The 576,716-nt window shown below is 38.8% G+C and overlaps 9 protein-coding genes and 1 long non-coding RNA gene across 13 annotated transcripts in view; 2 read left to right on the forward strand and 8 right to left on the reverse strand.

Annotated features, from left to right (window-relative positions):
• Positions 1 to 9,419: 9,419 nt before the first annotated feature.
• Positions 9,420 to 69,408, reverse strand: LOC311077825 (complement C3-like). 2 transcript variants are annotated; one of them, XM_084106456.1, is made up of 39 exons: positions 69,206 to 69,408; positions 68,926 to 69,121; positions 68,669 to 68,837; positions 68,416 to 68,489; positions 68,184 to 68,272; positions 67,923 to 68,005; positions 67,737 to 67,824; positions 53,593 to 53,695; positions 53,338 to 53,458; positions 53,086 to 53,201; positions 52,702 to 52,848; positions 52,358 to 52,561; positions 52,029 to 52,220; positions 51,793 to 51,954; positions 51,582 to 51,711; positions 51,267 to 51,311; positions 49,470 to 49,584; positions 49,161 to 49,249; positions 48,911 to 49,053; positions 48,437 to 48,649; positions 40,881 to 40,941; positions 40,622 to 40,708; positions 40,243 to 40,446; positions 37,686 to 37,761; positions 34,974 to 35,133; positions 34,548 to 34,643; positions 34,249 to 34,405; positions 30,471 to 30,634; positions 29,114 to 29,266; positions 28,862 to 28,921; positions 28,469 to 28,556; positions 28,331 to 28,379; positions 28,119 to 28,206; positions 25,191 to 25,296; positions 25,004 to 25,093; positions 14,736 to 14,816; positions 14,566 to 14,649; positions 14,306 to 14,438; positions 9,420 to 10,563 (listed from the first exon to the last, which is right to left on the reverse strand). In XM_084106456.1, exons 1-39 carry the CDS (start codon positions 69,274 to 69,276, stop codon positions 10,422 to 10,424), a joined length of 4,629 nt encoding a protein of 1,542 aa, XP_083962582.1. In that variant the 5' UTR covers positions 69,277 to 69,408; the 3' UTR covers positions 9,420 to 10,421. The 2 variants fall into 2 exon arrangements, with proteins under 2 accessions (XP_083962582.1, XP_083962581.1); XM_084106455.1 differs by having other exon boundaries at positions 49,470 to 49,583; positions 51,263 to 51,311; positions 69,206 to 69,369.
• LOC311069582 (uncharacterized protein) lies at positions 44,055 to 46,278 on the forward strand (the record flags this gene model as incomplete). The annotated part of the gene is made up of 2 exons (XM_084092832.1): positions 44,055 to 44,561; positions 45,278 to 46,278. Exons 1-2 carry the CDS (start codon positions 44,144 to 44,146, stop codon positions 46,276 to 46,278), a joined length of 1,419 nt encoding a protein of 472 aa, XP_083948958.1. The 5' UTR covers positions 44,055 to 44,143.
• Positions 69,409 to 77,060: 7,652 nt separating the features above from the next.
• On the reverse strand, positions 77,061 to 102,083 carry LOC311077967 (complement C3-like; the record flags this gene model as incomplete). Its single annotated transcript, XM_084106614.1, has 9 exons — positions 77,061 to 77,305; positions 92,019 to 92,106; positions 92,318 to 92,407; positions 97,196 to 97,301; positions 100,696 to 100,785; positions 100,925 to 101,015; positions 101,378 to 101,423; positions 101,802 to 101,892; positions 101,976 to 102,083. 8 exons carry the CDS (start codon positions 102,081 to 102,083, stop codon positions 92,057 to 92,059), a joined length of 672 nt encoding a protein of 223 aa, XP_083962740.1. The 3' UTR covers positions 77,061 to 77,305; positions 92,019 to 92,056.
• A 6,824-nt stretch (positions 102,084 to 108,907) lies between these two features.
• LOC311077858 lies at positions 108,908 to 113,479 on the forward strand. 2 transcript variants are annotated; one of them, XR_014605009.1, is made up of 8 exons: positions 108,908 to 109,270; positions 109,756 to 109,817; positions 110,055 to 110,121; positions 110,436 to 110,507; positions 110,767 to 110,916; positions 111,114 to 111,228; positions 112,502 to 112,778; positions 113,323 to 113,479. It is a non-coding gene; the product is annotated as an uncharacterized lncRNA (long non-coding RNA). The 2 variants fall into 2 exon arrangements; XR_014605010.1 differs by having other exon boundaries at positions 108,909 to 109,270; positions 110,436 to 110,484; positions 113,323 to 113,478.
• Positions 113,480 to 135,666: 22,187 nt separating this feature from the next.
• LOC311077855 (complement C3-like) lies at positions 135,667 to 142,995 on the reverse strand (the record flags this gene model as incomplete). The annotated part of the gene is made up of 3 exons (XM_084106499.1): positions 142,737 to 142,995; positions 142,457 to 142,652; positions 135,667 to 135,771 (listed from the first exon to the last, which is right to left on the reverse strand). Exons 1-3 carry the CDS (start codon positions 142,805 to 142,807, stop codon positions 135,667 to 135,669), a joined length of 372 nt encoding a protein of 123 aa, XP_083962625.1. The 5' UTR covers positions 142,808 to 142,995.
• Positions 142,996 to 147,940: 4,945 nt separating this feature from the next.
• LOC311077826 (complement C3-like) lies at positions 147,941 to 230,055 on the reverse strand. The gene is made up of 39 exons (XM_084106457.1): positions 229,934 to 230,055; positions 229,653 to 229,848; positions 228,410 to 228,578; positions 227,843 to 227,916; positions 227,605 to 227,693; positions 227,346 to 227,428; positions 227,161 to 227,248; positions 222,719 to 222,821; positions 222,467 to 222,587; positions 222,239 to 222,354; positions 221,857 to 222,003; positions 220,510 to 220,713; positions 220,222 to 220,413; positions 219,995 to 220,147; positions 219,789 to 219,918; positions 219,469 to 219,513; positions 216,115 to 216,223; positions 215,826 to 215,914; positions 215,559 to 215,701; positions 215,058 to 215,264; positions 205,288 to 205,348; positions 205,029 to 205,115; positions 204,650 to 204,853; positions 202,931 to 203,006; positions 200,436 to 200,595; positions 200,000 to 200,095; positions 199,701 to 199,857; positions 180,193 to 180,356; positions 178,828 to 178,980; positions 178,577 to 178,636; positions 178,188 to 178,275; positions 178,050 to 178,098; positions 177,837 to 177,924; positions 171,761 to 171,866; positions 171,583 to 171,672; positions 152,712 to 152,792; positions 152,542 to 152,625; positions 152,287 to 152,419; positions 147,941 to 149,059 (listed from the first exon to the last, which is right to left on the reverse strand). The coding sequence occupies exons 1-39, from the start codon at positions 230,005 to 230,007 to the stop codon at positions 148,918 to 148,920; spliced, it is 4,611 nt and encodes a 1,536-aa protein (XP_083962583.1). The 5' UTR covers positions 230,008 to 230,055; the 3' UTR covers positions 147,941 to 148,917.
• A 16,962-nt stretch (positions 230,056 to 247,017) lies between these two features.
• Positions 247,018 to 368,569, reverse strand: LOC311077829 (complement C3-like). Its single transcript, XM_084106460.1, has 21 exons — positions 368,350 to 368,569; positions 361,525 to 361,585; positions 361,337 to 361,420; positions 351,307 to 351,510; positions 348,903 to 348,978; positions 347,286 to 347,445; positions 303,972 to 304,067; positions 303,636 to 303,792; positions 300,800 to 300,963; positions 292,101 to 292,259; positions 291,820 to 291,879; positions 291,646 to 291,736; positions 288,170 to 288,215; positions 285,425 to 285,515; positions 285,223 to 285,312; positions 280,387 to 280,492; positions 264,738 to 264,827; positions 264,463 to 264,543; positions 263,822 to 263,905; positions 252,379 to 252,514; positions 247,018 to 247,528 (listed from the first exon to the last, which is right to left on the reverse strand). The coding sequence occupies exons 1-21, from the start codon at positions 368,539 to 368,541 to the stop codon at positions 247,387 to 247,389; spliced, it is 2,370 nt and encodes a 789-aa protein (XP_083962586.1). The 5' UTR covers positions 368,542 to 368,569; the 3' UTR covers positions 247,018 to 247,386.
• A 2,296-nt stretch (positions 368,570 to 370,865) lies between these two features.
• LOC311077828 (complement C3-like) lies at positions 370,866 to 478,159 on the reverse strand. The gene is made up of 21 exons (XM_084106459.1): positions 477,981 to 478,159; positions 454,529 to 454,724; positions 454,240 to 454,408; positions 450,522 to 450,595; positions 450,244 to 450,332; positions 449,933 to 450,015; positions 447,066 to 447,153; positions 446,596 to 446,698; positions 443,311 to 443,431; positions 443,061 to 443,176; positions 430,178 to 430,324; positions 429,225 to 429,428; positions 428,890 to 429,081; positions 425,383 to 425,535; positions 425,158 to 425,287; positions 397,807 to 397,878; positions 397,424 to 397,621; positions 381,280 to 381,379; positions 381,014 to 381,102; positions 380,767 to 380,909; positions 370,866 to 371,306 (listed from the first exon to the last, which is right to left on the reverse strand). The coding sequence occupies exons 1-21, from the start codon at positions 478,142 to 478,144 to the stop codon at positions 370,881 to 370,883; spliced, it is 3,057 nt and encodes a 1,018-aa protein (XP_083962585.1). The 5' UTR covers positions 478,145 to 478,159; the 3' UTR covers positions 370,866 to 370,880.
• Positions 478,160 to 487,198: 9,039 nt separating this feature from the next.
• LOC311077854 (complement C3-like) lies at positions 487,199 to 498,779 on the reverse strand. Of its 2 annotated transcripts, XM_084106497.1 has the most exons (8): positions 496,857 to 498,779; positions 493,496 to 493,659; positions 491,818 to 491,973; positions 491,651 to 491,710; positions 490,037 to 490,126; positions 489,855 to 489,935; positions 489,683 to 489,766; positions 488,500 to 488,585 (listed from the first exon to the last, which is right to left on the reverse strand). In XM_084106497.1, exons 3-8 carry the CDS (start codon positions 491,861 to 491,863, stop codon positions 488,518 to 488,520), a joined length of 429 nt encoding a protein of 142 aa, XP_083962623.1. In that variant the 5' UTR covers positions 491,864 to 491,973; positions 493,496 to 493,659; positions 496,857 to 498,779; the 3' UTR covers positions 488,500 to 488,517. The 2 variants fall into 2 exon arrangements, with proteins under 2 accessions (XP_083962624.1, XP_083962623.1); XM_084106498.1 differs by lacking the exons at positions 488,500 to 488,585; positions 496,857 to 498,779 and adding an exon at positions 487,199 to 487,989.
• Positions 498,780 to 527,487: 28,708 nt separating this feature from the next.
• LOC311077823 (complement C3-like) overlaps positions 527,488 to 576,716 on the reverse strand; it is an 88,802-nt gene continuing 39,573 nt past the window's right edge. The window contains exons 28-42 of the mRNA XM_084106453.1: positions 564,920 to 565,015; positions 563,340 to 563,496; positions 562,995 to 563,158; positions 562,762 to 562,917; positions 560,462 to 560,521; positions 560,288 to 560,378; positions 559,519 to 559,564; positions 559,234 to 559,324; positions 559,005 to 559,094; positions 552,935 to 553,040; positions 542,399 to 542,488; positions 542,120 to 542,200; positions 541,030 to 541,113; positions 540,730 to 540,865; positions 527,488 to 527,976 (exon numbers count right to left, since the gene is read on the reverse strand). Coding sequence (XP_083962579.1) covers positions 527,835 to 527,976; positions 540,730 to 540,865; positions 541,030 to 541,113; positions 542,120 to 542,200; positions 542,399 to 542,488; positions 552,935 to 553,040; positions 559,005 to 559,094; positions 559,234 to 559,324; positions 559,519 to 559,564; positions 560,288 to 560,378; positions 560,462 to 560,521; positions 562,762 to 562,917; positions 562,995 to 563,158; positions 563,340 to 563,496; positions 564,920 to 565,015 — 1,590 coding nt within the window. The 3' untranslated portion in view covers positions 527,488 to 527,834. The remainder of the gene's footprint in view (positions 527,977 to 540,729; positions 540,866 to 541,029; positions 541,114 to 542,119; positions 542,201 to 542,398; positions 542,489 to 552,934; positions 553,041 to 559,004; positions 559,095 to 559,233; positions 559,325 to 559,518; positions 559,565 to 560,287; positions 560,379 to 560,461; positions 560,522 to 562,761; positions 562,918 to 562,994; positions 563,159 to 563,339; positions 563,497 to 564,919; positions 565,016 to 576,716) is intronic.

A 576,716-nucleotide genomic window follows, 5' to 3' on the forward strand; every position in this document is an offset into this window, starting at 1 on the left:
TACAAACATTTTTAATAAGCTTACCATAGTGAATCAGCGTACCACTAAAACACATTTTGGAAGAAGGATTGATGATGTATTGACTCATTATTTAAATTTAGTTAATTTTGATTTATTTATTTTTTACATATTTTATCTTTAAGGAGAGGACTATAAATTGTTCAGACTTTCACACAACAGTATTATTATTATTTCAACAGATCAAAAACAAAAAGTACCCTGTAAATGTACATTCATGTTACACGACTTGACAACCTAAAAGCCATTGCGTGGTCACTGGTAATGTACGATTTTCTGCGGTTAAACTCGTTTAGCTATTTACATCGCCCTTAGGCTTTAGACTAATCCCCGGAATACAAAAGACTGAGTGGATTTGCCCTGATGAACGTTGAACATCAATACTCCTGTAGATGCAAAAACTCGCAAGATGCGGAGGCCGTTCAGAAAAGGTTTGGCGCAGAGGGCAAGTTACAAAATTAATATGTGCAATGAAACAATGAAACTATGCATTGGAGCAGTCCTTTATCGTTGGGTAGGACTGAATTCAAATGAATATTCTACCACAAATACTTTTTTTTATTTCAGACTGTTCCCATTTTTCTCCCCAAATCTTTCTTTAAATCATTTGATGCCACTATATCCTCCTATATTTGGGCTGGTAAGCCTCCAGTTGTACACAAGTCAACTCGGTAACACTTTAGAATACTGTATCTTACTTACTGCATAACTAATAAGGAATTATTGAGGAACTAATAGATAACTATTTATTAACACTTAAGTCACTACTGTTAACTACTAAGGAAGATGTGTTAACTAATTAGTATGTAATATAATTGTATGATTGTGTTAAGTTTCAGTTAGTTAATCAATAACTAATGAATTATGTCATAACTCTTGAAGAACTATTATTAATTATCTATTAATTAATGTGCAAGAAAAATAACTAAGAAGTAACTACTAATGAACAGTCATACACAGTGGTTACTTCAATAAACCGTTTTATTTTAGCAGTGGAGTGGTGGATGAAGTACACAAATCAAGTAATTGAGTAAAAGTACAGATAACCCAATAAAATATTACTCCAGTAAAATGATAAACTATTGGCCTATTCATTTTCAAAATTACCTTAGTAAATATACAAAGGTAATTACTTGAAAAGTAAAAAGCACTGATCAATGTTTTTTATTTTATTTTCTAGCCAGTTTTAGTCATTCTTCAGCACTAATAAGTAAGATAAGTGCAGACATTTACTAGGCTATATATTGATCTGCAAATAAGCAAACTTTTTATTTAATTAGCAAAATGTATCATAATGTATGATAACTTATCTATTTTACAAAGGTTTAGATAATACCGTTAATAATGTGTTTTTTACAGTAAGTTTGATTTGAGTCAGAAGTATGTGGTAATTCTGTATTAATTACTAATGAGTTCCCTATATTCTCACTTTAGAATACTGTTCCAGGTTCCAAGTAATTCCTGAAGAATTATCTAATAATTATTTGTTAATTACCAATTAATTTACTTATATGTTCACTTTAGAATACTGTTCCAGGTTCTAAGTAATTCCTGCAGAATTATTTGATAATTATTTATTAATTACTAATGAGTTCCCTATATTCTCAGTTTCCCTCAGTCATTGCCTCAAACATGAATTTACTCAATGGCATTCTATGCTGAGGAAAACAGACACACACAGTACTGTATATAAAATATAAAAACTAATCTGAGGTTAGTTTTGTATGACTGTTCATTAGTAGTTACTTCTTAGTTATTTTTCTTGAACCTTAATTAGTAGATAATTAGTAGTAGTTCTTCAAGAGTTATGACAGAATTCATTATTTATTGATTAACTAACTGTTACTTAACACAATCATAAAAATATATTACATACTGATTAGTTAACACATCTTCCTTAGTAGTTAACAGTAGTGAAGAAGTAGTTAATGAATAATTAGTTAATTAAATTAATTTTTATAATTAAAAATTATAATTAGTTCTTCAATAATTACTTATTAGTTATGCAGTAAGTAAGATACAGTATTCTAAAGTGTTACCGTCAACTCTTCAAAGACGATGATCAAACAATATTGGAGTCTCGCTATCCAAATTTCTTCCAAATTCTAGAAAATTTCCTTATCTTCTACTGGGCAGCTAATATCCAGAAAATATATGCATGATGTAATTCCCCAGATATTAATTGCCATTTGATAGAAGCGAACTCCTGTGTATCGTCCTCGATTCCAGCATTAGTTTTTGATCCCAATATGCAGCGACCCTCTAAATACACCACTAACCCGATTGTGCTTTCTTCACTCAAAATCTGGAAACAGTTTCGTCTTCATTTTAGATTAAACACGTCATGATCCACCTTTATGCCTATTTGTGGTAATCTTCTTTTCGTACCCTCTACTTTGGATTCAACTTTTGCACAGTTCAGGGAGAAGGCTCTAGTATTGTTTCATGATTTGTTTTCTGATCACACATTTGTGTCATTTAAAGATTTGCTGAGTAGATTCAATTTATAAAACTTATAAATCCAATTTATTCCACTATGTGCAATTACATGACTTTGCTAAAACACACATTTCTACCTTCCCTCACCAGCCAAAGAAACCTTTAATTGAATATATAATGTCACTTCCAAAATCACATATTGCCTCAATTTATGGCCGGTTATGCTCTTCACAGTTCCTCTTCTTTTTGCACTCAAGGAAACCTGGGAGAGAGAGCTAGGACTGGAACTTGATGAGGAGCTGTGGAATAATGCTCTAGCTAAAATTAATTCTGTCCGCATCTGTGCTCGTTTAAATCATATTCAGTTGAAAGTTGTTCACATAATTTATTTCACCAAAGCAAAATTGAAGAAACTTTCTTTAACCGAAGATGAGAGGTGCAAATGTTCACTGTCCCCTGAAGATCATACTCATGCATTTTATACTTGTCCGAAATTGTATTCATTCTGGTTTTCTTTTTTGTCAAAGGCTCTTAATGTTTCTGTGAAACCCTGCCCAATAATTGCAATTTTTGGAGTAACCGTTAATGGATTGTACAACAAGCGGCATGCGGATACTGTTGCTTTTGCTTCATTGGCAGCCAGAAGAGGAATATTGTTGCATTGCAAATCCTCTTGCCCCCTCCAAATTGTTCTTGGTTGAAGGACTTGATGTCCCTTCTACTCCTGGAAAAAATGTAACACTCCTCTCAGAGACTCCTTTGTTGAGACTGTCCCTTCTTTGGATTGTTTTCCCTTTATTTTTTGTGGGGTATAGGATGGGTAGGGATAAGGATGTTGTTCCGGTTATTTTTATATAATTTTTATTCATTAATTTCTATGGATGTTAAAAAAGAAAACAGTAGGTTGTGATGTTCTCCATGTATGTCATGCATATATATGTGACCTGATCCAGCAAAATGAGTCACAGTGACCCAAATTTCAAAATTGAGATTTTGGTATTAATGGAAAGAGGAGACCATAAGCTTTCAAATGATATCCAAGTCAAAGTCATACCTTGAATGGTTGTAAAGATATACACATTTGAATTATGGTCGTCTGTCCTCTTTTTCCAATTGAAAACCTGAGAAAATCACTTTTAAAGTTTTTTGCCCGTTTTTTGTTGATATCTTTCAAAATCCATTGCATTTAAAGGGATAAACTATTTATTGTACAGCTTAATTTGACCAAAGACATTAATATATGCTATTAAACCAGGCTGAAGCTCAAATTATTTTAAAGTTTTTATTTTAATAAATAATTTAAAAGGCACTTTTACAAACATTTACTAAAATCAGAAAGTTTGAACAGAGGTGCTACAGTTTTCCTTGAGAGGGTGTGTGTGTGTCTCTCTCTCTCTGTGTGTGTGTGTGTGTGTGTGTGTGTGTGTGTGTGAGAGAGAGAGAGAGAGAGAGAGAGAGAGAGTGAGAGAGGCAGAGAGACAAGGAAACAGAGAACAAAATAATGTTAGCCTATGCAATATCTTTGTGTAGGCTAGTTGACAATAACAGTGTAACACATTCATAACGGAGATACCAACAGTTAAATATTGGGTTAAAATAAATCAAACACATTGTAATGGATTCTCCTTGCAGATAAATACACTCACAGAATAATTGCACTCACTCACATCCATACACGATAAATACTACAGGGCTGTCACTGCTGTCGCTGTCATCAGAGGATGACACGTCTCCAGATCCAAAAAAATCACTGACTTAGCCACTCTTGATGACCAGCAGCAGAGCTTAGGTTAGAAGCCTCTAGTGATTTTAACGCTTTTGGCGACTTTTTGGCGACTTTGCTGTCTTTTGACAGCGACATTTCTCAAATTAATAATATTTAATCTTTCTGAGGAGATCTGCTAGCTTGTTTACACATAGCGCTATGAGTCTGACAGGAGGATGGCTGGACCAATCGCGTGCCGGTCAGTCGAAACGGGGCTTCCCATTGACAAATGATCAGCGTTTGTGTACATTTCTAAGCTTTTTGATTGGTTCTATACAACGTGAAACACCATATTTGGAGAGCAGAGACGTTTGAGGGGATTCCCGGGAAATGCTCAGAGGTGACGAGAGGAGTTGAGAAAAGCAATATTAATTTTCAGCGAATTTAGTAAAACTTTGTAAACTTAGTCATTTAAATACCTTTACTCAATTATCTGGACCACGAAACTTTAGGAGATTATTTTTGAATGTCTGTTCTTTGAAACTGAGCAAAAAAAAAAAAAATTTTTCAAATCTATTATTTCATTGTTTTTCCACATAATCGGCCCATATCTTAAAATGGAACGTTGCGACTTCCGACTCATTTCGCCAGATCGGGTCACATATTGTCATTTAATAATCTGCTCAATAAAAAATAAAATAAAAAATTATATATATATACATATATATACATATATATATATATATATATACATATATATATATATATATATATATATATATACATATATATATATATATATATATATATATATACATATATATATATATATATACATATATATATATACATATATATATATATATACATATATATATATATATATATATATATATATATATATATATATATATATATATATATATACATATATATATATATATATATATATATATATATATATATATATATACATATATATATACATATATATATATATATATATATATATATATATATATATATATACACACATATATATATATACATACATACATACATATATATATATATATATATATATATATATATATATATATATATATATATACAAACAATGAAACCATAGCCTAGAAATCTAGACGGACCCTAGCGGCAGCAAAATGTATCTTGCAGCTAGGGCAGTCTAGCAACTCTCCATTGACTTTCGAGCTGCAAAAACCTAAATTGGGTCAGGCCAATCACGTCGTGTATAGAGTAGGTGGGGCGGGCTTAACATAATAACGACAGACTTGCGACGGTTCCCTGCTACTTGAAAACAAAGAATGACGGCTGCTGCTGGCGAACATCTTTCGAATCGGCTTTGTCCGCGACTCTGGAGGACTTGGAGTTAAGTTTTTCTTTGAGAAAAGAGCAAAGAACGGCACTTAAGTCATTCTTATAAAAAGGAAGATGTGTTCGTAGTTTTGCCGGCCAGATATGGCAAAAGTTGAATCTATAAACTAGCTCCGCTGTTGGGAAAACGCTCTGGTTGGTTGAAGCGCTGTCCTATTGCGTGCAGAGTGAATTTGAAAGACAGCCGTTTATCCCACCCCTCGGATTGAGCCGTGTCTATGGTGAGTTGCCAGACCTAACATCTTGATGTAGGTCTGGCTTGCCAGGATAATGAAACCATGTTCTGCATTGTAAACTTCATATATGTGCAGTCTGCATATATCAAAATAACAGAGCTTGCTTTAAAAAAAAAAAAAAAATCTAAATTAGCTTCATGAATCCTGTTTTTTTAATCAACATTTGAATGTGGGTAAGTTTCATTTAAAAAAGCAACATTTTGAACAAAAATCAGATAAAATCACATTTTTGAAGACTTCAGAACGATGATCAAAACACAGATGCAGTAGATCGAGTCCATCAACAACCCTAATGCTTTAGTTGTTTCCTTTTCATAGGCCAAAATTTCATGTTAGCCATGTTTTGATTTATATGCTGTTTAATGTTTGGTGATCAGCAGAGGTGGAAAGTAACAAATTACATTTACACGCGTTATGTAATTGAGTATTTTTTGTGTACTTTTGTTTTAAAGTACACTGTTAACCCTTGCTGTAAAAAAGGCCAATTTTGGACAATATCAGAACAGTGTTGCCAGTATTTTCCTGTTAAAAAAAAAAAAAAAAAAAAAAAAAACACACTGGTAAGGTCTAACAGTTTAGGCTAGTTTTTTAAAATCAGTAATTTTACTTTTACTTAAGTACATTTGTTTGAAGTATTGTACTTCGCTACATTTTAAATCATAGGCGTTACTGAGTAAAAAAATAAATAAATGAAAAATAATACAAGGGGGGAAAAAATCGGCTTCGGAAACTAGTGCATTGATTTTTTTTGATTGGTGGGAGAATGTACTCGGTTACTAATGTAACCTCGGTTCTCTGAAAAGGGAACAAGTATTGCGTTGTAAACGCTATGGGAAAACTCCTTTTCTCGAGAATATTGAGGCTTTATTTTAAAATGCAGTGCAGCTGCACAGCGCAGGCTGTCTAAGCGCGCTGATTGGCTGGGCTGCGGAAACTGCACGAACCTATGGCGAAGCAGCGAGGACGCGCTAACCTATGAGTGCGCTTCCCACCTCGCACATGCCAGAATGGGCGTGGCCGCTGACTATATAAGCTGCCAATTCTCGCCATAGAATCAGGTTAAATCGACTGAAGCAACAGCACCTGACGCACAGCCTAATAGCACAGCCAATACTCGTTCCCTTTTCTCTATAAAAACCACTCTCATCTTGACTCAGTTGATATGTAGGCGCTTCTCTGAGCTCGACCAAACCTAAGTTGGAGGAGTCAGTCGAAATCATCTTCCTTGTGCACAGTAAGTCTAGTTGGAGTACTGATGACGCAGAGGCCATGAGGCCCAGTGCCCTTTGAAATGTTATGAGGGGTGCGAGGGAGCCCGCTTTGAACGAAGCAGCTAACTGTTGAATAGAGAGAGCGCGGTCTGGCGGGTCTTTACCACTGCATGAAAGAGTGGGGGTCTGCGAGCCAATTGAAGCGAGTAGCCTTGCTTTATTGTGTTCATTACCCATCCTGACACATCGGGGATGGCTTGCCAGGCCTCGGCCCGAGTGGCTAGGGGCTGAATGAAGTATGGAGACGGGCCACTGTTGATGGGGACCCGGTCACCTGTTTTTGCAAGTAACCTTGGTTTATTATGTTCACTACCCGTTTTGACACATTGGGGATGTGAATGAAGTCTGGAGGCGGGCTGCCGTGACTCGGGGACCCGGCCGCCCAGGTGTTTGGAAGAGGAAATTTGCTAATTTGCTCAAATTAACGGTTGAGTCCGACCACTCCTCGACCTCAGACGCCGCCACTGACACACTGTCATCCATATCTTCCACCAATCCGCCGAACGAGATGAGGCCGCCCGCTTCGAGTGAGGGGCGCTGATAGGGCTGGGCGATATATCGCATGACATTGTTATGCGCATCTCGTCAGTAAAGCCGGTTCCTTGATTAGTAGTAAATCGCCATCACCTGCTTTCAGATGGAGTGGCATTTACTACACAGAGCCGTAGTTCACTGACAAGCTGAGCCATATCGCATTAATTATCGCAGCGATACGTCCGTGATAATTCATGCGATATGGCTCAGCTTGTCAGTGAACTACGGCTCTGTGTAGTAAATGCCGCTCCGTCTGAAAGCAGGTGATGGCGATTTACTACTAATCAAGGAACCGGCTTTACTGACGAGATGCGCCTAACAATGTCATGCGATATATCGCCCAGCCCTAGGCACTGGTCCGTCTTCGTGAACAGAACTGGTGAAGACTCGCTCTCTGGAGGGAGCAAGGCATGCGGGGACGGACCCGGCATGAGTTTGCTTGCCTCAGGACGCTCGTTAATCCTCTGACCCCGCCGTTTCTTCCTCCGTGGCTCGAGGAGGTCTGGAAATGGGAGGGCGCAAGGGGTGAGGTCGCTCTCCAACGTAAAGAGAGCTAGCCGCGAGCGCAGAGCGGAGAGCGGAGAACGGCATATTCTCGCAGTAAGAACAGCCGCCCTTAGTGAGCGCTGCTTTGGCGTGCTCAGAGCCGAGGCAGGAAGCACACTCACTGTGCCCGTTGGATGAATGCAGGAGGGCCCCGCATGAATTACAGACCGGACACCGCATTTGAATCAATGCCGCTTGCTCTTTTTGTGAATGCTTGTTTAGAAAAAGGATACTCTGCTGGATTGAAACGGCGATCAGCGTTGATGGTGTCGAGACAGGAACTGATCAGGAGCCACCGGTCGCTGAGCTGCTGTTGCAGGTCTCTGTGTTCCGCTGCTGGGCTGGATCAACGATGAGAGAAGCTTCTTTTCTGGAGAAGACAGCGATGAGATGCAGAGAGATGCGTCGTCACTGAAGGAGATTAAATCTGATTCTATGGCGAGAATGGGTCGCTTATATAGTCAGTGGCCATGCCCATTCTGGCACGCTTTGGCGGTTTGGCCATGCCCATTCTGCTTCGCCATAGGTTTGTGCAGTTGCCGCAGCCCAGCCAATCAGCGCACTTAGACAGCCTGCACTGTGCTCGCTGTACAGCTGCACTACGTTTTAAAATAAAGGCTTCAATATTCTTGAGAAAAGGAGTTTTTCCATAGCGTTTGCTATCCGATTTTTCTAGTCAATTTTTACTCATCTCAGTATAGCAATTGAGTTTGGTAAAAGCTGTTCATTCATTCACACACAGAAACGCGATTCATATTTAAACAGTCTTTTTGCGTGTACAGACACTATTGCGATTAGAACAAAGCAAATATAGAACTGACCTATTCCTCAGCTGGATCCGTTGCTTCTCGAAATGAAACTTGCAGCACTTCTGAGGTAAATTTTCCAGGATTATTATTAAGATAGTATTATTCCTCACAGTGTCGTAAAGTACATGACTCTGATTACACACGGTGTGTGTTATCCAGCTGATTGTGGGTGTTCACAGGTTTGCATGAATGCCTCAGATCATTTGCGTTTGAATAACTGTGCTCTCCGTGGGCAGGGTCACATTAAAACTTAATGAGCTGAGATGAGAACGACTGACATCTCTCTCTTTTCATACATATTACATAAACTGAGAATATTTGTTTTTTTTTATATAAATTACTTCATTTAAAAGAATATAATTCAAGCTTCATGCCTGTATGCCTGTTTGACTGAGTATTCGCTTAGTTATAGTTCATTTTCGGACGTGTTTCAGAATGGACTTCACTGACAGAGAGAAAGCAGAACTTGCATCATGTTTATTTTTCTTTATTTGGCAAAAAGCACAACACTTTGTTTTTATTGCGAGTATACACAAAAAATAGACACTTAACAGGATCGAATGATGTTTGACACTTGTATGTAAGATCAAAGTCAACAGAGTATTTTGAGTCTCTTTTGCGCTCCGACCATATTGTCTTATGATTATAAAAATTAGATACAGATTTAAAATACCACACAAAACAAATTATAATGTTGGATTTGTGTTATTAGAATATTCTTGCAAGGCACTGTATATCACACCATGATTAATTAGTCAGGAGTCTAAAATAAACATTTTCACGTTTCATTCAGTCACCCCTTTTTTAAAATACAGAATTACAAGTATTTTAGCTCAAACATGCAAGAGATTATGTTTAATTTCCTGTAAACAACAAATGCTGTTTATATCCCAGTCAACAATTTGAGCTCCCAGGATACTCATGATGTGGTCACAATGATCTAAAAGTGTAACTTCACAGCGCACCCACTGTGGTCACCATTATGGTGATCGGTGTTTGCTTTGGTTGGGCTCTTTGGCCTTGACTTTTTAATGTTAGTTTTTCTCTGTCAGCTGTAACTGTTTGTTATGGTGAGAACAGCAAGAGATACAGTGATCAAGTATGTTGGCTACTTTTTGATAATAAAGTTTTTATTATCATATACCAGGCAGTCACATTTCAGGGTTTAATCTCTGGTATCAATTTTGAATGATCATTTGTTTGTGTTTATATGTACACGTGGTTTTGCATTTTGGCTGTCTAGTTTGATATATTGGATTAAAGCGTTACATTGATAATGGTGTTTTTGGAGTTGTTTAATGATGTTGGAGCCTGACTTCAAACAAATGTTTATACGTCAACCCAATTTTCATTTTCAACAAACGTTTGACGTCTGAGCGATGTTGGAGCCCACGTCCAATAATATTTCTAGCTGGGGTGACTCACATTGTGACCATAGTATGAGCTGTGAGGTTGTTGACAGGGATAATTATACAACACATCCTCTTCTGAGGAGGCTATTCTGGAGCAAAGAGATGCCGATGTACTGTTCCCTGTATTCTCGAGTTTGGCTTTCCTCTCTTGTTGGCCAGTATTCAACCCAGGTGCGCTCTCCAAAGATGTACTGCAGACTAAAAACAAGTCAAAACAGACACAATTACCGACTTAACTACACTGTATGCATTTACGAAGCACATGCATCATTTTAGTATAAGGGTCAATGAACTATACGCATGTCGACAGTGATAAAAAAGGAGAATCCTTTGTATACATGTTGGTTTTTATACATTTTTGACAAACATTTAACACAAATTCAGTTTCACTTGTACAAAACATTTTAATAACAGGTCAAAATACGTGATATTTTGTCAGGTGTCTAATGGGGTGTTCGGGCAATTCCACGCAAAAGTCATCCTTACCATGAAAAAATAAAGTTTTTACCTAAAGATCAAAACCCCTTTTAAGTTGTCCATTTAGGTCTGTAATATACTGTATTAATGTGCTGTATCAGAAATTTTAAGAAAATTGCCTTGTTTTTCCACCACATATGAGGTGAGCAACAATGCTAAAATTTTAATTTCAACCAGCCATATTTCATGCTTTCAAAAGAGGTATCAAAGACCCCACTTTTAAAAACTTAATTCGAACATAAAGCATTTTGCTGAAAGATGGAGGCATGCCTGAGAAATAAATATACTAATTTGGTCATAACAGCACTGCCTGTTGAATTTATAAGGGCTTTAATAAAGAGGTCTCGACGCTTCAGTGCTCTGTCACGTCCGTAACGTTTTAAAGATTAAGTTTATATAATATAACAATTATAAATGCAAATAACTTGAAACTTTATATGCAAAGCTAAACTATGTTTATGCTTACTAGGATCGACATTTCATTCCACTACTTTGCTCTGAACAACCATAATAATGCGTTACGGACGTGACCGTTACGGACGCTTCACATCAAATCATATGCAATTGTGATCGGTTTCAGGCTTTCCATATATTCAGTGCATATCCAATAATCGCAATAACATTTGTGCTTTGTTAGTTTTAATATGAAAAAATGTCTCAACTTTCAAATTCAGTCTATTTTATAACAAAATGTAAACAATAGAGGCCGCTCTTTAATACGGCGTGGTATATTTCTGTATATAGCGCCTCAGTGCGCGGCGGATAAAGCGCACATGAACGGATCTTCTCTTCCTCTGCCAGTTACAGGACGAAATATGAATACAGAAGGAAGTATATGATACAGTACAACTTAAAGAAGAGCATGTGTCTTATAGCCATAGGACACTTCCTTCGGGATGTCGCTTTTTTCCCTCTTGGTTAAAACATGAATATTCATCATAATCCCGCGATCAAGCTGACAAAATAATAGTGATATTGCAATCATTTTGACTCACGACTTAAAAGTAGTTTAAAAGTAGACATTTCAGACGTCCTATAGATATATTTCTCAGGTATGTGAGGCAAGTAGCCTACATTATACACGGAGTTTCGGTTCATTTATGAGGCGCGCTCCACTTCACGCGACGGCGCCTCTGTGTCCTGATTATATTGTCTGTTATAGCCTATTTTCTTGTTACTTAAAAAATCCAGGCAATTGGTTGATGAAACATTGATTAAAGTTAAGATACAATTTATACAAAACGAAATTCACATTAAAGAAAAGCTTTCTACAAAAAAATAAAAAATAAAAAAAATAAAAAATAAAGAATTGGTCAAAATCATGTCTGCCCGCTGATATACTGTATCCGATATATTGCGCATCTTATGATCTTACTCATGCTGTTATCCTTTCATATAATTAACATATGAAATAAAAAATTAAATTATTTTATTTAAACATTAATATGAGACTAAATGCCTACTTAAATGTAATGTTGGAGCGGGATTTGAGTGAACGCCGTCTTACCGGTGAGCATGTTGTGGGAGAGGTACGATTTTCGAACAAACATCGAATATTATTTTTGCTTATAATACCAATCCTTAATATTTGGTGTTTTAAATGCCTGTTTGAGGTCTCTGTGAACGTTTTGGGTACTATTACTTTTGGTTTGCGCAGTGTAATTCACAGAATTACTAAAAAATATTTTGGCAACAAAAAGTTAGAGATTTTTTTTGTCACGTCCATAACGCATGTGTATTTCCCTCATATTAAATATAAAACGCATGCGTAGACTGATATTTTTCTAATGTCTGGACTCCTTTATTAAGGGAGTATGGATATATAAACAGACGTTTACAATATATTGGTATTAAATGCATTTTCTGAGAATTTATATTTCAAGTTTTGACTGCAAATGTCACGTCCATAACGCTGGAATTGCCCGTTCTCAGTTTTATGATTTCACAAATAGCTTCCTGCATAATGCTTACGTCACTAACTTTGTTTTGGCAGACAAAAGTTTTTCATATATTAATATTTTAGAAACAAAATAGCTTTTTTTTTGTCTTTTACAAAATATCAAAGTTCACTTATGCCAAAATTTAATTTTCTAAGAATTACAGCCTTATTATCAGAATATTTCCTCCTTTAAATGGGTCATGAACTGAAAAATCGAATTTTACTTGAGGTTTTGACATCATACAATAAGAATTTTCTGTAAGTTTCAGAACTGATAACTTCCTTGTTAGTCCAAAAACGCACTTGGTTACTAACGTAACCTTGGTTCCCTGAGATAACGGGAATGGGTACTGCGTCACTAGACGCAATGGGAAAACTCCTTTTTCTCTGATTTACTGAAGTTAAAGGTTGTATCAGCGATTTCAGGCCCAAACATAAATGATCACATTCATCTAATCTTTCCTAACGATCCGCTAGCTGCCCGCCCCATAAGCATGGTGTCAAAAAAACGCGTCTCTGTAGGCAGCCTAGGCTCTGAGATCTGCACACAAAAACAGTTGGTTTCACCACCACTCAAAACCAAAATAAATAGTGTTCCAACCAATCACCGACAGGGGTGGGTGTTGTGAGGTTTTCGCATGCAGCCGTCATAGGCAGCCGTGGACGAGCGCAAAACCTCACAACCCCCCTGTCGGTGATTGGTTGGAACACTATTTATTTTGGTTTTGAGTGGTGGTGAAACCAATTGTTTTTGTTTTTTGAGAAGAACTAATGTTAAAAAAGGAAAGGGTCAAGAGCCCAACGAAAGCAAACACTGATCACCATAATGGTGACCTGAAACGAAACATTCCATAAAACATTACCACCTAAACTTCTGTTAAATCTAAATAAGAACGTGTGTAGATGTATGATATAAATAAAGCCAAACTGATAAAATAATAAGTGCAATAATGTGTAATGGCTCGAAGTCAATAGTTCTTGTTTCTCTTTTTTCTGTTCTAGTTGTGTCTCTTTCTTTCAATGATTCTGCTGATTAACATCAGGTATCTTCAATAATGCTCAACCATCACTTAATCACTTAATTATCTCATTAACTTCAACACTGCTTCAGTGTTCATTTTAACACCCTGTAGTGTGGTATACTATTGATCAGCATTACCAAACGTGGACGTTTTCCACTAGAAACAAACATTGATGTATTATTTTAATTTAATACTGTGAAGCTGCTTTGATACAATCTGTATTGTGAAAAGCGCTATATAAATAAACTAGACTTGACTTGACTTGACACATATGTACACTGAGGAGTGTTAATTTAACACTGGGGATTTTGCTGTCTATTCAAGTCATTTGGTATCAACTGCATTTCTTAATTTATTCAAGTCTATTCTAGGTTATTTAAAATGCATTTTGACAAAAAAAAACAACTGCCCCTTCATTGAGCCTAGAACAATATTCTACAGACATTAAATAAATTAAGCTCAGGCAAATCATGATATTCACAGACACACAGTGGACACTTACCTTTCTCCTTGGTTTGTCAGTTCAACATTGCCCATGATGAGGTACGACTTGCCTTCTACCAATCCCAAATATTCTCTGCAACTGGGACGAGCCAAAAACGGTCTGACTCTCCCCTCAGCATCATCATCAGTGCCTACAGGACAGAACAGGAAAAGATTAGTCTGGGACATCCATACATCAACCACAGTTCAAGAGTTACAGGCTCTAAAAACATGTAATTCAATATACTTTGATGGACACAAGTGAATATTGAATCGTACCTTCTTTCAGCACCTGCTCCACCTTCATGTCGTAACTGTCAGTGTCCAGTGCCAGATCCATCTTCACTACTCTGACTTTATAAACTGTCAAGCATATGTGCTATATCATTATTGTCATCAGATCTGTGAGACTTGATCTCAATGGCTGAGAAAGGAGAACATGCGTTTACCATAATCCGTGTCAGATTCACAGGCTCTACCAAAACGGTCCAGTTCACTGACCTGATTCTTCTTCTGGAAACTGCAATTTTCTATGTTGAGAGATTTGAATTTTTTTTAATATTTATACATTACACACACACACACACACACACACACATATATATATTTATTAGGGGTGACCCTGAATAGTCGAAGATTCGATGCTTCGATTGGAGGAGCCTGATTCGACTACCGATCTCACGGTCGAATCTTCGCAGAGGTGTTGTGAAACGAGGATCATGCCACTTTGGCTATATGGGGGCGCTCAATGTCTGATTTAAGTTTCACTTTCAATCCGTGACCGACAGAGAAGCGTCTTGGCGGCAAGGATTTAAATATTTAACAATGTCTGAGATAAGAAAATCTAAAGTGTGGATGTACACCATCAGAAAGGATATTCTACAAGGCTGGATTTAGAATCAGGAAAACCAAGATCGCACTTCTGCCGGCCAACGTTAACAAGTTGGTTTTCCACGGGACATTCTAAAATGCTTAACGTGAAAAAAGCTTTTAAAATGCTTAAAAAGCACTTTAACGTGGCTTGATGTGACTTGATGATACACAGTACACACTTTATTAAGAAACCATACTATGTGCAGATAAGCAGATGAACCCAGAATATGAATGCAATGCGTTCCTCCTATAGTAAAGCGTTTTCTTTACATAATTTGATGTTTTAATTGAACTATTTTAGGAGATTAAGTCGTTAAACGCTTTTCATGTTTTAGAATGTATTTTATCCGCGTGCACAATTTGAAAAGACTCCAGCGGACACAGACAGAGTGAAAGACTGGATCTACCCACCCTCCCACTCCCTGTGCGGTCCAGTGGGTTCACACTTCCTGTTTCGAATGCGCATGCGTCGCGTCTGAACGCGTTGTTGTCTTTGGAGCTCCATCGATTGATTTATAATTCTTGATTTCTCTTTAAACTCACTTACAACGAACATTTTCTATTTTTCCTCACCTCATAGTTACAACGCGGACTGTTGAGCAGACGCGTCTCAAGCCTATTAGTGATCCAACGTCGGATACTCTTATAGGTTACTCCTGTGGATCACGGCTGAACGCATCTTCTCCACACTCACTTACAAACAAACATTTTTTCGCCTATCGTGCGTCTACTCTACACCTGTACCACTAAAAAGACGGATTATATCCAAGACTTCAGTCATAAATTAGTATTAATATTGATAGCATCACTGGTAGCGTCGTTGCTAACTTAACTTACTGTCCATCTGTTAAAATGGCGAATATATCAGATGTAAGTAGTCTACCTTTTGGTGCAGGTGAGGACACATTTGAGCTACACGCGTTGCAGTCTGAGCTGGAAGCTGTTGAGAAACAGATCCACGAATTAATTTAGTGAGAAAAGCCGAGCTGATAGACCGGCGGTTAGCTCTTGAAACATCACGCGCCGATGCACACAAATCAGTGATCAACGTTACTAACCCGCTGACTCCGACCTCGTCTACTCCATGCGTTACTCAGCATCGGTCACGAGCGTCGAGGCCGCGATCAGCCATGGTCTCGTTTACGCCGGCTCCAACATGCCACCACGAAGCCTGGATATTTCCGCAGCGGAAGACGCGAATCAGGTCTAGACCAAGAAAACTCTCTCCGACCCTCCCGGTTTTCGAGATATCCACACAAAACCGCTTCTCCCCTCTTCGCGAAACAGAACGCGATGCTGTGATCATCGGTGATTCCATCGTTCGACACGTACAAGCTACGTTAAATAAAAGTAAGGTGCATAGTCACTGCTTTCCTGGTGCTCGTGTTTCTGAAATCGCTGCTCACGTTCCCGAGATTCTGAACGAGCGCGTCGGAACTGTGGTCCTGCACGCGGGAGGGGCCGACATCAGGCTGCGACAGACAGAGGTTCTGAAGAAAGACTTCAGGAATCTGATCGATACGGTACGCAGCACATCGCCTGATATAACGATCATTGTGTCAGGACCGCTTCCCACGTACCGACTAGGTCATGAAAAGTTTAGTAGATTATTCGCGCTAAATGAATGGTTAATGTCATGGTGCAATGAGCAGAAACTGCTCTTTGTAAATAATTGGAATCTGTTTTGGGAGCGTCCTAGGCTTTACCGTGCTGATGGCTTACACCCAAGCAGATTCGGATCGGATCTTCTGTCAGATAACATCTCCAAAATGTTAAATACCTTTTGACTAGTAACCAAAAGTTCAAATCATAGTCTCTGCTGCACCAAATTAACTGATATAAATAGTGTAGAACATTGCATAGAAACTGTGTCTATTCCTCGTTTAGTGAGATCAAATAATAATTCTACTGCAGGATCTAGAAAAAATCTAATTGTTATTAAACCAGAAAATGTTGCTATTAGTAACCAAAAACAATTTCTAAAGCTAGGTCTTCTAAACATTAGATCACTCACACCTAAGGCAGTTATTGTAAATGAAATAGTCACGGATAATAGCTTCGATGTACTTTGCCTTACTGAAACTTGGCTTAAACCTAATGATTATTTCGGTCTAAATGAGTCTATTCCATCAGGATACTCCTATAAGCACGAACCCCGTCTGATTGGTCGTGGCGGCGGTGTTGCAGCGGTCTATAGAGATATTCTCAATGTTACTCAGAAAACGGGTTATAAGTTTATTTCGTTTGAAATACTTGTACTAAATGTTACGCTCTTAGATGTTAGAAAAAAATCCATATTATCTCTAGCCTTGGCTACCGTATATAGACCGCCTGGGCCTTGCGCTGATTTCCTAAAAGAGTTTGCAGATTTTCTCTCAGATCTATTGGTCAATGTAGATAAAGCATTAATTGTTGGAGATTTTAACATACACGTAGATAATCCAAATGATGCGTTAGGGGCTGCGTTTACAGATTTATTAAATTCCTTTGGGGTCAAACAAAACGTCACCGGACCAACTCAACTAATTTAGAGGTCTTTAGAATCGCGTGGAAAGACAGTATGTCACGTTATAAAAAGGCCCTAAAAGCGGCCAGGGCTGAGCATCTCCGCAAACTAATAGAAAACAACCAAAACAATCCTAGGTTTTTATTTAACACCGTGGCTAGACTAACAAATAAACAGACGTCACCCGAACAAAATATCCCGTTACAGTTTAGTAGTAATGATTTCATGAACTTCTTCACTGAGAAAATAGAAAACATCAGAACCACAATTGTAAACATTCAATCCTCAATCGCACCTTATAATTCAGCCTCAATTATCCCCCCGCAAGAACAATTACAGTGCTTTACAACTATAGAACAAAAAGAGTTAAATAAACTTATCACTTCATCTAAAACAACAACATGTTTATTAGATCCTATACCAACTAAACTACTGAAGGAAGTGTTACCTGTAGTGGAAGAGCCTCTCCTCAATATTATTAACTCGTCTTTATCTTTAGGTCATGTTCCAAGAACATTTAAACTGGCAGTGATAAAACCTCTCATTAAGAAACCACAATTAGACCCGCATAATCTAGCAAATTATAGACCCATTTCAAATCTACCTTTTATGTCTAAAATACTAGAAAAAGTTGTGTCCACTCAACTGGGCTCTTTCTTGCAAGAAAATGATATCTATGAAAAGTTTCAGTCAGGATTCAGGCCGCACCATAGCACTGAAACTGCGCTCGTTAAAATCACAAATGATTTACTCTTAGCTTCTGACCAAGGCTGCATCTCAATACTAGTTTTACTCAATCTAAGTGCTGCGTTCGATACTATAGATCATACAATACTCTTAGATCGACTACAAAATTATACTGGTGTTCAAGGACAAGCATTAAGCTGGTTTAGATCATACTTATCAGACCGCTACCATTTTGTCTATTTAAATGGAGAAAAATCGATCATAATTCCAGTAAACTATGGAGTGCCGCAGGGATCTGTGTTAGGCCCTCTATTATTCTCAATATATATGCTGCCACTTGGAAATATTATAAGGAAACATGGAATTAGTTTCCATTGTTATGCTGATGACACTCAAATATATATTTCATCACGGCTGGATGAAAACGCAGAGTGACAGAGTGTGTTAAAGATATAAAAGATTGGATGACGCGTAATTTTCTATTATTAAATCCAGACAAGACAGAGGTAATACTTATCGGTTCAAAAAACCGCCCACAGAACCTCTCACAATACAACTTTGACATCGTAGGATGTCCTGTTACTTTATCCTCTACAGTAAAAGACCTGGGTGTTATACTCGATTGTAACCTGTCTTTTGAAAATCATATTTCATATGTTACAAAAACAGCCTTTTTCCACCTTAGAAACATTGCTAAGCTACGTAATATGCTATCAGTTTCTGATGCAGAAAAGTTAGTTCATGCATTCATGACCTCGAGACTAGATTACTGTAATGCTTTATTAGCCGGTTGTCCTGCATCCTCAATAAACAAGCTACAGTTAGTCCAAAATGCAGCCGCTAGAGTTCTTACTAGATCAAGAAAATATGATCATATAACACCGATTTTATCATCACTACATTGGCTACCTATAAAGTTCCGTATTAATTATAAGGTATTGCTACTGACTTATAAAGCCCTAAACGGCTTAGCTCCAGTCTATTTAGCGGATCTTCTATCACCCTATAATCCATCGCGCTCTTTAAGATCAATAAATTCAAGGCTTTTGGTCATACCTAGGATATCCAGATCAACCAAAGGAGGGAGAGCATTTTCACATTTGGCTCCAAAACTCTGGAATAGCCTTCCTGATACTGTTCGTTGCTCGGACTCACTCTCCCAGTTTAAAACTAGATTAAAGACGCATCTTTTCAGCCAGGCATTCATATAATATTGTTAATCTCACAGTTTCAAACTACAATCCGGCCTCTAGTTCATAAATGCCAGAGGAGAACTGGCCCCCGACTGAGCCTGGGTTCTCCCAAGGTTTTTTTTTTCTCCATTAGGTCACCTGATGGAGTTTTAGGACACCATTAGGCCGCTTGATGGAGTTTTTTCGGTTCCTTGCCACTGTTGCCTTTGGCTTGCTCAGTTGGGGATATTTTGGGGATATTTAATTTTATTCTATCAATCAATAAATTCCACTAGAAACAAACTTTGTTGTATTATTTTATTTTAATACTGTGAAGCTGCTTTGATACAATCTGTATTGTGAAAAGCGCTATACAAATATACTTGATTTGATTTGATTTGATTTCACCAGATTAGTCGCCGGTGGCTCGACCATGGAACAGGTGGTACTGGTTTACATGTTACCAGTAGCAAGCTTCCAACAAGCCTGACCTGACCAATGGTTCAGCACAATGGTGACCCAAAAAAACAACATTTTACAGTAAACTATATACCTGTTTTTTAACTTACAATTTATTACTGTTAAAATACATTCCGTGGGTGTGTCTTTTTATCTTACACTGTTAACCCTTTCAACCCCACAGGAAAATTCTGTAGTGTCCATACTACACAAGAACTACAAAAGACTTCCAGCCATTACACATTATTACACTTATTATTAACAGTATGACTTTATTTCTGTCATACATCTACAGAAATTGTTATTGAGATGTTTAATTGAAAATGTTTGGTTTGACGTTACTGTTATGGAGATCAGTGTTTGCTTTAGTTGGGATGCTGACCCTTGACTTTATGAAGTTTCATGTAACAAAGTTCGGGAGGAGCACATTCAGGTAATCAACCAATCAGCACAAGAGGAAGCTGGTATAAATAAAGCCTTTCCTCACCTTCAGTCTCACGACAAGTTTCTCAGCATCCCTCCACCACCCCATCACCTCACACTAGGCTGGGTCTACCCCAGTATAAGGGGGGAGTACTCTGGGTTCGGGCGAAATTCCGAGCTCGGAGCCCTCCCCTGGACAGCAAGCCAAATACGCATAAATACTACATCAGATTCCATGAACGTGTGAACTAATATTAGATTTTGTCTGGCTGCTTGAACTGTGTTTTTGCAAGCTACATCTGTAGACAAACACAAATGGATTGTGAATGTGGTTTGTTATATTGATGATGATGACAAAATCATTATATAGCCTGTTTATTCACTGATCTTATTCAGAGTTTAATCTAGGGGTGCACCGATCCGATATTAGGATCGGATATCGGCCGCGATACTGATAAAATAGCTGGATCGGGGATCGGAAAAAATAACAGATCCACGGGCCGATCCAGGTTTTTTTTTTTTTTTGTCGTCGCAGCAGAACCTACGTCATTCAGCTTCACGTGTGTCGCATGCTAGAAGCAACATGGAGCGAGCCAGAGGCCGTTTCTCAATACCAAGTACGCAAACTTCGGACTTGCGTCCGTCCTTGGTAGTTCGGACTTGCCAAGTTCGACTTTGGAGAACGAACTCCCGAGGACGAGAGGATGCGAGTCCGGTTATTCTGCAAATGGAACAGCAGCGCTCTTGATCGCGTCACTCAGCTCGCTCTGGCTACTCCGGTCATCTCTTTATGTATATTTTAGCCAACAATAAAACGAAGTATGTTATAAAACACCACTCTGCCTCTTTTCATTTAAAAAAAAAAAATTAAACATATTAATGGCCACATAAATGTGGTTCAGGCAAACGCGTACATTGATTATCTTTACTGCATATATTTATAACAACACGAAATATAAAACACAACCCTGCTTCTTTTTGTTTTCATTTTTAAAAATATGAAACATAATGATAATTAAAACTGACATTTAAATTTGCCATTGCTAATTAGGTGAGCATTCACAGGTCATGTTTGTGATGGTGGTGTGACACTGCACTACATTACAATGTTTGGTTATTATTATTTGTATGTGTGATCAAGTTGTTGTTCGACCAACTTTTTATTTTTTTATTCTCAGGTTCAGCTGCTATGTTGCATTTTAAATTCCTGTTTGCAGGACTTTGCACTTTATATTTTTACATGTTTACAATTTTTGGAAACTGTCAGATTACTATTGTATGTTTGACCAATACACTGTTTTTTTGTTTCCACTGCTACATTTTTTTTTTTTTTACATTTATTTAAAGAAGTTTGATTATATTCTATTTTCGATTTGAATGCACAATTGTTTTTTAAATAAATAAGAATTCAACACATTACATACATCTGTTATTTTGTCTTAGTTATGTTTAGTTAGTAAAGTCTGGTGCCTTTAGTCTCTTCAAGGAAGGTATAAGGTGGAAGGTATACAGTTTATTATTAATTCAACTATAGTATCGGATCGGTATCGGGTATCGACAGATACACAAAGCCCAGGCATCGGTATCGGTATCGGGACTGAAAAAGTCGGATCGGTGCACCCCTAGTTTAATCCTGTATCAAAAGTGTTACATTACCACCTCTGTGAAGCTACAGCAATCAGTTACAATGACAATTTGTTTTAAACACATCATGCAAAAAAAAAAAAAAAAAAACAGCTACACATTGCTACATTGTATTGTTGAGATTAATATGCTGATTGTTGATCTAGGTCTGTATCTAAGTCAAGCAGGAGTTAAAAATGTTTTAATTCACTATATGATTTCAATATCCTTCAGAATTACTGATTACAGAAACATTGCTGGATCTCACTCTGTACTCATTCACAGATATAGGATCAATATATAAGAAATAGCCACAAATTCAAAGCTTATACACAGGATGAGATCAGAGAATTCTTGCCACAACAAATGTACTTTATAAACTCACAATTACAACAGCCAGAGATAAACTAATGTTATAAAGTCAAGGGTCAAGAGCCCAACTAAATCAAACACTGATCACATGGTGATCACACACATGGTGACAACAACATTTATTATTTTCAATAAAACATCAACAACTAAATATCTGTTAATTCTCAACAAGAACTTTTGTACATGTATGAAAGAAATAATGTTACACTGGTTTGTAAACTGTTTTCACACTCAGTGTGGCTGAAAGTCAGTTGTAGTTCTTGTGTTTCTCTTTTTTCTGTTCTTGTTTCTCTGTCCTTCAGTGATTCTGCTTATCAGTTGTTCATCAGTGTCTGAATTCACTCTGTCAAGTGGACTGTATTGTAGGGAATAGTGGATGAGGGCATAGGGTGTGATTTGGAACACAGAAAAGAGGCTTCTGAGTGTCGACTTTGAGTGCTGTTAATTCATAGTATTCCTGTAGGCCAGTGTTTCCCAAACCTGCTCCTGAAGGACCCCCAACACTGCAGGTTTTCTTTGTCTCCCTAATCAAACACACCTGATTCAACTCATCAGCTCATTAGAAGAAACTCTAGGACAGGGATGGTCAAATGCTGTCCTGGAGGGCCACTGTCCTGCAGAGTTTAGCTCCAACCCTGATAAACTCTCCTGTCTGTAGCTTTCTAGTAATCCTGAAGACATTGATTAGCTGGTTCAGCTGTGTTTGATTAGGGTCCCAGATAGATAGCAACCATCAAAATAATGTTAATGTGTCAATGTTAACTGTATTGAATCAACATCTCTTTTGTTCCAGCAATTAATGTTGACATTTTTTGGAAATTTCATCCATATATCAATGGTGATGGTGTTGAGTCAATGTTACAATGTGATGTTGGTTCAACATGCTTGCACTCTCAGAAAATGAAACACAACAATTATAATTGACTTAAAGCCACACAGCCTGAAATCAACTGAAAATAAAAGACAATAAATCTCTCAAGATCTCAGCAGAAGGTCTTTTTGACAATTAACAGAGGTTTAGATGTTGATGTTTTATTGAAAATATTTGGTCACCATTATGGTGATCAGTGTGTCCTTTAGTTGGACAGTTTGACTCTTGGCTTTTATGTGAGTGTGTGATCTTTGCAACAGTGTGTGCTGAAACATATCATTTATTGCAAAGAAAACCAGAAACAAAGATCATAATTCAGCATCGTAGTTCACTAATTTTACTCTGACCAAAAGTGGTAATTTGTTATTAAAAAGATAAATTCACAAATCATACTTTCTTGCCACAGATGAGACAATCTGAATTTTGATTTTTAAAATACATTAAAAGAAAAATATTTTTAGATACACATCCAGACATCAAGAATCAGCATATGAATCTCAACAATGGTGACATGCTTCATGCTGCAATGCATGTTGGGAGCCACCATAGTATAAAACTAGCATGCATTGGCATGAAGCATGTCACTATTGTTGAGATTCGTATGCTGATTCTTGATGTCTGTGCCTACTATGCTTGTCCATGTTGCGCTCGGAGCGCGCGCACAGCATCCTGTCAGTAGAATTCAGTTCTATTTCGCGACTTATTGCGCTTTTAATATTTCTTTTCAATATAAAGCACATCCTGCTCTTTTCTTTCTCATTCATTCATTCATTCATCCATTCATTCATTCATTCTCATTCGTTTTGTTATTAATAACTTTAAACAGAATCGTCAACTGAAATCTGTGTAGATTATCAACAATACGACACATTTATAGGACATAAAGGGTCTCTGCAGCAAAAGTGAAAGTACCAGCGGCCAGCGGGTGAAATGTTTCGAAATGTCTCTTTGCACAGCAAAGCACCCGTATAAATAAAAGGATAAAGTTTATACAGCACTGAACACCCACGTCTAAACATTTTTTTATCGTTTGTTGGTAAAGGGTGAGAGACCTTGCGAGCCACATGATTTTTGTCTAAGAGCCAGGTGTGGCTCGCAAGCCATAGGTTCCCAACCACTGGTGTACACGAACACGAACTGCAGTGAGACTGGGCTGGTCTGACAGGCTGGGGGGCGTGGCATCACGATGGTGGCTCTCCATCGTGATGTCGGGGCACAACCCTATGACCAAACATTTTAAAACATTTTATTTGCAGTTGATTTCAGGCTGTGTGGCTTTAAGTCAGTTGTAATTGTGTTTCATTTTCTGAGAGTGCAAGCATGATGCTGAACCAACATCACATTGTAACATTGACTCAACACCATCACCATTGATTTATGGATGAAATTTCCAAAAAATGTCAACATTAATTGCTTGAGCAAAAGAGATGTTGATTCAATACAGCTAACACTGACACATTAACATTAGCAGACAGAGGGAGAGACAGAGACAGAGAGAGAGAGAGAGAGAGAGAGAGAGAGAGAGAGACAGACAGAGAGAGAGACAGACAGACAGACAGACAGACAGACAGACAGACAGACAGACAGACAGACAGAGAGAGAGAGAATGAGAATGAGAGAGAGAGAGACAGAGAGAGAGAGAGAGAGAGAGAAAGAGAGAGAGAGAGAGAGAAAATAAATGAAATAAACATTTATCTGTTTAACTGCTGCATTGATTCTGGATGCCAGTACCTTCTGCACACCAGCAATGATCTCCACGACACAGGCTGTATATAGCGCCATCCTTCCTCTCAGGGTGGTAGAACTTTGTACAGCGAGCATCTAGAAAAAAAAAAAAAAAAAAAAACCTATAAAAGATGACTGCCGCATTATTCTCTCAAATAGTTCTGGATAAAGTGTGTATGTACCAGCAGCTCACCTGGTGAGCGATATTCATACACAGTGACTGCAGCAGGTTGAAGCTGTCCCACATTACGCATTTTGTGCATTCTGAAGGAAACTGTTTTTTTATTTTTATGATAAACCTAATGAGACAGAAATCAAAGCACATTTATGACAGTCACAAAACTTAACATTACTATTAATATTACTTAACATTACTATTAATATTAAGGCAAGACACCACAGGTGAATAAGGTATTTTTTAACTAATAGACAATCACCATACTTTTCCAGTTCATCAAGACATTACATTTTGTATTACAAGTTTTCTGAAATGCAGATGATGAAATACGCAGATGAGGCATTATCTAATTAAAAATGAACTAATTTGCATTCATTTCCAGGACTGAAATCAGAGCATTGGATAAAGCCAGGTTACAAATTCTTGGTGTGTGTAAGTGCTGCTGAAGTTGAGATTTCTGAAAAAGAAAAAGAAAACCTCACAAGAAATGTATTGCGATTTAAATCTACAACCTCAAATAAACACTAAAATGTGCATTTCAGATGTTTTCTTTCCACTAGTCTGAAATAAAGTCAACTTATAGAAGCAAAATCTCAAAATTGACCAGTGCAGGAGAAACAAACAAACAATGGTTTTATGTGTTTTTTATAACAATGCATGGATTTAAAAAGTTTTTGTCATTTATTTGATTAAACAGATTTTGCCAGACATTGGTTAGAAAGATCGTCCTTTTCTACCATGTCTGCCATATTATGTATAAAAAAATTAATTGGATGAATGAAAAAAAAAGTTCAGTGTATTAAAGGCATAATGACATGAGAAACCTAATTTTCTAATCTAATGCTCTTTTGACATACAAGATGTCATTGTACCATAACAAATTGTGTATGCTTAAAAACTCAAAACTTCCTTGTTAGTCCATAAACAGCTTTTATAGAAACCAAGCTGCAAAAACGACCCATTTTCACTTCCTTTTCTTTGACATCATAGAGATTGACATGGACTGCCTGCACACACAGATCTACTTCTTCATCATGAGCTCTTTGTCTCTGATCACTGACAGATGAAGTGACAAGCAGGAGAAAAATGAATCAATGAACTAAAAATAACATTAGCTTCAAAAGAATCCAAATACTAGTAAAAGTTTATTTCCAACTATTTGAATGTCTCAATAGAGCATTATCTGTTTGTTCGGTACATTTCACTGTGGATTCAGATGATCTCTGTTGGTCTGTTGTGACTTTCAGAAGAAGTCATTGGAGTTTAGTGTCAATAAAAGCTCTTTTTGCTTTTCAGTTATGACACTTACATTATATTTACAGTTCACTTCTACACAGCAAAATCCCCAGAGTTAAATTAAGGGTATGTTTACCCAAAAATGGTATGCTTAAATCTGAGAAGTTTTTCCTTTGAGTTTTCCACATACAGACGACACCATTGTCAAAACGATCCCCAATCACACAGATCCCCCAAAATGACTAAAATGCTGTATTCTGCTGACAAGGCCATTAGATGGCGATGAAACACTATAGATCAGTGGTTCCCAAACCTGCTCCTGAAGGACCCCCAACACTGCACATTTTCTTTGTCTCCCTAATCAAACACACCTGATTCAACTCATCAGCTCATTATCACATGGGTTAATGAGCTGATGAGTTGAATCAGGTGTGTTTGATTAGGGAGACAAAGAAAACGTGCAGTGTTGGGGGTCCTTCAGGAGCAGGTTTGGGAACCACTGCTATAGATTGAACATGTAATATGTATGTGCATGCAGTCATCATTTTCAGAGATTTGCATTTGTGTTGTTTACACGGAGACTGTTTTCAAAAACTTTCACTTTGAAACCAGTTTTCAAAAGTTTGTGTTGTCAGGCACCCACAATGCTGTTGTCGTGTAAATGAACGGCCAAAACGCATAAAACATTTTACGTTTTTAGCTGAAAATGGTGTTGTGTAAACAGCCCTTAACTCTGCTCAGAGTACATATGGTCCCACTCTAAAGAGTGTTAAAGTAACTCTGAATCAGAGTTGAAGCTAATAAAATAATTAAATGATTAATTAAGTGATGATTGAATGTTAGTGATGAACACCTGAAGATAACAAGCAGAAATATAGTTGCAAGCAGCGATAAGGGGCCAAGCCCCTGAAGCAGCAGCAAAAGCATTGCAGAGCAGGAAGAGCAAAAACAGCAGAAATTGAACATGCATAAAACAGCTGGTTCAGAAGTACAGGTAAAAATGAACTTAAAATGAACAGAAGTTCAGATGAGAATGAATAAAACATACTTATTTCTAATCCAAGAGAAAGAAAGATTAGTATAATACTTGAATAGAAAAGATAACAAAGAAATCACAGATTTAATGTCTTCTTTTCTCTCTTTAGTTGATTTCATCTAAGGCTGTGGCTGAAGTCAGTTGTAGTTCTTGTGTTTCTCTTTTATTCTGTTCTTGTTGTTTCTCTTTCCTTCAGTGATTCTGCTTGTTAACAGCAGGTTTTCTTCATTAATGCTCACTCATCACTTAATCAATCACTTAATTATCTCTTTAACTTTAACTCTGACTTAAGTGTTACTTAAACACTCTTTAGAGTGGAACCATATCTGAGCAGAGTTAATTTAGCTCTGGGGATTTTGCTGTGTATATAATATTCCTCATGACGAAGTTTTTCTAGCTTATTTGCAGTTCACTTAAAGGTATAGCGGAGGATTTTTTACTTCCGGGTGGATCACCTATACTATTGGTCCTCCTAATTGTCAATCATTCTGGTGAATCAATCAAACTATTCAAAAAGTGGAGAGGGCGGGTCTTATCTAAAATTCGGAAAGATCCTCCACTATACCTTTAAATAGTCCTTCAGTGTGATTTTTTTTTTTTTTTTTTTTTGTATAGTTCAAATATCTGCAATGTATGTTTCTTAATATGTAAATTTCATATCCTCACAGCACCTCTGTTGGACCTCCTTCATGCTTTTGAAATCCTGTCAGTAAACCGACATCCAGAACAGTCCTGGCATCTGTTGTTTGGTTTTTGTATCTGTGGAGATAAATAAATCTATATAATATATTATTTACAGGTTTATGAACTCAGTCCCTGTTTGTGCATTAAAACAAGAAGAAACTTAAACTTGAAGAAGAAACTTGGTCATATTTTCACTCACAGGATTTCCACAGTAAGCTTGTAGCTTTCAATGGCTCCAAGGAAATGCACTGCATGGAAAGATAATTCAAATACTGATATTACACACTGCGAGTTTCAGCTTTACAGCTATGAGCAATGAAACAACTTTTGATCTTACCGCCATGCTCGTGTTCCATTTTAACACTCAAATCAAAGAGTTTACAGTCAGATTTCTCAACAGGTTTGGCATAATACACTGTGAACACCTGAAAAAGGCCCAAAACACTTTCATATACATTATGTCTTTGTTTTACATTTATAATATTAATAATGTTTATTTCCCAAACAGTAGAATAGACAGACAGACAGATAGATGATAGATAGATAGATAGCAAATTAAATGAAATGATGAACTTGATGTTTAGTTTAGTGCATGGTATCTTTACAGTAACATACCGTAGATTAGAGTAAATAACTGTACAATTAACAGTAGTTTTAATTAAAGTTTTACAGTTTGGAAAACTGGAAAATATGTAGTTTTTTTTTTTACAGTGTAAACACTCAAACTCACTGTGAGAGTTGCTGTTCCAGTTCCTGTTGCAGTCACATTCAAGTATTTATTTAGCCAGATCTGTTGAATGAACACGCGCAGATAATTGTGTTATCAGAACAATCAAATAAATGATGTACCAGTTGATGTGATCCATTGAAGTTGTGTTCATGTCATGAATGGCAAAGCTTCCATAATTCCTCATTCACTGCAGTCTTTAACTTATTTTGTCATCCGGAAAAGGAAACAAAACCCATCAGCAATGCGTTTTACCTGGTCTGTCCATGCAATATGTACACTCTGTCTTTTAAAAATCCATCTGGTAGGTCTGCTTATTCCTTCCACTGTGAGCTCCACATCCAAGCTTTGTAGGTTCTTCATCTCTGTATGATATTCAGCCACGGCCTGGAACACCATGATGGTCGCCTAAAACAGGAGCATCCAAATATGACTTTTCTTCTACTGTTTCTACTTTAAGACAAAAGGAGAAATTCTGAAGAATGTTTGTGTCAGATATTTTCACATAAAAAAGAGACTTCACATGCATCCTTTTTAAAGGGGACCTATTATGCTCACTTACAGGTTCCTTGTTTGTATGAGGTCTACTATAATACATTTACTTCACTTAATGTTCAAAAATATTAGTTTCTTACAATATACATTGTTGCAGCGCACATTTCCACCCTCTGTTTTAGCTTTGGTTTCTTTAAAATCTGCCTTTCAAAAAGCTCAGTCTGTTCTGATTGGTCAGCTGGCACGAGTCTGTTCTGATTGGTCAGCTAGCACGAGTCTGTTCTGATTGGTCAGCTGGCACAAGTCTGTTCTGATTGGTCTGGTCTTAGAGCTTGTGCTGGAAATGTAATATCCCTTACCATAACCAGTGAGTATCAGCTCCAGAGGCTTCCTGAGATGCTGTAAACACGTACGCTAACTATGGCATCAGTGTTGCCATATCAGTTTGAGTCTGAGTCGGATAATGACAGTCAAGAAGAACAAGTTGATCGACCCGAAGCACCTCCGTAAGCACAACTTGTGAACCACTGTTTCTTAAGTTCATCTGCTTTAGGAAAGCCACAGTAAGGGGGTTTAGATTCAGGGTGGAAATAACAGTGTCTCTTGGACGTGGTGACAGCACACTGCTTACTAACTCAACCAGGCCTCACTCCTTTTTTTGCGTATGCATTGGGCGGGAATGTTAAGTTTTAGTAAACTTTAAGCTAAAGTTCAAGTATATATTTGGTCACCATTATGGTGATCAACATTTCATCTAGTTGGCCAGTTTGACTCTTGTCGTTTTATGGGAGTTTGTTGTCTTTGCAACTAATGATATGTTTTGGTAAACATTGTTTCAAAGGAAGCCAGCATCAAAGATGATCAGGTGAAGTAGTATTCAGCATCATAAAGTAGAATAATTCACTTATCTTATCCCCGGCCAAAAGTGGTTATTTATTATTAATAGACTATATTCACCAACAAAACTTTCTTGCAACAGATCAGATTTTTATCATTATAGGGTGGTTGTGTACACACAAAAAAATTATTTTGTGGTTTGCTATTGGTGGATCTGATGTGAGTGACAGGCTGCTTCGGGAGGAGGAACATGAATTTAAAAAAAATAATGATGTGATACCTGTGTGGTGCCGGATCCACCAAAATGTGACTGTTGTGAACGCAGCCAGCGCACTGCCTCTCCTGCTTTATTAAAGTCTTTGTCCTTCACAAGTGCCAGCACAGCATAGGCCGTCGCCTCCATTGAGTGATGATGCTGTCCAGCGACAGTCCAGGACCTACCGGCTGATTCAAACACAAAGCAGGAATAATAACAGGACTGTGTTCCTTTACTGTTATTGACACCAACCATCAGTGATCATTACGTCGCAAAACTTTGATAATTATTTCGTTATTTACATTTTGGGTTAGAATTGTTCCATCTTATTATTAAGCACCAGTGGCGGCTCATCAGGGGAGGGGAGGGAGGCACAGCCTACCCAAGATTTTGAGGAAAATGGAAGAACCATTTAATGTTAATACAATTCCTAGTTATTCATTTCACAAACTGTTAGAACTTACCAGGCTTTTTTACAGTAAAATACTGGCAACACTGTATATATATATATATATACACTGTTAGACCTTACCGGGTTTTTTTACAGTAAAATACTGGCAACACTGTTGCCAGTAATTTACTGTTAATTGTGCAGTTCTTTACTGTAAAAATGCACTAAAACTCTAGTTAACTAATTTCACTTGCAGAAACCGACTGCCTTAAATTGACCAACTGTCATTTAAATGTATTAACTAAAATGTATAATGCATTAATAACGTGAGCAAAGTATTACTGTGAACTTCTTTCATTTGAAACCACAACAAAACTTTTGTAAATAAAGAGATTTCCACTGGACCAGCAACTACACAGTCACCGCCTGTTAAATAAAGCAACATGCAGCATATCATCAATGTTTGTAGATCTTCTCCTGGACTGAAGCACAGGCTCTATTCTTCTGCACAACGGTGACCCAAATTTTTTTTTACAGTAAACTACTGGCAACAGTGTTGCCAGTATATACCTGTTTTTTAACTTACAGTTTATTACTGTTAAAATACATTTTGTGGGTGTGTCTTTTTATCTTACACTGTTAACCCTTTCAACCCCACAGGGAAATCCACACTACAAAGAGTAAAAGTAACATTGAGACAGTGTTGCAGTGAGATAATTAAGGGAATATGTAAGTGATTGTTGAGCATTAGTGATGAACACCTGCTGTTAGAACAGAAAATAGAGAAACACAAGACCTACAACTGACTTCCAGCCATTACACATTATTACACTTATTATTAACCAGTATGACTTTATTTCATACATCTACAGAAGTTGTTATTAAGATGTTTAATTGAAAATGTTTGTTTTGAAGTTACCGTTATAGAGATCAGTGCTTGCTTGAGTTGGGATGCTGATGCTACAACATTAGATTTTTTTTTGCTGCTTGAGCTGTGTTTTTGCAAGTCACACTTGTGCACACACACAGTTTATGAATGATTGCGGTTATAATGATTATGATGACAAAATCATCATATTGCCTGTTCATTCACTAAGGAATTCATCCTCAATCAAAAGTGTTACATTACCACCACTGTAAAACCACAACAATAAATTACAATGATTCATTTTTTTTAACACATCATGCATAACCAGAGAAACAGAGCTACACTGTCTTTTAGAAACACAGAGATATCACAATTTAGCACATGAATCTCAACAACGGTGGCAATATATATTTTTTTATTCATGCAGCAGTGCATTCTGGGAGTTTTATATTATCCTGGAACCCAGCATGCATTGCGGCATGAAACTTTTGATTGTCACCATTGTTGAGATTCATGTGCTGATTGTTGATGTCTGTGTGTGTCTGAGTCAAGCAGGAGTTTTTTTAATGCACTATATGATTACAATATTCTTCAGAAGACCTTATTACAGAAGTATTGATTTTATGTTGTAGATTTACAGTTATATGCTAAATGTGAAATACCCATAAATTCAAAGAATAAATACAGAAAAGATCAGAGAATCAGACATGTCCAGGATGACTGTGACATCATCACAAAAGCCATAAACACCTGATCATCTTCCTCTTGGCTCTTTCTTGCCATAACAAATGTGTTTTATAAACTCACTGTTACAGCAGCCAGAGAGAGATGAATGGTAAGAAGTCAAGGGACAAGAGACCAACTAAAGCAAATACTGATCTCCATCATGGTGACAACAAACTTTATTATTAACTATATCTCGGTTAATTCTCAACAAGAACTTTTGTACATGTATGAAAAAAATAATCGTAAACTGGTTTCACACTCAGTGTTGCTGGAAGTCAATTGTAGTTCTTGTGTTTCTCTTTTTTCTGTTCGTGTTTCTCTGTCCTTCAGTGATTCTGCTTATCAGGTGTTCATCAGTTTCTCAATTAACTCACTTCTTTTCATTCACTCTGTCAAGGGGACTATATTAGTGAACTAATGTTGGGAATAGTGAATGAGGGTATGGGGTGTATTTGTGAAACCAGCCTCTGAGCAATTTTGAGCACTGTTAATTCACAGTATATTCCTGTAGGCTAGTTTTGTTTTCTACGGTATATTACTGTTTTAATGGAAAATGGTATAATATTGTCAGAATTTGGCCTTTTTTTACAGCAAGGGTTAACAGTGTATATATATATATATATATATATTCAGAAACATTGGTGGATCTCATGCTGTAGATTCACAGACATATGATTAATAAATATTAAATATCAATAAAATGTTAAACTGGTTTGTAAACTGGTTTCACACTCACTCGGTGGCTGGAAGTCAGTTGTAGTTCTTGTGTTTCTCTTTTTTCTGTTCTTGTTTCTCTGTCCTTCAGTGATTCTGCTTATCAGGTGTTCATCAGTTTCTCAATTAACTCACTTCTTTTCATTCACTCTGTCAAGGGGACTATATTAGTGAACTAATGTAGGGAATAGTGAATGGGGGTATAGGGTGTGATTGTGAAAACAGCCTCTGAGTGTCGATTTTGAGCACTGTTAATTCACAGTATATTCCTGTAGGCTACTTTCTCGAAAACGACAAATATTACCCAGAATGCACTGTTTTCTACAGTATATTACCCAGAATGCACTGTTTTCTACAGTATATTACTGTTTTATTGGAAAATGGTATGAAACTGTCAGAATGTGTGCCTTTTTTACAGCAAGGGTTAACAGTGCATCTCAGAATGTGCATTCCATGTTTGTAATTTCACCGCTGTTACATATAATATAATATAAAATAAAATATTACTGAATATTACATAAAATAAAATATTACTGAAGTCCATCACTGCTCTTTCCTGTGAAAGTGACTAATCTGCTGATGTAATTGCAATCATTCAGAAAACCGTGCTAAAGCGAGTCTTGAGGGTGAGAAAGGGAGGGGGAAGCGAATCCATAGCCAGAAACTATTGCTTTGAGTATTTGAGGAGGCGAACCTCCCTTCATATATGAACCAATCATCGTAGAGATGTAATTTACTTGAAATTAGTTTTAACTGCTTCTGTTGGTAATCTAGCAAGTGAATTAATTATGGAGGGTAGAGATATTGAACATGTAATCACCATTAAATTTACCAAGCTGCCATTCAAGCTGCAGCTCCAAATTTAAAACGAAGGAAGACACCAGCTGGACATCATAGGACAGTACACCAAACTGAGCATCAATCATCTTCACTAAATATGACTGAACGTGCTCTTTTAATATAGACATTTAAATAGACAGCAGGATGGTTATTTTTCTTCAAATGATAGGTGAGTGAAATTATATTTAAATTGTCTTGCTATATGTGTGTCTAAAAGTGAAAAAAAACACAACAACAACAACTTTAAGTAAGCAAATACAAACCTTCTAACTGGGTGGAATGTTTCATCAAGATCTCTTTATTGAGTTTTTCAGCATTGGCCATGGCGTAGGACGTCATCGCAACAGCGCAAGGATTGGTCAGTTGTGGAAGTCGACCTTCTAAGAAAGCAACAGCCCTCCTGATACTTTCATCCAGACTCTATAAAAGAGTGTGTAAGAGGTTAGACTTAGATAAAATCTCAAGACCCTGCATTCTCTTTCATTCTGTTGCATATAGATGTTTCTGAAAACAAATGCATGAATATTAATTTGGTCGTGCTGATGTTGCTGACTGTACTTACATCAACTGATCTAGCACAGATCTCTCTGCCCTCTTGCATGGCAATCACAACAAAGGCTGTCAGAGAGGCATCAGCATCTTTACCTTGTACATCACCCTGGAATAAAGCACACATAAACAGACTTTATCACAAAAACATTCTAATAGCCGAGTTTTGGTTTGGCTGGTCAGCATAGCCCCATTAGAAGAGGCTCTGTCTGGCAAAGTTATAATATAATAGCACACTTTGTGCTTCAATGAACACTTTCAGCTCCATGAAGATCCTACAATAGAATTGGGCCTATACCTTGGCACATAATGTTTTTTCTTTGTACTGTAGTTTACTGTAATCATTTCATGCACAACTATTGGTATACCATCATTGCCTCCAACCAGGTGAACTCAAATACAGTCAGTCATGACAATCATAAGATAACATTCAACTTACCACCATCTTTCCGTAAACTACAGGTGAATCCTCTTTAAAGGAGCCGTCTGCCAGCTGTTTGTGGAGGACCAGCCACTTGAGGGCGCTGCAGAGCACATGGCCCTCCATAGCAATTAAGTTACTGGCCATGATGAAGACTTTAGCCACATATGCAGTCAGCCTTTAACAGTCAAGCAGAATAATAAGGATACTAACAATTAAGCTCATGAAAAGTCTTAAATATCTTAAATGGCATAAGAAAAGTCTAAGTTATTTCAAGAGGCTTTCAATTTTAGGACTGAAAAACAGTAGTTGTGATAGTGCTTAATGTGATTGTTAAAGTCACCAGAAAATCAAAATGGACAATTTATTTTTTTATTTTTTATGGAACATTGCAGTATTTAATATAAATGATTTATCTGTCCACATCATCATAAAAAAAAAGAAAAGAAATGAACATTCAGTATATACAGTAGATTTAATGAGTATCTGCACAGTAATCTGTTTTTTTTTTTTGTCTTTCTATAAACACATTATTATGGTATTGGAAAAATAGGTGGTGGGTGGGTTGGTGTTCAACAGAAGACACCGGTGAGATACAGAGTGTTCAACAGAAGACACCGGTGGTGAGATACGCTCAGGGAACCAGATACTTGACACTAGGGCTGAATCCGAAAATCGCTCCCTAAGCCCTCAATCACTATTCCCTATGTTAATCCACTACAGTTCACTTGAAGGAGTGAGTGAATGAAAACGAGTGAGTGAATTCGGACAGCCGTTGAGCATATATCTGTACACTCATTATTGTGGTGCATTGTGGGATTGAATGAGTGCACACGACAATGTCCACTATGGTTTCGGACACCACTACAAATGAATGTCCCCTCAAATAGTGTTCTATTTAAGGGTATAAGGGGCGATTTCGGATACAGCTTAGGTGAAATAACTTGCAGGAGAACGGGAGGACACAGGCAGAAGCAGGACACATGATGATCAGGTGAACACAATCAAGCAAACGAGGAATAAACAAGTGCTGCGTCTCAATTCGCCTACTTATACTACGCCCTGAAAGTATGTACTTTTTGTGAAGAAAAAAAGTACATACTTTTGAGTGTGTAGAAGAATAGTAGATAAGCTTTAGGACATACTATCATGTCATATGGTTGCTCTCTGATGCATCCGGTCACAGTAAACTGACCTGTCAATCATCTTGTCAAAGATAAATCCTCCACATTTCATTTAATTTCATTTCCTACCGTATTGGAGAGAAATGCAGAAGCACGTTGATCTGCAGTCGTGGGTCTTTCTTGCGGAGACTCTTCTCATATTCATGCATAACAATGATTTAAAAGTTAATGGCCAAACGGATCTTTATAAAAGTTGACCTTGTTATTGCAGATGAAATATAACATGGATAACATTAAATAAATATGTTTTTATCAGGTTCAACTTTGATTAGTCACTCAAACCTTTATCTAAACCTCTCATTGTCAGTCGCGCATATCCGCCATGTTTTGTAGTTTTTTAACACTTTTTACTCGTGTTTGTAGTTCCTGCTCCAGAGCGCAGTGGGTTGTGGGTAATATTAGCTGTTTGACCAAGGGAGCGAGTCTACTTCATATGTAGGCCTACACTTCAGGCACCTATATGTCCCACAATGCAGTACGATTGTGATGCCACCACAAATCTCATCTAATCACCACCACAACAAACAACTCTATGATATATCAATTATATATATTTTTTTTTATTTAAAACAACCCACACACACCAATATACATTTGGATGCTGCATTAAACATTCTTAAAGGGAAAAAAATGTAAATAATAAATAAATCAACTCTTTAGCTGATTCCAAGTGATCAAGGGCTTAGCCTTAGAACATTCCAGTTCAGCCCTTTGCAGTTTCCGCCAGTAGTGGGCACTCATGCATCGTAAGCAATGACGTACATCCGAGTGAACAAGACGGAGGGAAGTTAGCGAGTGAAGGGCATGACATTTTTGGACTGGAACGCAGCCATGGTGAGCACAGATCCACACTTTGAAAATCCACCGGAAATAGTAGACCACCTGGGGACTTCTGGCATCCTCTTTTCAACATACTTTGGGACACACTTATTTTAATCTCACATCCTGCAGGGAAGGACTAAACAAGGGGGCGTAGTAACAGCAAACAAGGAGGCGGGACGAGAGGAGCACATGGCCAACACAAACAGAGTCATGTGCTGAGGCACAAGACAAGCAAAGAAACATGAAACAAAGACAAAACAGACATTGCTATCAGGGCAGGACACTGAAAGTTTTGTAGTTGAATGTGTGCACAGCCTGTTTGATTAAATCAGGGGTGCCCAATCCTGCTCCTGCCGATCGACTGTCCTGCACAGTTCATCTCCAACCCTAATCAAACACACCTGAAGCAACCAATTAAGGTCTTCAGAATCACTTGAAAATTAAAGGCAGGTGTGTTTGATTAGGGTTGGAGATGAACTGTGCAGGACAGTCGATCGGCAGGAGCAGGATTGGGCACCCCTGGATTAAGTAAAACACTTTTATTTTGAGATTGTATCTGATCTGGATGGACACATGGTATTAGTTTTTAAAAAGCCTTATATTTGACTTTAAAAACTTCAGATTCCATATTATTATTATTATTGTTATTATTATAAATAATAAAATATGTACCACTGGAAAAACTGGACATTTTATTTCACCAAAAACACAGAAATGAAATTACCATACGCTGCTCGGCCTGTCTGTCCAGGCGGCGTAGGATCCATCTGATTTACGGAAGCTCAGCTGGCGTTGATAACCTTAATAATGCAAAAAAAAATAAAAATTACAGAAAGAGTATTTGTCTTTGTTTATCATTTATATGTATTTATAAAATGTTGTGATGCTGAATCCAAGATTTTCTTAAGAGTTATCTTTCAGGTTTTTTTTATTTATTCAAATCATACACTGCGTCCGAAATCGAATACTTCCCTACTATATTGCATGCGGAAAACAGTACGCCAACAGAGTAGTATGTGCGGATGCATAGCATTGGAAAAACAGTAGGCAAAAAGTCCCCGCATGACCTACTACTACTAAGATTCTGGAGTTTGCATTCGATGGACACTATGGACACATGGGATTCGATTTACTATCCCATGAGGCCACGGGAGAGGATTTATGAATGACAGTGAAGCGACGCAGCTGTCAACATGGTCAATGTAGTATGTCCGAATGTAGCTCTCCCTAGGGGGGTCCGGGGGTATGCCCCCCCGTGAATTTTTTTTGAAAAATAAACCATTAAATGGCATTTTCTGGAGAGTTTTGTGCAAAGAAATGAAGAAATTGAGTCTTCCAAGATATGTGAAAAACTGCAAGTTTAAGAGCATATTAGGCTATTAGGACATTTAGTATTTACATTACTGTTAATCAGCAGCTGCAGTGGTGGAATGTAACGAAGTACAAATAGCCTACTTCGTTACTTTACTGAAGTAGGCTACATTTTTCACGTAGTTGTATCTTTACCTATCTGTAGGTTACTTTACTTAAGTAGAATCAATAGTGCATAGGCCTACTTTTGACTTTTACTTCGTTACATTTTGCAGCAATTATTATACTTTCTACTCCACTACATTTCTACAACGTTTCGTTACATTTTCTGATCAGTTTTTCCCCTGCCAAAACAGGGATTGAAAAAAATCTCCTATGGGTGGCGCTGCCAATAAAGCACCTAAAATCTGTCACAAAGAACCGGCAAAAGTAATGATTATGAATATGTAAAATATAGCAAGGAGACATTTTAATTGTTTATTAATAAACAAGTGTTTTCTGTGTCAGTGCCCTGCATAGATGAAGTTGACGATGCTGACTCGCGATCTTCGCAGTAGTGAACGCGCCAGAGAGAAATGCACATTTCATACGGATTACACAAGCAGCAGTCTGTTTTCTCTCGTTTTGAATTGTATTGTTTAAAATAAGACATTTCAAGCTTTCTATAGATATTTCTCAGTTCTGTCAGGCAAGTAGGCTACCTTATAGCCTACGCTGAGTTTCGGTTCATTTGTAAGACGAGCTCCAGTTCATGCGTCGGTGCCTATTGTCTGCTATATTTACTTCTTAATTATTAAATCCTAGCAATTGGTTGATGAAACATTGATTAAAATTAAGATATCATTAATACAAAACGAAATTCATTTTTGTTTGAGGTCTCTGTGAACCTGTTTGAGGTCTCTGTGAAACAGTCTTTTAGTGCCGCTTTCAGAGCGCTCAGTCCGCAACATTGTTTTTTCCTCATAAATGCGAACGTGAAAAATTAAATAAAATGAATATGTTCTGTTCTGTTCTGTGGAGAGCTGACCCTTCTTCATTCGGTGGGTAGTACTTTGGTTTGCAGTTTAATTCACAGAATTACAAAAAATATATTTTCCCACCTAAAAGTTAAAGATTTTTTGTGTCATGTCCATGGCATGTGTAGCCTGTTTCCCTCATATTAAATATAAAACGAATGTGTAGACTGATATTTCTTTATTAAGGGAGTATGGATATATAAACAGTTTCAATATATTGGTAGGCCTATTAAATGCATTTTCTGAGAATTTATATTTCAAGTTTTTACTGCAAATGTCACGTCCATAACGCTGGAATTGACATCACTTGATAACACATTGTATTACCTTGTTATGATATAGTGACCCATACAATGTGCCAAACATATTTTTCTTACCTTGTCATTCAAGGCCAGGACACTTTTTGTACAACCAACGTTGTGCTGAACTTGACAAAATTGATCTGCAGCGGCGGCCAGCAGCTTGTGAGTTTTTTTTTTTTTTTTTTCAAGGCAGTAGAAGGTTATGGAACTTTTGCGCGCTTCCACATCCCGCGCAACTACGGATCTCCCAGGAACATTCATTATATATTGCTGCGTACATTTATCCGTGTCGGAGTTCTGTAGCCTACCTAGATGCGCATGGCATGCGCGAGCGGTGCGCGATCATGGTCGACTGGACAACGAGATTAAGCAGCTGAACAAGAATAAGGCGGCCTCCTGTATTTTTGCTAGTCGATTTTATTTCATCTAGTGACATGATGGGTTTTATCTTCATTCAGGAGATTTTGGGTAACTGCACAACTGACAGATGACTTTGAGCGCCTACGCCCCTGCCCATATTTATACACTATATAGAACATACTCTTTTAACGGTCATGAAGTTCAAATATTTAAGTGTATTACCAACTCAAACAGTACGTGATTTCGGACAAAGCGATAGTCAGATTCTGTGTATCTGTTGTATCCTGCTGACCTGTGCTGATATGTTTAATGGCTTCATTACGCTGGTTCATGCCAACAGTCTCCCACTGATTGGTGATGTCCAGATAATGAGTGGCAATGACAGGTAGAGTCATGTAGATCATGTTTGTCTCTCCATCACCACGGGGCTGGACAATAAACCGTCCCATGACGTCTCCACTGATGGCCTGCTCGACTGTCTGAGAGATCTCTTCACCTGGAAGGAGGAAAGAGGAAATGCAGGCAGAAAATGTTCATTTTCTGTATTATTCAAGACATGAAGGAATATGTTGTAATCAGATGATTGTAGATCTATTAAACAAGCAAACAGCTTTGAAAAAGTGTTCAACCATTTTCATGAAAATTGATTTACTGTAACTTTTTTTCCTTACTAGTGACTGTGACGAGCCAGTAAGCAGGTGTGTCTTTAATCCGATCCCGTGGCATTTCAGGTCTTATGACTACATGTTGCTTTCCACCTGGGGTGAAACACATGGGACATGGGAAGTGTGAGGAGTCATTAGAACTGATCATAGGAGAGACATTTTGGATTGCTTTGGTGAGTATCGAGCCAGAAAAAAAGCAGATGATTGTGATCTCTTGATTAGAATGATAATGGTTATCATTTCTGTGGTTCTCAATAAAACTCACCGGTTTGAGCAGGACTGAGCTCCATATTAAATGTATTTAACTGAACTAGCACACCGTCAGACTAAAACAGAGAGAAAGAGAGAGTTAGCAGCCGATATAATGCAGGTTTCTCATGGTCTTCAACTTTTCCAGCATCTTGAAATGAGTTCAGTTATGAAATGGGTTATCAGTTATCATCATTATCATTATCTTGTGACCAAAACAAGTGAAATCCTCCAATTTCTATTGACCTGATATTTCTCACACACACACACACACGCACACGCACACGCACACGCACACACACACAGGTTATTTACAATCAATCTTGTCCAATGAACATTAAATATACATTTGGTAATTATGCAAAGTGTACATTTGGTAAACTATTATACTTCATGGGGAAACTGAACAAATCAAGGTAGAACAATTTGATGTAGCAAGAAATGACTTAAAGGTAGGATAGGCAGGAATTTTCTAAAAAAAAAAAAAAATCCAAATTTGTTTAAACTTTCTTTATATATTAATACATAATTAAAATGTAAGTACTCTGAAAAAGAGAGTATAAAAATCGAGTGTCTGTAGTCCTCTCAGGACTGCAATTAACACAGCTACTTATTCCATTCGCTCCCACCCCCTCCCTTCTGGGCTCCTTCCAAAGCCACGCCCCCAAAACACATGAACGCGCGAATCCGACGTCTGCAGCTGGAGGACGCGTTTGCCAGTGCCAAGCAGAGGAGAGGAGCGCAGTGCATGTAGTGACATCATGTCAGAATCACATGTAATAAAATACCTAACTTTATCATTATGAATATAAACAACTTTCATGGCTGTTGTTAGTACCAAGCGGCAACCTCCCCGTCTCTCTCTTGAAACCAACACGGAAGTGAGTTAAACTGCAATTCGTTGACTGGCCGCTTGAGGCTGTTGTCAGAAGTGAGTCAAATCTGTATCTCCCCCATGTTAAAATGCCAAATTTTACAGCAGAAAAAAACGTGTTTAAAGCCTGGTGTCTGTATGTGGATTTGGTCTATACAGCTAATTTTGCCCTTCATAACAACTGTGAGGGGGGTGAATTATTTTATAACTCGTCCGTTTAGTTGATTAATATTTAAATTTAAGGGTGTGGCCAAGCCACTTGAGTGACAGATGGATTGCCGCTGTCAGTGCTAGCCGTTTGTCTGCTGTTACTAGCCGTCACTTCACCTCAGCAATGTTAGCTGCTGAACTTGCCATCTCTGCAGTGTTTGTGCTTTTTTTCGGGATTATTATTTCATACAATTTAATACTTGGGTAACGTTACAAAGCCCACGTCTTTGGATTCCGTCGTTATCGTTCGAGAGAACAACCAGCGCTGTATTTCAGTTGTTTTCCTCTGTGAACATGCACTAATGGATGTCTGACAATTTCGTTGCTTTTTGGGGTTTTCAAATTTAAAACGTCAATAAATGCTCGTTCGTTCTGCTCCCATGGAACAGATGGATTATAATATGCTTATGTAAGTTACCGTCAGATGAAATCATGCAGGCGTCGGCGCTTTCTCCGTCCGTGCAATAAATGCACATGAATGAGCGCGGATTTTCTAGCGCATTTATTTGCACTTCAAAGGCAATATATCTATGGTTTAACGGTTAAACCATAACCCATTTGAGAGACGGCCAACATCAGAATTTAAAATGGACTGAATAAGCTCTCTACGAACTTGAGCGATGCCGCGCGGACAGACCACGAAAGAGTGACGGACATGTATGCACATAAATCACTGTCATACACAAACACTCTCGAAGTAATACACAGTCTCACTTGTAGCCATGTCTTTTAACTATTATAATATTTCGAAGGGCAAAAATAGGAACGTTTAATTGGCTTTACATCATCAGCTAACTCGATCACGTCGAGCTAGGTGATTTCAGATAGCCAGGCTCCTCAGCTCCACTCACGCCCCGCCTGTTTGTCTATTTTCTGTTATCCGGGAGTGACGCAAGGCCAAGATGGCGACGGCCGGCTCCGCCCACTTTAGGCTTCAAAAATGCTCTTCAGAAACCTACGGGTGACGTCACGGACACTACGTCCATATTTTTTTACAGTCTATGGTTAGTACTCACTATCAAGCTAGCATATCGATACGGGTAAAGTTTAAAATATATTGAGTTTGATTCGGTAACGAGCTAGTAACATAAGGCAAAGCTAAAAACAGGTTGCATTGATACACGTTTTACCATTACCATCAGTTACACTGTGATGAAGGTGAATTTCGTGTAAGATTCATAACATACGGTGTTTTGCATGTAAGCACTTCCACGATGAAAGCACTGTTGGCTCTGAAGAGGACAAACGTTACACTCCGGTGACAAGTAGCCTACCTTTCTACCTTACTAGTTCCTTTTTTTTTTTGCCTTGTTTGCCTTCGCTGACTTTTTATGCAGGTACTGGGAATTGTGACTGCTCTTTCTCTACCATTATAGTGATTCTTCCTTGCAATCTGTGTCTCTCTCCGTGCCTCTTTCCCTCTTCAAGTCAAACGGGTGCACTGCGCGCGCATGCAGGGGTGGTTGCCATGGTAGCGAGGGAGAGTGACAGTCGACCCGGCCAATCATTTCATTCGTCCCGAATGGAAATAAGTAGCTGTGTTTATTGCAGATTAAAAGGTCTAGAGTCACTCGATTTGTATACTGTCTTTTTCAGAGTACTTACATTTTAATTATGTATTGATATATAAAGAAAGTTTAAAAAAAAATTGAAAAAAGTTTTTTATACAATTCTTACCTACACTGCCTTTAAATTCTTAAAGAGGCCACATGCGATTTTCTGAAATTTAAACTCGCGACTGACACCTGTGGCCAAAAAACGCAACTGCTCTTCCTTTCTGCTCGCTCTCGTACGTGCACACTTCACAAGTCATCCGCTGCAAAGAAGTCAACATTATGTTTACAGAGGTAAGAACAGTCAAATACACATATTGTTTGAGAAACTAAGTTTGTTTGCTGACTAGCGGTGGTGGCAGAGTGATCTGAAACGTTTAACATGAACGCGCTTGACGTCACATCCGCAGACAGCGCGCGAAAAATCCGACCCGACAGAAAATAGGAAAAATAGGATACAGGCTTATAGGTGCACCCACTGTGAGCTGACAAGGTGTCAGTATGCTCATCAGGAGATGTTTGAGTCATAAATGGTCAAATAAAAAGGCTATAGACCTTTTACGCACTTCCGCATTTTTCGAACGGAAATACGTCAATGAAGTGTATTAGAACTTCCTGTTATCATAGCGGCAGATACGAAAAATGGCAGAGTCGAAGAGTCGCAGTTTCTGTTGTGTTCCAGGCTGTTCGTCTTCCAACCAAAAACAGCCCTACCTTTCATTTCATTCTTTTCCTGTGGATCCAAACCTGAAACCCAAATGGATACAGGCGATCCGAAGAGAGGAAGGGCATAGTTTTAATGTAAAAACAGGTAGCACCTATGTCTGCAGCCGACACTTCGCTCCGGATGATTACAGTGGTGGCTGCGTCGTTCGTCGCCTGAAGAGTGGTGTTGTCCCGAGCCTATTCCCTTGGAACAACTTTACAGCTCCTTTGAGAAGGGAGTCAGTATATGACAGAACCTTAAAACGTCAGTCCAAACAGCTATGCTGTGAAGATAGCGACATGGTGGCTAAGGCAGTAAGGATGGATCACGACTACGTGACACACCCACCTGCAGGTAAGATTGTTCATAGTGTATTTAGTTAACGCTAGTCAACTATGTGTACCGTTATGCATTTCTACCTGAACAAATTAATGTTTATAATATAAGCTTTTCACGAAATTCAACTAACATTAGCCTACATCTGTAACATAGTCTCATGCTGTCTAGCTGTAAAGGGCTAGAGATGGGCAGTAGGGCACAACCTAACACTTTTTGACTTTCTCCATTTTTGTAAACCTACTTTGGGTTTAGAGTATTTATTTTTTCCCCAAATGAATTTTATAACACGACCATATAACAGTTTAAAATGTAATCTGATCTAATAAAAAAAAATAAAAAATACAAGAAATCTTAAAATATTTTCTCAATAAAATACAATTATTAAGTGTTCATATAAAATAATGTCATTTTTAAAAAAATAATGAAACAATTTATTGCTGTGGCAGCTAGTAAATACACTAAGTTTTATCATACTAGCATGTGTGGAAGTATTTAAAACAAGTGTGTTACAACTGGCCCTGTGTTAGGTTGTGCCCCGCTCTCCCCTATTTTAATTACATGTATTTAATTACTTTTGAGTATTTTGTCATTTGTATTTCCCTTAACAAAAATAAATTAAATGTAATTTGTAATTAAATACTTAAAATACTTTTTAAAACATGATTACTGTGTTGTGTTGAAAGGTAGCATAAATATGTTAAGACTGGTTTTTAATTTCTTTATCTTTACAGGTGCTCTGGATGAGGCTTTGGATTACATCCATGACTTAGAAGCCAAGTTGCAAAACACTGGTCTACCACCCCCTACTCTCTTCAGCCGATACTGTTCGTCGGACGACCAAATACGTTTTTACACCAAATTTCCATCTGAGAGTGTTTTTACTATTTTTTGGGAGTCGATTGCACCATCTGCACTTAGACTGGTGTACTGGACCAAAGCACAGAGGGCAGGTGAGGAAGGCTGCCAAGATCCCAGCCCACCACGCATCATGCCATTAATAGATGAGTTCTCGATGTACTCCATGCGGGTTGCTGTTGGCATGAAGGAGCAGCTCATTGCTGACATGTTTAATGTGAGCATTGCCAGGGTCAGCAGGGTTACCATCACCTGGGCCAATTATCTTTTTATGATGCTGAGCTCACTTCCCATCTGGATAAGCAGGGAAAAGGTTAAGTCCACTATGCCCCTTAAATTCCAGAGGTACTGTCCCAATGTCAGAGTGGTACTGGACTGCACAGAAATTGCCCTGGAGACAGCCTCATCCCTGACCTTACAGTCAGAAACATTTTCAAATTACAAGAACAGGACGACATTGAAAGGGCTAATTGGAGTTGCTCCCAATGGTTTGGTGACATCCATCTCACCCCTGTACACTGGGTGCATCTCAGATAAGGAGATCACCAGGATCAGTGGAGTCCTTCCCTTGCTGGAGCCAGGAGACGATGTCATGGCGGACAAAGGGTTCCTCATTGAAGACCTCCTTGCTGACGTCGGTGCTAAGCTCATCATTCCACCTTTTAAGCGTTCAGCTCAATTCAGCAAGGAGGAAACGGAACAAACCCAAGCCATTGCCCGCCTCCGAATTATAGTGGAAAGAGTGATCGGTAGGGTAAAGTCCTTTCACATCTGGGACTCTCCCGTGCCGCTCACACTGATTGGCAGTGTGAATCAGATCTGGCTTAACTGCTGTGTTTTGGCAAATTATCAAGGACCTTTTTGTTTTGAAGAGTGAATTAATGTTTTGTATGTAAATAATGTATAATGTGTAAATAGTATGTAAATAATTTAGTGTTCCTACATATTCTTAAAAATCAAATTAAATATAATTGTTATATTCTTAATATTTTTCTGTTGAAATGTGACTTTGATTTCACTAAAACATTAGATGAACAAATAAAACAATTTTGGTCAAAATTGTGCATCATTTATTTTTTTGGTATGTGTAACATCAACTGATTAATAACAACTCATAACAAACATTTACAATAAAAAATAACATTACAGATCATCAACAGTAAGACAGAAGGCTAAACTGATTGGTAAAGACAAGATTAGTGTAATTCAAGGTATGCATTCATGTATGTGCCATAATAATATATATTTAATTTCTCTTTCATTTCCGCTATGAATGAGTCATCACGCCAAATTCTTTCCACAGTTAAAGTTGATTGGGTATCGGTAACAAAGTCACACCATGTCAGTCCTGTGATTGCCAGTTGGCCCTGAACCTGCCAGTAGTACTTATGTGAACGCCTCAGACTGGTGTGGCCTTCCTGCACCTTGAGGTGAGCAACCTGAGATGGATCAGTTTTTGTGCTGCTCTTCACCTCAACCAGGCCAAAAGGAGGCGACTCTGAAGGGTCATACACCCGACCGTCTGGACTGGCCCCGAGATGTGGTGCGTCAGGGTGAATGATGAATCCTGCTGGTAACACATTAACTCGCAACAGTTCAACATAGTTTGCCAGCACTTCAGGCTCCACTAGTAGACCACGCTTCATTGCAGCTGTTTGCTTTGTGGAGCCTCTGATCATCTGAATAGCTGCAGACTCCAGCTCTGCACGACACGCCCTACTACAACAAGCTTCCCAAAAACGACTAGCAGTCAGCCTTGGTCGCCGTAGCTGTGTCCACGCAGGACATTTGGACTGCTGCTGAGTTTCTTTTGCTATCTCGCTGGACAGCTGCGGTGACACTTCAAGAGACTGGAGAACGCGTTAATCTTTGCGATTAATTTGAGATGTTTAACGCGTTAAAAAAAATAACGCAATTGACGCGGCACTTTTTTTTGCCTCGTTTTAATGATTTCCTGTTGCGGCTGCTATTGAAAATATGCCGTCCCGCCCCTCCTTGTTCGGCGATCAGGTTTCATTCTCGCGCAGCTTTCATGAGCGGGTCTTTTCCGCTCCGTGTGCGTGTGTGTGCGCTCTCCGTTGTGTCCGTGTGTGTGTGTGTGTGTGTGTGTGTCCGTGTGTGTGCGTGTGTGTGTGTGTGTGTGTGTGTGTGTGTGTGTGTGTGTGTGTGTGTGTGTTTCGGCGCGCTGCGCTCTCTGCTCAATGTTTCGCTCCGTGTTTGCGCTGCGTATTCTGCTCTGTCGTTAACGGCCCAAACGCTCCAATCATGTACCGATCACGCACTGGAAAAGCAAAGTCCGCTCAAATAACGTGAAATTTCTCAGAAGTAGACTTCTGTTTGCTGAGCTGGTATAGTCATGCTGGGCAACAATGGTAAAATGACCTGCTCTGATCACATGCTCTGGTAATAATAGCTTTGTAGGACTATATTTTATTTTGATAATTAGTAAAATAAAAAATAAAATAAAAAAAATCTGTTAAATTGATTATGTTGATTGATTATTGAAAAAGAATAATATATTGATGATTAATATTATTTTAATATGGCTATTTTTTCCTGTGTTGTTTAATTTAATTAGGTGATTCTAAGTTTAAATATTGATGATTACAAGCTTGGGGAAAATGCAATTAATTGCAATTAATTACAGCAAATTGTGCAATTAATTAGGTTTTTTTTTTTATCGATTCCCAGCCCTAGAAATTAGTTAACTTGAGTTATAATTTCATTTTTACAGTAACATACTGTAGATTGCAGTAAAGAACTGTACAATTAACAGTAAATTACCACCAGTGCAATATCAGTTTAATCAAAGTAATAATTAGCTGATTATCAAAACAGTTGTTAGTTGCAACCTTATTTTGTTACCAGTTTGTTTTCCAGAACCTGTTACAGTGATTCAGATGCAATTGAAGTTCTAACAACGCTTTAAATTCTGAACACCTTCTTTTTTACATAGAAACCCAACAAATCATCCTGTTCCCTATAAAACTGTTGTGAACATATTATTGAAAAAAACAAGTGCCAGTCAGACGTACCACCACCTTCAGGGTCTTTCTCACTCCATCAGTGTGGACAGAATCATATGCTGCAGCTTTCACCTCAATCATGTGATCTCCCAGCGTCAAGGGAATAATCACATATGAAACCGCTATGCTGGAGTCTTTGTCAATGTTTACTGTTGTTCTGTATTTGCCTTTCTTACTGGCAAAGCTGCAAACATGTTCTGTCTCCATAAACTCCACACGCACCTGTGAAAACAGGAGAGTGAGACACATATTACTTCAATATCTAGGAAACTTCCAAAATTAATGGATTTGAAATTAATTTAAAATGTGTGATGGACATTTCTGTTTTGGTAAAGGACATTATCCTACACTTTTCTTTAGTTTGAGTCACAAGCATCTCAGAAGCCTGAAATGAGTCTCAGGATCCATGTACTACAATGATGCACATAGTTTTAATGTACACCATAAAACCTGAATGCATTTTTAATATTAAAACCGATCTACCTTCTTCAGGTTTCTTGGTGTGTAGTTGTGAATAATGGCCTTGATTTCCAGTTGTTCACCGCGCACAGCTGAATAAGGGATCTTGAGGTCAATGAAAAAGCTCTTAAAAACTACAATCTCCTCAGGTTCTGCCACACAGATGCCTTTGAGGAGGAACACAGACACACAGAAGGGTTTAAAGCAGCAGCTCCTGGATGATGATGATGAGGTTTTTCAGACCATGTATCATGTGTTTGCAGCTTCATCTTACCAAGTGTTGGTGACAGACTGACAGCCAAGATCTGCCAGGTAGTAATAGAGTCTTTCAGGTAGATGTCTTTATCTGTGACTGGTGCTGGACTGAGATATGAGGGAAAATACAAGAAGACTGATGAAGTACTCTTTTAATGGTTGTTTATCGTCAGACTCTCTCTCTCACACACACACACACACACACACACACACACACACACACACACACACACACTATGTCACCAACAGCTCATGTTGAATGACATAATTTGCAAGTGGTGTGAACGGTGCTCAACTGATGGCTTTTGTCTAAAAGTCTCCTACTCACCAATTCTCACATAGATCAATCTCTTCCCAAAGCCAACTCTCAGGGAACTGAGTACGTGACACAGTCTCATCAGAGTCTGTATAATAGTCATCATCATCATCATCATCATCATCACCTGTTGTAACAGATAAAAATGTGACAGAATAGACCTAATACAGCAAAAGGACAAACAATCAATTTTGTAAACAAGTTTGAGTTTTACAAAGTCAAGTAAAAATGTATTAGGGTTCCAAGCCCTGATTGGTGCTAGAAGCCTATTGTAGCGTCTGGATCAATCAGACACACACATATTATTCATTTATTTATTGAATAATCCAGCAAACTCACTCTCCCAAATAAGGCCTGTGAAACGTTCCCCAAATGAAGCTAACACACTGGCAGGACGCAGTGTCTTGTTACAGGACACACACTGAGACTGGGTTTTACGACGGTAAAGAATGTCCTGAGAGCTGTGACTCTCACTTAAATTCTTGCAGAGGAAGAGAAATAAAAACCCTGTTAATCCTATATATATTCTATATATAACCACTTGATAAATGTGTAAACATGTATCTAATTTTCCCATCTCATGATTTTCCCTTTTATGTGGCGTTTGTATTCATGTAAACTCAATTGGGTTAATGTTTCAGACTTTGCATATTATGGTTAACCAACATTATATGTGCGGCATGTTTGGTCTCTAAAAAATCCAATCTTCGTCTCCGATTTGTTAATTTACATTACATGTTGCTAACTTTGTGATGCATTAGTATTATAAGAATCTTAAAGATTCTTTTCTTAAACACCCAATGAAAGTACATATTCAAATGCCCTGCTAGAACACAAAGGGTCGTAAAATTTCCCTCCAAAGGGAAATCTTCTCATTGGCTCTTGCACCTCCAGAGGTTGTGCCATCTTCACGCTTTAAAGTCACTGATCAGCTTTTAGCTCTCTCTTACTCCCTTTCTGAAATGCTGACGTGAAGATGATGCTGAACTAGAAGCCTCTAAGGACCCACCAAGCTTGTGCCAGGCTGCGGCTGATGGTTTGCTCAAGGCTGTTGATCTGCTGAATTTCAAACAATACTATAACTTCTTGCTTTCCTGTATTCTGCTTCAGCTCTTTTTCCCTTGGTAAACTGTATGCATGTATGTGTGTGTATGTTAGAGTAGTTTAAGTGTTTAGACTAGTTAATAAAATCTTGTTCATGTAACACGTAAAGTTGTCCGTGTCTCAAGCTCATAACTGGAGTCACTAATCATTTAGATCTTGGTTACTGCTCTTAGTAGTATTGTAAATTAAGAAAGACATTTCCCATGCCCCGGAAATGTACATTTATTAGAGTTAATAAACAATTGATCCTGAGTGTTCATGGGACAAATAGGTTAATTGATTGTAATATTAATTTACGACAGTAAATTAATTATATTAACTAATCCAAATATTAATAATCAATTATAACCAGTTATTATTGATTATTAATATTTCATATAGAGCTAATTTGCTACACTATGCACTGATTTACCAATCATTTATTTTCTGAAAGTTTATTGGGGGAATGCTATACATTTGTGAGAGAATGCAAAAGTATTGTCATAATATTTTTCCTCCCATCACATATTTTTTCCCACCATGTCCCTTAACGGGCTCTGTAGACATCATGACTGGATCATTACTAGCATATTCTGATAATCCTCAAGATTATGTTAACTTTATTTTAATATGGGTCCATTCAAGCCAGAAAAACAACAGCAAGGTATGAACTCCAAAAACATGTTTAATCTTTAAAAGGGTTGAATCATAAGAGCAGATTCTCACCCGGTGATCTCCGTCTTCTCTTTGAAAGGAAGGGACACTCCGGCGCTAGAGGGAATTTAATTAGAATGAAATTAGCATATGGCACTCTAATGTGTGAGAGGGAATTCACTACAATTGAACTTTTCCAGCACCGATTATACCAACTTAAATTAGTTAACATAATAGACACTGAGACGTTCATAAATCTGTAGAAAATTATTTCAATTGTATGTTCATGGACACTGCCCCTATGGATTCATTTTAGTGAAATATAAAATAAAACATACTGTTGTTTTTTTTATTAAAATTGAAGAAATTACAAATATACATATATACCTGTTCTGGTGTTGGTTCCTCCTGCAGTGCTGGACTCAAACATCAGACCTGCATCACTGAAAACCCCCATACTGTCCCTTCCTCCTCCTGCCGTACAGCCGGTGTCATGCTTCTCTATGACGTCCCAGATCTAAAGGTGCAAAAAGACACCAGTTACATGCGGTTTAAATCAGAGCAGATTGTGCCATGACGTCTGAAGAAGGTCCTTCACCTGAGTCTGAGTGAGTCTGTTCTTGTTAAGGACATGCACAGCCTTGTCAACCGCCACCAGCCCAACTCTAGCTCCAGGATCTCCAGTTATCTGCAGCTTGACCAGATCTCCTGTGCCATAGGCGTATTGTGTATTCCACTTGTTCTTCACCTGAAGCTTGAGCTGGTAAAACGAGAGACACTGAATCAGATCTAGTTGATGAGCATATCAACCATTTCTTGTGATGGTTGACCCACCGTTCCCATGCACGTGTCCTTCACGTCGACCCAGACTGAATCAGACACCACCTCAGACGAGCCCACATGATAATAAGCCACAAAGCGGAAGGACGGCACCATGTCTCTGGTTACAGGTAGAGACAGAGTCACTAGAGCTTGTCCTCTTCTCTTGAACCTGTCCGCTTTAACAATCTGACCTTTACTTAAGATCTGAAAATGAGGAAGATGAGTTAACAGTATTTATGATATTCATATGGTTTCAAACACAAGCTGTGGTAGTTAATCAAATATTGATATAATAAATACATTTGTGGTGCAGCTGAATATGAAATAAACATAATCTTTACCATGTATGTGTAATCTTGATCTCTGACTCCTGGACTTTGTCCTGTGTACAGATCGACTGTCATTTGATCACCGATCTGAAGCTCTGCAGCACAAATGTCGATGTGCAGGTAATTCTTGGAGTCTCCTTTGGGAATGTAAGCGAGAGCCGTCATCGTCTTCACTGCCTGCTGTTCATCTCTTAATTGTGGATCTTTGGTCTTTGCCTGAAAAGAACAAATACACTGTTTTCTGATGTGCTGTGTAGTATATACTCCATTGCTTGTTCAACATAAGTTAACTGATCTATTTTCCACTAGCTCTTCAGTGAAAGTGACTGAACATTAGTTGAGTTTGCAGGTCTTACAGTGATCTGCAGTGTAGAAGATCCTCCTGGAGTGTTGACGGTAACCTTTGCAATGCCATTGGCTGTTGTTTGACCTCTGAACCCTCCAGGATTGACCTCCACTTTCACATTCTCAGCAGGAGTCTGGTCAGGATTTGTTACGTAAACCTGTTATATATAAATAATATATTTATGAAATTGTTACTCAGTTCCTGCAACCCTTCAGGTTTGCAACTTTCTATTAGGGAAAGGCGATATGGCAAAATATATCTTTATTTATACATCTATATAAATATATAAATGCTACAAAAGGAAAGAAAAGACTATTGCAACTTTCGTTTCATGCAGACTTTGTCATATCGCACACATCTACTTAGTCTATGTAATGTTTATCTATGTTTATACCGAGACACTGAAGGGCATCCCAGGTTTGAAGAATTGTGGTGTTTTTTTTAAGTGGATGGTGTACGGTGACATCACAATCTGAATGCCTCTCCTTTCTGCTTCCACCATTTCACTGCCTGAAACACACACACACACACACACACACACACACACACACACACACACACACACACACACACACGATTAGCCTCTCATATACATTCACACACAGGCATGTAAACATACAGATGTACAGTATCTGTTGAGTCTTACCACTTTCTGTTAAAAGACTGGCTGAAACATAGATTGATCGTCCAACCAGCTGGTTAATGTCTGGAAAGGTCTTAGTGATCATCTCCCTGGTCAGTTCTGCTGTACCTTCTCCTTCCCTAATCTATTCATATGAGAAAGACATTAACATCAGTCTACAAGACAAGGTAAACATTTATTTAAATGTTTTATGTCACTCTCTAGGTGAAGAGAAATAAGACTGATCCCAGCTTGTAAAATGTTTAATGTCTCCCTGACCTGAACTCTTTGAAGAGAAGAAGGAATACTTGTTTTCTTCTCACCGTCCATCACACCAAACATTACAAACGCATGTCCTTCCACCTTCTGTCCAAACAGGTACCTATAAAAGCACAGACAATTTCTTCTGTAAAAACTGAACAGTGACGACAACTAACCCTGATCCACATCCAGTTTCATTACATAGAAAAAAGCAGTTTGAACGTTTGTCTAACTACCTTATTTTCTTTTTCCACAGTCATACAGGTTTTGAATGACATGAGGGTGTAATTTTAAGTTTTGGACTATTTTGAACTATTCAATTAAGGAGCTCTTTTCCTGTTCTGACAGACAGAATATATATTTGCTGGTGTAAACCAGAGGGTTTTAAAGTCAAAGAGTGGCAAATATAAAATGCTATAAAGTAATAGTCAAGAGCAATGAGTGATTCTTTTCCTCGATCTCAAAGAAGGCACTAGGAGATGCTCCTCCTCGCATCCAACGGTTAATGCTCCGTCTCCAGAAATACAGTCTGACGTTTGAGTTCACTCCAGGGAAGCACCTGGTAATGGCAGATGCACTCAGCAGAGCATCTTTGAGCCATACAGGATCAAGTAACACGGAACATGATGTACAGGTTCATGTAGACTGCATACAAAAATACCTACCAGTGTCTGAGGATAAATGGAGACAGATTTCTGAAGCAACGGCAGACGACCGTGAGCTACAAGCTGTAATAGACAAAATCCACCTGCCAGGAGATCAGAGGTTGCCAAATCCATATCAGAGCTTTAAAGACGAGCTGTCAGTTGTGCATGGTGTGCTCCTGAGAGGTGAATGGATTGTCATACCTACCTCCATGCGCTCACAAATGGCAAAACTCACGCATGAGGGACACTTAGGCATTGAGAAATGCAAGAGACGTGCAAGAGTTTTGATGTATTGGCCACACATGAATAGGGACATTGTGAAGCAGTGGTGCAGTGGTACCAGCAACCTAAGGAACCCCTTATGGCCCACAGTAAACCTGAGGAACCATGGAGAAAGGTCAGTACAGACTTATTTCACCAAGCAGGGAGGGACTACCTTGTCATCATGAAATACAAGTCAAATTAAAGCTGCAAGCAGCGATGAAAGGGCCCTCGCACCCGTGCCATCGTCACTCGGTGGCTTTAGGAAGACAGAGCATGGTTGGGCAATGTGCATTTAAGGAGGTATAGTAGTTGCTAGCATGTTTAGTATGTTTCTAGCATGCTTAGTACACAATAGTTATGTGGTTAGTTCTGCATTACTGTGTTAACCATGTCAGTTTTTGTTGCCAGTAGGTGGGGCTATGTCTATATCTGAATATCGCTATGTAGATGTGTTCAGTGCAGGACTTTTATTAAACGTGTGAAGTTTGGGGCAGATTGGACATTGTATGCTTGAGTTACAGCAAATTCCTATTTAATTGCAGTAATAGCATGCTTTAGCACTTAGCTAAGTGTTTGCTAGCATGTTTTAGCATGTTTCTAGTATGTTGTTAGCATGTTTAGCACTTGCTGGCACTTTTTTATATGTTATCAGGAGTTCACAACAGGGTTAAACATGCCACTTCCTGTTGCCAGCAGGTGGCGCTATGACTGTAACTGAATATGTGCATGGTCATGAGTTCAGGACAAAACGCTTATCAAAAGTGTGAAGTTTGGCGCAGATTGGACATTGCCTTCTTGAGTAACAACATCCTGTTTCATTGAATTAGCATGCTTTAGCACTTAGCTAAGTATTGCTAGCATGTTTTAACATGTTTCTAGCATGTTTATAAGACAATGGCATTTTTAACATGTTGCTAGAACGGCATCAACGTGTTAAACATGACACTTCCTGTTACCAGTAGGTGGCGCTATTACTATAACTGAATATTCTCATGTAGATGTGTTCAGGCCATGACTCTTATCAAACGTGTGAAGTTTCGGGCAGATTGGACATTCCGTGCCTGAGTTACAGCCAATTCCTATTTAATTGCAGTAATAGCGAGCTTTAGCACTTAGCTAAGTGTTTGCTAGCATGTTTTAGCATGTTTCTAGTATGTTGTTAGCATGTTTAGCACTTGTTGGCACTTTATTATATGTTATCAGGAGTTCACAACAGTGTTAAACATGCCACTTCCTGTTGCCAGCAGGTGGCGCTATGACTGTAACTGAATATGAGCATGGTCATGTGTTTAGGACAGAACGCTTATCAAAAATGTGAAGTTTGGCGCAGATTGGACATTGCCTTCTTGAGTAACAACAACATCCTGTTTCATTGAATTAGCATGCTTTAGCACTTAGCTAAGTATTGCTAGCATGTTTTAACATGTTTCTAGCATGTTTAGAAGTCAATGGCATTTTTAACATGTTGCTAGAACGGCATTAACGTGTTAAACACTAGGTGGCGCTATTACTATAACTGAATATTATCATGTAGATGTGTTCAGGCCTTGACTCTTATCAAATGTGTGAAGTTTGGGGCAGATTGGACATTCCGTGCCTGAGTTACAGCAAATTCCTATTTAATTGCAGTAATAGCATGCTTTAGCACTTAGTTAAGTGTTTGCTAGCATGTTTTAGCTTCTAGTATGTTGTTAGCATGTTTAGCACTTGCTGGCACTTTTTTATATGTTATCAGGAGTCCACAACAGTGTTTAACATGTCACTTCCTGTTGCCAGCAGGTGGCGCTATAAATGTAACTGAATATGAGCATGGTCATGTGTTCAGGACAGAACGCTTATCAAAAGTGTGAAGTTTGGCGCAGATTGGACATTGCCTTCTTGAGTAACAACAACATCCTGTTTCATTGAATTAGCATGCTTTAGCACTTAGCTAAGTATTGCTAGCACGTTTTAACATGTTTCTAGCATTTTTAGAACTCAATGGCATTTTTAACATGTTGCTAGAACAGCATCAACGTGTTAAACATGTCACTTCCTGTTGCCAGTAGGTGGCGCTATTACAATAACTGAATTTGAGCATGGACATGTGTTCAGGCCATGATTCTTATCAAACGTGTGAAGTTTGGGGCAGATTGGACATTCCATGCCTGAGTTACAGCAAATTCCTATTCAATTGCAGTAATAGCATGCTTTAACACTTAGCTAAGTGTTTGCTAGCATGTTTTAGCATGTTTCTAGTATGTTGTTAGCATGTTTAGCACTTGCTGGCACTTTTTTATATGTTATTAGGAGTCCACAACAGTGTTAAACATGTCACTTCCTGTTGCCAGCAGGTGGCGCTATGACTATAAATGAATATGAGCATGGTCATGTGTTCAGGACAGAATGCTTATCAAACGTGTGAAGTTTGGGGCAGATTGGACATTCCATGCCTGAGTTACAGCAACTTCCTGTTTCATGGCGAAACATCGAAATTTGTCAGGCCGCCGAGGACCCGCCCTTTGACGAAAACTCAAGATCTTCGCAATTTAACGTCGCAAAGGCCTTAAGATTATACTCACCAAATTTGAAGATGATCAGATTAAAACTGTAGGAGGAGTTCGTTAAAGTACGAGGCCTGAAAATGGCAAAAACTGCACAAAAATCTGAGAGGAAGTTCAAAATGGCTGACTTCCTGTTGTGTTTAGGGCTATGCTCCAAGAGACTTTTTTGTAGGTATTAGGTCATTACATGTATGTACCGAATTTCGTGCACGTACGTGGAACGTTGCGGGAGGCGCACTCCGTTGAACTTTTATAGGTGGCGCTATCGAGCCATTTTGCCCCGTCCAATTCTGAAACCTGTATCAGATGTAAATTTTCGCCAGTTCTGACGCGTGTGCAAAGTTTTCTGAGTTTTCGAGCATGTTTAGGCCCTCAAAAATGCAATTAAATGCGGAGAAGAATAATAATAATAATAATAATAAACAGAGCAATTCCAAGAGGGTCCTCACACCATCGGTGCTCGGGCCCTAACTATCCAGAGCTAGCGATGCTGACTAATACAACAGCACAGCAGGTGATAAAACACACTAAAGCCATCTTCGCAAGATATGGAATTCCGGTGACTGTGGTGAGTGACAACGGACCACAGTTCAGCAGTCAGGACTACAGAGACTTTGCAGAGACTTACGGGTTTGAACATGTAACATCAAGTCCACTGTACCCACAGTCAAACGGCTTGGCTGAAAAAGGAGTGCAGATTGTAAAGCGTCTGCTAAAGAAAACTGCTGAGACTGGAGAGGATCCTTATTTAGCACTGCTAAACTACAGAGCATCCCCTCTTGAATGTGGACAGACTCCAGGTGAACTTCTTATGAACAGGAAGCTGAGAACACGGCTACCCTCAGCAGAACACCTGCTTCAAAAGAGACAGAGATTATCCAAAGATAAACAGCCAGAGCAGAGCCTATGACAGGAATGCCAAACAGTTATGTCCACTGGAACAAAAGGACACGGTACGTGTCAGATGTGATGGAAAATGGGGACCTGTAGCGAAGGTCATCAAAGAGACAACACCAAGATCCTACGAGGTACTTACTGAGTATGGTAACACAGTGCAAAGAAATCGCCGTCTCCTGCTGAAAGTGCCAAGCACCTGTATTGAAAGTACAGACATCTCTTTACGAAAAAGAAGTTTATTCAAGTGTGCTATTAGTATACTTCTTTTAAACTAAAAATAAGAAAGTATACTTTCAGTCTACTTTTTATATACTTCTCAGAAATATACTTTATGTACTTCTCAGAAATATACTTCAAATTCCGCTTAAGTATACTTGACTTATACTGACAGAAAAGTCTAAGTATATTTGGCCTCTACTTGTTGATCGAGATATACTTAAAAGTATAATTAAGTATTCTAAGTATTCTTGGCTTGTACTTGTGTTTACTATTTTGATTGAGTAGCTTATTAAATACTTTTTTAAAAACATAATATTACACACTGTCGTATAAACTAACATGTCCAGGTTTATATAGTAGCAAACATTTGGGTGGAATAGCTTATAGAGTAAATAAAATAAGCATGGAAAATAAGTTTATTCAAGTGTTCTATTAGTATACTTCTTTTCAACTAAAAAGAAGGAAGCATACTTTCAGTCTACATTTTATATACTTCTCAAAAATATACTTTATGTACTTCTCAGAAATAAACTTAATTACACTTAAGTGTACTTGACTTATACTGAGAGAAAAGTCCAAGTATATTTGGCCTATACTTGTACTCAATCTTTTGATCGAGATATACTTAAAAGTTTAATTATTTAAAGTATACTTGGCTTGTAGTTGTGTCAACTCTTTTGATCGAGTAGCCTATTAAATATACTATTTTTTACATCGTTTTTCATATACAGTCTTATGAAACTTTGTTTGAAAATATTGATTAGAATATTGATATAAAACAGATATGTTTCTAATTCTGCGTATCTGTTTTTTTGTGTAGGCCAGTCCACTGGTGTACATAGGAATTTACTTTAATTAAACTTTTCCCCACCATTGACTGAATTTTCCAGCTATCCATGTTTTCACTGGTATACGGTAGGGGGCGCTATGACACATCTTCTAGTACAGAATCTCCGGATCAAAACACAGGAGAAGAAGAAGCTGAAACAAGTGATAGAAGATTGCTGCTCACTCAAATGTAAAATAATGTGATCATCAAACATTAAACAGCTTGTAAATCAAAACTGCTTACTGTTTCCAAATGAAATGAAGCGTAACCCATGAAGAGAAAACGACTGAAGCTGTGGGGATGTCGGACTCGAATTTACTCCATCTGTGTTTGATCATCGTTCTCAATCTGATCTTTGACAAAAATGTGATTTTCTCAACTACTTTGTTTAAAATGTTGCGTTTCTTTATGAAACTTACCGACATTCAAGTGTTGATAAAAAAGGATGCATGAAGCTAATAAAATGTTTTTAAAATGAAAGTAGAATTAAAGGTATTTTTAAAGTATAAAAAATAACATTTGAACATAGTAGTATAGGCCTACTGCAACTGCAAAAAATATATATAAATAGTAAACTGTAAGTATAATGTTAAGTTCACTTAAAGAAAACTTGTAGTATACTTGCGGTATAAAATGTACTTGGTTACTCGCGTAACCTCGGTTCTCTCTAGTAGAGGGAACGAGTACTGCGTAAGAGTATCTTACGCTAGGGGAAAAATCCTTTTCCGCGAGATATTGAAGCCAAAAAATTATCCTTAATTTTGAAATAATGTAAAACGCGTTGCGGCAGCATACAGCCATAGGCAAGACGGCTCGCGCGCCTATTGGTTGCTCTGCGGCAACTGCATGAGCCTATCGAGCGAGGCCTAGCGTGACGTCAGACCCAATGGGGGTGCTTCGCACCCGCTACGTCACGTCCCGCCAAAACGGGCGTGGCTTAGGCCTATAAATTCCGCTCGCAGGCGACCAAAATCTGTTTTTTTCATATGCGAAGCAACCAGAGCGTGAGCATGCACGGCAAGATACGCAGTACTCGTTCCCTCTACTAGAGAGAACCGAGGTTACGTGAGTAACCGAGTACGTTCTCTTACGAGAGGTCTCTCGTACTGCGTAAGAGTATCTTACGCTAGGGGACCCAATGTAAGACGCCGTGTGTGCTGGGATCTGACACCACAGACCCAAGGGCCAAACCCGGGGTTCATACAGTGCAAAATCACCAGGGGACTCACGGGAAGTCCGGGAAGAGGGGAGCGAGGCCACGCTCTTCCACATATAACAGCGCCACAAGACGCAAAGTACACAATACAGACTGGGCGGAGTACGGCCTGAACTGATTGGGGAACAATGTGGGTCTTATACAGTTTGCCCAAACGTATATTTATTATTTTATGGTCGATCAGTGAGCTTGTGCTCAACAGACATAGCATCCTGGGCTGATAGCATCAGAGCAGATAATGCTAGCCATTAGACCGACAGCAACCTGGCCTGCAGGGCGGGAACCTCTAGGTTGTAAAACCTAATAAATGTAGATGGGGAGGCCCAGCCTGCCGCCATACATATATCTTGTAAGGCAATCCCACTTGACCAGGCCCACGATGAGGCCATGCCTCTCGTGGAGTGCGCTCTGACTCCCAACGGGCACTGCAAGCCCTTGGAAGCATACGCCAGCGCAATAGCGTCAACTATCCATCTGGATAGGCTCTGTTTCGACGCAGCTAGTCCCTTAGAACGCCCGCTGAACGAAACAAAGAGCTGCTCTGTCTGTCTGAAGACAGAAGAGCGAGACACATAAGCTCTTAATGCCCTGACTGGGCAAAGGAAGCTCGCGTCTCCTTCCTCGTCAGAGACCGGTAGAGCTGACAGGGAAATGACCTGAGCCCTAAACGGTGTGTTGAGGGATTTTGGAACATAACCGTGCCTGGGTTTGAGTATAACTTTCGAGTCATTAGGCCCAAATTCCATGCACGTCACGCTCACTGAGAGCGCGTGTAAGTCCCCTATACGCTTCACAGAAGCGAGAGCCAAAAGGAACACCGTCTTGAAAGACAGGTGTTTGAGATCAATCGTCTGTAAAGGCTAGAAAGGGTGACCTTTCATGGCTTCCAGCACCGTAGAAAGGTCCCATACAGGGACTGAGGGAGGTCTGGGAGGATTCAGCCTCCTAGCTCCTCTAAGGAAGCGGATGACTAAATCGTTCCTTCCTATGGACTGACCAAGCGTTGTTCTCGAGAACGCTGCTATAGCCGCCACATAGACTTTGAGCGTGGAAGGGGTCCTGCCCTTATCCAACAGCTCCTGTAGGAAGGAGAGAACCTCCGTCACCCCGCAATCCGGGGGTGACACGCCACGAGCTGCGCACCAGCCGGAAAACACTGACCATTTTGAGGAATAGAGACGTCGAGTAGACGGAGCTCTAGCCTGTGTGATCGTGTTTAACACTTCCATTGGGAGATCAGCGGGTACCCGTTGATGGCCCAAACATGAAGGGACCACAGCTCTGGGTGAGGACGCCAAATCGAGCCGTTGGCCTGAGAGAGGAGATCTCTCCTCAATGGCACTGGCCATGGGGCAGTGCTCGCCAGCTGCATCAACACTGGGAACCAAGATTGGTTTTTCCAGAGCGGCGCTACGAGCAGCACTGAGCATCCCTCTTCCCTGATTCGCTCTATCACCTGAGGCAGGAGAGAGACGGGGGGAAAAGCATAGAGCGGGCGGCGAGGCCATGCATGAGCCCTGCTCTTGGAGAAAAATTCTAGACAGTGAGCATTTCTTGAGACGCAAACAGTTCCACCTCCGCTCTGCCGAATTTCTTCCACAGCAGCTGGACTGTCTGTGGGTGTAAAGACCATTCGCCCGCCGGAACATTGTTCCTGGACAGTCTGTCTGGTCCTATGTTTAGGAGCCCTGGCACGTGTGCTGCTCTCAACGAGCGCAGGTTACGCTGAGCCCACACCAGGAGGCGTTCTGCTAGCCTGTACAGGCTCCGAGATCTGAGGCCGCCCTGGCGATTTATGTAGGACACCACAGACACGTTGTCCGAGCGGACCAGGACGTGGTGTCCTCTTATCTGGGGACAAAAACGCGTCAGCGCGTTGTCCACTGCCAACATTTCGAGGCAGTTTATGTGTAGAAGCTTCTCCTGTTCTGACCATAGGCCGAAGAACGGTCTGCCCTCGAGCAGCGCTCCCCATCCCGAGGTGGATGCGTCCGTGGACACCACCCTCACCCTCGAGGAAGTCCCCAGGCTTACACCTGACTGGTACCAGTCGTTTGCTTTCCAAGGTTTCAGAGCTGCGATGCATTTCTGATTGACCTTGAGACGAGGCAGACCGGAGGCCCACGCTCCGCGTGGTACTCGTGTTTTCAGCCAGAACTGCAGTGGGCGCATGCGGAGCAAACCCAGCTGAAGCACTGATGATGCTGCGGCCATAAGGCCCAGCATCCTCTGAAATCTCTTGAGCGGGACAGAGGCGCCGCAACGGAATGAATTCACTGCGCGCTGAATGTCCAGTGTGCGCTGTGGTGATAGCCGTGCTATCATAGACAGCGAGTCCAGCTCTGTGCCCAGAAAAGATATTGTCTGTCTGGGGAGCAGAGAGCTCTTCGCCCAATTGACTCGGAGACCCAGATTCTCGAGGTGATCGAGTAAAATGGTCCTGTGCTCTATGAGCTCTGAGTGAGATTGAGCTAGAATCAGCCAATCATCCAAGTAGTTCAATACTCGCATGCCCCGGAGTCTGAGGGGTGCGAGCGCTGCGTCCATGCACATCGTAAATGTACGGGGTGCCAGGGACAAGCCGAACGGCAGGACTGTGTACTGATATGCCTGGCCCTCGAAGGCGAATCTCAAAAATCGCCTGTGACGTGACGCTATCTGTATTTGAAAATACGCGTCTTTCAGATCTATTGACACAAACCAATCTCCTCTGCGAATCTGCGCGAGGATTTTTCTGGTTGTGAGCATCCTGAACTGTCGCTTCACAAGCACTCTGTTCAGTTGCCTTAGATCTAATATGGGTCTGAGACCCCCGTCTTTTTTCGGTACCAGGAAGTATCTGCTGTACAGCCCCCCTTCGCTCTGAGCTTGAGATAAAGGCTCTATGGCCCCTTTGCTCAACAGTTTCACAATTTTGGCTCGAAGTAGGTGTGTAGCGGTGAGGGCGTCGGCGAAACTGAAGCGAATAGCCTCTTTTTATAATGTCCAGCACCCACTTCGAAACCCCGGGTAGCCTTTCCCATGCATCCGCACGAATAGCTAGGGGTTGAATGCGAAGCTCGCTCTGTCCATTCGGCGACAGGGGAGCTTCGGTGTGCTGTAACATGAGCGTCGCACTCGTGACATTCGAGGCAGGGGGCGCGCTGATAATAGCGGGCAGATTGCCCGCGCTCGACCCCTCTGTGGTGGGAAACCGTGGGGGGGAGGGCTGGGCGAGTCCCGTAGGAACTGTCATGTCTATGTGCGGATGTGGGCGCGGGATAGCGGGCACATCTACAGCACTGAGCGCATTGCTCGCCTGAGCAGAGCGAATGCATGTTGGTTTCGTTTTTACAGAAACCGTGAGACATGCGGGACGTAGTGTTTGTGGGCACTGGGTAGTGGGCACGTTTACTACGTTTAATGCGCAATCGAGTCGATTTTATGTGTGCGAGCCCTGTGTGACGGGCTGTGCTTGTGTGTAGGAATGGGCACTGGACAGTGGGCATTTTGTCTACACATGAAACACCATCGGCCATGGCCGGGACACCAGAAAATACACTCTTTATGGGATTTATCTGGGTAGCCGTAAAAACGGCATTTGTGTGCAGGCAAGCGGGCAGTGGAACCGGCTTGTTGGCTGCGGAAAACACTGGACCAGTCGCATTTCCTGGAACTGGTCGAGCGATAAGCTTTGGTGGAAGTCCGGCCGCAGCGGGACTTGAACACCGTCGCTTTCCTAGGCGTGCTAGGATGACTTCGGGGCCTCGGGCTTCACCACAATCCTGGACCTCGGGCCACGCGGGGTGGGGCGGCGGTTGGATGAGCGAGAGCGCGGTCTCGCGCTTCGTCCCTGACGGCGCTGCGAAGTGGCGGTGGTGGGCGGAGGCTGAGGCTGTGAGCTCTGAGCAGACGGTTTCGCACGGCCTGCTGCAGAACTGGAGCGCTTCGGGAGGAAGTGTTTCATGGCCTGCGACGGTTTCTGTACCTCGGCGAATCTTTCCGCGAATTCCTTGACGGAAGATCTAAAGAGGCCAACGGAAGAAAGCGGAGCGTCGAGGAACGTGGTGCGCTCGGACTCAGACATCTCGGAGAGCGTCAGCCACAGGTGCCTCTCAGTCACGGTGATAGAGGCCATGCTCCGCCCTATGGCCTGTGCAGCAGACTTGGTAGCGCGGAGAGCGAGGTCTGTAGCGCTCCTCAGGTCTGGCACGCAGATTGCATCTGGTCCTTTCTCATCCAGCTTTCGGAGGAGATCGGCCTGGAAAATCTGCAGGGTGGCCATGGTGTGCAGCGCTGACGCGGCCTGCCCCGCGGCGGAGAAAGCGCGGCGAAGCAGGGTTGACGTCGTGCGGCAGGCTTTTGAGGGTAGCGCCAGCTTAGCGCGCCGTCCAGCGGAGGGCGGGCAAAGGTGGGACGCTATCGCCTCTTCAACCGGCGACAGCGAATGGTATCCTTTGTTCTTGGCATCGTCAACGGTGGAGAATGCCAAAGAAACAGAAGAACGCATTCGGGCAGAAAAGGGGGCGTTCCAAGACTTAGCGACTTCTTCGTGAAGCTCAGGAAGAAAGGGCACTGGCCTTGATGCAGGTGAAACGCGCTCCCCGGGCAGAAAGAACCCATCCAGCCGGTTGTGAGCAGGCTGCTCAGGCGTAGACCACTCGAGGCCGAGGCTCGCCGCGGCCTGTGCGAGTACGCGCATGAGCTCCGTCTCAATGCTCGCTCTTTTCCCTGACGTAGCGCGGGCAGGGGGCACGAGGTCCACAGAGCTTGCCCAATCCTCACTGCCTGATGCCAGGATAGAGCAGGAATCGTCATCTCTCAGCAAGGCTTCCTCGTCAGCGTCATCGACGGAAGCGGTGGCAGACCGCAGCCGCTGCGCGTCAGGAAGAGAGGCTGATGAAGCCGGTGAAGCAGGCGGGCGAACCGGCGAGCTTTGGCGGCTGGGAGACGGTTCCGGGACCTGCTGAGCACGGCGCTTTTTACGGTGCGGTAACACAGCGGGCGGGGGTGCAGTCTCTGCGAAACATGCCAGGCGAGTCCTCAGAGTTGCCACGGGCAAGAGCTCGCAATGAGGGCAGCCGCCGTCAGCGAGCGCGAGAGCTGCATGATCCTCACCCAGGCAGGAAACGCAGATAACGTGGTGGTCCCCGTCGCTGAGTGTGGCTCTGCACGAGCCGCAGGAAGGCATCTTGAAAAAGACGCTGCTCTTTTAGAGAGAGTGTGTGTTGCAGCGGCGCACACACAAGCACAGAAAAAGGATACAACGCCGGATAGCACAGCAGGAAGGCGATGAAGGCGGCGCGGCCAGTGACTCCAATAACTCGTCCCGCTGTAAGGCTTGTCAGACGGCGCGGCTTCTTCTCCGGATCCAGCGATGCGTGTGCTTCGCTTGAAGGATGAAAAAATCAGATTTTGGTCGCCTGCGAGCGGAATTTATAGGCCTAAGCCACGCCCGTTTCGGCGGGACGTGACGTAGCGGGCGCGAAGCACCCCCATTGGGTCTAGGCCTCGCTCAATAGGCTCATGCAGTTGCCGCAGAGCAGCCAATAGGCGCGCGAGCCATCTTGCCTATGGCTGTATGCTGCCGCAACGCGTTTTACATTATTTCAAAATTAAGGATAATTTTTTGTCTTCAATATCTCGCGGAAAAGGATTTTTCCCCTAGCGTAAGATACTCTTACGCAGTACGAGAGACCTCTCGTAAGAGAACTACTAAACTAGTAGTTTACTGAGAGTACACTAAAAGAGCAAAAATAATATATAAATGGTAAACTATAAGAATGATGTTAAGTTCACTTAAAGAAAACTTGTAGTATAAAACTACTAAACTAGTAGTTTACTGAGAGTACATTAAAAGAAAACTTGTAGTATAAAACTACTAAACTAGTAGTTTACTGAGAGTATACTTCAAAGTTGCTACAAGTATTAAAATAGTAAACTACTAGTATACTCATAAGTTCACTTGCAGTACAAATGAGAAACATAATTATGAACTAGTTGTGCACTTAAAGTTTACTACTGTTACACTTATAGTATACTTAAATATATACTTTTATATACTTCAAGTGGGCCAATTTAGTCCCAAGCGGTATTAAAATAGTACACTTACAAGTTTACTACTAGTACATATTGACATTAGTATACTTACTACATAAAGTATACTTAAAAATATACCTGAACATTACTCAAGTATACTTCATAAAATGAACTTGAAGTATACTTTTTTTTCGTAAGGGATAGTTATCTCTGATGGACTAACTGAGCAAACACGAGTAGAGAAAATCTCACCTAGCTCTACAGCTGTCACTGAAAACATCACAGAAAACTCACTTTCCACTGAGATAGGTTGAGGAAGACATCACGCAATGAAACCTAAAAGACTGATAGAAGAGTGTTAAGTTAGGTTTGTAAAAAAAAAAAAAAAGTTTTGTGCAGCTAATGTTAGAAATATGCAGCAAGCTTGTGTTGAACTAACTTGTTTTTTTGTTTGTTTTTTTACTGTTATTATGAGTAAGTGCTGTTAAAGTTGACAGACCTTGTTTAAGTTGTAGTTAAAAAAAGGGAGATGTACTGATACTGACTATTGTAACAGAGTGTTGCTTTATGTTGCTTGTAAACGAATGTGGAGCAATAAAGCACTCTTGAGAATGGCAGTCTGTGTGAAGAGTCCAGTCAATACACCTCCCATGTCAAAATGCCCAACTTTACAGCAGAAAAAAATATGTCCACAGCCTGGTACACAAAGTGGTTTTGGTCTATATAGATAATTTTGCCCTTCATGAGAACTGTGAGGGGGGTTTAAATTATATTAAGCCTTAAAATTCTACATAATTAAGGGGCGTGGCCACTTGAGTGACAGGTGGATTGCCGCTGTTGTCACTACTAGCCGTTTGTCTGCTGTCTGCTGTATGTTAGCATCCCGACACCTCAGATAATTCCAGCTGCTGAACTTGCCATCTCTGCCGTGTTTGTGCTTTTTTCAGGATTATTTCATACAATTTAATACACGACAGACATCCTGTAGAATTCAACCAATCAGATCGTGACTTTGCAAATCCTGAAGTGTTTCCAGTAAATTGTGCCATCCATGGTCGTCACTGAAGATGAGACTACCATGCTCCTTACTACCCTTTAGCACACTCAAAAACTGTGTGCTACCCCATTACAGATGCACACACTTCTTGTTACTCTAATTATAATATGTCACAGCACCACTCGGTGGACAACAAAAGCTTTACAATCCAATAAATTGCTCCTACAAAACCATTTAAATGGTAAGCAAAATGTAGGCATATTAAATCAATTAAAGTGTTACCACATATTGTGTAGTGCAGATCTATTGAGAAGGGTCAGACACAACTGAAACAATATTTGTACAACCAGTAAAACAGAAAATAACCACAGACTAAGATAAATGTCTTTACTTTGGAAGTTATTCTATCTCAAATACTCATGAAAATTTTGGTTGCTCATAGAACATTATTTTGTACTTTTCATACAAATATAGTGTTCACACATTAAAGATTAATTTTCAATACACAGAAGCAGAACATATTTGGTCTTACTTGGCTTCAATGTCGACTGTCAGGCTCTCGTCACCCACATAGAAGAATGACTTACTGGGTCTTAATCTGACTCCAAATGTTGGAAGCACTATAAACCAAACCAGAGAAAAGACACAAATAAATGAAAACATTATCTTAGATTTTATCGCATTTACACAACACACATTTTATTGACACACATCTTACCATATTCTTTGACCTCAAAGTCTGCAGTAAACGTCTTCTGAGGAGTGTGTGTGTACCGAGTGACAACCTTCCAGATCCCAAGACTGAAACAAAAACATTTCAAAACACTTTAACAAAATATAAATAAGCATTATACAACAGATCAAATGAATCTTATAACACAGATTACATCTATGAGTATTGTGTAGATAAATTCAAGACAAATCATTGAATCATTAAAGTTCACTCAGGTTGAATATCTTCAGTCAGTGTTTTACACACCTGGCAACCTCAGGAATGTCGTAGCTTCCAGACTTCATCCCTTTCACTGGATCTATCTTCTCTGATGAAACTGTGATGCCTTGTGGATTCTTCAGAAACACAGAAATCAGCATTAAACACTGTGTGTTTACTGAGATCAGCAGTGCAATGATGTTCATTACAGCTGAAATGTCTACAGTGTGTGTGTGTGTGTGTGTGTGTATTAACAGTGTGCACTTATATAAGTGTGTACCATGATCTCCACCGTGACTCCAGTCTGACTGAGTGGTTTCATGTTGGGTGTCAGAGAGAAAATCCTGTATTGAACTGCAAAAGAGGTCAAAGCAAAAAACTGAAATATGAGTTCTGATGATTTTTTACTCAGATTCAAACCATGAATACATATGCAGCAGTCAGTTTAATAATAAACAATTATGTCATGCTTATGTAACACATTTAAAATTCACTTTGTTGTATTTTTCCCATTTCTTTGCACATACTCATACCTGTGCTAGCAGGCGTGTAGATGGGCTTGTCTGTCTGTACAAATATATATCCAGACTGGAATGAGACCATGATCACTTTCTCCAGGGTTTTGGATGGAAACTGAGCTTGTAGATACACATACTGCTTCTCCAGAGGATCATCAGAGAAATAGTTCTGATCATCAGGGATCTAGAGAACAGATAATCATCCGCCTAAATTATATCTGATGATAAATTAATCAGAATTAAACATCACTGCACTGTTATGTAGCTCTCACCTTTATATCTGTAAGGATCTGGTAATTGTTTTCTGCAGTCAGTGTCACTGGTTTGGACAGTATCTCCCTGTCTTTCTTTGGGAAGTTCTTCACTGAGATCCTCACGTTCAGGTTTCCTCCAGAGTAATCCTGAGCCTCCACAAACACGTTCTCTGAAGAACCCACTCTCAGCAAATTAGGAGCTGACAGAACAAACCTGAGGAGATCAAATCACAGCGTTTGAAATCTTAAAAACTGATTATTAGTAACTCTATGAACAAACGGTGTGTTTAATACTCACAGCGGGTCACACAGTGTGAGGAGGGGTGAGGAGAGAAGAACAACAGTCAGACACAGCAGCTTCACGTCCATCGTGTCTGTGTGTGTGTCTCTTTCTGTGTGAAACTGAAAACCAAAAAAAAAAAAAACATGAAATTTAAACAATCTCCACTCCCTTCCCTCCCTAAAAATGGTTTAGTCCTATTGTTATTAATCACTTCAGTTCAGTCAGCGGAGGACCCAATAAATTCGCAAGTCCCACCCTAGCTAGTGAATAGAACCAATCAGAGTTCAGGCTGATCCGAGAACAGCTGAAGTTAGAAGTAAGCAGTGGAAGTGAGACTGACTGAAAATGTCGGGGGAAAAATGTGGGTACGTCATAAAAAGGAGAGGGGAAAAGAAAAAAGAAATGGAGGAGAGGAAGGCCAGGAGAACTGCTAAATCAGTCTATCAAAACAAGATATTTAACAAGACAGGTTAGTGCACTGTATGGATGTCAATGTGATTGGGATGTCGTCGTGCCCTTATCATTTCGCTGCCAGATTTACTTTCACGGGAATAGGACACTTAACAGTGGCGCGGGGGGTTACACGATACGACCGAAAACACTTTCACTTTCACTATTAAAGGGACAGTACCTTCACAATGTCCTACTGACAGTCTACAAGATTACCACCACAATTAAAATGTTACAAATGAATTACAAGTGACTAAAATGATCAACCACAGTAACACATTGCACATTTAGCATACTGTCAAAGCTAAATGTTACTCAAGGGGGTATTTTGCAGTTACGAATAGAATAAAAAGAGAACAATGATGTGATGTTACATTATTCACAAACGTGCACACGAATAAGTATGGAGATTTAACTACACTATACACACTGTTGTGATGTAATTTCTTAATCATTTACTCAGTCTGTAATAATTCTTTCTCAAAACCTAAAGTGAAGTCTTTTTTCATAACAGGAAACATTCCCAATCCCCCCCCCCCCCCCCCCCCAAACCCCCAAACCCCCAAACCGATGCATTGATAAATTGCACCCTATTGTTTAAAACAGCGGTGATATGAACTAAACTGGTTAAGTTGTGAAATGAGCAACCCTCACAGTCAACAATTTGATCTCACCATGAACTCTCAGATACTCGTGATGTGTTCACAATTTGATCTCACAGTGAGCTAAAAGTGTAACCTCACAGCACCTCACAGTGCTCATACTATAGTCACAATGTGAGATGTACCCAGCATGCATTGCAGCATGAAGCTTTTGATCGTCACCATTCTTGAGATTCATTCGCTGATTCTTGATGTCTCTTTGTGTCTGAAGGATACAGTAGATGAAATGTGTCTTATTAAGCATTCAAATTCCTTTACAAATGATTATGACATTCCTGGATCTCATTCTGTAAAATCACAGGGCTATTATACTCAAAAATATAAAAAAAATAATAACACCTCACAAACACTGGATACTGAGTTTAGATGATGATTATGTTGTTCTCAGAGGTGTAGTGGTAAAAAAAAGAGGTGGGTAAACTATAAATTCTGGTAGACCACGACATGGTCACCCGGTAAGGATCTGCAGGGTGTATCCTGATGACATCGCTATAGGCTATCGTTTGATGGTAGTACCAAGGGTATCACTGGTTGTTCCCTCATCATAGGTCACAGCACACACACAAAAAAAAATATTCAATTCATACATTAATCTAAGTTCTTGTTAAAGAGACTCAAGAAGGAATAATATGGTTGAAATCTATAAAGTTTACTAAATGACAAAACAGAGAAAACAAAAATATTAATGAGAGATAGAGAGGAAGGCTTATATCCACTTGTACATAATGATTAGGGATTTGGGATTATTTTCATAGTCGATTAATCTGTTGAACATTTTCTCGATTAATCGATTAGTTGTTTCTGTCTATAATATGTCAGAAAAATGTGGATCAGTGTTTCCCTGTAGAGGGAAAAAGTCTTTAACCTGGTGCAGGCTTGATTCCCTCTGAATCTCTTGTACAGTTGGGTTTCCTACACTGTTAACCCTTGCTGTAAAATTCTGACAATATTATACCATTTTCCATTAAAACAGTAATATACCGTAGAAAATAAAAGTAGCCTACAGGAATATACTGTGAATTAACAGTGCTCAAAATCGACACTCAGAGGCTGTTTTCACAATCACACCCTATACCCTCATTCACTATTCCCTACATTAGTTCACTAATATAGTCCACTTGAATGAAAAGAAGTGAGTGAATTGAGACACTGATGAACACCTGATAAGCAGAATCACTGAAGGACAGAGAAACAAGAACAGAAAAAAGAGAAACACAAAAACTACAACTGACTTCCAGCAACACTGAGTGTGAAACCAGTTTACAAACCAGTTTACGATTACTTCTTTCATACATGTACAAAAGTTCTTGTTGAGAATTAACAGAGATTTAGTTATTAATAAAATTTGTTGTCACCATGATGGAGATCAGTATTTGCTTTAGTTGGTCTCTTGTCCCTGGACTTCTTACCATTCATCTCTCTCTGACTGCTGTAACAGTGAGTTTATAAAAACACATTTGTTATAGCAAGAAAGAGTCAAGAGGAAGATGATCAGGTGTTTTTATTCTTTTGTGATGATGTCACAATCATCCTGGACATGCCTGATTTTCAGATTTTTCCTGTATATAGTCATTGAAATTATAGTTATCTCATGTTTAGCATATATCTGTGAATCTACTAAATGAAATCAATATTTCTGTAATCAGGTCTTCTGAAGAATATTGTAATCATATAATGCATTCAATTTTATTTTACTCCTGCTTGACTCAGACACACACAGATATCAACAATCAGCATATGAATCTCAACAATGGTGAAAAGTTTCATGTCGCAATGCATGCTGGGTTCCAGGATAATATAAAACTCCCAGCATGCACTGCTGCATGAATAATAATAATAATAAAAAAGAAATATTGCCACCATTGTTGAGATTCATGTGCTAAATTGTGATATCTCAGTGTTTCTAAAACACAGGGTAGCTCTGTTTCTCTGGTTATGCATCATGTGTTAAAAAAAAAAGGAGTCATTGTATTTTATTGCTGCGTTTTCACAGTGGTGGTAATGTAACACTTTTGATTAAACTCTGAATAAGTGAGAATTAATTCCTTAGTGAATGAACAGGCAATATGATGATTTTGTCATCATAATCATTATAACTGCAGTCATTCATAAACTGTGTGCGCACAAGTGTGACTTGCAAAAACAGCTCAAGCAGCAAAAAAAAAACTAATGTTTTAGCATCAGCATCCCAACTAAAGCAAACACTGATCTCTATAACGGTAACTTCAAACCAAACATTTTCAATTACACATCTCAATAACAACTTCTGTATGACAGAAATAAAGTCATACTGGTTAATAATAAGTGTAATAATGTGTAATGGCTGGAAGTCAGTCGTAGTTATTGTGTTTCTCTATTTTCTGTTCTTGTGTTTCTCTTTTCTTCAGTGATTCTGCTTACAATCACTTACATATTCCCTTAATTATCTCACTGCATCGTTACTTTTTACTCGTAGTGTGGATTTCCCTGAGGGGTTGAAAGGGTTAACTGTGTAAGATAAAAAAGACACACCCACAAAATGTATTTTAACAGTAATAAACTGTAAGTTATAAAACAGGTTTATACTGGCAACACTGTTGCCAGTAGTTTACTGTAAAATTATTTTTTTGGGTCACCATTGTGCAGAAGAGTAGAGCCTGTGCTTCAGTCCAGGAGAAGATCTACAAACATTGATGATTTGCTGCATGTTGCTTTATTTAACAGGCAGTGACTGTGTAGTTGCTGGTCCAGTGGAAATCTTTTTATGTACAATAGTTTTTTAGTGGTCTCAAATGTAAAAAGTTCACAGTAATACTTTGCTCACATTATTAATGCATTATAAATTTTAGTTAATATATTTAAATGACAGTTGGTCAATTTAAGGCAGTCGGTTTCTGCAAGTGTAATTAGTTAACTATAATTTAGTGCATTTTTACAGAAACAAACTAGATTACAGTAAAGAACTGTACAATTAACAGTATTTTACTGGCAACAGTGTTGCCAGTATTTTACTGTAAAAAAACCCGGTAAGGTCTAACAGTGTACATTAAACCAGCTGCCTGTAAAGAATTTAAAAAAAAAATCACTTTTTTTTGCCTCGTTTTAATGATTTCCTGTTGCGGCTGCTATTGAAAAGGCTGAAAATATGCCGTCCCGCCCCTTCGTGTTCGGCGATCAGGTTTCATTCTCGCGCAGCTTGTTTAGTAACTTCACAAGCGTGTCTTTTCCGCTTTGTGTGTGCGCACACAAATCTTCACAGATTTAATGTCTTCTTTTCTCTTCAGTTGATTTCATCTAAGGCTGTGTCTGCTACTTGGGCGGAGTGATTTGCTCGCAGCGCCTGAGAAGCCCCATGGTGAAGAGCAGAGAGTTCGCTCAGAGTTGGAGTAAATCACTCCGCAGAAGTAACAGTGCTTCGCCTTCTGAGAATATAGTTCCCAGTATGTAGGTTATATGGTTAGAAGATGGCTGTGTCTCATGTGACCTTGCTATTTCTACACGCTGTGACTATACAAATCACAACATGTAAATAGGAAAATGTTGGCATTGTTTTGTCACTTATTGGGAGCAGTATGCTAGCTGGAGCCATTTACCTCCAGTCTTTGTGCTAAGCTAGGCTAGCGGTGGGTGCGTCAGACAGAGTTACAGCACACACGGAGATGAGAAGGGTATATATGGACTTATCTAACTCTGGGGGATACGATGAAGAAGCTAAAGTCCCAAAAAGTCGACGTGTTCCTTTAAACTGTTTTAATTCTGTTTTAGATTTCTTGTACAATACTTTGGTTTCAACATCTGTTGTTTTAAAATGTGCTTTATAAATCAATCAACCTGACTAAACTTTGCAGTCAGTTCTGCCTCTTAAGACAGTCCTCCTGAGTGCGCTCACCTCCGTCAAGAGGCTCGGGGCCTGCAGACATTTTCGGTCAGCTAAATGTGCCTGCAGGCCGTTGTGGTGAAGAGATGAGTCCCAGCTTAGGACCCAATCAATCCGATTGATTCAAAGCAATCGCTTTAGTTACAAATCAGATATCACTTTATTATATTGTGAACATATTTGAACTACATTATAACGACCATTAACGTCTTTTATCTTATATGTTTCATATACTAGTATAACCGAAGCTATAGATTGTGAAATTAAACATGTCTCGTTCTTAGTGTTTTTTTAGTTAGCTTATAGCATAGCATATTTAGCATGTTTAGAGATAACATTTTTTCACCATTGTTGTAAAGTTTTTCTTTCTTCAAAGCAGAGACCAGTGAGACAGTTGGGATCGCGTTCAACAGAAGTTATTCTTTATTGAGAACTCCGCCGTACGTTGCTGTAGTACTTCCAACATGATCTAATCTAACATAACTTTACATGGTATCTTATAGGCTTTTTAGGAGGAGGGACTTTTGGGGGTGGAGACAAATTCAAACAAAGCATGTAAATGAGTATACAGGTTAAGGAACCCGCCACAGACCGGCAGTCTCAATCCAATCAGCATAACCACTCAAATGCATATGTGCTAATCCAATCAGTCTGAGTGATACTGGGACTCAAAGAGCCATTAAAGACAATAAGGAGAAAGTCCATCAACCTAACTATTCAACGTCTGGCCTCCGAAAGGTGAGAATCTCAGTGATCTGATTCATTTAAAACACAATAGAGAAAACAGGTCTGGCAGGAAAGGAGACTCTTTGCTGGAGACTCCATAATCATCTGAAATCAGTCTACTAAACTTTAGCAGTTTATATACTATTGCAGTGGAAAAACTAAATTAAACATTTAATAAAATATGTAATCCAACACCATCTACGATATTTTTCAATAAAAAACTTGATGATACTTAACCATAATTCTGTTTAAGAATTAACTATGACATGACATTAAAAAAATATATATATATATTATGCCTTATTGCTTAATAACAATTAACAATGTCGCAACGCCTGCATTGCTGTGTCCCGTTCGTGCGCTGCTATTGCACATCACAATGCCCATTGGCTTGTTCTGTTACCACTCGAAGGTTATTGGGCCCTCAGGCGGGATCCAAATTCGTCAGTTCCAGTCGGATGTGATGTCTCCATTCCCTGGGGTTACACAAGTAACCTAGACGATCTCCATCATGCTGCTACAAACTTTATTACTTTTCAATAAATCATCAATAAACCTGTTATTTCTCAATAAGAGCTTCTGTAGACGTCTGACAGAAATAAAGTCAGTCTGGTTAGTAATAAGTGAAGCTGGTAATGCTGTTTGTGGAGTTGTTTAATCCTCCTCAATCAGTTTCCTCAAATTTTGGGAAACTGATTACATTTTACAGTGTAAATATATTCACATATTTTTCAATATATGAAAAGCAGCAATTTCTTATGCATTATTCAATATATTGTAATATATTAATGCAATCTATTATTTCATATATTTTTGAACATGTTTAAGCCAGTTAATAAATATGGAAACATATGTTCTTTCGGAAAGGGAATAGGTTATTATTTGGCTATGATTGTGCCGGTGATCTCAGATCTGGGTCATCATGCATTTTTTGTTTGTGGGCTGAGAGAAACTGGCCTGACGACAATTTCTAATTATTATCAGCATAGACGATTGTGAAGCACTTTTGTCCAACTTAAATTTCTGAATGTATCTCTCTTTCCTTCCCTACAACCGAGGGCAATAAGAAAAACTCAATACGCCAGATGATCAAAATGCCCCTTCTGTGTGATGTGTTATTTTCCTTTTCTAAACCAGTTTCCAGACCTGAACATCTCCACACAGCAGTGCTTGTGAGGTTTTGCTTCTTGAGTGCTCTAGAAAGGAGTAATTTACTCATTGCTATACAGATGTGAGGCATCACTGCATCCCAATACATCTTCAATATCTTTTATTGTCCACATCAACTCCCGTCAGAAAGCACATGTCAGGAATAATCATCCGGACCATTTAAATTTCAGTTATTCTGCTTGTTAAACATCAGGTGTCTTCAATGCTCAGTCATCACTTAATTAATCTCTTAATTATCTAATTAACTTTAACACTGCTTCAGTGTTACTTATAACCCCTCATTTACACTGCACACGTGTGCGGTGCATTACGTCTGCGACAAGGTTTTATTCCGTTCTCCACGCGGTGCCAACTCACACCAGGAGCATTTCAGAAGCGGAGCGACTGGATGCGCGAGACCACGTGATTTGCCTGTCCGACGTGTTTTTTCTTGATTTTTGGGTTTCTACCAAGGATATTGGTGTGTTATACGTTTGGGAGTTTGCACAGGGTGTTTATTTTGAATTTGACAATGTTTTTTTTTTACTTTTATTTTGTATTTCCGGTGCAACTTGGATGCGCGTCCATCAAAAATAGACTAGGCGCCTATATTTAGCGAAGCGGCTGGGAAGCTTAATTCTGAAATGCGCCGCGTCGCTGCCGGTGTAAACACAAGCATTGACTAGAATGGGCGCGATCAGCTCCGGTAGCCGCGTCGCAGCCGTAATGCGCCGCAGACGTGTTCAGTGTAAATGAGGGGTAACACTCTGAGAGAGCGTGTGTATTATATAAACACTGAGCAGTGTTAATTTAACACTGGGGATTTTGCTGAGATTCTCCTTTAAATTATCTTATGATTATTAAAATGAGATACAGATTTAAAATATCACACAAAACAATTTACAATGTTGGATTTGAGATTCAGAATGGCAAAAGTAATTAAAATATTCTTGCAAGGCACCATATATTACATGATTAATTAGTCAGGAGTCTAAAATGAACATTTTCAAATTTTTGTTACCCTTTATTTATTTATTTATTTTTAACATGATTACAAAGTATTTTAGCTCATATTTATTGAGAGTATGTAAGAGATGATGTTTAATTTCCTGTAATCAACAAATGTATAATTATGGAGCACAACCATGTCTCAGGAGTTTATCCTGGAGCTTAGAGATGCCGATGTACTGATCCCTGTATTCTCCAGTTCGACTTTCCTCTCTTGTCGGTCAGTATTCAACCCAGGTGTCCTCTTCAAAGATGTAGTGCAGACTAAAACAACAGAATAAAATTACAGACTTAACTACACTGTATGCATTTACGAAGCACATGCATCATTTCAGATATATGATTTGGTGCTTCCGGTGGAGAGTACGCTGGCGCATGTTGGCTGCCGCTTCTCTGTCCGTTTTATTTTACATTTTATTTTTACTTTTTTAAATGAATATTTTAACTATTTATTCTTAAATAGTATACTACACGTATTAGTTGGTGTGTTTTTTACACTGCTTCTAATGACACTAGAGTTCTACTGTGGAGTCTTTCGGTGCGTTCCCCTATTGTTTGATCGGGTTTAACACCGTGGGAACGCAGACCGTGGGAACGCAGATCCTGTCAACCAGGAACGCTGCGCGTGACTGTTGTCTGAGCTGCTATCTGCGCTGCTGTGTGACTCTGGATTATAACGGACGGAAAAAACTCTGGATTCTACTTCAAGAAACTCAAATCGGATCTCTCTGTTTCTATCATGAGAATTTCCCTGCTATCTATCGTCATCATCATTTCGACCCTGTCTGGGCTTCGTGGAGAGCGGGTCCTTCAACATTTGGATTTTTTTTTTTGGGATTTCATTATGATAAGGTACTCTTTCACTGAACGTCTCTTGTTGGAACATCATTTACTTCCTGATGTCTGTGTTCAAAAGACCCTGAAATTGTTTCGACTTCTACGTCGCCCGAAATATTTGCACAGAGGGTCGCGGCAGAATGTTCACACTACTGGAACTGGGAGTGGCATTAAAGTTGTATGCGCTCGGTGTTTGCCATGCAAACCTGCGTTATCCACAAATGACTCCTCAAAAAATACGACTCGACACTATGCGATTTGCACATCTAAATGTTCGTTCTTTGAACAATAAGACTGCTTTACTCTACGACACCATATTGAACAATGCTCTGGATTTATTTTGTATCTGTGAGACTTGGCACCAACCAAATGACTTCATAAACTTAAATGTGTGTACTCCACCAGGATTTACATATATCCAGAGGCCACGTCTAAGTGGTAAAGGCGGGGGTCTTGCTGTTATATACAGAGATATATTATCTGTTACGGAAATTACTATTCCCTGCGTATCATCATTTGAGTGTGTTGCTTTTAAAATGAACGGTACTTCTCCTGTTCTTATTGTATTCATCTATCGACCTCCAAAACCTAATTCTTTGTTTTTTAATGAGCTCTCAGAGCTACTTACATCTGTTTGCTCTGTTTGTCCATCAATGATTCTCACTGGCGATATTAATATCCATGTGGATAATTTCAAGAGTAATCTAACTGTGGAATTCATGGAGGTATTAGATTGTTTTAACATGATTCAGCATGTGAAATTTCCCACTCATAATAAGGGTCACACACTTGATCTGGTGTGTTCTGTAGGGGTGGACATTGACCAGCTAGACAGCAGTGACTTGTGTATTAGCGATCATAGGCTTCTCACTTTTAACTTAAATGTCCCATCTTTAAGAAATGCTCAAAAGAGGGTCATTAGTTTTTGGAATGTCAAGAATATTAATTTTGACAGTCTTTCTTGTATGATATCAGAGCACTCTACTGTTGAAACTGTTTATCACTATAATTCTATTTTGTCTTCTGCTTTGGACATACTAGCCCCTAGGAGAGAACGTGTTGTTTCATTTGCTAAATCATCTCCTTGGTATACCACTGAGCTCAGGGCTCTTAAGGTGAAAAGCAGACAGCTTGAACGCCAATACAAGAAATCAGGTTTAACTGTCCATAAGCTAATGTATGATGATTTTTTATGTCAATATGCTGAAGCACTTAAAACAGCAAGAACAGAGTACTACTCGTCTATTATTAGGGACGGTGCTGCAAATCCCAAGAAGTTGTTTAAGACGATCAACAAAATGCTTGCACCAATTAAGCCATCAATCTGTTCTTCTGTGCAGGAGTGTAACAAATTTCTCATGTTTTTTACGGAAAAAATTGTAACTATCTACAAGTCTATCAGTCTGCTACCTTGCTTTGCAATTCCTGAGATCTACCCAGTTAATTTTCCTAAATCTGCTTTCTCCAAGTTTAACATAGTCACTATTGATTGCATTTCAAAATTGGTGATGGCAATGAATACTACTACAAGTACCCTTGACCCTATCCCAACATCTGTTCTTAAGGGGTGTCTCTCTTCAATTAGTCCCCTTATTTGTAGTATTGTGAACACCTCTCTTACAACTGGTATTGTCCCTAAAGCCCTAAAGGTCGCAGCTATTACACCAGTCCTTAAAAAGCCTGGATGTGATAAGTCAGACCTATCAAACTACAGGCCTATCTCAAATCTTCCCTTTCTTTCTAAGGTTTTAGAACGTGTTGTTGTGGCACAACTTCAATTACACTTGTCATCCAACAAGCTTTTCGAACCTTTTCAGTCGGGGTTTAGAAAGGGACACAGCACAGAGACAGCCCTGGTTCGTGTTATGAATGACCTGCTTGTCTCAGCTGACGCTGGAGCCTCTACCATCTTGGTCCTGTTAGATCTGAGTGCAGCTTTCGACACAGTGTGCCATTCTATCCTGTTAAATAGGCTGGAGAGCTGGCTTGGTATTACTGGTACTGTACTAAACTGGTTCAAATCATATTTCACTGATCGTTCCCAGTTTGTTGTCTTGGGAAACAACAAATCCGATACTGGACAAGTCCGTTCTGGCGTTCCTCAGGGATCTGTTTTGGGTCCCACATTGTTTAGTGTTTATATGCTTCCTTTGGGGCAAATAATCAGGAAATATGGTCTGGGGTATCATTTTTATGCTGATGATACTCAAATCTATATTAGCTCTAAATCTGATCCTACTGTCACCTCCAAAATTCTCTCGGAATGTGTGCAGGAAATAAAAACGTGGATGCATCATAATTTTTTAAAATTGAACTCCTCTAAGACTTTAAGAGATTTTACTCATTGGCAAACCTGCGGCTACCCACAAAGGGAGACATTTTAACTTGATCATCGATGATAGTGTTTTACCTTCTTGTGCTCGTAACCTTGGTGTGATTTTTGACGCCCACTTAACACTAGACTCTCATATTAAGAGTATTACTAAATCTGCATTCCATCATCTAAGAAATATTGCAAGAATTAGGCCCTGTCTTACTCTACCTGACGCTGAAAGGCTTATTCATGCATTTGTTACATCCAGGATTGATTATTGTAATGCACTTTTTGTTGGTTTACCTGCTAAATCTATAAAACGCCTGCAGTACATTCAGAATTCAGCAGCACGTGTGCTTACATACACTCAAAAAAAAATTGTGTCTAAACATAAGATTTATGTATTTAAATTGCATACAAAATTTCCATCCATTTGGATTACATAGTTTTAACATAAACCAATCAATAATCTGAATGTGATTCATATTTTTAAGTCATACATAAATTAAACAGATAAGACTTATATAATTGTATTAATAAACTGAATGTGATTCATATTTGTTAGTCATACGTAAATGAAACGGGTAAGATTTATGTAATAGTACACAGAAAAACGCCCATGTTAAATGAACACTGCTCAGTGTTCATATGTGTGCACACCAGTGGCGGAACTAGAGTTTTATACATGGGGTGGCCAGGGGGTGGCCACTGCCACTTTCGGGGGTACACAGTACACACACACACACACACACACACACACACACACATACATACACAGTGGAAAAGCTTATGGAAGGAATTGGGTCACTCTGTTTGTGTCTATAAGTGTTGAACATCCAAAATATTTGCAGAAAACAAAGCTGAAGTACCAAGGAGATAAGATACCGTAGCATGTGTCTGTTATGAACTGCTGCGTTTATTTACCAAAAAAAAAAAACACCCTCACATTTACAAAAAAAATGTTTTTTTTAAATTAGATATAGCAGGCATCAAGCAGACATGTACTTGAAACATGTAAACAATTTTATTGCCCATCAATATAAAATCTTATCCTAGGAAGATTTAATACAACATAATTCTTTCTTTATAATAATTTATAATTATTCTTTCTAATTATAATTATTTAATTTATAATTATTTTTTGTGTTCATTTTTGGGTGAACTATCCTTTTAATCTGGCAAAATCATCTCAACTTAAATTCCTGAATTGGGTATGTGATTGACTGCCTGTGTCTGGTAGATGCTCTGAACTGTTGCTGGTTCTGAAGTCTGACCACACTGACTCTGACTAGCCAGTGGTGATGCAAGGGCTGGGGTCTGTTTGCACCTGATCTGCCTGTTAGTCCAGTCATTTTAAGCCAAAATGGGGGTCAACCTTGAACAAATTGCAACAGAAGCAAACTCAACTGATTTTGTATCCTCAATATGTCCTAAGTAAGGAAAAACAAGTCCCTAAGAATCCCATTAGGGGAAAGTTTCGAAAAAGACCCAAATATAGCCTATTCATACGCCTATTCATTCTTTTACTCACATGAATAGGGTAAAAAATGTAACCTTTAGATATCAACATGAAAATTACGGAGTTGATTACTTACATCAAGACAAACAAAAAATGTATGACAAGTTTTTTAAAATTGTTTGTTAACATGGAGCAACAAGCATTATCTAATTACAGATGTGCTATTTTGCATAAATACCACAACAGGTCTAAACATTGGGTATAGCCAGGTGAAATGTCTTGTTGAATCTTGTTGACAAATAACAGTAAAATACTTAATGTTAAGGTCTGAATGGAACCCATTTCGGCTACCCATGAGCATTAATACATAGAGGCAGGAAGAAGTACTTTAGAAACCAGCCATTATTAATTTTTAAGAGACTGGGTTTGGGGCTGGGTCCATGGGACTGTTTCTGGGGGACGAGTCTGAGGGAAGAACAGGAGACAATGGTAAGGAGAATGCAGAAGACAAAAGGTAGGCAAAATAAAAAGTGAATCCCCAGAAACAGTTTTCAAAACTTTCCCCTAATGGGATTCTTCTGGACTTTTTTTCCTTACTCAGGGCATATTGAGGATACAAAATTATTTGAGTTTGCTTCTGTTGCAATTTGTTCAACCTTTTTTTTCATAAAAATGACTGGACTATGTTTGTGCTTATTTAAAAAGAACTCTGATAGCCTATCTCTCCCTTTCTTTTCATGTTTAATTGACCCTGTTCAAAAATATGACAAATTTAAAATATGATTCCAAATTCCAATCATCTTCATATTCTCTTCATCATCCAATTACCAACATTTTTATCTTAACTATTCTCGCCAGTATAAAAAAATGGTGTTTTTGGTAATTTTCACAATTTCATGGCACCCCAGAATATTTTGTTGTATGAATATCTCAACATACCAAAAGAAAGAACAGACCCTATGCTTTTAAACAACAAAAAAATCTGTTTTATTCTAGCTTCGTGCATCTTTTTTATCAACACTTGAATGTTGGCAGTTGTTTCATAAAAAGCAACATGAGCAAAAAGCTGAGAAAACACAATAGATCGAGTCCATCAACACCCTACACCCATAAAGCTTCACAGTCAGTGATCGCATTATGAAATATCGCTTGTTTCTGCTCTTCTTTGCATGCGTTTTGATCTCCTATCCTCGCATTGGCTTGAACATTTGTATACTGTAATGTACACACGGCAAGGTAGCCTACTGTATGCGTGTATTAGGCCTAATGTATTCGGAGCAAACCACCCTGATGCTAAACCTTGAAAACTTACTTCAAATATGATGTTTTCTTATCCGGGAAGTTCGGTATCTTTTAACCATCTCTCGTCCTCTGCTCGTCCGTTTGAAAACTGCGCGCGCGCCGCGCTGCAGGCGAACGTAATTTTTTATTTTATTTTCAAATCAGCATCAGCAACTGCCAGTAGCAAATAAAATTTTGGGGTGGCACCCGGGGTGGCCAATCGCATGTCAGGGGTGTCCAGTGCCACCCCGGACCCCCCTCTGGCTCCGCCACTGGTGCACACTACAGAGTTAAAGCAGTGTTGAAGTTAATGAGATAATTAAGTGGTGATTGAGCATTAATTATGAACACCTGCTGTTAACAAGCAGAATCACTGAAGGAAAGAGAAACACAAGAACTACAACTGACTTCAGCCACAGCCTTAGATGAAATCAACTGAAGAGAAAAGAAGACATTAAATCTGTGAAGATCTCAGCAGAGGAGGATTAAACAACTCCACAAACAGCATTACCAGCTTCACTTATTACTAACCAGACTGACTTTATTTCATTTCCGTTTGAATGATATCAATAGTTGTATTTTAAGTCACCATGATGGTGTTTAGCGTTTGCTTTAGTTGGACTCTTGACTCTTTAATATAAAACTGTATCTGGTTGCTATAATTATGTGTTTATAAAACACATTTGTTGCAGCGAAAAAGCCAAGAGAAAATGAGATCAGATGATGTTGGCTGTTTATTGATGAAGGTGCAATCATCATATTGTGGCCTGAATCACTTATCTTTTTCAGTGTCTAATGCTTTGATTATTGGGGTTATGTGTTTTTATTTTGTTTATTATAGTAGCTGTGTGACCTGATAGCATTAGATCCAACAGGTAAACAAATAATATAAAGAATTTTAAAAACATTTAGTGCATTAAACTTTCTCTTCTACATTATTACTTAGTCATCAAGAATCAGTGTATGACTCTCAACAATGGTGACAATCAATGTAATGCTTCAGCTGCAGTGCATGCTGGGTACCACCAATCAAAACTCACCCATATCTCCCAGCATGCATTGCGGCATTAATAAATTATGCATCTGGGTTTTTTGTAGCTTTTGTCACCATTGTTGAGATTCATATGTTGTTTCTTGATGTCTGTGTGAGTCTAAGTACTATAGATAGATGAAAGGTTTTTGTGCACAACTATTTAAAAAAAAAAAAAGCATATTGTTTGATAACCAACACTGCTAGATTTCATGCTGTAAAATCAAATGGCTTCTGTTATGAATAAAACAATATATAAAAAAACGCATGTCCTATATAATCCAATCATTAGACAATGAATAAGATCAGAGATTCAGGCAATTACATGATGATATTGTTGTCATCATCAATAAACAGCCAACATCACCTGATCTCATTTTCTCATGGCTTTTTTGCTGCAACAAATGTGTTTTATAAACACACAATTATAGCAGCCAGAGAAAATTTTATATTAAAGAGTCAAGGGTCAATAGCCCAACTAAAGCAAACGCTAACCACCATCATGGTGACTTTAAAATACAACTATTGATTTAATTAAAACAGAAATTAAATAAAGTCAGTCTGGTTAGTAATAAGTGAAGCTGGTAATGCTGTTTGTGGAGTTGTTTAATCCTCCTCTGCTGAGATCTTCACAGATTTAATGTATTTTCTCTTCAGTTGATTTCATCTGAGGCTGTGTCTGAAGTCAGTTGTAGTTCTTGTGTTTCTCTTTCCTTCAGTGATTCTGCTTGTTAACAGCAGGTGTTCATAATTAATGCTCAATCAGCACTTAATTATCTCATTAACTTCAACACTGCTTTAACTCTGTAGTGTGCACACATATGAACACTGAGCAGTGTTAATTTAACATGGGCGTTTTTCTGTGTACTATTACATAAATCTTACCCGTTTCATTTACATATGACTAACAAATATGAATCACATTCAGTTTATTAATACAATTATATAAGTCTTATCTGTTTCATTTATGTATGACTTAAAAATATGAATCACATTCAGATTATTGATTGGTTTATGTTAAAACTATGTAATCCAAATGGATGGAAATTTTGTATCCAATTTAAATACATAAATCTTATGTTTAGACACAATTTTTTTTTTAAGTATACACTTCACCATGTCAGCACATTACAGGTGTGCTTTATAGTTTGCATTGGCTACCTGTCCAGTCACGTATTGCTTTTAAAACTCTTATACTAACGTACAAAGCTATGCATGAAATCTATGGAGCTATTCTTGTGCCAATAAAAATGAACGTAGCTTTTCAATAAACTAATGAAAATATAAATTGAAACTAAATAAATTATCTCTAAAACTGAAAAAGAATAAATCGCAGGCCAATTTTTTTACTTTGTTTTTAATACACTGCATGTTTTGCTAACTGTTTCTCATATTTCAATCGCTGATCTGAACTTACAAATGCGCTTCCAGAGTTTTCATTTACGCTTCTGAAGTTTTCGTTTACGCTCCCTGAGTTTTCGTTCGCTGTTCTGACACATTTCTCTCGTGGGGGCGGGGCTAGTAGCAGTGTGTTCTCATTGGTTACTGAGCTTTTGATTGATAGCTTCGTGACCTGGAAGTGAAGACGTCAGTGTTTATGTGTGGATGTGAGCGTCTGTAATCGCAGCTTTCTATTTCATTTTAGTGATATTAAGTTATGTTTGTTTTTTAATTTGATCTGTATTTACCTGCTGCTACTACTTAGTTGGCAGAATCTTTTTAGGAGCACAAGAGATCTATTCAGGTGTAATTGCACATTAAAGTACTGTATATAATACTTAAAATATTGTAGTGTCCAATGTTTTCGGAGAATATTTGTTTATTCCTGATGATTATTTTGCATGTTAGGCTCTGATTAGGTTCAGCTGTTACAATTTAAAGAGAATACTAGCAAACGTGTGTGATATATTCAGCCGTCAAGAAAGTCAAACTTCAACCAGGTAATCAAGGTTGGCAGCCATGGCCATCACACTACTCATTGTTAGCATGATATACGTTTACACCATCAAAATTAATGATCACTTAAATAAGAGGAATTTAAACAAAATGAAAATTAGTCGTGGCCTGCTGTCAGATACAGACCTCAAAGGGCATTTCATTACATATGTCACACAAAGAATGTTCTTGTTGCCATTTTTTTTAAATTGATAATTGTATTTAGTTATTTCATTTAATTAACACTATCTGCTAACATTTAAAATTGTAAATATATTTTAACAATCATCAACCGTTTCAATCGTGACTTATACAACCAGTTAAATTAATGTAATTGAAAATATGAATTCAAATAAATTTACATTCTTTATTGTCACTAAAGCATATACACAAGTATCAGAGTGAAGGTCTTGGATGCAATTATGTTGTGACCGGAAAGACCAGAATCCACAAAACATTAACTGCATAATATACACGTAATGCACAGTATTCTCATGATATACATTACTATACAAAATGCACAATTACAAATACAGAATACATTTTAAAAATTCATATACATTTTAAATGTTGCAATGATTCTTTGAGCAGTTCCTGTTGCAGTACAAGTAACAAAGCAGGGGGGGGTGTTGTATTTAAATCTTTAAATCTATGCATTACAACCCCCCCAATATTTATACCATGATCACATGAAAAATATGCAGACCCAAACTTCAACCCCCCCAATGTTCAAACCAAATCTACACCCTTGCAAGCAGTGCAAGGATAGTCCACCCAAAACATGAGCATTCTCTCATCATTTACTCTCCTTCATGCCATCCCAGATGTATATGACTTTCTTCTTGACATAAACATAGACAAAGATATTTAAGGAAATAATCCATCTCTGTGAGTCCATAATACAAGTGGATTGTAACCCATGTATGTAAGATTTTTAATAGTTAAAACAGTTTACATTATTAGTATTTCTTTTATCTAGCCTATTGTTTGACTTCAGAAGGCATTGATTCATCCACTGAGGTCGCATGGATTACCGTCACGCTCACTGTGTGTGTTTTTTAAAGCGTCTTTAGGACTCGCAGAGATGGATTACTTTCCTTACAATCTTAATTCGTGTTTATCTGTAGAAAGAAAGTAAAATGCATCTGGGACAGCATGAGGGTGAGTAAAATAAGAGAGAATTGTATTTTTGGGTGAACTATCCCCTCAACATTCATATGCTATTGGTATGCTAATCCAAGATCAGCATAGATTAATAAGAATAAAGTGATACCACTTGTGTACTTGTGAACTGTGTTTGTTTTAATCTAGAGGAAATTGAAATATTTGCTAGTTTATATTAAAATAAATCAGGTGTCTGAAGATCAAGATCCCAGTCATTCAAAGGTGATGTGTCTGAACAGAGTAAGATTATTGTCTGATAGGGACAGTGGATCTCTGGTACTATCACTCCATCCTCTGTGTCAGCATCAGAATCTTGTTGCTCCACTCCACTCCCTGGAAAATGAGAGAGGAAATGTATTATAATCTAACAATACAAACTGCTTTGAACTCCCCATACAGTAACACATTGCAGACTTAAAATATTTATTATATTTATATTTAAGGGATTTTACAGTACTAAATATTTACCTCGTAGTCAAGCAGCATTTATCATCTGTAATACTGTTGTGTAACCAGTAGATGGCTGTATTGCCCTATATATAAACATATGGATGTGTATTCCCTAGTTGCTGGATGTTTTCAGTCATAATTACTTGCATGTATTAAGTTTTTAATTTGGACATATATTTATTATTAAAGACTATTAAAGATTTAACATTTGTCAAAGAAATGTTCATTTGAAGTGCACTTTTTTCATTATTATTAGTCAAATATGGACACAGAAAAAGCAATTTGTTACTCATACTAGATACATATAATAGCTTTATCAGTCATCTTTATCACACAAAAGTAATCAGAATAAATATTGCAACCAGGGCGATACTTCAAAATAATTGAGTGTTTACATATTACGAACAGAGACGTGGTCTGTGGTCAAGTCGTGTCTCTCCTCTTTCAAAAACTTTGCATCGCAAATTAATCAGCAATTGAGAAATTCAGGTTTAAATAGCTTTATTGGCATGGTAAAAAAGGCTTTACATTGCCAAAGTTGAATCAGGCAGTGATTGACAGCGCTCTGGTCCTATGGCATCGGTCATTGACTGATACAGTACAGATAGGCTACTGTACAGTACTCTAGCTCAATGTTGTTTGGGTTGGCTGGGGGGAAATATGATCTAATCGAAGCAAATATGATCTAATCGAAGACTGTAACCGAATGTAGATAAACAAGTCATTTAATGATTGGGCTAACAGTTAAATCAAGACAACACAGCTCAGCTGTATAATGTTATGGGCTCTCACTGAGCTCTAAAATGCCTCTCCACCTGAAAAAGGCCAGTACTGTATTATAAATAGTATTAGTATAGTATTAAAAACAAAACAAAAATCAGACTTACCACGAGTAGACTAACGTTATCCAGTATCCTCCTGATATAGCGACGATGACTAATGATAAATATCATTCGTCTGTACTATTCCTTCTATAAGAGATCATCTCAACAATATAGTGTAGCAGCAAATAAATACAGATATAAACTTAATATCACTAAAATGAAATAGAAAGCTGCGATTACAGACGCTCACATCCACACATAAACACTGACGTCTTCACTTCCAGGTCACGCCGCGATCAATCAAAAGCTCAGTAACCAATGAGAACACACTGCTACTAGCCCCGCCCCCACGAGAGAAATGTGTCAGAACGGCGAACGAAAACTCAGGGAGCGTAAACGAAAACTTCAGAAGCGTAAATGAAAACTCTGGAAGCGCATTTGTAAGTTCAGATCAGCGATTGAAATATGAGAAACAGTTAGCAAAACATGCAGTGTATTAAAAACGAAGTCAAAAAATTTGCCTGCGATTTATTCTTTTTCAGTTTTAGAGATAATTTATTTAGTTTCAATTTATATTTTCATTAGTTTCTTGAAAAGCTACGTTCATTTTTATTGGCACAAGAATAGCTCCATAGAAATCGCTCCTTCTTATATCTGTGACTTAGTCAGCCTGTATGCGCCTTCTCGTTCCCTTCGGTCTACAGATTCTCTTACTCTTCAGCAGCCTCCCTGTAGATTAAAATCTATGGGGGAGAGAGCTTTCTCTGTTGCGGCACCCAGGTTATGGAATGCACTTCCTCTTACTGTTAGAGACGCTCCTACATTAGCCAGTTTCAAGAAGTTGTTAAAAACACATCTTTTTAAAATTGCTTACTTGAACTGTCATGACTAGTATTTTATTGGGTTGCACTGTAATGATTATTTTGTATTACTCCTGTACTTTGTACTTTACTTGTTTTATTGTTTGTAGCGATTTGGGTTTCAGAAAAGCGCATTATAAATAAAATGTATTATTATTATTATTATTATTATTATTTCTATAAGGGTCAATGTACAATATGGATTTCCACAGTGATAAAGGAAGAATTATTTCTATTTGTGTTGTTTTTATACATTTTTGACAAACATTTTACACATTCTGTTTCACCTGAACAAAACATTATAATAACAGGTCAAAATACGTGATATAGAGATATTACTGTCTAATGGAGTCTTCTCAGTTGTATGGTTTTTCTTGTCACAAATAGATTCCAGTATAATGCTTACATCATGCTGTCTTTGTTTTGGCAGGCAAAAGTTTTTCATATATTTGTATTTTACAAACAAAATAGTTTTTTTTGTCTTGTATTAAAAAATTATCTTATGCCAATGTTTATTTTCTAAGAATTACACTCTAAAAAATGCTATGTTGGCTTTAATTAATTTATGTCAAAAGGTTCCACGTAACTAGGTTGCGTTGGATTTATGTAACATTATTTATTTCAATTAACTCAAGTTAATTACATAAGGTTAGTCCAATGCCGTTTAGTTGAATAAGGTTAACAGTCTTAATTTGGTCCAAAACAATGAAGTTAATTAAGTTCAATTATCCTAAAATTAATATTTTTACATTCAACCAAAACAAATGATCCAGTTTCATACAGCAGAAACTGTTAACAGTGTTAAATGAACTCTCCTGGGAGTTTATATGGCTCCAGACTCAATAGTGTTAAATGATATGTAACCTTATGTAATTAACTTATTTCAACTAAGTTAATTGAAATAAATAATGTTATTTAAAAAAAATAAAAATAAAAATGTATTTAACCTTTTTTTTTTAAACGAAACGCAATATGTGGCGGCCGGTGGCGATTCTGTGGCGCACCACATCTATGTGTGGGAAACACTGGGGTGTGTAAATAATGAATCTTGATTAAAGGGACAATGTGTAGCTTTTTAGGTATTTTATTATCTAAAATCAATATTTTTATTCATAAATATGCCCTCAATGGTGTACAAATATCTATGCCAATGATCAGACTAATCCTCGTAAACGAAGAATTTATTATCTTTATATACATGGGACGGGTAGGTCCACGGAGGCTTCCATGTAGTTCCGCCATCTTGAAAAACTATAATAGCAGAGAGGGACAAAAAGTACTAGGCCAACGCGTTTCCACAACGCGTTTCGTTCAGAGCCAGCGTCACGTGACTGAAGTCAACAGAAGCGGAGGAGCAGAGGAGCAGAGCAGTGAGAGGCGCTTGTCACTGCCCCGGCAAGTTTAAAAGGCTGCACTGTACGGTTATTTATACACCGTTCATTCATACATACATATGAGTCACAGGATAAGGAGTCCTCGTCGTCGAAAAAGTCCAAAATAGACCGTAAAAGGAAACGTGACCGGAGATTACAAAAACAAGGGTTAATGTCGGGATAGCTAATGCAGGAGAAAGCTTTCAAAAGAGATGCTGAAGTTGCCTGCTTTCTTCTCGACAGGTAAGTCAATGTTACGGTCTTAATTACAAGCTTTTTTTTCATTGCTTGGTTGTGAACTTTATTGTATAGACAGTAGAACATTTATAGTTCTATCTATTTATCTATTCTATTCATAGTAAGTTAAACAGGCTCTTTGATGAATAGCAGCTATTGAGTAAAGTACTGTAGAGAATGCTCTGATGATGATGATATCTAACAATGCACGTACTTCAAAAAAAAGAAGGCATTACTACTAACTACCATAGTTAATGTTTTTCACAGTCAGTAATTTATACTGTAACATTCTTTTTTTCGTTGATTCAAGTTTCAGTTTGCTCGAAGTGCTATTATAAGACATCCTGTCATAGCTTTTTGGTACATAACAGCAACCGTAGATGCAACGCGCATTTGGAAAAGTGAGGCGCTGGAGACATAGACAGTATAAGAAGTGGACAGAGCCATCTCATTGGAACTCAATTGAGACAAGTGAAGCCCATTTTTAGCGATTTTTTAGCACTTCCGTTCCTGACGCGCAGACTCAAACCGACTCAAACTAAGCTTGATGACGTGAGCAACCTGTCTGACAGATGTAAATATTCTAGTAGCTGTGCGTGCAACACTGCAAACGTTAATCTTGCAGAGACGGCGAGCTTGAGCAAAGAGTTATTTGGCATGAGTGAGCAGGAGTAAGTATTCTGATTAATTATTTTGTATAGTATTTATTTTAAAATGTAACGCCAGGGCTTCTCCCTTGACGTCCCCACGATTGCCTGCAAGCTTCTCCTCCTGTCTGTACGGTAATTTCTCTACTGTGCGACAGAGAGTCGAGTGGTTATGACGCAATCGTTAGCCTATTTTTACAAAAACTGTTTCTACGGGGCCATAATGTAACATAGAAGGTAATGGAGCCCTTTATACATTGTCGTGTTTCTTTAGAAATAAATAATGGACAAATGGAGTCTTTAAATGCCTCAGATGTAAAGTTATTCGCTGTCAAAGTGACGCCAAAATGAATGGGAGTCAATGGGAATGCTAACGCAAGTGAAGTTCTGCTACAAGATGGCGGCACGCGGCCGGCTTCAACTTCCGGTCGATGGATTACCCGCCTGGCTGGAGAGCATTATTCGTTTGAATGCAAAATACAATTTCACCACTAGATGGGAGAAATTCCCACACAGTCCCTTTAAAGTATGACAGTGAATTAACACAGAGAACTGAATGCATTTACCATAACTCATGCCAGATCCACGGGATTTATTCATACGTTCATACACTTGTTCTTTTTGTATGTTTTTCCTCTGGTAAGTGCTGTTTTTCTGTGTTCAGAGAAGTTCATGTTTATACACACATATACACTTGTTATCACACACATGCACACAAATTGTTTGTTTCCTCGTTTGTATACAAGAATAAATAAATAAAAATCATAATTTAATATTTAAAATTACATTGCCGTGAAACAAATATAAAATACTACAACACTTCAGGATATGGTCACTTTATACTATTATGTGTGTGTGATAATACCTTCTGCACACTTGCACATATCTCCCTTACACAGTCTGTATATAGTGCCATCTGCCCCTTCCGGATGGTAGAACTTTGTACAGCGTGCATCTAAAACAAACACACACAGGTTTAATAAGTAATACCGTAAAACTTCAAATAATAGCCGAGTCCCAAATAGACGCCTGTCTCTTTTACACACCTGGTGTGGCTACAGGTTTGGATAAATAAAGGCTGGTCTCAAATAGAGGCCTGGTCTGTTTTTTAGTTTCGGGTTGTATTTAATCTTCTAAAACCCGTCAGATCGTCTGTTTAAGCCAGTTCTATGGAGCAGACTGCGCACACAAGAGAGCCCTGCGCATCGGGGTGGGAGCTGTTAGCGCAAGCAAGGCAGGCAGAGTTGGCGGAGGCCGGAGAGGGAGAAGTGGAGGAGAGCGACGAGGAGGAGGAATTCGCCAATGAACTTGTAGTTGAGGATCGCGGTGATGATAATAGTGATGAATAGGGTCCTTTTGTATCACATGATTGCAGTTGTTTTACAGGGTAGCCTTCATTCTTTCTTGTTGATGTGTTTCTGGCAACTATTTCATAGGCTCGATGGATATTACCAGTAACTTGTATTGCTCAGCCCATGACTGTCACATCGTTTTCGTTTTTTTATGCTGCCAATAATCTAAAGGGGGTCGCACACCGTTCGAGAAGCGCAGTGCAGCGCCGCATCTATGACTACTCGAGGTATCGCACACCGGATGTGCACTTTGTCAGTTTATGGCCAGCAATATTGTTATGTTTAAGGATATTATGGAATTAAGATCATGTCTGTACTATGTTATGAAAGTACAGTACAATTAATCGTTGCTTAGTCTGCAGTCTGAATTCACTTTACCTCAGAGCATCCGTTAACTGAATGAATTGAGAATATCACCTGAAAATCCGATAACATCAGCAATTTTCATTCAAGCAGCTGATTTCTGTGAATGAATGTAAAACTGAATGTATATTGCAGCACAGGGTGAAGTCAGTATATATATTAACGAGGATTTGAGACAATGTACACTCATAGAGAATAATGAATTTTAAAGTCGTGGCGCTGCGCTTCTCGTCTGGTGTGTGACCCCCTTTAGACATATGGAAATATAGTAGGCTAATTCTTACATTAACTGATCTTTTAAACACAAACACAGATTTGGTAACCTCCTACTGTCATGCTCATCTTTGCTTTGAACTTTGAGCGTTGTAACTTTGCAGATGTTTGCAAATTGAAATTAAACAAAAGTATATATATCAACGAAACATCACCCAGAAAATAAAGTGGCCTACCTGTAAACCCATCAGGTCATCTGAGAACATAGTATAGCTTAGGCTACCAGTCAAATATGTCCATTTGAGTAGGGAAAAACGCGTGCCAGCAAGAGAAAAAATTGGTAAAAAAAAATAAGAGTAACATGAATAGCAAATCGCCTCTTGTAGGGATCAGTCACCAATCGCCATCAAATATCCGTATTTCTGGTATGATGCCAAAAACTGCTGGGCTTCCTTCACCGAAAAGAGGCGCCGTCTCTCCCCGTCGTCGGCCTTGATGAACAGTCGCGCTGGATACAGTAGCGAAGGCTTGAACTTGAGAGTGAACAGCTGACGCATGACTTCTATGTACTCAGCTCGTTGGTTCATCACTTCAGGACAGTAATCATCGTATAAGTACCCTGACTTGCCATCATATTTTAGGTCGTCTCGCTTCTTGCGGGCAGCACAAATTACCATATCTTTGTTCTGAAATTTGTGGAAGCAAATGATCACGGCTCTAGGTTTATCCCCCTCTGCCGGTTTGGGTCTCAGTGCACGATGAGCCCTATCAAGCTCCGGGGGAGAAGTCAGCACATCTTTGCCCAGTATATCCACCAGGAGATTAGAGAAAAATATTGTTGGCCATGTTCCCTCAACAGATTCGGGTACTCCAATGAGACGCACGTTGCACCGTCTGCTTCTCCCCTCCAGGTCAGTTATCTTAGCTTTCAGTTTAGCGTTGTCATCGGCCATGTTGGATAGCTGAGATTCCAATGACTGCAGTTGATTCAGCCCAGATTCCAGTTTGGAAATATGTTGTTCATGGTTAGTGACCGTGGTCTGTACACCGTCTAATTTGGAGTCAATGGCAGCGAGTTTGTTTTCAAATCTGACGGACAGTGAGTCAGGCTTCGTTAGCAAGTCTGCCCGCAGTTCCGCTAGCATGTTAGCTAAAGTAGCATTGTCGATAGCAGAGTCCGGTGAAGCAAGTTCTTTCTTTGATTGTTTGGCGGTTTTAGACATATTGGCTGGCTAGGACTGTCCAACTACTGTTTAAAAGGCAGTTGTAGTGAGGTTAAGGTTAAACCGACTGAGTAATACTGAAAATAGAGGCTGTGTGGCCGGAGCCTGGAAAAACACCACTACTCCATTCTGCTCGCCAACCGGAAGTCCTCGTTGAGTGTTTTTGCCTATAATCTTGAATAACCCCTGAGTTCCTTGTTGTTTGGGGTGGCTCAAAGGAAATGTTGCTATATGGCAACGCTGTACCACAATGGAAAATGGTCAAAAAAGTAGTTTTTCTATAAAATTATGATTTTCTTTGCTATTTAAATGCATATTTATTTTGGAAACTGATAGATTTATATACTTGGAACTCAAACCAAACCATGCAAACCAAAAATAAGTAGATACCTATTATTTAATCCCTACCATTCCCTATAATTTGGCTAACTCATCCACACTCTCATCACATGGAAGAGCTAGCTCTGCACTCTTCCTGTTGCCCTTTCCGTAAAATATTGATGTTTTCATTTTCTGAACAGAAGAATTAATTTTGTTGACAACTATACTACAAAAATCACCTTCAAATAAATAAATAACTGCAATCACATTGTTGATGCTACACAGCAAAATCCCCAGTGTTAAATCAACACTGCTCAGAGCAAATATGGTCCCACTCTACAGAGTGTTAAAATAACACTGAAGCAGAGTTAAAGTTAATGAGATAATTAAGTGATTAATTGAGTGATGATTGAACATTAGTGATGAACACCTGCAGTTAACAAGCAGAATCACTGAAGGAAAGAGAAACACAAGAACTACAACTGACTTCCAGTCACAGTCACATTAAATCAGATGAAGATAAAAGAACACATTAAATATGTGAAGATCTCAGCAGAAGAGGATTAAACAACTCCACAAACAGCATTACCAGCTTCACTTATTACTAACCAGACTGACTTTATTTCTGTCATATGAACAGAGGTTTAGATGTTGATGTTTTAAAATGTTTGGCCACCATTATGGTGATCAGTGTTTCCTTTAGTTGGGCAGTTTGAATCTTTGCATTTTAAGTACAATTTGGGTCTTTGTAACAGTATGCCAAATGCCAAAGACAAAGGCGTTCAGGTGGTTTAGTTTTCATGATTATAAAGTAGAGTGATTCACTAATCTTTTCCCTGATCATAAGTTGTCATTTGTTATTAAAAAAAATAGCTTACACCTTTCTTGATACAGAGCAGACATTTTGATTTTTATATACATTAACAAATTTTTTGGAAAATCATTATTTTCTTTTATTTATTTTTTTGTAGTAACAAACAGACATCAAGAAGCAGCATATGAATCTCAACAATGGTGACATGCTTCATGCTGCAATGCATGCTGGGAGCCAAGCGTTTTATACTATGGTGCCTCCCAGAATGCATTGCGGCATAAAAAGCATGTCACCATTGTTGAGATTCATATGTGGATTCTTGATGTCTGTGTGTTTGTCCAAAGATTACTTTCCCAATAAATAAATAAAAAAATAAAAAAAATCAGCTTGATGTCTGATCTGAAGAAAGAAGTCAATGTTGTTAATAAATATATATTAATAACAAATAACCACTTTCAGTCAATGATAATATTTGTAAACTTTATGATATTGAAAACTATAGGCCTATCACCTGACTGTCTTTGATTCTGGCTTTCCTTGCAACAAATTATGCGTTTTAGTAAACACTGTTACAAAGACCATAAACTCCCATAAGAAGTCAAGAGTCAAATTGCACAACTAAATGCAAACACTGTTCACCATAATGGTGATTTTCAATGGTGATTTTAAAACATCTAAACCTCTGTTAATTCTCAATAAGAACTGTAGACGTCTGACAGAAATAAAGTCAGTCTGGTTAGTAATAAGGGAAGCTGGTAATGCTGTTTGTGGAGTTGTTTAATCCTCCTCTGCTGAAATCTTCACAGATTGAATCTCTTCTTTTTATCTTTAGTTGATTTAATCTAAGGCTGTGACTAAAAGTCAGTTGTAGTTCTTGTGTTTCTCTTTCCTTCAGTGATTCTGCTTGTTAACTGCAGGTGTTCATCACTAATGCTCAATCATCACTCAATTAATCACTTAATTATCTCATTAACTTTAACACTGCTTTAGTGTTACTTTAACACTCTGTAGAGTGGGACCATATTTGCTCTGAGCAGTGTTGATTTAACACTGGGGATTTTGCTGTGTACTATCTATAAAAAATCCCAATCAGGAAATACATTACTGCAATTCCACTGTGGTAGAGCGTTGCCATATGGAAACATTTATATTCTCTCAATTTACAGTAAAACTATGTTAGACTAAGTTGATTTGTGAATAAAAATATCTAATTAACTTTAGATGGTGCAAAAAAATCCCCATTGAGAAGAGATGTTTGGAAATGAGGTTAATAGAGCAATTTCTGGAGCAGTTCAACATGTGTCTTCAGTGTGAGTGACAGTGGGGAGAAGAGTTTTGGAGGAACATTCAAATGTTAATACTTAATGGCACTGAATTAACATGTTAATTTGAGAGCTTCAGTTTAATTGTTTTTATAGATAAAAGAAATAGTGTGTGTACATGCAGCAATAGCTCACCTGGTGAGTGATATTCATATATTGTGACGGCAGCAGGTTGAAGCAGACCCACATTAAACATCTTGTGCATTCTGAAGGCAAGTCTTTCTGTCTCTTTATGAGAAACCTAATGAGACAAAAAATTAAAAGCAAATTAACATGATATTAAATATCAAATTGTACAATGGAAACTGCCCACATTAACATTTGCACAAGCGACAACTAATAACTAAAAATTAATAATGTGGGTCAAATTTAAAACAATTTTTGTAGTCAAAATTATTAATTATATTTGCATTTGAATTGTGATTGGTCTTTTTTTCTTGCATTCATTTAACAATGTACAGCTGCAATTACACTGCAAAGATAGTATTCTATTTTGTACGGTGACGCATTGCTGCCACATACATACTATTTTTTCCACTCAATTATGTCGTAATAACGAGATCTTATGTCGTTAAAACGACATCTTTTCTCGTAATAACGAGATCTTATGTCGTTTTAACGACATCTTTTCTCGTAATAACGAGATCTTATGTCGTTAAAACGACATCTTTTTCTCGTAATAACGAGATGCTATGTCGTTAAAACGACATCTTTTTTTGCCCTTATAAGGACATGTGTAGTCATATACAAAATATGCCTTTATCCACATAAAATTGACAGCCTATCGCGCCTTTATCACACTTCTATGTTCAAAAAGCTTAAGCAAATAGTAGCAGCCCCCAATCAGGCAAAATTAATCAATGAGGCCCTTTTTTTTAAATATATTTTATATAGGCCTATAAGTTTTTTTTATATAATATAGCCTATAGCCTAAGATTTATTTTTGTTAATAGGCTATATCTCCATTACCTAGAGATATAATTAAACAAAAAGTAGTCAAAACACATCTAACAGAACATAGCCTAAGTTGTTTATTTTTTACAACATTGTGTTCTTATTTTGTTTAATTAACGAAATGTCAATCTTCGTCTTTATAACAGAAGATACAATACATTACAAAAATCTTCAAGATACAGCCATACAATCTTCACATGTAACGGATTGTCACCTTATAAACAGTCCTTTGTGTGGTGGTGGAATAAAGAAATATATGGTTACCGGTATTATCTTAATTTAAACTTTATTTTATTATTTTATTAGTTCATTACATTAAATTAATTGAGTTAGCATAATTAGTTAAAGAGCTGGATACTAATTACTAATTAAATAATGTCAAATATTAAATGTAGGCTATTGATTAGAGTTGCCATAGACTAAAGGATTTTCTAGACTAGTAGTCATTCATTTAAGCAATTAGGACTAATCACACGTTTATATTAAATCCTGGGTTCATATATGGCTATAGCCTGTATTCCGCGCTCAAGCGCATGCAAAACTTGCCGCAAAGCACTGGCAAAAGTAGGCTAATGATATAATAAATGTGTCTGAAAAAAATAACGAAGCATTTTAATTGTTTATTAATGAACTAGTCTTTTCTAAATCAGTGCGGTTAGACACCCTGCAAACGTATCTCCATACATCTCCGCTGTAATGTAGCCTAGATGCGCCTTTCATACGGACAGGATTACATAATCAGATGGTACCGTATTTGCTTTCGATTGGATTTTTTTCGTTGGTGGACATTTTTTTAATAAACTTTATATAGTTAGTTATATTTCTCATGTCTGTGAGGCTTGTCTATACACTGTTTTTCAGTTAATGTTTGAGACGCGCTCCAATTCACAGATCATGAAAGCGCGCCCTGTTCGTTTTATTTTATTTTACAAAAGCACAACGTTTGCTTGTTGTTGTGAGTTTATACAAATAAAAGTAGTTGCGACTGATGTATTATTATTTTCTGTATGACCAGAAATGATGGAGTATTTTAAGTTGTTTCCACTGTTGATAGGAAAATGCGAGTGATGGCACCGGCGCCTCCATGTCATGTCAGTGCGCGCTCCACACTCCGCACAAACACTCGGATATGCGCTTAATAATAGCGAACATTTAGGTTACGTTAGAGCGAGCGGCCATGCCAGACTGATAATCCTCTTCATGTTTAACAAATCAAATTCTATTGCATTTTCTTGCGCCAGTTTGAAAAGGGCGGCTGAAACACTTAGCCTATACAGATAAACGCCCAGCGTTGGTGTTTTTCTTTAAACAAATTCGTTTAAGCTTTAAAATAAATATTGTTTATGGGCTAATTAATGCCACAATAATTTGTTTATTTTATTGGCTCCTACTATTTTTCATTTTTGTTTTGCATTGAATACCATTTAAAGGATTTGCTGCACCGCAATCCCATATCCTCCCATAGAAAGACACGTTAAGAGCCACCTTTATTTTCTTTATAATAAAGGGTTTCTATGGAAGGAAACCGCTTAACGTATAATTAAATGCATTGCGTTCATATTCTGGGCTCATCTGCTTTTCTGTGTGTACAGCATTTGATCTTTATCACTGAAGCTTTTTCTTTATTATAAGGGTTTATTATTCCATTCCAAAGGACTGTTTATAAGGTGACAATCCGTTATACATCTTGAAGATTTTTGTATTGTATTGTATCTTCTGTTATAAAGACGAAGATTGACATTTCGTTAATTAAACAAAATAAGAACACAATGTTGTAAAAAAATAAACAACTTAGGCTATGTTCTGTTAGATGTGTTTTGACTACTTTTTGTTTAATTATATCTCTAGGTAATGAAGATATAGCCTATTAACAAAATAAATCTTATTATATAGCCTAATATATCATATAAAAAAAAAAAAAAAAAACTTATAGGCCTATATAAAATATATTTAAAAAAAAGGGCCTCATTGATTAATTTTGCCTGATTGGGGGCTGCTACTATTTGCTTAAGCTTTTTGAACGTAAAAGTGTGATAAAGGCGCGATAGGCTGTCAATTTTATGTGGATAAAGCATATTTTGTACATGACTACACATGTCCTTATAAGGGCAAAAAATATGTCGTTTTAACGACATAGCATCTCATTATTACGAGAAAAAGATGTCGTTTTAACGACATATGGATCTCGTTATTACGAGAAAAAGATGTCGTTAAAACGACATAAGATCTCGTTATTACGAGAAAAAGATGTCGTTAAAACGACATAAGATCTCGTTATTACGAGAAAATATGTCGTTTTAACGACATAAGATCTCGTTATTACGAGAAAAGATGTTGTTAAAACGACATAAGATCTCGTTATTACGACATAATTGAGGGGAAAAAAATAATATGTATGTGGCAGCAATGCATCACCGTAATTTTGCATAGAAACATATACATGTAAACATTATAATTTAGATCTATATATTCAATTTGCACTTTCTCTTCTGCTTAAAGTATCATGTGAAATATGATTCTGATAAGCAGTCTGTAATGTACCAAAGTTGAACCACATAGCGTTACAGTTAATGAGCATCTTGGAATCAGAATCAAGATTTCAACAAAACACATGGTTTCCTTATTAAAAGAAAACAAATCTGTTTTTGACATCATCGGGCAACAGAAGTTGTTTGAAATACCTTATCTAAGTAGAGAATGAGGGATCCTCGCTCTGACAGCACTTTATTCTTTTCATATTTCTGAATGCATCTCTCCTTCCCCGTGGACAACTGAGGGCAAGAAAATGAGAAAAAAAGCTCAATGCATCACATGATGACCAACATGTTTTATGGCCAATCTGCAGATGTGTGGTTTCCTCTTCTAAATACCAAAGTGAGGCATCACTGCATCAGTTTATCATCATAATACCTCTTTAAGATCATTTTCTTCAACATCAAATCCTGTCGGTATGCCAATGTCCAGAATAGTCATAGTGGCATCAGTTTTATCATTTTTGTAGCTGTAAAGATGGAGATAAAGTGCAGGTTTTATTAACAGGTTTCGTAAGTCTTCAGTTTTCCTCCATCAACTGATTCAGTGTTTAAGGCTGCTTTCACACTAGAGCTTTATATGCAAACCTGAGTCCGTTTGATGTCAGATTTCTTATATTGTAGTATAGTGTAGAGCTGCTTATCTCTGAATAAACTCTTTTTTTTCCGTGTCAGAACGTGTCAGGTACTCGCGTTCATGAAGCAAACATACAGCGAATGTGGGACAGTAAACAAACCAAGTGTGAAAACAGCCTAAATGAGCACATGCTGATTAATTACAAATTAAATGGTTTCTTGACATAATAATGAATGAGGGTATTTGTTCACATACAAGAAATCCACAATGAAGTTGTAACTTTCAGTGGCTCCTTGTTTTGCTAAAAGGAAACAAAAGTTTTTGGTGGTTTTAGTTCAAGTCAAGTCTTCCCTTTCTATAATATCTATTTCTATTATATACTGAATATAAAAATAAAATTCATTAAAATGAAGATTTAATACATAAAGGTATTTGGGGAAATACAAGTTAACCCTGGGTCAGTCTAGCCTGTTGGTAAACATAATCCTGTGTTATCATGTCTAATGTTTCATGATCCATGTAGAAAGCAGTGCTAACCCACTTCTGTCATTGTAGTTGTAGTTTAAAGTGTCAAATGTTCTTAAACAGGGTTAGAGTGACGATAACCCAGGGTTAAGCACAGTGTGAAAAGCCTTAATGTTTATAAAGTGCTAAAGAAAGGCCTTTTTGTCAATCTTACTTTCAGGGGCTTTTTCCATAATAACAGTCAGATTAAAGCGTGTACAGTCAGACTTCTTCTCAACAGGTCTGGCGTAGTACAGCGTCAGAACCTGAAAAGAGCAGCACGTCTCAGATTAGATGGTCAAACGCTTTAATCTTGCTGTTGACCGTATAAACGCTCATGAACACTCACTGAGAGAGTGGCTGTTCCAGTTCCTCTAGCCGTCACATTGAAGTCCTTGTTGATCTCCACCTGTTGAGTGAACACACGTACTCGAGTCAGCAGGATAATCAAATCCATGATGTAGCAGAGATACCTGAAGACTTTATTCACCAAACACCACACTATTTGGGTTTGGTACCAAATGTATTTCATGGATTAGGCTCCTATATAATTCCCCTTTAGCTACACTGTTAGACCTTACCGGGTTTTTTTACAGTAAAATACTGGCAACACTGTTGCCAGTAAAATACTGTTAATTGTACAGTTCTTTACTGTAATCTAGTTTGTTTCTGTAAAAATGCACTAAATTATAGTTAACTAATTACACTTGCAGAAACCGACTGCCTTAAATTGACCAACTGTCATTTAAATGTATTAACTAAAATTTATAATGCATTAATAATGTGAGCAAAGTATTACTGTGAACTTCTTTCATTTGAGACCACTAAAAAACTATTGTACATAAAAAGATTTCCACTGGATCAACAACTACACAGTCACCGCCTGTTAAATAAAGCAACATGCAGCAAATCATCAATGTTTGTAGATCTTCTCCTGGACTGAAGCACAGGCTCTACTCTTCTGCACAATGGTGACCCAAAAAAATAAATTTACAGTAAACTACTGGCAACAGTGTTGCCAGTATAAACCTGTTTTATAACTTACAGTTTATTACTGTTAAAATACATTTTGTGGGTGTGTCTTTTTTATCTTACACAGTTAACCCTTTCGACCCCTCAGGGAAATCCACACTACGAGTAAAAAGTAACGATGCAGTGAGATAATTAAGGGAATATGTAAGTGATTGTAAGCAGAATCACTGAAGAAAAGAGAAACACAAGAACAGAAAATAGAGAAACACAATAACTACGACTGACTTCCAGCCATTACACATTATTACACTTATTATTAACCAGTATGACTTTATTTCTGTCATACAGAAGTTGTTATTGAGATGTTTAATTGAAAATGTTTGGTTTGAAGTTACCGTTATAGAGATCAGTGCTTGCTTTAGTTGGGATGCTGATGCTAAAACATTAATTTTTCTTTTGCTGCTTGAGCTGTGTTTTTGCAAGTCACACTTGTGCACACACAGTTTATAAATGACTGCAGTTATAATGATTATGATGACAAAATCATCATTTTGCTTGTTCATTCACTAAGGAGTTCATTCTCACTTTTCAGAGTTTAATCCTCAATCAAAAGTGTTACATTACCACCACTGTGAAAACGCAGCAATAAGATACAATGACTCTTTTTTTTTAACACGATGCATAAGCAGAGAAACAGACCTACACTGTGTTTTAGAAACACCGAGATATCACAATTTAGCACATTAATCTTAACAATGGTGAAAATATTTCTTTTTTATTATTATTATTATTATTCATGCCGCAGTGCATGCTGGGAGTTTTATATTATCCTGGAACCCAGCATGCATTGCGACATGAAACTTTTCACCATTGTTGAGATTCATATGCTGATTGTTGATGTCTGTGTGTGTCTGAGCCAAGCAGGAGTAAAATAAAATTGAATGCACTATATGATTACAATATTCTTCAGAAGACCTGATTACAGAAATATTGATTTCATTTTGTAGATTCACAGATATATGCTAAATATAACTATAATTTCAATGACTATATACAGGAAAAAACTAAAAATCAGGCATGTCCAGGATGATTGTGACATCATCACAAAAAAATAAAAACACCTGATCATCTTCCTCTTGACTTTTTCTTGCCATAACAAATGTGTTTTATAAACTCACTGTTACAGCAGTCAGAGAGAGATGAATGGTAAGAAGTCCAGGGACAAGAGACCAACTAAAGCAAATACTGATCTCCATCATGGTGACAACAAATTTTATTAATAACTAAATCTCTGTTAATTCTCAACAAGAACTTTTGTACATGTAGGAAAGAAATAATCGTAAACTGGTTTGTAAACTGGTTTCACACTCAGTGTTGCTGGAAGTCAGTTGTAGTTCTTGTGTTTCTCTTTTTTCTGTTCTTGTTTCTCTGTCCTTCAGTGATTCTGCTTATCAGGTGTTCATCAGTGTCTCAATTCACTCACTTCTTTTCATTCAAGGGGACTATATTAGTGAACTAATGTAGGGAATAGTGAATGAGGGTATAGGGTGTAATTGTGAAAACAGCCTCTGAGTGTCGACTTTGAGCACTGTTAATTCACAGTATATTCCTGTAGGCTACTTTTATTTTCTACGGTATATTACTGTTTTAATGGAAAATGGTATAATATTGTCAGAATTTTACAGCAAGGGTTAACAGTGCAGGGAAGAACTTATAGGCCTACTGTCATATAGATATTTTTATCTATTATTTTCTTCTTTTTTTTTGTCCATCCATTTAAAATCTAGGAAATCATTACTTTCTTCTGAAGAGATCACTTTACATAATGACATATTCAATTAAGGCTTTTTATTCATATATAAACATTGCTCAATTACCATTGCAAATCTCACCTAAATGTTTGCTCACTCAGTGTATGGGATAATTATTGGGATAATAATTGGGATAATGTGATAATTATTGGGATAATTTTGTTATAATTGCACAAGATAGCTTGTTTTTACTATACTTTATGTAGCCTAATAATTTCACAGTAAATATCCAAATTAATGTAGAAACATCATAAAGACAGTATATTTCAAATAATTGTTTAATGGCATATTTTTATGAATGAAGTGCTATTTGATTCTGATGTCACTGCTGCACTGTCACATGTGGATACCACACGCGTCCCATTTTCTCACAACTCTTAACGTTCATTTAAGACTTTATTTAACTAATTTAAGACTGCTCTGATGAGGATACTCAAAGCGAAAGCGCGAAAGAGAAGTCGAGTCTGGCGCGCGTCGTGTCAGCATCACAGACAGCGCACTTTTGTATTTTCTCGCTTGCATGGTTAGAAGCATTTGCATGAAGAAGAACGTGATTATATAATGTAACGCTAGCCAAAGGATGACAGAAAAAAAATGCTGCTTTAATTGCGTTAAATATTTTTAACGTGTTAAACTGAAAAACATTAATCGCACGCGTTGCGTTGACAGCAGCACGGACATAACCGATGTGTTTATGTGAATACGCGGCAAGACGGACGTTGTGACAATGTTTTCGTGTGTATTTGACTGTAAGCGCATCAATGAAAAATAGGCAGCTTTATGTAGACGCACTGGGAATAAGGCACGGGAATAAAATCACACGCAAGCGCAACCTCTGCAATTCAACGCCGAAAACTTATGATTTGCATTTTTATTATAAATTTGTGGGCATTATTTGTTGTTATTAGAGACTTCCGACGATCCGAGATTGATGGTAAAAAATTGTTTTTTTTACACAGCACCCCTGCTCTCGCCAGAAGCACCCCAGGGTGCAGCGTCACCCCGCTGGGAAACGCTGGTCTATATGGGCCATTCTACAGAATTGGTGCAAAGTCAGAGTTGGAAACATCTTGAATTTTTTTTGCTTTTTCCCACAAATTTTGCATGTATGCAAATTGTATAATATCCAAGGTACGCTTTTCTAGTAATTGTGCAGTTAATTCTCATATTGTATTTTCAGAAAATGCTGGAATATTTTCCTTCTCCCCAAATTTGTCACTACCGAAACACAATATTAAATAATTTATTAAGAAGGCTTATAATGACCTATTAAGATTTTGTTTACATCTACCTTATAAATATATATTTTTTCTATTTTTAAAAAATATTTTTACTGGTTAAATCAATAAAGATTATAATTTTAATAATATTTTAAGTGTGATTTATGAGATTTGTTGTATTTTGAACCCAATCTTTCTTTGTAGAAGGCATAAAGTTTATCATACTGATTTCAAAGTTAAGGATTCATTAGTTTGAATATGCATTGAACCAAACACTATCATAACATCTTAGTTGATAATTCAATATACTTTAATTTTGACAAAACATCCCATGTTACGGTAGTGACTGCACATTTTTGGTAGTGACAGTAATGTTTTGGTAGTGACCACAATACTTAGTTTGCCATGGCTGAATCAGACTGTCCACATGTTATGTTAATATAAATAAATAACTATGATGCACATATGCAGTCAGTACATATAGCAGACACACATCTGACAATAAATATCTTATAAGAACACCTAGAGCTATTCTATACTTTGGGTCTTGAGGTGCAAGTGAGAAGAGGTATGCTCATAGATTTTTCTTCCCAAAAAAACAACAACTTACAATGTAGACTCAGAACCACTTTGTTTTATTTTCACATTTTCAACATTTTGTTTATGAGTCATTCAGATAAATCTCCAGAACCACTGAACTATCTGTCTCTGTGTGTGTGTGTGTGTGTGTGTGTGTGTGTGTGTGTGTGTGTGTGTGTGTGTGTGTGTGTGTGTGTGTGTGTGTGTGTGTGTGTGTGTGTGTGTGTGTGTGTGTGTGTGTGTGTGTGTGTGTGTGTGTGTGTGTGTGTGTGTACTGGTCCCAGATAGCAACATTATTTCGGCCCGGATCCGGCCCACATCCGGCACTTGTGGAATACGGATCTGGCCCACATGCAGTGTGGAATGACGGCCCTTGTGTGGCCCACTACTGTTTGCCAGATCTGGGCCAGAAGCAGGCCATAGCAATGCCACATGTCAGCCAAGAGCAAAGAAATAAACCAGAACTGGACCTTATCTGAGCCACAAAGTCTGTGTATATTAAATATGGAGTCATCTCAGCCTTAATAAGCCTGTTAACAAGCAGAATCACTGAAGGAAAGAAGAAAACAGAAAAAGAGACGAGCAGAAACACAAGAACTACAACTGACTTCAGCCACAGCCTATAAGATGAAATCAACTGAAGAGAAAAGAAGACATTAAATCTGTGAAGATCTCAGCAGAGGAGGATTAAACAACTCCACAAACAGCATTACCAGCTTCACTTATTACTGACCAGACAGACTGAATAAAGGATTATGTGTTCCCTTTTGTCACTACCAAAACAATGTCACAACCGAAACTTCAAGAAAATGTTTCGGTTGTGACTGTTTTGGTAGTGACAATTTTAGATATTTTTGATACCTAGCTCGAAGATGCTAATCAGCACATGGTTAGCAATCACTGGTCAGAACAGTTGAACACATATAACAACTAAATTTTATGGAATAACATCCAAAAAAAAATTCTCAATAGCAGAAAAAATGAGTTTGGTAGTGACATTCCTTAAAGTTGCACACAGATTTTTAGACTTTAGAACACATTTACCTCAAAATTATGGGATCAATCTACTCACCATATAGCACATGAGAGAGAGGGACACAGGAATATTTCCTGATCAAAAATGTAGGGCTGTGGTTAAAATCAGTCTCAGCCAATGGACTACAACATTCACTGTTTTGGTAGTGACATGAAAATGCGGGACATGTTTTTTTAGATAAAGTTTCATGATTTAAAAATAAAATATAAAATAAATATTTTTTTTAACTTCATTTTTTTAAAAAAAACAAAAATATTTTTTTTAAAAAAAGAATGGAAAAATTTGCAAAAAATTTTTCAATATCATTTTCACAAGTTGAAATTTAGGGGTTAGGGTTTGGGACAGCCACCTCCTAATTGAAAGTAGTCCATAAATTATGATTTTATATATATAAAGCTTACTGATATCTTAAATATTATTGTGGGTTTCAATAGATAATTGAAGGATCTTAGTAAACATCTAAGATTTTAATAATTAAATACTTTTCAAATGTGTTTTTTGGATGAGGGACAGCAGTTTGCACCAATTCTGTAGAATGGCCCATATAGGCTAATAAAAAAATAAAAATAAAAAGCCTGTAATTAAGACCGTAACATTGACTTACCTGTCGAGAAGAAAGCAGGCAACTTCAGCGTCTCTTTTGAAAGCTTTCTCCTGCATTAGCTATCGCGACATAAACCCTTGTTTTTGTAATCTCCGGTCACGTTTCCTTTTACGGTCTTATTGTGGACTTTTTCGACGAAGAGGACTCCTTATCCTGTGACTTAACCGTGCAGTGCAGCCTTTTAAACTTGCCGGGGCAGTGACAAAAGCGCCTCTCACTGCTCTGCTCCGTTTCTGCTGGGCTGCGTTCAGCCCCGACAAAACGTTGCACAACGGTTTTTAAACAGAAACGGTGATGCGTTGAACACACTGTTCTGATGACGCAAGAGTTGCAACTATGGCAGCTGAGAAGGCCATTCTTTGTGTTCTTTGTGAAGAATTTTCAGAGCCTGATGAAGTCGGTATAAATATGTGTTTAATACTACAAAATATGCCCGATGTTACAGTTACTGCACTTGCCGCCCAGAACAAAAGAGAACATCCCAATCGAGTGAAGGGATTGCTGAAACTGAAGCACACATCTTACCTAATTCAGACTAAAACACATCTATTTAGCCTCACATACTGACTTTATTTGTAGTTCATACTGTTTTAATACCCTGTATTTTCTTTCTCATTTTTAGGAAAAGCTCTTAATTACCATTGTTTATTTCTATACCAAATGTCATACACTTGCAATGAAGCTAAAGATATAAACAACTAGCCTACATCATTATGTTGATAACCTATATTTTTACAATAAAACAAACATGTCGTCTAATATCCTCAGTTGTTGTGTATACCGAGCTGCATCAAACACATTTGTAAATGACTTTCCTTGAACCCATTGTGCGAGTTCACTTTAATACCGTGTGCTTAAACATGTTGCTGCTGATTGGACTTTAGTTCTGACACACCCACCAAACAAGAGAAAACGCATCTCAAACCCCGTTGCACACCGGTGCACGCCGTTTCCAGGAAACATGACGTTCAAGCCGGAAACCGTAGCAAAACGTTGCGCACCGTTTTGAACTTGAACATGCCCCTGGTTTCAGTCACGTGACGCGGGCTCTGAACGAAAACGCGTTGTGGAAACGCCCCACACAGCAAAGGAGTCCGTGGCGGACCCGCCCTCAAGCCGCCAGATCCGCCTGACTGTCAGATTCGTTTTCGCTGCGCTAACAGGATCAGCCCCGCCTCCAGGATCGGCCCCGCCTGCGGTTTTAATCGGCGGACCCAGAACGGATCACATACGGATCCGCACTTCGGACGCGCCTTAACATGTGCCCCGCCTCCTGACGCACTGTCACCTTGCGGACTCGCTACAGACGCTGGGCGGACCCGCTGACCAAACGCGCCTAATTTCAACTGTCGCCATCGTCACTGAATCATTCTCCGCACTGTGGAAAAGCTACAACCGGCAGGTCGACAAGCACGGAGCACGGTAAGAATGGTTAAAATATGCTTTATTTGTACAGTTACAGCTGTAAAACATTACCGTTCATACCGTTCAACATACCGATGATTTTATTTCTGAAATGATTATGGCAAACCAAGTTAGCAAATTGTCATTAGCGTAGATTTGAGTAAAAATGTATTTGATAATTAATAACTTTGAGAAAAAAGCTATTTGGATGGTATATTCTTTCTCTCTTGGGAGGTTAGGTGATTTAATTAACGTTAGCTGTCCGGATTTTTATCACACCCTGAGCGCGTATTTTCTCCCCTCCAGTAACGTTAAAATGTCAGGCAATATTATCATGTTTGGCCTAACCTTACCTAACTTACTTTTTTCACTGAATTTCTGGTATAACATGTCCATTTTTGTTTACATTTTGACAGTTCCACCTCCCCATGTAATGTTGTTTCAAAAAAATAATTAATATTATATGATACTGTGTGTGTGTGTGTGTGTGTGTTCTGTTGCAGCTTACGTTCAAGTGCCACCAGTCTTATTTTGGAGTTTCATCTTTTCCTGACATCAGAGTAAAGTAAGATTTAATACTGTTCCAACTTGATTTAGCCAGATATTTAGTCAAATACTGACACTGGTCCACACTACAGCATTTAATACTGTACTGGTTTGGTTAGTTTGAGTCCATTTTTGTTTACATCATGACAAATATATTCTCCACCACCTCCCCATGTAATGTTGTTTCAGATAATTATTTCATATCATATTAACATACTGTGTGTGTGTGTGTGTGTGTGTGTGTGTTCTGTTGCAGCTTACAGTTCGTTCAAGTGCCACCAGTCTTATTTTGGAGTTTCATCTTTTCCTGACATCAGAGTAAAGTAAGATTTAATACTGTTCTAACTTGATTTAGCCAGATATGTTGTAAAATTCTGACACTGGTCCACACTACAGCATTTAAATTGTCAAGGCAATTTGCAAATTATCAACTTGAAGATGCAGCACTGGCCCAATGGGGCAGGTGAAAGTTCCTGCAACTGGCCCAACTATCTTTCACACTGGCCCCGGGCCATCAGGCAGTCCTTATGTCGAGCCCTGCTGTATAATTATTTTTGAAAACACTAAAAATTTTGGTTATTTTCCACAACTCACTAGTTGAAATGTGTATTTTGTGTTTCTGTTACGTTTCTTTTAGATAAAATGAATAGAAAAACTGTACCTGTCTCCAGCTCCACCTTAAGACAGTAAGTTCTTCAGCAACTTCACTGTAAGTTGACAGTTCATTGTTGATTCAATTGAGTTCAATAAGGCCACATTTATACTGCAGGTCTTGATGCCCAATTCCGATTTGTTGACCATATCTGAATTTCTTTTATTTTTTGGACCAGCTTCTTTAATTTAAAAGTGACCCATATGCAATTACACCATGCACTTGGTGAAATAACCCAAGGTAGACGTACTGACCTGTTCTTGAAACAGGAAGTTAAATTTATCTGGTGATGTTTGTTACTTCCTTCTCGTTTAAGGATGTTTGGTGCCACAAAATTGGTACAGTGATGGAGTTACCTATTGGCCAAACTACAAAAATGATGAGAGAGTGAACGGGGCAGTGAAAAATTCTGAGGAACCTGGACCTGACTGGAAAAAATATGATGCCAGAGTTATTAAATCATGTGGTATGCTATTTTCCACATATGCTAATCTAAATGGCTTTTGTAAACAAATATCAAAGTATTTTGCCAATATGTTATATGGGAAGAAAATCCTTTTAATTACATTCTGATATTGTTCTGTTGTCTATAGTTCTGTTCTTTTTTACTCTATTAATTTGAAGGTCTACTGAAGTTTAACATGTAGACTATTTATATTTTAGATGACTACTTTGTGGCACGACAACTCTTGAAGAAAGCTCTAAATTGCAACACATCAGATCTACAGTCTGAAGAGGAAGAGGAGGAGATTCGGCCAAAAAGAAGGCCAAAGCTGAAGTTAGTATACGTATATTATCCTTTATATTTTACATTAACTTTTTGGCCTCTATATTTTCTCAAAAACATAATTTAGTGTTAGGATATGATGAACCCGACAACCACCACACGTAAAGCCAGCTGAAATAGAGTTAAATGGACAGTATGTTTTCTGGTTTCTCAGAGAAACCATTCTCAACCAATTACATTGATTTACAACTTAAAGGGTTAGTTCACCCAAAAATGAAAATTATGTCATTAATGACTCACCCTCATGTCGTTCCAAGCCCGTAAGACCTCCGTTCATCTTCGGAACACAGTTTAAGATATTTTAGATTTAGTCCGAGAGCTTTCTGTCCCTCCATTGAAAGTCAATGGACGGCATACTGTCCACGTCCAGAAAGGCAATACAGACATCATCAAAGTAGTCCATGTGACATCAGTGGCTCAATCTTAAGTTTATCAAGCGACGAGAATACTTTTTGTGCGCAAAAAGTAAACAAAAATAACGACTTTATTCCACTATTCATTTCCTTCTCTCTGTGCCTCGAGTGAGTTCGCGTAGTGTAATAGCGTAGCGCGTCTGTGTTGTACGTCACACGTAGGCTCACTATTGGCCGACGCTGGTCATGTGTGATGCGTGTGACGTACAACACAGACGCGCTACGCTATTACACTACGCGAACTCACTCGAGGCACAGAGAGAAGGAAATGAATAGTGGAATAAAGTCGTTATTTTTGTTTACTTTTAGCGCACAAAAAGTATTCTCGTCGCTTGATAAACTTAAGATTCAGCCACTGATGTCACATGGACTACTTTGATGATGTCTGTATTGCCTTTCTGGACGTGGACAGTATGCCGTCCATTGACTTTCAATGGAGGGACAGAAAGCTCTCGGACTAAATCTAAAATATCTTAAACTGTGTTCCGAAGATGAACGGAGGTCTTACGGGCTTGGAACGACATGAGGGTGAGTCATTAATGACATAATTTTCATTTTTGGGTGAACTAACCCTTTAAGTTCTTAGGCCAGTGAAAATGTTTATGTAATTACATTTACATTTATGCATTTGGCAGATGTTTTTACCCAAAGCAACTTACATTGCATTTTAAGGTACACATTTACATTCCTATCAGTTCTTGCTTTACCTGGGAATCGAACCCATGACCTTAGCATTGCAAGCACCAACACTCTACTGTTTGAGCTACAGGAAGGCTTACATTTATTATTATTATTAATAAGAGTAATTAATTAGATGTTTACTGCTTGTTTTTTTCCACCCTAATTTATAGTCATTTCTTGGGAGACTCTGATGAGAGCGAGGAGGAAGATGCTCATAAAAAGAGAGGCAAACTCTAACACAACCTACACAACTAACACAACCATCAGCTCCTGTTATCGCACCACCACCTTTTATCCTAAGTAGCGGCACAGCTGCTCCACCTCCTCCCATTTCACCGCCTCACTGTTCACAGAGACCAGCAGAAGAGCAAACCCCTTCTGCAAGCAGGGTCTACAGACCTACCTGGCAGTGGGGAAGATGTGGATCAGACAGTATTGCCTGCTCTGGTGAGCAATACCTCATTAGATACAAGACTCAAATAGAGTTTATTTTGTCAGCTTTTTTATTTTTATGCATGCTTAGTCCTGTGTCAAATTTACTATTTAACTTTTATCATATTTAGTCAACCTTATCCTGTTTTTGTTTAGTTCTTTTTTTAGTCAACTAAACTTATGGGCATTCAAGTTTTATTCAAGGAACACTTAATTTTTTTTGCCACGCTGTATAATGGTTAAAATTATAATCACTTAATCATTTTAGTTGAGCTTCTGTTTGTGTTTGTGCCAAATTCTTTAGGGAGTCTATTAAAGTCTGTAGTTTTCTTATGTCTCATTAGAACTACAGAAACGCGACCCGATCTGGCAATCTTACATAGTGTGGTTATAGTAGATAAAGTACCGCAAAGCGGAGGCAGAAGTGCCTTTCACCCTGTTACGACTTGACATTATTTTAAGTTAAAAAAAGAATTATGTCTATCCTCTAAAAAACAACAACCTGGTAGCTTCAATGTGATTTCATGACATGTAATGAAAATCTGCTTATGTATTACAGGTGCTGTGAGAAAGAGCCATGTCTCCCGTGCCGCCACCGATGACGACATTACAAAACATGTAATCTGGTGGTTCAACCTGGCATCAGATAGGGGAAGCTTAAGGAGCCAGAGCCCCTGTCAGCAAACCTTGACCCAGCAGTAGTGAAAAAAATACTTTATCATTTTAGTGTAATGTTTTTCACTAAATAAAATGATGTTCTTGGTACAATTCATGGTTGATTTCATTTTTTTCTGTAATGTCTATTCAATGTATACATGAATAAAACTATTTAAAAAAATTAGTAAATACATTTATAGTCTGTAATAACCTATTTTGTTATTGTTAGTTGGCTAAAAAATATTAATGTTTAATGATTTCATGTTTTATTCATATTAATAAAGGCAGATACATAACTATTCAAGCTTTTATAGAGCAATCCAGTCTATCTAATGTTCGTCCACCATTAGATTTTAAATATATCTGTAGCTATAGTTATGGCCAGATAATCAGGCAGTGTGGGGAAAAAAGTGGCATTGCAGACGAAATTTAATGAACGGGTCCAAAACGGTCCCGGGCCGGATACGATGCTCATATGACCGGGTCCAAAACGGACCCGAAGCGGATATGCGGCTCATTCGCGGATCCAAAGCGAAGCTGGGGCGGATGTACCCATTTATGTACGGATACGCAAAGGGACCGCAGCGGTGTCGGACCGGATCCGCGAGCCGCCACCGCGGCGTATCCGGCGCGGTGTGCAAGTGGACGCAGTTTCGGATCCGTTTTCTGGATCCGTTCCGGAGTTCACTGTACCGGCGGATGCGTTTCGTAGTCAGTTTGCTGTCTGGGGCGTTGGCCTAGTACTTTTTGTCCCTCTCTGCTATTATAGTTTTTCAAGATGGCGGAACTATACATGGAAGCCTCCGTGGACCTACCCGTCCTATGTATATAAAGATAATAAATTCTTCGTTTACGAGGATAAGTCAGATCATTGGCAGAGGTATTTGTACACCATTGAGGACATATTTATGAATAAAAATATTGATTTTAGATAATAAAATACCTAAAAAGTTACTTATTGTCCCTTTAAGTATCAGTTAGTTAATCAATAACTAATGAATTATGTCATATATCCTGAAGAACTACTATTAATTATCTACTAATTAAGGTTCAAGAAAAATAACTTTGAAGTAACTACTAATGAACAGTCATATACAGTAGTTACAGGTACTAAAATAATCCAGGTTTTTTTCAGTGGAGTGGTGGATGAAGTACACAAATCAAGAACTTGAGTAAAAGTACAGATACCCCCAATAAAATATGACTTCAGTAAAATTATATTTAGGCCTATTCATTTTCAAATTAACCTTAAAAGTACAAATGTAATTAATTTTTAAAGTACTTAAAAAGTAAAAAGCACTGATCAATGTTTTTTTTGTTTTTTAGACAGTTTTAGTCATTCAGCACTAACTAGATGTACCGCATGGCGGTACAAAATATGACCGCCGCTCAGGCCTGCACTGGCTTTCCACAAAAAGAAATGACGTGGAGCAATTTGGCTGTATTGCGTGTTTATGTATATACCTAAAAAAAGTAGTAGTATGTGCATGTCTGTCTGTGTGTGTGTGTATGTGTGTGTGTTTGTGTATGTGTGTGTCTGTGTGTGTGTGTGTGTCTGTGCGTGTATGTATGCGTGCGTAGCTACATGTGTGTGCGCGTGTGTGTTTGTGTGTGTGTCTGTGCATGTGGATTTGTATGTGTGTGTGTATGGGTGTGTGTCTGTGCGTGTGGATGTCAGTGTGTGTGCATGCTTGCGTTTGTTTGTATTCCTGCATGTGTGTGTGTGACAGTTAGGGTTGCCAACTTCAGAAAAGGAAAATGCGGGACAATCGTGGTTATTTATAGGAAAATGAGGGACACTCAAAATATTTGTACTGTATCACACAGTGTACGTCATTTCAGTGTCTGCAGTTAAGTTTGTGTTTAAAAGGTTATCAGACATAAACACATTTGTATTGCTTAACCTATTTATGCATTTAATTCTAAAAATAATTTTAATGTCATACATGAAAAAAGTCACATTACAAACAAACCATAGTTCAAAATAACAGCATTTATCTAAAATAGAAAGCTTTTTTAACATTATACACTAGGCTTACAGTTCAAAAGTTTGGGGTTAGTAAGATTATTTTTTGGGAGAAAAAATAAAGAAAGTAATTGCCTACTTTTATTCAGCAAGGATGCATTACATTAATCAAAAGTGACAGTTAAGATAATGTTACAAAAGCTTTCTATGTACTTTCTAAAAGCTTTAAAACATGAATAATAATCAGAAATGTTTTTTGAGCATATTATTCCCTCAGGTAGATTACATGTTTTCTTGCGTGGCTGGATGTTAGACTCATGAACAATAATCACGTTGTTTGCATTCGCCAAAATTGATTAGCCGAAATCAAAACGTGGACAGTGAAAGGAAATTACCGTTAGCGCGAGACGAGTCCGGCTTGAAGCGGAAGCGACCAGACGGCAGAGGATGTTCGCAAATCAAACAATGATTTGTCTCAAAACAGTGATTAAAAAAAGCTGTGATTGGATGATGACAGGTGTCGGTGATCATTCTCAAGTGTCGTGGTCAGCACTGCTGCTGTTGCTGTTGTATCAGTCAGTGGTTTATCAGCTTGTCAAAAAACGGGACACGGGAGGTCACGCAAGGGACAAATAAATTAGGCCCAAAATGCGGGACGTCCCGCCTAATTCGGGACAGTTGGCAACCTTAGTGACAGTATTATCCTAAACCAGCAACCCTTCGCTCAACACCACCATCTACAGGCCGATGAGTGTACAGTCACTAAATGTGCACATAAATGAATTTATTTTATACCCCCCCATGGATGAAATTCTACGAAACTTAGCATACCCCCAGAGGATGTCAAGTTAATCATACACATGAAATATGGTGCAGTTCTGAACATCTCAACTGAAGATAGGGGCGATTAAAGCAGAATAATATTGCATTTTCATTTTTTATGGGAGGGGCGCAAATCACAAATGAGTGATTATGGGCTAGGTTGATGTGGGCCCTTAAGACCAACATACCATTGTTGTGAACTTAGAATCGAACGACCAGGAGACTTGGTTGTTTCTTCAGCAGGATTCTTTATTGAGAACACGAGCCGTCGGCAGCTGCAGTCACCAAGCCTGACGTGAATGTTCTCTTACAGTTTATATACATTTAGGGGCAGGAACCGAAAAAGACAGGTTTAAGAACCGGTTCTAGACTGAGAGCATTGCCCACCCTAATCCACTCAGCATATCTATTCAAACACTGAGACCCGAGTACAGGACTGGCTGGACTTTCTTGCTAAAACACAAACTCCAAGAGTTTCAGTAAAACAGGACTGACCAGAGTCGTTTGCTAGAAAACTCTGATAATCATAATTTATACCTAACCTTAACCTGCTAAATTCAATGTAAACCTAAATTAAACATTTTAATAAATCTGGATTCCCACATTTGCCCCTTTGAGAGTCTTAAAAAAACTCTCACAAAATACAAATTTATACACTTAAAAGTTAATTCTTGTAACTTGTGTAAGTTACAGGCACATAGCAAGTTCAATCTTGTAACTTGTGTAAGTTACAGGCACAAAGCATGATCTGTGTTGTTCATCTGTAATTGCATGTTGACACAGAAACAAACATGCAATTAGGGTCCGTGAAGTTCTTACGGGTAATATTCTTTTATGGTTGGACCAGTCATTTTCTCGTGCGAGGCGTGAGTCATTTGTTGAATGAAACACTTGATACTGTGGAAGCATACGTAGAACGCCAGTAGGAGAAATAACAGCAGCATTGCTATTTCTTTAATCCACAGCCAGGGTTTACCTATCAAGTTTCCGAACCATGAAGAATTGTCTTCAGTCATCTGGTGTAATTTTGCTGAAAGATCAAGAATGTCTTGTTGGATTTTGTTCAAATTCTCTGTTGGATCCATTAACCCGGTGCAGCACTCAGGGCCGATAATGGTGCAGGCTCCTCCTTGCGTTGCAAGAATGTAATCCAAGGCTACTCTGTTCTGTAAGATCATTATCTTGTGCGAAGCGAGAGTGTTCGTGATGTTGCCCAGGGCCAAAGCCGTATCATTGGCCAATTTCTGTACAGAATCCGACAGGCTTCTGACTTGATCGAGAGCCTGCATGACACCATACGATGGGATTAAGGCTCCAAGAGTTCTTGACCACCACGTTTGAACACAAGTGAGTCCTGGAATGCAGCCATCTTTGTTGGTAGAAGGGGCTGAATCATGTAACTGTGGAGAGCTTGGAGTGTAGTGTGTGTTTTCTCTGATAGCTGGCAGAACATAAACCAGGGTGCACCTGCCGTTGAATTGGCTGGGTAGGATGCTGTAGACAGAAGTTCCACATAACCAAAAAGTGCCAGTTGGTGGAGGAATCATACACCACTGATTTATTGCAAAAAAGTTTCGGTAGGGATGGGTTCCTGGAGAGACACTCGATTAAGTCATTTTCCTGTTTATTCTCTGTAGTAGTAACATACACATGGGATTCATCTGTTCCTCTTTCAATCACAAAACTGTAACGTTCACGAGGAATTTCACCCAGTGGAGTCGATGCTGGAGCATAATTTTCCATGCACCAGTGGAACATCATTGGCAGGAGTAGATCTGTCATGATGGGAGTAGCTGAAGTTAGGTTGCAGGATGGTAGTCCAGGAATGCAACACTGAGAAGCTGGAGGAATGGTTACGTTGTGACATGTATCTTTGTTGAATACTTCACTGGTATGGTGATCGAATAAGGTACACGTGTCACATTTGGAGATAGGGTGTGCAACCCATGGGATTCCGGCTCCTACTGAAGGTGCATGTGGCATGCAAATGTTCTTTCCAGCAAACAAGGCATTTCTTGACATATTCATCAGCTCTAAGAAGATGTTGTTTCTGGGGTCCACACTTTGTGCGATGTCCATGATGGTTAGTAGTAGTACGACAATCTTGATCATGATGAGGGATGACTGAAGTTCCCGTAGATGAGTTTCTGCGTTGTGTATTTTTTTTTTTTTTTTTTTTGTGTTGGTTGTAGTCTCTGCAGTTGGTCTAGTTGTTTTCTGGAGGTTGGGTATATGCAGGTGTGTAGGTCAGTGCATATGGTTCTCAGGATAACCATCAAGTGGTGTCGGCACAGAGTTTAAGAAAGAGAAAAACAAAAACAAAAAAACAAACAAACAAACAAACAACTGCAACAGACCAGTATTCATTGTAAAGACTACAAAAATTAGGGTTGTATTCTCTGTTCAATCTGTATCTGCTAATTGTGGTTCCTTCTTTCCCTATTTCTTAATTTATGAGACACCTAAAAAGGAACAGTGAGGTGAGGATGGACTATGGTTGGGAAGGGCCTATAAGGGAATCTTCACCGCAGGGTTGGCCCCCGAAAGCCTGTTGCTTCCAGTTCTTTCCCTGGGCACCTCACTGGTCCATGTGTCCTATCCTATCCCTGTAGGGGAAGGAACCACTTTGCAATGTGACACATGAGTCCATGTTTTCTTTCCCTGGCACAACACCGCAGCTGCTGTAATCAACATTACTTGATGTGGTCCATGCCACTTAGGTTCTAACGGCTTGTGTCTGAATGATTTTATCATGACCCACTGACCTGGGATGATTGTGTGTCCACCCTCTGGTGGAGTCTGCCAACATGACTCAACTCTCTCTCTGGCACTCTGTACTGCCTTTGTGAGGTTTTCACAGTAAGCGATCAGGGCATCTGAGGCAATGTGAACATCAGCATTTCTAAGATCAATCACACCTGGCATCTGCATTGGGCGTCCTGTAATAATCTCATGAGGGCTCAGTCCTACTGATCTGTTAGGTGACGCTCTCATACTACACAGTACTGCTGGCAGCGCTTCAACCCATGACACTCCTTCCTGATGCATTTTGCTTAGCCTGGTTTTGATTGTTCTGTTTGCCCTTTCAACCTGTCCTGATGCTTGTGGCCTGTAGGGGCAGTGAAGATTCCACTTAATCTTCAACATTTTAGACACTTCTTTAACTACCTGTCCTGTGAAGTGCGTACCCTGATCTGAGTCAATGCAATCTGGTAATCCCCATCTGGGAATGAAATCAGTGACAAGACATTTAGCAGTATGTGCAGCTGTAGCACGCCCTGTTGGATAAGTTTCTATCCATCTTGAGAACTTGTCTAATACTACCAAAACGTCAGTTTTTCCCTTACAACGAGGCAACGATATGTAATCAACTTGCAAATGACGGAATGGTCCTGGTGGAGCTGGGGTATGTGCTGCTGGTGTAATGGCTGCTGGTACATCATTATTTTTCTGACATGTAACACACCTTTTGGCTGTTTCTGTGGCTACCTGTCTGAATTTTGGATTCCACCATTGATTTGAGAACCTGTGATTCATCGTTGCTGGACCACTGTGACCCAAATTGTGTATTTGTTGAGCCAAATATGGCAGCAGTGATTCGGGAGCAACATACTTCCCCCCTTTGGTCCAGCAGCCAGATGAATCAACGGTGGCTCCTTTGTCTAACCATGTCCATGCTTCATATAGAGGAACATCTTTGTACAAATCAATGATAGATTCAGGAGGCAGAATTGTCTTCTGTGCTGTACTACCTGAACACACTTGTACAGTTACATAGAAACAAGCCTGTTTAGCTGCTACATCTGCAAGAGCATTACCTTTAGTTTCTGTAGTGTTAGTTGTGAGATGTGCTTTCACTTTGATCACCGCTAATTTCTTTGGAAGTTTCATGGCAAACATAAGATCTTTCACTAATTCAGCATGCTTAATGGGGGATCCAGCAGAAGTTAGAAACTGTCTGCTTTGCCAAATGACGCCAAAATCATGAATAACCCCGAAAGCATATCTGGAATCTGTGTAGATATTTGCAACTGATCCTGAAGCTAGTGTGCATGCTCTAGTTAAAGCTACCAGTTCTGCAGCCTGAGCTGAAAAATGATCTGGAAGACGACCTGAAGCTACCACCTCAGTGGTGGACGTTACTGCATAACCTGCTCGTCTGTTCCCTTCAATTACTTGAGCTGAACCATCAACAAACAACTCAAATTCTGAATTTTCTATGGGAGTTTCTGCTATTTCACTTGTCGCTGCGTATGTAAGCGTAACACAATCATGAGTCATTTCGCCTTCATCCTCTAACACAACTTCAGCCATTGCAGACATCATACATGCTGAGGGGTTCGTGACTGGTGCACGCTGTAAAACAATGTTCGGGGCTGTGAGAGTAGTTAACCAATTTCCCCAACGAGAGGAAGTGACAGAAGTGACTTTTGCTTGATTCATTAGTGCGGATACTGCATGAGGGCATTTTACATTTACCGTCTGACCTAACACCATTACTGATGAAGCCTGAAGCGCTAGATGAACTGCCTGTACTGCTCTGAGGCATGGTCCCATACCTTGAGCTACTATGTCAAGTTTACCAGAATAGTAATGAATTGGACGTAAACTGCCCCCATGATCTTGCATTAGACATGCAGTCATAAAGCCCAAATGTTCATGGACATAAAGCACAAAGGGTCTATTAGATTGGGCAATTCCTAATGCTGGTGCTTGACATAGTGCTCTCTTCAAATCATTGAATGCTTTGAGGTGAAGTTCTTCCATACAAACAATATCTGAATCTTTACCATGGCCTTTCAACAAGTCATAGAGAGGCTGAGCAATCGAGGCATATTCTTCAATCCACGGTCTACAGTAACCTGCTGTTCCTAAAAATGAGCGTAGTGTTTTAATGGTAGTAGGCGGAGGTATGGCTTTGACTGAAGCCGCTCGATCCTGTGTAATGGATCTATTTTCTGCACCAATTGTTTGACCCAGAAATGTGACTTGCTTTTTAGCAATTTGAGCTTTGTGAAAGCTGCATTTGTGTCCTTTTTTATGTAAATAGTCCAACAATGCTGCCAATTCAGTTTGATGTACCTCGTGATCTGTTGAGGCAATCAAAATATCATCGACATATTGAATCATAGTGGACTGTTTTACTGGACATTCTGGGTCACACAAATCACGTCTGACAGCCTGATGGTATATGGTCGGGGAGTTTTGAAATCCCTGGGCCAATCGGGTCCACTGATATTGTTCATGGTCAACTGTGAAAGCTAACCATGGCTGGCTGTCAGAGTGCAATGGTACAGAAAAGAATCCATTAGACATATCAATTACTGAAAAAATCTTACACTCTAATGGTAAGCCATTACAAATTGTAGATGGATCTGCCACTAGCGGGGTGATTTTATCAATGTTTTTATTGGCTACTCTGTAATCTATGGTGAGTCTCCATGTCCCATTGGATTTCTTGATGGGCCATATGGGTGAGTTACAGGGACTGTTGGTTTTAACTAGCACTCCTTGCGTCAGCAGCTTTTCTACAATAGGTTTGATTCCCTGTATGGCTTCCTTACTGATCGGATACTGTTTGGTAACTGGGGGTGGAGTTCCAGTCAGTTTTACTGGTTCTACACCTGTCAATAAACCACAATCATCCTTGTCATTAGCCCAAATTGGATGATTCAGTAAGAAAGCATACTCTGGAGGGATTGCATTATTGGTAGAAACGTGTGCTGAGGAAATTTTAATGCTAGCAGATTCTGAGGACATGTCTAAATTTAGATGTACTTGTCTCAGGAGATCCATGCCTAAAATTGCACCTGTATTCAATGGAGCACATAGCAATTTTGTCATCAGAGTTTTCGGGCCAAATTGTACCTCTATGGGCGGGGTTTCATACAAAACAGAATCTTCACCTATTACGCCAGTTAAAGAAAGTTTGGTTTTCTTGTACGGGATGTCTAAACCTTTAGCCAATTTTGTAGGAATTATCGTAATCTCTGCACCTGTATCAAGCAAAAAGTCAATCTCTTTTTCTTTTATGCTACCTTTCACAAAAATTCTTTTGTCATTATGATGGATTACAGGGGAAAGGTAGCTACTCACAGCCCCAACAATTAGTTTTTTTCCTGTTCTTTTTGTGCTCTTAGAAGAGCCTGCGCGAGCTGTCCTAAAGTTTCAGTGGACATTGGCGGAACTACATCAGGATTGTAGGCAGGCTGAGAAGGAGCAGAATTATGCATAGCATTTCTTTTTGTATCTTGCAACTTCTTCCTACACTCTCGCTCCCAATGTCCTAAGTTTCCACAGTAGTGGCATTTGCCTTCTTTTTTAGACCACCTGTTTTCTTGTTTTGTTGGGTTAAACGTAGCTGCTGCTATTCTCACTTGGCTTTTAACATCAGCATCTCTTTCCCATGTAGCTAACCTGTCTAGGTTACTTCTGAGAGTTCCGTTAGCCCACGTAACATGTAGGAATGGCAAGGCTGATCTGTACTCAGCTATAAGACCATCTGCCCAAATACGGATTAGAGCTCCTCTATCATCTAGTACACTTTCAGAATCCTCCACTATTCCACTGTACGTTGCAGCTGCCTGAGAAAATCTTTCAGTGTATTCACTTATAGTCTCTCCTTTCTTTTGTACACATCTAGTAACTTTCGACCAGTCTATTTTGGGTCCTAAGAGATTCTTTAGGATTTTCAAAACACCTTCTCTCAAATCGCCTTTACTGGCATGTTGTAGTTCAGACGTAACAGCAGACTCAAAATTGTTGAATTCAGATTCAGTTAGAATTTGTGACATCAGCTGTGTTACTTCTGGCAACGACATGTCGTAAAGACGCATTTTACTTATCAATGCTCTTCTAAATTCAGAAAAATTTGTGCGTGCTGAGGGTAGGCTCTGGGATAGTCTCTCTACATCTTTAGGTCCTAGCGCTTTGACAACAGTTTGTATTTGTACAACAGAAGAGTTGAGAGGAACACTTTCAGTTCCCTCAATTCCCTGAGACCTTCTCCTTGCCCCACACACCTTCACTGAATCTACTGGCTTATCAGTTACTGATTGGATGGCTACATCTGTTTCAAAAAAAGCTTGTAAGTCAGGGTAAATGGTATCTGGCTGACTAACTTCTACATCAGTTTTTTCTATAGCTTTGTTGCGGCTCAATTTCTTAGTCAACGAAGATATTCTAGCACGTAGCTCATTTACCTGTTTCTCTAGCTCTGCGTTGCGCTTAGACTGTTCTGTGGCTTTTGCTAAGACAAATTCTCGATGAACACAAATAATGCCCTTCATATGGTTTTTGCGGATGCTTGCTCCAAGCACCTTTTTACACTCATCTACTGACCAAGTTTTGTCTGGGTGAATTTCATATTTCTGAGTTAGTTCCTGTCTAACTTTTTCAGTGACTATTAGGTCCATTTGTTCTCTTAACATATTTTTGAATTCGCTTTCTGTCCACGATGGAGTCGCAAAGCCACCCTTTTCCGTTGTGGGGATCAGTCTGGCATTTTTTCTAAACATTTCTGTGAGTTTTCTCGTTACCACACAATAAACAAAAAAACTAAAACTTCTCTAGGGTACACTTGTTAACACATCAGCTATTGCTAACTTTCCAAATGACCAACACTTCACACTTAACCTCCCTGCCTACAAAAAAAACAGAGGATAAAACAAAATATTAGCAATTTACGCTAAAATCTTCCCTGCCTACAAAAACAGAGGATCAACCGAAAATAATAGCACGTAAAGCTAATTCTTCTCTGCCTAAAGCAAAGGGTACACAATATTAACCTGTAATGTTAATCTTCCCTGACGGGCAGAGGGTATCTTTCATCTCTAAAAAAAAAACTTTTTTTTAAAGGATAACTTAGTTAACAAAACCCTGCAGCTGTCTGTTAACTCTTCTCTGAACGGCGCAGAGGCAAAACACATATACTGGTCTGTAGCAGTTCTTTGAATGGAGCGGAAAAAAAACTCACCAACCCTTGGTTGTAAAGGAAGATTCTGGAACTCAGTCAGGCTTTGAGATCTTTGAGCTTGAAGTTTCAATCTGGAGGAAGCTGGAAAGATTCAGTCTGGTAATCTTTGTTTAGCTGGAAGTTTCACTCTGGATTCCAAAAGATGCAGTCTGGAAAGCAGATCTTTTGTTGAGCTTGCTGTTTCAATCTGGATTCAGGTCTTTGAGTTTGACGTTCTTTGAGTTTTCTTTTTCTCCATCCGGGTTCACGGCACCAAGTTGTTGTGAACTTAGAATCGAACGACCAGGAGACTTGGTTGTTTCTTCAGCAGGATTCTTTATTGAGAACACGAGCCGTCGGCAGCTGCAGTCACCAAGCCTGACGTGAATGTTCTCTTACAGTTTATATACATTTAGGGGCAGGAACCGAAAAAGACAGGTTTAAGAACCGGTTCTAGACTGAGAGCATTGCCCACCCTAATCCACTCAGCATATCTATTCAAACACTGAGACCCGAGTACAGGACTGGCTGGACTTTCTTGCTAAAACACAAACTCCAAGAGTTTCAGTAAAACAGGACTGACCAGAGTCGTTTGCTAGAAAACTCTGATAATCATAATTTATACCTAACCTTAACCTGCTAAATTCAATGTAAACCTAAATTAAACATTTTAATAAATCTGGATTCCCACACCATAAAAATTTCTTCATCCTCGGTGCCACGGTTCAGGGTTTGGGGGGGCCCAGCGCGGGGGGGGGAGTGGCCCCCGGGGACCAAACGAAATTTTTCCGTAAAAGGCTAGTGGGGCTACATGCCCACCAAATTTCATGTTCCCCGGTGTTTCGGTGTCCCTGGTATCGTTGACGAAAAATTCAGTAGATAACAAAAAAAAAAAAAAAAAAAAACTTTGACAATCCCTATATGACCGCTTTTGCTAGCTACGCTAGCGGCGGTCATAATAAGAAAGATAAGTGCAGACATTTACCTATAGGCTATATATTGATCAGCAAATAAGCAAACTTTTTATTTCATTAGCAAGACTACATTTTACAGTGATTTGGTGATCAAGAGTGCGGGCATTTACATCCTCTTCTGCACTGTTAGCCCTTGCTGTAAAAAAAGGCGTAATTCAGACAGTATCATACCATTTTCCATTAAAACAGTAATATACCGTAGAAAACAAAAATAGCCTACAGGAATATACTGGAAATGAACAGTGCTCAAAATCGACACTCAGAGGCTGTTTTCCCAATCACACCCAATACCCTCATTCACTATTCCCTACATTAGTTCACTAATATAGTCAAAAGAAAAAGAAGTGAATGAATTGAGACACTGATGAACACCTGATACGCAGAATCACTGAAGGACAGAGAAACAAGAACAGAAAAAAGAGAAACACAAAAACTACAATTGACTTCCAGCAACACTGAGTGTGAAACCAGTTTACAAACCAGTTTACGATTATTTCTTTCATACATGTACAAAAGTTATTGTTGAGAATTAACAGAGATTTAGTTAATAATAACATTTGTTGTCACCATGATGGAGATCAGTATTTGCTTTAGTTGGTCTTGTCTCTTGACTTCTTACCATTCATCTCTCTCTGACTACTGTAACAATGAGTTTATAAAAACACATTTGTTATGGCAAGAAAAAGTTGATCAGGTGTTTTTATTCTTTTGTGATGATGTCACAATCATCTTGGACATGTCTGATTTTCAGATTTGTCCTGTATATATTCATTGAAATTATGGGTATGTCATATTTAGCATAAATCTGTCTATCTACAAAATGAAATCAAAATTTCTGTAATCATGTCTTCTGAAAAATAACAATCATATAGTGCATTCAATTTTATTTTACTCCTGCTTGACTCAGACACACACAGATATCAACAATCAGCATATGAATCTCAACAATGGTGAAAAGTTTCATGTCGCAATGCATGCTGGGTTCCAGGATAATATAAAACTCCCAGCATGCACTGCTGCATGAATACAAATAAAAAATAAAAAAAATATTGCCACCATTGTTGAGATTAATGTGCTAAATTGTGATATCTCTGTGTTTCTAAAACATAGTGTAGCTCTGTTTTTTTTTTGGTTTATGCATGATGTGTTAAAAAAAATGAGTCATAGCAATTTATTGCTGTAGTTTCACAGTAGTGCTAATGTAACACTTTTGATCGAGGATAAAACTCTGAATGAATAAGAATTAATTCCTTAGTGAATGAACAGGCAATATGATGAATTTGTCACCATAAGCATTACAACCACAATCATTCATAAACTGTGTGTGCACACAAGTGTGACTTGCAAAAACACAGTAGCAAAAGAAAAATGAATATTTTAGCATCTGCATCCCTACTAAAGCAAGCACTGATCTCTATAATGGTAACTTCAAAACAAACATTTTCAATTAAACATCTTAATAACAACTAGATGTATGACAGAAATAAAGTCATACTGGTTAATAATAAGTGTAATAATGTGTAATGGCTGGAAGTCAGTCGTAGTTATTGTGTTTCTCTATTTTCTCTTCTTGTGTTTCTCTTTTCTTCAGTGATTCTGCTTGTTAACAGCAGGTGTTCATCACTAATGCTCAACAATCACTTACATATTCCCTTAATTATCTCACTGCAACATTGTCTCAGTGTTACTTTTACTCTTTGTAGTGTGGATTTTCCTGTGGGGTTGAAAGGGTTAACAGTGTAAGATAAAAAGACACACCCACAAAATGTATTTTAACAGTAATAAACTGTAAGTTATAAAACAGGTTTATACTGGCAACACTGTTGCCAGTAGTTTACTGTAAAATTAATTTTTTGGGTCACCATTGTGCTGAAGAGTAGAGCCTGTGCTTCAGTCCAGGAGAAGATCTACAAACATTGATGATTTGCTGCATGTTGCTTTATTTAACAGACGGTGACTGTGTAGTTGTTGGTCCAGTGGAAATCTCTTTATGTTCAATAGTTTTTTAGTGGTCTCAAATGAAAGAAGTTCACAGTAATACTTTGCTCACATTATTAATGCATTATAAATTTTAGTTAATACATTTAAATGACAGTTGGTCAATTTAAGGCAGTCGGTTTCTGCAAGTGTAATTAGTTAACTTGAATTAGAATTTAGTGCATTTTTACAGAAACAAACTAGATTACAGTAAAGAACTGTACAATTAACAGTATTTTACTGGCAACAGTGTTGCCAGTATTTTACTGTAAAAAAACCCGGTAAGGTCTAACAGTGTGGAGAGTTCTCAGCGCCGCCGATATGGTGCATTTCTTCGGCGAAATGCAGGTTTGTGTATCTATAAAATCATTACTGTGCTGTAAATCATTTTATTTTATGCAAGCAACATACAAGGACGCGATGTCAGTTAGCCTACCTAGCTAACGCGTTGGTCTTTTTTGTGTGATGGAAACGCCTGATCCCTTGCATAAAACAAATAATTTTATTTCTAAAGATACTAAATCTATTTACATCAGATGTTAAAATATGTTCTCAGAGCTGTGCACTGTTTGTTTATGGGCAGGTTATGGAGTCACAGCATCTTTCGGCGGCGGTCTGAAGTTAGCAGTTTCCCTGCCAAACACGAGCCCAGCTCCCGCAAGAGATCCAGCACTACTACCGTGGGAACGGGAGAACAGAGACCGGGTGATTACACTTGGAATCGTTTTTATCTGAGTTCCAAGAGTTTTCAGATATGCAAAATGAACTGAGTTTTCAGATAGCCTATACGCAAAATGAACACACAGATCGATTAACCGTGACAAAAACAAAATAAAATAAGCTGTATTAAGAAATGTCCTCATCTGAAATAAAGGAAGATATCATGTACCCTAAACGAGTCATTGTCATGTATTTTACAATGGTTAAGATGATTACGTTAATAGTGTTGTTTTTTTAACAGTAAGTTTGATTTGAGTTGGAAGTATGTGGTAATTCTTTATTAATTACAAATGGGTTCCCTATATTTTCACTTTAGAATACTGTTTCAGGTTCTAAGTAATTCCTGAAGAATTATCTAATAATTATTTATTAATTACTAATAAGTTCCCTATATTTTCACATTTAGAATACTGTTTCAGGTTATAAGTAAGCTAATTCCTGGATAATTATGTGATAATTATTTATTAATTACTAATGGGTTTCCTATATTTTCACATTTAGGATACTGTTTCAGGTTATAAGTAAGCTAATTCCTGGATAATTATGTGATAATTATTTATTAATTACTAATGGGTTTCCTATATTTTCACTTTAGAATACTGTTTCAGGTTCTAAGTATTTCCTGAAGAATTATCTAACAATTATTTATTAATTACTAATAAGTTCCCTATATGTTCAGTTTCTCTCAGTCGTTGCCTCAAATACATAAATTTACTCAATGGCATTCTATGCTGAGGAATACAGACACACACAGTACTGTATATACAATATAAAAACTAATCTGAGGTTAGTTAAGGCAAGGCACTTGAGTGGGGTTCCTTTCTGAAGTTTATTTCTTACAGAACACACTCACAAAACCACATAGGCCAAAACCTCTTTAACATTTATATGCATTTGTTAAAATTGTATTTTCTTCTATTAATAACATTAGTAAATAAGGAAGGTCACAACTCAATGTAGTTTTGTATGACTGTTCATTAGTTACTTAGTTATTTTTCTTGAACCTTAATTAGTAGATAATTAATAGTAGTTCTTCAGGAGATATGACATAATTCATTAGTTATTGATTAACTAACTGATACTTAACACAATCATAAAATTCTATTACATACTGATTAGTTAACACATCTTCCTTAGTAGTTAACAGTAGTGAAGAAGTAGTTAATGAAGAATTACCCATTAGTTCTTCAATAATTCCTTATTAGTTATGCAGTAAGTACACTGTTAGACCTTACCAGGTTTTTTTACAGTAAAATACTGGCAACACTGTTGCCAGTAATTTACTGTTAATTGTGCAGTTCTTTACTGTAAAAATGCACTAAAACTTGAGTTAACTAATTTCACTTGCAGAAACCGACTGCCTTTAATTAACCAACTGTCATTTAAATGTTTTAACTAAAATTTGTAATGCATTAATAACTTGAACAAAGTATTACTGTGAACTTATTTCATTTGAAACCACAAAAAAACTCTGGTAAATAAAGAGATTTCCACTGGACCAGCAACTACACAGTCACCACCTTTTAAATAAAGCAACATGCAGCAAATCATCAATGCTTGTAGATCTTCTCCTGGACTGAAGCACAGGCTCTACTCTTCTGCACAATGGTGACCCAACAAATTCATTTTACAGTAAACTACTGGCAACAGTGTTGCCAGTATATACCTGTTTTATAACTTACAGTTTATTACTGTTAAAATACATTTTGTGGGTGTGTCTTTTTATCTTACACTGTTAACCCTTTCAACCCCACAGGGAAATCCACACTACAAAGAGTAAAAGTAACATTGAGACAGTGTTGCAGTGAGATAATTAAGGGAATATGTAAGTGATTGTTGAGCATTAGTGATGAACACCTGCTGTTAGAAGAGAAAATAGAGAAACACAAGAACTACAACTGACTTCCAGCCATTACACATTATTACACTTATTATTAACCAGTATGACTTTATTTCATACATCTACAGAAGTTGTTATTAAGATGTTTAATTGAAAATGTTTGGTTTGAAGTTACCATTATAGAGATCAGTGCTTGCTTTAGTTGGGATGCTGATGCTAAAACATTAGTTTTTCTTTTGCTGCTTGAGCTGTGTTTTTGCAAGTCACACTTGTGCACACACACAGTTTATGAATGATTGCGGTTATAATGATTATGATGACAAAAACATCATATTGCCTGTTCATTCACTAAGGAATTCATCCTCAATCAAAAGTGTTACATTACCACCACTGTGATACCACAACAATAAATTACAATGATTCATTTTTTTTAACACATCATGCATAACCAGAGAAACAGAGCTACACTGTCTTTTAGAAACACAGAGATATCACAATTTAGCACATTAATCTCAACAATGGTGGCAATATATATTTTTTTATTCATGCAGCAGTGCATGCTGGGAGTTTTATATTATCCTGGAACCCAGCATGCATTGCGACATGAAACTTTTGATTGTCACCATTGTTGAGATTCATGTGCTGATTGTTGATGTCTGTGTGTGTCTGAGTCAAACAGGTGTTCAAAAATGTTTTAATGCACTATATGATTACGATATTCTTCAGAAGACCTTATTATAGTATTGATTTTATGTTGTAGATTTACAGATATGCTAAATAGGAAATACCCATAAATTCAAAGAATAAATACAGAAAAAATCTGAGAATCAGACATGCCCAGGATGATTATGACATCATCACAAAAGCCAAAAACACCTGATTAACTTCCTCTTGGCTCTTTCTTGCCATAACAAATGTGCTTTTTAAACTCACTGTTACAGCAGCCAGAGAGAGATGAATGGTAAGAAGTCAAGGGACAAGAGACCAACTAAAGCAAATACTGATCTCCATCATGGTGACAACAAACTTTATTATTAACTCTCTGTTAATTCTCAACAAGAACTTTTGTACAAGTATGAAAGAAATAATCGTAACCTGGTTTCACACTCAGTGTTCCTGGAAGTCAATTGTAGTTTTTGTGTTTCTATTTTTCATTCAGAGTTCATTCACTCTGTCAAGTGGACTATATTAGTGAACTAATGTAGGGAATAGTGAATGAGGGTATAGGGTGTGATTGGGAAAACAGCCTCTGAGTGTCGACTTTGAGCGCTGTTAATTCACAGTATATTCCTGTAGGCTAGTTTTTTTTTCTATGGTATATCACTGTTTTAATGGAAAATGGTATGATATTGTCAGAATTTGGCCTTTTTTTACAGCAAGGGTTAACAGTGTAAGATACAGTATTCTAAAGTGTTACCTTATTTTGTAGTTTACATAGAGATCTATTTTAAATCAGTGTGTGCACACATTAAAGGAACATTCCACCGCTGGAAAGATGAATGTGTATTTAAAATAGGTCATTTATGCAGAAGAAATGTGAAATTATTTTTGAATTTGGAGCTTTCTAGACTGAGAAAACCCAGAAAATGTATTTTTGGCTTATGTGGATGAAAGACAACCACTCCCAGAATGCACTTGCTTCGCTGCCCTACGAGGCCACTCCCAAGCCACGCCTACCGGTAAGAGAGTGCAGTTGAAAACAACAAGGCAAGGCTAGGCTACGAGTGAGTCTCCGTGATGATTTTCCCCGAGATTTCGAGATCGCCCAAAATGTCCGGGATACGGCTTTTGCGTTCTACAGTCGCCATTCATCATGTTTACTGTGGCGAGCAGTACGAGGCTGAGGCCGCGGGAGAACGGTGCGAGGCCGGTGGCGTGATTACTGATGACCGACACCTGTGAGGCACTGGTCTCGTATCTCTCACGGAGGAGCGGAGGAATGGTAAAAAAAGATTTACCATTGCTAATCTTCTTAGCAATGGTAAAACGCACATCAACCGATCACTTGTTTAGCGTTCATGTAAACACTACATTCAGATTCACCAATCGGAATGAATTCAGTTAGATTGAAACAAAAGGTGTGCATGTAAACAATGAATGGTGACCGCAGAAAGCAAAAGCTGAATCCCGGACATTTTTGTTGATCTCGACGGCCGGACATGTCCGGGAAAAAGTGTATGGTAACCCCTATTACTCAGCTTTCTTCGTCCATGTTTTCTGCAGGTTTCTGCTGGTGAAATCAAACGTACTCGCACTGATCTGTGATAGGTCTGTTAGCGCATTAGGCCCAACCCCCTATGGGCGGGTTTGAAAGGGTGGGAACTAGTGCTTCTAGTCTCAACAGAAATCCCCCCGTCTTACACTTCCTCCTACAATGACGCAAAATGACGATTTTTGCGTCATTGTAGGAGGAAGGGTAAAGAGGTAAATACAGATTTCTCTCGTCTCAGGGGAAAATGAGAAAATGTTGCACGACCATTCAATAGTATGACTTGGTTTCTAACATTGCAAAGCTTAATGCAAATGGGTGGAGTGTTACTTTAAAGATTCATTTTGATAACAGAGAAGCAGAATATATTTTGTCTTACTTGGCTTCAATGTCGACTGTCAGGCTCTCGTCACGCACACAGAAGAATGACTTACTGGGTCTTAATCTGACTCCAAATGTTGGAAGCACTATAAACCAATCCAGAGAAAAGACGCAAATGAATAAATACATTCTTATAGTTTTATTGCATTTACACAACACACATTTTGTTGACACACATCTTACCATATTCTTTGACCTCAAAGTCTGCAGTAAACGTCTTCTGAGGAGTGTGTGTGTACCGAGTGACAACCTTCCAGATCCCAGGACTGAAACAAAAACATTTCAAAACACTTTAACAAAATATAAATAAGCATTATATAACAGATCAAATGAATCTTATAACACAGATCACATCTATGAGTATTGTGTAGATAAATTAAAGAGAAATCATTGAATCATTAAACAAAGTTCACTCAGGTTGAATATTTTTAGTCAGCGTTTCACACACCTGGCAACCTCAGGAATGGCGTATTTTCCAGACTTCATCCCTTTCACTGGATATATCTTCTCTGATGAAACTGTGACGCCTTGTGGATTCTTAAACACATAAATCGGCATTAACACTGTGTTTACTGAGATCAGCAGTGTACATGCTCATTACAGATGAAATGCCACGAATGTATATGTATATATGTATGTGTGTGTGTGTGTGTGTGTGTGTGTGTGTGTTAACAGTGTGCACTTATATAAGTGTGTACCATGATCTCCACTGTGACTCCAGTCTGACTGAGTGGTTTCATGTTGGGCGTCAGAGAGAAAATCCTGTATTGAACTGCAAAAGAGGTCAAAGCAAAAAAATGAAATATGAGTTCTGATGATTTTTACTCAGATTCAAACCCTGATACACATAGCAGTCAGTTTAATAATAAACAATTATGTTATGCTTATGTATAAAGTTCACATTGTGTGTTATAATTTCCAAGTATTTCATGAGTTCCTTTGCCCATATAATCTTTAAGCTAAAAAGGTTAAGCGTATTTGGCTCTCTGTCCACAATGGAGGGCTCAATGAAGCAGATTCAACTCGAGCTTAGATATACCCTCCAGTGGGACTACTAATGCTTACATGATGAGTATGGTAGCAAGATGTTATAATTATGTTGTTTAAATGATGTTGGTGGACTTGGGGAGGTGGAGGGACGCCAAAACAGCTGATGCCAGAGCAAGGTGAGCGGCTGCTTATGCTCCAGCAGTTAATTGAAAGATTAGTTAATTCCTCCCGAAATTACGTTGTGAACTTAGCACATACTCGTACCTGTGCTAGCAGGCGTGTAGATGGGCTTGTCTGTCTGTACAAATATATATCCAGTCTGGAATGAGACCATGACCACCCACATAGCAACATTGTGTCGGCCCAGATCCGGCCCACATCTGGCACACGTGGAAAGATGATCTGGCCCACATGCAGCATGGATCTACGGCACTTGAGTGGCCCACTCCTGTTTGCCAGATCTGGGCCACAAGCAGGCCATAGCAATGCCACATGTCAGCCAAGAGCAAAGAAATAAAGCAGAACTGGACCTTATCTGAGCCACAAAGTCTGTGTATATTAAATATGAAGTCATCTCAGCCTTAATAAGTTAACAAAAAGAATCACTGAAAGAAAGAAGAGAACAGAAAAAAGAGACAAGCAGAAACACAAGAACTACAACTGACTTCAGACACAGCCTTAGAGGAAATCAACTGAAGATAAAAGAAGACATTAAATCTGTGAAGATCTCAGCAGAGGAGGATTAAACAACTCCACAAACAGCATTACCAGCTTCACTTATTACTAACCAGACTGACTTTATTTCTGTCAGACGTCTACAGAAGTTTTATTGAGAATTAACAGAGGTTTAACTCTAATGTGTTTCATTTGAAGTCACCATAACAGTGATGAGTGCTTCCATTAGTTGGGCTCTTAACTCTTATTATATCTTTTGTCTTCTTTGGCCACTGTGACAGTGTGTTTGTCAAACACATTTGCAGCAGCAAAGAAAGCTAAAGTGAAATGAGATCAGGTGATGATGGTTACCTGTTGATGGTTTTATAATCATCATGAAATAACCTGTTTCACTGATGGCTTTGAAATCTAACAATTGTTTTGTTCCATTAATATATTCTCATCACAAACCCTGTGCTACTGCAGCATGAGATTTAGCAATATTATAACAACCAGTTAGAAGATTTTAACAAACATGAGCACGAAAAATGAAGCAATGGTGACACACAGAGATATGGGAAATCAGCACATGAATCTCAACAATGGTGACAATATTTTTTTTTTAAATAAACAGAATAATTCAGAACATCACTGAAAAGCTACTAAATGTCACAACAAAAACAACAGCAAAAAAATAAAAGCAAATATTTAGAATCAAACAAAATTATAGGACAATTCAGCTGCATAATTTATTCATGTTGCAATGCATGCTGGGAGTTTTGTACTATGATGGTACCCAGCATGCATTGCAGCAAGGTACTTTTGATTGTCACCATTGTTGAGATTCATACGTTGATTATTGATGTCTGTGTTTGTCATCGAACAGTAATGTTTCATGCTCATGTTTGTTAAAGTCTGCTAACTGATTGTAATAATATTGCTGGACCTCACACTGCAGATGTTATGTATGTATGCAGATGTATGTAATGTGAATATATTAGTTGAACAACATAATTTTTAAATTTCAAAGACATCAGTGAAACAGGTTATATCATGATGATTATAAAACCATCAACAGGTAACCATCATCACCTGATCTCATTTCACTTTAGCTTTCTTTGCTGCTGCAAATGTGTTTGATAAACACACTGTCACAGCAGCCAAAGAAGACAAAAGATATAAGAAGAGTTAAGAGCCCAACTAATGGAAGCACTCATCACTGTTATGGTGACTTCAAATGAAACACATTAGAGTTAAACTCTGTTAATTCTCAATAAAAGCTTCTGTAGATATCTGACAGAAATAAAGTCAGTCTGGTTAGTAATAAGTGAAGCTGGTAAAGCTGTTTGTGGAGTTGTTTAATCCTCCTCTGCTGAGATCTTCACAGATTTAATGTCTTCTTTTCTCTTCAGTTGATTTCCTCTAAGGCTGTGTCTGAAGTCAGTTATAGATCTTGTGTTTCTGCTCGTCTCTTTTTCTGTTCTCTTCTTTCCTTCAGTGATTCTGCTTGTTAACAGGCTTATTAAGGCTGAGATGACTTCATATTTAATATACACAGACTTTGTGGCTCAGATAAGGTCCAGTTCTGGTTTATTTCTTTGCTCTTGGCTGACATGTGGCATTGCTATGGCCTGCTTGTGGCCCAGATCTGGCAAACAGGAGTGGGCCACTCAAGTGCCGTAGATCCACGCTGCATGTGGGCCAGATCATCTTTCCACGTGTGCTAGATGTGGGCCGGATCTGGGCCGACACAATGTTGCTATGTGGGCACTTTCTCCAGAGTGTGAGATGGAAACTGAGCTTGTAGATACACATACTGCTTCTCCAGAGGATCATCAGAGAACAAGTTCTGATCATCAGGGATCTAAAGAACAGAAACCATCAGCCTGAATTTTATGTGATAATAAAATAATGAGAATGTGCCATCCCAGCTAACAGACTGTTGTTATAAGAACATTCTCAAAATATTCAGTGTTGGTTCTGGGAAGTTCTTTCAACTTAATTTTGATTTAAAATGAAACATTATAGGAACATTGATTTCTAACATTCCAAGAACATAAAAATTTCCAGTTTCCTTAAAGGCTGTGTTGCAGGGTTAATTTTTCAACGAATTTGTGCAATTTGCTTGTTGGTAATAAACATTTAAACTGTTATCCATTGTATTTTATGTTGTTGGGTATCACAAAACGGAATATAATACGAAAAAGTAGGTACTATCTTACAGCGGCTTGCAACGATTCTCCTTTCCCCCACATTGCATTGCATTACGTCACGTTGGGGAGAGAATTTACCAAAGCCCGCCTTGAGAGCTTTGAGAGTGACTAGAGAGACGAGTAGCAGACGAGAGTATTCAGATAGCGCAGATTATAGATAAATAGATAAATACATATATAGATATATAGATAGACAGACAGATAGATAGGCTAGTATAGAGAGAGATAGGCAGACAGCCAGATAGCATAACGTTAGCATAGATAGCTAGCAGCTAGATAGATAAATATATAGAAATATATAGTAGGTAGATTGACAATGGTGAACTACTATGTTTGTGCTGCGTGTAAAAACTCGACCAAAACGCACTCACTTCCCTACAGCACAAGCTTTCCAACGCAGTTTCCATGGGACGGCACCGCCCACACAAGCACCTGCCAAACACAGCGACAGACATGCGTTTGCAACAACATTTTCACCGGAGGAAGAGACAAATTTTTTTTTTTTACACAAATGTACGTTTGCAACAACATTTTCACCGGAGGAAGAGATAAACGCTTAGAAACGCCCATATAGCTAGCATGATGCCTTCTATTTCTAGATGACAAAGACAAAGTTTACCAGTACTACGACACTATGACAAAGGTTACTGGTACTTATCTGAACTAACGTCATGATCACTGCCACTAGATATAAAGATATGGCGTTATTTTTTAGTCAAAAGTTATGAGCGTGTAAGACATGCTCACGAGCACATTATGTTATTTCACACGTGCAAAAATTAACCTTCAGCTGGCATGATAAAAGTACTCGCGCACAAATTCAACAACCGAGAGGTGTACAAGTAGCTGCGAGCGAGCGCCTGGCATACTCTCATAGGTTAACTCTGCTTGTACAGTGGAATCCTGCTCGCGCGCAGCGGGCTTCTGCTCGCGGAGAGCTGTTTTGCTCGCGCAGTGGATTTCTGCTCGCTCAGCTGATTTCTGCTCGCTCGAGTCTACATGACTTTTGACAATTTGGGGGCGGAAACCAAGGAGGGCACTGACCCTCTTATGATTGGTCACTTTCATCATGGAAAATCTTGGGAAATCCTAACCCCGCCCACCTTCTGACGCAGCGCGCGTCACTCAGCTCGCTCTGCTACTCCAGCTATCTCTGTGTATATTTTAGACAACGAAATATGTGATAAAACACCATACTAACTATTTTCGTTTTCATTTAAAGAAATCTTAAACATGATAGCCACACAAATGTGGTTCAGGCAACGCGTGTTGATTATATTCACTGTTTGCCTATTTAAAAATAGAAAAAAAAAAATATATATATATATATATAAAACACAAACCTGCCTCTTTTCGTTTTAAATATAATATAAAAACATTAAACATTTTAATATGGTCCAGGCAATATGTGCATTTGTACCAAACAACAGATTTTGCAGTAAACAACATTACAGTTTTAAATTTTTTTACATACAATTATTACAATTTAAAATGACAAAACTCAACCCAGTCTCTTTTTGTTAAATTTCAGTTTTTATCAATATTAGCCATTATAAAAGTATCCACCTTTTTCTGCTCAGTCTAAACAATGCGCGCTGCCATGACGACGACTCCGGTTGCCTACTTCCGGTTCGTAGCTTGACCTGTACTAGCAGCGAGAGAATGAGTTCAAGCTGAAGCTCCTCATGTAGAAACTGAGTGTTTCGAGCATAAGATAAGAAGGAGATAAGAATTTATTTTCTAAAGAGCCGTGAGTCAAAAGAACCGGCTCTTTTCAGTGAGCTGAGTCAAACGAGCCAAAATGTTTTTCACATCTGTCATGTTAACATGGACAAAAGACAATCTCACAACAACATCACATCCTTTTAAAAATAAAAACAGTACAGTATACAGTAGTCATAACTTAGAATTTTATTATAATTGTATTTCATATAATATACAATAATGTAATTTTTACTTGTCCATAACAACCCGAAAACTTGCCTGCTTGCCTTGCACATCTAATTAATGGGCAAAGTTTTCCGACTTTTTTTCTTATGCTTCAGTTTTAACGCTAACCACTCTAAACGTTTACTTTATTGAATGTATCTGATACGGAACCGGACATGGGCATTATCTCCTTCTTATCTTATGCTCGAAACACTCAGTTTCTAAAAAGTTTGAAATCTTCTTTGAATTGTTAAAACAACCAACAACTGCACATGAGGAGCTTGAACTCATTCTCTCGCTGCTAGTACAGGTCAAGCGCTACGAACCGAAAGTAGGCAACCGGAGTCGTCGTTATGGCAGCGCGCATTGTTTAGAGCAGAATAAGGTGGATAAGTAAAAGGTATAAGAAGCTATACAAATAAAGCAAACAATTCAGTCAAACATACAAAGTCAGCGCTCTAGTCTAACCATACAACGGTAAAGTTAAATAGCTTATATGTATAGCTTTATTTGTATAGCTTCTTATACCTTTTACTTATACTTTTATAATGGCTAATATTGATAAAAACTGAAATTTAACAAAAAGAGACTGGGTTGAGTTTTGTCATTTTAAATTGTAATAATTGTATGTAAAAAAATTTAAAACTGTAATGTTGTTTACTGCAAAATCTGTTGTTTGGTACAAATGCACATATTGCCTGGACCATATTAAAATGTTTAATGTTTTTATATTATATTTAAAACGAAAAGAGGCAGGTTTGTGTTTTATATATATATATTTTTTTATAATTAGGCAAACAGTGAATATAATCAACACGCGTTGCCTGAACCACATTTGTGTGGCTATCATGTTTAAGATTTCTTTAAATGAAAACGAAAATAGTTAGTATGGTGTTTTATCACATATTTCGTTGTCTAAAATATACACAGAGATAGCTGGAGTAGCAGAGCGAGCTGAGTGACGCGCGCTGCGTCAGAAGGTGGGCGGGGTTAGGATTTCCCAAGATTTTCCATGATGAAAGTGACCAATCATAAGAGGGTCAGTGCCCTCCTTGGTTTCCGCCCCCAAATTGTCAAAAGTCATGTAGACTCGAGCGAGCAGAAATCAGCTGAGCGAGCAGAAATCCACTGCGCGAGCAAAACAGCTCTCCGCGAGCAGAAGCCCGCTGCGCGCGAGCAGGATTCCACTGTACAAGCAGAGTTAACCTATGAGAGTATGCCAGGCGCTCGCTCGCAGCTACTTGTACACCTCTCGGTTGTTGAATTTGTGCGCGAGTACTTTTATCATGCCAGCTGAAGGTTAATTTTTGCGCGTGTGAAATAACATAATGTGCTCGTGAGCATGTCTTACACGCTCATAACTTTTGACTAAAAAATAACGCCATATAAAGAAAACGTTGATTTTTCACTCGGTGCTATTCATTCAATGACAGTAAAAAAAAAAAAGTGTCGTTATTGTGCACTGCTGCTCGTAGACTAGCTCCAGTGCTCATTGCTGCGTTGCTAAATGATAGCAACTCACCAGGACACTTCACCAACTCTCTACTCATTCTCCATAGTTCTAATACTATGCTGAGGCTACCTTTCCTCCACTTCTCCCCAACGTGACGTCATCACCGAATTGTATAAAAAAAAAAACGTTAATACCAAAAACGTAAAAAACTGGTCTTTAAGACCATTTTTGAGACATTTTAAAAATGATATACATATCTTGAGTGATTTATGTACCCATTAATCGACAGTGGTGGTTAACCTGCAACATGGGCTTTAATGTTACTAGAATGTTATTTAAAGGTTAGTGTGATGTTCCTGAAACATTCTTTCAATCATCTTTCCAAAGAGTAATAAGAACACAAACTACAACTTTATTCAGACACAGCCTTAGATGAACTGAAGATAAAAGACATTAACTCTCTGAAGATCTGATTAAACAACTCCACAAACAGCATTACCAGCTTCACTTATTACTAACCAGACTGACTTTATTTCTGTCAGACGTCTACAGAAGATCTTATTGAGAATTAACAGAGGTTTAGAAGTTGATGTCTTATTGAAAATGTTTTGTTTGAGGTCACCATCATGGAGATCAGTGTTTGCTTTAGTTGGGCTCTTTCCCGGTGTGATAAAGTGAACTGGAAAAAAAGCCCCACGTCGAATGGACCAAATGGACAGCTGTCCACAGAGTAAGTGACTATTTTAAACATGACGCATGTATAGATCGACCCATACGCAGGCCACAAGAAGTAATTAGGTGGGTTTTTTTTTTTTTTTAATACTTTTACTCAGGCCATGCTAGCTGGCAACAAAGGATTCCATTCATTGTGCTAAGCTAAGCTAGCGCCGACCCTGTCAAACTAAAACAACGCATGCACTGAGACAAAAATGCATTTGCCCACCTATCTAAATGTTGGAAAGAAGGTGAATAAGCCCTATTTCAAAACACGGTGGAGTGTTCCTTTTAAACAGCCATGGTGATCTGCTTTTATCAATGCAGAAATGTTCTCCATGAACACCTGCAATTACTGATAAAGAATCAACTTAATGAAAGTCAAGGGTCAAGAGCGCAACTAAAGCAACACTGATATCCATAATGGTGACCTCAAACTAAACATTTCCAATAAGACATCAACATCTAAACCTCTGTTAATTCTCAATAAGATCTTCTGTAGACGTGACAGAAATAAAGTGAAGCTGGTAATGCTGTTTGTGGAGTTGTTTAATAAGATCTTCAGAGAGTTAATGTCTTTTATCTTCAGTTCATCTAAGGCTGTGTCTGAATAAAGTTGTAGTTTGTGTTCTTATTACTCTTTGGAAAGATGATTGAAAGAATGTTTCAGGAACATCACACTAAACTTTAAATAACATTCTACACTGTAAAAAATGATTTTTTGGTGAAGTAAATACTACTGAAAAACAACAACAATGTAATTTACATGAAAAAGTTAGTTCAGGCAAGAATAAAAAAAAAACGAAGTAAATTCCATATCAGTACTTAATTCAAGCGAGTAGAAATGAAAGCGTAAATATCAACTCAATAAAATTAAGTAAAAATTACTCAACTTTCCTGATACTGGGGTTCCCATAATGCACTGGACCTTGAATAATTAATGAGGTTAATTTTTCACTGGTTTCCAGCTGTATTTACACTGTTTTATCATTGCTTTTGTTGTCAGGATTAGTAACTTGCCATTTTGTGACATTTCGAGTAAATTTTCTGCTCAAAATGACTCATTCAAACACAAAAACGATCCATCAAATGTTACCGTCATTGTGTATTGTCTACCAAGTATTGAGGTCTTTACATTCACATGATGCTTAACATCTGACATGCTGTAGTATACATTACTTAGATAATCTAAGTAGAACACATACTATAAATGACTGGTATAATTCAATATTACTGTTTGAGTGAAATGTAATGCAAAGGAAATTTCAACTAAATCAATATTAATCAACCTATTACTAGCCAAAATTAAAATTACTTATTTCCTTTGTTACTTTCACTTAACTAGGTTAAGTAAAGTTTACTTAATTCCATATTCCAAGTAAATTTAACTTAAAGATTTCTAATTAAAGCTACTGGCAAATATGTTTAGCTTTTTACTTTTACTTTATTTTTTGAATGAAAAAACTTTCCTAGCTTTTTTCAAGTAAATCCTACTCCAAATTTTTTTCAGTGTAGTAACATTAAGGAAACTGGAAATTTGTATGTTGTAACGACTGACACAAATCAGACAATTATTGATTGTAATATTAATTTAGCTGCTACCTCAAGTTAATCCAATTAACTGACCCAAATATTAACAACGAATCATAATTATAAGTTAGCATTAATATTTCCCCTTTGGGCTAATTTGTTACAATGTTCTTGGAATGTTAGAAATCAATGTTCCTATAATGTTGAATTTTAAATCAAAATTAAGTTGAAAGAATGTTTGAGGAACATTATACCTTTTAAAACACGTTCATCTAATGTCAAGAAAACCAGACATTTTTTCACGTTCCCAGAACCAACACTGAATATTTGGAGAATGTTCATAAAAGTCTGTTAGCTGGGATGATCCCCAGCCTGTGTTCCCCTGTCTTGTGTGTTCCTGGACTCTGTTATTTCCTGTCTTACGCCATGTTTTGTAGTTCTTTGTAGGTTTTCATGTTGATTAGTCTCCAGGTGTTTCTTATTATCTACGCCCCCTTGTTATCATGTTAAGCTATAGCCCTTGTTCTCAGTCAGTCGCTGAAATCACATTCTCTGGTTTATCGTGTTTTTATTTGTTTATGCTATTTACCTTGTGTTCTATAACCTTGTGGATTATTTGAATAAACCTGGATGTGGATCTGCTTCCCAGCCTGCTCCTGACCCTCACCATGTTACAGAATGAAACATCAATGTATTTATGGAGCTCTCACCTTTATATCTGTAAGGATCTGGAAATACTTTTCTGCAGTCAGTGTCACTGGTTTGGACAGTATCTCCTTGTCTTTCTTTGGGAAGTTCTTCACTGAGATCCACACGTTCAGGTTTCCTCCAGAGTAATCCTGAGCCTCCACAAACACGTTCTCTGAGGAACCCACTCTCAGCAAATTAGGAGCTGACAGAACAAACCTGAGGAGATCAAATCACAGCGTTTCAAATCTTAAAAACTGATTATTAGTAACTCTATGAACAAACAGTGTGTTTAATACTCACAGCGGGTCACACAGTGTGAGGAGGGGTGAGGAGAGAAGAACAACAGTCAGACACAGCAGCTTCACGTCCATCGTGTGTGTGTGTGTGTGTGTGTGTGTGTGTGTGTGTGTGTGTGTGTGTGTGTGTGTGTGTGTGTGTGTGTGTGTGTGTGTGTGTGTGTGTGTGTGTGTGTGTGTGTGTGTGTGTGAACCTGCAGCAGCTCAGATTTATACCCGCCTCTGTGACCCTCACAGTCCAAACTTCTCTCTCTGTTTTTTTTTTTTTTTTTTTTTTGCATTTGTTATGTAAGTAAACTGACACTTCAGTTCAGCAATCTACAATCTAACAGTATAGCAAGTAATATTTATGTTTGACTGTCATTCGCTTTTCAAATCCTTATGAGATCTTTATGAATCTCCTGTGTGATACATAAATAACTTCTTTATTTTCATACATTTTCTAAATCAAATATATAAGTTCATTTAACATATAGACTCTGAATAAATCTGAATCTTGAGTCTTTTGAATCAGTGCCTAATGAAAAACACAAATGCAAATTCAGTGCAGGAGATTAATAAAGATCTCATAAGCATATGAAGAGTAACAGCAGTCAAATTCAGATTTCCCGTAAATGACCTGCAAAAACCCGTTGTGTAAATTCAACCTTTGGTAAACTGGCAGCCGCTCTGTTGATCTTTGAGAGGTTGAAAGAATTACTGAACAGTATATAGCCATGGATATATATCAAATATGTACATTTCAGCACAACACGTGTTTTTGTGTAAATGGTTTAAATGTTCCAAAGCAGTGATGGACTGGCCATCCGTCTAGTGTGTTTCCCAGCTATTCTTCAGCTCAAGACGCTAGTAATAGACTCCAGCAACCCTACAGGACAGGCAGTTTGGAGAATGGAGGGATGTTTCAAAGCTCTTCATTCATAGTGTAGTTGTAAATAAATAGAACATGAGTTAAAAGATACCGAATAACCCTGACATTACTTCTATCTTGGGACAATATAGGCTATTGCACATTAGGACACACACTGGATGTAATATAAGTTGTATGTATGTTATATTTTTATTAATAAATAAATATATAAATATAACTATATAAATTAAAATATAGAAAACATATATTGTTTGGAGCACAACTGGTTTATTAACTTTAAAGAATTGTTTATAAAAGAAACCACTTTATAAATTGATATATAAGAAGACATTTAAAATAATTAAAAGTTTAAAAATGTGGTTAAATAAATTAGACAAGAAATTAATTAAATACTTTTTATATATAATTTGCAGACTGCTGATCCTGGGATGGTCACAGTTTCTTAATTAAGAATTATGTCAAAATTAGAAAGTCCTATTGTTTATAATGACAGCAAGAACAGTTTGAATAGCGACAGTAAGTTGTAAATATGTTGTCAGTATTTTACTGTAAAAAAAAAAAAAAAAAAAACTGGTAAGGTCTAACAGTTTAGGCAAGTTTTTTAAAATCAGTAATTTTACTTTTACTTAAGTACATTTGTTTGAAGAAACAGTGGGAGAATGTACTTGGTTACTAATGTAACCTCGGTTCTCTGAAAGATAAGGGAACAAGTATTACATTGCAAACGCTATGGGAAAACTCCTTTTCTCGAGAATATTGAGGCTTTATTTTAAAATGCAGTGCAGCTGCACAGCGAGCACAGTGCAGGCTGTCTAAGCGTGCTGATTGGCTGGGCTGCGGCAACTGCACGAACCTATGGCGAAGCAGCAAGGACGCGCTAACCTATGAGTGCGCTTCCCACCTCGCGCATGCCAGAATGGACGTGGCCGCTGATATAAGCTGCCAATTCTCGCCATAGAATCAGGTTAAATCGACTGAAGCAACAGCACCTGACGCACAGCCTAATAGCACGACCGGCTATGCAATACTCGTTCCCTTTTCTCTATAAAAACCACTCTCATCTCAAGGCAGATGATATGTAGGCGCTTCTCTGAGCTCGACCAAACCTAAGTTGGAGGAGTCAGTCGAAATCATCTTCCTCGTTCACAGTAAGTCTAGTTGGAGTACTGATGACGCAGAGGCCATGAGGCCCAGTGCCCTTTGAAACGTTATGAGGGGTGCGAGGGAGCCCGCTTTGAACGAAGCAGCTAACTGTTGAATAGAGAGAGCGCGGTCTGGCGTGTCTTGACCACTGCATGAAAGAGTGGGGGTCTGTGAGCCAATTGAAGTGAGTAGCCTTGCTTTATTGTGTTCATTACCCATCCTGACACATCGGGGATGGCTTGCCGAGTGGCTAGGGGCTGAATGAAGTCTGGGGACGGGCCGCTGTTGATGGGGACCCAGTCACCATTTTTTGAAAGTATCCTTGGTTTATAATGTTCACTACCTGTTTTGACACATTGGGGATGTGAATGAAGTCTGGAGGCGGGCTGCCGTGACTCGGGGACCCGGCCGCCCAGGTGTTTGGAAGAGGAAATTTGCTAATTTGCTCAAATTAACGGTTGAGTCCGACCACTCCTCGACCTCAGACACACTGTCATCCATATCTTCCACCAATCCGCCGAACGAGATGAGGCCGTCCGCTTCGAGTGAGGGGTGCTGGTAGGGCTGGGCGATTTATCGCATGACATTGTTAGGCGCATCTCGTCAGTAAAACCGGTTCCTTGATTAGTAGTAAATCGCCATCACCTGCTTTCAGACGGAGCAGCATTTAATACACAGAGCCGTAGTTCACTGACAAGCTGAGCCATATCGCATTAATTATGGCAGCGATACGTCCGTGATAATTGAATGCAGTCCGTTGGATGAATGCAGGAGGGCCCCGCATGAATTACAGACCGGACACCGCATTTGAATCAATTCCCTGCTCTTTTTGTGAATGCTTGTTTAGAAAAAGGATACACTGCCGGATTGCTATAGGGAAACGGCGATCACCGTTGACGGTGTTGAGTCAGGAACTGATCAGGAGCCGCCGGTCACTGAGCTGCTGTTGCAGGTCTCTGCGTTCCACTGCTGGGCTGGATCAACGACGAGAGAAGCTTCTTTTCCGGAGAAGTCAGCGATGAGATGCGTCGTCGCTAAAGGAGATTAAGGCTGAATCCCAATTCTCTGTCTTACCCCTTCCCCTACCCCTACCCCTACCCCTTCGTCTTACCCCTAGCCCTTGTCCCTCGAAACCGAGTGGTAAGCGCTAGGGTTGAAAACATACCCCTATGAAATGAGACGCCACTTGGTTACGTCATCATACATCATATTCCGGCGTCCCTGTGTGATACAGGACAGTATATTGTAACAAGTGGAAATAAGTATGGCCCCTTTAAGAGCTGCGCGCTCTGCTCTCTGTTGAACGGGCTGTAATGGTATTGTGCCGTGCGACTCGAACAACCCCATGTATGTGGGTCATTTCTGTGTTGATGCTCATTATTCTTGCTTTGTTTTATTGAGTGACGCTGTGGAAGGCAAGGTGGAGCGTGTGGCAGACAGTTGCAGGAGTTTGATTTGTCAATAAATTGCGAGTGAATCGCCTCCGTGAGTCTGTCTGGCCTAATACTTCAGCTGCGAGCTATCCTTATTTTGTTTCCCTCCTAACACAACGCGTTACAATATGTAAAGCACGTATCTTTTTTCTGGACATGTCGCCTGGATTTCGGGATCACCCAAAATGTCCGGGATTCGGCTTTTGCTTTCTGCCGTCGCTATTCATTATGCACAGAGTGTTGTTTCAATCGGACTGAATTCATTCAAATCGGCGAATCTGAATGTAGTGTTTAACGTACATGAACGCTAAACAAGTGAAACAAGTGATCGGTTTATGTGCGTTTTAGCATTGCTTAAATTCCTGTGTTTTCATATCAGTCGGGATCCGTTTGAAGCTGAATACATGACCTGCAAAGCTGGCACATACGTGTCAGTGTCAAATAATGAAACGTTACACATAATGAATGGTGACTGTAGAAAACAAAAGCCGAATCCCGGACATTAGTCAGAGAAATGCGGGACTGATTGTGCAAACCAGCAATGTATCGTTAGCATAGCCTAGCGTAGCAGACCAGCGATTTTTAAAAACGTTTAAAAACGTTTCAGTTAACAACATGGTTGCAAATATATATGTATATGACTGTGTAGAGCACAAAACACGACTGTCATAATTTTTCAATCAATCATTTAAGCCGAAAATGAGACTTTCTTGATGGTATGCCCGCCTTTGTTGCCGGTTGCGCAGTGCATTCTGGGTACCCCTTGGTTTCAAGTAAGCTCGCGAAAATTCTTGGTTTTAAGGGGTATCTACCCCTTCCCCTTAGCCCTACCCCTTGATCAAAATGAGAATTGGGATAGCCCTTACTCTCACGTGAACGTGCAAAACTAAGGGGAAGGGGTAAGGGGAAGGAGTAAGACAGAGAATTGGGATTCAGCCTAAATCTGATTCTATGGCGAGAATGGGTCGCTTTGGCGGTTTGGTCATGCCCATTCTGCTTCGCCATAGGTTTGTGCAGTTGCCGCAGCCCATCCAATCAGCGCACTTAGACAGCCTGCACTGTGCTCGCTGTACAGCTGCACTACGTTTTAAAATAAAGGCTTCAATATTCTTGAGAAAAGGAGTTTTTCCATAGCGTTTGCTATCCGATTTTACTAGTCGATTTTTACCCATCTCAGTATAGCAATAGAGTTTGGTAAAAGCTGTTCATTCATTCACACTCAGAAACGCGATTCATATTTAAACAGTCTTTTTGCGTGTACAGACACTATTGCGATTGGAACAAAGCAAATATAGAACTGACCTATTCCTCAGCTGGATCCGTTCCTCCTCGAAATGAAACTTGCAGCACTTCTGAGGTAAATTTTCCAGGATTATTATTAAGATAGTATTATTCCTCACAGCGTCGTAAAGTACATGACTCTGATTACATGCGGTGTGTGTTATCCAGCTGATTGTGGGCGTTCACAGGTTTGCATGAATGCCTCAGATCATTTGCGTTTGAATAGCGCGCGCTCTCTGTGGGCGGGGTCACATTAAAACATAATGAGCTGAGATGAGAACGACTGACATCTCTCTCTTTTCATACATATTACATAAACTGAGAATATATATTTTTTTAATATAAATTACTTCATTTAAAAGAATATAATTCAAGCTTCATGCCTGTATGCCTGTTTGACTGAGTATTCGCTTAGTTACAGTTCATTTTCGGACGTGTTTCAGAATGGACTTCACTGACAGAGAGAAAGCAGAACTTGCATCATGTTTATTTTTCTTTATTTGGCAAAAAGCACAACACTTTGTTTTTATTGCGAGTATACACAAAAAATAGACACTTAACAGGATCGAATGATGTTTGACACTTGTATGTAAGATCAAAGTCAACATTTATTTTCGAGTATTTTGAGTCTCTTTTGCACTCCGACCCCATTGTCTTATGATTATAAAAAATAGGTACAGATTTAAAATACCACACAAAACAAATTATAATGTTGGATTTGTGTTATTAGAATATTCTTGCAAGGCACTGTATATCACACCATGATTAATCAGTCAGGAGTCTAAAATAAACATTTTCACGTTTCATTCAGTCACCCCTTTTTTAAAATACAGAATTACAAGTATTTTACCTCAAACATGCAAGAGATTATGTTTAATGTCCTGTAAACAACAAATGCTGTTTATATCCCAGTCAACAATTTGAGCTCCCAGGATACTCATGATGTGGTCACAATGATCTAAAACTGTAACTTCACAGCGCACTCACTGTGGTCACCGTTATGGTGTTTGCTTTAGTTGGGATCTTTGGCCTTGACTTTTTAATGTTAGTTTTTCTCTGTCAGCTGTAACTGTTTGTTATGGTGAGAACAGCAAAAGATAAAGTGATCAAGTATGTTGGCTACTTTTTGATGATAAAGTTTTTATTAGCATATACCAGGCAGTCACATTTCAGGGTTTAATCTCTGGTATCAATTTTGCATGATCATTTGTTTGTGTTTATATGTACACGTGGTTTTGCATTTTGCCTGTCTAGTTTGATCTATTGGATTAAAGCATTACATTGATAATGGTGTTGGAGCCTGACTTCAAACAAATGTTTATATGTCAACCCAATTTTCATTTTCAACAAAAATTTGACGTCTGAGCGATGTTGGAGCCCACGTCCAATAATATTTCTAGCTGGGGTGACTCACATTGTGACCATAGTATGAGCTGTGAGGTTGTTGACAGGGATAATTATACAACACATCCTATTCTGGGGAGTTTATCCTGGAGCTCAGAGATGCCGATGTACTGTTCCCTGTATTCTCGATTTTGGCTTTCCTCTCTTGTCGGCCAGTATTCAACCCAGGTGCGCTCTCCAAAGATGTACTGCAGACTAAAAACAAGTCAAAACAGACACAATTACTGACTTAACTACACTGTATGCATTTACGAAGCACATGCATCATTTTAGTATAAGGGTCAATGAACTATACACATGTCTATGGCAAGCCGTTTTAGCTTAAATTGTACCCAGCGTTACTCGTCGTAATTGCATTTTTACTAGTAAGAATTCAATTAGAGAGCTCTACAATTCAATTCTTACTAGTAGCAATTACAATTAGAGAGCTCTACAATTCAATTATTACTAGTAGCAATTACAATTAGAGAGCTCTCTAATTCAATTATTACTAGTAAGAATTACAATTACAGAGCTCTCTAATTCAATTCTTACTAGTAACAATTCTAATTAGAGAGCTCTACAAATGAATTTTTACTAGTCATATGTCTCCATTGACTTCCATTCATTTTTAATTACAGAGCTCTACAATTGAATTGTTACTAGTAAGAATTACAATTAGAGAGCTCTACAATTGAATTGTTACTAGTAAGAATTACAATTAGAGAGCTCTCTAATTAAATTCTTACTAGTAAGAATGCAATTACAGAGCTCTCTAATTGAATTTTTACTAGTAAAAATACGAATTAAAGATATGTATAATTGCAGAGCTCTGTAATTGAATTAAAGAGCTCTTACTAGTAACAACTGAATTAGAGAGCTCTCCAATTGGAATTGTTACTAGTAATAATAGGATTAGAGAGCTCTCTATTTAAATTGTTACTAGTAAGAATTGAATTAAAGAGCTCTGCAATTGCATTCTTACTAGTAACAATTCAATTGTACAGCTCCGTAATTAAAAATGAATGGAAGTCAATGGAGACATATGACTTGTAAAAATTCATTTGTAGAGCTCTCTAATTGTAATTCTTACTAGTAATAATTGAATTAGAGAGCTCTGTAATTGTAATTCTTACTAGTAATAATTGAATTAGAGAGCTCTCTAATTGTAATTGCTACTAGTAAGAATTGAATTGTAGAGCTCTCTAATTGAATTCTTACTAGTAAAAATGCAATTACGATGAGTAACGCTGGGTACAATTTAAGCTAAAACGGCTTGCCATACATGTCGACAGTAATAAAAAAGGAGAATCCTTTGTATGCATGTTGGTTTTTATACATTTTTGACAAACATTTAATACAAATTCAGTTTCACTTGTACAAAACATTTTAATAACAGGTCAAAATACGTGATATTTTGTCAGGTGTCTAATGGGGTGTTCTCAGTTTTATGGTTTCACAAATAGCTTCCTGCATAATGCTTACGTCACTAACTTTGTTTTGGCAGACGAAAGTTTTTCATATATTAATATTTTAGAAACAAAATGGCTTTTTTTGTCTTTTACAAAATATCAAAGTTCACTTATGCCAATATTTCATTTTCTAAGAATTACAGCCTTATCATCCGAATATTTCCCCCTTTAAATGAGTCATGAACTGAAAAATCTAATTTTCCTTGAGGTTTTGACATATAAGTTGTCATCATACTATACGAATTTTCTGTAAGTTTCAGAACTGAGATGCAATGGGAAAACTCCTTTTTCTCTGATTTACTGAAGTTAAAATAAAATCAGTGAAACTGCATGAGCCAATGGTCGTCCTGCAGAGAGGAACGAACCAGTGGCCGAGCAGCGTAGCCAGTTATTTCTGATATGTTAACTGATATGTTATGAGAGCTGTAATAGTAAAACGTGCTAAATGTTTTCGAGAGAGTTTCATATGTAATACTTACTGTAGCTATTTCATAATCACAGCTGTGGACGTTTACACTAAATGTCTCACAGCAGGGCTAAAATCATAGGAAGGAACATGCCTTTTATTTATTTTTCTTTCATTACTTTTAATAAATTATTTATGTAAAATTCATACTAACATAACAAGTGCATCCCAGGCAACATTATGTAAGGGATAATGTAGAGTGAGGCGATTGTTATAGCGAATACAACCCCGACGCGAAGTGGATCTTGAATCAGCCTGAAGGGGTTGTATTTGCTATAACAACCACCTCGCTCTACATTATCCCGCTTATTACATGGCTATCTACCACATAAATCAATAATTTGACACAAAATATTGATTTAAAAAGGAGTTTATTGATATAAAAACGATTGTATTGCTTCCGCTAAAGAAAATAGCCCGTTCCGTCTCTACGATTAGAATCCTGCGTCCATAGCAACACTTTGTTTTTCATGGCAACGGTGTGTTATACTTCGCAGCGGTCTGTTATTTCTTGATAACAGACTGCTGCGAAGTATAACACACCGTTGCATTCTACATTAGAATTCAACCAAGCCATGTAATAAAGAACAATTACACAATGCAGTTCATGACCCCTTTAATATTTTGCTAGCATTTCTTTAAAAAGTTGCCAGTTAGTGCCAACATTTTTGATAATTTTCAGAAAACTTTGATGGCCCCCAGAATATTTTGTTGTAGGAATATCTGAACATGCAATAAAAAAAAAAAAGAAATAAAAAAAGCCTGCTTTAAAAAACGCTTCATGCATTCTTTTTGTATCAACACTTGAATGTGGGTAAGTTTAATTTAAAAAGCAACATTTTGAACAAAAAGCTGAGAAAATCACATTTTTAAGACTTCGTTCGGATCGGATTCAGAGCAATAATCAAAACACAGTCCATCAACACCCCTAAAGCTTCACAGTCATTTCCTCTTCCTGGGTTTAACTTTTCATTCGGTAAAGTTATAGGCAGTTTTGATTTATATGACATTTATATGATTTTTGTTTAATGATAATGTTAGCTTACATGTGCATAAGCAATGCTTTTATCGCTTGTTTCTGCTTCTTCTTCGCCTGTGTTTTGATCTGGAGATTCTGTACTAATAGCGCCCCCTACCGTATAACAGTGAAAACATGGATAGGCAGAAATTTCCATAAATGACTAGGAAGCATTGTGTCATAAATGATGGAAAATTATGTCCATGGTGGAGAAAGTAAATCTTTGGACACCACATAGACATTTTTTACTTTAAACCCCACAAAAAGAAATCAAAATAACTTAAACTCACGTTCATCACAGAAGATTCAAGTAATTTGGTATCAACTGCATTTCTTAATTTATTCAAGTCTATTCTAGGTTATTTAAAATGCATTTTGACAAAAAAACAACTGCCCCTTCATTGAGCCTAGAACAATATTCTACAGACATTAAATAAATTAAGCTCAGGCAAATCATGATATTCACAGACACACAGTGGACACTTACCTTTCTCCTTGGTTTGTCAGTTCAACATTGCCCATGATGAGGTACGACTTGCCTTCTACCAATCCCAAATATTCTCTGCAACTGGGACGAGCCAAAAATGGTCTGACTCTCCCCTCAGCATCATCATCAGTGCCTACAGGACAGAACAGGAAAAGATTAGTCTGGGACATCCATACATCAACCACAGTTCAAGAGTTACATGCTCTAAAAACATGTACTTCACTTTGATGGACACAAGTGAATATTGAACCGTACCTTCTTTCAGCACCTGCTCCACCTTCATGTCGTAACTGTCAGTGTCCAGTGCCAGATCCATCTTCACTACTCTGACTTTATAAACTGTCAAGCATATGTGCTATATCATTATCGTCATCAGATCTGTGAGACTTGATCTCAATGGCTGAGAAAGGAGAACATGCGTTTACCATAATCTGTGTCAGATTCACAGGCTCTATCAAAACGCTCCATTTCACGGACCTGATTCTTCTTCTGGAAACTGCAATTTTCTATGTTGAGAGATGTGAATTTCTTGATATTTATACATTACACACACACACACACACATACATACACACATACATGCATACGTATACGTAAGGAATAATTGACGACAGGCCGTTGAATTATTAGAAAAATAATGCACACCCGAGGTGGTAATGCGGTCACGACGCGAAGCGGAGTGGCCGTTCACCTCGGGTGTGCATTATTTTTCTAATAATTCAACGGCCTGAAGTCAATTATTCCGCTTATACTACAGTTACCACACCTCGAAACATTGTTCAGATTATGTATTTCAAGACGTTTGTAAAGTTTTTGTCATTAAAACGCTCTTGTATGTAGGACTAATTTCTTACGCATCTAATCCAATGCCTCCGTTGCTAATTCCAAAACGTCATTTTAGAGTTAGTAACGGAGGTTTGAGCCACTGATAGCAGACTAAAGCTGGGGACACACGACTAGCTGACACATTCTCTGACTGTTTTCATCGACTGCAGCAGATTTTAAACACCGACTTTGAACACAGACTGAACGCGCTGAACGCGCGTTTGGGCATTATCAGTCATAAGTATCAAATTGCATTCATAACCGGCCTTAAAGTGTGTCCCCGGCTTTATGCAGTTATTAATGCAGTTATTAGAGAGAGATGTTGCAATAATGAGACAGAAAAGCATGTGCGTCAGTATTATTAGCCTATTTATTTATTAATTTAATTCGTTTTAATTAATTCGTTCATTCTTTTTTTTTTTTTTTTTTTTTTTTTCATTGACAGATGACAGTAGACTATAGCCAAATAAATGAAACACAAAGCCCTTTTAACAAGTGGGCCTATAAATAATTATTTATTTATTATTATCTGCAATAAAAATCCGTACTGCAGGACTATCCATTTATTTAGCCTATATTCAGTTTAATTTTCTATTGATTATAATATGGACAGGACTATATACTTTATTTATTAAAATTAAACTGCATGTTTCCATTGATTGTGAAGCTAGACATTGAAAATTGCAGATCAAGCGCATGGGGCTAAATGCTTTTTCTTGTTATGAATTGTATCCTATTTTCCGTTATTACCGTTAACTACGCGAAGTGATTTGGAACTGTAATGCGGTCAAGACCTGCCTGGAACTACTTTAGCCGTGCGTTTCCCTGAAAATAATGCACACCTTAGAACGTTCGTCAACCAATCAGATTCAAGCATTCAACGGCCCTGTAGTATAAATGTATATATACACACAAACATACATACATACATATACATATATATATATATATTAGGGGTGACCCCGAATAGTCGAAGATTCGATGCTTCGATTGGAGGAGCCTGATTCGACTACCGATCTCACGGTCGAATCTTCGCAGAGGTGTTGTGAAACGAGGATCATGCCACTTTGGCTATATGGGGGCGCTCAATGTCTGATTTCACGTAGAACTACCGGTTTTCTGTCAATATGTTAATATTCAGCCTATTATGATAATGCTGTATATAAAAATGTGCAAAGTTATTTTTTTGCTATTATGCTTATATAATGCTGTATATAATATTTTTTAACGTGCGTGAATAAATCCAAACACCCCGTGACAGATTTAAGTTTCACTTTCAATCCGTGACCGACAGAGAAGCATCTTGGCGGCAAGGATTTAAATATTTAACAATGTCTGGGATAAGAAAATCTAAAGTGTGGATGTACACCATCAGAAAGGATATTCTACAAGGCTGGATTTAGCATCAGGAAAACCATGATCGCACTTCCGCCGGCCAACGTTAACAAGTTGGTTTTCCACGGGACATTCTAAAATGCTTAACGTGAAAAAAGCTTTTAAAACGCTTAAAAAGCACTTTAACGTGGCTTAATTTATGTACACAGTGCACACTTTATTAAGAAACCATACTATGTGCAGATAAGCAGATGAACCCAGAATATGAATGCAAAGCCTTGCATGGCTGACACCGCCGTCGGTGTATGAATGAGTGAGTGAATGGGTGAATGTGAGGCTATGTAAAGCGCTTTGGTGGCCATAGGTCTGTGAAAGCGCTATATAAATGCAGTCCATTTACCATTTACTTTTCCTATAGTAAAGCGTTTACATAATTTGATATTTTAATTTAATTATTTTAGGAGATTAAGTCGTTAAACGCTTTTCACATTTTAGAATGTATTTTATCCGTGTGCACAATTTGAAAAGACTCCAACGGACACAGACAGAGTGAAAGACTGGATTTGTTCTCTCAATCAGGTAGGGTACAAGTGATTTAAAACTTCAGCCGGTTCTAATTTGATTTTTGGATGCTGTGAACATTTTTAGCTAAAAAGACTGCCACTCCAGTTTAGCATTTATTGAGTTTAACATTTATAAAGTTGAAAATTCTGGCTACTATCGTTATTTTAATCATTTCTTTATTTTTATTTCATTTATTGATCTGTCAGGGTTATCTAATCTAACTATTTGTGGCTTGTGTTTTGAATATATGTCCCCCTGCACTTTAGGCATTTAGCACACATTTGCTCCTCATCTTGTGACTTGATTCTGATTTATTTCGTTTTGTATTTTTATTTATTAGAAAGGTATATTCTGTTCTTATTTAATTTTGTAAATTAATTGTTTATTTGTTCGGTGCATCGATGTTGTGTAGAGCCTGCTCGCACAGGTAATTTAGCCGATTAAATTTGATTTGCATGTGAAATGCAAATCCTGTTTGCAGTGTGGCCTTTCTGGAGTTATTTATGTTATTTATTAGTTTTATTGATCCAAAATGTTTTTATACATTTTCTTCTATATCTTTGTGTGATTTTCTGTACACTCGCCACTTTGAAATGTTAAAGCCCCGCCCCCAGCCCACCAGTTTTTGAAGGAGTGCTAGCAATATCTGTTAAAGACTCACTGGGTTTTGCTAGTTGCCAGTGAGCCCCTCTCTTCTGCTAAGTTCGCCCACCTGGCAAGGAGAATCAAAGACGAGAGAGAGCAGTTTGCAGTCGCAGTGTCTGACCGGAAGTTTAGGCAAAGGCAATGCCCCAAACAACCGCCCTCACAGGCTGACGACACACCTGGATTTTCTGTTAGGGTCGACTACCTTAGCCGTTGTCTTTACATGGATGTAACTGCAAGGCAGCAGTGTGCCGGCTTGGTAGATGGCCGCAAGACCCTAGGTGCATGTGCCCTTAAAGACAGGTGTTGTGTTTGTCATGCCAGGGTGTCTACCCACCCTCCCACTCCCTATGCGGACCAGATTAGTCGCCGATGGCTCGACCATGGAACAGGTGGTATTGGTTTACATGTTACCAGTAGCAAGCTTCCAACAAGCCTGACCTGACCAATGGTTCAGCACAATGGTGACCCAAAAAAACAACATTTTACAGTAAACTACTGGCAACAGTGTTGCCAGTATATACCTGTTTTTTAACTTACAATTTATTACTGTTAAAATACATTCCGTGGTTGTGTCTTTTTATCTTACACTGTTAACCCTTTCAACCCCACAGGAAAATCATGTAGTGTCCATACTACACAAGAACTACAAAAGACTTCCAGCCATTACACATTATTACACTTATTATTAACAGTATGACTTTATTTCTGTCATACATCTACAGAAATTGTTATTGAGATGTTTAATTGAAAATGTTTGGTTTGACGTTACTGTTATGGAGATCAGTGTTTGCTTTAGTTGGGATGCTGACCCTTGACTTTATGAAGTTTCATGTAACAAAGTTCGGGAGGAGCACGTTCAGGTTATCAACCAATCAGCACAAGAGGAAGCTGGTATAAATAAAGCCTTTCCTCACCTTCAGTCTCACGACAAGTTTCTCAGCATCCCTCCACCACCCCATCACCTCACACTAGGCTGGGTCTACCCCAGTATAAGGGGGGAGTACTCTGGATTCGGGCCAAATTCCGAGCTCGGAGCCCTCCCCTGGACAGCAAGCCAAATACGCATAAATACTACATCAGATTCCATGAACGTGTGAACTCGTGAACTAATATTAGATTTTGTCTGGCTGCTTGAACTGTGTTTTTGCAAGCTACATCTGTAGACAAACACAAATGGATTTGTTATATTGATGATGATGACAAAATCATTATATAGCCTGTTTATTCACTGATCTTATTCAGAGTTTAATCCTGTATCAAAAGTGTTACATTTCCACCTCTGTGAAGCTACAGCAATTAGTTACAATGACAATTTGTTTTAAACACATCATGCACAAAAAACAAAAAAAACAAAAAAACAAGCTACACATTGCTACATTGTATTGTTGAGATTAATATACTGATTGTTGATCTAGGTCTGTATCTAAGTCAAGCAGGAGTTAAACATTTTTTTAATTCACTATATGATTTCAATATCCTTCAGAATTACTGATTACAGAAACATTGCTGGATCTCACTCTGTACTCATTCACAGATATAGGATCAATATATAAGAAATAGCCACAAATTCAAAGCTTATACACAGGATGAGATCAGAGAATTCTTGCCACAACAAATGTACTTTATAAACTCACAATTACAACAGCCAGAGATAAACTAATGTTATAAAGTCAAGGGTCAAGAGCCCAACTAAATCAAACACTGATTTCCATCATGGTGACGACAACATTTATTATTTTCAATAAAACATCAACAACTAAATCTCTGATAATTCTCAACAAGAACTTTTGTACATGTATGAAAGAAATAATGTTACACTGGTTTGTAAACTGTTTTCACACTCAGTGTGGCTGAAAATCAGTTGTAGTTCTTGTGTTTCTCTTTTTTTCTGTTCTTGTTTCTCTGTCCTTCAGTGATTCTGCTTATCAGTTGTTCATCAGTGTCTGAATTCACTCAAGTGGACTATATTGTAGGGAATAGTGGATGAGGGCAAAGGGTGTGATTTGGAACACAGAAAAGAGGCTTCTGAGTGTCGACTTGGAGTGCTGTTAATTCATAGTATTCCTGTAGGCCAGTGTTTCCCAAACCTGCTCCTGAAGGACCCCCAACACTGCAGGTTTTCTTTGTCTCCCTAATCAAACACACCTGATTCAACTCATCAGCTCATTAGAAGAAACTCTAGGACAGGGATGGGCAAATGCTGTCCTGGAGAGCCACTGTCCTGCAGAGTTTAGCTCCAACCCTGATAAACTCTCCTGTCTGTAGCTTTCTAGTAATCCTGAAGACATTGATTAGCTGGTTCAGGTGTGTTTGATTAGGGTCCCAGATAGATAGCAACCATCAAAATAATGTTAATGTGTCAATGTTAACTGTACTGAATCAACATCTCTTTGCTCCAGCAATTAATGTTGACATTTTTTGGAAATTTCATCCATAAATCAATGGTGATAGCATTGAGTCAATGTTACAATGTGATGTTGGTTCAGCATGTTTGCACACTCTCAGAAAATGAAACACAACAATTATAACTGACTTAAAGCCACACAGCCTGAAATCAACTGAAAATAAAAGACAATAAATCTCTCAAGATCTCAGCAGAAGGTCTTTTTGACAATTAACAGAGGTTTAGATGTTGATGTTTTATTGAAAATGGTTGGTCACCATTATGGTGATCAGTGTTTCATTTAGTTGGACAGTTTGACTCTTAGCTTTTATGTGAGTGTGTGATCTTTGCAACAGTGTGTGCTGAAACATATCATTTATTGCAAAGAAAATCAGAAACAAAGATCATAATTCAACATCATAGTTCACTAATTTTACTATGACCAAAAGTGGTAATTTGATATTAAAAAGATATATTCACAAATCATACTTTCTTGCCACAGATGAGACATTCTGAATTTTGATTTTTAAAATACATTAAAAGAAAAAAAAAAATTTGATACACATCCAGACATCAAGAATCAGCATATGAATCTCAACAATGGTGACATGCTTCATGCTGCAATGCATGTTGGGAGCCACCATAGTATAAAACTAGCATGCATTCGCATGAAGAATGTCACTATTGTTGAGATTTGTATGCTGATTCTTGATGTCTGTGCCTTTAGCCTTTGTCTTCGCAACCGAAAACAAAGGCTTCTATGCTTGTCTGCGTTGCGCTCATAGCATCAGCACAGCATCCTGTCAGTAGAATTCAGTTCTCTTTCGCGACTTATCGCGCTTTTAATATTTCTTTTCAATATAAAGCACATCCTGCTCTTTTCTTTCTCATTCATTCATTCACTCATTCATTCTCATTCGTTTTGTTATTAATCACTTTAAACAGAATCGTCAACTGAAATCTGTGTGGATTATCAACAATACGACACATTTATAGGACATAAAGATTGGACTCTTTGATACCAATCTTTCATTTGAAAGTCACGTGTCTAGTATCTGTAAAACCGCATTTTTCCATCTTAAAAATATATCTAAATTATGCCATATGCTCTCAATGACCAACGTGGAACAATTAGTTCATGCGTTCATGACCTCAAGGCTAGATTATTGTAATGCTCTACTGGGTGGTTGCCCTCCACGCATAATAAACAAACTACAGCTGTTCCAAAACGCAGCAGCTCGAGTCCTTACCAGAACCAAGAAGTATGACCATATTAGCCCGGTTCTGTCAACACTGCACTGGCTGCCTATTAAACATCGTATAAATTTTAAAATATTGCTGATCACTTACAAAGCACTAAATGGTTTAGCTCCGCAGTACTTGAGCGACCTCTTAACGCTTTATAGTCCTTCACGTCTATTGCAATCTCAAAATTCCGGCCAGTTGATAATACCTACACTGTAAAAAATTGCGCCGTAAAATAACGGTAATATACTGGCAGCTGTGGTTCCAGCAATGTACTGTTAATTTACAGCCCTCTACCGTTAATATACAGCTCTCCTTTTTTACAGTATGTTACCGTAAAAATACCAAAGAAGGTAACTCATTTGGGAAACCGATTGCTTCAAACAGTTCAAGTTTAAAAACTACTATTTATACTGATAGTACTGTGAAGTTACTTCATTTGAGTCCACTGAAAATTAATATCTCTTAATATTGAACTGTAAACACCTAATGTGTAATAGTGAATTTATTAAAAAAATGACTTTAACTAAAATCTTTGCAGTTCGCATTTAGCGAACATTAGCATACATGTATGTGCTAAACTACTTAGCAAGGAGATTGTCACTGCATCAAGAATACACAGTTACTGCTTTTAAATAAAGCAACCGGCAGCATAACATCAGTGTTTCCGTGCTCATCTTTGACTGAAGCACAGGCTCTACTCTCCAGGACAATGGTGACACACAAAACTAATGAATTAAACTAACAGATCTCTCCTGTATCATCTTGTGCAAAACAACATAAAACACTTCAATTTAATATTTACTCTCCTTATCAGTTATTGACTTTGCCTAACTTTTTTCTATAAACATTTACTAATATTTCAGTGAAATGATCCTCTTTTGTTTAGTAAATCTAAATGTTGCATTTTACAGTATATTACTGTTTTTACTTGATTTTACGGTAATCTACTGGCAGCTGGGTTGCCAGTAAATTGCTGTTTTTCTACAGTTTTATGCCGTAAATTAATTTACAGTTGATTACTGTTAAATTACACTTCACTCTGTGTTCTTTTTATTTGACACATTTAACCCTTTCAACCCCACTTCAGTTTTAAATGAACACTTGTGTGTCCACACTACAGAGTGTTGGAGTAAGCAGTGTTGAAGTTAATGATATAATTCAGTGATTAATTAACTGATGATTGAGCATTAGTGATGAACACCTGATGTTAACAAGCAGAATCACTGAAGGACAGAGAAACAACAAGAAGATAAAAAAGCGAAACACAAGAACTACAACTGACATCAGCCACAGAAGACATTAAATCTCTCAAGATTTCAGCAGAGGAGGATTAAACAACTCTAAAACAATAACATTACTATCTTCATTTATTACTAACCGGATTGACTTTATTTATTTTTTCATATATGTCTACAGAAATTCCTATTGAGAATTAACAAAGGTTTAGATGTGGTTTTGTTTCATTTGATGTTACCATTGAGGAGATCAGTGTTTGCTTTAGTTGGGCTCTTGACCCTTGACTTTAACATTAGTTTCTCTTTGGCTGTAACTGTGTTATTAAGACACATTTGTTGTAGCAGAAACAAACCCAACAAAACATAGATCAGGTGTTGCTGGTTATGTTTTGAATGTTTCATCATCACATAATGTTTGGATCACCAATCTCATCTGGAGTCTAATCATATATCTAAAATGTGTTTTTTATTAGATTAATTTTATATTTCTACACTGTGAAGCTACAGCAAAATATCAAGCATCCTGCAGAATCAGTTATGAAGGATTTTTGAACTCATCATTCACTAAAAAATTTGAACTGCGGTTTCAGTTAGACACATACAGACATCAAGAATAAGCCAATGAATCTCAACAATGGTGACAATCAACAAAAAAGATATCAAATCTGAACATTACAAAACACACTATTTAAAGTCAACACAAAACAAACAGCAAAAATAAAAGTAAACATTAAAGAAAATAACCAGAAAATTCAGCTGCATAATTTATTCATGCCGCAATGCATGCTGGGAGTCACGCACAATTTTTTTGTACTATGCTGGTACCCAGCATGCATTACAGCATGACACTTTTTTTGATTGTCACCATTGTTGAGATTCATATGCCGATTCTTGTTGTCTGTGTGTGTCTGTCTGATATTGAAGTTCAAAATATTCAAAAATTATTCACTTTTTAAAATCCTAAATATTTTCTGATTGTTAAAATTCCGATAGCTCTCGATATGTAAAATCACAATGATATGATAATATACAACACATCACCAAAATAAATACATTAGACAATAAAAAGATCAGTGCATCGGACCACTAGATGATGATTGTGACCATTAACAAATATTCACTGTCATCTAATACGGTTTTCTTTCAGCTTTTTAGAAATAGCAAATGTAAGACACAGCTACCACAGCCAAATAAAAACTAATGATCAAAAGTGAAGGGTCAAGAGCCCAACTAAAGCAAACACTGTTCACCCTCATGGTAACATCAAATTAAAATAAAATGACATCTAAACCTCTCTCACCTTTTAATAAGAACTTCTGTAAACGTCTGACAGAAATAAAGTCAGTCTGGTTAGTAATAAGTGAAGCTGGTAATGCTGTTTGTGGAGTTGTTTAATCCTCCTCTGCTGAGATCTTCACAGATTTAATGTCTTCTTTTCTCTTCAGTTGATTTGATCTTTTGTCTGTTCTTGTTGTTCCTCTTTCCTTCAGTGATTCTGCTTGTAAACAGCAGGTGTTCATCAGTGTCTGAATTAATTTCGAAATTGAACTCAATTAACTATGAAATTATTCACTCAGTCAAGTGGACTATATTAGTGATCTAATGTAGGGAACAGTGAATGAGGGTATAGGGTGTGATTTGGAACACAGCCTCTGAGTGTCGACTTTGAGCACTGTTAATTCACAGTATATTCCTGTAGGCTAGTTTCTCGAAAACGACATATATCACCCAGAATGCATTTTTTCAACGGAATATTGCTGTTTTAATGGAAAACAGCATTTTACTGTGAAAATGTGGCTGTTTTTTTACAGCAATTTTTTACAGTGTAGAATATCAAAATCGACTGCTGGCGGTTAGGGATGGCCCGATACCGATACTGGCATCGGGTATCGGGTCGATACTGCCCTCATATACTCGTACTCGTACTCATAAAAATTTGCCGATACCACGCACCGATACCACGTACATTTTGCGAAACGAAACTGGCCGCCGCGAGTGCTTTGTCGAGGTGAACTGAGTCAAAGACGCACGAGCTGGTCGAGCACATCCCTTAGTTTAAACAGACATTAGTGGAAAGTTTGTTCAGTCGGATGTCAATGGCAACGAAATTAAACGAGGCATGTAGCTTTAGCTTATTATTGACGTTAACTGACGAGAGAGAGAGACAGAGAGAGAGCGAGAAGCGCACTTCTGTTGAATGCTCTTTGCTGATCGACTCAGCACATGTTATTTGGATGAAAACTAAATCGTATATGTAAGTAAAGTAAAACATGAACTGTTACCTGACTGAAGTACACTGTTAGACCTTACCGGGTTTTTTTACAGTAAAATACTGGCAACACTGTTGCCAGTAATTTACTGTTAATTGTGCAGTTCTTTACTGTAAAAATGCACTAAAACTCGAGTTAACTAATTTCACTTGCAGAAACCGACTGCCTTAAATTGACCAACTGTCATTTAAATGTTTATAATGCATTAATAACATGAGCAAAGTATTACTGTGAACTTCTTTCATTTGAAACCACAACAAAACTTTTGTAAATAAAGAGATTTCCACTGGACCAGCAACTACACAATCACTGCCTGTTAAATAAAGCAACATGCAGCAAATCATCAATGTTTGTAGATCTTCTCCTGGACTGAAGCACAGGCTCTACTCTTCTGCACAATGGTGACCCACAAAATACATTTTACAGTAAACTACTGGCAACAGTGTTGCCAGTATATACCTGTTTTATAACTTTCAGTTTATTACTGTTAAAATACATTTTGTGGGTGTGTCTTTTTATCTTACACTGTTAACCCTTTCAACCCCACAGGGAAATCCACACTACAAAGAGTAAAAAGTAACATTGAGAAAGTGTTGCAGTGAGATAATTAAGGGAATATGTAAGTGATTGTTGAGCATTAGTGATGAACACCTGCTGTTAGAACAGAAAATAGAGAAACACAAGATCTACAACTGACCCTTTAGCCATTACACATTATTATACTTATTATTAACCAGTATGACTTTATTTCATACATATACAGAAGTTGTTATTGAGATGTTTAATTGAAAATGTTTGGTTTGAAGTTACCATTATAGAGATCAGTGCTTGCTTTAGTTGGGTTGCTGATGCTAAATATTAGTGGTTCTGTTGCTGCGTGAGCTGTGTTTTTGCAAGTCACACTTGTGCACACATACACAGTTTATGAATGATTGTGGTTATAATGATTATGTTGACAAAATCATCATATTGCCTGGTCATTCACTAAGGAATTCATCCTCAATCAAAAGTGTTACATTAGCACCACTGTTAAACCATAACAGTAAATTACAGTGATTCATTTTTTTAACACATCATGCATAACCAGAGAAACAGAGCTACACTGTCTTATAGAAACACAGAGATATCACAATTTAGCACATGAATCTCAACAACGGTGGCAATTTTTTTTTTATTCTTGCAGCAGTGCATGCTGGGAGTTTTATATTATCCTGGAACCCAGCATGCATTGCGACATGAAACTTTTGATTGTCACCATTGTTGAGATTCATGTGCTGATTGTTGATGTCTGTGTGTGTCTGAGTCAAGCAGGAATTCAAAAATGTTTTAATGCACTATATGATTACGATATTCTTCAGAAGACCTTAATATAGTATTGATTTTATGTTGTAGATTTACAGATATATGCTAAATATGAAATACCCATAAAGTCAAAGAATAAATACAGAAAAAATCAGAGATTCAGACATGTCCATGATGATTGTAACATCATCACAAAAGCCCAAAACACCTGATCATTTTCCTCTTGGCTCTTTCTTGCCATAACAAATGTGTGTTATAAACTCACTGTTACAGCAGCCAGAGGGAGATGAATGGTAAGAAGTCAAGGGACAAGTGACCAACTAAAGCAAATACTGATCTCCATCATGGTGACAACAAACTTTATTATTAACTATATCTCTGTTAATTCTCAACAAGAACTTTTGTACATGTATGAAAGAAATAATCAATTGTAGTCAATTGTAGTTTTTGTGTTTCTCTTTTTTCTGTTCTTGTTTCTCTGTCCTTCAGTGATTCTGCTTATCAGGTTTTCATCAGTTTCTCAATTCACTCACTTCTTTTCATTCACTCTGTCAAGTGGACAATATTAGTGAACTAATGTAGGGAATAGTGAATGAGGGTATAGGGTACAATTGTGAAAACAGCCTCTGAGTGTCGATTTTGAGCAATGTTAATTCACAGTATATTCCTGTAGGCTAGTTTTGTTTTCTACGGTATATTACTGTTTTAATGGAAAATGATATAATATTGTCAGAATTTGGCCCTTTTTTACAGCAAGGGTTAACAGTGTATAACGAGTGGTTCCCTACATAATTACAGGACGTGTGCAGGTTAAGAAGTTTCATGAACGCAAACATCCGAAGCGCGCGCCTCACAAACCAGCGTCTCAGCGCGCGAATGCTGAATTAAATTGTCTTTCACGTCTTGCGCTTGTACGGACGAATTCACACACAACTATGTAATAACGCCCGTCTTGGTGAGTATCCTACACTGTTAGACCTTACCGGGTTTTTTTACAGTAAAATACTGGCAACACTGTTGCCAGTAAAATACTGTTAATTGTACAGTTCTTTACTGTAATCTAGTTTGTTTCTGTAAAAATGCACTAAATTATAGTTAACTAATTACACTTGCAGAAACCGACTGCCTTAAATTGACCAACTATCATTTAAATGTATTAACTAAAATTTATAATGCATTAATAATGTGAGCAAAGTATTACTGTGAACTTCTTTCATTTGAGACCACTAAAAAACTATTGTACATAAAAAGATTTCCACTGGATCAGCAACTACACAGTCACCGCCTGTTAAATAAAGCAACATGCAGCAAATCATCAATGTTTGTAGATCTTCTCCTAGACTGAAGCACAGGCTCTACTCTTCTGCACAATGGTGACCCAAAAAAATAAATTTACAGTAAACTACTGGCAACAGTGTTGCCAGTATAAACCTGTTTTATAACTTACAGTTTATTACTGTTAACCCTCTGAGGTCGACAAACGCGCCGACGCGTTTTGCCGGATTTTCTCCACATTGTAGCACTATAAACTTAAATTACTCCATCATTTATGGTCATACAGAAAAAAGAAATATAAAAAAAGAATCTGTGATATTTCTCCTTTTGTATGTGTCCACTTACAATCAAATCAAAACATTGTGCTTTTGTAAAATAAAGAAAATAAACAGGGTGTGCGTTCTGCCTCTCCGTCGCGGTGAACTTTTTTTTCTTGAGCACGTCTATAAACTGAAACAAAACTCAGCGAATACTTGTCACACATTTATGAGCCATATACCTTTATAAACATTTAAGTGTGTACTTTTAAATGATCGGATTCAAAACGAAAACAAATATTCTCTGTTTAAGTAATTTGTATAAAACCAACAAGATGTCCAGCTTCTCAAACGCTTGCTCATTACAGTTAATTTGGCCACGCCTACTCGCGCAAAAGATATTCACATGCAAATCTCCACATGGAACGCGAACGCGCTCGTTACCTCAACAACAAAACACTTCACTTCACTTTTCGTCGAGTTTGAAAGACGTGCCTGAGCTTACATTGGATTTAGGCTACCTCAGAAGAAGAAGAACGCGATTTGAAGACAAGAAAGATAAGGTAAGAAATTCTTACATAGCCTAGTTTGTTATTGTTGCATAAATGTCACGTTGCAGCTGAACTGTTGCTAGATATATGGGGAATATTATAATATTTAGACCCGTGTTTACTGTGTTTGTGGATATCTGCTCAAACATAGATATGTTTATGGTAACCATAATGTTTTATATTTGAGAGTGATCGCGTTTGAATGTATCATATTTTGCAAGCGATCGCGTTTGAATGTATCATATTTTGCAAGCGATCGCGTTTGAATGTATCATATTTTGCAAGCGATCGCGTTTGAATGTATCATATTTTGCAAGCGATCGCGTTTGAATGTATCATATGTGTTTACTGTGTTTGTGGATATCTGCTCAAACATAGATATGTTTATGGTAACCATAATGTTTTATATTTGAGAGTGATCGCGTTTGAATGTATCATATTTTGCAAGCGATCGCGTTTGAATGTATCATATTTTGCAAGCGATCGCGTTTGAATGTATCATATTTTGGATGAAAGCAAAACGCACCAAACGGCTTCATGTTTTTATTATTATCTCATTTCATATCATCATAACGGATGGAAACATTTGAAGTAACATGATAATCAATATATTTTTCTCTAGCTTCTTTTGGAAGATTTATAGGCTGCTATAGGTTATTTATTGTTATTATTATTTTATCCGCACTGCGCATATACCTTATGCCTACAAGGCACAACAAACCTGGTGTTCATTATATTATATATCGTTGGAAACGTGTGTGTGTGTGTGTATTCTGTGAATTTTAAAAAGGAATTTTAAAAAGCAATTTTAACCAGAAAAATCTAATATTTATTTCCAAAATCGTGCAGGCCTTTCTCTTGATATCAGTATGTTCACTTTTTTTTTTTTCAGGTCCCAGATGCCACTGAGGACTTCAACATTCACATGAGTCTCAGTACGTGAACATGGTAAAGTGAAAATCTTGGAAATGAAAGGTATGTACAATGTTTTTAGGAATGGCACAAAGGTCTCTGTCTTTGAAGTGCTTTTTTGGCATTTGTTGTGTATCTTTGGATTATGTTGTGTTGTAAATAAATCCAAACAATTTAAAAGCCATTATTTTTTAAATCTCCTCATTTACAGTATTGTGCAAGGTTGCTCAGAATGATAGGGGCCTGATAGCTCCTAATAGGGCCGTTAGGGGAGGTTCTTTGTCTTTCTCAGGTGAGAAAAGCTTACATATTAATGAGCTCTCGCATAAGGCTTTTTCACACAAAACACGTCGTAAAATTTTTAAATCAATATATTGTCTTATCTGAATGAGCAGTCAGGGTGATTTTCACATAGTTTTGCAGCAAATATTCTAGGCTACGTCATACAATTTTCAAAAGTCTTGTGAAGAAATAATCAGTATGGGTTTCATGGCCTTATTTCAGTGAGAATTTTTTTTTGTATTTTCAAAAACCACGCATAAATGTCATTATCTCAAAACTACAAACTTTTACATACATGCTGCTGATATATTATTGTAGCAGAGTTTGTGCTGAATACAGTGTAATTAGACTTTAGCCATGAAAATGTCACAAGTAACAGAAATAACCAGAAATGTCAGAGCATGTCAGAACACCTCCAGGGCCCAGAAAACAGCTCAGACCTCAGAGGGTTAAAATACATTTTGTGGGTGTGTCTTTTTTATCTTACACAGTTAACCCTTTCAACCCCACAGGGAAATCCACACTATGAGTAAAAAGTAACAATGCAGTGAGATAATTAAGGGAATATGTAAGTGATTGTAAGCAGAATCACTGAAGAAAAGAGAAACACAAGAACAGAAAATAGAGAAACACAATAACTACGACTGACTTCCAGCCATTACACATTATTACACTTATTATTAACCAGTATGACTTTATTTCTGTCATACAGAAGTTGTTATTGAGATGTTTAATTGAAAATGTTTGGTTTGAAGTTACCGTTATAGAGATCAGTGCTTGCTTTAGTTGGGATGCTGATGCTAAAACATTAATTTTTCTTTTGCTGCTTGAGCTGTGTTTTTGCAAGTCACTCTTGTGCACACACAGTTTATGAATGACTGCAGTTATAATGATTATGATGACAAAATCATCATTTTGCTTGTTCATTCACTAAGGAATTCATTCTCACTTATTCAGAGTTTAATCCTCAATCAAAAGTGTTGCATTACCACCACTGTGAAAACGCAGCAATAAGATACAATGACTCTTTTTTTTTTAACACATGATGCATAAGCAGAGAAACAGAGCTACACTGTGTTTTAGAAACACTGAGATATCACAATTTAGCACATTAATCTCAACAATGGTGAAAATATTTATTTTTTATTATTATTATTATTATTCATGCAGCAGTGCATGCTGGGAGTTTTATATTATCCTGGAACCCAGCATGCATTGCGACATGAAACTTTTCACCATTGTTGAGATTCATATGCTGATTGTTGATATCTGTGTGGGTCTCAGTCAAGCAGGAGTAAAATAAAATTGAATGCACTATATGATTACGATATTCTTCAGAAGACTTGATTACAGAAATATTGATTTCATTTTGTAGATTCACAGATATATGCTAAATATAACTATAATTTCAATGACTATATACAGGAAAAAACTAAAAATCAGGCATGTCCAGGATGATTGTGACATCATCACAAAAAAATAAAAACACCTGATCATCTTCCTCTTGACTGTTTCTTGCCATAACAAATGTGTTTTATAAACTCACTGTTACAGCAGCCAGAGAGAGATAAAAGGTAAGAAGTCCAGGGACAAGAGACCAACTAAAGCAAATACTGATCTCCATCATGGTGACAACAAATTTTATTAATAACTAAATCTCTGTTAATTCTCAACAAGAACTTTTGTACATGTAGGAAAGAAATAATCGTAAACTGGTTTGTAAACTGGTTTTTAACATCTATATATAATTTATACAGTAATGAATATGCTTTTTTCACATTTGATTACTTTATTCAAATGTCTGTACCTGTTAGATCTACCTGAAAAAACTCTAAAAACACTGTTTATTTCATTTGTAGCCTTTCTTTGTTGTATTGTATATATTTATCCTATTTGTAATTCGATTGATTGTTTTTATTTTGTTACTGACTGCTTACTTGTTTTAAATTCACATTAATTAGGCTGCTAGTTTTTGTTGTAGTCTCAAAATTGGATTAAATAATTGATATTTCACTGGTTTTGACAAACATTTGAACCGCTGACCCAGTCCTCAGCACTGAGCCCTGCTGAAGCAGCTCTAAATATGTGCTGTGCTATTAAATGAAAGATAAAATATGATAGAGCAATAGAATGAACAATGACAGTACAGAAGTACAGTACAGAAGCTCATACAATGCATTTTAGCAGGCTTAATTAAGCATGAAAATAACTGAAAGAAATATATATATTTGATGAACAAATTAAGCCAACTAATATGATTTATAATCTTTTGGTTTATCTACTAATACATTTGAAAATTACAAATGCAGTGAAAATTCAGGTATCGGTTACGGTATCGGTATCGGCGAGTACCAAAAATTACAGTATCGGTATCGGACTCGTTCTGCAAAAAGTGGTATCGGGACATCCCTACTGGCGGTAGATCCTTTTCCTATTTAGCACCAAAACTCTGGAACAGTCTTCCTAACATTGTCCGGGAAGCAGACACACTCTGTCAGTTCAAAGCTAGACTAAAAACACATCTATTTGACTTAGCATTCACATAATACATTATAGACTTCTATAATTCCATATTAGGCTGCATAGATTAGGCCAGCTTGAACCGGGAACACTTCCCATGAATCCATGAACTCGTTACATCATAAGAAAAATGGCGTCTACGTTAATATTAGTCTTTCTGCTTATACCGAGGTTTACCGCAGTCCGCCAGATCCAGGCCGTATCCAGATCAGATGAAGGACCCGCGCCTGGATGCGACGACAACGCAGTACTGAAGTGTCAACTAGTCTCTCCGTTTCTGAAGTGAGGTGGACCCCGGCCGTATCCAGATTAGATGGTGGATCTGCACGACCCAACCATCCAACCATCCCTGAAGTGCCGGCCTCATCGACACGACCAATCTGACTTCTGACCTGTAATGCTGCCTGGATCATAATCATACACTGTTCGCTCGTTGGCCAGAGGAGAACTGGCCCCTGACTGAGCCTGGGTTCTCCCAAGGTTTTTTTCTCCATTCTGTCACCTGATGGAGTTTTGGTTCCTTGCCACTGTTGCCTTGGCTTTTGGCTTGCTTAGTTGGGGACATTTAATATTCAACGATATTATTGATCTGCCTAATTAGGGTGGACAATGATGCAATTTTCTTCTAGAAACAAACTTTGTTGTATTATTTTCATTTTATCAATGTGAAGCTGCTTTGATACAATCTGTATTGTAAAAAGCGCTATATAAATAAAGGTGACTTGACTTGACTTGACATAAAGGGTCTCTGCAGCAAAAGTGAAAGTACCAGCGGCCAGCGGGTGAAATGTTTCGAAATGTCTCTTTGCACAGCAAAGCACCCGTTTAAATAAAAGGATAAAGTTTATATAGCCTACTTTTACATTTTCGCTGCTGTTCTAAAATGATTTTCGCCATCACCTTAAACACGCAGCAGCTGCTTGAATCCCAGTGCAGGAGCTGTAGGTTACCACAGAAACGTAAGTGGTTAGTTGATTGCTGTGGGGACTCTTGACACTCGCGAACAGCACTGAACACCCACGTCTAAACGCACATTTTTTATCGTTTGTTGGTAAAGGGTGAGAGACCTTGCCATAGGTTCCCAACCACTGGTGTACACGAACACGAACTGCCGTGAGACTGGGCTGGTCTGACAGGCTGGGGGGCGTGGCATCACGATGGTGGCTCTCCATCGTGATGTCGGGGCACAACCCTATGACCAAACATTTTCAAACATTTTATTTGCAGTTGATTTCAGGCTGTGTGGCTTTAAGTCAGTAGTAATTGGTGTGTGTCATTTTCTGAGAGTGCAAGCATGATGCTGAACCAACATCACATTGTAACATTGACTCAACACCATCACCATTGATTTATGGATGAAATTTACAAAAAATGTCAACATCAATTGCTGGAGCAAAAGAGATGTTGATTCAATAAAGCTAACACTGACACATTAACATTAGCAGACAGAGGGAGAGAGAGGGATATATATATATATATATACATATATATATATACAGAGAGAGAGAGAGAGAGAGAGAGAGAGAGAGAGACAGAGAGAGAGAGAGAGAGAGAGAGAGAGAGAGAGAGAGAGAGAGAGAGAGAGAGAGAGAGAGAGAGAGAAAGAGAAAGAGAAAGAGAAAGAGAGATAAAATTAATGAAATAAACATTTATCTATTTAACTGCTGCATTGATTCTGGATGCCAGTACCTTCTGCACACCAGCAATGATCTCCACGACACAGTTTGTATATAGCGCCATCCTTCCTCTCAGGGTGGTAGAACTTTGTACAGCGTGAATCTAGAAGAAAAAAAAACGTATAAAAGATGACTGCTGCATTATTCTCTCAAATAGCTCTGGATAAAGTGTGTATGTACCAGCAGCTCACCTGGTGAGCGATATTCATACACAGTGACTGCAGCAGGTTGAAGCTGTCCCACATTATACATCTTGTGCATTCTGAAGGAAACTGTTTTTTTATTTTTATGATAAACCTAATGAGACAGAAATCAAAGCACATTTATGACAGTCACAAAACTAATAATAGTACTTAACATTACTATTAATATTAAGGCAAGACACCACAGGTGAATAAGGTCATTTTTAACTAATAGACAATCACCATACTTTTCCAGTTCATCAAGACATTACATTTTGTATTACAAATGCAGATGATTAAATACGCAGATGAGGCATTATCTAATTAAAAATGAACTAATTTGCATTCATTTCCAGGACTGAAATCAGAGCATTGGATAAAGCCAGGTTACAAATTCTTGGTGTGTGTAAGTGCTGCTGAAGTTGAGATTTCTGAAAAAGAAAACCTCACAAGAAATGTATTGCGATTTAAATCTACAACCTCAAATAAACACTTAAATGTGTATTTTAGATGTTTTCTTTCCACTAGTCTGAAAGAAAGTCACCTTATAGAAGCAAAATCTCAAAATTGACCAGTGCAGGAAAAACAAACAATGGTTTTATGTGTTTTTTATAACAATGCATGGATTTAAAAAGTTTTTGTCATTTATTTGATTAAACAGATTTTGCCAGACATTGGTTAGAAAGATCGCCCTTTTCTACCATGTCTGCCATATTATGTAAATCAAAAATCAGTGTATTAAAGGCATAATGACATGAGAAACCTAATTTTCGAATCTAATGCTCTTTTGACATACAATATGTCATTGTACTGTTGTAACCTTTTTCAGCAAAACCAGGAGACGTTTGGGATACGTTCAAGAAGTTATATTCTTTATTGAGGACGTTGCTGCATTTCTTCCAAACAGTCTGACTAACGTAACTTTACATGGTTTCTTTATAGGCATTTCAGTGGGCTGTCCTTAATGGTGCTGACCATGCACACAGCCTTAGTTAGGGATGACCACTAAATCTAATCATCTAAGGACAATAGAGGCAATTGCCCCAACTGAGATAATGGTCCCCTCTTTGAGAGTTCTTAAAAACTCTCACAAAAATACAAATTTAGACACTTAAAAGTTCATTCTTGTAACTTGAAAAAGTTACAGGCACAAGCATGATCTGTGTTGTTCATCTGTAATTGCATGCTGACACAGAAACAAAACATGCAATTTAGGGTCCGTGAATTTTCTGCGTTGTGTATTTTTCATTTTCTTTGGTGATAGTTCGTTCAGCAGTGGGTCTGGTTGTCTTCTTGAGGTTGGGGCTTCATACGCAGATGAGACGGTCGTTGCATATGGATCTCGGAAAAGCCATCAAGTTTTATCTGCACACTGTAAGACAGAAAACAGAAAAACAGAGAGCAGTATTTCTTCAAAACACTACGGTTGTAGCAGTTTAAACACTATGGTTCTATCGTTTTCAGAGTCTACTGTTGTCGTTTCATTCTTTCCCTATTTCTTAATTTATTTGACACCTATGGACCAGTGAGGTAAGGATGGACTAAATCGGGAAAGGCCTATGAGGTAGTGTCTTCACCCTGGGTTCACCCCCGAAGCCTGTTGCGTTCAGTTCTTCCCAGGGCACCTCACTTGTCCGTGTCCTATTCTGTCCCTGTGTTGTGTACACACTGTACAGTGTGTGAGAAAATTGGCACATTTCCATTCTCCAGTGAAACATCAGTCCTTGTAGACATCATTAACAGAGGATGGTTGTCTGACTGCAATATTCTGTGGCATAACATTTAAGGCTGTGAGTATACTGAATGTCCCCCAAACAAAGGCTGTGACAGTCAATAAGTCTTTCATCTTTGTTGTGAGTTACTGGGGAGATTAAGCAATCACAGCCCAAATGGTTAACACCTCAAAAAGCTTACCCACGAGTCCAATGACGAGGGGAGGGGTTGCTTCAAAGTAGCAAACAAATGTAGTAAAATCTGCATAACATTGTTAACTTGTCTTAAGTTATTTTTGTTTTTTCTACATTCTTTTCCAAAATGTCCGTGCTTGCCACAGTAAGAACAACTGGCTTCTCTAGGACTTTTGCGTTTCTTTGGCTTCTCTGAGTTGAGCTTAACAGAAACTGCTGCAATTCTTACTCTCTCTTTGACATCAGAATCTCTCTCCCAAATAGCTAAACTGTCCAAGTTGTCTTCCAGGGTTCTCGTACACCATGTGATGTTTAAGTAAGGCAACGCCTTTCTGTGTTCTGGCAAAAGACAATGAAACCATGTGCGAACCAAAGGGCCATTAACACCTTCTCTGGCGTGTCTGCAATTCCACTGTACACTGCAGCTGACTGACAGAATCGTTCTGTGTACTCACAAACAGTTTCACCCTTCTTTTGTACACAATTAGTAATTTTCAACCAATCGATTTTGGGTCCTAAGATATTCTTTAGGATTTTCAAAACACCTTCTCTCAAATCGCCTTTACTGACATTTTGAAACTCAGAATTGTTTACAGCACTTTCAAAATCATTGAATTCTGACTCAGTCAAGATCTGTGATATTAGCTGGGTGATTTCAGATAGAGACATTTCATAGAGCCGCATCTTTTTGGACAACTCTCTTCTAAACTCAGAAAAATTTCTTTGCACTGATGGCAAACTTTCAGCAAGTCTCTCGATATCTTTAGGATCTAAAGATGTTTTGACTGCTTGTGGCTGCAATATGGGGGTTGCAAATTAAACTGTATCAACACCTTTTCCCTGAGGCTTTTGTCTAGCTACGCACACTTCAACTGCATTTACATCTGCATTGACATTGTCCTCTATACTATCAAAAGACTGTAAATCAGGATAGCTTTCATCTGACTGTTGGTCTTCTAAATCACATTTGGTTGAGGCTTTGTTATGGCCCACCTTTGTCTTGAGACAGGACATGCGAGTCTTCAATTGTTTGTTCTGATCGTTTAACGTAGCAATACAACAAGCTTGTTCTTGTGCAATGGATAAGCTAAATTCTCTGTGACAACAGATAATGCCTTTCACATTTTTCTTCCTGATACATGCACCCAACACTTTCTTGCAATCTTCAATTGACCATACTTTGTCTGCCTCAATGCCAAATTTCTTTGTTAAATTCAATCTGACTTTCTCAGTCACGATGGAGTCCATGTGCTCTGATAACAAAGACTTGAATTCACTATCTTTCCAAAAAGGTGTAATCTGTCTAGTACTTTTCCTAAACATTTTGTGAATTTCTGTTACCACAAACAAACACTAAAAAAAACTTCTCTCTACTGTCTTGCAAACAGAGGGTACAATCTTATTAGCACATGACGCTAAATTTCTCTAGCTTACAGATAGGTCTTCTCTACATACACACAATATTAACATGTAACTGTTAATCTTCCCTGCCAACAACAGGGGATAAATTTCATCTCTAAAAGAAAACTTTTTTAGAGGCTTATCTTTAGTTGACCAAACTCTACAGCTGTTTGTTAACTACTTCTCTGAACGACGCAGAAGAAAAAACAATTTTGTACTGGTCTGCAAAGGTTCTTTGAATGGAGTGAAACTCACCGAATCATTGGTTGTACAGAAAAATTTCGTCTGGAACTCAGTCAGCTTTGTTGAGATCTTTGAGCTTGAAGTTTCAAGATTCAGTCTGGAACTCAGTCAGGCATTGAGATCTTTTTGGAGCTTGAAGTTTTCAATCTGGAGGAAGCTGGAAAGATTCAGTCTGGCAATCTTTGTCAGATCTTTTGTTGAGCTTGAAGTTTCAAGATTCAGTTCTTTGAGCTTAAAATTCTTTGAGTTTCCTTTGTCTCCATCCGGGTCGACAATGTTTAGACAGCTGACTTACAGCTGACTTCTGATCAGTAAATTGATGCCATCATGTTCACCTTGAATGCCCAATACAGTGTAATTTACCTTAGTTTTTCATGTGATGTTATGTAAGGAAGTAGGATCAGCAGATCTAAAACATATTCTTAAATTTGAATCCTTCAGTACCATAAAAAATTGTGTATGCTTAAAAACTCAAAACTTCCTTGTTAGTCCATAAACAGCTTTTATAGAAACCAAGCTGCAAAAACGACCCATTTTCACTTCCTTTTCTTTGACATCATAGAGATTGACATGGACTGCCTGCACACACAGATCTACTTCTTCATCATGAGCTCTTTGTCTCTGATCACTGACAGATGAAGTGACAAGCAGGAGAAAAATTAATCAGTGAACTAAAAATAACATTAGCTTCCAAAGAATCCTAATACTAGTAAAAGTTTATTTCCAACTATTTGAATGTCTCAATAGAGCATTATCTGTTTGTTCGGTACATTTCACTGTGGATTCAGATGATCTCTGTTGGTCTGTTGTGACTTTCAGAAGAAGTCATTGGAGTTTAGGGTCAGTAAAAGCTCTTTTTGCTTTTCAGTTATGACACTTACATTATATTTACAGTTCACTTCTACACAGCAAAATCCCCAGAGTTAAATTAAGGGTATGTTTACCCAAAAATGGTATGCTTAAATCTGAGAAGTTTTTCCTTTGAGTTTTCCACATACACCATTGTCAAAACGATCCCCAATCACACAGATCCCCCAAAGCAACTAAAATGCTGTATTCTGCTGACAAGGCCATTAGATGGCGATGAAACACTATACATCAATCAAACTTATTTAAAAATAAGTTTTTAAAAGTTTGCGTTGTCAGGCACCCACAATGCTGTTGTCATGTAAATCAACAGCCAAAACGCATAAAACATTTTACGTTTTTAGCTGAAAATGGTGTTGTGTAAACAGCCCTTAACTCTGCTCAAGAGTACATATGGTCCCACTCTAAAGAGTGTTAAAGTAACTCTGAATCAGAGTTGAAGCTAATAAAATAATAAAATGATTAATTAAAGCAGGGCTCAGTAGTTTCGGGATATCTTCGCTATATTCTCGCTTTTTGCTCGCAGGTTTCTCTCTAGAGCTCCCCCCACAGCTTCGGAATAGATATTTGACAACACTGTTGTAAAAACTCGTTGGCGATTCTCAAACACCATGGCTAGTATCAACGACATCAAAGCAGATGGGACATTCTTTAAAACGTCTTCTTCATTCGGGTTCGAACAGCGTGAGGGAGCGCAATAATGACAGCATAGCAGATTTCTTTTAGCCGTAAAGCAATTGTTTACATCGCGAGACCTGATATCACGCAATACTTCCTGACACGGCGGCCCGCCGGCTCAAAGTTGCAAGTGCGGATTTTCTGCTCACGGGCACCAGGGGGGTGCGAAACGACCACCATTCAACCCGAAATAAGTAATATAACCATTCCAATGACTCCGAAGCTGTTCAGTTAAGGTACAAAAGTTACTTAGATCACCTTTAAGTGATGATTGAATGTTAGTGATGAACACCTGATGATAACAAGCAGAAATATAGTTGCAAGCAGCGATACGGGGCCAAGCCCCTGAAGCAGCAGCAAAAGCATTGCAGAGCAGGAAGAGCAAAAACAACAGAAATTGAACATGCATGATAAAACAGCTGGTTCAGAAGTACAGGTAAAAATGAACTTAAAATGAACAGAAGTTCAGATGAGAATGAATAAAACATACTTATTTCTAATCCAAGAGAAAGAAAGATTAGTATAATACTTGAATAGCAAAGATAACAAAGAAATCACAGATTTAATGTCTTCTTTTCTCTTCAGTTGATTTCATCTAAGGCTGTGGCTGAAGTCAGTTGTAGTTCTTGTGTTTCGCTTTTATTCTGTTCTTGTTGTTTCTCTCTCCTTCAGTGATTCTGCTTGTTAACAGCAGGTATTCCTCATTAATGCTCAATCATCACTTAATCAATCACTTAATCAATCTCTTTAACTTTAACTCTGACTTAAGTGTTACTTAAACACTCTTTAGAGTGGAACCATATCTGAGCAGAGTTAATTTAGCTCTGGGGATTTTGCTGTGTATATAATATTCCTCATGATGAAGTTTTTCTAGCTTATTTGCAGTTCACTTAAATAGTCCTGGAGTGTGATTTTTTTATTAATTTTTTTATAGTTCAAATATCTGCAATGTATGTTTCTTAATATGAAATTTCATATCCTCACAGCACCTCTGTAGGACCTCCTTCGTGCTTTTGAAATCCTGTCAGTAAACCGACATCCAGAACAGTCCTGGCATCTGTTGTTTGGTTTTTGTATCTGTGGAGATAAATAAATCTATATAATATATTATTTACAGGTTTATGAACTCAGTCCCTGTTTGTGCATTAAAACAAGAAGAAACTTGAAACTTGAAGAAGAAACTTGGTCATATTTTCACTCACAGGATTTCCACAGTAAGCTTGTAGCTTTCAATGGCTCCAAGGAAATGTACTGCATGGAAAGATAATTCAAATACTGATATTACACACTGCGAGTTTCAGCTTTACAGCTATGAACAATGAAACAACTTTCGATCTTACCGCCATGCTCGTGTTCCATTTTAACACTCAAATCAAAGAGTTTACAGTCAGATTTCTCAACAGGTTTGGCATAATACACTGTGAACACCTGAAAAAGGCCAAAAACACTTTCATATATAATACATTATGTCTTTGTTTTCCATTTATAATATTAATAATGTTTATTTCCCAAACAGTAGAATAGACAGACAGACAGATAGATGATAGATAGATAGCAAATGAAATGAAACTCGATTTTTAGTTTAGTGCATGGTATCTTTACAGTAACATACCGTAGATTACAGTAAATAACTGTATAATTAACAGTAGTTTTAATTAAAGTTTTACAGTTTGGAAAACTGGAAAATATGTAGTTTTTTTTTTTTTACAGTGTAAACACTCAAACTCACTGTGAGAGTTGCTGTTCCAGTTCCTGTTGCAGTCACATTCAAGTATTTATTTAGCCAGATCTGTTGAATGAACATGTGCAGATAATTGTGTCATCAGAACAATCAAATAATGATGTACCAGTTGATGTGATCCATTGAAGTTGTGTTCATGTCATGAATGGCAAAGCTTCCATAATTCCTCATTCACTGCAATCTTTAACTTATTTTGTCATCCGGAAAAGGAAACAAAACCCATCAGCAATGCATTTTACCTGGTCTGTCCATGCAATATGTACACTCTGTCTTTTAAAAATCCATCTGGTAGGTCTGTTTATTCCTTCCACTGTGAGCTCCACATCCAAGCTTTGTAGGTTCTTCATCTCTGTATGATATTCAGCCACGGCCTGGAACACCATGATGGTCGCCTAAAACAGGAGCATCCAAATATGACTTTTCTTCTACTGTTTCTACTTTAAGACAAAAGGAGAAATTCTGAAGAATGTTTGTGTCAGATATTTTTACATAAAAGTGATCACAACAGTATAGTAAAAAAGTACTTTTGCATCCTTTTTAAAGGGGACCTATTATGCTCACTTACAGGTTCCTTGTTTGTATGAGGTCTACTATAATACATTTACTTCACTTAATGTTCAAAAATATTAGTTTCTTACAATATACATTGTTGCAGCGCACATTTCCACCCTCTGTTTTAGCTTTGGTTTCTTTAAAATCTGCCTTTCAAAAAGCTTAGTCTGTTCTGATTGGTCAGCTGGCACGAGTCTGTTCTGATTGGTCAGCTGGCACGAGTCTTTTCTGATTGGTCAGCTGGCACGAGTCTGTTCTGATTGGTCTGCCGCTTAGAACTTGTGCTGGAAATGTAATATCCCTTACCATAACCAGTGAGTATCAGCTCCAGAGGCTTCCTGAGATGCTGTAAACACGTATGCTAACTATGGCATCAGTGTTGCCATATCAGTTTGAGTCTGAGTCGGATAATGACAGTCAAGAAGAACAAGTTGATCGACCCGAAGCACCTCCGTAAGCACAACTTGTGAACCACTGTTTCTTAAGTTCATCTGCTTTAGGAAAGCCGCAGTAAGGGGGTTTAGATTCAGGGTGGAAATAACAGTGTCTCTTGGACGTGGTGACAGCACACTACTTACTAACTCAACCAGGCCTCACTCCTTTTTTTGGGCGGGAATGTTAAGTTTTAGTAAACTTTAAGCTAAAGTTAAAGTATATATTTGGTCACCATTATGGTGATCAACATTTCATCTAGTTGGCCAGTTTGACTCTTGTCGTTTTATGGGAGTTTGTTGTCTTTGCAACTAATGATATGTTTTGGTAAACATTGTTTCAAAGGAAGCCAGCATCAAAGATGATCAGGTGAAGTAGTATTCAGCATCATAAAGTAGAATAATTCACTTATCTTATCCCCGGCCAAAAGTGGTTATTTATTATTAATAGACTATATTCACCAACATAACTTTCTTGCAACAGATCATATTTTATCATTATAGGGTGGTTGTGTACACACAAAAAAATGCTTTTGTGGTTTTCTATTGGTGGATCTGATGTGAGTGACAGGCTGCTTCGGGAGGAGGAACATGAATTTAAAAAAAATAATGATGTGATACCTGTGTGGTGCCGGATCCACCAAAATGGGACTGTTGTGAACGCAGCCAGCGCACTGCCTCTCCTGCTTTATTAAAGTCTTTGTCCTTCACAAGTGCCAGCACAGCATAGGCCGTCGCCTCCATTGAGTGATGATGCTGTCCAGCGACAGTCCAGGACCTACCGGCTGATTCAAACACAAAGCAGGAATAATAACAGGACTGTGTTCCTTTACTGTTATTGACACCAACCATCAGTGATCATTACGCCGCAAAACTTTGATAATTATTTCGTTATTTACATTTTGGGTTAGAATTGTTCCATCTTATTATTAAGCACCAGTGGCGGCTCATATGGGGAGGGGAGGGAGCCTACCCAAGATTTTGAGGAAAATGGAAGAATCATTTAATACAATTCCTAGTTATTCATTTCACAAACTGTTAGACCTTACCAGGCTTTTTTACAGTAAAATACTGGCAACACTATATATATATATATATATATATATATATATATATATATATATATATATATATATATATATTCAGAAACATTGGTGGATCTCATGCTGTAGATTCACAGACATATGATTAATAAATATTAAATATCCATAAAATGTTAAACTGGTTTGTAAACTGGTTTCACACTCAGTGTGGATGGAAGTCAGTTGTAGTTCTTGTGTTTCTCTTTTCTTCTGTTATTGTTTCTCTGTCCTTCAGTGATTCTGTTGTAGTACAAAGCAGATGGTCAGTTTCTGCTACCTTGATTAAATTACTGGATTCTGGTGTTCTAACAAACACTCTGTTCTTTTCGGACCTGACACATAGCAAATTATTCATGTGATTAGATTACTGGAGACATGTGACGAGCAAACGGCGTCTACCATTTGCATAAATCATTGATTGCCGATCTGAGAACACAGATCTCTTGTTCCTGAGTAAACAAAAAAAAAACATTCTGTTTTACTGCTCTGCGGGGATCTGCTGACCAGCGAGGCGCCACGCTGACGGGAGACCTTGCGGGATTTCCCAACATGATTAACACTTCACAAACAACAAAACTTTGTTCAACCAGATGCTCATCACATCTCAAGAAACACGCACACACATACACACACACATACGGACTTCCCCTGAGCCAGAGAGCAAAAGTTCACCACGCGGTGCGGACTTCGAATGAACTGCAAATGACTCCACATGCACCACACGCACACACACAAACGCAGAGACACTCTCATACCTGACCACGTGTGACCAAAGATTACCCTTTTAAAATTGTATTGAAATGTGAAAATATATTTCTTGTTGTGTGTCATGATCCCTATACCCAAATTACTATAACTATAAGCTTTAATCTAAGTCTTTTTCTTTTGTCTATCTCAGTTGATATTTTGTCCTTCGTTCAGTGTATTCACGAACGAAACAAATGCACGATTAGTCATCTTTCTAAGTGCTGCCGCTGAGGCCATTTCATCATCCACCTCCAGGCGGAAGACCCGTTGGACACGCTGCCTTTTTCAAACCAACTGCACAAACAGGGGCCATATCAAAAGCAAGTAACGTTACCATTTTAATATCGCAAATCTGAAAAGGAATGCTGTGTTAAGGTTGTCTGAGAACTTTCTAAAGCCTTTGGGTCCCTTTGTGAAAGTAACTGTTTGAATTGTTTAGGTCCTGAGAATCGCTTTCTCTCTCTCTCTCTCTCTCTCTCACTCACTAAACCTCTTTTCCTTCTCTCTCTCTCTCTCTCCCTCTCTCTCTTCTCTCTCTCCAATATTTCGTATGATCATCATTTTTGTATTATTGTTTTGTTATGCATATTTACTCCTGCGTGTTTTAAGTAGTATACGTAATCTTTAGTTGTTTTATTAAACTCCATATAATCTTTGAATTGAATCTGTTTCATTGTTCCATCATTTGAAGTCCCTGAAGATATGATTTAAGCTACAACGCTCTACTTGGTTTAACTATTGTGATATCTAAGGTGCCTTACACGAAAATATCCATCCTTGTGGCCAGAGGAGGGTTATTGTCGTTGTTTACAGGCCTGTAGATTCGAATAAGGAAGTCGCATACAGTTCGCTAAACGGACAGATTGCGCAATAACTGAATTTGAACTATATGAAATTTACCCTGACAATTGATATAATTGTACCGACCTATATGAATATTTACTACGAGCAATCGTGTTAATTATTCATATACGGTGAGGTAGACTATTCCTTATTTGGAATAATTTAATTTGTGTATGCAATATACATATTCATCATCTTATGAATATTACCCCTCATTTGAGTGCTAATTCCCTTCAACATAATTCATTGTTGTTACATATTAATGGTGGAGAATGCGGACGTTTTCAAACTTCATTTTTGGGACAAAATTCATATTCATATTCATGTGTGATTTTGGGAGTTTAATATTGTGTACGCGCGTTTGCATGTTGTATTGACGAGTCGATTCAAATACTGAGCAAGGCGAAAAGCCGTGTCAAAAAAAAATCCGAAGAAGTCTAAAGCATTTCTTTCCCGCACTACTGCATGTGAGGAGAACTGCAGTCACAGTATTTTAAACAAAGAAGTCTAAAGCAAAGGAAACTCTGTTGTTTGGCTGTGTACAAATTTAATACTGTCCAAAGTCCTGTTGTTTGAACGAAGAAATCTTCACTCAGGCATAATACCGGTATTTTTATAACTGCGGGAGCGAGATTCCTCCCGATCAGTAGAAGATTTTTATTCTATGTTGTTAACAACGATAAACTCGGTTTAAAAACACCGGGCTAGCTATCCGGTGCAAATCCCGTGTCATTTTCTGTGCAGACGAGCACAAAAAGATCCGCCGTGATCTTCAAACGTATACTTGTATGTGTAATTGTGTTTTTGCAAAAAGTCTATGCGCACGAAAAACTTTTGAGTCCTGAAATCAGTCTTTACAGGCGCGCATGATCGCATCAGTCTCAAATCACCACGCTTGTGATTTTGTTCCACGTGGGCGTGACACTGCCATCGCATGGGCAATAGCAGATAAGACCTGCTATTTATTGCTTATTCCTCAAATTGTGTTTTCCTCCAAATTTACTGCGACGTTTACCGAGTAAGCTGCCTAAATACATATTTGCATTTACAGCTTCCTAGTTCGTTAAAACAATCCTTCTGTTTTGGACTGAGGCATTTTATTTTGAGTTTTAATTCCCAAAAGTTGAATTGGAGCTTAAAATTATAACATTCCTCAGCCTAAATCACTGATAGTTCACTTGGAGAGAGGCAAAAGCCCCCTAGTGGCAGCACCGCTCCAGGTCGGCTATCACTTTTCTGACTAATTCACTCTGCCCTGCCAGTTTCCCATTTCTGTCTCGATTTTTCTGTTTTGTTTTATTTTATAATAATTACTAATAACCTCAGGGTTGTGGTGATTATTATCAGGAAACATTCTGATTTCTCTGCAAAAACAAAAACCTTTTTTTTTTTTTTTTTCTCTCTTTCCCCAGTGTATCTAGATTTGATTTGAATTGAAACAAATTTGTTGTCTTTCCTCCCATTATAAATCTCTCACATTCCAGGCACTGATAGTCCCCCCGAAAAGCAAGGCGCCACCTAGGGCTCACACCCTTCCCAAGCCAGCTATCAGCCGTCTACTTATTCTGTATTAAATCAATCCTATTTATACTTTTCTCGATGATTGTTTTATAATCATTACAAATAACCTCAGTGTTATTGTGATTATTATAAAAAAAAAAAACATTCTAATTCTCTGTGAATTTCCCCAGGCTTATTTGGATTTGAGTTTAAACCAATGTGAATGAAAATTGTGTTAAACAGTCAGGGTGAACCACGGAGAGGAAGGACGCCCCCTTGAGGCCCCAAACCATACTGCAGCTGTCTACCACTCCCGTCCTGCTTCCACCTGCATTGGATTGTGCTAACTTCCAATCAATCGGGTTAGGTTATTTGCAATAACTATCATCCGTGTCTTTTTTCAGATTAGATTAATTTTTCTCTTCAAAGTTTTTTTTTTTTATTATTTTACTACCCTACCCCTTTTACAGGTTTATTGTAGTTTTGTTTATTTCCACATACCTAAATTACCCAATTTGGTTCAAGCAAGAAAACCTTAATTCACTTGTTCATTCCGTCTTGCGTGTTTTACAGGTAAAAAGGAAAAATTACCTCAGCACCTGCGGTGGATTGGGGGAATCTCTGGTTGATCTCAGTGGGCGAGTCTACTGACTGGCGTTGCCGACACTAACCGTGCGGTGATTCTTGGGTCCTTTTATCTCTGCTCACTGGTTGCGGCACGCATCAGCACGTGGTGTGGTCGGCCGGTTGATACCTCAGAGATTACCAGGTTGTGTTACACGGCATCGCAGGTCAATTCACTTAGGTGTTATTTTCCCTGTGATATTTTGGTTTGATTTTGTTTTTTTAACTCTTGATTTTCTCTTCCTTTGCTTTGTTTTGTTTCTGTTGTGATTTGTTTCTTTCAGTTCACCAAAAGAGCCCCAAGGAAACTAAATAATAGAGTGACAACCGAGCAGCCTCTATTCCGGGTCCTACACTGACCCGCGTAGTCCATAGACGCACAGCCGTACTATAGCTCGTTAGCCTCAAGACAAGCTTGCATTTGCCCTTTTTGTGTGTTTTGTGTTTCTCTCGCCTACAGTGAGCCAGAATGTCACGCGCATCCAGTCCTGCGGACCACTGGAACGCTCTCGATGCTTGGCTGAGAGCCATGACAACCGGCTGTCTGCCCAAGGACACTGGCGATCCGAAACACCTGACCCGACAGGAACTGGACGCCAACGTAGACCAGCTCATGTCCCACGATCCCACGCAGGCCTACAGTTCAAAAGAATGGAGCCGGATCGTCGGAAGCTTAGCTCATCACTTAGTGGCACAGGCACGCTTGCTGGAGGAAGACAACGCCCATCAGGAAAAGGAAATCGCAGGACTAAAGACTCAACTGGAAGAGGTCCGCAAGCAAAAGGACCATACACAGGAGCGTCTGGATCAACTACTGCTGGAGATTGAAGCCGAGGATGAAGCACGCCCAGAACTACAAAAGGAAGTGGAGAGACTGCGAAAGGCCTTGGAGGATCTGCGCACGGACACCGACGAGAGTTTGCAGTCGGAGAAACGAACCTCGGAGGAACTCAATGACAAACTTCTCCGTGGCGAGGCTCTTTTAGAAAGAGCAAATATTGAATTAAAAGACAGAGATGCTAAAGCCAGGGCTTGTGAAAAACATTTGCAAAAAGCCCGAGCCGAAATTAACGAGCTTGTTCAACAGAGACACGATCTAAAATATGAACTTGACATTGTCCACAGAGAACTTAAACATTCTTACAGACTGCAGAGCGACCTGGAAGGGGAAACACCCATCACTCCGTTTCCCCTCCCCAGTGAGCCTGCACTTCTCAGTCAACCCCCCAAAAAGGAAGAAGGGGAGGGAAGTCCACGAGACACCACACCAACCAGTCGTCACAAGCTCCCACCAGCTGAAGAGGGGCAGGGCCCCATCCCGAAAGGGCGGGCCAGCAGTCACAACACGGCTTCTAAAGAACTTGACAAACTGGCAAGAAACATTCCCACATTCACTCCCAATCCAGCAGGGGGCCATGATGTACATGCGTATTTACAGGACATTGATTTTCACTTACAAACTTTTGCCAACGTCACCACGTGGGATAAGTTGTACCTTCTCCGAATCACGTCTAGCAGAGATGTGCGAAGCTTCCTAGACCGTCAACCAGAGACTGTCAAAATGGACTACCCGCAATTGCGTCAATCTCTCATTCGCGAATTCTCCGATCCAGAGTCAGACCAAGGTATAACAAAGCATACACCAAACAAAAAACTGTTTCTGAAAAGACTGTAAAACACCCCACAATTTGCCCTGTCTCTGAGCGCCATTCAGAGCTGACCCTAGAGGGCACACAACACCCCAATTACAAACCTGTCAACAGAGAGTCAAGACCATTCCAAGCCAGCAGAGGCAACAAAGGCAACAAAACGACCGCTCAGGGAGTTTCTGGGACCGGCCTCGCCCCTCCCACAACCAAAAGGGAGGGGGCACCTGGGAAGCCGGCCGGCGACCCAGAAGAAGCCGACCACCAAGCCCAGAGAACCAGCTGAGGGACCCCTCTCGACGTGACACTGATAAACTCAAGTTAGAGCCCACATCCAACAGAAACAGTGCAGCCACGTCTGAAGCTGCAGAACTTCTGAGCGTGCTGAGAGAGTTTCTTCAGAAGAAACCCCGCAAAGAAGACAAGGATAAACCAGACACCGCATGACTAAACCTTATGCCTGAAGCCCACGTTTCTCCCACTGACAGCCCCTCAGACACTGTTGGTAAACCAGAGACTATCGAACTTGCTGTTGCATCACTAAATGACAGCGCTACTCATTCCCTCCAACTGACAGTCCCACAGAACACTGCTGTTAGACCACAGACTGTCAAACTCGCTGTTGCATCACTAAATGACAGCGCCACTCACTCCCTCCAGCTGACAGCCCCACAGAACACTTCTCCTCAGCCACAGACTAGTGAACTCGTTGTCACATCACCAATTGACACCACCTCTCCCCCACACCAGCTGACAACTGCACTTCCTGAACAAGACTGCAGCAGCGCTCACACCGAGGTACCAGACAGTGCCGTCTTGGTGATCTGCACTCACAACGAACCACACGAGACATACCCGCACTGTTTATCGATCAACACACAAGACCCCACACCAAAACTCCTGGGGAACCTGATTGAAAAAGGAGTGGCACGCAAATTATACCTAACCATCACCTTGGAAAAGGAAATGAAGCTCGAAGCCCTGGTGGACACTGGCTCTGATCTCACACTAATTTCTGCTCAACTATTTGAAAAACTCAAGTTTGAAGCTCAAAGACAAAACCGAACTCTTAATTTCCACACATGTGAGCTGAATGTGCAGTCATACAGTCAAAATGACATCCAGCTAAGAAACGTAGCTCCCATCCACCTGGCAATCAGTCCTATGAGCGTAGTCCATCCCGTCTATGTTTCTCCAATGAACATTTATCAGTTTCTCATACGCAAGGACCTGCTGGATCGCTTTGAGCCCTTATTGGACTTCAAACACCTGCAAGTTTGGGCTCAAGTGCGTGAACCCCTCCCCCTCCAGCCGCACAAATCCACTGAGCCAGACTGTCAGGTCACAGGGTTCACGGGAATTCCCTCAGCCAGACATGAGGACACAGTCCCCACAGCTGATCAGGGTTCAAGTTCGCTACTCTGCACTTTCAGAACCACCCATGTCTCTGATAACTACTGCCCCCAGGCCAAAACGGACCTGCAGCTGCAAAATATAACCACCACAGACATTATTCTGGCACTATGGGCAGACAACTCAGCCATCAGTCTCTCACTCTTCAATGCAATCATTGAAAACACACCGGACCTGCCCTATACCAGCAAACGCACATGCTTCCCTCTGAACTCACAGCCATCATCCATTATATCTGCCAAAGGGATCTGTGCTTTGCACTTGAAATGGAATCACCGGTGCTTGACCCATTACTTCCTGATCCTTGAGGATCCAGCCCACGATGTCTACATTGGAGCAGACGTCTTAATTCGCCTCAAGGCTCATGTGGACATGTTTAATGAGGTGGTATGGGCTCCATTGACTTCACAGCCACCTGTTCCCATCAGTCATGACAATCTACTGTCAGGGCAGACCATCCCAGAAGTCTGCACTCTAATCAACGAGCAAGGAACGGTGGTACCAGCTTACACTAAAGGTGTCGCTGTGCGGCTCAACATGCGTCGTGGCCAAACCTTGAACCACACGCTGGGTTTCTTCCAACCTTCACCTGAATGTGAGAAACTCGGACTCACGCTCGAAGCCACACCCCTCACTGAAGTGTCATCTCGAATAGTCTACATTCTATTCAACAATTGCACAGCAACTGACATCAGCATCCCCAGAGCCTACCGGCTAGGATGGCTAGTGAGCCATGACTTTCATGACTTCGAACTGATATTACCTGTTATCGGGCCCATCCCACCTGCACTGCTACCTGAAGACAACACAGACAACACCTTGTTCACGGCACCCTTCCAACTCATTGCCATTACATCTGTCATGTCGGTGGCCAAAGACCAGGTGTGCAGAACAGAGATGACAGAGGACCAACACCTCGCAGTGTACACAGTCTCCCACCAGCCTGTCAATGAGACTAATGCACCTGTTACACCTTTAGAAACCAACCCGACTGATGACACGCCGACAGAAGAGCCGTATCAAGGTTTTGAATCTCAAGTGCAGCAAATTCTACAGGATGCTGATGCGCTTCAGAACGATGCAGACTGCCAAAGACTAAGACAAGTCCTTTATAAGTTCAAAGAATCCTTTGCCAAAGACTCTTTAGACTGTGGCCTCACCAACCTTCACACGGTGCGCATCCCTACGCACCCTGAGGCTCCTCCCACTTTCGTCAAGCAGTACAAAATTCCCATTGCCTCGCATGAACCAGTGCAGGAAATCATCGAGTCCATGCTGGAGAAAGGTGTCATTCGTCCATGCAATAGCACCTACTCCGCGCCTATTTGGCCTGTTCTCAAACCTAATGGGAAATGGAGACCCACCATCGACTATCGAAAGCTGAATCAACAGGTGCCGTTGTCACGGTGGCCCATGACCCAGCTGGAGCAAGAAATACCCCGAATCAGAGGTGCCACCATCTTCTCAACACTCGATGTGGCCTCTGGATTCTGGACTATCCCAGTGCACCCAGAAGATCAACATAAGCTGGCATTCACATTCGGCAACCGACAGTTCACCTTCAACAGGTGCCCGTTCGGGTACGCCAACTCACCAGCTGAGTTCAACATCTTCCTAAACAAAGCCTGCCCAGACGCCAGGATGAGAGGTAACCTGATTTACGTAGACGATGTTCTCATGAAGAGCACGACGGTGACTGACCACCTGAAAGAAATAGACTATGTTTTGAACCAGTTAGCCACTGCCGGCGCCAAAATAGCCCTCCACAAAGGACAATGGTGCCGTACCAAGGTCAACTACGTGGGTCTGCTCATCGGACCCCATGGCATCGAACCACAATCAAACCGTATTCATGCCATTCAAAACATCAAGCCTCCCACTAACGTCTCTGAACTGAGAAGTTTTCTAGGGGTATGCAATTACTCTCGACAGTTCATCGAAAACTATTCAGACATCGCCAGACCTCTAACAGCTCTGCTGAAAAAGGACTGCCCTTTCGTCTGGTCAGACGCTCAGGAACACACCATGGCGGCACTAAAAACACATTTATGCACAGCTCCATGCCTTGCTTACCCCGACCCTCAAAAAGAATTCTACCTGGAAGCCGGATTTTCTGACCAGTGTCTCAGTGCTGGCCTATACCAACTACACGACCAAGACAAAAAGGTGGTCGCATATGCCAGTAAAACACTCCTACCTCCAGAATGTAAATTCTCAGACTGTGAAAAAGCTTTGCTCTGTACAGTGTGAGACATTCTGTCCATAGAGTGTGTTGAAGATGACATTTCCTTTGCAAACGTCGTTTCTGGGGCAACGCAGCAGAACAGGAAGCCGCCTACCCTGCATGAGATGACGGAAGCTGAAATGCTCGAGCTTGTGCGGAAGATCAGTATCAGCGACTGTTAGATGCTATGCCGTTAGAATTGCTTTTTAGAGCCTTGCTGCAAATAAGTGTGTGGAAAACTATTTCAAAGGCAGAACCTGGGTTCCACGGAACTCAAGGCTATATAAGACGCAAACAAAGGAAGATTTATTGCTCTTCCTTGCAACCAACAGCCTAGTACGCCAGCTCTTACTAGGTGCAAGAAGCTTGCTATCTTTAGCTATTTTTTACATCTGTTAGTTAGTACTCTTTTATAATCTGTAACAAGTATTCCTTTCATTTGATTATTTTAATAAAGTTTGTTAAAACATTTTTTATAATCATCTGTTTGGACCTTGGATTTTTGAGTACCGATCTCTTCTGTCCGGACCAGGAAGTCCTTTGTGCAGGAGACGCACGTGGGGTGAGCATTCTTTTTGACAAATGATTTACCACCATGTGTGTTGATTTGATCATACAGCCTAGCCAAAGAGGCAGCATTTAACAGGGTGATGTTAAATTGCAAAAAAGGTTTAAGGAGTACCTCAAAAGACAGACTTATAATACTTGTGATATCTCTATTATTTTTATGGTAGAATATTTACTCGTATAGACTGATCGTCTAACTTCTTAAGGTCACGACTAAAGGATAGGCTCTTTAGTTACCGCGAGATTATCTTTATAAACTTGGAAGGGGGTTTTAAGATAATTGGGAACGGTATTAATCGTGAACCATTACAACAGTATGGGCCATTCAGCATTTCTCCAACTACATTGGAGCACAGAAAGTTATCATAGAGACTTGCCACCAGCCCGTAATGTTCCTCAACAGCCAACGAATCCGAGATGGCGTGGTAACCAATGCACGCATAGCCACTTGGCTAATGGCTCTCCAAGGACGAAATGTTGAGGCCCGATATGCACAAAATCACAAGTCTGCTCTGGGTAACGGCCTGGCTGCATGTCAAAACTGCTCTGACAACGCTCCTGCTGCGATACTGAACACACCCGAGCCCCAACAGCCACAACTGACCTGTCACAGGTACTTCGAAAAGAATGCGTGCGAAGGCATTGTAGCGACAATGCCTCTATTTTAGGGAATTTATTAGCTCAAATGAGAGGTAATATTCATGCGATATGAATATGCATATGTCGTTTACACAAATTAAATTATTCCAAATAGGGAATAGGTCAAACCTCAACTTATATCAATAATTAACACGATTTCTCGTAGTAACTACTGATATAGGTAGATAAAATTATATTTTAATTTAGGGGAAATTTAGGTAGAGGTTAATGTTCATTTATCATACAAACTGTCCGTCCAGCGATCAGCATGTATAATTTCTGAACAGAAACCTATCGTCTTTAACACAGACAAAATAACCCTTTCCTGTGGCCACAAGGAATGATTATTTTCGGGTCTTAGACCACTTAGATATTTTAATAGTAAAATCAAGGTAGAGCTGTAACTTAAACCACACTTTCAGGGACTTTTGGTAATGGAACAAAAATGAGACAGACTTAATTCAAAAGATTATGGAATTTAATATAACACAAGCTAAAGATTACATGTACTAATCAAAACACGCAGGAGTAAATATGCATAACAAACAAACAATATAGCGATCGCAATAAGGAATAAAATAAAATAAAAGGTTAAGAGAGGGGAAGAGCAAAATGGGAGAGGGAGAGAATGAGAGAGAGAGAATAAGAGAGAGAGAATAAGAGTGAGAGAATAAGAGTGAGAGAATAAGAATGATTTTATGTGTGTGTAAGATGGTAGCGTTGTAAGAAGATGTGGGTGTGTGTCTGGTAGCACGTGGTCGTGTGTTTGTCTAGGAACGCGTGCGTGTGTGTGTGTGTGTGGGTGAGAGAGTGTAAGTGTGAGTGAGAGAATTTAGAGAAAGGCAGAAACAGTTTAAAACATTACTTCACAACGAAACCCCAACAATTTCTAGTAATTTTTAGACAACTTAAACAGCATTTCTTTCAGATTGCGAATTTAAGAATTTACTTTACTCTGTCTGGAGATTAGCCCTCTGTGTGTGCGTCTGTGTGGACAAAGGAACCTGGAACACGCGGTCAGAGGCGTCTTGGTTGCGATGGTAACTCAGAGCGTGCGCAAACTTAGCCAAAGATGATTTTAGCCTTAAGTTGGTTTCGTTGGTTTGTTGAAGACAATTATCAAACTGAGGTAAAACTATCAAGAAAAGAAGACTTAGAATAAAAACGAAATTAAAAAGCAAACAAAGGTTTCTTGGAGGAAGGAAGGAGGCGGGTCTCTCTCTCTCTGGCGAACTGCAAAGAGGAGAGAGCTGGCGCTGTGTTTTGAAGGAGCCACAGCCATGCCTTTCTCCTGTTTCTGAGCCAATCATTTGGGGAGGACGTGTTGTGGCAACCTCCTTGCGTTTTGCACAGTACACGCCTCTTCCGACTATGTACTGACGGAATAAACTCGTTCATAAACAGTTATAAAACTGGTATTAATGAAAGAATGCATAATTTTATACTTTGAGTTAAGAATTCAACACCGTTGGTTTCTCTCGAGCACGACGATACCACGGATCGTGATTATAGCAGTTAATAACAAAAAGTTACATGATTCTTAATAATAATAAGCATTTCACTTTTGATTATATCATAAAACTTAGTTATAATGGTCTGCCGTATCGGGACCATGAAACACAACACAAATACATTTCAAAATACATTGGCAAAGGGTGATTTTTAGCCAATATGTCCAGGGATGAGAATGTCTCTGTGTTTTTGCATGTGTGGGGTCACTTGCAGTTCGAACGCGTGGTGAGTTTGCTGGGTGAACTCGCGTCCTCCCCCCTCAGGGGGATCAGTATATGTGTGTGTGCTTTCTTGAATTGATGAGATTAGCAGTGACCACATGTTTTGACATCTGGTCGGACACTGTCTTATTGTTTGAAGTGTAAATCAGTTGTCAAGAAATTCGGGGGGGTTTTGCGAGATCGCCCGACAACGCGGTGCCGCAGATCCCCGCAGAGCAGTAAAACAAAATGTTTTTTTGTTGATTCAGGAAAAAGAGATCTGTGTTTCCAGATCGGCGATCAATGATTTACTCACATAGTAGGCGCCAAACAGTCTTGCACGTCCTGAACGTCGGAGTCTCCGACGATAGAGGGTGTTTGTGAATGGGGATTCCAGTAATTTAATCAAGTCCCACAGATAGAAAGGGGGTTGATCACAAGAGACAGGAAAAGAGTAATTTCAATCCCATGCAGTCTGATCATGTGCTTTGCGTTACAGCATGCCCACAGCTTACGTCGACGGATGCTCCTTCAACTGCGAGGGCATCCTAAAGGCAGGTGCAGGGGTACTGTGGGTGAACGACCACCCATGCCCACCACAACACTTCAAGCTGGGCCCCCAGTCATCACAATTTGCAGAAATAGCAGCCATTCTCATAACCCTGCAAATCGCATCAGCCCATAACATCGGTGAACTTCTCATTTGCACAGACTCTAACTATGCCAGACTCAGTTTTGTATGCCATCTCCCGATCTGGAAACAAAACGGTTTCAAAACTGCAAAAAACAAGCCTGTCAAACACCAACACCTGTTCCAGGAATGTGATAACATCACGACAACACACGATGTCACCGTGTACTGGAAGAAGGTAAAAGGACATTCCAAACTGCCAGGCCTAGACAAAGACTTTAATGACCACACTGACGCCCTCGCCAAAATGGGTGCCCTACACGGTGAGCTGTGGTCCTCCCCAGACCCCACACCTAAACCCAATGTGGCAGTGCTAACCCGCAGCAAGCGGGCCTCACCTGCCACGGCGCCAGCTTCACAGCTGCTATCGCTAACTCCGCAAATTTCCAACAACGACATTGCAGATATGCAAGCCTCGGACACTGCCATAAAGACAATTCTTGACCACCTCTGTAACCCCACCTGCCTCCCTATCGCAACTGCGGACATCACTGATGACTCCGACCTCAGACATCTACATAACTCCAGACATATGTGCGCAACAACATTCTATGGTTTGTCCCCGATGACACCACATCGCCTAGGCTCGTGGTGCCACGGAGCCAGAGGGGGGTGATGCTAATGCACGCCCACAACGAACCATACGCTGGACACCACGGTACCAGAGCCACGTATGACACACTCAAACAGGTGGCATACTGGCCAGGCATGCACCAAGACGTGGCAGAGTATGTGAGAGAATGCTTGGTCTGCTGTCAGTTCCAACCAACAAACCTAAATCACAGAGCCCCGTTGCAACGCAGGGGAATCACGTTCCCGTGGTCAGACCTTCAAATTGACTGGGTAGGACCCCTGCCCAGATCAACAAGAGGCAACAAGTACTTTCTCACGGTGGTGTGTCAGTTTACCAAGTGGGTAGAATGTTTGCCAGCACCCAATGACACTGCCCAAACAACAGCATATCTCCTGATGAACCATATCTTCTCCCGGTTCGGACTGCCACTAAGAGTCAACTCAGACCGAGGCACCCATTTCACGGCCGAGATCATGCAAATGATCTGGAGATGTCTAGGGGTGCAAGCTAAACTTCACATCAGCCACCATCCGATTTCATCTGGGCAGGTAGAAAGATCTAACCGAACAGTGGTCAGCATGCTAAGAAAGTATGTGTCAGCTAATCAGAAAGACTGGGATGTAAAACTCCCCCTTGTGCTGATGGCCATCAGAGCCACCCCGCAGGAATCGACACGGGTGTCCCCGTTTGAACTCATGACGGGGCGGCAGATGACCCTGCCATTACACCTGCTGTACCAACCAGGAGACCACAACCTTGTCACTGCCTACACCACGTTCCAATATCTGGACGAGCTCCATAAACACTTGAAAACAACTTTCGCTTTCACCCAGCAACACCTGAAAAACAGCGCTAAAGGCCAGAAAGCATATTATGACCGAAAGGCGTCACACCAAGAACTCAATGTGGGCGACAAAGTCCTGTACTACAGCTTCGCCCTGCCACCCAAGCAGCTGTCAAAGAAGTTTCTGCCCCACTGGACTGGACCTCATGAGATTGTGAACAAACTCTCCCCCGTTGCGTACCAAATCCAGCTAAAACGGGGACCAAGAGAACCTGTTCTCAAATGGGTCCACCGCAATGCTCGGGCATCGTGTTGAGAGAGCAACCGGGACTCCTGATTACGAATTGCCGGACACACACACAGAAAGTGTACGTGCGACTCGACCCTCGAAATGTCTACCGTGCGCACTACCCAAGGGCGGTAGCCCAGTATAGTTGGGCAGGTGCCAGATGGACAGAAACCGCCCTCAACCACGCTGAAGCCGACGTCGAACACATGCTGAACCAACTCGAGAAGATGACTGTCACCCAGGCCGAACTGACTGGGCACAACAAACGTTCCAAACGGTTCCTGGGAGCTTTGCTCGGGGCCGCTGCTGCCGTAGGCACGCTGTTCAACATCGGTATGTCCAGTGTTAACGCCTTGAACATAGCCACTATACGAAGGCATGTAGCAGAGATTCAGACGGAACTTCCACAGTTAAAAGTTCAACTCACCACACAAAGCGCATCCCTAACCACCATAGGCAAGACACTGAGAGGAACAGTGACAATCCTCAACACCCACAGTGTAATGCTGAACCAGACGGTGAGCTCCATGAAACAGCTGTTCACGGTCTTCCAGAATGACTTTGCCCAAACCCAGTTGGTCACCGCATTAATGACCGATATGCTCCGAGAAGTGAGCTCCTCCATGGACAGCTTAGCCATGGGTAGAATTCCGCAATACCTGATACCCCTAAGCCTGGTGCAAACCGTGCTGGCTTCTGCCATAACCACACCCACGGACCCGTTGCAAATACACCTGGCCTACTCCTTGGGCAGTGCCATTCCACTGTATGTTGATCCTGCCCAGCGAGAGGTGGGCTTCCTCCTCAATTTACCCATTATCGAATCAAGCCGAAACTACCGACTCAAAGACGTTGTCAACGTAGGATTCTGGCAGAGCCAAACCCAGTTCAGGATACGGACTCCAGACGTGGTAGCTTACCACGACAGCGACCCACAATTGTACCTAGCGCCTAATCTGCACATGTCCACCCTCACGAAAGACATTCACTATCTCTGTCCCAGCAAACCTTTTCTCAGAGATAATACAGATGGAATTTGCGGCCTGCAACATCTGGCCAACGACGCACGTTGTCCGGCTGATGCTAAGCCTCGTAGCCAAGTCACCGAGACGCAGGCCGAGATTGTAGGAAACCGATGGCTCGTTAACACTCCAGTGCGGTCGGCGACACTGACCTATGACCAGCATGACACCGCTACCCGCGTCAATCTGCTTACCCAAAGCATGTGGATTCAAGTCCCACGAGGAGCCAACCTCCACCTGGATGACCTTGCCTTGTACCACCTGCCAAGCGAAGAGTACCAAGCCGAACTAGAGATTCCATCCTTCTTTAGGGATCGCAATTTCACTCTAGATCCAGAACTGGAAAAGTTGATTGCAGAAGGGGGGTCACAGATAGTCGACATAGCTCCCCTGGACACAGCCCTTCAGGCCTTGTCTCGATTACCCATCCTGAACACGTCACCGGTGGTCCAGGCCTGGACCGCAGCTGACACTGCACTGTGCATCTCTACAATCATCGGACATACTATAACCATGGGCGTGGCCTATGTCCTGTACAAAAGAGTCAACGCAATGCGAACCTCCACAGCCAAGCTCACAAAGGCAGTCTCCAGAGGCTTCCGGATGGGCCCTCGGAAAGACGCCTCCCCGCCAGAGAACGCTGAAAACCTCATTGAGCTGAGCCCTCAGTCCTAACAACCACCTGCAGCATCCTACCGGTTGATCCACCTGCCATCCGGCTATTGTACCATGATGGTGCGACAAGGCCCACACCCACACGGATCCTGTCAACCATCAAGGGGGGAATGTAGTACAAAGCAGATGGTCAGTTTCTGCTACCTTGATTAAATTACTGGATTCTGGTGTTCTAACAAACACTCTGTTCTTTTCGGACCTGACACATAGCAAATTATTCATGTGATTAGATTACTGGAGACATGTGACAAGCAAACGGCGTCTACCATTTGCATAAATCATTGATTGCCGATCTGAGAACACAGATCTCTTGTTCCTGAGTAAACAAAAAAAACATTCTGTTTTACTGCTCTGCGGGGATCTGCTGACCAGCGAGGCGCCACGCTGACGGGAGACCTTGCGGGATTTCCCAACATGATTAACACTTCACAAACAACAAAACTTTGTTCAACCAGATGCTCATCACATCTCAAGAAACACGCACACACATACACACACACATACAGACTTCCCCTGAGCCAGAGAGCAAAAGTTCACCACGCGGTGCGGACTTCGAATGAACTGCAAATGACTCCGCATGCACCACACGCACACACACAAACGCAGAGACACTCTCATACCTGACCACGTGTGACCAAAGATTACCCTTTTAAAATTGTATTGAAATGTGAAAATATATTTCTTGTTGTGTGTCATGATCCCTATACCCAAATTACTATAACTATAAGCTTTAGTGGTATTTAATCAATTTGAGTGCATGTAATCACGAAAATCATGTATCTGCTGGTTAATAGCTCGCAGAATTATCATTTATGGTATTGTTTTATTCAGAAGAACCCGACTACGTCGAATCCTTAACATAAAGTACCGAATAATGTATGCCTTTCATTAATAACAGGTTATAAGTTTATTATGACCAAATTATGTCTATTCTGCAGAGGGCAGGTACTGTCGTGAACAGGAGGAGTGTACCACCACGCCTCAGCCCAAATGATTGGCTCACACACGTGAAGAGGTGTGACTTTAGCTCTTTCAAAACACAGCGCCATGTGCGCATCTTGGCAGTTCGCCAGAGAGAAATTATTCTTCTTCACTACAAGCTCCAACGGGAGTTCTTAGTTTACTTTCTAATTTCGTTTTAATCTAAGTCTTTTTCTTTTGTCTATCTCAGTTGATATTTTGTCCTTCGTTCAGTGTATTCACGAACGAAACAAATGCACGATTAGTCATCTTTCTAAGTGCTGCCGCTGAGGCCATTTCATCATCCACCTCCAGGCGGAAGACCCGTTGGACACGCTGCCTTTTTCAAACCAACTGCATAAACAGGGGCCATATCAAAAGCAAGTAACGTTACCATTTTAATATCGCAAATCTGAAAAGGAATGCTGTGTTAAGGTTGTCTGAGAACTTTCTAAAGCCTTTGGGTCCCTTTGTGAAAGTAACTGTTTGAATTGTTTAGGTCCTGAGAATCGCTTTCTCTCTCTCTCTCTCTCTCTCTCTCTCTCTCTCTCTCTCTCTCTCTCTCTCTCTCTCACTCACTAAACCTCTTTTCCTTCTCTCTCTCTCTTCTCTCTCTCCAATATTTCGTATGATCATCATTTTTGTATTATTGTTTTGTTATGCATATTTACTCCTGCGTGTTTTAAGTAGTATACGTAATCTTTAGTTGTTTTATTAAACTCCATATAATCTTTGAATTGAATCTGTTTCATTGTTCCATCATTTGAAGTCCCTGAAGATTTGATTTAAGCTACAACGCTCTACTTGGTTTAACTATTGTGATATCTAAGGTGCCTTACACGAAAATATCCATCCTTGTGGCCAAAGGAGGGTTATTGTCGTTGTTTACAGGCCTGTAGATTCGAATAAGGAAGTCGCATACAGTTCGCTAAACGGACAGATTGCGCAATAACTGAATTTGATCTATATGAAATTTACCCTGATAATTGATATAATTGTACCGACCTATATGAATATTTACTACGAGCAATCGAGCAATTATTCATATACGGTGAGGTAGACTATTCCTTATTTGGAATAATTTAATTTGTGTATGCAATATACATATTCATCATCTTATGAATATTACCCCTCATTTGAGTGCTAATTCCCTTCAACATAACGCATTGTTGTTACACTGTTTATCAGGTGTTCATCAGTGTCTCAATTCACTCACTTCTTTTCATTCACTCTGTCAAGGGGACTATATTAGTGAACTAATGTAGGGAATAGTGAATGAGGGTATGGTTTGATTGGGAAAACAGCACCCTGAGTGTCGATTTTGAGCGCTGTTTATTCACAGTATATTCCTGTAGGCTACTTTCTCGAAAACGACAAATATTACCCGGTTTCTACAGTATATTACTGTTTTATTGGAAAATGGTATGAAACTGTCAGAATGTGTGCCTTTTTTACAGCAAGGGTTAACAGTGCATCTCAGAATGTGCATTCCATGTTTGTAATTTCACCGCTGTTACATATAATATAAAATAAAATATTACTGAATATAATATAACATAAAATAAAATATTACTTAAGTCCATCACTGCTCTTTCCTGTGAAAGTGACTAATCTGCTGATGTAATTACAATCGTTCAGAAAACCGTGCTAAAGCGAGTCTTGAGGGTGAGAAAGGGAAGGGGGAAGCGAATCCATAGCCAGAAACTATTGCTTTGAGTATTTGAGGAGGCGAACCTCCCTTCATATATGAACCAATCATCGTAGAGATGTAATTTACTTGAAATTAGTTTTAACTGCTTCTGTTGGTAATCTAGCAAGTGAATTAATTATGGAGGGTAGAGATATTGAACATGTAATCGCCATTAAATTTACCAAGCTGCCATTCAAGCTGCAGCTCCAAATTTAAAACGAAGGAAGACACCAGCTGGACATCATAGGACAGTACACCAAACTGAGCATCAATCATCTTCACTAAATATGACTGAACGTGCTCTTTTAATATAGACATTTAAATAGACAGCAGGATGGTTATTTTTCTTCAAATGATAGGTGAGTGAAATTATATTTAAATTGTCTTGCTATATGTGTGTCTAAAAGTGAAAAAATAAAATAAACAATTAAGTAAGCAAATACAAACCTTCTAACTGGGTGGAATGTTTCATCAAGATCTCTTTATTGAGTTTTTCAGCATTGGCCATGGCATAGGACGTCATCGCAACAGCGTAAGGATTGGTCAGTTGTGGAAGTCGACCTTCTAAGAAAGCAACAGCCTTCCTGATACTTTCATCCAGACTCTATAAAAGAGTGTGTAAGAGGTTAGACTTAGATAAAATCTCAAGACCCTGCATTCTCTGTCATTCTGTTGCATATAGATGTTTCTGAAAACAAATGCATTAATATTAATTTGGTCGTGCTGATGTTGCTGACTGTACTTACATCAACTGATCCAGCACAGATCTCTCTGCCCTCTTGCATGGCAATCACAACAAAGGCTGTCAGAGAGGCATCAGCATCTTTACCTTGTACATCACCCTGGAATAAAGCACACATAAACAGACTTTATCACAAAAACATTCTAATAGCCGAGTTTTGGTTTGGCTGGTCAGCATAGCCCCATTAGAAGAGGCTCTGTCTGGCAAAGTTATAATATAATAGCACACTTTGTGCTTCAATGAACACTTTCAGCTCCATGAAGATCCTACAATGGAATTGGGCCTATACCTTGGCACATAATGTTTTTTCTTTGTACTGTAGTTTACTGTAATTTACTGTAATAATTTCATGCACAACTATTGGTATACCATCATTGCCTCCAACCAGGTGAACTCAAATGCAGTCAGTCATGACAATCATAAGATAACATTCAACTTACCACCATCTCTCCATGAATTACAGGTGAATCCTCTTTAAAGGAGCCGTCTGCCAGCTGTTTGTGGAGGACCAGCCACTTGAGGGCGCTGCAGAGCACATGGCCCTCCATAGCAATTAAGTTACTGGCCATGATGAAGACTTTAGCCACATATGCAGTCAGCCTTTAACAGCCAAGCAGAATAATAAGGATACTTACAATTAAGCTCATGAAAAGTCTTAAATATCTTAAATGGCATAAGAAAAGTTATTTCAAGAGGTTTTCAATTTTAGGACTGAAAAACAGTAGTTGTGATAGTGCTTAATGTGATTGTTAAAGTCACCAGAAAATCAAAATGGACAATTTTTTATTTTTTTATGGAACATTGCAGTATTTAATATAAATGATTTATCTGTCCACATCATCATAAAAAAAAAGAAAAGAAATGAACATTCAGTATATACAGTAGATTTAATGAGTATCTGCACAGTAATCTGTTTTTTTTTTTTGTCTTTCTATAAACACATTATTATGGTATTGGAAAAATAGGTGGTGGGTGGGTTGGTGTTCAACAGAAGACACCGGTGAGATACAGAGTGTTCAACAGAAGACACCGGTGGTGAGATACGCTCAGGGAACCAGACACTTGACACTAGGGCTGAATCCGAAAATCGCTCCCTAAACCCTCAATCACTATTCCCTATGTTAATCCACTACAGTTCACTTGAAGGAGTGAGTGAATGAAAACGAGTGAGTAAATTCGGACAGCCGTTGAGCATATATCGGCTGTACACTCATTATTGTGGTGCATTGTGGGATTGAATGAGTGCACACGATAATGTCCACTATGGTTTCGGACACCACTACAAATGAATGTCCCCTCAAATAGTGTTCTATTTAAGGGTATAAGGGGCGATTTCGGATACAGCTTAGGTGAAATAACTTGCAGGAGAACGGGAGGACACAGGCAGAAGCAGGACACATGATGATCAGGTGAACACAATCAAGCAAACGAGGAATAAACAAGTGCTGCGTCTCAATTCGCCTACTTATACTACGCACTGAAAGTATGTACTTTTTGTGAAGAAAAAGTACATACTTTTGAGTGTGTAGAAGAATAGTAGATAAGCTTTAGGACATACTATCATGTCATATGGTTGCTCTCTGATGCATCCGGTCACAGTAAACTGACCTGTCAATCATCTTGTCAAAGATAAATCCTCCACATTTCATTTCATTTCCTACCGTATTGGAGAGAAATGCAGAAGCACGTTGATCTGCAGTCGTGGGTCTTTCTTGCGGAGACTCTTCTCATATTCATGCATAACAATGATTTAAAAGTTAATGGCCAAACGGATCTTTATAAAAGTCGACCTTGTTATTGCAGATGAAATATAACATGGATAACATTAAATAAATATGTTTTTATCAGGTTCAACTTTGATTAGTCACTCAAACCTTTATCTAAACCTCTCATTGTCAGTCGCGCATATCCGCCATGTTTTGTAGTTTTTTAACACTTTTTACTCGTGTTTGTAGTTCCTGCTCCAAAGCGCAGTGGGTTGTGGGTAATATTAGCTGTTTGACCAAGGGAGCGAGTCTACTTCATATGTAGGCCTACACTTCAGGCACCTATATGTCCCACAATGCAGTACGATTGTGACGTCACCACAAATCTCGTCTAATCACCACCACAACAAACAACTCTATGATATATCAATTATATATATTTTTTTTAATTTAAAACAACCCACACACACCAATATACATTTGGATGCTGCATTAAACATTCTTAAAGGGAAAAAAATGTAAATAATAAATCAACTCTTTAGCTGATTCCAAGTGATCAAGGGCTTATAGCCTTAGAACATTCCAGTTCAGCCCTTTGCAGTTTCCGCCAGTAGTGGACACTCATGCATCGTAAGCAATGACATACATCCGAGTGAACGAGACGGAGGGAAGTTAGCGAGTGAAGGGCATGACATTTTTGGACTGGAACTGAGTCATGGTGAGCACAGATCCACACTTTGAAAATCCACCGGAAATAGTAGACCACCTGGGGACTTCTGGCATCCTCTTTTCAACATACTTTGGGACACACTTATTTTAATCTCACATCCTGCAGGGAAGGACTAAACAAGGGGGCGTAGTAACAGCAAACAAGGAGGCGGGACGAGAGGAGCACATGGCCAACACAAACAGAGTCATGTGCTGAGGCACAAGACAAGCAAAGAAACATGAAACAAAGACAAAACAGACATTGCTATCAGGGCAGGACACTGAAAGTTTTGTAGTTGAATGTGTGCACAGCCTGTTTGATTAAGTAAAACACTTTTATTTTGAGATTGTATCTGATCTGGATGGGCACATGGTATTAGTTTTTAAAAAGCCTTATATTTGACTTTAAAAACTTCAGATACCATATTATTATTATTATTGTTATTATTATAAATAATAAAATATGTACCGCTGGAAAAACTGGACATTTTATTTCTCCAAAAACACAGAAATGAATTTACCATGTGCTGCTCGGCCTGTTTGTCCAGGCGGCGTAGGATCCATCTGATTTACGGAAGCTCAGCTGGCGTTGATAACCTTAATAATGCAACAAAAAAAAAAATTACAGAAATACCATTTGTCTTTGTTTATCATTTATATGTATTTATATTTATAAAATGTTGTGATGCTGAATCCAAGATTTTCTTAAAGGGACTGTGTGTAGGAATTTCTCTCATCTAGTGGTGAAATTGTATTTTGCATTCAAACGAGTAATGCTCTCCAGCGCCTCACTTTTTCAAATGCGCGTTGCATCTACGGTAGCCGTTATGTACCAAAAAGCTATGATAGGATGTCTTATAATAGCACTTCGAGTTTTTCTTCGGGTGAACAGGTTTGTTATTTAAAACAAACTGAAACTTGAAACAACGAAAAAAGAATGTTACAGTATAAATTGCTGACTGTGAAAAACATTAACTATGGTAATTAGTAGTAATAATGCCTTCTTTACTCGTTATATTTTTTGAAGTACGTGCATTGTTAGATATCATCATCATCATCAGAGCCTTCTCTAACGTTACTTTACTCAATAGCTGCTATTCATCAAAGAGCCTGTTAAACTTTTACTATAAATGTTCTACTGTCTATATAATAAAGTTCACAACCAAGCAATGAAAAAAAGCTTGTAATTAAGACCGTAACATTGACTTACCTGTCGAGAAGAAAGCAGGCAACTTCAGCGTCTCTTTTGAAAGCTTTCTCCTGCATTAGCTATCCCGACATTAACCCTTGTTTTTGTAATCTCCGGTCACGTTTCCTTTTACGGTCTATTTTGGACTTTTTAGACGACGAGGACTCCTTATCCTGTGACTCAGCATATGTATGAATGAACGGTGTATAAATAACCGTACAGTGCAGCCTTTTAAACTTGCCGGTGCAGTGACAAGCGCCTCTCTCTGCTCTGCTCCTCCGCTTCTGCTGACTTCAGTCACGTGACGCTGGCTCTGAACGAAAGCGCGTTGTGGAAACGCGTTGGCCTAGTACTTTTTGTCCCTCTCTGCTATTATAGTTTTTCAAGATGGCGGAACTACATGGAAGCCTCCGTGGACCTACCCGTCCCATGTATATAAAGATAATAAATTCTTCGTTTACGAGGATTAGTCTGATCATTAGCATAGGTATTTGTACACCATTGAGGGCATATTTATTAATAAAAATATTGATTTTAGATAAAAAATACTTAAAAAGCTACACATAGTCCCTTTAAGCGTTAACTTTCAGGGTTTTTTTATTTATTCAAATCATACACTGCGTCCGAAATCGAATACTTCCCTACTATATTGCATGTGAAAAACAGTACGCCAACAGAGAAGTATGTGCGGATGCATAGCATTGGAAAAACAGTAGGCAAAAAGTCCCCGTATGACCTACTACTACTACTTAGATTCTGGAATTTGCATTCGATGGACACTACGGACACATGAGATTCGATTTACTATCCCATGAGGCCACGGGAGAGGATTTATGAATGACAGTGAAGCGACGCAACTGTCGCCAGTAACAACATGGTCAATGTAGTATGTCCGAATTTCATTCATACTACCCATATTTATACACTATATAGAACATACTCTTTTAACGGTCATGAAGTTCAAATATTTAAGTGTATTACCAACTCAGACAGTACGTGATTTCGGACGCAGCGATAGTCAGATTCTGTGTATCTGTTGTATCCTGCTGACCTGTGTTGATATGTTTAATGGCTTCACTACGGCGGTCTATTCCAACAGTCTCCCACTGATTGGTGCTGTCCAGATAATGAGTGGCAATGACAGGTAGAGTCATTAAGATCATGTTTGACTCTCCAGAACCACTGGGCTGGACAATAAGGCGACCCATGACGTCTCCACTGATGGCCTGCTCAATTGTCTGAGAGATCTCTTCACCTGGAAGGAGGAAAGAGGAAATGCAGGCAGAAAATGTTCATTTTCTGTATTATTCAAGACATGAAGGAATATGTTGTAATCAGATGATTATAGATCTATTAAACAAGCAAACAGCTTTGAACAAGTGTTCAACCATTTTCATGAAAATTGATTTACGGTAACTTTTTTTCCTTACTAGTGACTGTGACGAGCCAGTAAGCAGGTGTGTCTTTAATCTGATCACGTGGCATTTCAGGTCTTATGACTACATGTTGCTTTACACCTGGGGTGAAACACATGGGACATGGGAAGTGTGAGGAGTCATTAGAACTGATCATAGGAGAGACATTTTGGATTGCTTTGGTGAGTATCAAGCCAGAAAAAAAGCAGATGGTTGTGATCTCTTGATTAGAATGATAATGGTTATCATTTCTGTGGTTCTCAATAAAACTCACCGGTTTGAGCAGGACTGAGCTCCATATTAAATGTATTTAACTGAACTAGCACACCGTCAGACTAAAACAGAGAGAAAGAGAGAGTTAACAGCCAATATGGTTTCTCATGGTCTTCTACTTTTCCAGCATCTTGAAATCAGTTATCAGTTATCATCATTATCATTATCTTGTGACCAAAACAAGTGAAATCCTCCAATTTCTATTGACCTGATATTACACACACACACACACACACACACACACACACACGCACACACACACACACACAGAGACAGAGGTTATTTACAATCAATCTTGTCCAATGAAGATTAAATATACATTTGGTAACTATGCAAAGTGTACATTTGGTAAACTATTATACTTCATGGGGAAACTGAACAAATCCAGGTAGAACAATTTGATGTAGCAAGAAATGAGTTAGTTCAGAGTTTTCATTTTTGGGTGAACTAACCCTTTAATAGAGCATGTACATGCATATCAATAATTGGAGCACAAAACAATAGTAACAAAATTAGGTTTTAAATGAGCCCTAACTGAAACTTGAAACCCTAGATGCAAGTTTAATATTTTAAATAAAAACGTTTTAATTACTTTACTATTTTTCACATATCATATAGCAAGTATTATATCAAGTATTACACTGTTAACCCTTGCTGTAAAAAAGGTCAAATGCTGACAGTATCATACCATTTTCCATTACTACAGTAATATACTGTAGAAAACAATGCATTATGGGTTATATTTGTCGTTTTCGAGAAACAGGAATATATTGTAAATTAACAGCGCTTAAACTTATCGACACTCAGAGGCTGTTTTCCCAATCACACCCTATACCCTCATTTACTATTCCCTACATTAGTTCACTAATATAGTCCCCTTGACAGAGTGAATGAAAAGAAGTGAGTGAATTGAGACACTGATGAACACCTGATAAGCAGAATCACTGAAGGACAGAGAAACAAGAGCAGAAAAAAGAGAAACACAAGAACTACAACTGACTTCCAGCCACACTGAGTGTGAAACCAGTTTACAAACCAGTTTAACATTATTTCATACATGTACAAAAGTACTTAAGCTCTAGACCCTTGACTATAACATTAGTTTATCTCTGGCTGCTGTAATGGTGAGTTTATAAAACACATTTTTATGGGTATATAATATAAATCTCATATCTGTGAATCTACAACATGAAATTCAACAATCTTGAAAGCATGTAATGCATTAAAACTGCTGCTTGACTCAGACACACACAGACATCAACAATCAGCACATGAATCTCAATAATGGTGACAATCAAAAGGTTCATGTCACAATGCATGCTGGGTTCCAGGATAGTATAAAACTCCCAGCATGCACTGCTGCATGAATAAATAAGTAACAAAATGACTGTCACCATTGTTGAGAGTGACACACCATTGTTGATTTTTGATATCTCTGTGTTTCTACAAGACAGTGTTGCACTGTTTTTTTGGTTGTGCATGATGTGTTAAAAAAAAATGGTGGTAATGTAACACGTTTGATACAGGATTAAACTCTGAATGAGATTAGCGAATGAACAGGCTATATGATGATTGTGTCATCATAATCAATATAACAAGTTGCATTCACAAACCATGCGTGTGTGTACGAGAGTGGCTTGCAAAAAACAAACAAACAAACAAAAAAGATCAAGCAGCAAGCAAAAACTAATGTTAAAAAGACAAGGGTCAGCATCCCAACTAAAGCAAACACTAACACTTCAAACCAAACATTTTCAATAACATCTCAAAAACAACTTCTGTAGATGTATGACAGAAATAAAGTCATACTGGTCAGAGGTGGAAGTAACGAATTACAACTACTCATGTTACTGTAATTAAGTCGTTTTTTTGGGTACTTGTACTTTTTTGAGTATATTTTTAACTCTGTAATTTTACTTGTACTCAAGTACATATTAAGCTAAGTAATCTACTTCGTTACTTGTAAAGGCCCTGGTCATTTCTAGGCTTGACTACTGCAATGCTCTTCTGGCCGGTCTTCCTTCAAGTGCAACTAAACCTCTACAGATGATCCAGAATGCTGCAGCTCGTCTTGTCTTCAACGAGCCCAAGAGGGCCCACGTCACTCCTCTGTTCATCTCTCTGCACTGGCTACCTCTCGCTGCTCGCATCAAGTTCAAGGCATTGACGCTTGCTTACCGATCTATCACAGGCTCAGCTCCCTCCTACTTTAACTCACTCCTACGAGTCTACATCCCTACCAGACGCCTACGATCAGTCAACGAGCGACGTCTCGTGGTTCCATCGCAGAGAGCCACAAAATCACTTTCCAGAACATTCTCATTCACAGTTCCATGCTGGTGGAACACTCTCCCCTCCCTCATCCGGAATGCTGAATCCCTGACAACCTTCAAAAATCATCTGAAAACCCATCTCTTCCGTGAGCACTTAACCACATAAAAAAATAAAAAAAAATAAAAAAAAACAAAATAAAAAAAACCCCCTCCCCTTTCCCTCTAAAAACCTCACTTATCGGGCTTATGCTACTCTGAATAATGCCTGAACTTTGTATCTTGAGCACTCCTTGCGTAGCTTTGGTTTTTGCCTCTTCATGATGATTCGCTTAATCTAGTCCTGCTTTGTAAGTCGCTTTGGATAAAAGCGTCTGCCAAATGACTAAATGTAAATGTAAATGTAAAATCACATTTCGTTACTGAGTACAATTTGAATTGATATTCAAATCTTAGACCGGCATTTCGGTAGCCAATAAAAATATTTGATCGTAAACGGACCAATAAAACCCCTGATATTTGGACTGAATTAAAGCCGCCGCAGTCGCAGCAGGTTTTGAAGAGCTGATCATAAGTGAAGGAGGCGAGGAGCTCAGTGATTAATGGCTGGACTGAACATTTGGAGAAACAACAAACTACATATTGTCAAAATATCTATATTTTGATACATTTCAATACTTAAATATCTGTCAGTCAATACTCATTTTCTGCAGTATAGGCGTATAGGCCTATACACCGATACGATACCAGCTGCGCGTTCGCATTCTCTCATCTCAACGACAGCGAGTTTGACACCCGCCTCCTCTCAGCGCGGGATTGCAGGTAGGCCTATTACGCATAATTGTATTAATACCTGCAAGTTTCTATGGCATTTTTTAATGGCAAATGTCACGAGTGCAATATTGTAACGCGAGGGCACATTCATGTAATCGCAGAAAACTGGACGCGAGCTCTCAAATGTACGAATGAACTGGACTCGGATATTGAGTGTGCGCTCTCGGACTGTGTCATATCATGTGCAATCGCGAATCTCTCCAAGTGGTTCTCACTGCAGACTCAAATGACGTCCAGCTCCAATCTCTCCATTTTCTTGAATTAAACGCTGTCAAAAGTTATGAAAAATCTAGTCTTTTTTGCAAATTAAATTCAGTTTGAAATCAAGCTTCCTTGTGCTGTGTGTGAGCTATTGCAACAGTTAACGTTACCCTATTGTAAAGACAAATACACTGAGTGAGTAAATATTTAAGTTAGATTATTGTAATGGTTATTGATCAATGTTTAAATATGTAAACAAAAGCCTAAATTAAAATCTCACTGTATAAAGTGGACGTGTCTCTTCAGAAGACTTGAATTAAACTTTTCCATTCAAATAGATTACTGTTACAATGAGTGTTGTGTTTTGCGATGCTTGAAAATAATGATTGCCTTGACAAAATGGATGGACAAAAATGTATATATTAAAATATTTAGTATGTGGTAGTTTTCCCGATGGTATTAAAAATTATAGGCTAGGCCTACTGAATACTGACATAGGCCTATTTCAAGGTGTCATATTGAAGTTAGAAATTCCAGTATCATGACCACTAATGTCCTTCGACAATAAGGTAAAACGTGTTAAAAGTAGCTATTTTCTACATAAATCTATGATTTGGTTGAATATTTATTGGTAATACATTAACTATCGCCAGCTAAAAAGTAACTAGTAACTAGTACTCTGAGTAGTTTTTGAGAAGAGTAATTTGTACTTTTACTTAAGTACTTTTTTGACACCAGTACTTTTACTTGTAATTGAGTATTGTTTCAGCAATGTAACGGTACTTGTACTTGAGTAAAAATTTTCAGTACTCTTTCCACCTCTGATACTGGTTAACCCTTAATCACTCCTTGGGGTTCAGTGGACCCCACTGGACTTTTCCTTCATTTTTAAAAAGTGTTACCTTCTTCTCAGAGGCATGAAACTCTGTGAATTTTCCTAAATAATTTATCTAAACACGCACAAAAAATCTGGGCTTGATTCGGTTGTTCTAAAGGTGTGTAAAATTTTTTTTACCGTTTAACGCCCTTGGGGTCAGATAGACCCTACATTGAAAATGAATGGGAAAATGAAAAAAAAAATGACTTTTTTAATTTTGTTTGTCAAAAAAAATGACTTTTTTAATTTTGTTTGTCAAAAAAAATTAAATAAATCCAGTATAAATCTGAAAATTTCTACATATAAACCAAGGTCTGGTCCTAGAGCATAAAGACAAAGTGGAACGAATTTTCTATCTCACACACACACACACACACACACACAACACTGTTGCCAGTAGTTTACTGTAAAATTTTGTTTTTTGGGTCGCCATTGTGCAGAAGAGTAGAGCCTGTGCTTCAGTCCAGGAGAAGATCTACAAACATTGATGATTTGCTGCATGTTGCTTTATTTAACAGGCGGTGACTGTGTAGGCGGTCCTCTTTATTTACAATATTTTATTGAGGTTTCAAATGAAATAAGTTCACAGTAATACTTTGCTAACATTATTTGTGCTTTATAATTTTTAGTTAATACCGGTACATTTAAATGACAGTTGGTCAATTTAAGGAAGTCGGTTTCTGCAAGTGAAATTAGTTAACTCGAGTTATAATTTCATTTTTACAGTAACATACTGTAGATTGCAGTAAATAACTGTACAAATAACAGTAAATTACTGTAGAAAAGTCTGGTAAGGGCTAGCAGTGTATATACTATACACATTGCACCTTATTAGAAGAAGCCCACCGGTGCAATATCAGTTTAATCAAAGTAATAATTAGCTGATTATCAAAACTGTTGTTAGTTGCAACCATATTTTGTTACCAGTTTGTTTTTCAGAACCTGATACAGTGATTCAGATGCAATTGAAGCAGTGTTAATTTTGACAGCAAATTTTGATTTAGTTTTAGTCATAGTCTTTTGACTAAAATGCCATTTAGTTTTAGTCATATTTTAGTCATCTGAATTGTTTTAGTTTTAGTCTAGTTTTAGCCGACGAAATACAATAAGATTTTAGTCGACTAAATCTACTGTAGACTAAAATATAATGGGTTTCAATTTAAATGCATTTATTTAGAATTTCTCAAAAATTTCCAAACCCATATACTCCCGGAGAAAACATATATTAACCTGCTAATATATTATTTTAAAGTTTGAACGTGCAATACAGATACAGATTTAACTACTGTAACTTAAAAAAAAAAAAAAAAAATCTTAAAATTAAATAAAACCACTTTTCCTAAAGTAGACGACAGTCTTTTTTTCAATAAATGATGAATTCTTTATAACTTCTTGCATAGGCCTACATCATTCTCTATTCTTTCAAGCAGACATATTTATTTGTATGAATTAAATATAATTAATCCTTATTAAAGCTATTAACGAGCAGTGTATGCTTTTCTCTTTTTCTTTTGTTGCTTGATCAATATTAGGACACAGGCCGCATTGTTTATTACCCACTGTCACTTTAAGACATCGGATCATGTCGAATGACATGCGGATCCAGTGCACTGATGCACATAGATACACTCACAACTGTTTAAGACATAACCGACATAATTTACGTGAATACTCTCCAAAACTGACATTTAGACATAATATTTGTGTGTATTTGTCCATTCAGACACGAAAGAGAGCTCAATTCTGTACTCGCGCGCTGTATGATGTGAATGGCTGCACGCTTCGGGTCGGGTGTGTGCGCACAGAAAACCGTACTACACTCTAAAAAGAGATGTGTTAAAAAACAACACACAAGATGTGTTGATGGCATTTGACACATGTTGTGTATATTTTTAACACACAATGTGTGTTAAAATGTAACTCTGGATAGAATAGCACTGGGTGGAGGAGAGTTTGTTTTTATGAAAAAAAAAATATACAGTGCAATGCATAAGTGAATACACCCATGCTAAAGTTGACTAAAAAGAGGAATAAAAAATCATATTTTGGAAATTGAACTTAATGCCTTAATTTAAAAAATTAGGAAAAATCCAACCTTTAAATTCCCATAGAGGCAGGCAGATTTTTATTTTTAAGTATTTTTTTAAAAAAAAAATTTAGGATACTATGCATCCTGATAAAGTTCCCTTGGCCTTTGGAATTAAAATAGCCCCACATCATCACATAGCATTCACCATACCTAGAGATTGGCATGGGGTACTTTCCATAAGATCATCTCTCAATGCAAATCAAACTAGCTTTTAGGCTAACTGAAATAAAATTATGCCAATCTCTAGGTATGGTGAAGGCTATGTGATGATGTGGGGCTATTTTAATTCCAAAGGCCAAGGGAACTTTATCAGGATGCATAGTATCCTAAAAAAAAAAAAAAAAAAACTTAAAAATAAAAATCTGCCTGCCTCTATGGGAATTTAATATAGGGGTGTACTCACTTATGCACCATGTATTTTAAGGAAGAACATTTATTTATTTACGATACATTATTCATTCACAAAGAAAATTGGTGTCCTGAAAGGTTGGATTTTTCCTAATTTTTTAAATTAAGGCATTAAGTTCAATTTCCAAAATATGATTTTTTATTCCTCTTTTTAGTCAACTTAAGCATGGGTGTATTCACTTATGCATTGCACTGTATATAGGTATATTTTATATGGTATCCCATAAAATGCTCTAAAATAAATAAAGCAATATATTCAAATAAATAAATTAAATCTTAATTCATGAAAACTTAAAGGGTGGTTTTTTTCAGCCAATCACATCATGCCTCTTTTTCAATGTCTTTTTCAAATGCTGCTTTCACTTGTTATTAATAACCAGATTAACGTTATTTCTGTCAGACTCTACAGAAGCTCTTATTGAGAATTAACAGGTTTTGGTGTTGACGATTCATTGAATGTTTTATTTAAAGTCACCAGAATCGTGATTAGTGTCAGCTTTATTTGAGCTCTTGACCCTTGACTCTTTAACATTAATTTTCTCTGATTGCTGTAAATGTGTCTTTAATCTGTGCAATTGAAACAGCAGAAAAAATCATGAGAAAAATGTGCTCAGATGATAATATTATCATCATGAACATGTAAGATTGTTCAGCAGAAGCTCAGAAAAAGTTTAATATTTGAAAGATGAGTGTATTACATAAAAGATTAGCATAACGCAATTAGCTTAAAATTAATTTTTAAATACACAGTTCGTACAGAATCTTACAGTCTAAGGTATCAAACAGATATCAAGAATCAGCACATGAATCTCAACAATGGTGACAAACGAAATGCTTCATGCCGCAATGCATGCTGGGTGCCACCATAGTACAAATCTCATCCATGACTCCCAGCATGCATTGCAGCATGAAGCTTTTTGTTTGTCACCATTGTTGAGATTCATGCGCTGATTCTTGAGGTCTGTGTTTGACTAATTTCTGCTGCAGATTAAAATTTTCAGAAAACATTTATTTTATTATTCTGCATTGTTGGATAGCATGATGTTGTGTCACAAGATCATTATAACTAACAGCACATAAATAAAATAAATGTGCACCATCCATTTACTCATAAACTTGATCAGATCAGCACTTGACATCATCAACAAACATCTGATCATCTTTTCACTCGCCATAACAAATGTATTTTATTAAAATACAGTTAAAGCAGCCAGAGAAAAACTAAAAGAAGAGTAAAGGGTCAAGAGCTCAAATAAAGGAGCCATTAATCACGATTCTGGTGACTTCAAATAACACATTCAATGAAACATCAACATCTAAACCTCTGTTAATTCTCAATAAGAGCTTGTCTATGTAGATTCATGATGTCTAAAACATCCAAATGTTCAAACAAACTCTTTATTAAACATCACTGGACTCCATAAACACAAGTTAACAAAACGTTTCAGTGTTCATCCAAACACTCAGTTGTAAAAACACAGGAAGTAACTCTGGCAAATACACACCGACTACAGTCACATGTGACACATATCTGACACAAGTTGTGTAACTATAACACATTAGTGTGTAAAAGGTTTCAACACACTTCTGTGTAAGAGGAATAACACATTAGTTGTGTTAAAGGTAACACAAAATGTGTAGTCCTTATAAACACAGAGATGTGTTAAGAATCGACACAGGTTGTGTGTTAAATTTTACACAACATGTGTTGTCCCTGAGCACACACACTACATGTGTTAAAATCTACACAACATGTGTTGTCCCTGAGCACACACACTACATGTGTTAAAATCTACACAATATGTGTTAAAATCTACACAACATGTGTTGTCCCTGAGCACACACACTACATGTGTTAAAATCTACACAACATGTGTTGTCCCTGAGCACACACACTACATGTGTTAAAATCTACACAACATGTGTTAAAATCTACACAACATGTGTTGTCCCTGAGCACACACACTACATGTGTTAAAATCTACACGTGTTAAAATCTACACAACATGTGTTGTCCTTGAGCACACACACTACATGTGTTAAATTCTACACAACATGTGTCATTTTTAACATCTCTTTTTACAGGTTGTGTTGTTTTCAACTCATCATTTTATAAGAGCGTGCAGACACTCACCATCACTGTGAATGGTATGCAGTGTTTGCTATGTTCTCAAACTAACAGGCCAGTGGAAATACAAGTTATTTATATACAATACTTTGTCTGTTGTTACATTTTAATTAAATTCAAAGTGCAAACTCTGTTAACTGTTATCTCTTCATGAACTTTTGTCAAACGCAGCATTATCAGTTAGGGGTTGAAGCGTGAATAACTGAATAATGTCCAGTACAGTGAGTCTGTCCAGTCATTGAGCTTGAAACATTGTGTTGTACTTTGTGTGCACATGCATTCTGTCCTCGACTATTGATTAAACGGTTAATATTGTTGCATCTGGCCCTTTCGCTTTATTTTTTAAAATGACACAATTTGTGTGTTAAAATGACTTACACATTTATTGTGTTAAATTTGACACAACATGTGTTGTCCCTGAGCACACTCACTACATGTGTTAAAACTGACACAACATGTGTCATTTTTAACACATCTCTTTTTAGAGTGTAGAGCTCTTTTTTTGCGTCGTCACTCTTATTCAGATCTTCATGTCTGCTCTACTCATTCTCCCAGACGTTTACATGTTTTAACGTTTTATGAGACATGCAGCGCATGCCAACTCGTGTGCCGCTGGGTAGATCACGTCACAGTACAAATGTGCGCATCTACCACAAATGCAGGACATCAGACTGGATCGCTTCCCAAATCGTCACTATCAAACATTTTCGTCTAGTTTTTATTCGTTGACGAAAATGTCAATAGTTTTTCGTCATAGTTTTTGTCATTCAAAACTCGTTTTTATTTAGTTATCGTCTCGTTTTCATCTGTGAAAAAAAACGAAATTAACACTGAATTGAAGTTCTAACAACACTTTAAATTCTGAACACCTTCCTATTTACATAGAAAGCCAACAAATCATCATGTTCCCTATAAAACTGTTAGTGTGAACATATTTGGAAAAACAAGTGCCCATCAGACGTACCACCACCTTCAGGGTCTTTCTCTCGCCATCCTCATACTCAAATATTGAAGCTTTCACCTCAATCATGTGATCTCCCAGCGTCAAGGGAATAATCACATATGAAACCGCTATGCTGGAGCCTTTGTCAATGTTTACTGTTGTTCTGAATTTGCCTTTCTTACTGGCAAAGCTGCAAACATCTTCTGTCTTCATAAACTCCACACGCACCTGTGAAAACAGGAGAGAGAGACACAAATCTCTTCAATATCTAGAGGAAACTTCCTCCAAAATAAATGCATTTCAACTGAACATAAAATGTGTGATGGCAGAGGATATGAAATGAATTTAAAATGTGTGATGGACATTTCTGTTTCGGTAAAGGACATTATCCTACACTTTTCTTTAGTTTGAGTCACAAGCATCTCAGAAATGAGTCTCAGGATCCATGTAATACAATGATGCACATAGTTTTAATGTACACCATAAAACCTGAATGCATTTTTGATATTAAAACCGATCTACCTTCTTCAGGTTTCTTGGTGTGTAGTTGTGAATAATGGCCTTGATTTCCAGTTGTTCACCGCGCACAGCTGAATAAGGGATCTTGAGGTCAATGAAAAAGCTCTTAAAAACTACAATCTCCTCAGGTTCTGCCACACAGATGCCTTTGAGGAGGAACACAGACACACAGAAGGGTTTAAAGCAGCAGCTCCTGGATGATGATGATTATATGTTGATGATGAAGATGTTTTTCAGACCATGTATCCTGTGTTTGCAGCTTCATCTTACCAAGTGTTGGTGACAGACTGACAGCCAAGATCTGCCAGGTAGTAATAGAGTCTTTCAGGAAGATCACTTTATCTGTGACTGGTGCTGGACTGAGATATGAGGAAAATACAAGAAGACTGTTGAAGCACTCTTTTAATGGTTGTTTACTATTACACACACACACACACACACACACAATGTGTCACCAACAATTCTTGACAAATGAGATAATGTAAATTACTTGCTACGAGTCACTAGTGGTGTGAACAGTACTAAACTGACGGCTTTTGTCTAAAAGTCTCCTACTCACCAATTCTCACATAGATCAATCTCTTCCCAAAGCCAACTCTCAGGGAACTGAGTACGTGACACGATATCATCAGAGTCTGTATAATAGTCATCATCATCATCATCACCACCTGTTGTAACAGATAAAAATGTGACAGAATAGACCTAATACAGCAAAAGGACAAACAATCAAGTTTGTAAACGAGTTTGAGTTTTACAAAGTCAAGTAAAAATGTATTAGGGTTTCAAGCCCTGATTGGTGCTAGAACCCTATGCACTGATTTACCAATTATTTATTTTCTGAAAGTGTATTGGGGGAATGCTATACATTTGTGAGAGAATGCAAAAGTATTGTCAATATTTTTCCTCCCATCTCATATTTTATTCCATCATGTCCCTTAACGGGCTCTGTAGACATTGTGGAATAACAAGTTTATTAAATGTTTAATTTAGATTCCAATATAAACTGAGAAAGTTTAGCAGCGGTTATGATGATTATATCAAGAGATTCCTGCCAGTCCTGTTCTCTAAATGAGTCAATGGCTGAGACTCTCACCCTCACCCTTTGTCTTTATGCATTTCCTGACCATTAAGCTCAATGTACAGCTGTGCTTTTGTCTCTGTGATCATGTGAAGGTGTGGGTGATACTGTCAGGCTGATTGGATCATTTGAATGATAGTGTTATGCTGATTAAGGCCTGTTTCTCTTGAGCAAGCCAAATAACCTGCAAAACTGGTTTTCACTTGATTGAATCAAATCATCCTCTGCATTGTTTTGAGTTGTCTCCACCTCCAAAAGTCCCTCCTCCTTGTAAATGTATAAAAACTATACACTCTCAGAAAAAAAGGTACAAAAGCTGTCGCTGTGGCAGTACCTTTTCAAAAGGTACACTTTTGTACCTAAAGAGTACATATTAGTCCCTCAAAGGTACATATTAGCAGAGGTGGGTAATCCAGGGGCCAAAGAGTAAAAGTCCTGCCATATGTTTATTCCACCCATAAACTCAGCAGCTGATTTCACTAATTAGTTCTCTCTCCTGCTGAATTAGCAAATCCAGGTAATTGGAACAAAATACTGAGGAGGACTTTTACTTTCTGAACCTGGACTTTACACCTCTGCATAGCAATGCCACATAAACCAGAACTGGACATTATCGTACACTGTTAACCCTTGCTGTAAAAAAAGGCCAAATTCTGACAATATCATACCATTTTCCATTAAAACAGTAATATACCGTAGAAAATAAAACTAGCCTTTAGGAATATACTGTGAATTAACAGCGCTCAAAATCGACACTCAGAGGCTGTTTTCCCAATCACACCCAATACCCTCATTCACTATTCCCTACATTAGTTCACTAATATAGTCCCCTTGACAGAGTGAATGAAAAGAAGTGAGTGAATTGAGAAACTGATGAACACCTGATAAGCAGAATCACTGAACGACAGAGAATCAAGAACAGAAAAAAGAGAAACAGAAACTACAACTGACTTCCAGCAACACTGAGTGTGAAACCAGTTTACAAACCAGTTTACGATTATTTCTTTCATACATGTACAAAAGTTCTTGTTGAGAATTAACAGAGATTTAGTTAATAATAAAGTTTGTTGTCACCATGATGGAGATCAGTATTTGCTATAGTTGGTCTCTTGTACCTTGACATCTTACCATTCATCTTTCTCTAGCTGCTGTGACAGTGAGTTTATAAAACACATTTGTTGTGCAAGAAAAAGTCAAGAGGAAGATGATTAGCTGTTTTTGGCTTTTGTGATGATTTAACATTCATTCTGGACATGTCTGATTTTCAGATGTTTCCAGATTTTCAATATATTCTTTGAATTTGTGGGTATTTCATATTTATCTGTGAATCTACAACATGAAATCAACATTTCTGTAATCAGGTCTTCTAAAAAATATTGTAAACACAGAGTGCATTAAAACATTTTTAACTCCTGCCTGACTCAGACACACACAGACATCAACAATCAGCACATGAATCTCAACAATGGTGACAATCAAAAGTTTCATGTCGCAATGCATGCTGGGTTCCAGGATAATATAAAACTCCCAGCATGCACTGCTGCATGAATAATAAAAAAAAATATTGCCACCATTGTTGAGATTCATGTGCTAAATTGTGATATCTCTGTGTTTCTATAAGACAGCATAGTTCTGTTTTTTTTTTTTTGGTTTATGCATGATGTGTAAAAAAAATAAGTCATTGTAATTTATTGCTGTGGTTTCACAGTGGTGGTAATGTAACACTTTTGATTGAGGATTAAACTCTGAATGAGTAGGAATTAATTCCTTAGTGAATGAACAGGCAATATGATGATTTTATCACCATAATCAACATAACCACAATCATTCATAAACTGTGTGTGCACAAGTGTGACTTACAAAAACACAGCTCAAGCAGCAAAAGAAACACTAATGTTTTAGCATCAACATCCCAACTAAAGCAAGCACTGATCTCTATAACGGTAACTTCAAACCAAACATCTTCAATTAAACATCTCAATAACAACTTCTGTATGACAGAAATAAAGTCATACTGGTTAATAATAAGTGAAGCTGGTAATGCTGTTTGTGGAGTTGTTTAATCCTCCTCTGCTGAGATCTTCACAGATTTAATGTCTTCTTTTCTCTTCAGTTGATTTCATCTGAGGCTGTGGCTGAAATTACTCCATATTTAATATACACAGATTTTTTTGGCTACGATAAGATCCAGTTCTGGTTTATTTCTTTGCTCTTGGCTGACATGTGGCATTGCTATGCAGAGGTGTAAAGTCCAGGTTCAGAAAGTAAAAGTCCTCCTCAGTATTTTGTTCCAGTTACCTGGATTTGCTAATTCAGACAGGAGAGAGAACTAATTAGTGAAATCAGCTGCTGAGTTCATGGGTGGAATAAACATATGGAAGGACTTTTACTCTTTGGCCCCTGGATTACCCACCTCTGCTAATATGTACCTTTGAGGGACTAATATGTACTCTTTAGGTACAAAAGTGTACCTTTTGAAAAGGTACTGCCACAGCGACGGCTTTTGTACCTTTTTTTCTGAGAGTGTACGGTATAGAACGAAGTTAGATTGTTGGATGACTGCAGCCAAGCTCAGTGAAGTCCTCAATAAAGAATAACTTCTGCTTGAACGATATCCCAACATCTCCTGGTTTTGCTTCGATGAAGGAATAGAAAGTTCCCTATAACATCATGGCTGGATCATTACTAGCATATTCTGATAATCCTCAAGATTATGTTAACTTTATTCCAATATAGGGTCCATTCAAGCCACAATGATAGAAAAACAACAGCAGATATGAACTCTAAAACATGTTTAATCTTTAAAAGGGTCGAATCATAAGAGCAGATTCTCACCCGGTGATCTCCGTCTTCTCTTTGAAAGGAAGGGACACTCCGGCGCTAGAGGAAGTTTAATTAGAATGAAATTAGCATATGGCACTCTAATGTGTGAGAGGGAATTCACTACAATTGAACTTGGTGCAGTGCTTTTCCAGCACCGATTATACCAACTTAAATTAGTTAACCTATAGATACTGGAGACATTCATGGGCAAATATGTAAGAAATTGTTTTAATTGTATGTCCATGGACACTGCCCTATAGATTGTTTGTAGTGAAATATAAAATAAAATATAATGGTATTTTATATTAAAATTGAAGAAATTACAAATATACTTGTTCTGGTGTTGGTTCCTCCTGCAGTGCTGGACTCAAACATCAGACCTGCATCACTGAAAACCCCCATACTGTCCCTTCCACCTCCTGCCGTACAGCCGGTGTCATGCTTCTCTATGACGTCCCAGATCTAAAGGTGCAAAGATATAATTTATTAGCTAAATTACAAACTGAAGACGCTGAAGATGCTGAAGAAGGTCCTTCACCTGAGTCTGAGTGAGTCTGTTCTTGTTAAGGTCATGCACAGCCTTGTCAACCACCACCAGCCCAACTCTAGCTCCAGGATCTCCAGTTATCTGCAGCTTGACCAGATCTCCTGTTTCATAGGTATTCATCTTGTCCTTCACCTGAAGCTTGAGCTGTTAAAACGAGAGACACTGAATCAGATCTAGTTGATTAGCATGTCAAACATTTCTTGTGATGGTTGACCCACCGTTCCCATGCACGTGTCCTTCACGTCGACCCAGACTGAATCAGACACCACCTCAGACGAGCCCACATGATAATAAGCCACAAAGCGGAAGGACGGCACCATGTCTCTGGTTACAGGTAGAGACAGCCTCACTAGAGCTTTTCCTCTCCTCTTGAACCTGTCCGCTTTAACAATCTGACCTTTACTTAAGATCTGTAAATGAGGAAGATGAGTTAACAGTATTTATGACATTCATATGAATAAATACATTTGTGGTGCAGCTGAATATGAAATAACTATAATCTTTACAATGTATGTGTAATCTTGATCTTTGGCTCCTGGACTTTGTCCTGTGTTTAGATCGACTTTCATTTGATCACCGATCTGAAGCTCTGCAGAATCAATGCTGATGTGCAGGTAATTCTTGGAGTCTCCTTTGGGAATGTAAGCGAGAGCCGTCATCGTCTTCACTGCCTGCTGTTCATCTCTTAATAGTGGATCTTTGGTTTTTGCCTGAAAAGAACAAATACACTGTTTTCTGATGTGCTGTGTAGTATATACTCCATTGCTTGTTCAACATATGTTAAAGGGGTCATATAATGGTACATGCACTTTTACAAGCTGATTGTACTGAAATGTGTGTTGGCAGTGCCTGTACACAACCATCATAAAATGATAAAAATCCATCCAGTCGTTTTTTTAAATCTCCTTATATGTTTTACCCCGTCTCAAATCAAGCCGTTCGATTTTGTGACGTTACACAATCGACGCCCCTCCCAAGATGGGTGATTGACAGCAGCGTTTCAAACACAGACCCGCCCTCGCTCGTGAGCAAGCTGTCTGTCATCATAGTGAATTGATATGCTGGAGCAGAATGGCGTCGTCTAAGCGATTGTGGTGTTCTGTTCTTGGGTGTAATAAGGAACACAGCAGTCATTTTGATGTTCCTAAATCAGAACTGCTGAAGACACAGTGTCTGAGTTTTGTTTTTGAAGGGAATATGCCAAAGCATTGACGCGAGGGGGATTCCCCAAGATCAACTTCCATGCTTTCATGTTTGCCAAATCATTTCACACCAGACAGCTTTACAAACGAGGGTCAGTAAAGCTGGTTTTGAAAAAAATAATCGGTACTTACCTGTTCCTGCTGAACCTCCAGAAGAAGTAAGTGTAACGTTTTATTAACCTTTATTAATATATTAATCTTTGCAAATCGCTTGCACGCTTCACGATGAATGCGTCTAAGGTTTACACTCAGGGTACATTACGGCATGTTTTCTATGTACTACGTTCTCAATATAATTCATAATCCCACGTTTATGATGAACAACACGTTATGGTTATTGTGTTATTGTGTTATCAACGGTGTACGCACAGAACAGAGGGGCGGGGTGAGCAAAGCTCATTATCATTCAAAGACACATGCACTTAAACTGCGTGCTGAAAACAGAGCTGTTTTTGACCAGGTAAAATTAGTGTTTTCTTACAATACTAATGAGAATTTTTAATTAAAGTATATTACAGACTTTTAATTTAGACCCTAAAGAATCATATTAGCTTGTACAAAAATGGCATTATATGACCCCTTTAACTGATCTATTTTCCACCAGTTCTTCAGTGAAAGTGACTGAACATTAGTTGAGTTTGCAGGTCTTACAGTGATCTGCAGTGTAGAAGATCCTCCTGGAGTGTTGATGGTAACCTTTGCAATGCCATTGGCTGTTGTGTGACCTCTGACCCCTCCAGGATTGACCTCCACTTCCACATTTTCAGCAGGAGTCTGGTCAGGATTTGTTACGTAAACCTGTTATATATAAATAATATTTATGAAATTGTTCCTCAGTTCCTGCAACCCTTCAGGTTTGCAACTGTCTAGTAGGGATAGGAGATATGGCAAAATATATCTTTATTTATACATCTATATAAATATATAAATGCCACAAAAGGAAAGAAAAGACTATTGCAACTTTCGTTTCATGCAGACTTTGTCATATCGCACACATCTACTTAGTCTATGTAATGTTTCTCTATGTTTATACCGAGACACTGAAGGGCATCCCGGGTTTGAAGAATTGTGGTGTTTTTTTGAAGTGGATGGTGTACGGTGACGTCACAATCTGAATGCCTCTCCTTTCTGCTTCCACCATTTCACTGCCTGAAACACACACACACACACACACACACACACACACACACGATTAGCCTCTCATATACATTCACACACAGGCATGTAAACATACAGATGTACAGTATCTGTTGAGTCTTACCACTTTCTGTTAAAAGACTGACTGAAACATAGATTGATCGTCCAACCAGCTGGTTAATGTCTGGAAAGGTCTTAGTGATCATCTCCCTGCTCAGTTCTGCTGTACCTTCTCCTTCCCTAATCTATTCATATGAGAAAGACATTGACATCAGTCTACAAGACAAGACAAAAATGTATTTAATGTTTTATGTCACTCTCTAGGTGAAGAGAAATGAGATTGATCCCAGCTTGTAAACTGTTTAATGTCTCTCACCTGAACTTTTTGAAGAGAAGAAGGAATACTTGTTTTCTTCTCACCGTCCATCACACCAAACATCACAAACGCATGTCCTTCCACCTTCTGTCCAAACAGGTACCTATAAAAGCACATACAATTTCTGCTGTAAAAACTGAATGGTGACGACAACTAACCCTGATCCAGATCCACTTTCATGACATAGAAAAAAAGCAGCTGGAACGTTTGTCTAACTACCTTCTTTTCTTTTTCCACAGTCATACAGGTTTTGAACAACATGAGGGTTTTTCATGTTTTTTTGTATAATTTTTTTATATGAGCATGTACACTACTCATTTTGTATATATATATATATATATATATATATATATATATATATAAAATATAGTATATAGACGATAATTCAATATATATATATAGACCCTTTTACAGTTGGTAAACATGGTGACGTATTTGTGTGGGCGGGGCTTAGCTGGAGGCAGAAAGAACCCTCTGGCCGCTTCACTAACACTAGTTTGCAAGTTTGTTAGCTTGTTTTTTTAACAATGACTGGAGAAAATTCTATTTTAGGTCACTCACTGTCCAGGACCGCGATTGTTATTTGCAAAAGTTAATTTTAACGGACGGAACCAGATTGGCTGACCCGTAACGTTACACGCTCAGTCAATGGACGATCTGACAGGATTAACGATAACGCTACCAACGGTTGAGTGGCCTGACTTCTACACCTACATGATAGAGAAGCTGAGGACATATAAATCTTTAGATGCCTATGTGCTGAATGGTCATGTTAAGATTTGTGTGTACGATCCGCAGTTCTGTCTAGCCAGCGCCAAGAAGACGACAATGTAAAGAGTTTCATATATACGGTGCAATTTTAAAGATGTGGATATTTTCTAGAAATAAAAATTCCAGATACAGCATACTCATTTTTCATCGATTCTTGCACCCAACAACACAACAAGATGACATTTAATAATAAAAATAATAATTTAAGCTCCTTATTATGTAGCCGAATCTTTGCTGGTTTGTATTGGCCGCCTCCAGTTTTCCTTTTGTTTTGCCTCCAGCTAGCGCCGTGACGTAACTGTGACGTAACTATATACAGGGTTCTTGCAGGTTTCAGTAAGTCAAATTTAAGACCTTTTTAAGACCTTTTAAGACCATAAAGATTGAAATTTAAGACCTACACGACGCATTGCCAAAAAAATATTCAAATCAAAGAATTCATTTTATTTCCATGAATTCAGTAATTGAAAAAGCATTAATTTAATTTACAGATAAATCACATTAGTAACCTTCCACACCCAACAACGCGTGTCAGAGAAAAGAACAGAATCAGATATACATTTTTTATAGAAAATTGTACTTTGCATATTATACTGTAAAAAACACATTATTAGTTGATTTTAGTTGATCATCATAGTTGATCATAACTAGAGATGAAATGGCATGAACATTTAATTTCATGATTATAGTGAAAAAATGATCACGGTTATCACAGAATCCTGTTCAAAAAGTATTAATACTACACAATGAAATCAATTCACCAAGTTTTATGTCGAAAACCAGCAAATAACAAATAAATAGAGATGCACCGATTACAATCGAAATTGAAAACTTAATGAAACAAAATTTTTCATTAAGTTTGACCTGCCGATACCGATTTTAGCCGATTCCGATTTCATTTTTTCTAACCACTTTACAGCACACACAAATATTTATTTTATATCTTTTCTGTAATAGAACATTTTACAATTTGCATAGTTCACACACATCTAAAGTGCAGTGTTATGGAAGAACCATTTCCTTTTCACATTCAATATCCAATATTTTTTTATATATGTATTTAACAAACTAAACGTCTGTATGAAAACAGGGAATGGCAATAAAATAATATATAAATAAAAAATAAAATAATATAGCCTTGCAGTATAAAGATATTTCTCAAAGCACACACACACAGGCCTATTGCAATCACTTGTAGCCTACAAACTGAATAATAAAACAAGTTTAAATGGGTACATTTTCTATAAATATTAGTCTTCGTTTTCTTTTCTGACATAGCCTACTCTAGTTCTTGTTAAAACACGCAAAGTCTGTGCATTTTGGGCACTTTTTTGGTGAAACCCTATTTAGGCTATTTTGTCCATCAAAAGTGTGCTTTCCCTTTAATTGAGCGTGAGCAGTGCAGCAAATAGACTTGGCGCCGAAACACGCGCTTCACTGCTCGCGACGCTCCTGCTTGACGCTCACGCGCTGCTCCTGCTCCCGTTGTGAATGCACTCATTGATTAACATGCACGCCGAAAAAAAATACGTGCTTGCGGCCTGAACGGACGTAATTCACGAGGTTTTCTACATGTGTGTACCGTGTGCACGTGTGATGCTGATGTTGCGCAATGTTAATCATGCGGCGCCCGAGTGCATTTGACCGGCATTAAATCGGCATTTGTCAGACTGACCGGCCGGTCGCCGGTCACGGCCGATCACGTGAAAATCGGCCAATTCCGGTCACCAGCCGATCAATCGGTGCATCTTCAATATGCACTTTTGTTTACATAAACATTAAAATAATACCATTAAAAATGAACATTTTTAAAGTGTCTTGCATGTTATATACTGACATGTACAAGTTAAAAGGTTTGACAAAGGTTTGACAAAAAAGGTTTTATAAAAAGATAAACCTCACATATTTCAGACTTTAAATATTTTTTTATAAAAAGAATGAGTCAAAAAAGATAAATTACTGACATTTACAATGCACTTTAGCTTATCTTTTATTATTAATAGTAAAATTCGGTCCGATCTTCCCGTGGCGTCTGTCGTTGCTGCAACCATGCCCTGCGGTCTCCACAACGACAAAGAAGTTTTAGTAGCTAATGGATTTCCACCATCGAAAAACGCTTGCTGTAGCTCTGCCACAAGATTTATTTACGGAGAAGAGAAAAACACCCGTAGTGTTTGGGTGCACCCCCATCCTTCCTGTTGACTGAGCTTTCAGACAGCGGCTGGAAAACAGCACTTACCGCGCGCCTACATTTGAACGAACTTGAGCGCGCAAAAGACGCGATTATGTGAACGGCCTCTTGGCGAGCGACCTCCAATCAGGCCGCGAGCGACGTGTTGGAGACCCCTGCACTAGAGCTCCGCTTTGTAGGCTACGACTCGATACTTTTTTGCTACTTTGTAATAACTTTCTGCGGCCAGCGTTTCTGGAAATAAACGAGGGTAAAACCTTTTTAAGACCTGACTAAATTAAATTTAAGACCGCGGATGAAAATCGGGCCGTTTTTAAGACGTTTTAAGGCCTTAAATTTAAAGTTCCGAATTTTAGACTTTTTAAGACCCCGCGGGAACCCTGTATATAGACCCTTTTGCGGCGCAAAAGGGGTCTATATATATATATATATATATATATATATATAAAGTGTTAGTTAGAAGAACAAAATTTGGATTTTACAGTTTAGCAAATATACTCTAGCCTGGTTAAAACCAGACCATTCTCAGTAGTAACTGAGTTATGGTCTGGCAAAGCTTCATTAATAACTCATTTCCAACGGGGCGTCACCAACGGATGTCGCTCAAATGCCTCTGGGCGCAATTGGATAGACCTAAAACCAATCAGAGCGATCGTCATGATGTAAAGCCCGCCTCAATGTTTCTGATTGGTGCCGTGATTTGGACGGATTAGAAATCGTCTTGAATGGGCTCTTTGCCAGACTACTTGCAGAGCAAATCTAAATTTGCCGGAAGATTGTCCGGGTTTTCCCAGGCTAAATATACTCTGGAGCTGCTCTCTGTGCCACACACTTTGAAAACCCCTGGTGTAACCAACTGATGTCAGGTTGATTCAGTCATATTAAATGATATAAAAACCTGTTACGGCTTTCCTTTAATCCAGTTCCTGGGACTTCTCATTCCTTCATGCTTATAAACATGAACACACAGAGTTCCTTTCAGACACAGCATACATCAATATATTGTCCATAATCCATCATGTTCACACTAGCATCCCCAAAATCTGTGGGTGCTTCTCAATGCTCAAATTGATGCTTTCTTGTTTCCTCGCTCCTCCGTCCTCCGTCCTCCAGCCCATGGCCCGGAAACGATGGATCTCAGTCATCTAGAAGAGCATCTCAGTCCTCTAATTGCACTGCGAGGAGGCGAGGAACGATGAGCGAGGAAACTTCAGTCATGAGAGCGGATACACAGGAAACAATATTCATACTACCAGTAAAATACAGAATAACTGCAACTCAAAAAAATATGCCTTTTGAGACTAAGATAAATGTCTTTGTTACTTTTGGAATTTATACTATCTCAAACACTCATGAAAAGTTTTGGCTGCTCATAGCACATATTATTTTGTACTTTACATAAAGATCTATTTTAAATCAGTGTTTGCTCACATTATAGATTTATTTTCAATACAGTGAAGCAGAACATATGTTGTCTTACTTGGCTTCAATGTCGACTGTCAGGCTCTCGTCACGCACATAGAAAAATGACTTACTGGGTCTTAATCTGACTCCAAATGTTGGAAGCACTATAAACCAAACCAGAGAAAAGACACAAATAAATAAATACATTATTTTAGTTTTATTGCATTTACACAAAACACATTTTGTTGACACACATCTTACCATATTCTTTGACTTCAAAGTCTGCAGTAAACTTCTTTTGAGGAGTGTGTGTGTACCGAGTGACAACTTTCCAGATCCCAAGACTGAAACAAAAACATTTCAAAACATTTTTAAATAAGCATTATACAACAGATGAAACAAACCTCATAACACAGATCACATCTATGAGTATTAGCTGCGTTGTAAGATAGACATAATGAATCACTAAATTAAATTAACTCGGGTTGAGCAAGTTCAGTCTTCACAGCGTTTCACACACCTGGCAACCTCAGGAATGGCGTAGCTTCCAGACTTCATCCCTTTCACTGGATCTATCTTCTCTGATGAAACTGTGATGCCTTGTGGATTCTTAAACAGAAATCAGCATTAACACTGTGTGTTTACTGAGATCAGCAGTGTACATGCTCATTACAGCTGAAATGCCACGAGTGTGTGTGTGTGTGTGTGTGTGTGTGTGTGTGTGTGTGTATTAACAGTGAGCACTTATAAGTGTGTACCATGATCTCCACCGTGACTCCAGTCTGACTGAGTGGTTTCATGTTGGGCGTCAGAGATAAAATCCTGTATTGAACTGCAAAAGATGTCAAAGCAAAAAAATGAAATATGAGTTCTGATGATTTTTACTCAGATTCAAACCCTGATACACATAGCAGTCAGTTTAATAATAAACAATTATGTCATGCTTATGTATAAAGTTCACATTGTGCGTTATCATTTCCAAGTATTTCATGAGTTCCTTTGCCCATATAATCTTTAAGCTAAAAAGGTTAAACATATTTGGCTTGCTGTCCACAATGGAGGGCTCAATGAAGCAGCTTCAACTCGAGCTTAGATATACGCTATAAGTGGGACTACTAATGCTTACATGATGAGTATGGTAGCAAGATGTTATAATTATGTTATTTAAATTATGTTGGTGGAGTTGGGGAGGTGGAGGGACGCCAAAACAGCTGATGCCAGAGCAAGGTGAGCGGCTGCTTATGCTCCAGCAGTTAATTGAAAGATTAGATAGGTTAATTCCTCCCGAAATTACATTGTGAACTTTACTTAGCACATACTCGTACCTCTGCTAGCAGGCGTGTAGATGGGCTTGTCTGTCTGTACAAATATATATCCAGACTGGAATGAGACCATGACCACTTTCTCCAGAGTGTGAGATGGAAACTGAGCTTGTAGATACACATACTGCTTCTCCAGAGGATCATCAGAGAAATAGTTCTGATCATCAGGGATCTAAAGAACAGATAATCATCAGCCTGAATTTTATGTGATAATATAATAATGAGAATGTGTTATGATCCCAGCCTGTGTTCCCGTCTTGTGTGTTCCTGGACTCTTCTGTTATTTCCTGTCTTACACCATGTTTTGTAGTTCTTTGTAGGTTTTCAAGTTGATTAGTCTCCAGGTGTTTCTTATTATCTACGACCCCCTTGTTATCATACCTGTGTATATATAGGCCTTGTTCTCAGTCAGTCGCTGAAATCACATTCTCTGGTTTATCGTGTTTTTATTTGTTTATGCTAGTTACTTTGGGCCCTATTTTAACGATCTGAAACGCAAGTATCAAGCGTGAAACACAAATAACTTTGTGGGCGGATCTCGGGCGCTGTTGCTATTATACCGGCGGGATAAATGACTCTTGCACCCGACGCAAATCTAAAATGGGTTGGTTTGAAGTAGCTTCATTATTCATAGGTGTGGTTTGGGCGTAACGTGAAATAAACCAATCAGAGCAACATCTCACATTCCCTTTAAGAGCAAACGCGCTTGTTCTATAGTGGATTCCTATCTATCGTAATAATGTATGATTTGCAAAAATGAAAACTGCTGCTTCTATGTAGATGAGAGAATCAAAGTGTATGCGCGTTGTGCACACGCTACATTGATTATGGCCAAGCATGCGCCATTAAAATAGCAAATGAATAACATGTGCAACGCGCCACTGACTATACAATTTTTTTTCGGTCAGTGGTGGAATTGTTTTCTAAACCTGCAAAATAGTATCAGGGAACGTTTGCGCCGGAACACGCCTCCTCTTTGCGCTGAACCACCCCCCGGGAGCGCAAGTGTATTTCTTAGTTAACCGATGTGCGTCTGTGGAGGGAAAAGTCCGCTGTGCGCGGGTGCAAAATAGGAATGATACATGTGTCGGTGTACAAAGTCAATTGCGCTGGGTGTAAGATAGGGCCCCTTGTGTTCTATAACCTTGTGGATTATTTGAATAAACCTGGACGTGGATCTGCTTCCCAGCTCCTGACTCTCACCATGTTACAGAATGAAACATCACTGTGTTTATGGAGCTCTCACCTTTATATCTGTAAGGATCTGGTAATTGTTGTCTGCAGTCAGTGTCACTGTTTTGGACAGTATCTCCTTGTCTTTTTTTGGGTATTTATTCACTGTGATTTTTACATCAAGAGCCCCTCCAGAGTAATCTTGAGCCTCCACAAACACGTTCTCTGAGGAACCCACTCTCAGCAAATTAGGAGCTGACAGAACAAACCTGAGGAGATCAAATCACAGCGTTTGAAATCTTAAAAAACAGATTATTAGTAACTCTATGAACAAACGGTGTGTTTAATACTCACAGCGGGTCACACAGTGTGAGGAGGGGTGAGGAGAGAAGAACAACAGTCAGACACAGCAGCTTCACCTCCATCATGTCTGTCTGTGTGTGTGTATGTGTGTGTGTGTGGACCTGCAGCAGCTCAGATTTATACCCGCCTCCGTCACCCTCACAGTCCAAACTTCTCTCTCTCTGTTTTTTGTTGCATTTGTTTTGTAAGTAAACTGACACTTCAGTTCAGCAATCTACAATCTAACAGTATAGCAAGTAATATTTAAGTTTGACTGTCATTCACTTTTCCTGTGTGATACACAAATAACTTCTTTATTTTCATACATTTTATAAATCAAATTTATATTTTAAGTTCATTTAACATTTAGACTGAATAAATCTGAATCTTGAGTCTTTTGAATCAGTGCCTAATGAAAAACACAAATGCAAATTCAGTGCAGGAGATTCATAAAGCTCTCATAAGCATATGAAGAGTAACAGCAGTCAAATTCAGATTTCCAGTAAATGACCTGCAAAAACCCGTTGTGTAAATTCAACCTTTGGTAAATTGGCAGCCGCTCTGTTGATCTTTGAGAGGTTGAAAGAATTATTGAACAGTATATAGCCATGGATATTTATCAAATATGTACATTTCAGCACAACACATGTGTTTTTGTGTAAATGAGGTTTAAATGTTCCAAAGCAGTGATGGACTGGCCATCCATCCAGTGTGTTTCCCAGCTCTTCTTCGGCCTGAGACGCTAGTAATAGACTCCAGCAAGCTCGTTTACGCCACAGAATAAAACCTTTTAAAAGATCATTTTTTTCTCGCAATTGCAAGTTGATATCATGCAATTCTGACTTAAAGGGATACTTCAGGATTTAGCATTAAGCTTTGTATTAGTAGAAAACGTCTCGGTTACGTTTGTAACCCTCGTTCCCTGAGTAGGGAACGGAGACGTTACGTCGGATGACGACGAATGGGGTTTCGCTTAGAAAGCCTATCATCTTCGAGTATATAAAACGAGCCAATGGCAATGAAATGCCATGGGTCTGCAGAATTTGCATAGCATATCTCCGCCCCACGCAGGGGGTATATAAGGAAGTGCGCGAGCAACATGCAGATATGTCTTCGCTGAGGAGCCGAGACTGAACTCAGGCTTTCCAGCGGTACAGCGGAAGTGGCAGGGAGACGTAACGTCTCCGTTCCCTACTCAGGGAACGAGGGTTACAAACGTAACCGAGACGTTCCCTTTCATAGTCACTCCGAGTTACGTCGGATGACAACGAATGGGGTTCCCAGTGTAATCACGCCATCTCTCGACTGTCTTCCAGTGCCCTGCGTAAGTCTGAGCTCCCTGTCGTGAGACTGGCACGGACGAAGGACTCCTACTTAACACAGGAATACCAAGGTACACTGGGAAGCATATCTCAGTGGAAATATGCAATCATGCCCAACCGAAGGGGGGGACTTGGAATACACATATGACCCCGAAGGGCTGCATATGGAGAATCACTGGGGTGTCCAGCCGCAGGTGGAATATTTCAACCCCAGGGGTGGCAAGGTGGCTTGCCGAGGGAAAGACACATGCTCAGAGAGGCTTACAGTGGAAATACACATGTGGGGGTCGCCCAGAGGGGGAACCATGCACATGGAGGCACCTAGCCAAGCACGAAAGCTGCCGGTGGCATAACTCTGGCATTGACGTCGTCAGTGCTGGAGGAGACTCAGGGCTTATTAGGCTCACCTGAGGAGAATATTGCACGTATCCCGTCTGTGGAGAGGAATGGCGAGCAAGCGAAGACACTTGAGCAGAATCTCTTACCGGCTAGTTGAAGCGAGTACATGAGAAGAAACTGGCTCTACTCGGAGATTGTAAAATCTCGCGAACGTGTTAGGTGTCGCCCAGCCTGCAGCTCTGCAGATGTCTGTTAGCGAGGCGCCATGCGCTAGAGCCCAAGAGGATGCCACACTCCGAGTGGAGTGGGCCGTCACACCAAGGGGGCATGGTCGACCTTGCTGCTGGTATGCCAAAGCAATGGCGTCCACTATCCAGTGAGACAACCTTTGCTTGGAGAGAGCCTTTCCCTTCAGCTTCCCACCATGACAGACAAAAAGCTGGTCTGAGGTCCTGAAACACTGCATTCTGTCAACGTAAGCACGGAGGGCGCGTACTGGACAGAGCAGTGCCAAGGCTGGGTCTGCCTCCTCCAAGGGCAGCGCTTGCAGGTTCACCACCTGGTCTCGAAAGGGTGTGGTGGGAACCTTGGGCACATATCCAGGCCGGGGTCTCAGGATCACGTGAGAGTTAGCCGGTCCGAATTCCAGGCACGCTTCGTCAACCGAAAATGCCTGCAGGTCCCCTACCCTCTTGATGGAGGCCAATGCAACCAGGAGCGCTGTCTTCATTGACAGGAACTTAAGCTCCACTGATTGCAGAGGCTCAAAGGGAGCACTCTGCAGGGAAGTTAGAACCACTGAGAGGTCCCAAGAGGGTACGAGGGGAGGACGAGGAGGATTCAGTCTCCTCGCTCCCCTCAGGAACCTGACGATCAGGTCGTGCTTTCCCAAGGACTTACCATCAACTGCGTCGTGATGTGCGGCAATGGCGGCAACATACACTTTCAGGGTGGAGGGAGACAGCCTTCACTCCAACCCTTCTTGCAGGAAGGAAAGCACGACACTGATGGGGCATTTCGTGGGTTCTAGATGTTTAGAAGAACACCAGTCGACGAAGAGGTTCCACTTCAACGCATAGAGGAGGCCAGGGGAGGACCAGCGTCCCACAGGGGCGTGCTCTGGCAGGGGTCTGGCGACAGAGGGGGACGAGAGTGGCGAGGCTCGTGAGCAGCGCGCACTGTCATCCGAGAACTCTGTGTGCTCAGAGATGGGAGAGTGAGTTCTTTCTTTAACCACATTAGGGTGCTGCTCGTCGTGGGACGAGCAGCGGGAATGGGACAACCAAGGATTCTCCCCCGGCCCTCCACCGGGGGAAGGAGCGGCCCTGCTACCGTCTCCTGAAAAGAACTCAGTGCCATCTCTGAGTAGCCCGTCTCAGGAGCGCCGCTTGGCCTGGCGTTTAGAGGGCTGTGGCGCCTTCCTGCGGCTTCCTCCACGACGCGACCCGGAGGCAGCGGACTGCTGGGGCCGATCGGGAGGGGCGGGAGCCGCAGGAGGGCGCCCTCGGCGGCGAGCAGGCTGAGGCACCTGTGCCGACGACTGCGCTGCCGAAGCAGCGGGCCGACGGGGCAGGACATGTTTTAAAGCCTCAGTCTGCTTCTGGTCAGTCGAGAACTGCTGGGCAAAGTCCTCGACTGCACCGCCGAAGAGGCCAGCCTGGGATATGGGGGTGTCGAGGAACCGGGTCCGCTCGGCCTCCCGCATATCAGCCAGGTTAAGCCACAGGTGTCGTTCCTGGACCACACAAGTGGACATCACCTGACCCAGCGAGCGTGCGGTCACCTTCGTCGCCCGGAGAGCGAGGTTGGTGGCGGCACGCAACTCATCGAAGAGTGCTGGGTCAGTCCTCCCCTAGTGCATGTCACGCAACAACTGGGCCTGGTAGACCTGCAGTGTCGCCATGGCATGCAGTGAGGAGGCTGCCTGCCCCGCAGCTCTGTAGGTCTTCGCCACAAGAGTGGAGGAGAACCTACAGGCCTTGGAGGGGTGCTTTGGGTCGCCATGGGAGGAAGCACTCTGAGGACACAGTTGCATCGCAACAGAGCGTTCAACCTGGGGAACCCCAGTGTACCCTTTAGCAGCCGCCTGATCGAGAGGAGGAAAGGCGGAGGAGGTCGCCGAGCGATCACGGGAAGACAATGGTGCCTTCCAGGACCTCGTGACCTCCTCATGCACATCCGGGAAGAAAGGTATTGGGGTTGGGCGGCGACGAGGGTCAGCGGCCGCTCCCAAAAACCAATCATCCAGCCGCGAGCGCACTGGACCAGGTGGCGGGGACCACTCAAGGCCAATGGCCGCGGCTGCCCGGGAAAGCATGGCCGTCAGCTCGGGATCAGACTCGGGCAATGCTGGGACACCCGAGGGTGGCAGCACAGCCGAATCGTCACTTCCCAAGGACTCCTGCCCACCTTGTGATGCAGCGATCGACATACGGTCCTCCTCTGGAGCGCCAAATGAGACCTGCGGCAAGTCAGTGGACTGTACTGCAGGCTCATTTGAAACACACGGTGTGGAGCGTGGAATAGTCGGCGCTTTGTTCCACACCGTAACCCTCAGGTCACCCTGGCCGCCAGCCGAAGTACCAGCTCTCGTGGAGCTCGTAGATCGGGGTGCGGGTGAGGGGACTCTACCACAAAGGTCATTGAGTCTCGACCGCAACCGTGCGATGGGCATGTTCCCGCAATGGGAACATGACTCATCCACAAACGCTGCCTTAGCGTGCTCAACACCCAGACACACAAGACAGCGATTGTGCCCATCAGAGTCAGACACATATAGACCGCAACCAGAAATACACGGGCGAGGCATCTTTAAAAAGACGTGCCGCGTGCAATGCTCTTTTGTGAAAGGAGATTTCTCCACAAATGTTGAAGCGACCAGGGAGATGAACACACACACTCTGGCAAATCACTGCACAGATAAGCAGGGAATGTGCACTCGCTGGAACTCGCTGTCACACCAACACTTGGAGAGAGGCTCGTCTCGAAGAGAGTGAAGAGATAACTCAGAGTTTGGCTGTGGAGTGAAGAATCAACTTGGCTCCGAAGCGAAAACATATCTGCATGTTGCTCGCGCACTTCCTTATATACCCCCTGCGTGGGGCGGAGATATGCTATGCAAATTCCGCAGACCCATGGCATTTCATTGCCATTGGCTCGTTTTATATATGATGATAGGCTTTCTAAGCGAAACCCCATTCGTCATCATCCGATGTAACTCGGAGTGACTACGAAAGGGAACCTGTAGTATTTTCGAATTACCATGCTTTCCACCCTCATATCCCCCTGAGACAAGAGATTTATGTATTTTTTGTCAGGAAAAAAAATATTGCGGAACCAGAAAATCCTCCGATGACGCAAAAATCGTCATTTTGCGTCATCGGAGGATTTTCTGGCCAGAGGCTAAAGACTACAGCCAGTAGATGGCGTTGTTCCGCATGTTTTCAGCCCGCCCATAGAGGGTGGGGTCTCACTCACAGAATGTACACAGTGTCAGCCGTCTTTCTTTGGAAGCTAAGCTAGCAGGCTCTTGTTCTGTGGAGAAAGCTGAATAGTTGGAGAAAGCTGAGTAAGTAGGGGTTACCATCTTCCTTTTCCCGGACTTGTCCGGCGGGCGAGATCGTTCAAAATGTCCGGGATTCAGCTTTTGCGTTCTGCGGTCGCCATTCATTGTTTACATGCACACCTTTTGTTTCAATCTAACTGAATTCATTCCGATTGGTGAATCTGAATGTAGTGTTTACATGAACGCTAAACAAGTGATCGGTTGATGTGCGTTTTACCCTTGCTAAGAAAATTCCCGCTCCTCCGTGAGAGATGCGAGACCCGGCGCGTCTCAGTAATGACACCACCGGCCTCGCGCCGTTCTCCCACGGCCGTCAGCCTCGTCCTGCTCGCCACAGTAAACATGATGAATGAATGGCGACTGTAGAACACAAAAGCCGAATCCCGGACATTTTGGGCGATCTCTAGAGCAGTGGTTCCCAAACCTGTCCTGCCGGCACCCCAACACTGCACATTTTCTTTGTCTCCCTAATCAAACACACCTGATTCAACTCATCAGCTCATTAACCCATGTGATAATGAGCTGATGAGCTGAATCAGGTGTGATTCAATAATATAATGAGTGGTACTCATTTGTACCACTGCCATTTTTACGTTCCCCTGCATCCTCTGTTCCTTGTAAAAGGATCTTTTCCAAGGCTGGAGAGATTTTGTCCAAGAAGAGGAATCGTCTAAACCCCAACACACTTGAAATAATTCTGTTTCTCAATAAAAAATCTATTGTAATCCTTCCTTCCGGACTATTCTGTTGCAGTTTACTTTAATCTGTTATCTAAAAATGAGCAATGCTAAATGAAGCTTCGAGTAATGAACCTTTGGCTGAAGCAATGGGCTGCGAGGTCTCAGTGGTTCAGGAAGCCTCATTTTGCCATCACTAAACACAGTATAAACTTAGCTTTTAAAAGCTAATCTTCTAACATACTAGTTTTCTAACATATTAACAATAGTATGTTATACAGAAGCACTTGCTATAAGAGCACAACTAAAGGATTATTTGCTCTCAAATCAAGCTGCATGCACCACTTGTCACCATGATGGTAACTATCCTACGCTGTAAAAAAAAAAAAATCCTAATTTTACAGAAAATAACTGATTTTTTGACGATCATTTTATTTTAATTTTAAATTGTACTCAAAATTAAAATGTACTCTATTTTAACTGTGTATTTGATACACATTTGGTATAGCAATAAATGCAGGAGAAAACATCAGATGATCTTGGTCATCTGATCTGGTGATGTTGTAGTCATCATATGATGATCTGATTCATTGATATGTCAGTCAAATCTCTGAATATATTAGCTTAGATCACATATTATATAGATGGAATTTAGCTTTATACAAAGTCTACAATTAATGTCATAATTTTTCACATGACCCTTGAAATATTGTGGCATCAGTATTATAACAATCTGAAATGTAAAAAAATATATATTATACAGAAAAAGTTTTGAGCTGGTTCATTTTTATTATTTTTTTTATAGTATAGAGACATCAAGAATCAAAATATGAATCTCAACAATGGTGACAACCAACAAAGCCTTTTTGTGACTTTATAGTAGTTCAGATTTAATCAGATTTTTTTTTTTCATTGTCACGATTCATACGCTGATTCTTGATGTCTGAGTGAGTCTATGTGATCCTGTCAAAACATTTTCTGTATAATGACTTCATAAAATCTGAGTATCACAGCACTGCATGATCTTCTATAGCAGTTTAGTCATGCAAAATTAACAACTAATATTTATCAACTTTATCAGACATCACACTTCAGATGGTAGCAATGAAGCAGAACACTACATGACATGTGAGGATGACAGCGCCAGCCTGACAGTCTGATGCCGGAAGTGGGCGCAGCAAGGCATTTAAACGATTTAATTGAAAATGTAATATCTGAAATATGATAAAATATAATAATTATGTTTTGTCCTATTAACAAAATACAATACAATATACTACTAACAAATGTTAGTAGTTTTTTAAAAGTTAAAATTATACTTTATCCATTTGTTTTGTTGAGTCAAATGATTAACAATATAAATTGAACAAAGCTTAAAACAAAAAAATAATGATATGAAAACAAAGGTTGAGCGTTTGAACATTTGATTTAATTGCTCCAAATAAATAATAGTAATTAAATAAAAATACAAAAATCGAACTAAATAATAAATAAGTTATACAAAATAAAATCAAACCAAAGAAAATAAATCTTATAAAAGTTATGCAGGCACACATTTAACAATAATTCTCAAGTTAAAAATAAATGAAATAAATCAAAACTCCATACAAATGGAGTTAATAGTGCCGATGAGTCTGAATCAAATTGCCCCTTTGACACGTTTGTGGCCAGTGAAAGTTTAACAGAACACCTCCAAACTCCTCTGCTGGGAGCTTCAAAGGAGATTGTTATCTATTCTCCCCCCCTCTCTCTGGAAGCAAGAGACCCAGGTGGCCAGAAGACCTCTGAGATGTCATTCCATTACACACACACATACCCACACAAACATTCCTTGCATTTAATTCAGAATATAAGCGAGTCAAAATCTGTATATGATGTATTAAAGCATGCATGTTTGATAGTTATGTTATTTCTAGCTTGTTAGTTGAACTTTTAAATGCTTATTTTAAAGAATAAGAATGTATCTCTTTGATTGTATCTTTCAAATATATCAATTTCGGTACCTAATTAACCTGTTAACCGTTGCCAGTGCGTCGGCGCACTGAAGCGTTTTTTTTTATATATAGTTCAAAGTTACTATCAGATTTAATGTTATACCTTGACAAACTATACATCATTAAAAAGATATAAGCAGGGCCGTTTGAAGGAATTTGGGGGCCCCAAGCAAAATGGACATGGAGGCCCCCCTAACCCACACCCCCCACAGCATAGCCATACAGTTTAAGTTCACCCACACTTTATATAAATAAAAAATGTTTACAGTGCAAATACTGCTGTTGCATACTGTGCATAAATACAAAATGTTTACGAGTTTCAAGCCTCCATGTCATGATTATATTGTCTGCTATATTGCTTTTTATGTATTAAATCCAGGCAATTGGTTGATGAAAAATTTATTAAAATTAAGATACAATTTATACTAAACGAAATTCACTTTAAAGAAAAGCTTTCTTCAAAACAAAACTTAACAAACTTGAAACTAAATGTAGGCTACAGACTCTCTTTTTATACAAATTGCAGCACATTCATTTTATTCTGATTTTGCACATGTAAGTTCAAAGGCATTTGTTTGTGCATAGTAAAACACATCTGTAACATTTATCAAGTTCATAATTGTGCGTGCATTTATTAATTATTATCTTAATGAATAATGCGACAAGGAAGAAGCATGTAAACTGCGTTGTTTGTTTATTCAGAAATAATTGAATGGATCGGAAAAGTAACAAAAGAGGACATTGAGGGCTGAGGCTGACTACTATCATCATTTCTGTCATGGCAAGACTGCTTCATGTGTTTGTTCATCGTCGAAGTCCCCGTTTTTTTTTTTTTTGCTGTCATAGGCGAGCAGCGTGCCGCATTTAATGCACGAGACAAAGCCAACTCGTATGTTGTCACCCACGACTAGTTTAAAATGTTTCCATACCTCCGATTTTCCTCCAAACTTGCTCAAAGTTAATTCTCCTGTTTTAATTTTTTTTCTTTGCTTCTTCAAGCTCCATGTTGCACTTAAGCTACAGAATAGTACAGCACGCACAGCAGGTGTGATGCGTCACGCGTGCGAGACGAGTGACTGCGAGTCGTATTTTTGTATTTTGCCGGCAGCAGAGATCACGTGGTTGGCTGGCTGCTGTCAGCGACTACTGAGAGGGGCCCCCTTGAGGGGGAACCCGATAACAGTGTCATTGCACTTTACTGCATTGACTATCAAAGGGGCTCTCACAAAGTTTGTCGTTGCATTTTATTCTTAACCAGTCGTTGTCTTGGGGCCCCTGGCCAGCTCGGGGCCCCAAGCAATTGCTTGGTTTGCTTGCCTTGTTGCGACGGGCCTGGATATAAGACTCAAGTTTCAGTATTTGACCACTATTGTATTCTGATAAACTTATAGCGACAGTTATTTCTTAATTTGTGTCAGGAGTTATGAAATGAAAAAATGAGTCGATACCTTTGATATGAATTATGCGCGTCAGCCGCTTTCATTCATAAAAAAACTCCCGTGCTGTCGTCATGACAGCGATACACAAAACAACGTCCTTCAGGGCTTTTAGCTCAAAAATGTGCAGATTTGGAGAAATATTGATATATTCTCATAGGTTTACATCAGATTTCTATAGACAGGAATAATATTTATTGAATTTATACCCAAATACGTCGATGTAATCATTATGAGTGCTTGCATACTCTTATACTGTGTTTTCAATTCATACCAATAGCCTGAGGGCGCCCTCGCCGCCCTGTGCACAGTATTAGTCCATATTTAGAACATGAAGAAGAGCCATGATCATGTGACATTCCTGGACGTCACTGATACACACAAAGCTAACAAGAGATCGCGCTGTAAAATGCAGATACAGACGTTTTGAAGACAATAAACATGTTTGCTATGATATTTGAGTTACCTGTGTTTTTCAAGCCATGCCAGGTATTTCCATAATAATAGATTATATTTATAATGTAATGCTAATCTATATAGAATCATTGTGCAGAATACTATACCAATAGTATATTTTCTGTCTGATTTTTTTATCTGAAGCCAAATTAGATCACAGAAGATTATTTAAAATACTCTACTTGCGTTATAAAGTAAGTTTGGAACACAAACATGGTTTTAATCTCATAAATTGTCGTGTATTGATGGTGTGCTAAGCTAACATGCTAGCTAGCCCTAGGTGCACCTGCCAGGCTGCCACCTAGAAGTTATACTTTTATGATTTTTTGAACGCTTACTGAAATGTTTCTTTATTCAAAAAATGCATCTGATACAGTTTAAAATGTGAGGTGAACTTTGAGAAAAGAAATTAGGGACTGAAACCCTATTGAATAGCCTGTGAATAGCCAGTCGTTAGTAGCTATAATGCAGACAAAAGAAATGCATATTTAGAGCCATAACCAGTCTGGAGAGGTGTGAATGTGTGCAGGAGAGACTGACACTGAATGGGGATCGTTTGCACCACAAAACAATAGAGACAATATACTGGATAGATGGTTAGAAGATGACAATAAACATCAGTTGCATTTTAGAGTCAAATCAAAATAAAGTCATTTGACATGGTCTTGAAAAACATTTAACTAAATACAGAGTTTTGGACTTATTATCTTCAGATTTTAAACATAAAATGTTTAGACGTGGCTTTAGCTGTAGTGCATTTCTAGATTGCTACAGTGCCAACTTCAATTTTATTTTCATGAGGATGTTTCATAAAAATTAATTTCTAATAACTTTACAAAACTTTGAAGCTATTTATAAAAAAAAAATTCATTATGACAATAATTAATTCTACATTTACAATAAACAGCCAGGTGTCAACTTTCAAATGAGACCATACTTGTGCTTTTAGTACAAAGGGTTCATGAACTGTATCTGTTTCAGTTTGGGTATGTCATTTCTGGGGATTTTTCATAAGTGGGGTTGCAGCTTAACAGGTTAAACCTCTCGGTGTGCCCAAGTTAAATATGTGTAGTAGGTTATGATAAAATGTATTATACTGCATTTACCATCATTTGGAGTAGAAATGACAAAATCATGACACCGTCGTAAACCATGCAAATTAAGCTGTCAAACTGAGACAAAGAAACTCTTTCCTGCTCAGAATGTCTTTAAAGGGGGGGTGAAACACTCAGTTTCAGTCAATCTCATGTTAATCTTGAGTACCTATAAAGTAGTATTGCATCCTTCATATCTCCAAAAAGTCTTTAGTTTTATTATATTTATAAAAGAAAGATAGGCTGTACCGAGTAGGGCTGGGCGATATATCGCACGATATTGTTATGCGCATCTCATCAGTAAAGCCGGTTCCTTGATTAGTAGTAAATCACCATCACCTGCTTTCAGATGGAACAGCATTTACTACAAAGAGCCGTAGTTAACTGACAAGCTGAGCCATATCGCATTAATATCGCAGACGTATCGCCAGCGATAATTAATGCGATATGGCTCAGCTTGTCAGTTAACTATGGCTCTTTGTACACAGCAAAAACTCCAGTGTTAAATTAACACTCCTGGGAGTGTATATGAACACTCAAGAGTGTTGAAGTTAATGAGATAATTAAGTGATTAATTTAGTGATGATTGAGCATTATTGAAGACACCTGATGTTAACAAGCAGAATCACTGAAGGAGAAAATCTCAAATTGTAAGCCACCATTATGGCGATCAATGGTTGCGGACTCTTGACCCTTAACTTATTAACTTTTGTTATTTTTTGTTATTTGTTACTTTTCTTATTACGATTTTGTTTGGCTGTTGTATCTGAATTATAATTGCCAGATGAGTGAAAAAAAAAGTGATCTGATGGTGTTGGTTATATTATGACATTCATCATTTGAACTTGATCACTGAACTCATTAAGATCCTTCTTACTGATTTTGATTTATGTTGTTGGTTACAGCATAACTGTGAATCTGCATAAATGCCCAGAATTTTTTATATAATATAAAGGATTTCTTAAAAGTTTTTTTTTTATTTTTTTTTATTGTTATCATGTTGTATTTATTTATTTTATTATTATTATTATTTTATTATTATACATAAGGTAAACACAGAACACAACAACAGAACACAAAAACAACAATAAAACAGCAGTAATAATAACAGCAATGAAAAAAAATAATACCTGAGTGGTATTATTTAGTACATAAAATAAAAGTAACATTCTGAAGCACTTACTTTGTGTTAATCTGGAACAGTCTTTTGTATTCATTTCATGTCTCATATATGTTGTCATTTACCTTGCTATTTCATTACAGTTTACCATTATTTATTTTAGTATAGCTGACAATTTGTGTTGGAGTCTGTGTTGTGCTGGGAGCAGGTCGTTTCTTAGTGTTAGGAGACTCCATGTCATAAGTTGCAGTGTCATCGCTGTTGAGTGCAAACCCAGCTAACAGACTTTTGTTAAAAGAACGTAGGGCTGGGCGATATATCGCACGATATTGTTAGGCGCATCTCATCAGTAAAGCCGGTTCCCTTGATTAGTAGTAAATCACCATCACCTGATCGCCAGTAAACAGACACCTGATGTTAACAAGCAGAATCACTGAAGGAGAAAATCACAAATTGTAAGTTACCATTAAGGTGATGGGTGTTTGCTTTAGTTGGGCTCTTGACCATTATATGTTTACTTTAATATTTACTGTTGTTTGTCTGCTGTTATTGATTTATAACAGTTAAATGAACAAAGTAAAATGTGGTCTGATAGTGTTGGTTATGTTGACATAATCATGCTGTGATCTGAAAAAGGAAACTTATTGAGATAGTTTGATTTAACTTGTTAGCAGCAGCTTTGTGATTCTTCAGCCTATGATTATCAGTACTTTACTTATAATTAAAAATATTTAATAAATATTGTTCTGATCAAAAGACATTCAGATAAATTCATTTAAAACACAGACATCAATAATCAGCCTGTGAATCTCAACAATGGTGACAATAATAAAGCATGTTGCAGTGGCTGCCACCAATCACAACTCATTAATAGCTCCCATCATGCGGTATGAATAAATTATGATCTGAATTGTCTATGTAATTTACTTGTCCTAATTGAATATTCTGCTCGTCACCATTGTTGAGATGCATAGACTGAATCTTGACATCTGTGTGTGCCTAAAATAAAGATCTTATTTAAACAACTTTTAAAAAATCCTTTATATTATATCAAAAATTCTGGGCATTTATGCAGATTCACAGTTATGCTGTAACCAAATCGAAGTCAGAAAGAAGGATCTTAATGAGTTCAGTGATCAAGTTCAAATGATGAATGTCATAATATAACCAACACCATCAGATCACATTTTTTCTTTGTTCATCTGGCGGTTATAACTCAGAAACAACAGCCAAACAAAATCTAAAGTTAATAATATAAGGGTCAAGAGCCCAACTAAAGCAAACAATCATCGCCATAACGGTGGCTTACAATTTGAGATTTTCTCCTTCAGTGATTCTGCTTGTTAACATCAGGTGTCTTCAATAATGTTCAATCATCACTAAATTAATCACTTAATTATCTCATTAACTTCAACACTCTTGAGTGTTCATATACACTCCCAGGAGTGTTAATTTAACACTGGAGTTTTTGCTGTGTACAAAGAGCCGTAGTTAACTGACAAGCTGAGCCATATCGCATTAATTATCGATGGCGATACGTCTGCGATATTGATGTGATTTGGCTCAGCTTGTCAGTTAACTACAGCTCTTTGTAGTAAATGCCGTTCCATCTGAAAGCAGGTGATGGCGATTTACTACTAATCAAGGAACCGGCTTTACTGACGAGATGCGCATAACAATATCGTGCGATATATCGTGCAGCCCTACCGTAAATGTATATTTATGTTTCACGACTTGATGACCTAAACGCCATTGCGTGGTCACGAGAAATGTACGATTTTCTGCATTTAAACTCATTTAGCTATTTACGTCGCCCTTAGACTAATCCCCGGAATATAAAAGACTGAGTGGATTTGCCCTGATGAACGTAGAACATCAATACTCCTGTAGATGCAAAAATTCGGAAGATGCAAGTTACAAAATTAATATGTGCAATGAAACAATGAAACCATGCGTTGGAGCAGTCCTCAACTATCATTAGTAGGTAGGACTGAATCAATTAAAAAGAATATTCTTCCACACTTTTAGACCTTACCAGGGTTTTTTTTTTTTTTTTTTACAGTAAAATACTGGCAACACTGTTGCCAGTAATATACTGTTAATTGTACAGTTCTTTACTGTAATCTACAGTATGTTACTGTAAAAATGCACAAAATTAAAACTTGAGTTAACTAATTTCACTTGCAGAAACCAACTGCCTTAAATTGACCAACTGTCATTTAAATGTATTAACTAAAATGTATAATGCATTATTAATGTGAGCAAAGTATTACCGCAAACTTATTTCATCTGAAGCCGCTAAAAACTATTGTACAAGAAAAGATTTCCACTGGACCAGCAACTACACAGTCACTGCCTGTTAAACAAAGCAACATGCAGCAAATCATCAATGTTTGTAGATCTTCTCCTGGACTGAAGCACAGGCTCTACTCTTCTGCACAATGGTGACCCAAAAAACTAAATTTTACTGTAAACTACTGGCTACAGTGTTGCCAGTATATACCCGTTTTATAACTTACAGTTTATTACTGTTAAAATACATTTTGTGGGTGTGTCTTTTTATCTTACACTGTTAACCCTTTCAACCCCACAGATAAATCCACACTACAGAGAGTAAAAGTAACATTGAGACAGTGTTGCAGTGAGATAATTAAGGGAATATGTGAGTGATTGTTGAACATTAGTGATGAACACCTGCTGTTAACAAGCAGAATCACTGAAGGAAAGAGGAACACATGAACAGAAAATAGAGAAACACAAGAACTACAACTGACTTCCAGCCATTACACATTATTACACTTATTATTAACCAGTATGACTTTATTTCAGAAGTTGTTATTGAGATGTTTAATTGAAAATGTTTGGTTTGAAGTTACCATTATAGAGATCAGTGTTTGCTTTAGTTGGTATGCTGACCTTTGACTTTTTAACATCAGTTTTTCTCTTGCTTGAACTTTGTTTTTGTAAGTCATACTTGTGTGTACACACTGTTTTTGTATGCAGTTTGTTAAATTGATTATGATGGCAAAAATCATTATTTAGGGTTCACCAATCTCGGTCCTGGAGGGCTGCTGTCCTGCAGAGTTTAGTTCCAACCCCAATTAAACCAGCCAATCAAGGTCTCACTAGGCATACTAAAAACTTTCAAACAGGTGTGCTGGAGCTGGTTGGAGCTAAACTCTGCAGGACAGCGGCCCTCCAGGACCGAGATTGGTGAACCCTCATTTACTAATCTCATTCTCTGAATAATCAAGTCTTCAGTAATGCTCAATCATCAGAGGTGGAAGAGTACATTTTCTAAATATTGCATTACTACTGCCACAGTGCTTACATTGGTAAACTCAGCAAACACTTGAAGCGAAAACTATCATTAACTTGTTCAGAAAATTGAAATAGTCTGGCGAGGTGGGGCCACAGTTTGGCAAATTCCCGGGATGGACCTGCTGCGTCCTCATCCATTGTTTCGTCCATGGTTTTGTCTCTTGTAGTGTCTCTAAATATGACCATGGAGTTGACTTTGTTGGAAAGCTGAAGGTGATTGCTGATAGGCTGTCCCAATCAGTGGCGCCTGCACAATCCAATCACGTTTGAGAGGGAAACAACAAATTAAGGGTTTCCGAAATGTTTATTTTTTCCTTTTAATTTTTTTTTTTTTGAAGAAGAAGAAGTAATGGGTACTCATGGTTATGGATAGAAATGTAGTGGAGTAAAGAGTACAATATTTGCTTTTCAAATGTACTTGAGTAAAGTCATGAGTACTCCCCAAAAATGATACTTGAGTAAAGTACAGATCCCTCAAAATTGTACTTAAGTACTGTACTCAAGTAAATGTACTCCGTTACTGTCCGGCTCTATCAATCATCACTCAATTAATCACAGACGTGGGAAATCCAGGGCCCAATGAGTAGAAGTCCTGCCATATGTTTATTCCACCCATAAACTCAGTCAGCTGATTTCACTAATTAGTTCTCTCTCCTGTCTGAATTAGCAAATCCAGGTGATTGGAACAAAATACTGAGGAGGACTTTTACTTTCTGAACCTGGACTTTACACCTCTGCACAGCAATGCCACATGTCAGCCAAGAGTAAAGAAATAAACCAGAACTGGACCTTATCATAGCCAAAAAATAGTAATTTTAGCCACAGCCTTAGATGAAATCGGCTGAAGAGAAAAGAAGACATTAAATCTGTGAAGATCTCAGCAGAGGAGGATTAAACAACTCCACAAACAGCATTACCAGTTTATGGGTGGAATAAACATATGGTAGGACTTCTACTCATTGGGCCCTGGATTTCCCACCTCTGATTAATCACTTAATGAGCTCATTAACTTTAACACTCTTGAGTGTTCATTTAACATTCATATTTTAACACTGACTCTGGAGCCATATAAACTCCCAGGAGAGTTAATTTAACACTAGAGTTTTTGCTGTGCATGCACATAGCTGTTTCGTCAGCGTATGAGGCGGCTGCTGCTTGTGCTGGGACCTAACATTACAGTATAAGCTTTAGCTTCAATTTTGATTAAATCATTCTCTAATCAGTAGCATATTATGTCGTGGATATATCCATACTGCAGACACTTTTGTCTTGCTCTCTCAGATTTTCACCTGCTTGCCAAAAATGACTAATTATCTCCTTGGGAATGTCTGAAACCGGTGCATACATACTGTAATAGACGTGCCAGGTGCAAAAGCTTGACAGGCGTAGCAACAGTAACTAAGGAGGGCGGGGCTTAGCGAAGGATCAATTCTGTCTTGATTTAGCATTGTTGGTGGTGATGCGTGCCAAAAAACATTAATTCAGTTTATTAATATCTGCAAGAGAACTTTGTCCATTTTAAATTTAAAAATGTATCTCTCCTTCCTTCCCTGTTGACTGATGGCAGTAAGTAAAAAAATCAATAGACTACATCAGATTCCCGTCTGTGTGATGTTAGATTCCTCTTCTACAAGCTTCCAGACTTGAAATGCTCCACATCAGGACTCTTGAGGTTTTGCTTTTTGAATGTTCTAGAAAGTAATTTATCCCAACACCTCTTCCATATCTTTTATCATCCACATCAACTCCTGTCAGAAAGCAAATGCCAGGAATAATCATCTGAAAGCATTTATTATTTTTTTTTTCTTTTGTATAATGTTTAGCCTATTAAGATATCCAAAAATTCTCCTTTAAAGTTTCTTATGATTATTAAAATGAGATACAGATTTGAAATATCACACAAAACAAATTATAATGTTGGATTTGTGATTCAGAATTGAAAAAGTTATCAGAATATTCTTGCAGGGTATTAGTTAGTCAGAATTCTAAACTGAACTTGAAATTAATTTAAGTCACCATTTTTTCTTTTCTTTCTTTAAAGAAAACAAGAAAGTATTTTAGCTCAAACAATATTATTTAAGATGTATTAAGAGTATGCAAGAGATTATGTTTAATTTCTAACAAATGTTGTTTATATATAATTATGAAGCACATCCTTGATTGAGGAGGCTATTCTGGAGCGCAGAGATGCCGATGTACCGCTCCCTGTATTTTGGAGTTTGGCTTTCCTGTCTCGTCGGCCAGTATTCAACCCAGGTCTTCTCTCCAAAGACGTACTGCAGACTAAAACAACAGACAAGTGAAGACAAAACAGATAAAATTACTGACTTAACTACTACACTCTATAAATTTGTGTAAGGGTCAGTGAACAATAAGGATGTCCAAGGTGATAAAAAGGAGAATTATTTTAACAATCTTTGTATTCGTGTTGGTTTTTATTTGTTTTTCTTGTTAAAAGTAATTGCCTCCTGCATAATGCTTACGTCACACTGAAGTTTTTCATATATTTCAAAACAAAATAGCTTTTTTGTCTTTTATTAAATATTAGTGTTCACTTATGTCAATATTTCAATATTTTTCAGGATTATAGCCTTATAATCAGAGAAAAAACGTGTTTTGTCAAAGACTGCATCTAGATCAGATTCAGAACGATGATCAAAACACAGATGCAGTAGATCGAGTCCATCAACACCCCTAAAGCTTCACAGACCTAGAGCTCATCCTGGGTCGACATTCCATTCAGTAATGTTAGGCAGTTTGGAGTTATATGCAATGCTTAATTACACTGTAAATAAATATCCTAATTTTACAGAAAATAACTTTGATTTTTTGACGATCATTTTCTTTAATTTTAAATTATAGTCAAAACACTGTAAAATTACAAATAATATCTGTAAAATAAAAATTCAGCTGTTATTTTAGGTATTGTGACATTAATGACAAATTCTAGTATTTCACATTTTTTATACAGAAAATTTATCGTATTTTTAATACAGTATTTTTTCTGTTTTCTTAAAATACATAAAAATGTATGTAAAATTACAAATATAATCTGTAAATAAACAGTAACAAAACAGTTAAATGATAAAATGATCAAATGACTGTCAGCTCCCCCAAAAATTGTAAAACATCCTAAATTAAATAAACTGAAAAACACTGTTATTTTACCGGTATTTCCTGAATAATCACGATCATACTTCATTGTAAAAAAATCTTTAAAAAAGGGTCAAATGACTGGCAGCTGCGGCTGCCAAACAAAAAAACATAAAATTAAAGTAAAATATGCTAATTTAAATAAAGTGTAAAAAACTTTCAAATAAATTTGATGTCACCATGATTGAGATCAGTGTCTGCTTTAATTGGACTCGTGACTCTTGAGTTTTTAATTTTAGCTTTCTCTGGCTTCTTTAACTGTATATTTGATATACATTTGTTATAACATTAAATGCAAGAGAAAATATCAGATGATCTTGGTCATTCATTGGTAATGTTATAGTCATCATATGATGATCTGATTCTCTGATATGACAGTAAAATCTCTTAACTTATTAGTTTAGATTAAATAATATGTAGATGGAATTTAGCTTTATACAAAGTTTATTGTTATCGTCATAATTTTTCACATGGCCTTTGAAATATTGTGGAATCAGTATAACATTCTGAAATTTAAAAAAATATTATACAAAGAATATTTTGAGCTGTGTCATTATTTTTTTTAGTAGTATATCAATAATCAACATATGAATCTCAACAATGGTGACAACCAACAAAGCTTTTTTGTGAAGGTTTTTTTTTTCTCTTTTCTTTTTTCATTATCACCATTGTTGCAATTCATACACTGATTCTTGATGTCTGAGTGAGTCTATAAGATCCTGTCAAAACATTTTCTGTATAATGACTTCATAAAATCTGAGTATCACAGCACTGCAGAATCTTCTATAGCAGTTTTATCATGCAAAATTAACAACTAATATTTATCGACTTAATCAGATATTACACTTCAGATGGTATAAATGAAGCAGGACACTACATGATGACTATTATCACTAAAAAGTGTCCAACATCATCTGATCTGAGTTTCTCTTGGATTCCCACCATAACAAACATGCATCAGAAACACACAGTTAAAGCAGCCAGAGAAAAATTCATTATAAAAAATAAAAGGTCAAGAGGTCATGTAAAAACAATGAAGCTTCAACTTCTAAACCTCTGTTAATTCTCAATAAGAATGTTAGTATGAAAGAAATAAAGTCTGGATTGTAATAAGTGAAGATGCTGAGATCTTGAGAGATCTGGTAGTGTTTAATGTTCTGTTGGGGTTTAAAGTGTTTCTGTATGGTGTGTTTCGTGTGTCACCATTGTGTTGAAGAGTAGAGCCTGAGCTTCAGTCCAGGATGAGCAGAGAAACACTGATGATATGCTGCATGTTGCTTTATTTAACTGACAGTAACTGTGTAGTTGCTGATGCAGTGACATATAGTCACAGCCAGAGGTGGAAAGTCCAGGGGTCAGAAAGTAAAAGTCCTGCCATATATTTATTCTACCCATGAACTCACACAGCAAAAACTCCAGTTTTAAATGAACTCTCCTGGGAGTTTATTTGGCTCCAGACTCAAGAGTGTTGAAGTTAATGAGATAATTAAGTGATTGATTGAGTGAGTGATGATTGACCATTATTGAAGACACCTGATGTTAACAAGCAGAATCACTGAAGGAGAAAAATCACAATTTTAGTTACCATTATGGATATCGGTGATTGATTTAGTTGGGCAGTTGACCTTTAAATGTTTAACTTTAGATTTTGTTTGGCTGCTGTATCTGAGTTATAACAGCCAGATGAACAAAGAGAAAAGGTGAACAGGTGGTGTTGGTTATATTTTAACATCACTGAACTCGTTTAGAGTCTAATCTCTGACTTAAATGTATATTGGTCATAACAGCATCACAGTGATTCTACAGAATAATATCCAGATTTGTCATTATAATCCAAATGATTTCTTAAAAGTTGTTCTGATATTAAAAAAAAAATCTTTCAAGGCGCACACAGACATCAAGATTCAGTGTATGAATCTCAACAATGGTGACAAACAGAATATTCAATTAGGGAAAGGAAATTAGTAAGACAATTCAGATCATAATTTATTCATACCGCAATGCATGATGGGAGCCATGAATGAGTTTTGATTGGTGGTACCCAGAATGCACTGCAACATGCTTTATTATTGTCACCATTGTTGAGAATCACAGGCTGATTCTTGGTGTCAGTGTGTCCAAAAAAAAAAAAAAAAAGCTTTTCAAAGTGTTTTGATCAGGACAACTTTAAAGAAATCTTTTGGATTATTTTGAAAATGCTGATTATATTGATAAGCGTATACTGTAGAATCATAGACTGCTGTAATCAGCAAGGTAAACCTAACTCTCTGAATGAGCTTTGTGATTCAAGTCAAAAGATGATTATGTCAAAACACAACCAAAATGACCTGATCAGCTTTTCTCTTTGTTCATCTGAGAGTTATAACACTGATAGAACAGCCAAACAAAATCTAACGGTATTAGTTTAAGGTTCAAGAGCCCAACTAAAGCCAACACTGATCACCATAATGGCAACTTAAAAAATGAGATTTTCTCCTTCAGTGATTCTGCTTGTTAACATCAGGTGTCTTCAATAATGCTCAATCATCACTCAATCAATCACTTAATTATCTCTTTAACTTTAACACTCTTGAGTCTGGAGCCAAATAAACTCCCAGGAGAGTTCATTTAAAACTGGAGTTTTTGCTGTGTGAGTTCATGGGTGGAATAAATATATGGCAGGACTTTTACTTTCTGACCCCTGGACTTTCCACCTCTGGTCACAGCAACTCATGCATGTAATTAACTGCATGTTTTTCTGTAAAACCGTTAAGGAAACTTTCTGTATTAGGATTTTTTATTTTATTTTTACGGTTTTTGTTTGGCAGCCGCAGCTGACAGTCATTGACCCTTTTTTTAAGATTTTATTTTTTTACAGTGTATCATGTTAGCTTATGTGCGTAAGCAATGCTTCTGTTGCTTGTTTTTCCTTCTTCTTTGTCTGTGTTTTGATCAGGAGATTCTTTACTCTTTCGGATGCAATAATAGCGCCCCCCTAATTTATAACAGTGAAAACATGGATTGCACGAAAATTCCATCAATGGCAGGGGAAAGAGTTTATCTCTGGGCAGTAACACCACCGAGACACTTTTTAAACTTTTTTTAAACCCCACAAAAATAATCAAAATAACTTAAACTCATGTTCATCACAGGAGATTTGAATTCAAGTCATTTTATGTTTAACTCTTTCCCCACTACTGACGGGATATTTTGCATGAGCAAACACTTCCCCGCTATTGACAGAATTTTCCCGTCTTTTCATGTTTTCAGTGTTATATGGTGGAGGAGCTATTAGACATCTTCTGAAAGAGTAGACAGTCTCCTGATCAAAACACATGCGAAGAAGCAATATCATATCCATATTTTAAACAAAGTGATCACCAACATTAAACAGCATATAATTCAAAACTGCCTAATGTTACCGAATGAAATGTTGTCAACTCATGGCGAGGAAATGACTATGCAGCTTTAGGGGTGTTGATGGACTCTATCTATTCCATCTGTGATTTGATCATCGTTCTGAATCCAATCTTACAACAACAAAAAAAAGCAAGACGTTCAAAATTTTACTTTTTTTTTCTATGTTGAAGTGTTGATAAAGAATGCATATACCAAGAATAAAATGGGCTTTTTGTTTAAAGATAGAGGGTCTGTTCTTTCTTTTGTTATATTGCATTTTCAGATATTCACACAACAATGTTCTGGGGGCCATGAAATGTTTGTAAAAAATGATAAAAAATGTTGGGGGGAACAGCCAACTTGAAAAAAAAGTTAAAAACACTGCCGGCGGAAGAGTTAATTGTATATCTTTATTTATTCAAGTTTATTGAAGTCTTACTTTGTTCAAGTCTATTCTAGGTTATACAGTATGAAATGCATTTTGACAAAAAAACATTGTCACACCATTGAGCCATGAACAACATTCTGCAGACTTTAAATACATAAAGCTCAGACAAATCCTGTTTTTTTTACAAATTTACAGACACAGAGTGGACACTTACGTTCCTCCGAGCCTTGGCAGGTCTTTGGATTTGCCCATGATGAGGTACGACTTGCCTTCTACCAATCCCAAACTCTCTCTGCAACCGGGACGACCCAAAAATTGTCTGACTCTCTCCTCAACATTATCATCAGTGCCTACAGGACAGAACAGTGTTTAGGACACACTTTCACTGCAATTCAACATTAGCCTCATGCTGAATACTGTGTGTATCTGAGAGAAGAAACTAGGGATCAGTGTTTGGAATAACGCCGTTTAAAGCCACACTAAGTAGAATTTGTGTTTTTGTCAAACAGCGACCCCTAGAGTAGCTGTGGAATACTTGCACTGTCGTAAATACACTGCTGAAAAAAATAAAGGGAACACTTTTTAATCAGAGAATAGCATCAAGTCAGTTAAACTCCTGGGATATTGATCTGGTCAGTTAAGTAACAGAGGGGGTTGGTAATCAGTTTCAACTGCTTTAGTGTTAATGAAATTAACAGCAGGTGCACTAGATGGGCAACAGTGAGACAACCCCCAAAACAGGAATGGTTTTACAGGTGGAGGCCACTGACATTTTTTCCCTACTCATCTTTTCAGACTGTTTTTCACCAGTTTTGCATTTGGCTAGGGTCAGTGTCACTACTGGTAGCATGAGGCGATACCTGGACCCTACAGAGGTTGCGCAGGCAGTCCAGCTCCTTCAGGATGGCTCATCAATACGTGCCATTGCCAGAAGGTTTGCTGTGTCTCCCAGCACAGTCTCAAGAGCATGGAGGAGATTCCAGGAAGACAGACAGCTACTCTAGGAGAGCTGGACAGGGCGGTAGAAGGTCCTTAACCCATCAGCAGGACCGGTATCTGCTCCTTTGTGCGAGGAGGAACATGATGAGCACTGCCAGAACCCTACAAAATGACCTCCAGCAGGCCACTGGTGTGAATGTCTCTGACCAAACAATCAGAAACAGACTTCATGAGGGTGGCCTGAGGGCCCGACGTCTTCTAGTGGGCCCTGTGCTCACTGCCCAGCACCAGGGAGCTCGATTGGCATTTCCCATTGAACACCAGAATTGGCAGGTCCGCCACTGGTGCCCTGTGGTTTTCACAAATGAGAGCAGGTTCACCCTGAGCACGTGACAGACAGGAAAGGGTCTGGAGAAGCCGTGGAGAATGTTATGCTGCCTGTAACATCGTTCAGCATGACCGGTTTGGTGGTGGGTCAGTGAGGGTCTGGGGAGGCATATCCATGGAGGGACGCACAGACCTCTGCAGGCTAGACAATGGCACCCTGACTGCCATTAGGTATCGGGATGAAATCCTTGGATCCATTGTCAGACCCTGTGCTGGTGCAGTGGGTCCTGGGTTCCTCCTGGTGCACAACAATGCCCGGCCTCATGTGGCGAGAGCATGCAGGCAGTTCCTGGAGGATGAAGGAATGATACCATTGAAGGGCCACCACGCTCACCTGACCTACATCCAATAGAACACCTCTGGGACATTGTGTTTCGGTCCATCTGACATCACCTGGTTGCACCTCAGACTGTCCAGGAGCTCAGTGATGCACTGGTCCAGATCTGGGAGGAAATACCCCAGGACACCATCCGTCGTCTCAGTAGGAGCATGTCCCGACGTTGTCAGGCATGCATACAAGCACGTGGGGGCCATACAAACTACTGAGAACCATTTTGAGAACCAAATTGACAAGCCTGCTGCATCATTTTTTCACTTAGATTTCCGGGGTGTCTTTGAATTCAATCCTCTGTAGGTTGATTATTTTCATTTCCATCAAACGATGTGGCATCCTTTCATTCATAACACATTACCCAGTCCATATTAGTATAGATATCCAGCATGATATTTTTCCCCATTGAGATCTGATGTGTTTTCAAAGTGTTCCTTTAATTTTTTTGAGCAGTGTATATTAGCCTATATTAAACGTTTTTACATGATTGCAGCTAAATCACAAGTAAATAGTCTATAGTCTAGGCCTACTGTATAATTTAATTTCTGTTGTTTTTATTGGAATGTAAACATTACAAAATGCCAGATAACATCAATTAAGTTATGTACGTGGCATTATTTCATAACATTGGCCGTTATGATGTCATTAGACATGATTATTGCAATTTATCATAATAGTTTGCAAATTGTGCTCGTTCATACTATTTACAACCTCTACGTCAGGCTTATTTATGTCCTGATAATTATGTGAGATATTGAAAGCTGTTCTCATCGCAGAAATCAACGTCAACAGCGTCGTCTGATATCCTCAGGACTATGTGATAAATACACCTCACAACACCTGAGTTCAGCTGGCAAACTAATTTGTGAGGCATAGCTATCTGATTTATCAAAACGATTCCATTTACACCTGGTCATAAATGTATTTTTGCGAAACGGATTTAAATCCGATCTTCAATTCTCGCGCTATATGCAGATTTAATGGAGTGCACGTCACCGAAAGCAACAGATATGAGCTGCATTTTATAGATCATCAGCTAAAATTTCAAAATCAAAGACCGCAATAGCCTAAGAGAGAGCAGTAAGCCTGGTAAGATCATTTCGTTTCTTTACTTTTAATGATGAAGATTGTATGTTAAGCGTCTGCGACTTACTTTCACTTTGATTTGCGATAGTTTGCATGTTGGCTTGATGCAGTTGCTCATCTGCGGTGATGCGTGTTCCAGCGCGTCGTCATCTGGATATAACATATACCGGTAGCCTATAACACGCTCTCACACGTTTTTCTTTTTTTTTCTTTTTTTTGGAAGAAGTACAATTTGGTTTCTTTCAACAACCATATGCATTTACACTTGTCCAGTTTCGTCTGGAATGTGTCTCAGATCTACTCCTGAAGTGGTTTGAGGGATCGGATTCAAATCCGTCTCGAATGCATTTCGGAGGGCATTTACACCTGGACTTTTCACGATCGAATAGCTATCCGATCTGAGAAAACGCATGAAGTGGCCAGGTGTAAACAGCCCCCATGACAAAAACATACGCACGAAAGCCGAAAACAAACGCTGGTTGGCCGCTCACGTCCAAATTTGACGAAGTGGTGGGGGAAGTGACGTATGCCGTAAAGCAGTCGAATTTTGTAGTTCTTTTTGTGCTCTGGTTACTACCCGAACCCTGAAGTTACATAGGGCCAGTAAAAACGATACAGACCCTGTCAGGCTATGGCAGACGTGTCATTCAACCTATTGTAAGTCGATGTACCATCACAAGGATCTTGGAAATATATTATGAAGGTTGAAAAGTTCCATGTTGCTTTAAAAGAATGGCGTTAGGTAACGACGTTATTTTTTCAGTAACGGGGTAATCTAACTAATTACTTTTCCGTCGTTACAACGCCGTTAACATTACTGGATGTTAAATGCGGTGCGTTACTATGCATTGATTGAATAAACTGTGTAATCCGAACGCACCCCTGGCTCGCACAGCGGAGGTGGGTTAATAACAAGGTAAGCGATTATGATTGGCTAAGGCAGGGTCATGTGTTTCATGGTAGCCAATCAGAGCCAGTGTTTTTACACACATGCCAGCACACGCGCCACACACACACATACACATACACACCAGCTAAACAGAGATTCGATGAAGCAGCAGAGATGGCGAGTCAGGAGCAGTCTATGGTCAGGAGCAATCCGATGAAAAGTTGGCATTTTCAAGGTGAAGATATAAGCACTACTTCAAATTCATTGAGGTCAAAGGCAAGAACTAGGAGTGGAACGGTACATGTATTCGTATTGAACCGAAAGAGAGAGAGAGAGAGAGAGAGAGAGAGAGAGAGTCGCGGGCGCGATCGAAAAGTTGCAAAGTGTTTACATTTGTGTGTGTGTGTGTGTGTGAGTGTGAGAGAGAGAGAGAACGAGAGAGAGAGAGAAAGAAAGAGAGGCGCGGGCGCGATCGAAAAGTTGCAAAGTGTTTACATTTGTGTGTGTGTGTGAGTGTGAGAGAGAGAGAGAACGAGAGAGAGAGAGAGAAAGAGGCGCGGGCGCGATCGAAAAGTCGCAAAGTGTTTACATTTGTGTGCGTGTGTGTGTGTGAGGCGCGGACGCGATCGAACAGTGGAAACAAAAACATAATTCGTAATTTTGTTTATACAGGACATTCAAACTGCAAAGTGTTTAAGTTACTGCTAATTAAAATTTTAAGGAAAACAAATATATTAATCTTATATAATGTGCACAGTCAGTGCACTACAAAACTGGTTCAATGCCTTTACTTTATTAATAAAACTTTTAAATAAAAAGTTGAGAGAGGTTGATTTAATTTGCAGAGTTAAATGCACTTTATATGGTGTAACTGTTTACTTTTCTTACAAAGATAATGCTTGAAGTGCAGGATAAACCTCTTGCTGTCTGTCGACGTGCAATAAATATCTAAAGTTATGTACAAACACCTGTCTGTTCTACTCATTTCAACTGACTTGTGAAAACTGCTCAAAAAAATCCAAATTCTTTGACATATAGCAACTTTTTTTTTTACAGTAACACAAATAGTTACTTTCCCTGGTAACGAGTTACTTTTATTATAGAGTAATTCAGTTACTAACTCAGTTACTTTTTGGAACAAGTAGTGAGTAACTATAACTAATTACTTTTTTAAAGTAACGTTCCCAACACTGCTAGGGATGCACCGATACCACTTTTTCCAGAACGAGTCCGATACCGATACTCCCATTTTTGGTACTTGCCAATTTTTAAATGTATTAGAAGATAAACCAAAAGAATATAAATCATATTAGCTGGCTTAATTTGTTCATCAAATATATATTTCCTTCAGTTATTTTCATGCTTAATTAAGCCTGCTAAAATGTATTGTATGAGCTTCTGTTACTTTCACTGTTCATTCAATTGCTCTATCATATTTTATCTTTCATTTAATAGCACAGCAGTGCTGAGGATCGGGTCAGTGGTACAAATGTTTAGACACCAGTGAAATATCAATTATTTATTCCAATTTTGATACTACAAAAACTACCAGCCTAATTAATGTTAACATTATTAAAACATTAATTAAAAACATTATTAAAGACAAGTAAGCAGTCAGTAATAAAATAAGAAAAAATAATCAAAATTACAATATATAGCACAAATAAATACAATAAAACAGAAAGGCTACAAATGAAATAAACAGTGTTTTTAGAGTTTTTCGGGTAGACCTCAGGTACAGAAATTTGAATTAAAAAAAACATTGTATATTCTTTACTGTATAAATTAAATATAGATGGATATTTTTATAAAGTTGAAAAGGGTAGCCTATTTAGTCAAGAGCAGTGAGTATTAACATTAAAACACTTTTTAAGGCCGAACACACAAACCCCATTTCAATATTCTGTCTAGGTTCACTCATATAACCACCTTGGTTACTAGGACACTCACCAAGACAGGCATTTTTTCATAAACCTGTGTGAATTCGTCAGTACAAGCAAGAGACATAAAAAACAATTCAATTCAGTATTCGCATGCTGTTTTTGGAGCGGTCGCTTTGGATGTTTCGTTCATGGAACTTCTTGACATGCAAACATCCTGCAATAATATAGGGAACCAGGTAACAGTTCATGCTTTACTTACATATAGAGAATGAGGAGTTACGTCACGATCTTTTCAAGCAGCGTTGCAGGGAATTACTTTTGTAATCTAATGAAAATTCAAACTAATGAAAATATAAATTGAAACTGAATAAAATATCTTTGAAACTGAAAAAGAAAAAATCGCAGGCAATATTTTGACTTCCTTTTTAATATACTGCATGTTTTGCTGACTATTTCTCATATTTCTATCGCTGATCTGAATTTACAAATGCGCTTCCAGAGTTTTCATTAATGCTTCTGAAGTTTTTGTTTAAAGCAATGTCATGCGTTATTTAGGCCAAAACATTTTTTGTCACATCCAGCATCTCCTCACTATCCGCTAGCTGCCTGTCCCCTGAACACACTGTAAAAAAAAAACCACAGTCTCTGTAGACAGCCCGGGCTCCACAAACGGCAAGAAAAACAAACTGGGCTAACCCGGACCACAAAACATAACAAACTGTTCCAGCCAATAACCGACAAGAAGGATTTGGGGGTGGGGTTTGGGGGGTTAGTGCGCGGATGAGGAGGAGGGAGGGTCGAGTTAGCCTCCGTTTTGTTTGACAATACTTTTAACGTCAACAAAAAGTGACGTCACCCAACATCACTTAGAGCACCTTTAAGCTCCCTGAGTTCCCGTTCGCTGTTCTGACACATTTCACTTGTGAGGGCGGGGCTAGTAGCAGTGTGTTCTCATTGGCTACTGAGTTTTTGATTGACAGCTTCTTGACCTGGAAGTGAAGACATCAGTGTTGTGGTCTGCGTCTGCAAGCGCAGCTTTCTATTTCATCTTAGTGATATTAAGTTTATATCTGTATTTATTTGCTGCTACACTATATTGTTGAGATGATTTCTTATAGAAGGAATAGTACAGACGAATAATATAATTATCATTAGTCATCATCGCTATCAGGATACTGGACACTTGTGGTAAGTCTGATTTTTTTATTTTTTTATTAATACTATATACTAATACTATTTATAATACAGTACTTGCTTTTTTCAGGTGGAGAGGCATTTTAGAGCTCAGTGAGAGCCCATAACATTATACAGCTGTGTTGTCTTGATTTAACTGTTAGCCCAATCATTACATGACTTGTTTATCTACATTCGGTTACAGTCTTCGACTAGATCATATTTCCCCCCAGCCACCCCAAATAACATTGGGCTAGAGTACTGTACAGTATCTGTACTGTAGCCTACAGTACAAAAAGTACTGTATCAGTCAATGACCGATGCCATAGGACCAAGAGCGCTGTCAATCACTGCCTGATTCAAAGTGAACACTCACTTTACAGCTGATTCAACTTTGGCAATGTAAAGCCTTTTTAACCATGCTAATAAAGCTATTTAAACCTGAATTTTTCAATTGCTGATTAATTTGCGATGCAGAGTTTTTGAAAGAGGAGAGACACGACTTGACCACAGTATATTCCTGTAGGCTACTTTTGTTTTCTACTGTATATTACTGTTTTAATGGAAAATGGTATGATATCGGGTAGAAGCGGCGAGGAGAGCTGACGTCAGGTCAACTTTATGGTAATAAACTATGACGCAGTTCGGCAGCAACCAATCAGAATGTAGAAGTCCTCCGCCTGAGAGGAATCCAGAGAACCAATCCACTGGAACCAAAACACTGTTTCCGACCATATTAGTTCCCAAGCAAAATGGAGGAGAAGTTAAAGGGATACTTCACCTCTGGAAAGATGAATGTGTATTTAAAAAGGGTCATTTATGTAGAAGAAATGTAAAATTATTTTTGAATTTGGAGCTTTCTAGACTGAGAAAAGCCAGAAAATTTATTTTTGGCTTATGTGGATGAAAGACAACAACTCCCAGAATGCACTTGCTTCGCTGCCCTAGGAGGTCAGTCCCAAGCCACGCCTACTGGTAAGAGAGCGCAGAGTAAACAACAAGGCTAGGCTACTAGTGAGTCTCCGTGACGAGTCTGCTCTGCCAGGGATTTCGTGATCGCCCAAAATGTCCGGGATTCGGCTTTTGCGTTCTACAGTCGCCATTCATCATGTTTACTGTGGCGAGCAGGACGAGGCTGAGGGGCGCAGGAGAACGGTGCGAGGCCGGTGGCGTGATTACTGATGACTGAAACCGAGACGCACCGGTCTCCTATCTTTCATGGAGGAGCAGGAATTTTCTTAACAATGTTTAAAACAATCAGATTCACCAATCGGAATGAATTCAGTTAGATTGAAACAAAAGGTGTGCATGTAAACAATGAATGGCGACTGCAGAAAGCAAAAGCCGAATTCCGGACATTTTGGACGATCTCGACGGCCGGACATGTCTGGGAAAAAGAGGATGGTAACCCCTACTACTCAGCTTTCTTCACGTTAAGAGCCTGCTTAGCTTCCAGAGAAAGATGGCTGACACTGTGTACATTCTGTGAGTGAGATCCCACCCTCTATGGGCGGGTGGAAAACATGCGGGACAGCTCCTCCTACTGGCTGTTGTCTTTAGCCTCTGGCCAAAAAATCCTCCGATGACGCAAAATGACGATTTTGATGTCATCGGAGGATTTTTTCCAGACAAAAAATACATAAATCTCTCGTCTCAGGGGGATATGAGGGAGGAAAGCATGGTAATTCGAAAATACTACAGGTTTTCTATACAAAGCTTAATGCTAAATCCTGAAGTATCCCTTCAATTATTTCTGTTGTGGGTTTCCCATTGTTGTATGACTTGTCCCTGTTTACGTACAGGGACATAAAAAAAACATTTAAAAAAAAAAAACTTTTTTTTTTTTTTTCACCTCAACAAACTTCCTCTAATAATGATATACTGGTATAATAGTCACAGTTCACTTTTACTCCTTTAAGTCAATTTTCCCATTTATACATTAAGTAATGTTCATACCTGATTATACTTAAGTATTTTACTTGTATCAGAGTATTTTTACAGTGTGGTATAATTTAACTACTTTTTACTTTATTAAGTAAATGATCTTAATACTTCGTCCACAACTGGTAAATAGCATTTAACAACCAATGAAAACAACATCCAATATACAACCCATTTAAAATACAAAATGAAATATTTAAAAAAATATAAAGAAAAACATTATATAAATTATAACATAAAGAACAATGCGCTCAGCCGCATTAATAGCGCGCCGGTAGTTGGTGTCCTGCCTTGCAATTCGCGGCCCCAATTTAGACAGCAGGTTGTCAAATTGGTCCCTGTCCAGCCTGAAGTATCGCTGGAAGAATCGCTCCTGCACCAGCCGGTGATATTCTCCAAGCTGCTGACGGGCTTGGAGAATATCATGCACCCACACCGATCTGCGACGTCTTCTCCTCAGGTAGAGCAATGCCACACCAAACGCAACAACTTGCTCATCCATAGTGTTGTGAGTTTGATTTTAAAAAAAGCCACGCAACAACATAGGCAACATTTTTGCACTAGAACGCTTGTTTTTCAGCGGGAATGCAATTAATTTGCTCAAAACAACACAGATTTTGACCAACTGCATTAAGGCTACAACCAGGAAAGTTATTGTAATGTAAACTGCACACAAATCAATGTTAATGTTAATTAAAGATCAAGGGCCCTATCTTGCACCCAGCGCAATTGACTTTGTACACCGACGCATGTATCATTCCTATTTTGCACCCATGCACAGTGGACTTTTCCCTCCACAGAGGAAAGTGAGTGCGCAGTAGCAATTTCGGGACCAGACCTGCGCAGTAGTGAGCAGGAAGTGAAGCTGCAAAATCAAGGCCCGCCCTCACTCTCGGTGTGAAATAATTAATTATAGAAATGTATATATTACATTTAAAGCTCCAATCTCCTCAGTCCTCTGAAGATCCCGAAAAAAAGTCTGTTGGTGCTTCAGTGACTACTTCACTCAGAGAACCTGTCAATCACAGCTGTCAATCATGACGTCACACCACTGTTTTTATAGCATCAAATAACTAAAAAAAAACTTATTTTAAAAGCAAACACTTGAATTTACATCAGAGTGATAAAAAGTACAGTAAATGACAGAAACCACCTTCGGGAAAAAGATATTTGAAGTGTAATTAAATTGTTTAGTTGGTCTCACGTCCCGTTGAATAACGTCACGTCCCGTTGTCCCTTTTCAGTTTCTTGTTGTCTTTTGTCTTCCGGTCTGTATTTTCACAATGATCTTGTGCAGGCTACTTATGAATCAATGAACGGCTTGTTTAAAAAATATTCCCGGTCGACTTACATTTGTTAAGACATCTGCTTTAAACATTGCAGTCCTCATGATAACTTTCGTTAACTTTACATTAAGTAAATCCACTTCAAAAGCTAATTACACCTGGAAAGCAGCGCCATAGAAATTATACAGAGCGACCGCAAAAACGGAAGTTAAAAGACAATATTGGTGGCGCCCTCGTTTCTCTGGTGCATAAGGTCTATAAGATACATTTACTTCAGTGCTGCATTTGACACTGTCGATCATAACATACTTCTTGACAGGCTGGAAAACTGGGTGGGGCTTTCTGGGATAGTCCTAAAATGGTTCAGGTCATACTTAGATGGGAGAGGTTATTATGTGAGTATAGGAGACCATAAGTCTGAGTGGACATCCATGACATGCGGAGTCCCTCAAGGCTCAATTCTTGCGCCACTCCTGTTCAACCTGTATATGCTCCCAATGAGCCAAATAATGAGAAAGAACCAAATTGCTTACCACAGCTATGCAGACGACACACAGCTCTACTTAGCCCTATCGCCTAACGATTACAGCCCCATTGACTCCCTGTGCCAATGCATTGATGAAGTCAAAAGTTGGATGTGTCAAAACTTTCTTCAGTTAAACAAAGACAAAACTGAAGTCATTGCATTTGGAAACAAAGTAACTAAACTAGTAAACTAGTTTCAGTAGTCATGTCAAAGCAATAACTAAATCAGCATACTATCATCTGAAAAATATTGCAAGAATTAGATGCTTTGTTTCCAGACAAGACTTAGAGAAACTTGTGCATGCTTTCATCACCAGCAGGGTGGATTATTGTAATGGACTCCTCACTGGCCTTCCCAAAAAGACCATAAGACAGTTGCAGCTCATACAGAACGCTGCCGCCAGGATTCTGAGCAGAGCCAGAAAATATGAACATATCACACCAGTCCTCAGGTCTTTACACTGGCTCCCAGTTAAATTTAGGATTGATTTTAAAGTATTATTACTGGTATATAAATCATTCAATGGCCTAGGACCTCAATACATTGCAGATATGCTCACTGAATATAAACCCAACAGATCACTCAGATCACTAGGATCATATCAGCTAGAAATACCAAGGGTTCACTCAAAGCATGGCGAGTCTGCTTTTAGCTATTATGCCAGCCGCAGCTGGAACCAGCTTCCAGAGGAGATCAGATGTGCTCCTACTGTAGTCACATTCAAATCTAGACTCAAAACACATCTTTTTAGCTATGCATTTACTGAATGAGCACTGTGCCAATGTTCGTCCGACTGTTTGTACTGTACTGTATTTTATTTTTTTATTTTTCTTAACTGTTTTAATTATTCTTATTTCTTTTTATTATTTTAATTTCTTTTATGTAAAGCACTTTGAATTGCCATTGTGTATGAAATGTGCTATATAAATAAACTTGCCTTGCCTTGCCTTGCCTTCATAGACAGCCTTCTTTTTTATCCCCATTATACCCTCTGTTGTCAGTGTTTCTTTGTCAGTGTACACAAACACTTATTTACATGCTTGCTGGTATCGGTTGGTGGCATTTTTATGAGTGAGTACATGAGCTCAGTATCAGGCCCAATTCCCGATACTGGTATGGGAGTCGATGCATCCCTAGAAGAAACCCCATTAAACAGATACATTTCAAATGCATTTCATGATCTGTGCAGAAATGTGGAGGGAATATTTAACCGTACCTTTTTTCAGCACTTGCTCCACCTTCAAGTGATAGATGTCAGAGTCCTGTGCCAGATCCATCTTATCCACTTTCACTTTATAAACTGTCAAACATAAGTGTAATATTGTTACATCATAATAACTGATTAGATTGTATTTCAGAGAAATAACATTTAAAAAAATAATAATAATTACACAGGGGTTGAAGGAATAGTTCCCTCAAATAGGGAAATTGTCATAATTTATGCTCTCATGTTGTTCCAAACCTTTAACTTTTTATCAAGATATTTCCCATTTAAAAAAAAAAAATGTGATCAAACCGCTCACTGAATAATTTGGCTCCATGCTTCTTGAGTTAACAACTCACTTGAAGGGAATATTTACAGTGATTTAAAAGTGAAATTTGGGTCTGTTCCTCTCACAAAGCTTTCATTTGGCTTCAGGAGATATGGAATAGGTGCACAAGTTTGCCATTTTTGGAGCTTCTGTGCCGACTTTTTGCATTTTTTCTGATTCATATTTTTTGGTTGTGTATTTTTGGGTGAACTAACTAACACCCTTTAATGCAGTTGTTTACTATAAAAAAGAGCAGCATGGGAAAAAAAATGATCCACTGAAAACAACCAGATTATGTATTGGTCATGACAATGAATTACTCTACCATAATCCAGGCCAGCTTCACAGGATTTATTCATACGAGCATCTTCATCCACTTTGTTTTTCTGCTGGAAAGTGCAGTTTTCTGCATTAAGAGAAGTTGATGTTAATACACTTGTAATCAAACACACGCAAAAATAGTTTGTTTCCTCATTCACATACAAGATAAAAAAAAAAGCATAACTGAATGTTTAAAATTACAAGTAGACTGAAGGGAACCAAATAAAATACTACAAAACGATATGGTCACTTTATACAATTGTGTGTGTGTGATAATACCTTCTGCGCACGTGCACATGTCTCCCTTACACAGTCTGTATATAGCGCCATCTGCCCTTTCAGGGTGGTAGAACTTCATACAGCGTGCATCTGACAGAGAGAAAGAGAGATTTATTTATTTATTTTTTGATTTTTACAATCAATGTATTAAAATATTTGTTAACATTTATAAAAATTTACACACACAAATAAAGATAAAATAAACATTAAAAAAATCATTTAAACCTCTTATAAAAACAATTTCTTCATCATCAACTGAACACAGAGCAATGTTTATGGAAGTAAAATAATATCAAATGTTTTTGAAACAAAAAAAGCCTGTTGAATTGCACTGCTTGAAAAAAATAGGCATTGCATTAACCATGCTTGCATTTTAATGCTTTGTATTTTTAGGGCTTGCATTTTTATGGACTGAAATTCAACATGGTTGAATATTTAAGCTGTGAATATTTCAATTAAAAACATTTCAAACACATTTTCATTATTAAAAAATCAATAATCCATATTCACCTTTCATATTTCACTTCCAAAATCACTGTTCACTGTTTAAAATTCACTGTTTAAAAGTACAACCTATAATATTCAACAGGCATTTTTCGGTCCATTTTATTTCGCTTTGCAAATTCGCTTCCACAAATTCAGTGGTTCAAATTCGACAGTAAATTCAACATTGACGTCCAGGAACTGCAGGAAAAGCAGTAGATTGCCGAGCATACTCTCCATCTGCTGTTAGTCTACCTCACCAGCAGATGGTGCAAAAGCGCGTGTCAAGACCAGCAACAGTTAGAACAAGTAATTCATTCATAAAATGAAAATGATTATCTGTGTCAGTATATATGCGGAAAAGATGATAAATACAAAAGTTGTGTTTATGTTTCATTCAATAACTTCATTGTTACTTTCCCTGTGTAGCCTACATGCCATCAGTTCTCTTACGAGAAGTTCTCTCGTACTGTGTAATATCTTACGCTATGGGGAAATCTGTTTTCCGCGAGATATTGAAGCCAAAAATTATCCTTCATTTTAAAATAATGTAAAACGCGTTGCGGCAGCATGCAGGCATAGGCAAGACGGCTCGCGTGCCTATTGGCTGCCCTGCGGCAACTGCAGCAGCCTATTGAGAGAGGCCCCCGAAACTCACATGGCCTGGGCCTATAAATATAGCTCGATAGGCTGATTTCACTGATTATTCATCTCTTCAGCGAAGCTCTCGCATCGCTGGATCCGGAGAGGAAGAAGCCGCGCCGTTGAGAAAGCCTTCTGCGGGACGAGCCTTTGCACCTGAAGCCGCTGGTCGACAACTCGCCGCCTTCAGTCCTACTGAGAAAAGCTTGCCGGTTCGCCCGCCAGCTTCTCCGCCTGCTTCGCCTGAGTCTCTCCCCGCCGGACAACGGCCGCCATCTGCCGCCGTTTCTGTCATGGATGCCGACGAAGAAGCCGCGTCTGTGGAGGATGACAGCTGCTCTATCCTGGCGTCGGGCAGTGAGGATTGGTCGAGCTCTGTGGATCTCGCCCCTTCTGCTTGCGAGCCTCCCGGAAAAAGGGCTAACATTTAAGCAGAGCTGATGCGTCTGCTCACGCAGGCCGTAGCGAGCCTCGGCCTCGAGTGGTCAGTGCCCGCGGAACCTGCGCCCAACCGGCTGGATGGTTATTTCCTGCAAAAGGACCATGTTTCACAGTCTTCTAGACCCGCGCCTTTTCTTCCTGAGCTTCATGAAGAAGTCGCAAAGTCCTGGAACGCCCCCTTCTCAGCCAGGGTCTGCACCTCTGTGTCAGCTGCATTCTTCGTGGTGGACGGTGCTAAACACAGAGGGTATCTTTCCATTCCTCCGGTGGAAGAAGCTGTAGTGGCCCATCTTTGCCCGCCCTCTGCTGGACGGTGTGCTAAGACGGCGCTACCCTCTAAAGCTTGCCACACGACTTCTGCCTTGCACAGCCGCGCTTACATCGCCACTGGACAGGCTGCATCTGCACTGCATTCAATGGCCATTATGCAGATCTTACAGGCCGACCTTCTCTGTAATATGGACGAGGAAGGACCGGAAGTTATCAGCATGCCGGACTTAAGAAACGCCACGGACCTGGCTCTTCGCGCCACTAAGTCTGCTGCACAGGCCATAGGGCGGATCATGGCTTCTCTCACCGTTGTGGAGAGACACTTATGGTTGACGCTTTCTGAGATGCCGGACTCTGAGCGCTCCGCCTTCCTCGACGCACCCATCTCTTCTGCCGGCCTCTTTGGATCATCCGTCAAGGAATTCGCGAATAGATTCGCTGAGGTGCAGAAAACGTCACAGGCCATGAAGCACTTTCTGCCCAAGCGCTCCAGCTCCGCAGCAGGCTGCTCTAGACAGCCGTCTGCTCGCAGCTCTCTGCAATAAACGTAGTGTATGTGCCCACGACCCAGTGCCCACAAACACTACACACTGCATGTCCAACGGTTTCTGTAAAAAACGAAACCAACACACATACAGTCAGCTCACGCCGACAGTGTTTTCAGTGCAGTAAATGTGCCCGCTGTCCCGCGCCCACATTCACTCACGAACATGACAAGCCCTACGGGGCTCCCCCGCTCGCTCTCCCTCTGCAACCCGCTGTAAGAGAGTCGAGCACGGGCAGGCTGCCCGCTGTGATCAGCGCGCCCCCCGCCTCGAACGCTACAAGCGCAATGTTTGTGCTTCAGCACACCAGAGCTCTCCGGTCGCCACCATGTCGCGACCAGTGCCCAGTTTTCATTCAACCCCTAGCTATTCATGCAAGTGCGAAGGCACCAAATTCAGAGATCCAATCAATTAATTTAGTAACAGAGTTCTGTGGTGAGTCTAGATAAATTAAGACATCGTCTGCATAAAGTGAGATTTTATGGATCTTTTTCCCTAAAACGATACCTTTAATATCAGCGTCTTCTCTGATGGCAATCGCTAATGGCTCAATAGCCATTACAAATAATAATGGTGACAACGGACACCCCTGTCTAGTGCCTCGAGATAAGACAAATTTAGATGATCGGACACCATTTGTGACAATAGAGGAAGTTGGCAGTGTATATAACATCTTGACCCATTTAGCAAAAGTATCCCCCAGGCCAAAACGATCTAACACCAAAAATATATATGGCCACTCAACCCTATTTAAATTAAAAATTAAAAAAAATAATAATTTAATTGATGTTCAACAAATAAAAAACAGCTATAATACAGATGAGCAAATACTAAAGCTTGGGTTACTGAATATTCGATCGCTTACTTCAAAAGCACTCATTGTTAATGATATGATTACAGATAATAACCTAGATGTGCTGTGTTTGACAGAAACCTGGCTAAAACCAAACGATTACATTACTTTAAATGAGTCCACCCCGCAAGATTACTGTTATAAACATGAGCCTTGTCTGAAAGGCAAAGGGGGTGGTGTTGGTGTAATTTATAGTAATATTTTCTAAACCACTAAGAAATCAAGTTTTAAATATAATTATTTTGAAGTTTTGGTGCTTAACCCATTTGTGCCCAAATTTTTCTGAATGGTTTCATGCATATAATCCTGTTAATAGTGACCTATGTGAACATGTTCTGCATTTATTTTCCCCAGTTTTTTTTTTTTTTTTCTTGAAAATCATATTTGAATGTGCGGCAACTATAGTTGCCGGTGGGCAAATATGTTGTATGCACCCCTTCAATGTAAAATATGAATAGGAGGAGGACATTTGGCATTTATCTCAAAATAACTGCTTTCAACAGATCAATCTTTATTCATAAACAAATTTATTATGTATAAAAGTCGAAGAACATTTGATGCAGACCCAAAAAAACTGCATCTAGCTTATAATCTCTTGAATATGAAAACACAACAAACAACAAATCCATTTGCCTTAACCATTGTGTGCTGTTCAGGGTCTTTTTGACCCACATTTCTGACTTTCATTCATGGGGATAACATGGATAATTTGACATGGTTTAATGTAAGATTTTTGCCCATCTTTTGGAAAATGCTGTTTTAAAAGTAACAAATTATCACTTTAACCAGTAGATGGCTGCAGAGCACCACTATTTGCTATTTGCTTTTTGACTAACTGAAAGACATCTTTTCACAAGTTTTTCCAGTTATACTCATATCTACATATAATGAAATCACAATTAGGTATTACATAGACTTCACTACTCTAAAACTAAGCTTAGTAAATTCTATTCTTCTGTCTCTCCTACATGTGATAAGTGTAAAGCTGCTGAGGGTACCCTGGCACATCTTTTTTGTTTCTGTGCACAAATTCAGAGTTTTTGAATAGAAATTTTTCAGGTTTTTTTTCCAAAGTCTACAATTGTGCTTTACTTCCTGACCCATTCATAGCAATTCTTGGTTGGTCAGACTCACTGCAGGCTCTTAGGCCAAAAGTACGGTTACCAGTTCAATATGGTGTGATTGTAGCTAAGAAAGTTATCTTGCTTTTGTGGAAGAAAAATACTAGACCCCTCTTCTCTGACTGGCTAACTGGACTCACTTCTATGTTACATCTTGAAAGAATTAGATACTCCATATCTGGGAACCCTGCAAAATTCGATAAGATGTGGGAACCAATTTTAAATTTTTTGTCAAACCAGAAGGACTAAATATTTATTTATGTTTTCCTGATCTGTAATAATCACTTTCTGTAATTATTGTGATTACACTTTGTAACAGAGGTTGGCTTTGTGTACGTCTTCCTTTTCTATAGTACTTTTGTTTCATTTCACACATTGCACAGATTTCTGTTTTATAAAGGGTCTTTTTGTCTGTTATTTTTTGTTTTTGATGTTTGAAAACCCCAATAAAAATAATATACATAATGAAATCACAATTATAATAATAAAAGTTACTTTTTGTCAAAGTTTAGGCACTTTTTGTATTGAAAAAAGAAATCTGTTTTTCAGTAATGTTATATTATGATTAGAATCAAATGAATTTGATCAATGGACAAAATTCATCCTCAAAATCAGAAACAACACAGAACACACATAGACAGAAATGAAGTGGCACATTTTAAATTTGTAGAATTATATGAAAAACAGATGTTTGAAATAAATGATCAACTCTAAAAACTCCAACTTTTCTCTTTGTAACATCCTGATCAGGTTTGATTCTAATCATAATGTAACATTATTGAAAAACAGATTTTTTTTTTTTCAGTACAAAAACTGCTAAACTTTGACAAAAAATTACTTTTATTGTTATAATTGTGATTTCATTATATGTAGATATGAATCTAACTGGAAAAACTTGTGAAAAGATGTCTTTTAGTTTGAAACTTTTAGTACTTTTAGAGCTCTGCAGCCATCTACTGGTTAAAGTGCATTTTCCAAGATTTGGCCAAAAATCTTACACTAAACCATGTCAAATTATCCATGTTATCCCCATGAATGAAAGTTAGAAATGTGGGTATTTTATGAGGCAATTTTTCTTTTTCTTTTTTTTTGAGAATTTTTTTCTTTTTTTGAACATTTTATGGAGTAAAAATGTCCAAATGTAGAGTAAAAACATTAATAAACTGAGTAAAATTACATTTGTTTAAAATATATATATTGTTACAAAATTACATTTTGTTGCCTGGGGTCTCTCAGACCCCAAACAGCCTGACTGTAAACCGCAAACGAATAGCGCACAAGGGTTAAAGTTGTGGAACATAGTGCAGAACAAAGTGCAGCCATAACAGGGCATTGTGTATCAAAAAGTTAAATGAAAATAAATAAATACAAATAAATAGAATGAAAAAAATATATATATATCTATATAGAGATGTCATTTAAAGGGTTAAGTTATGTTTATGCACTAAACAAGACCAATAAACTTGATTTATTAACCTATTAACACAGTATACCCCATTTTCCCATGATATTATGTACTTACAAGGCATTTGCCCACCGGCAACTATAGTTGCCGCTTGGACTTTTGTCTAAGTATACAAAAAACTATAGATCTCTTGTAAGATTTGTTTTGTTTGGATGATTCTAGAGACCTTCATGATTATGTAGATATATATATGTCAACAAAAAATACTTATTAGTAACATGAAAATGACCTTTCTTTGGAAGGGTTTGCCTTCGCCATGCTTCCTGGAAGTAGGGGTAGGAAGTTGACAGCCTCATGTGACAGGGAGGAAGTGAATACCTTTTTTTTTTTCTTGAAATCCTTTATTTGGTTGTTTGCTTGCATGTCATTGAGAAATAAAACATAGACAACATCTAGAAAAATATTTACAAAAGGAAAATGACAACTATGCACTGCAGCAACTATAGTTGCCGGTGGGCTTTGTAAAAATATATAGTATAAACGATAAATCACATTTGAGATTTGTGTTGGCTACTGTATACAGGCCACTAGGGCACCATACAGACTTTATCAAAGAATTTGCGGACTTTCTATCAGAATTAATATTGACTGCAGATAAAGTACTAATTGTTGGTGATTTTAATATACACATCGATAATGAAAAAGATGCATTGGGTTTGGCATTTAAAGACATTGTAAACTCTATTGGAGTTAGACAACACGTGTCAGGACCTACTCATCGTCGTAATCATACTCTAGATCTAATATTATCACACGGAATAAATGTTGATGCCGTTGAAATTCTGCAGCAGAGCGATGACATCTCAGATCATTATCTAGTCTCGTGTAAATTACATTTAGCCAAGGCTGCAAAGCCGATTCCGTGTTTTAAATATGTTAGACCTATCACTTCTGCCACTAAAGATTGCTTTATTAATAATCTTCCTGATCAGTTTTATCATCTCAGCATCCCGGATAGCTTAGAAGAACTCGATATTGCGACAGAAACTTTTAACTCTCTCTTTTCCAGCACTTTAGACACAGTTGCTCCATTTCGCTTAAAGAAGATTAAAGAAAATAGTCCAACGCCGTGGTACAATGAGCACACTGGGGCCCTTAAGAGAGCAGACAGAAAAATGGAGCGCAACTGGAAGAAAACAAAACTAGAGGTATAAAGCATGGAAAGAGAGCTCGATTACATACAGAGGGGCTTCAAAAGCTGCTAGATCTGCTTATTTTTCAACCCTATTAGAAGAAAATAAACATAATCCTAGGTATTTATTTGAAACGGTGGCTAAACTAACAAAAAAGAAATCTTCAAGCCCAGAAGTTTCCAAGCAGCACAGCAGTAATGACTTTATGAACTTCATCACTTATAAGATTGATAATATCAGGGACAAAATTATAACTATGCAATCGTCTACAGTATCGCATCAGGCAGTGCATTGTAGTCTCCCTGATGAAAAATTTGATTCATTCGTTGCTATAGGAGAGGAAGAATTTTGCAAACTCATTAATTCATCTAAATCGACAACATGCATTTTAGACCATGTAGCGACTGGGCTATTTGAATCATTCGTTCGTTTGATTCTGAATTAACCAATTCGGACTCTGTGTTTTTCTAAGCACATTCCTGTCCAAAATGTTCTTTGCTAAGCTTACCGAAGCTTGTAACCTCCTGACTTCAAAGATTGCAAATCATACGCCAGGCTCCAGAAAGACTGGAGCAAATGGACTTTCGTGACACTTTATTGTACCTTGGAGGATAAACAGTCAACATCTTTCGTTAACTCTGCAAAGTTCTGCATTCCAAACCCCCTTCCCCCTCTCTGGACCACAGAGAGATAACAAAACCTTCTCCTGCTACGTGACATCACACCCCCACACACACACAAACATCCTTTGAATTTAACTTAGAACTTAGAGATATTCTTTTTGATATACAATTCCATTATGCATGTGATTAGTTTTGTGTTATTCTATAGTGTGATTCCCTAGTGTGTAGTTTTGAATTCTAAGTGGGTATTTTAAGAATGATACACTATATTTGTACCCTAACTCCCCCCAGACCATAAAATTTTATGGTCCTAACGGAATGTCGACAACCCAGGAATCTCACTGAGATTCTGGCAGGAGAGCAGAATTAAAGTGTTCATCCTAGATATTTTATATGTATAACCATTGAAGAAATATGCAAACCTGAATGTATTTTCTCTTTTCCACGATTGTTCTTCTCTGTGATATGTTTTTGTATTCTTGTAAACCTTAAAGGAATAATGTTTCAGAGGTGCACACTGTTGCGAATTCATAGGTATATGTCATGTGGTCTTTTTAAAAGTCCAATTTTCATTCCCACTTGTAAATGCACATCACATTTTAGGTTAGTCTTATTCCCAGTTTGTTAATCGAACTTTTAATACTTATCTTACAGAGTAAGAAGGTACTTCTAGGCCGTAGCTTTTAAACATACCAAATTTGGTCTTGAATTGAACCTCCATATACCCGTAGGAAAGATATGGATACCAAATTATGATAAAATGCATTTTACTGCAGTTATAATTGTTTAACGTAGAAATGGCATGATCCTAAGACTGCCATAAAACATGCAAATCAAACTCGTAGTGAGACAAAGAACTTTTCTCCCGCCTGGAATTTCGCGTTCCAATTGGCTCAAGCCCAGGAAGGAGTGAAATTCCTGTGCCCTAGAAAAGTGGTTACACTCCGCGTTCCGTTCTGTTCTGTTCTGTATTTCCTTTCGTCTTGTTTTGTTCCTGCACTCTCACGAACCCGCCTCGTCAGCGAGAAGACCTTATGGCTCCCTTTGGGAGCGTTTTCATTTTCTTTAAGTCTTTTCTTTATTTTCGTCTTCGGACTCCACGAAGCAAACGCAGCAGACAACTTCAACTCAAAGAGAAAGACTCTTTCGAAAACCCCGCTACCGCGCTCACCAGAAGACACGAGAGCGCGAGCCCTGCTTTCTTAAAGAAACACACGCACGCTGGTCTTAGGACACACGCATGAACTCTGCGTTCTTCAGCAACAAAGAGAACCATTTTGCAAGATAAGTTTATTGAACTTTTAATGTGATTTGATTCCTTGCTGTCTCTCAAAAGGTTACATTGCCTGTGATTTTGCCATGCAGAGATCATCTCGGTGATCTCTCTCATCCTAACTTTAGTTTCACTTTCTCCCTTTCATCCTCTCCCTCTCTCATCTGTTATCCGTTTTGTCTTGTAATGTTTTCATCCGTATGTTTCTGTTGTAAATATGTATTTACTCTGTGTATACTCGTAGTTTCGATGTAGTATTAGTCTAATTATTAAATTCCATATGTCCTTGACTGACTCTGTTTTAATTGCCCATGTTACTTAGTCCCTGAAATGTTCGATCTTAGCTATATGCTTTATCTTGGTACGATTTAAGTAAGCTAATTTTACAAACATAGAAAGTTGTCTTTTCAAGGCCTGGAAAAGATACTCTTTCTCGTGTTTGTAAGAAGGATAATTTTCCTTGAGAATTAAGTTAATCTTACGTTCAAAACAGATTGTTTGATAACTAAATTAATTCCATTAAAGTTATCCCATTACTTCGAGCTGAAATAAGACTATTTGATGTATTAATGACGAACCATAACCCGTTATGGTAATCATTCATATATCAATCTAGTTCAGCTGCGATAAATTAATTTAACTGTAACATACAAAATATTAATCATATTCATGATTAATTATTAAAATTCCCTATAGATCATTTGAGCTAATATTAATATTAATGTACAACCCATTGTTGCTACAACCATACAGACTAAGCTACTGAAAGAGATGCTCCCAGAAGTCACAGATCCTCTTCTTAATATCATTAATTCATCTTTGTCACTAGGATATGTACCAAAAACCTTTAAGCTGGCTATGATTAAACCGCTTGTTAAAAAACCTCAACTTGATCCTACAGAATTAGTCAATTACAGGCTGATTAGTCAAAAAAACAGTATCCTCACAACTGTGTTCCTTTCTTGAAAGAAATGATATCTGTGAGGATTTTCAGTCAGGATTTAGACTGTACCATAGTACTGAGACTGCTCTCGTTAGAGTCACAAATGATTTGCTCCTATCATCCGATCGTGGTTGTATCTCGCTATTAGTGTTACTCGATCTTAGTGCTGCATTTGATACTATCGACCACAACATTCTTTTAAATAGACTCGAAAATTATGTTGGCATTAGTGGAATTGCACTAGCATGGTTTAAATCATACTTATCTGACCGTTATCAGTTTGTAGCAGTAAATGAAGAGATGTCTCATCGATCACAAGTTCAGTATGGCGTACCTAAAGGCTCAGTACTAGGACCGTTGCTGTTCACTCTGTACATGCTACCATTAGGAGATATCATTAGGAAACATGGAATTAGCTTTCACTGTTATGCTGATGATACTCAGCTCTATATTTCGTCAAAACCTAACGAAACTTACCAATTCACAAAATTAACGGAATGCATAGCTGATATAAAAAATTGGATGACTAGTAATTTCCTACAACTCTGAAAAAACAGAAATTCTAATTATTGGACAAAAAACGTCCTCACGTAATAATCTAGAATACTGTCTAACACTTGATGGCTGCTCTGTTAATTCTTCGTCGTTGGTTAGGAACCTGGGTGTGCTATTTGATACCAACCTTTCATTTGAAAGTCCCGTGTCTAGTATCTGTAAAACCGCATTTTCCATCTTAAAAATATATCTAATTTACGCCATATGCTCTCAATGACAAATCCGGAACAATTAGTTAATGCGTTCATGACCTCAAGGCTAGATTACTGTAATGCTCTACTGGGTGGTTGCCCTGCACGCTTAATAAACAAACTACAGCTGGTCCAAAACGCAGCAGCTCGACTGCTGGCAGTAGATCCTTCTCCTTTTTAGCACCAAAACTTTGGAACAGTCTTCCTACCATTGTCCGGGAAGCAGACACACTCTGTCAGTTCAAAGCAAGATTAAAGACACATCTCTTTGACCTAGCATACACATAACACATTATAGATTTCTATAATTCCATATTAGGCTGCGTAGATTAGGTCAGCCGGAACCGGGAACACTTCCCATAAATCCTGATGTACTCGTTACATCAGAAGAAGAATGGCATCTACGCTAATTTTAGTGTCTTTGTTTATCCCGAGGTTTTCCCGCAGCCTGCCGGATCCAGGCCGTATCCAGATCTGACGAAAGACCTTCGCCTGGACCCGATGACAACGCAGTGCTGAAGTGCCAACTAGTCTCTCCCTATCGCGTCCCTTTACCACTCCAGATAAAGCGTTGTCGGGAATTTCATTTCGCGTACCTACCCCGAAGTGATAAAATTAAATTAAATTCTGTATCAAAATTTATAAGGAAAGACCAGTACTTAGTTTGTAGGGAATTACAAACCTGTGCAAATATATTCAAATGCACATAACTATAGAACCAATTCTTAACCCCCTGGGTTCGGCGGTATCGCCGGCGATACCACCTCGCTTTTTTTTTATCAGTGTAAAAGAGACTCAAAAATACTCTGTTGACATTGATTTTCCATAGGAGTTTCATACATCAATCGATCCTGTTAAGTGTGTTTTTTTGTGTGTATACTCACAATAAAAACAAAGTGTTGTGCTTTTTGGCAAATAAAGAAAAATAAACACGAAGCGAGTTCTGCCTTCTCTCTGTCAGTTAAGTCCATTCTGAAACGCGTCCGAAAATGAACCATAACTCAGCGAATACTCAGTCAAACAGTCACACAGGCATGAAGCTTGAATTCTCTTCTTTTAAATGAAGTAATTTATATAAAAAACAAATATTCTCAGTTTATGCAATCTGTATGAAAAGAGAGAGATGTCAGTTGTTCTCATCTCAGCTCATTATGTTTAATGTGACCCCGCCCACGGAGAGCGCGCGCTATTCAAACGCAAATGACTGAGGCAATCCACGCAAACTGTGAACGCCCCCATATCAGCTCGAGAAAACACATCAAGCTTATTTAGATCATTGTACTTGTTTACACCGTCTCAAGGCGCTGTGAGGAATAATACTATCGTAATAATAATAATGGAAAATGTACCTCAGAAGTGCTGGTATTTCGAGGAGCAACGGATGCCGCTGAGCTGAGGAATAGTGTAAGTTGTAGTAAGTTTTTTTCATTCTCAAGTGAATCGCGTTTCTGTGTGTGAATGAATGAACGGCAGAGATGTGCGCTGTTTACCACAACTGGCAAAAAGACGGTTTAAATTTGAATCGCATTTCTGTGTGTGAATGAATGTTTTCGCTTTTAGCAAACTGTATTGCTATACTGAGTAAAAATCGACTGAAAAATGTTGAAATAAAATATATTTGTACAAGCAACGTATTAAACTGCAAATTAACATTTATATTTCTTATATAAACGAAAGACCTATGTTACAGACATATGAAAGACAACATTTCGTTGATTAGTTTTGGATAGATTATAAATTTTTACTGTAAAATATCTGCCACCTCAAATAAGCTTTTGTTTGCCAATTTTTGCTCATATGTTAAATATAGTATGTTTTGTCAAAAATAAAGTAATCAAATAATATGTTATAGTGTTTATTCCAATGTAGCCTAGGCTATATTCAAGTAATGAATCCTTAACTTTGAAATATGTATGATAAAATGTATACTTTAGTTTTTACAAAGAAAGATTACACTTGAATTGTTGTTGTAATTTTAACCTTTTTAATAACAAAATATATATTTACAAGGTAGATGTAAACAAACTATTAAAAGGTAAATATAAGCCTTTTCTTTAAATAATTTTTATTGTGTTTTATTAGTGACAAATTTGGGGAGAGGATAAATATTCCAAAACTGAAAATACAGTATGAGAATTAACTGCACAATTACTAGACATGTTTTCCTTGGATATTATAGGCCAATTTGCAAGCACAATTTGTGAAAAAAAAAAGAGATGCTTCCAACTGTTGCTCTTGCATTCTTTCTTGTGGCTCAGTGCCCCATTGTCTCCTCAGGTGCAAACCACTAAATATGCATGATGGTGTTGGATCGTTGACGCCCACTCGCATATTGCCTTTCCAAACAGAAAGTGTTTTGCAAAATTTAAATCATATTGTGTTATGTGAATGATTAGGCAGGATGATTTTAACATCATTTTGAAGAAAAAACTCAACATCCATTAGTCAAAAGTCTTATTGACACATATTTAGTATGTGTTTTGTGGCCTTATTTCAGAAACTTTAGTTTTTAGTTTTTTCAATAACCATGCATAAACATTATTCTCTCAAAAATACAAACATGTACATTCATGATGCTCACATATTATGGTAGCCCTGTTTGTGCTAAATAGAGTGTAATTACACCTTTGCCATTAATATGTTTATAAGCAACTGAAAAAAACACAAATGTCAGGGCATGTCAGAACATCTCAAGGACCCCAAAAACACCATAGACCCCAGAGGGTTAATGCGCATGTGAACACCATCAGCGTTTCTCACAGGTTCGCGTTTAAAGTCTGTGTAGAGAGAATGGTGTCATCTTAGCGGCCCCTAATTTAATAACTAATGATCGTTGTGACGGAAGCAAATAAATCAAAACTAACCTTAGCTGGAAAATAACTTTATTAAAGAACCACTATAAAGCCAAAACAATCTCTGTTACCTTAAATGATACGTTTATCTCTGTAAAGCTGCTTTGAAACAATCTACATTGTTAAAAGCGCTATATAAATGAAGATGACTTGACTTGACTTGTAACCTTAATACTCTGTTGATTAGTAAATGGCTACTAGGGGTAGTTGTTGTATTATGTGCGGAAATGATATGTATTTAAGAGGGGAGAAAAAGTATGCTTTTGCATGCAATGCTTAAGTAAAGAGACGTGCATTACTTTGATGAGATCGCTCTTGATTTATGTGACTAGAGCCAGCCCTGATTGGCTGCTTGAATCTCAATTTAAAAGAATGTCCAGGTTGGCGCCAATGGCCTCGTGGTCAGTGCGCCGACATGTAGCGCCTTTGCGCTCTGGCGGCCCGAGTTCGAGTCCCGGCTCGTGGACCCTTCCCGATCCCATCCCCCGTCTCTCTCCCACCTCATTTCCTGTCATCTCTCTACTGTCCTGTCACAATAAAAAAGAAAAAAGAAAAAAAAGAACGTCCAGTTCGCGGTCTTTCTTTCTTTTGGCCATCGGTGAAGAAGAAGTCATAGCATGGTTACTCATGGTTCTTACAGGGCTTTCAACCGAGGAGGTTCTTCAGAAAATATCAGAAGCAGGCATAGAAGTAACCGACATCGAGATGAAAGGAGATGAAATGGACTTTCAGGCAAATGACACTTACTCAGATGATCATAAGTTATATGTCACAGTTAGACATTGAGTTTAAAATGAAATGTTGGAAAATGTGAAATTGAAAAGGATTTAATAAATTCTTATTTTAATTCAGTGTGTGTTATATATATATATATATATATATATATCATTATAGTCAACGATTGTACCCTGTCAAAGCCAATTTTTTACAATTTTTGAAGGGTCCATTTTTGTACTGTTAAATAAAGGTACAAAATTGTCACCACAGGTACAAGATTGGTCTCTTAAGGTACAAATCACAAGGGTACAAATATGTACCCTATGCCAAGGGTACAATATTGTACCCTTGAGGGTACAGCCCCAGTGACAAGCCATTGTACCTCTAAAGGTACAATTATGTACTTTATTTTCTGAGAGTGTACACAACAATCGTTACTAATAATTGAAAGAGGTATCATTAATTTTCTTATGATTCCCCTTTCCAGTTGCCTGTAGCAGCAGACAAATTCAAGCTTGAATTGAGCCATGGTACAAAATCAATTAAATTGTCATTTTTTGGGGCTCAGAAAAACGCACCATTTTATGGCGCTTTTCCACTACACAGTACCAGCTCGCCTCGGCTCGACTCGACTCGGCTCTGTTTGGTTTTCCACTGTGTAAAAGTTGTACCTGTACCTGCTTCCAGGTACTTTTTTTCGTACCACCTCCGGCGAGGTTCTAAGCGGGCTGAGGCGATACTAAAATGTGATGTGAAAACACGACAGATTGCTGATTGGTCAGAGAGAATCGTCACTATTCACTGCGTCATCATTGCACGCGCCAGACGGAGTATCCTGAATAAAAAAACAGCAAAAACAAAAATAAAAACATCCAAAAACAGCATACACTCGATTTCCTCCATTGTCCTGTGTGTGTGGGTAGCGGGTGTGTCTCGCGCGTCTCGCGTAAAAGATTAAGTCACGGCAGTTTCCTGCGGCGTCGCTATGACGACCAGGTACTATTGTGGAGGTAGCCTACTATCTGCAATGGAAAACGGAGCGAAAAGCGAGCCAAGCCGAGTCGAGTCGAGTCGAGTTGAGCTGGTACTGGTAATGGAAAAGCACCATTAGTGTGAATTCCTTTAAATGCAAATGAGCTGTTTCTGCCAGCACAGAGGGTGGAGCCTCACAAGCTCGCTCAGTAGCAGGACAGTCTATCAACAAAACACCTCAATCGCTTAGGAGACATTTTTGTCTACAGCTGCTCCAGCGTCGAAACAATAGTGGACTGTGTTTAGCACACTCAGGGCGGGTCTACGCTAAAACTGCAGCGTCCATCAACAGTCGCGGGAAGAACCTGTGCAAAGTGATGTCACATTGCCCCGAATCTGAGAACGGCTTGTTCTGAGACTGTGCTTATGATTTATGGGGATTTAAAGAAAAGCACTGGGTGGATTTTTATCATTATAGGGTGGTTGTGTACACACACTACCAACACACATTTATGTTCAAACGCCATGTAAAAGTGAATTTTGCATAATAGGTGTCCTTTAATATCTCACCTGGAGAGTAATATTCATATATTGTGACTGGAACAGGTTGAAGCAGACCCACATTAAACATCTTGTTCATTCTGAAGGCAATTCTTTCTGTCTCTTTATGAGAAACCTGATAAGCAAAAAAAAAAAAAAAAAAAAAAAATGTATATGATACGTAATGTGAAACTGCACACATCAACATTTGCACAGGCGACAAATAATAATAAGTAAGAACCAAATAAAAAAAATGCAGTCAAAATGATTAATTATTATGTTTCTTATGAATTGTGATTTTCTTGCAGTCATTTAACAATGTATAGCTGTATTCCAACAGTATTCTGTTTTGGATAGCAGAAAACAAAATGCATGTAAATTGTATAGTCATTGGCTCAATCTATAAATTCAATTAGCACATTTTCTTTTGCATAAACTTCTGCAAAATTATAATATGCAGTTTGTAATTTATCAAACAGGTGAATATCCAGTTACACAGCAAAAACTCCATTGTTAAATGAACTCTCCTGGGAGTTTATTTGACTCCACACTCAAGAGTGTTAAGGCCCTTTCGCACCGGATGCGTAACGAAAAAGTGAAACGAAAAAGCGAATAGTTTGTGTGCGAATAGTTCGCGTCAAAACCATTCACATCAGCCGCGACGCGAATTTGCGACGTCTGTGACGTTCAGAGAGCTTCAACATTCCAAAACTTTCATGCCGACAGCTGAGAAAACATGGACACTTCATCATCATCAGTGAAGACGAGCTTTTCATTTTCTTTAAAAGACAAAAAAGAAGGTTTTGGGTGCATCCAATCTTAAAGAACAGAGAGTCTGAAGGAGAGTATAATGTGCAGGTTTTTTTGCGTCTTCAACTAAACTGTCCATTTTGTAATGTCACTACACATTACATGTAACACACGAAGTAAGTAAGTTAAAATCATTCAACTCGAAACTGTAGATATCACACAAAGAATGTATAGTATACTAAAAGCAGCCCTACATTTGGTTAATGTTACATGTTCAAAGTAAACACGGTCTCTGTCTCTATCTTTGACGATAATAGTGTTAGCTTTCTATCCAAAATGTAGTTTAGCCTGCTAGCCTACACAGCACAGGACTATACAACGACTAAAACTATCACACAACATACTCACAGTCGTGATAACCGAGTTGGTTGGCAATGCTACGCCACACATTGTCTTTCAAATCGTTGTCCTTGTAGTATGTGATTGGCTGAAGCCTTTTCTGTCGCCGGAAAAGTAAAAAAAACACATCGACATCGAAGTCGAGCCATGAACGCCGTGCTAAGTGAGCTCTCCAAGTCGATAGGAATTACGTTTGTGAAATCTAACGTAGCAGGGCGTTTGTGGCTCGACTAATCAAGCCTGTTTTCCAAGATGACGCCTGCCTGTATATGCGTAATGTACTGTCTTTATAAAGTATCTTCTTATTAAACTGTCTGTACACTTACAAAGTTCTCAATGCTTCGGTTTGCATGTAGGGACCCTCATTATGCTACCGTGTTAGTGTGAGGCTATTTTGAGCCTTGTTAGTGGTATTAACTAGCGATTTACTTTTACTTACACTCTGCCCCATATACTACTGTTATGAGCTAATCTGTTTTTAGAGACCTCCACCTATAAAGAGACCTATAAAGAGATAAAACTCTATATATTCGATTATCATGAAAACGCATCCCAGGGAACGGTCGACTCGGTAACCATGTGTTAATTACCCCAAGGTTCATTTTTCACTGGAATTGTCCTTTAATGATTTAAGGGTCAAGAGCCCAACTAAAGCAAACACTGATCTCCATAATGGTCTCCAATTGTGGTTTTCTCCTTCAGTGATTCTGTTTGTTAACATCAGGTGTCTTCAATAATGGTCACTCATCACTCAATGAATCACTTAATTAGATCATTAACTTTAACACTCTTGAGTGTTAATATAACACTAATATTTTAACACTTTAACACTCTTGAGTCTGGAGTCATATAAACTTCCAGGAGAGTTCAATTAACACTGGAGTTTTTGCTGTTGTACCTCAAGGTACATATATGTAACTTTTTGAGGGTCAAAAAGCATTAAAATGTACATATATGTACCGTTTCTTTTAAAGGTTAAGGTACAATATTGTACCCTTGTGGGTACAGCCCCAGTGACAAGCCATTGTACCCCTAAACTAAGGTACAATTATGTACTTTATTTTCTGAGAGTGTGGGGATTTTGCTGTGTGTAAAGCTTATGAATAACTGTTTGAATTTTCCTTGCTTTTATTTTGTGATTATTTTTATTCCTCTCTATGTAAAGCACTTTGAATTGCCATTGTGTATGAAATGTGCTATATAAATAAACGTGCCTTGCCTTAAAGGGATAGTTTACCCAAAAATGAAAATTCTGTCAGTAATTACTCACTCATGTTGTTCCAAACCCGTAAGACCTTCGTTCATCTTCGGAACACAAATTAAGATATTTTTGATGAAATCTGAGAGCTGGATCACTCCTCCATAGGCTTCTAAGGGATTGGAACTTGCTGGCCCAGAAAAGTTATTAAAGAGATTGTTAATATAGTCCAAGTGACTACAGTGGCTCAATCTTAAGTTTATAAAGCGACGAGAATACTTTTTGTACGACTTTATTCCACTATTCATTTCCTTCTCTCTGCGCCTCGAGTTAGTTCACGTAGTATAACTGCGCAGCGCTTCTGTGTTGTACGACACAAGCATCACACACATGACCAGCGTCGGCCAATAGTGAGCCTACGTGGTGACGTGTAACACAGACGCGCTGCGCTAAAACACTATGTGAACCAACTCGAGGCCCAGAGAGAAGGAAATGAATAGTGGAAGAAAGTCGTTATTTTTGTTGTTTTTTTGCGAACAAAAAGTATTCTCGTCTCTTTATAAACTTAAGATTGAGCCACTGTAGTCACTTGGACTATATTAACGATCTCTTTAAAGGGGGGGGGGGGGGGGGTGAGATGCTCATTTTCACTCAATCTCCTGTTAATCTTGAGTACCTATAGAGTAGTATTGCATCCTTCATATCTCCAAAAAGTCTTTAGTTTTATTATATTTATAAAAGAAAGATAGGCTGTACCGAGTCTTTCCGGAAAAAAACGAGCGTCTGGCGGCAGGCCGTGTGGGCGAAGACGCGCTGATAGCTAACAACCATAGACTGTAAAAAATGCTAACAACACACAGAGACATTTGAAGCAGTTTTACTCACCGCCTGCGACCGCGAACCTTTATCATTGTGACTGCTCGATCCTTAAGCATTAGACGATCTGCAAATCCGTCGATCTGGGCTTTGTTTATAAAACATTCATCGTCGAAATGCAGGGAACAAACAGTCTTACACAACTCGTTTTTGCCCCGGAAAAACAATCTGCATCCACTGTTCCTAACGCTGGGTTCTTTGGGAAGCTGAACACGGTAAGCTTTCCCTCACATCCAAAAACACACTTTGGAGACATTCTTGAACAAATCCTGCAGCGCTGCCGATGATTTCCTGTTGAAGCGCGTTGATGTGCGCGGTCTCGCTCTCCTCTGGTCGACGTGTGCGCGGGCGAGCTTTTCCGGGAGAAATGCTCATATAAGGAGTTCCACTCTGGTCTACGTCATTAGATCCAAAAAAAACAGCCGAAACTTGTACCAACCCGGAAGTAAGATTTTCGGCACAGAAATTCTCCGTTATTCGTCCAAAATATTTTTTTCAAACTTTGGCCATGTTAAGCATGAGAATCCATCTCTTTAACACTGTAAACAACTCTGAATACATGAAACACCATTGTACCCCCCCTTTAATAACTTTTCTGGGCCAGCAAGTTCCAATCACTTAGAAGCCTATGGAGGAGTGATCCAGCTCAGTGGGGATTTCTTTAAGACTGCAAGGGAAGCTCGGTTTCCCCTATAATGTCAAAAAAATTAATGGCCAAATATGTACTATTGTGTTAACATTTTTATTGACTAAAAATGCGTTAGAAAACGTTCATCTCAAAGACGAGTTCGTTCAGAATCAGTTACATATAGCAGGTCGGCTGAATCGATTTATTTCTCATACATTCCTGTAGCGTCACAGTGCATTTCCCTGTTGAAGCCCAGCATCTATTGACTTCGATGGGGCTGCTCTGAACAGTTTTTTTCAGCGCTTTGAAACTAGACGGTCATTGGATAAATGCTGCGATTATGTCCCGCCCACGGACGTTCAGCGTCTCTGGGGGTGAATGAGGAGTGGGCTGGCCCGGACTCCGGGCTTCCGCGTGATGATTGGAGGGTCTGTATATTATTATATATATATTATTAGTAGTAGTATTATTATACTTTATTATATTATTATTTATACCTTTATTATATTATTACATTTATACAATTATACCTAACTCTGTTGGCCATTGAGAGGACACTGTCAAGTCACTGGAAAAGACGCCTAGTTGGAACGACAGGGTCACAGAGCATTTTCTTGAAAAGGAACGTTGGGCAGAATTTACGTATAAATATATATGGACAATTTTTATGATGTAGGCCGAAAATGAGCTTCCCCTCTTTGAAAGACCAGCAGCCGCCACTGATCCATCAGATTTCATCAAAAATATCTTAATTTGTGTTCCGAAGATGAACGAAGGTCTTACGGGGTTGGAACAACATGAGGGTGAGTAATTACTGACAGAATTTTTGGGTGAACTAACCCTTTAAACGTTTATTAAAATTTTTTGTTAAAAGTCAGTTTCCCTATGGAGAAATTGAATGGAGTTTTTACTTCTGGAAGCAGACTGTTGCACATAAGCAAAACACAGGGTTTCATGATAAAAGGAAAACAAATCTGTTTTTGACATCATCAGGCAACATGGTCTGTTGAAATACCTTATCTAAGTAGAGGATGAGGGATCCTCGCTCTGACAGCACTTTATTCTTTTCATATTTCTGAATGTATCTCTCCTTCCCCGTGGACAACTGAGGGCAAGAAAATGAGAAAAAAAGCTCAATGCATCACATGATGACCAACATGTTTTATGGCCTATCTGCAGATGTGAGGCAATTCTGCATCAGTTTATCATCATAATACCTCTTTAAGATCATTTTCTTCAACATCAAATCCCGTCGGTATGCCAATGTCCAGAATAGTCATAGTGGCATTGGTTTTATCACTTTTGTAGCTGTAAAGATGGAGATAAAGAGCAGATTTTATTAACATGTTTAGTAAGCCTACTCAGGCTGCGTTTAAGGCTGCTTTCACGCAAGAGCTTTTGGTTTGAACCCGAGTCCGTTTGATGTCAGATCTCCAATATTGTTGTATAACACAGAGCTTCTCGTCTCTGAATAAACAGTCTTTGAAGAGCAAGTTACATTGTCAGATGCAGTGAAACTGCATGTGAATGCAGTCACATTGGTAACCAGCTGTCACTAGTACTCACATTCATGAAGCAAACATACAAAAGTCAACACGTTGATCTCACAGTGATGTCACCATGTGGTCACACCGTCAGCAATCTGAGTTCTAAGGCTAAAAGGTTGTGTGCTCAAACTATGGCCACAATATGAGCTCATCCCAGCTAGAAATATTATTGTTCTATGAATGTTTTGAGAGCATTATATTATGTTCTTGTATTGTTTTCTGTAGCTAATTTTATTTTTGTTACCAGAATGTTCTCCTAAAAGGTAGGATAACACTCTCTAAAAACATTTTAAACATGTTTAGTGATAACATTGATAGAACATTATCCCCTAACAATCTTAAGTTTTAGCGGGAAGTTTCCCAGCAAACACAGGACTGAACCTCTTAAAAGAGTTTGTTTGAAAGTAATAGTTTGGTTTGGTCATTGTGGAGGCAGTGTTTGCTTTAGTTGGACTCTTTGGCCTTGATCATTTGATTTTAGTTTTTCACTAGATGCTATAAGTGTTTATTATAGCAAGAGAAAATGTGATCAAGTATGTTAACTACTTGTTGATAATAAAAAAATATTATTATAATGTAGTGATCTGAAACTCTTTAATATTTAATATAATAACCTAAGTCTGTGTACATTAAAGACTACTTCATTGACATAAACCTCAAGAATCAGCGCGTCAATCTCAATAATGGTGACATGCTGCAATGCATTAAACAAACTTATCAGTGGCTCCCAGAAAGCATTGCGGCATGAAGCATGTCACCATTATTGAGATTCATGGGCTGATTCTTGAGGTTTGAGTGTGTCTAAGTGTAGTTTTTTTTGTATATATATATATATATATATATATTTATTATTATTATTATTATACAGATTTTCTTTTTTATACATAGTTGGATGTCATGCTGTAAAAACATTACTAAAATCAATTATATGAAATTAATAACACACATGACTGCCTTGAAACTGATCAATGTATTACATGATGATTATATCGTTGTCGTTATCAACAAGTAGCTGACATCATTTGATCATATGTTCTCTTACTGTTTTTGCCATAACAAACATTTACAGAAGCCAGAGAAAAACTAAAATTAGAACATTAGGAGTCAAACTGACCAACTAAAGCAAACACTGATCACCATCACCCAAACCAAACTATTAATTTCAATAAACCATCAACATCTAAACCTCTATTAATCTCAATAAAGTATTTTGTACACATGTGACAGAAATAAAGTCTGGTTAGTAATAAGTAAAGCTAGTAATGCTGTTTGTGGAGTTGTTTAATGAAGTTGGAGCCTGACATCAGATGTTTAGACGTCAACCCAATTCTCATTTTAAACCAAAATTTGAGTCCATGTCCAATAACATTTCTAGCTGGGGTGATTAACATTGTGGCCTATAATATGAGCACACAGTGAGTGCGCTGTGCGGTTACACTTTTAGCTTACTGTGAACTCACATTGTGATCATATGGAGAGATCACTGTGAAATCAACGTGTTGACTGGGACAGCAACTGTAGGAAAATGTGGGGTGGACAGAGGTGGAAAGTCCAGGGGTCAGAAAGTAGAAGTCCTGCCATATGTTTATTCCACCCATGAACTCACACAGCAAAAAATCCAGTGTTAAATGAACTCTCCTGGTGGTTTATTTGGCTCCAGACTCAAGAGTGTTGAAGTTAATGAGATAATTAAGTTATTGATTGAGTGATGATTGAGCATTATTGAAGACACCTGATGTTAACAAGTAGAATCACCAAAGGAGAAAATCTCATTTTTTAAGTTGCCATTATGGTGATCAGTGTTGGCTTTAGTTGGGCTCTTGACCCTTAAACTAATAACGTCAGATTTTGTTTGGCTGTTGTATCTGAGTTATAATTCTTAGATGAACAAAGAGAAAAGTTTATCAGGTGGTGTTGGTTATGTTTTGACATAATCATCATTTGCCATAATTGCCATAATGGCGACTAAAATGTGTTTTTTCTCCTTCAGTGATTCTGCTTGTTAACATCAGGTGTCTTCAATAATGGTCAATCATCACTCAATCAATCACTTGATTATCTCATTAACTTTAACACTATTGAGTGTTAATTTAACGCTCACATTTTTACACTTTAACATGCTTGAGTCTGGAGCCAAATAAACTCCCAGGAGAGTTAATTTAACACTGGAGTTTTTGCTGTGCAGCTGATTTTACTAATTAGTTCTCTCTCCTGCTGAATTAACAAATCCAGGTGATTGGAACAAAATACTGAGGAGGACTTTACTCTCTGAACCTGGACTTTCCACCTCTGGGGGTGGGATCAAACTTAAAAAAAAAAAAAAACAAGTGTGAAAACAGCCTTAATGAGCACATGTTTTAAAATCAAAAATAAAATGGTTTCTTGAAAAATAAATGAGGGTATTTGTTCACATACACGAAATCCATAATGAAGTTGTAAGTTTCAGTGGCTCCTGGTTTTGCTAAAGGGAAACAAAAGTATTTGGTTGTTTTAGTTCAGGTCAGGTCTTCCCCTTCTAAAGGGAACATAAAAATTTAATTATAGTCATTTAAATGAAAAAGTAATACAACTTTTCACACTTGAACTAGATAACCCTGGGTCATTCGAAACCCCGAGTTAACAGAATCCTGGGTTATCTTGCTTCATGTTTCACACTGCTTATAATTTACCTGGGGATAACAATTAATCCTGGGCAGAGGTGGAAAGTTCAGGGGTCAGAAAGTACAAGTTATATTTTAACACTTTAACACTCTTGAGTCTGGAGCCAAATAAACTCCTCCTAAAAGTAAAAGTCCTCCTCAGTATTTTGTTCCAATCACCTGGATGTGTTAATTCAGCAGGAGCGAGAAATAATTAGTGAAATCAGCTATAGCTGATTTCACTAATTATTTCTCGCTCCTGCTGAATTAACACATCCAGGTGATTGGAACAAAATACTGAGGAGGACTTTTACTTTCTGAACCTGGACTTTCCACCTCTGCTCCTGAGTATTCTTTACGTTTCACACTGTAGCCTAAATTTATAAAATGATAAAATATAGCCTAATTTTATGCTACAGAAGTTTGGGGTTTTGAAGAGGTTTTTGACTGTAATTCTGTTCAAAATCGTGCTTTAAGGTGTTTTCTTGGTGTCCATAAATATGCAGCAAAGGTAGCTGTTAATGGGGATGCAGGTTGGGATCCATGTATTGTGAAACAAAGGTGTGAAATGGTGCGTTTGTGGAACCGTCTTGATAGCCTGCCAGAGGAAAGGCTAACTAGGAATTTTTTTAACTGGGACAGAGCAAGGCATCACCCATGGTCTGGAGAGGTTTCAACGATATTGTCTGCGTCTGACTTGTATATAATGTATCAAAATAATCTCCAATGTAATATAGATGTTGTCAGACAAAGATTGTTAAGTAAATATGAAGATCAATGGAAACAGGATATATGGAAGAAGCCAAAACTTAGAAATTATGTTCAGTTTAAGAATGATTATGTTACAGAACCTTATATTTTCCTTAATTTAAAGAGAAGGCAGAGGTCCCTCTGTGCTCAATTGAGAACTAGTACCTTACCTCTGGCAGTGGAAGTGGGTCGATTTAAAGGTATACCTGAACATTTACGTTTGTGTGAATTTTGTGATCTCCAGGTTGTGGAAGATGAATTTCATTTTGTTTTTTATTGTCCTTTATACTGTGACTTAAGGAACTCTCTTTTTGAATTAATCCAGTTAAAACATCCTGATATATTTTGGAAAGATGAAGGGGAGATTTTGTGCTGGTTGTTTGAAAATGATGTTTTTGCTTTGGCAAAATTTATAGAAAAGGCCTGGTACTTGAGGCAAAGTATTTTGTATCCCACGTGAGAAGTCATCTCTAATTGTATGTGTATTTATTCTTAGTGGTTTAGTTATGTTATGTTGGGTTCTGTGTTACATCACGTGGCTATCTGAAGATAATTGTGAAATTATTATTGTAGTGTCTAATAAGCCCATGAGGGCTGGGCACCATGGTGTTTGACACTTAAATAAATAAATAAATAAATCATAAATCAAATATAAACCCTGGGTTGATGTTCTTTTTTGCATATTTGCTGTGTCATTGTCATTGATTTGACTTCATTTTGTATATTGCCAACTGTACTACAATTTTATTTTCTGAATGGACTTTTCAGGATATAAAGGCAAGACATTTGTCACTGCAATGTGTGGTTAGCACTGCAAAAGCGGTGATGTTTCATAACTTGTGTAAAAAGCAGTGCTAACTAGGGCTGGGCGATATATCGCACGATATTGTTATGCACATCTCGTCAGTAAAGCCGGTTCCTTGATTAGTAGTAAATCGCCATCACCTGCTTTCAGATGGAGCGGCATTTACTACAAAGAGCCGTAGTTAACTGACAAGCTGAGCCATATCGCATTAATATCGCGGACGTATCGCCAGCGATATTTAATGCGATATGGCTCAGCTTGTCAGTTAACTACGGCTCTTTGTATACAGCAAAAACTCCAGTGTTAAATTAACACTCCTGGGAGTGTATGAGTCCACACTCAAGAGTGTTTAAGTTAATGAGATAATTAAGTGATTAATTTGGTGATGATTGAACATTATTGAAGACACCTGATGTTAACAAGCAGAATCACTGAAGGAGAAAATCTCAAATTGTAAGCCACCGTTATGACGATCAATGGTTGCTTTAGTTGGACTCTTGACCCTTATATTATTAACTTTAGTTTTTGTTTGTCTGAGGTATCTGAGTTATAACTGCCAGATGAACAAAGAAAAAAAAGTGATCTGATGGTGTTGGTTATATTATGACAATCATCATTTGAACTTGATCACTGAACTCATTAAAATCCTTCTTTCTGACTTCAATTTATGTTGTTGGTTACAGCATAACTGTGAATCTGCATAAATGCCCAGAATTTTTGATATAATATAAAGGATTTCTTAAAAGTTGTTTAAAAAAAAAAAATAATTCTTTTAGGCACACACAGATGTCAAGATTCAGTCTATGCATCTCAACAATGGTGACGAGCAGAATATTAAATTAGGAAAAGTAAATTACAAAGACAATTCAGATCATAATTTATTCATACCGCAATGCATGATGGGAGCCATTAATGAGTTGTGATTGGTGGCAGCCACTGCAACATGCTTTATTATTGTCACCATTGTTGAGATTCACAGGCTGATTATTGATGTCTGTGTTTTAAATGAATTTATCCGAATGTCTTTTGATCAGAACAATGTTTATTAAATATTTTGAATTATAAGTAAAGTCCTGATAATCATAGGCTGAAAAATCACAAAGCTGCTGCTAACAAGTTAAACCAAACTATCTCAATAAGTTTCATTTTTCAGATCACAGCATGATTATGTCAAAACATAACCAAGACTATAAGATAACATTTTACTTTGTTCATTTAACTGTTATAAATCAATAACAGCAGACAAACAACAGTAAATATTAAATTAAACATATAATGGTCTAGAGCCCAACTAAAGCAAACACCCATCACCTTAATGGTAACTTACAATTTGTGATTTTCTCCTTCAGTGATTCTGCTTGTTAACATCAGGTGTCTTCAATAATGCTCAATCATCACTAAATGAATCACTTAATTATCTCATCAGCCCTAAATGCCGCTCCATCTGAAAGCAGGTGATGGCGATTTACTACTAATCAAGGAACCGGCTTTACTGACGAGATGCCCATAACAATATCGCGATTTAAATCGCCCAGCCCTAGTGCTAACCACACTTTTGAAGTAATTGTAGTTCTAGTTACAAGTGTCAAACAATCCTCTACCTGGGGTTAAACACAGGGTTTAGAGCGAAGATAACCCGGGGTAAAGCACAATGTGAAAAGTGCTACAGAAAATGCGCTGAACTCAGTCAGTCTTACTTTTAGGGGCTTTTTCCATTTTAACAGTCAGATCAAAGAGTGTACAGTCAGACTTCTTCTCAACAGGTCTGGCGTAGTACAGCGTCAGAACCTGAAAAGAGCAGCACGTCTCAGATTAGATGTTCAAACGCTTTAATCTTGCTGTTGACCGTATAAATGCTCATGAACACTCACTGAGAGAGTGGCTGTTCCAGTTCCTCTAGCCGTCACATTGAAGTCCTTGTTGATCTCCACCTGTTGAGTGAACGCAGATATTATCAGAATAATCAAATCCATGATAGTAGAGATACCTGAAGGTTTCATTGACCAAACACAACACTTAGACAATTAATTTGACATAAACAATTAAAAATTTAATTATTTATGACAAACAAAAAATCTCCCATAATACAACAAAAATCTATTGAAAAATTAAGCAAGAACCATTTGAACAATCTTGATGAGTTTCTCCTCACCTTGTCTGACCGTTTAAGATGCACATTGTCTCTTTTAATGGTCCATTTGACAGGTTCGATTCTTCCTTCCACTGACAGCTCCACTTCCAGATTGAAGTTTTGTCGGTCCTTCACCTGCGTGCGATACTCTGCCACGGCCTGGAACACCATGATGGTCGCCTGGAAAGTGCAGAAAAGCATTCAAAGACAGAACTCTGGACTGTGACTAAAATGTAATGATGGGAGAAACAAAGCTTTTCGAAACTTTGAATCAATTGCTTCGTAAAATTATTTGCTCTTTCAATGCACTCAAAACACGACACTGGTCAGAATGGTAATAATGCAATGACATCCCCAAACATGCATAAAAACATGCAAATTTTTTATTGAAAGTGTTTTTAAGAAATCATCTTATACCATTAGATATTAACTGTCTGTATAATGTTATTTCATTTATTTGTAGGCCTTGTTTTGTTTGTTCCCTTTCAAGTTCGGTTTACTCAACTCACTCAACTCAACTCTCCTTCTCAGAGAAATCCTAAAACCTTTAAGAATCACGCCAGTGAACTGACCAATGGCATTCAACTGCGGGAAATAAGGATGGTCTCGTTCGCTATAGGCACAGCTGAATGTAATTGCCTTTGAATCTTTCTCTACAGACAGCTACGTTGTCTTAGCCATCTACAGCTCGCCGTTGAATACGCCTTTTTCAGAGGATGCCACTCAGCCAGCGCTCCCCTAGCTCTGACATCTGAAACGTGCTGTTCAGACACTGTGATTAAACAACGTCATACAAAAAACATTGTATCCTTTAAAATAACTATCATGCTAATTTAACTAAAATTGAAAAACATTCTGTTCTTTATAAGTATATAATGAAATGCTTATAAAATATATCTTACTGAAACCAATTCTTTCAGTTTTAGATAAACAAAACAATAAAATTAATCTTACATAAAACATTATATTCTTTAAAAGTATATAAATAATTGCTTATAATATAAAATATATAATATAAAATCACAGAGTGTCTCTCTCTCTCTCTCTCTCTCTCTCTCTCTCTCTCTCTCTCTCTCTCTCTCTCTCAGCTCCGCCTGTCGGTCTCTGACTCCTAGGGCCCTATTTTAACGATCTGAAACGCAAGTGTCAAAGCGCAAAGCGCAAGTGACTTTGTGGGCGGGTCTTGGCGCTGTTGCTATTTTCCCAGCGGAATAAATAACTCTTGCGCCAGGCGCAAATCTAAAATGGGTTGGTCTGAAGTAGCTTCATTATTCATAGGTGTGGTTTGGGCGTAACGTGAAATAAACCAATCAGAGCGTCATCTCACATTCCCTTTAAGAGCAGACGCGCTTTGCTCTAAAGCGGATTCCTATTATAACGGCGGATTTGCCAGGCGCGCGCCAGGAGCGGTTCACAGCCAAGGAGAGCAACGCTCTCGTCAGGGACGTTGGGGATGGAGAAACCCACCCAAATTAACTTCGGTTAAAAAGGTGTATGATAATTTGGGTAAATGTGTAAGCTAGATGTATGCTTTTATAATAAATTGTCTATCTATCTATCTATCTATCTATCTATCTATCTATCTATCTATCTATCTATCATAATGTATGATTTGCAAAAATGAAAACTGCTGCTTCTGTGTAGATGAGAGAATCAAAGTGTATGTGCGTTGTGCACACGCTACATTGATTATGGCCAAGCATGCGCCCTTAAAATAGCATATGAATAACATGCGCAACGCGCCACTGACTTTAAACTATTTTTTCCTGGTTAGTGGCGCAATTGTTTTCTAAACCTGCAAAATAGCATGAAGGAACGTTTGCGCCGGAACACGCCTCCTTTTTTGCGCTGAACCGCCCAGGGAGCGCAAGTTCATTCCCTAGTTTAGCGACGTGCTTCTGTGGAGGGAAAAGCGCGCTTTGCGCGGGTGCAAAATAGGAATGATACATGCGTCAGTGTACAAAGTCAATTGCGCTGGGTGCAAGATAGGGCCCCTAGGGTTTATTCAGCGATCAGAATGAGACATTGTGTTAGGCCGAAAATTATTTCAAAGTTTAAATTATATCTTTTAAAAATGTTTTAAATTAAATAAATTATTAAAAGTTGTAAAACAAAAGACTGTTTTTTCCTGAATGCCTCTCCAGCGTGTCTGTCTGTGTGTGTGTGTGTCTGTGTGTGTGTGTGTGTGTGTGTGCTCCCTCTGACATGATCCCCCTCCACATTCCTCAGGTAACAGTGAGTGGGTTTTCCTAATAATGTTGTATATATCAGACTAACTAAAGTTGAAAACATTCTGTTCTTTAAAAGTGTATAAATGAAATGTTTATAATATAAAATATTAAATAAATATCTTGCTAATTTAACTAAAGTTGAAAAACATTCTGATTTATTTCAAAGTATAATCTTAAAAGATTAAATGATATCTTTTAAAAATAAAAGATGTTTTAAATTAAATTCAATAATCTATTAAAAGTCTTAATAAAAACAAATATTCTACAACGATGGTCTGTGGAAAAACTTGACTTGAACTTAAAGTATATTTTCTATTTATCATGGGTATGTAAAATAATTCGAAATTTGAAGCGTCACAACCCACATAGCAACATTGTGTCGGCCCAGATCCGGCCCACATCTGGCACACGTGGAAAGATGATCTGGCCCACATGCAGCATGGATCTACGGCACTTGAGTGGCCCACTCCTGTTTGCCAGATCTGGGCCACAAGCAGGCCATAGCAATGCCACATGTCAGCCAAGAGCAAAGAAATAAACCAGAACTGGACCTTATCTGAGCCACAAAGTCTGTGTATATTAAATATGAAGTCATCTCAGCCTTAATAAGTTAACAAAAAGAATCACTGAAAGAAAGAAGAGAACAGAAAAAAGAGACGAGCAGAAACACAAGAACTACAACTGACTTCAGACACAGTCTTAGATGAAATCAACTGAAGAGAAAAGACATTAAATCTGTGAAGATCTCAGCAGAGGAGGATTAAACAACTCCACAAACAGCATTACCAGCTTCACTTATTACTAACCAGACTGACTTTATTTCTGTCAGACGTCTACAGAAGTTTTATTGAGAATTAACAGAGGTTTAACTCTAATGTGTTTCATTTGAAGTCACCATAACAGTGATGAGTGCTTCCATTAGTTGGGCTCTTAACTCTTATTATATCTTTTGTCTTCTTTGGCCACTGTGACAGTGTGTTTGTCAAACACATTTGCAGCAGCAAAGAAAGCTAAAGTGAAATGAGATCAGGTGATGATGGTTTCCTGTTGATGGTTTTATAATCATCATGAAATAACCTGTTTCACTGATGTCTTTGAAATCTAACAATTGTTTTGTTCCATTAATATATTCTCATCACAAACCCTGTGCTACTGCAGCATGAGATTTAGCAATATTATAACAATCAGTTAGAAGATTTTAACAAACATGAGCACGAAAAATGAAGCAATGGTGACACACAGAGATATGAGAAATCAGCACATGAATCTCAACAATGGTGACAATATTTTTTTTTTAAATAAACAGAATAATTCAGAACATCACTGAAAAGCTACTAAATGTCACAACAAAAACAACAGCAAAAAAATAAAAGCAAATATTTAGAATCAAACAAAATTATAGGACAATTCAGCTGCATAATTTATTCATGTTGCAATGCATGCTGGGAGTTTTGTACTATGATGGTACCCAGCATGCATTGCAGCAAGGTACTTTTGATTGTCACCATTGTTGAGATTCATACGTTGATTATTGATGTCTGTGTTTGTCATCGAACAGTAATGTTTCATGCTCATGTTTGTTAAAGTCTGCTAACTGATTGTAATAATATTGCTGGACCTCACGCTGCAGATGTTATGTATGTATGCAGATGTATGTAATGTGAATATATTAGTTGAACAACATAATTTTTAGATTTCAAAGACATCAGTGAAACAGGTTATATCATGATGATTATAAAACCATCAACAGGTAACCATCATCACCTGATCTCATTTCACTTTAGCTTTCTTTGCTGCTGCAAATGTGTTTGATAAACACACTGTCACAGCAGCCAAAGAAGGCAAAAGATATAAGAAGAGTTAAGAGCCCAACTAATGGAAGCACTCATCACTGTTATGGTGACTTCAAATGAAACACATTAGAGTTAAACTCTGTTAATTCTCAATAAAAGCTTCTGTAGATGTCTGACAGAAATAAAGTCAGTCTGGTTAGTAATAAGTGAAGCTGGTAATGCTGTTTGTGGAGTTGTTTAATCCTCCTCTGCTGAGATCTTCACAGATTTAATGTCTTCTTTTCTCTTCAGTTGATTTCCTCTAAGGCTGTGTCTGAAGTCAGTTATAGATCTTGTGTTTCTGCTCGTCTCTTTTTCTGTTCTCTTCTTTCCTTCAGTGATTCTGCTTGTTAACAGGCTTATTAAGGCTGAGATGACTTCATATTTAATATACACAGACTTTGTGGCTCAGATAAGGTCCAGTTCTGGTTTATTTCTTTGCTCTTGGCTGACATGTGGCATTGCTATGGCCTGCTTGTGGCCCAGATCTGGCAAACAGGAGTGGGCCACTCAAGTGCCGTAGATCCACGCTGCATGTGGGCCAGATCATCTTTCCACGTGTGCTAGATGTGGGCCGGATCTGGGCCGACACAATGTTGCTATGTGGGAAGTCATCTCACACCTGTGAAATGTTCAACATTTAGGAACTGTGAACCCTCAGACTGTCCCATTGATAGGCTGCTTATAAGGTCCTTCCGATCAGCGCTGCGTCTTCTGAGAAAGATACTGGACAATAATGTTAGCTCCAGGATATAGGGTGACAGGTGACAGGATATAGGGTGAGCCTCTGTGCACAATGTCACAGCGTATGTAATGTTAGTCTGCTAACGCCTTTCCAGAGCCAAAGTTTTGTTCGTACTATATTTATTTCAGAGCATAATCGTAAAAGTTTAAATATGATCTTTTAAAATTAAAGATTGTTTAAATTAAATCTTTAAAGTTTGAATACATACGCATCTTCTATTTATCTTTTAGAAGATTACTGAAATGATTTTGTTTAACGGTGACCTAAAGTATAATTGTTATTAAACAATGTCTGTTCAAAAACTTTAGATTGTTGAAAAACTGCACTGTTAACCCTTGCTGTAAAAAAAAGGCCAAATTCTGACAATATCATACCATTTTCCATTAAAACAGTAATATACTGTATAAAACAAAACTAGCCTACAGGAATATACTGTGAATTAACAGCGCTCAAAATCGACACTCAGAGGCTGTTTTCCCAATCACACCCTATACCCTCATTCACTATTCCCTACATTAGTTCACTAATATAGTCCACTTGACAGAGTGAATGAAAAGAAGTGAGTGAACTGAGACACTGATGAACACCTGATAAGCAGAATCACTGAAGGACAGAGAAACAAGAACAGAAAAAAGAGAAACACAAAAACTACAACTGACTTCCAGGAACACTGAGTGTGAAACCAGTTTACGATTATTTCTTTCATACATGTACAAAAGTTCTTGTTGAGAATTAACAGAGATTTAGTTAATAATAAAGTTTGTTGTCACCATGATGGAGATCAGTATTTGCTTTAGTTGGTCTCTTGTCCCTTGACTACTTACTGTTCATCTTTCTCTGGCTGCTGTAACAGTGAGTTTATAAAACACATTTGTTATGGCAAGAAAAAGTCAAGAGGAAGATGATCAGATGTTTTGGGGTTATTGTGATGATGTCACAATCATCCTGGACATGTCTGATTTTCAGATCTTCCCTGTATGTATTCCTTGAATTAATGGGTATTTCATATTTTGCATATATTTGTGAATCTACAACATGAAATCAATATTTTTGTAATCAGGTCTTCTGAAGAATATCATAATCATGTAATGCTTTAAAACATTTTTAACTCCTGCTTGATTCAGACACACACAGACATCAACAATCAGCACATGAATCTCAACAATGGTGACAATCAAAAGTTTCATGTCGCAATGCATGCTGGGTTCCAGGATAACATAAAACTCCCAGCATGCACTGCTGCATGAATACAAAAATACAAAAAATATTGCCACCATTGTTGAGATTCATGTGCTAAATTGTGATCTCTCTGTGTTTCTAAAAGACAGTGTAGCTCTGTTTCTCTGGTTATGCATGATGTGTTAAAAAAAATGAGTCATTGTAATTTTTTGCTGTGGTTTCACAGTGGTGCTAATGTAACACTTTTGATTGAGGATTAAACTCTGAATTAGTAAGAATGACCAACTGTCATTTAAATGTATTAACTAAAATGTATAATGCATTAATAACGTGAGCAAAGTATTACTGTGAACTTATTTCTTTTAAAACCACAAAAAAAACATTTGTAAATAAAGAGATTTCCACTGGACCAGCAACTACACAGTCACTGCCTGTTAAATAAAGCAACATGCAGCAAATCATCAATGTTAGAAGATCTTCTCCTGGACTGAAGCACAGGCTCTACTCTTCTGCACAATGGTGACCCAAAAAACAAGATTTTACAGTAAACTACTGGCAACAGTGTTGCCAGTATAAACCTGTTTTATAACTTACAGTTTATTACTGTTAAAATACATTTTGTGGGTGTGTCTTTTTATCTTACACTGTTAACCCTTTCAACCCCACAGGAAAATCCACACTACAAAGAGTAAAAAGTAACACTGATGCAGTGTTGCAGTGAGATAATTAAGGGAATATGTAAGTGATTGTTGAGCATTAGTGATGAACACCTGCTGTTAACAAGCAGAATCACTGAAGGAAAGAGGAACACAAGAACAGAAAATAGAGAAACACAAGAACTACGACTGACTTCCAGCCATTACACATGATTACACTTATTATTAACCAGTATGACTTTATTTCTGTCATACAGAAGTTGTTATTGAGATGTTTAATTGAGAATGTTTGTTTGAAGTTACCATTATAGAGATCAGTGCTTGCTTTAGTTGGGATGCTGATGCTAAAACATTAGTGTTTCTTTTCCTGCTTGAGCTGTTTTTGTGCAAGTCACACTTGTGCACACACACAGTTTATGAATGATTGCGAGTTTATGAATGGTTGTGGTTATAATGCTTATAATGACAAAATCATCATATTGCCTATTCATTCACTAAAGAATTAATTCTTACTCATTCAGAGTTTAGATATCAACAATCAGTGTATGAATCTCAACAATGGTGACAATCACAAATATTTAGATAAACAGATTAATTCAGAACATCACTGAAAGGCTATTAATTCACAACAAAAAACAACAGCAAAAAATAAAAGCAAATATTTAGAATTAAACAAAGTAATAAGACAATTCAGCTGCATCATTTATTCATGTTGCAATGCATGCTGGGAGTTTTGTACTATGCTGGTTCCCAGCATGCATTGCAGCAAGGCACTTTTGATTGTCACCATTGTTGAGATTCATACAATGATTGTTGATGTCTGTGTGTGTCATATTAAACTGACTTTTTTGTGCTCATTTTTGTTTAAGTCTTCTAACTGATTGTTATAATATTGCTGATCTCATGCTGCAGTAACACAGGGTTTGTGATGTGATAATATTAATGGTACACCACAATCGTTAGATTCAAAAGACATCAGTGAAAGGTTATTTCATGATGATTATAAAACCACCAACAGGTAACCATCATCACCTGATCTCATTTCACAGTTTTCTTTGCTGCTGCAAATGTGTTTGACAAACACACTGTCACAGCAGCAATAAAAGAACAAAAGATATAATTAGAGTTAAGAGCCCAACTAATGGACACACTAATCACTGTAATGGTGACTTCAAATGAAACGAGTTAAACCTCTGTTAATTCTCAATAAAACTTTTGTAGACGTCTGACAGAAATAAAGTCAGTCTGGTTAGTAATAAGTGAAGCTGGTAATGCTGTTTGTGGAGTTGTTTAATCCTCCTCTGCTGAGATCTTCACAGATTTAATGTCTTCTTTTCTCTTCAGTTGATTTCATCTGAGGCTGTGCCTGAAGTCAGTTGTAGTTCTTGTGTTTCTGCTCGTCTCTTTTTCTGTTCTCTTCAGAGGTGTAAAGCCCAAGTTCAGAAAGTAAAAGTCCTCCTCAGTATTTTGTTCCAATCACCTGCATTTGCTAATTCAGCAGGAGAGAGAACTAATTAGTGAAATCAGCTGACTGAGTTCATGGGTGGAATAAACATGTGGCAGGACTTTTACTTTCTGACCCCTGGAATACCCACCTCTGCTCCCGACAGGGTGATGAGGTCTTCCATCAGCCTGAAGGGGGTTATTTTGAGAGAACCACCAGCTTGATGTACATTATCCCGCTTATTACACGGCTACTTGCCACATAAGTAAATAATTAGACACAAAATATTGATTTCCATCATTATATCTTTCTATGAAAACACTTGGGCTATGCTGCTGTTTTCATTCACACATTTTTTTGTGTTTGTAAGAATAGTCATTACTGCTATTTTTGGCATTATATTGATAAAGAGTCTTCAGTCACAGTGCTCAACCAGGTCCAGTAACTCTGTGTTGCTGAGACAGCCGGTGGTTATAGTGCCGGTGGTGCCGCTGTCTTGCTCACATTTTTTAAGAAAAGGAGAGTCTTAACTCAGTCAGACAGAATATTTAAATTTCATCCTATGAAGTTTTTACAGATGTCCCTGTTTTTATTAAGCTCAAGCTACAGTGAAATGATGAGATGTTAGCATACCTGTGTTGTGCCATAACCACCATAATCAGACTGTTGTCTGCCCAGCCAGTGCACTGCCTCTCCTGCTTTATCAAAGTCTTTGTCCTTCACAAGTGCCAGCACAGCATAGGCCGTCGCCTCTAGAGAGTGATAACGCTCTCCAGCGACAGTCCAGAACATACCAGCTGTTTCAATCACAAAACAGGAACAGAAACAAGTGTGGAGATGAAGCTGGAGCATGAAGGGAAATATGTCGCTCCACTCACATATGCTGATCCAGACCATCGAGCTTGATGCTTTGGCTAATATAATAATAATAATAATAATAATAATAATAATAATAATAATATGTTGTATTTATATAGCACCTTTCAAGAACCCAAGGACTGAAAATGTTAAAAGCCCTACCACCCACACTAGAAGGTCAGAACTTGGGTATTGCAAGCGAATTCTCAGAACTCGATCTCAGAGCACGGACAGAGACATAGAGCTGAATTAAATCAGAAAGTTAAGAAGGTGCCGAACAATGATGAGTCTTGAAAACTAAGACAAGTATCTTAAGCTGATTACAATAAATAACACGGAGCCAATGCAGTTGCTGTAGGACAGGAGTGATGTGGGCTGATTTTTTAGTATATGCACAGCAAAATCTCAGTTAAATTAACTCTCCTGGGAGTTTATTTGACTCCACACTCAAGAGTGTTAAAATGTTAAAATATGAGTGTTAAATGAACACTGAAGCAGTGTTGAAGTTAATAAGCATATTAAGTGATTAATTAAGTGTTGATTGAGCATTATTTAAGATACCTGATATTAACAAGCAGAATCACTGAAGGATAAAAGCAAAAAATGTAAGTCACCATTATGGTGATCCGTGTCTGCTTTAGTTGGGCTCTTGACCCTTAAACTATTAACATTAGATTTAATGTGGCTGCTGTAGAGCATAATCTCTGGTTTATATTTATATTGTGGATTAGAGCATCACTGTGATTCTACATCATAAGCTCCAGAATTTTCAATATAATCAAAAGGATTTCTTAAAAGTTGTTCTGTTAATAAAATAAAATATAATATAATATAATATAATTTAGGCACACACAGACATCAAGAATCAGTGTATGAATCTCAACAATGGTGACAAAAAGGATATTCAATTATGAAAAGGAAATTACAAAGACAATTCAGATCATAATTTATTCATACCGCAATGCATGATGGGAGCCATTAATGAGTTTTGATTGGTGGCACCCAGAATGCACTGCAACATGCTTTATTATTGTCACCATTGTTGAGAATCACAGGCTGATTCTTGATGTCTGTGTGTCCAAATAAAATAAAATAAAATACTTTTTCAAAGTCTTTTGATCAGGACACCTTTTAAGACATTTTTTTTTTATTATATTGAAAATGATGAAAATAGTATACTGTAGAATCACAAGCTGATGTAGTAAACAAGGTAAACATAACTCTTTAAATGAGATCAATGATTCAGGTCAAATGATGATTATGTCAAAACATAACCAACATCACCTGATCAACTTTCTCTTTGTTCTGAGAGTTATAACTCAGATACAACAGCCAAACAAAATCTAACATTATTAGTTTAAGGGTCAAGAGCCCAACTAAATCCAACACTGATAACCATAATGGCAACTTAGGGTGCTTTCACACTTGGTTCGATTGCCTGTTCCGTACCCGAGTTCGATTGCTCCCCCCTCCCCCTGCCCCCGATGGACTGTGTTCACATTATATTATTTGTATCCGAACCGTGGTACGCTTGCATCATCAAGCTGCAGCTGGCGCGTACTCGTGTTGCTTGGTAACCGCTATGAAAAGGCGTGAAAATGGATAGAATTGCTCGCTTCACATTTGTTCTTCTTTTTTTGAACCTTTGGTTTTGTTTTCAAAGAAAAGATACAGAAACACACTTGCGTCTGTCTGCCGCAAAAGTATTAAAACCGTTCCAAAGACAGCGGGATGTCCGCCGAAGACAATTTTTGTGGAGGCAAGCAGAAATCATCTCTCTGCTTGCAGTGCGTCAATCCCGGTTTTCGTCAAGGTAAGCGTATAGACCCTTTTACAGTTGTTAAACACACATGCACGCACACAGGCACGCACCACATTATACGTCATCAATAGCGGTTCACTTCTGCGATTTGGTACGATTGCGTTCAATATCAGCAGCGAACCGTACCCGAGTTCACATGAACCGTACCCCAGACCACCTTTTTAAGCAGACTCGAGTACGGTTCGCGGGTGCGCACCCGAGTTCGGAAAACAGCGTTCACATCATCCAAACGAACCGAACCGAACTATGACGTCATTCGAACCCGGGTGCGCACCAAAAGTGCTAGTGTGAAAGCGCCCTTAGAAAAAGAGATTTTCTCCTTTGGTGATTCTGCTTGTTAACATCAGGTGTCTTCAATAATGGTCAATCATCACTCACTCAATCACTAAATTATCTTATTGACTTTAACACTCTTGAGTCTGGAGCCAAATAAACTCCCAGGAGAGTTCATTTAACACTGGAGTTTTTGCTGTGTGAGTTCATGGGTGGAATAAACATATGGCAGGACTTTTACTTTCTGACCCCTGGACTTCCTACCTCTGAAATTTAGTGAGGGTCGTATATGAGCAATATTGCAAAGATGAAAAAAAAAAAACATGGAAAAAGGCTCGACAAGCTAGTTGATATGGGGTATATATTTCATTCCATTGCTGTTATTGATACGGACAAACAGCTATCATTACACCACAAACCTTACATAGTTATTTTGTAATTTCCACTCTATTTTATTTTATTGCTCCATGTTATATGAAGCACAACACATGTTGATGACTTGTTGGTGTGACTGACCTTCTCCTTTGGTGGAATGCCTCATCAAGACGTCTTTATTGAGTCTTTCAGCATTAGCCATGGCGTAAGAAGTCAACGCAACAGCGTACGGATTGGTCAGTTGTGGAAGTCGACCTTCTAAGAATGCAACACCCCTCCTGATACTTTCATGCAGACTCTATAAAGTGTGTGTGAAATGTTTAAGTCAAGAGGAAGAGTAGGAAAAAGCAACTGTTCATTTTTAATGTTTTTGGTAAACAAAACAGTGGAAGAGGTTAAACCCAAGAGAAAAAAAATCAACTGTTAATCTAGAATGTAATGTTTTAATAAACAAAACCGTGGAAGACCTGTACTTACACCAACTGATCCAGCACAGATCTCTCTGCCCTCTTGCATGGCAATCACAACAAAGGCCGTCAGAGAGGCATCGGCACCTCTGCCCTTAACGCCACCCTGGAATAAAGCACAAATAAACAGAATATCACCCCCAAAAAAAACAACATGCATTTTATAATAAATCAGCAAATCTAGCCCTTTTTACTAGGGTTATTAATCAGTGGCCAACAACTGAATCCATTCAGGACTTTAAAATATTGTAAGATAGACAGAATAGACATGTATCTTTCTATGGTTCATATAGGTTTATATGGAGATTATTTGAGGTTGTATGCAACCATAATTTCCCCATAAAACACAAACATTTCATTATCAAAATATCAAATCAGTTTGTTTTTTCACATAACTAAAATATGTGATGATCACTGGCTGTTCGGGTTCCCTTCCGAAGACGACACTTTGGGGAACGCCTCAAGCGTGATTGTGTCTGAGCACATGTGGAACTAGTCCAATCTTTATTAGTGTTGCGTCATGACGTCACATGTGACGGTGTAAGCGGAAGCTACAAACAGCTTCTGCTCTTCAGCAAGCATTCTGTTGACTTGTCTATCTTATTTGTTTGTTTGTTTTTTTCCTAAAAAAGATCCAAAGCACTAGAAATGCATAGCTGTACACTCAAAAAATGCTATGTTGGCTTTAATTAACTTTTTAGTTACGTGGAACCTGTTGACATAAAAAAAATAATTAAAGCCAACATAGCATTTTTTGAGAGTAGGAAGGGTTATCCTGCCTCTAAGCAAATGATAAGCAGGAGGAAGGTGGAGGCTATTTCTTCAGCGTATGAGGAGCGCAGCCTGCCCTCGTCTCTCCTGATAAGAGCCCATTTGACTAGAGGAGTGGCTTCCTCCAAAGCCCTACTATCTGGGATTTCTCAAACTCAATTCCTGGAGGGCCACAGCTCTGCACAGTTTTGCTCCAACCCTAATCAAACACACCTGATCCAGCTAATCAAGGTCTTCAGGATTACTAGAAACTTCCTCGCAGGTGTGAGTTGGAGCTGGTTGGAGCTAAACTGTGCAGAGCTGTGGCCCTCCAGGAATTGAGTTTGAGACCACTGTGAGGTCTGTGATGCTGCTGGCGGGCAGCGGTGGAAAGTTCAGGTTCAGAAAGTAAAAGTCCTCCTCAGTATTTTGTTCCAATCACCTGAATTTGTTAATTCAGCAGGAGAGAGAACTAATTAGTGAAATCAGCTGACAGAGCAAAAACTCCAGTGTTAAATGAACTCTACTGGGAGTTTACTTGGCTCAAGAGTGTTAAAGTTAATGAGCGAATTAAGTGATTGATTGAGTGATGATTGAGCATTATTGAAAATTATATTTATAAAATTGTAGTCACCATTATGTAGATCATTGTTTGCTTTAGTTGGACTCTTGACCTATAAATGCTTAACTCTAAATATTAATGTTAGATTTTGTTTGGCTGCTGTATCTGAGTTATAACAGCCAGATGAACAAAGAGAAAAGGTGATCAGGTGGTGTTGGTTCTCTTACGAGAGTTCTCTCGTACTGCGTTTTATCAAAACGCTACGGGAAAAGTCTCTTTTCACGAAACACTGAAGCAAAAATTATCCTTTAATTTTCATATATGTAAAACGCGTTGCGGCAGCAGCAGACAGCTGAAGCAAGACGGCTTGTCCGCTCATTGGCTGCTCTGCGGCAACTGCATAAGCCTATCGAGCGCAGGCTGATGCAACATCAGACCAATGAGGGCGCTTCGCGCCCTCCTCGCCACTTCCCGCCGAGATGGGCGTGGCTTACCTCTATAAAAGGAGCTCGAGAAGGCTGATTCACTTGATTTTAATCTCTTCAGCGAAGCGCACGCATCGCTGGATCACGAGGAAGCACGCGTCGTCTGATGCAAGCACTTCAGCGGGACGAGCCCTTGAAGCCGCTGGCCAACGCCGCCTTCTACCGCCGTACCTGCTGCGCTTTCCGACGCCATATCCTTTACATTCTTGTTCTTGTGTTTGTGTGTGTGTGTGTGTTCGCTTTGCAACACACACCCCTAAAAGAGCTGCGTCTTTTTCAAGATGCCTTCTCATGCAGCGCTCGCGCTCGCTGACGGCGAACGCCTTCACTCCGAGCCAATTGCCTACGGTGACTCTGAGGACTCACCGGGCATCCTTCCGAGGCTGCCCTTCCTGGAAGCGGATGGCGGGATTAGTTTTTCTTTACGTTACAAGAAAAGCTACCCTGCCTCTGCACGCGTCATTCACCGGCGAAGGAGAAAAGAGTGTTCTTAGTCCCACCGTTGGTCGGTCTGACCTCTTTTCTCTCACATTTCTCAGTTCCCTGTTCGGCGACTGGAAATATTATTGCAGCAAGTGAGTCTGTTACACGCTTGCCTGCCAGCAAACGCCGAAGAATACATGTTGACGCCGCTTTCAAATCCTGTATCCCCCTGTGGCTCAGTGGTGGAATTATAGGTTCTCCACGCGGGAGACCGGGGTTCGGATCCCGGTCTAGCGGCATATATATTTATGCCGCCAATGCTTTGCTCTGTAAGTCCCCTGAAGGCGACTGCAGAGATACCCGCTTGCCTGCAACCGAACACCGTTTCTATGGTTCCCGCGCGTCACTGGCGAAAGGAGAATGGAGTGTTTTCAGCCCCGCTGAAACTGGGCGATTTCCACTCTTCTCACATTCTGGCATTTTGCAGGCGTCTGAAAATGCAAATCACTCTGTCTGTTCCCCGAGAGGCAACTGCAGACGTGTTTTTTGATGGCCACGAGCACGTGGTACATGCCTGCAAGTAAACGCCAGTGTGGATAATACTCGCGCTGACTTTGTCTATGCATCTTCACTGTGGTCCAGTGGTAGATTCTTAGACTTGCGCGCGGGCGATCGGAGGTTCGAACCCCAGGCCGGCCGGCAGAAAATATTTATGCCGCCGAATGCAAATCACTCTGTTTGTTCCCCGAGAGGCAACTGCAGACGTGTTTTTTGCTGCCCACGAGCACGTGGTACATGCCTGCAAGCAAACGCCAGTGCGGATAATACTCGCGCTGACTTTGTCTATGTATCTTCACTGTGGTCCAGTGGTAGATTCTTAGACTTGCGCGCGGGGGATCGGAGGTTCGAACCCCAGGCCGGCCGGCAGAAAATATTTATGCCGCCGAATGCAAATCACTCTGTTTGTTCCCCGAGAGACAACTGCAGACGTGTTTTTTGCTGCCCACGAGCACGGCCAATGATGCTATATGTGTAGAGAAGATGCCCACTGCTAGTGCCCATCCCTACACACTAGCACAGCCCTTCACACAGGGCCCGCGCTCATATATTCGACTCGGGTCGATCACGCACGCAACATAGTGAACGTGCCCACTGCCTAGTGCCCACAAACACTATGTTCTGCATGCCTTGTGGTTTCTGTAAAGACGAAACCTGTGTGCATTCACTCTGCTCAGACAGACAGTGCACTCATTGCAGTAACTGTGCCCGCTCTCCCGCGCCCACACTTACTCACGGTATTTCTGGTGTCCCGGCCACGGCCGATGGTGCTATAAATGTAGTGTCGATGCCCACTTCTCAGTGCCCATCCCTACACACAAGCACAGCCCTGCACTTAGGGCTCGCGCAAATAAAATCGACTCAGGTCGATTGCGCTCCCCACATAGTAAAAGTGCCCACTACTCAGTGCCCACGAAGACTATGTCTATCAGATCACAGGCTCTCTGTAAAAACGAGACCTATGAGCGCGCGCGCTGCTTACACAGGCAGCGCGCCCAAAGCAGTAAATGTGTCCGCTCCCAGCCCACATCTACTCGCACACATGAGTCCCACGGGACTCGCGCAGCCCTCCCTCACTCAGCCAAGCACTGTTGTAAGGTCGAGGACGAGCGCTCCGCCCGCTGTATTAAGCGCGCCCCCCGCCTCAAATGCCGCAGGCATAACGCCTACGTTTGTGAGCCCCGTAGCACCTCTGTCGCACGGCGAACAGAGCGCGCTCTGTATCCGGCCCTTAGCCAACCATGCAGATGCATGGGCAGCGCTTCCAGGGGTTTCGGACTGGGTCTTAGGCATTATAAAGAGAGGCTTCTCGCTACAGTTTTTTCGACGCCCTCCGCGCTTCACAGCGCGCGTCGAAACTTCGGTACCGCTGAAAGTAGCACACCTACTTCGCGCCGAAATATCAAAACTGATAAGCAAAGGGGCGATAGAGCTTATTCCCCGAGATCAAAGCGAACAGGGGATATACAGCAGATACTTTCTAGTCCCCAAAAAGGACGGCGGTATCAGACCCATTCTGGATCTAAGACGACTGAACAGAGTGTTAGTGAAACGCCGTTTCAAAATGCTCACGACCAGCAAAATTCTCGCGCATGTTCGTCGGGAAGACTGGTTCATGTCGATAGATCTGAAGGACGCGTATTTTCAAATACAGATAGCGTCACATCACAGGCGATTCTTGAGATTCGCCTTCGAGGGTCAGACATACCAGTATACAGTCCTGCCTTTCGGCTTGTCCCTGGCACCTCGTACATTTACGAAATGCATGGATGCAGCGCTCGCTCCTCTCAGACTCAGAGGCATGCGAGTGCTGAACTACTTGGACGACTGGTTGATCCTAGCCCAATCACGATCTCAGCTCATAGAGCACAGAGCCATTTTACTCGATCACCTCGAGAATCTTGGTATCACGGTCAATTGGGCGAAGAGTTCACTGAACCCCAGTCAAACGATTTCGTTTCTGGGTATAGTTCTGGACTCACAGTCTATGACAGCGCAGCTGTCGCCACAGCGTGTGCTGAACATTCAGCGCGCGGCGAAGTCTTTCCGCCGCGGCGCTTTCACCCCGCTCAGGAAATTTCAAAGGATGCTGGGTCTCATGGCCTCAGCATCGTCAGTTCTCCGGCTGGGCTTGCTCCGCATGCGCCCGCTGCAGTTCTGGTTGAAAGCGCGGGTACCGCGCAGAGCGTGGGTGTCCGGTCAATTACGCCTCAAGGTCAATCAGGACTGTGTCACAGCCCTGGTGCCTTGGATGGCGAACGACTGGTACCAATCAGGTGTAAGCCTGGGGACTTCCTCGAGGGTGAGGATGGTATCGACGGACGCATCCACCTCGGGATGGGGAGCGCTGCTCGAGGGCAGACCGTTCTTCGGCCTATGGTCGGAACGAGAAAAGCTCCAACACATAAACTGCCTAGAAATGCTGGCAGTGCACAATGCGCTGACGCGTTTTTGTCCCCACATCAAGGACCAACACGTCATAGTCCGTTCGGACAACATGGCTGTGGTGTCCTACATAAATCGCCAGGGCGGTCTGAATTCCATATTCCTGTACAGGCTGGCGAAACGCCTCCTACTATGGGCTCAGCACAACTTACGCTCGCTGAGAGCAGTGCATGTACCCGGGCTTCTGAATGTGGGCCCGGACAGACTGTCCAGGAACAACGTTCCTACAGGCGAATGGTCTCTACACCCACAAACAGTCCGGCTGTTGTGGGAGAGATTCGGCAAAGCGGAGGTGGACCTATTCGCGTCCCACGAAAACGCTCACTGCCCCGCATTCTTTTCAAAGACCGACAGCGCGCTGTCCCAAAGGTGGCCGCGCTGCCCGCTATACGCTTTTCCCCCCGTTTCCCTCCTGCCACAGGTGTTGGAACGGGTCAGGAAAACAAAATGCCCAGTGCTGCTTGTAGCACCGTTCTGGAAGAACCAGGCATGGTTCCCAGTTCTGATGCAGTTAGCAGACATCGCTCCATGGCCAGTGCCGTTGAGGAGAGATCTCCTCTCGCAGGCCAGGGGCTCGATTTGGCACCCACACCCGGAACTGTGGTCCCTTCATGTGTGGGCGCTCAACGGATACCCGTTGGTCTCGCAGAGGGAGTCATGAATACCATCACTGAGGCTAGAGCGCCGTCGACCAGGCGGCTCTACGCTTCAAAGTGGTCGGTTTTCTCCAGCTGGTGTACAGCTCGGAGCCTTTCACCCCTCGAATGTGAGGTAGCGGAGGTTCTCTCCTTCCTACAAGAGCTGTTGGATAAGGGCAGATCCCCTTCCACGCTCAAAGTGTATGTGGCGGCTATTTCAGCGTTCTCCGGTTCAACGCTGGGTCAGTCACTGGGAAGGAATGATTTAGTCATCCGCTTCCTCAGGGGAGCTAGGAGACTGAATCCACCCAGACCTCCTTCAGTCCCTATGTGGGACCTTTCTACGGTCCTGGCGGCCATGAAAGGTGCCCCTTTCGAGCCTATCCAGTCTATCAGCCTCAAACATTTGTCTTTCAAAACAGTGTTTTTGATGGCTCTCGCTTCAGTGAAGCGCATAGGCGATCTGCACGCGCTCTCTGTGAGCCCGACGTGCTTGGAGTTTGGTCCTAATGACTCTAAAGTCATACTCAAACCTAAGCACGGCTATGTGCCGAAATCCCTCAACACGCCTTTTCGGGCTCAGGTTATTTCCCTGGCTGCCCTGCCGGCGTCGAGTGAGGAAGGGGACTCGAGTTTTCTTTGCCCTGTTAGGGCTTTAAGAACTTATATGTTCCGCTCTGCTGCCTTCAGACAGACAGAGCAGCTCTTTGTCTCGTTCAGCGGACGTTCCAAAGGAACGGCTGTTTCGAAACAGAGTCTATCCAGATGGATAGTTGACGCCATAGCGCTGGCTTATACTGCCAAGGGCATTCAATGCCCGTTGGGAGTCAGAGCGCACTCTACGAGAGGCGTTGCCTCCTCGTGGGCTTGGTCCAGCGGGATTTCCTTACAGGATATATGTACGGCGGCAGGCTGGGCCTCTCCGTCTACATTTATCAGGTTTTATACCTAGAGGTTCCCGCCTTACAGGCTAAGCTTTTGTCGGTGTAATCTATTTACAGGCGCAACGCGCTACCGACTATACTGGGCAGAACTGTGTAAGACCCACGTTTTCCCACATTAGTGCAGGCTCCCTACCCTGGCTATGTGATGTCATATTCGCGTCTGTGGACATGTCTATATAAGGACGGAGGAAACCCCTCCTGTCTTTAGACTCTCCCTGTGAGGTCATGTTAAGCCTGCGGACGCTACAGTATAGGGAATTAAGGCTCCCCCCCTTATTCCCTGACTCTGTGTGAGTCTATCTGGTGATTATGCACTGTATGCCTGAAATAGCTTCCGGTGATCAGTGTTTTTATCCCAGCACGCACGGCGTTTTGCAAGGGGTTCCCGTAGCGTTTTGATAAAACGCAGTACGAGAGAACTCTCGTAAGAGAACGTACTCGGTTACTAACGTAACCTCGGTTCTCTCTAGAAGAGGGAACGAGTACTGCGTTCCCTTGCCGTGTGTTTGGTTCACTCTGGTTCGCTTCGGCGATCAAAATCAAGTGAATCAGCCTTCTCGAGCTCCTTTTATAGAGGTAAGCCACGCCCGTCTCGGCGGGAAGTGGCGAGGAGGGCGCGAAGCGCCCTCATTGGTCTGATGTTGCATCAGCCTGCGCTCGATAGGCTTATGCAGTTGCCGCAGAGCAGCCAATGAGCGGACAAGCCGTCTTGCTTCAGCTGTCTGCTGCTGCCGCAACGCGTTTTACATATATGAAAATTAAAGGATAATTTTTGCTTCAGTGTTTCGTGAAAAGAGACTTTTCCCGTAGCGTTTTGATAAAACGCAGTACTCGTTCCCTCTTCTAGAGAGAACCGAGGTTACGTTAGTAACCGAGTACGTTATATTTATACATAATCATAATTTTACCTGAATCACTGAACTTATTTAGAGCCTAATCTCTGACTTAAATGTATAGTTGTCATTACAGCATCACAGTGATTCTACAGAATAAGATCCAGATTTTTCAATATAATCCAAATGATTTCTTAAAAGTTGTTTTGATATATAAAAAAAAAAACTTTCTTTCAGGCACACACAGACATCAAGAATCAGTGTATGAATCTCAACAATGGTGACAAAAAGAATATTCAATTAGGAAAAGGAAATTACTAAGACAATTCAGATCATAATTTATTCATACCGCAATGCATGATGGGAGCCAGAAGGGAACGTCTCAGGTTACATCTGTAACCCTTGTTCCCTGAGAAAGGAACGAGATGCTGCGTCCCTTTGCCACATCTCTTGAGCAGGCACATGCAGAGGGGTGCCCAAAGTGCACAAAGTGCCCTTTTGTCAAGGCGAAATTTCCTCTCCTTTTTTTGTAATTAAAGGCCCTTTTGTGGATGCCTGCTAACTATTAGTAAAATGAATGAATAATAATTTAGCCGTAAATAAAATGACCCACATGATGACCTTTCACCTGACGAACTCATCCGGGATGATTCCCCGCGCTGCACGCGCATTTTTTTTTTATTTTGCGCGGCTATGCACACTACACAGCAAAATCCCCAGTGTTAAATTAACACTCCTCAGTGTACATATGTGTCCACACTACAGGATGTTAAAATTAACACTGAAGCGGTGTTGAAGTTAATGAGATAATTAAGTGATTAATTAAGTGATGATTGGCCATTAGTGGTGACACCTGATGTTAATAAGCAGAATCATTGAAGGAAAGAGAAAAAAAAACAATAACAGAAAAAAAGAGAAACACAAGAACTACAACTGACTTTGTGCCATTACACATTATTGCACTTAATATTACCAGTTTGACTTTATTTCTGTCATACATCTACTTGAGATTCATTAGAAGTTTACACGGTAATGTTTTATGGAATTATTCGGTTCAAGTCACCATTATGGTTGTCGGTGTTTGCTTTAGTTGGGCTCTAGACCCTTTTAATGTTTTGAAGATAGTTTTTCTCTGACTGTTCCAACATTGTGTTTATAAAGCACATGTGTTACTGCAAAAGAAAATATGACCTGCTCACAATATGTTTTGATGATGACATTATCAGCATGTAGTGTAGAGCTTAAATCGGGCCCAACAAATCAAGCCCGACCCAACCCGAGCCCGAGCACGTTGTGTCTGAGCCCGGCCCGACCCGACACGTTCACTGTAATTATGAGCCCGAGCCCGATTTAAACCCGACCATTTTTAATACGTGGGCCGTTATAACCAGGGGCGGCGCCAGAATTTTTTTAAGCAGGTGCTGCTGTGCTAGATTATTAAGGCTACAGGGGGAGCTGCGCAGCTATATAGGCTATATTATATACATACTATTAATAAATGAGCAAAAATTAGCCACTCAATATTCAATATTCAATTATTTTAATTATCACAATTAAAGTTTTAATTTTATTAAATTAAACAAGCAAAACATTCAGCATTCAATCAAATATTCTTAAAGATTAATTATTATTAATAATGTTACTTCAACATATTGTTATTTAAACATGTGTGTGAGCAACAAGCAAGATGTGCATTTGTAAATTCGGTGACAGCGTGTGTTACGAGTTTCAAATGGTGTAAGTGACCGCGGCGCGCCGGCGACTTCATGTCATGATTATAATGTCTGCTATATTGCTTTTTATGTATTAAATCCAGGCAATTGGTTGATGAAAAATGTATTAAAATTAAGATACAATTTATACTAAACGAAATTCACTTTAAAGAAAAGCTTTCTTCAAAACAAAACTTAAACTTGAAACTATGTGCTTATTTAATGGCTAAAACACGTAGGCTACTACAGACTCTTTTTGTACAAATTGCAGCACATTCATTTAATTCTGAATTTTGCACATGCAAGTTGAAAGGCATTTGTTTGTGCATAGTAAAACATATCTGTAACATTTATCAAGTTCATAATTGTGCGTGCATTCATTAATTATTATCTTAATGAATAGACCTAATGCGACAAGGAAGAAGCATGCAAACTGCGTTGTTTGTTTATTCAGAAATGGATCGGAAAAGTAACAAAAGCGGATATTGAGGCCTGAGGCTGACTACTATAATAATTTCTGTCATGGCAAGACTGCTTGTCTGTTCATCGTCGAAGTCCCCGTTTTTTTGCTGTCATAGGCGAGCAGCGTGCGCATTTAATGCATGAGACAAAACCAACACATTATGTTGTCACTCCCCACGACTAGTTTAAAATGTGTCCATACCTCCGATTTTCCTCCAAACTTGCTCAAAGTTAATTCTCCTGTTTTAATTTTTTTCTTTGCTTCTTCAAGATCCATGTCGCACTTAGAATAGCAACAGAATAGCCTACAGCACGCACAGCAGGTGTGATGCGTCACGCGTGCGAGACTGCGAGTGCGAGACTGCGAGTGCGAGACGCTGCGCATGACACGTGACGTGCTTTATCAAGGGCCCGACCCGACCCGACCCGGCCCGGCCCGGCCCGGCCCGGCCCGGCCCGAGGACAGTGGCGGAAAATATCGGCCCGACCCGGCCCGCGGCTCGGGCAGAGAATTAAAGCTCTAATGTAGTGTCCTGATTCACTGATGTCATTCAGAGTCTAAATCTTTTACTATATGCTTGATGTCCCATTTTGTATTCCTGAGGTTCTACAGTTTGATATCCAACAACAATATGAACAATTATGAAAATACTTTGTGCACAGAAGTTGTTGTTCTTAAACACACAGACATCAAGAATCAGCATATGAATCTCAACAATGGTGACAATAAACAAACTAGTGACAAACAGATCAACTCTGAACATCACAAAACTAAAGTCATAATAAAACAATAGCAAAATAAAAGCAAACAGGACAATTCAGTTGCATAATTTATTCATGCTGCAATGCATGATGTGAGCCATGGATACGTTTTGATTGGTGGCTCCCATCATGCACTGCAACATGAAGCATTTGTTTGATTGTCACCATTGTTGAGATTCATATGTAGATTCTTGATGTCTGTGTGTGATTTTAAAACCTTCAGATTATTAAAGCATTGTTGAAATTAACTGCTGTAGTGATAAATTAATAAAGCATTTGCATAATCAGTTTATAATGCTGGGTGAGATCAGTGAATCAGGTCACTAGTAATTTCATCATCAAAACATAACCAGGGCTGCATTTCCCAAAGGCATCTTAAGCCTAACTTGATCATTGATCAACTGCAACAAACGGTCTGTACGATCAAATTAGGCTTATGATGCTTTCGGGAAACACAGCCCAGGTCATATTTTCTCTTGCAGCAACACATGTGCTTCATAAACACAGAGTTGGAGCAGACAGAGAAAAACTAATGTTAAAAAGGAAAGGGCCAAGAGCCCAACTAAAGCAAACACTGATCACCATAATGGTGTCATGAAACACTGAAACAAAACATTCCATAAAACATTACCGTCTGAACTTGTGTAGATGTATGACAGAAATAAAGTCAAACTGGTAATAATAAGTGCAACAATGTGTAATGGCTCAAAGTCAGTTGTAGTTCTTGTGTTTCTCTTTTTTTCTGTTCTTGTTGTTTCTCTTTCCTTCAATGATTCTTCTGATTAACATCAAGCATATTCAATAATGCTCAATCATCACTTAATCACTTAAAGGCACACTCCACCCATTTGCATTAAGCTTTGCATTGTTAGAAACCCAGTCATACTGTTGAATGGTCGTGCAACACTCTCTCATTTTCCCCTGAGACGGGAGAAATCCGTTATTTACCTCTTACACTTCCTCCTACAATGACGCAAAAATCGTCATTTTGCGTCATTGTAGGAGGAAGTGTAAGAGGGGGGGATTTCTGTTGAGACTACAGACACTCGTTCCTCATCTTTCCCAGGGGGCGGGAACCGCTCACGCTACAGACCTATTACAGATCAGTGGGTGGGACTTTACTCTCTGAAACTGAAAGCAATATCCTCCATCTTGTTTGAAGCTAAGCTAACAGGCGCTGTGGAGACAGATGTAAAGTTATGACAATAGCGGAGGAGAGTGCTCAATATGATATAGAAGAAGAGGATTTCGGAAGTCTGATGCTTGAATCAGGTGTTTGTGGCTACCTTTACAAGCCGCATTATAGCGAAGAGCAGCCGAGGCAGAGGACCTGCCTGCCGCGGACAAGGAGCCCGGACTGGCTCGAGTTAGGGCGGACTGGTGGCGCCGGTGATCTCACTATGCAACTACGAACCGCTACGAACACAGAGATAGAGTCCGTCTGCGGCAAAGAATTTCAACGATGACAATTTCTCCTGGACGAAATCTCTGAATCAGACGAGGACACGGACGTTTGTGTTGTGAACTATCCTAGTTTCTCACCGCATTTGTTCTGACTGGACATCCAGGTACCATGCAATAATTCACCTTTTCGAAAGAAATACAAACGAGGAGTAATGCACTAATGAGTTCGCCAACTAACTGGACATTTTGTGTGAAATGAATTTCAAGCTCTGGTGGTAGCTAGCCTTGTAGACGGAAGAGTGATTTCTCTTATAGGCAGATATGCGCTGTTCTGGATTAGTGGGAGTGGCTTGCGGAGCTGTGCAATGTGGTGCATTGTGGGAGTTGTTGTCTTTCATACAAATGCGTCCTGAAGTTATTTTTTGTCTTTCCTCGGTCACGAAGGCACCAAATTCAAAATTTATTTTACATTTCGACTACATATATGACCCACTTTAAATAAAAAAACCAATGTTCAAATGGGTGGAATGCCCCTTTAATTATCTCATTAACTTCAACACTGCTTCAGTGTTAATTTTAACACTGTGGACACATATGTACACTGAGGAGTGTTCATTTAACACTGGGGATTTTGCTGTGTACCAGAGGATATCTTCAACTCTCCGGCTGCTGGTAAGTGGTGTTTCATTCTCAGCGAAGTGATTTTGATGTTTGTTTACTTTTTATTATTGTACAAGAAGGACGTGAAGAGAGCATGCAGAGATGTTGTTTATATTTCTGTGTGTAGGCTGTAGAAGTAACGTTAGCTTGTTAACGGGCATCGAGGGGTCTGGTCTTTTTATGTTATTTGACTAAAAACTATTATTTATTCTTTAAAACTATTATTATTATTAAAGTGTTAATTTAAAAAACGTATAGTGCCTTAAAAATTATTATCACAAAACTGGTAAGGCTTACCAGTCTCTTATGTTTTGTGTGCAGCAGCCTCTGTGAACATCTCCCCTAGCAGCCTGGGCAGAATCTGCAGCTTTACAGCAGGTCAGTGAGCTAGTGAGCCAGCTCCAAACACTGTCAGCAATCTTTACATCTCGTCATGGTCACATAAAAATTGTTTCAGCTAATATATCTCCTATATGTTTGTTTTAATGTCTACAGCAGGGGTCGGCAAGTAACTTTGGCCGCGGGCCAATATTTTTTTTAGCCAGTAGATGGCGGGCCAGCTACACAGAGTAGGCCTATGGATACAAATTAAATAGCCTACTCTTAATGAACTCTGTCTCACCTCCCATTTCAATAGCAATCGCAATCGAATCGAATCGAATAGCAATCATGCCTCATTCACTTACAGTCCGACTTTTCAACTTTATTCCTTTTTTTATTATTATTTATTCGGGACACACACATACACACCTAAGGTTTAAGGAGGTCGACACGGGACTGTTTTTTTGTTTTTTTTCGTCCTGAAAATATAATGAATAGAATATAATGCATAGTGCTATTAGGCCTAAGTTTATTAGTCACATTCTTCCACTTGAGTAAACTTAGAATTAACTATCGCTACTTATATATATATAAATGAGCAAAACTTGGCAACTAAATATTTAATATTCAATTATTTTAATGATCACAATTAAAGTTTTAATTTTATTAAATTGAACAAGCGCAACATTCAGCATTCAATGAAATATTCTAAAAGATGTATTATTAATAATAATGTTATTTCAACATAATATCTCATTATTTCGACATAATATGTGTGTGTGCAACAAGCAAGATGTGCATTTGTAAATCCGGTGACACGTGCATTGATTTTTATTAATAAACTAGTGTTTTCTGACAGTGTCGACTGCAAACATTAAGTTGACGATCGCCATCTCCGTAGTAAACGCGCCTACAGAGAGAAATGCACATAATGGATTACATAATCAGAGAGTAGCCTTTTTCTTTTAGTTTTGAATCATTTCGTTTAAAGACATTTCAAGCTTTGTGTATTTTATGTATTTCTCATGTCTGTGTGAGGCATACACTGAGTTTCGTTAAGTTAGGATGAGATACGCTCCAGTTAACGTACAATACAAGTTACCGTGCTGGCGCATCCATGATTATATTGTCTGTTATATTTGCTTCTTATTTATTAAATCCAGGCAATTGGTAGATGAAAAATTTATTAAAATTAAGATACAATTTATACAAAACGGAATTCGATACGTAAAATATCGTACTAATTTTAAAATTCTTCTTCTTACTTACAAAGCACTCAATAACCTTGCCCCTTCATACTTATAAGACCTTCTTACTCCTTCTCGGACTTTAAGATCATCTTCTTCACTCACACTTGTTCTCCCTAGAACTCGCACTACTTCTATGGGGTCCCGAGCTTTTAGTCATGCAGCTCCTTATTTATGGAACCTGCTGCCACAGGATGTGCGAAACAGTGGAAGTCTTCATGTTTTTAAATCTCGCCTTAAAGGGGACCTATTATGCAAAATTCACTTTTGTATGGTGTTTGGACATAAATGTGTGTTGGCAGTGTGTGTACACAACCACCCTACAGTGATAAAAATCCACTCACTCCTTTTTTTTTAATCTCCATAAATCAAAAGCAGTCTCTCCAAACGACCCGTTTTCAGAATGTGGCTTTAGTGACATCACTAAAGCCACAGGCCCCGCCCCCGAGTGTTGACTGACACTGCCATTATAACTTAGACCCGCCCTGATCGAGTTCACTGCGAGTTGTACACATCAGCCATTGCTGCAGCAATGCACTCACGAGAAGCGTCGAAGCATCTCCCAAGCGTTGTAGATGGTGGGCCGAGGGTCCGTATCTGCTTTACTTTTCGAAATGGATGATCCCCATGGAGGGAGAACCTGGATTTGTAAAGTTGGGACGGTTGTTTTATTCTCAACGATATGAAAAGTGTTGCCTCTCCCATTTATTGCACATTTTCCACGAAATCATAATGCGCGGGTCGTAAATATGCAGGCAAACGCGGTTGCCTACTATATCAGTTGAGCCAATAGCGCGGCAAGATACTGACATGGGATTATTATTAACCAATCAGATGTAGCTTATTCAGAACAGCTGTTACACGGATGATTTAGCTATCAGACACGAGCATCAGCAGCGCATTGATTATCGTCAAGGACATTCTTTGTGTGATTGTAAGTATTCATTTAATTAGAATATGATATCTATATAAAATGTTTGTTTTGTACACTGTGTTGTTCAAACGTGTGTAAGCGTCTCGTTAGTGTCGTTTTAAGTAGGGTAACGTTAGTTTCAGCTGGCGAACTAGCAGTAGCCAGAGCCGTTGTATGTTGGCGGATAATTAACGTACCTCAGACCGTTTTGCAAACGTTCGCCAAAAACTCAAGGCAAAAACTCAAGGCAAACATGAACATGAGCCTGTTGATGTTTAAGACATATATTTAATTATCAGTTACATCTGACATAACGTTAAAGGGTCAGTATTCTAATATTCTAACCAATATTCAAACCGGAGAGCTAAGAGCTCTAACGTTAGTTAGAATTGTATGTAATAGAAATAAGATTATAACTATCAAAGAACATAAACTGCATGTAAAAGAAACAAGATTATAAGTATAACTATCAAAGAACATAGGCTATCAAATCAAGAGCAGAGTTATAATGTACAGAAACATGTCATACAGATTTACTTCTGCAGGAGTAGCCAACACACAAACACACCACTCCCCACATGTGTACATACATACACGCATGTACCCTAGTCATCTTCAAGTGACTTATTGTCACAGTTTACACACTGACAGAGGTTTGTACATGGTGGCTCATGCAGTTTACATGTGCATCTACCCTTAACACAATTAGTTTTTTTTACACGAGCAGTGCACAAGTTCCAGTATGGCCTCTGGAGCTGGCGGAAGTGTCATCCAGTCCACTCCGTAGAAATCTCCTACCATCTTCCAGCCATGATTTACAGGAGGAGGAATGTCTGGCATGCACTCAAGACTCCTTCTGTGTACTGCAGCCTGATAGCTTGCCCGCTGGATGTGTTTATGTAAGGAGTCTTTGTTTGGAGGCAAGTCTCTCTCAGAACATTTACCTGATTTGAACAGTTTAGCCCTTGCAATATTGACATCTTGGCAGTCCTTCTGATCATATAAATCACACATGTAAGCTTCCAGAGCCTCACATAGTTCTGGTGATGGGGTGAAACTTGTTCCTAGTTCTCTAAACATAGTGATGTATTCTGTTTTTGAACTTAGTTTTTTGTATGCTTTTGCTTTCCCAACCTTATGCAGAGCGCTCACTGTGTCACATCCAGAAAAGGCATGCAGACCTACAAGGGCATCACATTTGTCTTCGCCAAGATGGGCATGTAGCTTGGTAATGTCAGTAATGTGTGTGTTTCTCCCCTTGGCTGTATGGAAATGGAGGTGGCCATCAATGTGGCTGCAGAAAGCTAGAGCCAGCACAAAGACATCGGTGTCTGGGCTCTTGATTACCAGGTCATGGCTGTGTTTGGCTGCATGGGCTGCATGCAGTATCATTCTGGTGTCTGCCTCCTCTTGACTTGTCTCTAGGTCTTTGACTTCCAGTATCTCAAGGTCAGTATAGCTCACATTCATCTTAATTGAGTGACACTTGCTTCCATGTGCAACAATGACGGTTATATTGTCAATTATATTTTTTGCAGATGAGCTCCGATGTTGGAAGAAATACTCCAGTAAGTTTTCTTTATTTTGGCCACATGCCAGGAATTTTTTTCACTGCTTTGGGGTTTTTTGGTCATCTCCATATATTTAGATTTTTTGGTAGCCCTGTTCTGCGCGCAGACTACGCTCAGCATTTTTGATGCTCAGGTCGCTGTATGTGTCGCATACAAAATGAAGCTCTGTTGACTTGGTTGCCTTAGCTGAGTGAACTAATGTCCTCAGTACATGATCAGCATACAACCCAAATGTTGGCTGTGGCTTTAGTTGTTGCACCAGAGCCATAGCATCCCAAATCCAAACTGAGCCATCAGGAATGTTACTCACTGTTGCAGGCGGGTTGATCTCATCGAGCAAGATGTGCATAAGCTTAGCTTTGTTGGTTTTGACCAGAGAGCCATCAAAGTTGGAAATTGACTGTGGAAAAGGACCCAAACTGTAAGTGAGCATTTCATCGATGTTAATTTGCCTAACGCTGCCCACAACAATTAGCCTTGCAAACAAGTTGCGATGTGATGTTAGGGTGATTTCTTTTCCTCTAATTTTTGTGACGGTACTTTGTCCAGTGTCTTTGAATGTTTTTATTTTCATTTTCTTTATAGGGTCATGGAATGATGCTTCGCCATTGACGATCCTTTTTTCACAGAATTCAGTGAGTGCCTTAACACCTCTTTGTTTAGCCCCTAGTAAGTCTGTGGCAACATTTTCTGATGCCTGTTGGCCAGAAGAGATGTGACAAAGAGACTCTCCATCCAGCAATGGGTCAAAAGGGTTAACCATATTTTGGATAGTAGCCACAATGTTCATCACATCAGCCTGATCTCTCTGCATTCTGGTGTTGTCTAGCTCTGAGTTAAGATGTCCTACCGGGCACTTTCCTGCCATTGTTTTGCATTCAAAAGTGATTGATGCCCGCTCATGTTGTGTTAGGGTCCAGCGGTGAACTGCACCCTTGTTCAGAGAGAACCCACTGATGCCTCCTTTTGTCTTTGAGTCACGATTGGCTGTTTGCTCAATGACTTGATCACATGCAGTGCCGGCAAAACCATGACTTTGATGTCTTTGTGCCACAAAGTCACCTGAAAGAAGCTGCTGGTGTGCTGAAGGGTGTGTGTCTTCCAGGTTGGTCATTTCAGCCCAATATGCCGTCAAATACCTGGCATAATTTACTTTGTCACAGGCAAAAAAACAGGGCAGCATACTTTGCACAGTGGACAAATGGAGAGCCCAGTTCCCCTCTCTTGTTGCCCTGATGAAAAGAAGCAAATCTTCCATCATGTCAAGGTATGTGCTCCAAAATGCGAATGTGTGGTTACAGTTGTTTTTCACCACAAATTCTTCATAACTTTGCAGTAACTGCTGAAATGTGTCTGATGTTAGCATGACCTTGAACTCTTCAGTGCTTCCATCAGGAGTTTGTGAGCCCGTATGCTCCTGTTGTAGTGATGGCCGGAGATCACTCCATCGATTGAGCCTGCGGCCACCAGGTCAGACTCTATCAAGATGTCCTGAAAGCCAGCATCACCATACAGCTTTCCTATGCATGACAGATATGCCATTGCTGTGTGGAACTCTCCCATCCTCACTACAATTCTCTCAGAGTAAGAATTTGTTTGCCAACGGATCTCTTGGGCCTTGGCATATATGGCTTGATCCATAACTAAAACAACTTCTTTCTGTTCCAAGCTGTCAGCAATGGCAATGGAGCGGCTCAGGATGGTGTGGACAGTGTTGAGGTCAGTCGGGCTGGCGTCAATCACTGGTAGGTAGCCAACATGTGTAGATGGTAGTACTGTGTCTTCCTTCAACATGATATTAAACCCTGTCCATCCAGGAAGGACTTTGCCCTGGGCCTCAGGTACTTTCAGTAAAAAGAATGCAGCATCAATTCTTCTACCGGTAGTTTGGGCATATCTGTATTGGTCCTGCTGGAGATCTATCTTCAATGCAAAATTCTGTGGACCAGACCGCTTTCCTCTTGTGTATGTTGAAAGATTCAGTGGAGGAGGATGAACAGACCGCTCTCGTGTTCTCTGTCTGGGTAATGTGTCTGGTAAGGATGCTGTATAACTGTTTATGGCCCTCTGAATTATTATACCATTGGTGTTATGTGTTGTCCCTTTACCTGAAAGAGTCTCCTCTCCAAAGTCATTATTATCCCAGACAAGAGTCACAGGCACTTCAGCACTGATTTTTTCAGGGATGTATATTTCTCCTCTCTCCATTTGTAGGTGAGCAAGGGCAGTATCATGCTCGAGGACCTGGGAATTGGATGAGCAGTGACCCAGACCATTTAACAACCCTATAAGCTGTGCAGAGCCAGTCATATGCCGAACTGCCATTGCAAGTGAGCACTGTTTTGGCATGAGCCACCGTCCTCTGGTTGCCAGGGTAATAATGTCCTGACAAGTGGACACTATCTTTCTGCTGTCCTCTGAAGTGACATCAACACATTCATCTGATGGTTGTGATGACATTCCTGATATCCATGCAATGAAGTTAAAAAGTTGGTGAGGCACTACACTCATGGCATTTTCCAGTGTGAGGTCACCTGCTGTGGGAGGCCATGGAATCTTTGGGGATCTTTTTGATGTCTTTTGGATTATTTCTTTAAGTGTCATTGCTGCATGATATAACACCCGAGAATCATCCGTGTTGATGGTGGCATTTTCTTGACTTGTCATTTCTCCTTCACTTTCTTCAGATGAGGAGGAAGCAGAGGAGACGGCAACTTCATGCACAATCTCGTCAGCTGACAGATTGTCCACATATACAAGGTAGGTTGTGGATGCCTTCAGGAATTTTAAGAAGGGATGAGACTTGTGAAGTCTTGCCTTTAGTGAGTGTGCCTTATAAGCTGCAATGTTCACTCCCTCTGTTTCTTCCACAGATTTTTTGAAAAGCAAATTCAGCTTTGACAGTCGAAGCACTTCACGTTGTTTTAACAGCCTCTCCTCAATGACTGTTTTGCAGAAGTGCTTGTATCCATTTTCATATATGTTTGTTTCTGTTCTCTCATTTTTGTGTGTGGTCAGGTACCGGGTATAATCTCGATAGCAGGTGAAGTGATACCGTGCTTCACTAGCCACCAAGTCCCTGTCTTGGATATGGAGAAGGAGAGACTCATCCCTTCTCCCTTCAGCGGCGAGTATTAATTTCCCGGCATGGAGTGTTTCACACTGCGTTAGCTTTTCTTTTACCCTTTTCCTGCTATGTGTCTGAACCTTGTACTTCTCATGTTTGCAAATAATGCATTGTACTGGAAGCAGGTGTGGGGCCCGCTTGGATGTGTAGAGATCACGGGCGTAAGATCTCAGAGCCCGTGTTTTAACTGGAGTTGCCTCACCATCCTCTGCCTCTACCACTAAAAGTGCAAAACAATAGATTTAGGTTCTGCACCCTTCCTCACATCACTGATTAAAGAAAAATGGTTTGTAACTTTCAGCAGTGGAAAACTTAATGCTCCATATTAGTTCCACCTATTCCCTTAACATGGATAATAAACCAGTTTCACAGCGTTCAGGTGTCCGGCCTTGTTGATGTTAACATCACAAACTCAAATCTAAACTCCTTGAAGTCCTAGACTCAATTAAACTAACTTCCTTCCTTCCTTCCTTCCTTCCTTCCTTCCTTCCTTCCTTCATATCTTTCTTTTTTCTGTCTATCCTATATTGTTACTGCAACTACACTGCACATATCTGTATATGTTGTTCATACTGTATATCTATTCTGCTCATATATATATTTAATATTACTGTAAACCATACTATCTTAACTGAATACTACTGTCCATACTGCACTGTACAGTACAGGTCAAAGGTTTGGAAACATTACTATTTTTAATGTTTTTGAAAGAAGTCTCTTCTGCTCATTAAGCCTGCATTTATTTTATCAAAAATACAGAAAAAACAGTAATATTGTGAAATATTATTACAATTTAAAATAATAGTTTTCTATTTGAATATACTTTAAAAAATAATTTATTCCTGTGATGCAAAGCTGAATTTTCAGCATCATTACTCCGGTCTTCAGTGCCACATGTGACATCCAGTCTATCACATGATCCTTTAGAAATCCTTCTAATATTCTGATTTATTATGAGTGTTGGAAACAGTTCTGCTGCCTAATATATTTGACGAATAAAAGGTTAAAAAGAACTGCATTTATAAAAAAATAAAAAAATAAATTCTAATAATATAAATCTTCTTTACTATCACTTTATCAATTTAACACATCCTGAATAAAAGTATTGATTTTATTTTAAAAAAGAAATACAAAATTACTGATCAGTAGTGTATATTGTTGTTACAAAATATTTCTATTTTAAAAACTATATTTCTATTTTTTTATTTTTTTTACTTTTTATTCAAAGTATCCTAAAAAAGTATCACATGTTATGAAAAAATATTACGCAGCAGAACTGTTTCCAACTTTGATAATGAATCATCATATTAGAATTTCTAAATGATCATGTGATAATGATCCTAAAAATTCAGCTTTGCATCACAGAAATAAATGATAATTTAAAGTATAATAAATTGAAAATCAATTATTTTAAATTGTAATATAATAATATATAACAATATTAACAATTTTTCTGTATTTTTGATAAAATAAATGCAGGCTTGATGAGCAGAAGAAACTTCTTTCAAAAACATTAAAAATAGTAATGTTTCCAAACCTTTAACCTGTACTGTACAGTGCAGTATGGACAGTAGTAGAAACTTCTTTCAAAAACATTAAAAATAGTAATGTTTCCAAACTTTTGACCTGTACTGTATGTCTAATACTGCACCGCCTGTCTATACAATATAATACCAACCTTCCTTTGCAGTTTCTTCAACTAATACTGCCTTCTCTTTTCTCCTTTGTGCTCGTTGTATCTTCGTGATATTTGTGAAATGGCTGTAGCACTCCCTGTGGTAGCCAGTGTTAGCTGGTTTGACTATCTGGTTTGTAGGTTCCTGGCTTTGTAATTTGTATGCCTGTACTGCCTCTTCTGCAATGATACCTTCTCTGCCCTCAAGGTCTTTCCACAGAAACACTGATTTAAGAAATTTCTCCCAACTTATGTCTGTGAAGGGAATGGTGGGTCCACCACTTCCCTCAAATATATGCATACAACACTTCATGTTTTGCCATTTCTTCCAAGTAAACATGGGCGGGAAAATGAGTATTGTCTGTCTCGTTTTTTCATGACGTTGTGTTTCCAAGCAATACCATTATGTCAAATGTGTTAAATCAGAAGGGTGTATTTATTAAAGATTACAAAGAAATGACAGGACATCGTATGACAAAAGGTGGTTACATAAAATAAAAACAGTACAAATGGATAACGTTGCCTCTACATTATCATTTTGTGTCAAATTGAATATGTAGCAAAAATTAGGTCAAATAGTTCTTATCTTAAATAGTACAATCTTAAATTCTGGCCGCGAAGCCCGCCAGTGTGTTCACAAACGCGTCACCAACACCGACACTTTCCACGCACGCTATTGGATGAAGGCAACAAATACGTCATGCAGGTCGGACCCGCACGTAGCTGCTTGCTCTATTCGCCGGGAAAATAACCTGGAGAAAGTTACCGATATTATAGTAATGGACAAAGTGTGTGAGTGGCAACAATTTTTGTTTACTTTGTTGAAAAGCTGGGTTATCCCTCACCACAGATCGTTTGAAAACACGAAATCTCCCCTCGGCCCACCGTCTATTGAAGGTGTTGTAGCTGGATGTATTCATTCACATAGCTCTCTTTATTTACTCTTGAAATCTGCCAGCCAGTGAAGACGAGGTGGATTCATTTTGTTTTCAAAGAAAATGCTCCCTCATCTCTACAGAAATTTATGTAAGTTACTTATGCACTTCTTATACTGTTTACTCAGCTCTAACAGTGATTTTCTGAAGAAAAACTGATGCTTCATCTTTTGTGTGACATAAAGTAAACTTTATTAAACTCATCAGTATATTTTGTGTCATCATTCAGACAATTAGATCGTCAGACGGAGTCCTACAGCAGGCTTGCATTAAAGCAATGCCAAATAGGTTATAATCGTAATTAAACTAAACTATACCTTTTCCAACTCCATACAGCATATATTCTCTGACTCTGTAGGCATTTTTATGGTCGAAATGAACACCATTACTGTGACTGTCTGTTTTATTATTATCATCTTCACTGTTCTAGCTCTGATCGCGGGATTCGCGGCTGCTTAAGCATCGCCCCCTGTGACATGAACCAGCAGCTCATTAGCATTTAAAGGAGAAGCACTAAAACAGTGCGTTTTTCACAGACCCAAAAAATGATGATTTAAACGTGCTGTAAATAAAATTCTGTTGGGTATTTTGAGCTAAAACTTCACATACACACTCTGGGGACATCAGAGAATTATTTTACATCTTGTGAAAAGGGGCATAATAGGTCCCCTTTAAGACCCATCTTTTCCAGCAGGCTTTTATGTGATTATTTTATATTTTAATACTGGTATCCAAGGTTTTAATAATGTGTATTTGATTATTGTTGATTGTTTTATTGTGTTTGTAAGGTGTCCTTGAGTGTCATGTAAGGCGCCTATAAATAAAATGGGTTTCACTTTATTTTGATGGTCCCTTTAACACATTCTGTTGACTATAAGTAACGTTGCACCTACATGTCTACTAACTCTCATTAGAGTATTAGTAGTGTATTAGTCGACTGATAGGGTTAGGGTTAGAATAAGTTGACATGTATTTGTAAAGTTACTTAAAGTCAGTAGAATGTCTGTTGGGGGAGCATCACAATGATGAGTTAGCCAGATATTAAGCAGGCAGTCTACTAACACTCTAATGAGAGTTAGTTGGCATGTAGTTGATAAGTTACTTATAGTCAACAGTATGCTCAAAAGGGACCATCAAAATAAAGTGTTACCATAAAATGTATTATTATTATTATTATTAATTCACTTTAAAGAAAGGCTTTCTACAAAACAAAACTTAATGAAGTGGTCAAAATCATGTCTGACCCGTTCCATGTCTCATATTGCGCATCCTATCTTACTTGCTGTTCACTTTTCATAAATCAACATAAATGGAAAAAAAATAACTAAATGCGCTTATTTAATGGCTACAACAAGCCTACAGACTCTCTATTTGTACAAATTGCTGCACATTCATTTAATTCTGAATTTTGCACACACAAGTTGAAAGGCATTTGTTCAAATCAAGTTCACGGATAATTGTGCGTGCATTTATTAATCATTATGATACTAAAATCATAACAAAGTAGGCTATGCTATGTACAAAAAATCAGATGAGCCCAGAATATGAATGCAACGTTTAATTTTATTTAATTTTAATTTATTATTATATTATTGCATTTATTTATGAAATACAATAAACGTACAAATAAATATCGGAAATGTCGTCCAGTTTTCTAATACTATTATTTGATGACAACAATACATTTGGAAAACAAAATACAGCCATTTCTGCTATTTTCTTTTAAACAAAAAAACAAGCTGCACCCTTTTTTAAATTTCTTCTTTCATTCCAAAATAGAATAATGAATGAACGAAAAAGTATACGGACCAATACACCGTTATTGTAAAATAAAAATAGGCTGATAAAAAAAATATAAAAAAAACGACTTCCAAAATAATCCGGCGGGCCACAAAATATTGCTGGCGGGCCAGTATACTGGCCCGCGGGCTGCCTATTGCCGACCCCTGGTCTACAGTCTCAGATCAGCTCCAGCAGTATCAGCAGCAGTAACAACAACAACAGCAACAACAGCAAACTCACTTATCGGCTTTAGTAAGAATTTACCAGAACAGGTATCACAATAATGTTAAAATATGGAGGCAGATTAGTCTCAAATATAAATCACGCAAAAAACATGATTCACAAATGCGTAGACAATTTCACATGCATGAAACCTAATTCACGTACACAAAAAAAAATCCACATGCGTGAAAAAAAAAAGATATTCACAAAAAGCAATTCACATGCGCAAAATAAAATGATATACTCATAAAATACATTTCACAAATGCAAAATACAATTCGTAGATATACAACTGTGCACAAAAACCTTTGAATGTTTAAAATGTACGAGTGTATCCTTGCATTTGAATGTGCAAATCGTCATTCACGTACGAATCGCCTTAGATATGTGTGTGTGTGTTTTTGAGACTTTCCTGGCACCATAACACTCATAACACAGAGCAGTCGTACTCTTTAGCCAATCAGATTTAAGCTTATCAATCGACCAATCAGTATCACGTGAGGGCGGGCCTACCTACATGTTACGTCATCAGCTTTCGACCAGTTCATGGCTGAGCAGAGGTAAGTGCAGTTAATCGTTCATTTCTGTGTTTAGAAGTTAGAGATCAGTTGAAGCAATAGTTTATTAACTGCTGTTTAGTCCACATGTGAATATAAACATTTATTTTTAGTATTGATGGATTTTCATGTCCTGTCCACCACACATTCAACTGATGATAATGTATGTAATGACGTGCATATATATAGGAGACATGTTTTGATCTGCATTATGTAGTTTTATTGTTTCAGATTTCCAAGACAGATGATGTATGAAGTTGCAGACAACCAGTACTGTGATCTTACCATTTCTACTGTAATTCTTTGAAAACAGTCATGTTGCAAGCCATCCATTTTGACAGTTGTTTCAACAAGTGGTTGAAAGTGATGCATTGTTACTGTATTAATTTGTCTCCTGCGGACTATATGTACATGCTTTAGGAATAAAGCTTTGCTATGCATGCATTATTAAATGTTCTTGTAAGAATTAAAAGATTCAGACATAGTTCAATTTGATGTACACGTTTTATTAATTTGAAAGTTTCCGAATCCTTTGGGAATAAAATATATAAAATGACTTGATCATGATTAATGTTCCTGTTACATATGAAGATCATGAACTGACAGTCTAAACTGTGAAGCACAATATTCAGTACAGAGAAATATACGTCTCTTCAAGAGTTGTGAGATCCAGTCAGAGTGTACTTTGCTTTATAAGTATATAAATATAAGTGCAATACATCAAGTGAAAAGTTAAAAAATGAATTGTGTTCAGTCCAGTGATCAGTAGACCTCTCTGTTAGGACATATCAGATTTTGTCCTGGTATTTAAAGTACTAAAACCCTATAGTACAAAAGGTGCAGACAGAGGATGTGGGAAATTAAGTGATGGTATTTGAATAGAGTTTACTGAATAATCTTAGTCGCATAATCTTAATTGCCTCTCTATGATAAGTACCTTTGTCTTATCAGCATAAAATCAGATTTGCCTATTTTACTAGGCAAAGTAAAATTAATTCTTCACAATATTGTCCTGTGAGACCTTAAGATGACAATAAAAAACCTTATTTAAAAACCTTGACTTTTAAAAAACCTGCTGTATTGTAAAAATTACAATACAGCATAAGGAAATGCATGTTGAATATATTGGTAACACTCTACAATAAGGTACAATAACTAAGTTAACATTAGTTAATGTATTAAATAACCATGAGCAATACATTTGTTGCTGTTTGTTAATCTTTGTTAACGTTAGTTAAAAATACAGCTGTTCATTGTTAGTTTACAGTGCATTTACTAATGTTAACAAGATTTTAATGAAGTATTAGTAAATGTTAACATTAACAAAAAATAATAAAGGCTGTTCACGTGCAGTTCATTATTAGTTCATGTTAACTAATGAAACGTTTTAATAAAGTGTTACCAATTAAGACATAAATACAAAAAAAAAAAAGTATAAAAGAGAATAAAGAAACAACATGAATTAAGATGTTAGTGACTGCTATCCAGATGTCACACCAAAGGTGAGTAATCCTGAAAAATGCAGGGAAACAAGTGTTAATAATAATTTAACATCATACACAAATGGCAAAAAACACTGGCTGCTCATTAAAATAGGTCTATTCACTATTTAAACGTACAGTATGGGATTTTTTCTCCACTAGGGGTCGCTAACCTATTTACAATAACAAAGGCGTAGTTTGATGACGCAACATTTGCTAAGAATTATGGATCTTGTCGTCAACGTCAAGCCGACCGATCTAATAATGTTTATGGATGACTGAATACATCGATGTTTTTGTCATGACTATGATATGAAGCAGTTCGGGATTGCTAAGAGACAGCTATCAGCTCCACACGCGATGCGAGTCCCGCGGATATAAAAGGAATATGGACATTTCATTCTACCGAACTACACGCAGAATCACTACTCACAGGTCAGTTTATTAGACAAATTAAACTTGTGAGGTAACGCAGCGCTGTTTCACTTGGTCTAACATTACACTATCACACTAAACTGCATTTGAATGTGTTGAAATGTAACTTATGTGTTAGTTTGTCTGTATGAGACTAACGTTAGCAGTAACGTTAAGCTAGATCAACATTAGAATAACATACAGATCATATTCTGACATTTTATCATTGTTGAACTTTATAACATTGATTAGTTTTATGTAAATGTGCTCACCTGTTTAATAAAGTACATGTAGAAGCGGTCGAAGTCTCGGACGTGGAGCTCTCGTTTGTATACTGTCTATGGGAGCTCTCGGCATCTCGAAAACACCGCGCTGATATTGATTCTCGTTTTAGTTCTCCTTTTTTATCCAAAGTCTGCTTGCCATGGTCCATAATGTTTGAACGAAACAACAACAGCGTGCAGATAGACATTGCGAACTACAGTGGTCCACGTCTGTCGTCTTGGTTACTATCAGAGGGCTCTGGTTCATAGCTCTGGTTACCATGGCAGCACGAGCGGAAACCAGGGACAACGCGGATATGACGCCATTGACTGCGACAAAACGGAAATAAAGACACGGTCCGTGTCTTCGAAATAAAATATTAATTTCTCTGGATTTAGAAGTTAATTGGAACTGTCGGGATAATGTAAATACACAACTTTAAAAAATATATAACATAGATAGTGATTTTTTTATATTTTTAAAGCAAAAAAATACATATTGTGCCTTTAAAGAACAATCTCGATGGGTATTGACCACAGATGATTGTTTTGCAATCATTAGCGTGATTGTAGCTGTGAGAGCTGTCTGTACCTTCAGCTAAAATACAACAAAACAAGCATCATTCTTCTTCATTTTTGACACGATATGGGACATCTGATTACAACAACACTTGCTTACATCAGTTAATAGTTCATAAACTATTGCTTCAACTGATCTCAAACTTCTTTAACTTCAGTTAACACAGAAATGAACGATTAACTGCACTTACCTCTGCTCAGCCATGAACTGGTCGAAAGCTGATGACGTAACATGTAGGTAGGCCCGCCCTCACGTGATACTGATTGGTCGATTGATAAGCTTAAATCTGATTGGCTAAAGAGTACGACTGCTCTGTGTTATGAGTGTTATGCTGCCAGGAAAGTCTCAAAAACACACACACACATATCTAAGGCGATTCGTACGTGAATGACGATTTGCACATTCAAATGCAAGGATACACTCGTACATTTTAAACATTCAAAGGTTTTTGTGCACAGTTGTATATCTACGAATTGTGGTTTGCATTTGTGAAATGTATTTTATGAGTATATCATTTTATTTTGCGCATGTGAATTGCTTTTTGTGATTTTTTTTTTTTTCACGCACGTGGATTTTTTTTGTGTACGTGAATTAGGTTTCATGCATGTAAAATTGTCTACGCATTTGTGAATCATATTTTTTGCGTGAATTATATTTGAGACTAATCTGCCTCCATATTAAAAATCTTGTAAAATATTAATTGCTGTATTTTTTTTCTGTTTGCTTTGTTTTTATTTTCGTTGTATAAATGTAACTCTTGTATTTTTGTAAATCAGTTTTTGCCATGAAAATAGCCACAGATGCTGACATGGCATTAAATAAACTATACTGTACTGTACTGTACTGTACTGTACTGTACGAAACATGGGCCCCGTTGATTTTGTGCTACACAGTTTACTATAACAGCTGTTCTTTATTATTCTGTATAACAGAGAAGAAAAAGCCATCAGGTTGGGACAACAAAGGACATTTTTTTGTCAATTTGGAGTGCTGTCAGCAGTGTTTGGAATAACGTTAGGTAACGACGTTATTTTTTCAGTAACGGGGTAATCTAACTAATTACTTTTCCCGTCGTTACAACGCCGTTAACATTACTGGACGTTAAATGCGGTGCGTTACTATGCATTGATTGAATAAACTCTATTAGACATTCTCTGATAAACTGTGTAATCCGAACGCACCCCTGGCTCGCACTCGCACAGCTAGTGAGGAGGTGGGTTAATAACGAGGTAAGCGATTATGATTGGCTAAGGCAGAGTCATGTCTTTCATGGGAGCCAATCAGAGCCAGTATTTTTACACACATGCCAGCACACGCGCCACACACACACACACACACACACAAGCTAAACAAATATTTGATGAAGCAGCAGAGATGGCGAGTCAGGAGCAATCCGATGAAAAGTTGGCATTTTCAAGGTGGAGATATACTACTTCAAATTCATTGAGGTCAAACAAAGGCAAGAACTAGGGGTGGAACGGTACATGTATTCGTATTGAACCGAAACGGTACGGGCGTCACGGTTCGGTGCATACATTTACATGGAGAATACACGGTATAAAAATAAATAAAACTCGCGTGCAAATTAATTAATGTAATGCAGAACTACTGTTAGATACCCAGCCAGCAATGACATGTGGGGCCCAGATGGGTTAAGTACAGGTTCCATGGTTACTGTGTGGGCATGGGCTTTGGCTGGGTGAAATCAGCGGGTCCCATGTAGGTTTTGTAGTATGAGTCCCACATAGGAAGCCCATATGAGCTGATTACATGGGCCCCATAAGGGACAGGCATGGGTCAATTGGGCATGGGTTTGAACTGAGAACACATATATGGGTCCTGCATAGCATATTTATGGGCCAAGTGGGCATGGGTTTGAACTGGGAACACATATATGGGTCTTGAATGGCACATTTATGGGCCGAGTGGGCATGGGTTTGAACTGGGAATGCATATATGGGTCCTGCATAGAATTTTTATGAGCCAAGTGGGCATGGGTTTGAACTGGGAACACATGGGTCCTGCATGGCAGAGGCGCAAAGTAACTATGTAGGCCTATTGAGTTATGTAATTACTTACTGTACAATTTTTAGTAACTTGTAGTAACTCTACATGTAGGCTAATCAAGCATGTTGAGATTGAGTACACTGTAAAAAAAAATCCTAATTTTACAGAAAATAACTGTGATTTTTTGACAATCATTTTCTTTATTTTTAAATTGTACTCAAAACACTGTAAAATTACAAATAATATCTGTAAAATAAAAATTCAGCTGTTATTTTTAGGTATTGTGACATTAATGACAAATTACAATTCACATTTTTTATACAGAAAATTGATTGTATTTTTCATACAGTATTTTTTCTGTTTTCTTAAATTACATAAAAATGTATGTAAAATTACAAATATAATCTGTAATTTAACAGAAACAAAACAGTTAAATGATAAAATGGTCAAATGACTGTCACCCCCCCCAAAAAAACTGTAAAACATCCTAAATTAAATAAACTGAAAAACACTGTTATTTTACAGGTATTTCCTGCATTATTATGATCAAATACCTTCATTGTAAAAAAAAAATGTAAAAAAGGGTCAAATGACTGGCAACTGCGGCTGCCAAACAAAAACGTTAAAATTAAAGTAAAATATGCTAATTTAAATAAACCGAAAAAAACACTGTTATTTCACAGGTATTTCCTGCATTATTATGATCAAATACCTTCATTGTAAACAAAAAAAAAAAAGTAAAAAAAGGGTCAAATGACTGGCAGCTGCGGCTGCCAAACAAAAACCATAAAATTAAAGTAAAATATGCTAATTTAAATAAAGTGTAAAAAAACTGTAAAATAAATTTGATGTCACCATGATTGAGATCAGTGTCTACTTTAGTTGGGCTCATGACCCTTGAGTTTTTAGCTTTAGTTTTTCTCTGGCTGCTTTAACTGTGTATTTGATACACATTTGTTTTAGCAATAAATGCTGGAGAAAATATCAGATGATCTTGGTCATTCATTGATGATGTTATAGTCATCATATGATGATCTGATGTGTCAGTCAAATCTCTGAATATAATAGCTTAGATTACATAATCAGAGAAGCAGAGAAACACTGATGAAATACTGCTTGTTGCTTTATTTAACAGACAGTAACTGTGTAGTTGCTGATGCAGTGATGTATAGTCACAACAAATCATGCATATAATTAACTGCATGTTTTTCAGTAAAGAAAATCAGAAAATAAATGTGAAATAACTGTGTTTTAACTGTGTGTTTCTGTTAAAAAAGATTTATGAAGATTTCTGTAAAAGTATTTTGCACTTAGGATATTTTACTTTATTTTTACGTTTTTTGTTTGGCAGCCGCAGCTGACAGTCATTGACCGTTTTTTTACGATTTTATTTTTTACAGTGTAATTGTAACTCAATACATTTCAAGTCACGCTAGTCACCTCCTAGCCAGCAATGACATGTGGGGCCCAAATGGGTCTGACATGAATTGCCCAATTAAGACCCATGCAGTACCCTTACAGGTCCCACTTTTAGTACGTCTGGGCTTCCACGGCTTGCCCCAATGTGGATCCCGGGTGCAAGCCCATAATGGCTCCAGCCTGACAGTCTGATGCCAGAAGTGGGCGGGGTCAAAGTCTGATGCCGGAAGTGGACGGAGTTCATGTTTAACACGGTAGAACAAGGAAAAGAAGAGAATAAGCTAAAAATAAGTTATATCTTTGTTGGATACAACATACTTAACGTTACGCTTATACAAAACGGCTCTAAGTATTTTGTAAGTTAATATTCAACAATATTGATCTGTCATTGACACCATTATATGAGAACTGAACTGAGCTGGATGATAACATCACAGTTTTCTCCAGAATGGCTAACGTAACGTTATATAGATTCATTAACTGAATGAATAACTTTTTTACAACAGAAATGAATCAACACTGAACCTACTTAAGCTGGATAATGACACTATTTTGTTCTAGATCTGCCGAGACAAACTTTGTTGCATTATTTTCCTATGATCCGTGTAAAGCTGCTTTGAAACAATCTGTATTGTAAAAAGTGCTATATAAATAAAGGTGACTTGACTTAATAAATGTGACTGAGAATTGTGATGATGGCACTTGATCATGTATTGTTATTTTACAGTTGGATTGTATCACTTTGTTAGGTTACATATTTATGGTTTGTGATTTAATTTGTTGTTAAGCGTTGTATTTTATAGCATTTGTTACATTTTCTGACCATGAGAATTGCATTAATTGTATTTTATTTCACCTACAGAACCACATAATTCAGAGAGGTTCAGTGCTAACACCTTTGGAGCAATGCACAACATGCTGCAGAAATGTTCACTGCCCTTTTTGTGATAGCAGTATTTTTAAATGGGACAAATTGAATAATCACATTAAAACCCACTTTAAAAAGGCTGTTGTACGTGGAGGTATGAACATCTGGAGTTATTTTTTAATATACAGTGGCAATAGATATTATTTTACATTTATCCATTTGGCAGACACTTTTATCCAAAGCGACTTGCATTGCATTTCAAGGTACACATATTTAATAGTAGTCCCTTTGGAATTAGATGGTTTGCTGCATGATTTAGACAAAATATTAAATTATCTTCATTAACGTCTGAAGGTTACACAAACAATCCACACTGAAACTTAAGCTAACAAAACACAAACAATTATATATTTCTGTATTTATATTTTGTTATAATAATATTTCATATCTATGAATGCATCCCATTAAACATGCAAACACATAGGATAAGTTTGAGTAGGGTTGGAGTTAAAGGAGATGAAAGGCGCCTCAGGATTAACTCCATTTGTATGGAGTTTTTATTTATTTGATTTATTTTTCACTTGAGAATTATTGTTAAATGTGTGCCTGCATAACTTTTATAAGATTTATTTTCTTTGATTTTATTTTATTATGTATAACTTATTTATTATTTAGTTCGATTTTGTATTTTTATTTAATTACTATTATTTATTTGGAGCAATTAAATCAAATGTTCAAACGCTCAACCTTTGTTTTCATACCATTATTTTTTTGTTTTAAGCTTTGTTCAATTTATATTGTTAATCATTTGACTCAACAAAACAAATGGATATAAAGTATAATTTTAACTTTTAAAAAACTATTAACATTTGTTAATAGTAGTATATTGTATTTTGTTAATAGGACAAAACATAATTCTTATATTTTATCATATTTGAGATATTACATTTTCAATTAAATCGTTTAAATGTCTTGCTGCGCCCACTTCCGGCATCAGACTGTCAGGCTGGCGCTGTCGTCCTCACACTGCTATGACGTATGGTTCTGCGGTTCTGCAGTCAGACCTATCTCAAGTGTTTACATTTGTGTGTGCGCGCACGCGTGTGTGTGTGTGTGAGGCGCGGACGCGATCGAACAGTGAAAACATAAAAACATACTCTGTAATTTTGTTTATACAGGACATTCAAACTGCAAAGTGTTTCCAAATTCTTTGACATATAGCAACTTTTTTTTTTTTAACAGTAACGCAAATAGTTACTTTCCCTGGTAAGGAGTTACTTTTATTATAGAGTAATTCAGTTACTAACTCAGTTACTTTTTGGAACAAGTAGTGAGTAACTATAACTACACTGTTAGCCCTTGCTGTAAAAAAAGGCGTAATTCAGACAGTATCATACCATTTTCCATTAAAACAGTAATATACCGTAGAAAACAAAAATAGCCTACAGGAATATACTGCAAATGAACAGTGCTCAAAATCGACACTCAGAGGCTGTTTTCCCAATCACACCCTATACCCTCATTCACTATTCCCTACATTAGTTCACTAATATAGTCCACTTGACAGAGTGAATGAAAAGAAGTGAGTGAATTGAGACACTGATGAACACCTGATAAGCAGAATCACTGAAGGACAGAGAAACAAGAACTGAAAAAAGAGAAACACAAAAACTACAATTGACTTCCAGCAACACTGAGTGTGAAACCAGTTTACAAACCAGTTTACGATTATTTCTTTCATACATGTACAAAAGTTCTTGTTGAGAATTAACAGAGATTTAGTTAATAATAAAATTTGTTGTCACCATGATGGAGATCAGTATTTGCTTTAGTTGGTCTTGTCTCTTGACTTCTTACCTTTCATCTCTCTCTGACTACTGTAACAATGAGTTTATAAAAACACATTTGTTATGGCAAGAAAAAGTTGATCAGGTGTTTTTATTCTTTTGTGATGATGTCACAGTCATCTTGGATTATCTGATTTTCAGATTTTTCCTGTATATATTCATTGAAATTATGGGTATGTCATATTTAGCATAAATCTGTCTATCTACAAAATGAAATCAAAATTTCTGTAATCAGGTCTTCTGAAAAATAACAATCATATAGTGCATTCAATTTTATTTTACTCCTGCTTGACTCAGACACACACAGATATCAACAATCAGCATATGAATCTCAATAATGGTGAAAAGTTTCATGTCGCAATGCATGCTGGGTTCCAGGATAATATAAAACTCCTTTTTTTCTTTTTTCTTTTTTTGGTTTATGCATGATGTGTTAAAAAAAATGAGTCATAGCAATTTATTGCTGTAGTTTATTGCTGTATCGCCTAACGATTACAGCCCCATTGACTCCCTGTGCCAATGCATTGATGAAGTCAACAGTTGGATGTGTCAAAACTTTCTTCAGTTAAACAAAGACAAAACTGAAGTCATTGCATTTGGAAACAAAGATGAAGTTCTCAAGGTGAACGCATACCTGCACTCTAGGGGTCTAACAACTAAACATCAAGTCAGGAATCTTGGTGTGTCTTTAGAGTCAGACCTTAGTTTCAGTAGTCATGTGAAAGCAATAACTAAATCAGCATACTATCATCTAAAAAATATTGCAAGAATTAGATGCTTTGTTTCCAGACAAGACTTAGAGAAACTTGTTCATGCTTTCATCACCAGCAGGGTGGATTATTGTAATGGACTCCTCACTGGCCTTCCCAAAAAGACCATAAGACAGTTGCAGCTCATACAGAACGCTGCCGCCAGGATTCTGAGCAGAACCAGAAAATATGAACATATCACACCAGTCCTCAGGTCTTTACACTGGCTCCCAGTTAAATTTAGGATTGATTTTAAAGTATTATTACTGGTATATAAATCATTTAATGGCCTAGGACCTCAATACATTGCAGACATGCTCACAGAATATAAACCCAACAGATCACTCAGATCATTAGGATCATATCAGCTAGAATTACCAAGGGTTCACTCTAAGCATGGCGAGGCCGCTTTTAGCTATTATGCCAGCCGCAGCTGGAACCAGCTTCCAGAGGAGATCAGATGTGCTCCTACAGTAGTCACATTCAAATCCAGACTCAAAACACTTCTGTTTAACTATGCATTTAATGAATGAGCACTGTGCCACTGTTCGTCCGAATGTTTGTACTGTACTGTATTTTATTTTTTTAAATGTTTTAATTATTCTTATTTCTTTTTATTATTTTAATTATTCTTCTTTCTTTTTATTATTTTAATTTCTTCTATGTAAAGCACTTTGAATTGCCACTGTGTATGAAATGTGCTATATAAATAAACTTGCCTTGCCTTGCCTTGCCTAGTTTCACAGTAGTGCTAATGTAACACTTTTGATCGAGGATAAAACTCTGAATGAATAAGAACTAATTCCTTAGTGAATGAACAGGCAATATGATGAATTTGTCACCATAAGCATTACAACCACAATCATTCATAAACTGTGTGTGCACAAGTGTGACTTGCAAAAACACAGTAGCACAGTAGCAAAAGAAAAATGAATGTTTTAGCATCTGCATCCCTACTAAAGCAAGCACTGATCTCTATAATGGTAACTTCAAAACAAACGTTTTCAATTAAACATCTTAATAACAACTTCTGTAGATGTATGACAGAAATAAAATCATACTGGTTAATAATAAGTGTAATAATGTGTAATGGCTGGAAGTCAGTCGTAGTTATTGTGTTTCTCTATTTTCTGTTCTTGTGTTTCTCTTTTCTTCAGTGATTCTGCTTGTTAACAGCAGGTGTTCATCACTAATGCTCAACAATCACTTACATATTCCCTTAATTATCTCACTGCAACATTGTCTCAATGTTACTTTTACTCTTTGTAGTGTGGATTTTCCTGTGGGGTTGAAAGGGTTAACAGTGTAAGATAAAAAGACACACCCACAAAATGTATTTTAACAGTAATAAACTGTAAGTTATAAAACTGTTTTATACTGGCAACACTGTTGCCAGTAGTTTACTGTAAAATTAATTTTTTGGGTCACCATTGTGCAGAAGAGTAGAGCTTGTGTTTCAGTCCAGGAGAAGATCTACAAACATTGATGATTTGCTGCATGTTGCTTTATTTAACAGGCGGTGACTGTATAGTTGCTGGTCCAGTAGAAATCTCTTTATGTTCAATAGTTTTTTAGTGGTCTCAAATGAAAGAAGTTCACAGTAATACTTTGCTCACATTATTAATGCATTATAAATTTTAGTTAATACATTTAAATGACAGTTGGTCAATTTAAGGCAGTCGGTTTCTGCAAGTGTAATTAGTTAACTTGAATTAGAATTTAGTGCATTTTTACAGAAACAAACTAGATTACAGTAAAGAGCTGTACAATTAACAGTATTTTACTGGCAACAGTGTTGCCAGTATTTTACTGTAAAAAAACCCGGTAAGGTCTAACAGTGTAATTACTTCTTTAAAGTAACGTTCCCAACACTGGCTGTCAGTACAGAGAACAACGACAAAAATCGGTGTTGCCTACACCGTGTTATCCTTTTTTCGGTTGAAGTCCAAAGTAGTCGATTGTCGAGTTCACGTGCATAGGTTTAGTTCTATTTCGTTCTTCCTGACCGCCAGAGGCAGTGCTTCACACTGGATACTATCTCTCGTTGCAAATGCATAGGTCGAGTCTAATACAAACAATGTCCCTCGTGACCAGGATGACTCGGGGTGCTCCCCTATTTAACCCCGTGACTTCCTGCAGACTGCCCCTATAATCTTCTCGCGTGCATGTATGCAGGTCGTAGGTTATGTAAAAAAAAAAACTGGACTCCGTTCTTCACAGCCTCGCAACAGAAAGCACTGTTGGTGTCTCGCGATTGCGCGTCCTCCAGAGGCTGCAACGGATTCGTTGGGATTGCATTTGATAATAAAGCAGGTGAGTTTGTTTACATTTATGCTGGGGTTCGTTCTCGTTTTCCTGGCATTGTGTTGGTCGCTAGACAGAGTGTTTTCGCTCGTTGAAAAGACCATAATAACTTGCAGCTGTAAGTTAAGTTAGTTAAGACCACGCTCGGAGTGTGTGCGCTCTGTATAGCGATTGGTATCTAGACTAATAGGTACAATACTCATCTACTGTGTCATTGAATGAGCTAGCAGTTGTAAAAAAAAAAAAAAAAATACTTTTAGAAGCTTGGGCCTCGTGTATATGCATATAAATAATAACACTATACACACATTAATTATAATATAGGATGGTTATAGTATATTACATGTACACTTCAATGGTGTGTGTATAATATATTGTATAGAAATTAATTCTCTATAGTAAGTTTTCTGGCAAGGCTTGCTTGGGCAGTGACAGTCAGAGTGATTCCGCTCGACCTACTAAATATCTTCCGGAACCAGAATGGAAAAGTTACCTCATACTTGCACATTGTGCATGGCTGTTCTCCAGGCGGATGATGGGCATGACTGCTGCCCTTCCTGTTTAGGCCTAGAACACCTTAAACAGGGCCTTACAGAAGACGCTTGCATGAACTGTAGCGTCATGTCTTGGGAGAGGAGGACTTCCAGGGTAACCATGGTGGAAGGGCTTTTGGGGGAGTCGCTACCACCACCTCCACCACGTAAAACAACAAGTAAGCGTAAAAATACTGAATCAACCAGTGCTTCCGCTGGTAAAAGACCCAAGGAAGACCCTTTAGGGAAGAAGGTGGATGTGCTGACGGCTGAGTTTGCTCAGATCAAGTCTTTGCTTATGAAGTTGCAACCGAGTGAGAGACTAGTATCCTCAGTCGAAAGCCCTGCTAAGGAGTCACCCATTGGGGAGGAGGATGTCCTTTCAATGGCGGCTTCTCAGAGCCAGTTCTATGATGATGTTGATGGAGAAGTGGAGGTTATATCTGATCATCAATCCCAATTCTCCCATGATGGCTCCCAGGAAGCTGGTCATGGATCGGCAGAAGGTCCACAGTCAGAGCAAGAGCTGGTGAAGCAAGCTCTTCAGGCTGCATTGGCTCGCTTGGGTCTTGATACAGCCCCGGCGGTGGCAACCTCTTCTAGTGCTTTTTTCAGAGGTTCAGCGCATCCCTCTCCTCTTACAATTCCACCATCAAAGGATTATATCGAGGAGTTGCAAAGATGCTGGGCTAACCCTAGGTCTCTTATGCACCCCACTAGTGCAAACAGGGCATTGGCTGCGATGCAGGATGCAGACACTTATGGCTTGGGTCAGATGCCTAAGGTTGATCCTTTTATTGCCTCGTTTGTTCTTTCCCCAGAGGAGGTATTGAGGCCTAATGTTCGATGCCCCCGGCCTCAATGCAGGATTACAGATGATCATCTTATCCAGGCATATAACACGGCAGCACGAATGGGTCGCATTGGCAATTCTCTCTCCCATCTCATGTTGGCCCTGTCTCAGTCCCTTCAATCATCAGGGAGTGATCCTTTTAACCAAAACTTAAGTGATGCCTCCCTTCAGGCAGTGGCATTCATGACAAGAGAGCTGGGAAGGCTTATGTCAACGCTTACACAAGCACGCCGCCAAGTCTGGCTTGCACAATCACCTCTGTCTGAGGCATGTAGGAGAACACTAAGGGACCTTCCTGTAGTTCCAGGGCAACTCTTTGGGCCAGCTGCACAGGAGACACTGGAGCGTAGTGTCCAGGTGAATCAGACCAGGCAGCAGTTTGCTGACCTGAGGAGAGTTCCACAGGCTCACGTAAATTACCGACAGCCTTCTAGGGGGTATGAACTGCCACGCTCTACGTTTTCAACACGCCCAGGTGCTCTTCACAGGGGCCAGCCCCCGAGATCACCACGTGTAGAAAATTCTACTCCGCGGCCCCGGGCTCGGGGTCAGCAAGTATTTCAGGCTCCTAGGGGTAGAGCACCTGGCCAACGGCCCACCAGGGATGCTAGAGGCCATGGACGTAGGTCCTGAAGGTCAGCGGCCGGCCGTCGGACGGTTTTCTTATCAGCAGCTCAGTTATTGGGAAACAACAACTTCCGACCCATGGGTTATAGCAACACTAACCCAGGGGTACAAGCTGCAGTTCCGACGGCGGCCGCCCGCTTTCAAAGGGGTCAGGATGACCGTAGTCTCAGACCCCAACAGTTCACTTGCCTTAAAACAAGAAATAACAAAACTCCTAGAGAAAGGTGCCATCGAACCAGTAGATTGGTCAGAACGGCTAGGTGGGTTTTTCTCCATTTACTTCCTCATTCCAAAGAAGGATGGCGGTGTAAGGCCCATACTCGACCTTCGCGGCCTCAACAAGTTCCTGAAGATCTTGCCATTTCGTATGTTGCGCATAACCGATGTTCTTCAGGCGGTCAAGCAGCAGCACTGGTTTACTACGGTCGACCTAAAGGATGCTTACTTCCATATTCCAATTGCTCCTCAACACAGGCCGTTCCTCCGATTTGCATTCCAGGACCAGGTCTATCAATTCCGTGTCCTCCCATTCGGCCTTTCTCTATCGCCACGAGTCTTCACCAGGTGCATGGCGGCCGCACTGGCTCCAATCCAAGCCACAGGGCTACAGGTGCTTCCATACTTGGACGACTGGCTCCTTTGCTCCCACTCTCAGGAGCAGGCAGTGTTAGAAATCACACAGCTGCTCGCACATATTACTCGACTGGGCCTTTCTGTGAATTTCAGCAAGAGCCGATTAATTCCAAGTCAATCTGTGGGGTTCCTAGGTCTCGCACTAGACTCACAGTCAATGAAAGCCACTCCATCAGAACAACGAGTGGACAATATACTACTACTCCTTCAACGGTTTCGGAGGCATGCCAGACTTCCATTCAGGTGCTTCCTCAGGCTCACAGGTATGTTGGCGGCAGCAGCGGCAGTCATACCATTGGGCCTCCTTTCACTACGCCCCTTTCAAAGATGGGTGAACAGTCTCCACTTGAACCCCAGTTGGCACAAGAACAGGTTGATCAAGGTGACACAGCGATGCCTTCTGGCCCTGAAGTCTTGGAGGAGCAGATTGTATCTGACCAAGGGGGTTGTTCTGGGCATGATTCCTTCTCGAAGGGAGATAGTCCAGACCGATGCGTCCCTTACTGGCTGGGGGGCAGTCTGGAAACACAGAGCAGTCACAGGACAATGGGGTCCTCGGGAAGAGGGCGAGAATATAAATACCCTGGAACTTTGTGCAGTTCTGCGAGCTCTGAAGCACCTCGCTCCGTTTTTGAAGGGCAGGCATATTCTCGTCAGGTCAGACAACAAATCGGTGGTTTATCACATCAACCATCAAGGGGGCACAAGGTCCAGCCAATCCCTTCAAGTATCGCAGGAACTGCTGACTTGGGCCTTCCCTCGCTTTGCAAGCATCAGAGCAATGCATATTCCAGGGGTATCAAACGTGGTTCCAGATTTCTTGTCGCGCCACAGAATTCCATCAACGGAGTGGAGGCTCAACCCAGAAGTGGTAGAGATGATATGGCAGCGGTTTGGCAGGGCAGAAGTGGACCTATTTGCCTCGGCGACAACGACCCACTGCAGTCTCTGGTTCTCACTGGCAGAGGAATCCAGTCCGCTGGGGCAGGACGCTCTAGCCCATGCCTGGCCAGATCGGTTACTTTATGCCTTTCCCCCGATACCGATGATCGGGGTGACTGTTCACAGGGTTCTTCAAGAGCACCACAGGCTGCTGCTAGTGGCGCCAAACTGGCCAGGGAGACCTTGGTTTCCAGTGATGTACAGGCTCCTAGACGGGGATCCTTGGACTCTTCCCAGGAGAAAGGATCTCCTCCAGCAGTTGGAGGGTCAGATTTGGCACCCGAATCCAGACCGCCTGCAGCTCTGTGTGTGGCCTCTGAGGGGCCGGAACCACTCTTTGGAGCCTGCGATCAAGGGGTCCAGAACACCATATTGAACTCTAGAGCACCTTCCACCAGGAGTGCTTATGCCTATCGATGGAAGCTTTTCTCTGATTGGTGTAGGGAGCAAGCAGTGGTCCCAGAGCACTGCCCTGTTCCTCTGATTTTACGTTTTCTGCAGTCACTATTAGAAAAGAATAGAGCAGCTGCTACTTTAAGAGTTTATGTGGCTGCAATTTCAGCACATCACGTACGAATAGATGGTCAGCAGTTGGGTTCTCATGCCTTGGTTACTCAGTTTCTTAGAGGTGCTCAGCGACTGCGCCCCCCTCAGGCCATTAGGGTTTCTTTATGGGACCTGGGCCTAGTCTTAAAGTCTCTTACATTGCCCCCGTTTGAACCTCTAGAGCAGAGTGACCTGAAGTGGATCTCATTGAAGGCAGCATTTCTCTTGGCCATTGCTTCGACTAAGCGGGTGAGTGAACTCCACGCGTTATCAGTTAACACATCCTGTATGCGTTGGAACGCAGATGGCTCAGTTGTGACGTTATGGCCCAACCCAGCATTTCTCCCCAAGCGGCTTTCTGCCCTTTTTAGAAACCAGGCTATTGAGCTGGCAGTGTTTAATCCTCCGATGTCAAACACGCTGGAAGAAGGTGGAAGCACACTGCTGTGCCCAGTAAGAGCTCTCCGGGGCTATCTGAGGGCCACAGAAGTTTTTCGACAATCAGACCAACTTTTTCTCTGTCACGGGGGCCCAAAAAGAGGTCAGCCCCTCTCAAAGCAGAGATTGTCGCACTGGGTAGTTGAGGTTATCACCCACGCCTACACATCTAATAAATATCCAGTGCCGTTGGGGGTGAGATGCCATTCGACAAGAGGCATATCAACGTCTTGGGCTGCATTAAAAGGGGTCCTTCTAAGTGACATCTGTGCAGCAGCTACGTGGTCATCAACAAATACATTTGCCAGATACTACAGGGTCAATGTGGCTGCTTCCGGTAATATTGGAACAGCTGTCCTGTCGGGACCCTCAACTTCCTCTTAAGGGTGAGTGGGACCTCCTCGTGACCTTGTTGTATAAGTCATCCAGTGTGAAGCACTGCCTCTGGCGGTCAGGAAGAACGAAATAGAACGAGAGTTACGTATGTAACTGCGGTTCTATGAGTTCTGGATGACCGCCAGAGCTTTCTGTCACTCGGAGTCAGGCGAGAAGATTCCGTAGGGACAGTCTGCAGGAAGTCATGGGGTTAAATAGGGGAGCACCCCGAGTCATCCTGGTCACGAGGGACATTGTTTGTATTAGACTCGACCTATGCATTTGCAACGAGAGATAGTATCCAGTGTGAAGCACTGCCTCTGGCGGTCATCCAGAACTCATAGAACCGCAGTTACATACGTAACTCTCGTTACCTATGATCACGCGGGTGAACTCGGCAATCGACTACTTTGGACTTCAACCGAAAACAGGATGTAAATACAGGTATTTGCGCTGGCTTAAATAACATCATTTTTATTAATATCTTTCACATCTACTGCAGTCAGATTCACCCGTGTTCACTCTGAAGAAATCACTCACATGGCTGTGCACTTGTAATGACACATCAATGATGTTAAGAGGCTAAAAGCAGGTTTAAATATTGCCCCATTGAAGTCAACAGGTGCAAATTTAAAAAAAAGGATAACACGGTGTAGGCAACACCGATTTTTGTCATTGTTCTCTGTATTGACAGCACTCCAAATTGACAAAAAAATGAGCTCAATGTTAAAATTGACCGGAGTTCTCCTTTAAGATACTTCAGTTTCTAATCCCAGAGTGATTAATAGGTGCACATAAATTATTTTATTAACTTTTAAACTCTTTTTCAAAACTGCATCAATGCATTTGATGCCGTATCGATACAGAATCATCCGTATTGATATATTACTGTATTGATATTTTGAGCACAGCCCTATTTAAAGCCTTGTTCCATGTGTCCCCTTTTATACTTTGAGCACCTGCCCCTCCAGAGGTCTCTGCACGGCCCTGCTCCTGAGTGCCTGAGAAAGACTTGCTTTGGCCTATCAGAAGCTAACACTGTTATGAGCCGCGTCCCTTTGTAGCTTCCACTTGTGATGTCATTATGTAACAACAATCAAGATTGGACTAGTTCCACATGTGCTCAGACGCTATCACGCTGGAGGCGATCTCCAAAGTGTTATCTTTGATTCAGCCCGAGTTTCTTTCTCAGGGAACAAGGGTTACAAACGTAACACGAGACGTTTTCTTGGTTAATAAAAACCATGGAAACATGTCCTGCGAAATAGCTTATTCAGAACAGTAATAAAAACAATGCAATTTTAATAGTCCTTCTTTTTTTTAAATGGTAAACATGTTTCAGATTCTGCAAGGGTTATGAAAACTTAACTGCATCTTACAAATTAATTGTAGGTCACTTTAATTTCTCCTCCACAGATGAGTTCAAATACAGTCAGTCATAGCCACATTTAACTTACCGCCATCGCACTCGAAGATACTGGTGCATCCTCTCTGAAAGAGCCGTCTGGCTGTTGTTTGTGGAGAACCAGCCACTTGAGGGCGCTGCAGACCACATTTTCCTCTATAGCAATTAAGTTACTGGCCATGGCAAAGACTTTAGCCACATATGCTGTCAGCCTTTAACAAACAGAAACAAGCAGAGGTGGAAAGTCCAGGGGTCAGAAAGTAAAAGTCCTGCCATATATTTATTCCACCCATGAACTCACACAGCAAAAACTCCAGTTTTAAATGAACTCTCCTGGGAGTTTATTTGGCTCCAGACTCAAGAGTGTTAAAGTTAATGAGATAATTAAGTGATTGATTGAGTGATGATTGACCATTATTGAAGACACCTGATGTTAACAAGCAGAATCACTGAAGGAGAAAAATCACAATTTTAGTTACCATTATGGATATCGGTGTTTGATTTAGTTGGGCAGTTGACCTTTAAATGTTTAACTTTAGATTTTGTTTGGCTGCTGTATCTGTGTTATAACAGCCAGATGAACAAAGAGAAAAGGTGAACAGGTGTTGGTTATATTTTAACATAATCATCACAGTGATTCTACAGAATAATATCCAGATTTGTCATTATAATCCAAATGATTTCTTAAAAGTTGTTCTGATATTAAAAAAAAAAAAATCTTTCTTTAAGGCGCACACAGACATCAAGAATCAGTGTATGAATCTCAACAATGGTGACAAAAAGAATATTCAATTAGGGAAAGGAAATTAGTAAGACAATTCAGATCATAATTTATTCATACCGCAATGCATGATGGGAGCCATGAATGAGTTTTGATTGGTGGTACCCAGAATGCACTGCAACATACTTTATTATTGTCACCATTGTTGAGAATCACAGGCTGATTCTTGGTGTCAGTGTGTCCAAATAAAAATAAAAAAATCTTTTCAAAGTGTTTGATCAGGACAACTTTAAAGAAATCTTTTGGATTATTTTGAAAATGCTGATTATATTGAGTATACTGTAGAATCATAGACTGCTGTAATCAGCAAGGTAAACCTAACTCTCTGAATGAGCTTTGTGATTCAAATCAAAAGATGATTATGTCAAAACACAACCAAAATGACCTGATCAGCTTTTCTCTTTGTTCATCTGAGAGTTATAACACTGATAGAACAGCCAAACAAAATCTAACGGTATTAGTTTAAGGTTCAAGAGCCCAACTAAAGCCAACACTAATCACCATAATGGCAACTTAAAAAAAGAGATTTTCTCCTTTGGTGATTCTGCTTGTTAACATCAGGTGTCTTCAATAATGCTCAATCATCACTCAATCAATCACTTAATTATCTCATTAACTTTAACACTCTTGAGTCTGGAGCCAAATAAACTCCCAGGAGAGTTCATTTAAAACTGGAGTTTTTGCTGTGTGAGTTCATGGGTGGAATAAATATATGGCAGGACTTTTACTTTCTGACCCCTGGACTTTCCACCTCTGGAAACAAGAGCTAATAAATAACAAGTAATAATATGCTACTATTAATCTAAATGTTATTAAATAATAACATGACAGGAGAAAGTGGGCATGCAAATAAAAACAATCAAAACTGATTGATTGAAATGAAAATACCATGTGCTGCTCTTCGAGGATGAATAGGCATGGTAGGATCCATCTGGTTGACGATGACTCAGCTGATTTTGATAACCTTAATACAAAAAAGAAAAAAAGATATTATATTGATATGTTTATTATTTGCTTTGTTTTTTATTCCTTTTATTTTTCTATGGAAGTAAAATAATGTCAAATGTTTTTGAAATAAAAAGCCTGTTGAATTGCACTACTTGAAAAAAATAGGCATTGCATTAACCATGCGTCTCCAGGCATTGCATTTTAATGCATTGTATTTTTAGGGCTTGCATTTTTATGGGCTGAAATTCAACAGGTTGAATATTTAAGCTGTGAATATTTAAATTAAAAACATTTCAAACACCTTTTCATTATTAAAAATTCAATAATCCATATTCACCTTTCATATTTCACTTCCAAAATATTCAAACTGTTTAAAAATACAACCAATAATATTCAACAGGCAATTTTCGGCCCATTTTATTTCGCTTTGCAAAATTCGCTTCCACAAATTCAGTGGTTCAAATTCGACAGTAAATTCAACATTGACGTCCAGGAACTGCAGGAAAAGCAATAGATTACCGAGCATACTCTCCATCTGCTGTTAGTCACCTCACCATCAGATGGTGCAAAAGCGCTTGTTATTGACGAAGACATTCATTCATAAAATGGAAATGATTATCTGTGTCAGTATGTGCGGAAAAGATGATAAACACACAAAAGCTGTGTTTATGTTTCATTCAATAACTTCATTGTTACTTTCCCTGTGTATTCTACATGTCATCAGCTTTCTCTACCATGAACAGGATTATAATCGGTTTCCCTCAATACCTCATACTCAAGGATTCCCCTTCAGTTGGGACAAAACGCTTAACGTAGCTTAATGTACTAATACAGTGATATGAAAGATCAATCTTGCACCTTATTGGGGAAGTAGGCTGTAGGCTCAGAATATGAACTTGACGCGCAAAGTTTCATGCTGAGCGTTTCGTGATATACTGGCGATATACATAAGCCTACTGTTGATATACATATACTGATATACTATATATAGTATGCCTACGTGTATTGCATTAGTTTAAACTGTCATAGCACTTGCATACTGTTGTCCTATTGTTAGTTTAACTGTAAATCACTTTGGATAAAAGCGTCTTCTAAATGACTAAATGTAAAATTGGCTTGACTGGACATTCGCACATTTAGGGACCGTCTCTAAAGTTGCATACAACATTGGCATACACGTTTCTAACTTCAATAGCAAACTTAAATTTATTTGAATAAATATAAAAAATCCAAAGGGTGCGCATTATGCCTGACACTACATGAACACTTTACAGTTGGTTTTATGACTGTAAGTCGTTCTATTCAAATGCTATCGGAGTTAGAAAAGTGTTGTATACACTTTAGAGACGGTCCCTAAATGTGCGAATGTCCAACATCAAGCCAACTTTATGCCAGTCTATCACTGGGAAATGCTCAGCTTTGCGCGTTATTCTGAGTCCATCTGCTTGCCTGCGAGTTTGGTCTTTTACATCACTGTAGTCCATTAATCTACGTTAAGCGTTGTATATGTCCAGAAGTATTGAGGGAAACCCTAATAGCCTGCATGCAGCACATCGCCACAATATAAAGTTAAAGCAACTAAACAACCAAGAGAAATATTATGTCAACCTCAAAAATGTAACATTGGATCTGTACATCCGCATCGGGGAATAACATTATAATCTCGTTCACGGTAGAGAAAGATGCATGTAGGCTACACAGGAAAAGTAACCGTGAAGGCACTGAATTTAAAACAGCCGTCATAATAATCACAAATACATTTACATTGCTGTAAATGAGTTTTATGAATGAATGACTTGCTCTAATTTTGCTGGTCTTCGTCAACAACACGCGCTTTTGCACCACCTGCTGGTGAGGTCGACTAACAGCAGATGGAGAGTGATCGGTAATCTATTGCTTTTCCTGCAGTTCCTGGACGTCAATGTTGAATTTACTGTCGAATTTGAACCACTGAATTTGTGGAAGCGAATTTGCAAAGCGAAATAAAATGGACCGAAAATTGCCTGTTGAATATTATTGGTTGTATTTTTAAACAGTTTGAATATTTTGGAAGTGAAATATGAAAGGTGAATATGGATTATTGAATTTTTAATAATGAAAAGGTGTTTTTAATTGAAATATTCAAAGCTTAAATATTCAACCATGCTGAATTTCAGCCCATAAAAATGCAAGCCCTAAAAATACAATGCATTAAAATGCAAGCATGGTTAATGCAATGCCTATTTTTTTCAAGTAGTGCAATTCAACAGGCTTTTTATTTCAAAAACATTTGACATTATTTTACTTCCATATTTTTCTTTTCAAATTGTAGTCAGATTATGTGTATCTATTGTATCCTGCTGACCTGTGTAGATATGTTTAATGGCTTCACTACGGCGGTCTATTCCAACAGTCTCCCACTGATTGGTGTTGTCCAGATAATGAGTGGCAATGACCGGTAGAGTCATACTGGCCATGTTCTGCTCTGCACATCCACCGGGTTGTCTAATAAGGCTACCCATGACGTTTCCACTGATGGCCTTCTCGGCTGTCTGAGAGATCGCTTCACCTGGAAGAAGAAAAAAGGGAATGGAGTCTGAGAATTCAGTTTTTAAATAATCTTTACGATGAGTTGTAATTTATGCAACACTTTCAACACTATCCAACATAGTAACATTGTGACGTCCCAGCTAACATACACAGCAAAAACTCCCGTGTTAAATTAACAGCTCTGTGATTCTACAGCACATAATTTTCAGTATTTTTCATACAATTCAAAATATTTCATAAACATTGTTCTGATCAAAATACTTTTAAATACATTTATTTAGAAACACAGACATCAATAATCATCAGAAGGGACAGAGAGCACAACAAAACGGGCACAATCTCTTCTCTCCCCTGACTCCTCACACTGTCTTCTCCCCTTCAGATATCATTCAGTGATGCAAATCTCACAAACCTATTGTCTCCAGCTGTTTAATGTGAGGTCAAAATAAATACGTCTGGTGCGAATGGTAAAGGGGTTTTATTCCCGCAGCAGCAAAACAGTCAGAAAAAAGAAACCAATTTCTGCTCTTCTGATGCGGGAGGTGCCCCAATAAAGATAACCGTTTGTCTTCATACCCCAAACTCAGGCGTGACCACTTGGGGCAAGGGAAAAGGTCCAATGAAAGCAGAATAAATATTTGGGTGCTAGATGTTTATTGTTCTTTTGTTGTAAACAAAATCTAATGTTTATAGTTTAAGGGTCAAGAGCCCAACTAAAGCAAACACTGATCACCATATTGGTGTCTTAAAAATAGATTTTCTCCTTCAGTGATTCTGCTTGTTAACATCAGGTGTCTTCAATATTGGTCAATCATCACTCAATTAATCACTTAATTATCTCATTAACTTTAACACTCTTGAGCAGGGTTCACCAATCTCGATCCTGGAGGGCCGCTGTCCTGCAGAGTTTAGCTCCAACCAGCTCCAACACACCTGTTTGAAGGTTTCTAGTATGCCTAGTGAGACCTTGATTATCTGGTTCAGGTGTGTTTAATTGGGGTTGGAGCTAAACTCTGCAGGACAGCGGCCCTCCGAGATTGGTGAACCCTGCTCTTGAGTGTTAATTTAACACTCATATTTTAACACTGACTCTGGAGCCATATAAATTCCCAGGAGAGTTAATTTAACACTGGAGTTTTTGCTGTGCACTTGGGTATTTAAAGGGAATTGGAAAACCACTCAAAGAAGCAGCTGTACACAGAACTTCCCACACTGTTGCTGTGTGTCTCTATTGCAAGGTATGCTGACTCTTTTAAACTATTTTTGATAATGCATTTTGAATTATGTTTGTATTTTATGCTGATCAGTTATGTTTTGTGTATTCTTTTTAATCCTTTTATTGATGTTTAACTCTGCCTGGCAAAATAAATGTTACATCTTGATTTATTCTGAAGTATTCTGAAATCATTATTTTAGTAGATTATGAGGACCCAGCTAGCAGGGAATGTTCTCGGAACGTTGGATAACATTCCCTACAAGTTTGGCTAATGTTTTAAATAAAACATTTGAATGTAATGTTCAAAGAATGTTTTGAGGATGTTTTCTCATTCCAAATAATGTTTCTATAAGGTTAAATGTAAACTAAGATATAACGTTTTAACTGTAACATTTTGAGGATGTTTTCAGAGAATGTTATCCTACACAGCAAAAACTAAAGTGTTAAAATATGAGTGTTAAATGAACACTGAAGAGTGTTAAAATGAATGAGATAATTAAGTGATTAATTGTGTGATGATTGAGCATTATTGAAGACACCTGATGTTAACAAGCAGAATCACCAAAGGAGAAAATCTCATTTTAAGTTACCATTATGGTGATCAGTGTTTGCTTTAGTTGGGCTCTTGACCTTTAAACTAATAACTTTAGATTTTGTCTGGCTGTTGTATATGAATTATAACTCTCAGATGAACAAAGATAAAAGATGATCAGGTGGTGTTGGTTATTTTTTGACATAATCATCATTTGACCTGAAACACTAAACTCATTCACACTTAGTCATTTAGCAGGTGCTTTTATCCAAAGTGACTTACAACAGGGGAGTAAAGTTTAGAGAGTTAGGTTTGCCTTGTTGATTGCAGCAGCCTGGTGGTTTTATAGCATACAATTTGTAGCATTTTCTATAGAATCCAAAATATTTCTTAAAAGTTCTGTTCAAAAGATTTTAATTAGACACAAAGACATCAAGATTCAGCCTGTGAATCTCAACAATGAGTTCAGATGACGTGCCTACTGCTCTGTTCATACATGCGCCTTTAGTTTGACCCAGAGCCATATAGAGAGAGAGTTGCGAAAACTCCATTGACTACAATGGAACGCTTTTTTTTAGCCTCTCAATAGTTCCCGGAAGTAGCAGCAGCGCGGTAGAACTAGGGTAGAACAGACCGTTTGTGATGCACTTTTAAAAGGTAAGACGTTTAAAGAATAAGATTGTACTGATAATATACATCTGAATCAAATAAACTTGTGTATTAAAGCATGCTAGTTGATTATTGCTCTCTCAATTAGTAGTTTTAGGGGGCGTTATCAGATAAAAGATAGGTCATTGGATAAAGTTAGTAGCGCATAACAAACCACAAATAGCCTATTAATGGTTAAAACCGTTCTAATTAATGCATTTTTATCCTTTGTTGTGTAATAAGAGGGAAAGGCTTCTAAACAGGGGTTAAATATAACATTGGGGAGTGTGATATGTGGAAGTGATAAAATGAGAATATCCGTTTCATTCCTCATTAAATGTGCAATAACAAAAAAATCCTTATTTTAGATTGCATATTTGAGTAACAAAAACAAACAAAAAAGTTTTTTTTAGACATTGTGTTTTCTGTTGACTATTAGGCTGTCTATATTATGTTTCAGCTCAGCTGATTTTTGGATTGATGGGAAAGGGAAATGGAAGTTTATTTGTGAGATTAAAAACAATGCTTAAAGGCAGCAAGCCATTTTAAAAAACAAATCACACTAGACTAAATGGGGAATAATACTAAATACCACAACATGTAATATATACTACTACTGTATATAATTTGTCCCGTTTCTGTCTCCTTTATCTCTTTCAACACAAAGGGATTCAGTGGATCCTGAAGACTCCCTGCACTGACGCTGTACCCTCACCTTCAGCATATTTTCTCCTCTCTGTGTCAGACATTACAAGAACAACATAGAGGAAATGACAGACAACATGCATGACATGCAGTTTATTAGACATTTATAAATCCCATTGTGCTAAATCAATGAAAAAGTATATATATATAATGTATATTTTTGAGTCATGAACTTTGACTTTTTGAAATTTAAACAAGTTTCAGCTGTAAACATTTCTAACCCAGCACCTTGATGCCAAAATTACGTCAAGAAATAGGTCAAAAATGAAAGTCATATTGACGTCAAAGTGTCAATGTCAATTTGATGTCAAGATTTTGACCTCTGCTGATGTAATTTTGCCAAACAAAAAGGTGAAATGCATGACCGCACACTACCAGCTTCACTTAAAACTAAACAGATTTACATTATTTAATTTCAATTTTAATGAAATCATTTAAATTGTGCATTTTGTGCAAGTCACCATGATGGTGGTTAGCGTTTGCTTTAGTTGTGCTCTTGACCCTTGACTGTTTAATATAAAATTTTATCTGGCTGCTAAAATTGTGTGCTTATAAAGCACATGTGTTGTAGCTAAAAAAGCCAAGAGATCAGGAGATGGTGGCTGGTTATTGATGATGATGATATCATCATGTAAATGCCTGATTCCCTGATCATGTTCCATGTCTAATGCTTTGATTATATAGGACTTGTGGTTTTTATGTTGTATTATAATAGAATCCATTCAATTTTATAGTATGAGAGCAATGTTGTTCAGCAAATAATATAAATTTCAAAAACATTTAGTGAATTAAACTCTTTCATCTACATTATTACTTAGCCATCAAGAATCAGTGTATGACTCTCAACAATGGTGACAATCAATGAAACGCTTCAGCTGCAGTGCATGCTGGGTACCACCAATCAAAACTCACCCATATCTCCCAGCATGCATTGCGGCATTAATAAATTATGCAGCTGGAGTTGATCTGATTGTCTGGATATTTTGTTTGATTGTCACCATTGTTGAGATTCATATGCTGTTTCTTGATGTCTGTGTGCGTCTATGTAATGCCATAGACTAATGTTTTTTGTGCACTAAATAGTTTTTAAAAACCAAGTATATTATTTGATAAACAACATGGAGTCAAATGACTTCTATTATGAATAAAACAGTTTTAAAAACACAAGTTCTATATAATCAAAGCATTAGACACTGAATAAGATCAGGGATTCAGGCAATTACATGATGATATCATCATCATCATCATCAATAAACAGCCAACATCACCTGATCTCATTTTTTCACGGCCTTTTTAGCTACACTGTTAGACCTTACCGTTTTTTTTTACAGTAAAATAAGTGATTGTAAGCAGAATCACTGAAGAAAAGAGAAACACAAGAACAGAAAATAGAGAAACACAATAACTACGACTGACTTCCAGCCATTACACATTATTACACTTATTATTAACCAGTATGACTTTATTTCTGTCATACATCTACAGAAGTTGTTATTGAGATGTTTAATTGAAAATGTTTGGTTTGAAGTTACCATTATATAGATCAGTGCTTGCTTTAGTTGGGATGCTGATGCTAAAACATTAGTTTTTCTTTTGCTGCTTGAGCTGTGTTGTTGCAAGTCACACTTGCGCACACACAGTTTATGAATGACTGCAGTTATAATGATTATGATGACAAAATCATCATATTGCCTGTTCATTCACTAAGGAATTCATTCTCACTTATTCAGAGTTTAATCCTCAATCAAAAGTGTTACATTACCACCACTGTGAAAACGCAGCAATAAGATACAATGACTCTTTTTTTTTAAACACATGATGCATAACCAGAGAAACAGACCTACACTGTGTTTAAGAATCACCGAGATATCACAATTTAGCACATGAATCTCAACAATGGTGGCAATATTTCTTTTTTATTATTATTATTATTCATGCAGCAGTGCATGCTGGGAGTTTTATATTATCCTGGAACCCAGCATGCATTGCGACATGAAACTTTTCACCATTGTTGAGATTCATGTGCTGATTGTTGATATCTGTGTGTGTCTGAGTCAAGCAGGAGTAAAATAAAATTGAATGCACTATATGATTACAGTATTCTTCAGAAGACCTGATTACAGAAATATTGATTTCATTTAGTAGATTCACAGATATATGCTAAACATGAGATAACTATAATTTCAATGACTATATACAGGAAAAAATCAGGCATGTCCAGGATGATTGTGACATCATCACAAAAAAATAAAAACACCTGATCATCTTCCTCTTGACTCTTTCTTGCCATAACAAATGTGTGTTATAAACTCACCGTTACAGCAGCCAGAGAGAGATGAAAGGTAAGAAGTCCAGGGACAAGAGACCAACTAAAGCAAATACTGATCTCCATCATGGTGACAACAAATTTTATTAATAACTAAATCTCTGTTAATTCTCAACAAGAACTTTTGTACATGTATGAAAGAAATAATCGTAAACTGGTTTGTAAACTGGTTTCACACTCAGTGTGGCTGGAAGTCAGTTGTAGTTCTTGTGTTTCTCTTTTTTCTGTTCTTGATTCTCTGTCCTTCAGTGATTCTGCTTATCAGGTGTTCATCAGTGTCTCAATTCACTCACTTCTTTTCATTCAAGGGGACTATATTAGTGAACTAATGTAGGGAATAGTGAATGAGGGTATAGGGTGTGATTGGGAAAACAGCCTCTGATTGTCGCATTTTGAGCACTGTTAATTCACAGTATATTCCTGTAGGCTACTTTTATTTTCTACGGTATATTACTGTTTTAATGGAAAATGGTACACTGTTAACCCTTGCTGTAAAATTCTGACAATATTATACCATTTTCCATTAAAACAGTAATATACCATATAGTCCACTTGAATGAAAAGAAGTGAGTGAATTGAGAAACTGATGAACACCTGATAAGCAGAATCACTGAAGGACAGAGAAACAAGAACAGAAAAAAGAGAAACACAAAAACTACAACTGACTTCCAGCCACACTGAGTGTGAAACCAGTTTACAAACCAGTTTACGATTACTTCTTTCATACATGTACAAAAGTTCTTGTTGAGAATTAACAGAGATTTAGTTATTAATAAAGTTTGTTGTCACCATGATGGAGATCAGTATTTGCTTTAGTTGGTCTCTTGTCCCTGGACTTCTTACCTTTCATCTCTCTCTGGCTGCTGTAACAGTGAGTTTATAAAACACATTTGTTATGGCAAGAAAAAGTCAAGAGGAAGATGATTTTTATTTTTTTGCGATGGTGTCACAATCATCCTGGACATGCCTGATTTTCAGATTTTTCCTGTATATAATCATTGAAATTATAGTTATCTCATATTTAGCATATATCTGTGAATCCACAAAATGAAATCAATATTTCTGTTATCAGGTCTTCTGAAAACAACAATCATATAGTGCATTCAATTTTATTTTACTCCTGCTTGGCTCAGACACACACAGACATCAACAATCAGCATATGAATCTCAACAATGGTGAAAAGTTTCATGTCGCAATGCATGCTGGGTTCCAGGATAATATAAAACTCCCAGCATGCACTGCTGCATGAATAATAATAAAAAATAAATATTGCCACCATTGTTGAGATTCATGTGCTAAATTGTGATATCTCGGTGTTTCTAAAACACAGTGTAGCTCTGTTTCTCTGGTTATGCATCATGTGTTTAAAAAAAAAGAGTCATTGTATCTTATTGCTGCGTTTTCACAGTGGTGGTAATGTAACACTTTCGATTGAGGATTAAACTCTGAATAAGTGAGAATGAATTCCTTAGTGAATGAACAGGCAATATGATGATTTTGTCATCATAGTCATTATAACTGCAGTCATTCATAAACTGTGTGCGCACAAGTGTGACTTGCAAAAACACAGCTCAAGCAGCAAAAGAAAAACTAATGTTTTAGCATCAGCATCCCAACTAAAGCAAGCACTGATCTCTATAACGGTAACTTCAAACCAAACATTTTCAATTAAACATCTCAATAACAACTTCTGTATGACAGAAATAAAGTCATACTGGTTAATAATAAGTGTTATAATGTGTAATGGCTGGAAGTCAGTCGTAGTTATTGTGTTTCTCTATTTTCTGTTCTTGTGTTTCTCTTTTCTTCAGTGATTCTGCTTGCAATCACTTACATATTCCCTTAATTATCTCACTGCATCGTTACTTTTTACTCGTAGTGTGGATTTCCTGTGGGGTTGAAAGGGTTAACTGTGTAAGATAAAAAAGACACACCCACAAAATGTATTTTAACAGTAATAAACTGTAAGTTATAAAACAGGTTTATACTGGCAACACTGTTGCCAGTAGTTTACTGTAAAATTATTTTTTTGGGTCACCATTGTGCAGAAGAGTAGAGCCTGTGCTTCAGTCCAGGAGAAGATCTACAAACATTGATGATTTGCTGCATGTTGCTTTATTTAACAGGCGGTGACTGTGTAGTTGCTGGTCCAGTGGAAATCTCTTTATGTGCAATAGTTTTTTAGTGGTCTCAAATGAAAGAAGTTCACAGTAATACTTTGCTCACATTATTAATGCATTATAAATTTAAGTTAATACATTTAAATGACAGTTGGTCAATTTAAGGCAGTCGGTTTCTGCAAGTGTAATTAGTTAACTATAAATTTAGTGCATTTTTACAGAAACAAACTAGATTACAGTAAAGAACTGTACAATTAACAGTATTTTACTGGCAACAGTGTTGCCAGTATTTTACTGTAAAAAAACCCGGTAAGGTCTAACAGTGTATGATATTGTCAGAATTTGGCATTTTTTTACAGCAAGGGTTAACAGTGCAGGTAAATAATTAGTTTGTAGTTTCTCTGCATTTACATACTTGTTACCTGTGGTAATTACCAATAACCAACTATAACTTACCATATATTTACCAGGTAAATACCTAGTAATTAGAGGACTGTAAAAGGAAGGGTTACCAAAAATGTATTCCACTAAGGATCTCAAACCAACCACATATAGGTGCACACATACTACAATGCATAATAATACACATTTAAAAGTTTACTGAACTTCTTTTTAATCTAACAAATAAGCTATCTAACAATAATTTAAAAAAACATTTGTTTGGACTGGCCGAAAAGAAGGAACATACTGTGTGGGAAAATGCGAGGCAAATATAGATAATTATACTAGCCCTCACAATTGTTCATGGACTTTACATCATTGCTTTAATTTAGCCATTACCAAAAACCCACACAGTGTCCAAAATTGTATACCACCCCAGGTTTCAGCTTTCTTTAAACAAAAAATGCACAACTATACATAACAGAAACAGAGGTGGAAAGTCCAGGGGTCAGAAAGTAAAAGTCCTGCCATATATTTATTCCACCCATGAACTCACACAGCAAAAACTCCAGTTTTAAATGAACTCTCCTGGGAGTTTATTTGGGTCCAGACTCAAGAGTGTTAAAGTTAATGAGATAATTTAGTGATTGATTGAGTGATGATTGAGCATTATTGAAGACACCTGATGTTAACAAGCAGAATCACCAAAGGAGAAAATCTCTTTTTTTAAGTTGCCATTATGGTGATTAGTGTTGGCTTTAGTTGGGCTCTTGAACCTTAAACTAATACCGTTAGATTTTGTTTGGCTGTTCTATCAGTGTTATAACTCTCAGATGAACAAAGAGAAAAACTGATCAGGTCATTTTGGTTGTGTTTCAACATAATCATCTTTTGACTTGAATCACAAAGCTCATTCAGAGAGTTAGGTTTACCTTGCTGATTACAGCAGTCTATGATTCTACAGTATACGCTTATCAATGTAATCAGCATTTTCAAAATAATCCAAAAGATTTCTTTAAAGTTGTCCTGATCAAAACACTTTGAAAAGTTTTTTTTTTTTTTTTTTGGACACACTGACACCAAGAATCAGCCTGTGATTCTCAACAATGGTGACAATAATAAAGCATGTTGCAGTGCATTCTGGGTACCACCAATCAAAACTCATTCATGGCTCCCATCATGCATTGCGGTATGAATAAATTATGATCTGAATTGTCTTACTAATTTCCTTTCCCTAATTGAATATTCTTTTTGTCACCATTGTTGAGATTCATACACTGATTCTTGATGTCTGTGTGCGCCTTAAAGAAAGATTTTTTTTTTTTTAATATCAGAACAACTTTTAAGAAATCATTTGGATTATAATGACAAATCTGGATATTATTCTGTAGAATCACTGTGATGCTGTTATGACCAATATACATTTAAGTCAGAGATTAGACTCTAAATGAGTTCAGTGATTCAGGTTAAATGATGATTATGTTAAAATATAACCAACACCTGTTCACCTTTTCTCTTTGCTCATCTGGCTGTTATAACACAGATACAACATCCAAACAAAATCTAAAGTTAAACATTTAAAGGTCAACTGCCCAACTAAATCAAACACCGATATCCATAATGGTAACTAAAATTGTGATTTTTCTCCTTCAGTGATTCTGCTTGTTAACATCAGGTGTCTTCAATAATGCTCAATCATCACTCAATCAATCACTTAATTATCTCATTAACTTTAACACTCTTGAGTCTGGAGCCAAATAAACTCCCAGGAGAGTTCATTTAAAACTGGAGTTTTTGCTGTGTGAGTTCATGGGTGGAATAAATATATGGCAGGACTTTTACTTTCTGACCCCTGGACTTTCCACCTCTGAACAAAAATAATCACTACATATTCTTAAAAACATATTTTTCCTTACCAGCAATCGAGATGTAGGTGTTACCAGGTGTGTCTGGAACCTGATCCTTTGGTTTTGCAGATCTAATAAGTATAGGTTTTTCCCCTGTTTCATTTGGGATAAAGAACAGGAAAATAAAGGAAGGGTCATGAGTTATGTGCTGATCAGATGTTGTACAGTTTTGGTGAGTCTTGAGCAGGGAATCTCACCATTCTTAGCAGGATTGAGTTCCACACTATTGCTTTGTAGTTGAATCAGCACACCCTCAGACTGAAAGAGACAGAGTAAGTTAACTACCTGTGGTTATCTAGTTTATTCAAATATTCAAATTATATTATTATTATTGTTATTCAAATTATATTATTATATATAGTTCTATATTATATATATTATATAATAGGACAAATATTTATTAGTCATTACATTAACAAATGACCAAATCAAATAAAACGTACTCGGTTACTAACGTAACCTCGGTTCTCTCTAGAAGAGGGAACGAGTACTGCGTTCGTAGAACGCTGCGGGAAAAGTCTCTTTTCACGAAATACTGAAGCAAAATTATCCTTAATTTTCATATTTGTAAAACGCATTGCGGCAGTGCACAGCCATGGCGAGACGGCTCGCTCACTCATTGGCTGTTCTGCGGCAACTGCATGAGCCTATCGAGCGAGGGCTGATGCAACATCAGACCAATGAGAGTGCTTCGCGCGCTCCTCGTCACATCCCGCCGAAACGGGTGTGGCCATCCCCTATAAAAGGAGCTCGAGTAGGCTGATTCAACTGGTTTTCATCGCCGAAGCGAACCAGAGCGAACCGCGCGCACGGCAGGGAACGCAGTACTCGTTCCCTCTTCTAGAGAGAACCGAGGTTACGTTAGTAACCGAGTACGTTCTCTTACGAGAGTTCTCTCGTACTGCGTTCGTAGAACGCTGCGGGAACCACTTGTAAGACGCCGTGCGTGCTGGGATGAGAAAACACCGACCACTGGAAGCTAGTCCAGGTATACAGTGCATAATCACCCGGTAGACTTCGGAGAGTCTGGAGGGGGGGGGGGGGGGGGACAACCACCCTCAGATAGCTGCGTCCTAAGACGCGATATAACATCACATAGGCAGGGGAAGGCCTGGCTAATGTGGGAAATGTGGGTCTTACGTAATTTCGCCCAAATGGATGCGCCCTTAAGCGCGATACAGCGTCACATAGGCAGGGAGAGCCTGGCTGATGTGGGAAATGTGGGACTTACACACTTTCGCCCAAATAGGTGCGTTCTAGACGCGATATAACATCACATAGGCAGGAGGGAGCCTGGCTAATGTGGGAAAAACATGGGTCTTACACAATTCTGCCCAGAAAACTTCGGCGGCGCTGTGCGTCTACGATATCAGTGCCGTGTTTAGACAGCTGACTCGAATACACCGAAAATACTTGGCTTGCAAGTGCGGTGAAGTCTTCGGTGGCGCTGTGCGCCTGCGAAATCAGTGTCCTGGTTAGACAGCTGATTCGGCTAAACCGAAAACAACCTGGCCTGCAGGGCGGGAACTTCTAGGTTGTAGAACCTTATGAATGTAGACGGCGAGGCCCAGCCCGCCGCCGTACATATTTCCTGTAAGGAAATCCCGCTAGACCAGGCCCACGATGAGGCAACGCCTCTCGTGGAATGCGCTCTAATGCCCAAGGGGCACTGAAGGCCCTTGGTGGTATAAGCCATTGTTATGGCGTCAACCACCCACCTGGACAGGCTCTGTTTCGAAACAGCCGTTCCCTTGGAACGTCCACTGAACGAGACAAAGAGCTGCTCCGTCTGTCTGAAGGCAGCGGAGCGGGACACATAAGCTCTTAAAGCCCTAACGGGGCAAAGACAGCTCGAGTCCCCTTCCTCGTTTGATCCCGGCAGGGCAGACAGGGAAATAACCTGAGCCCTAAACGGAGTGTTGAGGGATTTCGGCACGTAGCCGTGCCTAGGTTTGAGTATGACTTTGGAGTCATTGGGCCCAAACTCCAAGCACGTTGGACTCACAGAGAGCGCGTGCAGATCGCCTATGCGCTTCACCGAAGCGAGGGCCATCAAAAACACCGTTTTGAAAGACAGATGTTTGAGGCTGACAGATTGGATAGGCTCAAAGGGGGGACCTTTCATGGCTGCCAAGACCGTAGAAAGGTCCCACACCGGGACTGAGGGAGGTCTGGGGGGATTCAGCCTCCTAGCTCCCCTGAGGAAGCGGATGACTAAATCGTTCCTTCCCAGTGACTGGCCTGGCGTTGCTGTCGAGCACGCTGCGATAGCCGCCACATAGACTTTGAGCGTGGAAGGGGATCTGCCCTTGTCCAACAGCTCTTGTAGGAAGGAGAGAACCTCCGTCACCTCACAATCGAGGGGTGACAGGCCCCGAGCTGTACACCAGCTGGAGAAAACCGACCACTTCGAGGCATAAAGCCGCCTGGTGGAAGGCGCTCTAGCCTGAGTGATGGTGTTCAGCACTCCATCCGTGAGACTAACGGGTAACCGTTGAGCGTCCACGCATGAAGGGACCACAGCTCTGGGTGTGGGTGCCAAATCGAGCCCCTGGCCTGCGAGAGGAGATCTCTCCTCAATGGCACTGGCCATGGAGCGGAGTCTGCTAACTGCATCAGGACTGGAAACCAGGCTTGGTTGTCCCAGAACGGTGCTATAAGCAGTACTGGGCATTTCACTTCCCTGACTCGCTCCAGCACCTGAGGTAGGAGGGAGACTGGGGGAAACGCGTATAGCGGGCAGTGCGGCCACTTGTGGGACAGTGCGCTGTCGTCCTTCGAAAAGAACACGGGGCAATGAGCGTTTTCTGGGGACGCGAATAGGTCCACCTCCGCCCTGCCGAATCTCTGCCACAACAGCCGGACTGTTTGTGGGTGTAGAGACCATTCGCCCGTGGGAACGTTGTTCCTGGACAGCCTGTCTGGACCCAGGTTGAGTGTCCCGGGCACATGCACCGCTCTCAGCGAGCGCAGGTTGCGCTGAGCCCATATTAGGAGGCGCTCGGCCAGCCTGAAAAGGGAACTGGATCCGAGACCGCCCTGGCGATTTATGTAGGACACCACGGCCGTGTTGTCCGAGCGGACTACGACGTGTTGGTCCTTGATGTGGGGACAAAAGCGCGTCAGCGCGTTGTGAACTGCTAGCATTTCCAAGCAGTTGATATGCTGGAGCTTTTCTCGTTCTGACCAAAGGCCAAAGAACGGCCTGCCCTCGAGCAGCGCTCCCCATCCCGAGGTGGATGCGTCCGTAGACACCACTTTCACTCTCGAGGAAGTCCCCAGGCTTACACCTGAACGGTACCAATCGCCCGCCGCCCATGGTCTCAGGGCTGCTGCGCAGTCTTGATCGACTTTGAGGCGCAATCGGCTGAGTGCCCACGCTCCGCGTGGCACTCGCGCTTTCAACCAGAACTGCAGAGGGCGCATGCGAAGCAGGCCCAGCTGGAGAACTGATGATGCTGAGGCCATGAGGCCCAGCATCCTCTGAAACCGTTTGAGCGGGATAATCGCACCGCAGCGGAAGGACCTCGCTGCGTGCTGTATGCGCAGCGCGCGCTGTTGCGACAGCTGCGCCGTCATAGAACGAGAGTCCAGAACGATGCCCAGAAACGATATAGTTTGGCTGGGGTTCAGGGAGCTCTTCGTCCAATTGATCATGATACCAAGATTCTCGAGGTGATCGAGTAACATGGTTCTGTGCTCCACGAGCTGAGATCGTGATTGAGCTATGATCAGCCAGTCGTCCAAATAGTTCAGCACTCGCATGCCCCTGAGTCTGAGGGGAGCGAGCGCTGCGTCCATGCACTTCGTAAATGTACGGGGTGCCAGGGACAAGCCGAATGGCAGGACTGTATACTGGTATGCCCGACCCTCGAAGGCGAATCTCAAGAATCGCCTGTGGCGTGACGCTATCTGTATTTGAAAATACGCGTCCTTTAGATCTATCGACATAAACCAGTCTTCTCGGCGAATGTGCGCGAGGATTTTGCTGGTCGTGAGCATTTTGAAACTGCGTTTCACTAAAGCTCTGTTTAGTCGTCTTAGATCTAGTATGGGTCTGATACCACCGTCCTTTTTGGGGACTAGGAAGTATCTGCTGTATAGCCCCCCTTCGCTTTGAGCTTGGGATACATGCTGTATCGCCCCTTTGCTCAACAGTTTTGATATTTCGGCGCGAAGTAGGTGTGCTACTTCTGAATTCACCGTAGTTTCGACGCGCGCTGTGAAGCGTGGAGGGCGTCGACAAAACTGTAGCGAGAAGCCTCTCTTTATAATGTCTAGCACCCAGTCCGAAACCCCTGGAAGCGCGGCCCATGCGTCTGCATGGCCGGCTAGGGGTTGGATGCGAAGCGCGCTCTGTTCGCTGTGCGACGGCGGCGCTTCGGGGTGCGCTAGCATAGGCGTTACGCCTGAGACATTTGAGGCGGGGAGCGCGCGTAATACAGCGGGCAAAACGCTCATCCTCGACCGCGCTACAGTGTTTATCTGAGCGGGGGAGGTCTGAGAAGGTCTCATGCAGCCTACAAGTGAACGTGGGCGGGGACCGGGCACGTTTACTGCTTTGGCCGCGCTGTCTGCTTGAACAGAGCGGGCGCGCACAGGTCCCGTTTTTACAGGGAGCCTGTGGCTTGCCAGACATAGTGTTTGTGGGCACTGGGAAGTGGGCACTTTGACTATGTTTGGGGCGCGATCGAACTGCGTCGATCTTATGAGTACGGGCCCTGTGTGCAGGGCTGTGCTTGTGTGTAGAGATGGGCACAGAGAAGTGGGCATCAACACTACATTTATAGCACCATCGGCCATGGCCGGGACACCAGAAAATACACTCTTTTCGGGATTTATCTGGGTAGCCGTAAAAACGGCTTTTGTGTGCAGGCAAGCGGGCAGCTGTGCGGGCTTGTGCTCTGCTGAGAACGCTGAAGCAGTCGCAATTCCTGGGACTGAGACAGCGGTGCGCTTTGGTGAGGGCCCGGTCGCAACGGGGCTTACACACCTGCGCTTTCCTAGGCGTGCTAGGATTTCTTTGGGGCTTCCGGCTTCAACACAACCCTTGGTCGCGGCCCGCGGTGAGTGGGGCGGCGGCTAGTAGAGCGAGAGCGAGGGCGTGAGCTGCGCTGCTGTCGCTGTGAGGGGGCGGCCGAAGGCGGGGGCTGAGGCTGTGAGCTCCGAGGGGCCTGTTTCTCACGGCCCGCTGCAGAACTGGGGCGCTTCGGCAGGAAGTGCTTGAACGCCTGTGACGCTTTTTGGGCTTCGGAAAATCTCTCCACGAGCTCGGAGAGAGAAGATCCAAAAAGGCCAGCGGAGGATAGCGGGGCGTCGAGGAACGCGTTGCGCTCTGCATCAGCCATCTCCGTGAGCGTCAGCCACAAATGCCTCTCGGCTACGGTAGCGGAAGCCATACAGCGTCCCATGGCTTGTGCTGCAGCCTTGGTAGCGCGGAGGGAAAGATCCGACGCGCTTCTCAGGTCCGCGATGCAGATAGCTTCAGGTCCTATCTCGTCCAGTTTGCGGAGGAGATCGCCTTGGAAAACCTGAAGCGTGGCCATGGTGTGGAGAGCCGATGCCGCCTGCCCAGCGGCGGAGAAGATCCGCGCGAGCATCGACGACGTCATGCGGCAGGCTTTTGACGGCAGCGCAGGCTTAGTCCGCCGTCCAGCAGAGGGCGGGCAAAGGTGGGCTGCTATCGCCTGTTCCACCGGCGGCAGAGTGAGGTAGCCTCGGTCCTGAGCATTATCCAGGGAGGAAAATGCTGGGGATACAGACGAACGTGTTCGTGCAGAAAAGGGAGCGTTCCAGGCCTTCGCCACTTCTTCATGAAGCTCAGGAAGAAACGGAGCGGGCTTAGACACAGGAGAAGTGCGCTCACCAGGGAGGAAGCTACCATCAAGCCGGGTGCGCGAGGGGAGTTCCGGTGCAGACCACTCGAGGCCGAGGCTCGCCGCGGCCAACGCGAGTACTCGCATGAGCTCCCTCTCGATGCTAGCTCTAGCCGACGGCTTTCGGGCAGGAGGCGTGAGATCCGCAGAGCTCGCCCAGTCTTCACTGCCTGAAGCTAGCAGAGAGCAGGAATCCTTTTCGACCGACTCGACTTCAGAAACAACTTCCTCAGATGAAGCGGCGGCAGACTGCGGGCGCTGAGCATCAGGAAGTGCTTCGGGGGAAGCCGGTGAAGCTGGCGGGCGAGCCGGCGAGCTTTGTCGGGAAGAGGTGGGTTCCGGGGCCCGCTGCGAGCGGCGCTTCTTACGGCGCGGCACCGCGGCGGGGGGCGCAGGCTCGGAGAACTGTGCCAGGCGAGTCCGCAGAGTCACCATCGGCAAAAGCTCGCAGTGAGGGCAGCCGCCGTCAGCGAGCGCGAGCGCTGCGTGATCTTCGCCCAGACAGGAGACGCAAATAACATGGCGGTCTCCCTCGGTGAGCGGGGCTCGGCACGAGCCACAGGATGGCATCTTGAAAAAGACGCGGCTCTTTTAGGGGTGAGTGTTCGGGGAACACTGCACACACACACACAGAACAGAGCAGATAAAGGATATGAAGCGCCGGAAAGCGCAGCAGGTACGGCAGTAGAAGGCGGCGAAGGCCAGCGGCTTCAAGGGCTCGTCCCGCTGAAAAGCTTGCCTCGACGACGCTTGCTTCTCCGTGATCCAGCGATGCGTGAGCTTCGCTGAAGAGATGAAAATCAGTTGAATCAGCCTACTCGAGCTCCTTTTATAGGGGATGGCCACACCCGTTTCGGCGGGATGTGACGAGGAGCGCGCGAAGCACTCTCATTGGTCTGATGTTGCATCAGCCCTCGCTCGATAGGCTCATGCAGTTGCCGCAGAACAGCCAATGAGTGAGCGAGCCGTCTCGCCATGGCTGTGCACTGCCGCAATGCGTTTTACAAATATGAAAATTAAGGATAATTTTGCTTCAGTATTTCGTGAAAAGAGACTTTTCCCGCAGCGTTCTACGAACGCAGTACGAGAGAACTCTCGTAAGAGAACAGAATTACTGAAAATTGACAGAAATGCCATCAAACGTACCACCACCTTCAGGGTCTTTCTCACTCCATCCTCATAGTCCAATATTGAAGCTTTCACCTCAATATCATGATCACCCAGAGTCATGGGAATAATCACATATGAAACCGCTATGCTGGAGTCTTTGTCAATGTTTACTATTCTTCTGTATTTGCCTTTCTTACTGGCAGAGCTGCAAATATTTTCTGTCTCCATAAACTCCACACGCACCTGTGAAAACAGGAGAGCGAGACACAAATCACTTCAATATCTAGAGGAAACTTCCTCCAAAATAAATTAGAATCTGTAAATCATCTTTGGATCATGAGAGAAACCAGATCTGAAGGAAAGACTTTATGGCTCAGACACTTGTGCTGCCCTTACTCACAGATATAAAATACAGATACTTTGACTATTTCTGTCAGACATCTACAGATGATCTTGCTGAGAATTAACAGAGGTTTAGATATGAGGTTGATATCTGTTTCAATTTGAAGTCACCATTGTGGTAATCAGTGTTTGCTTTAGTTGGGCTCTTGGTCCCCATTCGTTTTGCATTAGCTTTTCTTTGGTTGCTCTAACTCTGTGTTTGTATAACACAATTGTTGTGGCAGAGAAAGCCAAGAAAAAGTAAGATCAGGGGCCTGTACCATGATGGTCGTTGAACAAACTCGGGGTTACAGGATTGGTTTTGAGTTGACAAAACCAAACCGATGCAATCAAGCTTTATTGGTACCATGATGCAGCTCATCAACTTTCTCTGTCAACTCAGGCCTTGATCCTTAATCTATGATTACTCCACGCGTGCGTGCACATAAAAGAGTGACGTCGACACTGAACAACCAATCGCGGGTAGAGCGAGAGCGATATATTTTTCCGCGGAGGAGCAAGAGATAATCATTCATAATTACGATTAATTTAAATATATATTTCAAGCTCGAAACAATACTGTCTCTGCTGCCAAAGCAAGAGAAGACTGTTGGAGAAAGATTGCTGATGGTTAATGTGTAAGTTAAACAAATACGTTCTATATTTATGTAAAATTATGTATGTGTAGCCTATATGTGTAATATAGCATATAGCCTATTTTTATAATATATAAAAAATGTGCATGTATATACCAAGAGATTAATATATAGATTTTTTTTTTTTAGATGCAACCCCAACTCCAAATTTTCTTGGCAGCAGATAAAGACAAAATATAAAAATATAATTCAAAGTGGTGAGTATTTACCACAACCTTTTATTACTTTTGTGAACATTTTATCACAAACACTTGTTTGCAGCGAACAGAAATAAAGAGTTAAATTCAGAAAACCAGAATACACTGGCGGAGGAGTTGGCTCTGAGTAGGCAATAAGGGGCGGCCGATTATGGATGGGATTACAGGTGCTGTACAATCTGACCCTGGTGCTGGCTCCTCTAAGCAAGTAACACTGGGTACGTGTGCAATACATTAATACTTTTAAGTTTTAAATACGGCTGACTGTATGTTCTGCAGTAGAGGGAAATACAGTGTCCCTGTTGAAGCCAGCACACACACACACACAGTCTCCCACTTCTTCATGAAGCTCAGGAAGAAACGGAGCGGGCTTAGACACAGGAGAAGTGCGCTCACCAGGGAGGAAGCTACCATCAAGCCGGGTGCGCGAGGGGAGTTCCGGTGCAGACCACTCGAGGCCGAGGCTCGCCGCGGCCAACGCGAGTACTCGCATGAGCTCCCTCTCGATGCTAGCTCTAGCCGACGGCTTTCGGGCAGGAGGCGTGAGATCCGCAGAGCTCGCCCAGTCTTCACTGCCTGAAGCTAGCAGAGAGCAGGAATCCTTTTCGACCGACTCGACTTCAGAAACAACTTCCTCAGATGAAGCGGCGGCAGACTGCGGGCGCTGAGCATCAGGAAGTGCTTCGGGGGAAGCCGGTGAAGCTGGCGGGCGAGCCGGCGAGCTTTGTCGGGAAGAGGTGGGTTCCGGGGCCCGCTGCGAGCGGCGCTTCTTACGGCGCGGCACCGCGGCGGGGGGCGCAGGCTCGGAGAACTGTGCCAGGCGAGTCCGCAGAGTCACCATCGGCAAAAGCTCGCAGTGAGGGCAGCCGCCGTCAGCGAGCGCGAGCGCTGCGTGATCTTCGCCCAGACAGGAGACGCAAATAACATGGCGGTCTCCCTCGGTGAGCGGGGCTCGGCACGAGCCACAGGATGGCATCTTGAAAAAGACGCGGCTCTTTTAGGGGTGAGTGTTCGGGGAACACTGCACACACACACACAGAACAGAGCAGATAAAGGATATGAAGCGCCGGAAAGCGCAGCAGGTACGGCAGTAGAAGGCGGCGAAGGCCAGCGGCTTCAAGGGCTCGTCCCGCTGAAAAGCTTGCCTCGACGACGCTTGCTTCTCCGTGATCCAGCGATGCGTGAGCTTCGCTGAAGAGATGAAAATCAGTTGAATCAGCCTACTCGAGCTCCTTTTATAGGGGATGGCCACACCCGTTTCGGCGGGATGTGACGAGGAGCGCGCGAAGCACTCTCATTGGTCTGATGTTGCATCAGCCCTCGCTCGATAGGCTCATGCAGTTGCCGCAGAACAGCCAATGAGTGAGCGAGCCGTCTCGCCATGGCTGTGCACTGCCGCAATGCGTTTTACAAATATGAAAATTAAGGATAATTTTGCTTCAGTATTTCGTGAAAAGAGACTTTTCCCGCAGCGTTCTACGAACGCAGTACGAGAGAACTCTCGTAAGAGAACAGAATTACTGAAAATTGACAGAAATGCCATCAAACGTACCACCACCTTCAGGGTCTTTCTCACTCCATCCTCATAGTCCAATATTGAAGCTTTCACCTCAATATCATGATCACCCAGAGTCATGGGAATAATCACATATGAAACCGCTATGCTGGAGTCTTTGTCAATGTTTACTATTCTTCTGTATTTGCCTTTCTTACTGGCAGAGCTGCAAATATTTTCTGTCTCCATAAACTCCACACGCACCTGTGAAAACAGGAGAGCGAGACACAAATCACTTCAATATCTAGAGGAAACTTCCTCCAAAATAAATTAGAATCTGTAAATCATCTTTGGATCATGAGAGAAACCAGATCTGAAGGAAAGACTTTATGGCTCAGACACTTGTGCTGCCCTTACTCACAGATATAAAATACAGATACTTTGACTATTTCTGTCAGACATCTACAGATGATCTTGCTGAGAATTAACAGAGGTTTAGATATGAGGTTGATATCTGTTTCAATTTGAAGTCACCATTGTGGTAATCAGTGTTTGCTTTAGTTGGGCTCTTGGTCCCCATTCGTTTTGCATTAGCTTTTCTTTGGTTGCTCTAACTCTGTGTTTGTATAACACAATTGTTGTGGCAGAGAAAGCCAAGAAAAAGTAAGATCAGGGGCCTGTACCATGATGGTCGTTGAACAAACTCGGGGTTACAGGATTGGTTTTGAGTTGACAAAACCAAACCGATGCAATCAAGCTTTATTGGTACCATGATGCAGCTCATCAACTTTCTCTGTCAACTCAGGCCTTGATCCTTAATCTATGATTACTCCACGCGTGCGTGCACATAAAAGAGTGACGTCGACACTGAACAACCAATCGCGGGTAGAGCGAGAGCGATATATTTTTCCGCGGAGGAGCAAGAGATAATCATTCATAATTACGATTAATTTAAATATATATTTCAAGCTCGAAACAATACTGTCTCTGCTGCCAAAGCAAGAGAAGACTGTTGGAGAAAGATTGCTGATGGTTAATGTGTAAGTTAAACAAATACGTTCTATATTTATGTAAAATTATGTATGTGTAGCCTATATGTGTAATATAGCATATAGCCTATTTTTATAATATATAAAAAATGTGCATGTATATACCAAGAGATTAATATATAGATTTTTTTTTTTTAGATGCAACCCCAACTCCAAATTTTCTTGGCAGCAGATAAAGACAAAATATAAAAATATAATTCAAAGTGGTGAGTATTTACCACAACCTTTTATTACTTTTGTGAACATTTTATCACAAACACTTGTTTGCAGCGAACAGAAATAAAGAGTTAAATTCAGAAAACCAGAATACACTGGCGGAGGAGTTGGCTCTGAGTAGGCAATAAGGGGCGGCCGATTATGGATGGGATTACAGGTGCTGTACAATCTGACCCTGGTGCTGGCTCCTCTAAGCAAGTAACACTGGGTACGTGTGCAATACATTAATACTTTTAAGTTTTAAATACGGCTGACTGTATGTTCTGCAGTAGAGGGAAATACAGTGTCCCTGTTGAAGCCAGCACACACACACACACAGTCTCCCACACAGAGGTCAGTATGCAGCAGACAGAACACCAAACATAACCTGCTTTACAACAGTTATGCTTTACATTGGCCTACTTTTATTTATTAGGGTGGAGGAAGTGAAGACATTCTGTCTGTGTGTTCTCAGATAGTTGCTGATGTGAATGCACTGGGCTTTTTATTATGGCAAACATTTGAATGTGTGGCATAAAAAAGGGACTGTCCCTTACACATCTCTCTTATTGTAGGATTTTTCACAACCTGCCACAGAAACTGAGGCCTCTCAATGGGCTTCAGAAGAAATGTGAACAAGGTAAGGATTTAAAACCCTTGACATAAATTACAGTCAGTCCTCTGTTTGTAGGAAGTCAAGGAACTTTTTGTATTTTGATGAGCCTCCAGAAAACTTGCAATGATCATGTTTGTGGTGGAATTATGTTTCAGGTGGAAACAGACTCAGTCAGGGCCCTGTACTAAAGGAGTCTCGAACTAGACTGCACACTAAAGGAGTCTCGAACTAGACTGCACACTAAAGGAGTCTCGAACTAGACTGCACACTAAAGGAGTCTCGAACTAGACTGCACACTAAAGGAGACCTGAACTAGACTGCACACTAAAGGAGACCTGAACTAGACTGCACACTAAAGGAGTCTCGAACTAGACTGCACACTAAAGGAGCTGGACTGTGAGCTGAGGAGGTTCCAAAAAAAAAAAAAAAAAAAAAAAAAAAAATGGAGATCAAACAGCTGGATAAAACTGACCTCAGTATGTGAACTTATTTAACCAAGTAGCACTTTAGTATGAATATTTATTAATGCAACTTTCTCTTGCTCTCTTTCACCCTCCCATCCCACAAAACCAATAAAACAGTGTGAGGCCTATCTGCAGTTTCAGTGTGCTTTTATTAAGTGTAATATTGTATGGTGATTGCATCTACATCTGCATCAGCTGGGTGGTCAAGTGTGTGTTTCTCGCTCCTTTCTAATGTCCTTTCTAATGGTGGCTATAATGTGCAGAATGGCACACACAGCCACTATCTGTGATGCCCGTTCTGGTGTCTCTTAAGCAGCGCCGAACACAGTTGAAATGTGCCTTTAGGATGCCAAAGGTCATCTCTATCTTCACTCTGGTTTTACTGAGGGCCACATTGAAGCGGTGCTGTGGCCCTGTCTGAGGGTCATGATAGGGGGTTATTGTGTAGGTTTTTCTATCTCAGTTCAAATTAACAGTGTTTTGTACTGTACCAAATTTAACTTGCTTTCCTCAAAGCGCTGACACAACACAGACTCACGGAAAATTCGTGAGTCAAGCACTGGAGCCAGGCCATTTGGCATCCAAACTTGTGATCATACGTTCATGACCACAAGTCGTCTGCAGATGAAATGTTTAGTAGATCATTGTTATATCTGTTAATGTTACTATTAATTTAAAGATTCATCTCACAGAAAATAATCATCTCACATTCACATCATCTCTACCTGAACATTAAGGCTGTGATAGGACTTCCTATTAACATATTCTGCCTCATGTTCTCCTAGAGCAGTGGAGATTGGAGCAATAGACTGCATAGCCTACATGTTGCAATGAGTCTAGGGAATCCTATCATAAGATTAACAGAATAATAATAATAAAAAAGATTTAAAATAATTCTTAACATGTCTTGTATTGTATAGTACATTTGTGAAATTTGCTTCTTTGGTTTTTTTTTTTAAAGTGTTCATGTGATGTCACCCTATCAATATATCTTACTGGCAATTTTATAAAAGCCCTCTTTTATGGACATGGTCGATAAATGTCCGGGAAACACTATGAAACTATTAATGCACTCCTGTAGAGCGAGGACCACCTTGCGAATGTTTCGACAAACCGTGTTATCCCCTAGGTTCTGTGCATCCCCGACTGTGCAAGTATGTACCACTTGCGAAAAAACGCAATGCAATACCATTTGCGGTACAGTAAGTGTATGAATTCGACGTATCAAATTCTTTATGTGCGGCCCAAGAAGTTTGCAAAGATAAGATATTCCTTCCACGGAAAATCTGTATCTTTCATACAAGTAACTATCAGGAAAGGCAAGGGGATTTTGTCTGGCTAAAAACTCTTTCCCTACGAAGTGCTCGTCTAACAATTTGCGCTGAGATGTCCACAGGATTTGGAAGAAAAGGTGAAGCCATTGCAACAGACACTGGGAATAAGTTATGTCACCTATATGTTTCTTTGCTCACAGCTGATTGGTCAAACTTCAGTCTGAGATCTCGAATCCAGAACATAACCTGCCCCGGAGCAGGTTAGCCGTGCAGCGTAAGATACCATGGCGACGAACACCGATTAAAGGTGCTATAAGCGATCTCACGCGTTTTTTAGGCCAAAACATTTTTTTTTCACATACCGCAAACATCTCCTCACTATCCGCTAGCTGCCTGTCCCCTGAACACACTGTAAAAAAAGCGGTCTCTGCAGGCTCCACAAACTGCAGCAAAAACAAACTGAGCAACAAACAGAGCGACCCGCAGCCCGAAACATAACAAACTGTTCCAGCCAATAACTGACAAGAATGATGTGGGGGTGGGGTTCGGGGGGTTAGTGCGCGGATGAGGAGGAGGGAGGGTCTAGCTAGCCTCCGTTTTGTTTGATAATAATTCAAACATCAACAAGAGGTTATGCCAACCGAGATCGCTTATAGCACCTTTAAAGCCAAGCTACTTTCATAGTACCTAAAACCCAGGGCTGGCGGAAACTAAACTGAATCATAGCTGGCTAGCCACCTAAACCGGCTTCATGGTATAGGCCCCAGGTGTTATCACCTCCTTGTTGATAATGACATAATCATCTCAAAGTTTTGTGTTTATTTTTTTTTTATATCCGTTAAAGAGCATCTTGCAGGTTAGAAGACCCAACAAGTCAATGTATAGAAAAATAATGTAGGAACTAGATTTTCTTTAAAAAAAAATTATAAATGCGCTACAGTGGCTTCTGGAGTCGTTTTTGTGAGAAAATTTTACTTCCGCATCTGAAAATGGGCGTGACGGGCGTGACGTAGCACGAGGGAGAGCGGTCGATTCAAACAACAGGGAAAAGTGGATCGCAATGACATTTCGGACGCTGAGGAAATTGTTGACGGACCACAGCCATACAATTATGAGCCTGCTAGGCTGCCAAGAGAGCAGGGACAGGCCAGGATTAATGTTAGACAGAACATATTGGAACTTACAATAACAGAAACTAAGCTTTGATCAGGCGTTTGTCATGCTCATTAATATCCGCCCAGACTAACGTTAGGTGATATAACTTAGCGGTTTCTCATCGAGAGACAGAGATATTTATTCCTGATACATTTTTTGTTCCATAGGTGCTTGTGTGGTAAATGCGAGGCAATGTTTACAGCTGAGGAAAGTCAGTGTTGCAGGGAAGTGGATGCATACTGGGCCTTAGTGGAAAATGCCAAACTTCCATGGTTGCAGTTAGTGTTACTACAGTAAAGACATGGTGAATGTTGCTGATCTGTGGACACTGGATAGTTCGTTCATTCATTGCATGTTCATGTTTATTCCTGGTTTCCACGTCAGCGCTGTTTGTGAATGTGAATATTTCTCACTAGAAATGTGAATATTTCTCACTAGATCTTGCAGCGATGTTATTACTAATGTGGCGAATTCAAATGCTTTATTTACTGGATCTCGCAGTTACAGTGTTGCTTGATCAGGCTCGCGCTGCACTGGTCCAAACTAATAAACGGTCCACACAAACACAATAACGAGTAGCTCAGTTTCGTTCCGCTTACATTGCGTTTGCCAGTTGATGTTGTGCTCGCGCCTACATCCGGCGGGAGAACCCGATGCGTGCACTGAGAAATCCCGTCTCTTCACCTGCACAAACCCAGGCACGAAAGATAGCACCGTCCTTTTTCTTGTTAGGAAACCGGTGTACTCGATGTCCTGACAGGCTGGAGTTTTTGCAAGCTCCACAAACACATAAATTTACCATGACGATAATAAATTGAAATACAAAAACTACTGAAAACACACTGACTCACGACCGCTCTTACTGAATACCAACCTACTCTGCACTGAGCTGCGGCAGAGGCGAGGCTGGCGAGCACAGCACACGTCTCCCTCGTGTGACGTAAAATGACGCGATGTTGAAAAAAAGCGGTTTGTACGAGCAGTCAACTTTATCTACTAAATTGGTGTTCTTATGTCGTTTTAAAACATTTTAAATCCTACATTATCTTTTCATATGGTATTTTCATTCACGGTTATAAATTCATTTAGATTTTTTTTTTACCTGCAATATTGGCAACCAACACCATTAAAATGATCACTTATTTAGAGGTGGATAAAAAGCATGTGCACATGATGGTTTGAGCAAATGTATCATGTAGTCACACACAGACATCAATATTTTGGATATGAATCACAACAATGGTGACAATCAAAACAAATAGTACAGTTTTGTACTATGAAAGCTACCCAACGTGCATTGCAGCATGATGTTTTTTTTTATTGTCACCATTGTTATGAATCATATGCAAAATCTTGATGCCTGTGTGTGACTACATGATACACTTGTTCAAAATATTGTGTGCACATCCTTTTCATCCACCTCTAAATAAGTGATCATTTAAACGCTATTGGTGCCAATATTGCAGTTCCACAAGTTAAAGCTATAAATGCCAAACCATCTGGCAACTATAGATGCTTGTTTTATGAAGATCCTGCTTTATCTAGTTTTTTTTTTCTTCTATTTTTCAAACAGTTACAGCAGCCAAAGAAAAGCTAACAAAACAAATGGGGACCAAGAGCCCAACTAAAGCAAACACTGATCACCAAAATGGTGACTTCAAATGAAACAAATATCAACATCTAAACCTCTGTTAATTCTCACTAAGATCTTCTGTAGATGTCTGACAGAAATAGTCAAAGTATCTGTATTTTATGTCTGTGATTAAGGGCAGCACAAGTGTCTGAGCCATAAAGATATATATCGTGAGATTGTTATGCGCATCTCGTCAGTAAAGCCGGTTCCTTGATTAGTAGTAAACCGCCATCGCCTGCTTTCAGATGGAGCGGCATTTACTACACAGCAAAAACTCCAGTGTTAAATTAACACTAGGGGTGGAACGGTACATGTATTCATATCGAACCGAATCGGTACGGGCGTCACGGTTCGGTGCATGAATTTACACGGAGAATACACGGTATAAAAATAAATAAAACTCGCGTGCAAATTAATTAATGTAATGCGGAACTACTGTTAGATACGCGGGTTCTTTAGGAACACCTAATCTGTAGCCTCGCCTTTAAGCTAGGTTTGTTTATACTTTCCGCTGGCCGCACACGCGCCTCCCCAAATGGACGAGGCATTTATACTTCACGCACGCCGGTGTACTATTCTTTGAAACGACAGGGTGCGACTCGGTGTAATTGTCCTCTAAAGTCTAAACCATCAGGAATCAGTGGTGAGAAGTAAGGTACACTCGTGAATGTTTATTTTAGTACAACACTTTAGTACACCAAAACCACACTACAAAAGAATCGCGTAAAGCAGTAAACCAGATTATTCCTTGTGACATTAGAAAAAAAAAATGGATATGAGAACGTAACCTACAACTAAATTAACGTTATTTTACATAATTTCTAAATATTTTATTTAGTTTTGTGAACCTTTTTATAAAACATGGCCATTTATTTTTATTTAAAGGGCTTATGTCTGCTATTGTAGGCTCATTTTGTTAATGTAAGCAACTAATTTAGGCGCAAGAACTGGGTGCCGGTGCTGTGAGATGTACATGCTCGGCCACATTCGGCTCGAAGTCGTGCGTCTTCGGATGCGGAGCTGTGCGCGCTAAAAAGCCATGCACTGCACACCGCCACACGAAATGTGGCCTTGCGCACCCAACGCGCACGACCACCCACACCGCAATGACGACATTTTTGCTGCACGCACCCTTGCGCTCGTGCGTCCGCACATAAATAAGAGATGCTTTATTTTCCGTTTTATAGCTGATTGTCTTATTTTGTTTACATCTTACTTTACACACTTCAGGGCAGGCTGTTGCAGCTAGCTCAGGGGAGAGACTGTATGACACTAGGTGGTACAGCCTGAGACATGCACAATGCAAAAAATTGCCTTCTGCATTTTAGTTCTGCTTTTCCCTCCATTGTACCGAACTCGTACCGACCGTGATGTCTGAACCGAGGTATGAACCGAACCGTGACTTCTGTGTACCGTTCCACCCCTAATTAACACTCAAGAGTGTTAAAGTTAATGAGATAATTAAGTGATTAATTTAGTGATGATTGACCATTATTGAAGACACCTGATGTTAACAAGCAGAATCACTGAAGGAGAAAATCACAAATTGTAAGCCACCATTATGGCGATCATTGTTTGCTTTAGTTGGGCTCTTGACCCTTATACATTCTCTTTAAATTTTGTTTGTCTGCTGTTATTGATTTATAACAGTCAAATGAACAAAGAAAAGTGTGATCTGATAGTGTTGGTTATGTTTTGACATAATCATGCTGTGATCTGAAAAATGAAACTTATTGCGATAGTTTGGTTTAACTTGTTACCAACAGCTTTGTGATTTTACAGCATGTGATTATCGTTGTGATTATCAATTATCATTGAGATGCATTGACTGAATCTTGACGTCTGTGTGTGCCTAAAAGAAAGATTTTTTTTTAAAACAACTTTTAAGAAATCCTTTATATTATATCTAAAATTCTGGATATATATATATGCCCACTGCTGTGATTGGCTGACATGCTTGCATATGAAATATCTAGCATTACATGTGGAACTCTCTCGAAAACTTTTACTATTACAGCTATTATACATTTTACTATTACAGCTATCGGGATTAACAAATCGTGAGAAGTTTTGTAACTATTTAGATCTATTCCCATCACATAAAAGGTTGCAGTGATGAGCATTGAGCAGATCACATGCAAAATGATTTTACCAATGCAAACATGAGGTAAGTACAGTAAGAGCTTCGTTGTGCAGTGTATCATTTAGTCACTGGCTTGATTTACTGATGCATAAACAGTATTGAACGACTGAGAGAAAGAGTATCTGTCTGAACTTGAACAATTACACATCAGAAATTCACATAACCATATGTTATATTTATGTATGTTATATTTGTGTATTTTAACTGTACACACGTTTCAGCACTTTTATGGGGCCCAGGAAGACTAGCAACCACATTGTGGAAGCTAATGGGGATCCAAATAAATAAATAAATAAACATAACCCACTGGTTCTTCAGAGGCTCGGATGAAGGAACTAAAAAATTATTTTGTGTTCATTTGTACCATAGATATCATATATAAACGCTAGATGTCTTATGGCGCAGTCACTTCCGGCATCACCGTTCGGCCATCTTGTCACAGTGAAGCTGTGAATTAAGGTGAGTGATCAGCATGCACACAAATCCTCTTATCTCGCTGAAATCTTGACGGATTTACAAACGGTTTGGTTTCTTACAAACGTTATTAACGTGGCTATAATTCCGAATGCTTGAACATACATGTTATAATTATTCATATGTATGCAGTCTATGTATGTAGTGTCATAACTACATCTCTGACGTTTATAACAAACCAAACCGTTTGAAAATCGGTAGAAAATTGAGCAAGTTATGGTTATTTAAAAGTACATGCACCATTAAACGAGTGAGCGAGCACACTGTGGCAAGATGGCCGCCACGTGCGGACGTCGACCTCCAGTGGCCAGCAGCGCGCATCTAGCGTTTATATATATCTATGATTTGTACATCCAAACACTGAGCAACTGCCATGCTTCGCTCATTTGCAAGCCATGATGTCTCTCGAGGAAAAAACAATATCGCGCTCGCAAAGCTCCTTTTCTCATGGGCAGGCCAAATTATTTTTGCGGGCAAAGAAGAGAAAGGGGAGGTAACTTTTCCCCTTATGACGACAAAAGAGGAAGATTTAGATTCGCCCGTCTAAGCTTTCATTTTCTCAAAAATACCCAGGGCTTGGTTTACACCCATCAAAATGTCTAGCCACTGGGGGACCATAGGCAGGCTAGGGGAACTCAAAACCTCAAAGTGAAATTTTCATGCAATGGGACCTTTAATAACATAAATTCTGAATGCATTTTTAATATTAAATCCAATCTACCTTCTTCAGATTCCTTGGTGTGTAGTTGTGAATAATGGCCTTGATTTCCAGTTGTTCACCGCGCACAGCTGAATAAGGGATCTTGAGGTCAATGAAAAAGCTCTTAAAAACGATCAGCTCCTCAGGTTCTGCCACACAGATGCCTTTGAGGAGGAACACAGACACACAGAAGGGTTTAAAGCAGCAGCTTGTGTATGATGATGATGTTTTTCAGACCATTTATCCTGTGTTTGCAGCTTCATCTTACCAAGTGTTGGTGACAGACTGACAGCCAAGATCTGCCAGGTAGTAATAGAGTCTTTCAAGTAGATGTCTTTATCTGTGACTGGTGCTGGACTGAGATATGAGGAAAATACAAGAAGACTGTTGAAGTACTCTTCAAATGGTTGTTTACTATCAGACTCACACACACTGTCACCAACAGCTCAAGTTGAATGAGATAATTTGCTACAAGTCACTAGTGGTGTGAACAGGGCTCAACTGACGGCTTTTGTCTAAAAGTCTCCTACTCACCAATTCTCACATAGATCAATCTCTTCCCAAAGCCAACTCTCAGGGAACCGAGTACGTGACACAATATCATCAGAGTCTGTATAATAGTCATCATCATCACCTGTTGTAACAGATAAAAATGTGACAGAATATACATTTTAGAGCAAAAGGACACATCAGTCAAGTCAAGTAAAAATGTATTAGGGTCCCTATTGTATTTGTATGGCTTTACTCATATTTTTTCTGCCCTAAAAGGCTCTGGGCTGGTTTTCCCGATAACATTGTCTATTAGCGCGCTACGAAGACTCTTAAGGTGTAACTTAACTGAAGGTATACCATTTCTAGGCGTGTTCCCCGAACCAGAAAGCTGCTTAAGATATACCTTCTTATGTGTGACGTTACCCGGTGCTGTCCGTGGCGATGCTGCTGAATTGGTTGATATCGATGGCTCGAGAATAAATTATTCTCTCGTGAAAGCGGTGCACTTTATAAAAGAAGCACTTCAGAAATAGTTGAAATTGCATTTATTAGGACTCATGACACCATTGCATATTGCTGCCATGATAACCATTTAAAAAGTTTTACGTGCTTTCTTCTCTTTCCCATTTTTGTACACTGAGGTTGAGCTGCGATGAAATATTGTTCTTGTAAATACTTTCCAGCATTTCAGTAATAAAAGTGTACATCTTACGTACAGTGATCAAAAAGGATTTAAACAGTGAATTTGTCTGTTTGTCAAAAAACAGTAGGTTCTAATTTGGCCAGGGATTTTTACGCGGGTTGGGTGAGAAAAAACACTGATATTATGGATTCGGACAGCACTAAAATCACAGACTTACCCCTGTAAATGTTTAAAATATGGTATAGCCCATGAGAAACAATTTGCGTCCGAACAGGCCTAGGACTTAAGCATAGAAGCCTATCAGCAAAAACTCCAGTGTAAAAATTAACACTCCTGGGAGTGTATATGAGTCCACACTCAAGAGTGTAAAGTGTTAAAATATGAGTGTTAAAATAACACTCAAGAGTGTTAAAGTTAATGAGATAATTAAGTGATTCATTGAGTGATGAATGAGCATTATTGAAGACACCTGATGTTAACTAGCAGAATCACTGAAGGAGAAAATCTCAAATTGTAAGCCACCATTATGGGGATCGGTGTTTGCTTTAGTTGGGCTCTTGACCCTTATATTATTAACTTTAGATTTTGCTTGTCTGCTGTTATTGATTTATAACAGTCAGATGAACAAAAAAAAAATGTGATCCCATCACCATTGTGGTGATCAGTGTTTGCTTTAGTTGGGCTCTTGTTCCTCGTTCTTCTTGTGTTAGCTTGTTTTTGGATGCTGTAACTGTGTGTTTATAAAACACTCTTGTTGTGGCAGAGATAGCCAAGATAAAGTAAACTCAGCTGTCATCAGCTTCTTGTACGAGCACTTAATGTTGTTTTTATACTTTTGACTGTATATTTGGCATTTATAACTGCTAACCATGTGGAACTACAATATTAACACCAATAGCATTAAAATGATAATTTATTTGTAGGTGGGTAAAAAGCATTTGTGTTTTGAGAAGTATGTATTATGTAGTCACACACAGACATCAAGATTTTGGATATGAATCACAACAATGGTGACAACCAAAACAAAAAAGCTTGGGAATCAAGGATGAGTTTTGTACTATGAAATCTACCCATCATGCATTGCAGCATGAAGGTTTTTTTTTTTTTTTTTTTTCACCATTGTTGTGAATCATATGCAAAATGATGTCTGTGTGTGACTATATGACACTATTGCTCAAAACATTATGTGCACATCCTTTAGATCCACCTCTAAATAAGTTATAATTTAAATGCTGTTGGTGCCAAAAGCAGTTCCACAAAGAAGATGGCTATAAATGCCAAAGCATCTGACAACATTAGACGCTTGTTTTGTGATGATTTTGTCATCATCAACAAGGAGGTGGATGACAGCTGATCTAAATTTTTCTTGGCTATTTCTACCACAAAAATGGTGTTTTACAAACAAACAGATAAAGTAGTCAAAGAAAAAGCTATTGCAAAGTGAACGGGGACCAAGAGCCCAACTAAAGCAAACACTGCTCACCACAATGGTGACTTCAAATGAAACAAATATCAACATCTAAACCTCTGTTAATTCTCACTAAGATCTTCTGTAGATGTCTGACAGAAATAGTCAAAGTATCTGTATTTTATGTACGAAAGTTTGATGAACGTCTATATCGGACGTGCAGAACACGTCAAAAAAAGACGTCATGAAAACGTTCATTCTGGCTCCTCAGTGGACGTCTTTTCAACGTACGACAGGCGTTACTGTTTTAAATGACTTTTTCATAACTCTGATTATATTTGTTGAGTAATGTATGATGAGCCTTTATGTGCGATTAACAATTCTTGTCTCGACTCAGACCTGCTGCTTTAATAAGATACAATTTTGTTATTTTATTGCAGTATGCACAATCGTTCCTTGGGGTACAAAATTGCCCCTTAAATGGTACAGTTATAAGGTACAATTTTGTACCTCGCATTAAAGGTACAAAAGTGTACCCTTCAGGGTACCACCCCAGTGACGGCCACTTGTACCCTAAAAGGTACAGTTTTGTACTTTTTTTTTCTGAGAGTGTAACTCTGGCAAATACACACCGACTACAGTCACATGTGACACATATCTGACACAGTGTAACTATAACACATTAGTGTGTAAAAGGTTTCAACACACTTCTGTGTAAGAGGAATAACACATTAGTTGTGTTAAAGGTAATACAAAATGTGTAGTCCTTATAAACACAGAGATGTGTTAAGATTCGACACAGGTTGTGTGTTAAAGGGTCATGAAACCCTAAACCAAATTTTCTGAGATTTTAACAGAAGTATGTGTGTTGAACACCATTGAAGACAATGTTAGCATCTGTTAGATTTAATAGCAGTATAATAATTATTCATGTACTGAGTTTTCTTATCCAATGGGAAGATACTTGCTCTTAATTATTCATGACACCACGTGGAACTTTCCAATGACAGACATGTCAAACTGTGATATCACGTAGTAGATGAGAGAGCAAAGATGGGATGCGCGTTTGTTTTCGTGGTACAAAAGTTCCAGTGCATCTTTCCCCGCGGCAGGATCTAGAGACTTACTGCCCGCTTCCTGTGAGCCAAAACCGACACAACGCTGCTGGAGGAAATAGTTGAGTTTTCTTTTGCTGAAGAAAATAGTCCGTTCCGCGTCCATAGCAACGCTCTGTTTTTCATGGCAACGGTGTGATATACTTATTACATGGCTTGGTTGAATTCCAATGTAGAATGCGGCCGTTATTTCTTGATAACAGACGCTGCGAAGTATATCACACCGTTGCCATGAAAAACAGAGCGTTGCTATGGACGCGGAACGGACTATTTTCTTTAGCGGAAGCAATACAATCGTTTTTGAATCAATAAACTCCTTTTTAAATCAATAATTTGTGTCAAATTATTTATTTATTTTGTAGGTAGCCATGTAATAAGCGGGATAATGTATAGTGAGGCGGTTGTTATAGCGAATAACAACCCCTTCAAGCTGATTCAAGACCTGTCGGGGTTGTTATTCGCTATAACAACCGCCTCGCTATATACATATATCTGCCTGAATCAGCCTGAAGCCTATAACTATATATATATATATATATATATATATAGGTTATATATATAGTTATAGGCTTCAGGCTGATTCAGGCAGATATATATAAGGGATAACTATCTATCGATCTGTGCTCGATTGCTCTTCCTTCATCCTCCAACTACCCGGATGTCTGTCACAGTAACTTGAAATTGAATTTGGTGATCTGAATCTGAATTGTGAGAACTGAATGTGAGGATATATAGAGAGTTGAATTTTCAGTGAGGATCAAATTGTATTGGACTTCAGTTCCAAACAAATAAATTCAATTTCAAATTATACAATTCAGATTCAGTTTTCCAATGCAATTATTCAAATTAAACAATACAATTTAAAATTATGTGATTCAAATTCAGTTTTTCAATGCAATTATTCAAGTTTAGCAATTCAAATTCAAATATAATTGATTCAAATTCAGTTTCTGGTGGCACATATTTCAGCCCATATTATAACAGCATATTATACAATCTATTCCATGCTGTCTTAAAATGAATTTATTACTTAATAATCTTAATTAATTTATGCAGTAATTAATCTTACTGCACAAATAATAATACCACATCTAAATGAAAATACACCATTACAAATGTAACCAAAGTTTGTAAGCATTAACTGTAACGTTACCAACATTTTTACCAACATTTTTAAAAGTAAAAGCACAACATATTTCTTAATATTAGCTACTGCATGTGGCATTTTACAGCTAAAATGTTGAAGTTTAGCTGTTTTAACTACTGTAATCATTAAAAACGTAGCAACCTGAATATCACTTCCTAATATCATCCCTAGCAAGTAACTCTCTTTCTCCTCTCATGTTCCATACTTACTTGCCCTGGATCTGCCTGTGGAACCAGCTCATCTTTCTGTCCCTCATCATCACTGGTGGCATGTTGCTGTCTGGCTCACTTCTTCACTGATGCTAATAATTAACTGCGAGGTGCTGCTGCTGGCTGTGCTGCTAAATATTTCAGTTAGTTTGCGATATTTAGTGGCTTCAGTATCTAAATTCCGCAATTTTTTTTTCTCTCGCCTTCTCAGCCACACCCTTTTCTTTCCGTTTTTTACCCAACACATTTGCAGCAGCAAAGAAAGCTAAAGTGAAATGAGATCAGGTGATCATGGTTATCTGGTGATGGTTTTATAATCATCATGAAATAGACTGATTAAATGAAATATTTTAATCTAATTCCTGTGTTACTAAAGCATGAGATCCAGTAATATTATAAAAATAAGTTAGAAGACTTCAACAAAAATGAGCATGCAAAAGTCAGTTTATATGACACACACAGACATCAACAATCAGCGTATGAATCTCAACAATGGTGACAATCAAAAGTACCTTGCTGCAATGCATGCTGGGTACCAGCATAGTACAAAACTCCCAGCATGCATTGCAGCATGAATTAATAATGCAGCTGAATTGTCCTATTATTTTGTTTAATTCTAAATATTTACATTCATTTTTTGCTGTTGTTTTTGTTGTGAATTAGTAGCTTTTCAGTGATGTTCTGAGTTGATCTGTTTATCTAAATATTATTTGTGATTGTCACCATTGTTGAGATTCATACGCTGATTGTTGATATCTGTGTGTGTCAGCGTGGGTCTGATTTTTTTGTTTCATCCTTGTTAAAAGATTTAAACCGATTGATATATTGCTGGATCTCATGCTGCAATAACACAAGGTTTGTGATGTGAATATATTAGTGGAACAACATAATTGTTAGATTATAAATACCTCAGTGAATCAGTCTATTTCATGATGATTATAAAACCATCAACAGGAAACCATCATCACCTGATTTCACTTTAGCTTTCTTTGCTGCAGTAAATGTGTTTGACACACACACTGTCACAGCGGCCAAAGAAGACAAAAGATATTACAAGAGTTAAGAGCCCAACTAATGGAAACATTCATCACTGTTATGGTGACTTCAAATGAAACAGAGTTAAACCTCTGTTAATTCTCAATAAATACTTCTGTAGACGTCTGACAGAAATAAAGTCAATCTGGTTAGTAATAAGTGAAGCTGGTAATGCTGTTTGTGGAGTTGTTTAATCCTCCTCTGCTGAGATCTTCATAGATTTAGGGCCCTATCTTGCACCCAGCGCAACTGACTTTGTACAGCGACGCATGTAGGGCAATTCCGCGCAAAAATGTCACATCCATAACGCCAACTAAATACAATGGCATTGTGTTGGCGTTATGGATGTGACAGTTTTGCGTGGAATTGCCCTGTATCATTCCTATTTTGCACCCGCGCAAAGCGCGTTTTTCCCTCCACAGAAGCACGTCGCTAAACTAGGGAATGAACTTGCGCTCATTGGGCGGTTCAGCGCAAAAAAGGAGGTGTGTTCCGGCGCAAACGTTCCTTCATGCTATTTTGCAGGTTTAGAAAACAATTGCGCCACTAACCAGGAAAAAATAGTTTAAAGTCAGTGGCGCGTTGCGCATGTTATTCATATGCTATTTTAAGGGCGCATGCTTGGCCATAATCAATGTAGCGTGTGCACAACGCGCATACACTTTGATTCTCTCATCTACACAGAAGCAGCAGTTTTCATTTTTGCAAATCATACATTATTACGATAGATAGATAGATAGATAGATAGATAGATAGATAGATAGTTTATTATAAAAGCATACATCTAGCTTACACATTTACCAAAATTATCATACGCCTTTTTAACCGAAGTTAATTTGGGTGGGTTTCTCCATCCCCAACCTCCCTGACGAGAGCGTTGCTCTCCTCGGCTGTGAACCGCTCCTGGCGCGCGTCTGGCAAATCCGCCGTTATGATAGGAATCCGCTTTAGAACAAACGCGCCTGCTCTTAAAGGGAATGTGAGATGACGCTCTGATTGGTTTATTTCACGTTACGCCCAAACCACACCTATGAATAATGAAGCTCTTCAGACCAACCCATTTTAGATTTGCGCCTGGCGCAAGAGTCATTTATCCCGCCGGGAAACTAGCAACAGCGCCAAGACCCGCCCACAAAGTCACTTGCGCTTTGCGCTTTGACACTTGCGTTTCAGATCGTTAAAATAGGGCCCTTAATGTCTTCTTTTCTCTTTAGTTGATTTCATCTAAGATTGTGGCTGAAATTACTCCATATTTAATATACACAGAATTGTTGGCTATGATAATGTCCAGTTCTAGTTTATTTCTTTGCTCTTGGCTGACATGTGGCATTGCTATGCAGAGGTGTAAAGTCCAGGTTCAGAAAGTAAAAGTCCTCCTCAGTATTTTATTCCAATCACCTGGATTTGCTAATTCAGCAGGAGAGAGAACTAATTAGTGAAATCAGCTGACTGAGTTTATGGGTGGAATAAACATATGGCAGGACTTTTACTTTCTGACCCCTGGACTATACAACTCTGGTAAATATGTCACTGTCCATCTTTGTTATGTGGGTTTAGGGGGCGCATAGATCTAACTGTTAGGCTTTGTACGGAACATTTTTTTTTTTTAAGCGGAAAATGTATTACTTTCAAATATATGCATTTATAGTGTGTATATAAACAAATATATATTTTATAATGACATAATTATACATATGCATGTACATTTATATGCTGTAGTAGGCTTGGCTAATATATGTAGCAGGGCATTCAGTTACTTTTGAAAGTACAAACATAAGGTGTCAGTGTATTTCATTATACTTTAACTTTGCCAGCTATAAAAAAAATCTAGCATTTCCACACGTTTTACCAATGATTTTTAGTGACAGTCGATATGCATGGGCCACTGGCGATGACAGTTTCCTCTCCTCTCCTCTCCTCTCCTCTCCTCTCTCTCCTCTGCCGTGCCATACCACACCCACTCCCCCTCCCTTCTTCTCACAGCCACCATGCCCATTTAAAGGAGCTGTATGTAAGAAATCTATTTCAATTAATCATAAAATGGCCCTGATGTGTCACTAGACATTAAGAAATCATGTTAATTTCAAATACTTATATCACTGACAACAGTAGTATGGCTAGGATATTGTCATTTAAAAAGTGGACTTGCAGCCCTCAACTGATGTTGTTGTTGTCATTTTGTGTTTTGGCCTGACGCGCCTCCCTCCAGCTATCTACCAATCACGAAGTCAGTAGTGTTTCGGGATCCGGGTTGCCAGCTTTGCTCTAACCTACCCTAGCTCTAGTCGGATAAAAATGTCTAACGTTACTAAATCAAAAAGACCTTGTTATAATTCAGAAATTCGTCAAATTTCGACAAAGTCCGAAATAAAACCAGAATTTGTATAGGAGATGCTTTTGAAAGATGGAGACAGCTGAAAACGGAGAAGAATTTGAACACAGACGCCAACGTTGCTAATTTTCTCCTGGACAGTTAAGATTCATCTAACTTGTGCTTGGCTAACTTGTACTTGATGTCAATGCACATATCATATATTCATGACAGTCGAACAAAGTTATGCATGTTCGTGCAAAGTAACGTAACGTTAGCTCACATGGACGTATGCTAACATTAGCAATGCATAGGAGCCCGTTTCTCTGTCATTTTGCTGAGACGCTGAGGAAAACAACATTAGCACGCCCATTATGGCAATTTGAAACGTAATTGAGACAGAAGCCTAACTTTACCTCAGAAAAAATGATTCGACATTCGTTCTTCACGTATATCGTGGACTAAGTTACACATGCTGCAAGTTGACCTGTATTTCACATCACATATTTTAGCGTGTTATGGACGCGTGCTGCAGGGTAAAATCCCTGTATTACCGTTTCCACAAACTTCCACGAACTTGACTGGAGTTCACCGTGAGAGGTTTTCCTGGCGGCTGCTCCATGATCTGGGCTGTCCTCCTGTGTCTGACTGTTTTCCATCTGTGGGACTCGTGCACGGCGCTGGCACACGTAAGCGGGCTATCGGCAGACAGGCTGCCTTGTCGGCCAGCGGCTTGCGAGGCTGCGTTGCATTCGTCCTTGTTTGGCATGGCGTTCAGTTATTCCTCTTCACAACTCCACAAACTCAGTTCTGCATTCACTCCTGGACTTAACTTTCCCATTATAAATGAACTCAGAATTTTGCGTCGCTCCCGTTATGCCCACCGGAGTACACGCAGATGCTTTGTTTACCATCAGCAGCCTGAGCAGTGCATTCCGTCGATCTGGACGCCCGTCGCACAACTGACACGTCATCAGAGCGCTGCCACCAAGAGGCTATTTCATTCCAAGCAGGACAGAAAACGCGGAGTGGATCACGGCCTACTTCGGCCCCTACAGAGACACTCTGCTATCACAAACCCAGCACCCCCTGTTAAAATTGAATTTTTAAATGCACAATCCCTCAACAACAAGGCATCTTTTATTCATGACCATATCATCAATGAGCAGATTCACTTCATGTGCCTAGTTGAAACCTGGCAAAAACCAGAAGTTTACTCTAGTCTCAATGAAGCCTGTCCTCCTGGCTACACCTACCTCAGCAAGGCCCGCACCACTGGCCGAGGTGGTGGCCTTGCCGTTGTGCACCGGGTAGACTTTGAGTTGTCCTCCCTGTCCCTGCCTGTCCATTCCTCATTTGAATGCCTTGCATTCAAATGCAAACTGCCACTTTCCACTACAATGCTCCTGATTTACCGGCCTCCCAAACCGAACCCTGCTTTCATTTCTGAGATGCATGATCTTCTCACCACACTCTTCACAACCCCAGGGAATATCATCATACTTGGTGATTTTAATATCCATGTAAACAACCCCGCTTCCTATTCTGTAGCTGAATTCAATAATCTTCTTGACAGTCTCAATTTCACCCAACATGTCAATGTCCCAACACACTCCAGAGGCCACACTCTTGATTTGTTGATCACCAACTCTACTTCCATCAGCAATCTCTCGGTGCACGATCTGGGCGTGTCCGACCATAAGGCCATCTCAATGGAGCTACCCACTCTGTCCTCCCTCAGTAAGCCCAGCAGAAAAATCAGTTTTAGGAACCTTAAAAATATCAACCCAGTCTCCCTGACTACTGACCTTTGCCATCTCTCTGCTGCAAACCCCCTTTCAGTCACTGAATCTGTGGATCTCTATAATTCATCACTCAGCTCACTCCTGGACCGCCATGCCCCAGTCAAGTCCAGAACCGTCACCTTCACACGCTCAGCCCCCTGGTACACCAGGGAGCTGCGGCTACAGAAGAGAACAGGGCGTGTCCTCGAACGGCGTTTCAAGGACTCAGGACTCGCTGTTCACAAGCTAGCGTACCGGGAACATCAGAGGGCCTACAGTAAGTCCCTCAGTGACACACGGTCCCGGTTCTACTCCCACATAATCAACAATAGCCCTGGAAACTCCAAGCAACTTTTTTCAACTATAAACCCACTAAGCAAAATGATGTCCAAAACACGTCTTTTCAACGTCTTTGTCACAAAAGTCGGACGTTGAAAAGACGTCCACTGAGGAGCCAGAATGAAAGTTTTTATGACGTCTTTTTTTGACGTGTTCTGCACGTCCGATATCTAGACGTTCATCGAACCTTCGTACAAGGTTAAAACTAGTTCAGATGTGGCCATTGTGGACATATTTCAACATCATTATGGTCTCATTTAGACATAATTACTTTGACTATTGCTGTCAGATGATCTTAGTGAGAATTAACAGAGGTTTAGATGTTGATATTTGTTTAATTTGAAGTGTCACCATTGTGGTGATCAGTGTTTGCTTTAGTTGGGCTCTTGGTCCCCTTTCTTTTTACTTTAACTTTTTTTTGGCTGCTGTAACAGTGTGTTTGTGTAACACAATTGTTGTGGCAGAGAAATCCTTGAGAAAGTATGAGGTGTTATTAGCTCAATGTTGATGATGACATAATCATCACAAAATGGGCATCTAATATTGTGTTTAAAGTTTTGTGTTTATATTTGGCGTTCATAACCACCAACCTTATGGAACTGCATTATTGGTGCCAAAAGCATTAAAATGATCACTTATTTGAAGGTGTATAAAAAGCATGTGCACATGATGTTTTGAGCAAATCTATCATATAGTCACACACAGACATCAAGATTTTGCATATGATTCACAACAATGGTGACAATTTAAAATAAAATAAAAGATTCATGCTGCAATGCATGATGGGTAGCTTTCATAGTACAAAACTCATCCTTAATTCCCGAGCTTTTTTGTTTTGATTGTCACCGTTGTTGTGATTCATATCCAAAATCTTGATGTCTGTGTGTGACTACGTGATACACTTGCTCAAAACATCATGTGCACATGCTTTTTATACACCTTCAAATAAGTGATCATTTTAATGCTTTAGGCACCAATATTGCAGTTCCACAAGGTTTGTGGTTATAAATGCCAAAGCATCTGACAACATTAGATGCTTGTTTTGTGATGATTTCATGATCATCAATAAGCTGATAACAGCTGATCTTTCTTAATATTGGCTTTCTCTGCCACAACAATTGTGTTTTACAAACACATAGTTAAAGCAGTCAAATAAAAGTTAAAGTAAAAGTAACGGGGACCAAGAGCCCAACTAAAGCAAACACTGATCACCACAATGGTGACACTTCAAATTAAACAAATATCAACATCTAAACCTCTGTTAATTCTCACTAAGATCATCTGACAGCAATAGTCAAAGTAATTATATCTAAATGAGACCATAAATGATGTTGAAATATGTCCACAATGGCCACATCTGAACTAGTTTTAACCTTGTACGAAGGTTCGATGAACATCTAGATATCGGACGTGCAGAACACGTCAAAAAAAGACGTCATAAAAACTTTCATTCTGGCTCCTCAGTGGACGTCTTTTCAACGTCCGACTTTTGTGACAAAGACGTTGAAAAGACGTGTTTTGGACATAATTTTGCTTAGTGGGAATCATCTCCTCAAACCCCAGACTCCCCTACACTTACATAATACGCAGGAGCGGTGCAACAGCTTCATCCGATTCTTTAAAACAAAAGTAGAAAAGTTACGCTCCCCTTTCTCCAGCCCCCCCGCCCTCCACTCCCCCGCTGTTTCTGCTCCCCCGCCTTCCACCCCTCTTCTCCCTAGTTTTTCTACCCCCCCAGTAATATCCACTGACCCTCAATCTGGGACTATCCAGCTCTTCTGCTGTTTCACGGAGATCACTCAGCATGAGATTGAAGTCCTGCTAAGGAAGATGAAGCCATCCACTTGTGACCTGGACCCATTTCCCTCAGCCCTGATAAAAAGTCACTGCTCTGCAATAAGTCCCATGATCACCAATATCATCAATCAATCTCTTAGGTCCGGCCATGTCCCCACGTCTCTGAAAAATGCGGTCATCAAGCCACTACTCAAAAAGCCCAGTCTTGACCCCGAAGTACCTGCTAACTACCGCCCCATCTCCAACCTCCCTTTCCTGTCAAAGGTGTTGGAAAAGGTAGTTTCTGCCCAACTTCAAAACCACCTCGTAACCAACTGTCTTTATGAGAAGTTCCAGTCTGGTTTTCGCTCTGGCCACAGTACAGAAACTGCCTTGGTCAGGGTCACCAATGACCTACTGATGACGGCTGATGCTGGCTCTCCATCACTTCTCATCCTTCTCGACCTCACTGCAGCATTTGACACCGTGGACCACCATATCCTTCTACACCGCCTCCACTCCTCCATTGGACTCTCTGATACTACCTTGGCTTGGTTTTCATCATATCTCACGGACAGAACAGAGTATGTTTCGCTGGGTGGTGCTAAATCGGACACACATTCTGTCACTTGTGGTGTCCCTCAAGGATCAGTCCTTGGCCCCACCCTTTTCACGCTGTACATGCTCCTCCTTGGTCATGTCATCAGCCGGCATGGAATATCTTTCCATTGCTATGCTGATGACACTCAACTCTACATAAAAACAAACCCTAACCCCTCTGCAGCCCTTTCCACAATTTCTACCTGCCTGGAGGAGATAAAGGCGTGGATGACGGCTAACTTTCTGCAACTCAACAGCTCAAAAACGGAAGCCATTCTTGTTGGCACTCCACACCAGACCCGGTCATCCACCATCACCAGCATCACCTTCTCCGGCCACGACATCCACCTCTCATCCTTAGTCACAAACCTTGGTGTTAGAATGGACCCTCACTTGACTTTTGAGGCTTACATTAAACAGCTTTGCAAAACCTCCTTCTTTCACCTCAGGAATATTGCAAAACTTCGTCCCATACTCACTATCCCTGATGCAGAAAAACTTGTGCACGCCTTTGTTTCCTCCAGGCTGGACTACTGCAACGCACTCCTCATTGGGATCCCAAGTAAGAACATCCAGCAGTTGCAGTACATTCAGAACTGTGCTGCCAGGATCCTGATGGGGGTGCGGAAGTACCACCATATCACACCCATCCTCAAATCCCTCCACTGGCTTCCTGTCCAGTACAGGATTGAATTCAAAGTTTCCCTTCTGACCCATCAGTGCCTCCATGGCACTGCCCCCTTATATCTCAAACAACTCATCACCCCTCTTTCCTCCTCACGCCATCTCCGCTCTGGACAGGCCAACCTCCTCCAGCCTCTGAGGACAAGGCTTCGAACTATGGGCGATCGCGCCTTCTGTTCAGCTTCACCCAGTCTGTGGAATGCTCTCCCTGTCCATCTAAGGGCCCCACAGACTGTTGACTCTTTTAAAAAAGGACTTAAAACCCATCTTTTTAGAAAAGCCTATGGCTAAAAGTGCTATTTTTATGTCTCTGTTTTCCTTTTATGCTTGTTTTAAAGTTTAAAGTTTGTTGTTTTATGTGTATTGTAGCACTTTGAGGTCATTGAATTGATGTAAAGTGCGCTACAAATAAAATGTATTATTATTATTATTATTATTAGGGTAAGTAAAAAAAATACAGCTGGTCACTTTCACTTATAGCATCAGCTAAATGAATAGCTGTATTACACATAGTGACATAGGCTTGTGCTTGTACTTACATTAATGACAGATACATAACGTTACAAGTTAGACTTACAGCTACCGTTCTGTCTGTCACATACGAGCATAACGTTACATCTTTACGATTATACTGTCATATACGAGCATACATCTTTACGATACTGTCACATACGAGCATAAATCTTTACGATTATATTTAACTAATGACAATTAGTACATTTTTTAAATACATAATTACTTATCAAAATATCTCTCATGATGCATAAACATAATTAACAGAAAAAAACGTACTGTGTACGTCTCGTCGGAAGCTCATTGAAGCAGCCTACGTTTCTGCTGAATTCAGCTTATCTGGCAACCTCGAGTCAGGGGGGAGGGGGAGGGGATACACCGCTCTACGGTATTTTTAAAGTGATTGCAGTACCAGTTTTGGCCACAATCCTACATACAGTTCCTTTAAAGGGTTAATTCACCCAAAAATGAAAATTCTGTCAGTAATTACTCACCCTCATGTTGTTCCAACCGCGTAAGACCTTCGTTCATCTTCGGAACACAAATTAAGATATTTTTGATTAAATCTGAGAGTTGTCTCACTCCTCCATAGGCTGCTATGTGACCGAAACTTGCTGGCCCAGAAAAGTTATTAAAGAGATCGTTAATATAGTCCAAGTGACTCCAGTGGCTCAATCTTAAGTATATCAAGCGACGAGAATACTTTTTGTGCGCAAAAACAAACAAAAATAACGACTTTATTCTACTATTCATTTCCTTCTCTCTGGGCCTCGTAGTGTTTTTGCGCTGCGCGTCTGTGTTGCACGTCATCACGCATCACACACATGACCGGCGTCGGCCAATAGTGAGCCTACGTGGTGACGTGTAACACAGACGCGCTGCGCAAAAACACTACGCGAACCAACTAGAGGTCCAGAGAGAAGGAAATGAATAGTGGAATAAAGTTGTTATTTTTGTTTGTTTTTGCGCACAAAAAGTATTCTCGTCGCTTGATATACTTAAGATTGAGCCACTGGAGTCACTTGGACTATATTAACGATCTCTTTAATAACTTTTCTGGGCCAGCAAGTTTCGGTCACATAGCAGCCTATGGAGGAGTGAGACAACTCTCAGATTTAATCAAAAATATCTTAATTTGTGTTCCGAAGATGAACGAAGGTCTTACGCGGTTGGAACAACATGAGGGTGAGTAATTACTGACAGAATTTTCATTTTTGGGTGAACTAACCCTTTAAGTTGCATTTTTCAAAAAGATTGTGAGCTAGACTTGAGCTGAAAGAGGGGGGTTTCATGACCCTTTAAATTTGACATTTGAAACCTGAGCACACACACCACATGTGTTAAAATCTACACAACATGTGTAATTTTTAACATCTCTTTTTACAGGTTGTGTTGTTTTCAACTCATAATTTTATAAGAGCGAGCCGACACTCACCATCACTGTGAATGGTATGCAGTGTTTACTGTGTTCTCAAACAAACAGGCCAGTGTTATTTATATATTTTGTCAGTTGCTGCATTTTAATTAAATTCAAATTGAAAACTTGGTAAACTGTTATCTCTTCATGAGCTTTTGTCAAAAGCAGCATTATCAGTTAGGGGTTGAAGTGTGAATAACTGAATAATGTACAGTACAGTGAGTATGTCCAGTACAGTGAGTCTGTCCAGTCATTGAGCTTGAAACATTGTGTTGTACTTTGTGTGCACATGCATTCTGTTCTCGACTATTGATTAAACGGTTAATATTGTTGCATCTGACCCTTTCGCTCTATTTTTTAAAATGACACAATTTGTGTGTTAAAATGACTTACACATTTATCGTGTTAAATTTGACACAACATGTGTTGTCCCTGAGCACACTCACTACATGTGTTAAAACTGACACAACGTGTAATTTTTAACACATCTCTTTTTAGAGTGTACAAACATTGATGATATGCTGCATGTTGCTTTAATTAACAGATGGTGTAATCTCTTTTTAGTGGTTTCAAATTAAAGTTCACAGTAATACTTTGCTCACATTATTAGTGCATTATGAATTTTAGTTAATACATTTAAAACGACAGTCGGTCAATTTAAAGCAGTTGGTTTCTGCAAGTGAAATTAGTTAACTCGAGTTTTAATTTAGTGCATGGTATTTTTACAGTAACATACTGTAGATTACAGAAAGAAGTAGTATGGCACGCTTTTTCTTAGCGCCCGTTTCTATAGTGACTCGTCGATTCATTGCTCTGTTGAGAATGTCTGGTGTGTTAACCATGAATATACTCTGATTTGGATGAACTTCTGGATATGTTTTTGGAACCAGCATACCTCAAGTAAGCAAGGTTTGTTTAATCAACCGAGAGTTCAGGGTATGTTTGACAGTAAGATAACCTTGCTTTCTGGAACACTCCTCAGTTGTTGTTCTTGTGTTTCTCTTTTTTCTCTTTAGTTGTTTCTCTTTCCTTCAGTGATTCTGCTCATTAGCATCAGGTGTCACCACAAATTATCACTTTATTAATCACTTAATTATCTCATTAACTTTAACACTGCTTCAGTGTTACTTTAACACTCTGTAGAGTGGGACCATATGTGCTTTGAGCAGTGTTGATTTAACACTGGGATTTTGCTGTGTACTTACTGCGAGCCAGAAACATTTCCTCTTCTTCTGTCTGCATGCTTTTGCGTGTTTTCATCTCTTTGCAGCATTGCAGGAAGGCCTGGACACACTCTGGCCCGTCTACAATATACGTGGCTCTTCGTTCACAGGTGTAGCCGAGTTTATTATCCCTCATCCCATCAAAGCAGCACTGCTTCAGTTCACCAGAGTATTGACCAGCTGAGAAGACAATGAACAATGTAGGAGAACATGGTGAGAACTACTATGGGGAAAGACAAAGTTTCCATAAAACATGAACCGTGAAGAGAAAGGTTCGGGATCTTTAACAGTAAATAAACAACAAAAACAATCCCTTTCTGATTTACATTGCAAAAGTAAAATCTGAGTAAATTTTAGTTCCTCACCCAGTGTACCAGTGATTTGCAGGAGACTCTCAGCTCTTCGTTTTCTCTTGGCAGTGGCGGGACACTCAGGCACTAGAGGACAATTCATTTGAATGAATTAGTATATTTTAAAAATCACTTGGCAAGGTAAAAAAAAAAAAATTGATTGATTTTTAATTTTCACCTGTTTTAAAAACGTACTTCTATGTACTGGTATTGCAAAACCACCTGTTTTTCTTTTTTTAATTTGACTTGGATTAGCTACATCAGCCGTCTTTGTGTCATGTCACCAGTGTCGGCTCCACGAGTAGACCATAGGGGGCCTGTCCCGGCCACTTCAGTTACTATGCTCCTTACATTGATGCTTTCCCCCGGACCGCGGTTTCAACCCTGATTCCTCCTCTGTGGTCTCTGCATCCTTTCTCCCCACTAAACACTTCTCTTCTCTAGATGTCAATGAAGCAACTGACATTCTATGTTCGGCCTCAACTTTCTGCCTTGATAATATCTGTCTTCTCATCTCCAGGCCAGCATGTGCAACACCCTTCAACCCCTGATCCCCTCCCGCCTACTACAGGAGATCTCACTGACTTTGCTCACTCTGACTCCCATAATCCACACACCTCTCACTACTACCAGCTAACCATATTAGCTGTGCAGTAGGCACTATTAGACTGTTGTTATAAGAACGTTCTCCATAAATTCAGTGTTGGTTCTGAGAACGTGAAAAATGTCCAGTTTTCTTGACGTTAGAGGAATGTGTTTTAAAAGGTATAATGTTCCTCAAACGTTCTTTCAACTTCATTTTGATTTAAAAATCACCATTATAGGAATGTTGATTTCTAACATTCCAAGAACATAAAAAAGTCCAGTTTCCTGAATGTTACTAGAATGTTATTTAAAGGTTAGTGTGATGTTCCTGAAACAGTCTTTCAATCATCTTTTGAAAGAGTAATAAGAACACAAACTACAACTTTCTTCAGACACAGTCTTAGATGAACTGAAGATAAAAGACATTAACTCTCTGAAGATCTGATTAAACAACTCCACAAACAGCATTACCAGCTTCACTTATTACTAACCAGACTGACTTTATTTCTGTCACACATCTACAGAAGATCTTATTGAGAATTAACAGAGGTTTAGATGTTGATGTCTTATTGAAAATGTTTCGTTTGAGGTCACCATCATGGAGATCGGTGTTTGCTTTAGTTGGGCTCTTGGCCCTTGACTTTCATTAAGGTGGTGCTTTATAGTGATGGGCATTCCGGCTATTTTTTGTGAGCCGGCTCGTTTGACTCAGCTTACTGAAAATAGCTGGTTCTTTTGACTCAAAAACGGCTCTTTAAAAATATATATGTTTTTCGGTGAAAGTCCACCGCACAACTGTGCAACGTGAATATTCACATTTTTAATTGTCCATAACACCCCAAAAACATGTCTGCTTGCCTTGCACATCTAATTAATGGGCAAAGTTATGACTGACTATTTTTCTTACTATCGCTTTTTTTTTTCTTTTTTTTGTGTGGATGTTATTGAGCTTGTAGAAGTTTAGCTCTTTCATTCTTCTGAACATCTTGCGTTGCAATTGCCCGATGTCATTTCTGAGTCATATCAGACCATAATCTGTCTCTCTTTTAAATACCTATTCCACGAGTGGTAGGCTACGATTGGCTGTTTTAAAATAAAACTAATATCAAAACAAAATAACAAAATAACCCAGGCAGTGTCATCTACGAGACGTTTAGGCCCCCTCCATTAATACTGACAGCTGGGCTCATAGCTTGCAGGTTTGCTTAGATATGCGAGCCAGCTCTTAGATCCGGCTCATTTGTGAACGACCCATCACTAGGGCTGCACGATATATCACGATATTGTTATGCGCATCTCGTCAGTAAAGCCGGTTCCTTGATTAGTAGTAAATCGCCATCACCTGCTTTCAGATGGAACGGCATTTACTACAAAGAGCCGTAGTTAACTGACAAGCTGAGCCATATCGCATTAATATCGCGGACGTATCGCCAGCGATAATTAATGCGATATGGCTCAGCTTGTCAGTTAACTACGGCTCTTTGTACACAGCAAAAACTCCAGTGTTAAATTAACACTCCTGGGAGTGTATATGAACACTCAAGAGTGTTGAAGTTAATGAGATAATTAAGTGATTAATTTAGTGATGATTGAACATTATTGAAGACACCTGATGTTAACAAGCAGAATCACTGAAGGAGAAAATCACAAATTGTAAGTTACCATTATGGTGATTATTGTTCCAGGACCAGCGAACAGCATACAAGAGGCACGGCAAGAGCGCGCAAGTGTGTTTTTCTAGACTACTCTGTTCTCCTGTTATTTCAGTGCTGCATTTTAGTCAAGGTAAGGCCATCTTCGATTCTCTGCTTATTTTGTATTTTTAACTTCACATAATTCTGTATTTTAGTTAGACGCGTTGCTACATTAAACAACACCCGCGAGTGAAAATTATTATTGCAGTCTAATTTGCACTTAAGCCTTTGCTCCTAGCAGTTTCGATTTGGCACATTTTCGCGTTATTCACTTAATTGCCCGACCGAAACAGCTTTCAATACATTCCTGTTATCTCTCGGCAACGCCCTTTCATCACGCGCAAAAGGCAGCGCAATACTGCCAATCTGCGTCCCATTCTCTCATCCTCACACACTCCTCTCTCTCTTTCCGTGGGTCTATGGAATTGTCAGTCAGCAGTCAATAAAGCTGACTTCATTCCAGCCTTTGCATCTCATTCTACTCTTAGTATCTTGGGCTTGACTGAGACCTGGATTCGTCCAGAAGACTCAGCAACCCCCGCTGCTCTCTCTAGCAATTTCTCCTTCTCTCACTCCCCTCGCCAGTCTGGGAGAGGTGGGGGTACAGGGCTTCTCGTTTCTAACAATTGCAAATACTCCACGCTCTCTTCTCTATGCAACAACAACTCATTTGAATATCATGCTATTACACTTACAACTCCCATTAAGATCCATATTGTAGTCATTTATCGCCCCCCAGGTCAGCTGGGTAACTTTGTAGATGAGCTGGATGTGCTGCTGTCCACTTTCCCTGAAGACGGCACCCCACTTCTAGTCTTCGGTGACTTCAACATCCATCTCGAAAAGCCGCATGCAACTGACTTCATCTCTCTCCTAGCCTCTTTCGATCTCAAACGACTCATCACCTCAGGTACTCACAAATCAGGCAACCAACTGGACCTGGTTTACACACGCAACTGCACCACAGAGAACATTTTGGTGAGACCCCTCCATGTTTCAGATCATTTCCTCATTACTTTCAGTCTACAACTCTCTACCCCTGCACCACCACCCCCACCACCAGTCACTTTCAGACGAAACCTGCGCTCACTTTCCCCCTCCCATCTCTCCTCTGCCGTGTCATCTTCTCTTCCCCCACCCTCACAATTCTCATCTCTGGATGTGAATACCGCAACGGACACCTTATTCTCCACTCTAACCTCTTCTCTAGACATTATCTGCCCTCTCTCCTCCAGGCCAGCACGCGCTACTCCCTCCAACCCCTGGTTGTCTGAGGTTCTTCGTGAACACCGGACCGAACTCAGGGCAGCGGAGAGGAAATGGAACAAATCAAAAGACGCATCTGACCTGAGTATGTATCAGTCTCTCCTCTCTTCCTTTTCTGTTGATGTTCATGCTGCAAAATCTTCATACTTCCACAACAAGATCAACAGCTCCTCCAACACACGATTACTCTTCAAGACATTCAACTCTCTCCTCTGTCCACCTCCACCACCACCCGCCTCCTCCCTAACTGCTGACGATTTTGCGAACTTCTTCACCAACAAAACAACAGCTATCAGCAGTCAGTTCTCAGCTCCACACACACAGGAACCCAGACCGACCCCTTCCACAGCCAATATCCCTCTGTCCTCCTTTTCTTCGCTAACCGAGGAAGAAGTATCTACACTTCTCCTCTCCAGTCACCCTACCACCTGCCCTCTTGACCCCATCCCCTCACACCTTCTACAAGCCATCTCTCCCACACTTCTCCCAGCACTCACACACATCATCAACTCATCCCTCCATACTGGCACTTTCCCCACAGCATTCAAGCAGGCTCGGGTTACTCCACTTCTTAAAAAACCAACACTAAACACATCATTTGTAGAGAATTACAGACCTATCTCTCTCCTACCATTCATTGCGAAGACACTTGAAAGAGCTGTTTTCAACCAAGTAACATCCTTTCTGTCTCTCAACAACCAGCTGGATGTCAACCAATCCGGCTTCAAGAAAGGGCATTCAACTGAGACTGCATTACTGTCAGTCACAGAAGCCCTACGGATCGCAAAAGCTGCTTCCAAATCTTCAGTCCTCATTCTCCTGGATCTGTCTGCTGCCTTCGACACTGTGAATCATCAAATCCTTCTGTCCAGCCTCTCATCACTGGGCATCACAGGAACTTCACTCCACTGGTTTGAGTCCTATCTCACAGGTAGGTCCTTCAAGGTCGCATGGAGAGGCGAGGTATCCAGAGCACATCAACTGACCACAGGGGTTCCCCAGGGTTCAGTTCTTGGTCCCCTCCTCTTCTCCATCTACACCACATCACTGGGACACATCATACAGGCACACGGCTTCTCCTACCACTGCTTTGCTGATGACACACAGCTCTTCCTCTCGTTTCAACCAGATGATCCCACAGTAGCTGCACGGGTCTCAAGCTGTCTGGCGGACATCTCCACATGGATGAAGGAACATCACCTGCAGCTCAACCTGGCAAAGACTGAGCTTCTCGTCCTCCCTGCCAATCCGTCTCTACAGCACGACTTCACTATCCAGATAGATTCATCATCAATCACCCCATCAAGGTCGGTCAGAAATCTTGGAGTAACGTTTGATAACCAGCTGACCTTCACAGATCACATTTCAAAGACAGCTCGATCATGCAGGTTTGCACTGCACAACATCAGGAAGATCAGGTCTTTCCTAACTGAGCATGCAACACAACTTCTCGTCCAGGCCCTGGTCATTTCTAGGCTTGACTACTGCAATGCTCTTCTGGCCGGACTTCCAGCATGTTCAACCAAACCCCTACAGATGATCCAGAATGCTGCAGCTCGTCTTGTCTTCAACGAGCCCAAGAGGGCCCACGTCACTCCTCTGTTCATCTCTCTGCACTGGCTACCACTCGCTGCTCGCATCAAGTTCAAGGCATTGACGCTTGCTTACAGATCTATCACAGGCTCAGCTCCCTCCTACTTTCACTCACTCCTACGAGTCTACATCCCTACCAGATGCCTACGATCGGTCAACGAGCGACGGCTCGTGGTTCCATCACAGAGAGCCACAAAATCACTTTCCAGAACATTCTCATTCACAGTTCCATGCTGGTGGAACGCTCTCCACACCCTCATCCGGAATGCAGAATCCCTGACAACATTCAAAAGACGGCTGAAAACCCATCTATTCCGTGAGCACTTAACCTCATAAAAAAATAAAATAAATAAATAAATGAAATTCTGTCCCTTTGAAACATCACTTATCAGGCTTATGCTACTCTGAATAATGCCTGAACTTCGTATTTTTGAGCACTTCTTGCGTTGTTGTTGTTTTTGCCTCTTCATGATGACTCGCTTAATCTAGTCCTAATTTGTAAGTCGCTTTGGATAAAAGCGTCTGCTAAGTGACTAAATGTAAATGTAAATGTTTGCTTTAGTTGGGCTCTTGACCATTATATTATTAACTTTAGATTTTGTTTGGCTGTTGTATTTGAGTTATAACTGCCAGATGAACAAAGAAAAAAAGTGATCTGATGGTGTTGGTTATATTATGACATTCATCATTTGAACTTGATCACTGAACTCATTAAGATCCTTCTTTCTGACTTCGATTTGGTTACAGCATAACTGTGAATCTGCATAAATATCCAGAATTTCTGATATAATATAAAGGATTTTTTAAAAGTTGTTTTAAAAAAAAAATAGTTCTTTTAGGCACACACAGACGTCAAGATTCAGTCTATGCATCTCAACAATGGTGACGAGCAGAATATTCAATTAGGAAAAGTAAATTACATAGACAAGTCAGATCATAATTTATTCATACCGCAATGCATGATGGGAGCCATTAATGAGTTGTGATTGGTGGCAGCCACTGCAACATGCTTTATTATTGTCACCATTGTTGAGTAGTATGAAGCTGCAGACTCGGAGCCTGCATCTACAGTCCCGCACCCAGAGTCCCGCATTCTCAGACCCCTCGTTTTTCGAGACAGCGCCTCCTATCAAATTGGATCGGATAAACATTTGAAGACCTTAAGCCGAAACGTGAGTATCGTCAATTTTATTTAGCGAATCATACTCATTCGATTTCTTTTTTAATCAAACTACTTTATAGCTCATCGATACACCAACATATGAATAGTCCATTTAATATTTAGTTTGTAACAAAATTTGAGCCGTTAATGTAGGCTATGTTTTTTCGCCGAAAATATTTTGATAGCTAACGTTAGCCTTTAACCTTGGACTTTTTGTAGACAAGCCATTGTAAAAATTTGATTCAAATTAGTTGATATAAAGTAGACCAATTAAATACATTAAGTGTGTTAATATTAATTATTTTACTTTATATAATTTATGTAGACTACTTAAATTAGTTTTTATTAAACGTAAGTATTAAAATTAATCAGTATTAATTTAACTGTGATATGAAGTTGTTGCCAGCCATTTACAACTCATACAATTGCCTAATAATCAAATTTACTATGCCTTCACTATGTATTAACCAGTCTATATTAACATGTGAGCTAGAATGTGTCATTTGGCCTTTTGTTTGGGTTCCTTCTTTTAATTTGTATTGACTGAAATGTTTTATATATTAATTTATTTATTTATATGGACAGGCCATCATTCATGGCCTATATGAGATGCAGGCATTATCCTGGCAGGAGGCTGAGGAGGTGTTCCTCTGTGGCCCTCTGTGGGTATGCTTGTAATTTGCATTTGCAAAAAAATATATTATTTATTATTACACAATATTTTTGACAATGGCATTCATCTTTTATTTTAGTGAAGTCGAGGAATTTGACAGTGATTGCAAAAAAAGGAAAAAAGAAGGAGCATTCGCCCACCAGAAAGTAATTATTATGCATTTACATTACATTTTACATTTATTCATTTAGCAGACGCTTTTATCCAAAGCGACTTATAAATGAGGAGGTTTTTTTATGCAATTAAAGACGAAAAGTAAAGTCACTAACACAAGTCTTTCTTCCTTTTTTCTTTGCTTTGTCCTGTTTACAGCAAGATGATGTTTAGGTGATCGTTAAATAAAGTACAGAATTGTTTATTATTGGTGTTTTGTCTATTCTTATTTGAGTTTTGCTTTGCATTCAAAATATCAAAAATGTTAGCAATGTTAGGTTTTGTAATGTTAGCAAGGTATAATGTTAATTAGACCATTATAGGTTGAACTGAAAGAAAAATTCGAATTTGAATAAAAAAAAACATTGTAGCAGTATTGTAGCAATATAATATCGCATAATATTTTTCAGAAGATACTTCAATCTGTAATTGTATCACTTCCATCAGTAATTTTCTTTCAATTTCACCCACGCTCAAAAAATAACTAAGGGGTAATTTGTTAGTCAGAGAACACAATGAGTTTTTTTGGCACATGCATTAAGCAGGGAACGCAAATATTTATTTGGATAACTTTAAATAAAACGAGACCGTAATATAATATTGCATCCTATTGTTTTCAATGGCATTTGGATTAGGGTGTTATACGATCTTCGGAACAGCAGGAGGCGCTGTCTCGAAAAACGAGGGGTCTGAGAATGCGGGACTCTGGGTGCGGGACTGTAGATGCAGGCTCCAAATCTGCAGCTTCAGAATGTTGCCATTGTTGAGATTCACAGGCTGATTATTGATGTCTGTGTTTCTAAATTAATTCATTTGAAAATCTTTTGATCAGAACAATGTTTATTAAATATTTTGAATTATAAGTAAAGTACTGATAATCGTAGGTTGAAGAATCACAGAGCTGCTGCTAACAGTTAAACCAAAGAATTTCAATAAGTTTCGTTTTTCAGATCACAGCATCAGTATGTCAAAACATAACCAACACTATCAGATCACACTTTACTTTGTTCATTTAACTGTTATAAATCAATAACAGCAGACAAACAGCAGTGAAAATTAAAGTAAACAGATAGAGGTCAAGAGCCCAACTAAAGCAAACACCCATCACCTTAATGGTAACTTACAATTTGTGATTTTCTCCTTCAGTGATTCTGCTTGTTAACATCAGGTGTCTTCAATAATGCTCAATCATCACTAAATTAATCACTTAATTATCTCATTAACTTTAATACTCTTGAGTGTTATTTTAACACTCATATTTTAACACTTTACACTCTTGAGTGTGGACTCATATATACTCCCAGCCCCAGGAGTGTTAATTTAACACCGCTCCATCTGAAAGCAGGTGATGGCGATTTACTACTAATCAAGGAACCGGCTTTACTGACGAGATGCGCATAACAATATCGTGCGATATATCGCCCAGCCCTACCCATCACTAGTGCTTTATGAGCAATTGCATGGAGAACATTTCTGCATTGATAAAGCAGATCAACATGGCTGTTTTAATAACAGACAAATGACAAATATTTTTTTTTTGTAATTGATGATTTCAGGAATAAACACTGTTGAAAAAGATGGTTTGAAACAACATTGATTTTTTTTGTCAGTATATATATATATACATATATAACACTAAATTTATTAAGGTTCTATTTGAAATTCATTTTTTAATAATTCATATACTCACAGACATCAACATTCGGTATATGAAACACAACAATGGTGACAATAATAAAGCATGTTGCAGTGCATTCTGGGTGCCACCTATCAAAACTCATTCATGGCTCCCATCATGCATTGCGGTATGAATAAATTATGATCTGAATTGTCTTAGTAATTTCCTTTTCCTAATTGAATATAATTTTTGTCACCATTGTGAGAATCATACACTGATTCTTGATGTCTGTGTGTGCCTGAAAGCTTTTTTATTTTATTTTATCAGAACAACTTTTAAGAAATCATATGAATTATATTGAAAAATGTGGATCTTATTCTGTAGAATCACTGTGATGCTGTAATGACGAATATACATTTAAGTCAGAGATTATGCTCTAAAAGAGATCAGTGATTCAGGTCTAATGATGATTATATTTAAATATAACCAACACCTGTTCACCTTTTGTCTTCATTCATCTGGCTGTTATAACTCAGATACAACAGCCAAACTAAATCTAAAGTTAAACATTTAAAGGTCAACTGCCCAACTAAATCAAACACTTTTATTCACCATTGTGTGATTTTTCTCCTTCAGTGATTCTGCTTGTTAATATCAGGTGTCTTCAATAATGGTTAATTATCACTCAATCAATCATTCAATCACTTAATTAGCTCATTAACTTTAACACTCTTGAGGGTTAATTTAACACTCATATTTTAACACTTTAACACTCTTGAGTCTGGAGCCATATAAACTCTCAGGAGAGTTAATTTAACACTGGAGTTCTCTTACGAGAGGTTCTCTCGTATTGCGTAAGTTGCTTACGCATCGGGAAAGTCTTCTTTCTTCGAGATCTGAAGCCAAAAATTATCCTTAATTTTGTATTCATTGTCAACGCAGTGCGGCAGCCGGCAGACCATGGCAGGCTGTATGAGCGTGCTCATTGGCTGCTCAGCGGCAACTGCTTAAGCCTACCAGTGAGCCCTGAGTGATGTCACATCCAATGAGGGCGCTTCGCGCCCTCCACACCCCTCTAACCGTCAAGATGGGTGTGGCCAGTGTGTATATAGGCAGGGCTCACAGGCTGAAATTCTGATTTTCTTGTCTTCAGCGAAGCTGTTCGCATCGCTGGATCTTGAGAGCCGCCGCCGTCGAAACCAGCGACCAGCAAGCCTAGGACAGCGCCTGAAGAAGCCGGCCGCCTTTGCCGCCTTCAGCCATCCGTGCCTGCTACGCTATCCGGCGACATATCCTTTTATTACTGCTGTGTGTGCTCGCCCTGCGACACACACTATCTCTCACTGTTCTAAAAGAGCACGAGGCGTTTTTGTCAAAACGCCTCGTTTTTTTCCTGCGGCTCGTGCCGCGCCCCGCTCAGCAACGGAGACCGCCACCTCTTCTGCGCTCTCTGCCTGGGCCGCGAGCACGCCGCCACCGCACTCTCTACGGGCGGCTTCCCCGAGTGCTAAGAACTTTCAATGTCGACCCTGCGGGCTCGACTTGAAGTTTTCGACCAAGCTGTCGCTCCGCCTGTCCCTGCCGGGCCGCGCAATAGGAAGCGCCGCTCGCAGAGACCACCGGAGACTGATATGACTGAGGAGCTCGCCGGAACCTCTCCCTCGAGCTTCTCTCTCGCTCTCTCCGCCCCCCCTCCCGGCCGCTCAACCGCCGGCTCTCGCCCGCGCCGCCGCCGCGTCAGGGGATGAGGCGAATGAGATGGACACCCTCCCTCTGTTCAAGCCGCGCTACTGCGCCGCTCACAAGGGATGGCAGAAGTGGACGGTCTCGGAGCCAAAAGCTAATGTGTTCTCCCCTATAGCCCAGTGGCAGAATCATAGGCTGTAACACCAGAGACCTGTGTTCGAGCCCAGCTCTCACGGCAGATAAAAATTTTTACTGTTCGCTTCTCCGAGCTCGCGGCCAGCCTTTCTTACATACAGAAAGCGAACCCGCCTCTCGCACCACTCGCACCACATGGTGCTCGTTTATTTATGAGCGTCTATACACGAGGGAAGAAAAGACGGTTAAGTCCCGCTGCGGCTGGACCACCGTCAAAGCTTCACGCTCTGTCAGTCCCCGTTGCCACGGCTACTGCAGATGTTTACCTCGCAGCCAACGAACCGGTATATCTACCCGCTCGCCTGCGCGCAACCACCGTTCTCACGGCGACCCAGAGAAACCTCAAATGAGCATTATGTCCGGTTGCACAGCTCACGCCGTATGTGTTTCAAATGCAGTGAATGTGCCCACGTTTCCGTGTTCACCCCTGCACACAAGCACTATAAATCCCGTGTCTCTCACAGAGCCCACTCTCATAAAGTAGGCAGAAGCCGCTCGAGTGTTAAAAGTAGGTCACGTGTCCACCTCACCGTGCCCACACCTACTCACTGCCCGCTCTGTCACACGGCCTCTCACGACCGGTCATGTTTTAAATGTAAATTCTGTGCCCGCCCTCGAGCGCTCACACATACTAACGAACATTTCGCCCCCGACGCCGCCCTCGCGCGTCGCGCCTCACACTATATGTTCCCCGTCCAAAGCCACCGGGACACTGTGTGTAAAACGGCCAGCTATCGCTGTGTGCGATCCGCCGTATCTAAGCACTGAGAGCGCGCGCGCTGCGCCCGCCCCTCCTTTTCGAGCTCTCGAGCCCACGATGCGCGGCAATCAGAGCCCGGAGGCCATTCTGCCCCTGGCTGCACACGCAAGAGCGTGGGAAGCTCTTCCAGGCGCATCAGAATGGGTGCTAAGCACAGTAAAACTAGGCTATACTCTGCAGTTCGCTCGCCGCCCCCCGCGCTTTCGGGCGCGTACCGAGACGAGAATGAATGGGGAAGTAGCACATCTACTTCGAGCAGAAATAGCCACACTTCTGTGCAAAGGGGCTATAGAACCGGTTCCCCCTTCTATGAGCGAGTCGGGCTTTTACAGCCGATATTTCCTCGTTCCCAAGAAGGACGGAGCTCTCAGACCGATTTTGGATCTGAGATATTTGAACAAAGCTCTTATGAGAAGACCGTTCAAAATGCTCACAACCAGGCAGATCTTCGCGCAAATTCACCCGAGGGACTGGTTTATCTCTCTCGATCTAAGGACGCATACTTTCAGATCCAGATAATACCCCGTCACAGGCCATTCTTGAGATTCGCCTTTGACGGTCAGGTATATCAATACACCGTCCTGCCGTTCGGCCTGTCTTTGGCACCCCGTACATTCACGAAGTGCATGGACACGGCTCTCGCTCCCCTGAGAGGTCAGGGGATGCGAATTTTGAACTATCCGGACGATTGGCTGATTCTAGCACAGTCAGAGGCCGAACTCATCGCCCACAGAACAGTGCTTCTCAGCCACCTGGAAAACCTGGGGCTCACGGTCAACTGGACCAAGAGCTCATTAGTGCCCAGTCAATCAACCTCTTCCTGGGTTTGGATCTGGACACTGTGGCAATGACGGCCCGCCTATCGCCACGGCGCGCGCGCTGCGTTCAACGCCTGGCTGCGTCTTTCCAACCGGGCAGCACCGCACCTCTCAAGACATTTCAGAGGATGCTGGATTGTATGGCTTCAGCTGCAGCAGTGCTTCAGCTGGGTCTATTGCGTAGCGGCCGACTGGTACCAGCGGGGAGTGACAATGGGAGCCGTCTCACACCGCAAAGTTATCTCGACGGACGCTTCCACCTCAGGTTGGGGCGCTCTTTTCGAGGGCAAACCGGTCTTTGGCCTGTGGTCAGACCAAGAGAAACGCCTCCACATAAATTGTTTGGAGATGATAGCGGTCGACATGTCACAACATGTCTGTGGTGTCCTATGTGAACCGACAGGGCGGTGTCAGGTCCAGGAACCTGTGCAACCTGACAGAACGCCTTCTCGTGTGGGCTCACCGCTCGTTGCGCTCGCTGAGAGCCGTGCACGTGCCGGGCCATTTGAATGTCGGCCCAGACAGACTGTCCAGAGACATTATTCCCCCGGGAGAATGGTCCCTGCACCCTCATACAGTCCAGTTCCTCTGGCGCCTATTCGGCGTGCGGAGGTCGACCTCTTTGCGTCGAAAGACAACGCTCACTGCCCGATATTTTTCTCAAAGCGAGGACGCGCTGTCCCAAACCTGGCCCAGCCTCCCGCTGTACGCTTTCCCTCCGATCTCCCTGTTACCACAGGTCATAGCGAGGATCAGGGAAACGCACCACCCAGTGCTTCTCATAGCCCCACGTTGGGAGAACCAAGTCTGGTACCCAGAGCTAGTGAGGCTGTCGCACTCACCCCCATGGCCGATCCCGGTGAGAAAGGATCTCCTCTCTCAAGCCGGTGGATCGATCTGGCATCCCCATCCGGAGCGATGGTCTCTGCATGCATGGATAATCAACGGATACATGTTGACCTGCCAGAAGGGGTTGTGAACACGATCACACAGTCTAGAGCTCCCTCCACGAGATGGCTCTATGCATCTAAATGGTCAGTGTTCTCTAAATGGTGCGCTACCAAGAGCTTCGATCCACGTACATGTGGGGTCCCGCGAGTGCTCTCCTTCCTACAGGAGCTGTTGGATAAGGGCAGGTCCCCTTCCACGCTCAAAGTGTATGTGGCGGCTATCGCAGCGTTCGCTGAGACGACGCGCAGCCGGGCAATAGGAAGGAACGAGCTTATTATCCGTTTCCTCAGAGGAGCTAGACGGATGAATCCCCCGCGGCCCCCTCGGTTCCTATCTGGGATCTGTCCTTGGTCCTGGAGGCCCTGAAGGCTTTTCCCTTTGAGCCACTTGAATCCGTGGATCCAAAGTACCTTTCGCTCAAAACCGTTTTTCTGATAGCTCTGTCTTCAGTAAAACGCGTGGGGGATTTGCACGCGCTATCTGTTAGCCCTGCATGTCTTGAGTTCGGACCAAATGACTCAAAGGTCATTCTCAGACCGAGACACGGTTACATCCCCAAAGCGATTGGAACCCCCTTTAGGGCACAAATCATCTCCCTTTCGGCTCTGCCAGCATCCGATAACGGGGACAGTGATAACCTCCTATGCTCTGTTAGGGCGCTGAGAGTTTACATCACGCGCTCCGCCGCTTTCAGGCGTTCCGAGCAGCTCTTTGTTTCTTTTGGCGGACACACCAAGGGTCTCGCCGCCTCGAAACAGAGCCTGTCCAGGTGGATAGTGGACGCGATTGCAGCAGCTTACGCCTCCAAACACCTGCAGTGCCCTTTGGGTATCAGAGCCCACTCCACTAGAGGCATGGCCTCTTCGTGGGCCTGGTCCAGCGGAATTTCTATTCACGATATTTGTATGGCAGCGGGCTGGGCCTCCCCATCAACATTCGTGAGGTTTTATAACCTGGAAGTTCCTGCCTTGCAGGCTAAACTATTATCAGTATAAGTGGCATGTATGCTCTGCCCAGTCGATTATGCGCAGACTACGTTCACATACTGGTGATATTTCTGGTATGGCACCAAGGGAAGGAGTATTTTGTGCTCAGACCGGCTGTGCCGCTCTGTTCCTTTATTCCCCGTTACGCGCTTGTGTACTGGTGCTGGCCCGCGCCGCTGGCCGCCCGCCCTACACTCTGTCGCGCTGGGATTATTCTCCCAACAAATAGACTGTGAAACCGCTCTATTTCTTTCCCTAATATGTGCTTATGTACTGTGTGGGCCCGCGCTGCCGGCCGCACTATTTACATTGATATGTATAGACCGGCTGTGCCGCTCTATCTATCTACGAAGTGAAGTGCTTTGTACATGTGTTGGCCCGTTTCTCTGACCGGCCACCTGTTTTCAGCGTTATGTTTTCCCCGGTCTCCCTGGGATTCATGTGCTGGATGCTCGGCGCGCACGGCGTTGACAAGGGGTTCCCGATGCGTAAGCAACTTACGCAATACGAGAGAACCTCTCGTAAGAGAACGTACTCGGTTACCTAATGTAACCTCGGTTCTCTCTAGAAGAGGGAACGAGTATTGCGTAACCTGCCGTGACGCGCCACAAGCTTTTGCGCTTCAGACTACGAAAACCAGAATTTCAGCCTGTGAGCCCTGCCTATATACACACTGGCCACACCCATCTTGACGGTTAGAGGGGTGTGGAGACATCACATCTCATTGGATGTGACATCACTCAGGGCTCACTGGTAGGCTTAAGCAGTTGCCGCTGAGCAGCCAATGAGCACGCTCATACAGCCTGCCATGGTCTGCCGGCTGCCGCACTGCGTTGACAATGAATACAAAATTAAGGATAATTTTTGGCTTCAGATCTCGAAGAAAGAAGACTTTCCCGATGCGTAAGCAACTTACGCAATACTCGTTCCCTCTTCTAGAGAGAACCGAGGTTACATTAGGTAACCGAGTACGTTTTTGCTGTGCAGCTGATTTCACTAATTAGTTCTCTCTCCTGCTGAATTAACAAATCCAGGTGATTGGAACAAAATACTGAAGATGATTTTTACTTTCTGAACCTGGACTTTACACCTCTGCGAGTCAGCATCGTCAAAACACTTTTTTATTAATAAACAATTAAAATGTCTCCTTGCTATATTTTACCTTTACTATGCACCAAACAAGCCACTTTGAAATTTTGCTGTTTTCATGAATACAAAAGTTTGGTGACTCGCCTAGACTAAAAAAAAGTTGGACGACCCTCCCCTCAACAAAGAATAAAAAGACATGACCCTCCCCTATTTTCCTCAGGTGGTCCATTCCATAAATACCGAACAGTCCCTTAAAAAAAACAAAAAACACTTAATCCTAAAACAGATGACAACTACAGAATAGTCTCCTTTCTTCCTTTTATGTAAAAAAAAAAAAACTCTTGAAAGAGTTGTATTCAATCCACTTTTCTCTCACAGAATGACCTACTTGACAAAATTGGACACTCTAACGAAGATCATCCACTACAGTCTGTTGTTGAAACTCTTCAGATGACAAGACAAACTCCAATGTGATATTCCATGCAGCTCGACTAAGCCTCTGCAGATAATCCTTCAATCAGCTAAAGAGGACCCAAAGTCACACCCCTCATGATCTCACTAGATGGATCATATTTAAAATTTTGATGTTAGGCTTGTTCGACTTCATGCAGCTCTGCACAGACCGATCGGCGGCTGACTTGAAGCAGTGCATGCCGGTTAGAAAATTTGTCCGACTTGATGCAGCGCTGACACCACGTGACTGTGACGTGTGCCATCAAAGTACCGCGAGAGCGATTTGAGAGTAGCCGGAGAACTTAGCCAGCGCAGCTTCTCAAGAGCGGCGAGAGGCATCCAGCTGCAGCCCCGCAGACTCACTTCTTGCTAGACACCTGTGGCTGGACACCAGTGGATGGACAGCAGACGTCATTTCCGTATCGTCATTCACTTTTCAAATTGACGTCATTTCCGTATCGTCATTCACTTTTCAATTTTGACGCGCCATGCAGATGTCAGCGGTAAGAAAAAATAATAAACTGTCGATGATTTATAGGTCATGTCAGAATTCAAATGCACAAACTAGCTAGTTAAAAAAAAATCGTCTTGTTTTCAAGGTACGGTGTCGTGTTTTTTTAAAGGTATTAGTGAACTCCGGTGTGCCTCAATTCTAGAGCTAGGTTGCTACAATAGATTTTCCAATTAAATCGTTCTTTGAGTGGTATGATTTAATATTGTAAATACGTTTTTTTTTCACTTGGATGTGTGAAGATTGTACCCAGTTAACGAGATCTCATAGAACAGTCTTGGCAGAGAATAGTCTAAAATGCTAGGTTGTCTATGCACACGAGAGTTTGCTAGCTAGCTATGTTTTTTTGTTTATTGTTGAAGTAGTACTTTTCCCTATGCACGTGTAAATGCCTGATGTTTAATATGTTTATGATGATGTTTAAAGCGCTTTGGTGGCCATGGGTCTGTTGAAAGCGCTATATAAGTTAGCCTAAATGCAGTCCATTTACCATTTTACATATTTTGTATAGGAGAATGTTAACATTTATATAAGTTTTTTTTGTTTTTGTTACCACACTATTTTTTACAGTCCATCTACCACACACAACTTTTCACCTACATTGTTCAATTCCTTTTTTTTTTTTGGAAAGTTATTAATTGGATTTTTGTTAACTCTTATGAATTATAAGGTACTGCCGGTATTTCATATGTGTCACTATACTTATTACGTAAACAATCTATTAATACTACCCTCTTCTTTTAGGCAAATCACATTAGTGTGCGTAAAGGGACGGAGCTACCACCAATACAGAAATGCACAGAGTGCTGCAGCCGGTATCACTGCCCGCTGTGCAATGCAGAAATTGCAGATGTTTTTTCAAAGACTGGGCGTGGTACTGTGGAAACGGAAGACGTGGAGACCTGCGAGGGTTTTATACAGACCCTGAATTTCCTGAGCATTGCCCAGACTGCCAGTTTTAGGGGGCAGGAATGAGGTGTGGTGTGCACAGTGTGCAATAGTTTATTTGGAACTGTTCATGTTTTATTTTCTCTTGAAATAGGGACTTCCCCCACAACCTTACGGGCCTGACTGTGGCATCTTCATTCTGATGGTCAGATTTGACTCATTTTTCTAATTAGATTGTGTAATTTCCAATAAATATTGCAAAACCATGAAGTGTTAATTTGATCTGGATTGTTTGGTAAATTGTCTGATCATGTGAATCTACGTATATTTTAAAAACAGAAGTGGTTACATTTACAAAAAAAATAAAATAAGAATTGAATATCCAAATGGGCAAGGCAAAAAACTGTGGTCAATTAACATGTACAAGTCTGTTGTATTGACAAAACGTTATAGTTCATTGATCTAGGCTGAATTTAAGTCACAAAAAATAGTGATATGATCTGAACAATATATATTTTCAAGGTGGTTCTTGTGAATGCAGTTTGCATGAATTATTGATGTTATAATATTAAGTATATTATTGAGAATTGTTTTATGTAAAGAGATATGATAAAGATCATATTTCAATTTGCACACAGCTTTTATATTATATATTTTAAGTCATAAAAGTAAAATGACAATACGGAAAAGGCGTGTGCAATTAAGCCTGCAAAGAATGCTGTCTATCCAGTGGTGAAAACAGAAAATAATTATATATGTCAATCCAGAGGTGAAAACAGAAAATAAATATGCTGTCAATCCAGAGGTGAAAATATAAAATAAATATATGTCAATCCAGAGGTGAAAATATAAAATAAATATACTGTCCATCCAGAGGTGATAACTAAATATGCTGTCTATCCAGAGGTGAAAATATAAAATAAATATATGTCTATCCAGAGGTGAAAATATAAAATAAATATATGTCAATCCAGAGATGAAAATATAAAATAAATATATGTCTATCCAGAGGTGAAAATATAAAATAAATATACTGTCCATCCAGAGGTGAGAACTAAATATGCTGTCTATCCAGAGGTGAAAATATAAAATAAATATATGTCTATCCAGAGGTGAAAATATAAAATAAATATATGTCAATCCAGAGATGAAAATATAAAATAAATATATGTCTATCCAGAGGTGAAAATATAAAATAAATATACTGTCCATCCAGAGGTGAGAACTAAATATGCTGTCTATCCAGAGGTGAAAATATAAAATAAATATATGTCAATCCAGAGGTGAAAACAGTAAATAAAATTGCTGTCCATCCAGCGGTGAAAACGGAAATTAGCTGCGAAACGGAAATGACGTAGGCTGTCTATCCACTGGTGTCCAGCCAGTGGTGTCTAGCCGGAGGTGAGTCTGCGGGGCTGCAGCTGGATGCTATTGGGAGCGGCTGCATTGGGCTGCATGAGGGCTGATGACGACACAGCTGTTCCATGATTGGCCGGATTCACCGCATGACAACGATCACGTATGTTTCGGGAACCAGAAAGTGTCCGACTTCACGTCTCAGTTTGCAGCTCCTCCCCGCCTGCACGCGGCTACTCTCGCCGATCGGTTGCATCCAGCCGCAGCCTGTCGAACACACCTGTTGACTTTCAAGACTGACACTGGAACTGCACCTCCCTACCTCAATTCACCCTAAGAGTATGTGCTCCCTCCCTCCAGATAGGGTAACTGAATGAGGGGCGCCTTGGTGTTCACAATGAGGCACAAAGTCACTTTCCAAAATCTTCATGTCTGCTAAATGCATGTATATGTAGATACTGACCTGGTGACAACTTGACCCAGTCTTCCCTATTTACACAATTCCTGACAAATTATGACAATGTGATAGCCTGACGTTGTCATACTCAGATTCTAGTCAGAATATGAGTCTGATACTGCTCCACTGGGCTGTGATTATGGGGCGTGTTTCAACCGAACCAGGAAGGAAAATGTCTCTGCAATTACAATTACCTGACAGGGCCTGTGACATTGTTGCATGTGCCATATTATGAGTTTTATTTCAATTGTTCTTTGTAAAGAAAAGCCAGTGGTCAAGTGCCTGCAACAAGAGATATTAGACACATGCCTCATGCAACAAATAAAAAGGAACAGTTCACTGTTAACCCTTGCTGTAAAAAAAGGCCAAATTCTGACAATATCATACCATTTTCCATTAAAACAGTAATATACTGTAGAAAATAAAACTAGCCAGGAATATACTGTGAATTAACAATGCTCAAAATCGACACTCAGAGGCTGTTTTCCCAATCACACCCTATACCCTCATTCACTATTCCCTACATTAGTTCACTAATCTAGTCTCCTTGACAGAATGAATGAAAAGAAGAGAGAGAATTGAGAAACTGATGAACACCTGATAAGCAGAATCACTGAAGGACAGAGAAACAAGAAGAAAAAAAAGAGAAACACAAGAACTACAACTGACTTCCAGCAACACTGAGTGTGAAACCAGTTTACAAACCAGTTTAACATTATTTCTTTTGAACAAAAGTTATTGTTGAGAATTAACAGATATTTAGTTGATGTTTTATTGAAAATAATAAAGTTATTATCACCATGATGGAGATCAGTATTTGTTTTAGTTGGTTTCTTGAACCGTTGATTTTATAATATCAGTTTCTCTCTGGCTGCTTTAAGTGTTTTCTGCCTGTGTGTTTATAAAATTCATTTGTTATGGCAAGAAAAAGCCAGGAAGATGACCAGATGTTTTTGACCGTTCTGATGATAACATAATCATCCTGGACATGTCTGATTTTCTGATCTTAACCAGTGTAAAAGCTTTGGATTTATGGGTATTTCATATGTCTGTTAATCTACAACATGAAATACTGCAATTTCACACATAACACACACAGACACCAACAATCAGCACATGAATCTCAACATATTCTCTTAATTATCTCACTGCAACACTGCATCAATGTTACTTTTACTTTGTAGTGTGGATTTTCCCTGTGGGGTTGAAAGGGTTAACAGTGTAAGAAAAAAAGACACACCCACAAAATTTATTTTAACAGTAATAAACTGTAAGTTATAAAACGGGTATATACTGGCAACACTGTTGCCAGTAGTTTACTGTAAAATAAATTTTTTGGGTCACCGTTGTGCTGAAGAGTAGAGCCTGTGCTTCAGTCCAGGAGAAGATCTACTAACGTTGATGATATGCTGCATGTTGCCTTTGGCTTGCTCAGTTGGGGATATTTTGGGGATGTTTAATTTTATTCTATCAATCAATAAATTCCACTACCCTGTTAAAAAAAAAACTGAAATTTACGGTAAAAAACCGGCAACTGTAGTTGCCAGTATTTTACCGTAAAAAATATGGTAGCAACCGTTTATGTTTTTACGGGATTTAAATTTACGGGCAAAAAAACACAATGTAAAAAAAACTGTGAAATTTACGGTAAAAAAACGTCATCAGCTTGGTTGCCAGTATTTTACCGTAAAAAAAATGGTAGCAACCTTACTTTGAAAAAAAAAAAAAAAAAACATCAGCAGGATTTAAATGTGTGGTGAAAAAACATCAGCTGTGTTTTCCAGTACTTTGCCATAAAAAATACAGTAGTAAATTTTTAGTTTTCACGGGACAACAATTATATTTCATAAACCGATAAATGTTACTATTTAATTTCACTAAAGTATTAAAGTCTGCTTTATATCTTTGTAATATACTGATAACCATCATAATAATACAAATGGTTAAAAAGAAAAGCACATGATGATTTAAAGTACACCATTAGTTTCCCACAAACACATGTTAATATTAAGAAGGTGCACAGTGTCATACACACAAATACAAAACACCATCATGGTGACACACACATGACTCCAAATAATGTCATAAACATTCATTAAACAATATATGATGTAATATAAACCCCAAATGTATATAACTGATAACAAAAACCAAGAAGAAACATAATTATTTGAATGAAATAGCATCAAATGTGAAGTGTCAGGCAAGGAATTCTGGGAATGTCAATTTAGAGAAACAACAAGAACAGAAAAAAAGAGACGAGCAGAAACACAAGAACTACAACTGACTTCAGCCACAGCCTTAGATGAAATCAACTGAAGAGTAAAGAAGACATTAAATCTGTGAAGATCTCAGCAGAGGAGGATTAAACAACTCCACAAACAGCATTACCAGCTTCACTTATTATTAACCAGACTGACTTCATTTCTGTCATACATCTACAGTTCTGTTTGAGAAACAGAGGTTTAGATGTTGATGATTTATTGTTTCATTTGAAGTCACCATGATGGAGATCAGTGACTGCTTTAGTTGGGCTCTTGACCCTTGACTTTCTAACATTAGTATTTCTCTGCCTGTTATAACTCTATGTCTATAAGATATGCTGATTATGGCTAGAAAATCAGAGAGAAAATGAATCATGTGATGTTGGTTGTGTATCGATGATGGCAATCACCATGTTTGATTCACTGAACTCTTATAGAGTCTTATCTTTGATTATTTGTGTCATTAATTTTACATTATTGATTGTAATAGCCCTATGATTCTACAAGCATGTGATCCATCAGTGTTGTGATAATCTGAAGAATTTTTAAAACATTGTGCACGATAAAAGTTTGAACTACTGTGTCTTTCAGACACACACAGACATCAAGAATCAGCGTATGAATCTCAACAACGGTGATGATAAAAGTGCAGTGCACTTGATGGAGCCTCCAATCAAAACTCATCAGTATCTCCCAGCATGCATTGCAGCAGGAATAAATTATGCTGAATTGCCATAGTATTTTCTTTTATTATTATATCTGCTTTTATTTTTGATGTTGTTTTTGTTGCAGCTTTTTAGTAGCTTGTTTTGTGATGTTCAGAGTTTTATCTGATTATTTTGTTGATTGTCACCGTTGTTGAGATTCATACGCTGATTCTTGATGTCTGTGTTGGTTTAAATACTGCAGTAGTTCAAAACCTTTTTTCTACACCATGTATTTTTAAAGTTCTTCAGATTGTCTGTTGATCACTGCTGGCTTACGTGTGGGGTCACAGAGATATTACACTCAAAAATGTGAAATATATTAATATTATAACTTTGCTCATAAAGTGAAAGGTAAGACTCTTTATGAGATCAGTGAATCAGGCCACTACATGATGATTATGTCATCATTAACCTGTCAACATCACCTGGTCACATTTTCTCTCTGATTTTCATGCCATAACATTTGTGTTATATAAACACACAGTTATGGCAATCAGAGTAAATCTAAAGTTAGAAAGTCAAGGGTCAAGAGCCCAACTACAGCAAACACTCATCTACATAATTACATAATTTCTACATTATTTTCAATAAAACATCATCGTCTGAACCTCTGGTAATTCTCAATAATAAATTTTATTATGACAAATTGGTTTGTAATACAATATTTTTTAAATTACAGGAAACCACAGCTGGCAGTTTTTTTTTTTTTTTTTTTACATAAACTGAAGTTCAATGCCATAAAACCTAAAATATTACTACCGTATTTTTTACAGTAAAATACTGGCAACCAGCTGCCGGGTTTTTACTGTAAATTTCACAGTTTTTTTCCGTAATATTTAGTTCGATGATGTAAAACTTTGTAAAATTAGTAAAAAATTGCTACCGTATTTTTTACGGTAAGGTATGGTAAATGCAACGGTAAGTTTTTTTTTTACAGTGAAATCCATACATTTAACAGTATATTACTGTAAAATTACATGAAATGTCCCGTGAGAGCTATTACAGTTTTTCACCGTATATAGTAAGGGTACATACTGTTAAGCAATTAACATTTCTTTTCCGTTGCTTTTTTACAGTTTTTTACCGTTAAAATTACGAACATTTTTTACAGTGTAGTAAACAATTGCTAACGTATTTTTTACGGTAAGGTACGGTAAATGCAACGGGAAGTTTTTTTTTTTTACAGTGAAATCCGTACATTTAACAGTATATTACTGTAAAATTACATGAAATGTCCCGTGAGAGCTATTACAGTTTTTCACTGTATATAGTAAGGGTACATACCGTTAAGGAATTAACATTTCTTTTCCGTTGCTTTTTTACAGTTTTTTACCGTTAAAATTACGAACATTTTTTACAACCTTGTTGTATTATTTTATTTTAATTTAATACTGTGAAGCTGCTTTGATACAATCTGTATTGTGAAAAGCGCTATACAAATATACTTGATTTGATTTGATTTGATTTGATTTAACAGGTATTGACTGTGTAGTTGCTGGTCCAGTGGAAATCTATTTATGTTGAATAGTTTTTTAGTGGTCTTAAATGAAAGATGTTCACAGTAATTCTTTGCTCACATTATTTATAAATTTTAGTTAATATATTTAAATGGCAGTTTGTCAATTTAAGGCAGTCGGTTTCTGAAAGTGTAATTAGTTAACTTGAGTTTTAATTGAGTGCATTTTTACAGTAACATACTATAGATTACAGTTAAAAACTGTACCATTAACATTACATTACTGGCAACAGTGTTGCCAGTATTTTACTGTAAAAAAACCTGGTAAGGTCTAACAGTGTTGGCTATACCAGTGGTTCATAGGCCTACAGGTGAGCAGTGTATAGCCCAGTGGTTCCCAAACCTGTCCTGCCGGCACCCCAACACTGCACATTTTCTTTGTCTCCCTAATCAAACACACCTGATTCAACTCATCAGCTCATTATCACATGGGTTAATGAGCTGATGAGTTGAATCAGGTGTGTTTGATTAAGGAGACAAAGAAAATGTGCAGTGTTGGGGTGCCGGCAGGACAGGTTTGGGAACCACTGGGCTATACACTGCCCACCTGTAGGCCTATGTCTCCTCTGTCTGTGCAGACTCTTCTGTAGGCCTTTCTGTAGATGTTGAATCCTGCAACTTATATTGCAGCCATAAAGCATACAAGTATAAATTAAGTAACGTTATTTATGCACTTGCAGGTAGACTAGTTCCTCCATACGACAGTTATCTGAGAGGGTTTATTCACTGTCCAGTGCAATGGAAACAAATGGACATTACAAAGTCTTATACTTTCTTCCCACATAGCAACATTGTGTCGGCCCAGATCCGGCCCACATCTGGCACACGTGGAAAGATGATCTGGCCCACATGCAGCGTGGAATTACGGCACTTGGGTGGGCCACTCCTGTTTGCCAGGTCTGGGCCACAAGCAGGCCATAGCAATGCCACATCTCAGCCAAGAGCAAAGAAATAAACCAGAACTGGACCTTATCTGAGCCACAAAATCTGTGTATATTAAATATGAAGTCATCTCAGCCTGTTAACAAAAAGAATCACTGAAAGAAAGAAGAGAACAGAAAAAAGAGACGAGCAGAAACACAAGAACTACAACTGACTTCAGACACAGTCTAAGATGAAATCAACTGAAGAGAAAAGAAGACATTAAATCTGTGAAGATCTCAGCAGAGGAGGATTAAACAACTCCACAAACAGCATTACCAGCTTCACTTATTACTAACCAGACTGACTTTATTTCTGTCAGACGTATACAAAAGTTTTTATTGAGAATTAACAGAGGTTTAACTCTGGTTCATTTGAAGTCACCATAACAGTGAATAGTGTTTCCATTAGTTGGGCTCTTAACTCTTATTATATCTTTTGTCTTTTTTGGCTGTTGTGACAGTGTGTTTGTCAAACACATTTGTAGCAGCAAAGAAAGCTAAAGTGAAACGAGATCAGGTGATGATGGTTTTATAATCATCATGAAATAGACTGATTCACTGAGGTAATTTGAATCTAACAATTGTGTTGTACCATTAATATATTCTCATCACAAACCCTGTGTTACTGCAGCGTGAGGTCCAGCAATATTATAACAATCAGTTAGAAGATTTTAACAAACATGAGCACGAAAAATTACTGTTTGATGACAAACACAGACATCAATAATCAACGTATGAATCTCAACAATGGTGACAATCTAAAGTACCTTGCTGCAATGCATGCTGGGTACCAGCATAGTACAAAACTCCCAGCATGCATTGCAACATGAATAAATTATGCAGCTGAATTGTCCTATTATTTTAATTCTAAATATGTGCTTTTATTTTTTGCTGTTGTTTTTTTGTGACATTTAGTAGCTTTTCAGTGATGTTATGAATTAATCTGTTTATCTAATATATATATATATATATTGTCACCCTTGTTGAGATTCATGTGCTGATTTTTGATATCTCTGTGTGTCACCGTGGATTCATTTTTCATGTTCATGTTTGTTAAAATCTTCTAACTGATTGTTATAATATTGCTGGACCTCACGCTGCAGTAACACAGGGTTTGTGATGAGAATATATTAATGGTACAATACAGTTGTTAGATTCAAATTACCTCAGTGAATCAGTCTATTTCATGATGATTATAAAACCATCAACAGGTAACCATCATCACCTGATCTCATTTCACTTTAGCTTTCTTTGCTGCTGCAAATGTGTTTGACAAACACACTGTCACAGTGGCCAAAAAAGACAAAAGATATAATAAGAGTTAAGAGCCCAACTAATGGAAACACTATTCACTGTTATGGTGACTTCAAATGAACCAGAGTTAAACCTCTGTTAATTCTCAATAAAAACTTTTGTAGACGTCTGCCAGAAATAAAGTCAGTCTGGTTAGTAATAAGTGAAGCTGGTAATGCTGTTTGTGGAGTTGTTTAATCCTCCTCTGCTGAGATCTTCACAGATTTAATGTCTTCTTTTCTCTTCAGTTGATTTCATCTAAGGCTGTGGCTGAAGTCAGTTGTAGTTCTTGTGTTTCTGCTCGTCTCTTTTTTCTGTTCTCTTCTTTCTTTCAGTGATTCTTTTTGTTAACAGGCTGAGATGACTTCATATTTAATATACACAGATTTTGTGGCTCAGATAAGGTCCAGTTCTGGTTTATTTCTTTGCTCTTGGCTGAGATGTGGCATTGCTATGGCCTGCTTGTGGCCCAGATCTGGCAAACAGGAGTGGCCCACCCAAGTGCCGTAATTCCACGCTGCATGTGGGCCAGATCATCTTTCCACGTGTGCCAGATGTGGGCCGGATCTGGGCCGACACAATGTTGCTATGTGGGTTTCCTTTGGAAAGTTAGAAAATGTCCACTTACTGCACATATTTCAGCCACCACTTTCTTGGGAACAGATACAAGTGTTGGTGTATTATGTAAAAGTGCACAAAAGAGGAAAACACAATGTCATTACAATGACCTACACTCGGGAAAAATGTAGGTCATTGTATTGTGAAAGTGAAAGTGAAATTGTGAAAGTGAAAACTGATAAACATATGTTAATGTACAAATATTTGACTTAAGTCAAAGCAATTCATCATTACTCAAGATTTAACAGTTGAAATGATACGGCCTTAATTTAATGCAGCAAAAATTATTTTACAGTGTAGGCTACTAAGATCTTTTAGTATCTTTTTTTCAGCCTTTTTCTTGGTTGCTTTTATAAACAGACAACCATTTATTTCACAGTTCCTTTTATAAAAGAGACTATAATATAACAAAAAATTACCATTATGTAGAATATTTTTGTACTTCACTTTTATTTGTTCCCATGTTCTAGTGTGGTGACTCTGACATTTCATTGAACAAAGTAATTATGCAATTATTAAAATACAAAAATATAGGCTAATAAGTGATAAAAAACATCTAACATGGCCACTTCTAACGGATTTAAATTGTCTGCTACTTTTTGCCAGCCCTCTCTCCTGGCTTTTGCAGACTTTGAGGTGTTCCCTGGCGTTTTGATTAAACATTAAAATTCAGAATAAACTTCGACTATTAGTTCTTGTTCTGCCGAGGAGAAAAACTGAGCGCGCTCTTTGGCCACGCTGAACAGCCAATAGCAGCGTTGCTGATCAATGTTTCTAATATCGATACATATCCCCTTTTAACCAGCGCATGAATGCGCAATTATCTCAGATAACTCAATCCAGCGATACTAATCATAAACAACAGGTGTGTTTGAAGAACCCAATTAGCCAGATCATGATTAGCACAATGATATCACCATGGATGTCTCATTTGATCTCGGATGTTTTAAGCAACGTACGAAGAACGGGCCCCTGGTTCTTGTCCAGTTTCTTGTTCTTGTTTTGAGTTACCAGTTTCCAGTCTTTGTTTTATGATTGATAATTAAAGTTGCATTTTGGTTCTCTACATCTTGCCTCTAGTGGATTTCGTTACAAATATAATAATATTTTCATTAGCTGAAAAAAATAAAATAATAATAATAAAAAAAAACCTGTTCTGGTGTTGGTTCCTCCTGCAGTGTGTGACTCAAACATCAGACCTGCATCACTGAAAACCCCCATACTCTCCTTTCCACCTCCTGCCGTACAGCCGGTGTCATGCTTCTCTATGACGTCCCAGATCTAAAGGTGCAAAAAAGACACCAGTTATGTGCTTTTTATGCCAGAAACGGGGAGATTAGATGTTTTTGCAATGACATCTGAAGAAGGTCCTTCACCTGAGTCTGAGTGAGTCTGTGTTTGTTAAGGACATGCACAGCCTTGTCAACCACCACCAGCCCAACTCTAGCTCCAGGATCTCCAGTTATCTGCAGCTTGACCTCACCTCCTGTATCATAGGTATTCATCTTATCCTTCACCTGAAGCTTGAGCTGTCATTAAAATGAGAGATGCTGTGTCAGTAAAACAGACTTAAGGGTAAGTTCACCCAAAAATGAAAATTATGTCATTAATTACTCCCCTTCATGTCGTTGCAGACCCGTAAGACCCTCGGAATGCAAATTAAGATATTTTTGATGAAATCTGAGATCTCTCCATAGAGAGCAACGTCATGGCATCTTTCAAAGCCCAGAAAGGTACACAGTAAATTCCCCGGTATTAAATTAACACCACTCGGTGTTCATATGGGAACCACCAGCAGGGTGTTAAAAGTAACACTGAAGCAGTGTTAGAGTTAATTAGATAATTAAATAATTAATTGAGTGATGATTGTTGGATTATTGAAGACACCTGATGATAACAATCAGAATCACTGAAGAAAAGAGAAACAAAAGAAATACAACTGACTTCCAGACACAGCTTTAGATGAAATCAACTGAAAAGACATGAACATGTCATGAACAAAGACATGTTTCCTCTAGTTGGGTGGTTTGACAATTTATATATTTTTGTATGTTAGTTGTTGTCTTTGTAACAGTGTTTACTGAAACACATAATTTGTTGCAAAGGAAACCATAAACTAAGATATGATATGTATCTCACCACCATTAAAAAAAAAAAAGCTTGATAAATGTCATCACTGACCAAACGAGGTAACTTGTTATTAACAGATTTTTTCCATCAATATACTTTTTTCCAAAGATCCAACATTCTTAATTTTAACTTCTAAATACATCGCGAGAAAATAAGCCATAGACAAAGATACACACACACTAACATCAAGAATCAGCTTATGAATAACAACAATGGTGACATGCTTCGTGCTTCAATGCATGCTGGGAGCCATTAGTTTTATAATATGGTGGCTCCCAGCATGCATTGCTGCAGGAAGCATGTCACCATTGTTGAGAATCATATGCTAATTCTTGATGTCTGTGTGTGTCTTAAATAATTTGCTCAATAATGTTCATTAAAAAAAAAAAAAAAAAAAAAAAATCATAACTCAGAATGTCTGTTCTGTAGCAAGAAATTATCACTGGTTGAAAAAATAATATTTTAATAACAATTAACCTTTTTTTGGTAATTTATGAAATTCATGAATCATTCTACTTCATGATGGTTAAAGCTACATCACTTGATCATCTTTGTTTCTGGCATACTTTGTAACAAAATTATGTGTTTTGATAAACACTGTTACAAAGACCACAAACTTGCATAGCAAATCCAAGAGTCAAACTGCCCAACTAAAGCAAACACTGATCAGGGTTGTATATTAACCCAGTGTTTTGTGTGAGTACTGTTTGTTGAGTGTTGAGTAATTTTTAGATTTGTACAGCACTTTGGCCAACTTGTGTTGTTTTTAAATGTGCTTAACAAATAAAAGTTGATTGATTGATTGATTGATTGATCACCATAATGGTGAATTTACTAAAGCATATTATTTCCAGAGGCGGACAGAGTACACAGCTTCATTACTTGAGTAAAAGTACAGATACCCCTTGCTAAATTTTACTCAAGTACAAGTAAAAGTACTACAGACAGATGTCTACTTAAGTAAAAGTACTAAAGTACTTGTTTTTAAAAGTACTTGAGTATCAAGAGTACAAGAGTACATTTTCTAAATATTGCATTACTACTGCCACAGTGCTTACATTGGTAAACACAGCAAACACTTGAAGCGAAAACTATCATTAACTTGTTCAGAAAATTGAAATAGTCTGGTGAGGTGGGGCCACGTTTTTTTTTTCCCAGGATGGTAGGGGAAGACTCATGAATATTCATTAGGGAAGTCATCCCTGATTGGTCTGATGGCCTACCCCTAAACCTACCCGTCACTGGGGTTAAGACCAATCAGGGATGACTTCCCTAATGAATATTCATGAGTCTTCCCCTACCATCCTGGGAAAAAAAATACTCCCGGGATGGACCTGCTGCCTTCATCCATTGTTTCATCCATGGTTTTGTCTCATGGTTTTGATCTGATCATGGAGTTGACTTTGGCGGAAAGCTGAAGGTGATTGCTGATAGGCTGTCCCAATCAGTGGCGCCTGCACAATACAATCACATTTGAGAGGGAAACAACAAATTGAGGGTTTCCGAGATGTTTCTTTTTTCCTTTTTTATTTCTTTTTTATTTAGAAGAAGTAACGGGTACTCACAGTTATGGATAGAAATGTAGTGGAGTAAAGAGTACAATATTTGCCTCTCAAATGTACTTGAGTAAAGTCATGAGTACTCCCCAAAAATGATACTCGAGTAAAGTACAGATCCCTCAAAATTGTACTTAAGTACTGTACTCAAGTAAATGTACTCCATTACTGTCCGGCTCTGATCATTTCCAATAAAGCATCAACATCTACACCTCTTTTAATTCTCAATAACTAGTTAGTAATAAGTGAAGCTGGTAAAGCTGTTTGTGGAGTTGTTTAATCCTCCTCTGCTGAGATCTTCAGAGATTTAATGTTGTCTTTTATCTTCAGTTGATTTCATCTCTGGAAGTCAGTTGTAGTTCTTGTGTTTCTCTTTTCTTCAGTGATTCTGCTTGTTATCATCAGGTGTCTTCAATGCTCAATCATCACTCAATTAATCACTTAATTATCTAATTAACTCTAGCACCGCTTCAGTGTTACTTTTAACACCCTGCTGGTGGTTCCCATATGAACACCGAGCAGTGTTATTTTAAAACCGGGGAATTTACTGTGTAATAGAGACATTGTTAAAATAGTCCTAAATATGACTACAGTGGTTCAACCTTAATGTTATGAAGCGAAGAGAATACTTCTTGTGCACAACCCTTTATTTATTTTTTATTTTTTATTATTCTTTATTTATTTTTTCTCTCCTGTGTCAGTCTCTGACGTTGTTCACGTGAGCACCACGACGCATACATGTGATGCTGTCGCAGGAGCCGGCCAATACTAATCAATTCTGACATCAAACCCGGAAGGGCTCCTCTGTGTTTACTACATGAACAGCGTCAGAGGATGACACAGAATAGAAGAAATTGTTGAATAAAGTTGTTGTTTTTTTGTTTTGTTTTGGCACACAAAAAGTATTCTCGTCGCTTCATAACATTGAGGATGAACCACTGTAGCCACATTTAGGAATATTTTAACAATGTCTTTAATACCTTTCTGGGCCTTGAAAGTTGCAATGACGTTGCAGTCTATGGAGAGATCAGAAAGCTCTCGGATTTCATCAAAAATATTATATCTTTATTTGCATTCCGAGGGTCTTACGGGTCTGGAACTACATGAAGGGGAGTAATTAATGACAGAATTTTTTTGGGGTAAACTATCAATTTAGTTGCTTGGCATATCAATCATTTCTTGTGATGGTTGACCCACCGTTCCCATGCACGTGTCCTTCACGTCGACCCAGACTGAATCAGACACCACCTCAGACGAGCCCACATGGTAATAAGCCACAAAGCGGAAGGACGGCACCATGTCTTTGGTTACAGGTAGAGTCAGAGACACTAGAGCTTGTCCTCTCCTCTTGAACCTGTCTGCTTTAACAATCTGACCTTTACTTAAGATCTGAAAATGAGGAAGATGAGTTAACAGTATTTATGATATTCATATGATTTCAAACACAAGCTGTGGAAGTTAATCAAATATTGACAAAATAAAATTAATACATTTGTGGTGGAGCTTTATTTAGAAATAACCATAATCTTTACCATGTATGTGTAATCTTGATCTTTGACTCCTGGACTTTGTCCTGTGTTGAGATTGACTGTCATTTGATCACCGATCTGAAGCTCTGCAGAATCAATGCCGACGTGGAAGTAGTTTGTGGAGCCGTCTTTGGGAATGTAAGCGAGAGCCGTCATCGTCTTCACTGCCTGCTGTTCGTTGCTTAATTGTCGATCTTTGGTCTTTGCCTGGAAAGAATACATTTGTTTGCTGAGTAGTATATGCTCCATTGATTGTTCAACATACGTTAACATGTGTGACCCTGGATGACAAAACCAGTCACAAGTAGTACGGGTATATTTGTGGCAATAGCCAACAATATACATTGTATGCAGAAGTGTAACGTTCATAAAGTAAAAGTCCTCCTCAGTATTTTGTTCCAATCGCCTGCATTTGCTAATTCAGAAAGAGATATAACTAATTAGTGAAATCTGATTGAGTTCATGGGTGGAATAAACATATCTGCCATATATGAACAGACTTCTACTTTCTGACCCCTGGACTATACACCTCTGATTGTATGAGTCAAAATTATTGATTTTTCTTTTATGCCAAAAATCATTTGAATATTAAGTAAAGATCATGTTCCATGACGATATTTTGTAAATTTCTTACCATAAATATATAAAATATTTATTTTTGTGAGTAAATGCAGCACAATCGCAAACATAAATGGACAACTTAAAAGGCGATTTTCTCAATGTTTAGGCTAGATTTTTTTGCACCCTCAGATTCCAGATTTCAAATAGTTGTATCTCAACCAAATATTGCCCTAACAAACCATTATTTATTTATTCAGCTTTCAGTTGATTTATAAATCTCAATTTTGAAAAATTTACCCATGTGACTGTTTTTTTTGTCCAGGGTCACATATGTTAATTCTCCACTAGTTCACCAGTGAAACTGACTGAACATTAGTTGAGTTTGCAGGTCTTACAGTGATCTGCAGTGTAGAAGATCCTCCTGGAGTGTTGACGGTAACCTTCCCAATGCCATTGGCTCTTGTTTGACCTTTGACCCCTCCAGGATTGACCTCCACTACCACATTTTCCGCAGGAGTCTGGTCAGGATTTGTTACGTAAACCTTTTATAGAACCCAGAGCAAAAATTAATGAAATTCTTAGTTTCCACAACCTTTCAGATTCAAATTGTAAATCAGTGACAGATTTCTGGGATGAGATGTTGTAACAGTGCCGGCAACTTAGCGTTACAAGCAATGGCATTGAGTGTGTCATTAATTTGAGAACTGCTCAAATATATGCAAATGACAGATGAAAAATGCCAACTGCTAAAAGGTTCGAATAGTGAGATCTGTCATGAGTGTTTCAAAATCTGCCATTTGTTCAATATTTTGGTGCTGATGTGGGAATGTTATCTTAACAGTATCCTAATGGTATCATAAAAGCAATTGCTTGTGTGAACAGCAGATATGGTGTGTCTTACTAGAATAGCCAATCTGCTAATTTTATACTAATTTATAGAGTTTAAAGGGGGGGTGAAACACTCAGTTTTAGTCAATCTCATATTTATCTTGAGTACCTATAGAGTAGTATTGCATCCTTCATATCTCCAAAAAGTCTTTAGTTTTATTATATTTATAAAAGGTCCGGGTATCATTCGTTAATTTTTTTTTTTTGCTTTCACATATGAAAACGAAAAAACGAGAAAACAGCTTCTTTTTCCGTTTTTTCGTTTTTAGAAAAACAAAAAAACTAAATTATGACTTGATTTTTGGTTTTCCTGTTCTTGCAGGGAAATCAGAAAAAAACACTTGATATTCCGATTTCCCCCTGTGGGTGGTGCTAAATCTGATTGGCAGGAAATGCATTTATTATTTTTCAAATTAAGAGTTTACCCATACGGTGACTCATTGCTGCCACATAGGCCTAACGTTACTTTTTTTTTTTTCGTAATAATGAGATCTTTTGTCGTTAAAACGACATATTTTCTCGTAATAAAGAGATGTTATGTTGTTAAAACGACATGTTTTCTTGGCCTTATAAGGACATGTGTCGTCATGTACAAAATATGCCTTTATATTTTATATTTTTATATTTTATAGGCCTATACGTTTTTTTTTTATATAATATATTATATATAAGATTTATTTTTGTTAATAGGCTATATCTTCATTACCTAGAGATATAATTAAACAAAAAGTAGTCAAAACACAGCTAAGCAAGTTGATTATTTTTTACAACATTGTGTTCTTATTTTGTTTAATTAACGAAATGTCAATCTTGTCTTTATAACAGAACATACAATACAATACAAAAATCTTCAAGATACAGCCAATCTTCACATGTATAATGGATTGTCACCTTATAAACAGTCCTTTGTGTGGTGGAATAAGCAATGCTATATAGAAATATGGTTAGTTTCTTAATTTAAACTTTATTTTATTATTTTATTAGTTCATTAACTAATTATGCTAACTCAACTAATATAATGTAAAGAGCTGGATAAAATTACTAATTAAATAATGCCAAATATTAAATGTGGGCTATTGATTAGAGTTGCCATAGACTAAAGATTTTTCTAGACTAGTAGTCATTTATTTAAGCAATTAGGACTAATCGCATGTTTATATTCTATCCTGGGTGCATATATGCTTATTCCGCGCTCAAGCGCATGCATAAAACTTGCAGCAAAGCACCCAGTAGCACCGGTAAAAGTAGGCTAATGATAATAAATGTGTCTGAAAAACAATAATGAAGCATTTTAATTGTTTATTAATAAACTAGTCTTTTCTAAATCAGTGTAGGCTGCCTGCAAACATATCTCCATTCATCTCCGCTGTAATGTAGCCTAGATGCGCCTTTCATATGGACAGGATTACATAATCAGATGGTACCGTACGTATTTGCTTTCGATTGGATTTTTTTCGTTGGTGGACATTTTTTATAAGCTTTATATAGATAGCTATATTTCTCATGTCTGTGAGACTTTTTCAGTTAATGTTTGAGACGCGCTCCAATTCACAGAGATCATGAAAGCGCGCCCTGTTTGTTTTCTTTTATTTTACAAAAGCACAACGTTTTCTTGTTGTTGTGAGTTTACACAGATAAAAGTAGTTGCGACTGATGTATTATTCTTTTCTGTTTGACCAGAAATGATGGAGTATTTTAAGTTGTTTCCACTGTTGATAGGAAAATGCGAGTGATGGCACCGGCGCCTCCATCATGTCATGCAGTGCGTGCTCCACACTCCGCACAAACACTCGGATATGCGCTTAATAATAGTGAACATTTATCTAGGTTAACGTTAGAGCGAGCGGCCATGCCAGACGGATAAGTCCTTTTCATGTTTAACAAATTCTGTTGCATTTTCTTTAGCCAGTTTGTAAAGGGCGGCTGAAACACTTAGCCTATACAGATAAACGCCCAACGCTGGCGTTTTTCTTTAAATAAATTCATTTAGACTTTAAAATAAATATTGTTTGTGGGATAATTAATGTCACAATAATTTGTTTATTTTATTGGCTACTTATATTTTTCATTTTTGTTTTGCATTGAATAGGCTACCATTTAAAGGATTTGCTGTGCACCGCAATGTCATCCTCATAGAAATCCTGTCATCCTCACGTTAAGAGACACCTTTATTTGCTTTGTAATAAAGTGTTTCTATAATGGGAGGAAAACGCTTAACGTTTCGCTATAAATGCGTTGCGTTCATATTCTGGGCTCATCTGATTTTCTGTAGGATAGTATGGTTTATTAATAAGGTGTGTACAGCATTTGATCTTTATCACTGAAGTAGCCTATTAAGCCACATATAGCCTAGCTATATTGGCAGTTCCAGCGTTATGGACGTGACATTTGCAGTCAAAACTAATATATTGAAACGTCTATATCCATACTCCCTTGATAAAGGAAAACGCATAAACACATGCGTTTTATATTTAATATGAGGGAAATATACACTTGCGGTACGATCTGGACGTGACACAAAAAAACGTAAACTTTTAGGTGGTAAAATATGTTTTAGTAATTCTATGAATTTTGCGCAAACCAAAAGTAATATACCCACCGGATGAAGAAGGGTCGACTCTCCACAAAACATAATATAGCCTACTCATTTTGTTTTATTTTTCGTGTTCGCATTTATGAGGAAGAAACAATGTTACGTACTTGAGCGCTCTGAAAGCGGCACTAAAATACTGCTTTAAAACTTCCACAGAGACCTCAAACAGGCATTTACCTATCTTCGACTTCCTGTTTCGAATGCGCATGCGTCGCGTCTGAACGCGTTGTTGTCTTTGGAGCTCCATCGATTGATTTATAATTCTTGATTTCTCTTTAAACTCACTTACAACGAACATTTTCTATTTTTCCTCACCTCATAGTTACAACGCGGACTGTTGAGCAGACGCATCTCAAGCCTATTAGTGATCCAACGTCGGATACTCTTATAGGTTACTCCTGTGGATCACGGCTGAACGCGTCTTCTCCACACTCACTTACAAACAAACATTTTTTTCGCCTATCGTGCGTCTACTCTACACCTGTACCACTAAAAAGACGGATTATATCCAAGACTTCAGTCATAAATTAGTATTAATATTGATAGCATCACTGGTAGCGTCGTTGCTAACTTAACTTACTGTCCATCTGTTAAAATGGCGAATATATCAGATGTAAGTAGTCTACCTTTTGGTGCAGGTGAGGACACATTTGAGCTACACGCGTTGCAGTCTGAGCTGGAAGCTGTTGAGAAACAGATCCACGACCTTTTAGTGAGAAAAGCCGAGCTGAGAGACCGGCGGTTAGCTCTTGAAACATCACGCGCCGATGCACACAAATCAGTGATCAACGTTACTAACCCGCTGACTCCGACCTCGTCTACTCTGTGCGTTACTCAGCATCGGTCACGAGCGTCGAGGCCGCGATCAGCCATGGTCTCGTTTACGCCGGCTCCAACATGCCACCACGAAGCCTGGATATTTCCGCAGCGGAAGACGCGAGTCAGGTCTAGACCAAGAAAACTCTCTCCGACCCTCCCACACAAAACCGCTTCTCCCCTCTTCGCGAAACAGAACGCGATGCTGTGATCATCGGTGATTCCATCGTTCGACACGTACAAGCTACGTTAAATAAAAGTAAGGTGCATAGTCACTGCTTTCCTGGTGCTCGTGTTTCTGAAATTGCTGCTCACGTACCCGAGATTCTGAACGATGACGAGCGCGTCGGAACTGTGGTCCTGCACGCGGGAGTGAACGACATCAGGCTGCGACAGACAGAGGTTCTGAAGAAAGACTTCAGGAATCTGATCGATACGGTACGCAGCACATCGCCTGATATAACGATCATTGTGTCAGGACCGCTTCCCACGTACCGACTAGGTCATGAAAAGTTTAGTAGATTATTCGCGCTAAATGAATGGTTAATGTCATGGTGCATTGAGCAGAAACTGCTCTTTGTAAATAATTGGAATCTGTTTTGGGAGTGTCCTAGGCTTTACCGTGCCGATGGCTTACACCCAAGCAGATTCGGATCGGATCTTCTGTCAGATAACATCTCCAAAATGTTAAATACCTTTTGACTAGTAACCAAAAGTTAAAATCATAGTCTCTGCTGCACCAAATTAACTGATATAAATAGTGTAGAACATTGCATAGAAACTGTGTCTATTCCTCGTTTAGTGAGATCAAATAATAAATCTACTGCAGGATCTAGAAAAAATCTAATTGTTATTAAACCAGAAAATGTTGCTATTAGTAAACAAAAACAATTTCTAAAGCTAGGTCTTCTAAACATTAGATCACTCACACCTAAGGCAGTTATTGTAAATGAAATAGTCACGGATAATAGCTTCGATGTCCTTTGCCTTACTGAAACTTGGCTTAAACCTAATGATTATTTCGGTCTAAATGAGTCTACTCCATCAGGATACTCCTATAAGCACGAACCCCGTCTGATTGGTCGTGGCGGCGGTGTTGCAGCGGTCTATAGAGATATTCTCAATGTTACTCAGAAAACGGGTTATAAGTTTATTTCGTTTGAAATACTTGTACTAAATGTTACGCTCTTAGATGTTAGAAAAAAATCCATATTATCTCTAGCCTTGGCTACCGTATATAGACCGCCTGGGCCTTACGCTGATTTCCTAAAAGAGTTTGCAGATTTTCTCTCAGATCTATTGGTCAATGTAGATAAAGCATTAATTGTTGGAGATTTTAACATACACGTAGATAATCCAAATGATGCGTTAGGGGCTGCGTTTATAGATTTATTAAATTCCTTTGGGGTCAAACAAAACGTCACCGGACCAACTCATCGTCTTAATCACACACTCGATTTAATTATATCATATGGAACCGATCCAACCGATATAGATATCATTCCACAAAGTGATGATGTCACTGACCATTACTTGGTAACTTGCATATTACGTACTGCTGTAATATGTCATGCGGCGCCGCGTTTTCGACCAGGCAGAACAATCCTTCCATCCACCATAGATAATTTCTCGAGTTGCTTGTCTGATCTGTCTCAGCTGCTGCCTGAACCCAAACAAACAGATGAACTAGAAGAACTAACTAGCACTATGAGCACCATTCTCTCTAGAACATTGGATGTTGTTGCACCCGTTAGATTAAAAAAGGTCACAGAGAAAATTAAAGCACCATGGTACAATAATACTACGCATGTTCTAAAGAGAGAAACCCGTAATTTAGAGCGTAAATGGAAACAAACTAATTTAGAGGTCTTTAGAATCGCGTGGAAAGACAGTATGTCACGTTATAAAAAGGCCATAAAAGCGGCCAGGGCTGAGCATCTCCGCAAACTAATAGAAAACAACCAAAACAATCCTAGGTTTTTATTTAACACCGTGGCTAGACTAACAAATAAACAGACGTCACCCGAACAAAATATCCCGTTACAGTTTAGTAGTAATGATTTCATGAACTTCTTCACTGAGAAAATAGAAAACATCAGAACCACAATTGTAAACGTTCAATCCTCAATCGCACCTTATAATTCAGCCTCAATTTTCCCCCCGCAAGAACAATTACAGTGCTTTACAACTATAGAACAAAAAGAGTTAAATAAACTTATCACTTCATCTAAAACAACAACATGTTTATTAGATCCTATACCAACTAAACTACTGAAAGAAGTGTTACCTGTAGTAGAAGAGCCTCTCCTCAATATTATTAACTCGTCTTTATCTTTGGGTCATGTTCCAAGAACATTTAAACTGGCAGTGATAAAACCTCTCATTAAGAAACCACAATTAGACCCGCATAATCTAGCAAATTATAGACCCATTTCAAATCTACCTTTTATGTCTAAAATACTAGAAAAAGTTGTGTCCGCTCAACTGGGCTCTTTCTTGCAAGAAAATGATATCTATGAAAAGTTTCAGTCTGGATTCAGGCCGCATCATAGCACTGAAACTGCGCTCGTTAAAATCACAAATGATTTACTCTTAGCTTCTGACCAAGGCTGTTTCTCAATACTAGTTTTACTTGATCTAAGTGCTGCGTTCGATACTATAGATCATACAATACTCTTAGATCGACTACAAAATTATACTGGTGTTCAAGGACAAGCATTAAGCTGGTTTAGATCATACTTATCAGACCGCTACCATTTTGTCTATTTAAATGGAGAAAAATCGATCATAATTCCAGTAAACTATGGAGTGCCGCAGGGATCTGTGTTGGGCCCTCTATTATTCTCAATATATATGCTGCCACTTGGAAATATTATAAGGAAACATGGAATTAGTTTCCATTGTTATGCTGATGACACTCAAATATATATTTCATCACGGCCGGATGAAAACGCTAAATTATCCAAATTGACAGAGTGTGTTAAAGATATAAAAGATTGGATGACGCGTAATTTTCTATTATTAAATCCAGACAAGACAGAGGTAATACTTATCGGTTCAAAAAACCGCCCACAGAACCTCTCACAATACAACTTTGACATCGTAGGATGTCCTGTTACTTTATCCTCTACAGTAAAAGACCTGGGTGTTATACTCGATTGTAACCTGTCTTTTGAAAATCATATTTCGTATGTTACAAAAACAGCCTTTTTCCACCTTAGAAACATTGCTAAGCTACGTAATATGCTATCAGTTTCTGATGCAGAAAAGTTAGTTCATGCATTCATGACCTCGAGACTAGATTACTGTAATGCTTTATTAGCCGGTTGTCCTGCATCCTCAATAAACAAGCTACAGTTAGTCCAAAATGCAGCCGCTAGAGTTCTTACTAGATCAAGAAAATATGATCATATAACACCGATTTTATCATCACTACATTGGTTACCTATAAAGTTCCGTATTAATTACAAGGTATTGCTACTGACTTATAAAGCCCTAAACGGCTTAGCTCCAGTCTATTTAACGGATCTTCTATCACCCTATAATCCATCGCGCTCTTTAAGATCAATAAATTCAAGGCTTTTGGTCATACCTAGGATATCCAGATCCACCAAAGGAGGGAGAGCATTTTCACATTTGGCTCCAAAACTCTGGAATAGCCTTCCTGATACTGTTCGTTGCTCGGACTCACTCTCCCAGTTTAAAACTAGATTAAAGACGCATCTTTTCAGCCAGGCATTCATATAATATTGTTAATCTCACAGTTTCAAACTACAATCCGGCCTCTAGTTCATAAATGCCAGAGGAGAACTGGCCCCCGACTGAGCCTGGGTTCTCCCAAGGTTTTTTTTTTCTCCATTAGGTCACCTGATGGAGTTTTAGGACACCATTAGGCCGCTTGATGGAGTTTTTTCGGTTCCTTGCCACTGTTGCCTTTGGCTTGCTCAGTTGGGGATATTTTGGGGATATTTAATTTTATTCTATCAATCAATAAATTGCACTAGAAACAAACTTTGTTGTATTATTTTATTTTAATACTGTGAAGCTGCTTTGATACAATCTGTATTGTGAAAAGCGCTATACAAATATACTTGATTTGATTTGATTTGATTTACAACACCAAATATTAAGGGTTGGTATATCAAGCAAAATAATATTCGATTATTGATCAAAAATCGTATCTCTCCCCCCACATGCTCACCGGAAAGATGCTCCGACATTAAATTTCTCTGTAGGCTAATAGGCATGTTTAAATAACATATTTAAAAAAAAATGTTTTTATTAAAACGTGAATATGAAACTAAATGTTGTGGCAATAGCCAACAACATTGTATGCAGAAGTGTAACATTCATAAAGTAAAAGTCCTCCTCAGTATTTTGTTCCAATCACCTGCATTTGCTAATTCAGAAAGAGATATAACTAATTAGTGAAATCTGATTGAGTTCATGGGTGGAATAAACATATTTGCCATATGAACAGACTTCTACTTTCTGACCCCTGGACAATACACCTCTGATTGTACAGAGGCTACAACTATTCATTAAAAAACAATTTAGTTTCATATTCATGTTTTAATAAAATAACATATATTTTTTACATTTCATCTATGTTGATTATATGAAAAGTGAAAAGCATGAATAAGATAAGATGATCCCGAAAATATCGGTAGACAAATGGAGTGGGCAGACATGATTTTGACCACTTCATTAAGTTTGTTTTTGTAGAAAGCCTTTCTTTAAAGTGAATTTCATTTTGTATTAATTGTATCTTAATTTAAATCAATGTTTCAACAACCAATTTCCAAATAAATATAGCAGGCAATATAATCAGGACACGGAGGCGCCGGCGTGAACTGGAGCTCTCTTAAATAAACCGAAACTCAGTATAAGCTACTTGCCTTACAGACCTGAGAAATATATCTATAAAAAGCTTGGAATGAGTAGGCTACTTTTAAACAAAACAATTCAAAACAAAAGAAAACAGACTGCTCTCTGCCTATATAATCCGTATGAAATGTGCATTTCTCTCTGGCGAGTTCACTACTGCGAAGATCGCAAGTCAGCATCGTCAAATTCATCTTTGCAGCCAACTGTGACACAAAAAAACACTTGTTTATTAATAAACAAATGAAATGCCTCCTTGCTATAATCATTACTTTTCCCAGTTCTTTGAGACAGCTTAGGTGCGTTATTGGCAGCGCCACCCTTAGGCTACATGTTATGAACACGTCACCATCGCTCAATAGGCTAGTTATTATTATTTGGTGTTCAGTTTACAGGTTTTCTAAATGTTATTTTATATATATATATATATATTTTTAAATTTTATTTTATTTTTTTATTAAAAAACTCTCTTTTTTTTATCTCGACACCTATTTAACTTGGCACGAAGTTCTGGAAAACTGTCAGTGAAGTCCCGATATGCAAATTTGTTTAAATTCATACCTACGTAATCACCTTGACCAAATTTGTACTTTTTTTTTACATTGAATCTTGAAAAAAATATATACCGACGCCTTTTTTCTTTCTTTTTTGGCTGTTACGGCAAACCAAAATATTTTTAAGGATGGCCTGAGCAAGAGTATATCGGGAAGATATAAAGGGATAGCAATATGGAGCTCATAATATGACAAAACGATTTGAATTTGAATTGTGTAAATTTGAATTATTTGCAAGTGTAATCTAACAAAATTGAATTTTAGGTGGTAGTTTAAATAGTTCTGAATTAGATTTTTTTTAAACGAATATTGAACATTTGAAATTTAACAAATTGAAATGTTTTTATGGCTGAATTTTATAGACATGTATTTTCAAACAGCTAGTTTTTTTGTTCTGAATTCGTATACTGCAAATATTCAGTTAAAAAAAATACAGATTCAAGTTTTCAAGATGAAGAAATTCGGAATTTCAAATTCAGTTTTCTAAAATTCAAGTTCAAAAATTCAAGTTCAAAAATTCAGATCTTACAGAAAGTAGGTCACTGGTCATCCACAGGGAAGAGTAAAGGATCTCAGATAAGTCGAACAGAGCATTTTGGCTGCACTGCAGTAGTTTTCTGCCGCAAACGCGGTGGTGGTTCAAGAGAATCCGTGTATCTTTTGTTCAGTCGTTTTTTATTTAATATTAAGAGTAGAAAAATGAGAAAACAGCTTGAGTATTAGATTTCTAATATTCTAGTAATAATAGTCCGCTGCAGCAGTTGCACGGAGCTTACAAAACGCCTGTATTGCAACTATAGGCTACATTTAATTTTCTCATCAAACATCTAGACTAACGAATGGCTCGGTACAACAGAAGAGCTTAGAAAGGGCTTTTTCTCTGTGTAGACCAGCAGTTGGTCTGAATTTGCTATAACCTATAGCCTATTTTCCGGACTGTATATAGGCTAAGTCACGTTTTATCATGAAACACGCTGTGATTTATTCCAAAGTGACTCAGGCATATATAATGCAACGTTATAACGTTAAATAATCTAAATGTTGACTTTCAAAAGTAGGCGCGCCAAGAAGGCTATTCTCTGTATTTTCGTTCATTTTTGGTGAGCGCCAGAAAGATCTAAAGAGACCGAGACGCGCTAAAGCAGCTCATCATGTTGTTTTATTTATTTTTCAATGACAGGATATTTTGTAGTCATTTTGAATGTACACAAATAAAAATATACATTTTACTGTTTCGAATGATGTCATATTATCTGTATGACTATAAATAACAGCAGTGGAACAAATCCAAGAGATGGCGCTCGCGCATCGCGCTCTCACACAACATAATATCAGTTCTGGTGTTGCTTCATATCGCAGACTGCTCATTATCAAAATGAAACACAGTCAACCAAACATATAAAAAGTTATTCTGCCTAATTTAATTGGTCTGTTGTACAATATAAAGGGCAAGCTGTGCCACACACAGTCCTACTTGTTATTCCAAACATTTACCTTGCTGTGAAGACGCTGATTTAGCCTATATGCCTACGTGTATTTTGGGACTCGACTGAAGTATGACGCCTTTTTATTTGTATTATAATATAATATATTAAAATACAAAATCTTCTGAGTTTTATGATGTAGGCATGTGTTACATATATGATGTGTTAAAATGTATTATAATTTACATCTCAAAAGGATGCGCTTTGTGCATTCTCTGACATTATATTTATTTATTTAATTAATATTGAGTATCAATTGATGTTAAACAAAACGGTGTGTTATTTTCTCTGGCAACTAAACTTCCAAAAAAAAATTATTATTATTATTTTTTTTTGCCCAAATGGTCTCCACTCTATGCATTTTGTAATAATAGGCTACAGCAACATTTTTTAACTGACCGTATTTGCCAGAAAATAAGTCGCATGCTTATGAGTGCAAGTCACACCGGATCATGTTGAGAGAGAAACGCGTCATAAAAATAAAAAAAAACATTTTAATATTAGCCTATTCAGCAATAGTGTAAAAGACCTGTAAATAAAATACAACATTTACATGATGAACACTGTTAACATGTAGGCTATGTGTTGCCTATTTTACTTTCCCTTACTGTATGACAAATGAATGCAGAAAACAACAAGAATGAAAAATAAGTAGCCATGTATAATAAAATAATATAGGCTACATAGACTATAAAAATAGCCTATACTGTGCCCTTTATTACAAACAACATTTAGCCAATTTTAAACGCCAAGCCTAAACAAATTTATTTAAATCGAAACGGTCGCGCATCTCTCATTCAGTCAAAAGTTTTCATATTTGTAATGTAACATGTGGATGGTAACTATTAATATAAAGAAGGCGTCATACTTCAGTCGAGTCCCAAAATACACATAGGCATATAGGCTAAATCAGCGTCTTCACAGCAAGGTAAATGTTTGGAATAACAAGTAGGACTGTGTGTGGCACATCTTGCCCTTTATATTGTACAACAGATCAATTAAATTAGGCAGAATAACTTTTTATATGTTTGGTTGACTGTGTTTCATTTTGATAATGAGCAGTCTGCGATATGAAGCAACGCCAGAACTGATACTATGTTGTGTGAGAGCGCGATGCGCGAGCGCCATCTCTTGGATTTGTTCCACTGCTGTTATTTATAGTCATACAGATAATATGACATCATTCGAAACAGTAAAATGTATATTTTTATTTGTGTACATTCAAAATGACTACAAAATATCATGTCATTGAAAAATAAATAAAACAACATGATGAGCTGCTTTAGCGCGTCTCGGTCTCTTTAGATCTTTCTGGCGCTCACCAAAAATGAACGAAAATACAGAGAATAGCCTTCTTGGCGCGCCTACTTTTGAAAGTCAACATTTAGATTATTTAACGTTATAACGTTGCATTATATATGCCTGAGTCACTTTGGAATAAATCACAGCGTGTTTCATGATAAAACGTGACTTAGCCTATATACAGTCCGGAAAATAGGCTATAGGTTATAGCAAATGCTAAATGTTAAATGTTAAATCCAACTGCTGGTCTACACAGAGAAAAAGCCCTTTCTAAGCTCTTCTGTTGTACCGAGCCATTCGTTAGTCTAGATGTTTGATGAGAAAATTAAATGTAGCCTATAGTTGCAATACATGCGTTTTGTAAGCTCCGTGCAACTGCTGCAGCGGACTATTATTATATTAGAAATCTAATACTCAAGCTGTTTTCTCATTTTTCTACTCTTAATATTAAATAAAAAACGACTGAACGAAAGATACACGGATTCTCTTGAACCACCACCGCGTTTGCGGCAGAAAACTACTGCCCCATCTGACGTCACACAGGACCATACTCGAAAAACACGTTCCGAAACTTGTGACAAACCGGAAGGAGTATTTTTGGTACAGAAATACTCCATCAAACGTACAACTTAATTTTTTGAAACTTTGTCCATGTTTAGCATGGGAATCCAACTCTTTAACAGTGTAAAAAACTCAGTATGCATGAAATAGCATTTCACCCCCCCTTTAATGTGTAAAATCAGCTACTGTTTCATACCGAGACACTGAAGGGCATCCCAGGTTTGAAGAATTGTGGTGTTTTTTTGAAGTGGATGGTGTACGGTGACGTCACAATCTGAATGCCTCTCCTTTCTGCTTCCACCATTTCACTGCCTGAAACACACACACACACACACACACACACACACACACACACACACACACACACACACAAAGGATTAGCCTCTCATACACATTCACACACAGGCATGTAAACATACAGATGTACAGTATCTGTTGAGTCTTACCACTTTCTGTTAAAAGACTGGCTGAAACATAGATTGATCGTCCAACCAGCTGGTTAATGTCTGGAAAGGTCTTAGTGATCATCTCCCTGCTCAGTTCTGCTGTACCTTCTCCTTTCATTATCTATTCATATGAAAAAAAGGCCAATTTCTGACAATATCATACCTTTTTCCATTAAAAAGTAATTTACCATAGAAAACAAAAATAGCCTACAGGAATATACTGTAAATTAACAGTGCTCAAAATCGACACTCAGAGGCTGTTTTCACAATCACACCCTATACCCTCATTCACTATTCCCTACATTAGTTCACTAATATAGTCCCCTTGACAGAGTGAATGAAAATAAGTGAGTGAATTGCAGAGGTGGAAAGTCCAGGGGTCAGAAAGTAAAAGTCCTGCCATATATTTATTCCACCCATGAACTCACACAGCAAAAACTCCAGTTTTAAATGAACTCTCCTGGGAGTTTATTTGGCTCCAGACTCAAGAGTGTTAAAGTTAATGAGATAATTTAGTGATTGATTGAGTGATGATTGAGCATTATTGAAGACACCTGATGTTAACAAGCAGAATCACTGAAGGAGAAAAATCACAATTTTAGTTACCATTATGGATATCGGTGTTTGATTTAGTTGGGCAGTTGACCTTTAAATGTTTAACTTTAGATTTTGTTTGGCTGCTGTATCTGAGTTATAACAGCCAGATGAGCAAAGCGAAAAGGTGAACAGGTGTTGGTTAAATTTTAACATAATCATCATTTAACCTGAATCACTGAACCCATTTAGAGTCTAATCTCTGACTTAAATGTATATTGGTCAAAGCAGCATCACAGTGATTCTACAGAATAATATCCAGATTTGTCATTATAATCCAAATGATTTCTTAAAAGTTGTTCTGATATTAAAAAAAAAAAAAATCTTTCTTTAAGGCGCACACAGACATCAAGAATCAGTGTATGACTCTCAACAATGGTGACAAAAAGAATATTCAATTAGGGAAAGGAAATTAGTAAGACAATTCAGATCATAATTTATTCATACCGCAATGCATGATGGGAGCCATGAATGAGTTTTGATTGGTGGTACCCAGAATGCACTGCAACATACTTTATTATTGTCACCATTGTTGAGAATCACAGGCTGATTCTTGGTGTCAGTGTGTCCAAAAAAAAAAGAAAAATCTTTTCAAAGTGTTTGATCAGGACAACTTTAAAGAAATCTTTTGGATTATTTTGAAAATGCTGATTATATTGACAAGAGTACACTGTAGAATCATAGACTGCTGTAATCAGCAAGGTAAACCTAACTCTCTGAATGAGCTTTGTGATTCAAGTCAAAAGATGATTGTGTCGAAACACAACCAAAATGACCTGATCAGCTTTTCTCTTTGTTCATCTGAGAGTTATAACACTGATAGAACAGCCAAACAAAATCTAACGGTATTAGTTTAAGGTTCAAGAGCCCAACTAAAGCCAACACTAATCACCATAATGGCAACTTAAAAAAAGAGATTTTCTCCTTCAGTGATTCTGCTTGTTAACATCAGGTGTCTTCAATAATGCTCAATCATCACTCAATCAATCACTAAATTATCTCATTAACTTTAACACTCTTGAGTCTGGAGCCAAATAAACTCCCAGGAGAGTTCATTTAAAACTGGAGTTTTTGCTGTGTGAGTTCATGGGTGGAATAAATATATGGCAGGACTTTTACTTTCTGACCCCTGGACTTTCCACCTCTGGTGAATTTAGACACTGATGAACACCTGATAAGCAGAATCACTGAAGGACAGAGAAACAAGAGCAGAAAAAGAGAAACACAAAAACTACAACTGACTTCCAGCCACCGAGTGTGAAACCAGTTTACAAACCAGTTTAACATTATTTCTTTCATACATGTACAAAAGTTCTTGTTGAGAATTAACAGTTATTTAGTTGTTGATGTTTTATTGAATATAATAAAGTCACCATTAGGGCTGGGCGATATATCGCACGATATTGTTATGCGCATCTCGTCAGTAAAGCTGGTTCCTTGATTAGTAGTAAATCACCTTCACCTGCTTTCAGATGGAGCGGTGTTAAATTAACACTCCTGGGGCTGGGAGTGTATATGAGTCCACACTCAAGAGTGTAAAGTGTTAAAATATGAGTGTTAAATTAACACTCAAGAGTGTTAAACTTAATGAGATAATTAAGTGATTAATTAAGTGATTATTGAGCATTATTGAAGACACCTGATGTTAACAAGCAGAATCACTGAAGGAGAAAATCACAAATTGTAAGTTACCATTATGGCGATGATTGTTTGCTTTAGTTGGGCTCTTGACCCTTATCTGTTTACTTCAATTTTTACTGCTGTTTGTCTGCTGTTACTGATTTATAACAGTTAAGTGAACAAAGTAAAGTGTGATCTGATTGTGTTGGTTATGTTTTGACATAATCATGCTGTGATCTGAAAAAGGAAACTTATTGAAATAGTTTGGTTTAACTTGTTAGCAGCAGTTTTGTGATTCTTCAGCCTACGATTATCAGTACTTTACTTATAATTCAAAATATTTAATAAACATTGTTCTGATCAAAAGACTTTCAAATGAATTAATTTAGAAACACAGACATCAATAATCAGCTTGTGAATCTCAACAATGGTGACAATAGTTAGTTAGTTTTTAGTCTTTTCAATGAAATCCATATGATCAAATCAAAAAAAAAAAAAAGTTTTTATAGGCACACACAGACATCAAGAATTTGCGCATGAATCTCAGCAATGGTGACAAACAGATCACATCTGATCATAAGCTCATTATTTTTTCATGCAGCAATGCATGATGGGAGCCATGAATGAGTTTTGATTGGTGGCACCCAGAATGCACTGCAACATGCTTTAATTGTCACCATTGTTGAGATTAAAAAATTCTAAAATTCTAAAAACTAAAGCAAAAAAAAAAAAAATTGCATATAAAACACGTTTAAGAAAACTTTGGATTTTAAATGGTTACCTTTTAAGGAATTAATTTGATTAATTATTACTCAATTCTAATTTGTTAAATTTAAATTAATAATATTAAAACAACAGTAGGTCAATTTAAAGCATTCGGTTTCTGCAAGTGAAATTAGTTAACACAAGTTTACTAATTAGTTAACAGAGTGTTGCAAGTATTTTACTGTAAAGAAAACCTGGTAAGGTCTAGTGAAGACAATAACAGTCTAAGTTGCAGTAAAAATTTTACTTCTTGTAAATTCTAGATAAGGAGAAAATATATCCTATAGATGATTTAATGTATCCCACCTGAACTCTTTGAAGAGAAGAAGGAATACTTGTTTTCTTCTCACCGACCATCACACCAAACTCCACAAATGCATGTCCTTCCACCTTCTGTCCAAACAGGTACCTATAAAAGCACAGACAATTTCTGCTGTAAAAACTGAATGGTGACGACAACTGTCCCTGATCCACATCCACATTCATTACATAGAAAAATTAGCTTGGACATTTTCTGTTCCTCAGAAGAAGGAAAGGAGACATTTTACCATTTAACTTCGATCTGACCATTAAAATTACGTTAGCTGGTGTAACCCAATGATGTCAGTTTGGCCCAGAGCAGAACCACACTGCCAATCCAAACTGTATGCTAATTGTCAATTACCTTTGACCGAAGTGGTCCTGGCAGAATTACATACAAATCTATTTCAAATCAGTGTTTACTCACATTATAGATTTATTTTCAATACAATAAAGCAGAACATATTTTGTCTTACTTGGCTTCAATGTCGACTGTCAGGCTCTCGTCACCCACATAGAAGAATGACTTACTGGGTTTTAATTTCACTTCAAATGTTGGAAGCACTATAAACCAAACCAGAAAAAAAGACACAAATAAATAAATAAAAAATAAAATAATAATAATTAAAAGCATTCTAGTTAACACAGCCTGTATCAGGGCTATTCAAATGGTGGCCCGCCAATAATCTCCATCCGGCCCGACGGCACCAACCTCCCTCCTCCTCTTTTCCTGGCGGTGCGGCTAATTTAGTTTGATTCTCGCTTCGATTGACCTGAGAAATGTTTTACATGCGAATATTTCAGCAGTTATTATATGTGTCCCGTATTTCTGTTGACTGAATACCAATCATTCGTGAATGAATCATTATTTTGGTTCGATTCTTTCTAAACGCGCTTGCATGACAGTCTAAAACTATTCGGATTCATTTGGACCGCTCCGTCACTGAATCATCTGAAGCGGTTTCTTCGTCAGGACAGTAACAACAAATAGCGCTGTTTTCAGTTGTTTCACTAGTTGTTTCAACACGGCCCAGCACGGAGTTGAGTTTACTCCCGGTCCCGGACACTATTATTAAACAGCGTTGCGACAACCAGTGAGAAGCGTTTCAGTTCGACAGAAACCTCTGTTACAAACCACAAATCACTCGATGATTTAACTCAGAGGTGGAAAGTAAAAGTCCTGCCATATGTTTATTCCACCCATGAACTCACACAGCAAAAACTCCAGTGTTAAATGAACTCTCCTGGGAGTTTATTTGGCTCCAGACTCAAGAGTGTTAAAGTTAATGAGATAATTTAGTGATTGATTAAGGGATGATTGAGCATTTAACACTGGAGTTTTTGCTGTGTGAGTTCATGGGTGGAATAAACATATGGCAGGACTTTTACTTTCTGACCCCTGGACTTTCCACCTCTGATTTAACTAGTATTAAATCGGATGAAACAGCCTCAAAATTCCCAACCAGACGGATGAGGAAAGCAGGAAAAACTTGTCATGAACGAAATTAGAAGACTTTAAATCCCCTAACCACCCTTACAAACATTTACCATGAATGTACTGTAGTAATTTACCATGGGTTGGGCAGTAATGTGCAATATTTATATTGAATACTATGTTACAATGATTTATATTGCATTAGATGTATTAGGTGGGCACACAAAACCTAACAGTAATATGTACTGAATAAAATTGAGTTCACAGCACTCAAATATTACCGAAACTTGAATGACTGAAACAGAACTCAAACTGAATGAGTTATAGAACATTTCTAGATCCCAGAATGATAATTAAGTGATTAATTAAGTGATGATTGAGCATTAGTGATGAGCACCTGCTGTTAACAAGCAGAATCACTGAAGGAAAGAGAAACACAAGAACTACAACTGACTTCCAGCCACAGCTAAATCAACTGGAGATAAAAGAAGACATTAAATATCTCAAGATTTCAACAGAGGAGGATTAAACAACTCCACGAACAGCATTACCAGCTTCACTTATTATTAACCACTTTGACTTTATTACTGCCATTCGTCTACAGAAGTTCTTATTAGAATAAACAAAGGTTTAGAAGTTGATGATTAGTTGGTTAGTTTGCTTTAGTTGAGCTCTTGACCACTTTTGCACTTAATATTTTCTTTGGCTGCTATAATTGAGTTTTTATAAAACATATTTGTTATGGCACAAAAGCCAAGGAAAAGTCTGATCGCGTGTTGATGGTGAAGGACTGATGATGACAATCATCATTTTGTGACTTGATTCACTGATTCTTTCAGAGTCTGATCTCTGATTAAAAGGGCAACATATTAGTTTTACTCAAAACTGTGATTCTACAGCATAAGAGCTAGCCATGTTGTGGCCATCAGATAATATGAAGGATTTTACAAATAGTTGTGCACAAAAAGTTTCACAGAAGAGGTATTGCATTACTACACAGCAAAAACCCCAGTGTTAAATCAACACTGCTCAGAGCACATATGGTCCCACTCTACAGAGTGTTAAAATTAACACTGAAGCAGTGTTGAAGTAAATGAGATAATTAAGTTAACACTGAAGCAGTGTTGAAGTTAATGAGATAATTAAGTGATTAATTAAGTGATGATTGGCCATTAGTGGTGACACCTGATGATAAAAAGCAGACTCACTGAAGGAAAGAGAAACAAGAACAGAAAAAAAGAGAAACACAAGAACTACTGACTTCGAGCCATTATTGCACTTATTATTTTACCAGTTTGACTTTATTTCTGTCATACATCTACACACGGTCTTATTTAGATTTAACAGAAGTTTAGATGGTAATGTTTTATGGAATGTTTCGTTTCATGTCACTATTATGGTGATCAGTATTTACTTTAGTTGGGCTATTGACCCTTTACTTTTTAACATTAGTTTTTCTCTGGTTGCTCCAACTCTGTGTTTATAAAGCATATGTGTTGTGGCAAAATACTTATAAGACTCACACAAACATCAAGATTCAGTATATGAATCTCAACAATGTGTTTCTCTTTTCTTCAGTGATTCTGCTTGTTATCATCAGGTGTCTTCAATGCTCAATCATCGCTCAATTTATCACTTAATTATCTAATTAACTCTAACACTGCTTCAGTGTTTCTTTTAACACCCTGCTGGTGGTTCCCATATAAACACCGAGCAGGTCTTCAATGTAACACCGGGGAATTTACTGTGTGGGTTTTACAGTGAGTGCCTTGGAATATTTTGTTGTTTTATCCAATGAGAACTAATGGCTCCACATGACCTTTAGCACACTCAGTTGTCTTGTTTTAAAATAAATATTTTTCAGTTATTATTCATACACAACATACATTTTGTTGACACACATCTTACCATATTCTTTGACCTCAAAGTCTGCAGTAAACGTCTTCTGAGGAGTGTGTGTGTACCGAGTGACAACCTTCCAGATCCCAGTACTGAAACGTACAGAACACAAACATGAACATGTCCGTGTCCATGTCCATGAACATGTATTTTATTATTATATGTTTATGGTATTAGAACAGACGATAACATCATGAACAGGGTAATATTTTTTTTTCTTATACAGTAATATATTGTCCTGAATAAGACACTACAGGCAATCAAAATCAAGTTTTGTCAGTTCACTCAGGTTGAATAGCCTTAGTCAGCATTTCACACACCTTGCAACCTCAGGAATGGGGTAGGTTCCAGACCTCATCCCTTTCACTGTAAATATATTCTGTGATGAAACTGTGATGCCTTGTGGATTCTTCAGAAACACAGAAATCAGCATTAACACTGATTAACACTGTGTTTACTGAGATCAGCAGTGCAATGATGCTCATTACAGCTGAAATGACACAAGTGTGTGTGTGTGTGTGTGTGTGTGTGTGTGTGTGTGTGTGTGTGTGTGTGTGTGTGTGTGTGTGATAACAGTGTGCTTTATTAAACTGTATACCATGATCTCCACCGTGACTCCAGTGTGACTGATTGGTTTCAGGTTGGGCGTCAGAGAGAAAATCCTGTATTTCACTGTAAAGGATGTCAAAGCAAAAAAGGAAATACGAGTACTGTTTGTTTGGTTTTCAGTAGATTCAAACCCTGATAAAAGTAGCAGTCAGTTTAAGAAAAAACATTCATAATGATGTAACATGTTTAAAGTTCACACCCACATAGCAACATTGTGTCGGCCCAGATCCGGCCCACATCTGGCTAGGGCTGGGAGATATATCGCACGATATTGTTATGCGCATCTCATCAGTAAAGCCGGTTCCCTTGATTAGTAGTAAATCACCAGCACCTGCTTTCAGATGGAGTGGATAATTAAGTGATTAATTTAGTGATGCTTGAGCATTATTGAAGACACCTGATGTTAACAAGCAGAATCACTGAAGGAGAAAATCACAAATTGTAAGCCACCGTTATGGTGATGGGTGTTTGCTTTAGTTGGGCTCTTGACCTTTATACATTCACTTTAAATTTTGTTTGTCTGCTGTTATTGATTTATAACAGTCAAATAAACAAACAAAAGAGTGATCTGATAGTGTTGGTTATGTTTTGACATAATCATGCTGTGATCTGAAAAATGAAACTTATTGGTTTACCTTGTTAGCAGCAGCTTTGTGAGTCTACAGCATATGATTTTCAGTATATTTCTTTTAACCCATAATATTTAATAAACATTGTTCTGATCAAAATACTTTCAAATTGTTTTTTTAGAAACACAGACATCAATAATCAGCCTGTGAATCTCAACAATGGTGACAATAATAAAGAATGTTGCAGTGGCTGCCACCAATCACAACTCATTAATGGCGCCCATCATGCATTGCGGTATGAATAAATTATGATCTAAATTGCCTATGTAATTTACTTTTTGTAATTGAATATTCTGCTCGTCACAATTGAGATGCATAGACTGAATTTTGATGTCTGTGTGTGCCTAAAAGAAAGACTTTTTATTTTTTTTAAACAACTTTTAAGAAATCCTTTATATTACATCTAAAATTCTGGATATTTATGCAGAAAAACAGTTATTCTGTGGTCAACAACATAAATTTAAGTCATAAATAAGCAAATAAGGAGTTCAGTGATCAAGCTCAAATGATAATTGTCATTATATAACCAACACCATCAGATCACTTTATTTTTTGTTCAGATACAACAGCCAAACAAAATCTAAAGTAGACATAAAAGGGTCAGAGCCCAACTAAAGCAACTACCCATCACAATAATGGTAACTTACAATTTGTGATTTTCTCCTTCAGTGATTCTGCTTGTTAACATCAGGTGTCTTCAATAATGTTCAATCATCACTAAATTAATCACTTAATTATCTCATTAACTTCAACACTCTTGAGTGTGGACTCATACACTCCCAGGAGTGTTAAATTAACACTGGAGTTTTTGCTGTGTACAAAGAGCCGTAGTTAACTGACAAGCTGAGCCATATCGCATTAATTATCGCTGGCAATACGTCCGCGATATTGATGCGATATGGCTCAGCTTGTCAGTTAACTATGGCTCTTTGTAGTAAATGCCGCTCCATCTGAAAGCAGGTGATGGTGATTTACTACTAATCAAGGAACCGGCTTTACTGATGAGATGCGCATAACAATATCGTGCGATATATCTCCCAGCCCTACATCTGGCACACGTGGAAAGATGATCTGGCCCACATGCAGCGTGGAATTACGGCACTTGGGTGGGCCACTCCTGTTTGCCAGATCTGGGCCACAAGCAGGCCATAGCAATGCCACATGTCAGCCAAGAGCAAAGAAATAAACCAGAACTGGACCTTATCTGAGCCACAAAACCTGTGTATATTAAATATGAAGTCATCTCAGCCTGTTAACAAAAAGAATCACTGAAAGAAAGAAGAGAACAGAAAAAAGAGACGAGCAGAAACACAAGAACTACAACTGACTTCAGACACAGCCTTAGAGGAAATCAACTGAAGATAAAAAACATTAAATCTGTGAAGATCTCAGCAGAGGAGGATTAAACAACTCCACAAACAGCATTACCAGCTTTACTTATTACTAACCAGACTGACTTTATTTCTGGCAGACGTCTACAAAAGTTTTTATTGAGAATTAACAGAGGTTTAACTCTGGTTCATTTGAAGTCACCATAATAGTGAATAGTGTTTCCATTAGTTGGGCTCTTAACTCTTGTTATATCTTTTGTCTTTTTTGGCTGCTGTGACAGTGTGTTTGTCAAACACATTTGCAGCAGCAAAGAAAGCTAAAGTGAAATGAGATCAGGTGGTAATGTTTATCTGTTGATGGTTTTATAATCATCATGAAATAGACTGATTCACTGAGGTCATTTGAATCTAACAACTGTTGTTCCACTAATATATTCTCATCACAAACCCTGTGTTACTGCAGCGTGAGGTCCAGCAATATTATAACAATCAGTTAGAAGATTTTAACGAACATGAAAAATGAATCCATGGTGACACACAGAGATATCAAAAATCAGCACATGAATCTCAACAAGGGTGACAATATATATTTTTTTTTAGATAAACAGATTAATTCAGAACATCACTGAAAAGCTACTAAATGTCACAAAAAAACAACAGCAAAAAATAAAAAGCACATATTTAGAATTAAAATAATAGGACAATTCAGCTGCATAATTTATTCATGTTGCAATGCATGCTGGGAGTTTTGTACAATGATGGTACCCAGCATGCATTGCAGCAACGTACTTTAGATTGTCACCATTGTTGAGATTCATACGTTGATTATTGATGTCTGTGTTTGTCATCGAATAGTAATTTTTCGTGCTCATTTTTGTTAAAATCTTCTAACTGATTGTTATAATATTGCTGGACCTCACGCTGCAGTAACACAGGGTTTGTGATGAGAATATATTAATGGTACAACACAATTGTTAGATTCAAATTACCTCAGTGAAACAGTCTATTTCATGATGATTATAAAACCATCATCACCTGATCTCGTTTCACTTTAGCTTTCTTTGCTGCTGCAAACGTGTTTGACAAACACACTGTCACAGCAGCCAAAAAAGACAAAAGATATAACAAGAGTTAAGAGCCCAACTAATGGAAACACTATTCACTATTATGGTGACTTCAAATGAACCAGAGTTAAACCTCTGTTAATTCTCAATAAAAACTTTTGTAGACGTCTGCCAGAAATAAAGTCAGTCTGGTTAGTAATAAGTGAAGCTGGTAATGCTGTTTGTGGAGTTGTTTAATCCTCCTCTGCTGAGATCTTCACAGATTTAATGTTTTTTATCTTCAGTTGATTTCATCTGAGGCTGTGGCTGAAGTCAGTTGTAGTTCTTGTGTTTCTGCTCGTCTCTTTTTTCTGTTCTCTTCTTTCTTTCAGTGGTTCTTTTTGTTAACAGGCTGAGATGACTTCATATTTAATATACACAGGTTTTGTGGCTCAGATAAGGTCCAGTTCTGGTTTATTTCTTTGCTCTTGGCTGAGATGTGGCATTGCTATGGCCTGCTTGTGGCCCAGATCTGGCAAACAGGAGTGGCCCACCCAAGTGCCGTAATTCCACGCTGCATGTGGGCCAGATCATCTTTCCACGTGTGCCAGATGTGGGCCGGATCTGGGCCGACACAATGTTGCTATGTGGGCACTGTGCATTACTTCACTCTATAGTTGTCATTTTTTAGCACATAATCTTACCTGTGCTATCAGGCGTGTAGATGGGCTTGTCTGTCTGTACAAATATATATCCAGACTGGAATGAGACCATGACCACTTTCTCCAGGGTTTTGGATGGAAACTGAGCTTGTAGATACACATACTGCTTCTCCAGAGGATCATTAGAGAACAAGTCCCTATCATCAGGGATCTAAAGAACAGATAATGAATTAGTCCTTTGCAAATTTTGAATAAAAGAAAAAGCATTTTTCAATTTACAAACAAAAATATACTTTTTGCATACTCTAAATTACATATAAGATGGCATCACCTTTATATCTGTAAGGTTCTGGAAATTGTTTTCTGCAGTCAGTGTCACTGTTTTGTCTGTTATCTCCCTGTCTTTCTTTGGGAAGTTCTTCACTGAGATCCTCACGTTCATGTTTCCTCCAGAGTAATCCTGAGCCTCCACAAACACGTTCTCTGAGGAACCCACTCTCAGCAAATTAGGAGCTGACAGAACAAACCTGAGGAGATCAAATCACAGCGTTTGAAATCTTAAAAAACTGATTATTAGTAACTCTATGAGCAAACAGTGTGTTTAATACTGCATATTAGTTATGGTAGAAACCTAAGAGAAACTCAGATCAGATGATGTTGGTCACTTTTTAGTGATAATAGTCATCACATGTAGTGTCCTGCTTCATTGATACCACCTGAAGTGTAATATCTGTTTAAGTCAATAAACATTAGTTGTTAATTTTGCATGATAAAACTGCTATAGAAGATCCTGCAGTGCTGTGATACTCAGATTTTATGAAGTCATTATACTGAAAATGTTCTGACAGGATCACATAGACTCACTCAGACATCAAGAATCAGCGTATGAATCGCAACAATGGTGACAATGAAAAAAAAAATCTGAACTACTATAAAGTCACAAAACGGCTTCACACGGGTCACACAGTGTGAGGAGGGGTAAGGAGAAAAGAACAACAGTCAGACACAGCAGCTTCACCTCCATCGTGTGTCTCTCTCTCTGTGTGTGTGTGTGTGTGTGTGTGTGTGTGTGTGTGTGTGTGTGTGTGAACCTTCAGCAGCTCAGATTTATACCAGCCTCTGTCACCCTCACAGTCCAAACTGCTATTTATCTATCTATCTATTTTCTTGCTTTTTTTGTTTGCAGTTTGTTTTACTGGAAATTACACAAGGGAGTATTTAAGTTCACCCACGTAGAATTAAACAGTATGGCACGTATTGCTATGTTTAAAATAACCTTTTTGAATTTTTATTTTGTAAATGGATACTTTGATTTCTTTCAGGGAACTGAATTTATTTAACATAAACATTCAGAATCAAAGACCAATAGTTCAGATTTGTCCACTAGACTTCGTTTAGTGACTCCTCCTGTAAGCTTGTCATTGTTACTCCAGCAAATGGAGATCATTTGGAGATCATACAGCAGGCTTGAAAACCATAAAGATGTCTATCATGAAAGAACACTTTTGCTGTTGTCAGTCAAATTGAGGGCAGTTTTCCCGTAAATGACCTGCAAATAACAGTAATGTAAATGGTACCTTTGGTAAATTGGCAGCTGCTCTGTTGATTTTTTAGGGGTCATGAAATGTCTAAACTGCAGACCTGCAATGATGTCTGAAAGTTTGATTTTCTTTTTTTTTTCAGCAATGTCAAAACATCCAATGAGCAGCAGTTCTAATATCACTGGAGAACCTTTTTAAGTTTCACAAATTTATATTTTTTTGTTATTTACAAAACCATTACTGCACTGATTATGTAAAGAACCCTAACATAATAATAATAATAATGAAGCTTCCAGAACCGTTTAATCTCCAGCCACATAGCACTTCAAAAACCTTACAAAGCAAAACTGAAGATGATTATTTTCTGAACTACACACTGTTAGACCTTACCAGGTTTTTTTTTTACAGTAAAATACTGACAACACTGTTGCCAGTAATGTACTGTTAATTGTACAGTTTTTTTTTTTACTGTAATCTACAGTATGTTACTGTAAAAATGCTAAATTAAAACTAATTCCACTTGGAGAAACCGACTGCCTTAAATTTACAAACTGTCATTTAAATATATGAACTAAAATTTATAAATAATGTGAGCAAAGAATTACTGTGAACTTCTTTCATTTGTGACCACTAAAAAACTATTTAACATAAAAATATTTCTACTATACCAGCAACTACACAGTCACCGCCTGTTAAATAAAGCAACATGCAATATATCATCAATGTTTCTAGATCTTCTCCTGGACTGAAGCACAGGCTCTATTCTTCTGCACAATGGTGACCCAAAAAACTAAATTTTAAAGTAAACTACTGGCAACAATGTTGCCAGTATAAACCTGTTTTATAACTTACAGTTTATTACTGTTAAAATACATTTTGTGGGTGTGATTTTTTTTCTTACACTGTTAACCCTTTCAACCCCACAGGAAAATCCACACTACAAAGAGTAAAAAGTAACATTGATGCAGTGTTGCAGTGAATATGTTGAATAATAAGCAGAGGTGGGAAATCCAGGTCCCAATGAGTAAAAGTCCTGCCATATGTTTATTCCACCCATGAACTCAGTCAGCTGATTTCACTAATTAGTTCTCTCTCCTGTTGAATTAGCAAATCCAGGTGATTGGAACAAAATACTGAGGAGGACTTTTACTTTCGGAACCTGGACTTTACACCTCTGCATAGCAATGCCACATGTCAGCCAAGAGCAAAGAAATAAACCAGAACTGGACCTTATCGTAGCCAAAAAATAGTAATTTCAGCCACAGCCTTAGATGAAATCAGCTGAAGAGAAAAGAAGACATTAAATCTGTGAAGATCTCAGCAGAGGAGGATTAAACAACTCCACAAACAGCATTACCAGCTTCACTTATTACTAACCAGACTGACTTTATTTCTGTCAGACTTCTACAGAAGTTTTATTGAGAATTAACAGAGGATTAACTCTGGTTTTTTTTAAGTCACCATAACAGTGATTAGTGTTTCCATTAGTTGGGCTCTTAACTCTTAATAAATGTTATGTCTTATTTGGCTGCTGTGACAGTGTGTTTGTCAAACACATTTGCAGCAGCAAAGAAAGCTAAAGTGAAATGAGACCAGGTGATGAAGGTTATCTCTTGATGGTTTCATAATCATCATGAAATAGACTGATTCACTGAGGTATTTTAATCTAACAATTATGTTGTTCCTCTAATATATTTACATCACAAACCCTGTGTTACTGCAGCATGAGATCCAGCAATATAATAATCGGTTTAAATCTTTAAACAAACATAAATTAAAAAAAAAAAAATAGCCTATGATATCAAGGCTGGATATCACACAGATATCAACAATAAGCGTATGACTCTCAACAATGGTGCCAATCAGAAATATTTAGATGAACAGATTAATTCAGAACATCACTGAAAAGCTACTATTCACAACAAAAACAACAGCAAAAAATCAAAGCAAATATTTAGAATCAAACAAAATTATAGGACAATTCAGCTGCATAATTTATTCATGTTGCAATGCATGCTGGGAGTTTTGTACTATGCTGGTACCCAGCATGCATTGCAGCAAGATACTTTTGATTGTCACCATTGTTGAGATTCATACGCTGATTGTTGATGTCTCTGTGTGTCATATTAAACTGATTTTTTGTGTTCATGTTTGTTAAAGTCTAACTTATTGTTATAATATTGCTGGATCTCATGCTGCAGTGAAAAAATATTAATGTGACAACATAATTGTTAGATTAAAATACCTCAGTGAATCAGTCTGTTTCATTATGATTATAAAATCATCACCAGGAAACCATTATCACCTGATCTCTTTTCACTATAGCTTTCTTTGCTGCTGCTGCTGTGTTTGACAAACACACTGTCATAGCAGCCAAAAAAAGACATAATATATATAGGCTAGTTAGAGTTTAGAACCCAACTAATGGAAACACTAATCACTGTTATGGTGACTTCAAATGAAACACATAAGAGTTAAACCTCTGTTAATTCTCAATAAAACTTTTGTAGACGTCTGACAGAAATAAAGTCAGTCTGGTTAGTAATAAGTGAAGCTGTTAATGCTGTTTGTGGAGTTGTTTAATCCTCCTCTGCTGAGATCTTCACAGATTTAATGTCTTCTTTTCTCTTCAGCTGATTTCATCTGAGGCTGTGTCTGAAGTCAGTTGTAGTTCTTGTGTTTCTGCTCGTCTCTTTTTCTGTTCTCTTCTTTCTTCAGTGATTCTGCTTGTTAACAGGCTTATTAAGGCTGAGATGACTCCATATTTTATATACACAGTTTTTTGGCTACAATAAGGTCCAGTTGTGGTTTATTTCTTTGCTCTTGGCTGACATGTGGCATTGCTATGCAGAGGTGTAAAGACCAGGTTCAGAAAGTAAAAGTCCTCCTCAGTATTTTGTTCCAATCACCTGGATTTGCTAATTCAGCAGGAGAGAGAACTAATTAGTGAAATCAGCTGACTGAGTTCATGGGTGGAATAAACTATGGCAGGACTTCTACTTTCTGACCCCTGGACTACAACTCTGATTCTGTTGCTGCTATTTTAGGCTACATGCAGGCTAAAACTAAACCCCTGGAAAAAAAATGTTTGGGTATTTTTTAATGGGTCACAGTCACAGACACTTGTTCATTCTAATTTAATTTAACATAATCTTGTCGGTTAATGAATGGAGAATCGCGTCGGTTGAAGGTCGCAGGGAAAAAAAACACACGAAATGAATCCAGTTTGTTGCTAAAAGAAAACATTTCTAATTTGCGTTTAGTTTAAGTTTTTCAACTAATAGTTATATTTTCCTTTATTTCAGGTTTATTTCAATTAGCATAAATGTTTTTAATAGTTTTAGTTTTACTTAACTAACCCTGCATGGGCAAAACATCGACAGAGCTGTCAATTTTCCAACTCTTTCAAGCCACGAATATTTACAAATATTCACAAATTATTTAATGCCGGTCTGGGACACAAGACCAACAGGCCAATTAACCTACAGCTATTGTTGCAAGCATAATAATTTAGATTTATTTTAAGAATAATGACTCAAATGTGGGAATTTTTATTTATTTATTTATTGTCCTTTGCTGAGTTTGCTGCCTTATGTTTTATCTTTTAAATGACGGAAATTATTTCAAAATTCGGATTTTAAAAACGGCTTTGTACTTAGACTGAACTTCTTTACCCACAAACGGTTGACTTTTTTTCCCCAAGTCGTTTATTTCACTATGAACTGGACGATCGAAAAGGCAAAATATTTTAATCTTCATTTTACAAAAATATATTGGATATAACGAAATGTAATAATGCTATTTAATGAATATATAATCAATTTAATATGAATAAAACAAGAATTTAAGTAAAACACTGCTATCGGAACACTATTTAATTCTGGAAGGAGAAGCTTATAGGCCTACCAACAAACCTGCCACATTTTTTAGAAATGGCAAAAAATACATTCGTCTTATATTTTTCAAATATTTAAAACACACAATTCAGGGCATTCTATTGGTTATATCGATATTTTGTGTTATTCAGCACTTAGATGGAAATATGCCGAGTTAAGCCAATACGATCTGGATTCTTTTCCTTGTTTAATAACTCCTTAGGAGCATAAGAATTTGATTAAATGATCCGTGCTGAATTCGTCTGGTCTGACTCAGTTCATCATTGATTGGGAGAGAACAGTTCAAACTTACTGGCTGTGGAAATCAGCGGGCGTGTCTCATTATACTATAAGCAAAACGGCATAAAATAACACGCGCTCTGTGCAACCAAAACAGCGTTTTTACGGCATCATATGGCGAGATGAACGGTGTAAAAAGCGGCGCTTACTATGCACACTAAAACGACGTCGAATACGGTGTCATTGACGTATTTTGCGCGTTTTTTATGCCGTTTGTAATTACAACGTGTATTTTGCGCCGTCAAATGCGTTTTAAAACGCCGTATTTTACGGCGGTTGGCTGTAAACGCGATTAATCTATAGCGTAATTCTGAACCACTTGGCTTGCCATAGTGGTAAACTAATGGTGTACTTTAAATCAAGTACTTTTTTTACCACCTGTATTATCATGATGGTTATCAGTATATTACAAAGATATAAAGTAGACTTTAATACTTTAGTGAAAATGAATGATAACATTTATCGGTAAATTAAATATAAGGGTTGTCCTGTGAAAACTACTGTATTTTTTATGGTAAAGTACTGGGAACCACAGCTGATGTTTTTTTTACCACACATTTAAATCCTGCTGATTTATATATATATATTTCTTTTTTAAAGTAAGGTTGCTACCAGAGTTGTATAGTCCAGGGGTCAGAAAGTAGAAGTCCTGCCATATGTTTATTCCACCCATAAACTCAGTCAGCTGATTTCACTAATTAGTTCTCTCTCCTGCTGAATTAGCAAATCCAGGTGATTGGAACAAAATACTAAGGAGGACTTTTACTTTCTGAACCTGGACTTTACACCTCTGCATAGCAATGCCACATGTCAGCCAAGAGCAAAGAAATAAACCAGAACTGGACCTTATCGTAGCCACAACATCTGTGTATATTAAATATGGAGTAATTTCAGCCACAGCCTCAGATGAAATCAACTGAAGAGAAAAGAAGACATTAAATCTGTGAAGATCTCAGCAGAAGAGGATTAAACAACTCCACAAACAGCATTACCAGCTTCACTTATTACTAACCAGACTGACTTTATTTCTGTCAGACGTCTACAGAAGTTTTATTGAGAATTAACAGAGGTTTAACTCTGTGTTTCATTTGAAGTCACCATAACAGTGATTAGTGTTTCCATTAGTTGGGCTCTTAACTCTTATTATATCTTTTGTCGTTTGTGGCCGCTGTGACAGTGTGTGTGTCAAACACATTTGCAGCAGCAAAGAAAGCTAAAGTGAAATGAGATCAGGTGATCATGGTTATCTGGTGATGGTTTTAAAATCATCATGAAATAGACTGATTAAGTGAAATATTTTAATCTAATTCCTGTGTTACTAAAGCATGAGATCCAGCAATATTATAGAAATAAGTTAGAAGACTTCAACAAACATGAGCATGCAAAAGTCAGTTTATATGACACACACAAACATCAACAATCAGTGTATGAATCTCAACAATGGTGACAATCAAAAGTACCTTGCTGCAATGCATGCTGGGTACCAGCATAGTACAAAACTCCCAGCATGCATTGCAGCATGAATAAATTATGCAGCTGAATTGTCCTATTATTTTGTTTAATTCTAAATATTTACATTCATTTTTTTTTTTGCTGTTGTTTTTGTTGTGAATTAGTAGCTTTTCAGTGATGTTCTGAGTTGATCTGTTTATCTAAATATTATTTGTGATTGTCACCATTGTTGAGATTCATACACTGATTGTTGATATCTGTGTGTGTCAGCATGGGTCTGATATTTTGTTTCATCCTTGTTAAAAGATTTAAACCGATTGATATATTGCTGGATCTCTTGCTGCAATATCACAAGGTTTGTGATGTGAATATATTAGTGGAACAACATAATTGTTAGATTATAAAAACCTCACTGAATCAGCCTATTTCATGATGATTATAAAACCATCACCAGATAACCATCATCACCTGATCTCATTTCACTTTAGCGTTCTTTGCTGCAGTAAACGTGTTTGACAAACACACTGTCACAGCAGCCAAAGAAAACAAAAGATATAATTAGAGTTAAGAGCCCAACTAATGGAAACATTTATCACTGTTATGGTGACTTAAAATGAAACAGAGTTAAACCTCTGTTAATTCTCAATAAAACTTCTGTAGACGTCTGACAGAAATAAAGTCAGTCTGGTTAGTAATAAGTGAAGCTGGTAATGCTGTTTGTGGAGTTGTTTAATCCTCCTCTGCTGAGATCTTCACAGATTTAATGTCTTCTTTTCTCTTCAGTTGATTTCATCTGAGGCTGTGGCTGAAATTACTCCATATTTAATATACACAGATTTTTTGGCTACGATAAGGTCCAGTTCAAGTTTATTTATTTGCTCTTGGCTGACATGTGGCATTGCTATGCAGAGGTGTAAAGTCCAGGTTCAGAAAGTAACAGTCCTCCTCAGTATTTTATTCCAATCACCTGGATTTGCTAATTCAGCAGGAGAGAGAACTAATTAGTGAAATCAGCTGACTGAGTTTATGGGTGGAATAAACATATGGCAGGACTTTTACTTTCTGACCCCTGGACTTTACAACTCTGGTTGCTACCATATTTTTTACGGTAAAATACTGGCAACCAAGCTGACGTTTTTTTACCGTAAATTTCACAGGTTTTTTTTACATTGTGTTTTTTTGCCCGTAAATTTAAATCCTGTAAAACATAAAAGGTTGCCACCATATTTTTTACGGTAAAATACTGGCAACCACAGCTGCCGTTTTTTTACTGTAAATTTCACAGGTTTTTTTTAACAGTGTAGAGCCTGTGCTTCAGTCCAGGAGAAGATCTACAAACATTGATGATATGCTGCATGTTGCTTTATTTAACAGGCAGTGACTGTGTAGTTGCTGGTCCAGTGGAAATCTTTTTATGTACAATAGTTTTTTAGTGGCCTCAAATGAAATAAGTTCACAGTAATACTTTGCTCACAATATGCATTATACATTTTTATTTAATACATTTAAATGACATTTGGTCAATTTAAGGCAGTCGGTTTCTGCAAGTTAATTTAGTTAACTCGAGTTTTAATTTAGTGCATTTTTACAGTAACATACTGTAGATTACAGTAAAGAACTGTACAATTAACAGTAGGGCTGGGCGATATATCGCACGATATTGTTATGCGCATCTCATCCGTAAAGCCGGTTCCTTGATTAGTAGTAAATCGCCATCACCTGCTTTCAGATGGAGCGGTGTTAAATTAACACTCCTGGGGCTGGGAGTGTATATGAGTCCACACTCAAGAGTGTAAAGTGTTAAAATATGAGCGTTAAATTAACACTCAAGAGTGTTAAAGTTAATTAGATAATTAAGTGATTATTTTAGTGATGATTGAGCATTATTGAACACACCTGATGTTAACAAGCAGAATCACTGAAGGAGAAAAGCACAAATTGTAAGTTACCATTGTGGTGATGGGTGTTTGCTTTAGTTGGGCTCTTGAACCTTATATGTTTCTTTCGATTTGTACTGTTGTTTGTCTGCTGTTATTGATTTATAACAGTTAAATTAACAAAGTAAAATATTATCTTATAGTCTTGGTTATGTTTTGACATAATCATGTTGTGATCTGAAAAATGAAACTTATTGAGGTAGTTTGGTTTAACTTGTTAGCAGCAGCTTTGTGATTCTTCAACCTGCGATTATCAGTGCTTTACTTGTAATTCAAAATATTTAATAAACATTGTCCTGATCAAAAGACTTTCAAGTAAATTCATTTAAAACACAGACATCAATAATCAGCCTGTGAATCTCAACAATGGTGACAATAATAAAGCATGTTGCAGTGGCTGCCACCAATCACAACTCATTAATGGCTCCCATCATGCATTACGGTATGAATAAATTATGATCTGAATTGTCTATGTAATTTACTTTTACTAATTGAATATTCTGCTCGTCACCATTGTTGAGATGCAACAAAGTATGCATAGACTGAATCTTGATGTCTGTGTGTGCCTAAAAGAATGATTTTTTTTTTTAAACAACTTTTAAGAAATCCTTTATATTATATCAAAAATTCTGGGCATTTATGCAGATTCACAGTTATGCTGTAACCAACAACATAAATCAAAGTCAGAAAGAAGGATCTTAATGAGTTCAGTGATCAAGTTCAAATGATGAATGTCATAATATAACCAACACCATCAGATCACTTTTTTTTCTTCATTCATCTGGCAGTTATAACTGAGATACCTCAGACAAACAAAATCTAAAGTAAATAATGTATGGTTCAAGAGCCCAACTAAAGCAAACATTGACCGCCACAACGGTGACTTACAATTTGTGATTTTCTCCTTCAGTGATTCTGCTTGTTAACATCAGGTGTCTTCAATAATGCTCAATCATCACTAAATTAATCACTTAATTTTCTCATTAATTCAACACGTGGACTCATATACACTCCCAGGAGTGTTAATTTAACACTGGAGTTTTTGCTGTGTACAAAGAGCCGTAGGTAACTGACAAGCTGAGCCATATCGCATTAATTATCGCTGGCGATACGTCCGGCTCTTTGTAGTAAATGCCGCTCCATCTGAAAGCAGGTGATGGTGATTTACTACTAATCAAGGAACCGGCTTTACTGATGAGATGCGCATAACAATATCGTGCTATATATCGCCCAGCCCTAATTAACAGTAAATTTTACTGTAAAAAAAAAAAAAAACACTGGTAAAGTCTAACAGTGCACTGTTAACCCTTGCTGTAAAAAAAGGCCAAATTCTGACAATATCATACCATTTTCCATTAAAACAGTAATATACCGTAGAAAACAAAAATAGCCTACAGGAATATACTGTGAATTAACATGGCTCAAAATCGACACTCAGAGGCTGTTTTCCCAATCACACCCTATACCCTCATTCACTATTCCCTACATTAGTTCACTAATATAGTCCCCTTGACAGAGTGAATGAAAAGAAGTGAGTGAATTGAGACACTGATGAACAACTGATAAGCAGAATCACTGAAGGACAGAGAAACAAGAACTGAAAAAAAGAGAAACACAAAAACTACAACTGACTTCCAGCCACACTGAGTGTGAAACCAGTTTACAAACCAGTTTAACATTATTTCTTTCGAACAAAAGTTATTGTTGAGAATTAACAGATATTTAGTTGTTGATGTTTTATTGAAAAAATAAAGTTATTATCACCATGATGGAGATCAGTATTTGCTTTAGTTGGTCTCTTGAACCATTGACTTTTATGCTATCAGTTTTTTTTTGTGACTGCTTTAACTGTGTGTTTATAAAATGCATTTGTTATGGCAAGAAAAAGCCAAGAAGAAGATGATCAGGTGTTTATGATTATTCTGATGATTACATAATCATCCCGGACATGTCTGATTTTCTGATCTTAACCAGTGTAAAAGCTTTGGATTTATCATATGTCTGTTAATCTACAACATGAAATACAGCAATATTCTTGTAATCAGTTATTATTCTGAACATATTGAAATAACATAGTGCTTTAAAACATTTTGAACTTCTGGTTGACTTTGACACACACAGACACCAACAATCAGCACATGAATCTCACCAATGGTGACAATAGAAATGTTCATGTCGCAATGCATCCTGGGTTCAGGATAGTGTAAAACTCCCAGCATGCACTGCTGCATGAATAAATCAAAATAAATTTTTGCCACCATTGATGAGAGACATATGCAGATTTTTGATATATCTGTGTTTCTACAAGACATTGCAGCTAGGTTTCTTTTTTAGGTTGTGCATGATGTGTTAAAAAAAAAAAAATCATCGTAACTTATTACTGCAGTTTCACAGAGGTGGTCACGTAACACGTTTGATACAGGATTAAAAACTGAATGAGACTTAGTGAATGAACAAGCTACATGACGATTTTGTCATCATAATCAATATAACCACAATCATTCTCAAACCGTGTGTGTGCACAAGTATGACTTACAAACACACAGTTCAAGCACCAATTGATAAACTAATTAAAAAGTCAAGGGTCAGCATCCCAACTAAAGCAAACACTGATCTCTATAATGGTAACTTCAAAACAAACATTTTCAATTGAACATCTCAATAACAACTTCTGTATGACAGAAATAAAGTCATACTGGTTAATAATAAGTGTAATAATGAGTAATGGCTGGAAGACAGTTGTAGTTATTGTGTTTCTCTATTTTCTGTTCTTGTGTTTCTCTTTTCTTCAGTGATTCTGCTTGTTAACAGCTGGTGTTCATCACTGATGCTCAACAATCACTTATTTCACTTATTCACTTTGAAGGGTTAGCAACTTATATGAGTCCACACTCAAGAGTGTAAAGTGTTAAAATATGAGTGTTAAATTAACACTCAAGAGAGTTAAAGTTAATGAGATAATTAAGTGATTCATTGAGTGATGATTGAGCATTATTGAAGACACCTGATGTTAACAAGCAGAATCACTGAAGGAGAAAATCTCAAATTGTAAGCCACCGTTATGGCGATTATTGTTTGCTTTAGTTGGCACTTGACCCGTATACATTTGCTTTAAATTTTGTTTGGCTGCTGTATTTGAGTTATAACTATTAGATGAACAAAGAGAAGAAGTGATCTGATGGTGATGGTTATATTATGACAATCATCATTTTAACTTGATCACTGAACTCATTAAGACCCTTATTTCTGACTTAGATTTATGTTGTTGATTGCAGCATAACTGTGATTCTACATAAATATTGAAAACTTTTGATATAATACAAAGGAATTTTTAAAAGCTTTTTCGAAAAAAAAAAAGAAGAAAAGCTTTCTTTTAGGCACACACAGACATCAAGAATCAGTGTATGAATCTCAACAATGTTGACGGGCAGAATATTCAATTAGGAAAAGGAAATTACTTAATTCAGATCATAATTTATTCATACCACAATGCATGATGGGAGCCATTAATGATTTGTGATTGGTGGCAGCCACTGCAACATGCTTTATTATTGTCACCATTGTTGAGATTCACAGGCTGATTATTGATGTATGTATTTCTAAATAAACTCATTTGAGTCTTTTTTTTATCAGAACAATGTTTATGAAATATTTTTGGATTATATGAAAAATACTGAAAAACATCTGCTGTAATTATCAAGTTAAACCATCTGAATAAGCTAAATTTTTCTGATCACAACATGATTATGTCTAAACATAACCAACACCATCAGATCACATTGTCTCTTTGTTCATCTGACTGTTATATAAATCAATAACAGCAGACAAGCAAAATTTAAAGTAAATGTTTAAGGGTCAAGAGCCCAACTAAAGCAAACACCCATCACCATAATGGTGACTTACTATTTGTGCTATTTCTCCTTCAGTGATTCTGCTAGGTAACATCAGGTGTCTTCAATAATGCTCAATCAAAAACAGCTCTGTTATCAGCATTCCGTTTGAGTGCATGGGTCTTTAAATGATAATGAGCTTTGCTCACCCCGCCCCTCTGTTCTGTGTACACGTTTGTAACACAATCACACAATAACCAAAATGTGTTGTTTATTATAAACATGGGATTATGAATTATATTGAGAACGTCATACATAGTAATGTACCCTGAGTGTAAACCTTAGCTGCATTCATCGTGAAGCGTGCAAGCGATTTGCAAAGATTAATATAAAGGTTAATAAAATGTTACACTCACTCACTTCTTCTGGAGGTGCAGCAGGAACACGAATAGTTGGTACCGATCCTTTTTTCAGGAGCATTTTTTACTTCTTAAAAAGTAAAACCAGCTTTATACTGACCCTCGTTTGTAAAGCAGTCTGGTGAAATGATTTGCGCAAACATGAAAACATTGACGTTGTGGGGAATTCCCTTCGAAAAACAAACTCAGCCACTGCGTCTTCAGCGGTTCGGATTTAGGAAAATGACTGCTGTGTTCGTTATTACACCCAAGAACAGAACACCACAATCGCTTAGACGCCATTCTACTCAGTGCTCCAGCGTATCGGGCTACGATTGACAGCTCGCTCACGAGGGCGCAAGGTCGGGTCTGTGTTGAAACGCTGCTGTCAATCGACCATTGTGGGAGGGGCGTCGATTTTGTGGAAACAGGATAAAATCCATAACTCTATTCTCTATCCATAACTCTATCGATAATACTGATACAGTGTTTCTCAACTGGTTTTGCTTCAAGATCTTTTCTCCCCCCTTTTAAAATGTGAAAATCCTATTAATTTTGCTTTATTGATTTGAATGTTCTTTAATATTTTCTTTAATTTCAGTTTATTATTTAGCTTGGATTATTTTAATCCATAAAATTAATAGTGGTGGGCCGTTATCGGCGTTAACGTGCTGCGTGAGACTCTTATCGGGCGATAAAAAAAATATCGCCGTTCCAAGTTGGGTTGGGAGCTGGCTATACTACACAAGCTATGATGACGCAATCTACCCGCGGCCGTGAGGTAACGTACACCTGGCTGCACCACATCATATTCGTCGTCATCTTAAGTAAACACGGCTGAAAGTAAAAGCTGGTGAAAAAGATCGGTGCAACGAGCAGCAGCAAACTATATAGACAGTGTGTGTAACAGTTCAGTAAGTTAACACGCGACTAATCCGTTCTGCCCCCTCAAATTCAAAACGAAACATATCACTGAATACCAGCGCGTGCGTATTATTCCCAATATAGTGGTGTAGCACATAATCTCTGTCTGCGCCCGATTTTAAGAATCGTTGTTGTGTTTCTTTTTAACTGAAAAGACATCAGTTAGACAATATTCTAATTTTAAATTTGGGGTTTCATAAGCTCCAAGCCATAATAAACATTAGACCTACTTAAGTCTCTGCAGCTAGTGTACTTAAATTTTATTTATCTGCAAAATTATGCTGTATACTTATAGTTTTGCACAATATATGTTCTCAAAACTACATACACCCTTTAAAAAAAAAAATACATTCAGCAGTTGTTTAGCAGGGTCTGTGTAACCTGTTCTGAAATGGTTTTATTATAATATATATATGGTTATCGCAAGAGGCTGCAATGTATATCACAATATGGATTTTAAGCCATATCGCCCATCCCTAATTGATAGCCTATAGTAGTTGATAATAACATAGGCCTACCTAATGTTGCCTACGGACGGTAAAAGTACAGTAGTAACCTTTTACAGTCTATGAGTAGAACAGCTTTCTCAAGCAGTTTGTGATGCATTTGTGAAACAGGAGATGAGCCCCTGGTCTAATGCGCCACCTGGCTTGAGAAACCCGTTCTCAAAGACTTACTTTTATAGTCATTATTTGGGTAGCACACATATTCTGAATGCCTTCGGCAGAATTCAAATGAGCCATTTTAATCTAGATTAATCTAGATTAATCTAGATTAAAAAAATTAATCTATGCCCACCTCTAAAAATTAATAACTCCTTAGGAGCATAAGAATTGGATTGCTGAATTCGTCTGGTCTGACTCAGTTCATCATTGATTGGGAAAGAACAGTTCAAACTTACTGGCTGTGGAAATCATTATACTATAAGCAAAACGCCGTAAAATAACGCGCGCTCTGTGCAACCAAAACAGCATTTTTTACGGCGTCATATGGCGAGATGAACGGCGTAAAAAGCAGCGCTTTCCATGCACACTAAAACCCTGTCGAATAAGGCGTCATTGACATATTTCGCGCATCTTTTACGGCGTTTCTAATTACAACGGCGTATTTTACGGCGTCCAATACGGTTTTAAAACGCCGTGTTTGACGGCGTTTGGCTTTAAACGTGATTAATCTATGGCGTATTTCTGAGCCTCTTGGCTTGCCATACGGTTCTACACTGTTAACCCTTGCTGTAAAATTCTGACAATATTATACCATTTTCCATTAAAACAGTAATATACCATAGAAAATAAAAGTAGCCTACAGGAATATACTGTGAATTAACAGTGCTCAAAGTCGACACTCAGAGGCTGTTTTCACAATCACACCCTATACTCTCATTCACTATTCCCTACATTAGTTCACTAATATAGTCCCCTTGAATGAAAAGAAGTGAGTGAACTGAGACACTGATGAACACCTGATAAGCAGAATCACTGAAGGACAGAGAAACAAGAACAGAAAAAAGAGAAACACAAAAACTACAACTGACTTCCAGCCACACTGAGTGTGAAACCAGTTTATGATTATTTCTTTCCTACATGTACAAAAGTTCTTGTTGAGAATTAACAGAGATTTAGTTATTAATAAAATTTGTTGTCACCATGATGGAGATCAGTATTTGCTTTAGTTGGTCTCTTATCCCTGGACTTCTTACCTTTCATCTCTTCCTCTGGCTGCTGTAACAGTGAGTTTATAAAACACATTTGTTATGGCAAGAAAAAGTCAAGAGGAAGATGATCAGGTGTTTTTATTTTTTTGTGATGATGTCACAATCATCCTGGACATGCCTGATTTTCAGTTTTTTCCTGTATATAGTCATTGAAATTATAGTTATCTCATATTTAGCGTATATCTGTGAATCTACAAAATGAAATCAATATTTCTGTAATCAGGTCTTCTGAAGAATATTGTAATCATATAGTGCATTCAATTTTATTTTACTCCTGCTTGACTCAGACACACACAGATATCAACAATCAGCATATCAATCTCAACAATGGTGAAAAGTTTCATGTCGCAATGCATGCTGGGTTCCAGGATAATATAAAACTCCCAGCATGCACTGCTGCATGAATAATAATAATAAAAAAGAAATATTGCCACCATTGTTGAGATTAATGTGCTAAATTGTGATATCTCGGTGTTTCTAAAACACAGTGTAGCTCTGTTTCTCTGCTTATGCATCATGTGTAAAAAAAACACATGATGCATAAGTGAGAATGAATTTCTTAGTGAATGAACAGGCAATATGATGATTTTGTCATCATAATCATTATAACTGCAGTCATTCATAAACTGTGTGTGCACAAGTGTGACTTGCAAAAACGCAGCAAAAGAAAAACTAATGTTTTAGCATCAGCAACCCAACTAAAGCAAGCACTGATCTCTATAATGGTAACTTCAAACCAAACATTTTCAATTAAACATCTCAATAACAACTTCTGTATGACAGAAATAAAGTCATACTGGTTAATAATAAGTGTAATAATGTGTAATGGCTGGAAGTCAGTCGTAGTTATTGTGTTTCTCTATTCTTCAGTGATTCTGCTTACAATCACTTACATATTCCCTTAATTATCTCACTGCATCGTTACTTTTTACTCGTAGTGTGGATTTCCCTGAGGGGTTGAAAGGGTTAACTGTGTAAGATAAAAAAGACACACCCACAAAATGTATTTTAACAGTAATAAACTGTAAGTTATAAAACAGGTTTATACTGGCAACACTGTTGCCAGTAGTTTACTGTAAAATTATGTTTTTGGGTCACCATTGTGCTGAAGAGTAGAGCCTGTGCTTCAGTACTGGAGAAGATCTACACACATTGATGATTTGCTGCATGTTGCTTTATTTAACAAGCGGTAACTGTGTAGTTGCTGGTCCAGTGGAAATCTTTTTATGTACAATAGTTTTTTAGTGGTCTCAAATGAAAGATGTTCACAGTAATACTTTGCTCACATATAGATCCAAGATGGCCGCCGGAAAACATCCATGCAGTCAGTCAGGTCCTGCATGGCTGAATCAAAATCTTAGAAAACCATCAAAAAAACCGCCATCTTTTCCACAAATTGTTTTTTATTTAACCGCTGTTACAAGCGTGTATTTACTGCTATGTGTATCGCGTTTCTGTAGTGTTAAAATGGAGAACAGTAATCAAGTCTACCATCCAGCCAAGGATAGTCAATATCTTTTGTTCTCACGATTTCTAGACAATGGCCGTGCTAGGCCTCCCTCAACAAAACACCAGCAGACCAACACACTCGGTCCCTCTTTGGGACTTGTGTATTTTACAGCAATTTTGCTTCTAGCTGGTGATGTAGAAATAAATCCTGGTCCACCGCCTATGGTCGGAAACAATCTCACTATCACTCAGCAAACCCAACACGGACCGTCTTCGCAGCAACCTTGGATATTACCGGCGCAGTCCGCCGGGTTATCATTGCAATTTTCTGGGCTACCATCAGCGCAGCTCGCTGGGCTAACGTTACCACTGCAGCTAACACTGCCGGCGCGGCTCTTCTGGCTGCCACCGCAGCTCGCCGGGATACCGCTGCAGCTCACTTGGCTACCACCGCAGCTCACCTGGCTATCATCGCAGCTCGTTTGGATAACACCGCAGCTCATCTGGCTACCGCTGCGGCCCACCTGGCTACCACTACAACTTATCTGGCTATCACCGCAGCTTGCCTGGCTACCAACGCAGCTTGCCTGGCTACCACCGCAGCTAACCTGGATACCATTACTGCAGCCCACCTGGTTACCACCGGCGCGGCTCACCTGGTTACCACAGCAGCTAATTTGCCCCCTACTGCAGCTAACATGGCTACCATCGGCACAGTTTACCTGTTTGCCGTCGCAGCGCGCTTGGTCGTTGCCGCAGTTCGCGTGGTCTGTGGGACATGCTTGTGTTGATCCGGGGCACGGGAGTGTCGGCGCGCTGTTTGAACAGTCGGCTTCGTGGGCGGGCCTGGGCCTGGGCCCGGCTCGCGTGGATCAGGGGTGTCGGGTGGATGTCGCGGCGGCGGATCAGCTTATGGAACAGAATCTGCAGTATGATGCACAGCAACTGACCATACTCACTAATTTGGAACATTCGGACATCAATGTAGAAATGGCATCGTCAACTCAAGGTACCAACAACACTACACAGACTTTGGGCGATGAGTGCCAACTGATATCGGCTTCATTAGGAATAAACTGTAATACTGACTTCAATCTACAAATTAGAACTACAGTCAAACCCAGAAACCATGTTTTTAAGAAACACAGGATAACAAAAAATTTTCGGACTATAAATCAGGCTAAGATGATCTGGGACCCGTGCTGTAAACCTAAAGGGCTACTTGGTGGACACTTAAATATTAGGAGCATGATCCCTAAACATGAACAGCTAGAGCACTTACTAACTCAATCGAATATTTCATTCTTAGGATTAACAGAAACCTGGCTAACTTCCTCATCTCCCGAGGCAGCAATAACAATACCTGGTTACAATGTTTTTAGAAGGGACAGGGGTCAGGGGAAGGGAGGGGGGGGTTATATTATATGTTAAAGATACCCTGAAATGCAATAGGATTGAATGGTCTGATGATGCTAGCCTTGAGTGTGTAGGAGTAGACATTATACTTTCTACAGAAATGACATTCACAGTTATATGTATGTATCGTAAACCATCAGCTACAATAGATTTCTATAGCAATCTTAAAACCCTCATTAATCTTATGAACATGAAAAAAGAGTTAATTTTATTAGGTGATTTTAATATTAATTGGGACAATAAGAAAGAAAGAAAAAATCTTAAACAGATAACTGATCATTTTAATATGGAACAATTGATTAAAACACCAACTCGAATAACTAATCGCTCCAAAACAAGAATAGACCTAATCTTTTCAAATTAACCTGAAAGAATTAACAAAATCTATAATCTTCTAACTGGTCTGTCCGACCATAATGGAATCTTTTTTTCACGAAAATTAAATAAAACACGATCTTGTAATCTCAAATCTTCAAATAAATCTCTGTATCATGACATAATCCCTAAAAGTCAACATACAAATCTGCAAACAGTCCTAAATGAGCAGGATTGGGCCACCTTTATTTCATGTGAAGATGTTATAGACAATAGTGTGACCTTCCATAATACAGTTAAACTGATAATAGCATCATTTACTAAAAAGGTGAAGTGTAAAAGAACAAATGACAATGACCTACCATGGTTTCATACTGAGTGTAGGTCACAAATGAAAATAAGAGATCAATTACTCAAAAGGGCGATTAAAACTGGCCTTACCTCAGATAGACAATTATTCACATCAGCTAGAAATAAAGTCATACAAATAATGCGGAAGGCAAAAGCTCATTTTTTCATGACGATTATTGATAGTGCAAAAGGGAATGGGAAAAAAAATTGGCAAAGCATTAACAAATTAATTGGTAAAGAGAATAAACAAGATAAATTAACTGAACTTAAAATCAATAATGTACTAGTGAAAGATCCACTCAATCTTGCATCTGAGCTAAACTCGTTTTTTAAAAACTCTGTCCAAGAAATATCGCAATTATTTATCCCATCTGAAATTGTTCATTCAGCTGTTAATTATACACAGCCTATATTTGTGATAAAAGAAATTACGGAACCAGATGTGGCTACCATTATTGATGAATTAAATAATTCCAAGGCCAAAGATGAATTTGGATTGGATACAAATTTCATTAAGTTACATAAAGAGTTTTTAATATGCCCTATTACACATATGATTAATCAATCGATTAAACAGTCTATTGTTCCACCAGAATGGAAGATGGCCAAAATTACACCAATTTTTAAATCAGGGAGTAGATTAGATATTAATAATTATAGACCAATCAGTATTTTGCCTGTTATATCAAAAATTATCGAAAAATGGATAGCAAAACAATTAATAATGCATTTAAATATATGTGGCTCTCCTCTGCATCCTATGCAATTTGGCTTTCGTGCTCATCATTCAACCGAAACAGCTGTGAATGTCTTTATGGAAAAGATTAAACTTTCGTTAGACACACATCCTGTTGTTGGTGCTGTTTTCCTGGATTTGAAAAGGGCATTTGATACCGTCAATCACCAAATGCTCTTGTCTAGATTGACAAAATTCAATTTTTCCAAACAGGCCATCAGCTGGATAGACTCATTCTTAACAAATAGAATGCATTGTGTCTTGGTTGATAATATTAAATCTTCTTATCTTGAATGTCCAGTAGGAGTCCCTCAAGGCTCCGTACTTGCACCGATTCTATTTTCCTTATACATAAATGATTTGCCTACAGTATGCCAAAACATCAATATTTTGATGTATGCAGATGATGCAGTAATTTTCACACATGCAAAAACTGTTAAAGACGCATCTCAATTGCTTACATCTGCACTGAATCAGGTACAGGAGTGGCTTACAAACTCATGTTTACTTTTGAATCCTAAAAAAACTATCTGTATCATGTTTTCTAAACGGCAGATTGAATTGACACGTTCAAATATATTTTTAAAACAAGAAGAATTACAGATTGTAAATGAATTCAGATACCTTGGTGTTGTATTAGATCCCACACTGTCTTTTAAAAATCATATTAAAAGTCTTTCAAAAACTGTGAAATTCAATCTTGCAAATTTTAGATATATCAGACCGTCACTCTCATATAAAGCAGCCAGAATGTTTCTCCACTCTATGATCTTCTCCCATATTGAATACTGCTTTACAAACTGGTCACTCACAAATGCTACAACACTCAAACCAATGGTGTCACTTTTTAAACGAGCTCTAAAAATATTTGATAAAAAAACGCTTTCTTATCATTATTGTCTAATATTACAGAAATATAATCTACTGAGTTTTGAAAATTTCTTAAAGTTTAAATATTCTTGTGCGATATATAAGGTCATACATGGACTTGCCCCACCCCCACTAAGTGAATATATTAAATTGAAAACAATGGGAGAAGGGAGAACTGTAACCAGGGCTTCCACCAGAGGTGACTGTATGGTGCCCTTCAGACGTACAACATCTGGACAAAATGTTTTGTCAGTTAAGGGGTCAGAGATATGGAATACGTTACCGGTTGCTATTAGAGAATGTTCAACATATTCTATTTTTAAGAATCAACTTAAACAATGGTTCAAAATACATCAAAATTGTGCTCACTAACTGTATCTGTTGTAATGTGGTCGTTTGGGCATTTTTTTATGGTACTGTTTTGTTATATGTATGTATATCAAACTAAACCCGGCACTTATTGTGTTTGTTAGTATTTTGTCATAAATTGCTTGGAGCATATAGAATAGCACTTTACTGGTTATATAAATATGTATGTGTATTTTGTATTTTGTTTTTTGTATTAGATGCCCTGTCTGAAAACTGTGGCATCTTGTATCTCGTATAATATGTTTGTTGAATTTTATGTCGTCTTGTAACTACGTTGTATTATATTTAGTGTTTAGTTTTGTTATTTGATACTGTGATGACCTGACGGGGGACTACAGATGTAAAGTAGCCCTATGGGCTAACTCTGGCATATTTACACTGCTGAAAAGCTAAGATGTTCATTAATATGCATTGTCCCTCTTAAATAAACAAATAAATAAATAAATAAATGCATTATAAATTTTAGTTAATACATTTAAATGATAGTTGGTCAATTTAAGGCAGTCGGTTTCTGCAAGTGTAATTAGTTAACTATAATTTAGTGCATTTTTACAGAAACAAACTAGATTACAGTAAAGAACTGTACAATTAACAGTATTTTACTGGCAACAGTGTTGCCAGTATTTTACTGTAAAAAAAACCTGTAAGGTCTAACAGTGTAGGCTACTCGCAACATATAAATAAATCCACGCGAATTTTAGAAGAAAGGCCCGCACTTAACACAAATTAAAACTCATAGGCCTAGTTGGATGGGCTTTCGAAAATTTAATACCTCGACAGATGATGTTTATTTCTTTTTAATACTTTTTCATGACCTTAATTTTGGCTTATTTCATTTACTACCTTTTAATACTTTTAACAACCCCGCAGACACCCTGAAACAATATAAATCTAAGCCACAGATTAGGCTCTAAATGAGTTTTGTGATTCAGGTCAAATGATGATTATATAAAAATATAACCAACAACATCTGATCATGTTTTCTCTTTGTTCATCCAGGAGTTATAACTCAGTTACAACAGCCAAACAAAATCTAAAGTTAAAAATGTAAGGGTCAAGAGCCCAACTGAAACAAACACTGATCCCTATAATGGTGACTTAAAAAAATAGTGATTTTCTCCTTTAGTGATTCTGCTTGTTAACATCAGGTGTCTTCAATAATGGTCACTCATCGCTCAATTAATCACTTAATTATCTCATTAACTTTATCACTGGAGTTTTTGCTGTGTACGTTTTAGGACAGTGTTTCTCAACCTCTCCTGCAGGGACCCCCTGACAGGCCATGTTTCTGTTTTAACCCTGAAATGGCACACCTGATTCAATTAATGAGTAGTTATTAGAGTACGAAGAGTAGGAATTAGTCAATTAATCAATTAGTCAACTACTCATTAAGCTTTTAATTAACTGAATCAGGTGTGCCATTTCAGGGTTAAAACAGAAACATGGCCTGTCAGGGGGTCCCTGCAGGAGAGGTTGAGAACCACTGTTTTAGGAGAACATTCTGGGATCCAAAATAAAACTACCCGCTGAAAACATTATTAGAACTTCATGGTAATGTTCTCAGAACGTTTTTAGAACAAAACATTTCTATCTGGGAAGGAATTAACATTTATTTTCTGTTGCTTTTTTACAGTTTTTTACAGTTAAAATTACGAACATTTTTTTACAGTGTATCTTAGTCTCATTTCACAGCACTTTTACAAAGGATACAGCACTAAATAATGTATTATTTACTGAAAATTAGGGCATCCAAAGTTATCTTATGAGATTAATTTAAATAAAGTACTGTCTGTTTAAAGGAATAGTTCACTTAAAATTTTTAATTCTGTCATCATTTTACTCACCCTCATGTTGTTTCAAACCTGTATGAGTTTCTCTCTTCTGCTGAACACAAAAGAAGATATTTTGAAGAATGTCAGTAACCAAACAGTCGATGTACCCATTGACTTTTTTTCCTACTAGTCAATGGGGTCTGGTTACTGACATTCTTCAAAATATCTTCTTTTGTGTTCAGCAACAACTTGAGGGTGAGTAAATTATGACATAATTTACAATTTTAAGTGAACTATTCATTTAACACCATTTAACAGTTCAATTTACACCCACAATTATCTCATTCTGTGATTTGGTTGGACTAATCAGAAGCTCTTTGCAAAAGGAGATTAAAAAGACTAGATATAAAATATCCTGTAGCTGGGATCTACTTTCTTAAAGATGGAGAAAGACCTTAACAGCTATTTTAAATACGATTTTAAATCCATTTTATCACAACTCAACAAGCATCAGCTGTGTGTGTTTATACTCACAGGGGGTCGCAGAGGGATAGGAGGGGTAATGAGACGACTACCGCCGCCAGCCACACAGAGTCCACGCGCATCATGCCTGTATCTGAACTATAGCAGATGCTCATTCTCAATATATTCATCCTCACTTGAGTCCCTCCCTCAGTGAAGAGCATCATCATCATCATCCTCACTGTCAGTTATTGAGTAACATGGGTGGAGGGACCTGAACCATGATTCACTATGATCATCTTGTGCAATTAAAAGTTGTGACATTTTCGCTTTCCTCTCCTCTGGTTCAGACCATAGACCATAGTTACAGTATTAAACATGGTTCCCTTCATCTCAGTTGCATAAAATTTTGTGACTTTTTCTGCATTATCTATTTATACAAAAAAAACATTGGGGTTGGGAAAAGCGTTTTTTTATTTTTTTTTATTTTATTTTTTGTCATTTCATTTACTCTTCACTTTTGTTCCTATCCACTTGTTTTTTTTTTGTTTTTGTTTTTTTTTTTGTTGATTTTATTTACTTTTATTTTACAGAAAAATGTGTTTCTTATTCTAAAGTTAATAATTTTATACATTTCGATTATTAAAAAAATAATATGTAAATTGCAATCATGTCTTTTCTTTTAGTGGCAACTTATGTGGCATTATTGCAAATTTATTTGGCATTACTGCAATAACAAGACACTTCAAAAATGTAATATTTCATATGCATGCTAATGGTGTAGTTGAGGAATTTTGCAATAAATAGGTTAAAAAAAGTATGTCACATCCCCCAAAACACAGCATAAACGTATAGATGAGAAGTAAATGAAAAATAAATGATATATAATTTGTATTATTAAAATGTATTTTTTTGTAAGACCATACTGACCCCAAAGGACCACTGTGTGCACTGGAAACTTATAGGGTTAAACATCGAACACCCGGGTTATCTGTCGTTATCAGCCTGCACATGCAAACTCATAGTGAACATGAAATAAAAACCACAATTGCTCAACTGGTCAAGTTGCTGTTAGTATTTGTAACACTGCAGCTCGATGTTATATTCTTCTTTTTTTTAATCTATATTATAGCTCTGAAGGACTCGTGTTTCTTTCACTTTCATCAACCTGTTTTAAATTATGATTAATACTGAATGGAGTTGTTTGATCTCATGTAACTATTGTAAGGGTGGAATTCCTGCAGTGGTTCAAGCTGCAAGAACTGTCGAATGACTAAAGGAACGTTATTGGCAAGATGGTAGAAAACTGCACATTTCTTGTCTAAACCACCCACTGCCACTTATACCAACGATGGAAATAAGTGCAGTTACAATAGCTTAATATTTGTGGGAGAGCGTTGCTATAGATAGTAGGGCTGGGCGATTTAAATCGCGATATTGTTATGCGCATCTCGTCAGTAAAGCCGGTTCCTTGATTAGTAGTAAATCACCATCACCTGCTTTCAGATGGAGCGGCATTTAGGGCTGATGAGATAATTAAGTGATTCATTTAGTGATGATTGAGCATTATTGAAGACACCTGATGTTAACAAGCAGAATCACTGAAGGAGAAAATCACAAATTGTAAGTTACCATTAAGGTGATGGGTGTTTGCTTTAGTTGGGCTCTAGACTATTATATGTTTACTTCAATATTTACTGTTGTTTGTCTGCTGTTATTGATTTATAACAGTTAAATGAACAAAGTAAAATGTTATCTTATAGTGTTGGTTATGTTTTGACAATCATGCTGTGATCTGAAAAAGAAAACTTATTGAGATAGTTTGGTTTAACTTGTTAGCAGTAGTTTTGTGATTCTTCAGCCTATGATTATCAGTACTTTACTTATAATTCAAAATATTTAATAAACATTGTTCTGATCAAAAGACATTCAAATAAATTCATTTAAAACACAGACATCAATAATCAGCCTGTGAATCTCAACAATGGTGACAATAATAAAGCATGTTGCAGTGGCTGCCACCAATCACAACTCATTAATGGCTCCCATCATGCATTGCGGTATGAATAAATTATGATCTGAATTGTCTATGTAATTTACTTTTCCTAATTGAATATTCTGCTCGTCACCATTGTTGAGATGCATAGACTGAATCTTGACGTCTGTGTGTGCCTAAAAGAATGATTTTTTTTAAACAACTTTTAAGAAATCCTTTATATTATATCAAAAATTCTGGCATTTATGCAGATTCACAGTTATGCTGTAACCAACAACATAAATCGAAGTCAGAAAGAAGGATTTTAATGAGTTCAGTGATCAAGTTCAAATGATGATTGTCATAATATAACCAACACCATCAGATCACTTTTTTTTTTCTTTGTTCAACTGGCAGTTATAATTCAGATACCTCAGACAAACAAAATCTAAAGTTAATAACATATGGGTCAAGAGTCCAACTAAAGCAAACAATCATCGCCATAATGGTAACTTACAATTTGAGATTTTCTCCTTCAGTGATTCTGCTTGTTAACATCAGGTGTCTTCAATAATGTCCAATCATCACTAAATTAATCACTTAATTATCTCATTAACTTAAACACTCTTGAGTGTGGACTCATACACTCCCAGGAGTGTTAATTTAACACTGAGTTTTTGCTGTGTACAAAGGGCCGTAGTTAACTGACAAGCTGAGCCATATCACATTAAATATCGCTGGCGATACGTCCGCGATTTTAATGCGATATGGCTCAGCTTATCAGTTAACTACGGCTCTTTGTAGTAAATGCCGCTCCATCTGAAAGCAGGTGATGGTGATTTACTACTAATCAAAGAACCGGCTTTACTGACGAGATGCGCATAACAATATCGCGATTTAAATCGCCCAGCCCTAATAGATAGTGACGATATTGTATTGCAATATGTAGCACTTCAAAGTCAATACCAAATCAAAACTAGTTAGTACATTAGTTGTAATTGAAAAGGTTTAATGACAAATTATGGTTATGGTTACACTTAAAATAGTTACAAAATAGATATATGAGATGATGATAACTTATATTATTAATTGTACCCAGCATATATGAAAAATGTTACCTGAGAAAGAGAGAGAGAGAGAGAGAGAGAGAGAGAGAGAGAGAGAGAGAGAGAGAGAGAGAGAGAGAGAGAGCGGAGCCCCCAAGAAAGGGACACAGAGAAGAAGATAGCCAGAGCATCAAAGAGACAGAGCAACAGTTACAATCTTGTTTTATCCTTTCCTGACCATGTGACTAAAACACAAATGTGAGACATTCAAACTGACCAATCAGATAATTACACTCCCACCACTGTACTAAAGGTGTGACATTTCATCGACCCCCAAAGTACAAACATTTGTCCTGCAAGCCTAGAACACTATCAGCCCCTCTGTGCCTTAGGAACTCCAAATGGTCATTGTGGCAGAAAGAGGGGGTAGAAAAACAGTCAAGCAAATATCTTTGTTCATTTAAAATATCTTGGATTATTTTCAATCCTACACTATACCATAATTTTACTTTTCAAAGGTCTGAAAGTTCAGAAGTTGATGCGGTTTAGACGTTTATCATCATGCATGGTTTGTCTTTCACAACCAGTGCATTTTGCTGTCATGTGTGTGTAGGTCAATACATAATGTCTAGTTTTGCAGCCAAAGAGATGAGAATGGAGAAGAAATTCGTTTTATTTGGCTAAATTGTTCAAAGCTCAATTAACTTCAAAAAGTACAAATGATACAAACAGACTGTGGTGAGTTGTCACTTGAGGAAAGCTGTCATTATGACTAGATCACAGTCCCGTTACACTAATGTGTTTTTACTATAGCAGTGGTTGCAGATGAAAACACTAAGACATTTGTCAATACAATAATTCATGTGAATTCAATGCACATACCCTGCAATTGGGGCATGTTGTCACGAAAGTAAAATGTGTTAAATTAACTCTTTAAATTAAAAATGTGTGACACCTTGTCCCAGTTTTCCCTATTACAGAAAGGTTGACGTCAGTACATTGATCCTTTCTTTCAGTAAATCTGAAGAAGACATAAAATAAAGCAAAGTTCACAGGTTTCACACGTGATGAGGATCTTTATGTTGTGCATCCTAAGTTGAAGAGCTGGGGCCCGTTCTTCGTACGTTGCTTATTACATCCGAGATCAAATGACACATCCAAGATGATATCATCGTGCGAATCATGATCTGGCTAACTCGGTTCTTCGAACACACTTGCCGGATATGATTAGTATCGCTGGATTGAGTTATCTGAGATAATTGCGCGTTCATGCGCTGGTTAAAAGGGGATATGTATCGATATAGGCAACTTTTTCCACACAGAAAGTGCTTGTAATCTTTACTCGGGCTATTTCAATTAGTAATTAATTGTAAAAGTAATTAAATTGAAAAAATTATAATTGAGTAATAATTAATCAAATTAATTCCTTAAAAGTTAACCATTTAAAATGAGTAAAATTTACAAAATATCTTTTATTGCCAACATTGAAGACACCTGGTGTTAACAAGCAGAATCACTGAAGGAGAAAACCATAATTAAAGTCACCATTGTGGAGATCAGTGTGTGTTTTAGTTGGGCTCTTGACCCTTAAATTATTAACTTTAAGTTTTGTTTGGCTGCTGTACCTGAGTTATAACAGCCAGATGAACAAATAGAAAAGGTGATCTGATGGTGTTGGTTGTGTTTTAACATAATCATTATTTCACAATCATTAGACCTGAATCACTGAACTCATACAGAGTCCAATTTAGTTATATTAATTATAGCAGCACTGTCCTTGTACGGCAGAATATTTGTAACTTTTACAATGTAAACAAAAATAAATTCCAAAAAGTTTCTCTTTTACAAAAAAGAGACACACAGACATCAAAAATCAGCCTGTGAATCTCAACAATGGTGACATTTATAAAGCATGTTGCAGTGCATTCTGGGTGCCACCAATCAAAACTCATTCATGGCTCCCATCATGCATTGCTGCATGAATAAATAATGAGCTTATGGTCAGAGGTGATCTGTTTGTCACCATTGCTGAGATTCATACGCAAAATCTTGATGTGTGTGTGTGTGCCTATAAAAAGTGTATATATATATAATTTTTTTATTTAATTGATTTAAGGATTTCATTGAACAGGCTATAAATATAATGCTGCTATAATTAATATAGTAAACCTAACTCATGAATTGGACTCTATATGAGTTCAGTGATTCAGGTCAAATGATTGTGAAATAATGATTATGTTAAAACACAACCAACACCATCAGATCACCTTTCCTCTTTGTTCATCTGGCTGTTATAACTCATGTACAGCAGCCAAATGAAACTTAAAGTTAATAATTTAAAGGTCAAGAGCCCAACTAAAACACACACTGATCTCCACAATGGTGACTTTAATTATGGTTTTCTCCTTCAGTGATTCTGCTTGTTAACACCAGGTGTCTTCAATGTTGGCAATAAAAGATATTTTGTAAATTCTACTCATTTTAAATGGTTAACTTTTAAGGAATTAATTTGATTAATTATTACTCAATTATAATTTGTTCAATTTAATTACTTTTACAATTAATTACTAATTGAAATAGCCCGAGTAAAGATTACAAGCACTTTCTGTGTGGAAAAAGTTGCCTAGCTTTTTTTAAGTAAATGTCACTCCACATTTTTTTCAGTGTAGAAACATTGATCAGCAACGCTGCTATTGGTTGTTCAAGTGTGGCCAAAGAGCGCGCTCAGTTTTTCTTCTCAGCAGAGCAAGATAGTTGAAGTTTATTCTGAATTTTAATGTTTAATCAAAACGCCAGGGAACACCTCAAAGTCTGCAAAAGCCAGGAGAGAGGGCTGGCAAAAAGTAGCAGACAATTTAAATCCGTTAGAAGTGGCCATGTTAGATGTTGTTATCACTTATTAGTCTATATTTTTGTATTTTAATAATTGCACAATTACTTTGTTCACTGTAATGTCAGAGTCACCACACTAGAACATGGGAACAAATACAAAAATATTCTACATAATGGTAATTTTTAGTTATATTATATAGTCTCTTTTATAAAAGGTACTGTTAAATAAATGGTTTTCTGTTTATAAAAGCAACAAAGGCTGAGAAAAAAATAGAAAAGATCTTAGTAGCCTACACTGTACAATAATTTTTGCTACTTTAAATTAAGGCTGTAAAGTCATTTCAACTGTTAAATCTTGAGTAATAATGATGAATTGCTTTGACTTGTGAAAGTGAAAACTGATAAACTTATGTTAATGTAAAAATATTTTGCCATGAGTTACTGATCACATTTTTCCCGAGTTCATTGTAATGACATTGTGTTTTCCTCTTTTGTGCACTTTTACATAATACACCAATGCTTGTATCTGTTCCCAGGAAAGTGGTGGCTGAAATATGTGCAGTAAGTGGACATTTTCTAACTTTCCAAAGGAAAGAATGTATAAGACTTTGCAATGTCCTTTTGTTTCCATTGTACTGGACAGTGAATAAACCCTCTCAGATAACTGTCATATGGAGGAACTAGCCTACCTGCAAGTGCATAAATAACTTTACTTAATTTATACTTGTATGCTTTATGGCTGCAATATAAGTTGCAGGATTCCACATCTACAGAAAGGCCTACAGAAGAGTCTGCACAGACAGAGGAGACATAGGCCTACAAGTGGGCAGTGTATAGCCAACTTTTCCTTTTTATTTGTTGAATGAGGCATGTGTCTAATATCTCTTGTTGCAGGCACTTGACCACTGGCTTTTCTTTACAAAGAACAATTGAAATAAAACTCAAGGAACTAAGCATATTTGTCTTTTATTAAACATTTAATGAAAGGTTTTTTGTTTTTTTTTGGTAATGTTGTGTAATATGGCACATGCAACAATGTCACAGGCCCTGTCAGGTGTGCAACCCTCAGACTTTTCAGACACTGAAATCTTCTCTTTAGTTAGCCAAAGTTCATTTCATTGTGTGCCCTTGTCCTGGCTATGCTGCATTGTAACTGGTTTGGGTCAGGGAATGGGGTCATGAAACACCTGTCTGCAGGCAGGAACATGTCATAATCACCTAAAAATGCAGTTCTGTTGGGATCAGCATAAGTGTATGTAATACAGTGAGCTTGATATTTAATTGTGGAACTTTTCTTACCACTTTCAAATAATGTGCATAAATGTGAATCTCTGAAAATTCTTAAGTCATGCACAGATCCTGGACATTTCCCACATAGCAACATTGTGTCGGCCCAGATCCGGCCCACATCTGGCACACGTGGAAAGATGATCTGGCCCACATGCAGCGTGGAATTACGGCACTTGGGTGGGCCACTCCTGTTTGCCAGATCTGGACCACAAGCAGGCCATAGCAATGCCACATCTCAGCCAAGAGCAAAGAAATAAACCAGAACTGGACCTTATCTGAGCCACAAAGTCTGTGTATATTAAATATGAAGTCATCTCAGCCTTAATAAGTTAACAAAAAGAATCACTGAAAGAAAGAAGAGAACAGAAAAAAGAGACAAGCAGAAACACAAGAACTACAACTGACTTCAGACACAGTCTTAGAGGAAATCAACTGAAGAGAAAAGAAGACATTAAATCTGTGAAGATCTCAGCAGAGGAGGATTAAACAACTCCACAAACAGCATTACCAGCTTCACTTATTACTAACCAGACTGACTTTATTTCTGTCAGACGTCTACAGAAGTTTTTATTGAGAATTAACAGAGGTTTAACTCTAATGTGTTTCATTTGAAGTCACCATAACAGTGATGAGTGCTTCCATTAGTTGGGCTCTTAACTCTTATTATATCTTTTGTCTTCTTTGGCCACTGTGACAGTGTGTTTGTCAAACACATTTGCAGCAGCAAAGAAAGCTAAAGTGAAATGAGATCAGGTGATAATGTTTATCTGTTGATGGTTTTATAATCATCATGAAATAACCTGTTTCACTGATGTCTTTGAAATCTAACAATTGTTTTGTTCCATTAATATATTCTCATCACAAACCCTGTGTTACTGCAGCGTGAGATTTAGCAATATTATAACAATCAGTTAGAAGATTTTAACAAACATGAGCACGAAAAATGAAGCAATGGTGACACACAGAGATATGAGAAATCAGCACATGAATCTCAACAATGGTGACAATATTTTTTTTTTAAATAAACAGAATAATTCAGAACATCACTGAAAAGCTACTAAATGTCACAACAAAAACAACAGCAAAAAAATAAAAGCAAATATTTAGAATCAAACAAAATTATAGGACAATTCAGCTGCATAATTTATTCATGTTGCAATGCATGCTGGGAGTTTTGTACTATGATGGTACCCAGCATGCATTGCAGCAAGGTACTTTTGATTGTCACCATTGTTGAGATTCATACGTTGATTATTGATGTCTGTGTTTGTCATCGAACAGTAATGTTTCATGCTCATGTTTGTTAAAGTCTGCTAACTGATTGTAATAATATTGCTGGACCTCACGCTGCAGATGTTACATATGTATGCAGATGTATGTAATGTCAATATATTAGTTGAACAACATAATTTTTAGATTTCAAAGACATCAGTGAAACAGGTTATATCATGATGATTATAAAACCATCAACAGGTAACTATCATCACCTGATCTCATTTCACTTTAGCTTTCTTTGCTGCTGCAAATGTGTTTGATAAACACACTGTCACAGCAGCCAAAGAAGACAAAAGATATAAGAAGAGTTAAGAGCCCAACTAATGGAAGTACTCATCACTGTTATGGTGACTTCAAATGAAACGCATTAGAGTTAAACTCTGTTAATTCTCAATAAAAGCTTCTGTAGATGTCTGACAGAAATAAAGTCAGTCTGGTTAGTAATAAGTGAAGCTGGTAATGCTGTTTGTGGAGTTGTTTAATCCTCCTCTGCTGAGATCTTCACAGATTTAATGTCTTCTTTTCTCTTCAGTTGATTTCCTCTAAGGCTGTGTCTGAAGTCAGTTATAGATCTTGTGTTTCTGCTCGTCTCTTTTTTCTGTTCTCTTCTTTCCTTCAGTGATTCTGCTTGTTAACAGGCTTATTAAGGCTGAGATGACTTCATATTTAATATACACAGACTTTGTGGCTCAGATAAGGTCCAGTTCTGGTTTATTTCTTTGCTCTTGGCTGACATGTGGCATTGCTATGGCCTGCTTGTGGCCCAGATCTGGCAAACAGGAGTGGGCCACTCAAGTGCCGTAGATCCACGCTGCATGTGGGCCAGATCATCTTTCCACGTGTGCCAGATGTGGGCCGGATCTGGGCCGACACAATGTTGCTATGTGGGTTTGCTTTCACATTGTGATATGGAAGATTTTAGTCAACTGCCTTTTTTTTATTTGATATAATATTATTAATCTGGAATATTAAGAATCACAATAGTAACTGGGTTGCACATTTACATTGTGAATCCCCTTTCTGTTCACATAATCCCCTTCATTGAGGCATTGATGGCAGTCTAAGACTATAGTCTATGGTAGCCTACCAATCACGTTAGTGAAGCCTGAGTGACATATCTGTAATCGGCATGGTCATGATTGTATGATCTTCATAAAAAATTATGTTAGCCTAAAAAAAAAAAAAAAAAAAAAAAAATGCTTTACAACATTGGGTCTTAAGTGGCTTGGAAATGCCACAAAAAACCCTGTTTTTTAAACCTAAAAGCGACAAAAAACGACAATCACACGAATCACGAGAAAAAATATATATCTCAGAAAGTGCACTATCGCACTGCGCTGGACTTCACCTATCAGCTCCGCTTATGAAGCCGGGATCTAATCCTGTTAACATGAAATAAGCCTGCTCCCGAGCAGGTTTAAATTTGCGCACCTGTTGCTATGACAGCAAGCCCAGGATGAGCGTTGAAGACAAACAATCCAAGATCATGCCAAATCGCCAACAATCAAATCCAGCTAAGTGAGTTAGCAATGTACGAAGAACGGGCCCCTGGTCAGCGAGTGCAGCAATGCCGTCGTACTTGTCTTTGTATTTTTCAGTTTGGGCCTCCTCTTGTGTCGGCCAGTATTCAATCCAGGTCTGCTCACCCAGGTTGTACCTCAGTCTAAAAAACAAACACAAACACATCAAGATCGAGCCATACTGTGTGCATCAACTCTAGTCTCATAGATGACGCAGTTTGGAGCGTTTGAAGAGTTGGGCGTTGGAGCATTGGAGAGTTCAGACCAAACCAGCGAGATAGAGAATTTTCCTCGTAATGTTCATAAAGCTCCTACCTTCCACCAATCCTCGGAAGTGATGTGGTTTGGCCCATGATCAGGTAGGTTTTTCCAGCCCGTTCTCATCCCAAGGCGTCATATACTGACGCTTTTGACATTTCATCTACACTCAACGCACATGGCACCCTTTAGCGTCAATATGAGCCGCAGATAGATATGGGCCAGAAGGCGCCTCCTAGCGGTCTAACCCTAACCCTACCCCAGACCTAAACCTACCCATAACCGAACAAAGCTCTGTGCGTCTCATATTGACGCTAAAAGGTGCCATGTGCGTTGAGTGTAGACGAAATGTCAAAAGCGTCAGTATAATGACGCCCTATGATGAGAATGCGTTGGTTTTTCCTTCTTCAAGTTCAAGAAACCCTACAGTAAGGATGAGCCAAGAAAGACCTGGTCTGCCCTTCCACAGCTGGATCAGTCCCTGAAAACCATACACTCTTAAATTTGTGCAAATGTGCAGTGGCACGTTATTCAGATGCTATTTTAAGGGTGCATGTTTTAAGGGTGCATGTTTGGCCATAATGTAGCGTGTGCACAACTCGCATACACTTTGCTTCTCTCATCTACAGACGCAGCAGTTGACATTTTTGCAAACCATACATAATTACAAGGAAAAATATTATCACACGAGGGAAAACATTGTTGTGTCCATGAAGATGTGAAAAAATAGGCATAAATCTAGCTTACACATTTACCCAAATTTGTATACGCCTGTTTAACCGAAGCTAATTTGGGTGTGTTTCTCCCATCCCCATACAATGTCACTTCTCTGTGTTTTACGGCCCTGACGAGAACGTCGGTCTCCTCGGCTGTGAACCGCTCCTGGTGTGCGCCTGGCAAATCTGCCGTTATAATAGCAAGCCGCCATGGAACAAGCACGCCTGCTCTTAAAGGGAATGTGAGATGTCGCTCTGATTGGTTTATTTCACGTTACGCCCAAACCACACCTATGAAGAATGAAGCTACTTCAGACCAACCCATTTTAGATTTGCGTCGAGACCCGCCCACAAAGTCACTTGCATTTCACGTTGATACTTGCGTTTCATATCGTTAAAATAAGGCTCTAAATGTTAACATTAGTTAATGCACCGTGAACTAATATGAACAAACAATGAACAGCTGGATTTTTATTAACTAACATTAACAAATATTAATAAATACTGTAACAAATGTATTGCTCATTGTCAGTTCATGTTAGTTAATACATTAACTAATGTTAACTAATGAACCTCATTGTAGTGTTACCAAAGGTTCTTTATGTTTTTACATGCCAAACCATTTTGCATTCTGTTCAGTTATTATAAATATAAAAGGTTAATGGCAACAGTGGCTGAATCAATACAATTACTCAAAATATGATAAATATTTTAAAAAAAGTATGCATTTACAAATTCGTGCATATTCCTTCATTCATACTTTCAGAAATTAAACTGTATGTCCAATCCCCCACAAAGGCTGATTATTTGACACTGCGACTTGTTTTCTGCAGATTACAGTGCACTTCATAAGGCATCATACCTTCCTTCAGCACTTGTTCAATGGTCATGTTGTAGATGACTGCTTGCAGTGAAAGCTGCTTTCCCACCACCCTGGTTTTATAAACTATAAGAGAAGTGAGTAACAGCATATAAATCACAGCTCTTCACACAGACAAACACATTTACAAAAGCAGAAAGCTGTGTGTGTTTACCGTAGTCAACTCCAGGCGCACAGGCCTTATCAGCATGCTGAGACTCTTTAATGTGATGCTTCTTTTGGAGACTGCAGTTCTCTGTAAATACAGACAGGTTTATCTACAAACATGCACACAGACACACACCAGCCTCACAAAAAAACTCAAACAGTGTGTTTTCAGTTCACAGACACACGTACCTTCCGCACACTCGCACATGTCTTCATGGCGGAGTCTGTTCAGTGCACCGTCTCTCTTATGAGGATGGAAGAACTTCACACAACGATCATCTGCGTGTAGGATTCAAGTCACCATGAAACTGGCAATTCTTGTTTTTTATGGAATATTGTATTATGCCTTTTGCAATAAGTTGACCTATTATGCCCTTTTACAAAGATTTGATTTAGTTTTTAGGCTCTACTAGAATAGGTTTTAGTGCTTGAATGTTCAAAAAACACATTATTTTCCCCATATTCTCCATTACTGCAGCCCCTCTCTTCCCAGTCTGTCAGTAATGCTCTGTTTAGTTCCTGTCTCTATGAAGCCCCTCCTTCTGAAAAGCACACTGTGCTCTGATTGGTCGGCTGGATCAGTGTGTTGTGATTGGTCGAGCGCTTCGAGAGTGTTTGGGAAATGTCCCACCCCTTACCATAACCGCCAGTTTCAACAAACTACTAACTAACTCAACCAGGCCTCGCCCCTTTATTCTGCACATTAATTATTTAAATGAGGAATATTGTGACATGTTCGTTCCCGGAATAAAACTCAAGATAACAATGGAGGCGTTTCAGGGAGTTCAGAAACACTGACACTGATATAGAGAAGAACTCCCGCTGGAGGGACTTTTGAACTTTGCAGAGCTTTTTCAGACAACAATATTACACACTAAAGAAAATTTTAAATGTAAAAAAAAAAAAGAAAAAGCATAATAGGTCCCCTTCAAATTCATGTGCCTCAATCTTTAATCAGAATAACTTTTCCTGCAACGTCATCTCTTCTCTGATAATATGTTTACTGGGACGAGGGCGGGGCAACCTGTCACTCACATGAGATCGACCAGTAGCAAACCACAACCATTCAATCAATTGCCTATGGACAAAATGAAGTCCCGCCCCACATATTATCCTGTTCCAGACGTTGTTTCACTTGGATATACAGTACGTCACAACAGTGAAGAAGACTAATGCAACTTCTGTTTAATGATGTGTATGCAATATGTATACAGTATGCCTTTTCCACACTGTTAACCCTTGCTGTAAAAAAAGGCCAGATTCTGACAATATCATACCATTTTCCATTAAAACAGTAATATACCGAATAAAATAAAAATAGCCTACAGGAATATACTGTGAATTAACAGCTCTCAAAGTCGACACTCAGAGGCTGTTTTCCCAATCACACCCTATACTCTCATTCACTGTTCCCTACATTAGTTCACTAATATAGTCCACTTGAATGAAAAGAAGTGAGTGAATTGAGAAACTGATGAACCCCTGATAAGCAGAATCACTGAAGGACAGAGAAACAAGAACAGAAAAAAGAGAAACACAAAAACTACAACTGACTTCCAGCCACAGAGTGTGAAACCAGTTTACGATTATTTCTTTCATACATGTACAAAAGTTCTTGTTGAGAATTAACAGAGATTTAGTTAATAATAAAGTTTGTTGTCATCACTGAGATCAAACGCATTACAGTCATTCTCTCTCTCTTCAGGCAGGGCATAATACAGAGAATACACCTGAGGACAGATCAAGCTGTAAATCTTTGTAAATAACATGTAACTGAAGTTGTGCGCGCTCACGAATGCTCACCGAGAGAGTGGCCATCCCGTTCCCATGAGCAGTGACGTTGAATTTCTGTGTCAGTTTGACCTGTTGTGAGAACATTTTACATGGTTTAATTATGTTGCATGATTTGAAATCAGAAAAAGGGGAAAAGCGAACTGTGCATGTCTGTTCACTCATATTTGTTCGTTCACCTTGTCTGATCGCGTCACATGCGTGTTGGAACGAGTGAAAGTCCATCTGTTATGTGTTGTTCTTCCCTCCACAGAGAGTTCAATGTTCAGATTCACGTCCTGCTTCTTCGCTTCTGTACGATATTCAGCCACGGCCTGGAAAACGATGATGTTCGCCTAAGAGACGAGGCAGAAAAATATACAGCATTCCCTTATTCATGTGTTTTAGACCAGGGGTTTCAAATTGGGTCCAAGAAAACATTTAAAACATGAAAATAAAAAATAAAAAATTCATACAAATTATATAATATTACTATTATAATATTTTAGAACATGTAGTGGTAACACTTTACAATAAGTTCTCATTATTGAATGTATTAACTAGCATTGAGCAATACATTTGTTACATCATTTATTGAAAATATTGAAATGATCATTCACTAAAATATATAAATGCTTTGTTAGTTTATTTTAACTAATACAGCTGTTTATTGTTAACAAATTAAACCTTATTGTGAAGCGTTACCATTAAAATTAATTATATAATAAAATAATATACAATAAAGTTTATTTCTGCTTACAGTACGCTAATGCTGGGTAGAAAAAAGGGTGTTGACTTAATAAAGTAAATATTTTTCAGATGAAATCTTATACATTTTTAACATTAGGAAAGGGGTTCGTCGCAAAGGAAACATCATATTTAGAGTTTCATGACATCGAAAAGTTTGAAAACCCATGTTTAAGACCATCAATGAACTGGTCATTAAAATGGTGTACTGTTTATTAAACCTTTCACACATAAGTTTAAAATATTCTAGCATGAGTTTAAGGGGGCCATTATTTTAGAACGTATCACCTTATTATTAGTATTATTATTATAAACCTTTATAATGATCATATTAGCTTCCACCATCCACCCGAAATACATGAAAGTGGCCGGCGAAGTTGGAGATAGAGTACATTTTATAGTGACCTAATACCCACACATTATGTATCTGATATATATAAAACACCTTGTAAGTTTATTTAGCCTGTATAATGCTGTTACACGTCTGTTTGTTTTTGGACTTCTTTTCATGTTCATTGTGTTCAATTTCCCGCCATTCCTTGTTCCCAGTTTCACCGTCTTCATTAGTTCATTTGGTTCACCTGTGTTGTGTTAGTCAGTTCTCTATTCTCTCCCTGTTTGTTTCTATGGTTACTGTCGTTGAGTTCATTTGCCCCAGCTGTGTCTCGTTTCCCTCATCTGTTATCTGTGTATTTAAGCCCTCTGTTTAGCCCTGGTCGTTGGCTTGCATTACATTTAAGTTATTGTTGATGTGTGGTGTTTCTCCTCGTGGAATCTCCTGTTGATTGTTCTATTAAAAGTCTCCTGAAGTTATCTCCATCGCCGTGTGCTTTAATACATATTAAAACGCGGATAAATCAACTCATTAATTACAATCTGTAAGTCTCCTCGGTTTTCGTTGTCAATTGTGCTCGCTCCTGTTGCGTGTCTCAAACTGGCAACCCGTGTGAGCGTCGAGTGTGAGCAGGAGGGGGCGGGAGAAACAACGGTCTCCAATATTTATCATTTTGACTGCAATTCCGATTTTGAACACTAGATCGAATGTATGAAGAATATATGTCATTCTTACATACAGCACCTTCAAACCTTGTCAGCAGGTTTATTTCTAAGCAGTAATGATCTGCTCTGTACCTGTGTGGTTCCACTGGCTCCATAGTGAGCTCTCTGTGCTCTCAGCCAGCGTACGATTGCTCTGGTGCGCTCGAAGTCCTTCACCTTCACCAGTGCGAGAAGCGCATAACCTGTGGCCTCCAGGGAGTGCTCACGCTGTCCAGGAACTTGCCAAAATGTACCGACTGTTTAGAAGACACAAATGGAAAAGGTTGACATGGACACAGGGTTGTTATAGTTTTAAAAATGTCACAATTTGTTATTTTCAAATCAGTTAGTAATTTGTTTGCCATTTCAGTTTAGGTTAGCAAATCACCGTGAAATCAAAATTAAGAATTATTTTCTTATTTATTATAAATGATTTATCCGTGCGCAAACTTTTTTAAAATTCATGTTTCCTCATAATCTGGAATCAAAATAACTTCCCCTCCCTCTTGCAGCATCTCTTCTCTTCTCTGATGATGAGGGCGGGGCAATAACCTGTCAATCACATGAGATCCACCAATAGCAAACCACAACCAACCAATCAATTCCCCATGGACAAAAACAAGCCCCGCCCACATTTGTTCTTGTTTGAGAAGCCGTTTCACTCGGATGTACACTCACCTAAAGGATTATTAGGAACACCTGTTCAATTTCTCATTAATGCAATTATCTAATCAACCAATCACATGGCAGTTGCTTCAATGCATTTAGGGGTGTGGTCCTGGTCAAGACAATCTCCTGAACTCCAAACTGAATGTCAGAATGGGAAAGAAAGGTGATTTAAGCAATTTTGAGCGTGGCATGGTTGTTGGTGCCAGACGGGCCGGTCTGAGTATTTCACAATCTGCTCAGTTACTGGGATTTTCACGCACAACCATTTCTAGGGTTTACAAAGAATGGTGTGAAAAGGGAAAAAACATCCAGTATGTGGCAGTCCTGTGGGCGAAAATGCCTTGTTGATGCTAGAGGTCAGAGGAGAATGGGCCGACTGATTCAAGCTGATAGAAGAGCAACTTTGACTGAAATAACCACTCGTTACAACCGAGGTATGCAGCAAAGCATTTGTGAAGCCACAACACGCACAACCTTGAGGCGGATGGGCTACAACAGCAGAAGACCCCACCGGGTACCACTCATCTCCACTACAGATAGGAAAAAGAGGCTACAATTTGCACAAGCTCACCAAAATTGGACAGCTGAAGACTGGAAAAATGTTGCCTGGTCTGATGAGTCTCGATTTCTGTTGAGACATTCAGATGGTAGAGTCAGAATTTGGCGTAAACAGAATGAGAACATGGATCCATCATGCCTTGTTACCACTGTGCAGGCTGGTGGTGGTGGTGTAATGGTGTGGGGGATGTTTTCTTGGCACACTTTAGGCCCCTTAGTGCCAATTGGGCATCGTTTAAATGCCACGGCCTACCTGAGCATTGTTTCTGACCATGTCCATCCCTTTATGACCACCATGTACCCATCCTCTGATGGCTACTTCCAGCAGAATAATGCACCATGTCACAAAGCTCGAATCATTTCAAATTGGTTTATTGAACATGACAATGAGTTCACTGCACTAAAATGGCCCCCACATTCACCAGATCTCAACCCAATAGAGCATCTTTGGGATGTGGTGGAACAGGAGCTTCGTGCCCTGGATGTGCATCCCACAAATCTCCATCAACTGCAAGATGCTATCCTATCAATATGGGCCAACATTTCTAAAGAATGCTTTCAGCACCTTGTTGAATCAATGCCACGTAGAATTAAGGCAGTTCTGAAGGCGAAAGGGGGTCAAACACATTATTAGTATGGTGTTCCTAATAATCCTTTAGGTGAGTGTATATCCAAGTGAAACAACGTCTGGAACAGGATAATATGTGGGGCGAGACTTCATTTTGTCCATAGGCAATTGATTGAATGGTTGTGGTTTGCTATTGGTCGATCTCATGTGAGGGACAGGTTTCCCCGCCCTCGTCCCAGTAAACATATTATCAGAGAAGAGATGACGTTGCAGGAAAAGTTATTCTGATTAAAGATTGAGGCACATGAATTTGAAGGGGACCTATTATGCTTTTTCTTTTTTTTTTACATTTAAAATTTTCTTTAGTGTGTAATATTGTTGTCTGAAAAAGCTCTGCAAAGTTCAAAAGTCCCTCCAGCGGGAGTTCTTCTCTATATCAGTGTCAGTGTTTCTGAACTCCCTGAAACGCCTCAATTGTTTTTTTTAGTTTTATTCCAGGAACGAACATGTCACAATATTCCTCATTTAAATAATTAATGTGCAGAATAAAGGGGCGGGGCCTGGTTGAGTTAGTTAGTAGTGTGTTAAACTGGCGGTTATGGTAAGGGGTGGGACATTTCCCAAACACTCTCGAAGCGCTCGACCAATCACAACACACTGATCCAGCCGACCAATCAGAGCACAGTGTGCTTTTCAGAAGGAAGGGCTTCATAGAGACAGGAACTAAACAGAGCGTTACTGACAGACTGGGAAGAGAGGAGCTGCAACAATGGAGAATATGGGGAAATTCAAGCACTAAAACCTATTCTAGTAGAGCCTAAAAACTAAATCAAATCTTTGTAAAAGGGCATAATAGGTCAACTTATTGCAAAAGGCATAATACAATATTCCATAAAAAACAAGAATTGCCAGTTTCATGGTGACTTGAATCTAACACGCAGATGATCGTTGTGTGAAGTTCTTCCATCCTCATAAGAGAGACGGTGCACTGAACAGACTCTACCATGAAGACCTGTGCGAGTGTGCGGAAGGTACGTGTGTCTGTGAACGTTTGGGCGTAATGTGAAATAAACCAATCAGAGCGACATCTCACATTCCCTTTAAGAGCAGGCGTGCTTGTTCCATGGCGGCTTGCTATTATAACGGCAGATTTGCCAGGCGCACACCAGGTGCGGTTCACAGCCGAGGAGACCGACGTTCTCGTCAGGGCCGTAAAACACAGAGAAGTGACATTATATGGGGATGGGAGAAACACACCCAAATTAGCTTCGGTTAAACAGGCGTATACAAATTTGGGTAAATGTGTAAGCTAGATTTATGCCTATTTTTTCACATCTTCATGGACACAACAATGTTTTCCCTCGTGTGATAATATTTTTCCTTGTAATTATGTATGGTTTGCAAAAATGTCAACTGCTGCGTCTGTAGATGAGAGAAGCAAAGTGTATGCGAGTTGTGCACACGCTACATTATGGCCAAACATGCACCCTTAAAACATACACCCTTAAAATAGCATCTGAATAACGTGCCACTGCACATTTGCACAAATTTAAGAGTGTATGGATTTCAGGGACTGATCCAGCTGTGGAAGGGCAGACCAGGTCTTTCTTGGCTCATCTTTACTGTAGGTTTCTTGAACTTGAAGAAGGAAAAACCTACCTGATCATGGGCCAAACCACATCACTTCCGAGGATTGGTGGAAGGTAGGAGCTTTATGAACATTATGAGGAAAATTCTCTCTCTCGCTGGTTTGGTCCTGAACTCTCCAACGCTCCAACGCCCAACTCTTCAAACGCTCCAAACTGCGTCATCTATGAGACTAGAGTTGATACACACAGTATGGATCGATCTTGATGTGTTTGTGCTTGTTTTTTTGACTGAGGTACAACCTGGGTGAGCAGACCTGGATTGAATACTGGCCGACACAAGAGGAGGCCCAAACTGAAAAATACAAAGACAAGTACGCCGGCATTGCTGCACTCGCTGACCAGCTCTTCAACTTAGGATGCACAACATAAAGATCCTCATCACGTGTGAAACCTGTGAACTTTGCTTTATTTTATGTCTTCTTCAGATTTACTGAAAGAAAGGATCAATGTACTGACGTCAACCTTTCTGTAATAGGGAAAACTGGGACAAGGTGTCACACATTTTTAATTTAAAGAGTTAATTTAACACATTTTACTTTCGTGACAACATGCCCCAATTGCAGGGTATGTGCATTGAATTCACATGAATTATTGTATTGACAAATGTCTTAGTATTTTAATCTGCAACCACTGCTATAGTAAAAACACATTAGTGTAACGGGACTGTGATCTAGTCATAATGACAGCTTTCCTCAAGTAACAACTCACCACAGTCTGTTTGTATCATTTGTACTTTTTGAAGTTAACCTGTTAACCGTTGCCAGTGCACCCGCGCACTGAAGCGTTTTTTATTTATTTAATTCAAAATTACTATCAGATTTAATGTTATACCTTGACAAACTATACATAATTAAAAAGATATAATACTCAAGTTTCAGTATTTGACCACTATTGTATTCTGAGAAACTAGTGACAGTTATGTCTTAATTTGTGTCAGGAGTTATGAAATGAAAAAATGAGTCGATACCTTTAATATGAATTATGCGCGTCAGCCGCTTTCATTCATAAAAAACTCCGTGCTGTCGTCATGACCATAGATATCATATAAAGGCTAGATGTCTCGTCCGCGCTGTTGGCCAATGGAGGTTGACGTCCGCACACGGCGGCCATCTTGCCACAGGGAGCTCGCTCACTCGTAACATGGTGCATGAACTTTTAAATAACCATAACTTGCTCAATTTTCTACCGATTTTCAAACGGTTTAGTTTATTATAAACGCCAGAGATGTAGCTATGAAACTGCATACATATGAATAATTATACAAATGGACTTCCATATGAAAGAATTATAGCCACGTTAATGACGTTTGTAAGAAACCAAACCGTTTGTAAATCCGTCAAGATTTCAGCTAGATAAGAGTATTTGTGTGCCTGCTGATCACTCACCTTAATTCACAGAGCCCTGTGGTAAGATGGCCGCCGGTGATGCTGGAAGTGACTCCGCCTTAAGACATCTAGCCTTTATATGATATCTATGGTCATGACAGCGATACACAAAACAACGTCCCTCAGGGCTTTAGCTCAAAAATGTGCAGATTTGGAGAAATATTGATAGATTCTCATAGATTTACATCATATTTCTATAGACAGGAATAATATTTATTGAATTTATACCCAAATGCGTCGATGTAATCTTTATGAGCGTTTGGTACTCTGATACTGTGTTTTCAATTCATACCAATAGCCTGAGGGTGCTATATGCACAATAATAGTCCATATATGGAACATGAAGAAGAGCCATGATCATGTGACATTCCAGGACGTCACTGATACACACAAAGCTAACAAGAGATCGCGCTGTAACATGCAGATACAGATGTTTTGAAGACAATAAACATGATTGCAATGATATTTGAGTTACCTGTGTTTTTCAAGCCATGCCAGGTATTTTCATAATAATAGATTATATTTATAATGTAATGCTAATCTATATAGACTATCATTGTGCAGAATACTATGCCAATAGTATATTTTCTGTTTGATTTTTTTATCTGAAGCCAAATTAGATCACAGAAGATTATTTAAAATACTCGACTTGCGTTATAAAGTAAGTTTGGAGCACAAACATGGTTTTAATCTCATAAATTGTCATGTATTGATGGTGTGCTAAGCTAACATGCTAGCTAGCCCTAGGTGCACCTGCCATTAGCAGTTATACTTTTATGATTTTTTTGAATGCTTACTGAAATGTTTCTTTATTCAAGAAATGCATTTGATACAGTTTAAAATGTGAGGTGAACTTTGAGAAAAGAAATTAGGGACTGAAACTCTATGAATAGCCTGTGAATAGCCAGTCGTTAGTAACTATAATGCAGACAAAATAAATGCATATTTAGAGCCATAACCAGGCTGGAGAGGTGTGAATGTGTGCAGGGGAGACTGAGACTGAATGGGGATCGTTTGCACCACAAAACAATAGAGACAATATACTGGATAGATGGTTAGAAGATGACAATAAACATCAGTAGCATTTTCGCGTCAAATCAAAATAAAGTCATTTGACATGGTCTTGAAAAACATTTAACTAAATACAGAGTTTTGGACTTATTATCTTCAGATTTTAAACATAAAATGTTTAGACATGTGGCTTTAGCTGTAGTGCATTTCTAGATTGCTACAGGGCCAACTTAAATTTTATTTTCATGAGGATGTTTCATAAAAATTAATTTCTAATAACTTTACAAAACTTTGAAGCTATTTATAAAAAAATTTGTCATTATGACAATAATTAATTCTACATTTACAATAAACTGCCAGGTGTCAGCTTTCAAATGAGATCATACTTGTGCTTTCAGTACAAAGGGTTCATGAACTGTATCTGTTTCAGTTTGGGTATGTCATTTCTGGGGATTTTTCAAAAGTGGGGTTGCAGCTTAACGAGCTTTGAACAATTTAGCCAAATAAAACGAATTTCTTCTCCATTCTCATCTCTTTGGCTGCAAAACTAGACATTAAGTATTGACCTACACACACACGACAGCAAAATGCACTGGTATCGAAAGACAGACCATGCATGATGAGAAACGTCTAAACCGCATCAACTTCTGAACTTTCAGACCTTTGAAAAGTAAAATGACATATAGTTACATGAGATCAAACAACTCCATTCAGTATTAATCATAATTTAAATCAGGTTGATGAAGCTGAAAGAAACACAAGTCCTTCAGAGCTATAATATAGATGAAAAAAAAGAAAAAAAAAGAATATAACATCGAGCTGCAGTGTTACAAATACTAACAGCAACTTGACCAGTTGAGCAATTGTGGTTTTTATTTCATGTTCACTATGAGTTTGCATGTGCAGGCTGATAACGACAGATAACCCGGGTGTTCGATGTTTAACCCTATAAGTTTCCAGTGCACACAGTGGTCCTTTGGGGTCAGTATGGTCTTACAAAAAAATACATTTTAATAATACAAATTATATATCATTTATTTTTCATTTACTTCTCATCTATACGTTTATGCTGTGTTTTGGGGGATGTGACATACTTTTTTTTAACCTATTTACTGCAAAATTCCTCAACTACACCATTAGCATGCATATGAAATATTACATTTTTGAAGTGTCTTGTTATTGCAGTAATGCCAAATAAATTTGCAATAATGCCACATAAGTTGCCACTAAAAGAAAAGACATGATTGCAATTGCATTTTTTTTTTTTTAATAATCGAAATGTATAAAATTATTAACTTTAGAATAAGAAACACATTTTTCTGTAAATAAAAGTAAATAAAATAAACAAAAAAACTAAACAAAACAAAAAAACAATAAGTGGATAGGAACAAATGTGAAGAGTAAATGAAATGACAAATAAAAAAAAGAAATAAAAAAAATCGCTTTTCCCAACCCCAATGTTTTTTTTGTATAAATAGATAATGCAGAAAAAGTCACAAAATTTTATGTAACTGAGATGAAGGGAACCATGTTTAATAACTACGAAAAGTCGATATAGACATATAGACCCCAAGGGCCAAGATCAATGGGAACAAACCTGCTTTCTTTACCTAATATAAACTCTGAATGATTGATTGATTGATTGATTGATTGATCTATTTAAAGGCACATCATTGCATGAGAGCATTATGCTGCAGTGATGGTCTTTTTTTACAGTCTATGGTCTGAACCAGAGGAGAGGAAAGCGAAAATGTCACAACTTTTAATCGCACAAGATGATCATAGTGAATCATGGTTCAGGTCCCTCTCCACCCATGTTACTCAATAACCGACAGTGAGGATGATGATGATGATGCTCTTCACTGAGTGAGGGACTCAAGTGAGGATGAATATATTGAGAATGAGCGTCTGCTATAGTTCAGATACAGGCATGATGTGTGGCTGGCGGCGGTACACAGCAAAAACTCCAGTGTTAAATTAACACTCGAAAGTTTTAAAGTTAATGAGCTAATTAAGTGATTCATTGAGTGATAATTGACCAATATTGAAGACACCTGATGTTAACAAGCAGAATCACTGAAGGAGAAAATCTAATTTTTAAAACACCGTTATGGAGATCAGTGTTTGATTTAGTTGGGCTCTTGACCCTTAAATCATTAACTTTAGATTTTGTTTGGCTGTTGTATCTGAGTTATTACTCTCAGATGAACAAAGAGAAAAGGTGATCAGGTGGTGTTGGTTATGATTTGACAATCATAATTTAGCCTGAATATCAACTCTCATTTAGAGAGTTATGTCTACCTTGTTGATTACAGCAGCCTGTGATTCTACAGCAAATGATTTTCAGCATTATCAATATAATCCAAAATATTTCTTAAAAATGTTCTGATAAAAAAAATTAGAAAATTACTTTATTTGGACACACAGACATCAAGATTCAGCCTGTGAATCTCAACAATGGTGACAATAATAAAGCATGTTGCAGTGCATTCTGGGTGCCACCAATCAAAACTCATTAATGGCTCCCATCATGCATTGTGGTATGAATAAATTATGATCTGAATTGTCTTAGTAATTTCCTTTTCCTAATTATACATTTAGTTTGTCACCATTGTTGAGATTCATAAACTGATTCTTGATGTCTGTGTGCAGAAGAAATATTATCCTAAAATATATCCTAAAAGAAATATTTTGTTTTATCAGAACAACTTTTAAGAAATTCTTTAGACTAATTAGAAAAAAAGATCTTACGCTGTAGAATCACAGTGATGCTGTAATCAACAATATACATTTAAGTCAGAGATTAGGCTCTAAATGAGTTCAGTGATTCAGGTCAAATGATGATTATATCAAAACATAACCAATATCACCTGATCAACTTTTCTCTTTGTTCGTCTGAGAGTTATAACTCAGATACAACAACCAAACAAAATCTAATGTTTATAGTTTAAGGGTCAAGAGCCCAACTAAATCAAACACTGATCACCATAATGGTGTCTTAAAAATAGATTTTCTCCTTCAGTGATTCTGCTGAGTAAGGGGAGGCTGCAGACCTGGAGCCGGTAGATATATGCCCCAAGCAGTTTTACGCCCCAGCAGTTTTACGCCCCTGCTGTTCCTGATGCATCCAGTAGGGGGAGGCTGTACAGCGACACGAATTGAGGTATATTAAATAATCTGCTAAAGTTATTGTTGTTTAGCAATGAAGCAACATTTATTATTTATAAACGATTAGCTTGATAGAGCAAAAAGTTCTGGACGGTCAGGTTGATGTTCTGTCTGGCTTGAATTTATAAGTTATAGCTTACCACGTGTAAGTTTAGCTGGCCTAGTCTTCTCTACTCACTTTCAAAATTAATTTTCTTTTGATTTTTCTTTTGTTGCCTGTCTTTATCTTGCGTGAGATGGCCTCTTCTTCCTCTATGTTTACTCCTTTCTGGTTTGAGCTGTTTCTTATAAATGAGATGATCTAACTATCTAATTTATAAACTTGTATAAACTATAATAAACACCCATCTCTTTTTTAACTGCATTCCAAACCAATAGCTTCTCTAGTAAATAAATGACTTACAGAGACATACATGGACATGTTTTTAATGTCATTTTCAATTTTCTCTGCACAGTCCATCATCAGTGGCCAAAAGAAATCAAAGTGTCTTGACACTTTTTCCAAAAGTGTTCCACCAACAAGTGCCTGTGCCATTGTACTTTGAAGATCAGGAGCAAATTGATGCAATCCACACTCATCTGACATAAATTCTGGGCAGCACACACACACACACACTGTGACAATATCAAATTCACCATGGATGTCCTTTTTACATTTTTTTATGTTTAATTTTTTTTTATTTTATGAAATACCCACAGATATGAAATGCAAATTAAAAAGGCAGTTTGTGTTCTCGTAACACTTTCTTTTATGTGGTCTGTGACTCATAGGGGTCAGTGATTCTGCAGGGTCTCCAATAAGTATTATAGTTTATCTCAGTTGCTTTGGTGCATTTCTCAGATCACACCTGAAATCACATCATCTTGCACTTGTGCACATTATAAAAGCAATTTCTCATTTTATACAAATTGCAAATGCTTCGGTACATTCATGCAATTGATAATGTACAACTGTCTGCTGTTTCCTACATTATCAACTCTTTATGTCATGTTGATCAAAATATAGGCCTATTATACTATTTCTCTGTTGAATTGTCATACTCAAAACATCTAGGCATTAGTTCCTTGCATAAGTCATTAAATGCAAAATGGTTGACTACACAGCAAAATCCCCAGTGTTAAATTAACACTCCTCAGTGTACATATGTGTCCACACTACAGGGTGTTAAAATTTACACTGAAGCAGTGTTGAAGTTAATGTGATAATTAAGTGATTAATTAAGTGATGATTGAGCATTATTGAAGATACCTGATTTTAATAAGCAGAATCATTGACGGAAAGAGAAAAAACAATAACAGAAAAAAGAGAAACACAAGAACTACAACTGACTTCGAGTCATTACACATTGTTGCACTTATTATGACTGCCGCTAGCGTAGCTAGCGAAAGCGGTCATATAGGGATTGTCAAAGTTTTTTTTTAGTTTTTTTTGTCATCTACTGAATTTTTCGTCAACGATACCAGGGACACCGAAACACCGGGGAACATGAAATTTGGTGGGCATGTAGCCCCACTAGACTTTTACGGAAAAATTCCGTTTGGTCCCCGGGGGCCACTCCCCCCCCGCGCTGGGCCCCCCCAAACCCAAAAAATGCAGTTTTTCCTAAATAACTACATGAACCGTGGCACCGAGGATGAAGAAATTTTTATGGTATGTTGCTCTTAAGGGCCCACATCAACCTAGCCCATAATCACTCATTTGTGATTTGCGCCCCTCCCATAAAAAATGAAAATGCAATATTATTCTGCTTTAATCGCCCCTATCTTCAGTGGAGATGTTCAGAACTGCACCATATTTCATGTGTATGATTAACTTGACATCCTCTGGGGGTATGCTAAGTTTCGTAGAATTTCATCCATGGGGGGGTATAAAATAAATTCATTTATGTGCACATTTAGTGACTGTACACTCATCGGCCTGTAGATGGTGGTGTTGAGCGAAGGGTTGCTGGTTTAGGATGATACCCCAAACAAATGGGGCGGCAGTGGCTCAGTGGTTCATGTAGGTTGTCTACAAACCGAAAGGTTGGTGGTTCAATCCCCGGTTCCACTTGACCAAGTGTCGAGGTGTCCATGAGCAAGACACCTAACCCCAGCTGCTCCTGACGAGCTGGATGGCGCCTTGCATGGCTGACACCGCCGTCGGTGTATGAATGAGTGAGTGAATGGGTGAATGTGAGGCAATGTAAAGCGCTTTGGTGGCCATAGGTCTGTGAAAGCGCTATATAAATGCAGTCCATTTATACTGTCACTAAGGTTGCCAACTGTCCCGAATTAGGTGGGACGTCCTGCATTTTGGGCCTAATTTATTTGTCCCTTGCGTGACCTCCCGTGTCCCGTTTTTTGACAAGCTAATAAACCACTGACTGATACAACAGCAACAGCAGCAGTGCTGACCACGACACTTGAGAATGATCACCGACACCTGTCATCATCCAATCACAGCTTTTTTTAATCACTGTTTTGAGACAAATCATTGTTTGATTTGCGAACATCCTCTGGCATCTGGTCGCTTCCGCTTCAAGCCGGACTCGTCTCGCGCTAACGGTAATTTCCTTTCACTGTCCACGTTTTGATTTCGGCTAATCAATTTTGGCGAATGCAAACAACGTGATTATTGTTCATGAGTCTAACATCCAGCCACGCAAGAAAACATGTAATCTACCTGAGGGAATAATATGCTCAAAAAACATTTCTGATTATTATTAATGTTTTAAAGCTTTTAGAAAGTACATAGAAAGCTTTTGTAACATTATCTTAACTGTCACTTTTGATTAATGTAATGCATCCTTGCTGAATAAAAGTAGGCAATTACTTTCTTTATTTTTTTTCCCAAAAAATAATCTTACTAACCCCAAACTTTTGAACTGTAAGCCTAGTGTATAATGTTAAAAAAGCTTTCTATTTTAGATAAATGCTGTTATTTTGAACTATGGTTTGTTTGTAATGTGACTTTTTTCATGTATGACATTAAAATTATTTTTAGAATTAAATACAGAAATAGGTTAAGCAATACAAATGTGTTTATGTCTGATAACCTTTTAAACACAAACTTAACTGCATACACTGAAATGACGTACACTGTGTGATACAGTACAAATATTTTGAGTGTCCCTCATTTTCCTATAAATAACCACGATTGTCCCGCATTTTCCTTTTCTGAAGTTGGCAACCCTAACTGTCACACACACACATGCAGGAATACAAACAAACGCAAACATGCACACACACTGACATCCACACGCACAGACACACACCCATACACACACACATACAACAGACACTCACACAAACACACACGCGCACACCAGGGCTGCCAACTCTCACGCATTGAGCGTGAGACTCACGCAATTGACACTTTTCACACGCTCTCACGCCACACATCCATTTTCTCACGCACAGAAAAATTGTGGAGCAAAGAGGTACTTTTAATATTAAACTAATTCTCAGCTCTTAGATTCCGTCAATTTTATTACGAAATTCAGACAAAAATACGTTTGGCGCTTGTAAATGTGACGTGACAGATCGCTGAGCGCCTCAGTTCAAGTGCACGTTGAAGTCAAGTGCTCCGTTCGATCATCTGTTACTTTTTTATTTAAAGATGCAGTACAACTTACCGAAAGTATACATAATATCGACCAATTAGTGTTTTTCAACCACGGAAAGAGGTCAATATAACAGCAGGAGAACAATTATGTCACATAACGTTACATTTACCTCAGGAAAGCCATTTAATGACCATAGCATGTTAATTGAATAGAAAAAATAGCTAGAGAGGAGATTTTGCTGAGCACTATATTACATATTTATTATATTTTTACTTATGTCATTAAATAATTGTTATTATAACAAAAACTGCATTATATTTAATTTAATTTGTTATTTTTAACCTTTAATAATACCAGCAGATTGGGCCCTCTATGTTTACAGCATTAGGTGAGATTATTTTTTGTAAATAAAATTTAAAATAAACATGTATCCAAATTAGACAATATAATATTGAATAAAAATCGGAATCAAATCACAAGAATGAAATTGAAATCTTGAAATTTTTGTCAAGCAATAATAAAAACTGTATCCTACCAGTCACTGTACAATGTAAACATTATAACATGTTGTCACTAAACTTCATAAAATTCTATTTAGTTACCAAATGTTTTGACAATCACAATTACACTTATTGTGATGCAATATTTGTTTTTACATACAAAAAAAAAAAAAAAAATCTCACTCCAAGCTAAACTCAAAAGTTGGCAGCCCTGCGCACACACATGTACGCACGCACGCATACATACACGCACAGACACACACACACAGACACACACATACACAAACAAACACACACACATACACACACACACAGACAGACATGCACATACTACTACTTTTTTTAGGTATATACATAAACACGCAATACAGCCAAATTGCTCCACGTCATTTCTTTTTGTGGAAAGCCAGTGCAGGCCTGAGCGGCGGTCATATTTTGTACCGCCATGCGGTACATCTAGTTATTACCAGTTTGACTTTATTTCTGTCATACATCGACAAAAGTTCTTGAGATTCAACAGAAGTTTAGACGGTAATGTTTTATGGAATTTTTCTTTTCAAGTTACCATTTTGGTGGTCAGTGTTTGCTTTAGTTGGGCTCTTGACCCTTTTCATTTTTTAATATTAGTTTTTCTCTGACTTTTCCAACATTGTGTTTATAAAGCACATTTGTTACTGCAAGAGAAAACATGACCTGCTCACGATATGTTTTGATGATAAAAATCTTATCATCATGTAGTGACCTGATTCACTGATGTCATTCAGAGTCTAAATCTTTGACTATATGCTTGATGTCTTGTTTTATTATTGATGATTGTAGCTCTGAGATTCTACAGTTTTATCCAACAGCAATATAAAAAATTTTGAAAATACTTTGTGCTCAGAAGTTGTGTTTAAACGCACAGACATCAAGAATCAGCATATGAATCTCAACAATGGTGACAATAAACAAACTAGTGACAAACAGATCAACTCTGAACATCACAAAACAAGCTACTAAAGTCAGAACAAAACAATAGCAAAATAAAAGCCAACAGAAAAAACAATGAAAATTACAGGACAATTCAGCTGCATAATTTATTCATGCTGCAATGCATGACGTGAGCCATTGATGCGTTCTGATTGGTGGCTCCCATCATGCACTGCGACATTAAGCATTTGCTTGATTGTCACCATTGTTGAGATTCATATGTAGATTCTTGATGTCTGTGTGTGATTTTGAATCCTTCAGATCTTTAAAACATTGCTGTAAGTAACTACTGCAGTGAAAAATTAATAAAACATTTAGATAATCAGTTTATAATGATGGGTGAGATCAGTGAATCAGGTCACTAGTAATTTCATCATCAAAACATAACCAGGGCTGCAGTTCCAATAGCATCTTAAGCCTAACTTGATCACAGACCAACTGCAACAAATGGTCTATACGATCAAATTAGGCTTGCAATGGTTTCAGGAAACACGCCCAATTCATAGTTTCTCTTGCCACAACAAATATGCTCTATAAGCACAGAGTTGGAGCAACCAGAGAAAAACTAATGTTAAATAGTAAAGGGTCAAGAGCAGCCCAGCTAAAGCAAACACTGGTCACCATAATGGTGACATGAAACGAAACATTCCATAAAACATTACCATCTAAACTTCTGTTAAATCTAAATAAGACCGTGTGTAGATATATGACAGAAATAAAGTCAAACTGGTAAAATAATAAGTGCAAAAATGGCTTGAAGTCAGTAGTTCTTGTGTTTCTCTTTTTTCTGTTCTTGTTTCTCTTTCCTTCAGTGAGTCTGCTTGTTATCATAAGGTGTCACCACTAATGGCCAATCATCACTTAATTAATCACTTAATTATCTCATTAACTTCAACACTGCTTCAGTGTTCATTTTTAACACCCTGTAGTGTGGACACATATGTACACTGAGCAGTGTTAATTTAACACTGGGGATTTTGCTGTGTAGCCTATTGATTTGTTTTTCAATAAATAAACTGAATTAATGTTTTTTTTTGGCACGCTTCACCACCAACAACGCTAAATCAAGACAGAATTTCATTTATAGTGATAATTGGTCATTTTGAATGGATGAATGAGGCATTTTGGCAAGATTTTAAAAACATGACTGTTCATCTTATTGGTCCAAGACATGGGAGATTTGTCGCACTTGAACTTTGACTGGATTTGAGGAGTTTATGTGGTTGTAATAAAAATTGTAACAAATACTTCCCTCGCGGGTCAATTTGACTCCCATAGGAATGAATGGGAAATGGGATTTTTTTTATTGGTCAAAAAACTAAAAAATCTGGCATAATCCAGACTTGAGAGCACGCCCCAATGCAGAACACACACACACCAGTTTTTTTCAATCAGTCAGAATGCAGAATGCGCATATATGAAGTTTACAATGCAGAACATGGTTTTATTTTTTGTGTGTGTATATATATTGAGCAGATTATTAAATGACAATATATGCATGACATACATGAAGAATATCACTATGGAGGGCATTTTCTGCCAAATTTAAATAAATAAATTAAATGATTAAAATGAAAATTAAAACCAGATTAACGATTTCATTACAGAAAACAGTACGCAAAATATGTGACAAAATTGAGAATGAAATTAAATGATTTCATTTTCACAGCATTATCCCTGTCAAATTGAAAAATAAAATGCAATTGGTGATTTCACATTTCATTTTCACTACAGTCTCGAGGCAAGACTGCCAATATTGAAATAATCAGCCAAACGTGAAAAAGAAACTACAAATACAGTTTTTACAATGCTCTTTAGTAACGCTCACGCAAAAATAGTGACACAACTCAAATACAAATGTAAAGTTTCGTTTTCATTTTAATTCCTCTTTTATTTCACAGTTTTCATTTTCGTTTTCATTTTCAAAGACAATCTGAATGCAAATTCTATGTTAATGAGTGGGTGTGGCTTATTCTAGTAACGGCGCTAGAGGCACGCCTTCTGTAAAGCGAAGTTGTCGACGTCCCTTGTGCATGAGTTGAATGTGTGAAACGAAATTATTTAAATGTGATTATATTGTAATCGAGACAACGAGATATGGCGAAATCTGTTTGGGAGCTTTTGCGGGAAGCTGCCGCAGCATTAGAACATGGAAACAACCAGCCTGACCATGTTAGTTATGATGTTAGACTCAGACTAGACCATAATCAACGATGAGGTTCATTCATGTATTAGGCTGTTTTGGAAATTCAACTATTTGGGTGTACAGAAGTCTTAGTAACACAATTTCTACAACAATTATAGCCAGACATTAATACCCAACCGAGAACCTCGGCAAATGTTTAAATTCGCGTCGTGCCTAACAACGCCCCTCAGCCTTGACTTATTCAGATACAGCACTAGCCTGTATCTGTCCGCTGTTTAACTGTTACGTGTCTTTTGGTTATTTTAAGTTTGTGTACAAAAAGAATCACAATGCTGATTTTCATTTCCAGTAACAACTTCTGGATGAGATCGAGAAAGCGAGTGTACCTGCATTTACAGTAGGCTAGATATAATTTTCCTTCAGGTCAGTCCTAGGCTATATTCAATAAAAAATCCGTTTGAATGTCCGGTGTGATATCTTGTACTTTTAACAGTTAATAGGGGTTGTCCGTGCCTATAGTCATGTCAGTTGCTTCTTTCTTCTCCGTGATCACAAGTTTGAGTCATTTCAAAAGTCTTCTCTACTGACTGACTCACTCATTAAGACAGTCTTTGTCTCCATCTAATGGAGAAATAATGTAACTTCTTCTGTTGCTTTATGGTCAGTTTTTTTTCTCCAGCGGAAGGAATTGGCTTTTAGTGATTCATTTCACTTCATGAAAGTTGCATAGATACATATGTTTCGGGATTAATATTTGTATTGCGTGGTAACCGTTTTATAAAAGCAATAAGGTAGGCTACTCTAGGCTAGTGCTGTATCTGAATAAGTCACGGCTGAAGGGCGTTGTTAGGCACGACGCGAATATGAAACATTGGCCGAGGTCCTCGGTTAAAGCCAGTGGTTATTAATGTCTGGCTATAATTGTTGTAGAAATTGTGTTACTAAGACTTCTGTACACCCAAATAGTTGAATTTCCAAAACAGCCTAATACATGAATGAACCTCATCGTCGATTATGGTCTAGTCTGAGTCTAACATCATAACTAACATGGTCAGGCTGGTTGTTTCCATGTTCTAATGCTGCGGCAGCTTCCCGCAAAAGCTCACTAACAGATTTCGCCATATCTTGTCGTCTCGATTACAATATAATCACATTTAAATAATTTCGTTTCACACATTCAACTCATGCACAAGGGACGTCGATGACTTAGCTTTACAGAAGGCGTGCCTCTAGCGCCGTTACTTGAATAAGCCACACCCACTCATTAACATAGAATTTGCATGCAGGTTGTCTTTGAAAATGAAAACGAAAATGAAAACTGTGAAATAAAAGAGGAATTAAAATGAAAACGAAAATTTACATTTGTATTTGAATTGTGTCACTATTATTGCGTGAGCGTTACTAAAGAGCATTGTAAAAACTGTATTTGTAGTTTCTTTTTCACGTTTGGCTTTTCATTTTAATATTGGCAGTCTTGCCTCGAGACTGTAGTGAAAATGAAATGTGAAATCACCAATTGCATTTTATTTTTCAATTTGACAGGGATAATGCTGTGAAAATGAAATCATTTAATTTCATTCTCAATTTTGTCACATATTTTGCGTACTGTTTTCTGTAATGAAATCGTTAATCTGGTTTTAATTTTCATTTTAATCATTTAATTTATTTATTTAAATTTGGCAGAAAATGACTTCCATATATCACAACCTTTAATCAAAATTGAAGCTAAAATTTGAAAATAATATAATAATTATAAATCAAACAGCTTATCCATAAATCTTGTGGAATTAACACAAGATATTAGCCTGACCACTTTGCGATTGTGGTGAAACGCAAATTGTTGCTGTGGTCCTTTTTGACCACGCCCCCTCCCTCGGGTAACATTTGCGAGGGAACGTGTATATAAGGCAAGCGGTACGGTAAAACGGGTATTGCGTCATACCTGGCGATCTCACTTCCGGCGTCTCGTTGCGCTGCACGAGGGGTATGTATGGGTGTTTTCTCCGTGGTTTTCCGTGTGGTAGATGCTAAAAGTCCTTTTTTTTTTCATGTTTGTTGTTGCTAACAGTAATTTCGGTTGGGCTGGCGTTCGGCTGAGTGCCTGTTGCACCCATAGATCAACAACCGTTGCTTTGCCGTGGCGCTCCGCTGTATGTGCGAACTGCATGGGATGCCCTTGTGGGTGAATTCCGCCGTCTGCATGTGATCAAATAGAGTGGTGGCTGCCGGATAGATGATGTGTTTTGCACGATTTGGTATGTATAACCTTCTATTTCCCTTTGGCCTTCATAAAGGTAAATGGGGTTATAATTATTTTATGTGTTTTAGGATTTGAAACCATTCTGTGAGTGGGCCTGTTTGGCTTCCAATTTGCATCCTGCAACAACTTGATTTCAGCATGGCTTGCTCCTTCAACACTGCTGTTTTGCTTTAATTCTGTTTTGTTTAATGATTTAGGTTGTATTTATTAATTTTGTTTAATTATTTTGTTTTCTATTCTTGCGTGTTCTCATTTTTTTTTTCTTTTGTTTACTTCTGTCTTAACATTCATTTTGCTTCCGTTTAATGCATGTTTTGCATCGGTTAAGGTTGCATTGCATTCAGTAACGCTTGTTTTTCCTTTATTGTTTTTGAAGGAACTGTACTATAATGGGAATGGTTCAGGTGAAGTGAGGGTTTGGTGAGCAAACAGAGTCTCGGCCAGAAGACGTCAAATGATATGGAGTGATGATGGAAGCAAGGAGAAGGCGAGGTTTATTGCAACACCAGCAGTAGTTTATTTATTGTTACGGTTGTCTTTGATTGAGATGCATGGTTTGTGTGGTTAACTGATGAAGACACACACAGTATACATCAAAGTGCCAGGAGAAAGTGCAAAGAGTGAACAAAGAGGTGCAGAAACAATTTATAGACAACAGGTGAGGCGGGCGTGGTCAGGTGGCAAAGTATCTTGGAAAGAGCGAAATGGAGTAGAAAGGGAATGGATTGGAATGGCCGGAGTCTTTTCATAGCCGCCCCGGAATTGGGATCAATTCCTCCTGATAAAAAGACTCACTCGTCTACCAGCTCAGGAAGCACCATCAAACGTGACACTGGTCTTGTGTAAATCCGACTGCCAACTTGGACGTCCACTGACCGGACACGACCATCCCTCCCGGTCGTGACGGTGGTGACACGCCCGGTTGGCCAAGAAGCCCGAGGCAGTTGTGGGTCAAAGATTAGAACAGTCTTCCCTACTTCGAGATTCTGGACCTCCCTCAGCCACTTTCCTCTAGGTTGCAGGTTAGGCAAATAGTCATGAATGAATCGTGTCCAAAAGTGGTCAGCTAAAATCTGGCTGTGACGCCACTTCCTTCGCCCAAGGAGCTTACTGCTGACAAACATGGCTTGTGGCAGAGAGGCATCACGCCGCCCCATCAAGAGCAAATTGGGAGTGACCGGATCAGGATCCGCAGCATTGGAGGAAAGATAACCTAAAGGCTTGGAATTCATGATGCCTTCTACTTCGATCAGGACAGTTTGAAGGACAACTTCGGAGATGGTTTGCTTCCCAAGAATCACTCGCAGGGCATTCTTAACTGATCTGATTTCACGCTCCCAGACTCCACCGAAGTGTGGAGCCCCTGGTGGATTGAAGTTAAATGAAATCTGCTGATCGGCTAAGTGTTCCTGGAGCTTAGGTTCCATCTCCTGGAAGCATTTACTCAGTTCTCTGTCTCCAGCACGAAAGTTTGTTCCTCTGTCTGCCCAGATCTCCAAGGGCTTGCCACGACGGGATATAAAGCGACGGAGAGCTAGGAGAAAGGCGTCAACATCCAAACTTCCGAGCAAGTCGAGATGTAAACAACGAGTCGTTAAGCACTTAAAGATAATTCCCCATCGCTTTCCTGTTCTACGGCCCTGGTGGATAACAAAGGGTCCAAAGCAATCTACCCCGGTGGACCAGAATGGTGGTTTAAAGAGACGCAGCCTCGCTGGGGGCAGATCAGCCATCTTCGGTACTTCAGGAGAGGATTTCCATCTCTGACACTCCCGACAGCCGTGCTGATGTTTACGGATAGCCGGTCTTCCTCCCATGATCCAATACTTGCGTCTCAATTCTCCAAAGACCCTCTCTGGGCCCGGATGCAGCAGAGACTCATCATAGTCCTTAATGATGAGCTGCGTAGTAGAATGCTTCGGGTCTAGAATAATTGGGTGAATGATGTCGGGATCCAAGTCCTGGGATCGACGGAGTCTTCCTCCTACTCTCATCAGCCCCACATCTGGATCCAGTTCAGGAGACAATGAGAGGAGACGACTCTGCCTAGGGAGAGATTTCCCTTTCTGGAGAGCGTCAAGTTCTTCAGGGAAACATGACGCCTGAGCTTGCTGTAAGATTAAGGTCTCGGCTGCTGCTCCTTTGGAGACTTGGTCTGACTGAGTTCGTGCCTGCTCAATGGCGACGATTAAGTCACTCCAGTTTCGATACTGGGAGACATCTGGTAAGGTACAGGTAGCAGAAACATTCAAACACAGAACAGCTTTCTTCAATTCAGTACTGTCTGCGAGTGGTGATGGTTGGGCAACAGTAGGGACAACTGGCCAGCAATTTTCAGGCTTCTGCAAGAAGAGTGGCCCGGTCATCCAGCAGTTGGGTTGAACCAAATCACTCAGTTTCTTGCCTCGGGTCAGGGCATCCGCTGGGTTGTTTGAGCTATCGACATATCTCCAGTCATCACTGTCGGTGAGTTCCTGGATTTCTGCGATCCGGGTGCCGACGAAGACCTTATAGTGGCACGACTCGGATTTCAACCAGGTCAGCACCGTTGTGGAGTCACTCCAGAGGATAGTTTGAGCTAACGACAAGGTAAGTTCCGACCTCAAGGTCGTGGCTAACTGTGCCCCTAATAAGGCAGCACTCAGTTCAAGTCGGGGTATTGACAACTGTCTCTTCGGTGACACTCTGGAACGGGCCATGATGAAGGCCACATGAATGTGATTTTGATTGTCCTGGACACGCAAATAAGCCACAGCACCATAGGCCCGTTCCGCGGCATCACAGAAGACATGAAGCTCTCGGTATATACCCGACTGGTCCGCACAAGGGGGCACATAACAGCGGGGCAGTCTGATGCTGGGGAGCTCCGACAGTTCCTGTTCCCACTTTAGCCATTGATCCGCTAGTTCGGACGGAGTGATGGGGTCATCCCAACCTTGTTTGAGTTTCCACAAGTCCTGCACCAGCACTTTAGCCCGGGTGGTATAAGGTAAGATGTACCCTAATGGGTCATATTGACTGGCAAGAGTGCGGTAGATGAGACGGAGTGTGGGAATCCTGATTGGCGTCACCCTGTGTTTGTATCCCAGGCTATCAGGAAGGCAGCACCAACACAAGCCTAGGGTGGATTCTTGAGGATCAACACCCAATTGAGAGAGCCACAAGTCAGTGCTCACAGATCTTGCCTCAGGGGAAAGATGTTCTACCACACTGGAGTCATTACTCGCCCACTGACGGATTTCGAATCCTCCTCGAGACAGTGTAGCGCGAAGTTTGTCCAACAGAGCTTTGGCGGTGGCTGATGTATCAAAGCTCTGCAGACAATTGTCAACATAGAAAGCTCTTAGCACTGAGTTCAACACTTCATGGTCACTCTCAGGGTGCTCCTTCACGTGACGTTGCAGGGCGTAAATGGCACAGCAAGGACTGCAAGCTGTGCCAAAAGGTAACACTTGCCACTCATAGGTTTTTGGGGGAGTTGTCTTAGCCATAGCTCGCCAGAGAAACCTGAGTAATGGCCGGTCAGCAGGGAGTAGATGCACTTGGTGGAACATAGATTTTATATCACCACTGATGGCCACACTATGCTCACGGAAACGGAGGAGCACACCAAGAAGAGAGGGACCGAGAGTTGGACCAGGAAGAAGACTACAATTCAGGCTGAGACTATGAAGCTGGAAAGAGCAGTTGAACACCAGTCGGTGTTTCCCACTGGCTTGTTTGATAACATGATGTGGGACTAGCCAAGATTCTGACCCTGGCTGGTCATCTTTAGGATCCACCTCCTTCACATACTCCATATCAACGAGCTTCTGAATCTCCTGGTGGTAAATCTCAATTAGCTCTGGGTCCTTATTCAGTCTGCGCTCGGTTCCCCGGAGCCATGGCAACAAAGTATGGGCTGAAGAGGATAACCTAGGACTGTTGGGTGCTCTGAGCAATGGGGTAGCATACCGCAAGACCTCACCTACTTCTTTGACGGCAGTCTTAGTCTCAAGCAGTTCCAAGCAATAATGGTCTTGTTTAGATCGGGTTACATCCTTCTCCTTACGGTGTGGGAAGGAATCCAGTCTCCACAGTCTCTCCACATTCTCCATCAACTCCGCAGTAGCGGGGCAGGATACACGATCACAAATAGTAAACAAAGCTTGTGCATCTGAAGGAGGAGATCGAGGTAAGGCATTGGATGGGCCTTGAACAGCCCATCCCAGGGCAGTATGAATGGCGATAGGTCCCCCATAAAGTCCAATACGGACAGGCTCTTTGGGCACCAACAAGTGGGAATGATCTGAGCCTATTAGGATTAATGGCTGAGCATGGACAAAGTCCGGTAAGGGTAAGCCTCGCAAGTGGGAATATTCCCTCTGCAGGTCAGAGGCACAACAAGAATGCTCAGCCAAATTGAGGACTGGGGCAGTAAAGGCATTGGCTATATGAAACCTAATCTTCTTCCTCTGGCTCACAGGGGAGATATAACAGGAGATGGTCTCACCACTCATGGGAATTACTTCATGTCGCACAGTTCTGAGATTAAGGGTCTCTTTTGGCCCTGTAAGTTGTAGCTGGGACGCTGCTGAGGTCAGAATGATTGTTCTTTCTGAGCCATCATCGAGTATGGCATACGTCTGCAGCCTCTTCCGGCCATTGATTAGTAAGACCGGAACTACCTTCAACATCACCCGAGGAGATCGGTTTTGCTGATCGATGTACAGTGTGTCGTCAATGCAGGGTGCACGGACGAGCACATTGAGAATGTCTGCCGTAGCCAATTTCTCTGAGCTTTGTGGGTGTGTGGCCAGTTGATGTGCAATGCTATGCAGGATGGTGAGATGCAGTTCGTTGCAAATGTTGCAAGGCTTTTTTAGGGTGCATTTATCCGGCTTATGGCAGCGAGCACATCTGTAACAACGATCATTCTTCTCTATCCAAGTTCTCAGTTCTGATGGACTGAACTCCTTCACCTTTGGACAGGTTCCCAAGAAGTGGTTGTTATTGTTACAGTATGGACAGAAAGGTTGGAACTTGGGTTTACCAAGGATGGTCATCCCTTTTCCACGGCCTCCTTGGACACTAGGCTGTCTTTCCACAGTGGCTGTGTTGCTTAGGTACATAGTGGTAGGCATCACCTTCCTCACTTGGCTCTTTTGAACTGGTTCTCTTCTCTCAATTGAGGCAGGGACAAAGACTTGTTGGGCAAGACTCTTGGCCCTGGCTTTCACCTGGAGCCAGTCAGAGAAGTCTTCCAAGGTATATGTTTGTTCTGCACCATCTCTAAGGATGCCACGATTCAAACAGTGCTCAACGAAACTGTCCCGATAATTAAGGGGGAGCTTGGTTAATAGCTTATCGACATGAGAACCACACCGCAATTCACTTCCACCTGCACCGTCCACCGATCGCAGCATGCCAATCAATGACTGTACAGAAAGAGCAAATTCCTGGAATGCATTGCTATCTCCGAATCTGACAGGTGGTGAATGAAGGATGCTGGCTAGTTCACTCTGGACCAACTGCCGTGGCTGGCCATACTTTGCCTTAAGGGCAGCAACAGCAGATGTGTAGGGAGTTGAGGCATGCATATAAGACTTGGCTAGTTTGTACGCAGTAGGCAGCCTCAAGTGGTCCATTAGAACCTGGAACTTATATTGTTCAGAGAGGTGAGCATGAATATCTAACAGGTTTTCCAACGCCATCTTAAGCAAAACAAAGTCACTTTCTCTTCCACTCTCAAAATAAGGCAGTCTTGGCTTGGGGATGCCAAAAGCAGTGGCTACTAACAGCTCCATGATACTAGCTCCCTCTGATGTCCTTTCACTGGACTTGTGTAATGAAAGAGGTGCGGACGTATCAGGAACTGGATCTAAGGGTCTTTGACTCTGGGAAGAACGAGGTGCGGTCCTCACTAAATGGATGAACGAAGGAGGTGAGGGAGTTGCCTGCTCTGGACTGGACCTCTGAACTGCTGGGTGGCTCCCTTGAACAGGATGGAGAGTCTCAGACTGACTCACAGCATCGACAGGCTGAGGTAAGGATTGAAACGACGAAGTGATTGGCTGATTCACTGGAACGGGATCAGAGACAGATGTTGGATGACCAGATCGTACAGATCGACAGGTTCACCTGAATCAAAAACTCTGGAGCTCATTGAAAAAGGAGCCAGCTCTTGAGGTGGCGGAGCAGGTGAATGTTCTGTGGTCACTTCTCCAGTGAATGAGGTTATTAGCCGAGCCTCTTCTAATTCTCGTTGAACTTTCCGCAGTCGTCGCTGTAGAGTCAGAGATCGGGACATCCTCTCTCGCTCTGTTAAAGCCGCTTGTGCTTGCCTGTCCAGTTCTCGAGCCCGGCTATCCAGGGCTTGTTCCTCTTGGATTTGATTTTGGATCTCTTGCAGTTCTCCAAGTTTCCTCCTCTCCTCAATCATGGCTGCTTGTCGAGAGGTGAGCTCCACACCATGGCTCTTGCGCGAGCTTCGAGAACTTCCACTGCCAGAAAAGTAAGTATACGAGGTGGCCTTCGACCTGGGTGATGACTCCTGCTTATCCCTCTTGACTCTGGATCTAGTAGATCTCCCCACTCCCTGTGAGGGTGGAGCTGGTTGTGGAGCTAGTTGTGGAAGTGAAGGTTCCTCAACCGATTCGGGCTGGACATAATCGTGGGTGATTTCTTCATCCTCCACTTCTCCATTTCCAGCTTCAATTGGGTTAGGAGATGGTTTGGCTGCTTGGCTGGGATAAGGTAGGCTCTCGGGCTTACTAGAGGCTTTCCTAGCAGGAACCGGGAAGCCATAGCGGTCAGGTTGATGCCTCTCTCGCCTGGATAAGGTGCTACTGGGTTTAACTGGGAGAGCCCTCTCCAACTCCAACTCTTTCTCATCTTTTCCATCCATACCAATGCCTGCCATGGTATCCCTCACTCAGGCTCCGGCTCGAAGGACCACTGAAGGAACTGTACTATAATGGGAATGGTTCAGGTGAAGTGAGGGTTTGGTGAGCAAACAGAGTCTCGGCCAGAAGACGTCAAATGATATGGAGTGATGATGGAAGCAAGGAGAAGGCGAGGTTTATTGCAACACCAGCAGTAGTTTATTTATTGTTACGGTTGTCTTTGATTGAGATGCATGGTTTGTGTGGTTAACTGATGAAGACACACACAGTATACATCAAAGTGCCAGGAGAAAGTGCAAAGAGTGAACAAAGAGGTGCAGAAACAATTTATAGACAACAGGTGAGGCGGGCGTGGTCAGGTGGCAAGTGGGAAAGTATCTTGGAAAGAGCGAAATGGAGTAGAAAGGGAATGGATTGGAATGGCCGGAGTCTTTTCAGTTTTCGTATATTCATTTGTTTTGTATTTATGGTGTTTTGATTTGGCTTCATTTATTTTGCTTTATATTTGGTAACGCTGACTTGGTATTTAATAATCTGTCCTGTTGTTTTGTTTATTTCTTTATCGCAATCAGTAACGTTATTTTCTTTTTTTTTCCTTGATTTGTTGCAAACAGTAGGGCTTGTTTGCAGTTGGTCAGTGTTGCGCTGATTGATTTTGTTTTGTTAAATTGATGTTTGGTTTGCTGTAATTGATTTATTTATTTTTTTGATTATCGTTGTTTTTGTGTTTTTGTATTTTGTTGGTTGTTGACATTTTCTTTTTGCTGTAACTTTTTCTTTTTTTCTTGTACTGGAGCTGGGGCCTGGAGAGGGCAGGCTGACCCTTCCCGGGTGATTGTCTCACTGTTCATCAGAGTGCCGTGGAGTTGCCGTGAATCCTTTGTAGGGTGTGAGTGGTTTGGGGCACGTGTGTGGTTATCATTATTACTACTACGGGCATTTTTGAAGCCCGGTGTCAAGCCTGCCGCCCTCGTGGTAAGCCCCAGCTCTTTTGTTTGTGGTGTTTGTTTTTGCTTCTCTTTTCTTGTTTGTTTTACAGCAGTTGGTGTCGCTTGCTGGGTGAAATCTTCCTGCTGTTATGTGATTCATCGAATGAGCCAAATTCTAATTATTTTTGTGTAATAAAGATGTACAAGTTTTATACAAGGTACCCATGCCTCTTGGTCATTTTCTGAGAACTCGAATCTGTGCCCCTTGGGCTGTTCCCAGAGTTAGTTCTGGGTGGCGTAGTCGTTACCTTTTTGGAATCAGTAATAATCTAGAAATTTAATAGCTGCTGTATATATATACCTCTAATTGCCACACAATGATAACATTATCCCATTTATTTTTTTAGCGCGCCAGGCTACTGCTCACATGTCATGGAACAAACGTAGGTGTTTTTGTTAATCCTGTCATCCCGGCATTTCTCCCCTTGAGTTTTAGGTTTCGGGAAGGGAAAAAAATTCCACCCCCCTGCCCAAACTTTTAGGATGCCGGGTATCAGATTTGCACAATCCATACGCTTCTGCATGTTTCCCTCGTTTGAAAGCTTGCCAGACCTCCCGTGCCTAGTTACGGTTGATAAGCCACGATTGGCTTGTGGCAGTTTTTGGGCGTAGCTTAGCGAAGGGTCAATTCACAGTAAGGAGCACCTACCAAGGGACGAGATCTCAAGTCCTCCATGAAGGATGTATATCGGAGGCATTTGAGGTCTCACCCTTTCTTTTTCTCCTTTGCATAGACTGGGTGATGGAAGTAACAACCAACAATAGACGAACCCGCATACAGTGGAGCTTGACCGAGCAGCTAGAAGATCTCGATTTCACTGATGATCTGGCACTACTGGCTCACACACACCAACAGATGCAGGAAAAATCTGGAAAACTGGAGGAAACAGCTGCTCTGCTCGGTCTCAAAATAAACTCATCAAAAACTAAAGTATTGCGTATCAACAGCAAGAACAATACACACATAACCATGGAGCAAAATGCACTAGAGGATGTAAACAGCTTCACATACCTAGGTAGCATCATTTCAAGGGAAGGTGGCATGGAGGATGCCAGGATCCGAAAAGCAAGGACAACATTCAACAGGCTAAACAATATTTGGAAGGCAAAAAACTTGTCACTCAAGACCAAACTGCAAATCTTCAACTCAAATGTAAAGACCACACTGTAAAAAAATAAAATCTTAAAAAAATGGTCAATGACTGTCAGCTACGGCTGCCAAACAAAAACCGTAAAAATAAAGTAAAATATCCTAATTTAAACGAAGTGCAAAAAACTTTTACAGAAATTTTCCTTAAATGTTTTACAGAAAAACACTGTTATTTTACAGCTATTTCCTGAATTATTATGATCAAACACCTTCATTGTAAAAAAATCCCATAAAAAAACAGTCAAATGACTGTCAGCAATGGCTGCCATACAAAATCCGTAAAATTACTGTAAAACATCCTTATTTAAATAAGTGCAAAATACTTTTACAAAAATCTTCATTAATCTTTTTTAACAGAAACACAGTTATTTTACATTTATTTTCTGAATTGTTTTACTGAAAAACATGCAGTTAATTACATGCATGATTTGCTGTGACTATACGTCACTGCATCAGCAACTACACAGTTACTGTCAGTTAAATAAAGCAACATGCAGCATATCATCAGTGTTTCTCTGCTCATCCTGGACTGAAGCTCAGGCTCTACTCTTCAACACAATCGTGACACACAAAACGCACCATACAGAAACACTTTAAACCCCAACAGAACATTAAACACTACCAGATCTCTCAGGATCTCAGCATCTTCACTTATTACAATCCAGACTTTATTTCTTTCATACTAACATTCTTATTGAGAATTAACAGAGGTTTAGAAGTTTAAGCTTTATTGAAAAGAATAAAGTTTGATGTCACCATGATGGAGATCAGTGTTTGCTTTAGTTGGGCTCTTGACCTTTTAGTTATTCACTTGAGTATTTCCCTGGCTGTTTTAAATGTGTGTCTCTGATGCATATTTGTTATGGTGGGAATCCAAGAGAAACTCAGATCAGATGATGTTGGTCACTTTTTAGTGATAATAGACACCATGTAGTGTCCTGCTTCATTTATACCATCTGAAGTGTAATATCTGATTAAGTTGTTAAATATAAGTTGTTAATTTTGCATGATACAACTGCTATAGAAGATCTTGCAGTGCTGTGATACAGAAAATGATCCATGCTGAATTCGTCTGGTCTGACTCAGTTCATCATTGATTGGGAGAGAACAGTTCAAACTAGGGCTGGGCAATATATATAGTGAGATTGTTATGCGCATCTCGTCAGTAAAGCCGGTTCCTTGATTAGTAGTAAATCGCAATCACCTGCTTTCAGATGGAGCGGCATTTACTACACAGCAAAAACTCCAGTGTTAAATTAACACTCAAGAGTGTTAAAGTTAATGAGATAATTAAGTGATTAATTTAGTGATGATTGAGCATTATTGAAGACACCTGATGTTAACAAGCAGAATCACTGAAGGAGAAAATCACAAATTGTAAGCCACCGTTATGGTGATGGGTGTTTGCTTTAGTTGGGCTCTTGACCCTTATACATTTACTTTAGATTTTGTTTGTCTGCTGTTATTGATTTATAACAGTCAAATGAACAAAGAAAAGTGTGATCTGATAGTGTTGGTTATGTTTTGACATAATCATGCTGTGATCTGAAAAATTCAACTTATTGAGATAGTTTGGTTTAACTTGTTAGCAGCAGCTTTGTGATTTTACATCATGTGATTATCAGTATTTTTCTTATAATTCAAAATATTTAATTAACATTATTCTGATCAAAACACTTTCAAATGAATTTATTTAGAAACACAGACATCAATAATCAGCCTGTGAATCTCAACAATGGTGACAATAATAAAGCATGTTGCAACTATATGTGGAGGCTGCAGACCTGGAGCCGGTAGATATACGCCCCAAGCAGTTTTACGCCCCTAGCAGTTTTACGCTCCTGCTGTTCCTGATGCGTCCAGTAGGGGGATATGCTGCGAAATAACACCATTAAATCGATGCTCAAAACTTACACAATAATAACTGTCCCGTTCATAGATTTTGCCCGAATTTGTGGTTTTTGTTAATTTAAATATTGAACATTTTAGTATAAATCTGCACTGCACTATGGATTAAAATATCTGTAGATATTAGGTTGGGCTTCACTCAGCCTATACAGAAGACTATTTGTTTTCATGAATTAAAAAATAACACACATAGTTGGATCAGATGACAAGTAATGATATATGACCTACTGTAGAATAGTTCATTGAATATTGAATACATTAATATTGAATAAATAATAATAATAATAAATATAATAATTAATAATAGAATATTCCCTGTATGTTTTTATACAGAAGACTGAGTGAAATATGTTGTTGTGAATTTATATAAAGTTACAATTAGATATTAAACATATTTAGCCCATTAGACAGCACCGTGTAATCATATGGATTCTCGATTAAATATCTGCTGTATTATTCACTATTGGTCATCATACAGCTACAAAACAGTGTCCTACATGCATTTTATGAAGACAAACACAATGTATCCCTTTTCTAAAATTCCAAGGGCCATTTATAAGAAAGAGACAATATTGTTGTTCACAAAAACATTATTTATCAACACCATTTATGAATTATGATGACTCCTGTAGATGACTCCCCTATGGCTTGCCAATCTTCTTTAACTGTTTTTCTATCCTCCTGTTAAAGTGCTTCTGCTCACTGATAAAAAAATAAAAAAATAAAAAAAACATAAAAAAAATGTAAAAAGGACATCCATGGTGAATTTGATCTTGTCAGATTCACAAGCAGGACTCACTGTTAAATTTTTTATAAAATTCCTGAATCCTTAATTTTTTTATCACAGTTGCTTTGATTCATTTCATCATTATTCATTATATCAATTCATTATTTCCTTCATTAGTGAAATTCTAAATACACCTCCGCAATTCATCAATTCAGGACACATTTACAAAATAAAGTGTAATAGAAATGTATTGAAAACATGCTTAACAGTTTTTGACAACTACACAGCAAAATCCCCAGTGTTAAATTAACACTCCTCAGTGTACATATGTGTCCACACTACAGGGTGTTAAAAATGAACACTGAAGCAGTGTTGAAGTTAATGAGATAATTAAGTGATTAATTAAGTGATGATTGGCCATTAGTGGTGACACCTGATGATAACAAGCAGACTCACTGAAGGAAAGAGAAACAAGAACAGAAAAAAGAGAAACACAAGAACTACTGACTTCGAGCCATTATTGCACTTATTATTTTACCAGTTTGACTTTATTTCTGTCATATATCTACACACGGTCTTATTTAGATTTAACAGAAGTTTAGATGGTAATGTTTTATGGAATGTTTCGTTTCATGTCACCATTATGGTGGTCAGTGTTTGCTTTAGCTGGGCTGCTCTTGACCCTTTACTATTTAACATTAGTTTTTCTCTGGCTGCTCCAACTCTGTGCTTATAGAGCATATTTGTTGTGGCAAGAGAAACTATGAATTGGGCGTGTTTCCTGTAAGCATTGCAAGCCTAATTTGATCATATAGACCATTTGTTGCAGTTGGTCTGTGATCAAGTTAGGCTTAAGATGCTATTGGAACTGCAGCCCTGGTTATGTTTTGATGATGAAATTACTAGTGACCTGATTCACTGATCTCACCCATCATTATAAACTGATTATCTAAATGTTTTATTAATTTTTCACTGCAGTAGTTACTTCCAGCAATGTTTTAAAGATCTGAAGGATTCAAAACCACACACAGAGATCAAGAATCTACATATGAATCTCAACAATGGTGACAATCAAGCAAATGCTTAATGTCGCAGTGCATGATGGGAGCCACCAATCAGAACGCATCAATGGCTCACATCATGCATTGCAGCATGAATAAATTATGCAGCTGAATTGTCCTGTAATTTTCATTGTTTTTTCTGTTGGCTTTTATTTTGCTATTGTTTTGTTCTGACTTTAGTAGCTTGTTTTGTGATGTTCAGAGTTGATCTGTTTGTCACTAGTTTGTTTATTGTCACCATTGCTGAGATTCATATGCTGATTCTTGATGTCTGTGCGTTTAAACACAACAACTTTTGTGCACAAAGTATTTTCAAAATTTTTTATATTGCTGATGGATCTCAAACTGTAGAATCTCAGAGCTACAATCACCAAAAATAAAACAAGACATCAAGCATATAGTCAAAGATTTAGACTCTGAATGACATCAGTGAATCAGGTCACTACATGATGATAAGATTTTTATCATCAAAACATATTGTGAACAGGTCATGTTTTTTCTCTTGCAGTAACAAATGTGCTTTATAAACACAATGTTGGAAAAGTCAGAGAAAAACTAATATTAAAAAAAGAAAAGGGTCAAGAGCCCAACTAAAGCAAACACTGACCACCATAATGGTAACTTGAAAAGAAAAATTCCATAAAACATTACCGTCTAAACTTCTGTTGAATCTCAAGAACTTTTGTCGATGTATGACAGAAATAAAGTCAAACTGGTAATAATAAGTGCAACAATGTGTAATGACTCGAAGTCAGTTGTAGTTCTTGTGTTTCTCTTTTTTCTGTTATTGTTTTTTCTCTTTTCTCTTTCCGTCAATGATTCTGCTTATTAAAATCAGGTATCTTCAATAATGCTCAATCATCACTTAATTAATCACTTAATTATCACATTAACTTCAACACTGCTTCAGTGTTAATTTTAACACCCTGTAGTGTGGACACATATGTACACTGAGGAGTGTTAATTTAACACTGGGGATTTTGCTGTGTATATCAGTTTCCCGTCTGTGTGATGTTATATTCCTCTTCTACAAGCTTCCAGACTTGAGATCAGTGGCGGAGCCAGAGGGGGGTCCAAAATTGTATTTGCTACTGGCAGTTGCTGATGCTGATTTTTTTTAAAAATTACGTTCGCCGCGCAGTTTTCAAACGGACGAGCAGAGGATGAGAGATGGTTGCAAGATACCGAACTTCACCGAATAAGAAAACATCATATTTGAAGTAAGTTTTTAAGGTTTAGCATCAGGGTGGTTTGCTCCGAATAGCCTACATTAGGCCTAATACACGCATATGCAGTACCTTGCCGTGTGTACGTTACAGTATACAAATGTTCTAGCTAATGTGAGGATAGGAGATCAAAACGCAGGCAAAGAAGAGCAGAAACAAGTGATATCATAATGCGATCACTATAGGACTATGAAGCTTTATGGGTGTAGGGTGTTGATGGACTCGATCTACTGTGTTTTGATCATCATTATGAATCTGATCTAGATGTAGTCTTTGATAAAAATGCGATTTTCTCAGCTTTTTGCTCATGTTGCTTTTTATGAAACTTGCCAACATTCAAGTGTTGATAAAAAAAGACGCACAAAGCTAGAATAAAACAATTTTTTGTCTGTCCATTCTTTTGGTATGTTCAGATATTCATACAACAAAATATTCTGGGGTGCCATGAAATTGTGAAAATTACCAAAAACACCATTTTTTTTATAGGCTACTGCGAGAAAGAGTTAAGATAAAAATGTTGGTAATTGGATGATGATTAGAATATAAATATGATTGGAATCATATTTTAAATTTGTCATATTTTTGAACAGGGTCAATTAAACATGAAAAGAAAGGGAGAGATATCAGAGTACTTTTTAAATAAGCACAAACATAGTCCAGTCATTTTATGAAAAAAGGTTTAACAAATTGCAACAGAAGCAAACTCAAATAATTTTGTATCCTCAATATGTCCTGAGTAAGGAAAAAAAGTCTAGAAGAATCCCATTAGGGGAAAGTTTCGAAAACTGTTTCTGGGGATTCACTTTTTATTTTACCTTTTGTCCTTTGCATTCTCCTCACCATTGTCTCCTGTTCTTCCCTCAGACTCGTCCCCCAGAAACAGTCCCACAGACCCAGTCCCAAACCCAATCTCTTGCTTCTGTTGAGTTTGCTTCTGTTGCAATTTGTTCAAGGTTGACCCCCATTTTGGCTTAAAATGACTAACAGGCAGATCAGGTGCAAACAGACCATGGCCCTTGCATCACCACTGGCTAGTCAGAGTCAGTGTGGTCAGACTTCAGGACCAGCAACAGGTCAGAGCATCTACCAGACACAGGCAGTCAATCACATACCCAATTCAGGAATTTAAGTTGAGATGATTTTGCCAGATTAAAAGGATAGTTCACCCAAGAATGAACACAAAAAAAATAATTATATTTAGAAAGAATAATTATAAAGAATTATGTTGTATTAAATCTTCCTAGGATAAGATTTTATATTGATGGGCAATACAATTGTTTACATTTTTCAAGTACAATTAAAAAAACAGTTTTTTTTTTGTAAATGTGAGTTTTTTTGTAAATAAACGCAGCAGTTCATAACAGACACATGCTACGGTATCTTATCTCCTTGGTGCTTAAGCTTTGTTTTCTGCAAATATTTTGGATGTTCAACACTTATAGACACAAACAGAGTGACCCAATTCCTTCCATAAGCTTTTCCACTGTGTGTGTGTGTGTGTGTGTGTACTGTGTACCCCCGAAAGTAGCAGTGGCCACCCCCTGGCCACCCCATGTATAAAACTCTAGTTCCGCCACTGCTTGAGATGCTCCACATCAGGCCTCCTGAGGTTTTGCTTTTTGAATGTTCTAGAAAGTAATTTATCCCAACACCTCTTCCATATCTTTTATCATCCACATCAACTCCTGTCAGAAAGCAAATGCCAGGAATAATCATCTGAACACATTTATTTATTTTTCTTTCGAATAATGTTTAGCCTATTCAGATATCCAGAAATTCTCCTTTAAAGTTTCTTATGATTATTAAAATGAGATACACATGTAAAATATCACACAAAACAAATTATAATGTTGGATTTGTGATTCGGATTGGAAAAAGTTATCAGAATATTCTTGCAAGGTATTAGTTAGTCAGAATTCTAAATTGAAATTGAAATGAATTCATGATTTTTTTTAAAAGTATTTTAGCTCCAACAATATTATTTAAGATTTATTGAGAGTATGCAAGAGAGGATGTTTAATTTCCTGTAATCAACATTTTGAACATTTAATCAACATTATGAAGCACATCCGTATCTGAGGAGGCTATTCTGGAGCTCAGAGATGCCGATGTACCGCTCCCTGTATTCTGGAGTTCGGCTTTCCTCTCTTGTCGGCCAGTATTCAACCCAGGTGTGCTCTCCAAAGACGTACTGCAGACTAAAACAACAGACAAGTGAAGACAAAACAGACAAAATTACTGACTTAACTACTACACTCTTTATTTTAACAATCTTTGTATTTGTGTTGGTTTTTATACATTTTTGAAAAACATTTAATACACACTCAGTTTCACCGGAACCAAACATGTATTTTAATAACAGGTCAAAAGATGTGTTATATGTGTCTAATAGAGTCTTCTCAGGTTTATGATTTTCTTGTCAAAAGTAATTGCCTCCTGCATAATGCTTACGTCATACTGAAGTTTGTCATACATTTTAAAACAAAATAGCTTTTTTGTCTTTAAATAAATATAAGTGTTCACTTATGTCAATGTTTATTTTTTTACAGCCTTATAATTAGACCCCTAATGCCCGTAATAATCATCAACACCCCTAATGCTTTCACAGTCCTACAGCTCGTGGGTCGACATTTCATTCAGAAATATTAGGCAGTTTTGATTTATATGCTATGTAATGTTTATGATCACGTTAGCTTACATGTGCGTAAGCAATGCTTCTATTGCTTGTTTTCCTTTCTTCTTCACCTGTGTTTTGATCAGGAGATTCTGTACTCTTCCAGATGCATAATAGCGCCCCCTACCATATAACAGTGAAAACATGGATTGCCGGAAAATTCCGTCAAAGAAAAAGTAATACCATATATACCACCTATAATTTTTTTACTTTAAACCCCACAAAAATAATCAAAATAACTTAAACCCATGTTCATCACATATTTTTAACTCTTTCCCCGCCACTGACGAGATATTTCAGAATAGACAATCTCCTGATCAAAACACAGGAGAAGAAGTGATATCATATGTAATCATATGTTAAATAACGTGATCACCAACATTAAACAGCATATTATTCAAAACTTGCTAATGTTACCGAATGAAATGTCGACCCATAAAGAGGAAATGACTATGAAGCTTTAGGGGTGTTGATGGACACGATCTACTCCATCTGTGTTTTGATCACTGACGTGCGGTCTGGGTAGGCAAACTAGGCACTGCCTACCCTGCCAAAATTCAAAAATAAAAATGTTTATTAAATTATAAAATTGTATTTGTATTTTTACTTTTTATTCTTGTGATTTATATATGCAATACGTGTGTTATTCCAATTGTTTAGACGTTATGATGACAAATGTAGCAGTTACGCATAATCAAATAAAAACAAATGGTAGAATAAGCAGTGCTTTTACTGTCAATTCATTGCAGACGACAAGCGAAAAACCCATGTTGCGCATGCGCACTTCGATCCTGTATTCTTTAACATGTACGGCAAAAAGCACACATCTGCTGTGCCTTTGGGCGTAAATATGCTATGCCAGTAAACATCTCCGTTACAAATCAGACGTGGACCAATTCAAATCGAGATATTACTGGACATTTGCGCAGCTACGTCATTAACGTTACTTACGCCACAGACCACACCCAATGACCACACCTAGCCTACATGCCTAATCCCTGCCAAATTAAAAGTGAAAATGACAGCATCCATGATCACGATCACGGAGTTAAAAAAAATGTCCAAGCTCGATTTTAATTCAAAATCTGAATTAATAGCAAGAGGGAGGTCTACGCCAGCCTTAGATGGACTAGTGCTGCAAAAGGGCCCACAAATTGTCCGATCGTTTCAAACAGACTGGTATGGAAGAAAAGATTGGCTATGTGGCTGTGCTAACAATCAGCGGCTGTACTGCTATCCCTGCCTGCTTTTTTCAACGAGTCAGACTGTTTGGACTTCAACGGGATATTGTGATTTGAACAACCTGCCCGCAGCTTTAACTAAGCATGAAAAGTCGTCAGCTCACATCCAGTGTCAAATTACGCTGAAAACCTTTGGAAAATCTCGGATCTACCTTGCACTTGACGAGCAAAGGAGGCTGAATATAACCTACCACAATGAAAAGGTACAGGAAAACAGAGAGGTTTTGAAGGATCTGATAAATGCGACCTGCTTCCTTGCAAAGCAAGAGCTTGCTTTTCGTGGCAATGATGAAAGCGCTAGCTCTAGCAATAGGGGCAATTATGTCGAGTTGCTGGATGTGCTAGCTGAGAAAGACGAGAGGTTGGCTAGACATCTACGTACATCTACTGTATTTTCTGGAACATCTAACAGAATACAAAATGATCTGATCGACTCAGTGGCAGACGTGCTCCTCGCTGACATTAGGAGTGACCTAAATGCGGCCCCCTTTGTTGCTGTGGAGGTGGACGAGTCGACTGATGTGACAAATAAAGCCCAAATATCTGTTGTTGTACATTATGTATGTGGAGGTAAAGTAAAAGAAGCGTTTCTTGGCTTTGATGATGTCAGCAACGACCGGAGAGCAGCAGCGATTTCACAGTATGTATCGCAGTATGACGTGTATATCCCGGACGAGCCACCAAGTCCAGAACAGTGTCTGGCTTTGAACCTCCTCAGTGGAGAGAGGACTGATCATTGTTGCTCTTTTAGTGTTGAACTTTGCTCCTTCAATTATTTAGCCTGTGTCTATTGTGGCCTTACATTGTTTGCTCGCTGTCTTCTGAGAGTAGTTTTGTATTGGTTTTCTTTTGTCAATATTGTAATAAATACACTTCTTATTTTGCACATTAATCTGACTTCCTGTCCTCTTTTGCCCTGGTTTATTTTTAAATATTGTTGCTCCTCCTCCCCCTGGACTTACCATCTGGAGGAACGTAACAATTTGGGGGCTCGTCCAGGATTAATAAGAGACTGGAAATCAGATTTATTGTGCTAGTTTGTATTGTGTCATTGTCCAGGGTTGTGAACCCTTGTCTAACTTCCCTAGTTTAGGCTAGAGGTGTCCTTCGGACACCATTTGTTGTTTTGCCTTTTTTATGTTCGGAGTAATCCTGGGTTGGGATTAATTCCCTGGCGGGGGTAGGCGTTTCGGGGTTTCGGCCACCGAAGTTGCTGCCTTTAAAGTCGCCCCGAGCCCGGCACGCTCCAGAAGATAGACTAGGTAAAGAATTGATAGGCAGGATCTGGGGAAGTTGTGGTGTTGCACAAAGCGCTGGATGGTGAGTATCACTGGATGTGTGTGTGTGTTACGTTTGCATTTGGTTTAGGTTAGTGGCTAGTGTGGGTAATAGCAGTGCTAGAGGGTGGCTAGCATGGCTGTCTTTAACCGGGAGGAGTTTTTAGCGAATCCCACATTAAATCAGCTTGACTTGTGTCGGAAAGTTGATTTACATTTTGTTGCTAATCATTTTGGTATTTCTGTTAGTAGCACTCTAGTGAAAAGAGAGATGAAGGAGGTTGTGGTGAGTGGATTAGTGCAGAAGGGAGTTCTTAGTTTGGTTGCAGGTGAGACCTCCTCAGATGTTGATGTTGTTGGAAGAGTTCAAGAACTGTGTGCCTGAGAGGATTGTCGTTTACTTGAACGAACAAAAAGTGGCTACCCTACAGCAAGCGGCTATGCTAGCTGATGAGTTTGCTTTAATACATAAGGGTGTCTTCAGTAAATCGATCTCTTCCTCTGTCTCTCCCCCACATCTTAGTGCTAGCAAGGAGTCTAGTGACAGACAGTTACCCCGAGTTGGTTTAACTAACTCTACTTCGAGTGCTAAAACAGATAGACTGTGTTTTTTCTGTCATAAAACTGGTCACCTCATAGCAGTTTGTATAACTATGAAACAAAAGCAGCAGGGCTCTGATAGTTCAGGGATTTCAGATTAACATCAACACAAGAAGGGGTTGGAAAACGTGGGTGAGTTTTATCTTAACTTGTTATAAGTAGAACACAAGTGATATATCATTGCTGAATATAACTGTGTTAGGGTAATTATTATAATATATGGTGTATGTTTTTATGATGGTGGTTTTTGTTAACAAAACCTATGGTTTTGATCTTAAGGGAGGGGGTGTTACGACCCTAAGGGACATGTGTTTGGTTTGGGGTGTGTTTTTGTTCTTTTTCTCTCTCAGGTAGTAGCCCGTGTCTCAGTTGCATGAGTGAGTGGCCGCAGGTGTGCCTGATCAACTGATTGAGTGAGTGGCAGCAGGTGTGCCTAGTCAACACTCAGTGCCTGGAGGATAAGAAGGCTTGATTTTCACACTGCAGGAACAGAACCTCTGTGAGCAGACCACTGCCAACCAGTCAGCCCCGCAGAACAGAGACAGTCCAGTCCAGTCAACCAGTGGGTTGAAAGCTGACTTAGATCTTTTGTGAGTCCAGTCAACCAGTGGGTTGAAAACCGACTTAGATCTTTTGTGAGTCCAGTCAACCAGTGGGTTAAAAACTGACTTAGATCTTTTGGTGAGTCCAGAACAGTGTCTGGCTTTGAACCTCCTCAGTGGAGAGAGGACTGTTCATTGTTGCTCTTTTAGTGTTGAACTTTGCTCCTTCAATTATTTAGCCTGTGTCTATTCTGTTGCTTGCTGTCTTCTGAGAGTAGTTTTGTATTGGTTTTCTTTTGTCAATATTGTAATAAATACACTTCTTATTTTGCACATTAATCTGACTTCCTGTCCTCTTTTGCCCTGGTTTATTTTTAAATATTGTTGCTCCTCCTCCCCCTGGACTTACCATCTGGAGGAATGTAACAATTGGGCACGTTAGAGAAATACAACTGTTGCGATAAATTGGTTGCGCAGACATACGATGGAGCCTCTCTGTCATGGCCTCAGAGCTAAATGGTGTGCAGGCAAAAGTTAAAGAAAAGGTGCCCGAAGCTTTATTCACCCATTGCTATGTACACAAGTTGAATCTGGTTCTGGCCCAGTCCACGAAATGCATCCCCGAGTGCAGAACATTTTTCAAGACAGCAGAGGGACTTTCTGCTTTTTTTAGCAAATCATCCAAACGCACCCATTTCCTGGATGAGACTGTCAAACGCCGCATCCCCAGAGCAGCAGCAACCAGGTGGAGCTCCAATTCAAGGCTGGTCCAAACGATTTTATTTCACCTTCCAGATCTACATGCCATGTTTAAAGCAATCGGCGACAATCTGGGATGGTGAAACACTGGCAATGGCTGCTGGGTTTGAGTTGTGGCTTTCAAACCGGTCCACCTGTTTCCTACTGATAGCTTTTGAAGGGATCTTCAATGACACCGATGCTCTCTTTAGCGTCCTTCAGTCAAAAACCATGGATATTGGATTCTGTTGTAATCAAAGACACAATGAACGTGTTGGACAGCAAGCGACAGGATTTTGACCGTTTTCATGCACACTTTGAGGAAAGATGTGATGAGATGAGCCTCGTTCACCGCGAGACACGAGATGGGCTGTCAAACAAAACAGAACGAGCTTGCATCTACTACTGCATTCTGGACAATGTTAATGTTCAGATGAAGACCAGGTTTGTGGATAATTTTTCGGATCTTGATTTCATTGGACTGGTAGATTGTAAAAAGTTTGAAGAGATTGCGCCAGTTTGATGACAGCAAATTGGAGAAGCTGTCAAAGTATGCAAGGTACTTTGACTTCGTCAGGCTGAAAAGTGATCTTGTGGGGTTGTATGGCTCACAAGAACTCAGGGGCAAATCACCGACACAGCTTCTTGACTTTTTAACCCTCTGAGGTCTGAGCTGTTTTCTGGGCCCTGGAGGTGTTCTGACATGCTCTGACATTTCTGGTTATTTCTGTTACTTGTGACATTTTCATGGCTAAAGTCTAATTACACTGTATTCAGCACAAACTCTGCTACAATAATATATCAGCAGCATGTATGTAAAAGTTTGTAGTTTTGAGATAATGACATTTATGCGTGGTTTTTGAAAATACAAAAAAAAAATCTCACTGAAATAAGGCCATGAAACCCATACTGATTATTTCTTCACAAGACTTTTGAAAATTGTATGACGTAGCCTAGAATATTTGCTGCAAAACTATGTGAAAATCACCCTGACTGCTCATTCAGATAAGACAATATATTGATTTAAAAATTTTACGACGTGTTTTGTGTGAAAAAGCCTTATGCGAGAGCTCATTAATATGTAAGCTTTTCTCACCTGAGAAAGACAAAGAACCTCCCCTAACGGCCCTATTAGGAGCTATCAGGCCCCTATCATTCTGAGCAACCTTGCACAATACTGTAAATGAGGAGATTTAAAAAATAATGGCTTTTAAATTGTTTGGATTTATTTACAACACAACATAATCCAAAGATACACAACAAATGCCAAAAAAGCACTTCAAAGACAGAGACCTTTGTGCCATTCCTAAAAACATTGTACATACCTTTCATTTCCAAGATTTTCACTTTACCATGTTCACGTACTGAGACTCATGTGAATGTTGAAGTCCTCAGTGGCATCTGGGACCTGAAAAAAAAAGTGAACATACTGATATCAAGAGAAAGGCCTGCACGATTTTGGAAATAAATATTAGATTTTTCTGGTTAAAATTGCTTTTTAAAATTCCTTTTTAAAATTCACAGAATACACACACACACACACGTTTCCAACGATATATAATATAATGAACACCAGGTTTGTTGTGCCTTGTAGGCATAAGGTATATGCGCAGTACGGATAAAATAATAATAACAATAAATAACCTATAGCAGCCTATAAATCTTCCAAAAGAAGCTAGAGAAAAATATATTGATTATCATGTTACTTCAAATGTTTCCATCCGTTATGAAGATATGAAATGAGATAATAATAAAAACATGAAGCCAAAATATGATACATTCAAACGCGATCGCTTGCAAAATATGATACATTCAAACGCGATCGCTTGCAAAATATGATACATTCAAACGCGATCACTCTCAAATATAAAACATTATGGTTACCATAAACATATCTATGTTTGAGCAGATATCCACAAACACAGTAAACACGTATGATACATTCAAACGCGATCGCTTGCAAAATATGATACATTCAAACGCGATCGCTTGCAAAATATGATACATTCAAACGCGATCACTCTCAAATATAAAACATTATGGTTACCATAAACATATCTATGTTTGAGCAGATATCCACAAACACAGTAAACACGGGTCTAAATATTATAATATTCCCCATATATCTAGCAACAGTTCAGCTGCAACGTGACATTTATGCAACAATAACAAACTAGGCTATGTAAGAATTTCTTACCTTATCTTTCTTGTCTTCAAATCGCGTTCTTCTTCTTCTGAGGTAGCCTAAATCCAATGTAAGCTCAGGCACGTCTTTCAAACTCGACGAAAAGTGAAGTGAAGTGTTTTGTTGTTGAGGTAACGAGCGCGTTCGCGTTCCATGTGGAGATTTGCATGTGAATATCTTTTGCGCGAGTAGGCGTGGCCAAATTAACTGTAATGAGCAAGCGTTTGAGAAGCTGGACATCTTGTTGGTTTTATACAAATTACTTAAACAGAGAATATTTGTTTTCGTTTTGAATCCTATCATTTAAAAGTACACACTTAAATGTTTATAAAGGTATATGGCTCATAAATGTGTGACAAGTATTCGCTGAGTTTTGTTTCAGTTTATAGACGTGCTCAAGAAAAAAAAGTTCACCGCGACGGAGAGGCAGAAAGCACACCCTGTTTATTTTCTTTATTTTACAAAAGCACAATGTTTTGATTTGATTGTAAGTGGACACATACAAAAGGAGAAATATCACAGATTCTTTTTTTATATTTCTTTTTTCTGTATGACCATAAATGATGGAGTAATTTAAGTTTATAGTGCTACAATGTGGAGAAAATCCGGCAAAACGCGTCGGCGCGTTTGTCGACCTCAGAGGGTTAATACAACATGACTTGGAAGCAACAGTCCCTGAAGCAACAAAGTTGCTGAAACTGATATTGACAATACCAGCCACTAGGGCTGTACCAGAATATTCGAGTATTCGAATATTCGTTCAGTGGGTTGGTATTCGATTTTCAAATTTGACATTCGAATATTCGTTTTAATTTTTTATTTTTTTTCACACCTGGCATCCCCCTAGAAACGGTTCCCATTCGCGCTTGAATGGGGCTGTCATGCGTTTTCTCAGATCGGATAGCTCTCTCTGATTTATCAATATGAACAATGAACACATAAATGTGTTTTTGCAAAATGGATATGAATCCGAACTTCAAATCCCGCGCTATAGGCAGATGTAATGGAGTGCACGTCACCAGCAACAGCTGCATTTTACTGATCGTCAGCTAAAATTTCTAAATCAAAGACCGCAATAAGAGAGCGCGCAACAGCCCTGGTAAGATCATTTCGGTTCTTTACTTTTAATGAAGTTGATTGTGTGTTAAAGCATCTGCGACCCACTTTCACTTTGATTTGCGATAGTTTGCACGTTGGCTTGATGAATAGATGCTGATCTGCGGTGACGCGTGCTGTAAGCGTCGTCATATCTGGCTATAACATGATATAGCCTAAAACGCTCTCACACGGTTATTTTTTTAGCATTTTTGGGCGAAATACAATACTCTTATTTTAGAGCGCAGAACAGCGGAGTTTGTATGGGCAGAAGTGCATGCCTGAGCTTGTAGGCTATAAGCTGTGTTGCTTTGACATTGTGGAAATAGAATAGAAACAATATATTAGCCTACCCTTTACTGTGTCAGTAATTACTGTGCTGCTGATTTCTGATTTGAGAGTTATTTGTTACTCAGAAAAATATTAGGCTGTGTTTTGTATCACTAGTGCAGTGTCCGTTCTCGGAGCCCTGCGCGTGAGGCGCGCGCGCTTCCCGCTCGCGCTGTTCTGTATTAAAAGTTTATTAATTCTGAACGTGTCACGTCTCGCGTGTCTATATTGCACCAAATGTGACACTGCACTCGTGAAGTCGATTGGATGAACGGTTCAAAATGCAAGATAAATAATCTAAATGCAAACAGACAGACACATAGAGATTCCTGCCTTTATTAGAGAGAAGAATATGTTCAGCCCCCTCCCTCCGAAGCTTCGAATATTCGATGTTAATTCCTATCGAAGCTTCGAAGCTCAAAAAATGGTATTCGGACCAGCCCTACCAGCCACTACAGCTTCGGTGGAGCGCACATTTTCCACTCTGAAACGGATCAAAACCTACAGTCGGAACCGGACCGGGCAAGCACGTCTTTCAGCCCTTGCCATTCTGTCAATTGAGAGCCAGAGACTTTGCAAACTGAAGACCCGTAAAGACGAGTTTTACAAAGCCATGATCGACGTCTTGACGAGGAAAGAGCGGCGGATGGATTTTATGTACAAATAATCTACCGATTGGTGAGTCAAAAACTATTTTGGGCTTAATATTGAATTGATAAATGTGGTTGAATTAATGCAAGCCATTTGCCTTCATATTCAATTGAGCAGTGTGTGATTTTACTTTTGCTGTCTGACAAACATAATTGGCCGCTGTGCAACAATTAAGGATTAAGAATGGTTGCATTCTTTATTGTTAGGACATTAAAGGGGTGGTTCAGGATTTTGGACATCGGACTTCATTTTCAAGTTAGCCTGTGTGTTATTTATCAGTGGAAACAGTTTTCAAAATTCCAGTAGCAGTTTTAACATTAAGTGACATGGCACATGCGTATCGGCACATCCGGTGGCACATCTGGTCTTCATTGGCATGTGCCAGTGGTGGATAGTGGCATGTGTCACTGACATCGCGACACACTGACACTGACATGAGTGTCACGTGTTGCGACACCTCCAGTAGTGACTGACAGATTAATCGAACACCTATAGCCTACTGACCTAATTGTAAATAAAACGTGAGATGTGCCAATGGATTGCGTCATCATGCCACTTGCATAACAATTTGCTTTATGCTGTCAAAAAATACGATTTATAACATCGCTAAGTTAATGTGTAGCCTACAACATACATAAATCAATACAATTATTTTTATAATATTAAAGCCACAGATGAGAATCTTGCGCTGGCCAGTGTTACACTCACTTATACTGACACCTACTGGCGTGCGTCTGTGTAGCATCACGCAAAAATAAAGGTTTACAGTAACGGACGCGACTGTTAAAGGAGAACTCCGGTCAATTTTAACATTGAGCTAATTTTTTTGTACATTTGGAGTGCTGTCAATACAGAGAACAACGACAAAAATCGGTGTTGGTGGCTGGGCACTTGTAATGACACATCAAGGATGTTAAGAGGCTAAAAGCAGGTTTAAAACTTGCCCCATTGAAGTCAACAGGGTGCAAATTTTAAAAAGAGGATAACACGATGTAGGCAACACCGATTTTTGTCGTTGTTCTCTGATCACTTCTTTTATTTTATTTTATTTTTTCACTCTATAAATTAATAAATAGAGTGTATTAATTTACATAAACAGTGTGACAAGTGATTATACTTACCTTTTGAGTCTTTGAAACCCATAAGAAAAAAAGAGGTGTTTGAAGAATTTTTATTTTTTTATTTTAAAGTATACATTGTATTTTATTTTTTTTATTTCTTTTATGCATTAGTTATTTGTTTATAATTCAAGTTTTGAATTCCAAACAAAACAATATATTCAGTTACACCTTATACCTTGTGTGAGTGGCTCATTATTGTTGTGACATCCTTATTCTCTGCAGGCGAATTTAGTCATCTGACTGGTCCATACTCAGACTTTGTGTCTGTACCAAATTGAGCGAAGGGTTACACATAGTTCGCCGGTGCTAGGCTAGCGCGAGTCAACAGTAACTGCTAGCCTGCCATTAAAACAGTTTTACCCACTCCACAGTACACCAAAAGCAAATAAACTATAACGCCAGACTATCGATGTAAATGTCTGTTGAGAGAATACTGTTAGAAATCAAACTACTCTTGCATCTCAATGATCGTTTACATTTACAGGAACTAGTTTCTCAGCAGCGGCGGAATTTTACTTTGCTCCGGTTAGTAGTACTGCGCCGAAAAGTAAACAGAACCAGAGCCCGTCTACGGAGAGACTTGGCACTTCCTATTAGCCCCATTGTATAGATCTTGGTTGCAGTTCCATTAGAATTCCACTGGAGGTGATCGCGGGCGAGTGCAGACTGAATGGGAGTCTATGGGGCTAGACGGCTAAATGTGTCTCTTTCACCCGATTGCCGTTGAGAAATCTCAGATTTTATTGTAGGTTTTGCAAGTTCAACATGGGTTATAGGTCGAAAGTTGAATGAACAAGTACTTATGTCCTTTTTCGATTTCTTACAGGTTGAGTTGTTGTTGCCCATAACACGCTAGCATTCTGCTAATGAATGCTGATTGGTCAGTGAAGGACTGATTACGACCAGAGATACCGCTTGGCATCCGATGCGGGATCAGAAACAAACAAAACAAAAACTCTTCTAGCACGTGTATTTACCTGTGTCAGCTGTGTTGTCGATGCCTCGAGTGAAAAGAAAGTGCAGAGCGCGAAGGCACCAAAGCCACTGAAGGATTGCCGTAAAGCAGTATCTCTGGTCGTACGATGTGTATGACGTCATTGACATTTTAAAAGACTTTTTAAAGCAAATAAGTGACTCTAAAGTGACCCAGCAATGTGTAATTTCTTTGCATCTCCTTTCGAATACAACATTCAAATTACTAGACAAAAAATTATATCCTGAGAAAAGTGGATTTTGAGAGGTATAGCGCCATAGACCTCCATTCATTCTGCACTCGCCTGCGAGCGCCCCCGCATGGACAGAGACGCGTTACTGCAGCCAGTCCAGAAACCGGAAGTAAGCAGAGAGTGCCAATTCTCTTCCTATTAGACATTCTCTGACAGAACAGAAGCGCACTACAGTCGGGACGTCTAGCTAGCTAAAGTCTCGGTTGCCTAGGTAACTTAATATCACTCCGCACTCTGCTAATAAATACAGGGAACAAAGTATAACTATTGCAATGCGATGAAAAGGTAAAGGCTCTCGACTCAACATACATTTACATCGATAGTCTGGCGTTATAATTTATTTGCTTTTGGTGTACTGTGGATTGGGTAAAACTGTTTTAAAGGCAGGCTAGCAGTTACTGTTGACTCGCGCTAGCCTAGCACCGGCGAACTATGCAACTGGAAGGACTGGATGAAAAATGTTGAAAACTGTTTCCACTGATAAATAACACACAGGCTAACTTGGAAATGAGGTCCGATGTCAAAAATCCTGAACCACCCCTTTAACTACCAGTGTGTGCCTGTGCCGCGCTTGTGTGTGCGACTGTGCATGAGACATATGTGTGTGTGTGAGAGAGAGAGAGAGAGAGAGAGAGAGAGAGAGAGAGAGAGAGAGAGAGAAAGAGAAAGAGAGAGAGAGAGAGAGAGAGAGAGAGAGAGAGAGAGAGAGAGAGAGAGAGAGAGAGATACATACATCCTGATTTGTACATTTCTTGATGCCACTGTTATTACATATTTTTAGCCTTAACATTAAATCAGGTAATCTGGCTTTCAAAACTCAGTGCCTAGCCTCTTTAAGGCATCACCGCACGTCACTCAAAACTTTTGATCATCGTTCTGAATCCAATCTGACAAAAACGAGATTTTCGCAGCTTTTTGCTCAAAATTTTACTTTTTTTTTTAATTAAACTTACCAACACACAAGTGTTGATAAAGAATGCATACAGCTTTCAAATGTTTGTGAAAATTATCAAAAATGCTCAAGGGAACAGCCAACTTAAAAAATAAATAAATAAATAAATAAAATCTGGAGGGGAAAGAGAAAAATTGTATGCCTTTATTTATTCAAGTTTATTGAAGTCTTACTTTGTTCAAGTCTATTCTAGGTTATATAAAATGCATTTTGACAAAAAACAACTGTCCCAACATTGAGCCATGAACAACATTCTGCAGACTTTAAATACATAAAGCTCAGGCAAATCCTGTAATATACAGACAGAGTGGACACTTACGTTCCTCCGAGCCTTGGCAGGTCTTTGGATTTGCCCATGATGAGGTACGACTTGCCTTCTACCAATCCCAAACTCTCTCTGCAACCGGGACGACCCAAAAATTGTCTGACTTTCCCCTCAACATCCTCATCAGTGCCTACAGGACAGAACAGTGTTTAGGACACACTTTCACTGCAATTCAACATTAGCCTCATGCTGAATATGTATCTGAGAGAAAAAACTGCATTTAACAAGAATCACACACATTTCATATGCATTTCATGATCTGTGGAGTAGCATGGAGAGAATAATGAACCGTACCTTCTTTCAGCACCTGGTCCACCTTCAAGTGATAGATATCAGAGTCATGTGCCAGATCCATCTTATCCACTGTCACTTTATAAACTGTCAAACATAAGTGTAATATTGTTACTGGCATAATAACTGATTAGATTGGATTTCAGTGGCAGAAATCTTTTTTTTTTAATTAATTAATTTACACAGGGGTTAAATGAATAGTTCACTCAAATAGGCACATTGTCATCATTTACATCATGTTGTTCCAGACCCCTGACTTCTGACAACAAAAACTAAGATATTTCCCATTTGAAAAAGAAAAACTCCATTTGATCAGACCGCTCACTGGATGAATTGGCTCCAATGGTTCTTGAGTTAACAACTCACTTGAAGGGAATATTTACAGTGATTTAAAAGTGAAATTTGGGTCTGTTGCTCTCACAAAGTTTGCCATTTTTGGAGCTTAACATTTTACCAGCCCACTAAGCAAAATGATGTCCAAAACACGTCTTTTCAACGTCTTTGTCACAAAAGTCGGACGTTGAAAAGACGTCCACTGAGGAGCCAGAATGAAAGTTTTTATGACGTCTTTTTTTGACGTGTTCTGCACGTCCGATATCTAGACGTTCATCGAACCTTCGTACAAGGTTAAAACTAGTTCAGATGTGGCCATTGTGGACATATTTCAACATCATTTATGGTCTCATTTAGACATCATTACTTTGACTATTGCTGTCAGATGATCTTAGTGAGAATTAACAGAGGTTTAGATGTTGATATTTGTTTAATTTGAAGTGTCACCATTGTGGTGATCAGTGTTTGCTTTAGTTGGGCTCTTGGTCCCCTTTCTTTTTACTTTAACTTTTCTTTGGCTGCTGTAACAGTGTGTTTGTGTAACACAATTGTTGTGGCAATTTTAACACCCTGTAGTTGGACACATATGTACACTGAGGAGTTTTAATTTAATACTGGGGATTTTGCTGTGTGGAAAACAATTCCTTTTGAGTTCCACTGAAAAACAACCGGATCATGTAGGTTTACAACAACATGGGGGGTGTAAATAATGAATTCTTGATTTATGAAAGTAAAAAGTCATGACAATTAAATAACCTACCATAATCCATGCCAGTTTCACACGATTTATCCATACGATCACTTTCATAGACTTTGTTTTTCTTCTGGAAAGTGCAGCTTTCTGCGTTCAGAGAAGTTATTAATGCACACTTGTAATCACACACACACATAAATAATTTTTTTGTTTCCTCGTTCACATACAAGAATAAAAAAAACATAACAATGTTTAAAATTACAAGTAGACTGAAGGTAACCAAATCAAATACTACAAAAGTTCAGGATATGGTCACTTTATATTATTATTTGTGTGTGATTATACCTTCTGCACACGTGCACATGTCTCCCTTACACAGTCTGTATATAGCGCCATCTGCCCTTTCAGGGTGGTAGAACTTCATACAGCGTGCATCTGAGAGAGAGAGAGAGAGAGAGAGAGATAGAGAGATAGAGAGAGAGAGAGAGAGAGAGAGAGAGAGAGAGAGAGAGAGAGAGAGAGACTTTGACTTTTAAAACTCTTTTAATCAAACAACTAATTTAAACACATTCTTTACAATTCACCAATTAAACAATAACTCTCCAAGCTCATCTCTTATCACAAGAGCACTTTTCACACTCCACCTCACATCAAAAAAGTGCATGTTATTTGTTAATTTACAGTATGCATATTCCATAACAACCCGGCACTCTACAAGAGTTTTAAACATTCCAAGCAAATCAACATCTTCTCCATCATTCTTACATGTATGGGATTTTAAAATAGACAGTTTTGCCTGTCCCACTAGAAAATTACCAAGTGTACATTGTACTTTCCATTCTTTCCTATACTTCACCCCAAAAATGAACATATTTTTTGTAAACATAAAACCAAGCTTAGTAAATATTTTATCCAACAACTCAAACAAAGGAATTAATCTTGAACAATCACAAAAAAAATGAAAAACAGTATCAAGAATATTGCAAAAAGGGCATGCAGATAAAACCATCTCATTAAATTTTGATACAAAACTATTAGTTGCCACAGCACAATGGAGTACTCTCCACTGGAGGTCCCCAGACCTCTTAGGAATAGGGGGCTTATACAAACACCTCCATGATGGAGTTATTTCCGAAGAAATTAATAGATGTTCTCTCCATTTTGTATCAACACGTCTCTTCAATTGAGTAGAAAACAAGGATTTTACACACATACAATATAATATCTTTTTGTCGACATTATGAAACAATACATCTTCAAATCTTTTCACTAAAGTATCATTTAAATCTTCATCCAGATCAAACATTATGTTAACTCGAAGATCTGGAAAAGTCATAGGCCTTTCATCATTCTCAATAAAATTATTTACATAAATCAAGAAAGACTGAGGAAAAGATTTTTTAAGATCTCCAATTATCCCTTCAACACACCTTTCTGATCGAAGCCCAACTCTATTAGCTATAGATTTAGCCGTATACCATTGACCCTTTGAAAAATCAATTAAATCTTTTACAGTAGCTATTCCTGAGTTTAAAAACTTGTCAATTACTGAACTCAGAATGGAAAAATTCCTTTTAAAGAAAGGATTAAAAAACAATGGTTCTAAAACACCATAATGTTTATCATCATCTCTCAATTTTTTAAACATTTGCCAGGCCTTTAATACAGTTACATAAAAGTTAGAAGAAGAAACACTTGGATTTGGATTTTGGATAGATTTTTCAATTAGGAATAACTGCTTAGTTAATCCAACACCCCCAACACTTTGCAAAACAGACAAACCTACTGCAATCCAGGGTATTTTATCTGAACAATATAATAGCCTTTGTAATGTTTGAAACCTCATTGTCTTAACTCTTGCCTCCAGATTTATAAGTCCTTGACCCCCTTCTACAACTGGGAGATACAAAACTCCAGGAGGAAGCCAATGATAACCATCCCAAAAGAATTTAACAAAGACTTTTTGAATACCAGTCAATAACACTTCAGGGGGATTCAACACTGTAAATCTGTGCCACAACATTGAGGCTGCCAGATTATTAACGATTAAACATCTCCCTCTAAAAGATAACCTCGGGAGAATCCATCTCCACTTCTGTAATTTCCCCACAATTTTATCAAATAATCCTTCCCAATTATTTTTCATGTAAGTATCAGATCCTAAATATACTCCAAGAACTTTAAAACCATCTTTGATCCATTCACATTGTTGTGGAATTTGAGGAGGATCTATATCCCTCCACTCACCTAACAAAAGGGATGTACATTTATCCCAATTGATTCTAGCAGATGTAGCTTTTTGAAAAGTTTTCAAACTAGAAATCAAAGCAGCCATATCATCAATGTTCCTTATGAAAACAGTTATATCATCAGCATAAGCTGTAAGTTTTACAGGTGGGATCTCTGGAAAACCAGGAATACAAAATCCATACAATCGTTTCCTCAAATGTGACAACAAAGGCTCAATAGCAATTGAATATAAAAGTCCTGAAAGAGGGCATCCTTGTCGTATACCTCTTGTTACTGCAAAAGGTCTGGTTAAACAACCATTAATCTTAAGCATACTAGATGTTTCACTATAAAGCAGTTTAATACAAGAGACAAATTGTGGTCCAAAGCCAAAGGCCTTCAGAGTCTTAAATAAATAAAAGTGATCCACTCTGTCAAAAGCTTTTTCTTGATCTAAAGATAAGAGTCCAATATCAATTTGATGTTTTTTTGCAACTGTAATAATATCTCTTAGCAAAAACAAGTTGTCGAAAATTGTCCGCTCAGGGATACAGTATGACTGATCTTCATGAATTATAGTTGTCATACATTTCTTCAACTTATTAGTTATAGCTTTTGACAGTATCTTAAAATCAGTGCACAACAACGACACAGGGCGCCAATTCTTCAAAAGTCCAAGATCTCCTTTCTTAGGGATTAATGTCAACACTGCCCTCCGACAGCTTAGGGGTAAAACACCTTGATTAAAGGACTCCAAAAAAACATCATACAAATCATGTCCAATCACATTCCAAAAGCTTTTAAAAAACTCAGCAGAGAGACCATCCACACCAGAAGATTTGCCACTGTTCAGCTCTTGCACAGCACTTGAAAGCTCATCAAAAGTCAAGAATTCTTCCAATTCCATCTTTTCTTCTTTAGGCAACTGTGGAAGATCTAGAAGAAGTTCTTCAACTGCTACTTCATCACAAAATTCGGACTGATAAAGTTTTTCATAAAAAGAAATAGCAGAAACTATAATTTCTCGTTGATTGGTTATTTCTTTGCCATTAGGAAGTTTCAGTTTGTGAAAAAATTTCTGCTCTTTAGATTTTTTCTCCAGTCCGAAAAAAAAGGCAGTTGGAGCATCCATTTCATTGCACTTCACATATCTTGTTCTGACAAGTGTCTCCTTCTCCTGCTCTTCCAATAAATCCTTCAAAAGACCTTTGTTCTCTTTAATGATTTCCCCTCCTCCCTGATTACGGAGGCTTTGTTGAAGAATTTCTTGCTCTATCATGTTCATCTTCACTTTCAAGTTCTCAGTATTATTTGCTGTGTATTGTTGACAAAAAACCTTTATCTGGACTTTTCCCAGACCCCACCATTGACTTAGAGATGAATAACTACCTCTCTCTTCTCTCCAAGACTTCCACAAAAGACCAAAAGAGTGCACAAAGATTTGATCTTGAAGTAATGTATTATTAAAGTGCCACTGTGACTTATAGGATTTAGGTGACAAGACAGACATAGACATAGAAATATAATGATGATCTGATATAGATGTAGGGGAGATACGATTACTAAAAAATCTTCCTTTATTGCATTCCTCAATATAAAAACGATCCAATCTGGCAGCAGAAACCTGATTTGAATTAATTTTCAGCCAAGTATATTGTTTAACTTGAGGATAAACATCCCTCCACAAATCTACAAGACTATGTCTATTAATTAAAGATTTAAGAACATCTGTTGAACCAAAATGAGGTTCTTCATGATTCCTATCCAATTTATAATCTACCGTACAATTAAAATCACCACCTATAACAACAATCTTATCATCTGAACACTTCAACAATTCTTCAGAAAGTTTCAGAAAAAAATCACAGCGCTCACTTCCTATATTAGGAGCATAGATATTATAAAAAGAAAAACTATTATTGCCTATTATTATATCAGCTCTAAGAAGGCGTCCTGGTATTATTTCTAAGAAAACTGGATTATCTTTAACACGCTTTGAGAATAAAAACGCAACACCAGCACTCACGTTCGTACCATGACTAAGACTAATATTGCCCTCCCATTCATTTATCCAATCTATCTCATTACAGGCATCAGTATGAGTCTCTTGCAACAAAATTACATCTGCTTTTTTAAGTTGTAAATACTTAAATAAAGTCACTCTCTTTCGTATATCCCTACATCCATTTATATTTAAGGATCCGATATTAAAGGATACCATCAGGATGAAAAAAGAGAAAATGAATAAATGCCAATATAGATGTAATTTCATATACATAATAGACTACCTCTTTAAGGACTTTTCTTTACTCTTTTTCTGACAGCACTTACAAACTTTTTTAAACGATAACGCTTAGGCTGATCTAGTTCCTCAAGTGTTGCTTTCTTCATAGCCATAGCAGAGGAATCAATAAAAAGCTTCAAATCAGGAAAATACGTTTCAATCTTTGGTTTTCTCTGGTTTTTTGTAGCATTCAAGAATTCATCCAGCTGTTCCAAACTATAATACCGGACCCTCTTTAATCGCCCAACAGTGCTTTCCTGAGAATTGAATTCATCCAATTCATCAGTGATTAAGTCTGAACACTCACTATCCAGATCACTGTCAACATCCTGTGATATTGGTTCAGCATCATTTTGGGACATATCCCTATTTGATGCCTGCACCTCATCCAAGACATCCCTCACTTTAGACCCATCTTGTTCTCCAGATTGTTCTGCCTCCTCCACAATCTCTACAGGGTCATTCGTTTCACTCTGTCTAGCATCAGGAATGATCGCATCCATTTCTATAATCTCAACATTACCACCCTGTGGCTGAGGCAACTGTTCTCTCATTTCAGTAGACGCGTCAATTCCCGCATTCAAATCAACTGCAGCAGCGCTTTCTGTAGTCGGTTTGACCCATTATTCCCCAAAACAACTGAATCTTGCACTGAACCATTCTTTGTGCTTTGAGCCTCTTTAACCACAGGACAACCTGTTTTAATATGGCCATATTTTCCGCAAACAAAGCATTTCATAGTCTCAGTAGTGATAAAGATTGTATAGTCCTTACCAAACACTGTCAATTTAACAGACACATCAAGCATTTCAAACTCAGCGCTTAATATCATCAGAGCCTGACGTCTGAAAGACATGACATGTTTCAACTCCGGATTTTTCAGTCCTAGAGGAATCATTCTAATCTGTCCAACCAATTTTCCATAACGAGCTAAAATAGACTCGAGCGCTTTATCAGAAATAAACGGAGGTACGTTTGACAACATCACTCTTTTAGAAAGACTAGACAAAGGTAAAATTGGAACAAATACGTCTTGAACAGTCAAACCACACTCCACCAATTGACTAACCATTTCGATTTCCTTCAGAAAAACGACAATTGCTTTATTCATTCTTGAAGCGGACATTATGTTTTGTGCACCTATTTCTCGACCAATAGCGACCAAAACACTCTCAATAGACACTGACTCATCTGACGGCATGCACTTACACGCGTGCCGAGCAGACAAACAGGAAAAACCATCGGAATTTGAGCCCATCTTTATCAGATAAACTGACAAAAATTGCCACTATAACACCTTCTCCTCTAACTTACAGCAATATTCAAAATAAAGAAATAAATAATAAACTCAGAAAGGAAAAGTTAGACTCACTCAACAACTCCACACACTCCTTGCTCACGCGCTCCCCACAATCACGCCGCACATGCGCACAGAGAGAGAGAGAGAGAGAGAGAGAGAGAGAGAGAGAGAGAGAGAGAGAGAGAGAGAGAGAGAGAGAGAGAGAGGTTTTATTAAACTAGAAGGTAGCAAACGTAACAATGTATGTAAAGCCGAGTTCAGATTGCACGATTTTCAAAGTAGTCGGGTCACTGTTCTTCTCACACTGCGTGACTATCTGGGGTAACATTCAGTTGCTGGTGTGTTCACACTGCACGATGCATCGGCGACAGGAGGTTTCACACTGCATGACTTTCAGGAGGAAGAATCACCGACAACTTCTGTCTGGTCCGCAAACTACGTTTCGCAACCAAACACACGCGAGAAGTGATAAGGAAATAGCGCAAAATCCCGCGTGCGTAAGACCGCAGTTCTCGCGCAAGACTGAAATTGTTATTAAAAATGATAGCCTGCAAGAAGCTTGCGATCCAAATTGTCTGTGCACTGATTTGCAGCGAAGAGGAGAAAAATAAAAACATATTATGTATGAGGAAATGGCTGGGAAGACAAGGGGAGCAAGGACTGTGTATTCTGCAAAGAGAGTTGGGGGTAAATAAATAATTTTGCAATGTGCTGCTGTTGCTGCTGGTCAAGCAAATGTTTGTGCTTTGTTTCTGTTTGATATAATTGTAAATATATCTATTAAAATACTGATATTGTGGCCTATAACTCCTCCCCGAACTCCCCGCTGCTCTGTATCTTGCTCTCTCATTGGCTGTCGGTCATCGCCGATGTAGTTTTCAGTCAGAACACTTTCACACAACAGGATTTTGAATCGCCGACAGGTCCAGATATTTAGCATGCCAAATATCTCACGGGCATCGGCGACTCGTCGGTGATTCTCTCAGATCGCGTCTTTGCTCATTCACACTGCGTGATTGTCACTCGCGTGAACGAGCACCGATTTGCCTGTGATTTCGGGCATTTGTCGGCGATTTCTCAAAACCTGTCGGCGAGCCAAAATCGGGGCTAAAATCGTGCAGTCTGAACTCGGCATAACACATACACACAAACAACAATCGACAACTGAATAATTAAGATGGGGGAACTTAAACACACAGTGGTGACAAACTAAATTATGAGCAGCTGTGTATAAAATGAAATTACCACTGTGAAACGTCCTGTACAAGTCGTGCTTGTGAAGGTAGTTTGGGTCAATCAGCTTGTTCTTCTTGACTGCAGAGTTGTATAGTCCAGGGGTCAGAAAGTAAAAGTCCTGCCATGTGTTTATTCCACCCATGAACTCAGTCAGCTGATTTCACTAATTAGTTCTCTCTCCTGCTGAATTAGCAAATCCAGGTGATTGGAACAAAATACTGAGGAGGACTTTTACTTTCTGAACCTGGACTTTACACTTCTGCATAGCAATGCCATATGTCAGCCAAGAGCAAAGAAATAAACTAGAACTGGACCTTATTGTAGCCAAAAAATCTGTGTATATTAAATATGGAGTAATTTCAGCCACAGCCTCAGATGAAATCAACTGAAGAGAAGACATTAAATCTGTGAAGCAGCAGAGGAGGATTAAACAACTCCACAAACAGCATTACCAGCTTCACTTATTACTAACCAGACTGACTTTATTTCTGTCAGACGTCTACAAAGTTTTATTGAGAATTAACAGAGGTTTAACTCTGTTACTAACAGATTAATACAATCTGATTCAGGCTTCTGATTGGCCAACGTGGCTTTACGATTAGGGTTATATCGCCGCCTGCTGGTGTGGCATGCTCTTGACAGCGCGTGATAGCGTGTTTTTGCATTTTCATATAGGCGGATATTTCTTTTAAACCGAGCATGTGTGGACGGGATTTTTTTTAAACGCAGGAGGAAAAACTCCAGTTATGAAAATACCAGTGTCCGTGTGGACTAGGCCTTAAGCTATGAAACTTGCAGGAAAATTTTAATGGTACAAAGACCTCTTATATACACTGTTAGACCTTACCGGGGTTTTTTACAGTAAAATACTGGCAACACTGTTGCCAGTAAAATACTGTTAATTGTACAGTTCTTTACTGTAATCTAGTTTATTTCTGTAAAAATGCACTAAATTCTAATTCAAGTTAACTAATTACACTTGCAGAAACCGACTGTCTTAAATTGACCAACTGTCATTTACTGTAAATGTATTAACTAAAATTTATAATGCATTAATAATGTGAGCAAAGTATTATTGTGAACGTCCTTCATTTGAGACCACTAAAAAACTATTGACATAAAGAGATTTCCACTGGACCAGCAACTACACAATCACCGCCTGTTAAATAAAGCAACATGCAGCATATCATCAATGTTTGTAGATCTTCTCCTGGACTGAAGCACAGGCTCTACTCTTCTGCACAATGGTGACCCAAAAAATTAATTTTACAGTAAACTACTGGCAACAGTGTTGCCAGTATAAACCTGTTTTATAACTTACAGTTTATTACTGTTAAAATACATTTTGTGGGTGTGTCTTTTTATCTTACACTGTTAACCCTTTCAACCCCACAGGAAATCCACACTACAAAGAGTAAAAGTAACATTGAGACAGTGTTGCAGTGAGATAATTAAGTGAATATGTACGTGATTGTTGAGCATTAGTGATGAACGCCTGCTGTTAACAAGCAGATTCACTGAAGGAAAGAGGAACACAAGAACAGAAAATAGAGAAACACAATAACTACGACTGACTTCCAGCCATTACACATTATTACACTTATTATTAACCAGTATGACTTTATTTCTGTCATACAGAAGTTGTTATTGAGATGTTTAATTGAAAATGTTTGTTTGAAGTTACCATTATAGAGATCAGTGGTTGCTTAAGTTGGGATGCTGATGCTAAAAAATACTTTTTTTTTTCTTTTGCTGCTTGAGCTGTTTTTGTGCAAGTCACACTTGTGCACACACAGTTTATGAATGATTGCGGTTGTAATGCTTATGATGACAAAATCATCATATTGCCTGTTCATTCACTAAGGAATTAATTCTTACTCATTCAGAGTTTAATCCTCGATCAAAAGTGTTACATTAGCACCACTGAGAAACTACAGCAATAAATTATGAAATTTTTTTTAACACATGCATAAACCAAAAAACAGAGCTACACTGTGTTTTAGAAACACAGAGATATCACAATTTAGCACATTAATCTCAACAATGGTGGCAATATTTCTTTTTTTTATTATTCATGCAGCAGTGCATGCTGGGAGTTTTATATTATCTTGGAACCCAGCATGCATTGCGACATGAAACTTTTCACCATTGTTGAGATTCATATGCTGATTGTTGATATCTGTGTGTGTCTGAGTTAAGCAGGAGTAAACTAAAATTGAATGCACAATATGATTACGATATTCTTCAGAAGACCTGATTACAGAAATATTGATTTCATTTTGTAGATTCACAGATATAAGCTAAATAAGAAATACCCACAATTTCAATGAATATACAGGAAACATCTGAAAACCAGACATGTCCAGGATGATTGTGACATAATCACAAAATAATAAAAACACCTTATAAACTACCTCTTGACTTTTTCTTGCCATAACAAATATGTTTTATAAACTCACTGTTACAGCAGTCAGAGAGAGATGATTGGTAATAAGTCAAGGGACAAGAGACCAACTAAAGCAAATACTGATCTCCATCATGGTGACAAAAACTTTATTATTAACTAAATCTCTGTTAATTCTCAACAAGAACTTTTGTACATGTATGAAAGAAATAATCGTAAACTGGTTTCACACTCAGTGTGGCTGGAAGTCAGTTGTAGTTTTTGTGTTTCTCTTTTTTTCTGTTCTTGTTTCTCTGTCCTTCAGTGATTCTGCTTATCAGGTGTTCATCAGTGTCTCAATTCACTCACTTCTTTTCATTCAAGTGGACTTTATTAGTGAACTAGGGAATAGTGAATGAGGGAGAGCTGTAAATTAACGGTAAAGGGTAAATAAATACCCTATTACAGAGCAATTTTTTTTACAGAGTAATTTTTACAAATTACAGAGCAATTTTTATAGCACTTGTTCATAATATTATATAACAATTCTTCAGTCATCATTACTAAGTCACAACTGCATTTCTGAGTGCTCCTTTGATTGTCTGTTCCATGGTTTTGGCCCTGTTGAGTGTTTTTGAATAACCCCTGAGTTCCTTGTTGTTTGGGGTGGCTTTAAGGAAATTTTGCTATATGGCATAGCTGTACCACAATGGAAAATGGTCAAAAAAGTAGTTTCTCTATAAAATTATGATTTTCTTTGCTATTTAAATGCATATTTCTTTTGGAAATTGATAGATTTATATACTTGGAACTCAAACCAAACCATGCAAACCAAAAATAAGTAGATCCCTATTATTTAATCCCTACCATTCCCTATCATTTGGCTAACTCATCCACACTCTCATCACATGGAAGAGCTAGCTCTGCACTCTTCCTGTTGCCCTTTCCGTAAAATATTGATGTATTCATTTTCTGAAAAGAAGAAATCATTTTGTTGATAACTATACTACAAAAATCACCTTCAAATAAATAAATAAATAACTGCAATCATATTGTTGATGGTACTATCTATAAAAAATCCCAATCAGGAAATACATTACTGCAATTCCACTGTGGTAGAGCGTTGCCATATGGAAACATTGATATTCTCTCAATTTAGTGTAAAACTATGTTAGACTAAGTTGATTTGTGAATAAAAATATCTAATTAACTTTAGATGGTGCAAAAAAATCCCCATTGAGAAGAGATGTTTGGAAATGAGGTTAATAGAGCAATTTCTGGAGCAGTTCAACAGTCTTCAGTGTGAGTGACAGTGGGGAGAAGAGTTTTGGAGGAACATTCAAATGTTAATACTTAATGGCACTGAATTAACATGTTAATTTGAGAGCTTCAGTTTAATTGTTTTTATAGATAAAAGAAATAGATTGTGTACATGCAGCAATAGCTCACCTGGTGAGTGATATTCATATATTGTGACGGCAGCAGGTTGAAGCAGACCCACATTAAACATCTTGTGCATTCTGAAGGCAAGTCTTTCTGCCTCTTTATGAGAAACCTAATGAGACAAAAAATTAAAAGCAAATTTACATGATATTAAATATCAAATTGTACAATGGAAACTGCCCACATTCACATTTGTACAAGCGACAACTAATAACTAAAAACTAATAATGTGGGTCAAATTTGAAAAAAAAAAATTGTAGTCAAAATTATTAATTATATTTGCATTTGAATTGTGATTGGTGTTTCTTTCTTGCATTCATTTAACAATGTACATCTGCAATTACACTGCAAAGACAGTATTCTATGTTGCATACACAGCAAAATCCCCGGTGTTAATTAACACTGCTCAGAGTTTATATGAGTCCACACTCAGAGCGTTATAAGTAACACTGAAGCAGTGTTAAAGTTAATGGGATAATTAAGTGATTAATTGAGTGATGATTGAGCATTATTGAAGACACCTGATGTTAACAAGCAGAATCACTGAAGGAGAAAACCGTAATTTTATGTTACCATTATGGTGAGCAGTGTTTGCTTTAGTTTTAATCATTAACTTTAGATTTTGTTTGGCTGCTGTACTTCAGTTATAACAACCAGATGAACAAAGCGAAAAGGTGATTTGATGGTGTTGGTTGTGTTTTAATATAATAATTATTTCACAATCATTTGACCTGAATCACTGAACTCATATAGAGCCCAATTTCTGAATTAGATATACTGTATTAATTACAGCAGCACTGTCCTTGAAAATCATATTTTAAACTTTTACAATGTAATCCAAATAATTTCCTAAAAGTTGTTCACATAGGTTTGTTTTTTTTGTTTGTTTTTTTTAGACAGACATCAATAATCAGCCTGTGAATCTCAACAATGGTGACAATAATAAAGCATGTTGCAGTGCATTCTGGGTACCACCAATCAAAACTCATTCATGGCTCCCATCATGCATTGCTGCATGAATAAATAATGAGCTTATGTTCAGAGTTGATCTGTTTGTCACCATTGTTGAGATTCATACGCTAATTCTTGATGTCTGTGTGTGCCTGAAAAGAACACTTTTTAAGATTTTTTTTTTTTTCGTTATTGATTTGATCATTTGGTTTTCATTGAAAAGGCTAAAAATGGCATGCTCGACAAGGACAGTGCTGTTATAATCCATTAGGTAAACTTAACTCAGAAATTATACTCTCAATGAGTTCAGTGATTCAGGCCAACTAATGATTATGTTAAAACTAGGGCTGGGCGATTTAAATCGCGATATTGTTATGCGCATCTCGTCAGTAAAGCCGGTTCCTTGATTAGTAGTAAATCACCATCACCTGCTTTCAGATGGAGCGGCATTTACTACAAAGAGCCGTAGTTAACTGACAAGCTGAGCCAAATCACATCAATATCGCGGACGTATCGCCAGCGATATTTAATGCGATATGGCTCAGCTTGTCAGTTAACTACGGCTCTTTGTAAACAGCAAACACTCCTGTGTTAAATTAACACTCCTGGGAGTGTATGAGTCCACACTCAAGAGTGTTGAAGTTAATGATATAATTAAGTGATTAATTTAGTGATGATTGAACATTATTGAAGACACCTGATGTTAACAAGCAGAAACACTGAAGGAGAAAATCTCAAATTGTAAGCCACCGTTATGGAGAATAGTGTTTGCTTTAGTTGGACTCTTGAGCCTTATCGTATTAATTTTAGATTTTGTTTGGTTGTTGTATCTGGCTTATAATCACCAGTTGAACAAAGAAAAAAGTGATCTGATGGTGTTGGTTATATTATGACAATCATCATTTGAACTTGATCACTGAACTCATTAAGATCCTTCTTTCTGACTTCGATTTATGTTGTTGGTTGCAGCATAACTGTGAATCTGCATAAATGCCCAGAATTTTTGATATAATATAAAGGATTTCTTAAAAGTTGTTTAAAAAAAAAAAATCATTCTTTTAGGCACACACAGATGTCAAGATTCAGTCAATGCATCTCAACAATGGTGACGAGCAGAATATTCAATTAGGAAAAGTAAATTACATAGACAATTCAGATCATAATTTATTCATACCGCAATGCATGATGGGAGCCATTAATGAGTTGTGATTGGTGGTAGCCACTGCAACATGCTTTATTATTGTCACCATTGTTGAGATTCACAGGCTGATTATTGATGTCTGTGTTTTAAATTAATTTGTCCGAATATCTTTTGATCAGAACAATGTTTATTAAATATTTTGAATTAAAGTACTGATAATCGTAGGCTGAAGAATCACAAAACTGCAGCTAACAAGTTAAATCAAACTATCTCAATAAGTTTCCTTTTTCAGATCACAGCATGATTATGTCAAAACATAACCAACACTATAAGATAACATTTTACTTTGTTCATTTAACTGTTATAAATCAATAACAGCAGACAAACAACAGTAAATATTAAAGTAAACATGTAATGGTCTAGAACCCAACTAAAGCAAACACCCATCACCTTAATGGTAACTTACAATTTGTGATTTTCTCCTTCAGTGATTCTGCTTGTTAACATCAGGTGTCTTCAATAATGCTCAATCATCACTAAATGAATCACTTAATTATCTCATCAGCCCTAAATGCCGCTCCATCTGAAAGCAGGTGATGGTGATTTACTACTAATCAAGGAAGCGGCTTTACTGACGAGATGCGCATAACAATATCGCGATTTAAATCGCCCAGCCCTAGTTAAAACACAACCAACACCATCAGATCACATTTGCTCTTTGTTCATCTGGCTGTTATAACCGTATTACAGCAGCCAAACAAAATCTAAAGTTAAAAAAGTAAGGGTCAAGAGTAGGGCTGTGCGATATATATCGTGAGATTGTTATGCGCATCTCGTCAGTAAAGCCGGTTCCCTTGATTAGTAGTAAATCACCATCACCTGCTTTCAGATGGAGCGGCATTTACTACAAAGAGCCGTAGTTAACTGACAAGCTGAGCCAAATCACATCAATATCGCGGACGTATCGCCAGCGATATTTAATGCGATATGGCTCAGTTTGTCAGTTAACTACGGCTCTTTGTACACAGCAAACACTCCTGTCTTAAATTAACACTCCTGGGAGTGTATGAGTCCACACTCAAGAGTGTTGAAGTTAATGATATAATTAAGTGATTAATTTAGTGATGATTGAACATTATTGAAGACACCTGATGTTAACAAGCAGAATCACTGAAGGAGAAAATCTCAAATTGTAAGTTAACGTTATGACGATCAATGGTTGCTTTAGTTGGACTCTTGACCCATATATTATTAACTTTAGATTTTGTTTGTCTGTTGTTTCTTAATTATAATCACCAGTTGAACAAAGAAAAAAGTGATCTGATGGTATTGGTTATATTATGACAATCATCATTTGAACTTGATCACTGAACTCATTAAAATCCTTCTTTCTGACTTCGATTTATGTTGTTGGTTACAGCATAACTGTGAATCTGCATAAATGCCCAGAATTTTTGATATAATATAAAGGATTTCTTAAAAGTTGTTTAAAAAAAGTCATTATTTTAGGCACACACAGATGTCAAGATTCAGTCTATGCATCTCAACAATGGTGAGGAGCAGAATATTCAATTAGGAAAAGTAAATTACAAAGACAATTCAGATCATAATTTATTCATACCGCAATGCATGATGGGAGCCATTATTGAGTTGTGATTGGTGGCAGCCACTGCAACATGCTTTATTATTGTCACCATTGTTGAGATTCACAGGCTGATTATTGATGTCTGTGTTTTAAATGAATTTATTTGAATGTCTTTTGATCAGAACAATATTTATTAAATATTTAGAATTATAAGTAAAATACTGATAATCATAGGCTGAAGAATCACTAAACTGCTGCTAGCAAATTAAATCAAACTATCTCAATAAGTTTCCTTTTTGAGATCACAGCATGATTATGTCAAAACATAACCAACACTATAAGATAACACTTTACTTTGTTCATTTAACTGTTATAAATCAATAACAGCAGACGAACAACAGTAAATATTAAAGTAAACATATAATGGTCTAGAACCCAACTAAAGCAAACACCCATCACCTTAATGGTAACTTACAATTTGTGATTTTCTTCTTCAGTGATTCTGCTTGTTAACATCAGGTGTCTTCAATAATGCTCAATCATCACTAAATGAATCACTTAATTATCTCCTCAGCCCTAAATGCCGCTCCATCTGAAAGCAGGTGATGGCGATTTACTACTAATCAAGGAACCGGCTTTACTGACGAGATGCGCATAACAATCTCACGATATATATCGCACAGCCCTAGTCAAGAGTAGGGCTGACTTCTAATAGTCGAGGATTCGACGATTCGATTCGGAGAGGTCTGATTCGACTATGAACCTCATAGTCGAATACATGGGCGTCAGTTTGGTTTGAAATGTGCTGGGGACAGAGACGCATTCGCATTTTCAGAAGGGCTGGGTACAAAACATTTTTTTTCCGCTTTCACGCAGGTCATGTTTTGAAAGACGATGTCCTGTAGCTTACTAATGTAAATAAATAAAAAATGTATTAAAAATTCTGCTTCACATTTTCAGCAGGGCTGCGGAGCGGCTGTGGGTTGACTCCACACGGTTCTCATGGGCTTTAGGCTATATATAGGCTAAGTCCTAACGTGAAAAAAGCTTTACGTGGTTTAATGTACCTAAACAATGATTACCAAATTTCCCTCTCATATTGCTCCTCATAACCACTGAAAATGGTCAAAAAATCGAACCCAGAGTCCAATTATTATGGACGTTATCTGATATTAAGCGTTTCTGCTTCACATTTTCAGCAGGGCAGCGGAGCGGTTGTGGGTTGACTCCACACGGTTCTCATGGGCGTGAAAAAGCTTTACGTGGTTTAATGTACCTAAACAACGATCACCAAATTTCTCTCTCATATTGCTCCTCATGTTTATGAAATGTTATGATATATGTGTGATATGTTTTGTTCATCTGGCTTTAAATGAATAAAAGGTATTTGTTACACACCATGTTTTTCTTTTAGTTTTTTTTAGCTCTTTTGTTTGAAATGGAAAAAATCTATCTGCTATCTAAAAAAAAAAAAAAAAAAAAAAGTTTGATTATCAGTCGACTACGGCAAAACTCTAACGAATCAGATTCGACTATGAAAATCCTTAGTCGAAAACAGCCCTAGTCAAGAGTCCAACTAAACTAAACACCCATCACCATAATGGTGACCATTTTAAAAATTAATTTTCTCCTTCAGTGATTCTGCTTATTAACATCATATGTCATCAATAATGCTCAATCATCACTCAATTAATCAATTAATCACTTAATTATCTCATTAACTTTAACACTGCTTCAGTGTTAATTATAACACTCTGAGTGTGGACTCATATAAACTCTGAGCAGTGTTAATTTAACACTGGGGATTTTGCTGATAGAAACATATACATGTAAACATTATAATTTAGATCTATATATTAAATTTGCACTTTCTCTTCTGCTTAAAGTATCATGTGAAATATGATTCTGATAAGCAGTCTGTAATGTACCAAAGTTACGTGGAACCACATGGCGTTACAGTTAATGAGCATCTTGGAACATCTGTCAGCCAATCCGAATCAAAATTTCAACAATACTGTGATATTAAGCAAAACAATATCACAGACTTTGTAAATAAATTTGGTTTCATGATTCACCCGTGTTAACTCTAAAGGAATCACTCACATTGGCTGTGCACTTGTAATGACACATCAAGGATGTTAAGAGGGTAAAAGCAGGTTTAAAATATGCCCCATTGAAGTCAATAGGGTGCAAATTTTAAAAAGAGGATAACACGGTGTAGGCAACGCCGATTTTTGTTGTTGTTCTCTGTACTGACAGCACTCCAAATGTACAAAAAAATGAGCTCAATGTTAAAATTGACCGGAGTTCTCCTTTAACCAAAACACATGGTTTCCTTATTAATAGAAAAAAAAAATCTGTTTTTGACATCATCGGGCAACAGAAGTTGTTTGAAATACCTTATCTAAGTAGAGGATGAGGGATCCTCGCTCTGACAGCACTTTATTCTTTTCATATTTCTGAATGTATCTCTCCTTCCCTGTGGACAACTGAGGGCAAGAAAATGAGAAAAAAAACTCAATGCATCACATGATGACCAACATGTTTTATGGCCAATCTGCAGATGTGTGGATTCCTCTTCTAAATACCAAAGTGAGGCATCACTGCATCAGTTTATCATCATAATACCTCTTTAAGATCATTTTCTTCAACATCAAATCCTGTCGGTATGCCAATGTCCAGAATAGTCATAGTGGCATCAGTTTTATCATTTTTGTAGCTGTAAAGATGGAGATAAAGTGCAGGTTTTATTAACAGGTTTCGTAAGTCTTCAGTTTTCCTCCATCAACAGATTCTGTGTTTAAGGCTGCTTTCACACTAGAGCTGAAAACAGCCTAAATGAGCACATGCTGATTAATTACAAATTAAATGGTTTCTTGACATAAAAATAAATGAGGGTATTTGTTCACATACATGAAATCCATAATGAAGTCGTAACTTGCAATGGCTCCTTCTTTTGCTAAAGGGAAACAAAAGGAAAACAAGTCAAGTCTTCCCTTTCTAAAGGGAATATAAAAATAAAATTCATTAAAATGAAGATTTAATACATAAAGGTATTTGGGGAAATACAAGTTAACTAGTGAACCCTGGGCCAGTCTAGCCTGTTGGTAAACATAATCCTGTGTTATCATGTCTAATGTTTCATGATCCATGTAGAAAGCAGTGCTAACCCACTTCTAATGTCATTGTAGTTTTAGTTTAAAGTGTCAAATGTTCCTAAACAGGGTTAGAGTGACGATAACCCAGGGTTAAGCACAGTGTGAAAAGCCTTAAAGTCCAACTGAAATCAAAATTGACCCTATTTACTTTGTTAGCGCATATTACTAGTCTTGTGGTGAAAAATTAATCCGTGCAAGTTAATACACAGAAAAAAATTGTTTGCCGTGGTAATTTTTAATCAAAATCTGAAAAGTTACTTCCGGTCTGGAATGGCGTTCCCCCTCTGATGATGTAGGTTTGACGCTTGGGTTGGGAAACGCTTAACTACTCCCCTTAAACCGTTAGTCTGCTATGAGCAGAGATGGAGAGGAGGAGCGCTAGAGTAAAACCCTGCCCTCTGTTCAATATTCCGTTTCACTGGGAAATACGTCACAACACTGGAGAAAAGTCGTTTGCAACTTCTGGTTCACGCGGACTTTAATGTTTATAAAGTGCTACAGAAAGGCCTTTTTGTCAATCTTACTTTCAGGGTCTTTTTCCATTTTAACAGTCAGATCAAAGAGTGTACAGTCAGACTTCTTCTCAACAGGTCTGGCGTAGTACAGCGTCAGAACCTGAAAAGAGCAGCACGTCTCAGATTAGATGTTCAAACGCTTTAATCTTGCTGTTGACCATATAAACGCTCATGAACACTCACTGAGAGAGTGGCTGTTCCAGTTCCTCTAGCTGTCACATTGAAGTCCTTGTTGATCTCCACCTGTTGAGTGAACACACGTACTAGAGTTATCAGGATAATCAAATCCATGATGTAGCAGAGATACCTCCCACATAGCAACATTGTGTCGGCCCAGATCCGGCCCACATCTGGCACACGTGGAAAGATGATCTGGCCCACATGCAGCGTGGAATTACGGCACTTGGGTGGGCCACTCCTGTTTGCCAGATCTGGGCCACAAGCAGGCCATAGCAATGCCACATGTCAGCCAAGAGCAAAGAAATAAACCAGAACTGGACCTTATCTGAGCCACAAAACCTGTGTATATTAAATATGAAGTCATCTCAGCCTGTTAACAAAAAGAACCACTGAAAGAAAGAAGAGAACAGAAAAAAGAGACGAGCAGAAACACAAGAACTACAACTGACTTCAGACACAGCCTTAGAGGAAATCAACTGAAGAGAAAAGAAGACATTAAATCTGTGAAGATCTCAGCAGAGGAGGATTAAACAACTCCACAAACAGCATTACCAGCTTCACTTATTACTAACCAGACTGACTTTATTTCTGTCAGACGTCTACAGAAGTTTTTATTGAGAATTAACAGACGTTTAACTCTGTGTTTCATTTGAAGTCACCATAACAGTGAATAGTGTTTCCATTAGTTGGGCTCTTAACTCTTATTATATCTTTTATTCTTTTTGGCCGCTGTGACAGTGTGTTTATCAAACACGTTTGCAGCAGCAAAGAAAGCTAAAGTGAAAAGAGATCAGGTGATGATGGTTTTATAATCATCATGAAATAGACTGTTTCACTGAGATAATTTAATTGTGTTGTACCATTAATATATTCTCATCACAAACCCTGTGTTACTGCAGTGTGAGGTCCAGCAATATTATAACAATCAGAAGATTTTAACAAACATGAGCACAAAAAATTACTGTTCGATGACAAACACAGACATCAATAATCAACGTATGAATCTCAACAATGGTGACAATCTAAAGTACCTTGCTGCAATGCATGCTGGGTACCAGCATAGTACAAAACTCCCAGCATGCATTGCAACATGAATAAATTATGCAGCTGAATTGTCCTATTATTTTAATTCTAAATATGTGCTTTATTTTTTGCTGTTGTTTTTTTTGTGACATTTAGTAGCTTTTCAGTGATGTTCTGAAAAATTCAGTGATGTTTATCTAAAAAATATATATATATTGTCACCCTTGTTGAGATTCATGTGCTGATTTTTGATATCTCTGTGTGTCACCGTGGATTCATTTTTCATGTTCGTTAAAATCTTCTAACTGATTGTTATAATATTGCTGGACCTCACGCTGCAGTAACACAGGGTTTGTGATGAGAATATATTAGTGGAACAACACAGTTGTTAGATTCAAATTACCTCAGTGAATCAGTCTATTTCAGTCTACCATCATCAGGTAACCATCATCACCTGATCTCATTTCACTTTAGCTTTCTTTGCTGCTGCAAATGTGTTTGACAAACACACTGTCACAGCGGCCAAAAAAGACAAATGATATAAAAAGAGTTAAGAGCCCAACTAATGGAAACAATATTCACTGTTATGGTGACTTCAAATGAACCAGAGTTAAACCTCTGTTAATTCTCAATAAAAACTTTTGTAGACGTCTGCCAGAAATAAAGTCAGTCTGGTTAGTAATAAGTGAAGCTGGTAATGCTGTTTGTGGAGTTGTTTAATCCTCCTCTGCTGAGATCTTCACAGATTTAATGTCTTCTTTCATTTCAGTTGATTTCATCTAAGACTGTGTCTGAAGTCAGTTGTAGTTCTTGTGTTTCTGCTCGTCTCTTTTTCTGTTCTCTTCTTTCTTTCAGTGATTCTTTTTGTTAACAGGCTGAGATGACTTCATATTTAATATACACAGATTTTGTGGCTCAGATAAGGTCCAGTTCTGGTTTATTTCTTTGCTCTTGGCTGAGATGTGGCATTGCTATGGCCTGCTTGTGGTCCAGATCTGGCAAACAGGAGTGGCCCACCCAAGTGCCGTAATTCCACGCTGCATGTGGGCCAGATCATCTTTCCACGTGTGCCAGATATGGGCCGGATCTGGGCCGACACAATGTTGCTATGTGGGCTGAAGACTTTATTGACCAAACACAACACATTTGATGTAGACAATTAAATATGATGGATGACAAATAACAAAACTCCCAACATTCCTCACTTACTATGATACAAAATCATTCAATTGACATGAGCAGCACACATTTTGAAGCAGGTTGATGAGTTTAATCCTCACCTTGTCTGACCGTGTAAGATGCACATTGTCTCTTTTAATGGTAAATCTGACAGGTCTTCTTCCTGCCACTGACAGCTCCACGTCCAGATTGAAGTTTTGTTGGTCCTTCACCTGCGTGCGATACTCTGCCACGGCCTGGAACACCATGATGGTCGCCTAGAAAGTGCAGAACAGCATTCAAAGACAAGTTCTGCATCTGTTTATCACAGTCAGATGATGAGATGTTAGTGTACCTGTGTGGTGTCAGATCCACCATAATGAGACTGTTGTGAACGCAGCCAGTGCACTGCCTCTCCTGCTTTATCAAAGTCTTTGTCCTTCACAAGTGCCAGCACAGCATAGGCCGTCGCCTCCAGTGAGTGATGATGCTGTCCAGTGACAGTCCAGGACCTACGGGCTGATTCAAACACAAAGCAGGAATAATAACAGGACTGTGTTCCTTTACTGTTATTGACACCAACAAGCAGCAATCATTACACTGCAAAATTTGATCATTTTTCAATTATTTACACTGGGTTTGGATTAGAATTATTCCATGTTGTATAAAGCAAAACACTTTTTGATGACTTGTTACTGACCATCTCCTTTGGTGGAATGTTTCATCAAGATCTCTTTATTGAGTTTTTCAGCATTGGCCATGGCGTAGGACGTCATCGCAACAGCGTAAGGATTGGTCAGTTGTGGAAGTCGACCTTCTAAGAAAGCAACAGCCCTCCTGATACTTTCATGCAGACTCTGTAAAAGTGTGTGTAAGAGGTTAAAAGTTCTCAGATCTGCATCCTACAACATACTGTATAATTCACCAACTCTTCAACGTTAATTTATGTTGTTAACTGTATGATTTCACCCATCACAATTCTTTAGATTAACTTTGTCATAAGGGTCCATAAATAATACAGTCGAATGGCAGAAAAAAGGTTTTAGACAGTAATGAAGTCATATATAAAATTTTTGCTTGCCTTGAATCATTTAACCCCTTTGGTATCTACTATTTTTGACGAAAGTAAAATTAGCAACCAAAAATTTGTTCTGTCCTGCACTTTTTTACTAAACCACCTTTGAAAGAGACCCTGTGTTTGGTTTATGCTTGGAAAGATGCTTCAAAGTGTTGCCTTGTCCAATAATAATTATAAAAGTCACTTTATTATGGAGTCACTTTATGGACTTAAGAAAGTTTATTACTTCTATAAAATCAGTCCAGTTATGAGTTAAGCTGTTGCAGGTTGTGATATTTTGGTCTTAATTCCAAAATATAGCATTTGCATAATTATGTTTATGATAGAATTGCTTTTATTTCCACTACTGAATTTTTGGTGCCTGTTTAGCTGCGTTTACATTGCCATTGATTCAGGAAGAAATAAGAGTCTGAAGCACTAAACCTGCGAGAAGGACGATTTAATGTTAATAAAATTCTCTGTTATTCATTTCATTTCATATCTCAGAATGTGAATGTCTTGTTTGTAAATTCACCATTGTAACACCATAAAATATCACTGAAGTCTGAACCACCGCTGCTCTTCCCTGAATGTCCAAATCAGAAAACTGTGCAATTATGCGAGTCTGAGGGGATAGAGATGCGGAGGCATATCCATAGCTGGAGACTTTTCCTTCCATTACTAAAAGAAAATAGCCAATCACAATCAAGCATTTGAAAGTGCTGAGAAAAAGAACATGGCAGAGACATAAATTATGTGATAATATTTTAAACTGCTCCCGCTGCTAATCTAACTTAGCAATTAACTACCTTAATTATGGAGAGATGAAATATTGAATATTTGCTCGCCAACAAATTTAACAAGATTCCATTCTAGCAGAAGCTGCAAATTATAAACGAAGGAAGACCCCACGCCTAAGTTAACTACAGGCAGTCAGCTTTAATAAAAGGCCTAACACGGACATTAAAAAAAGAACAGAAGGATGGATTTTTTCTTCAGGTGAAAGGCAAGGTGAGTGAAATTATATTTTTATTTCCTTAATGCAAGTTTCATTTTTGTTTTTTACATTTTATGTCTAAAAGTGATTCAAAAAGACATTTTAAAGCAGTTAATAATATTTCAAAAATGTTTTGGGAGAGGATCCCAAGACCGCTATTATTACTGTGATTCCTCTATTTTAGAAATCCCAGAGCGGCCACTGGAGGTGAAACAAATTCACTTACACCAACTGATCCAGCACAGATCCCTCTGCCCTCTTGCATGGCAATCACAACAAAGGCCGTCAGAGAGGCATCAGCATCTTTACCTTGTACATCACCCTGGAATAAAGCACACATAAACAGACTATATCACAAAACAATCATATTATGTGTGGGTTTTAATCATTCAATAACAATTTGAGTGACGAATGAGCATTATTGAAGTTTTTTTTTTTTTTTTTTTTTTTTTATGCGAACAAGCAGAATCACTGAAGAAGAAAATCACAATTTTTACATCACCATTATGATAATCAGTATTTGATTTAGTTGGGCTCTTGACCCTTAAAGGTGCTGTATGTAACTTTTTCACTCTACTAAAGCATAAAAATACCATAACATGTTTGCATATATTGAGGAGACATGCAAAGTTCACATACTCGTTTCTCTGAAAAACACTTCTACATCCAGTTATTTTACTTTGAAATGTGCATTTCCAGGCTGCAATGTTTGTTTTTGTTATGGTCTGTGATACTGCACATTTCCAATTTGCCAATTTTCATTATCCATTGCGCTTGTTCCTGTTGCGTGTGCTCAGACTGGCAACCCATATGAGCGCCGTTCAGTCTGAGGAGCAGGGTGCGGGAGAAACGACGATCTCTGATATTTTGAATTGGACTGCAGTACCTATTTTGACCACTAGTTGTTATTCTTACAGACTGCACCTTTAAATCCTTAGCTTTAGATTTTGTTTGGCTGCTGTAACTGAGAACAGTCAGGTGAACAATGAGAAAAGGTGATCTGATGGTGTTGGTTATGTTTTAACAATTAATATATCATTAGAATTATGATTCACCTTCTGTCAAAATGATTGATGACCGTGAAATTGATTAACTTCTTGACATTGTCCCACCCCCTGCTCATGGGTTGACCTTGACCTCACATGACAGTGCTCACTTTGACCTTGTATCCTCCGGGGGTGGAAATGACCTATGACCGTTGACTAATTGGTTGATGTGTATGCCCTTGTTACGTCCCCCAGCTCTGGTGTTTGTTGCTACACGTGTTTGAGTGTAGTGTCTCTTCCCCTCTTGATTACAGATGAGCCACACCTGAGCGGAGCCTGTATTTGCGCTACAAAAGGCTTCCTGGATCATTTCTGAAGGCGCGCACCCCGAGAGTCTGCACAACCGTGCTTGCGGGCTTCGAAAATTGCCGTTCAGCCGTCCACCCGGCAGTAGAAAACGTTCCGCATTTGTAGTTTTGTTTTGTTTTGTTTTGTTTTGTTTTGTTTTGTTTTGTTTTGTTTGTTGATTGTTAAACGACCTTTCTAATATCCATTCTGTTTAATAAAACCCCTATATTATTATTGATACGAGCTGTTCGGTGTGCGTCTCTCCTTTATGTTAAGGGTGGTGTCCGACCGCCTGTAACATAGTGGGGGCTCGTCCGGGATCAATAGTTTGATTAAATCGGACTTTAGTGTTAGATTGCGGAACTTCTGAAAGCTACAACATTTTGGTGAGTGTTCTGGTGGGCAATTATGATTGTCTGTTCATTTGTTTAGTCGATGTTTATTTTATTTTTGGTGGATATCTCAGGAGGGGGCACTCGGATGCCTCGAGCTGAGTAAGCCACTGAAGATTGCGTAGGTATTTAGGATTTTGTTTTGGTTTTGTGTATAGTTAGTTAGAGTAGTTGGACAACATATTGCCTATCAGAATACCTTAAGTTTAGTTGTATAGCTTGTGATATATTGGGGCATATCGCCTATTTAGTGAGCGCTGGTATTCTGAATATAGCCTACGAGCGTATTGGTTAAAATTCGGGGGTGGACTTTAAAATTCGTGGTTGTTTGTAGCCTATATTGTGCTTTTCGTTTGACCACTTTAGATATTCGCTACTTGGTAGCTTTGTTGCAGTTAAACTGCTTTGGTAAGTGTTTGCTTATTAGCTTATTTATTTATTTTTTTTCTCTTGACTTTGGTGCGCACTTTAGGCATCTTTTCGTGGTTTAATTATTATTTTGTACTTGATTTTGGTGCACGTTTTAACCGTCGTTTCGTGTTAAAATGGCAACAGAGGAAGCATTTATTAAAGAACCCTCTAATGAGTTACTTTATAAATTTTCGAAAGAGCAGTTGCTGAATTTAGCCGTAACTTATAAAGTTGAGCTCACTTCTGCTGAAAAACGCACCAAAGACACAATCAAGGCCGTCTTACAAGCTGCTTTGGTTAGTCAGGGCATTTTGCCTGTAGAGAAACAATCTCCCGTGTCTACAGAAGCATTACAGCTGCAGATTCGGTTGAGAGAGTTAAGTATCAAAGAGAAAGAAATTGAGTTCGAGCGTGAGCGTATGCAAGCTCAGGCCCGTGGGAATGAACTTGAAAACCGACTGGCATTAAGAAAGTTAGAAATCGAGGCCCAGAAGGAAGGTGTCGCTCCTTCTGACCCTAATTCATTTGATGTCACTCGCCACATCCGACTTGTGCCACCTTTTGTGGAAAAAGATGTGGAAAAATATTTTCCACACTTTGAGCGTGTCGCAACCAATTTAAATTGGCCAAAAACTGCATGGGCATTCCTCCTGCAATGCGTTTTAGTGGGAAGGGCGCAGGAGGTTTACTCGTCGCTAACAGTGGAGCAGAGCGGTGACTATGATATGGTGAAAGCGTCAGTTCTGAGGTGCTATCAGTTAATCCCTGAAGCATATCGTCAGAAGTTTAGGAACTTAAAAAAAACTGAGCGTCAAACTTTTGTTGAATTCGGTCGAGATAAAGCAGCTCTGTTTGATCGTTGGTGCTCATCACAGCAGGTTGATAGTCAGGAGAAATTACGTGAACTAATTCTCTTAGAAGAATTTAAGAACTGTCTGCCAACCGCTGTGGCAACCTATTTAGCTGAGCAGAAGGCTGAGTCAATTTCTGAAGCTGCTATACTTGCTGACGAATATGTTTTAACACATAACATTGCCAAAGAACGTTTTCGTTTAAGAAGTAATCCCTCTACGACCACTGATGTTGACACGAAAAAGACTGCAGTAAAGCAAGAAGACAGACACTGTTTTTATTGTAAAAAGCCTGGGCATGTTATAGCAGACTGCTTAATATTGAAAAAAAAACAGTCCACAAAACCAATGGGTCTTGTTAGTTCTTCTTCGATGAATATATCGCCAGTCCTTCATGCAGAGATAAAGCCAGAGAAAACCCAGACCATGTACGAGCCCTTCCTGACGAATGGGACCGTATCTGTGCCTGGTGAGGAGGCTGTCGCTGTGCGCATCTTGCGAGATACGGGCGCTTCGCAGTCTTTCCTCCTCCGTGGCTTGTTGCCATTGTCTGAAAAGACTGCAACTGGTAGTAGTGTTCTTGTTAGAGGAATTGAGATGGGATTTCTCGATGTTCCCTTACATTACGTGCATCTTGATTCAGATTTGGTGTGTGGTGATGTGGTTGTTGGCGTTCAGGACTCTTTACCAATCCCTGGAGTCACGTTTCTCCTTGGCAATGACTTAGCCGGGGGAAATGTGTGGAGCCGTGGCGATGTTCCACCTGAGGTTGTTCCGGTGCCACTCTTTCGAGAGGGTCCCGATGAGTGCGCACTGAAATTTCCCGAGGTTTTTCCCACTAATGTCGTCACTAGGTCGCAGACTCAGAGGTTAAGGGAGGCAGTGCCTCCCAATGACGTCGACCTGAGTGACAGTTTCATTGCTCACCCTGCTGAATGTGAGAGGCTCTTCGAGCCCGCTTTTACTCAGTGCCGCAGTAGTCCTGTGCCTGTAGTGAACGATGAGGTAAGAGGAAAAAAACAATTAGATGTCCCATTGTCATTAGAGAAACTTATTAATGCTCAACAAAAAGACCCCACTCTTGTTTCATGTTTTAAAGCAGTTCGATCTTTTTCAGACCGTGCAAGTGAGAGTCCGACCTTTTTCATCAGAGATGGCTTACTTATGCGGAGGTGGAGACCTCAGAAAAGTAATGAGTGGAATGACATTGACCAAATTGTTTTGCCGTCTGAAAACAGACGCGTCATTTTGAGTGTTGCGCATGATGGTGTTTCTGGTCATTTAAGTGTGACTAAAACATTCAACCGTGTTCTTCATCACTTTTTCTGGCCTGGCCTGAAGCGGGATGTGCGGCGGTATTGTAAAACGTGCCATGTCTGTCAAGTTAGTGGTAAACCAAATCAGACAATTCCACCTGCACCGTTGTACCCCATACCCGCCATCGGTGAGCCTTTTGAAAACGTAATAATTGACTGCGTCGGTCCTCTTCCACGGTCAAAAAGTGGATATCAGTATCTGTTAACAATTATGTGTACCGCTACTCGCTTCCCCGAGGCGGTGCCTCTGAGGAAGATCACTGCTAAAGTGGTGTGCAGGGCTTTGTTAAAATTCTTTTCTTTTGTGGGACTACCAAAAGTCGTTCAAAGTGACCAAGGAACAAATTTTACTTCTCGTGTCTTTTCTCAAGTCCTAAAGTCGCTCCAAATTAAGCACCGCATTTCTAGCGCGTTCCATCCAGAGAGTCAAGGCGCTCTCGAACGTTACCATCAGACGCTAAAATCTATGCTGCGTGCATATTGTTTGGAGGTGGGTACAGACTGGGAAGAGGCGATTCCTTGGATGCTTATGGCCTCTAGAGAAGTCATGCAAGAGTCAATCGGTTTCAGCCCTGCAGAGCTAGTGTTTGCTCACAATGTTCGCACACCATTGAGCGTCATTAAAGATCAGTGGCTGAGCAAACCTACTTCTCGTAGCGCGTTACAGTTCATAAGCGACGTTCGCAGCCGACTACACAGAGCGCGTGAACTCGCTAGAGAGAATTTAGAAAAGACTCAATCTAATATGAAAACGTGGTATGATAAAAAAGCAAGAGCCCGTTCGTTTAAACCAGGAGACCAAGTGTTGGTTCTTTTTCCCGTGCCCGGCTCTGTATTTCAGGCACGATTTAGAGGGCCATATACTGTGGAAAAGAAAATATCTGATCTGGATTATGTAATTTTAACCCCAGATAAGCGATGGCATTCTCGCGTCTGTCATGTAAACATGCTCAAACCATATTATCAGCGTGAATGTGTTAAAACTGACTTGTGTAATCTTAACTTGCCCAGTCCAGTCGAGTCTGTGTTGCTCTCTTCACTGGTGGAGGATGATGACGCGGTGACTCCTCCGTCGCGATGCGAGGGTCGACTAAATAACTCTGCTATGCTGTCGGTCATTGCAAACCATTTGCCACATTTAACTCCCTCTCAAACAGCTGACATATTGTCTGTGATGGGTGACTTCCCTGAGTTATTCGGAGATGTTCCAACCGTAACTTCAGTCCTGGAACATGACATAGACGTGGGTGATAAAGGCCCGATTAAACAGCACCCATATAGGGTAAATCCGGAAAAGCGAGCTATCCTGCAGCGGGAGGTTGAGTACATGTTAAAGAATAATATTGCTGAGCCTAGCTTTAGCCCTTGGAGCTCCCCGTGCCTTTTAGTTGGCAAACCTGACGGCACTCACAGGTTTTGTACGGACTACAGGCGTGTTAATGCCATCACTCTGCCAGACTGTTTTCCGTTACCACGGATGGATGACTGTGTAGACCGTGTGGGCTCGGCCACGTTCGTCACTAAAATCGACCTCCTAAAAGGTTATTGGCAAGTGCCTCTTACACCTAGGGCAAAACAAATATCAGCTTTTGTGACCCCAGATGCATTTATGCATTATAAAGTTATGGCTTTCGGAATGCGAAACGCTCCTGCCTCATTCCAGCGTTTAGTAAATATGGTTTTAGCTGGAATGTCAAATTGCGAAGCGTATTTGGACGACATAGTCCTATATAGTACACACTGGTCCGAACACATAACACAACTTTGAGAGCTTTTCCGTAGGCTATCCAATGCAAATCTCACAATTAATCTAGCCAAATGTGAGTTCGGAAAAGCCACTGTTACCTATTTGGGGCGGGAAGTTGGCAGGGGACATGTTTTGCCAGTAATGGCTAAAGTGGCCGCTATTCAAGAGTTTCCTGTGCCTTGCGATCGCCGTGCGTTACGCCGATTCTTAGGAATGGTAGGCTACTATCGTAGTTTTTGTAAGAACTTTTCGACTGTAGTATGTCCCCTCACTAACCTATTGAGCCCAAAAACTAAATTTGACTGGACGGAGTCCTGTAATAGAGCATTTGAAAATGTCAAAGCTCTCTTGTTGACTGCTCCCGTGCTGGCTGCGCCAAACTTCAACAAACCGTTTCAGCTTGCTGTAGACGCCAGCAACGTAGGCGTCGGTGCTGTACTTTTACAATCAGGTGCTGATAACATAAACCATCCCGTGAGTTTCTTTTCTAAGAAATTAAATTCTGCTCAGCGAAAGTACTCCACTATCGAACAAGAGACTTTGGCCTTAGTGCTAGCCATTCAGCACTTCGAAGTGTATTTAGGCTCTACAGTACATCCAATTAAGGTCTATACAGACCATGACCCACTCAAATTCCTCACTCGCATGTACAATTCAAACCGTAGGTTAATGCGCTGGAGTCTATTGCTTCAACCGTTTAACCTCCAAATTGTGCATGTTCGGGGAATAGACAACATTATTGCAGATGCGTTGTCTAGGGTGGATGCTTAATATTAAGATGTAGTTGTTGTTGTTTTTTTGCCTTTTATAAAAAAGGGCTTTTGTTTATTATGAAGAATTTGCATGTGTCCTTTTATTGATTAAGAAATTCCTAACAAATTCTTTTCCTACGTGGCCTATATCTAGGTTATAGTTAATAATAATAATAATAATACCTCTGTGTAATTCTAAGTATCTTCACATGCAGGTAACACCTTGTTCGGAGGTACTGATTATTTGTAGCTGGAACTCTATTGTCTGGGTTGGTTCGAACAGTGAGCTGAACACAGAACAAAAGAGTTTTCATATTCAATGTATGGCGACAGGTCACCATTTTGGGGTGGGGGTGTTACGTCCCCCAGCTCTGGTGTTTGTTGCTACACGTGTTTGAGTGTAGTGTCTCTTCCCCTCTTGATTACAGATGAGCCACACCTGAGCGGAGCCTGTATTTGCGCTACAAAAGGCTTCCTGGATCATTTCTGAAGGCGCGCACCCCGAGAGTCTGCACAACCGTGCTTGCGGGCTTCGAAAATTGCCGTTCAGCCGTCCACCCGGCAGTAGAAAACGTTCCGCATTTGTAGTTTTGTTTTGTTTTGTTTTGTTTTGTTTTGTTTTGTTTGTTGATTGTTAAACGACCTTTCTAATATCCATTCTGTTTAATAAAACCCCTATATTATTATTGATACGAGCTGTTCGGTGTGCGTCTCTCCTTTATGTTAAGGGTGGTGTCCGACCGCCCGTAACAGCCCTCGTGAGTATAAGGTATCTATTGTTTAAGGTTTGAACTTTGTCCAAGTTATAAAGTCATGAATGGTTATTTTTGTGAGTTCTGACATCCGGTTGTGTCAAATGCAGCTCCATTCCAGCACATAGGGGGATTGCTGGGCACACTGGAAGTGATAAAAAGAGGTTTTCTAATAATGACGTATATTTCACACTAACTAAAGTTGAAAAAGTTGAATAAAATAAATCATCTTACATTTTCAGAGAGTTGTAGAAGCTCCTTACATATAGTTGTCCATACAACATGTGAATGAGGTTTACAAAAATGCAGTAAGTTTAATTAAAAAGATATCTCTCACACCAGCGTTTCACAGTCATGAGACATTGAAATAAATTTAGCACTAACAAAACATTCACAAAGCATAATCTTTAAAGTTTAAATTATATCTTTTAAAAATAAAAGATGTTTTAAATTAAATTCAATGAATTATTTAAAGTCTTAATAAAAACATATTCTACATTGATGGTCTGTGGAAAAACTTGACTTGAACTTAAAGTATATTTTTTATTTATCAGGGGTAAGTAAAATAATTTGAAGTGTCACAAGTCATCTCATACATGTGAAATGTGTTTAAAGTTGTGCTGTGAGAAAATCACCACATAGGCCTATCTTCAGAGAGAGAGAGAGAGAGAGAGAGAGAGAGAGAGAGAGAGAGAGAGCAACAATGAAAACATTTAGAAACTGTGAAGCCTCAGGCTGTCCACATTGATAGGCTGCTTATAAGGTACTTTTAATCGTAAGTGTATCTTCTGAGAAAGAAGTTTGACAATAATGTTAGCTCCAGGATATAGGGTGACAGACCAGAGGAGCCTCTGTGCATCATGTCAAAGCATATGTAATGTTAGTCTGCTAACGCCTTTCCAGAGCCAAAGTTTGTACTAAATTAATTTCAAAGCATAATTGTAAAAGTTTAAATATGATCTTTTAAAATTAAAGGATTGTTTAAATTAAATCTTGAAAGTTTTAATACATACGTATCTTCTATTTATCTTTTAGGAGATTACTGTAATGGTTTTGTTTAAGGGTGACCTAGAATAATTTGTATTAAACTTGTTGAAAATTTTAAAGAAAAAACTGTACTTAGTCATCTTAAATCCCATTTATAGGAAAAGATTCAATCAGCATTTTTGTCATGTTGGGTTTAAATTTTGATGGGGTGGGGTTTCCATGGCCATAATGATTTTTGTACTGTAACTACATTTTCTATCCGGTACACATAAACACGAACATCACAGAAAACTGCATTTTTAAATAAAAAATAAAATAATAAAAAATGTAATATAATTTCTAAGCTGTTTTGCACACACACACACACACACACACACACACACAGTTGGTTTTATCAAATGAACTAATCTCTATTTTTTATTTAAATTATTCTAAATAAAATATATAATCATTGAATAATAACAAATGTTACAAAGCTTTATTTAAACAGTTTTTTAAGCTGGTTAAAAATAAATAAATACATATAAATCTAAAAACACCTTACATTTTCAGAGCACTGAAGAAATAGTTATTTATGCAATGATAAAATAAATAAATAAATAAATAAACAAACAATCCAAAAAGCAAATAGTTTAAGTTGTCATAAACAAGACAGATCCTCCCAGTGATAAACTACAGTGTGAACTGAAGCTTCAGAGCCTCACAGAGACCAGAGGAGTTACAGACCAGATGAGCCTCTGGGGACAAGGTCACAGTAAAGCTAGTCTGTGTTCCAGAGCATACTACGACCAGAGTTCTATTCATACTAAATTCATTTAAAAGCATAATCTTGAAAGTTTAAATTAGATATTTTAAAATTAAAAGACTGTTTAAATCAAATCTTTAAAGTTTTATTAAAGGGTAACTAAAGCCTAAAACAACTTTTTTTAATGATCTGTAAGACTGGGGCTTTATTAAAGCTGTTCATTGATTCAAGTAATTTTTTGACATGTGTTTAAAGTGTTTTAAAGGTGCTATAAGCGATCTCACGCGTTTTTTAGGCCAAAACATTTTTTTTCACATACCGCAAACATCTCCTCACTATCTGCTAGCTGCCTGTCCCCTGAATACACTGTAAAAAAGGCGGTCTCTGCAGGCTCCACAAACTGCAGCAAAAACAAACTGAGCAACAAACAGAGCGACCCGCAGCACGAAACATAACAAACTGTTCCAGCCAATAACCGACAAGAATGATGTGGGGGTGGGGTTAGGGGGTTAGTGCGCGGATGAGGAGGAGGGAGGGTCTAGCTAGCCTCGGTTTTGTTTGATAATAATTCAAACATCAACAAGAGGTTACGCCAACCGAGATCGCTTATAGCACCTTTAATTCTACAAAATATGGTGTAAAAACGTCTGAGTGCTGCCCTCTTCAGGTTGAATGCTGGCTACTGCAGTTGAATTTTCTTATTGAAAGTTGTGGTACCCTCTGACCAGCTAACCACGCCCTTGCCTACAGAGATGCATGCAGGCCCCCCCTCTGCTGGGGTCTGCCTATTTTTCCAGCATTTTTCAAATATTGCCAGTGGGTGGAGTCAGGCTCTAAAACGTATCTTCTATGTATCTTCTTAGAAGACTTCTGTATGATATAAATGATTGTGGTTAAATTTAACCTAAGTTATTATTTTTACTAAACAGCGTCTGTTCAAAAAAAAAAAAAAAAAAATGTTTTAAAGCAAAAACTGTGCTTAGGCGTCTTAGATCTTATTTATACAAAAATATTTCAAACAGTATTTTTGTCCATGCAACATGAAACATGTTGTCAAAGTTTGTTACAATGTTTTTTTTTTTTTTTTAGAAATCCGAGGACTCAATATTGCTCTTATTTAGATGAAGTTGTATCATTTAGAAAATCACCACATCATTTTCAGAGACGCGATGTGCCTCTGTGGTCCATGACGCGGCATAAGTAAAGTTTGTCTTGAGCGAATTTTTCATTTTACTCATCTTAATTCGAAGCATGATCTTACTTTTGACAGTAGCTATGATCTATTGCACGTATAAGATTTTCTTGTATCTCCTGAACTACCCTTAATCAGGGTGGAACCACACGGGGTGAAACCCTTTACTGAGAATATACTATCGGTTATCTACTCAAAATATATGTAGAATTTTAAAATGCTGGCGTTGTTGATGCAGGCTGTCTATTCGCCGCATGAACAGACTTTGGGGAGAGCTGATAATACTATAGCAGGAAGCATGACCTGCTTCCTTCCTCCTGCTGACCTCCTCGATTTTGGAGGCTTTTTTGTTAAAGACCCTACCCACATAGCAACATTGTGTCTGCCCAGATCCGGCCCACATCTGGCACACGTGGAAAGATGATCTGGCCCACATGCAGCATGGATCTACGGCACTTGAGTGGCCCACTCCTGTTTGCCAGATCTGGGCCACAAGCAGGCCATAGCAATGCCACATGTCAGCCAAGAGCAAAGAAATAAACCAGAACTGGACCTTATCTGAGCCACAAAGTCTGTGTATATTAAATATGAAGTCATCTCAGCCTTAATAAGTTAACAAAAAGAATCACTGAAAGAAAGAAGAGAACAGAAAAGAGAGACGAGCAGAAACACAAGAACTACAACTGACTTCAGACACAGCCTTAGAGGAAATCAACTGAAGAGAAAAGAAGACATTAAATCTGTGAAGATCTCAGCAGAGGAGGATTAAACAACTCCACAAACAGCTTTACCAGCTTCACTTATTACTAACCAGCAGCCGCGGCGCTACCATTGGGCCCGGGTGGGCCTGGGCCCACCCATTTTAGGTCCGGGCCCACCCATTTTCTACTATGGTTTTGTACATTCCTTCATTCGGATCTATTTGCGATCCATTCCATTCTAAACAAACAACGCAGTTTAGCCTTCATTCGTCCTTGTTACATTATTCATTAAGATAATAATAAATGCACGCATAATTATCAGTGAACTTGATAAATGTTGCAGATATGTTTTACTATGCATGCACAAACAAATGCCTTGTGTGCAAAATTCAGAATAAAATTAATGTGCAGCAATTTGTACAAATAGAGAGTCTGTAGGCCTATATGTGTTGTAGCCATCAAGCTCATTTAGTTTCATATTTGTTAAAATATTATAATGTTATTTTTTCATCTAAGTTGATTATGAAAAGTGAACCGCACGAGTAAGATAGGATACGCAATATCGAGAGACATGGAGCGGGTCAGACATGATTTTGACCACTTAATTAAGTTAGAAAGCCCTTTTTTAAGTGAATTTCGTTTTGTATAAATTGTATCTTAATTTTAATATTTTTTTTATCAACCAATTGCCTGGATAAATATAGGAGACAATATAATCATAGAGGCGCCCGCGCGGTCACTTGCATTGCTCGTGAACAGGAGCGCATCTAATCCTAACTTAACGAAACTCAGCATATGCCTCACAGACATGAAATATATCTTAAAGCTTGAAATGTCTTTTTA

This window comes from Abramis brama (assembly GCF_963993115.1).
Source record: "Abramis brama genome assembly, chromosome: 2".
NCBI classification, from domain to species: domain Eukaryota; kingdom Metazoa; phylum Chordata; class Actinopteri; order Cypriniformes; family Leuciscidae; genus Abramis; species Abramis brama.

What these genes read in the sequence shown, in the direction of transcription:
- LOC311077825 (XM_084106455.1), bottom strand. Translation starts at nt 69,276, where the DNA reads ATGGACGTGAAGCTGCTGTGTCTGACTGTTGTTCTTCTCTCCTCACCC. An exon ending in GAAAGACCCTGAAGGTGGTG is followed by an intron (nt 40,942 to 48,436) that starts GTACGTCTGACT and finishes TCTCTGTTTTAG; the next exon opens with TCTGACGGTGTGCTAGTTCA. An exon ending in CTGACAAACCAAGGAGAAAG is followed by an intron (nt 10,564 to 14,305) that starts GTAAGTGTCCAC and finishes ACTTGTTTTTAG; the next exon opens with TCTGCAGTACATCTTTGGAG.
- LOC311077826 (XM_084106457.1), bottom strand. Translation starts at nt 230,007, where the DNA reads ATGATGGAGGTGAAGCTGCTGTGTCTGACTGTTGTTCTTCTCTCCTCA. An exon ending in CTGGAACAGCAACTCTCACA is followed by an intron (nt 178,276 to 178,576) that starts GTGAGTTTGAGT and finishes GGCCTTTTTCAG; the next exon opens with GTGTTCACAGTGTATTATGC. An exon ending in AAGCTTACTGTGGAAATCCT is followed by an intron (nt 177,925 to 178,049) that starts GTGAGTGAAAAT and finishes TTATCTCCACAG; the next exon opens with ATACAAAAACCAAACAACAG.
- LOC311077829 (XM_084106460.1), bottom strand. Translation starts at nt 368,541, where the DNA reads ATGGAGACAGAAAATATTTGCAGCTCTGCCAGTAAGAAAGGCAAATAC. An exon ending in TCCTCGAAGAGCAGCACATG is followed by an intron (nt 347,446 to 348,902) that starts GTATTTTCATTT and finishes TGTTTGTTAAAG; the next exon opens with GCTGACAGCATATGTGGCTA. An exon ending in CATGTGCACGTGCGCAGAAG is followed by an intron (nt 264,544 to 264,737) that starts GTATTATCACAC and finishes CTCTTAATGCAG; the next exon opens with AAAACTGCACTTTCCAGCAG.
- LOC311077828 (XM_084106459.1), bottom strand. Translation starts at nt 478,144, where the DNA reads ATGATGATGATGATGCTCTTCACTGAGGGAGGGACTCAAGTGAGGATG. An exon ending in CTTCTCTTCAAAGAGTTCAG is followed by an intron (nt 443,432 to 446,595) that starts GTGGGATACATT and finishes TCATATGAATAG; the next exon opens with ATAATGAAAGGAGAAGGTAC. An exon ending in GGATGCCCTTCAGTGTCTCG is followed by an intron (nt 430,325 to 443,060) that starts GTATGAAACAGT and finishes GTTCTATAAAAG; the next exon opens with GTTTACGTAACAAATCCTGA.
- LOC311077854 (XM_084106497.1), bottom strand. Translation starts at nt 491,863, where the DNA reads ATGGACTTTCACTCGTTCCAACACGCATGTGACGCGATCAGACAAG. An exon ending in ATGTGACGCGATCAGACAAG is followed by an intron (nt 491,711 to 491,817) that starts GTGAACGAACAA and finishes TTCTCACAACAG; the next exon opens with GTCAAACTGACACAGAAATT. An exon ending in CATGTGCGAGTGTGCGGAAG is followed by an intron (nt 489,936 to 490,036) that starts GTACGTGTGTCT and finishes CTGTATTTACAG; the next exon opens with AGAACTGCAGTCTCCAAAAG.